Source organism: Anser cygnoides, chromosome 18 (assembly GCF_040182565.1).
Source record: "Anser cygnoides isolate HZ-2024a breed goose chromosome 18, Taihu_goose_T2T_genome, whole genome shotgun sequence".
NCBI lineage: Eukaryota > Metazoa > Chordata > Aves > Anseriformes > Anatidae > Anser > Anser cygnoides.
The window spans coordinates 6,265,429-6,818,237 of NC_089890.1; the positions used below are offsets into that span (position 1 = coordinate 6,265,429).

The following is a 552,809-nucleotide window of genomic DNA, read 5'->3' on the forward strand; positions in this document are numbered from 1 at the left end:
CAGCAACACCTCCTGCTCCGCACGCTCCCTGCGCTTGGCCAGACCACGGCCCCTCGTCTTAGAAAGTCGCTTTCTGAGCCAGCATTTGGCTTTTTAAAAATATTTGGGCTCTCTGGCAAGGTTTTCTTTTCCCGATGGTGGGACCAGACGCTCCCGGGGGTCCTTCCCAACCCCAGTGCCCCCGGGATCCCCTCATCCTGTGCTTCTTTACGTTGCCTGCTTGAGGTTTAGGTTGCTCCAACCCCCCCCAAAAGGCTCCCCCGCCTTTCCCAGCGCCGGGCTGGGCCGCAGCCCCTCGGGCCAAGCTGCCCCACCCCCGCAGTGCCCCCCGGGGCACCCCCGAGCACCCCCAGGGCACCCCCAGCCCCCCCCGCGCCCCCTGGGATCCAACCCCCCCCGCGACTCCCCCCCAGCCTCCCCCCCCCAATGCACTTGGTACGCTCCCCGCCCTTCTCTCCTCTCCTCCCTCCCCCCCCCCCCCCTCCGCCGCGCGGGTGGGAGGCGCCGCGCGCTCCCATTGGCTGCCGGGCCCCGCAGTCCGCGCGAGCTGCGGGGGCCTCAGTGCGCGCGCGGCCGGCGCGGCGCTCGGTCACTGCCCCCGGCTGCCGCCGCCATGGCCTCGGGTGGGTGCCGCGGGGCGCGCGGGGGGGCGGGGCCTGCGCCTCCCGGTGGGGAGGGGGGGGAGGAGGAGGAGGAGGAGGAGGAGGAGGAGGAGGAGGGGGGGGGGGGGGGAAAGAGAGGGCGCCGCGTCGCGGAGGGTGGGGGGGTGAGAAGGGATGGGGGGGGTAAGGGGGGGATGCGGGGAGGGGCCACGCCCCCTGATGGCGCCCAGTGGCCACGCCCCCCTTGTGCAGGCCACGCCCCCTTGTGCAGGCCACGCCTCCTTCCTAGGAGACGCTCGCTGAGCGGCCACGCCCCCTTTACGTACGGGGTCCGCCACGCCCACTTTGTGGGGGCGGGGCCAGGTGTGGCCACGCCCCCTTCCCTCCGGGGGCGGGGGAGCGAGGAGCGACTCCCACCCCCCCCCTCAGGGCCTGCCCCCCCCCCCTCAGTTTTGAACCCCCCCCCCCAGCAAATTACCGTGTTTTAATTGGGATGTGGCTGCAGGGCTGCGCGAGGTGGCTGTCCCGCCCCATTCCCAGGAGGTTTGTCTGTGAACTTCGTCTGCCTTCGGGGAAAACGCCCCCGGATCCGTTAGTTTCCAGAACAAAAACGCCGTCCCCAGAGCTGCTGAGAGATTCCTGGTCCCGTTGAGCCCACCGAAATAAATCCGTCAGGAGGCCGTGGGCAACCCGGGAGGCCAGGGAGCAGTCCGAGAAAGGATACTTGGCACACAGAGAAATGTATAAAGAGAGGAAATTCCTCTGGTTCTGTGTATTCACATTTTACGGGCTCCTTATCTGGTTGCTTTCGATCTTCTTCCAAAATGCTGTGGTTTGGCACAAGTTCGTGAGGGAGAAGCTGAGGGGATCAAATGCGCTTCTTTACTTTGTAGGAAGTTACATCCTTCCTCAAGAATTCTTCCTGAGACGACCACTCATATTCTTTGCTTTAATTAGCAGTTTTAATGGCGTATAAATTTTAAGTGAGGCATTTTAAAATGCTGTAACCTATTTAATGGTAAGCTTTGTTATAATTTAAATGGAAATAACAAAAAAAAACCCTGACCTTCACTTTGTTAAAAGCAATAAACGTTTGAGCTGCACTGCCGACTTTTTACTGGAACGCTTGTGTGGCAGTGCAGGATGAGGAGAGCGTTTCCCGTCTGAGTAAAACCACTTCCAGGAGGTGAAATGAAATACTTCATCTCATTTTGGGGTCTGGTAACTGCTTCTCTAACAGAATGGGAAACGTGGCGCTTTCTTTCGCCTTGCGGAGATAGTTTGATGTCGGGATAGCTGAGGTGGCCGCCTGCCCGCGTACGGGTGTGTGTGTAAGCGCTGGCAGGAGGGGGGTTATGACCAGGTGAGGGAGGTGCAGTGAGCAGATTTGGTGTGTGCTTTGATTGCAGAGCAGCTATAGCTGTTTGCTTATAGCTTATGACATTCATCCTGAACTGGAATTCATCCTCAGCTTCAGCTTTTCAAGCAATTCCAGGAGTAGCGGTTAGATATATGGAAAGAGAGAGGGGAAAGACTGAAACCAGAAGTTCTCGGTGTCTGGTCTTAGACTCTGGTAGCCCAATATTTGTACCGCTTCTTGGGGTGATTTGGAAGGACCAGGAGCATCCCAAGGCTGTTACCCAGACTGACGGTACCGGTAGAGAGAACCCAGCGCTGGGTTTTGACCAGAAGATGGAAAGTTCACATTTTGATGTCAGGACTGAGGCACCTGCACAGAGCAGCGAGGCCAGCAGAGGCCGTGTGGCTGGGAGGCCGTGGCCATGAGGTGATGGAGCCTGCTCTGGAGGTCTGCACCCAAAGGGCCTGAAGGTGGTGGAGCAAAGCGTGCGGGTGCTGCGGCCCCAGCCCTGGCCCAGGTAGCCGGCTGGGGAAACTGGGCCTGTAGGAGTGGGCGCTTTGCTCGGTGCTGTGAGAGAAAGCTCTTAGTACTCAGAAAGTTGAATTTTTACAGAAGCCAGGGAATCCATCTTTCTCCCATTAACAAGGCAAAACATGGTAAGCTAAATCAATGAAGACAAAGCGGCATATTTAGGAATTGAATTCCAGCTTAGGTACTAGGGCTTTTTTTATGACATTGATAGCTTTTACAGATTAGATGCCATACGTTAAATACAAATCAAACAATTTCAGTGATATTTTTTTTCTTACTTGAAAAAGTATTCTGAAATCCATATTCTTCCAGTGTGTTTGTCTTTCAAGAATCAATTTCCATGATATCTGATGTTTATGTTAATTGGAAATAACCTCTGTAATAGCTGTCTGAACAAGCTGTATGTAAATGAATTAATTCTTGCGTGGTTGGGGCTATCGGTAAGGGAAATGTCATCTCCAAATTCTGTCTCTTTGCTAGGCAGAGCTTTTGTAGGGTGCCTTAAATGGGGTAGGCCTGACCTACTTAGCTTTGCTCGATTAATTAAGCAGCTGCATTCTGTTCCTTGATGATGGGACTGTGTTCAGTAGCCATTAGAGGGGGTTGTGCAGTCCCGAATTTGAGGATGCACCACGAAAATGGAATCCAGATGCTTCACAGTGGGAAGTTCAAAGTGTCCGCACCTCCCCACGCTGTGCTGTGCTCCCCTTCTCCCCATTGGGATTTCTCATCTGCTAGCAAGAAGCAGCTCTCAGATTCTGCTGGGAAAGTACTTGTGTTGTCTTGGGTCTATACGTTCCTTCGTCTCCCCAACATTCTTCCTTTTATATTAAGTAGAGGAATAAAGTATTAATTGGAAGTTCTCAACATGACTTTCTTCTTCTTCTTCTAGATTCGGGAAGCTACAGTCAGTCCGGGGGCCAGCAGAGGTATGTTTTTTTTGTTTCTTTCTTTCTCTTGGCAATTAAATTTGCAAAATAAAGGCAATTTAGGATTCCCAGCAAGGTGTTTGAATCTTTGGGTGTGATGCGGTATTGATAACGTTTTGGGAGTAACAGTTGCAAAAAGCTTGCAGCCCTGGGCCTTTACTAAGAAGCCTTATAAAATAGGGAAAAGTTGATATTCCTGAAGGGAAGAAAACAAAGAGGGTTAAGTTGGAAGGCTATCTTTTAATGAGAAGAACTTTTGAAATGTCATGGATATAGAGAAATATTTTTCATAAGTCTGTCTTAAGCTGCTCGCTGAGGTATTAGTCAAAGTTTATACAAGCATAAAGGTGATGGCCACATAGATATTTTACTTTGCCAGTAGAGGGAGTTTTTGTAAAAAAAACCAAAACCTTTGAAAACTGTTCATAATTGTGCGATTTAAAAGCCAGTTAATAAAATAGCTGTAAGATTTTTAGGGTGATGTTGTATTTTAATCAGTAAAAAACAAAGCATTCTTACAGAAGTACGAAATTCATGGATAATATTGACTGCTCATGAAAGTCATCGGGTTCTGTGCATCTAGCAGTATGTGAGTTTGAGTTTATGTCTGAGTTTGATGTGAGTTTCAGCACATGATTCTTCTGTAAGTTCATGAAACCTTAAAGTGGCAGAATAACGAGTAAGTATAATCGAAAGCTAGTGCCGTGTTTGGTGGTGGTGATGTCAAATCGTCCAGCAAGCACCAAATAGACAGCAATTGATTGAAATAAAATTAACTTTCTGAAAATGTACTGAAAAATTTAAAATGCCATGGATTCGTATGATTAGATTTGTGTGATTCTTAAGAATCTATCAAATCACAGTAAGCCGAACTTTAACGTACTTTAAAATTACACTTGAAACACAGCAGAAATTAAAATAAGCTCATAGGGCTCTGGCAATTAACTGTGGCAACCATCAGTTTATTGGTGCTTTTCTGAGTCCTGCAGTTGTGGCATATTAGATTAAACACCTTTTTTCAAGATGAAAAGAAACGTAAAATAACACCCAAAGTACTTTTATTTTCCAGCCTGTGTGGAGGGTGCTGTACGTGCTTACTAGCTGCGTTTTTCTCTTACAGCTATTCATCCTATGGCAATCAGGGCAGTCAAAGTTACGGACAAACACAGGTAAGCTGAGAAAAATCATTGTGTCTTTCAATGTTCTTTGAGTAAAATAAAAAATTGTTCCTGGTTAGCCCTGTTTGGGCTGGGAAGAAGTAGGTTCTCAACTTGTGCTTGATGTTTACAGTCGTCTCTAGCAAAGAAAAACTGCAATTACCTGCTGTGGAATTTGCGCTTATTTGAATACGTTATTTAAATTACAGGGATATTCTGGTTATGGGCAGAGTGGAGACAATTCCTCCTATGGACAGAACTATGGAAACTATCATGGGAACTATGGACAAAATCAAACAGGTTTGGCTAGCTTGTTACATTCATTGGCAGTAATTAAAAGGTGAATATTTGCTGAAAATTTTTTTCCTTGATTTCCAGGTTATGGACAAGATTCCCAGGGATATGATGATGAATCCAGTTACGATAATCAGAATCAGAGCTCATACAACCAGCAGTCTTACAGCAGTCAGGGACAGCAGAAGGGGTCGTCCAGAGGGTAAGGAAGCTTAAGCAATATTTGCTTAAACTACTGTCTAATAGTTGTACGTTCTTAACTAGAGCTATAAGAAGTTTCCCGCTACAGTTGATAAAATAAAAAGTAAACAACAGAACAACCAACAAACATCTGAAAATTCGCACTTTTAAGAGCTTTATAATGCCTGAAAGAGCAGAAGGTAGGGGGAAAATATTCCTTTAGATAAGAAGGATTGATACAGTCGTTCTGAAGCTAAGATGTATGAGGTGAGAAACTCTAGGAAGTCTTTGGATAGTGACTACAACAAAGGATGGACTTGGTAGAGGTTATTTTGATTGCGAAAAAGATGGGTCAGGTACATCTCTGTTCACATTCCCATGTATAAACTTACAATGTCCTTACAGTTCTTAGATTTGCAGATTTCTGCTATGACTTTTACCTTTTATTGGTAGAAAGAAGATGAAAGGATTCATAAATATCATTTAAGAGAGATCTTTTTCCAGCCAAGTGGGATTACTGCAGTCAGTTCAGTACTTTACACAATTACAAATGTATTTTATTTCTTAAATGATGTTGTACTCAAATCAGTTTCAGGGGGATTAATAATACAGCTTTGAAAGTATCCTGGAAAACACAGTCCAGCTTCCTGTAATGAGTTAAAAGGCCACTTGGTGCTAGAATACCTTTATTGTGTAATTTGCAAGCTCCATGTTTACACTCTAAGGTTACGTCTTACGGTGGTTCTTTAATGAGGCTCAAGTGGCCTATTAAAAATACACCGTACATACTAAACCTCATTCCTGTGTTCATGGTCCAAAAATTCTTACTCTGTTTTGCAAGGTTTATATAACAAGCTGGACTTCAGCAAACCAGTACTTGGTTTCTGCTTTTGTAGTCGTTATTGCCAAACATCTTAATATAAACAAGCACGATTTTAATCTGAACAGTAGGTGATGTCACTCAGAGTAGAGTGTCTTTTGCACATCTCAAAGGAAGGCAGGTACATGGTTAAGTTTTGGTTATCTTTGCTTTGTTTTCTGAGAATTTCTTAAGAGTTGTACAGACATACACAAGACTAGACAATAACGTAGTCTTTAGCTCTGTAGACATCCAGTGGAAAAACACTGCAGTAGGGCATAGATTCTCCAAAGCAGTTGGTTTTGACCAGGAAAATTAAAATAGAAATCGGAGGGAAACTGTTTTATGTATAGTTGTAACAAATAAGGAGAAACTGGCATGGTAAAAATGATAGTTTTGGAGAGGATGATCGCAAAATCGTAGCTCTCACCTCCTGAGGGAAGGGAGGAAGGAAAAACTGCAAATAGTGGGTGCCCTCAGTAATGGCTTCTGTTGTTGGTGATGGTGAAAAGGCTGAAGTAGATCTGACTTTTTTTGAAATTAAGATATAAGCAAAGTCTTAGCAATCGCTTTGTTACTGGGATTAGTGACGTTAAAGGTAAGATCTAGACTAGAACTGGGAGGGAGCAGGTTACACAAGTATTTAGTTGCATGGCATAGTTTGAGATTGGTTGGTCCGAATGGATTTCATCTTAGTGTTCTTTGAAAAGCTGGTGGAAACTTCCTGTAGGCTTTTAGATTTTTGTTTGTTTGGTTTTCTGAGGCATTTTGGGGAGCAGATAAGATTACTAAAGACTTGAGTATGACAAACATGGTGCCTCATTTTTTGAAAAAGGGTGAGAGAAGGGAGGAGGAAGAGAAGAAAGGGTGACAGGTCAGTGATTAATTTCAGTTACTGAAAAGGTAATACAGTTAAGCTGCAGCAAAGCACCCGGGGGAAAACAAAGAGATAAGTAACAGTCAGTGTTTCCTGCATACAATTTATTTCTCATAAATTTACGCAATCTATTGCTATGACAGTGTAACCTAACTGGAACAATAATTGTCTTGCATAGCTAGTTTTTCAAAATACTTTTGCTTCTACCTTGCATGCTGAATTAGGAAGTAGCCTAGGGACATGTGGCGTAGGTGAGGTTTTCTTGTGGTTGCTGTAAAGTTGATTAAATAACATAGTCAGAGAAGAGTTATTGATGACTCCTTCTTAGAACTTGGAGGCACGTTGAGTTATAATATCCAAGAGGTCAATGTTTCTGGTAAAAGCTGGTGGGATAATATATACAGACGGCACTAAAATGGGAAGAACTGCAAGTTTGTTAGAGGACATCACTACAGTTAGAATAAGTTCTTGGCAAAATGGTAGAACACCCAGAAGATAGGGTGCAGTTCGGTAATGCAAAGTTTTGAGGGCTTTTTGTAGGCTAGAAGTACCGGCTGCGCAATACTGTGTGAGCAGCCTGTGTCTTCCCTACTGCTCTGTAGGAAAGGATTTGGCGTTCTGTGGGTCATGGGCTTTGCATCAGCTATTGTCACACTACTGGGGAGCCAGCCTTGTACTGGGATATGTAAAGGGAGCACTGCTGTTAAGTTTCACATGCAGTGGAAGTTGAGGACGTCTTGAAAGTGATAGTGATATACGCTTTTCTCTCTTGGTTTTACTGGAAGCCAGATACATCCCAACAGAGAAGAGACATACAGTATTTTCATTTCAATATGCCAGTAATGACTTGGAAGGTAACTGTGACTAGGAAATTTTTAGCAATGTTATGTATTTTCAGCCATTACTTCGCTCTCTATTCTGTGAACATTTAGCTATTAATACACATTCTGTTTATTTTAAGTGGAAGAGGCTCTTATGAACAAAAGTCAAACTATGGTCAGCACCAAAGCTCTTATGACCAGCAGTCAAGCTATGGACAAAACCAAGACTCTTATGACCAGCAGTCAAGCTCATACGACCAGCAGTCGGGCTATGGCCACCAGGGCTCATACGACCAGCAGTCGGGCTATGGCCACCAGAGCTCATATGACCAAAAGTCAGGCTATAACCAGCACCAAAGCTCATATGGCCACTCTCAGCAATCCTACCAGTCTCAGAAGGGAAGCTATAGCCACAACAGCCAAGGTAAAATTCATAGGTTGAATTCAATATTTACTAGTAAGATTGAACAAAACACTCTGAAATAGCTGGATTTTCTTCCACAGACAGTTAATTTGGTGAATAGTTCAAAGCTCTTTTTTCCATGTTGATATTCCTGGGGAATGTTCTGTTTGTTAAGACTTTCAAAATGTTATGTGGAGATGAAAAACTGTTGGGGCCCTGAAAGTGTTGCGGTTGCATTTGTTGGAGACATCCTTGCAGAGTTCACGTCTCTTGAGTTCTAAAGCTCTAGGTGAAATTGTTATAGGTGAAAATGTTATTTTGCACCTTTTTCTTGTATGAAGGTAACATGTCTTGATCGGTCATGATGAGCTTTTCTACTTCACATTCCAGCTTTACGCTGTGTCAGTGAATTCTGAGATAGACAGAAATGAGAAGTTTAAGATTGACCTTTTTCTGCAAAATCTTGACACAGTCAGCCGGGCCCACACTCATCCTTGTTCTGCCTTCAGTGATTTCTTTTGCAAACTGGGAAGGCTAAGTGGAAGTATAATGAAAAGTATATTTTAGATAATATGTGTTTAATATTTGGAAAATGTAGTGTTTATGTTAAAATTAAAATAGACAATGTTTGCATTCTGAGATACTGTGTGGTGCTGGAAGCCAAGGGAGATAACTGGAGCAAAATCAGACTTTGCTCTGTTACTTCCTGGAGTAGATAATGGAAGTGGGATATTTAGAAATTGCCATTTATATCTAGAAAGTGTCAGACTTGAGGAAAACAAATTGTAGGGCAGGAATTTTCACTGCACTCCAGTTTGCACTGAAATTTACTCACGTTTTGTCTTTTTTTTTTTCCTTCAGATGATCGTCGTGAAAAGAGTAGGTATGGAGAAGATAATAGAGGATATGGCGGGTCACAGGGAGGAGGTAGAGGGGGCTATGACATGGATGGAAGAGGTCATATGTCTGGATATAGGTAAGTAATCTCATTTCAGTGCCTGCAGTTCCTTACCCTTCTATCTTATTATTTAGCTGTTTTTAAAATTTTATTATTATTCCTAACGTGGTTCAGATTTAGATTTCCAAAAATGGAAGGTAGTTGGTTTCTAAAGTTAAGCCTTTCTACACTGCACAAAAATGCATTTTGCCAAGGAAAAGCTTTTACATTCAGACAGATTGAGACCAAAGTATTTGATTTTTATGACACAAAGCTATATATTATGTTACATTAGTTGCAATAAAAGAACTGCCAGAAACCATCACTTGAAATAGGATATTTAAAACCTATGAAATTTATTTATTTATTTATTTAAAATATTGTGAAAACCAACAGACAGGGTTTGAGACAGTTTTATAAAATTCATAGCTAAAGCAGCTAACCTTTCAGCAAGGAGGTATTTTGACTTTATGGTGACAAATCATTACAGTAAGGTTAGCTAATTATCTTTCTGCTTCCTAAATTTTTTTAATCAAAAGTTTATTTTTTGATTTTACTCTAGTAACATTGCTTGTTCTTTACTGTGTGTTTTTTTTTTCAGTTCTAAACTTTAATTAAAATACAGCTTTTTAATTGGTTTAGCTGTCAGTCTAAACCCATTTATTTTAGGTGAATTTTTAATACTTACATTACTGTTTCCCCAGCTGCCATTGACTTAGGCCCTGTTCCTGTCAAGATTTATGCACATATTTAATTTTGTGCTTGTAGATTTTTTTCATTCATAGGTCTGAGAGATTGGAACCTTTGCTTTAATCCTATTGAATTAGGAGAAATGACATTGCTATTTCTTAATTAACTGTCACAATTGGGTACATTTTATGTACCTCCATGTTATGGCTGTGGGATGCAGAGTGTTCATTCATACAAAGGAAGAACATTGAGGCTTCCAGTGAGCTTTGCAGTGTTGCTTGCATCACTTTAAAAGACTGCACAATTCTGGGTTATTGCATTAACTCCAGATAAAGCACTCTTAAGTATACAATGCCGTTCATTTGAGCTGATCGAATTTAAATAAAATAATCCAACAGTGTGTTAAGACTCACTTACTTTAAAAAATATTTAATTTTAAACCACATTTAAAGTTTGCCTTCTCCTAAGGTGGTCCCAGATTGTACTTTGTGGTTTGCTGTTTTAATGACATCGGTGGACTGCTCTCTCTCTTAATTAGACATGGTAGTACAGTTTAAAAAAAAATAGTAGTTAATATTAAAATTTGCTGTGTTTTTATATAATTAATGTAAACTTAACTAGCTAAATAATTTCTAAGTTCATTTATAGTTAAAACTGAACATTTGTTTTTAAACCATGGATGAGGGCTTTTCATATCCCTGTGCCCTTTCCAATAGGAGAAATGAATGTGAGCTTCAAAAAACGTTTGGTAGACTTGATCACTCTGAAACAAACCTCTGTCTGTGCAAGACAAAAATAAGATAAATTAATGTCTGTGAAAATAAAGCCTCTTACCATATTTTTCAAAATGTAAGAAAAATTTTGTTCACGCGTCCATGTGGATAATAGTACATCACTGGACTTGAAAGCCCAAAGAAGGAAAAAAGTGAAGGTGAATGGAGAAATGGGGGAATCTCGGTGGAAGTGGGAAGGCCTTAGAGACATTTATTGTGAAGTCTGTCTGCTTCCATTAAGTGATGCGGTCTTTAATGCCATTTCCATTGAAGTTTTTTCTGAAACTAGAGGGCTGTCGATGTTTTTTCAGTCTTTTTGCATGATTATGATTGGGGGTTCTGCTTTTGACGAATGTATTTTACTTAAGTCATATGCTTATTGGAAAAGTGTAAGTAAATTAAATAGCAAGCTGTGATCAAGGCGAAAATAAGATTGGGCACGAAATCATGTTTGGTCCTGTGAAAGTGTGGGTTTCAGGGCAGTCGTTTGGTTTTGTTTCTTTGGGTTTTATTTTTTATTTTTTCCTAAGGACAGCTTGTGTAGGAATGTCAGTTCTAACTCCAATAACTTCCAGTTTTTTACTTTGATCGTATTTTAATGTTTAAATTGTGGAAATTCCATAGCCATTAGGAAATATCTATCTAACAATCCCATCTACAGAGAGGTTTGCACTGCTGTAGTAAAATAGGCTTTGATTTTTATAATGATTAGAAACTGATGTGTAAACGAGTACTGTCAACACACAAAATTGATATTTCTAAATCACCTAAACAGACTTCTCTAATGATACAGTGCTTGGTTTTGATTTTTTTTCATTTCTTGTTCCCGGACTTTATGAAAAAAAACTAATAGCTGATCTGAGATCTTAGCAAATGAATCTCTTTTGTGCCAGCTAGCAATAAAAATTGCCTTCCCTTGCGATGAAAAGCAGGGAAAACTTGCTGCAGCTTGTTCATCAGTAAGCATTACCCAGCCGCTGGTGTTCTCACAGCTGTATTGCCTAATTTAGCCTGTGGTGCTGAGCAATGAATGCGTCCTGGTCACAGGCGTTTGGTTGCTGGCACGCTGCTGTCCTGCACTAGTGATATCAGAGACTTTGGCCACTGGTTGGACGTTTGTTTTACAGCAGGATTCTTGCCAGCTCCAGTGGCCCATAGAAGCTTACCCTCTGTGCCTCTCAGAGAGCCTGGCAGTGCAAAAAATTTTGGAGGATTTTGGGGTAAAATCAAATTAGCATTTTTAAATGTTGAGAGCTCACATTTCTATGAGTATCCTTTATCAAATATTTTAAAATACGTCTGGTAATGTTAAGGTGTGAATCGTTATTCTGCAAACTAGAATGACCTGAATGCACACTGTAGCGAACGCTTTCCGCACTCATTTTTCTTCTGTGCCTGTGCAAAGTCACGCAGCACTGAGAAGAATATCTTGAGAAATTGCTTTGCAGTTTCCCTAGCTGATACGATGATAGAGAATAATTATTTTCATATGTCAGCTGTTCACTTTTTAATCTTAGTAAGTGGGGGGTTTCAAAAGTATTCTTCAGATTTTTTGAATGGTCTTAAATTACATCTTTTGGGAATCTAGTACTCAATTTTTCTGCACTTTCATTTTGAAGCTTTAAAAAATGATGACTGCAAAAAGTCATATTTTGGCTAAGAAAATCATTTTCTTTAACCCATGATGGACGAGGCTCATCTTTGAGTTCTTAGGGTTAGAAAGCAGGTACACCGGGTCGTTTCCTTGTAGAGTAAGTCTTTTTTTTCTTCTTCTTCTTAGTCCTCATCTAAAAAATGAGGAATTAATTGCTAATTGTTATGGCACTGAATTGTTTTGATTAAGCATGCAAGTGGGAAATCCAGTAGCATTACAAAGCAGGGCTGTTCTCTCCCACCTTAGAAGGGCCATTCAGCCAGTTGAGTACCCGTACCCACGCAAGCTCCCTTCTGTTAGAGCCTGGACCAACTGGGAGAAGCTTTGCCATTGAATTTGCTCATGAATTTGTTAGTGAAATTACATTGGCGCAGTTTAGAAAAGAATTTTGATGACCAAGTCCTTGGGTATGGCTAACTTTGCTCAACGTAGATTTTGTTCTTTTCCAGATTTGAAGTTGCTGCACTATAAACAGGAATTACTTACGCAGCTTAATTGCTATATTAGCCATTCCGAGTGGGAGTTAGCTTACTGTGGTATCAAGAAACTACAGCATAACGCAAATGGTTTTTACAACAGGGTGGTTTGTGTTCAAATTAATGTTTAACTTGTAAGAGGCGAAGCTCAAGCACATATAGGCTTTGGGGAAACATGAACAGAGGCAATAAATACGGGCAGCAGAAAAAGCCATCTGCCGGTGACTTCACGAGTGCACTAAGCATTCCTTTCTTGTTTGCAAAATCACATCCTTACATGTAACTCCCACACACTTGATGAGGCATAGATGCACGTCAGAGGCTAAAATTTGGTTCCTGAATTGTTAGTGCTGCTGCTGCCAATATCCGATCGCTTCTGAAGTGTATCACTTGTCTGCGTAGCGTTGAGCTTTCCAAGTAACTGAGCCTGTAATTTGAATTACTCCCAGATGAAGTAAGCAGTGTTCAGGTGAACTACGGTTACGCTCAAGTAGGTGATGTTTAGATGTGTGACCAAGTATAGAAGAACAGCTGACAATATTTTTCATAGCAGTAAGTTTTACCACCGTGAACGGTGTCACGTACACTCTCTGGCTGCTGCAGATCGGTCTGTTTTGTTTTACCTTTGTTGGTGGCCTTGCCAAATCTTAGCAACCTGTTCGTGATCCTAACGTCGGGTGCTAAAACCCCAAACTGCATCTGGTCAGCCATACATTTGGTCTGTGTGCAAGACTGACGAAGCAATAGACTGTGAAACGCTGGGATGAAATGTTCCACGTGTTCTGGAAGTGCTGCGGTTCCTGACACTGAGGCTTACGCTTCAGGTCTCGGGGAGGGGAAGATGTGAGGCTGCCTGTCAGCTCCTCTGTGTGACTTCAGTTCCTGCAGCAGGTCTGCACGCCTCCTGGGGATCTGAGGAAGCTTTGCCCAGCAATCCCAGGAGCGTAACACACCGCAGCCTTATTATAAATTGCATAAGGGCAGGGACTTCCAAATGGAGGAAGGCACTCATCCCTCGGTGAGGGTGTCTGCTGCTGAAGGGCTGCAGGTTTTGGTTGGGTCAGTCGTGTGGGACCAAGCAGGAGATAACGTGCTGAAGCACATTTGGGCAAAAACATATTTCTACGGTCATTAATTAATAAACGGTAATTGAAAAGCGTTGGATTGCACTAGCATTTGCAATCCAAGGTTCAGGATTAGTATAACACAAAGTTAAAATGAGGCTTTAGGCTACAGCTTCTGACATATTTTATATATCCAGCTCCATCGCTTCTCAGAGTCATGGTGCACACGTTTTACCTCAGCATCCGAAATAAAATCCTCCCATCCTATAACATCTTGGCTGTATTGGTCTTGGACTTTCTCCATGTTTTTAGATTGTTCTGTTTTGTTCTGTTTTTTAAGTTTACATCTGTGCTGCTGTATACCTTCAAATCAAAACATACGTGTGCTGGATAATGCTGGCCTAGTGAATTGGGATCATAATCGAGGGCTTGAAAACTTTGAAATCATTTCCATGGTTGATGTATTGACTGTTGTAGTGTCTTATTTCTGAGTTAAGATTTTAGAAAAGCAGGTGCCCTACTGAAAATTGTTGGGTTATAATGACATTTTCTTTAACTGAACTGAACTGGAGGTGGCAGAAAGATATTTACAGTGTTTTTTTTTTTGTGTGATCACCAGGATGTTTTTTTCATCTGTCCTTGAAAACAGCCAGCCTTGAATAAAGACCAGCTCTGATGCTGCATCTACAATTCATTCATTTTACCTCTTTAACGAGCAGAAAGTAATTGCTTATGAGTAAACAACAAGGCAATTTAGCATTCAGATTTTTTCAGTGGAGTATCAATTAAAAATTGGCAGCAGAAATTTAGCTTTATTTCATTGCCTTTTGCTGGGATACCTGTGCCCTGTGTTAGGACACCCAAGAGCTGGCAGATGGAATTAAAACCTGGAGTGACTTCTAGTTGTCAAGCCTATTGCTGGAGATGCTGCTTGTATACGGATACAAAATTCCTGGGGCTTGGAGACAGCCCTCTGCCTCGGGGTTTGAACTTGGGCTGGCTTTATTTTAGTATCTGAGCCTGAAAGCTGCCAGGGGTGATGGTAGGTGAACCTGCCCAATTTTTGGCTGGCAGCTGTGTTCTCCACGCAGGGGAGGGCAGGCAGCTGTGCGAGGCGGCCTTTGTGGCACTTGCTTATTGACTTTCCGAAAAATCCAGTGGTTGTATTTTTCCTGAAGGGCTTTGAATATCGATTACATTTTAATCATAGCACGGATGCAATTAAAATCGCTGTTGTGAAAATTCCTACCAGTGCAAACATTTACATTTTAAAGAGCGAGGGTTTATTTTCATGCACATAATCGGAGGCATAACATCCTGTTTCAGCTCCCCCTCCTAACCTTTGAAAATTGATGTGTCTAATCTCTTAACTTGGTCTACGTTTTGTGCCACAGGTTGCAGAATGAATGAATTAAAACTTCACAGCCTCTGCTTTTGAAGCTCACATGCACACACCTCTGTAAGGGGCTAATCGTGCAGCAGCTCCCCCCAGACCCTTTCTCAGAGAATGGCTGATGCTGCTGATTTGCCCCCAGTATATAAATGCCTAACAATGGAGGTTAATTAACTTTAACTCTTCTCATTTCTAGGAAAGTACTAAAGTACTAATTATTCCAAAGCAGCAATTACACCTACAATTAAAGCCCATTAACATTCATGAAAATAACGATTCCCTTTTAAAACCCAGTTCTTAATAGCAGTCATTTTGGTTTAGGGGATGGGAGGAAGTACTGAAACAAAGATACGTGTGTGGGCTAGTTTAAATGACTCTTTAGGACACTTCTTCTCCGGTGCAGCACCCTGTGAGATTATTTTCTTTCATGTATTTTAATCTTTGAATGATTAGTGAGGAGAACACAGGGAGGGTGCTTTAGCAGCTAGACAGTAACTCAACTTGTGATCAGTTAACTGTAGATTGAGCCTTGGGCTCAGCACTTAGAGACTTAAGGAAGAAATCATTTCTTCAATTTTTCCTCTGCAGTGGTGGTGACCGTGGTGGCTTCAAAAATTATGGTGGTAAGTGCCGAGTATCCAAAAATGTTTCAGTGGAAATTCTTTATAAATCTAAAAGCCACCAATATCTTGTTACTATCTCGTAGAAGCATTGTAGAGTTTTGGTGAGGCTGGTGTGTTCATGAGTTTTAATAGCCAAACCGTTAGCAATAAGGTGGATTTCTACTTTGTCCAATTGCATGAAAGAATTTGTGGAGACGGTGACGTTCACCGGATTTTTTTTCTTTTTTTTTTTAATTTTCTTTTTTTTGTTGTTGTTACAAATGCTTCTTAGAAAGGTACTAGAGGGGGAAAAAAACACCTTGGTAAACTGCTTGGTGATCTGATAACCAGCATTTGCAAGATAACACCAGCATAGCATCAGTGTGGCAATTGCTGCATACTGCAACTTAAAGAACACATTAACGTCCTACAGACACCCTCTGTTGAACGTTTTAATCTAAATACTCTCTAGATCTCTGGTTAATGTTTTAGATCTTAGATGCATTGCATACATACTTTAAATATTTTCTTGTCTTTAAAAAGAGTCACTTGAAAATGTTTTGCTAAAAATAGACTTTCTTTTTTTTTTTCTTTTTTTGTTTTAACCCGTTTCATAGGTCAAAGGGATTATGGACAGAGATCAGATGCTGGTAAGAAAGCAAGCAGTGGCTGTGAGTGGATTGTTGCTCTTAGGTCATTGCTTTTAAAATGTACATCTAGAAACACGGATGAGGCTGTGATTCCCATGGTTGAAAAGCAATTTAGCTAAAGCTTGTCTTTCTTAAAATAAATTCCTTTTATTACAGCGCATGGGAATTTGTGGATGTTTTTTGTTACAGCAAGTAGGGATTTGCTGCTGAACCTTGAATTGGGTTGAGCCAAACAAATGCTTTTGCTGCTGTAACGTTTCTGCTAATCTTTATTATTGAAAGCATACGCTTCTCTGGTGGGTTTGGATGTCCCAGCTGCATGGACAAGCTGAGTGGGTGGCAAACAGCTGCTCAGCTGTTGAACATATTTGGGCTGATGTACTGCAGCACCTGAGGGTGCCGTGCAGGCCTTTTTGGAGTTTGTCATTAGCCTCACAATCATGCTTTCTGCTCATCTTTTATCTCACACAAGCTGTCTTTGAGATTTAAGGGTCCGTTACTGGGCGGTGTGGATCTAAGCTTAAAATGTTAAAGGTGTATGGTAAACGTAGCCTATTTTTTGATAGATACAGAGTCTGACAACTCTGACAACAACACTATCTTCGTGCAAGGACTTGGAGAGGATGTTTCAACAGACCAAGTGGCAGACTATTTCAAACAAATAGGTATTATAAAGGTATGTGAAATGGGAAATCATTAGGAAGAAGGAAGAGAACTCGTGGAACTAGCGTATTGGAGATGTACTGGTATCATTTGAAGCAGATGCTTGCTCTGACTCCCTAGGAGTTATGAATAAAATAGTATCTTTATCTGGGTTCCCAGATGACAGCTCATTTGAAAAAAGCTGCTGGTGCTGCCAGCTTACTTAGTGACATTTAGATTGCTTCGTGTCTCTTTCAGTTTTTCAGTCTTTATAACCCTTAACACCCTATCCATTATGCCATCCTGATCCTTCAGCGAGTCTGCTTCAGCCTGTGGCTCTTTCTTCTCTTTCTGCAGTTCTAAATGAGGGCTTCCTGCACTTGACCTCAATTTTTGTAAAAACTGGGCCCATCATTATTTCATGGAGAACAGTCAGTCAGTATCCCTCGGTCAAAAGCATTTGTTTCTGAAAGCTAGCTCCAAGAGGATCTTCTGTCTAATGAGACTTACCCATTGCAGTTTATGCTCTGAACTGGCTTTACCAGCATTTCTCCTTTGCCAAGTATACGACCTTTCTTTTCAGACCAACAAAAAGACTGGCAAACCCATGATAAATCTTTATACAGATAAGGATACCGGCAAGCCAAAGGGAGAAGCAACGGTATCTTTTGATGACCCTCCTTCTGCTAAAGCAGCAATTGACTGGTTTGACGGTGAGTTGTTCTTTTTGTGATTCATGAATCTAACAAGCAGTGGAGAAAGCAAATCAATAATCTCACTGGGGACAGTATGCTACTTTTTGTTTTCCTAGGGAGACCTCTATTTTCACGGTGTTTTGTGTGTGCTGGATTTCTCTTTTATTCAGTGGAAAAGCAGTTAGCGGTTAAGACCAAAAATGTGTAATGAAACACTTCAGATTTGCTGCTACACCTCAGTCATCCCTGCACAAAGCGTGAGAGTTGTTCTTGTCGCTCAGGAGAGCGTAACTTCTTGTTCAGTCCTGTAGAGCTGTAATTTGTAATTAACAGCTGAAAGGATTTCCTACAGTGTTACTATTGATATTATTAGTGATGTGGTAGTATTTTCAGATTTTGGCAAGGGTTACAGCAATCTTGAGCCAAGTGCTTTGTACACACGCAGTGGAGAACTTTTTTTTTTTTAATTATATGTTCAATAGAGGAAGATAGCAGATCCCAGAAATACATTAATATAAAACTCATCAGTCCTGATGCAGAAAATGCAATGATACTTTTTTTGTGGCAGTAAGCTTGAAAAAGAAAAAAAAGAAGTGCCTGTTCCAGTGACCTTGTGTGTCCACAGAATTTTAATAACAATGGGCAGAAACAAAAGTGCATACTCCGTTTTTGGTGTTCAATGATAATACATAAAAGTCTGGCATGGCATGCTATTTTGCTAATAAAATACAACTCATTTTTTGTTTTGGAGGATAGATCAAATATAACTATATTAGATATTCATTCAGCCCTACTTGCTTTGTAATAAACCTTTCACCTATGAAGAACTGAGACCTTGTATTGAGAAAAGTCACCTCTTTCCCTTACTTGGGAGTATCTCATTTTTGCACAGGGTATTGAATTGTACAAAAGCCTTGTTGCCCTACTTGGGGGAAGAAGTGGACTTGTAACGCACCTACCCGTGAAAATAGCAAAAATATTCATATGTATCTAGTTAAATTGTAAATTGCAGATTGTATTTTAATCAAAAGAAACATCTTTTGATTTATGGAAAAACTATTAAGTACCCTAGTGTTTGTCATCTCACATTTGGACCAGTGCATTCAAAAGTGAGAGACTGACTCCAGACTCCCTGTGTCTTAAAAGGTTTTAATTCAATCTGCATGTGCAAAACACTTCTGTTCTTTTGAACTTGTTGCTGTGTTGTCGGGAGCTCTAATGATCTTACTCTCACTTTGTCTTTCTACAGGAAAAGAATTCAATGGCAATGTTATCAAGGTTTCTTTTGCAACTAGAAGGCCTGAATTCATGAGAGGAGGTGGAGGTGGTGGACGTCGAGGTGAGACTAAAATCCGTAGAATCCTTTTTATGAAGTGAGACACATTTTAGCTGGTAACGGTTTATTCAAAAAAAGAAGTTGATTTTGTAGCAGTGATTTGTCAAAGTGTATGGGCCTCTGGGATTCTGGCAATAAGCAATATGGATTGAACCAACTTAAGTAAAACTGAGATCTGTAATCTTTTATGGACAGCGTAGAATCTCTGCTTTCCTTCTGAACTGAAAAGTCCCCAGATCATGTCTCAGCATTTCTCACAAAGAGATGGCAATGACTTTGAGGCTGTACTGGTTCCACAGAGACAGCTGTGAATTAGCAGTGAATGTTTGCTTTGAACAGCAAAGTCTTGAGATACTCTGATGCTTGCAGATGGTATTCAGCAGGTTAAATTATTCAACTGCTACGGACTTAGAGCAGCAGTTGGAGGTCTGACTCCTTTAATTAAATAGACATTAATTTCCCCGATTCTCTACATAATCCAGTTTTATCAGTAGCCTGCTGGATAAAAATTACCATTTCACAGGAAGCATGTTTTGTGTGGCGGCTGTCAACACATTTTAGTTTTAAATCAGACAGTTCTGTAGGCTGATTTCAAAAAAAAAAAAAAGATTCTTCAAGAAATTTAGTTGGTATAAAAGTTCTTGTTTTTTTTTGATACGGAAAGCAAGAACTGTATTGTCTCTGGGGTTGTGTTCGATGCATGCTGGCATTAATCCGGACGGTTGTTTTCTTAAGTTTTTGTTCTGTGACTAAGTCCGGCCATCTGTGATTGATATCATAGATTGTTAAATCTTTGACATTTTATTAATGCGCATGGTGGTTTTATATTTATCCCCTGGCAATTCAAGCTGATCAAGTTTCCTTTTATTGATGAAAAAGAATTTATAAAAAGTACGTAGTGGAGCAGATTCTTGTGGCCTTCTTCTGGCCACCATGTGCTACTCCTGCTTCTTATTTTTCTTCATCTGCTCAAATTCAAAGTCTGTCCATGTAAGCATGTGTACCTCTGTTATGCAGATACATTAACCTCAGGATATCAAATGCCATTGAGGTTTGGTGGTGGCTGAACCTTCTGCTGTTCTTTTGCCCAAGCCTTCTAGCTAACTTGTATCTAGTAGTAAATGAAGGATTAAAAAAGTAATTCTTGAAGGCTGAATTCTACAGCGGTACAAATTTCTGCCAGTGGCCCTACCTGCTCTCCTCTCAGAGTTCCTAGTGTGGCTCGCCTTGTAGGCAATCCTCTGGTGATTACCTTAATCACTTACTCTTTCTTCCACATGGGAGGTCTGTCTGTCACTTGAGTTCTGAAGCCGGGGGCAGTCCTTAATAGATGTTTCTCATGTGTAGGTCGCAGGCACTTCCCCTCTTTTATTCTGATTATAATTTTGTCTACAGGTTCACGAGGTGGATATGGAAGAGGTGGGGGCTTCCAGGGTAGAAGTGGGGAACCCAAAAATGGTGATTGGGTTTGTCCTAACCCGTAAGTGTCATTTTAATTGGGCAGTGGTGTTTCATGCCCTCTGAGTTTCGTAGCAGCTAAGTCTGGGAAATCCTTGTCTTTTCTAGGGGCTGTGGTAACATGAACTTCGCTCGCAGGAACTCCTGCAACCAGTGTGGTGAGCCCAGACCAGAAGATTCACGTCCATCAGGAGGTGTGTAGAAGATCAGTTAAAACTGCTGCATCTCTTCTGTAGTATTAAAAATGTTAGTGATGCCTTCAGCTTTTTGGAAAACCTGACTGATGTGCTGATTTGCATTTTCCTCCAGATTTTCGTGGGAGAGGTGGCTATGGAGGAGAAAGAGGGTATCGAGGACGTGGTGGCAGAGGCGGTGATCGGGGAGGAGGCTATGGTGGTAAAATGGGAGGAAGGTAAGCAGCCTCTGTGCCCTGGCTTGGTTGTGCAGCATGTGGACTGTAGAAGTGATTTGGACTGTGGGAGAGGAGCGTTGTTTGTGTGCGCGTGCGCAGCTGTGCTATGAAAATATTAACTGCAGATAGGAGCTTCAGGACAAAATAAGTCAGTTTGCCCACTGAGTGTGTTTTGTGAGCGCTGTTGGATAAAGCTATCTAAAAACAACAGAGTACACAGCAGTAGGTATGGAGACGTTTGACTGAAAGGACTATTTGTTATGTGCTTAAAGGATTCCTTGCAACTTTTTCTTTCCCTTTCAGAAATGATTTCAGAAACGATCAACGCAACAGACCATACTGAAGACCACTGTGAATGTTTTGTTTGTCTTCTTGACCCGTTGGATAGTGAAATTGCCAGAGTTTTGCCTGCCGCTTCACCCATGGCCTCTTCGGATAGTGGAACTGAGTGAAACTAGATTTTTATTTTGGTGGGAGGGACTGGGGCAGTTTGGGAGGATTTTTTTTAAGTGAGACATTAAAATTTAATCTTGATTTCAATCTTCTCCTCTTTTCTTTTTCCCCCCATACCTCTTCAACAGGCCCTAAGAAGAAAAAGGATAAACTGTAAAATATTGCCAAAATACGAAGTGTTTTGTAATACAACAATAAATGCTGATTGTTTTATTTGTGAAATCTCACCGTTTCCCAGTTACTTAGGTTGCATGTGCTTCTTTGCAAATTCCCTGTCTTCCTGTGGTATGACCTAAGTAGTAAATAGGGGCTTGGAAATGCCACTGCTCATTTGACCTGAGCTCTGTGCTGTTGGCAAAAATCTGCAGTTAAGTCAGCGGCAACTCTACCTGCTCTCCATGCCCTCTATTCCGGACTTACAGACTTGTCCGCTTCTTCTTTCTTATTTCCTTCTGAGGCTATAGTCCTGTGTTGCCTGCACTTCTGCGACGCGTGCTTTGGTGTGCCCTGCAGCCTTCTTAAGGAGCAGGCAGATGGCAGTGTGCTCTCGTGCTGCCAGGAGCTCAGCGTGTCCAGGCAGTAACTCCAAAAACAAGGTGGGATGGCTTCAAAAAAAAAAAAAAAAAGGGTACAGTGATACGTAACAAATTACCTTTTAATTGCTGCTTTTGATGTGTGGGTGATAGCAAACGAGTTGTGTGCAGCAGTTTCATCTCAGGGAAAAGATGTGGGCGAGGTCCAGATAGATACATTGCAAGCATTTGGGATTCAATGCTGAAGCCAAGGTTTGGAGAGGCAAAGATTCTCACTCCTCCTCGCTCCAGGTCGCTGCACACGCTGCAGAAGTGGGTTGGCGTGGTGGGAGTCTGCGAGAAGCTAACGCTGCCACGGTCAGCTTGTGTCCAGCCATGCCTTTTCAGCACAAGCATTTTGTTGAGAGCAAAAATGTGGTCGTGCAAAATTCCTGTGCGCAAAATACTACAAATACAAGTTCTCAGGGCGTGTAGTTATAATCTAGATAATTGGGCATGCAGCTGCACAATTTCCATGGCCCCCCGACCACGTTTTTCAAAGCTTACAAAGAAATGAGAGAAATAGCTTGTGTTAACGTCTGTAATCCAGCTCCCCAGCTTGGGGGTGCATTCATGGTCATGGTAACAGCTCGAATCAGCCATTACCCCGGCTGTAACTGTAATAACCGTGCTGTGCCTTTTTAAGGCTTATCCCGGAAAGCAGGGGTCTGGTCAGAGAAGGCATTCATCACAAACTCCGGCCAGCTGGTTCCTCGTAATACAGCGGAGTTTTAAGACACCTGTGTCCTAGTGACAGTATGGCTGTCACCTTTTTCCCTCTGGGGAAAGTGATGGTGGTTGGAAAAGCCGCTGCTTTTAATACTGGGGGGCAACAGTTCTATCTCCTTCTAGGACCTTCTCAGCCTCTAAGCTTGCTTTCTTCCCCCAGCTAAGAGCACTTAGGCCTTTAAACAGCCACTACCCAGCTGGATTACTAAGCAGACCAGTATTCAAGTAAGCCCTGGGACTGCTGGAGCTGTCACCACCCTCAAAGCTTTCCCAGCCTGGCAGTGATGCTGAATGGTGTTTGTTTAGGATCTTTTCTGTACTGGGGCAAGACAACCTGTGTTCTTGCATGCTTTTTAAGACCGTGAAAATATCTTCTTCACCAGCTGTTTTGTCTTACAGAAAGCTTGCAAGTCAGACAGGGAAAGGGTGATTCTAGTGTGCTGGCACATAGGGTTTTCAGTTGCTTTTGGTGTAGAGAGAGTTAAATTAATTTGAAGAGGCCTGGGAAGATACATTCTGTATGAGACAAACCCAGATGATGGTTTAACCATGTCATTGCCCTCCAGCCGTTTCTGCAAATTCCTTTAGCCCTGCAGTTTTTCTCAGCAACTACCTTAAGTTCAGCAGAGTAAGCTTTAATGAGGTTAAAAGAAAAGTAAAAAGCTTAAAAGAAAAAAAAATATATCAGTAGCTAGTATCTTGAGGGTTGAATGAATCCTGGCTCTTCCTGACATGGTAACATCTGTTCTGGTGAAGCAGATCGCTCTGTGATGCTATGCAAATAAAGTCCTCTATTAATGGTCAGTGCTCACCATCAAAAGGCTTTAGAGTTTTGTAGCTGCTAGAATTGCTGTCTATTTTTTTTCCTTTAAACAGGTGAGGAAGATGTCTGCAAATGCGTAACTTTCTGTTTTTAGCAGCCCAACAGCTGAACTGAAAATAAAAGGCAAATCTCCCACATCCTACTTAGAATTTCTCTCCAGTAGTTGCTTGTCTAAAACACAGAGACTGTCCCCGCAGAGCAAATGGGCTCGGGCTGAGCTGGGAAAAGCTCTGCGCTGCTTCCTCCATCTCTTTTATGATCTAGCCTCCAATATTTTTTTTTGAGCAGCGAGGTTTCAGTTTTGGAAATCAGTACTGTATGGAATGCTGGCGGTTTATTTATAAAAAACACATCTTGCACTTGCCAAGCTCAACAATGACTTTATAGAGAAAAGCGTAGCAGGAGGATGCCAATGTAGAAGAAGCATATGATCATTACAGAGCTGAAATGCAACAAAAATAGCTAAACAATTTCGGAGAGAGCCAAATACATTCAGAGTTGTCTCTGTATGGCCAAACCCACCTCGCCCTGAGAAGTAATGCGACTTTGTGAGCTGCTCAAACTCCATGGGCCTGGAGAGCAGCGGGCGTCACTGCTTTGCCTGATCTAGAAATGAAAGTTCGGATTTCCAGGGTAGCAAAGAGCTCGTGTGACGTCCACGGTAGACGGTTTTGCTAATGCTGCTGGAGAAATTGCTTTTGCAAAAGGGCTGAGAAGAGCCTGCTTTTCACATAATTTTCTGATATGATGATGTGTGCTGGAACACAGGTGACGCGCTGATCCCAAAGAGATGCACGTGGTTGCAGCAGTCCTCTGGGCAAAGAGCTGGTGGCATTCAGTCAAATTGCTCGCAGCAGAGGAAGCCCGACCCGTGCAGGTGTGTTTGTAGGACGGCAGCTGGTGTTCCCGAGCACGGAAGGGTTGTGCCGAGCAGCAGTGCCAGCTGCAGGGCTGGATGCGGCCCCCCTTCACCCCACCAGTTTCCTGGTAGCTCCACACACAGTGGGTAAAGCCAAGGAAAGCATGTACGGATTCTGCATTTTCCTCCTTTTTTTTTTTTTTTTTCCCTCTGATAAGCATCTGCTCCTGACTTGTCTTGAAGACAGGGTATGGGACTAGGCACGCTCAGTATCTTGCACATTAAAGGCACGGGAAGTCCTTAGACTTGCGGGAACTTACTGCGTGCAGTTGAAGCACCCAGGAAAACTATCCAAGCAGAAGAGCTTTGCCCTTGTGGCAGGCTTGGGGCTTTGTAAAGCACTGTGCCTCTCGCAGGTTAGGGGTGCTGCTGCTTCTGTGGCCATGCCCATCTGGTCCCACCTTTTCACGCCACAGGGCTGAGCACCCCCCAGCAGCAGGATTTGCTCCTAACATCCCCAAAGTGGCATCCAGCAGCCCATCCTGCTGCCCTCCAGCTGCTGCTGAGCAGCAGATGTCTGAGGAGAGACCGCTCTGCAGCGGAGGCAGCTGGAGCGGGTGAAAGGGAGCAATGTGAACGCGCGCTTAGAGCAAAGCACTGAAAGTTTTAACTGGCAGCTCTTGTGCTTCACATCCATCCCCCGTAGAAACTGCCAGAGGGGAGTAATGCTGTTGCTATTTGCTTATCAGTTACGGTAAACACTGAAGCTACCCAGAAATTTCACATCGGAGTGGTGCTATTTCGTAACGCCCCTTTCTGAGTCGCTCCGGCACTCACCTCCGCCAGCAGCCAGTGGCGATGCCTGGGCTCGGCTCAGCACCACAAAGGAGCCCCTCGGCCGTTAATGTGCTGCTGGTAATTGAGGAGCTCGGGAAAGGGGTTTGTAATCGAAGTAGCTAACTGCACTGAGATCTTCTGTGTTAAACGCAAAGATGGCCGTATGTGTAGAGACCCAAGAAATCCGGACTGTTTAGGCAACCAGAGCTTGTTTGGATCTATTGGTCATGGTCTTCTGCAAGCTTTTTTAGTAAAACTCGGACAGCTGTTTGCCAAGGCTTAAATCCAGGCTTTACTTCTGGAGTTTCAGTTTTAGAGTAGAGGCCATAAGGATTCAAGCTTTCTTCCAGCCCACTTCTGAGCTTTCACCAGATGCCGAAAACTGTCCACCTTTCCACAAGGCAGACAGCGTTTCCGTTCCCGATGCCTCTCTGCTGAGCACAGCTGGATAAACATCGCCGTGCTGTGTGCCGGGACCTGCTGAGACCTGCGACTCGGCACCCAGCGCCCCAGGGCCAAATTCTTCCCCATCGGGGTGCCACATTGGGTACAGAGCAAGGCGGCAGCGTCACGGAGCACCAGGTCGGGGAGGTGGGGTGCAGGTGCCCCCCAGCCCCTTCCCTGCCTTACACCGAGCAGGGATGGAGCTTCCTGCTGCTGCTGGGCCTAAGCCAGGCACTTTCTCGTCGCCCATATTCTTAAGGGGAACAGCAGATGGATCGGTTGCTTCCTAGAGACGAACCAAACACGGATGCGTTTGCAGACAGAGCCGCTCTTGTTTTGAAAGGAAGCGCGGCTCTGACCTGCGCGAGCGGCTCCCCGCTCCTTATCGCGCTGCTGCCCTCCCTGTCTGCCAGCCCTGCCTTACTGCCAGCCTCTCCCTGCCCTGCTTCCTTATTTTGCCCCGTATTTTGCCCCGTGACACTGATCCCCTTCTCGAAACCTCAGGTCCCGAAAAGCCTCCCCTGTTCTGCTCCCGGCCCCGGTGAGAGGCAGCGTGCTGCGGGATCCCTGCGGCTCTCCTCAAGCTGCACTCCGCAGATGCTGCTGGAGCTCCGGGGCTTGGCATGCTTCAAAAGAAGAGGAAGAGGCCCGGGAGCTTTAAAATAGGTGTGTGGTTGAAGCTGGCATGAAAACAAAAGCAGATATAAGTCACATCCTATTATTTTTTTTCTGATCCAGAGCACAATCAAAACATCCTTTCGCTTTAGTCATATTAAAACAAAATAGTCAAACAAAATACTGCGGGGAGTAAACAGAGCTGTTAACTTGTCGTCGCTGGGAGCCGCCGGGCTCCAGCGGAGAACCCCTAAAGGCGGGTGGCTGTGGGGGAGCCCAGACGAGAGGAGCAGAGCCCGCGGCTCCTCGGGCTGTGCCCAGGTCGGGTGCTAGGGCCCGGCCGCCATTTCGTGCAGCTTGGGGCCGCAGGGTTGCTCTGGCCAGCACTGGTGGCACCCGTGTGTGTCCTGTTCTGCGCCGGGGAGGCCGAGGAGAAGGATCTGACCTTGGGGGGGTGGTGGAGAGAGCTGGGTGTGGGGTGAGCCCCTGGGGCAGCTCTCCCGGCCCTACACCCTGTGGCACAGCCTGGCGACGGGGCTGGAGACCCCCATGGGAGTGGGTCCCGCTGGCACAGCCGCCCCCTGCCCTGACCAAAGGGGAGCCAAGCCGGGGGGTGTGAAGGGAAAAAAGGGGCATCGCTGCGAGGGGGGCGCAGAGCCAGTGCCTTAGAGGTGCCATTAGAGCCCCCCGGTGCCCCCCAGCCAAGCACGACCCCTGATTTATAACATCGAGGCGGTGACAGACTGCCCCCCTCAGCCTTGTGCTCCGGGGCCCGGCCGCCCCCTCAGCCCCACGCCCTGAGGCGTGAGGGGGGCCCCGGGGGGGTCTCTCTTCGGGCCCCGCGGCTCCGGTGATCGCGGGAGGGGTGAAGGAGACACGGGGGGAACTCAGGGGACGGGGACGGGGGGACCCCGGGGAGGTAGGCGGGGGTGCGGAGGAGCCCGGCCCTGCGGGCGGGGCGGGCCGGGGCCGCCCCCGGGGCCGGGCCGTGGAGAAGCGGAGCCGGGACCGGCACCGGGGGAGAGGCGGTGGCGGCGGCACGGCCACAGCCACGGGCACGGGCAGGGGCAGGAGCAGGAGCACGGCCACGGGCATGGCCGCGGTGCTGAGGGCAGCGCTGGCGCTGGGGCTGCTGGCGGCCGTGAGGGCGGCGGCGGGCGGCGGGCGGCGGCGGCAGGCGGAGGTAGGGCGGCGGCGGCGGCTGGGGGGGCGTCCCCGGGGGGCTCCGGGCTGTGGCTGGGGGCCGATGGTGGAGCTGGGGCCGGGGGCTTCTCCTGCCTGGGGTCGGCTGTTTTGGCACGGGTGGATGCTGGGCGGGGAAGGCGAGTGCTGGTGGGGACCTCGGGGGCGTTCGCGTCCCTCGTGGTGTCCCCGAGGTGGGGGGGGTCCAGCCTTGGGGTGCTGGCTCACGGGTCCCTGTGGGCTTCACCCGCTGCATGCACGCCCCGAATCAGGCAAAGCTCAGCCCGAAGGTAGCGAAACCAGCTCCAAAAACCCCACAGCTTAGAGGGGAGAGCGAGCGTGGCGAGGGTTTGGGGCTGACACCCTCACCCGCGGCCTCCGGGAGCTTGCGGGGGGTTCGGGGGGCTGCCCCGGTACCTTCGTGCCCCGCAGCGATGCGATGTGCCTCCAGCATCAACACGCCGGGTAAATAAATGCCCGGAGGCTGGGGTGAGAAAGCTTGTCCAAATAAACGGAGCTGTTCAGCCGGCTTGTCGGTGGAAGCCGAAATTCTCGCGTAACATCAGACTTTGCTTCTAAAGTCGTTTCTCTCTTTTTTTTTATTGCTTTTAAAATAGCCCGTGCTAGCAACAATGGGTTGTGTAAACTTAGATGCGAACGTCTGAGAAAACGTCCAGTTGGGTTAAGTTCCTGGCTTGTGCCCTTGTTTTCATTGCATTTGTTACGACGGCAGCTTAAAAAAAAAATAGCTTGGATATTTAATTTGAAGCACATTTATATTAAACCGTCTTGTTATGTGCAGATAGGAGGAGGCCCGGTGCTGGACAGCACGTAGCTTGGCAGACCTGGCTCATGCAGGAGGGTTGCGGGGATGTGCTCAGGGCAGCAGCAGGTACGCGGCAGTGCCCGAGCTGCGCCCATGCCAGGGGGTTTCTTTAAAAGACACGGCACGTGCGGGGTATCCCGGCACAGAGCGAAGCGTGTGTCCCCGTGCTTTTGGTGCCAAGGGTGATGAAGTCCCTGCAGCGATCGTGTGAGAAGGTGCAGGTCTGTGGTGGCCGGAGGAAAAATCGGTGTGAAGTTTGGGAAAAGCGGGGAGTGGAAGTGGGGAGTGAGAAGTGACTGGGATGTTCTGCTTTCTGGTTTTTATTTTGATTTTTTTTATCCTGCCTCCTTCCCCTCTCAGTGCTGCAGTGGCACAGCCCCGGGCTCTCCCCTCCACCTCGGCAAACCTGGGGCTCACTTTCTGTGTCTGTGCCCCGGTGTCCGGACGAGCTTTTCCATGGCGTGGGTGCGGAGGTGGGATGCTGGCTGAAAGGGGCACCCCGCATTTTCCTTCTGATTGACATAAGGGGAAGAAAAATCTCCCCAGGGTGGTCCCCGTTTGGCCTCAGCGTGTTTCTACCTTTAGCGGTACAAACAGAGGAGCAGAGGAGTTCTCCTGACGCTGCCCTTGCGGCATGGTGTGGTGTGAGCGTGCCGCACTCCTGCTCCCTGTTTCCACCTTGGTGATGGCAAAGACCAAATGTCTTCTTTCCCTTCTCTCTCGTTGTTCCCTCAGACATGAGAGCACAACCAGTCTGCGTGATCAAACTGGTTCGTCAGCCCTCTGCTATTCACCCTCGGAAAAACTTCCCCGAGCGCTTTGGGTCATTTTCCGTCAGCTTCTGTGCCGCGGTGCATTTCAGCCCCAGGCTCTTGCTTTCTCTTAAGCAATGCAAAATTTCGTACTGCCATCCCGCAGCATCCCCGCTGCCCCGGTGAGCGCGCTCGGTGCTCAGCAGCCTGAACACCCGGGTGTTTGGTGCACCCCTGCTGCACCGCTCGAGGAGAGCAAGTGTGAAGGAAGAGCAAGGGAGCATAAAACCCACCAGACACGGTATTCCCCAGCTCCACATCTTCAGGGGCAAGTAGATAATTCCCTGCTAAGGCGGGTTTTAGGGGTGTGGGTGGGAGAAGAGATGCCTTTGGGGCCGTATCAGGCACAGCAGGGATCACGACAGCAACAGGGCTGGGGGTTTCATCAGCCCCTCGTCGACGTACGGGGTTAGCTGGTGTGGTCGCCGCCTTCCACCCTTTCTATGGAAGGCAAGCCAAGCTCTGTGTTTGCTAATTTCCCTTCTTGTGTGTCTCTGTACGTATGCGTGTATAATAATTTATACATCCACTTACACACACGCTTAAACAAAAGAGACGCGAGGACTCTGCCTAAGGGGCTGCGAACGCAGACAGGAATGCGGCGTGAGAGAGCGGCGAGAGATGAAGGTTTTCCAGCGCTGCAGCATCCCGGCAGGCAGCGACCTGCGGGCGCTCCTGCCAAAACCTGCTCGTGCCGGCAGCTTCCTGGGGCCGGGCCCCATCGTGTCTGCTGGGGGGGAACCGAGGGAGAGCTTCGTGGTGATGCCTGGTGGTGAAACGCCGCGGGACGGAGCTGGGGATGCTCAGCCTGGGCTGGGATCGCAGCATACCTCACAGGGATGCTGTTGGCTTCGTCGTGCGGCCGGCGCCCTCTGAAAGCACAGCACGAAATGTTAGCCATCCGCTTCGGACACCGGTCTGTGCTCAGGGGAACGGAGGGGAAAGAGGGGTTTTGTGTCCAGGTGCAGCAGAAGGGACCGCAGGCAACATAAGCTGCCTGCCAGGCAGGGGGAGAGGCTTGTCCGTGCGTTTCTGGTACTTAAGTGGTGGAAACAGGCCAGAAATGTGTCCGGAGGGGGGGCGGGACGGGAGCCTGCTGTCTCTGAGCTGTTGTTATCCCAGTTCCGAGGAGGGAGGTCCGCTTGTGTGTGCTGTTGGCCGGCTTCCACCTGGGGTGCCTGCGGTCGAGGGCAAGGTGTTTCCTTGGCTGCAGCCCTCGGCAGAGCCCATTTCCAGGGCTGTAAGCATCTCCCGTGGCGAGCCGCGGGCCGGGAAGGGCCCCTCCATCTCCTGCAGAGCCGAGGCTCCGCTGCCTCCCGGGCAGCCAGACCTTTCCTCTTCTCGTTTCCCTCCCCGCGTGCGGAGGGGGAGCCGGGCATGTTTCACGGGAATGCTCAGCCCTTGGCTTCCTGCTGTTTTTCTTCTCCCATTGTATGGAAAAGAGCCGTTCCCCGTCGGGGCAGGAGGGAGCGGGTTTTGCCGGGGCTGAGCATTGCGGCTGCTGGCTCAGCACCAGGGTCACAGGTTCTGCTGGGGGGGGGCTTTTAGCACTGCTTTGGGCAAGGGACACTGTGACACGGGGCTCTGCGGTTCTTCTGTCACCCCCAGGAGCCCCTGCTCCAGGGGACTCTGTATTCCCTCCTTACGCAGCGCAGCGTCAGCGCATCCCTTTCCTTTAGCTCTCTTTCCAGGTCTGATATCACCCGGAGATGACAGTAACCGCTTATCTCGAGTCTGCACACCTCTGGATCCCAGGAGCCAGGTGTTAGGTGGAAGAAAATGTGGTAAAATGACGGTGCGCAAGAACCTGAGCGTGAAACGGTCCCGAAACTGCAGGGAAACAGCCCGCTTTGGGCTGACTTTGTCAGCTCAAGGAAATGGGGATGGTAACGGCAGCGAGCGGCATGTGAGCAGTTCGGTGCCGTTACAGCACAGCTGCTGTGCTGCCTTATTGCCGCGCACCCTGACTTGTCCAGATGGGTTTCCATGAGATCATGGCGGGGAAAAACCATTTTCATGCTTCAAGGATGGGATTGTGTTAGGTTACGGGAGAGGAGACAGCTCGGACTTGTTGTGGTTCAGATGCTGAGGGAAAGAAGAGCTGTGGGAGGAGAGGCTTACACCACGGTGGGCTTTTGGGACCCAGGACTTTCCTCCTGCTCCGTAGCCCTCAATTGTCAGCAGGGGTGTGACTGTTCGGGGTTATCGCCGTGCATCCATGGGTGTAGCTGGTGGTTTGCTAGCTCTGGAGGGGAATGCTGTAAAAACCCAGCCCCAGCGAGAGGAGCAGACGTCTCTGCCCCTCCAGGCACCGCTGAGCCCCAAGCCCTGCCTGCGATAACACCGCCGCTGGTCTGAGCGCTCTCGGCAGCGCTCCTGAGACATCTGCGCCTCGGCTGCCGGGGTGAAGCCAGGACCAGCACCAGCACCTGTGGGCAGCACCCAGCCCTCATCTTCCTCCTGCCTCTCCTCTGCCGTGGCACGGGCTGGGAGGAGGCGTTAAAAGCAGGCAGCCCTGCAGTCCCTGCTGCCCTGCTGGCCCGCGCTGCCGGGATGAAGGAAGCAGCAGAGCCACTTTCCCTTTTCATCCCCATCCCTTTTCATTCCTCGTTCCCCTAACTCCGGCGCTAACAGGATGCGGGGAGGCGGGTTGGTCTGCAGCAAATGTCCCCGGTGGGATGGGGAAGACGGGCGTGGAGCATTCCTGGGAATATTGCTGTTAAACTCCTCAGAAAGCCGGGGGCAGCGGGGGCAGCCACTTGTTTTCTTTGAAATGCAATTTATGTGCTGGAGCAAGTTCAGACCGACAATCTCCGTCCATTTCAGTGGACGATAAGGAGAAGAATGGTTTGGCAGAGCCCATTGCGCCCTCCCGGCGTGTGTCTGCAGCTCAGCAGCACATCCTGCCCCGGCCGGGGAGAGGCTGCAGCCTTTCGGGGGCAGCCTCGGGACTTGACCCTGCCCGACCCGGCCCTGGTGACCTGGTGAAATCCACAGAAATCCCTGATTGTAATCGGTGTGGCCCTGATTGTAATCACTGTGTTGAGCTGCTGGTTGTTAGAGATGGGCGAGTGGCTTCGTTAGCCCCTGGTGTGGATGACATTGCAGCGGGTTTTAATCCACGGCAGCAGTGTTCCCTGCTATGTCTCCGTCAGGTCATTGCCAAAAAACCCAGAGCCGTCAAAAATGAGTGAAAAGCACAGAAAGCTGTCTGAGCACTGCCGTGCACACGTGTGCTCACGTCGTGGGAATCACAAAAGTCTAACGAAGCAACAGCCGGGAATTTCTGCCCAGCCCTGGCTTTGCCACGCTCTTTCCCACTGAATCTTTATCCTCTGCCCTCGCACGCCCTGAGCTGCTCCTCTAATTTCAGGTTGGAAATGAGGAGACATTTCTTCTCAGAAAGAGCAGTCAGGCATTGGGAGGGGCTGCCCAGGGAGGTGGTGGAGTCACCGCCCTGGGGGTGTTTAAGGGAAGGTTGGACGTGGTGCTTGGGGACACGGTTCAGTGGGTGATGGTGGTGGCAGGGGGACGGTTGGACCAGGTGGTCTTGGAGCTGTTTTCCAACCCTAATGACTCCGTGATCCTCCCCTGTCTCCCCGCAGCAATTCCTGCAGAAGTACGGCTACCTGGGAGCAGCACACCCCAGCCCGCACAGCCCCGCGGAGTTCACGGCGGCGCTGAGGTAGGAGCCTTTTATTTAACACCAGCATTATGCAGCGCTGCCCCGGGGGGTGCTCTGTGCAGCTCGGGGCTCGCCTGCTGTCAGATGCTAACGCACACGAGCGGTCCTTCGGAGGAGCACCGCTGGCTGGCAGCCGGCGCGGCGCTGCGTTATTTGCCTTTTATGGCCTGCTGTCCCCGCTGCAATAATATCTGCAGCGAGGCCGAGGATCTGGCTGGCTGGAAGAGCTCAGAGGGTTTGGGATTTGCAACGCCTGGCTCCCTTATCTCCCGGATGTACTCCTGCCAGCGGGGCGCGAAGCTCGCGGGGCAGAGCCCAGCGCGGAACCCGGGGCGCTGCCGTCTCGAAATACGGGGTGCTGACATCTCCCTTCCTTTGCAGGGACTTCCAGCGGGTGAGCCACCTCCTGCCCAGCGGGGTCCTGGACGCCCCCACGCTGCGGCAGATGGGCCGCCCGCGGTGCGGCACGGGCGATGGGGAGAGCTGGGGCCACCTCGCCGCACCGCGCCACCGGCGCTCGGCACAGCACGGTGAGCGTCGGCATCCCGCAGGGCCTGGGTTCGGGGAGTCTGGCTCGAGGGCGGTGTTGGGAAAGGGAGCAAGGTCCACTCGTGGCTCAGCAATCTGGGAGGCAGAGCTTGATGGCTCCTGAGGTGCCTCCAGGTCACCCTGACCCCAGCAGCACAGTGTAGAGGACCAGGACTGACACGGAGCAAAGGCACACGCGGTCTGACTGCTCCCAGCGGATTTGCTTGCTCCTGGCTATCCAGGATTGGACCTCTTGCCTCTCGTGAGCTCTTGTGGATGAATAGCACGATTCCTAGAGAGCGAGAGGGCTGGGACCAGCTGTGCGTGGGACATGGGAAAAATGAGGGTGAGATTAAGGCAGGGCTCAGCACCGTGCCAAGCTGCCTCTGCATCTGGCACAGCTGGTGCTGGGGGACGGACCCAGGGGAAGGACACAGGAGGCAGCCTGGTGCTCCCCATGCCTCTGGTGTTCCATCCAAATCCCTGACACAAGGGATGCAATTGTGGGCAGAGAGACCAGAGCAAGTGGGCAGGAGGCAGAGCAGGACCGGGGCCAGCAGCCCCTGCCCCAAAAGGCTCCTTGGTGGGGTGGCAAGAGGCACGGAGCAGCACCACATCTGTGCCGGCGGGGCGGAGGGGAGGCCGGGGAGCCCGGCGCCGGGCAGGAAGGCGGGCGGCTTTGTGCTAAGCTGGCTGTTTATCCGACCTGGGGCAGGAAGCCGCCGCGGCTGAGCCAGCAAAGCGCTTTGTTAGCCAGCCCGCTGCCAGCCGCGCCAGGACCCTCGGCCAGGTCACCGGCACCGCTGCCACGCATCCGGCACCCCGCTGGGCTCGGACACCCCGGTACCGTAGCAAAAGCCAGGGCTTTGTTCTGGCCGCCTTGCCGGGCTGTGAAAGCCGCCGGAGCTGGCGGGGAGCTGCTGGGCCCTGGCCAGACGGCGCTGGGTTTCCCGGGGAAGTCCCTGCCCGCCGGTCTGGGGGGGGCTGTCCGTGGAGGGACGGGCAGGCGGGATGCCCAGGTGCTGTCTCCGAGCTGCCACCATCCAGGCAGGTGTCCGGCCCCTGCCACGCAGGGTCTGTCCCAGCAGAAAGCTCAGCCCTGTCCCTTTTGGGATGGAGGTGCTGTGCCTCTAACAAGCAGGTCCTCTCCTGGACCACAGAAGGGAACGCTGGCGGGGGGGGCTGCCAGAGCTGCCCTCGGGTGTCTGCAGACGGCTGTGAAACCCCGTCCTTTGGCTTCCCTGCACGTCTGGAGCAGGTGCAGGTGCCGGAGGTCCGTCACTGCTCCCACGCCTCGGCACCAGCTCCTGCACCCACATATTCCCAGAGCGGCCCCGCAGCTTCTCTCCCACTCCTGCACGCCCCCGGCCAGATGTGAGCCCCCCCAGCCCAGCTGCCGGGGCCCCCAGGGGGGTTGGGATGCTGCAGGAATGTGCCTCTGCCCCGATACATGGTCAGAGGATGGCGGGGGGCTTACAGTGATCTCATGGCCAGGTTCCCTTTGTCATTGTCACCGTCCCCCCAGGGGCATCAAGGCTCTTTCTCCCCTGAAATTCTATTAGGGAAGCCCCAAGCAGCAGGAGCCTCAGTGCAGGGAAAACGGTCCTCTGAAAACAGATGGTGAGCAAAGGTTCGTCCCCACGGGGGTATCCCCAGGTGGGATTCAGGCAGAGTTTTCTGCGGGAAATTGAGTGGCCAAGGTGCCTTTAGGAACAGGGAAATACAGCACCGTCCGCTAGAGAGCTGGCCTGGTTTCCCTTGCCTTAGCTCCATGCCCACAGTGTTAAAACGACATGTGCAGGGGGAAAAGAAAAGTGATTTCCCTAAAAAAAAAAAAAAAAAAAAAGCACAGGCTGGGATCTGGGATTCAGGGAGGCAGCTCGGGGAAGCAGGGAAGAGCTGCTGCTGTCCAGGGAGATTTGGGGCTGGTGAGCCTCCAGCCCTGTACACAGACACCTCATTTCCCCCTGGGTTTCAGCATCCGCCCCATCCTTTTCCCCTTGGGCCCCTGTTTTCAGAGGTGCATTTGCTTTCCCTCCCTGAAGGCCCATCCCTGGGCTTCCTCTTCTGGGCATGGAGCTGGGCAGGGGCTGGATTTGCTCTCCGTGCGCGGCTGGGGTGGGAGGGCAAGGAGCCGCCCCCGTGGCGCTGAGCCCGTCCCGTCCCGTCCCGTCCCGCAGGCAGCAAGTGGCACAAGCGGCACCTGACGTACCGGGTGGTGAACTGGCCGCCGTACCTGCCGCAGCACGAGGTGCGCCTGGCCGTCAGGGCCGCCTTCGAGCTCTGGAGCAACGTCTCCTCGCTGGTCTTTTGGGAAGCGCGGGACGGCCCGGCCGACATCCGCCTCACCTTCTTCCACGGGGACCACAACGACGGGCTCAGCAACGCCTTCGATGGGCCAGGTGCTGGTCGCTCCCCCCTCGTAAGCTTCTCTTTTACAACGGGGGCTCTTCCTGGGGCTGGGGGGGAGGCCAGGTTTGTTCCCCCGCTCTTACCAAGGACACATCCTGGTGCCCAGCAGTGTGAGCGAAGGTGATGGAGGGTCCTGAGTCCCAGCCCCGCAGCTCAGGAGCCCCCAGGTTGGGATGCTCGTGGCGGGCTCACGCTGGTGGCCTCCAAGGAGCCCTCCCTGCCCTGACCCCATCCTCCAGGCACAACTGGTTTGGGTTTCGTGGGGGCATGAAATAGCCACGGGAAGCTGGGTTTCCTTCGGGAAGCCTCCCGCTGGGCCAAAATCGATGCCTATTTAAGCGCTCGTGTCCCCCCCCCCGCCCTGGGCTCACGCCAGGGGCTGCATGCTGCCCCCACGGCCCCCTGACGTCCATCCCGTCCCCAGGAGGTGCCCTGGCCCACGCCTTCTTCCCCCGCCGCGGAGAAGCCCACTTCGACAGCGCCGAGCGCTGGTCCCTGCGCAGCGGCAAGGGGCGCAACCTCTTCGTGGTGGTGGCGCACGAGGTCGGCCACACGCTGGGGCTGGAGCACTCCCCCGCCCGGAGCGCCCTCATGTCCCCCTACTACAAGAAGCTCAGCAAGGACTTCGTCCTCAGCTGGGATGACATCTTGGCCATCCAGAACTTGTACGGTGAGCATCGCTTCCCCGACACGTCGGTTGCTCCTGGGGACGTTCCTCGGGGTGGAGAGGGAGGAGCAGGATGGCAGCAGGTCCGTGCAGGGGGTGAGGACTCCGTGCATGGTGCGTGGTGGGGATGGGTCCTGTCCCTTCACGTCTGCAGCAAGGAGGGCAGGATGGGTACCGGCTGCTCCAGGGAAAAGCCAGTGTGTGATTTTTTGGGGTACCAAGGGGTCTTTGCCACCAATACTGAGGGCGATAGGAACCAGGCCGTGTGACACGGAGCACCTGGTGCCCTCCGATGGCTCGCCAGCCTTGCGAGCAACCCGCTTCCATGTCCTGCTCCACAACTCACCCTGCTCCTTCCCAGGGAAGCCCTCCAGGGGCTCGGCCGTCCAGCTGCCGGGAAGGGTCTTCACTCACTTCCAGGACTGGAGCGGGGACCTGTACGGCGGGGACCGGCAGCGGCAGGGCGCCAGCACCTATTACTGCCACTCCTTCTTCGACGCCGTGACAGCCGGTGGGTGTTTGTGAGCCCTCTCCCAAAACCCCCGCACCACTCCAGTGACCTCTCCCTGCACTGATGAGCCCCCGGGGTGGGACGGCAGGGTTTGTCCAGTCCTCAGCCCTATGTGGGCGTCCCCAAAACACCGCAGGGCTGGGGGCGGTGGCGGTGACGAGAGGCGATGCGGTGCGCGATGGGCGGTGGGCTGGGGCTGAATCTGGGATGTTGGCACCGTGCTTCTCGCCCTCACGGCCCCCTCTGCCCCAGCAGACGCGGACCACAGCCTGTACATCTTCAAGGGCGGCCACTTCTGGGTGGTGTCGGCCAGCGGCAACGCCAGCCAGCCCCAGCCGCTGCACGCGCGCTGGCCCGGCCTCCCCGCCGGCATCGACGCCTGCGCCTGCTCCCCGCTCAGCCGCAGCTTCTACTTCTTCAAAGGTCAGTGAGGCACGGGCTGCGGCCGGCGTCTGTCCGTCCTGCGCCGCTCTGTCCGTCCAGGTCTGCCCCTGCACCCCCAGCCTGGTGTGGTGCCGGGGTGCTGGGTGTCACTGGGTGCTGAGGGTGCCGGCTCCTGGGTGCTGTGCCGGCCGCAGGTTAACCACGCATCACCCACAGCCTGCAGTGCCACCCTGTGCCTCAGTTTCCCCCCTCTGGAGAGCAGCATTTGCACGGGTTTAAAAATCAAAGCAGATGCATTTTGGGGAGAAAAGGCTCTCTGGAGATGCGCAGCTGCCGGCAGCTGGACGAGCACCGCGTTGTGGTGCCCGTGATTCATGCCCCGTGCCCGGTGCCTTGCTGCCATCTGCAAGCTGCCGGTGGCACAGCTGGCAGGGCAGAGGAAGGTCAGCCCAGGCAGCCAGGACACCGAGGTCAGCCCGAACTTTTCATGGAAACCACTCGCCAGCCCGTCAGAAAGGGGGCTTTGTTGCTGCGGCTGGGGGAGAGCCAAAAGCCCCCTCCGCGGGGCCTGACCCGGCACGGCCTGCGAGCAGAAAGGGGCTTTTGTCTGGGGCAGCGCGGTGCCTCGGCTCCCCGGGGATGGCCGGGCTGGGGTGGGGAGGGCGGCGCCGGGGGTGGTCTCGGTCCCTCCGGCTGCAGCGGGGGTTTGGCTGTCCCAGCCCAGGAGGTATGCGGGTCTGTCTGTCCTGTGCAGGAGCAGGAGGGAGGTTTGCACCTGGGCTTGGGGACAGCGTGGTGGCCACGCTCTGTTCCCAGCTGCCCCCTGAGCAACCTTGCCTCAGCTGGGAAACTTGTGCATGTGGCACAAGCGGGGTGGGGAAAGCCTCTCCCCAGCCCTTGGACAAAACCCTTCATCCCCGTCCGTCCTTCCAGCACGAGAGCAGCAGTGCAACACGGGCAACTGCAGCCCCGAGAGCCCCATTTCCCACCACAGCCACAGCTTCGTGCTCCAGGGGCTGCTTCTTCCCAGCCAGGTCCAGGGGGAAGCCTAAGGGGGACGTGCCCATGGTGGTGCCATCGGGTCACCGGTGGGCTGGGTGGCACCTCTGGGCCGTAAGGCTGCCCCGTGGCCGATTGCGAAGGGGAGCAGAAGGATCAGCCCTCCTGGTGGCCACCTCACCGCGCTTTGTGCTCTGACCCCTCTCCCATCTCTTCCCAGGTGGCCGATGCTGGCGCTACCAAGGCTCCACCCTGGCGTCAGGCTTCCCGCAGAAGTGCAGCGCCCGCGGCCTCCCGCGGCACCCCGACACAGCCCTCTACTTCCAGCGGCTCCGGCGCCTGGTGCTCTTCAAGGGCGCCAAGTACTTCGTGGCGAGCGAGGAGACCCTCGCCGTGGAGCCCTACTACCCCCGCAGCCTGCGGGACTGGGACGGCGTCCCCCCCGGCACGACGGGGGCCCTGGCGCACCGCGACGGCTCCGTCTACTTCTTTCGGGATGAGCAGTACTGGCGGTTCGACCAGGCCAAGCTGCGGGTGGTGGCCACGGGCAAGTGGGCCACGCAGCTGCCGTGGATGGGCTGCTGGGACGCCAACGGCGGGCAGGTCCTCTTCTGAGCCCCGCCGCCGCTGCCGAGCATCGTTCCTGAGCGTGCTGGGACGAAACGGGGGCTGAGCCCCATCTCGGTCCTCAGCGTGGACCCTGCTGTCTCAGGACAGCTCTCGGGGTCCCGAAGCAGTGTCCCCGAGCAGCGGGGACGTGGCTGGGACGAGGCAGCCTCCAGCCCAGCAGGTCCAACCTCGCCAGGTGGCCTGTGATGTTGGGGAGGAGGCATTTCTTTAAAAAAAAGAAAAAGCCCACAAGAAAACATGGAGACTGCAATCGTACCCGTTTCTGATAACTTTCAGGATTGTTTTATGCCTTTCTTTCAAGCCAGGACTTGTTTGTTGCTACCTTATTTGTTGTTTTCCTGCGATCAGGCAGAGAAGTGCCTTGCCGATGGGTGCTGTAGGGCTTGGGTGTTTTTAAATGAGTGACTTAGAATGTTTTCCCGTTAAAACAAGATGAAAAGAGACATTTGGACATAACCACGGGCCCAGGCTGAGCTCTGCAAGAGACAGCGAGCAGGACAGACGGACGTGTCCATGCACACAGGCTCATGAGGACGGCCTGGCCACACAGTCCTCGTTCCTTTTACAAACCTCGAACGCTGCACCCACCACTGCCACCGGGACGGGCATTGTCCCCGAGAGTCCGCGGGGAACGTGGGGTCCCCAGGGCTCGACCTCTGTGCGAGCAAACGCCAGCATCCTGTCCCTGGCCAGGACGGGGCCGAGCGCTGTGGAACGTCCTCTGATTTGACATTTTGGAGCATTTCGGTTTGTTTTCTGTGATATTTGTGAATGAACCCTTCCTGTGCAGATGCGGGGCGCGCACGCGGCTTGAAATCTCAGGGGATTTTTCAGCGTTGCCAAAGAGACGGGGCCGCGGCGTTTTGGTTTGGGCTGGGTGGCAGTAACGCAGCATCGCTCGCAGCCATCCCCAGGGCTCACAGACCTGGTGGCAAATAAAATGAACCCCTGGAGTTGCAGTGCTGGTGTTGCCATTTGTTTTCAGGCCATGCCTTCATATTTTTTTAAAATCCAATCTCACGTTTCCTGAAAGGGGTGAATTAAGATGTACATGTGCCTTTAGGGTCGGGGTGGGCAGGGCTCAATTTGCCCCAAGGTTCCTTGCAGGAAGGCTGCTTTTGGGATTGCTCTCAGCAAAATGCAGCCATGTGAAGCACGGGATGCTGAAGAAAACAGGGAACCTCTCCTCCCTGCTTCATCCCAAGCTACTGAGGATTCCTCCACGCCTTGTGATGCATTAATAATACCTTTTCCGAGTGTGAGAGGGGACCCCCCTGTCTGCAGGCAGCCGTCGCGCTCTACCCCAGCCAGGCCATTTTGTCCCCAAGCAGGCGTCGGGTGCGTGCTGTCGCGGTGCTGACTCTGTCTCTTGGCCAAGGAGCTGCCGGAGGAGAAAGCAAGCGGTGTTTGCTCCCCTTGTTTGCTTTCCTTCATGCCGTGACACGCCGGGCATCCCACGTGCACTGCCCATTGACCGGGCGGTGTTTTGTCTGCAGGGGAAAGCGCGGGCGGAGGTGCTCTGGGGATGTTTGCAGAGGTCGGGACACCTCGGTCGGTGCCTCCATCCCCTGTTCACAGCTCCTGCACCCCGCAGAGTGCGGGGCCGGGGGGGTGAGCTTGCAGCCCGAGCCGTGTCACCGTCCCCTCTGTGGCACAAGGCTCCTTTTCTCCTCCTGGGCTGCTTGCAGGGCACGCCAGGCGCCCGCCGCGCATTCCCCAGCCCGGGGGAATAGCTGGGATTCCTGCATTGCCTCCCCCAAAATGGCACCAAAAGGAGCAGCAGCAGGCAGAGGATGGAGTCCCTGAGCAGCACAACCCCCCTGAGCTCCCCAGAGACTCTTCCAGCCCCAAGGTGTGAGACGATCACTGGCAGAGCTGCTGTTTGCACCAGCACCTCGGTCCTGGGGTGCTCTGCAACATCTTTTGGGAGGGAGCCCTGCGAGGCTGCAGATTCCCGGAGCGCCCACTCGCTGCTGTGCCCCGTGGTTATTGCCGTGAAGCCCCAGCTCCTGGCGCCGTGCCCTCTGCGGAGGAGCTTGGCTCTTGTTCAGGGCTTCACAGCACAGAACTTGCAAGGGAGCACAGGGCAAAGAAACCCCAACGGCGCACATGCGAATAAAACCCCTCTCGTGCTCGTTTTGCTTTTTCAGAAAGAAGCCTGGGGGAGAGGACTGAGGCTTTTTGCAGGCTGAGCCCTGACACGGTGCAAAGCACGGGGCTCGGGGCCGCACCTCGCTGCCAAAGCCCAGAGCACGGGGTGGCCGCGGCGGCTCTGCTGCTACCCGCTGCGTGTCCCGGTCGCACGGAAACCCCATGGGAAGGTTCAGGAGCCCGGCCACTGACAGGACCAGCTCTTCCCATGGGATTTCTGCCCCAGCCCCACAGCTTTGCAAAGCCCTTTCCTTGGGATTTGGGTTTCCAGCTCCCAGTGCTGCAGTCCCCAGGGTGTGCATGGGGAGGGTGGGGTGGGACTGGTCCGAGCGTCGTCCCCGTGCCATACCCAGAGGTCCTCACGCTGCACCTGCACTGAGATCGGCCTCGTGGTCCCTTCTGGGCACCCCATGGGGCTGAGCCCCCACAGGGGGATGGAGCCATGCTCGGGGCTGTCTGTACCAGTGCTTCTCACCATGGGGAGGGTGGGCGTGCAAGGGGGGGGGGGGGTCTCAGTGGGAGCCTCTGAGGCTGTAAAATGGGTACAAAGCTGTGGCTGGGTGGCACCGAGCCCTGAAGATAGGGCTTGTGGGGCCCCCGGGTCGCTCCACCTGCAGTGCAGGTGGGTATGGGGGGGGGGGGAGGGGGCAATCCCCCCTCTTTTGGGGCTGTGAGTGGCTTGTGGTGCTGAGGAGCTGCTCTCTAACCCCCTGCTGCCCCAAGCTGGGGACCTTTAGGGGGCAAATCCACCTCTGGGGCGCAGAGAAGGAGCGGGGCTCCCGGAGGAGCAGCAGGCGCCGAAGGGTTAACGGGGAGTGTTTGCAGCCGGTCCCTTGTCACCAAGGAGAAGGGAGCAGCACTTGGGAAGGAAACAAAACACCCACTGCCCAGGAGGGACACTTCCCTTCCCCGGGCTGCCTCGCACAGCCCTGGGACCCCAGAAGGGCTCCGGCACCCCGCAGGCAGGCAGCCCTCGAGGGCACGAGCGGTGTCCCCCTCCTGGTGGCCCTGGTGGCAGAGAACAAGCGGCACCGGGTGAGTGGGGAGGTGGGCCGGGGACGTGGCTGGGGCAGCTCCCCGTGTCCCCATCACCCTTCTCCCTCTGCCTCCTCCCAGCCTGGGATCTTATGGCACGATGTGGGGGACGCCGGGCGCCGCGGAGCGGAGCATCCGTCCCTACCGCTCCAGCCAGCAGTACCTCTGCGCCATGAAGGAGGACCTGGCCGAGTGGCTGAAGGAGCTCTACGACCTGGACATCGAGGCAGGCACCTTCCTGGAGGTGCTGGAGACGGGGGCCGTGCTCTGCTCCCACGCCAACCACGTCGCCCACGCGGCCGCAGAGTTCGCCCGCGCCTGCCCCGCCGCAGCCCGCCGCCTCCGCCTGCCCGCCGCCGGCGTCGCCTGCAACCTCGCGGCGCAGCCGGGCACCTTCCAGGCCAGGGACAACGTCTCCAACTTCATCCAGTGGTGCAGGAAGGAGATGGGTATTAAAGGTAAGGCCTCGGGCTCCAGCAGCCCCGAGATGCGGCGTGCAATTCCCCTCCAGCCGCTCCTGGCATCGCCCTCGGTGTTTTCCCGTGTGTCCCCAAAGCCGGTGCCACCCCAGCGCTGGGTAGTGCCCGAGCTGGGATTTCTGCCCCAGGCTGGGCTTGCACAAGTTCCTCCAGGCTTGGTGGTGGCTTTGCAGGGTGCTGGCACGCGGTGGATGTGTTTGCTTGGGTGGAAAAATGGGGATGGGAATGGGAGGGCACATGGCATCGCACGGCCCTGCCATGCACGGCACCATCTCCGCCATAAGGACCAGGAGCACCCTGGCTCGGAGCAGGGGGCTGTCACCATGTCCCCACCAGCAGCGGTGCCCGCGAAGTGCCGTGGGCATGGAGTGAAATGTCCTCAGCACACCCAGCCCCTGGTGCATGGCTCCGGGATGGCACAAAACAGCTGCAGCATCTCCTCATGGAGATGCCCAAGGGGAAACGTCTGCCCCATGACTTTATGCCAACCCTTTCTGGACCCAGCCACACTCCTAGCATCTGTGGGATGGCACAGCAAGGCGGGCAGAGCCGGTCCTCGGGGAAATAACACCCCCTCGGGCGGGTTTTCTCTGCGCCTGTGCCCCCCAACCCATTTGTCCCCGTCCCCTCGTGCGCCTGCCCTGGCTGAGCCCAGCCGTGCCCTGCCCCAGATGTGCTGATGTTCGAGACGGAGGACCTGGTGCTGCGGAAGAACGAGAAGAACTTCGTGCTGTGCCTGCTGGAGCTGGCGCGCCGCGCCGCCCGCTTCGGCATGCGCGCCCCGACCCTCGTGCAGATGGAGGAGGAGATCGAGGAGGAGCTGCGGCAGGAGCTGCACCTGCCCCCCACGGACACCCCCCTGCCCCGGCCCCCCAGGGAGCCCCGGGACCTCCACAACCTCGACCAGATGGTAGGGTGGGGTGGGGATGGAGGGGTGGAGACAGCGGGGAGAGGATGGTGGGGATGGGGATGGTGGGGATGGTGGGGATGGTGGAGGGGGCTGGTGGGGATGGGAACGATGGGGATGATGGAGATGATAGGGATGTGGATGATGGGGATAATAGGGATGAGGATGATGGGGATGGAGATGATGGGGATGGGGGTTATGAGGATGATGGGGATGATGGGATGATGTGTATGGGGCCACCCCAGCCCCCTCCCCAGGAGCCTTGGTGCAGATCCATCCCTGCTGCCCGCAGGTCCAGCACCTGGTGAGCCGCTGCACCTGCCCCGTCCAGTTCCCCATGATTAAGATCTCGGATGGGAAATACCGCGTGGGCGACTCCGACACCCTCATCTTTGTCCGGGTGAGCCCGCTTTGTGCCGTCCTTTCAGGGCACGGGCACCAACAATCCTGCCTCAGCCCCCTGTTAAGCTCCCTAAATCCATCCCCCTTATAGGGCCAACATGGGGTTTTTGACAATTATCCACAACATAGGGCAGCTTGGGCCTGTGGTGTGGGTTTGCTTGGATGAAACCGTCTGCGGGTGAGGGACAAAACCTGCTGTCCCAGGCCAAGCTGGAGCCAGGTCCTACAGGTGATGGGAACCCTGTTTGGGGCTGATGCTCGGCCCCTGCCTGGGTCTGAAGGGCTTCCCAAAGGGCTCAGCATCCACCGGTGGACCAGGGAGCGTCCCAAAAGCCTCCCACCCCCCAGACCCTCCCTGGGGTGACAAAACATGCAGAGGGACATCAGAGGGAGACGAGACACCCCCCCCCCGCCCCCCCAAATCGATGGTGCCGGGTGAAGCGGGGCTGACGGCGGGCTGCTCCTCGCGCAGATCCTGCGGGAGCACGTCATGGTGCGGGTCGGGGGCGGCTGGGACACGCTGCAGCACTACCTGGACAAGCACGACCCGTGCCGCTGCACCTCGCTCTGTGAGTGCCCGCGCCCCCGCGCCCCCCGCCCCTGCCAGCCGCTGGTGGGAGGGGAGAGCTGCTTATGGGGTGCTTGCTGCTGCTCGTTTGCTGCTGCTTTTGGGGGTGCTTGCTGCTGCTCCTGGGGTGTTTGCTGCTGCTTTTGGGGGTGCTTGCTGCTGCTCCTGGGGGGTTTGCTGCTGCTTTTGGGGGTGCTTGCTGCGGCTCCTGGGGGTTTTCAGGAGCAGGAGGCCCCCTAACCCCAACGCTTTGCTGGGAAATCGTTGCTTTGGGGTATAGCTCTTGCTGGGTGGCCGCTAGAGGTCACGGCAGACTTTGGGAAGGAAAGGGACCTTTGCGAGGCCCAAACCCCCTCTGCGAGGTGCTGGGGGCTGCGGGGAGCATCCCTGGCTGACAGCACGGGGGCCGGGCAGCCGTTCCCTGGGGCTGGGGTCCGCAAAGTTGATGGGGAGGGGTCTGGCGGTGCTGGTGGCTGAGCCCCATCTTCCCCCGCAGCTCACAAGCAGCATTCCAGGAGCGGGACCCCCCAGCAGGTGCAGCACGAGGTCCAGCTCTGCAAAGCCCCCCCGGCCCCCAGCCGCGGGCAGCCCTCGCTGCTGGTCAGCCGCTCGCAGAGCCCGCTGCCCCCCGTCGCATGGGGACCCCGCGCCCCCCACGGCCACCGCCCCGGCCCCCTGCGCCCCGCCACCCCCTCGCCGGGTGCCAGCCCTCGCCGGGAGCCAGCGCAGCCCCGGAGGGTCCCTTCGGGCAGGTGAGGTGCAGAGCGGCTTCATACCCCAAAACCTCTGCTTTTCGGGGCACTTTTTGTCCCATCCCTGGATGCAGAGGGACGCGGTGGCTCTGTGACCCCCCCCCCTCCTGTCTCTCTCTCCTTGCAGGACACGGACCCCAACGCCGAGGTCACCCGCTCGGCCCAGCTCCCCCGGCCGTGGGGCCACGCAGCGGGCACCCACCCCGTCCCGGCTGGGCAGTGCGGGGGTCCGCGAGGTGCCACCTGGGAGCATCCTGGGGACCCCCCGGTCTGCAGCAGCACAGGGCAGGGGCAAGGCCCCCAGTGCCCAGCGTCGGGCACCGTCGCCTCCAAAAAGCACCCGGCAAGGGGGGAGCTCATCCGTGGGGGCTGTCAGGCTGCAGCAAGCGGGGGTCCCTGCTGCTGCCCTGCCCTGTGCCCGCAGCCCCGTCAAGGTCGGTTCTTCCTCCCCGGAACGGGGTGCCCGGGGTGCATCACAGAGCAGGAAAAGCCCCCGGGAAGGCAACAGGGCAGCCTTTGGACGTGGGCATCCAGCATCACCCCAAAACTCTTTGAGCCAAGCTCCAAAAGGGGACAGAAATGTTAAACCCCCCAGCAAAACCAGCCCAGCCATCTGCCAGCCCCCGACCTCTCTGTCCCCTATTGCAAACGGGTGCAAGGGCTGTGCTGCTGGGGAGGGTTCCCAGCGGTGCCACCCAGCCACGAGACCGCCAGCCAAGGATGCTGAGAGCCCCGGGGTGCCGGCGGATGAACCGGGGGGAACCTGTGGCCATGGCAGGGGGGGCTCAGGGCTCCGGGGCTGCTGGGCACACTCACAGCCACCGGGCTACGACAGGGTGCTGGAGGAGCTCTCCCATGGCCGGCAACCCCTGCGCCCTGTGGAGATGGAGAGCTGGGTGGCCCAAAAGCCCCCCATGACCACCCCGCAGCGTACCACCCTCCCAGCTGGGGGGACCACAGAGGAGCTGGCAGCAGGGGGCCAGGCCCCGCAGGGCACGAGGGCGGCCACCCTGCCAAAGCCCCGGCGGTGCCTCAAGAAACCTGAGCGTGTGCCCTCCATCTACAAGCTGAAGCTGCGGCCCAAAGTGCGTCCCCGGCGGGACCATCGGCCCGGGAAGGGCCCCTCGCGCATCCCCACCCCGCTGGGGCAGCGCCTGCCCCGTGCCCGGGGCCAGCATCGCCCCCCAGCCCCGACACGGCGCCCGCAGCCCGGGGGTGCACGCCCCACAGCCAAGCCCTCGCTGGCTGACAGCGGCGCGTGGCTCACCGAGGACGATGAGGAGGCGTGGGTCTGACCCCCTGCCCCTTGGGTTTTGGGGGCACCCCATGCTTGTGGGAGACACAGTGCCCAAGGTGGGGGCGGGATGCTGAGCCCTGGGAGGTTGGCGCAGGCAGCGCGATGCATTTGCTTCTGGGGACACCACCACGTGCCTCAGTCTTCCCCATCTGCCCAATGGAGCCAAGGACGCCCGAGCCTTCCAGTACGCTCAGCCCTACCAGCCTGGTGAGCTCAGGGCAGGGTGACGCGCTTTCCCTGACGCTCTGCTGGCATTTCCCCGCGGGCCTGGGGTTGGAGCAGCCCCCCTGCATTAAGGCTGGTCCGGCAAGGACGTGTCCCGCAGGGTGCGTTGTAGGCGAGGGTGGTCACCGGCACGGGGCGGCAGCGGCGGTCGGTGCTTGTGCAATAAGAGCTGTACCAAAGCCTCTTCTCTTCCAGCAGCTTTTCTGTGCGGGCAGGGAGGGAGAAGTCCCCGGTGACTGGTCCCGTGGGCAGCAAGCCCTGCTGGTGGGAAGGCTCCTGCCAGGGGGAACGCGGCATCCCCAGTGGGCTTCCAGCACCGCGGCGGGGCTGCGAGCGGTCCGGCGCCACAAGCAAGGAGCAGCGAGGCGGGTACAGAACAAGGGGGACAGACCTGATTTTAATTCAAGTTCAAGTCAAGGGGTGTGGGGTGTTTTAGGCGGTGTAGACACCTTGGGAATCTCCAACGAGAAGTACAGGGGGAACGGGGAGCCAGGTCCAGGAAACCGTGATGCACCTCCAGGAGGAGGAGAGGGCGAGCATCCTCATCGGGGCTGCACCGAGCCCACCTCGGGCTGTGCGGCGCCTCCTGGCTCAGCACACACACACACGGGGCAGAAAACAATATTTTTTTCCACCCTCCTGCCCCTGGGGACAGCCGGGGACATCCTCAGCCTCCCCCCGGCCCGGCAGCAGGTTATCTCTGCGCGAACTTAGAGCCGAGCGAGGCAACGCAGAGCGGGACGAGGCGGTGGTGGGAGAGCAGTAACACTTCGGGATGAGGGCATGTTTACGGGGCAGGGGGCAAGGCAGTTCGATCCCAAGTGCTGCAGGGGTCAGGGGATGTGCTGATCCTCTGCCATCCCGGCCCGCAGCCCCGCTATGCCGGGGGGTCCTGGCCCCAATCCCGCTCTCCTCGCAGTGCTCCGGGAGCTGGGCACTGCTGCCGGAGCAGGGAGGGTTGTTAATACTCATATAACTTCTGTCTATAAAGTACAATAGAATATAACAATTATATTTATAACCATTTTTTTTTCCAAAATACTAAATAGATGCTATAAAAACCTGTAACTAATTGTGCTATAAACTGCAGGCTACAGGGTTATAACAAACAATGTATTGGTTTAGTCGCTGACATGTGCACGTCGGAGCACTGTATAAATGCTTTATTAGTAGCATTTACCAAGGAGTTTCCTTCTCAAACAATTTGGAGGGGTAAAGCTAGCGAGAGACCGATAACGTGGGCTGATAAATCCTGGTGAGATGGGTCTGGGCCGGCGGCGCTGCGCGGTGGGTTTGCCGTGAAGGTGAGGGATGGAGGATGGGAGCTGCTCTCCCCCAGCCCTTGGCCCTGTGCGTCCTCCCATCGACTTTTCTGTGTGTTTTTTCCTTATTTGTTTGGGGTACAAGGATGGGGTTTTGGTTCCTGAAGAAGCTGCTGGGGGCAGCAGGGATGGAGCAGGGACTGATGGTGGGGATGGAGCGGGGATGGAGCGGGGACTGATGGCAGGGATGGAGCAGGGATGCCGGGACCGAGGGGTGGCCGGGATGCGAGGCCAGGCTGAATGCAGTGGGCTAGAGCTCAGTGGGAAGGACTCTGAATAGCGAGTGTTACCGGGATAACAGCAGTTCTCCTGGGAAATGGAGCCTGTCGGTGGGGAAGAGGCAGCGGGCTTTTGGTGTTGCCTGATTCACAGCATCCCCGTGTCACACAGCGACAAAGCCCAGACCCCTGCGCCCCTCGGACCCGGCACCATTTACGAGCTCGGGCTGCACTTTGCCTCCCGGGCTCCAGGACAAACTGCAGATGAGCTGGCAGTCCGGAGTGGAAACAAGCCGAAAGATTAATTTATAAAAAATAAAATAAATAAAGAAAGAAAAATAAAGAGGGGCTCATTTTCCCATTAGGAATGTGCACAGAATTAAGAAAAAAAGGTGGAAATGCAACTCCAGCTCCCTATTGCTTTGGAGGCTGCCTTTGTGCGGGCACCGTCTCCGTCTCGGATGGATGGATGGATGGATGTGAGCTTCCCCTAGGAAAAGCCCCCGCAGGGGTTGAATCCACCTGGAAGCGCCGCCTGCCTAGCCAGGAACCCCTGCCTTTTGGGTCTGGGTGCTGAGCTTTGGGTCGGGGTGCTGAGCTGTGCCCAGCGTTCGATGGCAGCAGCTTTGCTGCAAACCCGGGGGTGGGCGAAGCCTCTGCGGGGCTGGTGCATATGGGGAGGACGAGGCTTAAGGAAAGGGAGCTGGTGGGGGTGGGAATAGCACTTTTTGGGGCAGGGGAACCGAACCAGGCTGCCCGGGTCGGGCACAGAGCAGCAAGAGCCCACGGAGGCGACCAGCTTGGGCCGGGGCGGCGCAGGGACGCAGCGATCAGCCCTGATGTGGGAGTTTGAGGCCGGTGGGACCGCGGGGCTCTCCCCGAGCGGCTCCTTCATGCGGAGAAGCGAGGATCCAGCCGAGGTCCTCCCTCACCCCTCACCTCCGGGCAGCACGGCCACCCACCTGGCCCAGCCTGACCCGACCCGCCAGCGGCCACCGCATCGCCCTGCCCGGCCCTGTGCCGGGCGCGCCGTGTCCCCAAGTGTCACCGCAGGGGAAGCAACGCCCGGGGTGCCTCCGGCGCAGCTCCCAGCGGAGCATCACCCCGGCAGGGCTGGGGGTCCTGCGGGGACACGGCCCGGGGGGGGTCCGTCGGGGTCGGGGGGGCTCACATGATGGTGCATCGGTTCCTGCGCAGGGCGCCCTGGAAGCGGATGGTGGTGTGGACGTGCTTGCAGCGGGCGCAGCCCACACTCTTCAGGAGCTCGCTGAAGAGCAGCAGGATGTGCCAGTTGTACTTGGCCGAGCACTCGATGTAGCCGCACTTCCACGTCTTCTTCACCAGGTTGGAGACGTTCCAGCGCGGGATCACCCGGCCCCGCTGCAGGTCCCGCTTGTTGCCCACGATGATGATGGGCGTCTCCGACGTGCCGATGACCCTGGGACGGGAGGGCGGTGAGGGAGGGCAGAGCCATAGAGCCACAACCCAGCCCCATCCCCACCCAGTACCTGGGCACGCCAAGCTGCATGCCACCTCCCGTCCTGTCCCCTTGTCCCTCTCCGTGACCACCAAGGGGGCCCCGTGTCACCCCAAGGTGCTTTCCCCAGCAATATCTGCACTGGGATGTAAGGGGCCCTGTAAGGGGTTGTAGGATCCCGTCCCCACCTCCATACCGCCCCGCTCTTGGCATGCCCCCGCCGGCGAACAGCCCCTACCTCGTTTCCAGGATCTGCTGGCGGATGGTTTTGATGTACTCGAAGCTGTCAAAGCAACAGATGTCATAGACCAGGATGTAGGCATGGACGCTCCGGAGCCCCCTGCAACACACGTCCGCCCACTCCTGCAAGGTGCAGAGAGGGATCAATCCTGGCGTGCCCCGGGGGATGCCCCGCACTGCCTGGGGGCCGGACGCGTTTGTAGGGGGAAAGCCGTTTGTAGGATCTGGCTCCTCGGCACTTTGCAGGTGTGTGGGGGTCCTGGCCAGGAGCGTTTCACCACACATTTCCCCAGCCCCAAAGCACAGCACCCATCGCTGCTCTGCCCCCCATCCCTGTGACACCTCTGTCTCCCCTCTTTGGCGTCTCCCCCCGAAGATCGCGTATCCCCCGATCAACCCGGAGGAAGGATAACGAGATTTGTCAGCCCCAGTTCCTCTCCAGAGCGAGGATTAAAGCCTAACTATGCACTGCCACCTGGGGGCAGCTTGACTGGAGCTGGGTGAAGGGGGCTGAAAGCCTGGGTGTTAACAGCTTTCCCCCCCTCCCCCAGAGCTGCTCGTTGGGCTGTTTAGGAGTGGTGGATCCCAGGTTTGGGGCAGGGGAGGCTGCGGGGTCACAGGCCAGCAGCTCGGCAGCACGGCAGCACCGCAGGTGGCAGCAGGAAGGTGACGCCGAAGGGGACCTGGGGACAGGAGAGGAGCAGCAGCTCCTCAGGAGTGGGGTCTGCTGAGGGCGAGGTCAGGACCTGGGACAGCCAAAATTCGGAGCTGTAAGGCATATGCTCCAAAAGCCTTGGGTTTCCAGGAACAACACGAGCTTTTTGCATGACACAGGAGCGAACATCCACCCCGCTCTCAGCCCCTTTCCTACACCAGCACTCGCTCGCCCAGGCCAGCTCGCCCCAAAGGCCAGCCTCCTGCGGACGCCAGTAACCGGCCCCAAAGCACAGCGTCCCCAGTGGAGCCTGTCCCTGGTTCCCAGTGGATCCCACGCTGTGGATCCCAGTGGATCCCCAGCACAGCCCCGCTGCGGGATGAAGCCATCCCCCCCGAGGTGTGCATGGGGTTATGTTCGGGCTGTGCTCAGGCAGCAGTGACATGGGGTCACAGCACGTGCAGGCAGCTCCATGGGGATCCCTCCTGAGGTTCAGCTGGAAAGGAGAGAAGCGCATGGAGGAGAAAAGGCACCAGTGCTACCCGAGCAAAGCCCGTGCCCATGCTGAATCATCCCCTTCTGAGTTTATGATCTCTGGGAACAAGGCTAAATGAGACCTAGGACCGGAGGAAATCATGGAGAGGAAAGTTTCACCGCGCGGTTTGGTCCTTGTGCAGACCCCAGCAGCCAGAGCAGAGCACGGGGGGGAGCTGGGAGCGCCCCGACCCCTGCTCAGGTCCCTGGGGAGGAGACGATGCTCCCGGCCGTGTTACCAGAGGGAGGAGGGCAGGTACAGCGCCGGTGTCTCGGGTTACTCTGAGCAAGCCCTGATACCTCTGGGAGATTAATAAATTACAGCTATTACGCCAGCAGGCTCGGTGCTGGGACGCAGCCTGCCGTGATGCCGTGACGCCGGGATGATTTCCCCACGTCCACGTTTGGATTCCTGGGGACGCTCGGGGCCGGAGCAGGACGTCGGGGAGCTGGGGCCGTGCTCCTCTCCCAGGCCATCTCCACGGGGAAGCTGCTCGTGGGCAAGGAGCGGAGCCCAGCGATGCTTCCAGCAGCCCCGGCCGCTGCCTGCCCCCCGCCGTGGTCCTCCCCTTCCCCTCTGGGCAGCCTCTGCCCTGGAAGCCTCCATCTGTTCCCACCGCCCGCCTCCCTTTGAGCACAGCGAGACACGGAGTTAATTGAGTATGTGAGCGTCGTCTGCCATGTCAATAAATTACCCTTTGCTATTTCGGGCCGTGTCTCTCGCTGACCTTTCGTTCCCTGCACACGCCGTTTAATTTTTAACCCCCCCCCCCATAGCGCTCCCTTCACCTCCTGCCCCGCAGCTTCGGGCAAGCGCGGAGCCCTGCAGAGCCCCCGTGACCCTGTCCCCACGGGGAGCGGGACCAATGTAATTACGCTGATTAAAAATACAAGAGAGCCCGGCCCCAGCGGAGGCAGAGGGTTAAAATCCCCTTTTCCCCCACTGAACCCCACAGGCAGCGGTGGTGGCAGCGGCCGCGGAGCTGGGGAGCAGCCGGCGGGGTCGGTGCTGCTGGGATCAATCCAGGCACCACTGCAGGGCCAGGGGTGAACCGGGATGGGACGGGCAGCCCGGCTTCGTCCAGCTCAGCAGGGTTAAACACGAGCCCATAGAGAGGAAAATGGCCTTTCCCAAAGGGAAAAGAGGAGCAGGCTTAGAGGAACCTCGGAGATACACAGCAAAACCCCAAACCCACAACAGCAGCGGCCTTCAGGCAATGGGTGCACCGTGCTTCGGCTCTCCAGGACCCCCGGGACTTTCACCCAAGGGCTTTGGCTGCGCTCCTTGAGCCCTTTGCCGGCCCAGGACAGCAATGGGAGTGGATCCCAGTGCCCGGACCCAGCACCCAGATGGACGAGGAGACCCAGCGGAGCCACGGGCACTGCCAGAGCCAAGCTAACGGGGTGAGATCCAGCCCCTCCAGGGCTGGAAATCATTGTAAGTGAAAAAGCTGCAATAAAAAATAAATTAAAAAAAAAACAACAACAAAACCAACCACCTTATCCCGTCCTGCAGCGCTGAGGTCGCCGTCCTCGGCTTCTAGGAAGCCAACCCCGAGCAGGGGGTGCTCGGCTCTCCCCTGGCACCCCTACCTGCAGCGTGTTGACGGGGAAGGCGCTGATGGGGGGGAAGTCCATGATCTGCAGGTCGTGGACGTGGCCGTTCATCACGACGGCGGGCAGGTAGACGCGACGGGCCGTGGTGGGCACGCAGACCTCGCTGAACTCGTTGTAGAGGAACTGCCGGACTATGGCGCTCTTGCCCACGCCCTGGGCTCCCAGCACGGCGATCTTGAAGGTCGCCACCATGCCGCCGCGCGCCGGCCGCTGCCCCGGTGCTGCCCCCGCGGCGCCGAGGCTGCATATTCCCGCGCAGGGGGCCTCAGCCCCATTCAGGATGCGTGTCCCCGCCGGGACAGCCCGTCACTGCAAGGCCAAGGGGAAGCGGTCAGGTACCGGGGATGCCCCGCAGACCCCAGTGTTGCTGCAGGTTGGGTTTTTTTTCCGAGCAGGATAAAGGGTTATGGCTGTCCCCTGGGAGCTGGGCTACGTCCCCAGCACGGGCACTGCGAGAGCCAAGGGTCCCCTGTGAGGCTCCCATCCCGAAGAGCCAGGATTTGGGCAAGCCCTGTCCCAGGAAGGGTCTCACTTGGGTTTCCTAAAAGGCAGCAGAAGCCTGGAGCCCGGCCTGTGCCCATCGCCTCCCTCCCGCTGCACCCCAGCCGTCTCCTGCTCCTATTTTTACCACCGCTCCTCTTCTCCTTTAGGTTTCCTTTCAGCTCCTGCCCTTTCCAAAGCCCCCAGCAGTCCCTGGAGCCCGTGGGAGGCACGTGCAGCCCCTTCGGCACCACAGCAAGGAAACCTCCCGGGGAGGGACCAGCGGCTCAGGGTCCCCCCGGGCCTGGCAGAGCAGGGGACGTGTCCCCTGGCACCCCTGGGGACAGTCCCTGGCAGCTCCGGTGCCGCCCCGAGCTGGGGAATCCATCTTCCCTCCGCTTGGACAGCCAGAACTGCCTCTTGCTGGGGGGGGGGGATCGCTCTGTGCCTGCGAGCGACAGCTTTAATGTTTAATTTCAGGCTTTGAGCGGTTTGGCAATTAACTTGATGGAGGCTAATTTCCGAGCCAGCTGACGGGGCGAGCCCGCAAGCCGCGGGCACACGTGGCGAGGCTGGAGGGGGGCCTGGGGCAGGGCTGGGCGTGGAGGGGGCATGGGGGCAATCACCCACGCACATGGATGCAGGAGCTGGGTCTGAGGGTCCCGAACACCCTCTGGCAATGGGGGTTTGATAGAAACAGCAGGGGCAATGGGATGGGTCCTGCTCTGGCCCCCATCCCTAGGAACCAGCTCGTGCTTTCTCCCGAAGCATGGATGCTGTTACCAATTCGTGCTGCTCTCGTCTGCTTTCCCTGAAAAACATCCCCAAAGCACAGGGCAGCGGTCCCCGAGCTGCCAGAAAGCAGCGGGCTCCAGCCGCCCCGTTCTCATGGGGTTCTTTGCCCCGGGGAGAGCCCGGCCCTAGACGTCCCCGCTGCGGGGTGCTGAGTGGCCCGGCTGGGCCAGCACTCGCACTGGGGCTGGGGGCCTTCGGCAGGGCCTGATCCAGCCCAGGGGCAGCGGGGAGGGTTTGTGCCCGGGGCTGGGGCCATGGCACAGGGCTGGGACCACCCCGCGGGTGCTGAGTGCCTCTGGGGACCCGTGCGCCCCAGCCCCGGCCCCGGAGCGTTCCCAAGCCGCGTGCCTTGGGATGGGGGATGGGGGGGGTTCAGCCCCACCAGGGCCTTGCTCCACCAGCAGAAAGCACTGTCATGGCCAGGCCACCCCGCTGCGGGGACAGCCCCATCCCCACACCCCTTCCCCCTTCCCAGCAGCGACCCCAGCTCCCCTCTGGGGCCGGGGGCACGCAGCCGGGCAGCCCCAGCCCCGCGGGACGCCGCGGGGTGCCCCAGCTGCAGAGCTGAGCGCTGCCCTGCCACCGTGCCGGGGGTCCCCACAGCCCCGTCCCCCTCCCGGCTGGCGGACGGGGAGCCATGCACGGGGAAAGCCACCCCGCAGGCCCTAGGAAGCCGCTCTGCCCCCCGAAGCACCCGGAGCTGCCCGCTGGCAGCAGCGGCGTTTGGGGCCACCGAGGGAAACTGAGGCGCGCACTGGGGACACGGCGGTGGCCGAGGGGGGATCGTGGCGAGGCCGAGCTCAGCAGCACCCCGCGGGCTGCGGGGCCGGGCTGAGACCCCCGGCTGCGGGCACGGCCCCGGGGCACCGTGACCTTGGGCACCCCAATTTGCCCCCCACCCCCGGGGGGGGGGGGACCCAGCCAGCCCCGTCCCGCTCCCCGCGGGGCCAGCATCGCCTCCCCAGCCCGAGCCCTGCAGGGGGGAGTGGGGGGGCTTTGGGGTCGCCCCCCTGGGTGCCCATATTGGGGCTGTAGGACCACAGGGGTGCCCGGTGGGGGGGGGGGGGGGGGCGCAGACCCCCCCATACCCAACTAGGCGGGGGGGGGGGGGGGGGGCATCTTAGCTCCACAGCTCAACTTTACGGGGTCCCCCCACCCTGCTCCCCTCCTCCCAGCGGCAACTTTGCCCCCTCCCCATCATCACCCCCCCATTCCCTCCGTGCCCCCCCCCCGTTACCTTGCAGCGGCGGCCCGGGCCGGCGGCGCCCCGGCGGGCGGCGGAGCCATGCGGCGAGCCCGGTGCGGGGACCGGGAGGCGGCGGGGGCTGCGGGGGGGGTACGGGGAGGGATGGGGGGGGGATAAAGGGGAAGGGGGGAGCCCGGGCTCGGCCGGGCTGGGGCTGCCGGGGGCCGGGGGGGGGGAGACGCGGGAGGCGGCCGGGGCTGGAGGCTGAGCCCCGGGGGGGGGGGGAAGGCTGGGGATGCCCGAGCAGGGGGCTGGCAGAGGCCGGGGAGGGAGGCAGGCAGTGCCCGGAGCGCTGCGGGCTCTGCCCGGGGAGGGAAGGAGGCTGTGGCCGGGCGGGGATGCGGGGACTGCCCGCGGAGGGAGGCAGGCGGGGAAGGAGGCAGCGCCCGGCAGAGGCTGCGGGGAATGCCCGGCCCGCTCTGCAGGGAGCCGGGAAGGGCACCGGCTTCTCCTCCCGGGGCTCTGGGGAGGTGCCGATGGGAGAAGACCCTCCCATGGCCCCCCGCAGCGCAGCTCGGGCACCCCCTCGCTGCCCGGCACCCGGCGGGGTCCCGGTGCCCTCAGCCCCCCCCCCGGCAGGACCCCGCTCGCCCCGACCCCGCCGCCCCGCTGGCTTTGGGGCCCGGCGCTTCTGGGCCCCTCCGTGTGGGCCGGGGGCTTCTCCCAGCCCCCTGTCCCGGGGGTGCTCCCGCTTCGGCGTGGGGCGAGGCCGGATCGAGGAAGGGATGTTTCCGGAACAGAAGCTGCGTTTTTGGGACACCCCGCATCGAGTTTTTACCCGGCGGTGATGAAAGGGGAGCCTGTGGCTCCAGGCAGGGGGCCCAGGCCCCCCCCCCCAAGGACTCCCCCCGGCTTCTCTGCTCCTCCAAGTGCCCCCCAAGCCCTGCTCCAGCTCCCCAGGACTCCAGCGAGCACCGGGACATCCCCGTGGGTCTTGGCAGAGCCCAAGCACCGGCCATGGCGCAGCCGGGCCCCCCCAAGCCTCGCTGACACCTCTTGCTGGGAAAAAAATCATCCGGAGGGGCTCATCCCCGGGGCGAGGAGGGTACCAGCACCGGCACACAGCCACAGCATCCCTCTTCCTTCCCAGGGGAAAACGGGAGGGCAGGCACAGCCCCACAGCTGGGGGGGACACGGGCAGCAGGCAAAGCCTTGGTGCTGCTCTGCGCCCCGGCTGGGCTGAGGTCGGTGCCAGGCAAAGGCAGGCAGAGCCCTTGTCTGCATCTCAGCCCCGGGCTTTCAGAGATTTGGGGCTTGTTTTCCTGCAAAGCTGCCTGACGCTCGCAGCTAGGGAAACATTCGGGTGTCCCTGCAGGTTGTCACCAGCCCCAGATGCTGCTCCTCTCCCCTGGCCCCCCAGCATCGCCGCAGAGCTGCGCTGAGCCCGAGACGTTTCTGGGAAAGGGCAGGGATCGCGGCTGCACATGAACTCGCCTGCACAATCTAGGCTCCAGCCTCGGGGCTATTTTTAGCAGTTCCCTCCGAGATGCTCTTCACTTGCAGCTTTATTTGTGAAATTTAATATACGGTGGCGGGGGGAAGGGAGCGGGGCTGGATCCTGGTGCGTCCCCGCCAGTGCGGAGGCTTCGCCCAGCCCCAGCCACGGGAGACTGATGTGAACCTAAAATCGGCCACCAAATTGCTCCTGTGTCCTGGCACACGGGTGGCAGCGGGGGACAAGCGAGGCTGAGGGCTCGGAGAGTGTCACAGCCTCTCCCCGTGCCGCCCCGTGGGCTTGGGGACCTGCTGCCACCCCTTACACACACACGGAGCAGGGTGCGCGAGGCCGCTGGGAGCTGCAGTGGTTTTGGGGAGCCCGCCCAGTGATTTCGGCTGGTCCCATCTCAGCCAGAGCAGCCAGGAGCAGCCGGGGAGTTTCCTGCCCCGTGGTGTGAGCCCCCTGCAGCAGCTCTGAGCCTGGGGGGCCACCCGCGTCCCCCGAGCTCTCAGCGCTGAGGACTGACGGTGCTAACGAAGCAAACCCAGTTTGCAAGGAACGGCACAGCCCGTGTCCCCGTTTGCGGGGCAGGGCATGAGTGTGCCGGTAAATCCAGAGCAGCAGCAAAGACCGAGTTCTCCCCGAGGAGCCCGTGGCAGAACTGTGGGGAGGGACAAACCCTTCCCCTCACCGTGGGACGTGACAGGGACGGTGGCAGCCCCGGGGGCTCGCAGCAGTGCGGGTTCCCACTGGGCTGAACGCTGCCCCCATCCCCAGGCGGGGCACGGTGGGCTGATACAGCCCCTGCCACCCTTGGTCCTGAGTCACTTCACCTCCACGTGCTGCTAATCCAGAGCTGGGTAGGGGCAAAGGAAAGGGCTGCTCGGCTGGAGGCAGGACCTCTCATCCTGCTTCCCGTGCTGCTGCTTTCCTGGCCCCTTCGATGGCTTCGTTTGGGGCTGGCTGCCACCGCAGAGGTTTTGCAGCCCAACCCGCCCTGCCTAAGACAGGACCAGCAACGGGCAAAACCCTCTGCAAGACACCGGCATAGGCCAAGGGCACTCCGAACGCATCAGCGACTCGCGTGGTTTTATTGTTTCTCCTGGGGAAAAGCGGGTCAGGGTAGGCACAGCCCATCTGGGGACCAGAAAGGGACGGACGGGCACGTCCATCTTCCTCCCGCTCCTCCTCGGCTGCCCGTGCCGAGGTGCTGGTGCCCCCTGCACCGCATGCTGCCCTCTGAGACAGGAGGAGAGCAGCGGGCAGAGGCAGAGGAGCAGCACTGAGGACAGTCGGTACCTCCTCGTGCAAGCCCCAGAAATTATTTTGGGGAGCCTCTGCTGTGTGCAGGGAGCAGGACGAGGGGCTCCCGGGGCGCACACGCGGCTGCCTCCCACCTAATTCAGCCCCAGTGGGCAGCAACTGGGGGAAGCAGACCCTGTCCCCAGCCCCACAGAGCCACACCGCAGCCACGGCTTTGTGGAAATGAGTTTATTGACACGGTCACCAGGTAAAGCCTGAAGAGCAACACAGCTACACGGCGAACAACCGAGCGAGAGGCACGGCGGGAGAGGAGGGCGAAATGCCACCGACCGAGCCCGGGCTCTGCCCTGCGGCACGGAGACACCCCCGTGCCCCAAAAGCTGGGAAGAAATTTGGCAAGAGAAAGGGGTGCCGAGCATCCCCTGCCCGCATCAAAGCTGCCCCGGCTGTTCAGCAGAGCGAGGCTGAGTTCAGTTCTGACCCTCTGCCATCTCCTGCCTGCCCTGACACAGCATCGCACTCGGTGCTGCCGGTGCTTCGTTAATTGCTCTAATAATGATTTCTGCGGTGTCCCTGCGGGCGTTGGAGCACATCACCTCCCAGCACACGCAGGCAGGGCTCGAGGGCTGGATTGCTTCAGCTCTGCCCCACTTTTTCCCTCGCCAGAGCACAGGGCTGCCTACCCAGGGACACCACCTCTGCCGGGGTCCTGCAGCTCCCGTGCCCTGCTGGGGTCTCCTCCTCTCTTTATTGGGGCTGAGGGCTGGATAAATGGGGCAGTTTGGCCTCTTCCCAGCATTGGCTTCTTGGCTGCAGACAGTGCCAGAGTCCTAATGAACCACCTCCCACCATAAAGCATTTATTGACCTTGAATGTGGCAATTAAAGTGACACCAGGGGGATTGCGGTGCAGAAGAGCTTTGCTGGGGAGGCGATGGCGTCAAAGCATGCTGGGGAAGGCAAAGCTGCTCTGGGCAGTGGCTTGGTTTAAAAGCAGGACAAGCTACGGATGGAGCGAGGGCATGCAAAAGGCTTTGCTTTCACTGCTGTTGCTGCAGCACTTAGTGGTTGAGTGGCAATGTGGTGAGGCCACCGCTGTGGATGGGAAAGGGAAGCAGTCCTGGCCCTAAGGACGGGTAGGAACAGGGGGGCCAGGGCAGGGGCTGAGAGCAGGGACCCGAGCGACCTGTTACCCTGTGCCTGGGGGCACGGAGAACCAAGCCCCAGCTCCGGGAGCTACAAACTGAAGAAACGCTTCCAAGGTCTGCTCAACTTGGCAAACAGGGTGCAAACACCACCAAGCCCAAAGCGTCCCCCCACTGCGACAGCATCTGGGTTTTGGGGGACAGCACGGGAACGGGGAGAGCTGCTCAGCCCCTCAGGACGGGGCCAGCAGCAGCCAAGCCCCCCGGGTCCTGCCAGGCCCTTGTGCCTGGGGGGAAGCAGTGCTGCCGCGCTCAGGTTTACACCACCAGCCTAGGGGAGGGCCCGGGCTTCGCGCAGCACCCGGTGAAAGCGGCACAGCTCAAGGGACGGCCGAGAAGGCAGCTCGGCTGCAGCAGGCACACAGAGAGCGAGAAGAGGAGCTGCAGGCGGTGAGGACAGACCGCACCTCATGCTCTGGACAGAGCCCTTTGCTCTAAGAGCGGGCTCGTTTCCCTCATTTCGACCCTGCTGTCTCATTACAGACGTAGGGCCGCAGCTCCTCCCCGCCCAAAAAGAGCCTTGCTTCTTAAATCAGCAGATCATGAGCCAGGGAGATGGCTGGAGTGAAAACACACCACCAAGAGCAGAGCTGAGTCTGAAGAGCAAGTGTAATAAAAACCCCTTGCTTTAGGGCTGCGTCCGTCTCCACGGACCAAGCAGATGGCTCTGTTCCTAGGTCCCCGAGGCCCTTCTCACCCTGCGAGAGCCTAACAGCCCTGCAGGGCTCCCAAACCTTCCTTGGAATCGCTTTCCCTTTAACCCAATTACAATAAAAAAAAACTCAAAAATGTATAAAAAATATAAAATAAAGTGCAGTGTATGTTTTTGACAATTTTGCCTTGTTTTAATGAGCCAACATGTGGTTTTTGCTTTTTCTTTTTTCTCCAGTGAGCAGTATTTTACAAAATTGTAACTACACCTAAAGCCATTTAGAAAACACTGAACATTGGCACAAAATGGAGAAGCCCACGAGAACGGACAAGGAGTGACGGGCGAGGGGGCGTGAGAGTAATCGAAGCAGTGGTTACAAACTCAATGGACGCTAAAAATACCAAAGGGGTTGTTCCCTATCATCGTTAGCACGTGGATACTAATTGCTACCTTGTTTAATCAGTGCCTTTGACTGAAATCCTACACATGAATACAGCTGCTTCCAGTTACAGAGTGCTTTTCCCTGCACCAGCGGCAAAGGAGGACTGGGGGCCCCTTTCTCCCTCCTCCTCCTGCAGGGCGAGGCACGGGCTGACCCCCGTCAGTTCTTCAGGATGGCGTCGTAGGCCTGGTAGATGTACTGGGACACCTCGGGAGCTCGGCATTTCAGGGAGAGCTGCGGAGAGGAGGGGAGCAGAGGTTAGCGGCGGTGCCGAGGGAGGCAGGAGCTTTCTGCTGAGCCCACGAAGACGACTGACCGACAGCACGGGGGGGACAGGCCATGGATGTGACCAGTAACAGTCACCACAAATAGTTCCTCTGGGTACTGCTTTCTCCATCACTAACATCAGCATGCTTTTTCAGAGCTTGCTGCAAGCAGGAGGATGAAGATGAACGCAAACGCCCACTTCGGGGTTCCCAAATTCCTTACCAAATGCAGACAGCTCTGTGAGCATGAAGGAAGGGGACGCTGTGCCCAGCTCTGTGACAAGGGACGTGCCCTCACGCTGTAAATCACAGCACCACGCCCGAGGGTGTGTTTGCTTGTAGCATTTCCGCTCGGTCCTGACAGATGCAAACTTGGATGTCGCCCCTCTCTAAGAAAGTGAGGACTGGGCCAAGATCACTGCGGTGGCATCAATCCTCCTCGTAAACATGTTAAAGCACTTGGCATCGCTTGCTTTCCCCCCCCTGCCCCTCGCAGCTCCCCAGACTGTGGATTTCTCTTAAAATTCCCGGAACACCTTCCAACAGGTGAGAAATGTTCTAATAACGGGAAGGTGAGGTGCAGGTCCTCAGAACAGGAGCAAAGGGAAAGGGAAAGGCGATAGGGGTGCACGATGCCGGCCAGACGGCACCTTCCCACCAGCCACAGCTGATGCCAGCACGAGCCCAAAGCGCCTCCGACGCCCAGACGGGCAGGCTCCGCCGCAGGAGCCAGCAGGGCATAAATTTCTTCTTGTTTACTAGAGGGGGAAGGGTGTCCTGGCAAAGCTTTCTCGCTAATGTCTCTTGGCTTTATCTCTGGGTAACCTTGGCAAACAAAAGCTCGTTGCTGAGTGGGCATTATCCCAACTCGCTGGCAACAGAGCAATTCTGTTTCATCTCACTTTTTCCAGTCCAGCAGGAATTCCTAGCCCCCCGGTCAAATTAACAGCATCTGCCTGAGAACAAGCACACGAGGCACCGCAGGGAGAGACCACTCTGCACGCTAGGTGAGCGGGAAGGATCCCAGCCTGCGCCGCGTCCCCGCGACCTCACCGTGTAGTTCGGGTTGCCCGGCTGAATGCGAAGCTCAGCCAAGATCCAGATGCCGTTGGTGAGCTTCAGAGACTGGTAGAGCATGTCCTGGCCCTCCACGTTCCTCTTGGCAATGGTGTACACGTTGTTGTTCTGCAGTTTGCTGGAGACGGTGTCTTCAGAGAGAAAAGGAAGAAAAACACATCTGTTAATTCAGATTCATCATCAGTGGAGGCAGGGGAGCCCAGAGGAGCGTTCCCAGGATGCAAGCACACAAGGAAATGCTGACTTCTGTCCCAGAGATTTCTCTGGGGACAGGAGCAGCTATGACACAAAGAAAAAAGTCCTGTTTGCTTCCGTGGAGCCACCTTTTTATTTTCAAGCTGTGATCCTGATCCTTTGTTAAGTATTTGCCGATCTTGCAGGGCTTTCACTTACTGATCCCTGCCCTGGATCACGGAGAACTCAGCGCCTTGACGAGGCCGAGATTCTGCATCTCAGAGGGTACGAGGGCTCTGCTCTGTCTACAGCCCCCAGCAGCCCCATCCAGGCTGCCCCGGAGGTAGCCAGAAGACGAGGGCAGAGAACGAAGATCCCTGCTTGAGGCTCGCCAAGGTGCCTGGTTCCAAGGTCCTGTGCCAACCACAGCAGCTCCCTCCTGCTTCCCCCTCTCGTTCACAGAGAGACAGTTGTGGCCAAACCAACGTCCCAGAAAGTAATCAAAATCCTTCCGCTGCCCCCTATTCCACCCATTTTATTATTTTTTTTTTAAGTAATCATCTTAAGGAGTAGAACTATCCACTCTAGAGCCTATCTTCTTCAGCACAGGGCCGTGATAGAGTTTGTATGAACTCTGCGCTCACAGAAGATGGGTGATTTCACCCGCAGGACTGCATGGACGTGACTACGACACGCTTACCTCCAAGGGACATCACGGAGAAGCCAGAACAGAAGCAAATACGCACAACACGAAGCCCCAGCCCAGCAGCCTCTGGCTCTTGGGACGGTGTAGGGCAGGGCGAGCCTCAACCTTCGGGTGCCAGGAAGGGGGGCAGGTTACACGCTTGGGTGGAAGGCTCAGGGATGGGCACGGTCATGTCACTGCTCCAGTAAATTCCCATTCCCATTCCACAGATGCCTGTGCTGCTGTACGGAGGGAGTAGAGAAGGGACAGCTGGGTCTGCTCACACGCCATCGAAGGGTAAAAGCAGCAAAGGGCCCCACGAATCCCCAGGGTGATGCAGAGACCTGCTCCTCCCTGGGCAGCCCCAATACCCCCAGGCCGTGGGGTGGCTCCGTGGGCAGCCTGCGACCCCCTGCGCTCCCCGAGCTGCAGAGCGGCTGCGTGCGGGTCGAGGCACCCAGCTACCCAGACACGCTCAGATTTAGGTTTCCTCTCTTCCCCAGTTACTATGGAAACTGGCAGATATAAGGAACTAATGAGATCCTTTGCTTAAAAACCCTCATTCCCTCTGTCTCCTCCTCCCACCTCTACTCCTCCTCCCTACAACAAACTCAGCCAGGCCAGGGGAAGGGGCACCGTGGAGCCCTCTGCTCGCAGGGAGCCACAGCCTGGGCAAGACGCACGCTGGAGGCATCTCATCCATCAGGGATGAGGCCAAATCCCATCTCCTTGTGCCACCCCAGCCAGCGAGAGCGGCTGCCAGGGCTTTGGGAAAGCACGGCATGCTACCCAAGTGTTGGCTCAGACAGCACATCCTTCTTTGCGAGGGACATCAGTATTAAATGGGATTTTATGTTTGTCCAATTTCAAGGGGCTGTGGTTAAACCTCACCGCTCGGGGCCCCTCTGGACATGAATTTGGGAAGTGGAGCTGCTGGCAAGGGTTCAGCGCCCTTCCTCCAGCGATCTTCATCCCCGTTGGGCACTGTCACAGCAGAGACATCCCTGGGGAGTGCGGGTGGGGGGTCAGAAGCAAGGCTGCAAGTGGGAAGCTGAAATTTGGGCAGCTGTGGGGCTGCTACCCCATCACGGGGCATGCAGCAGAGGGGGTGCAGGATGTGAGACAGGGCCACAGAGCAGCTGCCTTATGCCAAAGCCTTCCACTGCATGCCAGCACCTCGTGCCACTCAGGCAGCCGCTGCCTCTGCTGGGGGCAGCCCCCCGTGCGGGGTCAGGGGCTCTCCTGGCTCCAAAGGGAGGCGACTTCTCCCCAGCTCCTCCTCACAGCCACCTGCTGGCTGCCCCACAGCTCTGCTTGTGGGGGTACAGGGAGGGAAACCGAGGCAGGTCGGCTCCCAGGACAGCCTGTTTTCTGCCTCCCTGCCTGACCTCAGTTATCCCCAGGGGAGCGCATGAAATCCCACCGAACACACCCAGTTTCAGCCAGGTGCCCGGAGCAATGGTGCGCAGCCTGCTGTGCTGGTGCTTGGCTCGCCCAACGCCTCCTGCCCCCTCCTCGCCCCGGGTAGCAGCAGCAGCTCCCATCCCTCCTGTGCTAGCGAGTGTGGGGATTTGGGATTTTGGAGGAGATCGGGCAGAGTTGCTAAGCAACAGTGCCAGGCTGTGCCTGGCTGAAGGCAGGGCCGCTGATGCCGTGCGACAGCGCAGCCCTTGAAGGCAGGGGTTTGCCGGGAGCACAGAGCTGTGCCCGGCTCTGAACGGGGCTGTGGTTCCCCGCCGAGAGCACGGTGCTCAGCAAGGCCCCGGCGCTGCCCAGCGCGGGCAGGAGTAGGGCCGGGCGGTGCTGCCGGGCACACATCGCCCCGTCCCGCAGCGCTCAGGGACTGCGAACCAGCCCAGAGCCACAGGAGCCCTTCTGCGGGCCGGCAGTCTGCATCCGGCCTCGCTACGCAACTTTCTGCGGGGCTTTTTCTTCTGGTTCAGCGCTCGTTGTCACATTTGGAGGACACAGAAACATCTCCCCATCACCATTGCCAGGGAAGCTCACGACATCAGTCCGTCTTTCAGTGGTTGCTTTTTTTGTTTTTAAAACAGCACTTCTTACCCTGCCTCAGAGGAACTTCACTCCCCAACCCGATCACCCAAGCCACTCCATCGGCAGAGCAGAGGGTTAACACCAGCGGGGCACCTTTTCTGAACACAGACCTTCCTCCACGGCGCTCTGCAACGAGCGCTGGCTGGCAGGGAGGAAAACCTAACCCCTGCAGTTTGTGCTGCGGCGGCTGGAAACGTCCCTGCTCCATCTCTAGCAGCACCTGAATGGTTCTGAGCAGCCAGCCAAGGGCGGCATTCAACCACCAGCCGGATCTGGAGACTCGGATCCAGCGGGGAGACACTTGGGTCAATATTATGACAGTACCTTCATTTCCAAGGTAATAAGGTTCTTCAACAAATGATCAGGCTACTAGATCCACACATACCTAAACACACCAGAGCAACTTGCACGTGATCATCTCCCTGTTTGTTCCAGCAAGAAAATCCAATTTCTTGTAGCCCTAGCACTGGTACATCGCTTGGGAAAAAACGAATGACCGCCGCGCACCAATAAAGCCCCATTCAGCTCCGAGTACCGAATTTGTCATTTCACACCAAATTAAGGACCAGCAATAAGCCAGCAAAACCCAAAGTTGCTAGAACTGCTGAACAGCACAGCGACTAATTAGCTCCTGTTTAATGGCATTCAAGCTCCATGTGCAAGTCAGCTTGTGCTCTTTCACTCAGTGCGCTTGAGTAAGCAAAATTTAAAAAAAGAAAATCATCCAGCTAATCTGATTTGCATATCTTAGCTTAATGTAGTGGTCCTTTAAAATTTAATCAAACCGAGTACGTTGAAAAGCAACGGAGAGGCAGCAAACGGAGCTTGAGTGCGTGTTCAGTTGCAGGGGAAACCTCACTCGGTACAGCTGCACCAACAGCACCCGGATTATCGGAGCCGTAGCAGTCTCTGAATCTATTTTCATCCATGAATGACACGAACGCTGGGTAAAACTGTCACAGTACGAGCAGGACTCGTTAGCAGTCATTAGGATGATTTCCAAAGAAAAGTGCTGAGGATGTTGCAGTTCTAGGGCCCTTCCCAAACGCTACCAGGGCCTGCTGCTTGTGCTCCCCGCCATCGAGGGGGACGCCCCTGTCTGCTTCTAGCACTAGGTCCCTGTCCTTTTGTTTAAGGTAGAACAATTAAGTTAGCTCTGGACTCATAACAGATGAGATTGCAGCGGTATAACCATGACCTTGCGTTTTCATTGCAAGTTGTATCTCCGAATACAGCTTTCTCCACAGCACTGTCATAACTTCTTCCTAAAGAGGCAGATGCATGAAACGGAGCTCTAATCGATTCAAGACGTGCAGAGCATCCCAAGTACACCCTGGCCCCACAGTACTGCTCCACACACTCACTCCTCCATGGCCATACAGCCTCAGCCCCAAAGAGTAGCCTCAGGAACCACGCCAGCTGTCACTGCTGGGAACCTGAGCCCAAATCCCTCACCCAAATTTAAGCACTCATCTCTGAGTCGCTGGAGATCGTGGGGATACCTCCAAGGATGCAGGGCTCGCGTATTTTTGGAATAAAGATGCTGGAGAAGGGACGGGAACAGCAAGCTGTGACCTTTTCAGGGCACCCGATCCTCGCCCCGCAGCCTGGCACCTTGCTGTAGACTTCAGCTGGCGGTGCTGCAGACTGCTACCTGCAGCAGCCAAGATTTTCCAGCTGCTCTGTGCCCTGGCATGGGGTGAGCTGCCAGGGCCATGAGCCTTTTCTGCCACCCCCGTTCCAAACCATCAAAGCTCCAGTCAATCCTATTTGGCTTGCCTCATAGGCACAGGATGAGTCTTTTGCCCACAAAGGCCTTGGAGCAGACTAACGCAGAAGCATCTCCACTGGCAGACGGCGTGCCCATCTCCTTTTTGTCTGCAGGAACAAAGGAAGGAACCTGGGGAAATATGGGAGGTGTTGTAAGGTGGCTGCTGCAGCGTGACAGCCAGCCAGGCCTGGATGTACAAGAAATTTGCGAGCTGCTTTCTTGACAGAGAAAGCCCAGCTCCATAAAATCCCTGTTCCAAGCTCGTTTTCTATTATTTTTTTTAGTTACTTCAAACTTCAGTTTCCCCATTGAAGAAAATCAGCATCCCCTGCTTAGCTGCTCACCAGGGCCTCCTGCACGGCCGCACATGGGCTCAGCCCCACTGCTCACGTGGCGGGGGAGCAGCACAGAGCCGGTGCTCAGCACAGCCCAGGCTCTCTGCAGCTAGGAGAGGCAAAGCCAGGCACGGAGGATACCACGCACTGGCCAGTCAGACCAAGACACAGTGTATCCCTGAGCCTTGGTGGCAACTTAGCACCAAGTGCACAGGCTCAGGCTAGGCATGAATTACTTATCTGAGAGGCTACGAGAGACCCAGCACCTTCTAAATTTCAGCTGGGAGTCATTGAAAGCTGCAGACTTTATTCTGCACAGCTCTGCTACAACAGCAGCTGTTGTGTACCTTATTTTATGCGGTGGTACGAAAGCTACGTGTGATTATTTCAATACAACAGACCTGCCACCTGCCCTGGCTGAGAGCTTCATTCTGCTTTGGCATCTCCCACAAGGAAGGCTTTGGAACACAAATCCCTCTCCTCCACAACGAGCAAGTTCCCGAAGATATTATATCCCACACCAATTTGCTATTTGTGGAAGAAAGAAACAAGGTGCCTTGAAACAAGGTGATCTTCACTGGATTTCAAGTGATCAAGATTTCAAGACTGAATTTTGAAAGATTATTGCCCTACTGCAGCGTGCGACCAAGCAGGCAGCATTGCTCTGGCACAGCCCAGCAGCCAGCTGGATTCAGCTTTCGTCAGAGCTCACCCAGTTTACGGTGCCTCCACCAGCAGACACTTCCCATGGTACAAGCAGCTTCCATCCCTGACGGTGCTGGAAGCCCAGCCCTCCACAAGTTTTTGGGCGCGTCTGATCATTGCAAGGACAGGTGTCGTGCTCTTCAGATGGTCTGTGCCAGAGGAGGTCACTGCTTAGATGGAAGGCGAGCAGCAGACTGAGTCAGGGTTGCACCAGCAGCTGAACGCAAGGACTAAGACAAGCACACACCACATTCCCAGCTTTCCCTCCTGCAAGCTCTTGGCCTGCTCCCTGCCAAAACCCAGGTGGTCAAGGAAGGAAACAGCCCACAGAGCTGCAAGAGGGAGGAGGTGTCTGCAGTGGAAATGCAGGAACAGAAACTTCAGCTGATGGAAGCGTCTGAAATCTGTTCGTGAGACATGACCCACTTTCTCCTGTACGTAAGCAAGAGGCTGGCAGACCCGGAGAGCCCTAGAGCCTCCAAGAGCTTGGCCATGCTCGGGGAAAACACCACTTTTAGGGCGTTCGCTCCAGCACCCAGGGCAGCCTCCTCCTGCCTGAGCCGTGGCTGCAGACAGCTCTGCAGAGAAACCTCCCGGTGCGACCGAGCTCCCTGCGAGCTGCTAACGCGATCTTCGCTGAGCATCACCGACTTGAGCAGGCCGGGCAACACGTCTGGCCTCTGAATGGCAACGCCCCCTTGTCTCGGACCTGCCACTCCACGTTTTCTACCATTTCCTTCTGGAGGGAGACGGGTGCATGGACCAGTCCGTGGGATCACTTGGCCACCGCGCTGCCAGAGCTCATCCTCCCAGCCACGCACGCCTCCTCCCAACCACATCCTCCGTTAGCCAGGGCCACGACACCCCAGCGCTGGCCCAGAGAAGCTACCAGCATTTTTGATCTGACATACAAAGAGCTGGGGATGGCGCAGCTAGGGCATGGCTGGAGCAGAAGGCACCATGGACGGCAGCGCTGCAGTGCAGGGGGAGGCAGTGCCAAGTGTGGTGGGGAGCAGAGGGAGGGCTGGGGGAGGCGCAGAGGTTGTTCTCGTCTGAAACCCCACAGTGAAATCAAGTCATAAGGTTCAACAGCTGCTATTTTTTCCCCCCTCTTGCGTGCTCCATCTTTTATATTCAAAAATAGTAATAATTATGAGTACAAAGAGACCCATGGTTTCTTTCTGCAATTGAGGCAAGAGGGTGCTCATTGTGTAATAGCAGACACGAGAGAATAAAAAGGTTACGGGGTTTGTAATCAATAGGGACACTTTTTTCCTCTGTGAAACACAGCAGCTTTTGGTAGAATCGCTTGGCTCCCGTCCAGAACCTCTTGATACGGAGCAGAGCTGCTTAGCTGGCCACATTTCACTCTCTACGCTCCCTCATCCTCCTGCAGTAGTAAGGACACACCTGCAAGGAGAAGGCTCCCAAGCAGGGGCAGCTAGATAACTGAACGCAGAACGAAACGGGATGGATCACGATCAGAGCACATCCAGGCAGAAGCTAACTAGAGCAGCTCAAAACTCTTCTCTCACACGGCCTGTCCTCCGTAGATGGCAGAACATTTTTACAGTGGCACGTAGGCTTACTCTGTCACAAGAGAAAGGCGAAAGCAGATGGTGAGAGGTGAAGAGACCAGCCCGGGTTTATGTAGCTAGGGTAAAGGCAGGGCTGTATGACATTGCCTGGCACAAACAGCAGCAGGACAGGATTAAGTACAGCCCCAACACAGCATTCGGCTCTATCTAAAAGAGCAGCTTTACAGGGAAGCAGAGTTATAAAGAGAAAAAAAAGAATACAAGATCCAGAATGAAAGGAAGACGCAGACGGGTGAAATCGAAGATGTGGGGTTTCAGATGTGCTTTCATGGACGTAGCTACGGACCCGTGCTTTTATAGCCCTGGGACCCAGGGCTCACAGGCTGTTGTGTTCATAAGCACAATGCCCACCTCCCTGCTATCCATACACACTGCTATTAATAAGGCGACGTCTAGTGACGATCAAAGGTGGGTCTCAGAGCTCTTACGGCAGTAGGATTAAGCTACTCACCAGCATTCAGGTGGCAGTCTTTAATCTGGAACTGCAGCTCGTTTTCGTTTGGAATGTCTTTCCATGTTGCGAGGAAGACCTGGCGCTCTACAAAGGAGAAAGACAATCAGCACTCCCGGCCCCTCGCAGGATTACGGCATTAATTAAATCACTGCAGAATGATACAAGGTAAGGACACAAAAGACTTCTTGGTCACATTTTGCCCTGGTGTGGTCGGATCCAGGATTTGCTTCTAAATAACCTCAATCTCACTGCAAAAGCAGCAAAGCTTTGGTGGTTTTCAGACCCGTCCTCCCCCCCAAATCAAAGACAGTCTGTGAGCTGTTTACAAACCAAGAACATGGGGGATTTGACAGGAAGGAAGGAGACCTACAAATTTAGGATTATGTTACCGTCAAAGCTAAGATGCTGCTTTTCAAGCAACCTCCCATCCAATTCAAACAACAATTTAATAAAGGAGAACAGGCACGTAAGTGCTACAGTGAATAGCGCTACGTGTGAAAGTGCTACTGGGACAAATCCTGCACCCATTTGAGTGAGCCAAACCAAAAAACACGAAAAGAAAAACAAAACAGAAACCAGCCTCAAAGAAAACAGATCCACTCCTTGTCTGACAGAGGATCAGAGCAGAGGACGTGGGTCCTGGAAGCGCAGCTATTGGAGTTGCAGGACGACAGGGAAGAGCTGTCAAACCTCCAGTGATCAGTTTGGGCTGCGGAGATGTGCTGGCACGGAGATCACGGCCAGGCACACGCGAACCTCAGCCATGGGACAATGGCGCCCGGCTGGGCGCTGCTAGTGCAGTCTGGCTCAGGGAGGCTGACAACAGACCTGAAAGCACTCACCCATTTTGCCATCCTCTACGAAAAGCACGTTGAGAGGAATTAGGCAGCTGAAGTAAAAGACATCAATGTTGTTTTTCACAGCCACCTGTTACAGAAGAAACAGGGGGGGGTTAAAGCATCTGTATTGTCTGGAAGTCCAAAGGGGTCCCAAGGTTTTACACAGTCTCGTTGCCTGCCTGCGCACTTGCAGTGCTCTCTCCTAGCAAAGGCCAGCTCTGAACACGAGACCACCTGGAGAGATGTTGCTGAGCTTCTGCGGAGTTTCAGACAGAGATCAGTCCCACCCCTCGGTGCCCACTCCATTTTCACTAAAAGCTGCTCAATCTTCTCCTAGGAGCATTTCGCTGTGCTGCTTCAGAGCCAATTGCACTGATGGGGTCACCGCCAGCATCTTCGCTCTTTTCCCCTCTCCCTCCCCTCACTTCTTCCACCTCCAAGGCAAGTTCCTCTATCCTGACCACACACAGCTCCTAACACGTCTGTGATGTTGCACATGGGCTTCTCCATCACCCCTCTTTTTCTTTTCATTCTTGCAATTCCCCGGCTCCAACCCCTGTGTATTCCTTGTTCCTTAACCCCAGCTCTCAGTCACGTCTGAACGTCCTTGATATCTCACGGCCTGGTCATTCTCTAGAAAGCCTGAAGCCGATCCACTCGCTGCACTTTCCTCCTTTCCTCGTAGCATTTTCCAAGTCTCCTGCCTTAGTTAAAGCTGTGTAGAGAACGTGTATAGAAAACGTGCTGGGTGTTGATTCCTGGAAGGAAGCTCTGCTATGGAGCAATCAGGGAGGTAAAAATAAAAAAAAGGATCATTTGACAAAAGACTTAATTCTCAGTGTCATTAAACTCTGCCAGCCAGGGAGATGCACTGCATTGCCTTTTATCACACAAGCTTGCCACGTTACCAACTAAACTCTGCCAACACCGAGAGCAACCTCACTTTCAGTTTTCCCCAGGCTGAGAGCTGATGGTACAGCAGGAGCAAACGGGAGGTCTGAGAAAGTGCACTGTCATAACATAGCAGAGAAAACGTGGCTCTGGGCTTTATTTCTATGCCTCTCACGCTCTCCTTGCATCATCCTGCATAGCGATAGCCTGTCACGGGAATACAGTTCAGCAGACACCTGCCATTGCTTGCAATGAAGGCAACTTAGCCTGTAGGAGAGACCTGGAACTGAGGTTGCGTGGGGAGGAGCCTTGACTTTCAGGAGCCATTTGAGCTCCTACTTCCTCTGAAAAATCCCAGAAGGAGTTCTCCAATTTGTCACCCGGCTGAAACACAAACCAGACCACCCTGAATGCTAAGCCAAAGAAATAAATTTGCTGCTACAAAGATTTATGCCAAGGCAAACTCCATTCACATTAAATAATTACATACATTAGCGTTCTGCTGAGCAAATCTTTTGTGCCATAGTAGCAGGTTTAGAAAGACACCCCCAAACGTCTGTAAAAATAGCTATGGGTAGACAAAGGAGGGGAATAAACCAGAAAATTCAAACCCAAGTCAGCTGATTAGACATGCACACAAGCCAGCGGACAAGGGGTAGGAGATGAACATCCCATAAGAACTCTTCCAGCAGTTGGGAAGGTCCCAGAAGTGCAAAGAACAGCAGAAAGGCAGACGTGAGAGTCTGTGGGGCTTTCTGCTTTCAGCCATCACTAAAGGTAGTAGCTTATATTTAATTCCCCAGCACAAATCAGCTTAAGATGGGATTAGTTTAAAGCCTACTGAAACCATGTAAATTATGGCGCAACCTAGAAAAAATACTGAACTGGCCCTCTGTAGCAGGGAGCTGTCTCATGCTTCCATCACTGGCGTCATACTTGGGAGCTGGAGCACCTGACGTTCGAGCTAGAGGCACCAAGATCCAGAGGGGTAAAAGCAGACTGGTGGCTGGGCTGAAGTGATTCACCTCTGCAAAATGTGATTAAAAAATACTGGGTGAGCAGCCAAAAATGCACCTCTGAATCTGGGAGGGGAGCCTGGGAAAGGACAGCAGCGTGGCCATTCGAGATGCTATGCTTGGAAACAACAGCCACGGAGATAAGCCAGAAGAGTGAAAATTTAAGCTAAACGTCTGGGAAAATTTGATAGTGAGAATTATTAAGCAGCACAAAATTCTCCTGATGGAGAGAGAAGCTCCGGTGTGCCTGAAGTATTTAAAACGAGCCTTGACAACGCTCTCAGTAAGAGGTACTGTAGCAAAACAACAAAGCAGAGCAGGGTCTACGCTGTGCGACCTAAGATCTCTCTCAAATCTGATTTAATGATTAATTGCTTTGCCTTAGAACAACAGAGATTACTTAGCTTTTGTAGCTAATTGTTGTTGCCATACAACAGAGGTTCCTTACAAGAGGGGCTGGGAAGCAGTGCCTTCTCTCTAGTCACGGTTCTAGAGGCTCACACCAAATTAATATGCTAACCCTGTCCCTGCAGTTCCAAAAATGCTATAAAAAGGTATCTGCTGACCTGCTTCTCAACTCTGCAGAAACATACTGAGTAAGCTGCTTTGGCTGTACTCAGGAGAACTACACAATTAAGATGCTCTGAAGTGTAATTTCTTCCCAGCAAAGCACAGCAAGCCACACATCAGCCTTCCCCCCCACACTGCATCGCTGGATTGAGCAACGACATCCCATGTCGCCTCGCAGGCATCTGTAATGATGCAGGAATCAGCTGTTACAAATAATTTTTGCAAACAGGAAAGGAAAACGATGCAGCCTCCCAAAACCTATAGCGCTGGGACAAGATGGGTAAGCTCTCCAAGACTAGCTTCCAGCACGAAACACCACGCACTTCTCAGAGCAGCCAGGCACGCACCGTGGTTCCCCAGATGAGGTCCAGGCACAGAAACCTGCAGATACGTGGGCAGGGGAACACATACCACGAAGTGGCTAAGAGGCTCTGCCAGCTGCTAACAGCTATCTAGGGTCGTGCCTCAGCCTCTGCACTGCCACACCAGGAGCATCCAATGCCACTTGAGGGGCTACAAAAGCAACCTCAGGCAGAAAGCAGATCCAGAGCAGTGCCTGTGAGAAACCGAGCAGCTAACAGCAGGCACGTGCCAAAAAAAATCCAGTGCTCCTTAGGTGAGAGCACGGGCCTAAGACAATCAATGACATTTGAAGTGGTATCAGTAGCTGAGAAGTCTCTCCAGGTTTGACATGCTTGAAAGGAACCTCCACTCACGTTCAATAAATGCTCCAGTCCAGACTAACTTTGCCTGGGGCTTTGCAGCTTTAACCTGTCGACCCGCACTTGAACTATTAAATCTTTAACAAGACTTCCAGCCTCAGACATTTGAGAGTTTAAACAGAAGCATTTGGAATCAAAATGGCTTTCCATCTGCAATCTTTTTGAAAGAAGAAAAAGATTACTACCTTGTGAATTTAGTCAAGCAGACTACAAAGCTTCTGAGGGATAAAAGTCAAAAGGTGCCAGATTTTCATGTGATGCTTCGCTGCTGAAAAGGTCTGAAAGCACTAGAAATTGGCACAGGGCTCCCAATTACTTACATCTTGTTTGTGGCCATCTGACTAAAGGAAACGGTACTCATAGAAGTAACCCCTGGAACATATTAGCTCACCTTGCAGCATGATCACCCTACCCTTCTGGCTTCCTTCCTTGTAGCGCAATGCTCTGATGGCCAACATACGGTATTTTGGGGAAGAAGTACCTCATAAGAACAACACTGAGTTATCTTCTTCAATAACATAGGTTTCTGACACTTTAAATCCCAGACTTGAGCGTAAGAACCAACTTTCAAAGTCAAGTCTGAAAGCAACACAGATGCTTTCCATCAGCAGCAAGTACACAACATACCCACTTGGAATCCCATTAGCACCTACACTAAATTAAGGATTTACTTCGAGTTTGGTTTTGCTTTAGAGCCTGGTAACAGCCAAACTGTTAAAGCGAGAACTCTACTCTGCAGAGTTTTTTTTTATTTTATTTTATTTTTTTACCTCTGCCAGCACAAGGTCATGGTTTATTCTGTGACAGTCTGCTCTCTGGCTGTCAGATGCCTCCAGGGAGTGCTCACTGTTTCGCTTCATTTTGTTTGACAGGTCGGGTTCTCAGGATCTATAGGCGCTTGACAGCCGCTGCCAGCCTCATGCTCTACCTACAGGCACAAGTCCCGAGCCCGGACAGTGGAGCTGTGTGTGCACAGCCAGGCTGGGTGCTGCGCCCTTGGCCGGCTGCAGGCACATCGCTTACGTCAATGGTCAGAACAGCGAGTTACTGGGGGAGGGCTGCACGCTCACGTGTGCCCGGCCGGATGAGAAATTCAAAACACACATTTGATAAAACGTGCTGCGCCATGTGCCAGACCTGTCCTCAGTCAGCAACCAGCAGCTTCCCACAGCTGAGCTAGGAGCCGGCCACAGATGTCGAGCCATGATGTGTTACTTCTGAGAGCCTGCCGGGGGTTCTCCTCTACGCTGGAATAAAACTCTTGCTTGTAAAGGCTGTTGAAAAAAATAATCCAGGCAACAAACCCAAAAAAAACCTTCCATTTTTAACTACCCAAGGCTGTTGATGGTTGGTCCAGTGAGCTTGACACAGCTCACGCAGGCAGGTATCATGCCATTTATCAAGCGGGCTCCAAAGACAATGACATCTAGTCTGGACTCGCTGCTCATGCCAGTTCTCAGCCTTGTTTTCATGGAGAGGTGATAGTGTGAAATCTGTTGCCAAGTGCTGAGGGCTCTGCATTTGTGACCCAAGATGCATTAACACTTCTCGTGAATGAGAGCTCCAACAGCTCTGCACTGCCAGTGAGAAACCGCAGAGGGGAGGAGCACAGGTGAGGAGTTAGAGCAGAGCTGAGCTTGGAAGGGTAGGTACGATCTGGTGTGTTAGCATGACTGATCTTTTCTCATTGAGGAAAGTTGTACCTTCATCTGCCTTTACGGAAATAATGCTTTGCCAAAGTCACTGGAAGAAATACAAACGTTCTGCACCTCACACTGCTTAGCAGCAAGGGAGAGGTCTGTATTTCCAAGTGTCACTTTCCAGGAAGAGATGCAGCTGGCAGATCATCCCCTTCTGTGCTTGCCAGTCCAGTCCAAAAACATTTTATGGGCATTTTATAAAACTGAAGCTGTGCTTCTTTCAGTTGTGTGTTCGATAGCTGCAACTACCAGCCCTGGTAGCTGACAGCAGGTAACACCGGGGAACGCAACGCACTGATTGTCAATTTTGAATGTTTATCCCAAGAGAACAGCAATGCTCCAGGCTCAGCCTCTCTACAGCTCCGGGGGTCCCTGCAGCTTGTTTTTGATTGTATTGACTCCTGCAAGTAGTTACCCTCTCACAAAAGAGATTATCAGCCTTGTGACATGACAGGCCAGGCTTGGTCTCGGAAACTCAGCAGGCTGGCTCCACTTCACCCTTTCCCACGGTTATGGGAGCAATTTTTGTGTACACAAATGAACAAATAGAGTATTCTGACTTCATAGCATTTCACAACCCTTGAAAGGCCATTTATTAGGAACAGCAGTAGCATAGGAGGGCTCTAATAATTCCAGGCAGTTTCTTATTCCAAATTTTGCTTTAAGACCAAGAACCATCCGGAAAGAATTACTGTTCCTCACCAATGTAAAATCCAATTTCAGAACCCATTTTCCTCTTTGAGAATTCAGCCCTACAGTGCTGTGCCCAGTCCAACTTTGGCCTTATCCTTTGAATAAATCATTGCTTGACTAGGTGTTGAACCTGAATCTTGATCTCAACGGGTCAAGAAAATTAGCATCGCTGTGTTGGGATGGGAGGGAGCAGTCTGCTCTTCGTTATCACAAGATGCAAGACAACTGGCACACAGATGACTGTTTAATTGGGAACCGTAGTTATATTTTACCTACATAAACTCCTGAAAATATTTCAGCCTTCATCTTCTTGTAAAAAGGGCTTTTTGTTAACTTGTCAAATATTTTAGTTCCTTCCCATGATTACAAGTGTTAAGATTAAACCAGCTGTACCGGGTGAAAGATTAGAAATGGTAATAAAAATAACCTGAACAAGACTTGAGTTCATTACTTCCGAAATAGTTGCCTAAGGAATGTACAACTAGCCTTTGAAGTTCTTAATTAACATGACAAAAAGTTAAAAGCTATCGGTTTGGTTACTTGAGGACTTATTTTTCTTGTTACTAAAACAGAAAAAGCCCCACTGGAATAGGAGATGAACAGAAGGTCCTCAGGTTCAAAAGCCCTGAATCTACTTCAACGTTTCCCAGCTCAGAAAAACTGCATTAAGCAAATTCAGCTTGATGAGTGTTTTGGTTCTTCAATGAATACACGGACATTTGTATTCTCTACTCCTATATTGTGCTATAAATTGTTCCCTAAGTAGGTCACCAAAATGATTTCTGAATGTTTCAAGACAGATAATTTTTACATGAACTCACAAAACAAACCCAGAGCCTTGGCTGTCAGGGCAATGACAGATCTCCATCAAACCCACTGCTGTCAGGAAAGTAAGGGGAGTGCTCTTTTTAACTTGGCATCTGCTATCATGATTCAACTCTTTGCAGAGAAATATACTATTACTCCATATGGCAGCTTCCCTAATTGTAAAAGGGCAGCCAACTTCTATGGCAATGAGGGAGCTAGCAAATTAGCAGCTAAGTCTGGCACTAATGAATGCTCTGCTGTCTCAATATAAGGTAGCTGGAGGTTTCCTCGCATGTTTTCTCTTCGCTTTGTTCTAGCAGAAGAAGCTACAAGAAACTGCGTTCTGATTCCTTTAGAGATTTAATAACCCAAATACTTCACTTCCTTCCTGATCAAAGGAAGCAGCAACTTGAGAATGCTTCATTGAGAGCATCTCTCGTGTTATGGAGGCAGATCACGTCATCTAGACTTCTGCTCCCTTCAGAGCAAGTGGTGGAGTTCACATCAGCTGACCCAGAGGCAGCGATGCAACGCATCCTCGTGACATGGATGCAGAGGGAATCCAGCTCTTCCATAAGGCAGAAGAGCCCGCTGAAGCACATGTAATTCCCTCCCTGTCCGCATGCTCCCCCAGTCGCATGACTGAGCTCAGAGTTGAGTGTAGGACTGCTCGTTTGAGCGCCAGAGAAGCTATTTCAAGCTGTTTGCCCAAAGACTCATCAATAAGTCATAAGCCCCAGAATGGAAGTCAAGAGTAGGGGAAAAAAACAGTTGCTCAGGCAGAATAAATAGTAACTTTCATTGCATTCTCAATCTAAAAAGAGAATGAGCTGCTTCAAAATATTCCCCTCTATGGACTGCTACGTTACAGGAACCCAGCCTAGTTCCCTTCTCCTGTAGGCATGAGGCAAGCGGGACGTGCTGCAGTGCACATTAACTGGATACTGGGAAAAGCATCTTGGAGGACCCACCTACACAGAGCAGGGACAGTCACGGAGTCCAACTCCAGAGCAGCTGCAGGAGATAGCAGTGGGGACAGGATTCTTCCAGGTGAGGACCGTGTCTGTCCAACAAGTGCTTCAGCTACAGCAGCCTGTGCAGGACCACTGCCCTTGAGGCATGCGAGTACTGACACAGACAGCCCCATGTCCAAACAGGGGGCAATAACTCCCTGGTCTGTCTTGCCTACGGCAGTGCCATCTGATAAAAAGCCTATTTTATGGAATGCTGTCCCCAGTTTGCACACAACAGCCTCATTAATGAAACGTGCACTGCTTATGTCACTTCTCCCCTGCCTTTCATGGGACACATCTTGTTTGCTTTGGCTTCATCTATCTGGAGGCAAGGATGTGCCAATGCCTTTGTAGAGCACCTGGAAATTAAGAGCACTAGAGAAATACTGATCACATGGCAGTTGCCATCTTTTCTGCAACTCCTTTAATTGCCCCAGTCCTTGCTGGTATTTCTCACTACCTGCTCCACCACAGGGATGTGCTCACTCTGTTCACACCAGCTCCAGTTCATAAGCCCAACCAAACCTCACGACGTGTTTACACAGATGTGTTGCTGGAGCATACATAGACCTTACACAGATACAAGCACTGGCTTTGAAGCATTTGAAAAGGCAAGTAACAAAATTCAAGAAATCTGCTTCAGAGGAAGGAACAGGAAGAAGTTTTGGCCAGACTCACAGCCCACATCTGTATAACCTTCTGGTTTTGCCTGGTTACCCTATATGCACCGGATTTTGTTTTTAGAGTCTTACTACATTGTGTTGGGATAAACAAAACAGGCTGAGCAGCTGATCTTCCCCCAGCCCAGAAGGGGCAATTCTTACCTGGAGGTTGTTCAGAGGCTCCATTTTCATGACTGGTCCCAGGGTATTGAGGGGCAGGGAGACATCAATGCTTTGGTTTGGCATCAGAGGTGTGTGAATGGCCAACGGGGTGCTCGGGATGACTCCGAAGCTACGCAAGAGAAAAGCAGAGGTGATGACAGCAGTACTGCATTTCTGGAGAGCCCCAGACTGACTTTATGAGGACAACACCTCTACACCTTTTTGCCAAGCACAAGCTGGCTCACCTGCCCTCTCCTGAGCTGCCCTTGCTATTACTCCAGGAAAAGGAACACAGCTGACTGCACCATGGCAGATACTCAAAGCAGGACAAAGCAGAGAAAAGTGAACCAGGGCGGTCTCCCTGACAATGTGCACATCCTGCTCAGGGAAGCAGCATCTGGGAACAGTTCAATCACCTGCATGACAATAGACCGTGTGCTGAGCAGCAGACTGCACAGCAAGGAGCGGCATTTGGACTCAGAAGGAGGAAGCAGGCTCAGGCCTCTGGGCTCTCTCTTGAAGAGCTGCAGAGCACTAGGAGTGGAGTACATCACACACCGCATGGCTGTTTATTATCGGGAGCTATGGAAGAAGGAACTGAAGCTGATACAGAAACAAATACATAAGCAAGGAGGAATATGTGGTTTGTAACAGAGCACTGCAGAACAAATAAATCAACGAGCTGGTTGTCTGGTCCCCAGTGGCAGTGCCTGGACTTAATCCTGGCTCTATTGCTTAGTTCGAGACTCTTTTAGCTGGGGACACACACCACAGCAAAGCAAATGTTTGCTTGCCTCTTAAGTCCAAGTGGCACTTAATTCCACAGGCACCTCTGCTTAGTGTAGAGAAGAGGAAAAGTAGCTAACATCTAGCGTAACACTTCTGTACAATGTCAGGGCTTCTTTTCAAAAGCACGTGGAAGTGCAGATGCATGAGATACTTCGGGTGCCTACTTCTGATCGTGTTTCTCTTTAGCAGTACTCACATTAACTCAGAGGTGATAGAGCACTTATAGGAACAAAGATGTATAGGTGTGGATTTTTATTTCAGGCACCGAAAACTGATTTTGTCTTTGCACAAAGCCAGCTGCACATGTACTGATTATGTCACTCCTTCTGAAACCAGCAGATGCACCATTCTCGGTTCTCCTCAGTTTTCAGCTCTTGGGAGCTGAAAAGAGAACACTGTCAGCAAGGGCCTAGCCATGTGATTTGCTGTCTGCAGCTGTTTCACCTTGGGAGACAAAAGCCCTGGTGTTTTTCCTTATTCTCTGAAGGGAAAGAAAGTTGCATTTTCCTACTAAGTGGCCGTGATATTACAGCACACTAGAGCTCTAGCTTTTTTTTCCCTCCCCCCATGCTTTATCCCAAGACTGCAGTGAAGGTGATTAGTAGCAGCAGGAACAGAAACTTCCCCATCACAAGCCTTAACGGTTAAACCCAGAGCCAGTCCACCGCAACTCTTTCCAACACAGACACAGTGGAAAATGGTGACACGAGAAAAGTGTTTGTAGAAGAGTAAATAGTAGTAGATTATATACAAAGCGTGTGCTGATATGCTGCAAAAGAAGGAACTGCTTTTTTCCTGTACAGTATTTAAACTTACATCCTTGAGAAGCACCACGTAGGTGTGGCTAGAACACAGCTTGATGTATAGGGAAAAATCAAACGCAAAACGCCTTTTTTTCCCAGGCCAATTTGCATGAAACATTCGCATATAGCAGCTTAACAAAAACTCTCCAGAAAATACAGCAGTCCAGGGAGAACATTTACTAAGAGTTACGTAGCATAATGTCTTTTGTAAGTAAATATTATTCGTCCCAAGAAATCCCAAATTTGCAAGGCTAACAGTGATATTAAAGAGATGGTTTCAGCGGACTTTCTTTACAGAGAACCCTCTTCCTGTGAAGGGATCACAAGATACTCCTTACAGCCTTGATAAGAATCAGCCCAATCCTCAATGCACTGCTCACAACAATCTACAACAAAGCACGCTACGTGCTCTGTGACTGGGAAGGATACTTATGGGAAGGCACTGGGGTTGCACTGCCATGTCACATCTCTTGGCTAGGATGTGTTTCCGAGAACAATTTGTATATTCTAAACACTGAAGTGGCTGTTCCTTCTGACAAAGTCATTTTGCTGCCAATTACTGGAAAAACATGTGCCGTAGGCTCTTACCTTGCAACTTCTTCATTGACAAATAGCTTTATTAATGAGACCTGTACTTCCAGACAGTTTGAGGGGCAGCACAGCAATTAAGTCAGGAGGTAAAGGCATTTGGGATTGGTACTTGTGCAGCTCAAATGCTTTCCTGTTTATGCTCTCACTTTCCTTAGGGCACTTACTGGCTATAAAACCACTAACCTGCCTAACAACTCAAGAGGTGGCTTTAAAACTCTGCAGAGATTAAATGGGGAAGATGCTGCTTCAAAGCCAGGAGAATGATGGGACCATCTCCTGCCTGTCTCCTCAGTGGAGGAAGGCTGCAGTACCAGGACAACTGAAAAACACCATGGATTTATCAGTTTGTGTTTTCATCTCTCTCACTCAACTGTGGTGGAATGAAGAGTTCAGGCTGTATCACCCAGCTGTTTCCAGGACTGTATTACACACCCACATAAAAGGTGGCAGTATCTAGCAGTGCAGACAGACTCCTGTCATAGGAACGTGCAAGCTTTTTTACGATAGCAGACAAAGTGTATTGATTTCTTACCTGTTCTTGTTGAACTGAATGGCAAAGTCGGTCATGTGCTGCAAAGCCTTGTTGGTGAAGTTCATCTCCATGTAGATGTGTCCCTGCCTGTGACTGAATGTGCCGGAGATCTCCAATCCTTTAGCTTTCACTGCAGGCAACCAAACCTGGAACACAGGAGACCTCACTCGGCATGAGAAGTATAGCCTGAAGACAAACAAGCACGGTTTTCCTAACAGGAAAGTCTTCAGTTAGGAAATCCTGCTACCTTGGCACATTAAGCCCACAGATGCTAAAGAAACTACAAGGAAGATACAATGTGGGGTGCTGAAAGGATCAAGCTCACCAACGAGAAATTAGCTTGCTGCTCCTAATGCATATTTGTTCACAGCATTCACGTAGGAATTTAAGTATATCATTGGTGTGCACAAGAAACAGTGAAAGCTTGTGTCCATCACACTAACGGGAGACTTACCGTGTCTACTGATGGACAGGCTTCTCCAAGGATTTGTTGGGCTATTAGAGGCAGGACAATACTAAAGTTTGTACCAAATAAAACCACAGGGCCAATACTATTAGCTGTTTGTATTCTGGATTCCCAAATAATATTTGTGGAAAAAAAAAACAACAAACAATCGGATTTGAGTGGTTCAGATAGAAATATTTAGCTCAGAATTAGTGGGTTCTTTTGTACTTGGTCTTATACAGTACACAACCAAGCAGATACACACCAAAAGTTTTGAGTATGCTTTGCAGTATCCTATGAATTCTAGAATCTCTGGCTGACTTTAGTTTATATGCCCCTTGACTATTTAATAAGAGTGCAAATTTTTGTTTATTCCCTTTGAGGCATGGATGGCTAACCCTGAACTTGCTGTGGTTGCTCCACAGCCTGTTACCAAAACCAAGCTCTGTGTATCTAATGAACGCTGCAGAGCTCTGTCGCTAACAGAGCATTTATCTGCATTACATTGTGGAGTGCTCATCCCAAGCACGAGTTTATCTTCAGCATCATGTTCGATTCCTGCGAATAAACGAGTCTTCCAGGAAAACTGTAGCTAATGGTATCCTGCCCTCAGTGTCCTGGCGAAGCATGATGAGAAAGTAGGTCTCCAAAAAAACTTGTCCGATAAAATTGAAATTCGCACAGCTGCTATATGCTATTCTTTACAGTAATATTGTTACATGAAAAATGAAGGAGCTGCTAAAGAAAAACAAAAATAACAACAAAAAAACAAACCAGAAGCATGTAACTAATACTGTCTCCTACAAACCACTACTCTGTCCAGGAAAAACCTAGGGCAAACATAACGCAAAAGAATTGAACAAAGATGCCCCGATAGCACCTGAGACCAACAACTGAGGGGACATGTGAGCAGTTTCAGTCCCTGCAGCCCAAGGTATGGCAACATACTGAGGTTGTTCTTTTCCCTTACGTACAGACTTTGGAGCCACATATCCTCCAGGAGCCATGCCTATACCAGACGAGAGTTCGAAGAGATCGTTGAGTCCACTGCTCACCACAGCTGGGGTGGGTGAAGGGGCAAAGGTGGCTGGCACAGAAGAGGGAATGTAGGTCTGCCCCACCTGGAGGGGTTAAAAAGAACACGCACCGATTAACATCACATATGAAGAACACTATTTATTAAATAAAGCATGAACTTGGGCAAAATCCTAAATATTTTAAAGCCGTTTGCAGCTTCCCTGCAGAATTATCAATAGTGCTAAATAATGCATTTGAATTCGAAAGCTCTTGGCAACTAATCCCTACGCTCGGCTGTCACCTCAACCATGCAATAGCTTTCACATCATTTTTATAGTTCCAGTAATCTATTCCCACCATAGAGAAATCTTTCTTCTCCATTGCTCCTTCCTAAAAAGACAGTGTGCTTTATGGATCTACCCTACATAAGCCCAGGGAAAAGACAAGATGCTTCAAATCTTCCCTCAATTGTACCAGTCTTCGGGAATCTGCAAGATTTTGCATATCCAGAGATAGCAAGGGAGGCAAAACTATATCGTGTACTCCCACCCAAAGCAAGAGCTCTGCATTCTTAGCACTGTGGTTCAAAAGGTCCATTGCATGAAGCAGAACCAGCGGTCTCTGCCTGCCTGGGGACAACATTTCTGCAACAAGGGCAATCCTTCCCCCTGGACTTCAAAGAGGACACCAAACTTGGGACATTAAGCCTCAGGTGCCCAGCTCCTAGGGGGATGATAACACCCAAGTTACACTTCCAAGTTGTCTTACTGTGAGCAGGAAGAATTAAGTGCTTGAGGACAGGATTCACCAGTCAGCAGCCCAGAACAGGCAGAATGACCAAGGCAGGCAGCAGGAAATACTGGTGCTGGGTCTGAGATCTCACTCCTATTCTGTCCTTGGGAACCTACCTGAGACAGGGCGTTTTACAACCAACCCTTTGGACAGGGAGGAGTGGCGGTTTTAGGGAACTGGGTGGTGGGTTTATGCTGGCCCAGGAAAGCAGAAACCTGACTTTGGAGGTGTGATCTCTGCAGAGTAAACATCTCCCATATTCTGGAGCGTGCTGCCTGGGGGCTACAGGCAAACCGTGCCACAGGCTCTCCTCTGCCCTCATGCCGAAGTTAGACAGGAATGCAAGAGTCGCAGGGAAAGGAGCAGAGAGAATGACTGCAGCCACAAGAAGTGTTTCAAGGGCCCTCCTTCCAGAACTGAGCATGCTTTTCTCATTGAATTACTGGCTACACAGTGCTAGGAGGAGGGACTGGAGCTTTCTCTGGGAGATTGCTTTTGACCATGGGTTGGAGGCACACTCCCTCCTGCCTGCTGTGTCTCCAAGCCATTTTGCATCATTTTCCAATGCTTTCCTGAAAGAAGCTGGTACGCATTTGAAGCCAAGGGTGCTTTGAAGCAGCCTGGAAGTCTCCCATATCCTGGGCAAGTGCTCAAGGCACTAGGACGCTCTCAGAGCACAGGCACAGAAAAGGAAGCCGGCGGCAGGCAGAGCGCAGCGCTGACTGTGCATGGTAGGAAAGCTCAGAGCACCTCTATGGGATCCTGATGTCCAGGAAAAGTCGTATGTGGCTTTTGGGAGGAGAAAAGCTACTCAGTTCTGACAAGCCCGTAGTGACACTGGGTTAGGGTTACAACAGAACAGGCTGTATGAGCAGGCAAGTTAGCACCTTTGGCCTTTCAGCTGCCAAAGCAGTTGCACGTGGATTGGGAGTACCAAAATGTTAATGCTGGTGCTCAAACTAAAAGCTCTGAGAGAGAAGAGCTAAGCAGAGTCAACAGCTCTGGCCTTGGCTGCTCTTAGGAGAGCCCAGGTGACAGCTTGACTCAAAGCAACATAGGTTGGGACCTTTGGGTTTTGGCTCCGGTCATCCATTTTCAAACCTCTCCAGGGATTTGAGCATCTTCCCGCACATAATGGGTAAGGATGGGTTTAAAAACCCCGAGCTCTGAGCAGCTTTTTAAGTTGGGGAAAAAAACGGAATGGCACTTACTGCCGGACTTCCTCCAATGCCCCCGCCAAGGTCACTGCCAAGCTGAAAGAGAGAAGGAGAGAGAGGAGAGAAAGACCGAGTTCATTTAAGCCGAGGGTCAGACGGCCGGAGCAGAGCTCGCTCGGCTGCACCGCTGCGAGCGCGTCTCCCTCACTGGCCACGTACAGGACAGACAGAAATGCAATGATGGGAAAGCACAGGGAACAGAGGGGCTTTTTTTAGCTGTTTTGTGAGCAGAGCTGTTTGGAGAAGTACCCCCTACACCTAGCTGCAGAAAGGAGGAGCGTTTGCCAGGTTAATAAAACCAAACCCTCACTCCCTCGTGCGCCTGTCATCTGCCCCGCAGCCTGCGCAATCCGCCACGTTTCACGCATCAGCGCTTCTCCTTCAGCCCACAATGCTGGCTGCCAGCAGTCCCGAGCAGCTCTACAAAACCCAGTGGGGTAACTGTGAAAGGGAATAAAAATAAACCTGACAGGAAGCTCGCTTCCTGAACGCTTTATTTTTCGAGGGAACAGCTCCGAAGGACGGCAAAACCACAATGCGCCTCGCTGCATCTCGCTGCCACGCGGCTCTTCTCAATGACCAGGAACAAAGGGAAGGGAACGTAGCTGCTCTCACCGAAGCCCATTTAGATGAGCTTTGTTTTCCCTTTGAAGACTGCTGCCCCTCCCTTGGGGAAGGCAAAAGCAGCCTCCTAACCTAATGGGCCACTCGAATAGTGGAGACCTGGCAGCGCACTGGGGTGTTTCGGTAATGGTCTCTGCTGAGCTGCACAGACGCATTTGGAGGCAATTGGAATAGCTGCTGAACCCACCTGCACGTCCCCCATGAACACTATAACCTCTCTAGAGCCCGTCTCCCAGGCCATCCTGCAGCTGCCCTACCATGAACTCTCTTTGCAAAGCACCTGAACCACTTTCTCAGTGACAAAGCCCGTTTTTTAAACATCCGCACCATTCCAGGCACTTGAGAGATTTCAGTGCTCAGGACAGACGCCAAACCTGGCTACAAGTGCTGTTGGCGGGTACAACATCACTCCCGTGAATATTTATAAGGCACTCGACAGGTGACTGATAGCCAGGAGAGCAAGCACAGACCTGCAGCAGTTACTCACTACAGAGACATCTCCAGGACTGTGTCCTAGGCTCTTGCTCAGGAGACCACAGCACTTTTTGCCTAGCGCAGCTTTTTGTCACGTTCAGACATGGATCATGCTGTGATGACGTGTGTAGGAAGAAGTGAGACCAGGGGGTGAGGGTTTTTTCCCTTTTTTTCCCCACTGTGGGTCTCAGTTTATACCTACCTGAGGTCATAGGGAATTTTATAGGAGGTCCCTCATTGTCTGCAACTGCCGCCTCTCCGCACACAGCCCCAGCCTCTCGCTGCCTCTGGCAGGGCAGCGCAGAGTCCAGTTTTTCTTCGCTTACTTAGATGACAGATAAGAGAGAGCGATTCCAAAGTCAAAAGAAGGATCAACTGGACCAAAGAAAGCCAGCCAGAAGATTCAAATCCAATTAATACCGAGCTTGTAAAATAGCACTGATTACACTGTCAGGTCTCTGACTGAGACAGCCTGGCAGAGCACAGTTTTGTTCTACAGACTGCTCTTCAGCCAAGATGTTTTTAGAGGAATAGATCAGATCATTTACGCCTTGTTACTGGCTCACTAAGGAGTAATAAATGCATCTATTACACCTCATCTCTATTCACAGTCTTGCACACAGATGAACTTCACACTTTATGCTGACAGGCAGTGAAGTCCAGAGGAAAAAAACCTGTAAATAATCCAGTTCATTTCCAGATGACTGTATGCATGGAGGATTTCTGGTACTGTTGTCTGAGGCAGGAAAAAGACTGGTTTATCAGGCAGCAAGCATTTCACAAAGGGTATTATGGAAATGACGGAATAACTCTGCATAATCGAGCCAGATGTTAACTGTTCTGCCATTTCCTACTACACTCACAAGAGGCTGCAGGTTAGGAATCCAGCCTTGAAGAAACACTGGTATCTCCGTGTGCTCACTGCAAGCAAGGGAAGGAGAGACTCATGGCGTTCCTCAAGCTATCTGTCAATCTTCCATTTTCCCTGGCTGTCAAGCCTTGGGGTAAGAGTAGAACCTGAATTTGTTGCTTGCCCTGAGTCAAGTCTCCAGCTCTCACTCCCTACAAGGAGGAGGAAAAATTCATTGGCTCAGAGAATTTATCACAAGCCTCCTTACATCCCTAGATCGCACCCAGCATCTTTGCTTCATGGTAAAAAGAAGAGCTCTTGGTGATGCCGGGAAGCTCTGACCTGCTGCCACTGCAGCCCAGCTCTGCTCCTCAGGGGGTGTGCGCGCAGGGGTCTGCCACCCTCGGGGCTCCTGTGCTCAGGACCGAGCGCTGCTGGTGGGTGGCACGAGGCTGCACAGTGAGCTCCAGGGGGCGGGCAGCTACAGAGCTGGCTCTGCCTGGGCAGCGAAAGGAGAAGTGACAACATATTGACGTAGAGATTTAAGGGGGAAAAATAAAGAATACAACATGTTCCACACCAGGTCTGGGCTGTGCTGCCCATCGCAGCGGCACAGAAGTCTCTTTCCCCATCTTTCTTGCCTGTCGCCCTCCCGCAGCACCTGGTTCAGAAACTACAGGTGCCGAGCACCCAGTCCGCCAAGACGCCTCGGAGCTAACTTTCCTCCAGCCTCCAGAGGCTGAAGAGATGGTAGCAGCGACGTGAGCACGAGGGGAGGAGGAAGACAGAGGGAACAGGAACCAATTACCCACTGAGCGTCTTCTCCCATCTGTAGTGAGAGGCAGAAGAGAAGAAGCAGATATTAGTCAGGCGTGAGGCGATGCTGAACCAATTCCCAAGGGCTGGCCGCTCTGCTTAACCGTTTCCATTCATCCGTTAGGCAGCCGCTCCTGAAGGAGAGAGGCTGTGATCCTGCCTGCCACGAGAGCAGATTGCCATGAGGTCAGGACCGTGACAGCACTGTTGTGAGCCCTGCTGGGATGAGTGCTTGCTGTGATGCGGAGCGGTGAAGGACGGCTGCTCTAGCTCGGGATGGTCCAGGGTCAATGGGCGGCTTGGGGTTGGGAGCTTGCAGCACCACAAAACCCCAGTCCTGAGCCCAAAGCTGGCAGGCTCACCTCTTGGTAAAGAGCACAGAGCCTCTGTCTGCGATGATAAGCAGGGGACAAACACGGAGCCCTGGCCACCCGACACAAAGCCCTTCAACAGGGCGTTTTCTTTAGTCCCACCACAGCTCCAAACCACCCTGCCACGACAGCGCTCGAGCAGCCACGTGGATTTGCAGGAGAAGCCAGGCTTGCCCTGCATCAACAGGACCAGCACCAGCACCTCTTCCCAGCCCACATCGGTGTCTTCACTTCGCATTAGTTGGCTCGGATGGCGTCATGGCTGCTCTGCTCTGAAAGCACCTGCCCCACGACTTCAGCTGCTGCGTGCAGTTATCCTGACTTACGAACTCCAGCACTGCTGGAGTTACTGCATCAGAAGGGTTTATTTGCATTTTAACAGTAGCTTGTAACGAAGTGACTCTGCTGAAGTGTTCATGTGATCCGGAGGGGTTACAATCCCTTCTGCAACACGACGTGAGATATTTGGAGCTTCAAGAAATAACGGGAAGGAGGAGCCAGGGGACTGACACTGCAACCACCATGGCTCAGCGACCAGGTTGCCTTGCATCTGCAGCACAGCCAGAGCTTTCCAAGCAGCTATGCATTTCATGGAGTGATAATTCACAGGTTAAAAGGAGACAAGTGCTGCCTCCCCCCTCCTTCAGACCCCAAACCAAGAGTTAAGCTCAAGGAGCTGGCTGAGGGCATGCACTCAAGAACATCGCAGCGAGGAACACCAGGCACTTACTGAACAAAAGTCAGGTGGAAGGGCTGACCCGAGCTGAGAGCAGAGCTGCTAGCAGGTCGCTTGATCTGGGCTAATCCTGCTCAAGACATCTTCTTAACTGCAGGCCTGACCGTGCACAGACTGACCTCCCGGTGGGCTGCAGGTATCTTGTTGCAGACTCGGCTGTGGCTCTCACACAGACATTTTCAGTACCTTGCTTTCTGCCTCTTGTCTGTTTTTGTGCCGCCAAGGCAGGCTCGCAGAGCAGGACAGCTGCCCAGACCAAAGGTGGTGGAGGACAGGTCACACTGCTGGTGCTGCAGCCACCAGCTTCATTAGCACTTGCTTTGCTGCTAATGCTTTGCCTTGCTGAATGATTTCCATCAACAAATGAAATTAAATACTAACTATTTGGGTTTTCTGAAGTGTAAAAAAGCAACTCCCCAAAGCTCTAGCAGTCCTACTACAGTAACAACTTGCATAGCCTTTAATAAGACATGAATGAGCGACCCACCAGAAGAGCTCCTTTTCCATATCAGCACTGCTCCAGCAACGGCCATGTGCCCTTTGTCAGAAATCCTAACAGATGTCCTTTGTAGCTCATCAAACCAGAACAGCCTGGATGAAAGGAGACGCTCAGATCACTGTGGGAGGCTGGAGGAGAGCCCTGGGGAAGCATCACATCCGCTGCATAAATGGATTTTGGGTCTGAGCTACCATAGCCACACTCACACTGTAGTTCCAGGAACAGGTAAATGAAGCAACTTTCTTAAGATTATACACAGCAAGTCACTTGCAGAGCCAGCACAAGAATTTGGCACCCAGGGCAGACTGGGGGCTGCTGTTGGGCTTCCACAGCCAAGTGAGGCTCCCTACTCTGAGCAAGTGAAATAACTCAGCAGCATGTTTTCAGAATAAACCACCACTGAGGCCCTAATCAACCTGAACGAGCCAGGTCTTGTCCACGGAGGCCAAGCTTTGGCCTCTCCACTTGAAAGCAGTCGGACTGGGAGGGATCACACCAGTCGCCTCTGCTCCCCAGCCGCTGGGATCAGCAGGCACTTGGGACTGGAGAAGCAGGGATTTCTTCCCAGGCTGCCAAGCCTGGAGCCCGGGATGCCTCGCAAGAGAGGGCGAGGTGATGCTCAGCTCCCAGCCCCAGATCACACTTCAGGGCAAGCAGAGCGCTGGGACACAGCCCTAAATCATGCAGGGGAGACAGTTGGGGTCAGACCTCCAACATCCAACCTGATTACACAGAGGGCAGCAGCTCCACCGAGAACAGCCCGCAGCGATCACGGCAGCGCAGGTATTACAGAACACGTGGATATTACAGAACGTGGATATCCAGTGTTTATCCAACAGCCTTACAATTTGGGACATAAATCAATCTCACGAGCTGCCAGCCTTGAATCAATAATACTCTTGTAGATGAGTGGGTAGAGTATTAAATAAAATCCTTACATAACAGACAATCCAAGCCCGTCCATTCCTACAGATTTACTGCTCTGCCTCCGAGTTTCGAGCCAGCCCCTTTGGCTCCCTGCCACAGCGCCCAGCTCCCGTTAAACGCTTGGCTCACGGCGAGCCGCGCGGTGTGCCGGGCAGCAGAGCTCTCGTGCCCTGGGATTTTCAGTGCAAATGAGCACACAAAAAGGTTTAAAGACAAAATGACCCTAGCTTATTACAGCGCCCTTTGTAGGACTGCATCAAGAGCAAACGAGGAGCTGGAGAGCTGCCTGTACCCTGCACGAAGCGTAGCCACTGGGATCCTGCTGCAAGGGGACGCAGCATCAAAGGCCAGCTCTCAGCATCCTGCAACTTGCTGTCCGAGCAAATTTTGCTTCTCCCACGTTAGTGGCCGCTATCACTGAGTAACACTTCAGAGCTGGCGATCTCAAGCTTTGTAACAGTGACCTTGGTCAGCATTTTACAGAAAAGCAAGCAGAAGTGAGGAGGAGAAGAGCTGCGCGGGGCTGAGAGGGGCACACCGTGGAGCATACTCAGTTCTGGCTCTGTTCGCTGCAGAACAGCTCTCCGTAAGTCGTGTAGCAAGTCTGATCTGGTTAAAAGCAAAGCATATCTTGTTCTTGTACTAACAGCCCCCTTTTTTTTTTTTTTAATTTGTTAACACATGCTCAGCATCTGTGCACGCACGATATGCACGTTACATTTAATACCAATTACAGGACTTGCTATGGAAATAAAATATCGGTTATTCCCTAAAGAAATTAACCTCTCAAGCAGCTGGAGTCTCACTGGCCATAGAAATAAGAACCTACCAATAGTGAGGAAAATTCAAGCAAACAATGTTAATCTGGTGTTCATCCAGTTTTATAGCATGCTGCCTCCTTTCAAATGCTTGCAAGAAAACAACACTATGGTTTAAGAAACAAATGCTGAATGACGTCTGCCGTGGAAGTTAACGCTTCTGTTATCTTCCCAGTTAGTCCTGTCGGGACTTTGGCTGCAAGAGCGTCCTTCTGAAGACAGACACCCTCTCCCCAAAAAGAAGGCATTACCAAATATACAAGGCCTGCAACCAGCAACCTGATCGAGTGGGAGGTGTCCCTGCTCACGGCAGGGGGGTTGGAACTAGATGATCTTTGAGGTCCCTTCCAACCCAAACCATTTGGTGGAGCATCCAAAGGGATCAACCCATGACACTGAGGGGATGTGACACAGTGGCTGAGAGCCTGCCAGCAGCCTCTTCCAGACCTTCAGCTGCCTTTGTGACACTCGCGGTACTGACACCACCTCACCATGGCAGGAACAGCCCATGATTTCATACATCAACGCCAGCACATCCCAAACCATTTTCTTCCTCTGCAGCAGAGAGGCTTCGCTGGTTTTCAAGCAGTTGCGTGCAAAATGGAAGCAGGGCTTGAGACTGACTGCTCTGCTCTGACAGGTCACCTGAGGTACGTCCCCACTCAGGCTATGCAGGGATGGTGCCAGAGACATAATGCAGAAAATCTGCTGCATTTGAATACCTCGTGTTCCTCTCTGGTCAGCTGAGATCCAGAAGGGATCTGCTTGTGATGAGCAGAAAACCAAGACTGACAGCAGGGGTGAGAGAAACTCCATCGCTGGGAGTCGTGAAAAGGACTGCAGGCGAAGCCCTGCTGGAAACACTCAGGGCTGCCTGAGATCAGCCCCCTCCCATGGTCCAGTACCCTTCTTTACACTCCTAAGGTGGTAAGAGGGATGGGAAAAGACAGGCCAGAGCAGTGTGCACACAGAGGAAGACTCTGCCTCGCCATCCAGCACCAAACAGGCTTACTTTCTTGCAGAACAAGGAGCTAAAGTGAAATAAACTCTTTCCGGTCTGAGCAAAGAGAGAGAGACTGCTCACACCGCTCCACGCAAGGGAACGGGTGCCGCGTTCAATCTTCCCAGCGAAGCAGAGGAATGAAATACATTTGAAAAAGTACTTGAGGAGGAACAGAGAAGGATACTCCACCGCTGAGGGAGTCAGGCAGTGATATAACACACAAAGTGTGCGGCTAAGCCGTCTGGAAGAGAGAGAGGGAAGGGCTGCCCCAGCAGGAACCTGAATGCAACACAATAAGGACAGGGGAAGAAGATCTTATTTCAAGCTCCAGCTCCACTGCCTGCCTGACAATGCAAGCGCCCGTCATCCCTGGCCATTTCTAGCTCCCGGGGAAGGGCGAGGAGCTCAGCCCTTCCTCCAGGAGGCTCCTGGGGACACCTCTCACCCACTCACCACACTTATAAGTCAGGCACACACATACCTGCATCCTGAGCCTCTCTTTTTGGCCCTGCACAACCATGCCTAAGACCCAAGCGCCGATCCCCTTGGCTGGCCAAGCAGCGCAGAGACGCTGCCGAGCGATGTAGTTAATTCCAGCTCAGGGTAACTCAGCTGGGTTCTTTTTAAACACATGTCCACAGCAATAAACAAAGGCAGATCTCACTCACTTGCACACAGGCCAGGCTCATTAGGGAATGAAAAGCCAGAGAAATACAGAGCTTTACCAGGACAAAATTCGCCTGTACGTGTGAGGGATAAGGAGAAGATGGGACATTTGATCCAAGAGAACTCCAGCAGAAAGCATTCTGGGGGAACAACATCATTCAGGGTTTTGTTTAGTGCTCTCCCCACCTAATAATGCAGCTGAGCCAGCGCTGGTGCACACAGCCCCAGGCACCACTTCTCCCCGGTCCAGAAACAGTCACTTCGTTAGCTACCACCCCACAGCCCATCCATTTATTTAAGGCTCGAGAAAAATATGAAGTAAAAGCCTACTATCATCTCAACTAGCAGCTCTCCTGCCCAAGTGGGTCACTGAATTAAGCCCATTAATGCCAACTGATAGGGAAATATTTTCCCCAAACCAAGCTTCAGTCCTTCTGCCATGTCCGTTAATTTGCCTCTGATACTAACAAGGAACAGAGGGCTACGAGAGGTGGAAGGAGGGCTACAAAGAGGCTGGAAGACAGCACAGAGAAATTTAAGTCCTGCTCATTTCGAATTGCTGCTGTCTTCTGCGATGCCTCAGCACAATTAAGGATTCTGCAGTTTCTTAGTTACAGCTCTTGCAATGCAGAGCAAAGGCTGCAAAGGTCACTGCCCTGCGCTGTGCATTCCCAGCAACACGGGCTGAAAACCTGCCCTCGTCCCCTATCCCTGGGAGAAAAGCAGATTCCCCAGCTGCCATCTGCCCCCCGGATGGCACAGACTGAAGTACGCCTGAGCTCCACGAACACCGATGCCATTATGGGTTAGCCTGTTTCCAGTTCATTAGCTCATGAAACACCAGAGCTGGAGAGGTGTTTAACATCTGCTTTAATAAGACTGTGGCAGCTTAAGAAAGTATCTTTGGCAAACAGGAATCCGGTGCAGTGGGGTTCCTACAGCTGCTCCTGCTTCTCAGAACCGAAGCACACCTAAACAGGCACACAGACAACTTGGCCCTGCTCACTGGAAGCCAAACCTCACACCAAAGCGAAACAAATCCACTGCAGGTCTGCAACCCACGCAGCTGTGCTCACTGGGGTGGTCTTATTTGGGTTACATGGTGCAAGTACAGCTGGCCTGCTCCTCATCCCACTGGTGAGCCCCGAGGCTGAACACATCCCAAGCTGACGGTGACCACTTCTCCCTTCCTGGCTGCCACCAGTGTAAGATCGCAGCCCCCAGCTCCTCCCCGCTGCAGCGGTCTCCTCACTAGCAGATCATCTCACTGCAGCTTCTTCTCAGCTCTCACCCCAGAGCAGATGCAATATGTGATCATTCATACTCAGGGCCTGACCCTTTTAGGCCCTGAATGCCCCCTGTGTCTGCTGCAGCAAGGGGAGGGCTGCGCAGCAGCTTCCCTCTCGACCTAACTGCAATTAAGACATTACTGATACTAAACCATGACACGCTCTGGAGAATATATAAATGGGATGACCCAGGGCTACAGCCCGCAGCCCTGAGCTTTGCATTGAAATTCAATAGGGTTGGGAACGGGGTGGAACAAACGCCCTCCTGAATGGGAGTCAGAACTAATTACAAAACAGTGCTGCACTTTACACGTTTAAAACAACTTTCTAGTTTTTTTCTACAGGCAGAAAAAGCATGAAAACAAACATGCCCACTGAGCGCAGGGATTCTACTGCATGCACCAACATTCATTTTAGAGCAGGAAAACCTGCTGAAAATTGGTACCGCTTAAATCCTATTGGAGTTTGAGGTCTCAGCACTGGTGAGCTTAAGGATCCGAGCATTACAAGCACAAGTGAAGGCTTTGCAGAGATGAGCACAGCTCCAATTATTTCACATCAGCTGAAGGTAAAGAGCACGCTGCTTACCAGGCTGTCCAGCCCTCCTCCCAGGAGGTCCACGGCACCCATCTGCATGGAGGACACTTGGGGAACGTTGACGGGGGGTCCCAGGTCCAGGTTGAGAAGGTCGCCCAGAAGGTCGCCCTGCGATGGGATGACCTGGGGCTGCTCCAGGTTCGTAGCGGCTGTTGTGCCCACGGGGCTATCTCCTGCGTCAGTGCTGCGGGTGGGAGCAACAAGAGGCAGAGGAGAGAGAAGTCGGTCACCTTCAGCCTCCAGCTTCAGGTTGCCAGCATGGGGAAACACAGCAAGAGGTAGCCCACGAGCAGGAAGCAGCTAAAGGATTACCCTAGCAGCTGACCTAACCATTGCTGTGTACGAGGTGCTCTGTGCTTGCAAGTGGTCCTTCAACAAATGCTTTGAGCACAAGGACCTGCCATGCATTGTGCACGATTTGCAGTTCACAAAAGGGAATTTTCAGGTGTGAAATCCTTCCCCCCTCCCCGCAGAATCACAGACCTCTCTAAAATCACGAGCCGTATGTACTACATAGACCACGGCACTGAAAACAAACACTTCCCAACTCAGAAAGAGCCTATGGAGGTGATTTTTAGACCACTGGACCTGGAGAGCTACACATAAACCTGAAAAAAAATCCCAGCTTCCTCAGAGACCTAACACTGATATAACCCTTAAGCCCTTACTCTAACTGGTGCAAACTCAACCACTCCCTACAGATCCAGACTTAACACCTTCTACTGACCTGCAGCAAGGTCCACCACTTTCCTAATTAAAGACCTCAATCTAAAACTGGCACCTCCCTTCCACCAATAACATCCTTTTCTCTGCATTAGCAGACATACTAATTACTAGTCTAGAAATGCCTCAAACAAATTCCAAAAGTTTCTCACCAGAAACAGTCTGGCTATCTTTTATATCCATTTGCCACTGAGTTTTACGAGGGAAAAAAAAACCACCAGTAACACTCACTGTAGCTCCCGGAGAGCTCATTACAACATATTTATTCTTTAAATCCAGACACGCGAATATTTTAGATGACTTCAAATCTATTCTGTGTCCTGCTGCCAACAGAAACTGACAGAATTATTTCCAGCTCGTATTACTGCGGATGCGGCCAACAGGTAATTGCATAGAAACGCCACGGGAATTAGTGTACTGACAAGGTGTTTTAACACTGGGGCTCTTTTCTAAGGATTGCAGCTGCTGGTTTTGAGTAGCCACGATCCTCTTCCTTATCCCTACTCAGCTGCTGAGGGGAAAGCTTTAGCACCACAGTGTAAGTTGCTACCAACTTGGTGCCAAGAGGGAAAGATGCAGCATAAGGGCTGCTGAATGAATTAGTTACCAGGCAGCGACAGAAAGGATTGAAAACTTCTTTGCATTAAAAGCTTTAGACCTCTAATAGCACTAATATTAGCTGTCCTCTCTGCTTCTGCCTTCGGCAGGGAGACTTCTGAGTATGCCGAACAGCTAGCTAAAACATTTCTGAAGAGCGAGTGGTTACCGTGATCCACTCCCACCCCCAACCTGAGAACGGGAAAGAACAGCATGTATGAGCAGAGGCACATTACAAGCTGGTAGTGCACACACTTGGTTCGTTCCCAGTATATAATCCCTTTAACACTACACCTCTTCAACACTTACTCATCCTTCTTCTGATGGAGATAAAGCAATCCCTTCAAGGTCTTGTTTAACTGCAGTTGCCCCAAAGCCCAGCACGAAATTAGGAAGGGACGAAGCTAAGTCAGTTTGTATTAAAAAAACAACAAAAAACAACCAAGCCTTCTATTTGCTGTACAGAACAGACCTTTTTTAAGGAGATTTGTATATACACCTTTGTATTTTCTTCGGAAGAAAAGAAAGGAATTAAGAGTATGAGGGTTATAAAGGGCCAAAAGACTTGATAAAGGTTTTCTTGCTTGAAGTCTTGGACAGTGGCAAGCAGTTGGGTTTCCTGTCCTACATTGCTTTGTATGGAAATACACCTCTGCATCCACTGCAAGGGAGTGTATTCTGCCAACCACAACCACCTCCTCCTACATTTACACCCAGAAAAGCACCGAACAGCTAATTCTGCCCATCTACTCAAGGAAAAGCTATCTTTACCCTCTTAAGCCACATTCATTGCAGACATCCCCGCACTCCCACCTCTATCTCACTGCACAATCTGAAGGAAAACCTCAGTCTGTAGTGGACAGGTCGGCCACCAGAACGGTCATCGCCGGAGTGCAGAAGTAGCAAAGACGACTCCAAACAGCTGGCTGATGTTATCTGCCACTGGACACCCTTAAACTTCTTTAAGAGGACAAATTTTCACGTACCTCTTTGTGCATCTTTTCACACACATTCAGCACTAGGAAAAGGCAAACTGGTTTCTTAGCATTCAGTAAAGATGTACTGGCTGCACAGATTCAGGCTTGCCACAGCCTGCACCCGCGGTGCTGCTCTCTGTACTTCCAGGGCTGCACGTGGCCACCCAGTACGCTGGAACATGGTGCAAGTAGGCCTTGGCATCAGCCTGATCAATCTGTCCTTTTACTGACAGGAAAGCAGAAAGTCACAATAACGGGGCCTCTTTACGAGTGACCTCACTTCGGAGAAGCTTGGCGTGTCACTAACAACAACACTTTTTTGTTTTTTTAATTTACCAAGCAGGCTAAAGCACTGCATCAGCATTCAGCCCTTTACACTTTCCCACTGCTCTGGCTTCCTCACCTTACCACTGGTGATTAAGCCCTGAAGGCTTTCTCTTGAAGTAATGGGTAATTCAGTAGTAAGCAGCACAAGGGCAATGTACAACACTGCTATAATGAGAAAAAAAACGGGGAAAGTTGACTGTCTGGGCACTAGCTTCGAGTGTGTTGTATACACAGAAGCCAGTAAAAAGATTACTCCTTGCAGTAGCTGAATTCCTTGAGTTAATTAAACCCCTCTGTTCATTCCTGTACTGAAACAAGTGTATGGGAAGGGTGCTAACATGGGAGGCCAAAGCTACCCCCAACCCAGCTTATTTTGCTATTGAGGCAAATCTTGAAGCTGAGCGAAGCATCCACTGCTTTTCTTGCCTGACTGGTAGAGTTGTGCTTGCTGGTCCTGGGTCAGTGCAGCCAGACTTGATCTCATAGGCAGGGAGAAAACAACTCAGCTTCTCAAAGCTAGTCATATGACAGAAATAGCTTTAGTTGCTAAGAATAGCAGAGAAGTGGTATCAGAAAATAGAAAAGAAGCGGCATCGCACACTGATTTATCAGTGCAACGGCAAAAAATAGCACTCCAAATGTCACTTTGGGAATATTATTAAAAGATAAGCCTGGATACTTTGCCTCCTGCTGTAAAGCAGACTTATATTTGTAATTAATACCATTAGCAAATAGCACTGCTTACCTGAATGAGGAACCATGGGAACAGGCTCAACAGCAGCACCACCACAGCCTGGGACTGCTGCAATGCCTGCTCTTGCAGACCTAACCCACTTTCAGGACTGTGATTATGGGGAAACATTAAAGCTCCAGATAATAAGCTGAAGCATTTTTTCCCCAAAGGTTAGACAGAACAACATTAGTCTAGGCATTTTGTTTTAAGCCTGAACAGTATTCAGTGACAGGGCCTAGACGGCTTTTACGCTCCCCTTGCTTTACAGGCACCGAGTAAAAGAGGTAGCCTTGTTCATCCTTCCCCATTTCACATTCTAACCACAGAAGATCCCTGTTCTTGCCAGTTCCAGGAACCTGGTATTATTCTACGCAACTGAGGCTTGTAAAGCTGTCCCATCACTGAAGCAAAAACTCTTACACAACCAAAGTGTACCCTTCTGTAAGATACTTGCTTTCACTGCTCCTCCTCCTGAAATATGCCCTTTTACCACCTATCCACCTTCTGCTTTGCTAGCCCAGCTCTCAAGTCAGAGACCTTATAGCCAGAGTCTTCCCCAAAAACATTAAAGTTCTTGTGTGAGGAGAAGTTATATGATACTTCTCCTGTCTTTTGACCCAGGAACTCAGAAGCTACACACCCAGAATTAAATCCTACAATGAAACGGCTCCTTGAATGATCCACAAGCCTCTACACAATCAGTAAAAAAGCAAGGAGTATTTTAGAAGACCCATGTGTCTTTAGGACTGTTTACTAGCAAGAAACAACCAAACCTGCTCATTATCACCAGCGCTGTCTCAGCTTACCTCCCGTGGTGAATTGGCAAGTGCTTGCGGTGGATACCGTGGCTCCCCTCCACAAAAGCGTTGGGTGGCTTGTGGTACACCGAAGCCAGAGATCCAATATGGCAGATCAGCTCGTCCAGCAGAGTTGGTTCAATCAGATCGGTCTCTTCAGAAATCAGGGGCTTTTCTGACAGGACCACTTCTTTGGCAGTCACCGGGTCCGTGGAAAGAAGGCGCCAGTAGATGTAGCCACGGTCCCGCAGGTCTGGGTTGTCAGAGTCCTACGACAGAACAATGCATCAGTCACGGTTCTAAAGGGGACTAACTCCTCTGATCACTTAATTTTTCTAGCAGTGGTTCTGGTGGATTAAAAAAACAAAACACGAAACAACCATCCAGTAGTGACAATCATCAATTTCAGAATGAAGTTATAAACTGTTGTGATGTACATCGCAAAATTAAAAACAAATCCCAAAGCATTAATGCCTGGCTTCCTAACCAAAGAGTTGACTCATCTGGTCAGGGAGCAAAAAGTCCCTGGATTTACACATCCCCCAGCTGCCCCGTCCCACAGAATATCATCTGCTTTCCTGACACTTAAAAGAAATCAGGAAAACTCCAAGGGGTTGTGGACAGGAGAAAAGAGGGTGAATCAAAATGACCATCGCACACTAAGAATAAACATGTTATATTCTGTATTGCAACAGAAAGATTCAGAATTCCTAGAAATATACGCCTTACGCAAGGGCATTCACTGGACAAAGAGACCCTGCAGAGCTACAGGATAGATCTTAATAAGCAGTATTCTTCACAACAAAAGAGGCCTTATTTACCCTGCATCTTAGTTATCTAATGAAGTATGGGGAGATACTAATGGTACATGGTAAAGACACCTCATCAGTTCTCCAGCTGTCAATAATATCCTTGTTTTACTGCAGACAGTCCTGCCGCAGCATGAATTAACTTCTCTCCTTTTCAAACAGCTCTGCCCAGGACAACAAAGTAAGTGGTGATAGCTTGCAGCTAGTGTTCTAGGGATAGACAGGTGCTGGGGTTTTATGCTGTAGTGTAACATGTTCGAACTGTTCATTGAAGAAAGAGCTGGGATTTTTAATCCCCATGTCAGGAGAACAATAGGGTAGATGCTACTGAGGTTTTTTTCCTGAAAAATTCTGCCAATATATCCTACACCTCATTAGACTTCCTCCTTGGCATTTCTTTTGCTCTTCTGTGATCTCATTCACATTGCTGCTGACCTGCTGTAACCTGCCTCTCTGCCCTCTGTCTCAAGACATTCTCAGGCACACAGCAAAACCTTTACTTGTAATGAGGCTGGGCACGCTAAACTCGTTTTGCTCACAAGGACCTAGATACATTGTCTGGGTCAACTGACAGATTTCTCTGCAGTGCTGTTTTTCAGTTTGATGGCGGAGTTGTGAACTCTTTACACCCGTTGCCCTTAGCAATTCCTACCAGGATGTCCTCATCCTGCCTTCAGCAGGCAGTTCAAGATCAGACAGGGCCTTTGCAAGGGCAGACATGAAAGACCACGCGCTCCTACCTACTTTCAGGGACATCCAGATTCAGGACTGACTGTTTCTTCCTACAGCCAAATAAACAGACTTGAAACTTTAGTAAATTTACTGGAAAAAGAGGCTCAGATCTTTCCTTTCCACATTTCTCCTAATTCTCCAGTCTCCAGGGCCTGCATGCACACCTGCAGAGCATACCAATGAACCCATGCTAGCTCAGTTACCCACCCATGCCAGACAGACAACAGCAATGAAGATGTAGAGGCTCTGTGCCATCCGTTAGGTTACAGGCTTGCTAGGGACCTTGATCACTACTCCACATCTGTGTCCCTCCCATCCCCAGCTGCTTCAGTGCTATTTTTACCAGTGTTGGCTGGATTACACTGGCTCCTGCTACAATCACACCTGCAGTTTGCTGCGCAGACATACCCTAAGAGGCACTCAAAGTGCAACAATACCTAAGCTGGGGAAAGAAACACACATGTAATTACTCCCCCACTCAAGTGAAAAACAGTATCTCTACCTAGAAATCAGACCTTGAAGCATAAGGCTTTTTAGTGTTTTTCATCCAGTTATCCTACATTGACTTATTATTCATATAAAATACAAAAAGCCAGACTGAATCAACATTTGTGACAAACAGAGAAAAAACAGACGCCTATTATATTCCTAGGGTGCCATTAAGTGTTTTATGACTCAGCAGAGTGGGTTTTAACACTTAGTACCTTTCCTCTGTTGGCTTAGACAAATGATATACCCAGCCACTGGCCCAACCCTCTCTAAAAAAGAGCCAAGAGCCTGCCTAATAGCAGATTTTGAACACTCAGAAGCAAGAAGAGCAGGCTAGGTTTCTTGTGCCTGCCCAATGCACCACCTCCAGCTGGATGAATAGAAGTACCAAGAAGTCCATAGCCATGACTTCTTCCAGCAAAGAGGGCCAAAAAGGCTAGCTGATGACTGCTTCTGAGCAGAAAACCTGGAGTCAATCGCTGCCCATTCAGTGCAGTCAGGTGTATTTTCCTCAGTTGGTACGGTAGGTCTGCAGAGGAAATGCTCTTTCTGGGCTACATCACGGCGCAGGGAGTGCAGTAGGTTCAGCTGAGTCTCACTCCTACCACCACCACATCTCTGCTTCCGTCCTCCAGAACTACAGCGCTCCTTTCTTTCAGCTCAAGCCCAGCCCTACCTGCAGTGATCTGAGCTCACAACTCAGCTCCTCATGCATAACGAATCTGGAATCTTAACCCACTGTTACAGCCTCCAACAAAGCTGCCACATTGGTTGACAGCATCCAAGTACAAAGGAAAAAACTAAACCTTATTTCTTTTGTTTTTATAGCACCGTTTAAGCTTTGCTGTTCACAGAACAAAGTCTTTGCTTGGCCCTATCCCTCTGTCAGAGCAGCAGATGTTTTAATTGCAAGCCACCTTTCAAGAAGAAGGCATTTTGGTTTCTTCAAAACCCCACCCTGCGCCTAACATTTAATTTGGTGGGGGAATGTGGAAGGATTTAGGATGAAGCAAGAGCTAAGAAGTAGAGAGCAGACACCAGATGGCATGGTAACAGGCACAGAGCAGCTCTTAATGGAGTCAACCCCCTTCTCTTCGGGAGAGAGGAAAACATGCCTGAACCCTATCTACCAGCAAGGCTGATCAGTCCAGCAGATGGGACACAGCACACTGCCTGCCAGCACAGGGTCGGGAGGACTCTGGTTCACTGTGCATCTTGGCTTACCTGCGTGGCCAGGCTGAGGACCTGCTGAACCAGCTCCTGGGTCTCAGAAGGCTTTTTTAAGAACAGCTTCACTATAGCAGTCAGCAGGGTGAGCTGCACCTAAGAGAAAGGTACACAGGAGAGAGATTAGAGTCAGCCTTGCTTTAGCAATGTGTCCTGGGTCTCAACATCCTTTAGTAGTATAAAATTCACATCCCATAGTTTCTAACAGCATTACACTATTCTTTGCCAGGGAAACCCAGTATAACGAAAAATCAGACTCTTGCCCATTGTAAAATACTTTTGCAAACAAGTCCCTGATCAGTACACTGAGATTTATGTAATATTTTGATGCATTTCATCACCATTCTTCTGTACATTCTCGTCCCTAGTAGGGCTATTCCTCAAGAAGTATCCAACATGCAGAAAGCCTTACTGTTCTGTCTTATTCATCCACCAAAAAAAAAAAAAGTTTGGGAGATAAGACAAAACAAATCTGCAGAGTCCCAAGATTTTTATTTTAGCTAAATATTGAAGTTTTCATTGGGAGATATTTCTGACTACTACAGTAATATTTACAGTTCGTCCCACAGACACACTGCATGAAACACTACAGGCAAGATGTATAACACAATTTTTACCTGAGTACTTTCATCATGAAAGCCCTCCAGAAAACTCTCCAACAGCTCATCTGCATTGTCAATCCTTTCTGCGTATTCACCCACTATCCAGATCATGGCAGCTCTGGCATCTGGCTCATCCAGGGAATCTAGGTTCTCACACAGGGTGGCAATGATGCTTTCGTACCTAATTTATCAGAATACAGGTGGGTTACTAGGGTGAATTCAACTTGCGTTACTCCATCTCTGCCCACATTATTCCGCAGAGAATCCTGCACTGAATTACAATGTCTAGTATTCCTATGCAACATGAAATAAACAGCATTTTCACTCAACTGACAATATTCCTAGGCTTTTTCTTTCCCCAGGCTGAGTGCTAAGATCTCACAGGGTCCTCAAGAGCTTCACAGTTTCTGTAATCAGCAAGACCACCCAGATGTGGAATTCAAGACAAAACTGCCTCCCTTTCATTTTTGCTAAAGGGTTGTTTTATCCAAATAGGTCAAACCATGAATCTGTGCCCGACCCTGCAGCCTCACTAGCATCTTCAGACTTCAACTCTAAAATTGGATATTACACTTCCCCAAAGGCTTTGCTGTAAAACAGACAATACCCCACACTAGTTATTTAGCTTCCCCGATCCCCGTGCGTGGGTATCCCTGTCATAAACACGCAATCTATCTTCTAACTGACAGCAGAAATTGCCAGAGAGACCTGCAGATGTCCCACATTACTTTTTAGGTGATCATGAAGTCTCTGCTGAAAGACACTACTGCACTATTTTGTAGCTGAAGAGACAGTGTTTTATTGCACAAACTGCTTAAAATAAGACGAATACTGCCCAAGCCAGAGAGAACACTTGATGGAGAAAGCCAGCAGCATTTTGTTCAGCACAATCTGCCTGGAATTTCAGACCATGAAAGCCATGAATTTGCAGGAGACTGTATATAATATCCTTGTAAAATAGACGAGGGAAAACAGAAGCCTAATGCTGCAAACTTGGTCAAATTTTCCTTCTGGCATCCTCTGCGAGATCTTTACTTGCTTTTGATGAAGTCTTATACTTAGCATGCATACAGAGTTGGGCAAAGGAAAAGCTTTCCACTTGAATTAATTCTGTCAGGCTGGTATCTTGTCTGGAGCTGACATCTGAATCCTGCCACACTAGCAGCTAGGACCAGAACGGACACTGCTTTTCAGAAAGAAAACCACCTTGGCTTCAGTGGCCTGGTAAGCTATTCGGACTGGGGTTTGCATTGCTGTACTGCGATGATAAAACAGACAAAAGCTTCCAAAAGCGTTGCAGTTCTTTCACCTACTTGTTGGGGTACTTGCGGAAGATGTCTCTGATTACCACGATGGCCTCCTGGACCACGTAGTTGACCTTGGTCTGGATGAGGTCCAGCAGTGTGCTCACACAGCGCTCTGCAGATTGCTGGGGGGAAGAACACAAACACCACAATTAAAACAAGTTGAAGAACTACTACTGCCACGGCACAAGCTGAGGAACCTGGTATGTATGAAGATACGAAAGGCCAAGAGGGGAAAAATAAAAGCACTCCAGCTACCAACTCGATACGTGTCCAGAAAACCCTGCAGGGTAACAAGTGTCTGTTAACCAGGGAATTTAGGATACTAGACAACGGAGAGACCAACTGACTCCAACTCCTGCAAAAAATAAAATAAAAATGGTGAAAGCAACTGTGCCAGTAGATGGCTGGATGATCATGCAAGAGATATTAAGAAAATTGCCTGCATTACTACTTATACCACCCTCGTGCTGGCTAGCAGGTGAAACATGTCACTGTATAAGCTCTCTTGGACTTGGCCAGGCCATGGCAATCAGGGCTGAGAGACTTGGGGGTGAGGTCACTAGCAATGTGTGAAAATACAGTCATAAACAGAAATCCAGCTGTTGCCAATGCAGCTTTCACACTAAGTTCCTAATTCCCAGCTACAGACCCTGTAGGATAACAAGGACTGGTCGCTGGCATGCTCCAGGAACAAGAACTGGAGTTAGAGGCAAACAATTCAGGGAGGTCTGTTCCCAAATAGCAGTGAGGCAGGACAACACGGGAGCAACAAACTCCAGCACTAGAGAGTCAGAAATAAGGATAGTGATTTGGCTATTAGCAGAGCACATATGAAGCCTCATTACACAGCTGGTGATTAATGTGAGAAGCAGACTGCTCATGACACTGCCTAGGCAGTCACCATCAGCACATTCATAAAGCATTCAGGATCAAGACAGATGTCGTAGGGCACAAACAATAGCATCGTAGGTGGATTTTTCAATTCAAGTGAGCTAATAGTCCCCTCCGCTTTTACAGCTCTCGAAGGCTGGGCAGGAGGCAGAGGAATGAAATGGCATTTGAGTAAGTTGCAGGAATCAGTTTTTTGAGAATGGGCAAAAATCTCAAGGACAAACCTGATGACTTGTACAGCTAAATTTAGGACAAGCAAAGACTAAAAACCTCACTGTGATATTTGCCTGCCCTCGTGACTGTTGCAGTGGTATCTTACAAACACAGCCTACAAGCACAAACAGTGCTAATGCCAGCACGGGGATCAGCCAAGGAGGCACTTTATAAACCAGCATTTGCACTATCTTTGCAAACTGGTACCATGAGACTCTCCCCTGAAATCCACACCAAATAAAAATATTTAAACTCCTCTGGTTTTGATACAATACCTCTCCCTCCTTAACATGACTTCGTACTCACTATGCCGCTACAGAGGCAGTGAAAAGATAGTCCAACAACATCCTGCTCTGATCTCTTCTCTTGATCAGGAGGAATTTGAGCCTGTGAACTGGATGACTCTTCGGTTTCCTGGAGACTGACCAAGGGCCCTGGCTCAACACAGACCAATGTCACTCGCAGCAAGAACCTCACTCGAAGTCCTTACAGGCTAGATGCTCCAGAGCTTGTAATTTCATCTCTTGCAATTTATCAACTGACCTTAAGATTTACCTGGGGTAAACCTGTCCTAAGCCAAATCCTCTTTACAGCATCTACAGCATCGTTTGCTGTTTACAGCTCAAGCAAATGCAGCCCTCTCAGAGCTTACAAGCAGCAAAGTTTCAAGAGATGAAGATTTCAAGGAAAAGCAAATTAAGGCTTATTTTTCTTTTCTTTAGATGCTTTGAAGCATGATTCTTCCAGGAAGAGTACAACATCCACTTTGAAATACACAGTATTGATTTCGAGCCCAAGAGTCCCTTGGAAAGCAAGCCATCACGTGGGCACATGCTCAGTACAGCAGTCCTCAAGTCCCTGCAACAAAACACATCTCAGCTCACCCCATCCTTTGTAAACACATTGCTGTTTGAAGGTGGATGTCCCCGGGGGCCGCAGTGCTCTGCAAACTGATGAAAGAGTGCCCCCAAAAGAACAGCTCTCGAGGTGGCATGAGAAAGGACAACCATCCAGCCAAACTTGCTTTGGTGTTCTGTAGCAACCAAACGAAAGTCTGCAAGATGACTGAGTTACCACACTCAGTCATAAGCCTCAAAGGTTTCTAAGAGCTCGTCTGCCAGCAGAATGTCCTGGAACCAAGACAAATCCCCCTCTAACACGGTGCCTGCTGTTTCTCCTTTGCTCTAGAGTAATCACTGTTCTTACGACATCCATGTCATTTCCTTTTCCTCGGAGGGGAACAGGAGCAGGGCTTTGTTTCCTTACAATCTAAGAGGCAGATGGCTTCTTCATCTACTGCTGCCCGTGGAACAAACCAACAGACAACCCACAGATACCCCACAGATACCTTCACCCTATGCTAAACCACACAGTTTGCTGCAGACGCACCCAAGCTAACTTTGACCCTAGCTAGTCTATCCTTGCAAAACAATCCGACATCCCCCAAACCCATATGACAACTTAAATCTGGACAAAATCCACCAACCCTGCTATTCAGCATGCGTACTGCTTACATTTCCGCAATGAGCACCACTGCTACTCTTAGCACTGTGCACTGCTGCACAACAAAGGTACTGCCACATTTGCTCTACGGCTCAAGTCACAGCAGACAAATTTATTTTACTGTCTTACTCTTCTAGGAGAGATAATTAGACAAAAGGTAGGATCCTTGAAGGCAGAGCTGAGGTTCCCTGTGAACACTCATTCATCAACAGCTCCTGCCGGCTGCGTCCTATGTCAAAAAGCAGATTTCTAAGCCTTGGGAACCTGGACACTGATGGCTGTGAAAATGCTCTTCCATTAGTCATAACTCACAGAACAAACAGCCTCTAGTAAACACAGATGCGCTGGGGACAGGGATTAACCTACAGATGAGGACACTGTAATGAGTTGTTCTATATTTGCCCTCAAATTTGGCTCTTGTCAGAGGAGTAAACAGACCTCATCTTTAGCAGCAGTGTCTTCAAAGGAGCGCTGCTGAAAAAAAGCAAGGTTAACTCTACTTGAGAGATTCTCAATTATACAGTTACAGGGTCACTGCAAATTTGCTGGGGAATTATTATCAGCCCTGCGTGCACTGAATGCAACTCTGGCATGGCATCCAGGATAGGAGTGAAGAGTGTAGAAGATGAGGGTGAGAAAGGGTGAAAACTTCTAAACCATCTTGATGCTGCAAGAACACACCACCTGTCATGTGAAACCAGGACAGACACAGGGCCAAGTCCTACTGAGAAGTCCCTGCTGGGCACTAAAGCAAGCTTGTGCTCCGCGGTACAAAGACCTCAACAAAAAGGGCTGCCACCAGCTTCTTTTAACTTCTCAGTAGCCTTCTTTAATGCTCAAGAGCATTTCCTACCGTCACTGCTGTGGCTTCTCCCAGACAGCCTCCTGCCTGCAGGCAGGATAGAGGGAGCACTCTGTATTTTGAAACGCAGACTTGACACAGAGGCAGTGATCACCTGCTCTGTTGGCCCCACTTAAAAGGAAGCCCACTGCAGCGATAAGCCTTTACAAGCCAAAGGAGGGAAGAGGAAGCTGCGCAGGAAGAGGCTGTCATTTCTCTCAAGAGGACAAAGTTGGTGCCCTCTTTGTGCAGACTTACAGTGGTTTAGCTGAAACAAGGGAAACCTGTGCACTGACACTGTACTCAGCCAGGCATGATTAGGTTATTTAAATCTGCTGCCAGTCAGTGCTCATGGGAATACACTTTAGCAAAAGCTAAATAAGCTCAGCTGAAATTAGACCACTTATGTGACATTTTACACTCGTTTATCAGTTTACTGAAAAGTATCAACACCACAGCATAAGTCATCTCTCTCGCTTTGCAGCCTCTCTGAGCTCCTGTCAGGCACACTGGATTTATTTGCGGGGAGTTTAACAAATTAAAAGCTGTTCTATTACGAGCATTTGGTGGATGTTCAACTGGCAGAGGACATTTCAAACTGTTGTTTTGGATAACTACAAGGGTTCTTGGGAATGTATTTGCATAAGCAGCTAGGCTGAAGAGAGCACACCCCAAATGAAGCCACAGGCTACATGGACCTTCAAAACTAGATAAGCAGATGGAGTGAGTCCACGTTTGTGCAAGTTGTTCTTAAGTGACCCCAGGCTCCCTAACTCTTAGCTGAACTCTCTCTGTTCAGCTGAAGGGAGGAGGGGGGATACAAAACATGTAGTACTGAGTTCCTCTGCACAATCTCTTTTCCTTCCCCCTTCAAAAGGTCAGACCACAGCTGTTAAAGGAGGACCTCGTGAATAAGTGGTCATTGTTCCACTGGTGCCAACACAGTAAAATATTCCACCAAGAATGATTTTGCTGCCTGGCCCTGCCTGCAAGCTGATGTCTGAGAGAAGCACACCACCCTCTTGCAACGTACTCAGCCAGAGCTCACAGCTAAGCTGTTCAGCTGGGGCATGATGTATCCAGGTCACCGTCACCAGCACAGGAGCAAAGAAACTTTGCATAATATGGGAATGAGATGGAAAAGCCTAATATTGTTTTTGGAGTCTGAGAAGCACGGAAAACCTCAAGTTTCAGGTACTTGCCTCAACCTTGATGGCACAGCGACCGATTGCTCGGACAGCCTTGCGAACAAAGTCAACATCCACCTCAGTAGCATATTCCTTCAGCTCTGCCAGGACCTGCAAAGCAAGCACACCAACGTGAGGCCGGGGTCACACTGGGAGAACGCCCACCCGACAAGCGATGCCACTTGAACAACAGAACACAAGCAGGATGAATTCTTCCACAGCTAGCCACACGCATTCAAAGCAAACACAGTCAAAGCTTGTAATCGATTTCTACCTCTGAAACCAACACCACTGGGGGGGAAAAATGGCTTGGAGTAGGCAGCCAGACTTGGTTCAGGCTGGCTGAAGCCAAAACATGGCTCCATGAAGATCCCCTGACCAAAAGCTGGAGACAAGATCAGCCCTGCCAAGCTTTAATATTACAACTCCTCCTTATGGTGATGCTATAGTGAAGTAGGGTTCACCATATCCATGCACATAGATTTTATGTACAGTTTATTGTACTTTTGTTCTACAGCCACTGTATGCAAAGCTCTAAGCAACAATTTCTGATCTCTCCTCTTCTGCGCTGAGGTGAATCCCTGGATCCCTGCTGGATCAGGAAAGAGGAGAAGGAGATCCGAAGACATCCTGAAACAGCTCTACAGATTAAAAACGATGTAAAGATTTTTCCCATATTAAGATTTCTTCTACCGGGAGGGGGGTGCTAATGGAAACTGAACAAGGGCTTAAACCAAGACCTACTGGGATCTTACAAACCACTAAATAAAAAGCCACTTCATCTTAAATAAAATCACTTTAAAAAATGATTACAAAAAAGACCCTATGCAATTTATACCCTTCTCAGAATCTCATGTTTCAGTTTCTCACACATGACATCAGGGATTTCACGTCGATGTCACCAATAGATTGCAAGGGAGAACTGAACAGCACAAAGCAAGACAGTTGTTTGAAAAATCTATAGTGAATGCCAATTCCTCAGAACAATGACAAGATAAAGAGGCCTTGAAGGGCCAGACTGCAGACAAATAAATCTACAAGGAGTAGACGGGACATCTGTGTTTTGAAGTTTTATTATTGCCTTAGATGATCTACACTGCACAGTACTTAGTACCCAGGTTTGGTAGTTTATGCCTTCCAAATGCTGCTCGAGTCTGAGCACCTCAGACACAAGCACTGTGCTGCCTTGGTTTAGAGCAGGCATGCAGATTACGCGTCTTGACAAGCTGCACGGGGAGGAAGAGAGTGGAAGCCTGTTCTCAGTGGGTCTCATTTCAGTGCATACTTCTGACAAAGCTTAGTTTGTTTTTAGGAATGCCTCTTTAGAACCAGGTAAGGATTTATTTATTAATCTGCAGATCCCGGTTCCAGACTGTGTCCCCCAGGCACGACTGCCTTTCATCCAAAGAACTTGCATTATCTAAACATTATGCATTAAAATTGGTATGGAGCCTACCAAGAATACATAGAAAATTCTGAATACATTCTCATGGAAACTGATTTTTAAAATGTTTTCCATGTACCCATCACAAAAGGGGCATGAATTACCTTGCTCTGTTCCAAAACAAACAAGACAAACAAACAAAAAAATCCCAAAGAACAGACGAGAGAGCTGAAGGGAGCTGCTTAAAAACGTCACATTAAATGAAGTTGCTTTTTGACAATTATGATAGGACAGTAAGAGCATTAGCCAGATGCATTACTCATTCTGCATTAACATAAGGCCTTGTGACCAGGGCGGCATTTGAGAACGCTTCCTTTCTTTTCAGAATTTGAATTAAACTACATTAAAACCAAAAGAATCTATACTGTAAAGTGGTCTCAACTTAGTTTAGCTCTAGCTTTGGAAAGTTTCCACCCTGGAAGCAAGTTAAGTTAAAATAAAGGTTATTGTAGCTCTGAAGAATGCCTGTACAATGGTGTAATAATTTAACTAACACACTTGAAATTCACACTTCAGTAATGTTTGACCTTTTTGAATGCCTCCATTACAGGCACACCTCTCTCACTTGAAACAAGCCTCTCATTCTAACCTCAGCTCTAGCAGTGACTCATTTGACAGGAGACATCAGCTCTCCTGGAAATGTAATCTCTGAGATGATCTGCCTAATTGTCACGACTCCTGGTACCTCCAGTTACATTATGGAGGCAACTCCATAATTTAGGCAATCCTTTCCATTAAGCAGCTGCAAAGAGCACAGGGATAGTGATGTCTAACAGCCAGGACACTGGCAATAGCTGCACACATCCTCTCCCAAGGACCTTCCCCAGAACACATGCAGGATCCATTAGAACTTGTTTAGCTGACCTGGGCAATGTTCGCTTGAGAAGCCAGGCGGATCATGATGTCCAGTTTCTCCAGCTTGACATAGATGGGGTCGTTGTACTTCACGAAGAACACCTTGATTTCCTGCTTCAGGATTTCAGGCCTGAAGGAAACATAATGTTGTTTCACCCAAGACTGGTACAAACAGTGGGCTCTATCCTAATTAAAGGTACCTTCAGTTTAGAAATCTACCCGAACTTTCACTGAAAAGCAGAATGGTGCTATTTTGTGTCTGAGACACGCACCAAACATGAGAACAATAATATGAAGGAAGTCAGTAGGCTAGAGAAAACAATTGTTTAAATACAAAATACAGTATCTAAGTCTATCTAACCATATCTATGTCTCCACCTCCATTTGAATTGCTGAGCCAAGCACGTCTGACAGTCAGTGAACATCACTGTTTTCAATGAAAGTGTAACACCCTTATCTCAATGCAGAACCCACTGACTGACAAACTCATTTTTTGCTTTCACCTAGAAGATACCAGATACCAGTCCCATTGCACAGTAACTCTTCCGTAAATGCAATCGGGTAAAAAAATAGGAAAAAAAATAGGTAAAAAGTTAAAGGTAAAAAGGTGTCATCCCACCTTTCCAGTAGGGACCAACAGTACCCAGGCACGTGAATGCAAGTAAACTGGTTAAAAAAACAACCCACTGTACATCATTATATCACCAGTCTGGTTTTGTGCTCAAGAGCAAATAGCATAAAGGATGTTGAGTTTCTACAGGTCACTACAACCTCTGCAGTTACACCCTCCTCCCTCTATGCAATCTGATTTACAGTGTTGTAGGAGGACACTTCTCGCTGCGCTTAAAAAGGCAGCGAAGAGAGAGGCAGGTAAAAAAGCACTGTATGACACTGGTATCACGAGTGCGCTGTAAAGACAACTTATGTAAGCTACCAGAGTCACAAGACTGCTTAATCCATCCCTTGAAGGGGCTGAACCTGGATTAAATGCAGTTCTGTGTACGTGGAAATACCTGAAGGTCTGAGATAACACACCCAGGAATAACACTCCTTCAAGGTTTTACCTTTTTTGCACAATCAAGTTGATGTTCCTCAGGGCAACATACTGAACTTCAGGCTCTCCAGACAGCAGGGTAACCAGCGGAGGGGCAAGTTTCTTAAGCAGCATGTTGTAGTAGTCGGAGTCCTTGGGCAGAAGTTCCAGGAACTTCATCAAAACTTTCACTGCTGACAGTACCACTGCCGAGTTGGCGTGAGACAGCCGAGGGGTCACCCGTTCACAAATACTGGAAATAGAGGAGTAAGAAAGGGTTCGCATTTATTTCAGAAATGTCAAATATTTCAGATCTTATCTGAACTCAGGAGATCGCGCATGGCTGAAGACAGCTTCCTCAGACCGTTCTTTGACTCGGTTTTGTTTACCAAGAACAGGCAGTCTTGCTTTCCTGGACACAGCAGGAAGCAAACAAGAACAACTCCTTTCACAGCTCCAGGTTTGTCTCCTGCTACAGCTAGCTCAGAAACTCTTCCAGTTCTCAGCACTACAGTCCCAATGCGTGTTCAGTTATTAGCTTTCTCTTCCTTCGCCTCATGGTATTCTTTCCTATTTCTGTGATCTTGTCTGTCACTTACAAACACAACTTTAACAGAACCGCTACCAGAAAAAACACTTCAGCCCCCATAGAATCACTCAGAGGTGATACACGCTTCTGGCTTCCTTGGGGGGAGGTTGCTGTCATTTCAGCCATTTGTTTCTGCAAAAAAAAAAAAAAAAGATTTCCGTTGCTCTGAAGATATAGGCAAAGAGTGACCTAAATATCCTCCCAAGTCTCAGCTTCACTACTTGCCTAAGCGGATCCTATAGTCAACAGCATCCTAAACAACCCAAGCCAAGCAGAAAGGAAGTTTGGGTTCATATGGTCTTTCTTACAGCATCTGTCAAGTTTCTTCCCACCCCCTCCTGCATATTGCTAACCCAGAACAATCTTCTTCCCATCTGTGCCTCCCTAAAGTTTCTTTCTCGGAAAGATTTGCTTTCAGCTGCTCTGGAAAGGAAGCAGCAGGGCTAAGGGAAGAGCACAAGAGGCTGGAAATCAGAACCAGAGGCCATCCCCAGCTGCCACTGCTCGAGGTCTGGCAAGCCAAAGTTGCTTGCTTGCTCCGTGCCTCAGTTTCTCCACGCGCAGAGGCAGTGGCACCGGCTGTGCTGTAAACGAGAACACTATAAAAAAGCAGGTGCTGCCGTTCTCCTATCTGGAATAAGACAGGCTCTAGGAGTCAAACTCCACAGAAAGGAGGAGAAGTCGTTACTGCCCATCCAGTTTTATACTCCACTGTAGCGGAATTAAGGATGAGGAACTGGGACATGTTCACAGCTGTTCAGACTAGTGGTCCCTTTCTGACAAAGCTGGGATAATACTAGCCTGGCACCCCGGAGATCTCTGCAGGTTTCTAGCACTCATTAATATCTGCTTTCTGGCACAGCCGCTTAGAGTACAAGGGGGAGGGAGGTGGAAAAATCAGCAAGGCTACTGGCAGGCCTTTTTTTTTTAAAAGTGGATTATCTGTTCTGCCTCAAAAAAGCAGAGTTAGCAAAGAAACCCAGAGAATCACAGAAGGCCCGACCAAATTTTTCATGTGGTCTTGTGCCCCTTTCTTCCCCTCCACCCCACATTTTATATGAAATCAAGTCTGAGAATTCCCCTATTCCAAGTAACTTTCCTTGCTTGTTCCTTGTTTTCTTGGGTACAAAATCTGATTTTTTGTGATTCTGGGGACAGATCAGGAGTAGGCATGAAGTGTGTGATTAACACTGGGTAAACCTAAGGTCTCCGTATTTAGCTTTAGTCATTAAAACTAGAAGTAGAAGCACAAGGGAGAATTTGGAGTGATAAGTATTTTTTTTAAATTTACCTTTAGTTTTATCACAGACTAGCTTTTAGCTGGAAAAAAAATAGCCTCAGACCTGCAGTACTATGGAAGCCCCCAAACCTAAGGGCTTTTTGCCTCTCAAATTAGCAAAAAACAGATTTGAAAGATCTGCTTTAGCATAGGAAACCCTGCAAACAGCGCTTCCAGACGGGTTATTAACATTGTTATAGCATTGGTCTCGGGCTGATGCTTTCTTAGTAGGGTCAATTTCAATGCCTTTTAAAGGAAGGGAAGGAAAAGCAGCTAACAAAGAGAAATTGGTTCTGCAAAGGGAAGAGGCAGGTTTCCACCACCAGCCCAAATTCCCCAAGCTTGCCTCCCTCTTAAACTTCTTGTACTTCAAGTCTTATTTGTGCTGCTACAGACCTGAACACAGAGACCCTGTTAACACAAGCCCTTTTCAGAGAGGTGACACTGCCAGAAGTCTGCAAGTGCTCTTCTACCAAACAACCCCAGGTGGCCCGCGCAAAGAGCGGGATCAAACATACCTCTGAGCTTCGCGATCATCCTTGGGGTTGTAGTTAGACAGGCAGTCCAGGATGAAGATCTGGCCCCACTCTGTGCACTCATTTAAAGCTGTCAGCAGCTTGTTAATGTTCTGAGGGTTCAGATCCAGCAGGTTGCTGTTGGGATGCGATTCGCTGATTTCCGACAAAGCAGCGACGGCGTTCGCTACCACCTGGGAGGAGAGGAGACAAGGAGATGCATTCCCTGCTAGCACGTCTTCAGCGGCTTTGATGGGGATTAGCTTGAGCTTAGCATGGGTTTCACATGGAAAACGCAGAGATCCTGATGCTTGCTCGCAGCAGCCACCATGTCAGTCACTAGAGCCTTCAGGGACCTAGTACAACCTCTAAAAACTTGGAGAGCCCACAGCTCGACTGTAACCTTACTCTTTGCCAAGTCTGAAGTCTCTTGGGGAAGAAGTGAAAGAATAGCAGCACAGCAGGAGGGGGCTGCTGACAAACACAGGAAACATGGACAGTCAGCACAGGTGTAAAGAGCATTTTGCTAGAGAAGTTACAACCTGAAAGTGGTTTTGTCTACGACAGACAAAAGATAAAGCTGTCTGTCTCTGGACAGAATGGAGACCTGGGACCACGACTTCACAGGAGACATCGCAGCAGAAGGAGCTAGAGATGGCATTAGAGTGCCCACACGGATGGAGCAGAACATCTCACCTTCCTACAGGCTCCAGGCTTCCATCTTAGAAGGTTTATCTCCCCCCACTTCCACCAACTCAACTGACATAGCCAAGGTCGCAAAACCTTTCATTACCGTACTCATTCAGGGAGGGATGCCTCTTGCCTGATTTCCCCTTGGCAGCCCTGTGACACACAGCTTAACGCAATCCTAGAAACGAGAACCATCTCCCCTATAAGAGATGGCAGGTGCCAGGTGGACTTTAGCTCTGTAGCAATTCTGCCAGGTCACTCCATTTGAAAGCAAACCCACAATTTCCCTGAGATGGCCAGCTCCCATTATATTTGTAATAAGGCATATTTCAATTCCAAATAGTCTCCATAGTACCCAACAGGCTGCTAGGCACTTTATGGAGTCCTGTTAAAGCAGGCACTCCAGCACAACTCAGCGCTGAAAACATTCTTGCTGCATTAAGACAATATAAAGTCTTCCCTATTCTCCGTATGGATTAAAGGAATGTGCTTCCTTGAGGTCAAGGGTCCAGTCTGACAAGAATGAGAAGCAATACATGCTTCTGATTCCTATTTCCATGCTCAAGCTCCACAGTTATTTTAACAGATGTCACGCGAAGACCTTTAAAATAGAAGGGCTGCAGAATTTATACACAAAAATAGATTTTTCTATTTGTTCCTTTCAAGAACAAACATTTCATTTGTTTAACTAGAACAGGGATTTAAACCCGAGTTTGACACACAGAACGGATATACCCAATGAAGAGGCATTGTCAGGATATTCTACAGTGTATATCATGTCATCGCCAACTCAAAAGGCAAACCTGCTCAGATGAAGTCCTGTAAGATTTTCCATGGAATTAAGGCTAAGAGATGTTATTAAAAATCCCGTGTTTCTCGGATGACTGAAGAGGTTTTTGATGCAGCACACGACACAAGAACAGTGTGACCAGAGAAGTCTGCATTGTTCCCATCGCTGCTTGTCGTTAAGCGAATCTATTCCAAAGTCATCGCGCAAGCACAGCAATGTTGATTGTTTTGCATTTCACACCTAGAGGTCACAGATAGGATTCTGATCCAAGATTTTATGAATTTCATTAGCTGAATGAGCCTTCTGTCACCAAAATCATTAGCAATCAGAACTGCTGTCTTCCTGTGCTGTTTTAATGAGTTACTTATTAAGATATGCTGCTGTTACTTATTAAGATATTCCCATTATTTAATTTGCCTAATTCCTGAATGGTTAATGTGACGCAGCATAAAACTGAGGAGACAGCTTTAATTTCATTAAACTTCAGAAATTTGCAAGTGAAAACAAACCATAAAAGCAACTTAAAAATTCAAAACCATTACGAAAAAGCACTTATAAAACGAAATGAGGACTTAGGGAAAAAAAAAAAAAAGGAGGGGACAGAATGAAAGCACTGCAGAAAGCTACCTGCCAGCTGCACTAAGGCAGAGGGCTGCGCTTCGGCGAATGAACTCAAGCAGCCAAGCACCAACCTCATTGCAGTAATTAGGCCTTGTGGATATCCCAAGCCCTGGAGCAAGTACAAGTCAAAGCAGCTGCACTTGTCTCCTTCCTTGCAGGTTAAGCCAAGTCTGTCCTTTGGGGTTTGCCACGGGCACAGGCTGCACAGAAATGCTACTGCTGTGGTCACCTGCCCAGCAGGGACCCCAACCCAGAGACCTGGCTGCGAACAATGTCCTGCTTTTAGGATTTTTGGGGCTCTTTTCAGGAACTAGCAGGGCAGCATGAATGCAAGTATCCAAATCCAGCTGAGGATGGGACACTAAACGGCAACCCACTGGATCAAGTATGTCAGATTTTCAGTAAAAGCATCCATAAGAAGGAGCATCAGGCAGCAAGATGCCCAAGAAGACCCCAGGCTGCACCTTAAAGCGTGCTAGAAAAAGGACTGGGAGGGACTGAAACATTTGGTGGCAGCTCAGTTCTGCCAGACTGGCTGGCAGATAGTCTCATAGTCCACAACCACAGCTGTCGTCACCTTCTACCTTAGCAGGGCAGTGCTGCTGTCAGCGTGGTGACAAGATAATGAACCTGAAGAGGAGTGGAAAGGGGACGGGGAATATCTTCAACCAACTTTAAGCAACGCTGATTAAAAAAAAAAAAAAACAACAAATTTGCTGGCGATTCACACTGAACATATTGATATGTTATGGTATGCCAACAAAAATAATTAGCATCTTCAAGGCTTTTTACACAGCCATAGCACAGCTGAAACGAAAACAGATTTCAGGAAGCGGTCCAACATAAACACTGGTTCAAGTAGGCACGCTCACCTCTCCTCACTGGCACTGCCGCTGGCTTTGTGAATTACAAGAATTAAATCACCTGGTGAACTAGCTGGTATGCTCTGGCAATCACGTATATGTTACTGGAAATATTCAGAACGAAGTGTTGCTCTGAGTAGCAATATTACCAGCACCCCACCAACTTCAGTGGGACTTAGCCAAAGAAAGGTTCAGCCTTGAAGCTGTAGATTTAAGTCTTCAGCTCTGCTGATACTCCTTCCTGAGCACAGCAACACGAGATAATGAAGTCCAGCTGCACCGAACAGCAAGTGCAAAGTAGAAGGTGATAAAACAAGCTACGTGACAGTTGAAAAATAGGTTTTCAAGGCTGACACCTTGAAAATAAGTAGCAAAGATGATGATACTGAGGGACAAATTATAAATAAAGCTGAAGCTCTACATTTGGTATAGAACAACAAAGTTAAGAGTCAGATCACTGAACTGGAGATGTTTCACAGCAAACGCCATACCTTGGCTGAGGAGAAAGAGCCAGCCCTAAGCTCCTTGCAGGGCACCCTCTGCTTTTCAAAACGTGCAACGAGTTCAGTTTGATGAGAAGCCAGCTGAGAGCTAGAGGACTTATTTCACAGATTGGAAGCAAACTAAAAGGACAACCTAACATCTAGTGTAGTGTTCTAGTGCTCAGAAGTCATGAAAAAACAGGCCACTAGTCACAGAAGTGGGGCCCGAAACAATTAATAAACAGAAATCATAGTTTTTAAAAGCTAAAGCTTGTAAGTTAACTGTAATCTTTTATCCAAATGCGTAACAAGTCTGGGGGAAAGATTAATGGAGTAAAAACACTGAAAAGCACTGTTTTAGAAAATAATAAAATGTAAAAAAAAAAGGACAAATAAGCTGTGTCTTATAAAAGCTGAAATAAGACCACGTATACAAGGATGTGCATGGCAGAACGCCTCACCTGACTCACAACTACAAATACAGTCTTTCAATAAGAACCAGACTAAAAAATAACCAGAAAGCACAAATGCAGAACAGATTGAAGATTAAATAGTAATAACAATCACCATCAGAGCTCCCTGGCTTGCTGATTTATATCAATCCACCCCGGGTACATTTCAGCATTATTCAGATGCAGTCACAGCACCATCCCTTCGGAGCGCAGCTGAGCCGAATGACAATCGACCTGCTTCTTGGCTCCAATTTCCCAACAAACTTAGACTCTCGGAGCAGTGTCACTGGGAGCAGGATAACTAAATCTCGCAGGCTCTTATTAAAAAATAAAGCCTGCACTTAAAACTGCATTACAGTTTCAGCGAGAACCCAACTTTTTAAGCCCACGTACAGACAACTCCCCCCTCCGCGGCCCAAGAGACCGGATCCGACCTCGCGCAGCGCTGCAGAGGTAGGAGCACTCGTTTGCCAGCTCTTCCTTCTGGCAGCTCAAACCTTTAGCTCAGAGCAAATGGCATCAAACACATCGACAAGGAGGAAAGGGGGTGGGTGAAAACCTGAGTGTCTGCCTATCAACCCACACGGAAAAGCTTCGCAGGGGCTTTGGGGGGCAGGAGGGAAGCTCGGCAGCCCTAGAACACCGATCAGCCCTAGCAATCAGATTATTTCACTAGCAGCCCGGGCTAATTGGAAATTAAACCAAGTGTGTAATGTAGTTAATGAAATACAACATTCTGCTGCCTAGCAGGAACCTTCAGCTCACTACTCTGTTAAAGTGAGGAGGAAAGGAAGGAAAGGAAGAAAAATCAAGGGGCTCTGAAAAGATTCCGAGGAAAGGCAGCCTTCCCCACCTCGCTGGAGGCTCCCGTCCTCGAGAAAGCCAGGCACCACCACGAGATGTTTTTGAGGACAGACAGAGGTGCTGACATTTTCCAGCAGCATGCCGAACGTGCACGGTATGTCCATGCCATTAAGCACAGCTTCCCAGATGGGATATTCGGAGCATCTGCATGGAAGCGTATCTCACAGGGCCACTCGTGTTCCCAGCCATGGATGCTACAGCATGCCCGAAAGGTCCCTCACAAGTACCAATGTAGAGAAGCTCTCTCCTCCGAGCACAGGGCCACTTCTTCTGTCCATATTCTAGAAGCCCCCCTTAACTTGGAATCCCTAGAAATGGTCTAAGAACAATTCAAATGGCCCAAGCAGGCAAGTCAGAGAGCCTTTATGAACATCTCACAGTCAATGCACGTAATGTGCGTAGAGCATTACATCGGGGAGACCAGCACACCTCCAGTCTCTGCATAGTCTTGGGAAGGAACAGCTCGCCTGTCCAGCTTTAATCGTGACAAGGCTCTCAGGAAGTCATTCGTCTTCCACCGCTTTTGTTCCAGCTCGCTGTACTTCAGTGCCTAAAACTCTGGAAACGCATTGCTGGGTAAGTAATCAGCTCCTGACCAGGGAGCCAGAAATTGCCTGGGGGGGGGTGGGGAAGACCTCCTGCTTGCGTTTCGCAAGTGGGATGAATTTTTCTGGAGGTGACGATGGCAGGGAAGGCAAAGTGATATGTTTCCCATGGCGTGCTTGCCCTAACTGGTTTCTGCACTTCCCTGCTCGTACAAAGCACTGCAGAAAAACACTACTTGGTAGCAGGCTAAAACACCGCTCCTGCTCTCTGGTCCTTGCAAGATCAGGATGTGTCAGCTGTAAGACAGGAAGCCTTGCTCCCCCAGCTGTTGAACCTCTTATGGTGGGTGGGTAAGAAGGTGCTCAAGGATGCCTTCAATACAAAGGGTTTCTCTTTGGTGCAGTCGAGCATCCTAGTGCAGGAAACAAGCTCTGCAGGAAGCCACTGAGGATCTGCAGACCCCTCAGCCTCTTCCAGAAAGCACTGGGGTCTGACCCCAGCCGCCCTAGGACCAAGCACCTATCACATACCAGAAATGTTTCTTTTGCAGTTTTTTTTTGGTAAGTCCTTTTGCAATTTTCCTTGCAGAGGTTCTCACTGGCACCATCCAGTGGCAAACAGGGGTCTCTCTCAACCAAGCAGCCTCCTTAGAAGGGATTTACCACCCAAACATCAACAAAAATTTCAATTAGCCCTGAAAGGAGGGAGAACTGGGGGGTAACAAAACATCATAGCTGCAGAGTTTTGTGACAAATGGTGCTTGTCAACAGCTAGAAGTGTCTGTTCTGATTGAAATCAGAACATCTAGGCACACATCGAAAAATTCCTCAGCACCCTAGTTGATATCAGAAATCCTGGAATGATCTATTCAGCAAGCCTTAGACTTTGGAAACTAGACATACTGGCAGCAGCAATTGGAAGGAGACAAGCTCTGATGGATGAGTTTGTCAATTAGGCTTTATAAATGAGGGGTCTGTGAGGACAGACTCAGTGCAGTCATGGAAATTCGTGCATTATTATACGTGTTGCATCTCTGCCAGAGTGAGGGCATCCAAAAGGAAGAGAAAAGCACCGTTTTATACATTCTCCTCTGCAACCCAGCCCTATTACATTTCCAGCTTGCTACCTCCAGCTGTCTGGCTTCTCTGCAAAAACTGTTACTCTCCCTCCCAAGTAGCCTCAGGTAAATGGCAGGAGCACCCTATAAAAAGCCCCAGTGTGAAGCCACTCGACTTCATTAGCCCCTAAGCAGTGCTCTCACTGACTGTAATACACGCAACGCTGGGTCGACAATCGCACCTACTGATGCCTACCAACACCGTGAGGTCTCTCCCAGAAGGAAACATGAGCTCCACTAGCACCACAAACAGATTTAAAAACCACACCACAACCTACACACAGAAGCAGCACCAGGATACAGCCCTCACTGCAACACCCAGGCTGAAAAGAAGAGAAATGCTGCGACCAGTGAGGCAGCCAGGGTGTCCTGGAGGCAGCCCCAGGCTGCTGACATGGTGCACAGCCCACGGCTCCCAGCAGGATTCAGCTCCACACTGCGGTGTGAATTCTCCAGTCCTTACAACTCTCATGAGCAGGAACCTCAAACTCACCTGGGAGCAGCGGTTCACTCTTTGTACTATATAAAACATCAGCTGAAGAGGGAAAAAAATAGAGCCGTGAGAAGTCCAAGTTTCCCCAAGAGACAAAAGCTCTCCTGTGCCTGAGGAAAAGGTGGTGTTCCACCCCCAGCTGGACAAGAAAAGTCCCACGTCCCAGACTCTGCTTCCCACAGAATCCTGTTGGGACTCAGAGGACCACCAACAGCTTCTCAGCAAGGGGTTCATTTCTCAGCTTTATTACACAGACAAAGAGGAATAAAATTCCTGCAAAGTACACAGCAGAGGACAGGCCAGGAGGTAAAAGCAGCCTCCGTTCCTGAACAGGCTCATACCTCAGACCTGGTCCCAGAGCAACATGCAGCTTGCCAGTAGCAGGAGAAAGAAGAATATAAACAGCAGGAGAAAGAAGAAAATTCTTCCTCCATAAGGCCATCCAGGAAGCCCAAACGTACACCTGAAGTTCTGGTTGGCAGAGCAGGAACCTACAGGGCCTGCAGTCGCAGCAGGAGAGAAAGAAAACACCGCGATACAAATCAATGGGTTTTCAGTCTAGTCCAAAACTCGATGCTGCTGGAGGGGATTGTGACTAAATCAAGAGGAACCTCGTCTCCTCCAGTTGCCAGGGCTCGATAGATTCCCTTCTTGCTGCGTGTTATTAAACGCTAAAGGCAAAAAGAGAGGCACAACACAAGAGCAACTATATTCCACACACTTGGCGCCTTTGCTGATCAGCTTGTTATGTGATCTCAGTTTACTTTGTATGGATTCACAGCAGCGTTTTGCCAATAAGCTGGGATGCACAGATGGTGAAAAACATGACATGTTACTGGACAACGCGTAAGTCGTATGTCCACACAGCCCATGAAAACACAGGAGCAGAACAGCCACACCTGTGAAAGCTGCGACCCCGGGCATCACGGTGACAAGGCAGAATACGAGGAAGAAGAAACGCCACAAGGAATTAGAAATCCAATAGCACCCAGAGAACTGGAAGAAGGTGACACCAACCAAACTTAAGCCTCATGGAAAACAGAGGTAGATTGACAAGAAAATCATTCCATGGGTTAAGAGTTAGCCTCGGAGATCAAGGATTTAAAGTGTTTGGAGAGGGAAATGTTGTTCCATTCAAATATTAAAAGACTAGTAAGGCTTAAGATGGATTTCCTCTTAGGTTTTTCTGATAATATTTACATTCCTGGGCAAAAACAAGAGGTGCAGTGATAAAAGCCAGAAGGGAACTAGCTACAAAATAAGGTGTCCAACTATAAACAGCTTGGGTTCTGTTTTAAGCTGCTGCCATCTCGTGGTCCTGTTCTCCATCACCAGGGCTCAGAGCCTGCAGTGTTCTAATGATAGGCAATCAGTCACTAGGTCCGACGCACATGTGTCAGAACAAAACAACATGAGGATGAAGAAAAAGAATTTTGTCCTCTGAAATACTTCAGAGAGCCTCTGGCCGTAAACAGCCACGTCAGAGACCTACCTCCCTCACTTCACTATCAGCTAGTGCTAACGCTGGGCGTGAACGGCATTCTGCAGAAATCTGCCATCCTGTGAACGAGAACACAGAAACCCTGGGATGTCATCCTCAAACTCTGTTTTGTTAGAACAACATGAGGATCAGGGGGAGGACAGGCTGTCCGGATTGAACTATACCAAAGTCACCAGCAAGAAAAGCCCTTAGGACAGAGCAAATCCAAGAGTATGCAAGTCCAGGCCCTAGCTCTATGTTCGTTCATAGCTGGTTCTGCTGAGCTTCGCACGAGGAAATGCTGGGCAGTGAAGGAGAAGCGTTTGCCCTGAGACACGCCTGGGAAGAAGCGAAGCCTCACTCTACAGAGGGAAACTCTTCAGCAGGATCCCAAGTGACAAAGGGCAGCCCCAACCAATTTAGGCCCACCTGCGAAATGAGATTAAACACTCCAACCATAATCAGACTCCTGCAGTGTAACCACGCAGTAACTGAACCACGTCCTTGTACGTGTTACTGGCTCACTGCCCGCAGAAAGAGAGACATCTCGGGTACTCAGCTGCAACGCAGTAAGCCACCAACCCATATGGTAGCTTGCCGTATATATCCATAGCATACAGACGCAATTAGAGTCTGAATTAATTCACTCAGGAGAAGCAGCAAAGCTACCACAGGGATGCTGCAGAAGCAGGCAGTGAACTACCACGTTCAGGTGCCAGCCCTTGAATCACAGCTAAAGCAAGCTCATCTGAAAGGATTCCGCCCTGCACCTCTTCAAGGAAGCACCTCAACAGCCCTGAATATCCCCAGTCCCTTTTTTTGTGTGACTCTATGATAATAAACTACTAGTTCCAAAAATACGAAAAGAGTATTTCTGACAAGGTCACCTCCAACTCAGCGTCACCAACCTCTGTGAGGAGGGTGATGTGAGCTGACGGAAACACGCACCCTGATCTCTGCACAATTACAAGCCGCAGATGGAGTTGTTATTCTGCACAGCACCCAGCTTGAACAGCGAGTGCCTGCTCATGTGCTAGGGGCAGCCAATTACAGGAGAGGACTAAAACCCTTCTTGAGGACTATTTTTCAACAGGAGGTTTTTTTAGCTCCTGCTTAAAATCCCCATTTTTCAGAGAACAGAGCAAGTGTGGATTTCCTGTCTAAAAACATTCTGCTTCATTAAACGTCTAATGTGCCTATTTCCACCAGACATCAAAGAAGAGGAGCATTTATAATAATAAAAACATGAATGAGTTTAGATAAGTTGCAATAAATGAGATGCACCATTTACAGACGAATATGCCGTAAGGATGGATGTATCTGTACCATTCTTTTCATTAATCTTTCTTTTGATATTTGATACTGATACATTTTTTACTTAATCGGAGCTTCCAGGCAGGGCTGCATTCCACCTGATTTCCACATGGAATAATACTTTGATAAATACCAGCTTGCACATAAACAATTTATTTGGCAAGCGAACCCCCACTTGTGTCTCATATGGAGAAAGCAGGAATGATCTGGATAGCTTGACTAAGAAGATAAACTTAATTAGACATGGATAACTCCTGCACTTGGGGAGCAACTGTGCTACAGGCACAAAGGGGACCAAAGCAACAAACTTAACTAGAAGGAACATCTGTATCTACTAAAAATTGTAACCAGATTAAATACTGCCTTAAGTCAGCACCTATAAGGGCCCCAAAACTGATAAAAATCTCTCCCCATGCATGCTTAAAAAGCAAGAACATAACGCCCTGTCTGCCTGGGAAGCCAGTACACCAAACACTGGTCACACAATCCTCTCCAAGTCTGGAGATCTATGAATGTCTATGTTCAGATCTGAAAACACAGCACAGGCCTCCCCCCTTCCTCACCATCACTCCTCCAAATTGCATTCTCCTGCTGTGAATCCTCAGCCTCAGGGCGAGCAGGTAAGCATGACGTGATGCAGGTCCTGTGATCCTGCAGAGTTTCACCTGCAAAGATTTTCTGTCCCAGACCATCTCCATTACCACCAGGGAGCTCGTTAGTTGTACTGATGTTTGATTAGGAATCCCTATGCTACTTTTGCTGGTTTATTTATCAAATGAAGCATATACTGCCCTTTGATATTTCTCCCTTTCTCTCCATTCATTTCAGTCAGTGTTAAGTTAATGTGCTTTCGAAACAGATATCAGTTCTCTCCTAACAGCCACTGGTTCATTTACCAAAACAGTTCCACAGAGATCAACGAGCAGAAAGGGCAAGCAAAACCTTATTAATTTCTCCTTAAGGACTGCATCACTTCAGTCTGAGCTCCTCAACTCACATCCACATGGCTGGAATCAGGAGAAGAAAATGAGAAAGCTGGAACCAAGGCTAGGAAACGAGTAGGTTATATGCCTGTCCACAGCTCTCCATCACTGCCTGTGAACTAGTAAAGGTCGGGGCCAGTATTTAAGTGGAGTTAAAGCAGCCCAATCAAGTACCTTCGGAGGCTGTAAGGCATTCTCAATATCAAATTTATAAAAAGCAGGTGTTCTCCTTATGGCTCAAAATTACCAAGACTGAGAGAGCATCTTCAAGTAGTCATCAGTATTCATGCAGAAGCCTGGCATAATAAATTCGGGGAGGCATGAAAAAGAGAAGAGCTTGTAAAAGAGACTGATACCAGCAGTAATAAGCACCTCTATCTTCTGGTATGCACCACTGCTCACGGACTTGTGCCTGTGAAAGCCAGACACCTTTAGTTTTATTTCTATGAAGCCATAAGAAATGCAGCCAGCAGCCTTCACTCTCTACTGCAGGGGGTGGTACCTCACCACCCACACTGGATTTAGCCAGAGCTGCCCAAAGATAGCTATAGCAGGACAGCACGTTGCTTTACGTGGTTTGATTCATGCAGCATAGAATGAGTTGTTAGACCTAATGATGTGAAACGATGTCTCTAAGCAGAGACCATCAGAGCTGTACTCTAAAAGAGCTTAAAAAAAAGTAGTCACTTCCTTAAACTCCGAGTTAGACCAAACTGTGGAAGTTTTCCCGCTGGGTAGAGTTACAATGTTAGCAGTATGCTCACTGAATTCTGGCAAATCACAGGAAAAAAAACACTGAATGAAAGGATTATGCATTGGGGCACTTCAGTCCATTGTCCACCATCTTTTAATTGCAAAATAAGTGTAAAATGCCTGGTATGCAAATAGACATCCGTGAAAACAAGATTTAGCTGGTAAGTTACCCCTGTGAAATTCTTGGTCTTGACCTCCACCTCTTCTCTGAGGATTCATTTAACTTTATTGAAAACACAAGCGGCAATTCCGTTCGCTCCTTACAGGCCAGTGGATTTATCTGGATTAGTGAGTGAATTCATCCACTCTCTCAATCCAAGAGCCAAAACCTGCAGAAAGCAACAGCTAGGAGCTGTAGCCAAAGTAGCAGCCTCCAAAAGAATATTTCTCACACTGCTTTTCTGAGTCATTTGACCAGGAGCTTAAACTTGCCACAGTACTCAAGACAGGTAAAACAAGCAAAAGCCCAAACAGACCTAAGAACAGAAGCCATTTCCTATTTTCCTAATGCATTCCTCATGGTGCATCAGCTGCAATTAAAAAGGCTTCACACTCCTGATTATCTGCCTGTTACAAACTCAGGCAGTGCATGGGAAGTACAGGTACATTACCATGGGATTGGAGTCTGCAATCAGGTCACGCAGAGAATCCAGAAAGCCCTGGTCCTCCACCATCTGGGCATTGATGTCATGCAGCTTCGCCACACAGACAGCTGCAGTCTTTCGAACATAAGGGTCTTCATCCTTCAGACACTTGCGAAGAGGCTCACACAAATACTCTGTGATCTTGTCCACCCTGATGCATCCCATCGTACGGACAGCCAGAGCACGGATGAGAGGGTTTGGGTCTTCACAGTCCTGCAAGGGGGCAGAACATGCAGTCGTCAAATCTGTGCCACTAGCCACTAATGTCTCACCTACGGTCAGAATCACACTGTTCTTATTTCAAACAAAAGCCATTCTCTCTGATTAAGGGCTAAAAAAGGCAGTGAATTCAGTTTGGGGACAAAAGGTGGAACTTACTGATTCACAGAAATGTTCTGTACCATCTCAGAATGTTTTCAGGCTATGATAGCTTGCAAAAAAAGTAAAATTGTGATCTCTGTGTCCCTTGTTTCTCCCCAAGCAAAGTCTCCTTCAACATGATCTAGCAGCTAAATCTAAAGCCCAGCTGTGCTGGAAAGGGATCTCTCACCATCTACAGGCTTCTTTCAGACAAAATACAATGTTGGCTTCCAGCCTTACTGTTCGAAAGGAGCAAGATAATATAATGGGAAAAGTCAACAATTAAACGTAACACTATAGTCAACAAGGCCTATTTTTCACAGGCCATCAGGTCTAGACATAAGCATCCCTTAAATTTGTAATAAAAGAAGCACTAGGTAAAGGCTAGTCTAGAGGTACTTTCCTGATGAGATAATTATATTTCAAACCTACGTAGTTTTCCACACAACTTTAAAAATTCAGTAGGTTTTACAGCTAACCTCTTAGCCTACCCCACCCAATTTATCCACATCTCTGAGCAACACTACTCCATATTCACCTTAAAATAGGATGGATGCAAAATGACCTACAGAAGAGTAAGGCACACTTGCCTTTCACTGTTTTAATGTCCTATAGCTGAAACACATCCAAAGGCATCAATTTCAAAGCACACAAGAGAAGTGACATCTCTTGCCACCCTGAGCTGGGAACTTGACATGAATCACTGAACTAGGGCAGACTAGCACAAGACTTGCTCTTTACTAACACTTGTCCCTCAGCTTGCCAAAACAGACATCAGATATGTTTGTTAGCCTGTTCTAACAGAATTACGCTTTCAGGATATGCCAGACAACAATATTCCTTCCAAGAGCCTGCAGAGGGAGGTAGGGACATCATCTCTGGCCAGAACAGGCCTGCTCTCAGCCTAGCTCCTCTCACCTCTTTCAGCCTCACACACCACACTAGAAACTCAAACCACCATCAGATTCCTCAGTTTCTGGGATTTTGTAATGCTTTAGGAGGAGCTTCAAACTTTTTCTAAGCGCCAGGTTTTAACTTACATAACATGAGACTGAAATAACATTCCTAGATAAGGAGAGGCAACTTGACAACAGAACTAAAGGCAACACTACAATCAGGCTGTTATTTTCCATTGAACTGTCTTTCATTTTCACCACAGATAACGGTTTTCCATACAGCACACAGCTGAGACATACAAAAAAGTAGCTATCTGTATGACAGAGCTACTACAAAGGCTGGAAGATGAAAAATATCCATTCTGTTATCCAGTGACAGCAGGTGGTCTTCAACAATGATCAGCAAACCGATAGAAGCAGCTTTTCCTGGAGCTTGCTCCCTCACAGCCACTTTCTGGAGCACTTAAATCATCTCCTCTGCAATACGTAGAGACAGCAAGTGAAAGGTCCCAGATCTGCCAGCTCCTTATTTCCTACTACCCTACATGCACCTCCCAAAGCAGAGACTCCAGTCCAAAAGCAAAGGCCAACAACAGCTCAGAAAGGCTAATGGGCAAAGGAGAAATGGTGACAATCGCTGTGCTGAGCCGTTTTCTGATGAGCTGTGGGAACAAGTTACCTTCACAAAGCTGTTGACAGCCATAATGGCCATATCTGGCTGACTTTTGGCGTAGTTCATCAGGTACAGGTACACCAGCTTCTTTAACTCCAAGTTGTCAGTCTGCATGCAGTTCACAACGTCGGGAAAGAGCGAGCTGGATAGACAAGAGATAAGCAAGAATAGAGAAAAAGCAGCGAGATTACACGGTATGCAAAGGGATAGCAACAATACCAATGAAGCCAAGAAAACAAGTTCAACTCTAATTATTGTGCAGTCTAATGACAGGTCACTTCCCTCCCAAAACAGTTTTATAAGTTTAATCATTTTTTTTTTTTTTATGGGTTTTACACAGATCAGTGCCTGGAACAGGTGAAAACTGATGGAATTTTTTTGAAAGCATTTTAACTGGGGAGTTCACCAAACAAGAACATTTTACCACGCCAGCCCTGGAAATTGACCAACAAGAAAAATGGATGCTTTGGTAAAATGGTTTGGTAATGCAAGACATTTACAAAGAAGCTGGTAAACCCTTAAGAGGTTAGGAGATTAAACACCGATAAGCTGAGTTTCACTCAAATACCAAGTGTCAGCCTCTAAACAGCACTGCAGAAGAAAGCAGAAAGTTACACAAAGACATCTGCAGCTCTCAGGAATGATGTAGAGATCTAAACATGAAGGTCAAGAGTCGTGGACAAAAAGATTACTTTTTTTTCCCTCCAGTTTATCTGTTCCTCCATCCTAAGATGAAGTCATAACTCTAAATTTGCAACCTTATCTTAATTTCCGCGGCAACAGACCACACTGCCATGAAGCCTCTGACAGAGATGTGTGCCTGGTACACCTGACTGAGGCCCAGCAGAACCAGAGCTGCTACAGGTGAAGTTTGCTTTTACCTGACATCCTTCCCCACAGTCATGGCTGCAATAACCTTCTTTACAGCTTCTTTCCTCTTCTCTTTCTTTTCATTATTGAGTTCAGCCTTCAGTTCAAAAATCTCTCCTGGAAGAAAAAAACAGATTGAGTTTCTTGGGAGAAGAAAAAGGTCTGGCTTTAGAGAGAGCCTGAAAGTGACTTTCTATTCTTCTGGCCTGTTGTTCCCATTAACCCAATGCACGTGGAAGCTGTCAGACTTTACGGAGAATGTGATGCAACAAGAAACAAGGCTGCAACACTCAAAATGACATGGGCTACACCTTGCTAATGAAAAAGCTGTTAACAAGAACCACGCTGCACGTTGCAGCTCTCCCACTTTCAGAACATTAAATCACATCCCTGTAGCGCCTGTTTCTCATTATATAACCAGAATGAGAAGGTATTTGGAGACACCAGAATCGTACCTGCGAGAAAAAATGAACTTAGCTAGGAATTTAGCCCAGACTTTTTAACTTTTGCCCATCAGCACTTGCTTCCTGCAGGGGCAGTGAGAAAACAGCAGAACAAAAAGCAGTACAACTGCCATGATACACAGAAACGGGAAAGCACAAATTTAGTCCAGTGGAATAAATTCCTCCCAGGCTAGAAAGACAGAGCTCTTACTAAGAAAAGCAGCAAGTAGCAACAGCTCGCCCTGACGCTGAGGTCACCAGAGCAGCCTTTGCCATGGTGGCAGTTCTTCCAGATACCGCTGCATGGGAAGGCAGCTCAGGACGGATCACAAAAGCAGCACAGCAAGTTTGCAAAACACAGTCAGACCTGCAAACAGCAGCTTATCAGGCCTGTTCCAGACACAGCAAGCGGTGCGAGACGGGTAACGCTCCCCGGTGACAGACAGCTTCCCAGGAAGGACAGCGAGCAGCACTGCCACTAGAAACTACAGGCTGAGAAGGACACGTTCACTACAAATATCAAAACGTCTCCAACAAAATAGATCCTAGCCCCTAGCCTTCAATTCCTACGCACCAATGCCACTCTGTCAGAGCAGCAGCGCTAATTACCAAAGAGCCCGGCGCGAAAGGACTAACACAAAGAACAGAAGTGACTGCTCTGAGGAGCAGAGGGCAGTGACCACTTGTAGCATCTCCTGCCTGAGTGAGAGACGTCAGCATCACTCGCACCGAGATCACGCCCCGGAGCTGAGCAGCAGCTTGCTCACCGGAGCTCACCTGCTGCGCCCTGGCCTCTTGCAGGCATCTCAGAAAAACACGGCTGATGCTTCAGCACTGAACTTACAGCCAGCGGCGTTCCTCAGAACGAAGCGAACTGCATTTGCTTATTTTACGTTTCATTACGCTTCCGTACGAGCTCATAAATAGATCAACGCTGTGGTTTTTCTCTAGCGAGCGTTCGCTAGAAACACTTAGCCGTTCTGAGAAGGAGAGGTTAATGTGAACCATTTCCACATCTCCCAGAGAAGGGATGAGCAACACCAGGCTTAAATTGCAGCCAGCGAGAGCTAGGATAAACAACGTTTTGTTTGAGAACACATTAGGAAAAAAAAAAAGAAAAAAAAAAAAGAATCTGGCTGGGACTGTTCCAGCAAAACAAGTCCTGCCCTGGGGAGGTGAATGGGTGAAACAGCCCCAGGGATCCCTTCCAGTTTTCAAATGCTGCTGTTCGTCCAGGAGAGAGGTGACCACCACACTTACAGTGAAGTCCAGTGAATGTTAAATGGAGCACGTGGAAAACAAATGTATTTCACTGCAACTTTGAAGGAAGAAGCAGCAGAAAACCCCATTATCTATGTGTCAAGCTTGATGCAGAGATGCATGCTTTCACCTTAAATATTAATCTCTCTCCATCAACTTAATCCCGTGATGCCCATCTGAACAACCATCCTCAGTCCTGAGCTTCCCAGCCTACAACCAAACTCTGTTTCTGACCATACCTGCATGCACATCCCGACGTTTTGTTCTCTGATCCTTGAAAAAGCAACAATTTGGGTCACTTAGTGCATCACGAAACTGTGTATTACATCAGTTTTCTCTCTTACCACCATGTGACCTACTTTAAGTTTCTCCCTGGATGATTAAGATGAGAATCAGGGACAGAGCTAACAGAAAAGCACTCTGCATGCAGTTAAAAAGTCGTGTAAAAATAGCCACCCACCAACTCCCATCCACTGCACCTGCTTAACGCTCACCTTTTTTATTGGTCGTGAAGTACTTGGAGTCCGTCATGGTTCCGGCTCCTTAAGACACCTGAAAATAAAAGTATAAAAGAAGAGTCAAACAGCAGAGATGGCAACAGCCAGTTTGCAACCCAGAAACTTGGAGGAACAACGGATCGGTGAGCAAATGATGTAAGGGAAGAAACAAACGCCCCACGTGCACGCACACAAGTTCCACAGCCTTCATCCTGCACCTGCTGCTGGTGTTATTCAGCAAACCCAGGGACGTGGAGGGCTCACATGGACAACGTTAGTGAAAACACAACGCAACAGCCTGGAAAAGTCTACGAGAGCCTTTTAAATTCTCAGTCTGAGGACGGAAAAGGAAGTTTTTAACTGCTTGTACTCAGCAGATCTTGACACGTGCTGCGCTTGTCTTTCCCCTAGGTACACAATTTTGTTTTCCAAAAAAAGCACTGCCCATTTAGTATCTCCGCTCGGCTAGAAGCGAGAAGTCCACATTTCAGACAAAGGAAACTGTCAACTCCCCCTAACGATACTGCTCCAGGCTGCACCTCGATGGAAAGAACCATTAGCCCTTTTGCAACACCCTCCCCGAGGCTCTGTCATTTCTTTTCCTACTTTTGGTCTTCCTAAATCCTGGAAAACAGACAGCAGTTTTTGTTGCAAAGCAAAGCCTTCGCTTTTCAGCTCTCTCGAGCTTGAAACTGAAATCCCTCTGCCAAGACCTTCCATCCCTCCTCTGGCAGACACGCGAGCTTGTTATTTCAGGGCTGCCCTGCACGTTTGTGGACCACGCAACGCTGCTGGGCCAGCAAGTGCTTAACAGGGCTCTGAGAGGGGTCCCAGCAGCTCCACGAAAATAAACGCTGAACACATCACACCCCAGAGATGGCCCAAACATATGTGGCGAGCCATCATTTATTCTTGCAGTTGCCAGCTCGCTAACAAACATGACTCAAACAATTTTCAAGCGCTGCCTGAAAAACAAGCAGGGAGTGGGCAGCGTGCTGTTTTCCACGAAACAATCTGCCTGAGTGCTAAGGACCCGCGACCCTCAACACATCCAAACAGGCTTTTTCCTATTTTTCCCTCCTTTTCCTCCTTTTTGCCCAATTCCCCTCCTCTTGTATGTAGCTCTACAACCTTAAATGCCACCAGCAAAGCAACAAGCAGTTGTTGTCCCCACGCGCTGCCTGTTTTGCCTCCTTACCACTCACACTTTGCTGGCCCAGCACCAAAAGGACGAGCTCGGCTTTGAACCCCGAGGCCCAGCCGCGCAACCAGCTCGCCGTTCCCTAACTCTTTCCTTCCTCATCCCTTAACCAGCCCTGCCACCACGGCCATCCTTTTTCCGACCAGAAGTTAAATCCCCAGGAGCTGAGGGGAATGCCACAGCCTCCAGCGCGCCTGTGGTCTCCTCGAAGCGCCGAGCAGGCAGAGAAGCAGCCTGTCGCTGAGCCCGGCCCCTGGAGCTCCTGCCCTCTGCCTGGCTCCTCACCAGGCACCAGGACTGGGTTCTGCTTGGTTTTTTCCCCCTTTCTGCCACGCTGGCCGAGCAAACCACCCGGGGGCAGCCCTGGAGGTGTTTCTCCTGCCGGGGAGGGTCGCCCTCCTTCCAAACCAGGGGCTGGGCTGGGCAAGCCGTGCGGGCCGCAGCAGCTTGGTGATCTTTGTAGCAAAAATGCCCAGGATCTCCGAAGGAGCTGCTGCCGCGGGCCTCTTTTTACAGCTAAACACACAGCCCGGGCCCAGCCGCAGCGCTGTTGCTGACACAGGCCTTCAGGCGGAGCCCAGCTCGGATGACCTCGAGGTTTCCCTCCACGAGGGAGGCTGGCAGGGGGCCACGCACGGAGCGCAGCCACCCCAGAGGCGCGGAGCACGGCCTCGCCGCTCCCGGTGGCGCCGCGCGGGGAGCCGCCAGCCTGGGTCACATCGCCCGGCTGAGCCGGCCCAAACGCATTTACAGTGACCAAAGGAGCAGATGACAGAGGAATCCAGGGGAAAGAAAAAAGCACAACACTGTACGCCTCATGCCAATCGCGTTCAGCTACGCCCAGGAAGAAGCCTTGCTGGTCTCGGCGCTGACCTTTAAACCCAGAGCAGGCCGTCCCGCTGCTTCTCCTGAGTTCAGATCCCACCTGCAGGCAGCAGGAAGGGTCATACAGCCGCACAGCGCCTGCCTCACCCCCCTTCAGGCGGATGTAGAAGGGATTCAGTCCAAGAAGCCCACTACCAAGTGCATCGCAGGAAAAAGGAAAGCTCCCTTCCTCCCGAGCACACGGATTTTTGCCCCACACGCTGTGCAGAGGCAGCTTGCTAGCGGAACCGAGGCGCTCTCCGGCACCACGCAGACTCAGCGCCGTTTGCGGCAAGCCCCACACGAAGGCCAGAAACCAAACAGCCCGGATTTGCAAATAGCAAGGTTTTAAATAACTCAGGGAAATGCCAGCTTCTCGTGCACGAGCCTAAATCTGTAAAGCCCGAAGAGTTCCCAGCAGCGGCGCAAACAGCCTTGGGTTTTTAGGGAAGATCCGGACCCGACTGCCCTCTCCTTATCAGACCTGCGTCCGACCGCAGCCGCTGAAGCACAAAGGGGTACGGGGCGCTGCAGAGGGCAGCGGGAGGCTCCCGGTCAGCACCCAGCGAACCCAGGAGCCGCTCCAGGAGCTGTGGCACAGCCCCACGCCGCGAGCGCTGCCTCCACGTCTCAGCGCGGAGCGAAGCCAGCCCGCGGCTACGCGAAGGCAGCGAGGAAGCGGCGGGGGGGGGCAGTGCCCGAGAAGCCCTCCGCCCGCCCAGCACGTGCTGGGAGCGAAGCCCCGGCCCCGGGGTGCTCCCAGTGCCCCCCGTCCCCTCCCTGCCCCTCGCCCCCCGTGCCCGCTGTGCCCCCCCAGCCCCTCCGTGCCCCCAGGACACCCTGCGCAGGCAGCAGGAGCCCGGCCCCTGCCCGGCCCCTCGCACCCCCCACACCTCTCCCAGTACCCTCCCAGCTGCAGGAGCATCCCCCATTCCTGCCCAGTGCCCGCTCCCAGTGCCCTCCCAGTATGCCTGCACTCGCCTGCCCAGTCCTCCCAGTGCCCCCCCAGATGCCCCTATCCCAGGACCCCCTCCCCGTGCCCCACCAGTGATCACCCCACCCTATTCCAGTATCCCCTCCCAGTCCCTCATCAGTGCCACCATCCACTCCCAGTAACCCCTCCTAGTATTTTGCCTCCACCCTATCCCTGTATCCCCTCCCAGTACCCCACCAGTGCCTTCCAGTACCCCCCTCCCCTTCCAGTATCTCCCAAGCACGCCCCAATTCCCCCACCGCATGCTCCCAACCCCTCCCAGTATCCCTCCAGTTCCCCCTAATACCCCCACCAGCATCCCCAACCCCTCCCTGTGCCCCCTCCCAATATCCCCCAGTACCACACCCAGAGCATCCCCAGCGCCCCCAACCCCTCCCAGTATCCCCCAGTACTCCCTCACAGTAAGCCCCCCCAGTACCCCAAACAGCATCCCCAACCCCTCCCAGTATCATCTCCCAGTATCCCCCCAGTCCCCTCAACCCCTCCCAGTATCCCCCAGTAACCCTATCCAGTGCCCCCAGCCCCTCCCTATACCCCCTCCCAGTTCCTCCCAGTACCCTCTCCATTCCCCCAGTACCCCCCAATACCCCTTCCCAGTAAGCCTCCCAGTACCTCCCAGTCCCCTCAGCCCCTCCCAGTATCCCCCACTACCCCTATCCAGTGCCACCAGCCCCTCCCTATGCCTCCTCCCAGTGCGCCCTCCATTCCCCCCAGTACCCCTTCCCAGTATCCCCCAGTACCCCTACCAGTACCTCCCAGTCCCCCCCACTACCCCTATCCAGTGCCCCCAGCCCCTCCCTATACCCTCTCCCAGTTCCTCCCAGTACCCTCTCCATTCCCCCAGTACCCCCCAATACCCCTTCCCAGTAAGCCTCCCAGTCCCCTCAGCCCCTCCCAGTATCCCCCACTACCCCTACCCAGTGCCTCCAGCCCCTCCCTATACCCCCTCCCAGTTCCTCCCAGTACCCCTTCCCAGTATCCCCCAGTACCCCCCCCAGTCCCCTCAGCCCCTCCCAGCACCCCCACCCAGTATCCCCCAGTCCCCCTACCCAGTGCCCCCAGCCCCTCCCTGTACCCCTCCCGGTCCCCCACCCCCTCCCAGTACCTCCCAGTACCCCCCAGTGCCCCCAGTACCCCCCCACTCACAGCTCCGCGCACTCCTCTGCGGGGGGGGGGGGCGGGGGCGGGGCGGGGCCTCGGGGCGGATGCGGAAGGTGCCGAGGCGCCTCGCGAGAAGCGCCCCCCCCCCCCCCCCCCCAAAGCACCATAGAGAGGGGCGCGGCGCGGGGCCAGAGCGCCTCCCGGTGGCGGCGGGGCGGGCGCCATGGCGGAGCTGGGCGCCCACCTCACGGCGCCCCCGGCGGATGGCGGCGGGGGGCAGCGGCCGAGCGTCTTCGAGGCGGTGGCCCAGGAGAGCCTGACGGCCGCGCTGCGGCCTGCCCTGCGCCACCTGGCCAAGGTGAGGCCGCTGCGAGCCGGCCCCGAGCCGGGGGGAGGGGGGGAACCCTCCCCTGGGCTGCGCCGGGTGCCCCCGGCACCCATGGGTGCTGCCGCCCACCGAGGGGGGGGGGGGGGGGGGGCTGCAGGTGGGAGCAGCAGGGGTGGAGGGAGAGGTGGTGGGCGCCGAAGGGTGCTGAGGGCAGCGTGGGTGCTTGCCTTGCACAGATATTGAGGCAGGTGCCTCCCTGCCGAGCCTTCCTTCACCAAAATTCACCTTTTTTGCCCCACTCGCGGGGCAGCCTCACAGCCCCGAGGCACCCAGCCCCGACCCAAAGGCGAAGGGAGAGGTGGTGGGCGCCGAAGGGTGCTGAGGGCAGCGTGGGTGCTTGCCTTGCACAGATATTGAGGCTGTGTGCTGCCCTGTGTGCCTCCCTGCCGAGCCTTCCTTCACCAAAATTCACCTTTTTTGCCCCACTCGCGGGGCAGCCTCACAGATTGGAGGCACCCAGCCCCGACCCAAAGCGATGATTTTATAGCGCCCGTAACTCAGCGCGATGCCTCCGGCTCCGTCCCTGCCCCGTGTCTCGCTGCAGGTGCTGGCCGAGTCCAACCCCGGGCGGTTCGGCTGCCTGTGGCGCTGGTTCGACGAGGCGTACGCCGTCCTGGAGCTGCTGCTCCAGCAGCACTACCTGGCCACCTGCAGCGCCTCCTTCTCCGAAAACTTCTACAGCTTGAAGAGGGTCCCGCTGGGAGGCCGCGGACAGCCAGCCCTGGCGGCCGCGGGGCTGCCCAAGAAGCAGCACTGGCAGTCCCTCCTGCTGCTGGTCCTTGTCCCTTACCTGAAGGGGAAGCTGGAGAGGCTGGTGGCCAGCCTCCGGGAGGAGGACGAGTACTCCATCCACCCCCCGTCGTCCTCCTGGAAGCGTTTTTACAAAGCCTTCCTAGCCGCCTACCCCTTTGTACACATGACCTGGGAGGGCTGGTTCCTGATCCAGCAGCTGTGCTACATCCTCGGGAAGGCTCAGCACCACTCGCCCCTGCTGCGGCTAGCTGGCGTCCGCCTGGTGAGGCTGACTGCGGAGGACATCCAGAGCCTGGAGAGGAAGGTGCCGGTACCCGCCTCAGGGCAGGCACACAGGTACGGCGGGACGTGGCGTGGCGGCTGCGCTCTGGAGGGTGCTGTGGGGGTGTCGAGTTAGAGGTGGTTCTGCAAGCGAAACGGTCTTGTTCTGCCGAAACTCTTCAAGGTGAAGTTTACTTCTTGCAAAAGATGCTCCAAAAGGGAACATGGTTAGTGTAAAGGAGGACACAGGTAGCAGAGACTACAGGATTTTGTTGTAATAAAATTGCCTTCTTTTTTTGGCACCTCATCCATTCAGTCCTTACCTGTGTGCTCCTAAAGGAAGCTCGCTGCAACACGTTGCCAACAGGACTGAACCTTGGTACTAGATTTTTCTGAGCAGCAGCAAAGTCATTACCACACTCAGTGTTCTGTAAAATGATGATCCAGGGGTGAAATGATCTGTGGTCCGGGTCCCCTCAATCCAAACTCTCCTGGTTTAGTTGGAACAAGACTTGAAGCTTTCTTCTCATACAGAGGATCTGAACCATCCTAGATGTTTTCATTACAAACAAGGGATACGCTGGTGTCACAGCTTAGCGTTAAGAAGCCGTAGAAAGCAGTGCCCTGCTACTCCCCGAGCCTTTTTGCCAGGGTTTGCAGACGGAGTGATGTGCCTTACTAATGATTTCTCCATATCTTCTGTCCCTGCTACAGCATTAAAACACGAGTGCAGTCAGCGGCGAGGAGAGCGCTGGGTGGCATTGCCTTCTCCCTGTCCAGCGGGCTGGCCGTGTCTGTGTTCTTCCTCCAGTTCCTGGACTGGTGGTACTCCTCGGAAAACCAGGAAACGATCAAATCTCTGACGGCGCTGCCCACTCCGCCGCCCCCCGTGCATCTCGACCACGGGGAGGGCTCGGTCCTTTTACCCAAGCTGAAGACGGTGTGCCCGCTGTGCCGCAAAATCCGAGTCAACGCCACCGCCCTGTCCACGTCGGGCTTCGTGTTCTGCTACCGCTGCGTGTACAGCTACGTGAAGGCTCACCAGCGCTGCCCCGTCACCGGCTACGCCACCGAGCTGCAGCACCTCGTCAAACTGTACTCTCCCGAGAGCTGAACGCCCTGCGCCGTGCTTGCCGAGACATCGCTGAGGACAGTGGCTGGGAAGCAGGGGTGGTGGGTGAACCCCACTGCACCGCTCTCCCACGCCGCCTCCTCAAAGAGGGGGAGAAAATATGAAAAGGGGATCACTCGTTGGGACTGGGACCACTCGTCAGTTACTGTCGTGGGCAAAACTGACTCAGCGTAGGGAGATTAATATTTATTGCCTGCTACTAACAGACAAGAGCAGTGAGGAACTATAAAAGCAAACTAAAAACACCTTTACCCTGTCCACCCTCTTCTTCCTCCTCCCCCCAGGCGGTGCAGGGGAACCACTACAGCTCTAAAGCTCCCCTGAACGTGGCTGCACAGAGCTTTGCTGCCCTCCTAACCTTTGGTAAGGTTCTTGCAGCAGAGTTTTGGAGGGGTTGGACAGCCACTGCCTGTCAGCTGGCACGGAAACGCCTTCGTGCACCAACTGAAGGAGAGGAAGCGCTCATTGAGATAGTAAGAACGCAGGTGGGAAGATCAGAGACCATCGCTGGTAAAAGTCCTGCCTGAGGGCGTGAACTAGCAAATTAGGTAGGGAGAACTGTCTCGGAGAGCTCGTCCTCCCTCAGCTGCCCCCCGGCACTCGCGATGCCTGGGGCAGGCCCTGGCACTACCGCTCGTCCAAGAGACAGGCTCAGACCTCTCCGCTGATCGCGCTATTCTTAGGAGTCACCCTGCGTTTTCAGGCTACTCACCTTTGAATTAATGAGAACATCCCACCCTTAATTCCTACCAACAGTGCTAAATTAAGACTTTTGACTCTTTAAAGGAACAGGGGTTGATACGTACAAGCAGGGGTGCAAGAGGGAGGGTACGTGTTCTCCAAAGGGAGAAAAACGACAAACCAGATTAAAGCAGCACTGTGCCAACTGATGAACTGTTAAACGTGTCTTTGAATCTGTTGGTGCCTGCTTTTATAAAGCAAGATTCTTTCCTGTCTGAGAATCCAAGAGTATTTATTTATTTTCTGATGACTGGGAAAAGCTTGCTAGTGGTTCTGTTTGCATAATGGAGGCTGAAGCTGCTTCCACCTTTGCAGATGATGACCATGGATACAAGATTAGTATTTTGCAGGCTGGGAACCTTTAACGTCTGTGTTTGAATTAAGGATTATGTTGCGATTATTCCAGTCTCAACCATGTAGCACATTCATATCGCACTGAAGCGCCTTTCATTGAACAGAACAAAAAAGCAAACGTGATGTTACGGCTGGTTCTGGCTTGACACATGATTTTTCAAGATGGAAGGCTGCTTTTTTCCAGACTTGGCTTTAGGGAGCAGCAGTTAGCTACTCCAGACATCGGTCTCCTCGCTTACAGAACACGAAGCAAAGTTTGCTGCACAGAGTACATGGTCTTCCCAGATTAAGAGATAAGCTCTAACATTTCATCCACTGAACCAGTGATCTAATTTTTCCCCATTTTAGCTGCACTTCAGAAGATAAAAATCTATAATATCCTCCCTCACCTGTAAGCAAGACAGCAGGGTTATTGAACAGCCTTAAAAAAAATAGTAATTTTCATCCACCCAGAGATGCTCTGGAAAACACTGTAACAAATGAGATGGGTCCCCTACGCTTGTCATTTCACCTCTTTACAACTTCCAGACCCTTCCACCTTTGCCACTGTGGGTCGATAATAAAAACTGTCACCTTTCTCCAGCAGTTACAGGATCCACAGACACCCCTCTTCTCTTAGAAGACCATTAACAGCATACACATCTTTTTGGAAAAAGAAACCACATCAAGGTGCAAGATTTCCTGCAATTTCATATCACTTTTAATACAGCTGGGCATTAATTCACATCACCCGCTACCTCAGTTTTGCTTCATGTGCAGAGATCTCCTGTGTACAGCCCGTACCAAGAGGCTGCATTGCTGCTGCACAGTCTTACCCTGCCTGATCAGATGTGGCCTGGCTGTCCCACTGACGCTGGTGCTCGTTTAAATAATGGCTGCCGGATTTGACTGAAAATTCAGTTTCAGGACAGGTTTACTTTCCTTTGATCCTTCCTATCCTTTCCAATTTACCTGTCTGTTGCTCAGTGAGAAGCTGAGCAGAGGCTTGGGACAAAATACCGACTGGTGCAGACTCACCCACCAGCGCAGCAGAACTCTTGGCAAAGTTCTGCGCCATCCTGCCCTGTAAAGGAGGATTCGCTAACTGAACAGCGCAGACACTTCTCCAGGGCCTCTGTCCCTCCTTCTCCCAGGGCTAATACCTGTTCCCCTCTCTAGATCACCCCTGGATGTCCTCCTGTCAGCTCTTGGCAGCCTTCCACTCCACCTCCCCCATACCATGCTGCACAACGCCGTCCCTGCCAAACTGAGATCTGGCCAACTCCACAGCAGCTCCAAGACCTGCACAGAACCACCCACGTCTGAGCCTCACAGTTCTGAACTGCTGTAATTACTCTTTTGAATGTTAAATTGCTCTTTAATGCCTATCTGACTAGCAGGCATTAAGCCCACGATGGTGCCAGGCTCAGCAGTTACCTGGCAGATTTTTAGTGCTCCTGCAGATGGCTGCAGAATACCAGCTTGAATTTGACTGCTTCTTCTAACTGGCCTGTCTTCAGTAGTCAACTAAGTATCAGTTTATCAGGTTTGCTGCTGTACAACAAAGCTCTGAAACTGATTCAGGTTACAGAATCATTCCCTTGTATCTGCTTTTTAACTGCGTTATCAATGCAATGATGGTCTAAAGATCGACGAGAAAAAGATTTGTAAAGGACCACCAGCTTTATTAAACCAACCTTTGGGTTTACGTATTAATTGTGAGTTCCGTGGTCATGAACAAAGCATCCTCGATCCATGATGCTGTTCCTTAATACAATTAAATCAACATTAACAATAGCCCTGGAGTTGCCCAATACATCATGGTCAGACCTTGACTTGGCAAATCTTTTCAAGAACATCTACCACATTCACATCTCACCTAGACACTTCAAAACGGGTGCATTAGCAACTGAGTTGGCTTCCCCACTTCCTCAACAGAAAGCACTTGGCTTCTCACTGTAACTCTACTCCTGGGTACATACCCCCACAGACGCTTCCTTCTCCACAGGCAGAGAGAAATGAATGTAAAGTTGTCACCAAAACCTGGAAGAGAATAAAAAACTGCATTAGAGTAGCTCCATATCTGTGCTTGCTTGATTAGCCCTGTCTTTCTTCCTGCACTTCATCCCTGCGCGGTCCCACGGGTTTGGATTAGCCCAGCCCTCAATAACTTCTAACTATTGAGTCAGATGTCGGTGTAAAGTTGCCATATTTCAAAAAACAACAGAATCTAAAAACCCCTCTGCATCTGCCCATGCAATCTGGGTGTTGCTGTTCCTGGTGACCTTTTCAGGTACCTGTTAGAGGGTCTCGTGACATCAAGGAGGCCTTGGCCAGCCTGGTCTAGAGGGTGGCATCCCTGCCTATGGCAGGGGGGCTGCAGTTAGATGATCCTTAAAGTCCTTTCCAAACCAAGCCACTCTATAATCAAAGGAGTCATTTGAAAGTAAAGCATAGACTAAAGATATTTGAATGGTCCATCAAGGCAAGATCAAAATTCAGTTTAACTCATTACACTGTCTGCATGTTTTCTGCAGCAAAACTGTTCCTGGGCTTTCTGATTAGAGGCATACACCGCTTCTTACAGCTGGAGAATCTGCTCTGCTTCACAGCACTTAGTTTTAAAAACCGTGAAAGCTTAGTCACGTTATTCTGTTTCTAATGTAGAACTAAAGATTCGTGTCTGTAACACAGCTTAAGGAAAAGAAACGTCTTGCATACACTAGACAAATCATTATGAAACAGCCACAAATTATGCTGAGCTCCTCAGCTCTGGGATCCCTGCCTAGCCCCTTCTTCTGAGGGTGTAAAGGAAGACGTGTTCCCTGGATCCTTCTCTCAGAAAATGCATGTGCATCACATGCAACAAAAACCATCTCCAGTGAAGAGTCCTGGGGAATGCCTCATTATGCCTTTTTTCCCCAACATTTGTATTTTAATATCCTCAACCCTACCAGAAAAGGAGCTACGTGACCCCCCTGCCAGATCCTCCCCGTCCCACATCCAACAGGCGGCATGAGAGAGCAGAGCCAGGCCCAACATCACAACTCACTTCTAAAAATACTGCTGCTCGCTGGCAGCCACTAGATAACAGAGCTGAACCAACTGCTAATGAGTTCTTCACAGGATAACCTGTCAAGCTCTATTTTACAGTCTGTAATGCATTTGCAAATGGAGAAAACACAGAAGCAGAGTATCTGGAGGTTCGTAAGCCGTGGCACACATGGCAGAAACAGCAAGAAACCCCTCTCCCTGCAAGCTCTGCGCTAAATCTGGTGTTACAGTAGGATACAGAAATCCAAACAAGTATTTGCTGTGCTCGCTTTTCAAATCAACACTTTGTTTTTCTACTGCTAAACACAATTGCTAAAACATCGTCATATTTTTCCACTATTTTTTTAGGGTGCTTCAAAACATTTCAGGCAGCAGCAAAATTGTTTGCTCCAGATGAGCTTAGCCTAAACAAGCTCAGAGAGAAGATTACGTGATCATGCCCTGGTCAGAGCAAAGACGCAAAGCCTTGGCAATACCAGTTCAGAGAATACTTCGCTCATCATTGCTTCGGGCAAATCTATTTCCATTCAGTAGGGAGCTCGCTCCCAGGCCAGGAACTAGAACGGGGAAGTTCCAGTTCCAGGTGTGGGGATTTATGTATTTTTTTCCTGGAGAGAACAAAGAAACAGCAACACACGCACAACTTCTGGATTTATTATTTTCAGGAACACATGGCTTTCTGCAGGGCACAGTTTCTGATAAATTACCGGTGTCCCTGGGAGGTGAGACAGGAGCGGCTGTTACACGACCGACAAACCGAGCCCCTGCTTGGTACTTCTGCCTTCCGCATCCAACTCCACGGCACGGCAGCACCGGGGAGATGGTGCTTAGTGCCACCAGCACAGCTCTACGCCCCTCTCCACACACAGCCTGTGTGTTCAGCTGCGTGTGTGACGAAGCCACGTTGTTAACACCATTTCTCCTTCCCAAAGAGTTAGCTGGCCCAGCAGAAGCCCTTTCTCCCCCTGACACACCTGTACATTTCTTTTTACATCCACCCCACAAGTCAATAGGGTGAGCATTAACCGAAACTCTTATCTGCCAGCATGCAGATAACAGCCCCGGTTTGTGTTTTATACTCATCCATGGCCGCAGAGCATTTTTCTCCTCACCAACCCTTCCAGTCAGGGACAGCACGGGGCTGCAGCACCCTCAGCAGCCAGGGAAGGGAGGAGGAGGGGAGCTGTGTGGAACCGAGCAGGAGCCCGGGCGCACAGGCCAGCAGCTGAGACCCCAGGGAGGCCGAGGGGAGCCAGGAGCGAGCAAAACGGCGAGGAAAAGCCCCGCGATGCCTCCGGCGCTGCGGCTCCCCGAGCCCTCTCCGAACGGAGCTCCCCCACGCCTCCGCCCTGCGCTCCCCGCTGCCAGCCGGGCGCCGTCCCCTTCCCTCCGACCTTGTCCCACGCTTCCACCGCCCCTCCCGGCCTCGCCATCGCCTCCGGACCCCGCACCAGCCCCGCTCCCGGCCCCTCCGCCCGCCCGCAGCGCCCCGCTCCCCTCAGGGCCCCGCTCCCCTCAGCTCCCGCCCCGCTCCCCTCAGGGCCCCGCTCCCCTCAGGGCCCCGCTCACCCAGGCACGACCGCGCCCAGGCGGAGCTCCCCGCCTCGTCCCGCCCCCGCTGCGACCAACAGCCAATGGAAACACGGGATTCTACCGACGGACGCGGGAGGCCGCCAATAGAAAATGAGCGGGGGGAGCTCGGGGTGGAGGGAGCGTTTCCCGCCTTGAGGGGGCTGAGGTGATGGCGGAGGAGGGAGGCGGCTGTGGCTGTGGCTGGCAGCGGGCTCTGCTGGGAGCCGTTCGCCTTCGTATAATCGTTTAGACTGGCCATTCAAGATCATCTGGTCCAACCATTACCCTACTACCAATGTCACCCACTAAACCATGTCCCTAAGCACCACATCCAACCTTTGCTTAAACACCACCAGGGACAGTGATGCCACCACCTCCCTGGGCAACCCGTTCCAACGCCTGACTGCTCTTTCTGAGAAGAAATTTCACAAATTTTCCTAATTTCCAACCTCTCCCTCCTGCCTCCTCAGCCACATGGTGATAAAGTCACTGCCCCTAATCCTTTCCAGCCCTGAAGGCTCTCTTCTAAGGGCCGCAACTGCTCCACCAGAAGAGGAGACGATAGGCTTGGGGATCACTGGGAAAAACATTTAGGGAGAAGAAAGGGGAGAAACAACCACGAATGGTACAAGAAATAAAAACATTCCACCAACTGAACAAAAGGTGATTTGAAAAGAATAGTCCTATCATGGATTACTAGAGGAGTTGCTTGTATGGTTAAGGCCAGGTGGGCGATAGCATTTGTTGCAAGGCTCTCAGTCAGTCTGGGGGTCAGTCAGTCGGTCTGTCCCTCTGGTGAGCAGCAATTTGCCAGAAATTCCTGCCAAGCAGCCTGCACGTTAGTGTTTCACACGGAGAGGAGGGTTCTAGCCTTGCTCTGGGCTTTTCCATGCTGGATCAAGAGGAGGATCTGGCCAGAGGGGTAAGTACAGTTCTGTGGTGTAGAAAGGAGGCACAAAGAGAAATTCAGAAGTTAAAAATGCATATTTGTTATTTATTTATTTATTTATTATTATTTTTATTTTATTTTTTTAGCCTGCCCACGCATCTGTCGGTTTCATTCTGACACTGTGCCCACATAGAAAAATACACCTGCAAGGAAGGTAAGGAAGTCACCAGTAACTGGCAGCGGGTTCCATTAAAAAAATTAACCAGGAAAATTCGTACTTTGCAATGAATGAACAGAAGCCTGGGGCACCGGAATGCAGCCCGTTCTGTTAGCAACTGCCTCCCCCTCCTCTGGGCATTTCCCCGAGGCAGTGGGGAGGGGGAAAAATAGAGAAGGGAGAAGAGAAGACAAGTGGCAGAGCAATGAAGGGCAGCTGATATATTGCTCCCAAATTTTCCTTCTAGAAGTGGCCATTTTATGGCTCTCAGAAACTCTTCTGCTGCAGGCAGGCTCCCGTTCCCAAAAGCTAGCAGCAATTTTAGCACAGCGACTTTCATTTTCGCTTCACGGCACAGCAGCGTCAGCTTTTGTGGAACAGAAAGGAATCGCTGTACATCCCGGATCCAGTGTCTCTTTTACCCTGTGTGGAAGCAAAAGGTAAAAAGCATTTTTAACCTGTAAATGAAGCTGTATGTCTGCTCACAGTCAGAATGTTTCTATTTTCCTTTCTATCCTGGAAGTAAGTTTCTGCACAGCCTTGCACTAACTTGCTCTTTTTTTCACATTACTTCATCTCCTCTCTTCCTGTCTCAAAAAATCCACAGCTTTGTTGAGCAAATCAGGGCACACGCATCCACTGCTGCATGAGCCTTCTCAAGGCTTTGTAATCAAGGCTATTACCTTCCTTGCTTTCAGTCTTCTCACTATTGCCCCAATCTCAGTGTCTTTGCTGACATTTCAACCCGAGGAGGGAGGTATCACTGAGGATGCTCCAAAGTGGCCCCCTGCCTGGCTCTTTCACAGAGACAAGTTCTGAAAACAAATTAACCTATACCAATTTTCAGCTTCTGCTGAAAATTGTATATGGGCATGATTTCAGTATAAAATTATTGGCTTTACCATGCTCCGTCAGTACAAAGAGGTAAAATAATTGAATCTCCTACTGAAAATACTGTGACTGTAGATAAGCAGATCATATTTTCTGCATGGGGCTTTCTAGCTTGCTATCCTGCTTCCCAGCTTCCAGAACTATAGCTATCTGATTTTGCAGCTCTGAGGTTTAACGAAAGGTCAGCCTTTCAGGCCGAGCAAACAATGCCATATGTAAATGCTGTAGGTTGGGGGATTTCTTCTAAGCTATTTTTTTTTTAATTATTATTATTTTTTCCTTTGCTGTGGTAGGCTGTGGCCATTGGAAAAGTGGCAGAGGGCGGGAACTGGCTCTGGAGGACGAGACTCCCGCCAAAACCCTCTTACGAACTTTGGACAGAACTAGAAAGTTCCAGTGAAGTCTGTGGACGCTGTGCGTGTCTGATCACAGGTAACACAAAGGAAAAGAAACCAAAACCAGCAGAGAAGAACTGCAACCAGCAAAAAAGTAAGTTTAATTTCTCTGAGATTTTAATGGAGTGGGCAGATTGAGGAGGAGAAAAGAGATGAGATATCCTGTATGCTTTGTCCTCTGCTTCTGCCATGCAGAACTTATTTATGGATTTAAAATTGATATTTGAGATTCATTGATTTAGCCCAGAACTAAGAAAATGAGGTGTGGTGAGTCCTTTTCTCTGTTAAACTGGTGATAATCTGAGATCCCACCGGTCAGCCAGGTTGTCCTGCTGCAGGAAGCTGGAAGGAAACTCTTGAAAATGTCTAGGAAAATTCCTTTAACTGGGATCAAAAATTAGCTCATGCAAAGGTCCTCGCTGTTCAGTTGTGTTGGGTTACTGAGGGATGCTGCTACTCTGGCTCTATCAGGAGGTGGCATGGGGAAAACACAAGGACTTCCCAAAAGCAAAGCTTCAGGTACGTTTGGGGCTGGAACAAATTACTACAATTTATTCTTCATCTCTTATCTCTGTGATTGTGTGTTTATTGTTCAAAGGATAGCCTCTGTTTAGCTAATGTTTTTTTGGAACTCTTTGGAAGATTGATGTTTCAACATAAATGGTAAGCAATTTTTGCACAATTGTTTCAGGTCCAGAATGGCTCTTGAGGACCATCAACAGCTGCAGCAGGTCTGGGTTGATTCAGCAACAAAGTATCCTGAAGTAGTTTTGAACGTAGGAAAAATATGTTTTGGTGAAAAAGCAAGAAAAAAGATGCCAAAAAATTCAAAACAAGATCAAAAATACACCCTTGCCTCGGCAGTGTGTGCCTTGCTAAACTCTGGAGGAGGTGTGATAAAAGCAGAGATTGAAAATGAAGACTACAGCTTACAGAGAGATGAGATCGGACTAGATTTGCATGAAACTTTTCGATCACTTCTTTTGTCTGCAGACTTGACAAAATACCTGGACTTCAAACAGCAAGATAATTACCTTTTGATTTTTGTTAAAACATGGAGCAGGGGAAAAGCATCCCTAAAAAGAAAGCCACGTATCTGTACCCTGAGCACTGGGTTGTATGCAAAATGTGGTGCTTCTCTTTCCCACATGACCCTTACTGAAGCTGTTATGTTCCTTGAAGAAAAGCAAGATGAAGCCAGGAGAGAGCTTAGCCCAGGAACACCTGCCAAGAAAAGGAAGACAAGGGATGTTGAAGAAGACATGGGTATTGTAAATGACACTGTTGCTGAGTTGTTTAATAGGGACCAACTGCGATACAGAGAGACACTGAATTTCACAGAGTCAGCAGATGTGGAATTTAAGCACTATTCTACTGACAACTTTTTTGATCGCGTTAAAGAAATATTGCCTCAGTATATCTCTGGATTTGCAAATACACGTGGCGGGTATTTATGGATCGGTGTAGATGATGCCAGGAGAGTACAGGGATTCAGATGTGATGATGAGGGCCTTGAAAAATTAAGCGACCGAATCAAATCCATTCAGTACAAATTAAAGGTCTTCCATTTCTGTAAAAGAAGATATGAACACAGCATAAAATACGAACACAAAATCTTCAAAGTATACGATGAGGCTGGAGAGCACTGTGGCTATGTCTGCGCTGTGAAGATCGAGCCGTTTACTTGTGCCGTGTTTACAAAAGATCCAGAGTCGTGGCGAGTGGAAGGTCCCGCTATCAGGAAGCTGAGAGCAAATGAATGGGCCGCGTGGATGATCTCTGCTGATCCAGGTCCAAAAGACCCAGGATAATCCCCTTCTGTTCTCCATATTCCCCTTTATTTTCTTAATTTTTATTTCTCTTTTCCAGATCTTTCAGAGTTGTCTGAGACCTTTACATTAGCACTCAGTCTGTCAGAGGGGCCACCCCTTGCCAAGCCAGTTTATTCGCACCAGGGCCTTGACAATGTTGATGATCTTTGTAAGCAACTGTTTCCAGGTAGGTATACACGTTGCTTTCACTGTCTGATAGGTCTACATGATGAATCTCAAGGCCGTGGTCGAGGTCAAAGATGAGTTTGAAAACATTCTTTAAACAGGTGAAAAATCTGGAAATATTTTGCAGATCTGACAGCAGCGTAGCATTCAAATGTCTGGTGAGCCCTTCCCCAAGTACTGATATTCTGCAGGATGTTGCCGTGTATACATGACAGAGCTCAGCTAGCTGAACTTCTCTGGGGACTGTACACAGCCATGCCAATGTCTTTTCACAATCCAGTGAAAATGGGAAAGATGGGAGGAGAAGTTTATGTGGAATCAGCCTAGAATAGGAAAGGTGACTGGGGCTGGGAACAGAGCGGAGCGTCTGCTCCCAGTTACAGTCCAGTGTTTCTGTGGCATTGCAAGATCAGACAGGTGTCCAGAGGCTTTTTTACTGATTTCTTTGTTAATCTTCGTTTCTCTGTCTGCTAGGCCAATATACTGAGAAAGGCTGGCATAAGCTGGCCGTGTGCTAGTGTTTGTAGCAAAGGGACTGATTTCTGGCTAGGAAAAAGGATTGAGTTCCCTGAGGATGCAGTCTTTGCAAAAGAAACTAGGGGTGAGGAAAATTTTGAAGAAGCAGAAAAGGGCTTTCGGGCAGCAAGGGTCTGAATTTGTAACCTTTCACCACTATTAATTCCCACAGCATCATTTTGGAGGGCTGGATTTGCATACTTTATACTAACACCGACTATTTCTTTTGCTCTGTATTGATAGTAGAATCCTACAGCATAAAATATACTCCAGAAAAACTCACTGAAGACCTTGTTCAAGAGCATCCAGAGTTGAAGATTTTAATGGAAGAACAATTGAGGCAGGTATCTGAGGGAATTGTGATATCTTCCAGAAGCTGGGCTGTTGATGTTGGCTTGCCAGAAAACCGAGACGTAATTTGTGACGTTCTTGTACTAGCCAAGGATTGGCCACCTATCCTCTACACAGTCTGTAAGCATCGTATCTCTAAGGATTTATTTGAATACTCAAAATGCACAGCCAGGAAGCTGAAGGAGAAATTAGTCAACACTGGAGGCTATATTCACAAACTGTGTATAATACCAAAGCTACTGATTTTGCCTCCCAGATTTAACCATGGAGAAGAATGGGATCTGAACATTCAAGAAATGTATCCCCAAAACTACAGCCTAATCAACAGAATAAACTTCAAAGACCTCTTGCGTTCTCTCACCATAGCTTTGTTGACTTTCAAATCCTTTTTAAGTGATCGTGTTGGTTCTGAGTTTTTGAACCTCCTGACCATGAAACAATACCAGCTGTTGTCAGAAAACCTCCACAAAACTAAGAAACTGTTTGTTTATGGTCTACCAGGAACAGGAAAAACTATCCTGGCGCTGAACATCATAGAGAAAATAAGAAATATGTTTCAGTGCAAACAAGAGGAGGTTCTTTACATATGTGAGAACCAGCCTCTGAGAGATTTTGTGAGGTAAGTCTTTCCTCCAATTATTCATTTCAACATGTTATTATTTGACCTTCATTTTTTAAATAGCTGGGTACTGATCAGCATATTTGGTATGGTGGGTGTCCACCACCACTGTAGTGTTTGAAGTGTGTATTTGGGATGCATTTTGAGTAAGGCTTGATTTTTTTTTTCTTGACGTCCTGAGCATCTAGTAATAAATATGATTTAAATATCATTGGCATTCACTTTGTTCTGGTCAAGTAACTAGTAGTTTACAACACACAAAGATTTTTTTTAATCTGCTTGTATTTCTTCTGTAGACAGAAAAATATTTGCCAAGCTATGACAAGAGTAGCCTTTTTGAGCAAAAGCTTTAATGATGTGAAGCACATAATAATTGACGAAGCACAGAATTTCCAAGATGGGGAAGGTGACTGGTATCAAAAGGCCTTGGACCTGACTTCGTCACCACATCTCCCCGAGCCTGGCTTTCTCTGGATTTTCTTGGACTACTTGCAGACAAGTCACTGCTTCTCAACTGGTCTTCCAGAACCAAGATGGCACGATCCTGTTGAGTCACTAACCAAAGTGGTTCGTAACGCTAACAGCATCTTTTGCTATCTAAAAAACATAATGGAAAAGATTGTAAAGTACCCTACTGTAAGTATTCCAAAAGAACATTTACAGAAGTTGTTGTGTACAGCCACATGTGCTTCCGCTGTGCCTGGCTCTTTTGAAATAGTAAAGAAAACAGACAAAAATGAAATAGCAAAGTATGTGGCAGAGCATTGCCGCATGTACCTCAAAAGCGGTTACTCTGAGAAAGATATCGCTATTCTGTGCTACAGAGATGAAGAAGTAAAAGCATACCATGAAATACTGACATCAAAAATGAGGAAGTTAAATATATTACTAGGAAAACTGGGCAGAGGACTAGAGAGGCACATGATTCTCGACAGCTTCCGTCGCTTCTCTGGTTTAGAAAGAACTATTGTGTTTGGTATTCTTCCTAATCCCCTTCCATCTCAGGATGTAATTTTTAACAATGTATTAGTATGTGTAGCATCCAGAGCTAATTTAAATCTACACATGTTACGTGAGTACTGGGGATATGAAAACGAATCACTCCTGTACCTGTAGTACTGCTCAGAACAGTACCAAACAGCACAGGCGTCCAGTGTTAGAAGCCATTTTAAAAAAGACCTTTCATTCAGATAGCCAGAAAAGTAAAATTGAGGCCTTCTGTCCATGGTTTGACTAGCATACAAATAAATAGCTTTTACAAGAGCAGCTTCCCACTCAACTTCAGCAAGTCAGTATGGGTTAGAACCACCCAGTTATGCCAAAGTAGTTTTACTGGGATAAGAAAAGTTTTGCCTAACTGCATTTATGTACCAATAGCATTTTTGTCTTGGTTTCAGACATGCTGGTTACGTAAAACTCTGTACGGAGTTAGATGCAAAGTATTTGCAAAAGACAGATCCCGAATTCCTAAAACTGAGCATCTAAAACTGAAGGCTAGTTGAAAGCAACCCATGAACCTTCATATTGTTTTCCACCACAGAATGACCTATGGTTCATCTGGTTTGGGAAAACAGTCTGATGACCCGGATAACATAAAGCACCAACAACTTTATTGGGTGTGTGCAATAACAAGACATTGTACACAGCTGGAATCCATCCTTCAAGTAAATTTGCTTCTAAACTGTCAAACCTATTAGCTTAAACGTTCTTGCTTCTTTAACTTCTGGAAGGTAGAGGCACCTTCCACTTTTTTCTTTAGTCAGCAACTAGGAAAGACTACCTGTGTGGTTTCTTTCATGATCCCCGCACCTCAATCACTTAATCATGCCATGGCTATCAGACAAGAATCACTGACAATTATTATGATCAGAACTAGCTGAATGTACTTCGCTTTCAGATCATTGCTGATTGTAGTTACTGTATACTCAGATCTCTGTTCCCCCTCTGCTGATTAAAGCAAGGGTCTGCGATCAGTGTGCATAGCATGCGTAAAGAATCTGTGCTTGATTGTAAACTTCTATAAAGTAAAAATGTAATGTGATCACCACCTGGTGGGTTTCCTTCTCATTCTTCTTTCCTAAGTGAGATATTTTCAAAATTCCCTGTTGAGCCCACTGTGTGCCCTGGTATGAACACCAGCTTATCCCATTAGTGCTGCCTCTTCATATAGCCTATTTTCACAGTGCCTTCACACGTTCTTTTGAGCAGCATTAGATTATTTTGCAAGTGGTGTAAATTCAGCTTGTGCCCACATTGCTGGATGTGAAGCAAACTTGAGATTGGGAATTGCCCCAGATCCTCCATTTGCTTAATTAAAGCAGAACAGTAGAGATTCCACATGGAACAAAGTAATACATTTATTAAAAGTTCATCCACCAGCCTCAAACTCTGGCACACCACTTAAAGACATTTAAAAATACCATAAATGAACAACAAAAAAAAGCACACAACTAACAGCCAACTTCTTTTCTGAATGCAGGATGGGATGCAATTAAACCTCCTCCTGGTTCCATCACTGGTAGGAATTACTGAAGTACCAGGAGCTGTGGATGGTTGCAGAACCAATTTCAGTTGAGTTTTCTTCAACAGCCCCGGAACATTTCCCAAACAACCAACTCTTTCCATAGCTAGGCCTTGAAACTTTAAGTATTATCAGCTGAATGGGGGCAAAGAAAGAATTTACACCATCTAGAAACTATTCAGATGGACATTTTCCAAATTTCTGATGCAAATGCCACCCTTTTCCTAATACAGTTTCTGATCTTCTAAAACTGTCCCCCAGCTCTATTCCATGCCTTGACAATGGGAGTAAGTTTTCTTCACGGCTCTGTTCTCCACGTTTCTCAGTAGCTTTTTTTTCTCCCCACTCAGCCTTTTTCGGTACTTTTCATTTCCTCATGCTCGAGAGAGAGGTTTGATCAGTCCATAATCCATGCATTTTGTGAGGCAATCGCGTGCTACATTAATGATGTGCTGCTTCTTGGGGTCATCTTCTTGCTTGCCGATGAAGGTCAGGATCTCTAGGAGCTCTGTCTCCACCACCTTCTTTGCTAGCTCTTTGTCGGTGCTGATTAAATTGAAAGTGATGACTAGTCCGCGGTGCTGCACTTCCATGTTATCATGCAAGCAGAGCCTCTGCAGGATTTCAAGCCACTGGGTGGTCTTCAAGGAAGGGAGATATCATTAGTATTGGTCTGAAGAATACCTCAACTGAGAACACAAGTTTGGCAGGGCATGTCCAAGCAGAAGTACAGGGACTCACCTCTTCATACTTATGTCAGGTATGGTTAGTTGATTCTGTAACTAAGGAAACCTGACTCCAAAACTGTGAACCCCTTCACATACTGCCCACCTCCATCCCCATGTCAGAAGTTTTCATGACCCTAGCACCACATAAAACAGAAGTTCCACATGTATGCTGCTGCATAATCTCTGTGCAGAGAATCTTGCTAGAGAAGCAACACAGCTGAGATGACTGGAAGCAGTCCACTCCCCACAGTAATTTTCCTGAGCCCCTCCTTTGGCTTGATTGATGATTTGTATTCTAATAAACCCCAGTGTCCAACATCAGCATGTGTGCCACTAAAAGAGGGTTCGTTTGTCAACCACAGATATTCTGCTATGCAGAGTCTGAGCTCTCAGGACTAGAGATCTCTGTAGGAAGTGGAGATGTTTTGGTATCTGTAAAGCTCAATACATTACTGATCAAGCTCTTAATTTCTGAATGAAGCAAGGTTTGGATTTCACGTTACGTATGGCAGGTTTTAAGGATCTATATTGAATACCATTCTGCATTCCTAACCTTGTTTGACAGCTAGTATGCTGGACTTCACTTGAGGAATAGCTACATAAAAATGTTTCATCTGAGGTGAAGTCTTGGAGACTGATATAAACAAGACTGTTTTACTTTGTGCAGGGGTGGACTAGGAGCATGCACATCCACGTCTCAGCTGCACCAGTAAGTTCCTCGCTAGCCATCTGGTAGACTACATCTTCCCTATGAGCATTTTCACTGAGCCAGGCCCCTTTCAAGGTTACTTCTACACTGCCAGTGATTCTACTTATGGTCTTACCACTTCAGTCATCTTAGAGCAGAGTTTCTTTTGTGCCGCTGTAAGCATGGCCAGGGCTCCTGCTGCTGCCCTCTGCACTTTCTCATCATCCTCACCACACAGTAACACCACCAACTTCAGCCGGTCATTTCCATCAGCCACAAACCGCTCTTGAACCTGAAAAAAAACACACGATATCCAGAGACAACACAGTTATGAACGCATCACTGAGATGGCTCACGAGCTGGTGCATGCAGTCGAGTCTGAGATGCAGAGTGAGTTACCTCCTTGTTGACCACCAGGTTGCACATGCACTCTGTGGCTGCCTGTCGAAGTTGGTCATGGTTCTCAAACATGTAGTTTTCAATGTCTGGCAATGCCTTCTCCTTGACTATCTTCATCCTGTGTTGAAGAGGAGTCAAAACACATCATGGGACATGCAATAGTCGCCCTAAAATATTAACTGCAGACAGAAGGGAGGCAGGGAAGGGCGTAAAATGAATCTGGGCCCACAGCACTGAAACTCATTAAATGTGCTTCATCCCTTTTCTAATGGCAATTGAATTCACGTTGTTTTTCCTTTTTCTAAGGGAAAACATGCCACTCTTCTTAGTGGTTATTATATTAATCTTTCTGTTCTAAGACCTTTATATCTCTGCCAAAGGTAGCTCAAATTAATCAGTCTTTGCAGTCCCATAAGAAAAGCATTGAACTGAAATTCAGCTTCACCCTGATAAAGCATATAGGAAAGAAAGGTGAAAAAGCAGGTACGCTCACCTAAGTTTGTCACTTCTTCCTGAGAAGTTAGTGAGACCCAACAGAGCCTCATAATTCTGGAGGCCATCTCTCTCAGTGTTCAGCAGGCTGACAAGGGGCCTCACCACTTCATACACCTGTGAGAGAACATGTCACACGTGTCACCACTTTTCCAGCTTTCATATCTTGGCAATTTCCATTTGCTAATGGAGTTGTTTTTTGTTTTTTTTTTTTTTTTAAACTTACCCTCTCTCCTGGGAATGCTATATCTGGATTGGAAATAGCAGCAATTTTTGCCAGAGCATGAGAAGCCTTTATCTTGCCAACATCTGTACCTTCCACAGCCAGAGGTATCAGGGCCTAGTGACACAGAGGAAAGCATTAAATGCCCCTGACAAGATTCACAGGATGGCCTTGATGTATGCTAGGGTAAGTTTAAAATATCCTAAAGATTTGTCTGTTGGAGAAATGGGTCTGGGCGGTAGCCCACAGTGATGTTTTCCATTTGCTCATACATGCACCATGCCAGAACTGGAAGCTGACAAACAGTTATTTCAAGGTTCATTAGAGGTTCATTGCAAGCTTCATTGGAGGCTTGCAGAGGTAAGACTGCAGTCAGTCTGTGCCCCAGGGGCTACCAGGACAGCTCAGGCTTTTCTGCCACCTTCCCTCACTGTAGGCTCCCGACAGACAGTAAATGTGCATCAGGCAGATAAGAGTCATCACCTTTCCACCACCTTGAGCAATGACGGTCCCACGGTCCTTGGGGTCCTCACACAATGCAAGAAACACCCTGCAACAGCACAGCATCGCTCAGTGAAACAGCCATGCCAGACGGCCAAAACCAGTACGGGTGACTAGAAATTCAAAACACAACCTAGCAAGACAGTCCCGTAAGCCAGCTTCGATGCCAGCACGAGCATTTTTATGAAATAGGTTAAGAAATGCTTTGTGCTTAAGCCTTTTTTCCACTCCCGTTTCATCCTGCCCCCGTAGGCAGGACGCACCACCCCGCAAACAAGGAGCCAACCCAGGCACCCATCTCAGGCCAGCACCCCCGGCTCCCAGGACGGAAGGCAGGCACCTGGCTATGAGCTCCTTGCTCTGGTCCGTCAGAATGGCACTGTCTGCCTTCACCATGCAGGCCAAGGCAGAGACGACGCCGGCTTTCAGCAACCGCTTCACTCTCTTCACAACAAAATCTTTCTTGTCCTGGCAGGGAGGGGACATTGGAAAGGGGTCAGCCCCTCAGCAGCCCCCATCCTGCTCGACTACAGCCAAGCCTGGCTGGAGAGCAAAGATTGCAGCCTCGTAGCCTGGGAGCCAGGAGGCCTGAGGTCTGTGACAATGAATACACCAAAGAAAGTCTTCAGACCTGAGCATCTCCTCCAACCTACCTTTGGATGCTCCTCAGGCACGTGCTGCTTGGAGAATTTTGCCAGTTGCACCAGCTCCGGGACCAGCTCCTTGGTGTCGTAGCTGTTGGTGCAGTTCACCAGCGCAGAAGCCACAGAATACAGGATAGTCTTGTCACTCATCTGCACAGAAACAAAAGTTCACGTGAGGGTGAAGAGAACACGGCAGGGAAACATGTCCCCAGACTGCAAGCCACCACCTTGGTAGTCCTAGCTGAAGTGCCCATTGGCTTCTCCCCTGGTCAGGGAAAAATGGAAGTTTATGGTCAAACGGGATGTGGTCATCAGATCATCAGATGCTGTCTGAATCTTGATGCCTTTGGTTTTTGTGCAGGAACACCTACTGATAGGACAGGTAAGAGCAACCTTCCACACTCCTGGGAGAAGACCAGGATGAGAACAAGCTTGAGGTGTCTCAACTGCACAGGCTAAACTGACGTTTTGCCAAGCTAGATAGAGGTGAGGTTTTGGGGTCACAACTTCTCCAGCTTGGGGAGACAGTGTTACTCTGGAGAGCTTGATGCTACCAGAGGAGTGAGAGAACAAGGAAAGGGGAAAGCACCTTGGCTAATTCAAACATAGCTTGCAGGGCTTGTTCGTCTTCCACAAAGTCATCTTTCACATCTGCATCAAGGGTCAGGTACGCCAGTCCTTCCACAGCCCACTTCCTGGTGCGGGCATCAATGCTGGTGTTGCACAACCACCTGGAAGAGAGAAATCTGAATTTATCTCAGGAGCCAGCACTAATTTATTCGAGAGGAAAAACTAAGATGTGCTGAGAACTGCATCAGGCCTAAACCTGTACGTAGGTCCTGCTGCAACTGCCTTGTGGGTTCCTTGAGAAAGGACCTCCTCCCATGGCCCAACGTGAGGGATCTAAAGGCCACAGGGGAGAACAGATTAGGACAGCTACACAGCACTGAGGCAGGAGGAACATCAGCCGCTTGAAGCTTTGAAGAGCTCCAGGTCCCGGAGCAATGGCCCCACGGGCATTATCAGCTGTCAAGCAGCAACAAGAAACGAAGGCAACGCGTGGGCAGGATCTCATGGGGAAGGAGCATACTGTATTTTGAAAAAGTATGGAATAACAGGAGAAAAGACAAGGTAAAACTCACTTTCGGCACTGCCTGGCTAGCTTCTCAGTGGACCCCTCGGCAAATTGCCGCAGTCCGTAATCTGTCCCTCCTGCTGAGCCCAGCTTGCAGAGACCCTGAGGAGGAAGAAGAAAACACATCAGTGAGAAAGATTCATTAATCCCCTAGTGGTGCTGCCCAGAATCAGCCTAAACCCATATCTAAAATTTGAAGTCAGTTCTAAGAGGAAACATCCCAATACCCAGGAGATTTTTCAGCTCGTAGCACAGCAGTCTGATCCTGTGCTCTTATGGGATGTCTTTAACCAGTTTTGCCTTCAATGTTCCCAATAATCCCTGTGCTTTTCTGGTCTGCTCTCTCCCCCTTTCTTGCAGGGGAAGCACCATAAGCCATCCCCCAGCTGCAAGGGGTGACCCAGCATGTTCCCAGCACCTCCTCCCTCTCCCAAGTCCAGGGGCAAGGTAGGGAGCAGGGCAGGTGGAGAAGAGGCAGGGGGCTGACATCCTTACCACCAGGGCTCGGATTTTGATCTTCTCATTCTTGGTCTTCTTGTAGATCTCCTTCAGGAGTGTCACTCCGTTAGAGATGATGAAAGTGGCCCTGCTCAGCTTGGTGGAGGCGTGGATGAGGGCTTCCACAGCCACCAGCTGGTCAATCTCCCTCTCGGACCCACACAGGGCAACCATCATCTCCATGACTCCCTTCATGCCCAGCAGCTTGTTGCCTAAGTCGAAGGGCCCTTGCAGAACCCCAGACACCATCTGGATGGCGTGGAGTGTCTTATCCATGTTCTGGGGGTCGATTTTGCTCCTGCATGGGACAGAGAGAGTCAGCACATGGCTCAGTGATCAGTTACTGTTCTCATTCCCTTGGATAGTTCCTTATGGGACAGGGAATGTCCTCCATCAGATTGGGGGCAGTTGGAAAGCTAGATTGACTGCTACTGCACCCCACGGGAGATCTGGGGCACCAGGAAAGGTGGGGTGAGGTATGGAGAGATGTTCAGGTTGCCCGAGGGATCCCCTCTGCTGCACTCTGGCAGGGGAAGCAGGGACATAGAGAACAGTTTTGTTTCAAGAGAATAACAGGTCCCTTGTTTCTCTGCTGGATTTCACTCCACTGGTGAAGTATGTAGGTATTTGGGACACAGCTGATTGCAGATTCATACAAAGTTTGCGATCCAGCAGGTAGGATTACATGAGGATTTGAGGATCCATGCTGAGGAATCGTGCAGGATCTCAAGCAAATCATCTCCCAGGGCCTCAGTTTGGCATCTAACCGCACTGCAAGACCCCCTCGCTTTCTTTAGCCCTCCCGCGCCTCGAGCCCACCCGACTCACTTGATGTACTCCTCGCAGATCACCCGGTAGTTGTCACGCTCCGGGTCGCAGCGCAGGTCGTCGTACAGCTTGTTTAGGAGGATGGACGCAGTCAGCTGGGTGTTCTCTGTCAGCGGCAGGCAGTCAGGCATCTCAGGAATCTGGCCCACCACTTTCAGTATCTTTTTTAAGCCTGGAAACAATGAAGTGATACGGCTGCTAGAGCAGAGAGGGCCTGGACAAGATTTGGGATCGTTTGCTGGGTTCTTGCAACAAAACAACCGTCTTAGTTTTCATCTTAGTTTTTTATAGCCTAATCATGTCATGTAAGACAAAGAAGTTATCGAGATATTTACTGGAAAGGACCTTCTGCTGGTGGGTTGTGGGTTTGCAGCACGGAGCATTTATCCAGCTCTCGGAGAAGCAGAACTGTGCAGCTGGGCCCCAGCTGGGCCAGGGGGCATGGAACCTCCTGACCTCCCAGGCTGGAGGCCCTTACTGGGGAGAAGTCATGACCTTCAAGTGATTCTGGATGTCTTAACCCTCCTTTTGCTACAAGCGTTATTAAAGAACTTTCACCAAAATGGTAAACACGCACACATTGGAATTGATATAAAACAGCCCACACATTAACCCCCGCCCCTTTTAGAAATCAAATTTAAGCATCCAGGAAACCCAGTGGTTTTTCATCTCCTGCCTAAGGCACCCAATTTATGCAAGCCAAATTGCCCTAACATTACAAACATCAGCAAATACACTGGAATAAACTAACTGGAGAAGCTTAAACCAATTCTCTGGAAACTGAAGAGATCTTGTTGTCATACATGCTTTTTTTCCTCTTAACCTTAAAACTATTTCCTGCTAATAAGCTCTGAATTTGCTCCAGGCTTGCATGCACCAAATAAAAAAAGCCCGAGTGAATTCATTTTGTAGAGAGGAACAATTTTACAGCTGTTCAAGCAATAGGCAGCACCATGCCTCCCAGGCCAGAGCAGGAACGGAGGGGAAGGACTCACCATTGTCAATGACAAAGATGGTCCTGCTGTTGTCGTGGTCTTTCAGGTCTTTCCTCGGTATGTTCTTGTTGAGGAGGTTGAGAGCTCGGTCTCGTCCTTGCCCAGACACTTTCTTACTGACCAACATATCCAGCAAACGTGTTGTGATCATCCTCAAGTCTTTTTTAGTATCTACAGAAGCAAGGCAGTAGCAGCCAGTTAGGAGAAGTTTTCTTTGAAAGCTGGTGAATCCAGTGAAAACCACTCAAAGCCACCACATGGAACGTAGGTGTTTAAGTCAGAGCAGAAAGCACCTTTTTCTCTGGACAGACCAAGGGACTGGCCATTACCTAGCACCACAGCCTCCTCCTTCCCGTGCTGCTCCTCTTTGCCCTGGCCCAGCAAGCAGTCAGTGATGGTCTGCAGGAGGTTGCAGACAGCCAGGGAGATCTCCTCGTTGTCCACCGACATCCACATACAGATGCTGTCGATGCCCAGGTAGTGCAGAATTGCGGTGGCCTGGTCCCAGAAAGGAGAAAACAGAGCGGCAGTCAGCAAAGGGTAAGAGCCTGTCCCTCCTGCACGCTTTACAAAGGTCAGGCTTGGCTTGTAAAAAAGTATTTTCTCTGGTGAATCCTAAGTCTGCACAGGGCAGTTTTCCTTTTCAGCCTTGCGTTCATTTATAAGACAACTTCTAACAATCCAGAGTTGTCAGAAATGATGGGCTATTTACTCCGAGGATGCTGAGATGAGCACAGCTGGGTCTGGTCCCCACACCAGGTGGGTAACAAGGAGACAGTTTAGTGCAGGAACCTGTCCTGGCTGCCAGCAAACCCTGTGTCATCACACAGTGTCCCCACGCATGGTGACACCAGCAAGTCAGGGGAGGCCTGTTCAGGACTACTTTGACCTAGTGGGCTTCCCAGCACAGCCTTCGTGCAGAGGACAACAGTTAAGGTTTCAGAAATAAAATAGGTGTCCACAGCACTGGATTTTTATCTGATGTCTTATCCATCTTCTGTCGTGTTGTAGTTCCCCCCACTCCTCCTTCACACCATTTCACGGACATCCATGCTCATGTGGGCTGGAAGCAGGAGGTGGACACACACATGTAGCAGATGGGACCTCTCACGGGCCATTTTGCACAACAAAAACTTGATTTTGAGCAAGACACTAGCTGGGTCAGACTGCCGGGACTTCCCTTGGGACCCCTTCCAGGAATCTGAACTGTCTTGCAGATCCTCCCTGCTTTCCTTCCTCTAACAGAAGTCTTGGGCAAAACTTCCCTGCAGAGACCAAGTCATTTGTTGCTTTCCTGAGACCTGTGGTGAAGGACCGGGGCTTGACCCAGCCCTGCCCACCACCACTTGTGGTGATGACATCCTAAATTTTGCTTCACCAGCACACAGGAAGGCACCACGAGGAGCACAGCTTTGACCCCAGGGGTCAGAAGCACAGCGACAGGATCAGTTTCTTCGGTCTGTGTTAACCCACTTGTTTATTTGTGTTGTTTTCCCCAGAATTAAAAATGTCATTCGTAGGATTTCATTTTTTCCCTGCAAGAAGCAGAAGGAGATGAAATCCCCGTTGCTCACAGACATTGCCAATGATTGATTTTCCACTCCCCAGGTGCAAGGCAAGAGCAGTGAAGGTCCCGAGCACCCCGCTGCTTACCCGAGCCTTATGTCCCGTGCACATGCCCGAAAGCGTCCTCACGGCTGCCAGGATCAGCTCAGCATTTTTGGTTTCTATCAGCTGCAGCAGCAAGCTGACCCCGTTGTTCTGGAAAATCCTCTCGGCGCCCGCTTCCTCCCGCCCCAGGACTATGAGGTTGTTCGCAGCCTGGAGGGGAGACAAGAGGACACGTTAGCGGCACGACCCCGGCCTCCAAAACTCCTCCACCAAATTCCCAGACCTGGCTCTGGGATGTGCTGGTGGGAGCTGTGGGCGCCCAGCTGGCAGAAGTGCACAGCTCTGACCCCACCGAGAGGTTTCTCCAGGCACACTTTGGGACCAGCTTTGCTCCTCCCAAGACAAATGGGTCAGCACCCAGCAGGAGACACGGGGAAGGTGGAGGAGAGGGGCCGGTTTGATCCCTCCTCTGGTATTTGGGAGGCTGGCCCACCCTCAGCACAGGGGTGATGGCTCCTCGGGGCACTGCCCCTCTCGGCTGCCTCAGAGCGTGCTTCTTCTCCCTGCTCCTGACCTCGTCCTCCAACCGGGGAGGTGGGGAAGGGAAGGCGGCCTTCTGCTCCTCAGTGAGGCCTCTGACATTAAACAGCAATTTGGGCAAGTCCGGGGCAATTCTCACCTTCTCTCGCTTCTCCTTCTCGCTGTTCTCATCCAGCAGGATTTCAAACATCTTCTGCACCCTCAGGTCCGTGGAGAACTGAATGCGCAGCTGTGCCAGCAGAGAGCACGGAGCATCAGAGGCAGAAAATCAAGAAGCAATTTTTCCTTACCCCTTCAAGACAACCACAGGCCTCCAACTAGCAGGCAGTGAGCTGAATAACAAAACAAGTGTAACTTCTCAGAAACAGCATCGATTGCCTGTTTCAGACACAGGGGCCCAAACCCTGAGCCATCGTCTGAGACCTCGTGGTGCTTTGCGATGCAGGGACGGGACACAGCACCTTTGAGGAGGGACCAGTCCATGTGGGGACTGCCAGACCCTGTCTGAAGCCAGTCCAGCTCCTCACCAGGACCTTACCGAGATGTTCAGGACCAATCCAGCCTCGGGAGAAAGCTGTCATGCTTTTTAATTTATCCATTCAATCTGATCCTCAGACTTCCATGTTTCAGGTAGGAACTTCCAGTTCCAGAGCCTGTTTATCCCCCTACACTGCTGTAAATTTTCAGTATGACCAATAATCCATCGAGACCCCAGAGCAAGAAGTGCCCTCGGTCTTCCCACTGCTGGGCTGCGAGCCTGGGACTGCTCCCCCCAAATTTACCTTCTCCTGGATGTCGGCCCCCAGCCGCCTCAGGGTCTCCTGGAAGTTTTTGTTGCGGGGCTCGATGGTAGCACATTTCTGAGCATCTTTGAATGCTTGGTCCAATTTCCCCAATTTTTCCAGAGCTTGGCTGCGCCGGTACAAGGCTTTGATATCCGAAGAATTGATGTCGATAGCTGGGAAAGGGATCCGAAAGACCAGGCATCACAGTTTGCTTCTCAGGAACCCCCCATGTAAACCGTGATCTGCTGCACAGCGACTGCAGCTCCTGAGAGCAGGCTGGAGCGAGTGTAAAAAACAGCTCTCCTTTCTAAAAACTGCCCCCTCCTTACCTCTCGATGCATCCGAGGCTGCCTTGGCATATTCCTCCTGTCAAACCAGAAAGGCAGTGCAATTTGTTAGCAGCGGAACAGCAGGGCAGCTGAGACAGTTTTGGTACAGAGGCGAGTAACTCTTTTTGCTGCAGATCTGTGCCTGTTCTGTGCTGGGACAGGCAGCGAGCGATGCCCCTGCACCTCCAGCCAGGGCTTACAGAGCCCCTGTAAGATGGAGCAGGGTGGCTGCCAAAAGCTTGCACTTCAAAATGGTTAAATGGGGCCATCTCTGAGCTGAACCGGGGTGCTCAGCCCTGTCGGGATGGAGGGGGAGCTTTTCTCACCTTCTTCAGGAAGCAGGCCGCTCTGTTGCGGTACAGCACTGCCTGCAGCGCCTTGTCCTTGCTGAGCTTGATGGCCTGCGTGTAGCTCTGAGCGGCTTTCTCGTAGTCGCTGGCCTGGAAGTATTTATTGCCTTCCTCCTTCAGCTGGATGGGATCCTCCATCTAGGGGGCAGAGGGGAAAAAAAAAAAGAAAAGAAAAAAAAAAGCATGTTTTAGGAGTTCTAAGGAAAAACACGGAATTTGTGCCCCTTCTGTTTTCTGCCGCCTCTGCCAGCAGGGTCGCCCGCCCACGCCACCGAGCTGAGCTTCACCATGAGCCCAGCGTGTAATTACCACACGCATGAATAAAAGCAGATTACCAGGCTGAAGCGTTTGGAAAATCAAACTGCTCCTCAAGGCTGTGGCTTCTCAGAAGCTTTTCCCACGGTTGTAGATCCTTAAGGGCCAATTAATAAATGAAAAAAAGTAACAAAAAGCAGCTCGAGAAGTCCGCTGGCACTGCGTAGGGTCCGTACGGCTCAGGAAAGAGCTCGCCTTCCACTCCAAGTTTGGGCAGGACCTGGCAGCTCCTGGTGCGTGTCAGTGTCACCTGTCACCACAGCCTGTCCCCTTCCCGTGCTATATAGCACCCAGGGAGGGCTGCGAGCCAGGGCGCCAGCAGCCAGCCCAGCTCGGGGGGGACGCACCGTGCACGGGGACACGGCTCCCCGCAGCGAGAGGGGATGCTCTCCCACCCGCCGGGACGGATCACAGCTTTCCTCGACCCACAGAGCTGCACGGGGCAGGGGGAGCAGGAATGGGAGGGCTTTGTGCCAAAAAAAGCCCACGGCTGGGACGGCTGACCCCCGTCCCAGCGCTCAGACCCGTCTCCCTTTCTATTTAGGGACGCACGAGACAGCTGCACAGGGACAAGTGGCCCCGTGCCGGCAGCTGCGGCAGTGCCCAGCACCTTCCAGAAGGCCCTCGGGGGGAAGCATCCAGCACTGCCACCTCCCTGCAGGGACTTGGGAAGCCTGAACTGCTGGAAATCCCACCCTAATGGAAATCCCACCCGTGTCCCGCGCTCCCACAGCCCACCGGGCACGGTCTAACACAAAGGTCTGTATCGGAGCCCAGCAGCCCACTGCTGTGACGAGAGCCTCAGCTCGAGGGACACCAGCGCTCAGCCCCTCAGCCCCCCACGTTTCACAGGGTCACAGCTTTGGGAATTCTGCTTTGCAGCTTCTCTCTCCCCAAAACGCCCGTTCAGTTGCTCCGATCAGCTCACGCTGCGAGGCTGAGCCGCAGCAGGCAGTGCAATAGGCAGCGCGATCCCCTGCTGAGGCTCTGCCAAGAGAAATTCGTTATCTGCAGCCCTGGTGAGCTGCGTCCCAGCCTGGGGATCTTCCGCCTCCAGGTCCAAGGCAGAGGCAGCTCTGCAGGGTGTAAGAGGGTTGCTCTGCCTCAGGCGGACCTGGTGTGGTGGCTTTTCCAGGCTGTGCTCGGGTATGTGGGTCAGAAAGCCCTTCCCACGTTGCTTTTGGTCCAGGAAGGGTCAGCTCAGCCCTGCCAGCCCCCCTCCTGCCTGGCCCAGGCCCCCCACGCCAGCAGCTTCGCCCCCACAAGCAGCAGCAGCGCTGGGGGAGCCCCCAGGAAGCCCAGTTCCGCACCACAAGGGTGGCTGCGGCCTTGCCTCCCACATCTCTGTGGGTGCTGGGGGCCCTCTTGAGGCTCCGGGTGAGAAAGCAAAAGGAAGCGTTTCCTGGGGAAACGAAGTCCTAGGGGAACAGGGAGGGAGACGGCCCCCAGGCACCCCCTGCAGCAAGCCCCTTTGGGGACAGCAAGGAGCCCCCCACGCACCTTCATTTTCCACCCCACAAACCTGCCCGAAAGAGCTTCAGAAGTCACAGCAGAGTGTTAATTAATTAATTAATTAACTAATTTTTCCCTGCTTGCACCAGCTGCTTTGCAGGAGCAGAGGGGGTGCCCCAGCAGCTCTGCAGGGAGACCGTGGGACCCCCCCCGGCTGCCGGGCACCCCGCTGGCACCTGGAGGTGGCCCTGGACGCAGCACCCTCCTTTGATAAAAGGGACAAAAACCCCTGCCTGGGAGCACGGGGAGCTCCGTAAGGCTTCACTGGCCCCCTCACTTCCCGAGCCCTTCGGCTCATTTCTATTTTTCCACTTTAAAATTTACCTGCACCCCCAACCCCTAACACAGCCGCCACCTCCATCACCATCACCATCGCCACCATCACCACCAGCTGTCGTAGGGCCCCAGAGCACCCCTAGGTGCCAGCAGCCGGGGGGGGGGGGGGAGGCTCCCATTGCCCAGCAGGCCCCAGGGACCCCCCCACGCGAGACCCCTCGCCCACGGCGGCCGGCGGGGGGCTGCCGCTAGGGGGGGTGCGGAGCGGGGCCGGCCCTTCCGCAGGAAGCAGGAAGGGAGCCGGGGGGAGCCGGGGGTCCGTGGGGAGCCGGGGGTCCGTGGGGTGCTGTGGGGGGGCTGAGCGGGGCTGGGGCTCAGCCCCTGTGGTGCCTGGGGGCCCCCCCGGAGGGAGGCAGGAGCAGGGCACGGCGTGCTCCCGAGGGGCGCAGCCCCGCGTGGGTGAGGCTCCCGGCCTCAGCCCGGCAGGGTCTGGGGGCTGTCTGGTGATAAATTAGGGGATAAATGAAATCCGCCATCGCCCACTTCATGGGGCGAGGCCTCTGTGGTGCCTCCCCGGCGTGGGCCTCGCCGTGGGGAGGCTGCGGGGTCCCACGGGAGGCTGGCGCCTGACCCACGCTCCGTCTCCTCCGCAGGGCTCCGCGCCCCGTCCCGGGGGTCCGGGGACATGGTGGTCCTGCGGGCCGGCCTCTGCCCCGGCCTCACCGAAGAGATGATCCAGGTCCTCCGGGCGAACAGCGTCAGGACGGGTAAAACGGGGGGGGATCGGGGTGGGGAAGGTCGGCCCCGGCACCTCCCGGGGGCACCGCGCTCTGTCCCCGTGTGGGAGCCGCCTGCTGTGGTCGTGGTCTGCCCGGGCTTGGCCTCCAGCTCCTCGTCCCTCATGCTGTTTGCAGTGGTGGACTTTGTGTCGTCAGACCTGGAGGATGTCTCCCAGAAGTGCTCCCTGTCCTACAAGGTAACGGGGTGCCCCCACGTCCCGGCATTTCAGCTGGGGAGCTCAGAGCTCGGCTCACTGCTCGGATGGGCTTTTCCTGGGGGCAGCCCACAGCGATCATCGGTGGCCCCGAACTTCCCCAGTCCCTTTTACAGGTGTCTCTCTGCCCGCCAGGCGCTGGTTGCGGTGAGACGTGTGCTGCTGGCCCAGTTCTCGGCCTTCCCTGCCAACGGGGCAGACCTCTACGAGGAGCTCAAGAGCTCCACGGCCATCCTGCCCACCGGGAGCCCCAGGTGGGGACAGCGCCGGGGGAAGGCCGTGGCTGCCCTGGTTGTGGGGCGGTGATGCCCTGAAAGGGCTCAGTGGTGTCCAAACCATCCCAAGCAGCTGCCACCTGGCTCTGGCTTTGAGAGGAGAGAGGAGGTTTTTTTGTCCTGTGGCTGCAAAGTCAGCTGGTGTCTGTCCCTGGAGGGAACGATGCTGATGTTGTCCGTGCAAGAGCCTGCACATGTTTGGGGAAGTGTTCGCACATCTCACTTTTAGGCTGGGCAACACACCGCCTTCAGCCTTTCCAGCCTTTGCCTTGAGGGCTCCAGGGAAGAGGGCTGTGGATCTGGGAGGGCTTTGGAGTCGTGAAGTCCAACATTGGGTATGGGAATGAGTTGCTCTCTATTCCCTGCTCTTATTTCTCTCCTTCCCCGGTCTCCTTGCTGGGCTGTAGCAGGGAGGATGCAGAGAAACCCCTGGGCATTCAGATGTGGCTCCCAGACCCACAGCTCCTCTCCAGCCCGGTGCGGGCCCCTTGTCCCCACCACACTGCAGGTCTGCTGCAGCCCGCGGTGCGGAGAGGGCCGGGGGTGGGAGGGAAGGAGCAGAGCCCGAGGCGTGTGTCTGCGTTTGGGAAGGGGGCCGTAGGGGCGGGTGTCTGGGCGCTGCAGCTTCCCATATCCCCGCCTTTCTGGCGGGGAGCACATTGATGGTCCCACCTTGTGTTGCACCCGCAGCCTGGACCAGCTGCTGGACTCGGGGCTGTACACGGGGGAAGTGACGGAGCTGATGGGCGCGCCGGGCAGCGGGAAGACGCAGGTGAGCGGGACGGAGGAGGCGAGAGGGGCAGTGGGGGGGACATGGTGCCTTCAGGCACGCGAAGCATCCCCTGCCCCGAACCGAGAGCCCTTGGCTAGGGGAGAGGAGGGACTTCTCAAAGGGGGAGAGCTGCTTGGCAGTCCTGGTGGCTCTCAGGCTGAGGCCATCAGAGGTATTTTGTCACTGGCAATAGTTGCTCTTGTCGTTTTTCCTTGGGTGTGAGGAAAAATAAGGCACTGAGTGAAACAGATGGTGCTCAGACGCTGGTTGCATCTCCAGTGGTCTCCAGCCTCTCCTAGAGCACGAGGCAGCCCCAGCAGGAGGTTGCGATCAAGCTTCTGACCAGCCCTGGTGGCTCTGGGGCTGCCACCAAGGTCAGGGGACCCTGAGGGCTCCCCTTGTCCTTTGGGGGATGCTGGCTAACGCCACATCCCTGCCTCTCCAGGTGTGCCTCAGCATCGCGGCCAGCGTGTCCCTCGGCCTCAAGCAGCACGTCCTGTTCCTGGACTCCACGGGGGGGTTCACCGCCTCCCGCCTCTACCAGATCCTTCAGGCCCAGGCAGAGGATGAGGAAGAGCAGGCAAGTTCTGTGGAGCCCATCCCGCTGCTCCTCCACCACTTCTGCTAAAACTGCCTTGGCTCTTGCGTGCCGACAGCCCCAGAGGTGGCTCAGCTGTCGTCTGTGTCCCCATGGGCTCTTCTGGGTCCAAACTCTTCCTCCTGAGGCCACTTTGTTTTTTCTTGGGGAGGCTGTCGGTGACACTGCTTTGTCACAGCTGGAGGCTCTGCAGCGGATCCAGGTGGCCCGCGTGTTCGACGTCTATGAAATGCTGAGTGCCCTGCAGGAGGTGCGGGACCGCCTCTCCCAGCAGGTAGGAGCCTGGCTCCAGGTCCCTCTCCTTGACAAGCGACACCAGCTCACCCCGTCCTGGGGACATCCTCCCTGCAGCCACGGGACTTTCAAAAATGTTGCTTGGCATTGCGCGGGGTGCTTTTTTCCTGCAGGCGGTGAGCTGCACGGGACCTCTCAAGACGGTGGTGATCGACTCGGTCTCGGCTGTGATCCACCCGCTGCTGGGCGGCAGGCAGTCAGAGGGTGAGACGCTTCGTTGGGGCCTGAGGCTGATGGCAAAACGTTGCGGGTGCAAGGCTCTTCCAGAAGAGCATCGTCCTCCAGTGCGTGCTGTGCCTGGGGTTGGGGCAGGGCTGATGAGTGTGGCTGCTCCTGGCTTGTCTTTTGCAACTGGATAAAGTGGGAGTCTGCAGCATTATTTGCAAAGCTTCAAGCTAGCTGTGGCCATGCAGGCAAGTGGTCTGAAACCTTGCTGAGCTAGCTGTGGCCATGCAGGCCAGGGGTCTGAAACCTTGCTGGGAGACGGGGGATGCACTGAGCTGTTTGCTTAACGAGTAAAACCTCTGCTTTTGGTGTCGTATTGCGGTAGCTAGCATAGTTTGTAAAGCTCCTTGTAGGCTCTTTTTGCCACATAGGCTCAAAGATCAGGAGTTGAGGGGCTTTCTGCTGGCTGAGATGCTGAGGAGACCCTCAGACACCTTCCGGAGCATCTCACACTTCGATAGCAGCCAGTGCTATCACAGCGGTTCCCCTCACAGCCATGGAAAATGAAGCTGTGAGCTGGAAAGAGGGGTCCTGTGCCTGCTAAATCAGCCTGGCCAAGTTTGTCTGGAGCTCCTGGTGCTTTTGCAGGGTTTTTTTTTGGCCTCAGGTGGAAGACAAAGAAGTGGGACGGCTCAGGGTTTGGTCTGTCCATGCCAAATCCATTTGCCTGGGCTCCCAGCAGAGGTCCCTGTGTGGTGCTGGTGTACAACAGGGATCTGTGGGTGCAAAGGGTACAGTGGGGTGCTGGAAATGGGGTGAAGGTGCCCTTCAGCACCGTATGCAGGGCTCCCACAAATCTAGGTGTCACCTGCCTTCAGGGTGCACCTTGGGGGCTGTTCCTTGTGTTTTGGTTGGAACCCCCAGCAGCCCCATGCCTTGTCCTCCTCCAGGCTTGGCCATCATGATGCAGCTGGCCAGGGAGCTGAAGATGCTGGCCAAGGAGTTCAGCCTTGCGGTGGTGGTGAGTGTTGCTGCGCCTTGTCCTTCATGTGCCACAGCAAGGAGCCCAGGAGAGGTTTTGGAGCACTTGTGAGGGGGAACCCCATTCCCAGCTGAGCAGGAAGCTGTCCCTCAGTGCTCTGCTCCCCACATAGCTCTGCCCCTGCAGCCTGTGGATGTTTTGTTTCAGCAAGTGTGGAGCAAGGACAGGGCTGCTTTGCTGCCTGCTTTTGTTGCTGTCCTCAGCCAACAAGTAATTCACTTGATTGAGCAAGGTAGTGTTAAGTACAGACAGACCAAAAGGCTGTTTGTATTTAGTTTTGATTACGCACCATTTATTTAAGAGGCTGGCTAGCTTCTTAAGTAACCTCGTACTTAGTTTCCATGGAGGAATTGCAGGGCACTGCATTGCACGGAGCTGGGGACTGGGAAGGGCCTTGCTGTGTTCTTCCCCCAGCTCTTGGCCAAGCAATTGCGTTTGCTTTGATGCTCCCAGGCAGGTTGTGGTGACCACAAATAATGTGTTTGAATTGGAAAAACCACAACAGAACGTGGTGGCATGCTGAACCTGGCATGGGAAGGCATTGAGACAGTCCTGCCCTTTGCTCTGATTAGCAACGAAGGAGGACAAAATGTCTTCAGGGACACTTGGAAGTTCCAAACTAAACTTCTGTGTGGCTTTAGTGCCAGGAGCTGCTGCAGCTTACAGATAGGAGTGCGCCCATGTCTGAGTACGTATCTGGTGCAGCTGCATGGTCTGTGTTTCAAGGGGATGGCACGGTCATGCTAAGGAGGAGAGCGCAGGAAGAAGAGAGAAACTTCACAGAAGTAGCAGCTTGGCATCATCTCCTGGCGATCTCTGGTGTTCCACTGAGTAGTACCACTTTTCCCTGGGTGCGATGAGTGTGTCTGTGTGGCAGGTGACTAACCAGGTGACAAGGGACAGCAGCACCGGCCTGCTGAAGCCAGCCCTCGGCCGCTCCTGGAGTTTTGTGCCCAGCACCCGGGTACTGCTGGAGAGCAAAGGAGCCGCCTGGGAGGAGGCCACCACGCGGCGCAGCGCTTCCTTGGCAAAGTCACCACGGCAGGTGAGACTCCTGCCCGGCCCACACCTCTGCGATGGAGAAGTGACTCGGACCTGGGCTCAGAGCAGAGGGAGGCTCCTTATGGGGTAGGGCAGGATCAGGCCCCATGGGGGGACCCAGTGCAACAGGAGAGGAGCAGATGCAGCCCGGCTGCATGCTATGGAAGACGAGAGCACCTGCTCCCTGCAGCCTGAGCTCGTATTTATAGGTGTGTTAAATGAGAGGCACTGCTTGCAATCTAGGTCACCTTGTTCCTCGTGCTCATCTTGCTCTCGGGATGCTGCGGAACCAGCTCAGACACCTGCAGAGGTGACCGTGGCCTGATCCTGCCTGCGCACGGGGCAGCGCTGCCTCAGCCCCCTGGCTCTGAGCCCTCTCTGCCTCCTGATCCAAATGGCTTTGGATGCGGTGGTGCGCTGGGCAGCGACATGCATCCGGGATGTGCTAAACGAGAGTAATAGTGCATCTGGGGACATCTTTCTTTACTAAATTGCATCCTCTATTTGTCTCTGTGTTCAGCAGACCCAGTTAAAATGAGGGCAGAAAAGTCCTCAAGGGGATGGATCTGGGGATATTGGCTCTGGGGCAGGTGATGGAGTGATGTGCAGGCTTGCCCTTTGTCCCAGCACAGCGAGGTTAAGCTCCTCTCTGTTTCTCCTTGCAGCCGACAGGGATGCAGGTGGAGCTGGATATTGGAAACAGTGACGTGCAGGAGCCGAGCCCAGCGACACCCACAGAGGGGCTCTGATGTGGACGGAAAAGCAAATGTCATGGTCCAGGAGAGCTGCAAAAAAAAACATACAAATGTTGAATGTTTTACATTCAGCCCATCTGAGTCCTGCAGCCCCAGGAAGGACCAACACCAAGCAGCTCCTGTTCTTCTGCACCTGGGAGAAAATGTGCGTGGGGTTCTCTGGAGACCGTGCTCAGCACATTCAGGCTGCGGTGGCTGGGCCTTGTGGGCAGCACGGCAAACGGGTCCCCTCCTCTGCAGGTTTTGTCTGCAGCCAGCAGAGCTGCCCTGTCCTCAGCTGCTGGCTTGGGACCAGCTGGCATGTCCCTGTGCCGACCTGCGGCTTGTCACAGCAGCTTCATTCCCCCCATCACTTGCTGTCCTCTGGTCCTGGAGCTCTTCCTCAGGCAGCCCATGGTGGTTTTGGTTGAGAAATTAAAAAAGGCGTTGCACACTGCTGTGGTATTCAGGAGCTGGAAATCAGTTAATGCTAACTTCTGTTGGACTTCAAATTTCTGATTAGTCCCTAGCAGGAGTGGGGTGGGAAGGGCTGTTGATCAGCAGGGATGTGATCGGGTGCTTGATCTGACCCCACAGCAACAGCAGGGCCCTCAAGGGAGCCGCCAGTATTTCTGGGGCACTGCTGTGCTGCTCGCTTCCTGCTCTGGGCAACCTCCTGGGTCTTGTGCAGAGCTGGGGAGGAGATGAGAAGCTGGGTTGGAGCGTGGCCTCTCTTGACTCCAAATTTCTAGATCCTCATCCTCCTTGTGCTCAAGAGGAGTGTAAGAAACCTTCAGTAAGTGAGCTGATGCAGGCTGTGGTGGCTCGGACTCGGCAGGGCATTCTTATTAAACTAATGGCAGTGAAAACAGTTGTATTTTGAAGCTATTTATTTGCATTATCTGGGATTTCCAGGCTTGGGAGATGAGTGGGGCTGGTTATCCCCAGGGAGCTGCAGCCGGGCTGGCAGGGGTGAGGAGCAGTGTGTTTTTCCTGTCTGTGGGAGGCTCGTGCTGGTCCTTACAAGCAGAAAACCTGGTCCGTTACATCCCTTGAAGCCATGAACAAACATGCAAACATTTCAGCCGTAACCTCTATGCTACAATTTTCTCTCTCTGCCTGAGGTTCCTCTTCTGCAGGGAAAGCAAAGTGCTCGCGGGGGAGCGCGGGGCAGGGGAAAAGCCAAACAAACATCTTCGGTTACACGTAAACCAGAGGGGTTTTCCCTCTGCCTCCTTCCCCGAACTCGCAGGAGGTGGTGGAGGCGACCGGCTCGCCTCGGGCCCTGCGTCAGCCTCGGCCTGGAGCCAGCCGCGCGCCCGGCCTGCGTCTTCGGGGGCCACGCTCCGGTCCCCGGGAAGTGACAGCAGAAACTCGGTCACGGTCATGGGACGGTGATTCAAAGGGGATGGTGATCCGGAGGGGACAGGGGAAGGCGGCGAAGCGTGTGGGCTGCGCTCCTCTGAAGCTTTCGGGCACCGCTGTGACCCCGGGGAGGATTTTCTCTCCTTGGCAGTTGGCTGGAGGCAGCTGCTGGAGCTTCGTGCCCTTCTGGGGAAGGACGGGGTAGGTCGGGGGGGCGGCGGGGGGCGGGCTGTGCGTGTGAGGTGACGGTGAGGCCCTGAATTTCTGGCTGTGCGTGCCGGTTATCACCCGGCTGGGGGGACCCTGGTAGTGGGCGGGTGGAGGTTACAGCGATCAGGTACCAACCCTGGAAAACCTCAACTCCCTCCTGGCGCTGATTTGCCTTAAATTTACACAGCAAAGTTGAAACTAATTTAATCCCTAAGGAGCTGCTGACCGCTCGGGCAGCGAGCTTCAAACCGGGCCACGACACATCCAAACACCCCCCTGAATAAACCCCGAGGCCAGGTGCCGGGCCGGGGTCTCGAACCGGGGTCCTTGAGGGCGGCGCTGCCCCGCCTCAGCCTCCTGAGGGCGCCAGCGGAGCCTCGGCGCCACCCGGGGGCGGGCCGGGCCGGCCGCGCCATGGCGGCCGCGGCGGGGGGCAGTTGCCATAGCGCCGCCGCCGCCGCCTCACGGAGCGCAGGGCCCGGGGCGGAGCCGCGGCCTGGCCCGGCCCAGTGCCCGCGGCGGGACGGGGCAGGTGAGGAGGCGGCGAGGGCCGGAGGGAACCCGGGGGGTGCTGCCCCGCCGGGTAAGGGGAGCTCGGGGGGGAGCTGGGGAGCTGCTGAGGGTCGGGGGAAGGGGGGAGGCTGCGGGGGGCCGGCTCCAGCCTCTGCTGCTCGGGAGGAGGCGTTTGGCAGCGCTCTGCTCCTGTTTCCGCCCCCCCCCCCCCCCAGAGGGGCTGTGAGGGTTTCAGATGGAAGCCGAGCAGCTGGGGATAAGCGCGGAGCTTTCCTACAGCTCTTTTTTGAAACTGCGGTCTCCCCGCGTCTGGTGGTGGTTGGGGTGCTGGCTTGGTATGGTGGAAGCACACCTGAGGCGATGCCTCCTTGGTGGGAGCGAGTTATCCTCCTGAGGAGGAGCTGTGCCTCGCTTCTGTGTCAAAAGCGAGGGCGTGCGGCAGGGCGAGAGCTGTGCGAAGCGCCGCAGAAGGCAGAAGGAGCTCAGAAAATAAAAGTAGCCGGCTGCCGTGCGGAACAGCCTGTTCCCGTAAGCCGGTCAAGGTGCTTCCTGCCGAGAGCGTTGACGTATGGCCCGATCGGTTCCTTACCAGCAGATTCCGTTTGATTGCAGGTTAATAAACACAAGTCCTCGGCAGTCTGAGCCTTTACGGATCAGGGGCTTGGCCAAACAGCTGAGGACGAATGTGCTCGATGTTACAGCGGCGTGATAAATGAGCTGTCGCGCTGGAGTTCCGTGTGTTTCCCAGCATAGCGAGGGTAGCCAGGCTTGCCTGGGTGCTGCAGAGATAAGTGTAATATTAACGTGTCGGTAGGGATGTTCTGGCTCTATGATTTTTTGATTAAGATACGTTCGAGGTAATGTTTAACTTCCCGAGGCATAAAAATGTTTTGTTTGGGTGTTTTGTTTGAGCTCTTTATGTCGCCTTCTCCTCTCTGACACAGAGCGTGGGTAGCGTGGGAGGCCTCGGACCCGGGTTTTGGGGAGCTCTTTGAGAGCAGAGGAGGAACCGACGGCAGGTTTCTCTGCTTTCTGACCCCATTATGGTACCGGTGAAGAACTTACTGGATTTGCAAAATGCTTTTTTAGTTCTCTGTTTCAACTGGATGGGAAATGACAGGTGCAGTATAAGCTGGCATTTTTAATAACGTAGCAGGCGGTATTTTTTAAGAAATTGAAGGTTTTATTTCAAGATAAGTAATGATTAAGGCATATACGTGATGGCATGGAACAAAAACAAATTAGTATTTGCACCTTGTCATCATTTCCACTGCTACCTTGTTTATCCAGAGCTGAGAGGCAGAATGCAAAGCTATTAGCTTAAAATGTTGGGTTTTGTGATTTCTAGATCCTTGCGTTTACCTACCACTGCTCCGTCGAATACTGTTGTCTCTTTAATGTTTTTTGTGTTCGTAGTGGTGGGGAGGAATATCTTGTACTCATTCTTAGGAACCTTTACTTCTGTAAACATAATTACTTTCAGAAGAACAATTGGGTCTAATGAAACAAAACGATTGACTTAGGCTATTGTTGTGTTTTCTGTTATGGGTAATTCTCTTTAGTTGTGTGAATCCTGTTGCAGAGTTACCCAGCTGTAGTGCTCTGTGGTTTCCTTGTCCCCTCAGCTGGTAGCAATTGGACTTTAATTAAAGCTGATTGCCATGACATCGGTGTTCATGGATAACTGCTTAATTGCTCAAGTTTTTTGTTGAATTGGAATGGCTTTAAAGTCATAGTTTAAATATTGTATTTAAGTGCAGGGTAGTAAAAATAGGCTGTGAGGTTTAGGCTTTCTCCTTGGGAGGCACATGTAACTGGGCTTTTAGGGTTTGAAATAAGAGCAGAATGCAATACTCCGCAGGAAGCATACAAAGCAATGAAATATATATAAACTAGATTTTGAGGTTGGTGGTCACTAGCTGAATTTGTATTCATAACCGGAATCTATCTTCGTTTCTCCAGGCCTTCATTTTTTGGTTTATTGTGGTTGATTTCAGTTTTTTTTTTTTTTTTTTTTAATGGTATATAAATGTGTAGTCTTCACTTGTGCGTGTTCGTGCCATGGTTTGTTTATAAGAAATTACAGAGACTGTAAACTCTTCAGTCAGGCTAGAGTATGATTCGGGTTGAATCTACAGTGCTATATATAGAAGGGTTATTAAAACTTGTGCTTTAGACTTTGAACCAGCTTTTGCGTGGTGGAAGGGCATAAGCAGATTTTCACACAGTTGTCTGTTGCGTGTTGTTGCGCCTGCTTGCCTCCCGCTGGCTCACCTGGAGCCGTGCTGCAGGCAGGCTGTCCGTCTGATCCAGCACCCAGCTTCGTGTCCTCGCCTCTAGCCGGGTAAAATGCTGCCCTCGTCCAGCGCGTGTTGGCTTCCCTGTAACGTATGTAGGGAAAAATGTGTTTCGTTCAGTTTAGGTTACCTTTCCGTCTCTTAGAGCTCATTTTCATGTGCATATAGAATATCTCAGAGCAGTTGTTCTCCAAAGCCTTCGACCGGTCCTGAGGAATACGGAGCCTGATCCAAAGATGAGAAGTTAGGAAGACCTGTGCCTTTGAACCAGCTGCTTAGTGCTGAGGAGTGAAAGGGAAGGTAGGGATTAATAAAATACTTTGCTGGAAGAAGGCTTGTGAGATGCAAATAGCTGTGTGTGTGCCACCCTTGTTGGGGTGCAGCTCGTATGAACTGCTCCTGACCCGGGGCAGAGGACCTGCTGGTGGGTGGTAGTGAGGACGAGGGAACTTGGCACTTCTCTGTGGTCAGAGCTCTGGCTACAAGCACGACATGACTTTAAATTACCGAGTATTGTTACCACTCCGGTGGGGGCTGCGTGCTTGATCTAATGTCACGGGGAAGCGTTACGGCTGATGCTGCGGTAAGGTCTGTGCTGCTGGAGGACTTCGCTGCTCGCCTGCCTGTGTTTCGTGCTCTCCGCTTTGCTGTGTTTGTCTGGTGCAAATGTTTATCCAGCGAATGTTTTATTCCTCCCCTGATCACCTGTTCCCATTGCGAAACCCCAGCCCATCCCCTGCTCCCCAAATTCCAGTCATTAGTCTTGATAGCGCCTATCAGTACCTCCCGTATCGTGCTTGTTTTCCTTCGCTTCCTGGGGACGGTCATTGCAAGGAGCCAGAAATCGGTACTTTGAACTTGCACCAGCTGGCATTCAGGGAGCACAGAACACTGCAGGATGAATAAATGAAGTCTCCGTTTCACAGGTGGGGAGAGCCAGAGTGGGAGAATCGCAGCACCACCGAGTCGATGTCAGAAGCAGAACTTGTCTGCACGCCAGGTTTTCTAACCAGATGGTACATGCCTCTGAAGTTGGTTATTCAGTCTTCAGAGAACACTGCAAGGTTGAAAAATTACAGTTTTCTTTAAGAAATGGAGTATGACTTTCAGATCAGTAATTCATATTTTTTTATTAGTTTTTCCCCTCTTTCTCAGCCAGTTTCCTCAGAGCTGAGAGCTTATTCTCACTTCTGAAAACCCTTCTTGGATTTTTTAATTTATGTTCCCATGAGGTGCTTTCTTAAAAAAAAAAAAAAATGTTCCTTTCAGAGACACTGTTTATTCTTCTCAGGATCTGTAAAATCTGTGGATTTTTCACATTAATTGCCCTGGAGGTTTTCACTTCTGTCTAAAATATTAGTTAGACTTCTTTCTCTAACAGATCTGCCCTCCGGCCGCTCTGCCAAATAATCCCAGAATAGGAAATCTCATGTTGTACTTCCATGTAGACTGTAATATTAATATTGGCATTTTTTTCTCGACACCTTCTTTTATATTCAGAGGGTTGTGGGATATGCTTAAAAGAATGTTTGTAAGCAGTGTGTGTTTTGAATCTTTAGCCTCCAGACTGATGTTAAGTGAGATTTTTAAACAGGCGAATTTAAAATACTCTCCTTGGGGAGCAGCTTGTCGTGCAGTAACCTTTACTGCAGAAGACAGCTTCCTTGGGCGTTACATATTCTATGTATACCCCTGGATAATTTGAGGCTGCAGTGTCACAAAGGTCGTTGCTGAATCAATGCCACTTACTATGTCCATGAGTTTATATTGGTTTGGCTTGGTCCCCAAATGACTCACAAACCGTAATTTGCATCCTGGGGAAGTCCAGACTAAAACTGGTGTGTCACCACTTCTCGGTGATGTCAGAGCACCTCGCTCAGAAGGCAGTCACCGGTCGGTGACTTGCACATTTCGTTCACCCCACCGCTCTGGGGAGCTGGCAGAAGCCCTCAGACGAGCGATTTCTGGAATGTCGTGCTTGAGGATGTGCGGGGTTGCAGCAGACACTGATGGTTTTGTTCCAGGACTGTGTTGAGGCTGCTTAGGACTGCCGCGGTGACACGGACACGTGCTGAGCAGTGGTGCTCTGGGGACGGGAGGGCTGGTGCTCGATGCGATAACCATGGTGGGGATGGAGCCACGATGGGCAGTGCTGCTGTGTCGTGGTGATGAATCCCTTCTCTATAGGATTGCCTTACAGTTTGTGCTATACTTGTCTTAAAATGGGGCTTTTATTCATCTGATGGAGTAGTTTTCTTTACAGATCCTTGCGTATGATCGCTCAGAGGATGTGCAGGCCCTCGGTATCCAGAACAGGTTTTTAAGACGGCAAGCTAACCATTAAAAGAACAGAAATGGTTCCTCTGTTCAGATAAAATAATTTTTCCTTTTGAATCCTTGAACCTCTTCCTACATATGCCTAGTGCTCTGAGCTAGCAGCAGAGACGGATGAAATGTCAAGCTTGATAGATTGTTGGAGCTGTTTTTTGGTGGTTAAACAATAATGAAACTGTTATATGGTTGCAGGGAAACACTGCTCTCTGTGTGCGGACTTCGTCCCGGAGAAAGTTTCAATTGTTCCCAGGAAGGGCTATTTCTAAAATGCAGCTTCTGTGGCTGGTCACACAGCTGTCTAAATTACTGGCTGTCTTGAGGCCATTACACAAGCATTACAAAATAGTTTGGAAACAGTTTATTTTTCAGATTCCAAATCAAGTGTAGATCTCAAAGTCCCTTTTGACTGTATAATCAAAAAAAAAGTCGAAATTGAAGCCGGTGTTTACAGAGGCCGATTTATGCTCTGGGAGCTCCGAGCGCAGGTTTCTTCCCGGCGGAGGCTGATACTTGCGTAATTCGTGCCTTCTGTCTCTCAGATTGAAAATCTTATCAGTGGTCGCATGTGATCATGCCTTTCCGCGTGGGGTTAGTCAAATCTAGCCGCTCGTCGTGCGTCTGTCTGTGCGTGGGGCTCCCAGGTAAGATGAGTAAGATCCTCTCTTCTTCAGAAGAGAAGTGAGAAGGAGTTGATGCAGGCATCTGATGAAAACAAACTCAAAAACCTCAGCCTTCTTGTTCTTTCTTTTCCTGTCGTTATTTCTTCTGCTTGCTTCTCTGAGTCGAGGGGAGATCGCAGGCTGGTTTCTGCAATGGAAATAGCTGAATCAAGAATGTCGTTCCGAGGGATGTAAGAAATTCCTGAAAAGAATTAAAATGTTGTTTAGCTTGCTGCTGGAGTCTCAGAAGTGAATTGCAATGCCTACGAAATGTGCATAGAGAATGCAGTTGGAATTCAAAGCGCCAGTAAATGACTACTTGTGCGGAGCAAAGCAAGGCATTTAAAAACAAAGTACTTGCAGTTTCTTCTTATGTGCCGACGTCTGCCTCGAGAGACATCTTAAATCTGCACATGGGTTTATCTGATAGTCCTGAATGGTGCTGATACCATCTCAGAACCCTTTCATCGGTGAAAACCTACTTAAGGATTTTCAGACTGTGTATGTTTTTACAGATACTAAATTATATTTAATATATTATTTAATTAAATGTTATTAAGTAACCATTCTATGATTGTACTTAAAACGAGTCCTGCCTCCTCAACAGTGTTTTCCAAGTGGTGATCTGGTGAAAACCTAAGTAGCTTGGTAAGGTACTGTTATGAAGAACTTATTTTTTACTTCTGGTTATGACTCATTATAATACAAGCTAATGCTTTTATTGCTCTGCCTGGAATAAGAGATGCAAGCTTGAAATTAAATCTGGAGGACATAGTAGTAGTTCCTAAAAATTCTCCTGGTAAAAGCAAAGGTGAAGGAAAGGATATAAACTCTTCCAGTCTACTGCTTACTTTGACTGATCAGCTGTAATCCCTAAATATGAAGGAAATAGCCTACAAGCATTTAGCAAACCTTCTGAACTTATAAATAAAAGGGGATTTTTACAACATTCACAAAATATTTGAAGTCTAAAATCCTAGATGTTTTTCTAAACAGCAATTTAATAACATACTGCCTCCTGACATTTTTCTTTGTCAAGTACCAATAATGTCTTTTTTTCGACATAGCCAAATATGTTAGCGAAGCTCTTTTTAAAGTAAAAATGCTCCATTAAGTAAAAATAAACATTTTGAACAATATTTTGTTCTGCACGTTACCATAATTTTGGCTGTGAACTGGTAGGGAGTTAAAACAAACCTCAACAAAAAAGACCAGAAGACTAACTGGACTTGCGTTGTCTTTGGCACTTGTCTGAAACAAAGTCAGCCTTAAAATAGCCTCCTGTTGTCTGCTTTTTCTTCTTCTGTGTTTTGGTATGACGTTACATTGTTAGGATGCTCTGTAAAAGCGCAAGACAGTCATAAGTACATTTTCGCTCTAAGCATTTCTTCCCAGAAGCGCCTTACTGAGCTGTGACGGCTCTCTGAAAGTATTTACCTCCATTATGAATATAGCAGTGCCTTGGAGAAATAAGATATTAACTTGGTTCTGTTCCCTGAGGGAGTATCATTTGTGTATTATGTAGGGGAAACTGAGGCACGGAGAACTGATCTGATCAGATTCACAGGTTGTCCAGGATAGGGCTAGAAACTGAAACCAAAAATCCTCGCCCACGTTTGTCCCTTATTATTTATTCCATTACTGATCTGAAAGTAGTTTCCCAATGGCATTTGTTGAACTTTAGGTCTCTTAGAAATAGGAATAAGTGGTGTGTGATTTTGCATGTGTAATCCAAAATGGGGCAATCTCTGCTGGACTGAGAAAAGAAGAACTCGAAATGGAAGGAAGTTCACGGTGGTGTTGCAAGGCAGCTGGTGGAAGAGGCTGGGTGGGCTGTGGGGAGCTTCCTCACGGCAGGAGTCCTGCTGGAGCTGGGACATTGGGTAAGTTGTTTGGGATCCGAGAACAGAAGTGGAGATGTTTGGAGGTTTTATTTAAAAAAATAAGTGTTCCTTGTTGTTAAAAAGCTGTGTGAAAGTACAAGACAGCATAATATCTGTTCCCAGCTTCCGTGATAGTCGGTACGTTTTTTCTTAATGCCCCAGCATCACTATTTAGTCTGTTACAAAAGTTTTGTCTGTCGTTTTACAAAGCAAACAAATCCAGGATGGAAAAAGGCACTCCTCCCAGTAACGGAGAAGCAAAATGAAAATGGGACCACACCTGTGTACTGCAAAGGTTGGAGAAAAAAAGCAGCAAATTAAAAAAACAAACAAACAAAAATCAGATTTATTGGTTTATAAAGCCCAACAGTTTCTGGAGCACTGACTCATGGTGTCTGAATGCTTGGGCTTGCCAAAAGCCGTGCACTGAAATGTGAACCCAGGCTGCTTGGGCCATATATGGGAAATTTCCTCTTTGTGACGAAGGTGCGGAGTCCAGAAGATGCAGGTCCTTAAAGGCTGCTTGGAGTTTTCATTACCTGGTATCTTCTAAGTCTTTTGAAAATATTTTCTACAGGTAGGATCCAACATTGGTTTCATGTTCAGCAATCCTGACTTTCTGCTTGGATAAACATAAATTCCAGCAGGTTTAGGTGAGCTGTGCCTTAGGATGGTGTGCTCTCCTGCTTCTGTTGGCAGTTTGCATGGGTGCTTGCAGTGCTTGGCACGCAATTTTAATGTTGGAATGTGTGTGTAGAGATGTGACAGTAAAGGAAGGTGGGTGGCTTTTTTTTTTGTCATGACTTTAGTTGCAAGAGAGAAGTGTTTACTTGTATGGAAGTAATTTGTACTGATAGTGTAGGTAAGCTCCTCTGTGAGCTCTTGCAGCATCTCCTTGGGATGTTACCCTTCAACTCGCTATCCAAAAATCCCGGACAATATGGTTGCCTTTTTTTTTTTAATGTTTGAGTAAAGCACAGATCTCAGTCTGTAATGTTTTGGGGTTACTAATCCTTAGTGTTCAGCAGAAATTGAGGCTGAAGGAAGACAGGCACGGCAGTCAAACAAGAGCAGTGGTAAAGTAACTGACTTAGAATCTTTCAGCACTAGATGTTGTAGGCAGTTGGAAATGGTCTTTTTTTTTTTTACAACATCTGTCCCATGAATGTTGCAAGTAGTTCCTGTTACTCTACTGACAGACACTGGATGGTAAGGCTTGTGCTTTCCTTCGGTTTTTAAGCTCTTATACAGGCCTGAACGTAAGCAAGTTTGAATTTCAAATGCTTCAGTGCTAATTGGAGATTTTTTGGCACAAAAATTGTCGTTAGTATTTATGAAAATACTTTAGGAGTGCAGCTTCAAAGCCTCTCTCAAACTTTCACCTGTACTAACTTACCACAAGTGAGGGTGGGTGTTTTCTGTTGCCTACAGATGTGGTGACTAAGCCGTAAATGAACTGACTTCTGGGTTCCAATATCCTTTGTTGTCTGAATAACAATACTAGTACTCGGGTTTGCTGTGTTCAGTATCCTGGACCCGCCTTTCTTTAACTGCTGACAAACCCAAAAGTACTCCAGCGCTCGAGAGAACTGAGCTTTCACGCTATTTCAGCTGTGACGTGCCTGCTGGTCGTTGTCCCCATCTATTACAGGACATAATTTGCAGTTGCATTTTTTTCTATTTCAGCACCTAGCCTGGATTTGAATTCGGGTTAATTTGGAATAGGCATAGCTAAGAAGTGAGTTTGCGGTGTTGGTACTTGTTATGATGTGCCTAAATTACATGCATTCAGATCTTCTTCAGCCTAGCCAAGTAAGTGGTCTTTTTTCTGGCTACAGTTAAACGGGTTAGAGGTTGCCTACCAGTCTACGCAGATCTTTGTTGCAAGCTATTTTACTGCAGAATCATCCATCTGAATGTGTTTTCCCCCACATGTGTGAATTCCTTGGGTTTTACGTTCATTTTCTACTACCAGTTTGTGAAAAAGAGGCAGTGGGAGAGTAGGCTTTGTGTGCGAGAAGTTTTGAGGCTGTCTTCTGATTCTAAAAAAAGAATTAGAAGTGTACTATTTAAATAATAAATCCCAAGCTTGCCATGAAAAGTAATTTAGGGGCTTTCCAACTGGCACTGTAGCTCGTCATTAAACACTCTTGACTCTTGGTGTCTGAGACAGTGACAGCACAGAGCCTATAGAGCATTAGTGCCAATTGCAATCCCAATTTCAGACACATTTGATGCAATTCTGAGGGCTGAGACAGCATCACCTCCAACACAAGCTCAGCTGTTGCACGAATAACACTGCAAGGCTTGAGATTGCACTTGTAACGATCTCTGTTTTGGGAACAGCCGCTCCAGAGTGCTCCATCTCTCCAAATCCTTACGCTTGTTACACCGGGTGGGACAGGGAGTTCGTGTACACATCACTGCAATTTGTGGGGAGATGCATCTTACGTACTGTGCTCCTATCCTGCTTCTAGGAGCTGGAGGAGCGGTGGCTGGATAATGCCTCCTTCTCTGCTCACCTGCCCCGTACAGTCGCGCTTCGTTCCAGGGATTAGCTGTTGATGAACACGTCATTTATTGAGCTGGAGAGAGAGCTCCAGTCAAAATGAAACGAGACGTGCAGCAGTCCTGGGCCAAGGATTTCAACAGAAATAGCTTGATGTCTTTTTATTTGAAATGGGGACTGCAGTGATAGGATGAAGACACAACAAGACATCCCATTCTCAGCCAGCTCCCTGTGATCCCCCTGCTCAGAAGAGCACTGTTAAAGCCCTGCAGTGGTGATTAGCTTTTTCCTTATTGAAAGCAGAGGTGACTTGAAACTGTTCCTCTGCAGTACTGGCTTAAATTGGGGAGCTGCTGTTGCTTGTTTGTAATATCTGAATGCTGGAGTCACTCGGGTCGTAGCAGCGTTCTGCAGCAGAAACTTAGTTTGAGTGATTTTTATTACGGGGACTGTAGAATTTCTGAAGGGGGTGTGAGGTGTTTGTGGTGTCAGCAGCCGGAGGATTCCCTGAATTGAGTATGTTGTGCCTTTGGAGACCATTTCTGGCTTTCAGGTGGGCACACATCCAGCTAGCCTCTCCCAGCTGTCACCACACGACTGTCACAGAGGTGGTCCAGGTGGGTTTTGAGACAGAAAAACTTCCCTTGAATAGAGCTGGTTAGGGAAGCCGTGCAGTTAAGTTATCAGATTTTCATTTAGCAATTTGTTGCTATATATTGCAGTTATTTTAGCAGCTACTCAACTGCTTGAAAAAAAAGATAGCTGGCTGAAACTAAGTCCAGGAAAGACTTGTGATGATGTGAATGGAAAGAGAAAAAACTTCAGAACACGAGCCAGGATCAATCTTTTTCCCATAATGAAAAGTACCGATTGAAGTGGTACACAACAGTCTCAGATTTCTGGACTGTGACTGCAGAACTTTTGACAGAGAACTTCTGTTTTTGCTGTCACTTCTGTGTGTGGGATGGAGACAGAGGTCCACACATGCAGGATGTTAGGCAGGTATGGTAAAAACGCCGTGCTTCAGAATCGAATTTCTTCAGAGTTTTTTCTTCTCTTTCTGACTTAGTTTGTTATGTATTACACCTGACTTAATTTTGTTTTGGTGATGAGTGTGTCCTGCTAGGGTGAAAGTACGCACCAGATTTCTTGTTGCTGTTTTTCAGGATAGCAAGGTAGTGGAAGGGAGATGGTCTATCTGAGGTTACAAAAAAATTATTCGGGAAGAGGTATGGGACTAAGGAATTAAGGTAAAACTGGGTAAGAAAAATATTTGTCCAAAACTAGTCGGTAATATGATTTCGTTAATCACTAGGGGGTTTTGTTGTTTTGTTTGTTAGCTTGCTGAAAGAACGTCACTGACTTTTTGCAAGGGAAAAAGCAGGCTGTTGTTGAATTTCCATTTTGGCAGATGTCTCGAAACCTAATTATGTGTAATAGCAAGAAGAACTTTTAATCTAAATATTTTTTTCAATATATACAGTGCAACTTTAGGTCAAAATAAACAGTTTACATTGCAATAATACACCCCCCAGGTACCCTGTTCCTTTTAAAACAAAACAGGATTTCCAAAGTTCTCTTATTAGGAAAAACCATTTGACATAAGCTGTACTTCTGAGAAGGAAGAAAACGGGTGAGTGCTGTTTGCAATTCAGGTGCAGAGCCTGGGAGTTGAGTGAGACGGTCTCATTTTTGTGACTTTGGTATTAGCTTACTCTGCAATGCTGTATAAATAGCACAGCTTTCTAAAAGCATTTTCTCAGTTTCCAAATGAAAATGACGGGTCTCTGGTTTCAAAGAGGTGCTTGAAGCACAGATCCTGTGCGCTCGTAACAGCACGGGCGGATTTGCTGATGGCCATAGGTGCTTGCACCATACACGCAGAGCATCAGCAAGCGTGGCACACAGTATGCTTGCAAAGTAGCATTGAATGCTGATAAGCACTGATAGAGCTGTAAAATGTTCTTGGATTACCCTCTGTGTTTTTTAATGTATTTGAGGTCTCTAATTCTTAATCTTTCTCTCTTTAAGCACATTTCCTAAAGGCTTAAAGGACTTGCTCCACTGTACGTATACAGAGGGATCTTTGTCTGCGTGATGGTTTCCTTTGTGCGACATAACTAGGAAATTGCTTTGGTATTTTCACTTCTCGTGGAATTGGCAATAATTTAAGGCGATAGCGTTTCAGTGGAGCTGTGTGGGGTTCTGTCTATGCAGCTCCAGCTTTTTCCTGCGCTGCTTTGCGCCCTGCCCCAATGGGCTGCGCTGTTTACTTTCTGCTCTGTGGTAAACGGATGTCACTTCCTTGATTAAAATGCTGGTGTGCGGCCAAATTCCCGTCCTTTGGGCTCGGGGAAGCAGCGCACCTAGCAAATCCGCTGTCGGACGTGGCCGTGCGCCGTGCTCCATCACCTGGCTGGGCGCATTGGGATGCTCTGCGCCTCTGCTGCCCACCTGGAGGCTTTGGAAGGCATCGTGGCTGCGTTAAGGAGGGCCTGAAGATGGATTGCTGCAGTGTACAAGCCGAGCTTCCAGCCCCGTAGTAATGCACCCGATGGGGAAGGTCTAGGCAGCTCCATCCACCAGCCAGGGAATGCGAGAGTGCCGGCGCTGCTCGAGGACAGCTGCTGGCACTGACAGCAAGTGTGCTGCGCTCCTTGGTGCTCCAAAGCCTCGCCAAGACACCACAGAAGATAGCTCGGATGTTTGGTTCTGGCTAAGTTCAGTGCGGATTGAGCCGAATGCCTCATCCTCTGTGTAGCTGGATGGTTTCTGAGACTGACATCGAAGTCGCTGCTTGGACTGGTGAGCTGTCGTGTATTTGTCTTCATAAAGGTTGTCGGTGTTGCATGCTTAGGTGCCTAGAGATGAGACACGTCTCGTCTCTCCAAAACAACACTTCAGTCTCTCTTCCCTCAAACCCTCCCGTTTCTAGCTGTGGTACAGCTCTGATGTGTGCCCGTGTATTTTTGCAAGATGTGTGTTGTCATCCTGGGCATGATGTGGACTCCTACCTTTGCTCCTAAGTGCATTTTTCCTTTCCTGAGGTAAAAATCTAATGTGCTTAATCCAGTTGTTATATACAATGAACTGGATTTCCTTGCTATCTGTTAGCTGGTGCCCACTCTTCGATTTCTTCATGTTAGTCAAGTCACCAGCTCTGCTTGTGTGCTCGGACTGACAGCCTGCCTCCTTGCCTTGTGCCTCTTGCAAATATCTTGTTTGCTGAGTTTTCCACCAGCCCCAACACGTGGCTTCTTCCATTTACCATAATTCAGGTCTGTGTGACACAGACTGATTAAAATAAAACTTAATGAATAAATGTCATTTGAGCAGATTATAGCCTTGTTATCAAGTAAATACCAATTTGTGATGAGGGAAGCAGTGATTTCAGCTTTTAAGTGGTAGGTTATTAGTGGAACTAATTTTAGCAGGGCATTCCTTATCAGTGCAGGTTTACTTTTATTTAAAAAATGAAGAATTATAACAATGAACAACCATACAGTGCTATTAATGGGGCAAAAAATGGTTAATTACATACTTAAGTCATTGCAAAACAACGTTCATGAAAGTGGCATCTGCTGAATTTTGCAGGGGATATTGCATGGAATAATAACATAAAAATAATTCTAAAAGGGCTGTGGCAGGACATGAGTATTGTGAAGTCACACTGCCCTGTTCTGGCTTCCTGAGCAGGCTTCAGTGGTCTTCAAGGCCCTAGAAATAGTGGAAAGTAGTGGTTTTGTGAATAAAATTAATCTCAGTCGTCTTGTGTCCCACTGGAAGCGGTGCCTTACCAATGAATGTGGTGTTGTGGGTGCTGCGCAGTGGATAGCAGGTTGGACGTGTGTTTTTGTACGCTGTCTGTACTTGAAGCACAGACCTCAGTGGATTCTGCGGCTCGGCAGTTGGCTGGTATGTGGCAAAGAGTGAGGGGAAGGGGGAGAAAGGAGGCTGAGACCCTGTGGTGATCTCACGGAAATCGCTGAGAAGCAGGAGAAGGCAGTTCAGGAGCACGGGGCGCTGCTGGCAGGGAGTAAGGAAGTCAGGGAGGGTGGCCTCTGAGTGATGCACGAGATGGAGAGAGGAGCTCGGTGCTTCAGGGAGCTGACAGAAGAGAAGCTCAGTGTGGAGAGCAGAGCCACTAAAGCAGGAGGTGTGAGGGCAGCTGATGGAGCTAACGAGCAAGCATGATTGTTGAAAAGCATGACCTGGCAAGGCTGCTGTTTGTCGTGCATCTCCCTCCCTTTTTGGCACCCTTCCGTATCTGCAGTAGCCTCAAGGGTCGTTGGCCTTGGTGTTGCAGTGGCTGAAGGACTCTGGGGAGGAGGAGGAGGACTTGGTGCTGCAGCCTCTGCTCATGTGGGAGCAAAATCAGCTGCTCGTGGGAGCGCAGTTCCTTTTGATCTCTTAACTCGAGTGTCTTGTTTGTGCTATTGTATTCCAGCTCCCAAATTCCTGAGCAGCCAAGCACACTCATGGACAACTTTATTCTGTTGAGCCAAAAGCTCAAAGATTCTGAGAAATGTTGGTTTTGCTTGCTCTGGTCTCTTACTGTTTGCACTCTTATAAAAATTCCCTTTATTTTCTTGTTCAAACATCAACCTAAGTTCTCCTATACAGACAAAGCCTACCCTTTGATAGAAGTCCACAAAGCATGTGTAATAAATCCTGTGTGTAGACAGTAGTCTCTGATATTCCAGCCAGAAGGGTTATGGCATTAATATTGCCTCTGCAGTAAGAGGTATTGTGAGAGTCTGAGTTCAAATGCTTGCCTTTTTTTTAAAAAATGAATATGGAAAGCATAAAATCCCAGGAATGCATTATGAATACTATCTTCAACAGGGTATGGGAGGAAAGCTTCTGACATCAGTGATTTTTCCTCTGGAATGGAATAACACTCGCAACTTTATACAAAACTCATGGAGATGCGTAGAAGATGTTAATGAACAGCTGGTGAAATGAATTTCAGCCTGCTGTTTAAAATCAGTGAAGAGAGTCACAGCATTCACAGCTTCATATCTGAGGGGGGAAAAAAAGGCAATCCAGCAGTGTGGTAGCACTGCTGTGCCTACAGACCACGGCAAGCGCCTCCCTGCCTCATCCGCGGTTTATTGGATGCCTTCTGGCTTTTCATTAAAGGAACTCAAGAAAGAAGGTAGAAGAGCACCCCCACCCTGCCAGGAACACGCCCAGAGTGATAATTGCAGGTGGGTGGATGTGTTTGCATGGCCAGGTTAGGCTGTCTTTGATCTTGCACCTCCAGCCCCTGCTATTGCAGGCACCCCGAGCGCAACGCGTGCTTATGGTGCAGGGTAGGTCTGTGTGGCCACCAGGAGTTCTCTGGTGATTGCCTGCAACACGGCTTCAGTTTCCCCAAAGCGTGATCTGCTCTCATCCTGCAGCTGTGTAGCGAAAACATTTACTTTCTCCCGTTGGCCAGTATGAGCAGCGTGTCCAAGAATAACGATGCCTGCTGCTATCAGTAATGCCTGTGATGTTACTCACGCCAGCAACTCGACCTCTTCCATTCAAGAAGTTGCTTGAGAACGCCAGAAGACTGTGGTGTCGTTAGCTTTGCCACACGGGTGTGCTAATATTGGTCAGGTTACTGTAGGGGTGTACCAAGCACAACAAAGCAGCGGCATTTTTTGCTGGTAAATGTTGTGGAAAGGCAGTTGTTTGTGTTAGTGCAGCTGGGGTGCTCCCCGCATGGAAAACAGCCGCTTGTCTGCTGAGGTTTGGGCTTTACGTAGGGCAGTGCTTGCTAGGTACAGTGCTTGAACTGCCACGTCTGCACCAACAAGGTGTCCTTCCAAAGCACTGCTTACAGAAATCATTAGTTTCTGGGTGGTGGTGACCATGTGCCTCTGAATGGGTAATGAGATAAATAAGGGAGTAGTTAGGTTATAGAAGTCATTGTAGAGCAATCTAAGAAATTGCCAGCTTGAAATCTCACCCTGAAGTACAGCTGTTGCTTCCAGCCCTCTTCCTCCGGTCTGCAAGTGGTGCTGCACAGAGCAAAGGAAAGCCCCTTTTTGAAGCAGGTGCTGGGTCTTACCTCTGATTCCTGTCATCTTCCTTCAGCTGTAGGCAGGCAGAAATTGCAGCACCTTAAATCTCAGTCCAGTCTGCTCGGTAGTGTAGCCGCCAGTTAGCAAAGCTTCACCCAACTGGTGGCAGTTTGAAGTTCCCATATTACAGCTGCTGCCTTTCCAGCCATTAGCAGCATAATTACTGCTTTTCAGCCACTGTGGCCCTGTGCGGATGTGGAACTAGTAGCAAGTATCTAGGAAATGAGATGCAGAGCGTGAGGACGGCTGCACGGGCAGAGGTTTGTGAGCTCCTTCTCTTGCCCATGGAGCAGTCCGGCTGGGCTGCAGTGGGAGGGCAGGCTGCTGGCAGGCAGGTACGGCACCGTGTGCCTGCAGGAGCAGCCTGCCTCGTCCGAGGGCTGGTGGCAGCACAGAGGTGCAGGGTGCCTGCTCAGGGCAAGAATGTGCTCAGGAGGAACCCTTCGGGCTCCTGAAAAGTCAGAGCTGTTCGTTTCCGTACACCTAGCAAAGGGCAGCACAAAGCAGTTTCAGTGAGGCACCTTTGTCAGTGTAAATCCTGCTTGCAGACAAGCTTAAACTTACACACCAAGGTTCTTAAATAATTAAAACCTGCCATACGCTATTACAGGCTGCGGTAATGTGGCTGTCGTACCTCCATGTGCTCCTTCCTCTTAGAGGTGGAAGGTGCCTTTGGGAGAAGCTGTGCAGACCGGAGGGCGGGCCTGGTTGTAGCTGTCTGCTTGTGGATGTTTCCCTTCCGTACTCTCACAGATGAGCAGGATTAAGGTTCTTCTAAAACAACATCTGAGCCTTTTGTCAGCCTTTTCATTTCCAAGCAATAGCACGGCTCTACAATTTCAGCTGAATGCAGAGTTCTGTCTTATTTTATCCCTGTTTGTGCCCTCCCTTGTGTTTTTCTTCCTGAAGTTTGATGTGTTGCAATGTTCCGGAGTGAATTACTGGGCTGTCTTTTTAGGAGAACAAAGTTTTGGGGGCAGGCAGTAGCATTTGTATATTCTGCTGCCGTGGGTGGCCTTTGGTTTGCAGGGGTCTTTGGAGCAGGAAGAGAAGAGAGCTTACGATGGACGCAGTTTTCCCCTGCTGCAGAGCCTGTGAATACAAGTTTCGCTGTGCAGAAGTCTCTCGTGTTGTTTAGATTTGCAATTCCTAGGAAGAAACCTCCAAACAGCATAGTTTAAAATACAAACTCAGTGTTTCCTAAATATATAGGATCTGTTAATGTGTGAGAAGGACCGATTGCTTGAAAATGAGTGTGCAGAAAGAAAGAGTAACTGTTTTTTCCTGTATGATATGTGAAGTATGTGTTTTGATTGCAGTGCAGCGCTAATACAAGTGGATGATGTGTTATTTCTGTTCGTGGAACATCTCTCCGTGTATTTATCAAGTGATAATTACCTTTGCTTACACAGGATGACAACCCTGGCATGTGAAACTAAATGTTAGGCTGAGACACTGGAGCTGTGCCGCTGCCATTTGCAGACCTCAGCTCCCTGTGTGTCGGTGAGAACTCGCTCTGCTTTTCCCTCGATTCTTGTTTATGGTTATAAATACCAACCGCATTGAAGCTTACCTTCTGACACCAAGTTTTGTACACAGAGATGCAACACGAATCCAAGTAGCTGGGGGCCTGAAGGCCCTCGCTGTTTTGCTGTGACCATCCCGAGTGCTTTCTGTGCGGGACGTGCGTGCTCCTGCCGAGGTGGTTTGCTCTCCGGAGCCGCTGGGGAAGCACAGTAGCCTGCTTGTTGTGTCTGAGGGTGGCTCCAAGTGACGTGGGAGGAGGATGGTCCAGGCACCTACAACACTTTCTGTCAACACTCACCGATAGGATCACACCTTGTGATTTTTGGGGTTCAGTAGTATCAGCTTTTGATAGTTTTAACATCACAAATATCTGTAATAATAGTCCAGTGCCCTGTGTCTGTGCCGTGCTTTTGGTCGCCCCGTCCTTCCGTCAGCTGCCTGGTGCTCCTTTTTCTGTTACTATCCTACTATTAGAGATCTCAGCACTGTGAACATCGGTTACGCCACAAATTGTTTAGCAGTCACGAATCTGCAGATCTTCCCACAAACACTGAAATCTGCTGAGCTGCCGGGGTAAACTCGTCGGTAAGCTCACCATTGTGAATCCTGAAAGGCGCGCGTCTGCTGCGGTGACAGCAGCCACTTTGACAAGCCACGTTTGGGCTTCAAAAGGAATAAAGATACCACTAACGCCACAGATACTGGAGCTGCGCCAAACTGCAGCAGCTTTCCAATTCAAATATATCAGCCCCAAAGACGTGACACAGCTTCAAAACAAACCAACCCCCAGTTTGTTAGCGTGTTGTACCAAATTACCCTTAGGGCTCGTACCAGCCCCCTTCCCGTGGGAATCTGGGTTTTTACAGTGGCAAAAATTACTGTGGTGAAATAAATGAATTGGCTGCGTAGCTGGGAGATGTTTTATTTCCAGATTATAAAACTGAGCAGTTGCCGAACACTGCCAGTGATGGACCTGATTGTTAAGACATAAAAGAAACACAGTCCAGGAGCTACAGCGTGAATGCAGAAATGCAGAGGAGGCAATTTGTATTCTGTTTACCATTAAGTGATGACACGTGGTGTGTGCTCTAGAAACTGAATGCCCAGATGAATTCAGATTTCTTTGTAAACTCCCCAAAGCCAGTTTGTAGCAGTGTGTTTCTGGAATACTTCTGCATGGGTGGTCTTAGAATACAAGACCATGCATTTTGCATTTGGCTGCTGGGATTTTAGGTTACGTGTGTATACGTCACTGTTTGGCTCGCAAGAAAATAAACAAGCGATTATGTGTCTCATACGCGATTGTTTTCCCAAGTTAGTTAGTGGAAGCTAGTGTCTGAATTTTCTTGAATGACTAACATTACTTGCTGCGCGACGATTTAGTGTTTAAATGCTGCAGATTTGATTGAGAACTGGCACTTGTGAGATCAGTAGCTCCACTGTCCTCGTCCTCTTAGGTTTGTACCTGTAAATTTGTGGAGGGATTTAGAATGCAGCTGAAGAATACTCGTCTGTAATCTAGCTGTTAATTATGTCTCATAAGCATTACTGAAATAAAATGGGAGCTTATCTGTTCCTGATACACAAAAAAAGAAAGTGTGTTATGCTTACATGGTATAGAGACAGACTGTTACAGCAAACTAATCACAGAGCTTCAGCCAGCTGGAACATAAACTTTATCTTATCACTGGGATCTCTTAACACTTAAGACATTCCACTAACAGCAGTCCCGAACTTCGTCCTTTCTCACCAAATGAGTGCTTGATGCAAGGTTTTTGTGTGTGCACGTTTAAGTTAGAGGAAAGCTCAAACCTTACAAATGCTGTCAGAACGTGAATCGAGGGTGGGAAATTTAAATGTGCATTTTATGATTCGTTCTTGCTTTAGCTGACAGGTTGCCCCTCGTGCCATGTCTAATGTATATTTTTTTCCCCTTCCAGTTACTATGTGGGCAAGCTGTTGTAACTGGTTTTGCCTGGATGGCTCACCTGAAGAGATGCAGCCACAGCCAGAGCAGGTAGCCGGAGCCCAGGCCTACTCCAACCCTGGGTACAGCTCCTACCCGTCTCCCACTGCTTCTGAGGAGAGCTGTAAAGCCTGTGGGGCGCACTTCGACAATTCCTCCAGAAAGGTGAGTTGTGAACGTCTTCCCTGGTGCCACTGACTGTTCGGTTTGCAGCGTGCTGTCTGACGTCTGCTTAATTACCAAGGGCTGATTTGAAGAGAAATGGGTGCGCGTTAGAGACATCTGATTTGAGGATACCATATGGAGTAAGAGCTTGCCTTAGTATCCCTTAGTCATTCTTTCGCAATTAGCAGGCGCAGTTAAAGATGATTAGAGATGTGGTAGTTAGCCTTAAACTTGGCTCTCCCAGATGCTAAAAGAAGGCGGCCAAACTGTTTGTAATCATTTAAAGGAGCATTAACCTGAACGTTAGTTTTTTCATCTGTCATTTTAAAACGTCTAATGCTCTTTAACAAAAAGTCGTGGTAAGAAGTTTAGCATTTTATCTGTGCTTTCAGGAAAGGAAGATCTACGTATCTCTTGCAAACTAGAAAGCCATAAAAGTTTATTGAGGGCGTGTTGAATTGCTGAAGCTTGGTGCCAAAACAAATAACAAGCCAACCGGAAAAAAAATCCATTTTATCTTGCCTATAGACTTCACTTGCAAGCATACAGATGCCAAAATAATTGTTGCCATGAGGTCTTCAATTAGACAGTAAACCCTGTCTGGGAAATTATTTGGGCATGGTGGTTCCTATAATGGTGCTTTAAAAGGCTTCTTTTGAGGAAAGCTGTTCAGAGTCCAAACTCCATGGCTTAAGAAGTGTCTGATATATTCATCCACGTTGGCAAATATCTTTGAGATATTTTTTGAGATATTTTTGCTGTGAAAGGGTGAGTCTTGGTAGAGCTGTTGCTTTCTACTCATGGAACAACAGGGATGTTTTATTTTTGCACCGAGAAGTGTTACTGCTCCAGAAATCAGTACAAATTGCAATTTTGTTAATATATTTTGAGGTGTTACTCCCCTTAGTGGTTTGGGTATGTAAATATGCTTAGATGTTTTTTTGACAGCAGGCAGACTCTGGGTCAGCTGGGAATAAACACTACAATCACTGCATGTGAGTGTGCATAGTATTGTCTTTACACTGCGGTGTCTTTGCAAATACTTGCAAAAAGAATTATTCTGAATCCAATGTTAACTCTTCTGCATACTAGCAAGTAGTGGATATAGACGATTCTGCTTTTGAAATGTAAATAAATCGTGAAGGTATGTGTGAGTTATACTATATCCAGTGCTAGGTCTATTTTTTCCTGTTATCTTCTAAAATGTATGTTCCAGTATAAGCTGGTGTGCAAGCTGTAGAGGATCTGCTGAAGCAGTGCAAGGTGTTTCTGCCCCCAGCAGATTTCCCTGTTTTCCTGCTGGAGTTGGCTGGCTGTGTAACTGGGACAGCGGAGTACAATGCGTGCTTCTGTCTCAGCTGCTGCCATTCAGAGCAGGCTATCAATGAGGATGAGTTTGAGGCTTATGTTCTGTATTGTGAAGGGGGGTTCCTAACTCACAGGCTACCTCTCTTCTGCCACCACAACTACTGCAATCCCTGGGACTGACGGGAGCTGGGTGGCTACGGGTGGTAAAGCTTAAACAGCTGCAGGAAGGTCTGCTAGAGCTCAGCCATCAGCCCTTGGCCTCCAGAGGAGGATTTGATATAAAGAACTGTATACGCAACTTATAGAAAAACTGACATGTTTGTAAGCCATGTTAATTCTGTAATTCTGTTGATGTGGATGGAGAAAGGCAGGAAATCTTACTTTGATGCAACAAGACCACAGAAAACTGTGTTTTGTCCCAGGAGAGGCAGTACCTTTGAACTCTAACGTCCAGCTGATGTTTATGTTGAAATACAGCGGATTAAAACAAATTCTTTCCACATTGCAGACTGTATGGATAACTTAATTTGCCTTTAAAAACAAAGGCAGAAAGATTGTATTTTAAGTTCTTGAGTTTTAATCATAATTGTATTTTTAATTTTTATATAACATGGCACCAACTAAAAGAACTAGGGTAGGGAACATATGAATGAGCATGGACTTGTAAAATGCTTTTTAGTAACTGTTGGAGCATCTTTAAAAGATGTAAAGCTTAATTTTGGAAGCAAAAATAATCTCCATTTTTTGTTTTGTTTTTGTTTTTCTTCCTTTAGCTGACTTTTTTGATCTTGGTGTTCTGCATCAAAATCCCCACAATCTTTTAAATTTGAAACAAGCATTCCTCATTTCCCTCTCCGCTAATGGAAAGCCATGGCAGGAGTTTCTGGGGGATATGTCAGATTGTTGTTCCTTCCCCGTTTTCTGATTTCAGTGGCTTAAATTGGCTGACATTTCAGGAAGATGCTGTTCTTTGCATACTTCCTGAAAAAAACTTCTGGCAAGCTGGAGTGTAAGATTTGAGGGGGAAAAAAAAAAAAAACAACAAAAAAAACCAAAACCAAACAACACTAGCTGTGCTGAAAGCTTGAATATTGGCATTTCTTCCTTTTACCCTGCATATGGAGAAGAGCCAAGTGTATCAAAGCCCTGTCCTGGTGTCTCTGGGAGACTAGCTGTCAGAGCACACCACCAGCAGCAGCTTACGTTCAGGACAGACTTCTGATTTAAAGTATTTCGCTTCTGCTTGACCACCCTGTGATTGTGCTACCAGTTAGAAATACGAAGCATCGTTCAGAAGTGGTCTGACCTTTTAGTAACAGGCTTTAATTTACTGCCACATCTGAAATGCATTGTTCTGAAGAGAACGTGGTCTTCAGTCACTGCCTTTTCAGAGCTCAACAGATGTATCAAAAGCTGTAAAAGCTGCTTAATGCTAAGGTGCAGCAAGCAGCTTCTGTGTGTGTTTAAATACCTGACACTTTGATGCAGGCTGGGAATGAAGATGAATCCTAGTGGCAAGCTGATAAGTCAGAGACTTAGCAGCCTGCTTTTATTTTGCCTTCTCAAGTGTATCATTTGATAACTAAGGCAAACGTGTGTTATTGCTGTTAATGGCTTGCAAAAAGTACGTTGGATAATGCAGCCCTTGTGCTGTGCTCGCTCATGTGATAGCTAAACACAGAAGCACTCAAGTAGGCGTTTTCTGGGTTAGAAGGTCCTTGGCCATACAGTTCCCTTGGGAGCCAAAGTGGCAGCCTGCAGAGCATGGGGAAAGCTACCCTACAGACAGAGTAAAGCAGAATATATATATATACATACGCACACACATATATACATATATATTTTTTTTCCTCAGTTTTTCTGGTTGCTCTCCTGTCAGGATGGGCAATTGACAGAAGGAAAGTGCTGTTAACGTGGTTATTTTCCATTAATCTGCCTTTGTGGAGTGTTTGTTTCCCCACTCAGGCACGTGCAGCCAGAAGTGCCTGCCCCAAAACTTTTCAAATTAATGAATTGTCCCTCCAACCTTGGGGTCAAAGAAGTCACCAATGCTTCTTTTAGTAATGACCAAGTTATGGAAAACTTTTCAAAACTGAATGGTATGTGGAGATTGACTTCCATCTGCAACAGAGCAAGACAGGAAAAGGCACTTCTGTGTGGCGTGCCCCCAAGTAAACAGCAATTTTGAGATGAGGTTTCACGTCCATGTGAGATTCTCTCTGTGGTAAAAATGTTCATGTCTTAATGTGCTTAGGCAGGAAGCTGGGACCTTTCCCACTAACTGTCATTTTAAGTCTATTACAGGGGCTAAATGAGAAGTCTGGTGGTTATAATTGTATGGGTGGTGTGGGGCAGGGGGGCTGCCAGGCTGTAAAGGGGTCAGAAGGAGCTTATGTAAGCAAGTAGTGTATTACACCTTTAAAACATGAGAAGCAGCTACTTTCTTTGAACTGTGAAATTATAAATCTTCTTTAATCACTAGGAGCAATTCATGAAACTTTCGTTTGTCTATGAGTTCGTATTTGTTGCTTCTCCAAGTCTTCATGGGTATTTTTCCTTGTACAGCTCTGAAGGATTAGGACGTTAGGATAAATAGGCAAATTTATGGTGACTCATAGATAGAACAGGGAAAACTATTTATCTCTCCCAAGCAGATGTAGAAGTAAAGGGTATAAATGATAAATATCTAAGCACAGCCTACAACTCTAGTGATACAAGGTGACTGTTGCTGACTGGTCTCTCTGAAGCCTTTTTGCTTTTTGCTCCAGCTCCTGCTGGGACAAGCAAACATATGCACGAACCCTTTCAGAACGAGGAACCTCAAAAGAAGGAAAACGTGAGCCTACTTGGCTCATTCCAGAGGTGACCGTTTCAGGGTAGAAATGATGTGCCCTGTCAGGACAAGAAAGGAAATGACGTCTGTAGGTGCTGCCTGTTGAGCTCCGTTTCATAGGGCTGCTGGTCTTCTCTGAGACTGTGAGTTAGCATTCCTTAACCAGCACTGAAATAATCCGGTTCTTTTTTTCCCCTCAGGACTTTTTAAAGGGTGCATAATGTGGCTGTTCTGCTGCTATTCCTATTGGAAAGTGCAGGATTTGACTTCCCCAAGTGTTGAACACTTTCTGCAGAAGTCAACATGGACTGTGAGTGCTTGGAACTTCTGAAAATCGAGCCCTGAGTGATATCAGAACAGAATAAAATACAAACATTAAACAATGGAACTTGATCTGAAAAGTTTTAAAACATCTGGGGCCTAATATTTCCAAAACTTCCAACGCTTTCTGTCTAGTAGCTCATAGCCACACAGCGTGCATATTATTTTTAAAATAAATAGCTGGTTTTGATGAATAAATGTTAAATTCTTTTCTGTTTGTCAGACAGCTCCTCTTATGGTGAAAAGAAGATTCATTTAGTGACTGCAGCAATTTGGAGAGGAAAAAAAGGGTGGGGGGTAGCTTGGAGCATGTACAAAGCAACAGAGAAACGTTTGTAAGTAGTTCCCTCTGATGCTGGAGCTTTCTTACTGCACAGAGCAGTGTTTCGTTGTTTTATGAAGCAATGTATAGCTGGCTGTGATGTACTCTGCAGTCTCCTGCCTCCTCAATCTCTCTTACTTTAATCTGTGGCTTAAACTGGATGAACAGGTCCAGACTGTGGGCAGAAATCTCCTGTCATTTGAGGGAATTGTTTCAGGATATATTTAATTCTGGGTAGGTCTCTAGTGTACGCAGTGCTTCTCTAACATCTGTGAGGAATCTAGTGGTCTGCTCATAGGGTCAGTCCTTTACCTCGCCTAGGAGCATGCACGCATACTTGGCACTTTGTTGTAAATTAGGTTTTGATTATGCCCTAATAGGGGTCACGGCTTATGTTGGCTTCCAGGTGCCAGGGGAGCGCTGCCTGTGGCTGTTGTGCCCTGCTGTCTCAGAGCATGGCAGATCCCTTTGATTCTGTTCCCTTCTCTTCCCCAGCATATCTGCTTGGACTGTAAGAAAAATTTTTGTACGTCCTGCTCAAACCAGACTGAAGGTGGTCCCCTCCTCTGCCACCTCTGTCAGCGTTTCCGAGCCACAGCTTTCCAGCGGGAAGAGCTGATAAAGATGAAGGTGAAGGATCTGCGAGACTATTTGGCACTCCATGAGATTTCCACAGAGTTGTGTCGTGAAAAGGAGGACCTGGTATTTCTGATTCTTGGCCAGCAGCCACTAATTAACCAGGAAGATCAGATAAGAACAAATTCATTTAATACTAGTGCCTCTGGACAGCAAGACTTTGTGATTCTCCCACCAACCAGCACAGCATCTTCTACCTCAAATGATGCGTCTCCAGCGTCTGCAGATTCCATCTCAAGTTCACAAGCTCAGGAAAATCAACAGGTACAGTCTCTAACCAGAAGCATCTTTCGCATACTTGTCCATCTCTGTTTTTGGATTAACTACGAAGATGCTGCATGAGGTTTCCAAGTAGGTAATGTGCCATAAAAGTTTAACACTATGGATGCCTGCTTAAAAAGCAAGAGGGCTTCTGTTTAGAGCAGCTGACAAAATGCTTCAATTGCATTTTACACATGCTTTTCTCAGTTGTGGTGTTTTTTAATATTAATAAATTCGGAGTGAGGACTTCACATTTTTTTACAGAATAATTAGGAGAGTTGTTTTACACTGCCATGCTGCTGCACCAAAGTGGAATGTGCCACTTCTGTGGAATTTCTGCAATAGTGGCATTTAATTTGGTGGGCAGGGCTAAGTATAGTGAGCGCTCACTCTGAGAACATCAATATTTTGAAGTCCTTTGAGACATATTTTTTTTGCCACTAGCTACTTCCTGTGACTAATGGTTCCTTTGGTATGTGATGTCTGTGTTGGTGCACAGATCTTTGTGTGTTGATGTTGACAGCTTTTTGACAACTGTATGTAGGTATTAGTTGTTGTTACTCTTGAATTCATGTGCGAGACAGCAAGCACAGTTTAGAGCACTCCTGCAATTGAAACTGCTGGGAAAGCCTATTGTGAGATGGGCAAAGTTTTTGGTATCTCCTGCACCCAGATTAATAGAAGACAAAACCCCAAGCCTGTTGTTAGTCTTCAGTCGACAATGAATGCTGTTCTGAGGAACCTTGTAAAGGGCATTTGAATCTAATTGTTTTTATTGATTTTTGCTTTGTTTGTCTTTCTGCTATCTCGTATGGGAAGTTTACTCAGTGTCTGACATCTGCTCCCAGTCCTATTACATAAGTTAATAGGTATGTTTAGTTCCTTGTGGACCGGAGCTGTGGAAGCGTCTGTACCTTCTGCTTCCTCAGCAGATATATCTAGTACAAAATAAAGAGGTTCATTATTTTTTTTCTCCTTTTTTATTCTATATTATTATTTACATTATTGTTATTATTTAAAGGGCCTTTTTTGTTTTCTGGATATTGTCATCCCAATTTTTTACCTGCACATTCAGCTCTGCAGTCTTCCCTTACTGTCCTGTAACATATTACAGGTTCTTTTCTCGACTGACAGGACACCCTACTACAGTTCAACTCCTTTCATTGTTATTCCTTGACTTTGTAAATATCAACCAGTTATCACCTCTCTAGGATGGTAACATTGCAGTCTCCTTCCTCAGTAGGGAAACCAGAGGGGAAGGATAGCAGCTGAGGGAAGTCAGCTGCAATTACGCTGCAGTTCCTTTCACTTTATTGAGTGCTCTGAGCAACTGCCCCTTCTCCAGCTTTGGTTCTGCTGCTCCTTCATGTAGTGTCTCCTGTTTGTCTGATCCAGAACCCAGCCGAGGAGGTACTTCTGTGTGGTTACTCTGAAGGTGACCTTTGATGATGTCTCTGAGTATTTTTGTGGAGGGGTCTTATAAGGAGTCTTGCACTGATACTTGGTGTGCAGTCAGGCTGTGATATCACAGCGGGTCACGTGCTGCAGCCACTTTGCAGTGAAGGATTGCATAGCAGTGCCAGGACTTGCACCGTGACCTTGTCGGGGGCCCTGCTACTGTCTTACGTCCACGTAGATTTTGTTCTCTTCCTGACCCAGCCTCACAAGAACATCATGTGGGACTTTACTGTAAAAGTACTCTACCAGGGTTTAAATTAAGTGGGACTTTGGAGGGTCAGATGCTGCACTTCCATTTTTAAAAATCGTTTTACTCATCTTAAAATTATTTGTTTCTAAGTGCTGCACAGGAAGTATCTTCTGCCAGTGTGCCTAGCTTTTACCTCGTGCTACAGTTTGCCATTCCAGTGGGTGGGGTTTGCAGTTGTACTGAACTATCACGCTTATTTCCCTCTGGACAGAGACATGCTGTTGGTGAAAGCTTTATTTCCTCTTTTAGGCAATTGGGTATGTGTCTCCAAGCCAAGTCGATATGACAGGAGTTGGGAATGCACCAGAAGCACCAACAGAGGAGGAGACACAGGTTTGTGACCTGGAATTAGACAGATAACAAGGAGCATCAAGTTTCCTATGCTGTATTTGCCACCACAGAATCATTACTACAGAGATGGGTGACTAAACAGTAATTCAGCCTGACCACCTGCAGACGCAACCAACCCCCTTCTATAGCATCATCCTGTCTTCCACATACAGAAAGAACTGGTGTCACTTGGACACTATAATTATAGGAATGATTTCTTTCCATCTTAGGATTTGTATTTCTGATAAATGGAAGGATTCACAGAATAATCAAAGTTACATGTACATCCAAACATTAATTCCTGCTAGTGCACATGTTGAAAGCTTATTTAAATTGTAGTGCTGGTTGCTGAGAGCAAGAATTGTTCCATCTTTGTTCCCTTTCAGTCTACTCACTCGGGAGATAACCTGGTGCTGGGGAGGAAGGCTTCTCTTTCTGATCTAACAAGCATTGGAGACATCAATGCACTGTCTGTGCGACAGCTGAAGGAAATTCTTGCTCGCAACTTTGTCAACTACAAAGGCTGCTGTGAAAAGTGGGAGCTGTTAGAGAGGGTGACTCGTCTTTACAAAGAGAAAGACCTTCAGCATCTAGGTAAGAAATCTAGCAAGCATGTACCTGTTTTCCCTTTCTGCTAGCAGTTGCAGAAGAGAGTAGAACTTATCTTGTTTCTTTTTCTTGCAAGTGAGAGTAGAGGCACTGTATCAAACTCGAATTACAATGAAAGTGGCAAACTATTTGCCACCGTTTGTGTGTGTTCAAGAGGAGAGCATTATGCAAGCTGTGGAGAGTTATTTCCCCATAGTAGGAATAAAGGAGAACCACATGCCATCCAACTCAGGACTTTGTACAGCTGTGGCAGATCGCGCTGGTTGCTGCAGCACCCACAGAACAGCTGATGTATGGCTACAGACAGGACTGCAAGAGCTAGAGTGAGCTTTCATCACTTGACTTGTGGTAACTGACAAAGTGAGCCAGAAAATGCCTTAGCTTAAAACCAGTGAAAAGTAGCTGGTCTGCAGAGAGCAGGCGTGTAGTCAGTGACTGTGGCTCCTGCTTCTGAACAGCTGTGGTTATCTGTCCCTTGGTTCTGTCCTTTTAATCACAAGGGGAACCTTCCTGTGCAGGACCTGCACCTGCTGCGCTTGCACGGTTGACTGATGAAGAGATAGTGGTGTGCTAGAAGTGCGTAGAGAATGCATCTCGCTTGACTTTCAGGTCCCAGTGTGCAATTCTTGGTGATTAGTTTTAAAAACACCCCTCTCTCTTCTCCCCTCCCCTTGACTTGCAAGTTGTTTACAGAAGTATATTTAGAAGTATATTTTAATGCTTTTACTTTAGAGAGAGGTTTGTTTCTTGCTGTTGTCCAAAGCAGTGCTGTTTTTTTAAACATCTCTCCAAGCTTTGTCCTACACATATGATGAAAGATTTAAGACAACCACCTCATTTTTGTGTTCTTTCAGTGCATTTTGTACTTTTGACAGAATTTATCACTTTTTCTTGATTAGTTACCCAGTGTGTGCATCTGTCTCAGCTGTGTTCAACAGTATTGGTGAGCTTGTGTAACATCAAAGAAACTGGCAGAAGCGGCTACTTAAAGAGTAGTTCTAGGAAGCTACATTGCATAAATTCCGCCTGTCTTAAAAATTGAGATATCACTCTAGATAGTCGCTTATCTCTGCAAAGCAGTAGCTATTACGTAAGCTCAGTAGAAGAGAAAGTTTCTTGCTCGTTGAAGAACCTGTCCTAATCAGAGAACGTGCAAACCTCTGCATGGGGATCAGGAAAAAGGAGTCTCGTTTGTTTTGGTTTAGTAATCTCCCTTCAAGGCTTTCACCTCCTGCTTAATAGTACTGCTTGAGTAATTTTTCCCAGCTTCTCTTATTCCCACCAAATGATTTTTTCTTTTTGTTGCAGTTTCTGACACTGATGATCAAACAGGTAAGTGATATTCCTAATGTTGCTTCATTTGTGTCGCTGCTAAGAATCTCAGTGGTACTTCTGTTTTGATCATATAGAAAGTACCGTGTAAAAGCTAAAGCCTTCTACTTCTTCCCATTTGACGGAGCAGGTATACCTACATAAATGTAGATGCAAAGGGGATTTTTTTCCAAATCTTCAAAGTACATTAGAAGCCCTTTGATAAAGACAACTCACAGATTGCACAATGACATACCCTTCTGTGTCTCATGCAAACTGTGGTCTCTTGTTCACTTAGGTGGTGCTGGGCTCCCTGGCATGGAGGACAACCTCTGCAAAATCTGCATGGACTTACCCATTGACTGTGTCCTGCTAGAATGTGGCCACATGGTCACCTGCACCAAGTGTGGAAAGCGAATGAGCGAATGTCCCATATGCAGGCAGTATGTGATAAGGGCTGTTCATGTCTTTAAGTCCTAAGCGGAAGACTGGTGATGCCTTAAAGCCTCATCTGCTGTTAGGGAAATGGTCAAAATTACTACAAATAATTAGGTCAGAGATTAGGATGTGGACCGTATTGGAAGCTGGAAGTGAGGGAAGAATGAAGCTTGGGGAAAATTGCTCTTACTCAAGCTATGTTTGGCTGTGCCCTTTCCGCTGTACCGTTTTACACCACAGTGCCTGGACTCCTGGGAGGTTATTGCCAGCAGCAGACAGAAATAATTAACAACCACCATTCTAGAGTAACTTGATCCACTGGTGGGAGATAAACAGATGCCTGTCTTTCCACCACAAGTATTAGATACTGAAGCTTCTGATTTTCCCCTGAATAATAAACAAAATAAGACTGGGGTCTCAAAAAGTGATGTGTTTTGCTGCTACTGAATTCTGATTCTACTTCCCCCATGTTGTTTTTATGCAACATACTACTTACCGTCAATTTAATTTTCAATTAATAAATTTTTTTTCAATTTAACTTCTTATGCTTGCAGGACAGGCAGCCTGCCTTCAATTTCCATATTCAGAATGAGCTTAATTCCAGCCTGGTAGAATTGTGGAAAAATGTACCATTTTATTTGAAGGTGGGCTCTGTATTACTGAAATATGTAAGGGGACTGAGAGACTGTGAAACATACAGCCTTATCTTGCCTGGTGTTTTTTTTTTGTTTGTGCCACTAGAAGGGGAATATCTCGTTTGCCTGCTGTTAATTTGTTTGAATTCATAGGCTTCCTTACAATCTATGCCAGTAGTTGCTTTAAAATTGAACTGACTTCATGTGATTAAGGAGTTAAGAAGCTACAGCTTGAGTCTTTCTGGTTTTGTGAGGAAAACGTACAGCTGAAGTGTAAGAATTCTATTGCTACACAATCATATTTAAGTACAGGTGACTTTCTTTTTAGAAGAGACATGAAAGAAGGCAGAGGCAAACTTCATTTCCCCTGAATCAATAAAATGAGCAGAAGTGAAGTGCAGAGGCTTCTGTGTATTAATCAGCTTCCCTTTTTTCAGTTTTAGTCCTCTTGCATTAAGCCTGCTTAGCAAGAACAATTTATTTTGTGATCTTTGTTTGTGAGGGTGGATAAGAGACTCTGTGGTCTGACAGGTGACAATCACAAGATCTTAGAGCTATCCTCGTGAAGAGCATGTTCCTTTGGAAGCCTTACTACAGAAAACTGTAACTAGCCTATTTTTCCCTCAGTGGCCTGCAAGTAGCCCGTCCATTTGGCTGGTAACATGTATAAGTTTCAGAATCTTGATGCCTTAATTTTTCAGCCACTGTGGTACTGCATACTCAGTTCAAGTAATGTGTGAAGTTGAGTACCTTCTGCTGCAGGCTTTTCCTATCCAACTTTCCCCTTTATGCTCTGATGATCATTGAGCGTTCAAACACTCTGCATGGGTGTCAGAGGAACAGCATAAAAACAAGTGTTGACTTAAAGCCTCTGGAGTACTGGAAAGTGCAGTTGTAGAAATGATCACCAAAGCCCTCTACTTTTGCAATAAGTGGTAATGAGTTAACAGTAAATTAAACTTCTGTAATATTTAACACGGAATATCACGTGAGTAGCAACTCACTTCTCAACTGGCACAGAGTGGAGGGTCTCTACTTTGCAAGTAGGAGTTAAGCACTTCAGACGAAGAAATCTGTCACTCAGTAGTTAACAGAACCTCTCCACTATTGAGGTGGCCTCTGACCTCGATAAAAAATAAGCTGCTGAGGCTTATTTAAATGAAAATGCTGAGTTTCACCTCTTCCCCTGTTCAGGTTGTTCTCTAATCTTCGGCTTAAGGTTTAACAGCTTCCAGCATGAGAAGAGAACTGATACAATTCAATGCATCATGTTAAAAACATGCAGGTAAGCATTAACTGTATTTACTCTTCAAGAGGTACAGGAATATACATACAAAGCTTTGAACAGCCTCATTAGTAAATTCACTGTGAAAATTCATGTCCTTTTTCGATAAACTCAGGACTGGGGGGTATTTAACAGGAAGAAGATTATTCTCCTGTGGACAGATCTACTTTTATTGTAGAGAGTAGGTTTATTTTCTACAACATATAAATCAAGTTGCACATCGATGGTTGAAATTTTAGCAATGAGAAGATATACCCACCATGAGTCTGAAGTGTGCTTTCTGAAGGGAAAAGCACTTTTTTTTTTTTGACTACACTGTTTCCCTTGCAAAAATGCTTTCTCTTTCATGGATACGACTGACTTGTTTTTAAAGGGAAATCAAAATCTGGAAGAAACTGATTAATAATCCAAAGGAATATAATGATCTAAACTAATAAAGTAAATGGAAATATTTATGTGCTTTATGTACACTGTACATGGTTTAAATATTTTAAAGTTAATATTCTACTTGAAATGGCATGTTTTTCTCTATTAAAAAATCCTCTTGGTACTACAGTGGTTAAACCTACTAGTTTTGGTACAGAAGTTTGGTTTATAATTTTATAATAAACTTGAAATGTGATTTAGTTAACTTTGTTTTCTGCCTCTGTTGCCAACAAGCTAGGACAAAACCGAGCTACTTCGATTTTTAACCAGAAAAAAGTTTGGGATACCCTGTGATAAAGTATCATTATAGAGTGGGATACAAACAAGTACGTAGATATTGAAGGGGAAAAAGTTTAACTGAGAACCCTAACTTCATCTTAACTTTGTGAATACTACAAAGGGGAAAGTAGTCTGTGAACCCTCAAAACAAAGGCAACTGAGAGGAAATAAACTGGTCAACTTGCATCTACTATACATACACATGCAGTCTGAGCCTGCACCTTCAGAGCTCATGCATATTATCCAGCAAGTGCACATCATCATATGCAAAACAGGTTTTAAAAATGGATTTTTAATTTATTGTTAATTAATATTCAAGTACTTAAGAGTAGTTCTAAACAGCTTCAGTTAAGGAGGTCTCAACTGTTCTACGAGATCCAGATGGCAGAATTCCTGTCTCAGCTTTTACTAATTGAAACATGAAGAGCAAAACCCAAGTAACTTGTTCTAGAAAACAAACACTGCAAGAGGATGATCAAATAATGTTGCACCAACTGTTGTAAGGGAAGCTTATTTGGTACCTCATTTTTTAATAGGAAACCTATGCAGAAGTGTAAACTGCTACTGTATTATAGATCTGTGCTGAATGTTACAAGATAGGGGAAAAAATAAAAGTCAGACCAGCTGAAGGACATGTCCTTTGTGTAAGTTGTAGCCATGCAGCACAATTATCCTGGTATTACAACCTATAGTTTCAGATATTTGGTGGTCTGGTGTCCTGTCCCGACAGAGAATAACCTTTAGAAAAGATGTCCTGACAGTACAGGAGAAGCTGTTTCAGTTTTATTGCTTTATTTATAAAAATACCCTAACTTTAAAAACCCAAGGAAATGAAACCAGCACCTAGATATTAAGTGCATTGGTCTACATTATGGGCAGAAAAATGGATTCAGCAGTAGTGTCCCTCAGAGTTGTTTTAATTACTTCCATATAGCTGCTATGGATCTTGATAACTACCTCTGATGGACTTGAGCATTTCATTTCCATTCACATCCCCACAGAGGAATCTCACCCTTTCTTCCACCTACCTAGTTCTCAGCTGTTCCCTTCAGGGAGTTCCTGAAGTATAGCAGTGTTAAGACCACTCAGCTGCCCCAGATTGCTAGCATGGGGCTACCAGTCTCCGTTTGCGTATGCATTCCCAGATCCAGTTGGGAGATACACGCTTAGCACCAGGATTCTCATCAATGTCCCCTATAACATGCGTTGCTGAGGCTGTGTCAAACTCTGGCACAAGATCACCATCGTATGCTATGAAGTAGCGACGGATTTTGTTGAAATCCTTCACGGAGGGCGATAGGTACAGCTTCACACCAGTGAATATGTCCAGCAGTGTCTGTGTATTGGGGAAGAGGATGGAGAAGCAAATGTTGATAAAACACTAGATTGGTCTGGAAATCACACTGAATTCTTTAAGGCATGAACAAGTCCACTTGCAGTCCCCAAGGACAGGCATGGGCTTAGAACGATAATGTCTATAAATTAGACTTTGGCCTGCTGTTGAATCATACAGAAGAGTTACACCCATACACCTCCTCTGAAAGCCAGATGCTGCAACTGAGTAGTGCTTCCCTTGCTAAGGGGAATTATTACCCCATTAGCAGCCCTTGCAAATGCTGCCTTTAGTGATGATGTTGATGTGGTCCAGTAAACATGAGCTTAATGCCTTTGCCCTTACAGGCTGATGCTTCTTAGTTAAAATAGGAGAACATAACAACCCTGGGAGTGGACTTGCTGTTTACATCAAGTAGCAAATAGCTACTCCAAGCTTATCAGATAATTACAGCTCTTGTGATTCCTAATCCACTCCCACCATTTGCTGCACAATGAGCTAGAAAGGACGGTTCTCTCCCTTTACAGCTCCCATCTCTTCTATATGCAGTACTCAAGAGCAGCCACTCAGCAATCACAGCACTTTGCCTTTGTAGAGCAGGACATTGTTGGGTGATGAACAGAGCCTTTAGCATAACAAACCCAGTTGTGTCAACTTTGCAGGTAGGGAAGAACAGCTGCAGAAATCTCTTTCCTCTACAAGAGGGCGCAGTGTTGCTATTTATGTCTTTACATCTCCTTTTAATTTAGGGTGCTGCTATGGAAATATTTCAAAGACTTGCCAGATAGAAGGCAAAAGTGAACAGACAATTGAAACAGCCTCAGCTTCTTCCCGCCCCGAAGCGTTTGCTTCCTAGCTGTCCATACCTTCTTTCCATTGTCATCCATCTCAGATGCTTTTCGCTTCTCTCCTCGTTTCTCCTCTGGCTTTTGAGGGGATTCAGTGATTGCTTTAGTGCCTAAAAACAAAAAATTGTCTTGTGATCTTGTCTAGAAAAGAATGAGGATAGGAAAACGTAAAAGGCAAATTTTCCCCCCTTTCTGGAAAATCTGTGAATTAAAACATAGCTAGTAAGACACGTTTATCTGCTGCAAATTGCCCAGGGCACCTTCCTGCCCTCAGCTCCAAAAGACTACACTGTTGTTCAGCTTTCTGTCTTGCTGTCACCACACTGCCTTTCTGAGACTGCTCAGAACTTTGATACAAGTTATTCCCCAGTGAGCACACTGGTGAAGCAAACTCGTTTCATGTCTTTGCAGTCTAATACCTGGAAATCCCCTCCAGGTGTGCTGTTACATGTACGACCTTCAAATAAAATTAAATACTGTTTCTTGGCCAAAAATGTCTAACCATAAGGCACGTGATCTGCAGGAACAGGAGCAGCAGGTTTGCTGTTCAGACCAGTCATACATTCTGTTAAGGACCTTGATCTAAAGATTAAAAGGGACTGCAGTCCTAGAGAAATCACACCAAAGTAATTCTGATACTAGCTATAACTGAGACTCTACAAAGTTCAAGGTATCTTCTCTTGACAGCATTATTTCAGAGAGCTTTAATTGTCGGAATGAGTTGCCTGAGCACCAGCCTTTTAAACAGCATCACCAGTCCTATCAGTCCTGTTGCATCTTTTCCCAATCTCAGCACACCTCAAAGCTGCGGCTATTCAGCCCATGCTATGAATGACACTGGCCAAACCAAGGGTCGAATCAGCTTTGCTCATTAACCCTGACATGCATGTAAAAGCGGCCATGGGATCTTCAAGCATCTCACAGAAGGCATAGAATGTATCCTGAGGCTCCTCTCCCTGGGAAGTACTGTCTTACCTTCTGGCTTCTTGGCTTTTGCAGGTGACTTGCTTGGGGGAGTTTTAGTAGTCTTGTGTGGCGTGGAAGACCTGGAATTTCCCTCATTCTCTCCACTGCTGCCAGCCGTGGACTCTTCTTCCTCCCCAGCAACAACACTGAAGTCAGCCTTTTCTTTGGAGAGTTGGTACAGCTCCTGTCCCACCAGAAACAAAGCATTACCTTTAAGCCATAGTGAAATCTCAGATACTGGACATGAGCAGTAATGCATCTGCTCCTCTTGTTTTCCTTTTTTTACCCCCCTGAAGCATAACTCTCTGCTTTCCACCCAGTTACTTGACATTAAGGGAAGCCATACATATTTTCACCACCTGCTACAGAGCAAGTCAGACTAACTCTTCAGCGCCTGGCTCCCTGGACTGAAAAACAGACAACACCCATTGTCCAACACTCAGGCAACAGTCTGTCTGAGGGTATTTTACCTTTCTCTCCCCTACCTGCACAGGGAGCCAAAAAGACTGCTGGACAGCAGATGGGCTGAATCACTCCTTCCTTCAGTGGCGTAACAAGCACTTGCATCTGCTGTCAGTATCCCTGTAGGCAGTGTGAAGACAGCCCAAATGACAATAACTAGACTGAGAACAGAGCTCATCGACAGCTGACTTACTGCTGGGGATGGCAACAAGCCAACCGGTTTCTATCACTAAAGGAGGTATAGGAGCTGTGTGGGGTGGGTGCCGCACCAGGGATCCAGGCAGGCTGCCATTTGGCCCCTCCGCCGTGGAACTGGGCCAGGCTACCCTTAGTCACTTCCCAGATGCCTCCCCCAATCTCGGCAATTAACGGGAAACTGAATGACCATAACCACTTAAGAGAATAAGGTCACCTCTTTCAGGAAGGAAATTCCTCACCATGAAGGCTGTTATAAGAGCTGATACAACTATCTGCCAGCACAAACTTTCCTGAAAGTGCACAACACAACCCAACAGCTCAAGAGACTCAAGAAGCCCCATGAAAATATAAGATTCACATCAAAATAGTCCAGGAAGCAGGCTGAGCCTAGAATAAATAAGAAAATGTAACATGCCATTGTAGATACTAGTTAGCAAGTATCTTCATTACATGTCCTATCAGTATTTGATTTTTAAAGTACAGACTGCTGCCAGAACTTATCTGCAGACACGCTGCAGGCAAGCATAACACATTAACTCACCTTAAGCTGCGGGAGGTTGGTGGCTGTCTTCCAGTCCTTGTCATCTCGAATGCGGGTGCAGCGAGGGAAGCGAATGGAGATCCCATCTGCAGTGTGGGCTTCTGCTTTAGAGAATTCAGCTCCTGTGATCTCCCATACAGGGGCTTTCTAAACACAGTATCAAGGAAGAAAGTCATGTCGCATTCTTGTGCTCTCATGAACTAACATTAATGCATTTGAATTCCACTACTTCTTAAAAAACAAACAAACAAAACAAAACAAAAAACCACCCCACATTTTACTCCCCCTCCCAGAACAACAGAGCTCTACAAGGACCCTCTGGGCACCTTGTGTCAAAAGACTTCTATTTTCTTTTTTCCAATGACTCAGAGATCCTCAGCCAATACACAATGCCAATTTATAAATAACACATGTTCTGTCAGACATGCATGGCACAAAGCATACTGGTAAATTTAGTAAAACAACAATAGCAACTTCTGGGTTACGAGTGTGCTTCATCTGTTTTAACTGCACTTTAATTGCTTATTTAAAGTAGATTAGTTCACTTCTGGGAAGGATTTGATGCACAAGAGTGTCTCCCAGAGGTGCTGCTGGTATGATTTCCTCATGAAGCTCTTAGCCTCAAATGCACATGCAAGATTCAGATAAGAAGTTGTGCTTAATTTCCTGTTCCAAGCTTAGGACTAATTTTTATAACAGTGACAATCTGTACACTTACAAAAAGTATGTTTGTATATCAGGGCTGGGAAACAGTCATTTAATGTCAGCACTTACCTTTGGATCTGGGACAATGAAGTCTGGGTAGTAGATTTTGTTAATTTTTAGCCAGCTTGGAATTTTACTGGGATCCTATTAAGAGCACAAAAACAAAATGATAGCACTTATGATCATGTACGAACCTAGTCCTACAGAAGAGGTTCCTGAAAGAAAATGTGGTAGCAAATTAGCAAATACGTATTTCATTGCCTTTGTATGGATGAAATTTGCTGCAGCATGCAGCGCAAGGTGCATGGACCTGCAGCAGTTCCTTTCATCTAGAGAATCACAAAAATTTCTTGCAACGCATCTGTCAACTACTGTCATCCCAAACATAAAACCACTACCACATTACTCTCCAATTGTAATTCATGTAAAACCAGACATTTTCAAGATTCTATACCCTTGATGCAAATGACCTTCAAGATGTCAAATGAATACTAAAATTCAGCTGTTTGTATGTCAGGTCTTGAGAAATAAGATTTGTCACCTTTATCAATCACTCACAAAAGACGTCTAACTCCAACATTTCAGGTTATCTAGCCGCAAGACAACAGCCTGACAAGCATTTCTCACTTGCAGCCCCATCTAGTGACTGTCTTCACGGATTGCAATATGCCAAAAAAATGGTACTTGCGCTGCTCTTCCCAATAAAACTTTGAGCAGGAACCAGATGGTGCCTGGCTTCCCACTCAGTGTCTGAGTACAAATCTCAGGCAGTGCATCATCTTCAGGAGATGGCTGCACCTACGTCTCAGTTCTCATGTAGGTTTTTAGAGCAATTTACCCAGTTTAGCTGTAATTGAGACACCGTTCAGTCCTGGCAGAGCACTTCAATTCTGCATTTAATCAGCACCTCAACTGCAGCTCAGCAGGAGGAAGCTTTTTACTTAGTCCTTTGCTGAGCATTCCTTTGATTGCCTCCATGCCAGAGGCCATCTCACCTTGCTGATCTTCACCATATCCAGCTCTGTTTGCAGACGGGCCAAGGTGGCATCGTCATGGCCACCAGCACACTTGGTCACAGTACACCACTTCTCACTCTTGGGATCATAGCAGCCCATGAGGAAAATGGACATCATCCCACCTGTAGGAGGGGAGAGCACAGTGGTTCACATCTTCTACAGGATAAGCCACAGCTTTTTAAAAAGAAAGGTAAGGAACCAAAACTCTTTTTCATCTTTGGGAGCTGAAGGACCTTGGGTCTGTGATGGCTTCACAGCATCAGCACATACAAAAAGCTGAACAGAGAGCCTTTAGTCAAGAAGACCAACCCAAGACCTAATGCTTTTCTGTGCCAACTAAGCCACAGTGAAGTCAGACAGCTTGCAGTAGCCTGGGATGCGATGGGCTGTGGCAGACAGTCACTGTAAGAGCCAGTCTTACGGTAGGAGTCCAAATGCTACAGAAAGCCTGGAGTAGGAAAAAGCTTGAGATTTTTCTGAACTGACAGATCTCTGACTTTAACTAACTCCAGAGACTTACCTTTACTGCCTTGCCCATAGAAAGCTCCCAGCACCACCAAGTCTGCTGTGTCAGCCATTGCACCCTCATTTAAGTAGTCCTTTTTCACTTTCAGCCAGTGCCGTTTTCCTGGTTCATAATTACCCTGTGCAAAACAAGGCAAGAACCCCTCACTCAGAAAGCTACCCACCAAACAAATGATATCGTGTCTCCTCAGATGGCCCTTGCTTTTATGCGGCTTAGCAGTACCAGAGCACTGAAGTGCTCAGATATATAAGGAACAACTTGGACTGGATGTCAGCACATACAAGTATCCAGAAATGTTTCAAGGATGCCCAGCCTTGTATGATTCATTCACAGACCTCCAAGCACTTCACAGAAGTGGTGACTGCACTGAGCAAAGCAGAGAATCACATGAGGGACTAGCAGCAGAGCTGCAATTAAAATGCTGTTCTGGTTACCAGTTCAGTAATCTGCATGCTGGACCATATCGCTACAGGTGCATACAAACAGACTTGATGGTTCAAAAAGTTTCAGGGACATCAGGAAATTCAGAAAAGTGGAATTCTGTCTAATGACAGAAGACAGCCAAGAGAAGAACAAAGGAAAAGCAATACCAAAATTCAGGAAAGAAATGACAGTAACTGAGATTCAGGTAAAGCTACTGCATATCCCCCTTCAAGCATTGTTAAAAACCTCTTAAAAACAGAAAAGGGCTCAGTTCAAACCTAGATTAAGTACGCAGCACTCTGTTTTTACTCCCTGATTCCCAGCATAAACCAGTTAGGAATAAATATGCACTTGCCTTTATATCTTTCAACACCAGTCCTTCCAGTCCTTCACGGATGACTCGGGTGATCATATCTGCCAGATCCGAAGCTTTCTGTAAAGGAAAGGAATTGTGGAAAGACCGAGACTGTCAAATGGCTGTGGTCATCAGGCTTTCTACTTGGAGTGGTAGCACTGAAACTAAAGCAACTACAGAGAGATGAGCAGGTAATTTAATAAAATAGTTTTCCAGGGAGGGTCCCATACCTGTTCTCTTTGCGGCACATCCAGTAACTAAGCTAGGAATATGTCCCAAGAAAAAAATAATTGGCTAACTTAAAAAAAAACAAAAAGTACTCCCCAGAGATGAGGTAGCCACACTGACTTTGTGTCCTAAGCATGTCCCATATACTCAAGATCAGATCTTCTGAGCCAGCAGTGCCTGTTTACTTCTCTGTCCAACTGCTCTGGGACACAGTCTTTTCTTCTTCCCAAAATGCTACCTCTGCCCTAAATGTCCAAGCGTTTTTCCAGTAAAAGCAACGTGCTCCAGAAATCAGCAGCAGGGAAAAATGATGGGACATACGGCTGTGCATAACAATCAAAGGAAAAAAAAATTGAGCATGTTGGTGTCTAAATGCAGTTTTTAAGCACTCAGGATTTATCCGTGCTACAAAAGTAAGAGCTGTGTGGCACTTGAAGTTGTCAGTTTGTGTGCTGGAAGCAGTCTAGTTCCCTTCAATCTTACTTCAGTCTTCTCTATGTAGCACAGCATTGCAAATTACAGACTAAATTACAACAGGCTGGTCCTAACAATATCAAAGTTGCAATGTTTCAAAATTATTAAGATGACAGAAAAAAAGATGTGCAAGTTAAAACTCTACTAAATTTGGTTGTAGCTGAGACAAGACACTAGCCTAAAAATTCTTGTACACAGACCACATGCAGAACCCATTTTGATAGACACGGAACTGCTGGATTTGCAGTCTTAATTATACAAAAGTCCATGTGGTAAAGGAGCAGTGAAGTACTAAGACTACAACCTATGAGATCACCATGTATACTGTCTTATTTAACATCAGACTCACTGAGACATGCTTCATCTCTGAGAAGAGGATCCGGTTGGGGATTTCAACCATGTTATCATGTAGAAACTTGCGACGCTCGCGCAGAGGCCTAGAACATAGAGATAGATAATTAAGGATATGCAATGAATTTCAACATGAAGTACCAGTCACGTGAACAGTGAGAAAAGTTATTTAAATAACTAAATGATTTATTCTGCAGAGTTCTAGAACAGACAATCAATTCTTTTAACATTCCTCCAGGAAAAAAATATAAAAATAGAAATCTGTAAGACGAGTGTATTTAGTTTCAGAGGACATGAGATAAGCTGAGTACTGAACCCCACTGAGCTCAGCTGAAATACAGTTACTATAGCGATGTCCCTTAGCACAGCAAGGATTACCCCATGCTGTCTTGAATTTACAGGGGTAAATGGGCAGCCTTAACAGACGAAGTGAACTGCTGCTTCTGCAGTGGTAGCGTATTCCAGCAAGTTCATGCTGGGAAACCTGTCAGGCTACTTACTCTCACACTGTGCCAGACACATACCTGTCCATCAGGCTGATGTCATTGAAATAGATGCAGTCAAACACAAACAAGCAAACATTGGCGTCTTGGAAAGCAGCTTTCTGCAAGACAATTAAGATCAATTAAAGGAAATCTGCACTCGTAGCAGCATGGAGTTTTAGAAAAAAATCACAAACAAAGAAGATGTATTTTTATCCCCACAATCTTATAATCTTTTAGCTATAATAAGCATAGGCTTCAGATTTAGACCAAATGCATCAGAGCACAAAGAAAATAAAACATGTTAATCTCCTATTGACAGAGAAATAACAAATACAAATGACTTCGGGCAAGCTAACATCCATCACTACTGCTGCAACAACAACAACAAAAACAAGCATTCTGGAGACTTCAGATTAATGTCTCCTTTAACTTGAAATACTTACAGTTTGTCACTTTACTGTCCTCATCCTAAACGCTATTTAATCTAGACATTCTTATATGGACTACATATATATCTGCATCATTCTGTCCTTTCATCTGCTATATATTGCTACAGGCAACTATAAGCAATGACAGAATTGCAAGATCTTCCTTTTTTTTTTTTTTTCCTAAATCTTGAGCTGAAGTTTCTTGCTATCTTGCCTGTGATTAAGTTAATATCAAATCTATTGTATTATAACAGTACCTTTTCTTTAAAATCAGGCTTCTCAGGGATCTTATTTTTTTTCCAAATTCTCTAGTAAGCACCAGATCTCTTAAATTAGCCTGTGATAACAGAACACATGCTAGTGTGTTTAAGTCAGCAGAATAACAGCCTTACAGCCTCCAACTATAAAAAAGGATTCATTATTTATTTATTTTTTTACCTTATGCACACCAAGAGTCCCAAAAGGAAGTGGCTTGCCAGTTTTGTTATCAATTAGAAGAACTTCCGAATCCAGGATCATACTGTGCCCGCCAGGGAAAGCCTGGGGGATGAAGTCCTTAAAATGTGCTACCTTGAGGGAGAAGAAAAAAAAAAAAAAAGAAAAATAGATGTCTACTAACTGAAGAGATGGACTCACTCCAATGCAGATGTTCTCTCCAGAAGTGTCTGAGGCATGTGTATGCATATCTGCACTAACTTTACTTTCTACTACAGCACAGACTACTAGCACAGTCTATAAATAAAAAAAGGAGACTTGAACAAATATAACAAAGTCACTCAGCTGGCTTAAAGTCAACCCAAATGCACTGCACAAAGAGGACTTGAAAGCAGGTAAGTTAACTGTAGTTTCAAGGCTTAACAGCCACCAAAACAAATTGGTTACAGTTCTATTAAATGTTGCTTTTCCAGATTCAAGTATCTGCAGAAATTAAACAAGAAATCCTACAACAAAAGGCATCTTCCTTGCCTATAGGAACTTGTGAAATTCAGTCATATTTATGGAGGAGAAGGGTAAAATCTGGCACAAAAGATGGGGCAATTTATAGGTGCTTACTTTGTGAGGAAGGACAGGTTTGAGGCTCCGGCTGAAGTAGCTGAAGTGATCTCCATTTTTATGGACCTGCACTCGCTCACCATCGTATTTGATCTCCGCATACATGCCATTTGGGCACTTCTTCATGGCATACTCAATTGACTTGCAGGCTTCAGCCTTAGAGATACGGAGAGAGAAGTTCAAAATAAATTTGGCTGACATGTTTAAAAACAAAGCTACTCCTACCTAATTTCATGAATGAACTATCAAGTCCTTTTTACATCTTTCTGTCCAGGGTTTCTGATATCCAGTCCAGATTTTCCCTTTCTTAATTAGTCATTTACTTTAAATTGTCTGAATATGCTCAAGTAATTATAGTTTTTTAGTGTTTATCTCCTCCAGATGCCTGAAGGTGCAAGTTCTGTGCCATTTGTAGGAGTGCACTTAGCTCAGAAGTAGAATATTTATCTCCTATTTGTTCAAACAAAAAATAAACAAATCTCCAATCCAACAAAAAGCTTAGAGCATTTCCAAATAAAGGATCAACTTCTGGGATGATAGCAAACAAACCAACACAGACAAGTCACTTCTGGACTGAAATCAAGTCAAGATTTAGCTTCTGCAGCATCACTGAAGCTGCACTAAATACTGGCCCTGTGGCAGAAAACACTAAAAAATGGCATTATACCTAAAAATCAGCTATTAGCTCCCACTACATTTAATCACTTGTCTACTGATTCCCAAAGGTGACAGCCTCTGACAGCGTATATGAGAACTCCATCTCTTCCTCTGCTGTAGGTCACCATTGCGGGGGAGCCAACGTTACCAGCATGGGCTGCACTGGGGTCATCAGGGAGGCCTGCACGCTGAGGGTTCGCTTCAGCCCTGGCATCTTCTCGGCCTCCTGCTGGTTCTTCAGGACTCGCTCTACCACATCCTGGAGGTTGCGTGATGCTTTGAACGCCTCGTAAGCATTTGGATCCAAAGCATCCAACCTTTAACAAATCAAGGACAGGAGCAAAACACATCAATCTCAGGTCTGCTGCTCATGGCTTATGAGGCTAATGCCCACTTCTGCTTTTATCTCACAACAAAAGGTGGGACTTACACATGCTTTGCACCAGCATTCATTTTCAGGTCATGCTTAATTAGCCTGATGATGCATTTCAGGTCGTTGCCCGTACATCTGAAGTGAGAGAGAAGATTCAGAGATAGTAGACACTTATCTGCACTACTTTCCAGCTGAAAAAAGGAAACTGGGCAAGGCCTCCATAAAAAGAGGTCCTTCCTTTCTGTAGGGTTTAAGCTCCAAGGAGTAAGTGTTTTAGTAGTGACACAGAGGCACAAGAGTAACACAAATGGCTTTTTAGCATATTCACATTTGAATGCCAATATTAATTCTGCCTGTGTTGAAACGCCTTCCAAAATTGTTAGTTAATGCATCAAGAGTAAGTTTAGTAATATCATCTTCAAATCAACACAAACTATGCCAGACCAAGAACCTTCAACACGTCCAAATGGCTTGAAGACTTTTCCCAACTTACTTAGAAACAGCAACTTGATTTACAGCTAAGTACCATTAAGGCAGTTTTGCAAGCCATTTGTCTAGTACTGATACAATGTCTTGACAGACAAGGATGAAATTCTGCCATGAACAGGAGCCATACATGTTTCTCCATGCTATTCAGAGGTCAAGGAGTCAATCAAACCACTGATAGCGGCTTACAGATGTAAAGTTCAGTCTCTGTGGTTTATGATTAATTTTTCATCTGTTCTAGTCTGTGAACTATTGATAACCACTACTAGTTTTAGTCTAAACCTTCAGAGGCTGTTTAGATTCCTTACCTGCGAGTGATATCGTGCAGCACACTTTGCTGGTCATCTTCCTTAGTAAGCTTTGATAGCTGGATTAGGAACTCATCTACCTCTTGGATGGTCAGGAGACTTTTAGCTGCCGGAGGACAAGACTTGCTCTGTTCAAAGAAGAGGCGTATGGTCTCGGAGACATCTCCCTGTCTCCAAAAAAGAAAATGAGAGTCAGAGCTACACGTAGAGAACGGGTAAGACACCACCAGTAAGTAGAAGTGGGCACATGAATGATGCTCCAATTGCATGAAGGAATTGTAACCAAACATTGGAATGAAGTTGCCATGACACAGAGTACATCTTTTCAGCTATTTCACTTGCAAAATAAGATACGTAAGAGCACCAGTATCACCTCGTTGATGCTTTTCTTTTCTTTCTTTTTTTTTTTTTTTTAAATTACACTGCTGCAGCACCACAGACCCTCTATTTCCTCAGGATAAATCCTCTTGTAAAACAAAGAATCTCAATCAGTCTAGTGAAGTCTCTAGAAGGCAGTATATACCAAGGCAATAAAGATAAGAGAAAAAATTATATTCACTAGCTAATTAACCAACTTCTTCCATCTTGCACTAGAATCAGAAGCATGTATAATCAATTATCAGTTCCTATGCACGGGAATTAAATGCACACATCCAAGCACTGGCGATAGTACAAACCTAGCCTAATCCCATAAGCCAACTTGAGCTCATAGGAACAGGTCTATTAATTGAGTCAGTTTTTGATATATGTGATATTAACAAAAGCAACATAAAACATTTAAAAAGAGAAATATACTAGACAAAGCAGTTTAGACAAAGCAGGTGCAGCCTAATTTGCCTAGATATTTTAGTCTTGCTTTTTAAAGCTTTGCAGGTGAGTTCAAGTCTTGCTTTCTGTTCAAACATTATTTTCTAAAGCTTCCAGGTGGCAGAAAGCTCTATGAAAACTGCTAAAACAAACAGAACAGAAAAGATTCACTGTCTCCCACTCTAACCGTTAAGCTAACAATCTTTCATGTGGGGGAGGGGGGGAAGAATACAATTTCCAAACCAAGGGACTGAACAGCACAAATGAAGAGAACTGCTGTCTGTACTCACCTGTTCCAGGTCCCGGATCATTTCCTCTTGGCTGCAGTTAAAAATCCTACTAAACAGCTTTACAATCTGCTTATCGTTCAAGTTGTAAACAATTTTAATGACGCCTGGTAACAGCAGCTTAATGGTCAGGTATACGTCACCATGAAAACCATCTGGAAAAAAGCACAAACCATTAGAAACTGTCACAATTTATTTTCATCTACAGTTAGTTGTGCTCGTTAGCATGACTGGGGAAAAAACAACACAGCTGGGGCTTACCTGTTCCACCACATTGTTCTGCTTTACATGAAAGGCCATTTCTCAGGAGAAACACCCACAATTTCCCTCCAAATCTGATTTCAGCACTAAATTTGATGGCACTTACGAACATTTGCCACTGTCCTGGCCTGAGTCATTTTCTTATCTGATCTGAATTTGTTTTTCAAAAAACAGTTCACGTTGCAAATTTTATCCGCATCAGTTCAGAAATCATCACAGCTAACAGCTTGGACTACAGAGCAATCAGATTTTAATTCACCCTTGCTTTTGCAATAATAATTGGAAGTTTAATTTTGAGAGGGCTTTCATATGCAGAAAATACCACACAAGAATCGTACCTCCTCCAGTTCCCTTCTTCAGGAAGTCCTGGATGATCTGCGTTTTCACATTATAGCTGGGCTTGTCGGCAACCATGGCGCAGAGCTTCCTGAACTCTCGCAGCAAGCAGTCTTTGTGCTTCGGATCACTTTTTTTTGCAGACAGACTAGACTTGTGGGAAGAGTTTGCAGGGACATCTTCTGAATTCTTTGGCTTGGCTGAATGAAAGATAAAAAGTTTTTTTTTTTTTTTTTTTAAAGTAGATGGGGCGGACTTTGAAGATGAGGGCACCTGTGCCTGGCAATCTGAAAAGAACAACCCCAGTATGGTGACAAAGCTTTGGAACTGAATAATGAGGTGCTACACCAAAATTTGTGACCTTAAATTTTATTTACATTAAGAAAATCTACAATTTTTTCCACTATTCTTACTCTTCACAGTACACCAGATTTTTATGGACCTTAATTCTACCAAACATGGTTAGGCCTTGGTGAAAAGGAATTCCTGCTGGCAGACACTTCTATTTGATTTCTATTTTATACGTCTTCCCCCTTCACAGAAGCATGTTTGCCTAAGATCACTGCTAAAATGCGGGAAAAAATTTCAAGAACTCTTTTGTTGACATCTGTCAAGCATTTATCAAAAATAATCCAGTGATCAAAATAAACAATCATAAAACAATTTAGTCCACTAACAATAGAGCTAAGCCTGGTTTCCCACAGGCTCATATTCCCTGTACCTCTAACGCTTCTACCTGGGCTATCTTTAGCCTGTACCCTCACAATTCGACTGAAATTAGCCAGTGGACAAATAGCACTGGAGTCACTCTGACGACGTGGGTTACTGCATAAACAGTGTTTCCTTGGGAATATCAGAAGTGCAAGCATCAGTTCTTTCAAAACTGACAGCCTACGAAGGCGGTCAAAATTTTTGGCAAACGTGATAAAAAATACTTAAAACTAAACCACCTTCTACAGAGCAAAAAATGACTGAACTAAGTTAAAAAAACTTCTGATGCTGGTATTGAAAGAAAAGTATTTCCCAGAATCAGTTTCTTTTAAGTCCTACCTGTGAAGCCAGAGAACTTCTTCGGATTGACAGCAGCTAACGGATCCTTTGAGGGACTGGTTATTTGTCCTGTGGGAGTGAGCTTAGCTTGGACTGTTGCTTTTTTCTTCGGCGTACTTGCAGCCTTGGTAGTAGCTTCTGTAAAACAGCAAGGTATGGGTTTGATCCAGCAGTCAGAAACAATCTTCGACATCCCTCAACATATACAAGATATACTTGTATAACAAGTATAAACACGTCCTAAAACAACTGGGGACAGAGGGGCATTTCTCAGACAGCAGAAGATAAAAAAACTACATAACTTACTAAAGATCATGAGAAAGATAAAACCAGAACATAACTGATGCTTTCTGGTGGCATTTATCTGAAACTTTAAGCGCCTACACGTGGATTAAATCACTTAGACCTTCTGCACAGTCAGCTGAGACAAAAGAAATTACAAAGCGTGATTCTAGAAGTGCCTACTTCTTCCCTTTACTTTAGGGCTAAGGCACAGATCAGACAGAGAGCACTACCCACCTTTTCACGAGATCACACCAGCAAATCAGCAAGGATTACACAGTAAATGCACGGCTGCGTGGCAGTCGGTGGCATGTTTTAAAAACGAGCAGGGCTGAAAAGCGGCCCAGGCCCTGCCCCGTGCCTCACCTGCGATGTGCTTGTGGATTAGCTCCTTCTCCTCGTCCTGCAGCTCCTCCCAGCCCTCCAAGTCCGTGATGTCCTCGATCTTCTTGGTGGTGGCGCGGGCCTTCTCCAGCTTCTCAAACATGCACCTGACGTGGTACCACTCCTTCATCTCCCCGCCGGACTCGGTGAAGGGGTTGGGCACGATCTTCCCGATGCGCACCGTGCCCTTCACCAGCTTCTCCTTGCACTTCTTGCAGCCGGCCGTGCCGCGCTTGGCGTAGTCCACGCAGTACCGCTGCTCCGCCATCGCCCCCCCCGGGGCCGGGCAGCCCCCCGGCGGCCCCGCGATCACCGCCGGGAGCCCCCCTCCGACCCCGCCGCCCCTCTCCGCCCCCGGGCGGCCTCCGCAGGCTCCGCTCGCCGCTAACCGGCCCCGGGGGCTGCCCGCGGCGGGGCAGCGGCGGGGTCCCGCTGAGGAGAGCGGCGGCCGGCAGAGGCCGAGGGCCGCGCCGCGACCGAGCACCCGGGCAGCCTGGGCCAGAGCCCTGCCGCCAACGGGCATCCGGCCCCCGCCGGCGGCGCTGCGAGAGGCGGGAGGCGCCCGGTGCTGAGCCCCGCGCCCGCCGCCCGCCGCCCCCCTTCGCTCCCCTCACGGGCCCCGCAACCGCCCCTCGCTGGGCCCCGGCCGCGCCGCCTCCGGGCTTCCGTAGGGCGCAGTGCGCGTGCGCCCCGCCGCTACCGGCAGCCCCTGAGAGGATCCCGGGGCTTGGCCGCGCCCCGCCGCGGCAGGTCCCGCCCCTCGGAGCGGCGGTGGCCCCGCCTCTGGCCCCGCCTCGCGCCGCTTCCCGCCTCTGGCCCCGCCTCACGTTTCCCGCCTCTGGTGCCTCTGAGGCGACGCCGCCATGCGGGCGCCTGGAGGGGAGCCCGGCGCCATCTTGGTGCGGGCCTGAGGCGATGCCCGCGGCCCGCTGAGTCTGCTGAGAGCGCCGCACCGCCTTGGTTCTGGTCTGAGGTGCTGCCAGGTCACCGGGGCTCCTAAGCGGCTCCCCTGGGAGGGTTTTGGTGTTTTGGATACGCGGGGCTGAAGTGCTGCTGTGTCACCCGGCCTTCGGAACAGCTCCTCTGAGAGCGCTGTGCTGTGTCAGCGTGGGTCTGAGGCACTGCCCTCTCATGGGCCTCACAGTATTCGTCCCCCCAGAGCGTTACACGCTGTTTGTGGAGGTCTGAGGCGCTGCTGTGTCACCTGGCCTTCAGAAGGGACCCCTGGAGTGCTGTGCCGTGTCTGCCCCAGCCTGAGGTGCTGCTCAATCACCCGGCCTCGTGAAACTGGCCATCCAGGAGCATTGCGTTGTGACTGTGTGGGGCTGGGGCGCTGCCCCCTGTCTGCCTTCCCCACATGGGGACTCCAGGAGCACTCTCTCACGTTTGCCCAGGCCCTGAGGTACTGCGCTGTCCCCTCAACTCCCTGAAAGTGCCCCTTATCTCAGCGCAGGGGGGCATGTGCCCGTGGTCTGGCTGCTGGCTCTCTGGGGGTTACAGCCATCCTCGTTTCTGTGGTGAAAGTGCTGTTGGGCAGTGCCAGGAGGCTGCTGAGGAAGCTGCTGTGGATGCCAAGCACACCACCAACAGGATTCCTGCCTTCATCCAGGAAAAGGACACTGTGTTGCCTGTCATGGCTGGGCCAACCTCGACCTGTTTTACTGTTCCTCGTGGCTGAGGCAGAGCATGAGGTATAGAGCACAGAACTGACTTCAGGCTTATGCCTGTCTTTTTGCCAGCCTCCAGCTAGTCACGAGATGAGCTACAGGCAGTCTTCCTCATTTTCTTTGCCAACCTCCAGTTATACCAACCACGCTGTTTGGAGCTGTGGATGAGGACAAAAACTTTGCTCACAGAACTGCTACTGACTTTACGTGGACGGCGTCCATACAGCGCTATGCTTCAGTTTTAAAGCGCTGAACAAAAGGCTGAAAACGTTTGACTTCAGGACCGTGCATTTGACCGAGTCAGATTAAAGGTATTTGTGGAAGTTTAACGTGGTTAAATTTTTAATTGTCCAAATTGCTTTGTAAAAAGATGTGCCATTGAGAAATGATTTACAGAATCAACGGTGTTTGGTGTAGCAGTTTGCATAACAGTGATCTGTTATCAGTGAAGAAAACCATCAAACCCTGGAAGACACGTGGGTACGGTGTTCTGAGAGAGCTTGCAGGGAGCCCAGAGCACAATGCAGTGTTCATGGCATCGTTCCCTTTGGTGTTCTCTCTCATTCATTGTGGTTTTGAGCCTGGTAAAAGAGATGGACAGGAAAGATGAATTTGGGCCCCCAATAATTGCAGTACGTCGTTATCTGGTTTAAATAAGGCTGCTGAGCAACCTCTCAGCAGTAGGGTTTGCTTCCCTAACTTTTACTGTTTAAAAGTCAGCAACATGATCTAAAATAAGCTGTGTCTCTGATCAGTAGAGGAACCTGCAGAGGGCATTTCAGAGGCACGCGTTAGGGTGAGATGAATTGCCTTCTGGCTCTCCGCAGTCTGCGGGGGTTCAGGTGGCGTTGCAGACAGGTAAGCGAAGGAGGAGGGCTCACCTCCGGGGCACCATGCTGAGACAGAAGATGGATGCCCCGACGCATGATGAAAAGCAGTAAGCACAGGTAGGTGGCAGAATGCTGCAGGGACAAAGTGTGAGCTTCATATTAATTTCTTCCGTGGGAAGCAAGCACAACTGATGTTTAGTTGCTTTTGAAAGGCCTGGGAATAACAGTAGCAAAGCCAGGATACTCTTATTTCCAGCTCTCTTTCTCTGGAACAGTGTAGCTGAAGGATCTTCAGCCTGCAGCATTTTGGTGTTCATCTGCAGTGTCACCAAAGGAATCCGTGGAAAGTTGAAACTGTGTGTCTTCTGAGCTGCCTGTGACTGGCAGGCCTGAGATGACATTAGGACGTGGAAGGAAAGTTTAAACTGGCATGGTACTGAAGGCGTCTCATTTTGGTCACTGCTCTTAAGTTTTCCACATAGAAACTTTATTTCCCTGAAGTTGCAATGTGCATCTGCTGTTCTTCTGAGCGGGAGAGTACTTTTGCAAGGGGAAGGATTGAAATTACTTCGGGTTTTACAGTTTATTTGAATAAATTCCTCCAGCTCCCAGTTTGGCCAAGATGTACTTTTAAACGGCTGTGAATAGAGCAATGTATCTGGTGAGCGTCTTTCCACAAAACTACACAACGCTGATTTCACAGGAAGCCCAGAGAAAACCGGCAGACAAATGAGTGCTGTTTCTCAAAGGACCAGTGAGGAATCCCTCCCGGTTTCTCTTGGTAGTTAATACTGAAGTTGCTCAGATGAGCCTCTTTGCGTGTCGGTCATCAACAACAGACTGGTAGAGAGACCCTAGGAAAGTAGAACTCTCTTATTAGTAGTTTATTCCATTCATGCAGGGAAGATAACACCAAAAAAGTAGGATTTAAAGGTCGAAGTGTGTCCTTGCTTAAGCAAAGTGGCCATCAGGAGTCTTGTCAGGACTCAAAATTCTATGTGAAAGTGAATTAATGGTCTCAAGGTTATGTTTGTTTATTTTTTATTTTTTTTCCCAGTGTTAAGAAGGAAAAATAACCTTAGTTGTTTCATCTTAAACCAGTGTTGAAAATAGTTTATGAAAAAAAGGCTCACCTTGTCCGGATCTTACAGGGATACCTTAAATTGATGTGGTTTTGAACTGAAATAAAAGTCTTGATGCAAGACTTTTTTCAGAGTTACATTCCAATGAATCTAATCTCCTTGGTATTGACAAGATATCCAAAATCTTGCTAAAATCAAATAAAGAGAGGAAGATGTTTAGAATTTTAATAACTGCAATGAACAAATATATCTTCCCATATGGCTGCTAAAGAAGATACTGAATCTGGACATGTGGTTTATTAAAATATAAGAGATAAGAGAAATGGAGAAGATTATAGAAAACAGGCATATATACATGAAAAGTATTTGAAAAAAAGGGAAGTGATGTCAGTTAAATAACAGATCAAGAAGCCATGTAAGGAAGTTACAGATCTCAATATTATTTATTTGCATATGTATTTGCTGGTGAGACTGACTTTGTTAGGGCTTCGAAAGGAAAAGCTGCTGCGGGCTTCATGGTGAAGTCAGCCGGAGTGGTAGATGGCAGTTCAGTCTGAAAGGATTCACAATGCCTTTGTTTTGAGAAGTGGCTTACAAGGCTTTCTGCCTTGTTAAGGTTTGAAAAGTTTCTACCTGAATGACTTTTCGTGGTCAGATTCACACGGATGCAATTTTCCATGTACCAGTCAAGTGCCCCAGTGGTTGCACAACACTTATGTTTCACTTGATGCCGGATGGAACAGGAATGAAATCTCTTAGAAGCCTCTTTCTGGCCCTCAGTTTGGGGGGGAGAGGGGAGAATATAATCCATTGTCAGTTTACAAAAGTATGCTCGTCTTCAATTCATGTTTTCTTCTTATGGACTGGAAGTGTACTTTTTGGAAACATAAGTGGGCTAAGCATGATCCAAGATATAACACTGAAAATTTGGATCTCAAAAGAATAGCTGTTCCCTTCTGTAGGGCCTGTTGTTAGGTGTATGGACAGGAGTTCCACTTTCCTTTTCCTCCATGTTAGCACTCTCCAGGACAATGCGAGTGATTCAGTGCATGTGACACACAGAGCCACATAACTCCTCTGCATCCCTGTTCCCATCGCAGTGACATGCCTGCCTAGAGCTGTGACAAAAAGATGACAACGAATGTGGTATTATCCTGAAATCCGTATATACAGCCCTCTGCTGAGGAGACAGTTTTGGAATGTGAACTTTGTCCTTTAATCCAAACATAGCCAAAGTCTGTCTCTCCTTACCACATCTCAGCTGTCTTTTTGAGGGAAAATCATGATGTTTGTTACATGGACATTATGAATATCTGAGTACGGGGAAAAAAATATGAAATTTGTCATTTCTAGTGTGGGTTGCCCAAAGAGTCATTTAACAGCCATGAAAAATGTGTCAGATATTTCCAAAGGCATTTAGGAGATGCTGATGCCCATTTGCTGTTAATGCTAATGAGAAGTGAGTGTCCAAATCACTTGGACGGGTTTGGGAAAGTCTCAACTAGATTCATTTCTTCCTGGAGAAAATTACATCTGACAGGAGGCTTCTGATGCAGCGGGAGGAAGGGCATTGGAGGCCGCTATTTGAATCCATTGTATTTCGGTTGAGAAGCCTGCCAAGTGTGCGATAGATACAGATGCTGATATCCACACCTCTATTCTGCTGTCAGCTAATATAATATCCTTTATTTTTCTGCTTACTGCATATGCTGTTAAATTAGATAGACGTATTTGCAAGGTGAATGACAAGTGTAATTGGCTATAAATGCTCCGTTTAGAGAGATTGCAAACTATGTTTAAGTTACACCCAAATGCACCTGTACTTGAGATGCAAAGTCATTCAGCTCCCACAGCACCTTCGTTATAACCATACTTCATCCTCCCACACAAATAGATTCTGAAGAAAATAATTTCTCCCCAAATGTACATCTGCTGCAAATTATACCAGCATCATTACACATGCAAGTATAGTGAACACAAATCTCTCGTACTATACGTTGGAGCTGGTTGAAAGATGACACCTACTTTTGGAAAACAAAGGAAAGCTAGAATAAAAGCTTGGCAATTTTTTTGATTTGTTTCAAAGCATTTACCAAATTCATTTGTCATGTGCATTTCCGCATGCTTGGAAAAGATTTTTTTCAAAATTTTTGTTGTAAATTAAATTTTTAAAATCCTTGAGAGGGAGATTGAAAGCATGGCTGAAGTTTTCATTGATCTTGTTAGGGAATGACTGTTGCTAAAACCTAGAGATCATTTTGATACCATTCTTTGAGACATCTAGAATTAATTTCAGAAAAAACATGAACATTTTCAAGAATGGATATAAAAATTCAAACTTTTTTGTCTTTTGAAAAAGTCTTTTTAAAAAAATCTGGTAAAAAGGCTATTTTTGAATGCAAACAGCTTTTCAGTGAAACACTTTGACCAGCTCTCCTGCAAAGTAACACTTGTGACCAGAAAGAAAATGGTGCAGCTTAATCGGTGCCTACCTTTCATTGTCCCCGTCAGATCTGCTGTTGGTTGTGTTAAAAGCACATGCGTGCAAAGCATTGCTCATTATCTCAACAGCCAGGAATCTTGCAGGTTTCAAATTCCCAATTTCTCTTCTGTGTTTCTTCATTACACTAAGTGGGAGTTGTGCACCGATACAGAGCAGACAGGGCCAAGGCAGTTTTAACTTCACTTTGTGTTTCAGGTAGTCTGTGTTCTCTGCTTTAATACAAAGTAGTCCTGAGGCTGCTGCACACTTTCCCGCGTTCTTTCAAGCTGCATCTGTCAAATCTGTACTCAGCAGCTGGTCTGCATGGGTGTTGTACATTCAAAGAACAGAGAGTTAAATAAAAGAAACTCCTAAATAAATTAAGTATAGATCGTGGGCTGAGGTACGTCTGATTTGGAGATCTATCACTTTTAATCTCACTGTGACACCTGAGCAGTAATAATGACAGTGCTCCATTTTGTCCTGCCCAAGTAGGCTGTGAGGTGCCTTTAGCTGTACAAAGCATTAACACTCCTTAGGCTTTCCACAGCCAAGACCATCTTCGAGAAGGCGGATGGAAATTCAGGTTCAAGGTGTCTTCTGGAGACCCCAGCTCTTGTCCTGTCACGTTCAGCACGTGCGCAAGTTGGGCTTTAACAGAGCCTCGGGGTGCCACCTGCTAAGGAGGCATAGACAAACCTCTGCTCGGAGGGAAGTTCTGCTGTTTAATGTTACAGGGAACTTTTTTACTTTAGAGCCAAACTGAATTATTTCTCTTTGCATCTCCCCCGAAGTAGTATGAAGTGTTACACGTTGCTGTGCTAAGGGCTGTATGTGTAATTAGTGACTTGTATGGCTCCCAAAAGCTGCGGTCTAAACCTTAATCCATCCTTTGCGCTGATCACCATGCCACATTTCTTAAAAGCATTTATGACCTGAAGACTGCAATTCTTAGAGCTGGTTCCACGTTGAAACTGGCTTTTATTAGGGAGACAGGATGTTGAAAAAATAATTTAAACTGATCCTCATTAGGATCTGGAGACATAAAAGTCTCTTGAGCCAGATTGTGACTTTCACTGCAGAGCTGTTTATGCAGCTGTTTATGCAGAGAATAGCTCACCAGGGATGGGTATTTGCTGCTGCTTTTGCTCCAAAGACCCCACACCTAGATTCCAGCCCTGGAACCAGGCATTTGGGGTTCCTGTCTGAACAGCATGCTCTCCTGAGGGTTGCGAAGTGCCTCGTTCTGCTCTCTGGAGAGCGGGTGGGTTGTCACAATTCCTCTGTCTCACTTGCAGCACCCTGGGGCATGAGAACAGCATAAAAACAAAGCCAAAGCAAATGTGAAATATCTGACCTATCTGTAAATGTTGCATTTGGGGCTATTTGTTTCGGCGTATCTTCAGAGCACGTGGTGGGGTGCTGGTTTATTCCTTCCTGGGCTATCTATCTGCTTTGCTCTCAATAAAATGCAACTGTTTTTTCTATCTTAAGGGCTCTACAGATGACTTAAGATGAACTGAGGAGCTGCCATTTTCCTTCTGCGTATCTGCAGCCAATAACTACACGTTACCTTTGTTGCTACCAGCTCCTTCCCTGCCAGGCTGCTGCCCAGGGAGCTGGGCCCCAACCTGCACCAATGCACAGGGGCTAGGCTGTCCCAGGCAGAGGGGCTTTGCTTCTCTGGGCTGAATTCATGAGGTTCTTGCTGGCCCCTTTCTGCAGCCAGTTGTAGGCCCTCAGTAAAAGTTCAGGTTGTCCTGTCCATCTGGCTTCTCCTCTCCCTTCTTCCTGGCTCCCGATCTTTGCCATTCATCATCCCAGACCTGGGATCTCATTGAAATGAACATGCATGAGTGAAAACACCTGTGCATTGAAGCAAGTACATTTCCAACAACATTAAAAAAAGCTTTTCCATCTTGCTTATCATCTGTTGTTAGTATTTTGGAGAAAGCCAGCCTGCTTGCAGTTACACCATTACCTTTACATGCAAGGTCATGTTAACTGTTTGAGCAGATGCTGACAGTGTTAGAGACACCCACCTGCTGCAGATGAAACCCAATTAACTGGCCTCATGCTGTTATAAAAACCCCAAGCAACAGCTCTTCTGGTTCTTTGCCTGGGGAGAGAGATGTGTGGGCTGTGTTCAGGCTCAGAGCTAGGAGTTTTACTCTCATATGTCTTTCTAAAGACTCCTTCCTCTTGTGATAGGAGATGTAGTGCTGAATAGCAGTGTTAGAGAATGTTGCCTGTCTGATAAGGGAATTTTCTTTAAACCAGGTCTAATTGCCTTATCTAGATCTGTGTCTTTTCCTCCTTAATTTCAGAGATATTTTTAGACTAGTCCGTTAGTCTGTGATATGACAGGACCTCTTAAAGCTCTGGGAAGCTCAGCTTGTAGAGTCTAAAAGGGAAGGGGATTTGCCTTGGAAGGAGGCTGGCAGCTATTCCTAAGGTGTTTAAAGGTGTTTAGATCTAATCCATACTAATGAGATAGCTTCTTATCTAACTGAACTGCAACGTTTCCTAACTGCTTTCTGCCTTCTTTTGAAAACCTATGTATTAAATTGCTATGAGACAATAGTTTCTAAAAGGCATTCTCCTAACCTTAGTTTCTTTACTAAATTGAATGAATCTACTGAAGTGTCTCTTAGAAACAAATCTTTTTTAAACCTGCACTCTATTCTTCTTAACCTCTTTACCCTAAACAATTTCTGAGACAAGATGAATACCAGCCTGTGAAGATCATAGCTACATATATTCTATTTAAGCATTCACTTGGCTGATAGCCTGGAATAAGTCACTTTTGAGGGTTAAACAACTTCTGGGGCTATAGATGAGACTTCATTATGCAATGTGTGTGTAGAGTTATTACTGTAAGCCAGTCGCTGAGGTATGGTTGCAGCGTTCACTACATAAAAAGCCCAGGCACTGAAACCTCCTACCTGAAATTTGAAACAAGTGGGTTAACCTCTCTCTCATGGGAACCTTCCATAACTTGTCCTATTTTTCTCATTTAGGGTTCTACCTGCTTGCTGCTAGAAAATGTAGAAAAAGAAGGTTTCCGTTCCTTGTAAGGATTATGTCCTTGCTTTGAGATGCTTTGAATTGCTAATACTAGCTTAAATATGACGTGGGCTAATATCACTGCTGAGAATCAGACCAAGACTGACAAAACTTTGAAATCAGAGGCTTCCAGTGTGAATCTCAGATGTCCCCAAAGCACTCGAGCACTGAAAGTCGTTATGCCTAAACAAGTAGGGTGAATGATCCTGCCTCTGGAGTTCAGTGAGGTAACCAGGATGGCTGTTTTGCTAGAAGTGTGTTGCTCAGAATGAAGCTTTGCTTGGATTCTTCTAAACAGCTAAAGCCTGTCAGGGTCTGTCAGCAAAGGCTTATTTGACAAGGGCTGGGAAATAATAGGACCAGGAAAATGAACCAAAATCAGAATTAAATAATCTTACTAGTTTCATTGCTGATAGAAAGTTACCTACAAAAGCAGATAAGAGGGAGTTTCTAGCTAGATTTATCCTCAAATGGGACTGGAAGAGAAACTTGAATTGGTTTGGACCTGCATAGCAGGGGGGAATTTTGTCATGTTCAAAGAAGCGCCAAAATATTAAAGGTTCCAAATTTTCATGCTGCAACTTCTAACATCGGTGTCCTAGAAAAATCACTAAACCAAGTAGCTGCTTTTTGGGCCTGTCTGAAATGCTTAGGTCTACAGGCTGAATTTTGAAATCCCAGTGAAATGCATAAAGTCATCTTAGATTAAGAGTTCAACTCACCTTTACTGCATGCTTAGTGTCAGATGGGATGAATAGTGACATGCTTTGGATCACTTTTCCCACACAACAAGTAGCACATATATCTGTTTGAAATTCAGAGTGGAATAGGACACTCAGCTTCATCCTCAGCTTTTTTAGCTGAGCCTTGCTCTGACTTGCTGTATTTTCATGTGAGCTGTGTACCTCTTCCTGCATTAGTGTGAATTCTGAGTGGAAATTCAAATGGGTGGGATTGCTGCGTCCTGGGCTTGCCGTCAAATACCCACATCCTTATGGGGAACCCATGTCGTAGCTAATGTGATGGGACAGTCCTTCGTCCTCTGCATGCAGAATGAGCACCTAAAAGTCACCAACCCAGTGCTTCCAAACGATGCTGCATTCTCTTAGGGCTGATGCCATGAAGCAGTATATTACTGCTCTCCTCTCAGGGCTTCGCTCATAAACATGTTTAACCTTCTATGTAATGGAAATGGATGCTTAATTCAGTGAATGGTTGCTCCCTTTCTGCATGTAAATAGTGAACTGGAGGGTGCTGACAGGACCCTCTAAAGGGATCGTGTAATGTAGAGAGATCTGTTCAATACAAATGCTCCCCCAGCCACTTCCTACAGATTAAGTGGCTGCCGGTGCTGTGCTGTGCACTGGAATTGTCAAGGCGTTTTGTTCCCCAGCCTTTAGAATGGGATCGTGCTGCAAGTCCTGCTTAGCCTGCACTTGCTTTAGAATAAAAACCTTGTTGACAAACATGTCCTTAACTCTTTCAGGACACCAGTACGGAGGTTGCTAGTTACTTTCTAACCTGCCCCTGGAGTTGCTGCATAACTTAAATCACCAAGTTATTCTTGCAAACAGTTCTTCCATTTCATTTTAATACTTCAAAGAGTTACTGGACCTCATAATATTGATCTATTCACTTCCTATCCTTTTATAGCTGCCTGTATAATTTCTGATCTTTAAATCTGACAACTATGTCCCCAAGATGACTGTTCTTAATGTTTAAATGATTGCTACCTTCCATCAAAAGATCTAGCATTAAAACAGGAAATACAGTGCAAAAGCAATAAAACAGAATGTCTATGGATTAATTTCAGTCTACCCTTTAAGTATAAAAACAAATGTGGGGAATATAGCTTGGTTTTTAAGCAAAACTGGATCAAAGTTCTCTAAGCACTAACAAGAAATCACCTGAAATAGTGCCTACTGCAAGTAAAAGTGTCCAAATTTCGTGCATTTCATGTATATGAAACTGCATAGAAAAGGTTATATCAGGTAACTATATGTAGATATCACAAAGACATACAGGATTATGAGACTGCTAGAAATAGCAATTAATGTACTAGGGCTTTCAGTAATGCCATTTCCTCTCTGTTGAGCATCACAGTTCTTAAACTTTCTTTTTTCTTTTTAGTAGATCTCTGTTTTCATGCTGAAGCCCTGCGTATAATTTTGGGGCATAACTTCTTATGAATGCCACAAAAATTCCCCGCTGCTCCCCTTCCTGTTCTTTAGACCACTGAAGAAACTACTAATGCAATTTTAATTTATAGCTCTACCTTTTCCTCAAGCTCTGGGACAAAGATTCCCTAAAGTGCTTTAGAACAGAGGTCAGACTGCATTTTGAAAAACAGCTGTGAGAAGTCTCTGATCTCTAATATAAACCCTAAGTTACCCAGCTCTGCAGTCTAATCAAGCTTGGAAGCTGCTGATTTCTAAGAGGGTAACTGCGCATGCAGCAGCCCTGTAGATCATGTCACATCTTCGTGAGGCAGTTAGATGCTATGGCAGGCCAAGTTTCCAGTTTTCCCTCTATTCCTCTTCCTTCCTTTGCCTCTGGGGCTGTCCCTCAGGCGATAGAAGGCTTCTTAAACAACCAATGCCAACTGCACCCACGTAGGATGATAATTAGCTTCACCCCCAGTGCCGCAGTCCACACTGAAGCGCTTATAGCCTCTCTCTAGATCTATTAAGAGCTGCAGCCTTGCTGAACATGCTTCCCAGAGCCTCTGACTTTTGGTTTGACATGTTTGTCCATTTCTTTATTAGCACACGGAGCAGGGAAGCCGTTATCCAGCTTGGTCTGTTTGCTCTGGCTTTCTAGAGCAAACATCAAGTGACTGAGCCATCTATCTTCTGAGGGGAAAGCAAGCACGGAAGTCAAATCTAGCAGTTTTTGAATCTGGGCAACCTGAAGAGTATGAGCTTCTGGATTTCTGGGCTGTGAGGCAGATCCTGTTTAACAGCTTCCTCACTTACCTGACAGTCAAATCTCTAGATAAGTGGTTAATATCTGCCAGTCTTACTTCTGTCATTCCAAATATGCTTGGGTTGTTCACTGCTTGTGCAGATGGTGTGGTAGGGGCTTGCGTTAGGTTGGGACTGCGTTACGTACGTCTGATGCTTATACCTTATGCACAAGGAATGAGATATGACCAATTGGTGTTCCCATGATACTTTTTTTTTCCTTTTTTTTTTCCTCTTTGCTTTCTAAGATAGGGCCCCTGTATACTCCCCTTTTCCTCCTGTTTCTACCCCAAGCTGCCTAAGGTTACACCACCTGTGCAGAGAAATGCTTCTCTGAGGACAGAAAGGTGAATTACTGTAATTCCAAGTTTTACACGTTTCAGTTCAATGTCTGTTGAATTACCTCATGAGTCATCTTTCTTCAGAGAAAGATGAGCCTGTTTTTTAGCAAAGAGTGGCATACATCTGCCCCCACCTAGTGAGGCCAGGTGTTACAGTAGAATAAATATTTTTGAGATTGAAGGTACAAGTAGTGGGTCGATATGAGGAATTTTTGAACTGGCAGTGACAAAAAGTGTAACTTTGCTACTGGATCTCTTTTTTAAAAACTACTAGAAAGCTTTCTGAAGTGCTTCATAATTTTGGTATCTCACCCCACAACACCCCGAATTAACACACAACCTTGTGATTAACCAGCCTCTTTCAGGCAAAACACTTGTGATATGTAAAGCTGAGAAAGCTGTAACAGGAGTATCTGATTTTTAGGACTACTACTCTAAAATCTATTGGGGCAGGAAGTTCTGTTGCAGCATAAGCAGAGTATTAAGCTTTTCAGGAGGAAGACAAGCTGGGAATTCCTGTAATACAAAAAGGAAGGGATTTTAGAGGCACTCCCTTGCGAAGAAAGGGAGTTAACTGAAATTTATCAGATGTAAGGCAAGTAATTCAACTTGGAAAAGCTGGTTCAGAAGCTGCAGCTTTGAAGCACTGAGTTAGTCTGCAAAGCACACCTCTGCGGAGATTTCAGCGGCCCTAACCTGAAACTTGAGGTAATGGTGGCCACTGAAGTTCTGTAAGGAAGCAAACCCTGCCTGCATAACTGCTCTGCATTATGGCAAGGAAGGCTGACTTCACGAAAGCTGCATCTCAGGCTCCTAATTTCATTTTCCACTGATATAACAGCCCTGGAAGGGTTTTCACTAAAGCAGGGTAATGGGATTTTGTGCAGAGCATCATGTAACAATTGCCTTTTCCCAGCTGCAGGCCTCATTTTTACACCCCCTTGTGGCATCAAGATCCACTCTGCGAGGGCAGACAGTAAGCCTCAGTCATGTACCTGTCTGAACTACTGAAAGCTCCTCAAAAGCAGTTCTCATTAGGGCAGACCACAAAATCAAGTCCTCTTTAATCTGTCAGCTGGCTTATTAAATACAAGGTGTTGTTGGGGCTGCTCTGGTGTTGTCAGTCTAGTTTGATGCAAAGCATGAAAAATGTGCTTTGCCTTGCTGCTGACGGGGGTGCTGGATCGAGACTGGTGATTTAGCAGCTCAGCTCCCTATGTTCCATGGTAATCTGCCACTTGAAGAGCTGCTGGTAGCACCAGGGTGGTGTTAAACCATAGTAGGTAATTTTTCTTCCTTGTCTTGTTGGCAGGAGAAGCTTTCGCACAGAAAGTGCCACTCTGACCTTCAATTTGCAAGAACAGAAATTGTAGCCTTTACACAGGCAGGGAAGGGAACCTGCTCTTATCTTCTGAGGGTAGAGATCTGCACCTCCAGAAAGCTTGTCTGGACTCACGTGAGTGGAAAATTATGTAAATGCTGTACCATGGTTGTGGCCACTCGCTGTCTCACCAGCTTGTCGTCTTATTGCTCTCCTTTTTTATTTTTCCTGTCACTCCTTAACATGCTAGAAAACATTCTTATTTCTTTCTGAGTATGAGAAGGGGGGCAGGCAAGTAGAAGGTTAGTAGTAGAGAGGAAAACATGGCTGTGGTCACGTCTTCCATCAAATCAGTTTCAGGTGCCAAGCAGTAACGTGGTGTCAAAATACCAAGCAATGAAGCATTGGGGTGATGCATCTCAATTTGTTTCAGTCCTCTAGAACCCAGAAGGAAATCTACTACTTCAGATCCTATCACGAAATAATGGCATCATGCTCTCCTTCCTCCTCTTCTGCCTCCCTCCCCGTTCCCCTGGGGAGACATCAGGCAGCTTTGGATAACCAGAGCTTTCATTCATGTGGCATAATGACATTACAAGAGAGAAGATATTTAAAAACAAGCCCCAAACAGGCCTGGAGTCAGCCTCAGCCCACCCTCCTTGTGGTTGGTGGGAGGGGGAATATGGTTGCCTTTCTGGGGAGGTGCTGCCCGTGACATTTTGCTGCCATCCCTACTAACGTTGGTCCTTTCATGGGCCACGAAGGACGGTTTGTCATAACCCCTTGGTTCCTGGCAGCAAATGCCAGTTCTGTAAGCAATGACTTTTGAATGACTGAAGTGGGGAAAGAGGAGGGATGACAGCCTGACCAGGTGACCTTACAGGCTCCCTGCTGGTGAGATGCCCACGATGAGATGCCCGTCTTTTGCAGGCAATAGGTCAGCTTCTTCTCCATCCTGCTTCCTGTGAAGGGCTCTGCCGTCTTGTAACGCAGCCAGGCAGGGAGAAGGGGGCTCTCCTGCGTTTTTCAGGATGGCCCGTGAGGAGTCTGTAGCCTCTAGGGCTGTAGGCAAGAACAAGTTATTTTTGATTAAAACTGCGGTGTGTTGGTAAACTGAGAGTGTGTGAGGGACAGCTTGAAACATTCAGATCCTCCAGGACTAGATAAGCATAATTGCATATTTGGAATTAGCAAAACTGCAAGGATCAAAGCAATCTCCTGGAAGGAGGACTAGATCAAAGGAGAGACTTTAAAAGGAGAAAACATGGATGTTAAGTTCTCCATCTACACTCATAAATACAAGATGCCAGCGGTAAAGAGGATATAGGAATAAAGAGAGCTTTTACACATTTCTCAGCAGGAAATAATTTGGTGTCTGACTAGTTAGATTTTAAATTATGATAAAATAACAGGCACAAAATTCCAGCACGGGGAAGGCTTTCCATTTAAAAGCTGAGTTTGAGTCCATATTAGGATATAGGATAAATTCATAACTTCTTCCATAAATTTACATAAAAGAGCATTATCGTGTTGCTCTGCTTAAAGAACAGATGCTACCTGACTAAACAGCAAACTGCAGCGTATCCAAAAATCTATCAAGAAAAGACTGTTACTTGGTCTCACTTTAAATCCCTCTCTGCCATTCCGATTCTGATAGAATCAGAGGATAGAGATCTCTGTGCGAGCACAAGAGGCCCAGCAAAGTGCATGGCAGATTGGAAACGTGACTGCTGCTTGTTGTGCATGCAACTATTAAAAGCGTGCGGTATTCTGGATGACAAACATCAATCTGCTCCAGCTTGCCTTATCTTCGGAAGGGCGAGATGCTGCCTTTTAAAATTGATCAGTCTTATCCTGAACAGCCTGCAGATGCGGTCCTCCTGCTTGCGAATTGACCGTGATACTTTGGCCTGGGTGGAGATGGCTGCCAGCGGGGCAGGAGTGAGAGCTGAGCTGCAAACTCCGAGCAGAAACATCTCTGGAGTCTGTGTGTTGTGGTATGAATTGTCTTGTCATTTCCTCAGGGACTGAACTCCCACACTGACATGTGCATCCTGCTGCAAGTAACGCTAATGAGCAAATACTCCTTCGGTTAAATTAGATGTTTCGGAGGGTTATAAAAGCAGTTTTCTGGGAGTCAGAAAATAAGCTGAGCAGCAGCTTATGCAAGAAGAAAGCACGAATTGTAAATGTCTGTACATTCCGCCTGTACATTCGCCCTTCCCTCACTAGGTGCTCTGTGGTTGCGGATCTGGAGGTATTTAAAGGATTAGGCAGGCAGCTCAGAGGATCTCAGTGGTGGACTGGATTGGAGTTTGTTCACTGAGATCATTTTGTGAATATGATTCCTTGGGCTTATCCCATAGCTTGGCAATGAAAATATGGAAGCCTGGAGAATACATCCAGGTTTTAGGAATAGGATTGGCTTAACTGTTTTGAAAGGGCATTTGGAACATGGCAGCATTAATGTTACCTCATGCTACAACTGTGTTTTCTGCCCGAGGCTTTCCTTAATTACACTTTGGATGGGAGACAGGAAAGAAGCATCCAAAAGAACAGCGCTACCATTCCTGGCTCCTCTTCTTTTCTGAGCAGATAAAGCTGAGAGGAAGGAAAACATTTTTCATCGTATACTGCTGTTTTTCCAAATTCTGAAATCAGTTAACTGCCAAGCGCTTTCTAATCCAACCAAATCAATTTGCAAACTTTCATTAATACTATCAGGTAATCTGCAAGCTGTTTACCCCCTGCCTTATTGGAAGGGCCATTAATACACTGGATAATGGATACCTCGGGGAAGACAGACATTAAGTTAATAATTAATGATTACAGAGGCCTTGAGGCAACTGAGCACATTTACCTCTGTGAGGATATTGAAATTGCATTCCTCTCATTTCAGCTGTCTCCCTGCAGTAGGTACTCGCAGCCGAATTGGAGCCTGGCTCCAGACTAGTTCTCACCCTGAATTGCAACGTATATAACATTCTTGAGAAGTGCCAGGCTTATCCATGCTATTCAGTTAGCTTGTGCTAGCATCATGGGGAGAGGGACGGGGTTAATTCCTCTCGACAAGCCCCTGTGGTGCTCTGCTGATGCTTGCACCTTTGGAGCCTGCTGCACCTGACTGTGGGTGCTGAGTGTAGGGTGGGTGGAACTGCTGTGAAGTGCTGATGCCTTCACTGTCTTTAGAGGTCACTGCAGAACAGTTTTGCAACCTCAGAATAGGTTCTGTGAGTGGGAGGCATGGTGTAGGGTGGATCCTATGAGCAACGTGCAACCCGAACACCAGCCTTGGTCTTCCACTAGCCAAGGAGGGTGATAATCACTGAAGGGGCCTCTCACAGACTCGGTAACAGAGATCATGCATAGTCTTAATCCAAAGGAGAAATCTCATGATGTGTGCTCCATCCATAAGCCTCAGAAAGTGGGGTGTTGGGTGTCAGCTCTCTGGGCTGTGGTGTGCATGCTTAATGTTTGCAGTTCACTATTTGTACAGCCTGTGTAAAGTAGTCGTGCGTGTTCGTCTCAAATTCTCAGCTTTTCTTAGGTACCCACTTGTAGCTTTTCTTCCCCTCTTGCTGCACCACCCTCAGTTTCAAACATTACCTCTTCCAGTCCTGGCTCCATTCCACCTGTACCCAGTGTACATTCCCCATTCTCTCAGCTCACGTCTGCTGCCTCTGAAGTTTCCTCTGTATAGGCTACATTGCGCTGTTCCATCCAGTTTCCCTCTTTTGCTTGCTCCAGGGCCAAACTAAGTCTGTCTGGGGTCAGTGTGCAGGGCTGTGGCTGGCACTGCTACTGCCTTCAGGACGACATTGAGCACATGCCTGTGACGTGGGATGTTTGGGCAGGGAGACTTCAACATGGTTATCTACAGATGGGGAAAAACTGAGTTGTGTGTTAGCTGAATTTGTGGCCCTTTGGCTGACGTTCAAACTGTAAGCATAGCACCAACATCCCCATCCCCATGCTTGGATGAATTTTTGCCAAATGCTAGGATGTCTGAAACAGCGTTAGACAGCCCCCCCGGGGCAGAGGTCAGCCCTGATTTATGACTCTTTGGTTCTGAAGAATCTGCTTGGAGAGTGTTTAATTCTTACACCCGCTGTTTTCCACTCAGAGCCTCTTCACTGTGGATGTGAGGGAAGCTACTCGGAGCTCCTTGTCTTTCCTCCAGCCCCCTGGAGATAGGTCTTATCTGGCTTGGAGGTGTAATTTGTCTGAAGCTGTCCTTCCTTACTCATCAATTTCAATGATGTTAACGTGGTGCTTAAGCTAGTTCTTTTATTAAGGTTCAGGGGTTTTGTATTCCACAATCCAATTTTGCATTATTGATAAAGTTTTGAGCAGGGGATTACTTGAGGCATGAGCTTTCTGCTGTGCATTAGTCATACCTGAGTTGTGTTTTTCAGAGGAAGCTGTCTCTTAGTTAGGCCAGTTACTTGCCTGTCTGGCTGCTTCTCTTCCTCTGTAGCAGCAGGGTTGCTAACTCCAGGCATAATTGTAGGCTGATGCTGTCAGCCCGCAGTGGGGGCGACGGGGCTGACAGCAGGGTGAGCAGAAGCCGTGGCCTTGCTGCCATGAGCTGCAGTCCCACGGGACCCTCGCAAGAGGAGCAGAGCAGGTCCATGGGCAGAAAGCAGGGTGAGCCGCAGCCTGGCAATCGCTCGGCAAGTCCGCAGTGCCCAGGTCGAGCCGGGAAGTTACGTCTGCAGGTCAGGGTCTGGCCCAGGACGGTTTGTGGCCAGGCAGGGGCAGGTGCTGAGGTGTGCATGCTGTGCTGTCCCCAGGGCCGTGCCCTTTGGGGAATCCCGGGCTGTGTCTCCCAGCAGCCTGCTGGAGGTGCAGCAGGGCACTGTGGGAGGACAGTGCTCGCAGAGGGTCCCTGGGTGTAGAGCTGCTTGTCCTAAATTACGTGGCTTTTCCTTGGCGTGGGTGTGCTTTGTAGCCTTGGAACTACGATGGCTCTCATGTGACACTTATTTATAAGTCTAAGAAAATGTTAAGATTTTTTTTAACCCAGACTTCAGCAAGATGATCGTAAAGATGTTGAAACCAGTAATAGTCTTACTTAATATGTCACCTCACTGATAGATATGCATGTGGTAGTTAAAAAAAAAGGGACTGTGCAGCCTTCCACTGCATAGCAAGGCAGGGTACGTCCTTTTGGAGTCCTCACCATGAAATACAGATCTGCCATCGTGGACTTGCTCACAAAATAGTGCAAACCAGAAAATATTAACCTTATAGCACTTGCTCGCTTTGTTTCAGAAGGAAGAAGTTTCTTTCTCCAGCACATTTATGTTTGGAGTTTTCCATGGTTAATTTCTGTCTTTTTAAAACTACTGTGGAACTGCCAGAATGAAGGTATTGAAAAGTTCAGTGTTGCTCAAAATAGGTTTGAAACTAGTTGTAGCAACCGTTCTTTCCTCTGAGGGTTTTTCAGTGCAATTTGCAGAGCTGTGCAGTGAAGTGTGGCTTGTATGCAGCCTGGTTTTGCTTTCCTTGACTTGTGTATTATCACTTGGATAGGCAGTGATGCTGGAGTGATGGCACCCGAAGGACAGACTCCTGCAGGTGATGTTACGTGCACGTTTCAGAACCAGTGCTCTCCACCCTGTTCAGGTTTTTTATCCCACGCTCATTGCTGTGGCATCTCTGGGCCTTCCAGATGCACCATAAAGGCTAGAATCAGAACGCCCTCCTGTTTTTCCTTCAATCTCTCCTCTTATCTGGTTGGAGGGGCAAAAAAAGAAATCAAAAAGCCTTAGCACTGTATTCTGCTGTGTTATGTCTTGATGGCTAGGATGGAGACACACAGCTTTCTTCTTGAAACCGCATGGAAGTCTGGTGTTGGTGAGACAGGAAAGCTGGACTCAACATCCGGGGATGTGCGTGGTCACCTGTGCTGATGCACCGAAGCTGTGTCCCCTGGGTAGAGTGACAAGTCACAGGGCAGGGTGCAGCCTGGTTCCACACCAGGTCTGCCCTGCCTGCCCGGTCTCGGTGGCTGGATGCCAGCTGTGCTCCTGCAGATCCCCTCTGAGCTTCCTTTATTAGCTGAAGATGGACAGGCTTCCATTTCTTTTACAATTCACATACTTAAAGGCCTTTTACTTCTTCCCCCTTTCCCTAACCTCTATTGTAGAGGGCTAGTTTTATAAGCCTTATTAGAGTTTCATGTGGAAGGCTCCTGGGTGCTATTTGGCTTGATAAAACACCATATAAATTGGAGTGGCTGTTGATTTTGGTGCCTTTCTTATAAGACAATTGTGTTTCCAATTAGGGATTTTCTTCTCTTACATGCAGAACATGCTTTTTCTTTGCTAGATGGCTTAACATGCCTGCCACGTGCTGATAAGCTCTGTGCTAGTCCTTTTGTCTTCTGGTGCATGTGTACAGGACACAGTGCACAATGGGATAGTGGATACAACTCCCCAGATCCACTGCCAGCCATATAACTGCTGATACCAGGCAGTGCTCATTCTTCCCAGCAGCTGTGGGGGTGTACAGAAATTCAGTAGTGAAGAGGGTGGTTGGACACTGCCCTGCGTGGAATGACTTGGTGTGTAAGGCAACCTCGTAAGGGTGAGAGGCAGATTAGCAGGGCAGGAGAGCTGCCAAGCGCCAGCACCAGCTGGCGGAGGGCACGGTGTTGCCTCAGTAAGCACGGTGCTTCCAGGCTCCTCGAAAGCTTGACTGGCTGGGAGGGATGCTCATGGGGGTCCCACAGAGTCAGGTGCTGCTTTGTTTGAGGAACAAGAGGCAGGGCAGGCAGAGTCTGCTTGCGTGTTCACAGGCAAATGTTGCCCTGGTCGGAAATAAGTGGAAGGTTGCCATGATATTTTTTTAAATTTCTTTTTAGTTCTGTTTACCTATTCAAAAGGATTTCCATCATAAATTGGACTTGATCATAATAGTGTTGCAGGGTTCCCCCCATCCCTTGACCCCAAAAAGAATATAAGAGAAACATGAAATCCAAGCTTATTAGAGGGAAGAAAATGTGGCCTATTAGAATAACATAGGTTCTGACTTGGGGGCTGAAAGTGATCTTTCATGTTTTAAAAGACGCCTAGCTAAAAACGTCTGTGGAACAGGCCTTGCTGATGCATGCAGATATTTAAGGGTGGAGAGAGGTGATAATTCTCTCACACTTTTCACAAAACAAAGTGGGAGATAAAATTTACTCTGGAGTCCGTAGCATGCTCCAGCACACTTGTCCTCTAGTAGTGGCCTGTGCTAAAAGCACATCAATAAAATTGCTGATGCTGCTGTTAAGTAACAAGGTAATTACATAGGATGAGGAGGGGGACATAACTAAAATTCTGAAATAGTAGTTAATGCTGTTCCCGTTAAGTTACCAGGCTTAAATACATGGCTTACTGCCTCTCTAACTTTTAGTGCCATAAAATAGCACAGGCTGCAGACTTAAGAGATCATTAGAATAATACACAATGGATTTATCTTCATGAATAAAAATGATGCGACGCAGAGCTCTTTCTTTTGTGGATAAGCAGATATAAGTCAAGACAAGAAAGGCCGTGTTCCCAAATAGTGTTTCTTAAGAACAGCAAATCTGATTGTGCTCCAAAGGTTATGCTGTATGTGTGGTTAAGGCTGTGTCTTAACCTCCTTGATGTAAATAGTTCTTAAGATAAAAGATGAAGCTCTTCCGAGAATATTTTGCTGTTCCCTGGTGACAAATCAAGAAAATGTTTTGTGCTGATTAAGTCACTGTCAGAAGGTCAGCTGTCTCGGTGAACAGATTTAGAAGCCTCTTAAATAAATCACCTCTTTCTGTCCCCCTGCCCATTACTCATTCAGCTCTGTACCTGCCCTGGAGCTGGGGATGGGGCATTGTGCACCGCTGTGATCTCAGCTGTGCCTCCCCACACCTCTGTAGAAGCTTGAACAGCAACAACTTTATGTGCTGGTGTGTACTGGCTCCATTGCAGATCAGCTCCTGTTGTGCCATCTCTCACCACAGAATGAAAAGGGAAGACAATGTGTTCCCATTGTGAAGGTTGGCTTTTGTCTGCCCTTGAGCTGGTTATGTTAATTGTGGCTATTCAGGCTTTCAGATTGCCTCCAGCTTTAAGATACAGTGAAACTGTGCAGGTTCTCATTCCAGCATGGTTGGAAAAGTGCCCTAATTACCCCAGAGTGTCTTGTTATTCCAAGCAAGTCTAGAAACAATGTGCCTCCTGTCTCTGCTTCATTTCATACCGGGTAATGAGAGAACGTGCATGTCCCCCACATCTATTTAGCTAAGTTGTCTATAGGACAGGTCTTTCAGTTTATAATTTCACAGAGTTGCTCTGGGTCTGGATGCAAATAAAGCAATTGCACAGGCAGGTCACCAAGGTGGCACAGTAGTGACGCTGTGCTGCCGTGTGCATCTCACTTTTTCTTGTATTTTACTGGATAGCGTTGCCTAGTGGGACTTCTGGAGACAGGTATCTGCTGGCCCTGCCTTCTACTTTCACGTTCAGTCGTCACTCCCTGCAGCTGTGCATTTGGAGGTGGAGTGCCTGCCACAGGCATTGCTGAGTGCCCGCTGGCAGTCCCTGGCCCTCTGGTGAGCCCTTTTCAGAGCTTCCCCACAGCACTGCTCTGCATACGGTCCCAGACCGTGGGATGGTCAGTGCTGCAGTGTCATGGTGCACCATCCCCTTGTATTCCCATGAAGGGCTGCTGCACTCTCTGGTATTTTTTTCACAGGAGACCCAGCAGTAGGACCTGAGGGAATGGCATGAGACTGTGTCAGGGGAGGTTCAGGCTGGGTGTTAGGAAAAGACTCTTCACCGAGAGAGTTGTTAGGCACTGGAACAGGCTCCCCAGGGCAGTGGTCACGGCACCGAGCCTGCTGGAGTGTTCAAGCAGTGTTTGGACTGTGCTCTCAGACACAGTCTGATTTATGGGTGGTCCTATGCAGAGCCAGGAGTTGGACTCGATGATTCGTGTGGATCCCTTCCAGCTCGGGGTATTTTGTGATTCTGTGACTCTAAGTGAAGCATTTGCACCCAAGTCTCCTTGGTTGCACTGTAAAGAGCACTCAGCCTCGCTTCTTGCCTTTCTGCCGTCTCATGTCAGGTAAAACAAGCATTTTGTTTCAGGAATCCTAGCGAAGAAAGCCCACTGGTTCATGCCAAAGGAGATTCAATGCTTCAGTCTTAAGGCTAAGGGGGCTATGCAGTCACGCACGATGACCTCGAACAGCATTAGCGGGTGGGAGAGTGCAAAAAAAGGATTGTTGCGAAGGCCTGTGGGATTTCAGTACAATGAGACATTAGCCAAGCATATATTCTGCTACTATCATTAACATTTTCAGTACAAAGCTGAACAGATCCAGGAGCTTTAGACCAGATCAGGGCTCTGTATCATCTGGCCATTACAGCTTTTGACACAGAGCCAGCACCAGCCTCTCACGAATCACAGCTCTGGCTAGCTAGAATCTGAGAAGCATTTGTTCGGTTTTCTAAGTGGAAGAGATGTATCACCAGTGCTCCCATTTCCCTTTTCTCACATTTCCTAAAACAATAAATATTTCTCATAGATGTACCTAATGGTTTAAGCACAACCTGGCAGTTCATGAAATATTTCCTTCCTTTAATCAGAATCCTGAAGCAAACACGAAGGGAAATAAAAAGCCAATAATATGCTTGGTTGTGTGCACAAAAGTAGAATGAAATATATGAAGCTGGTAATGGCTCTGCTGTCACATCTTAAAAACATTTGCTTTGACTTGCATAAGTGTCAATTCAGCTTGCACTTGATACATTACTCCATGGATAAAGCTGCTGGCTTTTAAAATCAGGTCTCTTACTCAAGGAATGTAGAGATACTCAAAGTAGGTACTCTGTATTGCTGGGTAATTATGTCTATAGCAGAGAAAGCTTTTTTCCTTTAAAAGCTCAACTTTTGGGCTGCAATTTTTTCTGCCATGTCTCTGCATCAGGGAGGGAGCCCAGAAGCTGAACCGCAAAGCACGATTAAAGGCAGAGCTCTCTTGCCAAGGTTACAGCAAGTTCAGCCTCTTGGCTGTTTGCTGGGGGGATGTGTTAAGCCAGGCCTCGTGCCGTGCCAGGGCAGCTTGCCAGCTCCTGGGCAGCCCTGCTGGGAAGAGAGGGGGGAAGCTGGGGGCTCTGCACGCATCTACGCGGGTGTGTTGCAAATCGCACCCTCCAGTCATTAAACCTTCTGTGCCACTGAACGTCCTCGTGGTGGTCCTCTGTGCCTGTGTGGTGTGCCTTTGAACTGGGCTGTAGGAGATTGGATTCTCTGTTGGGAATGTCTCACTTCCATCCTCTGGAGGACACGCTGCTGTCACTCTTAGGTCATTTAGCTGGTTTTTGAAGGACTGAGGCACCAAACTCGTCTAGATCCTGGGTTATTTGCAGGCAGTGAATGCATGACAAAAACTCTTCTGTTCTAGGGCGTTCAGTCTTACTTCTGCGTCTCTGGTGTTCAAGGTCACTCAGTTATTTCAGCCCTTTCTGCATTGTTGTGACAACTGCATGCGCCCCCTGGGCACCACAGAACAACCTTGATGGTTTTTGGCCATCCTCTGAGCCACCTCTGCTCTCCTCTTAGGGCTAGAGAAATGCCCCTGATGGACACCCAAGCTCTCTGTCCTTTGAGTGCCCACCCAGCAGGGTAGCGCTGCCCGCTTGGATTTGCTCAGCTGGCTGTCTTACTGGAGAGTAGCGAGAGTAGCTGTTCTGAGAGAAAGCTCGAGGCAGGGAGAAATGACTTACAAGGGGCTGTAAGTTACTGCACCTTGCACTGGGCAAGACAGTTTACCTTACAACTGCTTCTCAAGACCTTACAGCCTCTAATTTTCTTGTCACACTGCCTTGAACTTTATTTACTCTGGGGAAAATTGAGGAGGTGCCTTTGAATGTTTCTCTAAACATTGAACAGCAAGAGCTGGATTGGCATGTGTGAATTGCTGAGGGCCTTACTTGACAGCTGCTGCACTTGTGACTCTTGGGTGAGGAAATTAGAGAGTGTGAAGCCTCTAGAAAGGCTTTCCGCTACTTTATTTACTTTGCCCAATGCCCCTAAAGCTTGCTCAGAAATGTGCTTCTGAGGACTCTTTAGTGCTTGTATGTTTGCAGTGCAATGGAGTTAAAAGCACTTGGGATTTGCCTTGCTGCTGGGAAAAGCTGGATGGGAAACCAGGCTGCCCTGAAGGGCTTTTAAATGTGATTAAAGCTTTCCTGACTGTGAGGATGGGAATGCGGAAGGCTTTTGCCACGGTGTTGTTTGATCAGTGGACAGGTGGACTTCATTACCTAGGATAAGCTGTTGTCTCATTGCGGAGCAGCCGTGTGACACAGGGGAGGGTAAGCATACCTGTGCTTCCCAACCCCATTTTTCTTTGCAGGCAGTTTTCGGGTTTCCAGACTGAGCCCTCTCAATCTTTTTTACCCTGTTAGAGAGAGCCATAAGAGGGGCCCCAGTTCAGAGCGGCAGTCAGGGTGTCAGATGTTTGCTTTAAACAGAGTCTTTGTATTGCTAACGCCCACCTTCCTCCCTCTCCAGACTGCTCCAGCATCTTGGAGGAGGGCTGCAGCCGCCGCAGTAACTTTCCTCACTTCCTGCCTAGATGGATGGGAAGCGGGAGCTTTGCAGAAGGCCTCCACCGCATCCTCTGCAGAGCAGGGAGCTCCTTCTGCCATTTCTGCTGAGGTACTTAGGATCTAGCTAGCCAGACCTTTACCTTGAGCTTGTTTGAGAGGGGCTTCATGCTCTCCTGCCCTCAGCCTCAGTATCTTGACCTCTGGCAGCAACAAGCAGTGTTAATGTGGAACCTTACAGCCACGTTCGCTGCACCGGTTGATGTGGTTCTCATTAGAAATGTAGCCAAAGCCCTCCAGATTCCAGGAAGCGGGTAGCGGAGTGCTACATGCAAGCCACTGAACTGTCTGTGAAGCTCTGCTGGAACCCATGGTGTTTTAAGGAGTCAAGGCCGTGAAGAGTGGTTGCAAAGGATGTGCCATGTTTCTGAATCTGCACGTCATCCCTCCCCTGGGTGCTGCTCATGTGTGTTCAAAAACTTATTTTAAAGGTAGCTTTTTCCAACCGCTGTCTCTGGAATAGAGGGAGGGACATATCTCCTCCACCACAAGATGAGCCTGGAGGTGACAGTCCTTGTGGTCCTGGAAAATAGGCCCCTTCCCTATCAGCAGCAACGGGGAGGTTCTTCGTGTCCTGCACGAGGAGAAATGTCTTTGCAACACTCAGCACTGGAGCTGCTGCTGGCAGGGAACCGCTGCCTTCCGGTGCTTGTGCCAGCCCCCTCAGTGAGGTGCCTTGCTCGGGGAAAGTGCTTGCAACAAAATTCAGGGTTCAGAGCTCCTTCTGAACATCATGGTGGTATTTCAGACTCCAAATCATCTCTCAGTGTCCTGGTTCCAGTTAGGACAGAGTTAATTTTCCTCCTAGTAGCTGGTAGGGTGCTATGTTTTGGATTAGGATGAGAAGAGCGCTGATAACGTGCTGATGTTTTAATTGTTGCAGAGCAGTGTTTACACCAGGCCAAGGACTTTTCGGCTTCTCGCTCTGTCCTGCCAGCGAGCAGGCTGGGGTGCAGCAGGAGCTGGGAGGGGACAGACCCAGGGCAGCTGACCCAAACTGGCCAAAGGGGTATTCCATACCATCTGGCGTCATGCTAAACAATATATAGGGGTGGCTGGCCAGGGTGGGGGGGCGGCTGCTCGGGGATAGGCTGGGCATCGGTCAGCAGGTGGTGAGCAATTGCATTGTGCATCACTTGTTTTTTACACATTATTATTATTAATACTATTATCATTATCACTATTATTATTATTACTGTTATTATTATATTCCTGTCTTAATAAACTGTCTTTATCTCAACTCACAGGCTTCACTTTCCCGTTTCTCTCCCCCATCCCAGAGAGGGAGGGGGGAGGGTGAGCGAACGGCTGTGTGGTGTTTAGCTGCCAGCTGGGTTAAACCACAACACTCAGGTAGTAAGTTGAGGGATAGGGTTATTATTGCTGACAGAAAGAATCTGGCAGCTGCCAGATTTGCAAGGGTAGGATCCAGGAGGTGGGGTCTGGTTCCCTGCTCTGCCAGTGACTCTGACCTTGGGTAAGACCTGCTTGTGGTGGGGGTGACTGAGATGAGAGCTTGAGACATTTCCATCAACGAAAGTGCTTATGTAAGCATGGGAAAAATAAATAAATAACCTAGGAAGTTTTGTAATTTTTTTTTTGTCTACCAGTACCTGAAAAAAAGAATACCAAGAAAACTTGGCTGGAGTCCCTATTCACTTAATCCTTTTCTCCTTGACAAATGCTATGAATTCTATGTGCTGGAGCTTATTCTTCAAGAGAAGTCTGGCTGTTAGTACATTAAGAGGCAATTTAATACTGAATGCACACTGAAGAAGCATAGAGTTCTTGACTGGAAAGCAAACAGGACCAGAAAGGGGATTCAAATAAATAAAGCAAGCACCAACCTTTTCCTGAGCCTCACCTCAAATTCCCTTTTAAGAAAAGCTGAATCTGATGCTGCCATTTCCTGCTTGAGGAACTCCTGCTACTTTATCACAGTATAAATGCAAAACAAGCACTAAACAGTCCTCTGGTGATCTGTTGTGTTGTTGGCAGCCCTGTGGCTGCGGGTCCTTCTCTTCTGAATGCATGCAAGTTTCCTTTTTTGCTGTCCTGCAAAGCCAAATGCCTCAGGAAGGTGTTAGCCACAATTTCCTGCTGCCTGTTTCATACAAATGGTATGTTGATAGCTGGGTTTTGTTATTTTACTTCAGAGCACCTGTTGTCTATGAGGTGCTTTTCAAACATCAGGTGGGTGGGGGGTGCCTTTGCAGCAGAGTCTGGAAGACAGATGTAAAAGCTTCATTTGCACTATGTTGGCTTTGAAGATAATAAAACATCTTCTCATGCTGACATCCCTGAGCTCTGCATGTTCCACCCTGCTCCCTTTAGTTACTTGTCATTTCTGCAGGTAACAGCTCAGTAAATAAAGCTCATATGCTAATGGTAGGATTACCATCTTATTATGCTCTGCTCTCAGCAACAAGAGTTGAAATTATAGCCGTTCCCTTTTCAAGGCTGAAGATGCACTCAGTTCAACAAGTAACGGAAAGCTGCGAACTTGTGGCATAGAAACCTTCAAGTTGTCTGGGAGAAATTCGACGTTGTTGAGCTCGTTACGCTTCCTGCCTCAGTCCTGGCAGTTGTGCTAAATCTGCACACAGAATTTTCCTGATCTCTGCAGCAGACAAATACAGTACTGTGGTGCCCGGCACTGAGGTAGATGCTGCTGATTTTAGTGGAGGCTGCTTTGTACGGGGGCCTTTGGCTGAGTTACCTGGTTTGGTAACGATGTCCAACGATGGACTGATTCAGTGATGAAATACATGCCACTCTCCAAGCCCGTAGCCCACCGCACGACTTAACCTTTCCATCCTTTTGCAGACGTTTTTTTGCAAAGCTTCTCCATATTCAGAGATGCTCAGTGCTGTTCTGACATCTTTTCTCCCTGTCTAAAGCAGTGCCCTTAAGCAGCTCCTTCTCAGAGCAGTCGGTCCACTGCAAGTGGCTGGAGTCATGGCTTTGCCAGAGCAGCGGCTGCTCTTTCTAGGGACCTGGAGAGAGGTTCACTCTGGCCTGTGTTTGGCATTTCTGGATTTCTCTGAAGTGAAAGAGTTGTTCCCTAAGGATGTTTCACCACTGTGGAGTTCGAGGGAACGGAGATTGAGGTAACACAGCAGTTAACATCACGGTGGTAGAGCTCTGTACAGGTTTTGGCATCTCAGCCTGAGAAACAGCGTGACTTTGTGTCATGCTATCTGCAATTGCAGCTGCCTCAAGGTTCTCCATCTGTTCTCTGTCCCCCTTTATTGTTGCCCTTGTAACAGAGAAAGAATTGACAAGCTGGTGGAGTCTGAATCAGCCTTTGCTTGTGGTGGGGACAGGTAGAGAAATGGGGCGCTCAGTCCCCTCCCCTGGGCCAAGCTGGGCCAGAATCCCTTTAGTGCCAGAAAACTCCTCTGATGACAAAGCTTTTCCCTCCCTCCTCGTGTGTGTGAGCAGATACAAATTGTCCCACCATGCTCTGTGGGTTTAACTTCATTACAAAAAGTGTCCCTGCTGAAAGCCAATGCCCTTCACAGGTGCTAAGGGAGAAAAATGTGTCTGAAATAGCCCATCTGGTACGTGCGTTTTGATTACTTCCCCCCTTCCATCTCACTGCCCTCATTACTAAGAAATGCCCAAGTGCTGTTAACAGCCCATTCCCCTAATAATGGTGCTGCTTCCTCAAGTGCAGCCTCCATTAGAGGAGAAAGTAGAGGAGCTTTTTCCTTCTTTTGATGGGGAAGGGGGAAATCATATTGGGAAATAGTGTTTGAACCCTGAGCAGGGTGGGGAAGGGAAGAACGGTTCTAGGGCAATAGATACTGGAGTCACTGCTCTGCCAGCGTGATGGACCAGCAGGTTTAGAGCAGGCAGTGCAAAAAATCCGAGATACACAACTGAGCTGGGACATCCACACTCCACAGGCACGTTGCACTATGCAGGGGCAAGGCAGATCAGCCCTCAACTTCCTCTGCTCGTTTACAGGACTGTAAAAGTACCCCGTTGCTTTGGGTACATGAGCTCTCCCTTGGAAACAAAGTGCTGGACTTAAAAAGACTTACACTTGTATTTGGAATAGTAGGTGAACAGATGTTTGAAATCCATTTAGATGGGACAGTAATCTTAAAACTAGCAGGTGAGAAGGTACACCTAAGAATTAGTTCTGGTTTTAATGAAGAAATTAGTTGCTTCTGTAGTCTAAAGCCTGGCAAAGCAGTTGTGCTACCAAAACAGATGTCAGTTAAGTTGCTGCTTTCTCTGGTTGTGTTCCAAAATTTCTGTCTTTTCATGCTCATACCTCATGCTCCCAACATGACCATATTGTAACCCTTTGACTTGGCACTTAAAAAAAAATCTAGGTGTAGTGACCTATCGTCTTTGATCTCTGTCTTGAAAAAATGAATTGCACTGTGACATCTGTGACGAGCAATAAATTTGTCTCTTCAGTTGAGTAGAACCACAGTGTGGGGGGAAGGAAACAGTGAGTTTGTGAATTCTTGGGAGATATTTCTGTTTGTCTTCTCCTCATTTGCTCTTCCCTGCGGCTCCCTGCCTGGCTTTTGGGTAGTCACTGGGATTTTAACCTCTTCTTCCCAGTGTGAATTACCAGTAAAACAGAAGTGACTTTTTCCTGTGTCTCAACTGTCTGGAGGAGGCTGTAGCTGGCACCTGATGCTTGGAGAGGAGAAGGAGTGTGATGGTATTGCAGTCTCCATTCACACTACATTTCCATGTGCCATCTTTCACATCTCGTGTATGCTTTCCTGACACAGAGCAACAGGCTGCTTGCTAATCATGGGTTTCTCACGTGAAGTTTGGCCCCGCAGTCAGATTTTGCTAATGTTCCACAACCTGCTTTAGGACTGCATCATGCTTAACTTCAGCACAGACTTTTTCTTTCAGCTCTAGCTGCCAGATGCAGCACCCAAGGCCAGACTGTAGGTGCTGTGCTGCCTTGGAAGTAGTCAGTGTGAGGTAACAGCTGCCTCTGACAGCTCTCGCATTCTTTGTTCCCTTACAGCAGAGGGATTCTCAGTTCAGCCTGGACACCCCGCGTGTGGGTAGCCACCTCCCCACCTCAGCCTTCTCACTCGATTGCAATGCAGCGAGCCCGAGGTATGTGCTCATTTCACTCCCCCGCAGGAGCCATCCTCAAAGTCCAGACACCCCTTTGGATGCCCACATTTGTTTGCAAGCAGCAGCCACTATCCACTACTATCTCCATTGCTGTAGCTGCTTTTTCTTTCATTGGGCCTAATGATTCTTCGTGCAGAAAGACTTTAGGAGCTAGCAGTTACCCCATGCGTTACGAGGCCCAGTAGGCAGCACAGGCACTTTGTACATGCAGGGTTAGTGCCTATTGAACAGTGCTGGAAGAGGCTCAGCTAGCCATCTCAGGAAATGTCCAGCTGAGGACACAGAGCCCAGCCTGGCACAGGCAATGCCATTCTGCAGGAGACAGCTTGGTTACTGCTGCCTGAGGGCAGTTTGCCTCTACTTTCAGCCTGTGCTGTAATTTGCATGCTCTCAGGATTCCCCCAGAAAGGCAAGTCTGAGGAGAGGTGCTGAGGAGTAGGGAGGAGGAGTTTGGAGGGGAAGACGCTGTGCTGATACACTTGATACATGTCCTGGCGTGTTTGTTCAGTTCTTTATCCTTCACAGAACAGGCAGGATGAAGGCACAGGGCCAGGAACACCTCTGGCAGTTCTCTTGATGCATTCAAGGTACTGTCAAGGGGATTTTCCTGCATTTCTTGCAGATGGGAAGCATTTCTGGCATTCCTTTCACAGGCATTTCTGGTCTGAGCCAGATGCACAGATAGCAAGGGGAGATCTGATATTTGTAAGTGGTGTGGTATCATTACACAGTGGGCAGGTTAGCAGGAGAGTGATGTCTGTGGACATGCTGGAAAGGAGAACAGAGCAAGCATTTGAGAGATTTGTGCCCTGACACAGCTTCTCAGGGCCAGGGCTGGCGCTTACCTTGAGTATAGCGGGGTTCATTCCCAAAGAGCTTTATAAAGCTCACTGAAATCTTTGTCATTCTGTCTTAATATTGATGTGTGGTATTGGCGTGATGGAATGGAGATTAGTGTATAAGACAAGAATAGCAGAGTTTATTCGTTATGGAGATAATACGAGCAGCTAAAAGCCAGTAGAGCTATCACTTCTCAGGATAGAAAACTATGATTCTTGCTCTGCTTCCCACAACTCCTGCTGTCCTGTAGCCAGCTGCTGACGGAAGCCAGGTCCTAGAGTGCTTGTCGGGCTGATGTGCCCAGCACCATGGCAGTTCTCACAGTGAGCACCTGAATACATAGAAGTTGTCTCGATGCCTTGGTCACCCCAGAGCAGTGCTTCCAGCTACTCTGTGGAGTGTCAGCAGGGGCGAGGGGAAGGAAGAGAGGATTGGGGGCGAAGGAACCCCTCTGCTGCTCTGTGCTGTAGAACTGAGAGGACCCACCAGAAGTCCCATTCCTCCGAGTTAATTCCTGAGCTTGGAGCTCTGCTCACCACCCCTAGGGCTCCTCTCTTCCCTCTGGCCCTCCCCAAGCACAGCTCAGGGGCTTCCCACAAGGGTGCTGCTCATGGGGCTTGGGGCACAACCTCCTTGTTCAGCCTGCTGTCACTGTGCAACTGCAGTGAAACCGATACCCTTGTTTCAGTTTCCTGACCTTCACTAGACAAATAATTTACTGTCATTTCCCACTCTCCCCTCTTCCCTACCCTGGCAATAACTGCGTGTGCACATAAAAGCTTAGTGAATGCTAATCAGGATAAATGTAACGGCATTTCTAGCCCTGTGAACACATGCTTTACGATTCTTGTGCGTTTTGTTTTTCTGGTGTTTTTTTTTTTGTTAAAAAAAAAAAGTCCCACAGGGTTTTTGTTAACATAATTGTGTTGAGCAAATTTGAAATATTTGAAAGCTTTTAAGTGCCTGTTATATATACATCCAAGGTTTGTCTTGGAACATGCTAGGTTGCAATAGACATTTTCCAATTAAGTGAAACAGCAGTGAGGATAATGGGTTTATGGAAATGGAAGAGCCATGCTGGAGGGAGATGGTAAGCCAAAAAGCATGAATCTTAATAGGATCCTTTTTCTTTTTTTGTGCTTTGCTTTTCCTTTAAACTTTTTTAAAATTTCCCTAGGCACGTCACTGGTTCTGCAGTGGCATGTTTCATATCTGGAGAATCTCTCCCTCTTTCTTTTCTCATTTACTTCAAATTTCTCTCCTCTTCAGTTTTTTTTGTCCCCCTGTACTTCTTTGTCTCCAAGACATCATCTATACCATCCTTTCAGCAATGATGGAGGCTCGTGCAGACATACAGTCATCTGTCAGTTTAACTGAGTGTGCAGAGTAGGAAATGGGGAATTCGCAGCCTTCTGCTCTCCAAAGAGCCAAAGCCTCGCTCCCTCCCACTGCCTGTGGTAGAGGAAAACCTCTGGGAGAGGTCTGGGCTCTGGTCCAGTTCTGCAGCCCAGTCACCTTGGGCCAGGCTCCTCCCTTCTGCACGGTGAGCAAATATTTTTCCAGGAGGCTTCCCAGTGAAATAAGCAGGATCTGGGGTGGAATCAGTGCCTAGGACTGGCATCTTTTTATCTTACTGTGATTTTCACGTTGCGCCTTGCTGGGTCAGTGCTTGGCTGGGAAATCCGCACAGACCGAAGCAGCCAGATGGGGAGTGAGCCAGGAAGGTTGCGGTGAGCACTGCTGCAGTCAACATCCCCTTTTGGGAAGGATGTTTGCACTGGAGGTGGGATCAAAGGGGAGTTCAATGGTTATAAGCAGGAACCATGACTCTGAGGCCCTAACCAAATTTCTTAGGAGTAACTGGCACTTTTTGAAAGTAGGGAATTTGTGGGTTGCAGCTGATAGTTATTCAGAGGAAGCACTATGCCATCTCTCACAAAAGATGCTGGGCTTAACCCACCATTTTCCTCTGCCTGTCACCTCTCCTGCCTTTTCTAAATTGATCTGCAAAGCATTCCTGCCCTCACTGCTGCTTCGCCTTGATTGCGTGACTACCAGCATGGATTTCTCTGGGATGCTTCACTGGGCTACGTCTCTATAGAAAAGATCACCTTGAATCTGGCCTGGAATTTTTTAGTCAAATCCCCAGGTGCAAAAGTCGACTATGTTTCTTTAAATCCTCTCCCTGCTTTGCTGTTTTTCAGGAAACAGTGCTTAGATCTTTAATCTGAAAACAAAAGAGCTCAGACTCCCTAACTGTATTTATCTTTGCCCAAATCAGAAGGGTTGGAGGCTTAGACACCACAAACGTCTCCCTAGAGGTTGGTGCATTTCAATAGTGGATGAAGGGATCTATATATAACATTGAGGTTAGATAGGCTTTTGCACGGAAGGGTCCCGAAGGTACTACATAATTCCACTCTATTGAGGTTCTAATACTGCACCTGTCACTGCGGTGTCAGTGTGATATTAGAGCGGGTCACTGGGGAGAGCATATTGATCCCATCTGTATACAGTTTACAGCATCCTCAGCATCCTTTATGTCCAGCGCATCAGTCCTTGCCCAGTTTTCCCCCCTCCCCTAACAGCAAAATCTTTAATCCGTGAGCCAAAGCAAAACGGTTTCACCAGCTCTGATGTCCTCAGGAAATGTGTTGGGCTTCTGCCACGAGTACAGAGACTCCTTCCACACCCAGAAGCTTTCAAGCAGTAAGCAGGATTAAGACACACAGACGTAGGCTTTTCTGTGACCTTTGGGTATTTAAACAGTCTTGGCCTGGCTTCATGAATATGAGCAGAGCTCTGTTTGGTTTCCAATCCAGCACTCTCTCTGCACAGAAATACCTGAAACAGTGGATTTGACTATGTTTTTAGACGGATTTCTTGGAAAAGTAAAAAATAACAGTCTAAGTGATGATCAGACTTTATTCCTCTATTTCCCCACGATATGATGGTTCTCTGTTTTCAAGAACATTCTATAGCATTTTCAAGCTCACCCTCAGTGCATTTTCTGGGAGATGTAAAATCCTGTGTTTGTGTGTGTATGTTACGGTTTTAAAGGCTTTCGTCAAGCCATTTTCCCACTAGGGGGTACTCCTGCTACATCAGAAATAGGCATTCAGGCGGTTCGCAGTGCTCCCCTCTTCTTTGGAGCAGGCTGTTCACTGGCAGCACAACCTGGATGTGTTCAGTCGTGCTGCTGCTCTGCTTCAGCAGCTGTGCAGCTGCCTTGTTGTTAGTTGTGCAGGGGCCCGGAGATGCTGTGCTGCCTAGTTTGTCCTCTTGTGTTTCCAGCCTGTTGGCTATGCAACGCTCTGTTCCTCTGGGAGCTGAGATAGTTTGCTTTAAGTTAGGGCAAGGTCAGTGTGTGCCACGCTACCAGATTTTGATTTGAAAACGCCCTTAATGGCTGTGTGGTTCTGTGGAAACAGGCTGGCTGCTGAGCTGAGGGGTATAGTATGGGGGCTGCTGTGTTTGGGGCATGTTATTGGGGTCAAGAAATGGGGAAATTTTACTGGCCACTATTTTAAGGCAGGAGATCAGACCATGCTGACTATTTTGGGCTTAAACTCTGTGCTGGTGTTGGCTGTTGGTGGATGGGAGGCTCCCTTAAGAGCAGATTTGTTTGGCTTTCATGTTGTGAGGCTGTCAAAGTAGCTTTGGGTATGGCGGGACCCCCTCCTTCCTCCTCCATGCCTGAACGCCCCTATGTGTTTATGGCTGGCAGGCAGGCTGCCGGTGAGCAGGCAAGCAGGATGCGGCACATGCTGTGGTTTATGCTACTCTAGGGGCTGTTTTTTCATGCAGCATGGTTTCAGCCTCTGAAATGGCACAGCTAGCAGAAGTAATTTTAGTTTTTCAGCTCTTATCCAAGGATGCGCCCCAGGTTCCTCCCCATGGTCCCTCATATCAGAGCTCTACCCTCAGCATCTCCCCTTCACACCTCCCTGCTCTGTAGTGCCTCTGGGATTTCCACCACTGCCTGCTGCTTTCTCTTTTGAGCATGCTCAAGCTTCCGTCTGTTCACGCTGATTAAATGAGTAGGCAGGAATTACAGTCAACCATCCATCACCGGAGTCAGTGTTCCCTTGACCCAGTCAAGATGAAAGAGGTCAAAATCTTTCTTTCCCAGGCTGTTCCTAGCAGTGAGATAGCTAGCTACTGTTTTCTGGCAGTGCAAATCCAGAACTGTGCTGGGGATAGTTCTCCTTCCTAACAGAAGCTTAAGTGGACTGTCACCAGCTACACAGAGTGTTCCCTTTGAGCGATGACAGTCGGAACTCAGTACTGGTAGCTGGTTGGAAAATCTTCTACCCTCATGAGAACTGTACATCATTTTTGCAGAAAGGGAGAGCCTGTGTAGCCTGTGCTGGTATTTGGAGCAATAAATCCCGAATGTCAATCACAAGGGGGGATCCCGGTGTCCCATCAAGTCTGTCTTAGGCTTCTCCAGAGCAGCTCTTATTTATTTGCTGCCTATAGGTGGGTTTCCTAAGTGTGCGCTGTCAAACAGACGTGAGGCGATGATCCAAGGCACTAAGTGCTCTACTAGAGCACTCAGTCCTCCTTGACTGAACCTGCAGGGATCTCGCAAGAAGACTAGCGGTGGTTGTGATGTGGTTGTTCCTGGAAGCATCAGTAGAGCTGGCTCCTTTTCAGATATCTGTGTAGCTCCTGGAGAGGCCAGGAATGACATCCTTCAAACTGGCAAAGCCTTCACTTCTCCCCAGAAAGACAGCTCTGGCCATAACGTGAGGCTGGAACCTCTTTGCTCCCCAGTACTTGAAAAGAAGTTGGGGTGACAACTAGGAAGGGGGAAATGGAAAGTGGAGCCTACAAAGGGGGGTAACTTGCCACTGTGACTAACTGTTCCTCTTGGAAAACCTGAAGAAAGTAATCTAGCAGCTCAGAATTACAGTAAATTACAGACCTGGCTTAGTCTGTCTGCTGAGTGCACTCAGCCTCTATTGATTTCAGAACCAGGCTATGAATTGCTGCCAGGCAATGAGCTGGCTGGTCCCTGAACCCTTACGTACTCCCCTGGACCCAATTCCTCTCCTTGTCCCAGTTGCCATCAATGTGCATAGGTGCTATCAGTCAGTCCAGCTGAGTGGTGAATCTACACCATTTTACCCCAGTGCAAATCCAGGGGAGTTTCACAGATGCTCTAACAGCCCTTTCAGGCTTTCATCAGTGTAATGGAGCCCCCTTTTCTGTTGAGTACATGCAATTCCTGGTCATTATCAGTGTGCTTCTTAAGGCAGCAGGACATCTTGAAGCTCTGTTGGAAGGCTGAGTCTCCGCTGCCTTCTGCCGCCCCCAGACACGCGCAGCGAGGGCAGCCTGCTGAGCATCTCTGTGCCGTGCGCCTCTGCTTCCTTCCTGGCTGAGAGCGGCTCAGTCTGGGAGGTGGAGAAGAATTTCTCACCCCACCTTGCACATGCGGAGCTGCCGAGGCTGCTCTGGAGAGCTGTTGTGCAAACAAACCTCTATTTGTTTGTGCAGCCGTTGCAGTTGTGACATGCTGAACTCTGTATTTTTCGAAGCAGGGGTGTGCTGCTCCGGAGGACAGAGGGCTGCATGAAACATCCCCGGCCGGGGGACGCGAGTCAGCTCGTCCGGCAGGCCTTGTCTGTTGGTGCTGACAGGTCTCTGACAAGCCCCCGCTCCTCAGGCTGAGGGGGAGTCTGTTGAGCCAGAGCTCCCGAAAGGAGTGCTTGGGAGAGGGAGCATTAGACTTGCTAATCAGGAGGTGTCTGGTGCCCTGTGTTGGGACAGCTTTATCCATAATGATGAGTCATATGCATTCAGGTTAGCAGCCTCGGGGGCAGGCAGAGTGTAAATAGAGAGAAGACTTTCCCTTAATAAAGAGGTGCAGCCCTATAATCGAGGCAGCTCCACTCCACGAGATGTTCCCAGCCTCCAGCTGCACTTTGTTCAGCTAAAAATCTGCTGGATTTGCTTTGTTCTCTGCCTTTCCTTCTCTGATCCTCCCTTGATATTTCCACATCATGCTGTGACATGTAGCCCTTTCTCTCCCCTGTTTTATCTGCCTACACTTAATCTGCCGTGGCTTTTGGCGTGATGACCTCTGAGCTGGGAGGCTTGTTGCTTTGTGTATTCAACTTAATGGTAAAATACACAGCGTGGTACAGAGCAAAACTGTCAGGGAATCTTTGTGAAAGAGCTGCTCTTTTAGGAGATCAGATGGTGATGGCTTTGGGGTGTGTTCCCAGGGCTCCCACAAGCTTGGAGTCCAGCAGCGGGTGCCTGGGCTTTGCTGGAGGTCTGGGAGCTGGCCCGGAGCAGGCCCAGGGCTGCTGTCACAGCTGGGAGAGGGGCTGGGAGGGGAGGTGGGAGGAGGGAGAGAGGCAGAATGAAGCCAAGCTGCTGCTTGATTCAAGTCAGCCAGTGGGCTTCAGAGACAGCAAAGAATGCGGCTAGGGGAGGAGCATGGAGGAGCAGAGTTTTGGGGTCTAAATCCAGATCCTAGAGAACGGACCAGCATATGAACACATCACACGGAGAAGTCTTGTTGCTTCAGCCTAGTGTGTATGGGAGAAGGGGAGATGAAACTAATGAAGATAGATGTTGTACCTGGAGGGATGTTTGCTCTTGTTTCCATTAGGTACTCAGACATATGAGAAGAGTGAATAGCCTCAAAGACCCAGAATAACCTTCAGAGCTTTATCAGGACCTGTGATTGTGGTTCACTCCTTAAGGGCTGACAGAAATGAAGTGACTAATGTTGGTTACCCCCAGTTACCACAAAACAGCTTAAAAATTGAGCATCTTTAAAAAAAATGGAGCTTTGTCAGTTTGTTACTACAGTGTGTCACTGTCTCAAATCAGTGTTGCTGCGTCTGCTGAGCTGTTTGTTTGTCTAATGAAGGGGGAAAAATAAGCCAATGTGAAGCTGGAGATGAAAGTAGGCTGAGAACAGGTTTTTTTCCCTTCTCAGTCTCAGCCTTTCCAGGCAGGTTCCAGTAGGTGCCAGTCTCACCTTGTGGAGCAGGGGAGAATGGAAACTGCTAGCAATTCGTCACAGAAGTAAGAAAAATACAGCGAAAGAGGGGGTGAGGGAAAAAAGGAAAGCCTATAGGAAAGACCTCTGTTCTCAGGGATGCTCACTTCATTTCTTTCTCCCTACTCAGCAAAGTTTATCTTGGGCTCTGCAGCACAGACCAGTTCCCCCCGTCCCCCGACTCTCTTTAATTAGTGTGTTGTAAAGGAAGAAGGTGTTGGGGGAAGAAAAGGGAAATGGGATATTGTATTTTGATGCCCCAAAAGGTAGAAAAACGCCGGTTTCCAAATATGATAGTTAATGCTTAATCTGACAGACTCTCTCTTATCAACAGGCTGTATGTGACACCCCATTACTTGATAATGGAATCCTATATAGAGACCGCAGGAGACCCAGTTCCATTCAATTAACGTACAAAACGGCAAACCTCCGAAAGCATCTTTGTCTTTTCTTTTCTCCACCTCTTTCCTTTTTTTTTTTTACCCTGAGAAAATGACAGAGTGAATATTTCTATTTTGTTTTGCAGAGGATTAGCACCAACTAATAGGATTAATATCCTGAGTTGTGTGGCAAATGGAACATTGTTACTAGGGTGATTATTAGAGAATTATATGGAGGGGCAAAAATATTAAAGCAGTTGAAAGAAAAGCATCCCTGTGCTGGAGAGACTGCCATTTCTGTGCAATATCCCAGCTGCTGGCCTGCCCGTGCTGGCTCATGCTTCTTTATTTCTCAGACTTGCTCTGCCTCTGGGATTGGCCTCATCAGCACAGGGCAGCAAGTGATTTCAGAGCCTGGAAGTGCTGGATGCAAGAGCTGGTATCTCCTCCAGGGCAAGCTATCAGGACTCTAAAAACGAAAGGAAGTCAAACGATTTACAAGTACCAGAGAGTCAACATTTCACCTGCCGTCCCAGGGATGCTTCTAGCTGTCAGTGGATGTCTGCCCATGATCACTAACTCCATCTCTCCCTTGTCTCCTTCCTCTCTGGTCAGTTTGGCTTTGCCCGCGGGCTCTGGCAGCAGGCAGGCAGCAGCAAGGATCACTGTGTGTGTGTGATGGCCACCTCCTTTCCTCCTTTCTCTGGGAATGCTGAGCACTGAACACTGGGGGCTGCGTAACGTGTGCTGGAGAACTTCAGTCTCCACCAGTTTACTGGGCCAAATACAGCTGGCAAAAGTCTTGTAGTGGTTGTGCGCAATTGCACTAACAGGTGTAAGATGGGCAAATTAAAGGAAACTTACCTGTTTCCCAAACCCTGCACGCATCTGTGGTCATATTCACATAAAAGAACATGTGTGAGAGTGTGAAGCCCTCGAGGAGGGGCTCTTGGGAGAGAACACAGCCAAGCACAGTTGATGCATAGAGATTTTTTCTGACATCTGTCTGAGAAAGTATCCTTAAGCTCTGCGTAAATCCTTCTGTCCAGGGCCACAAACCAAACTCACCCACAGCAGTGGTATTATCCCAACTTCGGGATTTCCAGATCCCTAGGGGTATTTAGACCTGCGCTGCTCAAAGGCATTTGCTGTAGGAGGCTTTGTCTGAGCAACTGATAGAAATTTGTTCCCCAGACTGAATCCCCGTTGCACCATAAGTCACTCCTATTTATATCAGCTGCTGATCTCTCCCAGTGGGCAGCTATTTCTGGCTACCTGTCTTGTATTCAGTGGAGATTTAGCACTTTTTTTTTTTTTTAATTGAACTTCCTTTTAAAATTTTTCAAATTTTTTTGCCTTAGTTTGTTTTTCAGCGCCTGATGAGCTGTCCAGGTTTGGGCTGCCCCAACTGAATACTTGTTGTGCTGCTGGAAATGAGGTATCCAGTGCTACCTTGTGGTAGATTCAGCTTTCTCTAAAGGAGCACTTTGCCACAGAGTAAGTGTCCTGGCATCTAGAAATGAAATGCTGCAATGAGAAACAACGCACTTTGCATCAAACAGGCATTTTAAACATGTAGAGCTGCAATGCAAAGTAGTAGGTTTACTTTGTGTATGGCCCTTATTAGCCTAGGAGCCTTGCAAGTTCACAGCAAATAATCCTTTCGTGTGAGCAGAGAGAAAAAGACCGACCCCTTTTATTGAAAAGGGAAGGAAAATGGGCCATGTTGAGGGCTGTGCCTCAGCTGTGCTGAGGAAAGCTGTTAGCAGAGCTGAGAGTTGGGCCAAAGCCTCCTGAGGTCCGGTTGGGTACTCAAGCCACAAGGCTGTGCTTTCTGCTTTGATCTGTTTTCCCTCCCTGAACTTCCTGTGCACACTCAGAATTTCCCAAGTATCATATTCAGTTAAATAAAACAGTCTTTCTCCTGTCTTATACCAGGACCAGGACTTCCTTTTCCTCCCCACATCTCAGTCAACCAAGGGGTCTCCTGCCTGCCTTGGGCTCTCCCTGTAGCAGAACAAGTTGAATTGGAGTTGTGCGCACTTCCAAGAAGGAGGAAGTCCTCAGGGCCCTGCTGGGAGACCTCCATAGCACGGCCAATATTCTGCGGCTGGTGTTGCGTGATGCAGGGTCACAGCTGCTGGGGCACCTGCCCACACCTGCAGACTCAGAGTGAATGGCAATTACCCATTTTCCAGCTAGGTAGGTTGAGAGCAGGCACTGGTAAGACAAGGATCTCCTGAAGGGCTTGCACTGTTGGATCACGCACCCCGACCCTCTTGCGGAGAAGTCGGAGGAGCCGCCTCTACTTGTGAGTGAAGCCAGCTGCTATGAAGCAAGACATGTAGGAACGGCAGGATGGTGTTTTACCTTCACCTCTCCATGGAAGGTAAAAGTCTGCGTAATTTAAAGATGAGTTCCCTTATGCCAGGCTATGAAAAGAGTCTTCAGAACACCCCCAAGGTTTCCATTTAATTACCAATTGCAGCTGATTTCACAGAGCAATTTCTAAGCCTCCAGCAAGGCCTTGTGGCAGTTCTTTCATCTCTCAGGCTTATTCGGAAAAGCTGTATTAAACGTCTTTTAATCCTGCCTTGGATGCACTACCTTTGATCACCTACAATTTTATACATCTGTGCTCAGGCTCACGTTCCTACGTACGTGCTTCCCCATCCAAAATACTTTAAACTGTGTTCGTTGATTAGAAAGTCTCTCCTGATGGATATAAAGCATGCTGCAAAGTTGACTGAAATACCCTGATATCTAATGATGATCCAGAGGATCTGGGTGATGCAACTGTAAGTTCTTCCATTGCTAGGTAAGCTAGTGAATGTCAATTCCTCATTTGTGTTTTACTCCAGTTTTTCTTCATAGGGAGCAAGTTTCTGTAGGGAGAAAGAAAAAAGTAAATGACACTGCATGGAAAAAGAGAGGTTTAGTCAGATCTGAGATGAGACACGTGTTAATAAAGCTTCATTCTCAGCTGAGGCTGGGACACGAGAAGGCTGGATGTTCCCGGAGAGGACGCAGAAGTCTACATTCTGAAAAGCCAAAGTTTCTGCAGTTCATTGAGGGCAAGGTCAATGTGAGGAGCTGGAACTCTGAGCTCTTAGTCGAATTTCTGAGGTACAGAACGCTGTGCTCCTTGGGATGCTTCCTGCCTGAGGAGAATGTGACCTCTTTTTTGGGGGGCAGTCATAGTGGTAATAATAAGAGATTGCATTTTCAATCCTGCTGGACTCCCAGTGCTCCTGAACACTGCCATATGGCATGGAAGCTGTGCCATTTCACTGTTGTAAGGCTCTCACTTTCGGACATCACTGGGAGCTCTGTGAGAGCACTGTCATTTGAAACGGTCCCAAAGCCCATCAGGGAAGGAAAAGCCAGAAAAAGGCACATGTTGTTTTGGGGTGGATATAAGCAAATTTTCCACAGCATACAGCAAAGCTCCATATTGTGGCCATGAGAACAGCAAGAAATCCACACAAAGCGCCAATGGGATTATCTGTCCGAAAAAGGCAAGCAGGCCAGGCCCTAAAACTGCCTGTGTATAAATGGGGACATCTGCCTACACCAACAGCTCTGGATGACCACCTGGACTTAGCCTTGCCTCAGTGCTATTTGTTTATTTCAATTACAACAAGAAAACTCAGTGCAGGGTCATGTTGTTAAGGCCTTGCGTTTGCTTACTGGAGCAGGAACAATCTTTTTCCCAGGAAGTCATTGTCTTGGTACTCAGAGAGAACAGCCGGAGAGGTTTGTGATCTAAGTAACCAACGTGAAAGTAACTCGGCTCTGTAGGAAACCTAAGGTCAGCTTCCAGATGGGTCAACTCCCTTTGCTCTGCCAAGACCAGTATGTTTTGCACTCTGTGGCTTTTCCATGGGATCGTCAGGATATGACATTATTAGGTAGATGCCCTTTTGGTGCAGTGTGCCCTCTAGATCCCCAAGAGTCTGTCTCTTTAGAAGCATCATGCTTATAAAGGTAACAATCTGCTCTCTTACTCTCTTTTTTTTTGAGGTCTTGTGTATTGCTGCTCTCCCTCACCTTGAAGGCTTGAATATCTGGGCCCGGCTGTGCTTTTTGTGCAATGGGAATGCCTTGGGATCGTCCATAAACTTCTCCTCTTCACAGCAGAGGAGCCCATGTTTTTGGCTGGGTGGGATGAACTAGACTAATTTCCTTGCTCTTTCTCTGTCAGGAAAGAGAGTGAATCTTAATGGACTCTGATCCAAGAGTTAGACGCGACAATCCAGCACTGGCACGCTTGCCAGGGCTGATAGAACTGTGATCTGATGTGTCAAATGCATTTTAGGGTCTCAGCTATGTGACAGCTTGCTAATGACTCTGAGCTTCGGAAGCTTTGACTGATCCCTCTGGGAGCTGGTGGAAAATATGTAGGAAAACTTTTTTTTTTTTTAAACAATTTTATCAAAATCAAAACATTGAATGGAAACATGTCTCTTCCAGCATCATTTAAAACTGGAATGTGTCAAAACAAATGCTTTTATTTTGATTTAAGTGAGATGCTTATAATTTTTACTTTATATTGCAGTAAGGAAAAACCACATTTACTGTATTTTTATTTATGTCTCTGCTTTTTGGATAATTATCAGAAACCAGGAACTGCAGGCTTCCAAAGTGAATTCTTGGCATTTCTATTCAGAGATTTTCAATTTCTTGTTCATGGGGAAAGCAGATGTGGATGTACAGCCAGAACTACCCACAGGTGGGAACTCCAGTGTTTCAGATTCTTGCCTCTGGCTGTTAGCTGTTTTTTCAGCTGCAGCCTCATAGTGCGGAACCTTGGGAGGGGTCATCTTAGTCTGCTTTAGGCTGTTCAGGGTCTTTAATGGTGGTGCAATTGAAAACCGAAAGCCAAAATTCACTTTATTATAAGTGGAGAGAGCCACTTCCCTCTACCTGTTAAAAATTTTCAGGCAAAGGGGGCAACCAGCGCAGTGCACCCCATGTACCTTATGTCCCTGCTGACTGAAGCAGAATCAGCTGGGAAGTCAGATTCCTGTTTCTGGGCTGGAGCCACACAGAATTCCTCTTTGGTGCCTCTGAGAGTGCTGGCATGTCCGTCTTCATGCACGCCCCTTCCTGGTAAATGAATCGGTGAGTTGGAGACATCTGATGAGCCTGGCAGAGGAAGGAGGCCCTGCTGCTTGCTGGCTTTTTTCAAGCAACCTGTTCTCTGCATTCATTCACTTCAGGCCCCAGAATTTCAAGGCTGTGTAAATAAATCACATTGCCAGCACACAATGGACTGAGCTGTCCACGGAGAGCAGAGCATGACTGAGCTTGATCCTAAAAAGCCGGTCCCTGTGCATGTTCCTGTGCATTAAGCAGCTCTGCCTTGGAGGACGCAGGCTAAGCCTGAGCTTCAAAGAGGAGGATGCTCCAGCAGCTGCGCTGACTGCTGGGTGGAAGGGTGGCATTTCTCTCCTGTTTTTCTTGCCTGCAGGCTGAAAATGTCTTGAGTTGTTTTTCTTTTTTCTTTTTTTTTTTTTCTTCCCACGTGTTGGCCTCTAGGCTGATGGTGATTTTTGTCTTGTCTTAATTGCTTTTTAAAGCTTGCAAAGCTCCATGTCTACCACAGGTAGTACTGAGCTCCATGATGCACTTATCGTTTTCCCAAACACCTTTTTAATTAAAATTGTAGCAGAGCACTCCATTTTTTAGGGCTGTCTGTCTCAGCAAGTGTCTTGTTTCTGCTGGGAAGGTGTTATGCTGTTTAGCACTGGCAAAATTGGGTGTTTTCTGCACAGGCTTTGGGATTTGCAAGGATGTTCTCTTCTGATGGGAAGATGGCTGCTCACAGAAAAGGCTGCTCAGGCTGGCTGCTGTGAGTTAAGGACCTGCTGCATCAGTTTGGCGAAGTATTGTCACGGGGCTTGCCAAGAAAAATGTGGTGTCTGTGATATGAAGGAATGAAGTTTGATACTGCATCAGGCCCCACTTTGCCCCTGAACTCTGCACGTGTGGGACAAAAAAAGACTTTTTTTTTTTTTTCTTGGCAAAGACCAATGCTTTGGATTTGGTTAAAAGGGTAAGATCAACCTGTGCATTCAGGAAAGAGGCGGATGTTTCACTTGATCACAGGTACCTGTGATACTGGTGACCTCTCCTGCTCAGCATGGAAACTATGCTCTCTGCAGCACCTTTTGCATTGACAGGCCTTTTGCAGTGATGTGCCAGTTATTTCTGAGCTCCCTCATTGCGCTGAGATTTGGTGGTCAAGCATCCGTCCTGCACCAGCATGCACAGCATTGCTTTTAAAACCCAAGCCCAGGTCATACCATTGGAGAGATGAAGGTCAATGGAGTGACTGCATAGAAATGACACTTTATTCCTCTGAAAACAGACAGTGAGCATCCGAGTCATATCTGCTTTGCTGGAGGAAAAAAAAATAAGAGGTGGTTTCCACTATTTTTACCACTCTTACCCTGCAGAATCAACTTTGCTCTGGGAGAGCACAACAGTCTTTGCCTTGTGAATCCAAAGAATTATGAACTTTCCTCCAACTGAGGGCTGTCTCCATATCCTGAGTAACTTTGCCTATGCCCTGAGCTACAGCTGTGCAATCCTTTTACAGAAGAGGGGTTGTGGAATTGTCCAACACAAGCAGCATTTGGCCCCAGGGAATCTTTTTACAGCCGCCGATGATGACTGAGCCAAAGAGAGCATGACCTGATCTCACCAGGTGAGTTCATGGGCATTTTCACATGGCAGAGTGGCATGAGGAGCCATTTTTAACATACGAATTGAGATTTGTTGCTGATATTGAGAAAACGGAGGTGGTGCCCCACAATGAAGCTTCGGAAACACATCTTTTAAAGACTCCAGCAATGTGTGACAGCTCTAAACTTTCTTCTGATGAATTAGCTTCATTTGCAAGAGACAATGCAGCTGTTTTCATGGCTGGGCACGTCTCCTCACTCCTAATTGAAGTGATCTGTTGGGGACTGAGAGTTAGTGCCTGGTGAGGTATAAAACTGCTGTCATGAGAGCAGGCAGGGACCCCGAGATTTCAATGCAAATTACACAAACACCCACAGAAGGAGCTGCAACACCAAATCCTGCATCAGTGCAGGTCATTGCACAGCTCCAGAGAGGGGCACTGACAAGGTGTCAGTATTATTGTCCATGCAATTTAAAGCTGGAACCTGGAATTTCCTAAGTTAAAAGGCGTAAGAGCTGTGGTCTAGGAAAGCCCCTGCTTGGCTCTGAACGTCTTTGATGGTATCTTTGGACTCTGGGCTTCAGGCTGTTTTCATTTCTCTTTTGATATTACCTAAGAGGAGCTTACATGCTCAACCTGGATGTGTCATGCCAACGTTCTGGGACTCCCCCAAACAAAGGTTTTGCATCTTTAAGACGTCTCCTTTTGTCAGAGACAATTGGATCAGAGTTGTTCGATTTTGTTGGGTTTGGGGTTTGATTTTCTTTGTGTCACAACAGTTTTCTCTTGAAAAATGTCATTTTGATGAAACAGAAATTGCTCAGGAAAACTTACTGATTTTGACAATCCTGCTTGGAAGGGAGCTGGGGAGGAATATCTTGAAAGTGTTGGAGCTCCCAGTTATGACACTTCCTGAATGGAAAGGAGTTTTGATTTATTTCTTTTTCTCTTTTCAAAATAATGTTTCAAAATGTACTGTTTTACGGGGCGGGGGGGGGGGGGGGGGTGGAGTCTGAGTCTGGATGAGTCTGAATGAAATGCCTGAAAAAAGGAAATCAAATGTTTTGACTGATCCAAGGCAGTTCTTCAGCACTGAATTTTGCAACTTCTCTGGCTTTTCGGACAATATAGGATGATTTAAAAATTGTTGGTTGTTAGGTTCTGCTATCTGTACACTCAGATGAGTTTCTAGGTTGAGGCAGCGATGTATGAACTACGCTTCTTTCTGTAGTGATAAATTACCTGGTTTCATAGCTGAAGAAAACTGTTTTAATCCATTAACTATAGAGAACAAAATACCCCAAGTCTCTTGATTCACGGAACCATGCAAGGATCTTCCACTGTATGAATTATTCAGGAGGAGTGGTGGAAATGAAGTACCCATTACATTTACAAATATTCCACAAAGAGTTCAAGGCTGAGCAGGAATAGATCAGACGGCGTTTATTGTAAAGCCTTGCTGAGTATTACTGTAGATGTAATTTCCTGTAGTAATTAATGCAGGATCTGCAATCCAGCTTTCAAAAGGCGACTGAACCTTTCCCTGTGAATTTAGGAATCATCTGCATTATTACACGGTATAGGTGACTTGGAGCATCCAGCCTTTGTCTAAAATTAGTCCTTAGCGTGGTGGATGATTAAAGAGGGATTGTTCCTTCAGGCTACTTGGGATTGATGTTTTCTATTAAAAAATGCATTGCTAAGGATTTGTGAAATATAGAGAGCTTCTCTGGTTGCGTTTAACTTATTATGCAGATATGCTTAAGCTATCAGATAAATGATAAATGATTTCTATAAGTTGGATGGATAGCATGACCCAAGGGTAGTTTTTTTTATTATTTTTTTCCCCTCTAAGAATCGGAGAGAGTCATTTGTCAAGTCAACCAAGTGAGGTACCCGGAGATCGTATGTCAAAGACTGTTCTGTCTGGAGTGTGCACAACAGGAGTTGATAATGTTGCACCTCATCAGACCTCTTCATTTCTACGAGATCTCCCTGCCCTTTTCCTTGGTTTCGAACTACACGGTGTTCTGGCTTGTGATGGTGTGACTGCCTCTGAGTGCTGCACTCTAGGAAACCTACCAGCACCGCTGGAGCTGAGCGAAACACCACCTAATGGGATTGGAACAACCTTCTCTTTACCCCCAGACCAAAGCTGAGCTGACGACGTCTGGGAACAAGGAGACAAACTAATCCCTTCAGCTCCCCTTCCTTCGGAGTGGTCTGTGTATTTTGCTTGGTTGTCTGTTTTGCTCCTGTGTACCTTAGGTTCCTCTGCCACCTGAATAAAACAGCCGCTTACTAGGGCCTGGTGAAATGGCAGCCTCCTGAAGGCTGGCTCTTGTCCCACCCTGGGCACAGGGCCTCCCTGTTCACCCGGAGCACAGGTTGGGTTTCAACTGATGCAAGACCCTCTCTGAGAGGGGAAGGTGTGGGCTGGGCACAGCGTGGAAAGAGCAGTGTCCCACGACGGCCTTGTGCTTGTGTCCCAGATAAGCATGCAGCAGCTCTGTGTGATTTGCATTTCAGTTCTCTCCACAGCTACAGAAAGCAAGGGCCTGACATCACCCTGGGCAGAGTTCAGGCTGTCTGGGTGGGTTGGGTTGGGTTAGCCGGGTTACTGGGCTGTCTGTAATTTAGGTAGAGTCACTGACCTTGGGTTGGACAAAAATTCTGCTGTTGGGCTTTTTTTGAGCAATAAGATGCGGTTTGTTCTTGATTGTGCTGAAACTTCTCTAGCACCATAAAATACTAAATCAGTATTTAAAAAAACAAGACTTTTTCTAATTACTTCTGCAACATTAATTTGCTATTGGAAATTGGGATTCTGTTTTGCTAAAGTCTGTACATAGAGTACAGCAGTCACTGGCTTGAAGAATTATCTATTTAACAAAATAGAGTAAAGGAAAGGTTATTAGAACTGTTCCCAGCTTTGAAATGTGTGGTGTCTTTTTAAATCAAAATTTCAGTGGAAGAAATGATAACTCTTTCAGAAACACAATTCTTACATTTTAGTTAGCTCTGACTTACCGGTGAAGCACCGATGACAGGAGATAGTGACTTCTCGAGGAATATTGAATCTCAGAATGGTCAAAATACAGCCTTTCCCTCTTTCATATAATTAGAAACATGCTTGCATATTTTTTCATCCATAATCTGCTTTCTAAGGAGAAAAATGACAGCTCTGAAAAAATTACAGTTTTCTTTAGGAATCTATTTGACTGGATGTTTTGCTGGCCTTTTCCTGGTTGGTAAAATTATATCACTTCCCAACAGTTTTATTCTCCGAAAATTATTTTTCTTCTGTAAACTTGAAATATCCTAAACCAGTTCAACCAAACAATTTAAAAGTATTTCCTCAGTAATGAATTACTTTATAGGTGGTATCTGGGCCCTTTTTTTGCCCTTACTGGCTAGACCCCGATGCAGGACCTTAAATCCTAGGGCTTCCAGTCAAGCTGCATTGTGTCTCGTCAAAGGGGGGATTAAAAGATCTAGGAGATGTCTGTGCCGTTGAGGCAAGGGATGTCTTACTCCACATTTGTTTAGCATCTAACACAACAGGGCTGCAATCAAGGCCAGCATACACCAATGCTGGTATAAAATCCCTTATTTTGTTTTTAACCAGGTCTTGTAATTATACTGGAGTTTGGATTTAATTTGGCTTTTGCAGGGCAATTTTTGTTCTCCTAAATGTAATGTAAATAGCCCAGGATATGCTAAGAAGAGAAGGTCTGGGGATTTGAACAAATTGTGCTGGATTTGAGTAGTAGGAGATAATCCCTAGCCTGCACAAAGCACCTTTCATATTGTGTTAGTTTTGTAGACAGCAGTCACTTTGCTCGAGACTGAATTGTATGTGACAGCATCTCTGTGCCTTGCTACCTAGTCCAGCAAAGAGTGCGGCAGGCTTTTTAATTACTGTAATCCGCTGCGCGTGGTACCGGTGTGTTACAGTGATGACTGCGTCCAAAGGATAAAGCACCTTGGGAGAGGAGTGAGCAACAGGCACAGATAAGCTCTGCAGGAGTTCAGACACTGCCCACCCTGAAAAACTGGTGTCTTCAGGAGCAGTTGTGCCCTCCTACCACACCTCCTTCTTAGAGGGCTTCTTTGCTTTCTGTTCTCCAGGGAGATCATCTGCTTCTCTGGCCGTCAGCTGCTTCAGAGCTTTGCTTGCTAATACTGAAGGACAAGGGAGATTCTGCTGCCGGTGTTGATATAAATATGAAATAATTTGTTTTTAATCAGTATTAACAGTGCTGGGATTACAAAGTCAGATCCACTCATATCACAGTATTGCGGTAACAAGAAATGACCAGTGGTATGTTGCTTGAGATCTTTCAAGGAAAGCATACAGATAGCTTGGATATAAATCATAAATGCAAAATCAAAGACAGCATGTGCAGCTTCTTTGGGAAACTCCCCTTCCAACACCTTTGTCAACAGTGTGAGCCTTATTGTACACACACAAGTCTCTGAAGACTCAGAGAGCCCAGCGTTTCGTTTGTTTGCATAGAAAACTTTGGGCTCGTGTGTGTTGAAAATCTGCTTTCATTAAAAGGAAGTAAAAACAACTAATAAAAAGAAACAATATATTGCTTTCTTACCTCTGGCGGGTACCTATCTGAGTAGCACAGGTGGACTAAGTATTGCCGGTTGTCCCTTAATGACTCTGACTGATTTCCAAGTCAAATCAGGATGGACAGGAATGCACAAAGATGCTTTTTGCATTTGTCCCTCCTTCCCTGCTGGAAGCTCAGCAGCAAGGCATGGACACTGTACTGCTCTCAGTTTTTGTTTTTTTTTTTCCTTGGGAAAAACTTCTTCATCTTCAGAAGTAATCAAATAGGGCTTTTTAACAAGCTGGGCCCACGCTGTCTCCCAAGAGCTGTGACACCACAGTGCCGTGGGAAGGGTTGGCTCCAGCAGTGTGGAGCTGCTGCTTCCTTTGGACCGTGCATGGTCCCAGCTCTCTATCTCCTGGTCCAGGTCACCAAACTGGGCTCTTCGTAGCCACGCTTGGGCCAAGCAGCTCTGCTGTCTTGACTTAATACATAGCCAGATCTCTTAGCAAGGGATTGCAGTCTGTGCTGCATGCTCAGACTTCAAATCCCTGCCAATAATGCAGAGTTAAAGAAGCGGATTATAATGGTGCATAACAAATAACAAGGGTTTAAATCGTCTTAAGAACACTGTACTCAGAAAAGGGGGGATTGTTTGGATGGTTAGGCCCATGGGTATGAAGAGAGGCTTTTCTTTCATGTATCTATGTACCTGCACTAATAAACTCTACTGCTGCTTGTGATGTGGGTTGTTATAACGAACTTACCCTGGACTTGCATGTTCTTGCTGTAATGTATGTGGGTTGTGATGACTGCTTCCTTCAAAGCCATTCAGTCTTATTCAGGGACAAAAATGAGAAGGATGAACAGAAATCTCCTTTTTCTTACCATCTTCTCATCCCTTTCTCCTTGGTTTGTCCCCAGAGGTAGGGGGACCCCAGCAAAGCTCATGTCTCCTGGTTTGCATCTCCCTCAAGGCACATGGGGATGGTTTCCATCGAGCCCATCCTGTCTCGATCAAGGTGGTAGATCCCAAATGAACTGTTTGTGGTGAGGTGCCTCTGCACAGAACCTCAGGGCCCTTTGGAAAGCCTGGGAGCCATGCATGTTAGTGTCTCTTCATGTGGGGAATGGCCTAAGCGGTTTAAATCTCAGTGTAAAGCAAGACAGTCATATGGGAGACAGAAGCGAGGGTGTCAGAACATGGTAGTGCAGCTTTGAGCACCTGCCTACCCCATACATCCATGCTTCCCTCTGAAATCCCACACAGACTTCAGTTTGCACAAGGGGAACTGGCAACTGCAAATGCTTGTTTATGTTGTGTTAAACATAGCTGCTTTTTTTTTTCCCCTCGTGTTTATGAGTGGTTGCCACATGTGGCAAGAGAAGATGGGGAGAAGGAACCTTGCTTTTGAAATAAGTAAAGCTTCTTGAAAACAAGTAGATCTGAGGCATCTAAGAGAAGTATTTATTTAAGCCAGTTCATGGTTTGCTTTGTGCATTCCCTTTTTACAATGATGAAACATCTGGATTTGTCTCGTTTGCCAAATTTAAATGGCAGGTACCAGGCAGCAGAGGTGAAGGTGATTATATACAGGTTTAAAAAACCAAGCAAATCAGACTGGTTGCTATTTAAGTGCCACTAACAAGCCAAAGGTAGCCATGCTGTAAACAGCCACTCCTGTGGCCTGAATCTGTTCCTGGCTGTATTTTCTTCTGGTGTAAAGCTAGCCTTGCTCTCCTGCAGTTTCTGTGCATCTTTTTAGGCAGAGTCTGACTTTTCCTTGCTGGCTTCAAAAAAAAGTGATGATATTTGCCTCCTTAGTACTAAATTCAACTCCTACAGGTTGCTCTCTTCTTATTTTTAGTTATATTTACACTGAGGTCTAGGTCATTAGCATTTTGGTTGTCATATACACTCTCACATTAATCACTGCTAAACCTGGCCCAGAGACTCAGACCCAAATACTGGAAAACAAATGATTCGTTATTTCTCCATAGCTGAAGGAAGGGAAGGAGGCTCGGAATGGCTTGTTTATGCCTCGTGAGCTCAAGCTCTCAGCCTAAGGCATTTCCAGGAGTTCTCCAGATCGCGTGTCCACTTGACCCCAAAGGTAGAGATACGGGATGAACGGAACTATAATCAATAAAGGGCACGTTGAGTTTCCTCCTTTACTTCTGCTTTTTCACTGTGTATAGTGTTGACACGCTTCTCAGTGGCTTCCAAGTGTTACGATGCCAACTAATCTTTCACAGACAAGTTGCTACAGTGCTCATTTTTGCCTTGCTCTTTAGTGGTGTGTGTTGGTCTACAAGGCTGGATAGGGAAGGGGAGAAAAGACTCCCTCAGCTATTTGTTTCAGCTTCTTTACTCACAGCCTTCCTTTCTGCTTAGGTTTCTCTCTTTTTTTTTTTTTTTTTCCCTAAAGCTGTCCTTTTTATTACAGAAAAGCCGTTCAGCTGGCAGGAAAACTCTTCAGGCATTTTGAGGATTGTCATCACTCAGAGTTCCACCCAGGGAGTTTTTGTCCATTGTTAGCTGGATTCATAGTTCAGCTCATTTTCATCTCCATCCAAAACAGGGAGCTAAATACAGAAGTGTAGTTCCTCTATTAATATCCTCTATGTTATGGTAGGACCAAGCTGCCAGGCGCTGGGCTGTGTGAATAGTGAGGGAGACTATAGTTCCATTGCATTTCAAGCAAAAGCATAGAGAGAAGCCAGATTACTCGTGAGAGCTGAAAAATCAGCTTTGGTTTCCTAAGCCCCAACGCAATCTTTGATCCACCAAGCTATGCTCTTTTTTAGTTTGAAATTGCTCACTTCCACGAGGGCCAAATCTGCCCCCCTACAATTAAGTGCAAAGCTCTTGATGTCTTACTCCAAACTTTTATTGCCTCAGGCCTCTCCTGAGGCTACTTTCTGTTCTAGCATCCTAAAACCACTATATTTATTTTTTTTGGTACACATTTTATACAAGTCAGAAGAATCTACTTGACTCTCTGCTGCCAGATTCATACTTCAAGGGTAAATATCCTAATTACTGCCAGGTAGTAGAGCTTTGTGGAAGGGCCTAAATTGCAGATTTATTTACTGATTACATGACCAATCTTCCTTACCTCTGGTGTCTGTATCTTACTGGGTTTGGGTTGGTTTAAATTTGGTGTCTTCTTTCCTTTCCATGGAAAGGTAGCTGATAAGTAGCAAGTTCTCACTTGGCATGACTCATGCTGGTCTTGGGCCTAGTTCATTCCAGTGGTGAATGGCCACGAACTTCCTGAGTAATTCCTGAAACACAGAACCTTGTAGAGGTGCACAGCATACCCACAGTGCTCGGGGCAATCTGTGGCCATGTTCTTTTCACGGACTCCTATTCGAGGCTGCATTGTACACTGCACTAGATAGTCTCACCAGTTGTATGTTCCTGTCTGGAAGAGCTCATGTCCCCCAGCCGCTCTTGGACTCCTCTGATCTCTTCAGTGGATGCTGCTGGCTGAAAGGGCTTCCTCCACCTGCGGGGTCCTTGGTCTGTTGACTGCAGCCCACAAAGGTGTCTGAGAGAGTTTGAAGGAGGTATCGCTTAGAACAGAGGGCCACACCTAGTCCTTTAAAAAAGGATGAGGTTGTTGTGCAGCAGGTCTTTTTAGCAAGTGGGGGTGATTTGCCATCAGAGCAACTCCTAATGGCCTCCTATCGACAGCAGTGTAGCTGTCTGAAAAAAATAACCGTTTCCCTTGATAAGAATAGTAATAAACAAACAGGAAAACACCCCAGAGCATTAGCAGTCATTATCTTGAATTCACTCTGAGAGCACTCTTGGATTTGAACTCACTGGAATAATACTAAAACTTTTTCATGTTAATAATTAATTACATGTTTTTAATTAGAAATTGCTGTTGCATCCACATAGACTTCTAGCACATTGCATCTTATTAAAGGTGTAATTGGAATGCGTTATTTATTTGTTTCTTTTGTTAATGTTCATATTCTGGGCTCCTCAGGTCACTAGAGCTGCAAAAGCAACTTGTTTAAAATGAAATGCAGCAAACTCTCAGCAGTAAATGTTCTTGTGTGATAGTAAGTGTTCTTGTTCCTCCTTGGTACTTTGAGATGTGGGGAATATTTACGTGATGTCTGTGCTGGTGGCTGAGTGTCTAAAATGGCATAGATCCAGCTGCTCACCAGCTTCTACCCAAGTCCAGGCACAATCGTGGTTACTCCTGCTTCTTTCCCACGGAGACCTGGGTGGGCTGCGTTGTCCTGGTGCTGCGATAGCAATGTAGACATAAGGTAGATGATGTTGCCAGGAGGGAAGTATTTAAAGCACTCCAGTAAACCATTCTGGTAGCAAACCTCTGCTGTAGATAGGAGTACTGCTGAATGGGTCTGAGTTCAGCCGGGTGGATATGAATAGTCTTCATGGTGAGCTCTGGAAAGGTGTGTATGAGGGGGAGAGCAGTCCTCTGGGGAGTGATGGGCTGGAAACTCCTTTGGGTCAGTCCAGTAAAGCTTGTGGAAGAAGTAACAGAGATCATCAGAAAGAACTGGTGCTCTGTCGGTTATAAACAAAACTGTATTTTATTCCATTTGTTTCATTATCTGCTGAGAGAATTGACTCAGAAATCCTTTGTTGTGTAAGAAAGAAATGAGATAATCTAAGGAGCCTTTGTAGCCTTCTAATCTAAAGTCTGCGTGGAAGCTGACACCTAAAATCTGCCCTCATTAAGACAGCTGAGAGATTACCAGTTGCAGGCCACCCAGTTTGCCTGTAAGCATTCAAGAAGTTGAAGTAAACTCCACAGATGTGAAAAGCCAGTATGTCAAAGCTACAGTAAAACCTTTGGCACACATTCAAATAATCTTTCTAACACCAGGATTTGGGCTGATCAGAAGAGAAAACCAAATTTTAGGAATTTGGAGGGGGGTTAGAGAAAGAAATAAATTTAGACAAAAGCAATTACAGGCTTAAAAGGAATAATAAGCATCAATTAGCAGCAAGTATCTCTGCTTACAATGAAAGCATTTTCAAGTACATACATGATGGAATAGAGAAAGAGAAAAGAGAAAAGAGAAAAGACAGCTTCGTCAATGAATTACAGCAGGGATTCCAAGATAAAGGGGAGCGAATGCTGTGGAGATATTAAACAATTACTTAGCATCAGCCTTTTAGAAATTAAAAAGGTGGAGGTTGCCCTGAGCTGAGGAGCTTTACAAAGCGACTAGATAAGACTGCGGATGTCAGCTGATAATGCTGTGTGTCTGATTCTCTTCTGAGAGCCTCTCGCATTTGGCCAAACACCAACTTCCCACCAAGTGCTGCAGAGGCGGTACGGTGAGAGCGGGGAGCTGAAGGCAGTGGGCTGCACAGGAGACTGGTAATGAAGTGCCTGCTCTGCCCCGGTGTTGCATGGCCGCCTGTCAGCATGTGTGCACTTATCTTCTGTGGAAAGGGGGTGGGAGGAAAGGCTCGGTTTTGTCCATCTGCTTCTTGCTGCTTGTGGTGCCTGGTGAATGATTGTGCTTCTCTTTCTGGCCAGGATTTTACGCTCAGTTGTGCCTGGTGGGGAGCTAAGTGATGGACAGCTGTGCTGAGGAGTCCAGACCTGGCAGCTGTTATGAAAGGCGAGCGATGACAGGGTTCAATTGGCTTCACATCTTAGCTGTGGCCATGTTTGTAGCACAGGCCACTAATTGGATCACACTGGTTACTCTGTGGAGCATAGCTAATCCTTTTCTGTCTCCTTTTTTCTCTCCTGTCCCAAAATGATGGGAGTCTGGGGATGGGCCCAGGCCTGCAGGGAAACATTTTGTGTCTGGGACACTGATTTTGCAGCCTTTGCTTAGGAAGATCTTGCTCATCCCCTTTTCCTGAATAGCAGCAGTTGGCAGAGATCAAGTATGTCCTCTACTTTCATACCTTCTCTTCTCAGCAAAGACACATCAGGAGCTGTTACACTGCCCTAGAAATGATTGCAGTATACAGCAGGGATGTGGCAACTACTGCTGAGTTAATTTTGGCAGCCCACCAGCACAGTGCATTTTTGGTCTTCCCATTCCATAAAGGATCTAGCAAAACTGGAAGAGGTTCAGAGGAGGGTGACAGAAGTGTTCAAAAGTCTGTGATGGCCTCAGGGTAAGGAGTGACGGGACACCTGCGTCCGAAAGACTGCTGATTGCAGGCATGTAAGAGAAAGGTCTGTGAAGTCATGAGAGGCCTGGAGAGGATGGGGAGGGATTGAATGTGCACTACCACTTCCCGAACAAGAAAGCACCAAGTGAAGCATCCAGCTGTGGGGCGCAGGATCATAAGAAACAAAAGGAGGTTGTTCCTTGCACTGGTAGTTTAACTGAGGAACTCCTTGCTGTGGCCTGATTTACACAATACAGAGGGGTTACTAGACTGATTAATGGAAGAGAAATCTGCTCAGGAATACTAAACATGTGGAAGTGATATCCAACTCTGAATGTCCCTGAGCCACAAAGGTTGGGGTCTGAGGGACTATCTGGGGAAAGAATATATATGCTTGCTATTAATTCTTACAGTTTTTCCACGTATCTATTTTGGGCTGCTGTCAGAGGGAGCTACATAGATGTTTGTGCTGACCTAATTGCTCTTTTTGCTTGTATGTTTTCCTGTTCCAGTGTTCTAGCGGTAGTAATCTCGCTGCAGCAGCAGCAGGATTACAGAGATGTTTGGAAAAGCAAGATCAATTCTAGTCTGTGTGGCTTTCTCTGCTGCAGCAGCTAGGATGATACAGGTACACATGACAGACAACTAAAAACTAACATGGGTCTCCCTCTCCAACACACGGCAGTCATTTCTGTGACCTCAATGCAACGCGATCCCGCTAAGCATTAAATGGAGCTGAAAAATATTGGTCTTATTGTGAAACAGTAGCTAATTCAGGAGTGGGAACAAGTGAATGAACACCACTGAGACTTCAATTTATAAATGAGCTGTGTAACCCCTTGTTCCCTCCTTTCCCAAGATGTACTGGGTCTCTACAGCAGGCCAGGATTAGGCAAAGAAGGTAATTGCCAATGTAGATTCTTTCTTCATTTTTCTGCAACTACCTGTAAAAAGTAAAAAGTCATATCATGAGCCGGCTCATTCTAATGTGAACAGGGAACAACTCACTTGAAATTAGTATCATTACCCAGATTTGTGCCAGTTTGATTTGTAGCTACTGGCATCTCAGCTTGCACATGTTTTCCTGAGGCATTTGCACTCTCCCTTCTGCTAACAGTCTCTGCAGCAACACTTTAGGCCGTGTCAGAGTAGGCGTGAAACTGGGCCTCATTAGGGTCTTAGCAAATGCCAGCTGAGCCATCCTGACAGTGATTTTTCTTTCCTCCCAGTCATCTAAATGGCTGTGCGAGGGCAGAATGGGTAGTGGAAATGGAAAGGCTCATACCTCGTGTTAAATTTGTTCTTCCACGAAGTATAGACGTTCTTTTGCACTAGGAGGTCTCTCCCACAAGGGTTCGATTCTGTCTAGTCCTGCAGATGTGAAAATGCCTTAGGAGCATGAAGCGTTTATGCTGTTACGTGTTAAAGGGATTTACTCCAACACGCTACAACTACCATCCAGCTCGGATGAGACCTGGAGCAGGTTCATAGCCAAAGCAGAGTTCCTCTGGGAGTGACCAGCATAAGACACCCATGTGCAGCTAGGATCTGCTTTGGGATCAGTCGGCAGCTGACAGCCAGGGGTGGATCAGGATCACCTTTTCCATGCTGAAGGCTTGCTCTTGTGATGGCGATGTGCTGAGACTGACAGAGGGTCCAGCAGGATTACAGTGGGAGGAGCTCTGTGGAGGGAGAGGAAGATGGGGGAAAGAATGTTTCAGTGACCTAATTCAAAGCTGGTTTTAATTGAAAAAAAAAAAGAAAAAAAAGAATGAGATAAAAGTCAAAGACAGGAAAAATCTGCTTAAGGCTGGACAGAGCTATCATGCAAATAAGGATTTTAAGTGGAAAATTGAAGAAATTAGCAATAAAAAGAAGAGAAGCAAAAAAGTAGCCAGCACAAAAGCTGAATTGCTGAGACAGTCATGGAAAGAGTTCAGAAGAGCACTTTTTTTTTTTTTTTCTCAGATAGGTCTTTTCCTGTAAATAATAGATGAAATAGGAACCAACAACACTAAAATACTGCATTTTGTAATGCTGAGGCTGTCCTCATTAAGAGTATTTTTTAAAGACATACGGGGGAACCCTCCTTTCCTAGCAGCTGCCAAGTTCCAGAGCACTTTACAGCCACCTGTGGCCCACCTGTGGCTTGTTGGCTTCTTTTTGCTTGTGGAAGTTAGTGATTGAGGCATATGGGAGGGGTCTGGAATTGGTAGGGATGAAGTCCTCATGCTCTTTGGCTGGCAAAGCCTCCGTGCTGGGTGTACTGAAGCATCATCTCGGTGTGAGATGGAGTGCGAGTGATCTGTAGCTCCCAACTAAGCCCAGGAAAAGCTGATGGAAGTTTAGTCTCCTGCTTGGAGTCGTGAGTCGGAGTTTGGCAACCACCAGCTTGGAGAGCTGCCTGTTTGTTGTGTTTGTACAGCTCCACGAGGGGCCCAGCCCCTCTCCACGGCTGTTAGGTACTGCTGCAGGGAGGCAGTGTGACCCAGCAGTTTTTCAGCTGAGAGAGCCCAGAGCACCACAGGTCAGACAGGAGACAAGGTTTGCTACATTTCCTCATGGCTGACTTGTTGCAAACAGTAGCACTGTCCCCCAGTGATTCTCTTTCAGTCAAGAGCACATTGACTACAGGCTGAGGAGCAGTTGAGGCAGACTTTGGTCATAGGTGTGGTGTGTCCCCTGGGAGAATTGCCCTCTGAGGCACCATTGAGGCTTGTGAGGGGGGTGTTGTCCATCGATCCATAACCTCTTGCTTCTGATGGGAGAGATCTAAAGTTGCTGTGTGAAGAAGGGGGATGTTTTAGCCTGATTCTACCTTTTGTCTTCATCCTGGAAGTCTCCATTTGCAATCCTAAAAGCTGTCAGCCTTTCACAAAGCATCCACTGCAGGAGATAAGCAAATCCTCTGAGAAGCTGATCTGGCAGCAGCATTAGTAACCAGCTGTGTACAGCCATGAAGTAGGTGGAAGAAGCCTTACAGATTCACAGTGTGCTGTGCCAGTAGAAATGTCACATAAAACTGCCCCACCATCTGGCCAGTGCTGCCTTTTGCACACCCCTTCTCCTACCATCATGTCTGTCCTCTCTCCCGGAGTGATAACCAGGTTGCCAAGGACTGAACTTGTGACCTTCAGCACTGAAGATGCCATATGACTAAATTCTGCTCTGAAGCCATCTAGCAGAGGGACCGTAACAAACTTGGGTTTGATGCCATCTGAAGGCTTGCTCTGCTGTGTCCAGTTGGCTGGGAGATTCTGCTTCAGCCTGGCAGATGATCTGACCTTGGTTATTGGTATCTGTATCCCTTTTGGGCTGAGCTGCAGTGATGTTCCTGGGCATGGAGCCCTTCATCACTTAGGAAATTCCAACTAAAGGATGCTGTAATGCGTCTCCTTAGCAACACGGGCTACTCAGAGTTCATCGGCTCGGCAGCTTTCTCTCCACTTACTTTCCAGGCTGGCCTCCCATGCAACTTGAATCATGTTCAAGTTCATATCAGTCCTGGTCTTCTTGCTGTTGTCTGAGCTCACAGCTGGGGTATCTAGAACACATCTAAAAAAAAGAAAGACCTTGAGAAGTGGCTAAGATCGTTTGGCACCACAGGAGTCTGTGCAATAGACTGTCACCCTGTCTACAGTTCACATCCGTGTGTCGTTTGCAAAGCAGATTTTAGCTTTTAAGAACCTTCTGATGAGACAAGCTGAAGTTCCTGTCCCCTCAATGTCCAAATGCTACATGTTAATGTTCAGCTTTCCCATTTCACACTGCACTGCAGATGTGTCTGTCTGCTCTGCCAACAGAGACTGTAGCATGCTGTTCTTCATACTTTCAAAATAGAGGTGTGTGTCACTGCTCCCTATGTCCTGATGTTTGATCCTGCCTATCTTTAAACTGACATTGCTCCCTTCATCGAAAGCATCTTCTGAGTCTTGAGCATTCCAGACTGGCCGTGGGCTTTACATTGCCTTGTTCTTGCTGCAATTGCTGGGGAAAAGGGCAAAGCAACCTTTTCCAGTAAAGGAAAGCGTTACATTTCTCCCAACAATACTGGGAGTGCAGCAGGAAGGAAAACATGAGACCAAGAACAACAACTAGCAATAAACCCGACATTTAGCTCCTAGAAGCTCACATTAAGCGCTGATTTTCCTTCTGCTTTCCTAAGAGGTACCTAGGTTGAGGACTCGGCTCAGAGACGTTCCTCTGACAGCCCAGTGCCGTCAGAGAGGGTCTCATCCCTGGGCATCTGTCCCTCACTTGCGCTTGGTGATGTGTTGGTTGTTAGTGAACACAAGCAGCTATTCCTGAGTACCCCCAGTCCCTCTGCAGGCTCTGCGAGTCGTGTTGTGGTGTCACTGTATGGCAGCTGCGGCAATCCTCAGCAAGAGAATTCTCTTAAACAATTCCACCTCTTCTCTCTGGCTGGGTGAATGGATTGTAGCTATAATTATGTGATTGTTAGAGTGCATTGCAAGTCACGTACCGGCAAACTTGTGTTTCTTGCTGTACGGCAGTTTCAAACGTCCTTTAGTTCTTAGTAGCCATTTACAAAGGCAAGGCAGGACATGTTAATAGGCACATTAAGGGCAAGGGTCACAGTGCCACATGTGACACTGGCCTTGAGGTGAAGCATCTTATAGCTCATGTCATAAGCTAGGATTTATGCTGAACTCCCCCACAATCAAAAGATGATGCAAAGTTCTCCACCTTCTGTGCTGAGTAGTGAGAGTGTCTCTTGGATCCTGTCAGATGTACCTACCAAAAAAAATCTCTGACTTCAAATAAACACACAGATCGCCTGCCTCCCCCTGGGAAGGTAGCAGAGGCTGAACAGCTTTTGTAGTGGTGGTCAGCTAGATGGAAGGGGCTTTGGAATTCAGGGGACTCAAACAAACCATTAAGACCTCCTGAAGGTTGTCTTGACTGATGTAGGATGCATGGGTTAGATCAGCTTAGGGTCTGGAGTATCCCTCTAGGTAGTATATGACTACCGGGATTCTGTATTAACAAGGGAGGGGAAAAAAAATGAAAACATATGTGGGTAGCCCTCCCTGATAGTTGGAGCTAAATACAAGACATTAGTTTCTGTTCCTCCACCCGTCTGTACCTTAACTTTCTGAAACAGGTGATGGGGACAAAGATTTTACTGTGTATGCCGCCCACTTGCTTGACAGGATGAAGGCAGCATACACGAACCCCACAGCGACTCCCTCAGGCAGGAGTGGCCTGGAAGCAGCTCTAGGTGTCTGCCGTGCTGCAGGACTGGTGGCTGTGGGCGCAGCCTCACTGCCTCAACCACTGCCAGCGCCAGTGCTTGGTCAGCTCCCTGGATGTATGACCATAAAAAAGAAACCAGTGCCTTTCCAGACTTATTCCCCTAACATAAATCACTTACTCTCAAAATTAAAAAAAAAGAAAAAAAAAAACCCTAGAATATTATATTTTAACCGTTTTCCTTTGGGGAGACAAATCTGAGTGGAAAACAATCCGTTGACTTCTGATGTGAGGTATATTGCAAAACCAGACTGTCTGGGACTGTTTTGTATCCCAGGTTGCCCTGTTTGTGTCCAAGTACAATGAGTTAGTGGTGTACCACTGGGGCATGGGGAGCGTGAATCCATTGCTGAAGACACAACAAATGTAACTTTCTTCTCCCTCTATCTGTGCAGTAAAGGCAACTCAATTTAATCTTTTCTTTCCAAGCACAAATGAATATTTTAATGGAAACAATGACAATATTTGGCCTGGCATGGTGGGTGGTTACTCATGCAAATGAGATGCGTCTCCCTTCTACCTCTACTGCCACCAACAGACAACAGGGCTCAGCCCCCCCATCTCACACTCAGGCCAACATCGAGACAATGACACGGAGGAGCTGACTTTGCTTTGTGCAGAGACACTGTTGGACAGGTCTGAGCCGGAAAGCTTAATTCCACATGGCTGGGCAATTAGTCGACCGTTTTGTTGCAGCACTAACATCAGCTGCAGACTATCTGCTTTGATAAAACTCTTTGCGTTAGAAAACCTTAAAGCCAAAGAAGCAAAGACGGAAGCAATAAAACGGACGGAAGCAATAAAGCGGGAGTTAGGTACCGCTCGGTTAATGAAGTGAGCTTCGCTAAGAAGAAATGTGTGTCAGGTCAGGGGCCCTGAGGGAAGAACGACAGGGTTTCCTCTGAAGAAGCAAGCAGCAGAGTCCAAGACCTAAGGATTTGGTAACTGAGTAAGTTTCAGACCGTCAGGGGAACTAGCTGCAAATACAGGAGTCCACCCTGGCAGCTGAATATGAGAAAAAATAGCTGAACAAGATGTTGACTTATCCCTGAGAGAACAGAATGAGTTGTCTGGGAAGAAGAGAATATTAGAGGAGGGTGAAAGGTGGGTGAGCACTGCCCTTTTTCTTCCATTGAATTACTCTCCTATCACTGTGCGGTTTGGATGTAAGATCAGACCCTTTGCTATTTGGCCCTTACCTGCTCTAATATAAAGTTAGGCACTACCATATAGCCCCTCCCAGGCCAGTGCTCATGGCCATAATTAGAGAGAGGACTCCAGAACTGGCCAGACCTGCTAGAGCCATTGCTGTGCTTCTCTGCTTATGTCTTCATTGCAGCTAAATTGAAGCTAATGAACTCCATCACTGAGTAGGGCCTTGTGTGTATATGTCTGAGGGCAGAGAAGGCCGCCCTGGTTGTCCCAGGGGCTGTAGATGGAGGTTGGAGATGTCTGACAGCTGCATGGGTTTGCATCTGCCAGCCAGGAGTGGAGAGGGCAGGGGAGGCTGCCCTGGTGCAGTGCATAGCCACGGGTGCCCCAGCGGCAGGAGAACTGGGTGCTGCTGAGCTGGGAAAGCCTCCTGCAGCCCAGGTACAGCATCAGCCAAAAGCTGCGGCATGAGCACCATCTCTCTGACAAGGATGTCCAGCCTTGATTTAAACACTGCAGGGAGCAGCAAAACTAGCTTGTACTGATGGTACCCTGACTATCCCGGTGAATGTTTTTCACTGTTTCTTCAACGAATGTGCCCTGCTCCCATCCAGTAGTTCCGCTACTACTCTACCTTCTTGACAGAGCAACTTGAACCCATTGCCAGCATCCCACAGAACCTGGGCTCCTTCGGTCCCCTCTCAGAGACAGCCACTCTCCTGCCTCCAGGTAATGCTTTTTTACACGCTTCTGTCAGTTCTGCAGCAGTCGTGGGGCCAGATGAAGCTTTTGCACTCTGAGGCTCTGACATTAACCAATTTTCAGAATACACCAGTGGCCTTCCATCCAAATCACTTAGTGGGCATAGGAGGGTCTAGTAGGATCGAGTGTGTTCAGTCTGTAAGTCTCTATCCTATGTTCACTGACCGTAAACTTGTGGAATATCATCTCCATCGAGCCTTGAATTCAAGATGGAAAAAGCTGTGATATAGTTCCAGTCTGTAACAAGTGGCTAGTTCTAAATTGGGGTAATCATTTAGATAATAAACAACCATTAAGGGTTAGATTAAACTATGATTTCTCCCTTTGCTATTCTGTCGTTGTATCTTATTTAGTAGCTGCATTTAGGAGTATTCACACATGATTGCTTATGATGTTTTAATTGTCTTTGAAATGTTGTTTTACAGCTTAGGTTCAAACCTGGGTAAAGTGATGTGCATGGTGATCCTGAGAAGCAATGCATCTAATTGGTATCTGGCTGCTTAGCAGTGATTCAGGGTTATCTTTTTCCTTGTTTGACCGTTTCATCTCTGCTAATAGTCAGACTTTTCTGTTTGCCGAGACTGGAGTCCTTCACCTTGTTAGGAGCAACGAGAAATCAACAGAGGAAAGCTCTGCTGCTAATATCCAAGGAATATGGCTAACCAGCTGCTATTAATCACGATGCAAACCAGACAGTCAGACTTAAATCGTATCATCCTTAATGGAGTAACACAGTTAAAGCAAGCATCAAGTGGCCCCAGGGCAAAGATGTTTCAGTATCATTGAGCTTTTCCTGATCTGGTAAGGGACAAGTATTTTGTTTGATAATTTTGAGTCCTACAGAAAGCAGCACTGCTGGCAGACCTCGAGGAAAGGATTGGGTTGTGCATGTGTATGGATTACGAATGGCTGGAGTAACCCTGGGGACGGAAGGCAATTTTCCACAATGCACCCCAGGGGGCCTGGGGAGTTCTCCCATTGCTGGATCAGGATTTCTGGTCTCCTGGGCCCTTCCCCTTGCCCTGCAAAGGCTTCTCTCAACAGCGGCAGCAGAGGTGACTGCTGTGTGTGGTTCCTCAGAGTCCCTGTCACTCAGAGGAGTTTCTAGCCTGGACACATTGATAAAGAGACTTGGCATTCACCGTTTTGCTCAGAACAGCTTGTCTGGCATTCCTAGTGCAAACAAGGCCCCTTCTCCCTGCAGGATGGTAATAACTAACTAGAGAAACAAGGGATCCCTCTGAGCACACTGACTGCACTGGGGAAATACAATCTATCTGTGAAAACTCCAGCTGAAGCACGGAAGAGAGGATCTAAATTTAGCTGCAGCCTGCCTGAGGCTCCTGAGGTTTGTGACTGCTGGGGCAGTTGCTCACAGCATTGTACAGGTTAGAAGTTGATTCTGCATCCAAAGGCTGCAAGCATCACAGGATAGCAACACACTTGCTCTGTTGTGTTTCCAAATACCTCTCTGTCACATCTTTGGGGCTCACAAATTCATGTGGTGCATTGGCTGGTTATTTCAAAAAATGGCTGTTCTACATACGTGGGAAGATAGAGAGCTTGCGCCCTGCAGGGCCTGCAGTCTGCACAGCAAAGTCAAACAAGCCTGGGTGAACAAAGCACTTCTTATCCTCACTTCGCAGCTGAGTGAGATGAAGTGATTTGCCTGTGGTTGCGCAGGAGATGGGGAGGCAGGGCATGGAGCTGGTTCTCAGGAGATCTGAGTTCAAAACCAGCTTATTTTTGTAGCTCCAGACAAACCAGGTGATTTTTCAATGACCTGTTGTTTTTGCCCTTGGCATCCTCCAGTCAAAGAATCAGCGGGTTAGCATCTCCACCAAAAATAGATGCAGTAAGGCCAGTGCTTGGGACTAAGGAACGCTGGATATTTTAAGAAAAAAATCCCCACTGCATTTAGAGATTGCTTGTTACCTGTGCTCAACGGACAACTTGTAGATGCCACATTTAGGCCAGGAAGCAAACCACAAATTTCTGTCTCACACAAAAATCTGTGACTCACAACTGCAAGTTATAGGAGAATATACTTACTGTGGCTGATAGAAGCTTGCTTGCACTCAAGTTTTTGAAGCCAACAGCACGGAAAATTGAATTCCTGGGGAAGAGAAACTGGGTAGTTGTGACCAGAGGAAATTGCTAGTGCTTGGTGCAGATGGAATGGCTATTGCTGTAAAAGTGTAACCCTAGATTTGGTGGGATCAATGCCAAAACCAGCATATTGCCCCCAGCATTAGGACCAAACTCCGGTATATTTTGTTCAGCAAGCGCAGTGGTTGCTTGATGCAAAGCAATCATACCCTCAATGCTCACAGAGCGGTGGAAAGGACTGCTAAATGAATGAGAGGCAGAAATGAAATGTACTTTGAGTGATCTACTTGCCTATTAAATGTTCTCTGGAAGGGGTCATTGTTAATGTTGCTGCTTCCCATCTAAACAGAAACACACAGCCTTCTTGACAGGGAATTTAGCAGAAGCTGAAGGGATTACTGGGTGTTACAATATCTCACTCCTAAAAAGTTAATGTATTAGCAACGTGTGAGTCTAGACACGTATTGCAAGACTGATTTAGGATCTTAAAGAGGATTCTGCCTTTCATTCTGGCTTTTATTAAAAGCTTTGTAGTACATCTTTAAAGAGCCACTAAAGCCACATTGAAAACATAAAGAGGAAAAAAGAATAGAGGCAGAAAGGTTTTTAAATGGATTTTTCCCCCTTTTTTTCTCTTGCCCCTACCCGAAGTTTAAGACTATTTGCATAAAAACAATATTCTTTTTTTTTATTTTCTTCCAAAAATCTAGCTACTCTTTGTCTTTAATTTCTTCCCCTGAAAGCTGTGGACCAGTGTCTAAGGCTGATGTCAGGCGCTGGAGGAGCAGAATGCCTCAGATTTGGAAGTTCATCCAAACTTCATGTAACTGCAGACTGCTTGAGATAGGAGCAAGCATGGTTACAGCCCTGGTGGCATTTGGGACATGGCAATGGGTCCTCAGCAGGAGCTTGAGTACCTTCAGATAAATTAGGAAAGAGGTGGTGTACAAGGGAGCTGTGCGGATTTATGAAGGAAATGGATTTTACTGTGGGTTGATGTGCATATGCCTATGTGAACACACTGATTTCTGCAGAACCCAGGAAAAAATACTAGTTGGTATGGGCAGATCCAGTGTTCGCTTTTGCTTTCTTTTTTTTTTTTTTCCCCTCCCACTCTCTAACTTCTCAGGTGTTTTTAACTCACAGGCACCCAAAACAGTGTAAGCAGGACTGCCTGACTTTTCAGGTGAGGAGGGAACAGCAGGAACAGATGGATTCCTCAGCACCAGAGGCTGGTTTCCTTGCAAATACAACTTGATGACAAAGAACAAGGAGGCAAATGCTGCTGATAAAGGGTGTGGGAACTGGTGTCTGAAAGTTTCCTGAGGCTCTGGTGAATCAGTAACAGGTGGCAGCCAAATGGAACTGCTTTCTAGTCAGAAGGGACTGTTTTGTGTTTTGTTTTGTTTTTTTTTTTCTGTTTTTTTTAAGTACAGCCTAAGTCACTGAACAAAGCAGAGAGAAGTTCCTAACAGCATCTGGTGGAATGCAAATGCACTGGTGTTACCAGGCACATTATAGCCAGCTTACCCGCCTCAAAGAGGAGGAAGAAGGCACCACAATTTGCATATAGATAAGGTCAGATTGTGTTCCTTTATAGGCAATAAGATGGGTTTATTATCCTGTTTGTTCTTTGCAAAGCTGTTCACCCCATCACCCCAGTCCGACCAGCTCCTAATAATACAGTCTGTCCTTGGCTGGCAAAAAAATATCTCAGAAGCTCTAAAATGCGGCAATGTGCCTGGCTTCCTGTCGTGCCTCTCCACTTTGGCTCCTAGGAGAAATGGGGAAAGAGCCCCTGGAGCTGGTGATTTGGCTTGGGACCTGAGCTACACCAGCAAGCTGTGGCAGTGCTTAGTGCTTAGGGCACTTAGGGCAGAGGGAAACTGGGACACGGTGTGAAACAAAAAGTGACTGGGATGGAACAGTGGAAGCAGGACTGACACCCACCTTTCGGTGCAGAGAAGCTGACCCTTACTTTCACCGTGGAAAACCCTTGCTTTACTCAACCCCAGCTGGAGGCTCTGCTGTCAGAGCCGGAATCAAAAGTCTTCTTCATTCACGTCTTGGTAGGTCTGTACTAGCTCTGATGACTTTAAAATTACCCTGACTTTACATCAGCAGAATCAGGCCTGGTGCGTGGTACAGTATAAAATACTAGCGAGTGAAGGTTTAATCCTGTTTGACCCTTTGAAGCGTGTCTTGGAAACAGCTGGATCAAGTGGGAACAGGTCTGCTAAAAGCTAGTTAAAAGACCTTGAGTGATTTTCTGTCTCACTTTCTTTTTGGAGCAATCACTGAGCCATATCAAAATGCCCTGCCACAGCATTTCAGAGCATTTAGTGTTCAGAAATTACGGGTGACTGTGCTTTGCTCTCAAAATGCAGTAGGAGTGTGGTTCCCCAAATTATTTATAATAAAAAGGAGTTTTAAGCCAAACCTCAAAGTTCCAAGATTTGTTTTGATTTTTACAAAATACTTTCAATGAGCAGACTGCTCATAAAACGTAGAAATTTAGTCAAAATCAAGTTGGCTTAATTTGATGAAATAGTGTTTTCTGCTGGAAAAGGTGTTGTAGGGAAATCTGACTGTAGCTAGCACAACAGAAACACGTACACAGAGAGCAGGATTAGGATAGAAATGTATGGAACAAGAGGAAATGCCTTCCATCTGGCTGCTGATGGCTACTAAACATTTCAAATATACTTTGTGTCCCTCTAATTCACACCCTTCAAATGCTCTACCTGCAGCAAACTGCATACCTGTGCAGCATCTCTGTATCCAGTTAGCGCCAGGAAGCACCCTGTGTTGGAGCAAAATAAATCTGTGCCTGCAAAGTGCCTGCTCTTTTCAATGAAATACAGGCTTTCATTGCAGCAAGTGATCTCAGCACAAAGTGCTAAGTGTTGTAAACAGTTTTCAGCGAGACATTTCAGGTGCTGCAAACTGACAACTTTGGTAGCTGCAATTGCTAAAAAGCAAACGGAAAAACATAAGCCCTCTCCCTGAGCTCAGTAAAGGCAATGTTCTGCTTTCCATGAAGTCTTCTGCTGAGCTGCCTCTGGCTGACCACCGTCTGCTGAGTGACTGGGGACCTGGGCTCATGGTCTGTCTTAGAGCCGTGTCTGTATGTTAACAGCTGTCTTTTGAGCATTCGGCCCTAAGCACGAGGTCTCTTTGCTCAGCACGCTTTGTTGGCAGTGCGAGCTTTGATGAATGTCTTCCGTTCGTCGTGGAGTAACATGAGTTCATTCCCTGTTTGTCATGGTCTAGGGGTGTCTCTGTAGATGATGAGTGTGGCTTGGATGGTGCAGGGTAACTGACTGCTTAATTGTCCAGGGCTCTAAACCCAGCAGTCAAACACTTCTGTATGTTTTTTTTCTGCACCTTTACATAAAAGGGATTCATTTGTATTCCTTCATGAACAGCCATAGTGCTGTGTGCTGGTTGCTGTTCTCTCTTTTCTCTTATTGAAACAATATGCAATATAGAGGAAAAAAACAGGGACTGACTTCCTAGGACTAGCTGTTCTGGCTGAAGCAGCTATTTGCTATACAGCTACAGTTATGTATTATTTGGGCTATTGAAAAGAAGCAGTGATTAGTGTTGCTCTTGATTTTCCTGTATGGCCAGTTTCCTGAAGTGTTAATCCTTGAATGCTAAGGTCAGACGGGTGACTGAAAGACAGCAGGGCAAGTTCAGAGCAGAAGACAGAGTTTCACAAGGTGTCAGAAGTACATTTTTGGTTCTTCTTGTTCATATCTGCTCTCATGGGACTGGCTGGGGTGGGGTAAGCGCTCTAAGTCTTGCACTTTTCATTTTTGTGCTGAAGTGGGAAGCTGAAAATGGCAACAGAGGTTAAGACTATGGTCATATGAGCATGCTCACTACTGGCATAGTCAAGCTACCCTAAGCTTTTAAAAAGCAGTAGCTGAAAACATAGAGTCCAGCTACTTTAACCAAGGAAGGCCCCCAACAATGACATTGCATTCACATCTAGTTAAATTCAGGGCATACTTTCAGACATGGGGCTAAGCTGCTGCAGAACAATTTTATTCCAGGTTTGTGCCTTAAATTTGGTTCCCCACATTGTACTGCTCCCAACAAAGACAGACACAGCAACTGCCAAGGCCAAGCAGCACCGACATTCTCCTCAGAGTGGTTCTGTACAGACCACTTACGGCTTCCTGGCCTCTTGATCTCCAGGGTTGTGCTAGCCAGGAGTGGACAGAGATCCCAGCTAGGCATGAGTAACAAGTCACAGCAGTTTTAGGGGCTCTCTTGCAATTAGGCACAAAGCAAACCCAAGTCAGAACAAAGCATGGGCTGGGAGAGAGTTGATCTACAGTGGCAGGAAGGCTGGGGCCTACAGATGCTCTTTGACTGCTGTTTGTTACTGCTCTCACCTAATTATCGCATCATACCTCCCTTCTTCTTCATCTATTTGACATCTATTGACATCTATTGACATCATTTGACATCTATTATCCAGCAGCTTTAGGCTTGAGTGGAGGTGAGGATTGTCCTGTTGGACTTAGGGTACAGAGGCAATTTCAGATATGCAGGGAGGCATCAAATGAAAAGAGGTGATGGGAGGGTCAAGCCAAGCAAAAGGAAATATTTACGAAACGTGGAACTTAAGCTGTGGTACTCCTTGCCGTCAGGGCATTGTGGTGCAAAAAATCTTATGTGGATTTGGGGAAGGATTGAGCAAAGGCAAGGAAGAAAAATCTCTTGAGAGCTATTAAAGACAGATGCAAAACTCTCACCTGGAAAGTTCCTGTGTGGCATGTTGCTGAGAGCAGGGGAATACTCTGGGGAAGGGTCGCTGCGTGTTTGTCATGTTTTAATGCTCTTCCTTTGGTATGTTGGATATTGGGCGTTGAGTAGTGGACTGGCTTGATCTGTGGTCTGGGCAGCTGCTTCGCTTCTGTGCTGCGAGACACCCAGACTGCCCTCTTTTCAGCAATCATAGTCCAGTAATATCTCTGTTCCTTGCCTGTTTCTGTCCATTATTGCCCCTGGGACCTTCTCAAACATCCCGTTCCACCTAATGAGAACAAGACGTAATTGAGCTTGCTTGTCCAGTTCCTTGGTAGTCTCAAGGCTGAGAGGCTGCCCTAAAACACAGCCCTGGGAGATGTGCTGTGATGGCACAGCCAGAGAGTGGCAGTGAAGTGGTTAAACAGGAGAGGGTTTTGCCAGGCAGTGGGTAAAACATGGCTGATTCTCACCCTAGAGTTGAAGTGCTAAAACTACCCGCAAATATTTCAATAAATAGCAAGTTCATAAATAACTCGCAACATTGCACTTCATAATAAACCGGTGACAAATGTTACATCTTTCTACAACATGGATTAATGGTAATGGGGGTGGGAAGAAGGCGTGATGTCTGCGAGGTGGTATTAAAAATCACTTACATTTCACAGGTTCCCATAAAAGGGAGGCTTGTGCAAAATAATTAATCATGCATTATAAATACAGCTTTTATTAAAGACAAGCAAAAGCATAAATACAGCCAAGCCCTTAAGCACTTGTTCTTTGCAATGGTTAGAAAGTGTTTGGAAATATGAATCAACACTTAGGATCCAGTTTAGCTCTGTTGTTGGTGCTGGAAGAAAAGCTGGGAAGCAGAGGCGGCTTTGCTGCCTTATTCTTGTCTTTGCTACAGTCTGGCATGGACCACCCTGGATATCTGCAGCTTTTCCTTTGCCTTGCAGTACTCGAGGTCTAGGAGCAGCCCAGTTAGATCCTTCCAAAGACTTGTCCTGGAGAGGACCTCTGCAGAACACTGTTAAACAGCTGTCTGTGCTGACCCTGTATTGGCTGGAGACCGTCCCCCCCAGTCATGAAAGTCTGCAACCTTTGCAAAGCCAATTCAAAATAACCCAGTGTGCCACCCAAGCGTCAGAAAGCTTTAAGATGAGGAGAGGAAGCTGGTTTTGCTAAACGCACCCTGTGGAGAGCTGTCACAGCAGTTTCCCCGTGGTATTAGGAAAGATGAGTTTGTTGATTAGAGCTTTGGGGTTATTCCGCTCTCCCAAATCCTGCACCTGAAATACAGAAACTTTGGGGGTCTTTATTGTTCCACTTGGATAGATATGCTCTTTCAAGTTAAGTCTAAGCTTTGAAGGAGGGATGGTGGCAGAACTAGAAGGTGATGCAAGAAGAATATTAAGGGGAAGGGGGATTTTATGACAGTACAGTAAGACAGATGATTTATTTTGTCCTTCAAGTGCTTTCTCTCGAAGGCTGCTAAAGCCCATTAAAACTTCTGTCTGAAGCTATGGTGAGATTCACTCCCTGGAAAGGACAGAGGTTTTACCATGGGGAGCCAGAAGTGGTGATGGCTCTGATTTCATTAGCAGAGCAGTTATATGAGCTAAAAAGGTTTCTGCTAAATTAGCAGGGGCCCTTGTTGCAATTAAAGAGCTGCTGTTTTGTAACCAAAGTCACTGTCATTTGTTCAGTTTTTGAGGGTGAGCCAGAAAACCATATCCAGAATCGCAGAGCTGTCAAACAGCAGGTACTGAAGGGATTTCAGGAGATTGTCAGTTTCACAAATCCTCCCCAACCACCTGTGCTTCCTTCCCTTGGACTTTTCCAAAGCTCAGCACCCCAAGGCTCAACACCTAAGGTTCAATACCAGACATTTCCAACCTGTAGTGTGCATATGGAGCAGAGTTAGTAGTATAAGCAAGACAATTCCTTGCTTGCACAAAGCAGGGCGTTTTTTAGCTTGTGCAGTGCAGCATTTCTTCATGTGTGAGTAGGGATTTAGTCACCATGCTAGCTCTTCCATGTGACTTACAGCCTCGAAATTGTTTCTGGTGACCCTGAACTTAAATGGTCCAGGACCATATGGAGACATGCACAATGGAAGAAATACTGGGTGAGTCTTGCAAGAACTCCCTTTGGCAGTGTTGTATCAGTCCAGAAAACAAAATTTTCTGCATTCTGGAAAAACAGAAGTCCTGGGGTTAAAATCTTCCTGTTCTGCTTAGATCCATCTCTGGGGCTGCAAGGTCATGCTTCTTCCAGCCACACAGCTTTTGGCTTCGGTTCTCTGGAGATGAGCCAAGGATGCTGCTAACTCCCCACTGCTGCAGCCTTGTATCTGCTGACTGCTCCGAGGTATACAGGGGCCTTCAGGACCATTTTGACACAACAGCTGTCCTGAGCTGTCACACAGGCTATTAAAAATTTAATTCATCCATGACTTGAAGACCAGCCGTGATCAAAGGGACAAAGTAGCTGCTGTTCAGTAATGCTAGATAATCAGAGCAGTTCTGATGAATAGCTCTGACACCTTGAGAGTATTTTTTTTATATTTCTATTGGGGTGCTCAGATCTGTCACGCTGGAAAGAGGACACCTGCCAGCATCCTCCACTTTCTCCGAGTCCCTGAGAACCAGATCTTATCTGAGTAATAGTGGGAATGCCATATAAATGATGCCTTTCATCTGGCTACTTGAACTGGAGCTAAGCCCTGAAAGTGGGTCTTCTTTGAATGATTCTGGTGAAGGGGAAATTGATAAGAAATTCCTGCGTCACCAAGCCTAAGTCTGATGGTTTCCTTTTTCATTTGGAGATAATCAATGACCTGGAACAAAAACACAGCCGATGCTCTTTGCTATCACTTAATTTTCAAGTAAAACAAATTTTCAGCAACTAGTGAAATTGTATATTAGTTTTCCTGTTGATCTCACTAAATATGCTGTTCCACAGAACCACTCTCTTATCTGTTTATTGTGTCCTTGGACATGCTGTCAAGTCTCGACTGTCTTCTGTCTTTTTTCTCCTTCAATCTGAAGACTGGCTTCTCCATTCATACTGGACTATCTCCAAACATTTTAACTGCCCGAAGGGTCCCCAGGCTTCAGCATCAAATCCAGCCCTAATTGCTTTTTACTGGTCTTCATCACCCTGCAATGACAGAGGTCTGAGATGCCATCCTGCCCATCTGTTTCTGCAGCCCCTGGATGAAGAAGTTCTCTTCTTTGTCACTGCACCGTTTGACGTGTAAGGCTACAAGTGTCTGAATGGAAATACAAGTCACTGAAGTTACAGCATCTGGGGCACACAGGGGAAGAGCAGGAATGGTGCAGAAATCCCTCATTCTCAAGCTCTCTAGGCAGTAAGAGATCTTACAGCTGTCACCTCTTTTATTTCTTGCCCTAAATGATGACTAGGCTTCTCTTGCCTGTCAAGTTGCTTGGCCAACATTGTAAATACTTTCCATTACCCATCTGAACGCCATTCAACCAGCTGTTCCTTGTATCTCTCTTGCTTATAAATCCTACCGTTAGTTCATATATTTATTTAGGGCAATGAGTTCTTCAGCTTTGAACACTGCTTCCTAGGTCAGACCGAGTTAGCAGTGCTTTTCATTCTCTTTCACACCTCTTTTCTTTTTGCATTTCCTCTCCACGCTTTGTTCCCCAGTTTTCTTTCTGGTCTGGTTGAGATGCTAAATCAGGAATCCTCTTTTCCATACACCCTCAAGTTCCCACTGAAACACTATTCCCCCCCCGCCTTCCCAGCCCACCTAGAGGGTAGATAGCCTGTTTGCTCATTGCAGAGCCTGTGGGCAACCTGCCTCCTGAAAACAGAGTCTGCTTTATCCAAACCTTCCCCTTTTCCTCGCCACACACACCGTGTGTCCCCAGACCTCAGCACTGCTTGGTCTCTAGCCTCTTTTGTGAGCACCTTTTGCGTTTCAGTTCTAAAAAGCCTTACGCCTGTGACGAAGGGAGGCTCGCAGTTTGCTTGTTGTCCTTTGTACCTCTGGATCTCTCCCAGGTCCAGAAACACTGTTCTGTAGGTTTCTAATTAAAATCTTCAAAGAAGCGTAGAGGATGTATGGGCTGCAAACAGCCAAGTGAACTCTGGATGCCTATTCCCCGATGCCTTCTTTGTCCTTAGCTTCTGCAGGCTGGGGTGTTTGCTAGATAGTCAGTCCTGATCACAGGAAGAACATTTTATACAACCACTGCTATTAGTGATAATGAGAATAAATGATACAATAATGAAATCTTATTATACACTTTTCAATGAGAGCCTTTCATCTGAAAGATTTTGAAGTACTTTACAGGCTACTGAACATAGAAATCGTTTTACTCACCAGGGAAATTCAGCCAGTGCAGGACAGGTAGTTGGGGAACTGTTGAAAACATACATTGAGCGTGTGGGACAGTTCAGTAGGGGGAGCAAACATACTGAATTCAAACAAAATTGCTGCCCGGATTTAGAGGAGGAAGCAGGCTAGAATGCCTTTTACTTGAGGTATTAAACAGTTATCCCTCAGCTAATACCTGTTGTTGGAAAGAGACAGGAGATTTTATGATCAGGGCTGATATTTTCTTACAAGACCTCAAAGAAGGCTTGACTCTCATGTAATTCTGGTTCCTCCCTTTGGCTCCTTTGAAGGTGCCAGCCCAGCCCTCCCTCACATCCCATAGGAAGAAGGAGCCTTCTGCAGCTGTGATTTCCTTCTTGACCCTGCCTGCAATGGGGAATCAGCGTTGGCTCAAGGAGCGTAGCATTACTCACTGAAAAGCCAAGTCACAAGCATTTCTCTTCCTAATGTACTGTGGATTTTGTTTTCCCTTGAGATCTCCCGCCCAAGTACTGACCAATGCTTGACCCTGCTTAGTTTATGAGAAGTTGACAAGATGTAAATTCAGAGCAAAAAATTTCCTGGGCCTATTTATCTTTCGTAAAAGAGAAAAAAATCAACACAAAAGCCTAACCTCTGAAGACACCAGCTGCCTCCTGCTTATTAAATGGTCCTTGTTTCTGTTTATCGAAGTAGATTGAATAGGGCTGGCCCTAGTGCTCCGTGCAAAAGGGAGCTGTGCGCACTCCCCAGTGATATATGAGGTTAATAATATTCGCAGTACAAGCATTATGCAAAGCAGGACATCCGTTCTGCTGGTTGGCAACCAAGGAGCAGTAGGCAAAGGTGACAACACAATCAATCCCAAGCTCTCCACACTCCCGAGCTGCCTGTGCTGCTGGTGGCCTTGCTGAACGCCAGTGCGTGGCTGGGTGCCCTGGTCATCTCCCCAGGCCCTGAGCTTTGGGAAGACCTCTTGCAAAACCTGTTGCATCAAGGGGCTGGGTGAGAGGCTTTGGGAAGAAGGAGAGAAGGGAATTCCCTGCCTTAGCTGCTTTGATGGTGTGGAGAGGAGCACAGTGGTCTCTCCAGACATCCATAAAAGCCCTGAAAGTCTCGAGGGAACCAAAAAGCAGTAGTTGGGGCCCATGGTGGACGTGGTTGGGCTCTGAGAGCTCATAGCCTGGAGGAAATCATAGATGGAGCAGCATGGGCAGACAAATTGAGTGTGACCTTTCCTGACACACCAGAGGATTGAAAACCCCATCATGGATTGACTCACTCCCTAGGAAAAACACCGTTAGTCTTACAGGACTCTGGCAGCAGGTGACACTGTGAATGACGGGAAGAGGACACATAAGGGCGGTGCGGCACCTCTGTCACCAGAGGTATTTAAGAACAGAATGGACAGCTCTGACAGAAACAAGTGAGGTGTTAGACTCCTGCCTTGGAGCAACGGGAATGGACCAGATGTCTCTCAAGACCTTCCCAGTACTTCCTGCCCGCGCTCAACATTGCAGGAGTGGGCACTTGCACACCAAAGCCCTTGCTCATCCCTCCAGGGAGATGAATTCATCCAGGGCAAGAAATTATTCAGGGTAATTTTTTTTTGCCCAGAGTGGAGCCTGACTCCTTTGGCTGACTGCTGTTTGAGGAAGATCCCACATCCACTGTCGTGACATGAACTGTTTTGTGGGTCATTTCAGAGGCAGAGTTGGGTGAGGAGCTGTTGAAGTCATTATACGAACCATTTGATACTGCTGTCTGCTATTAAAGAGACAAATCTGAACCCCTGATTCAGAGCAGGGACCAGTTGCACACAGAGCTCCCTCCTTTCTCTCTGCAGAGGCTGTGATGGGGAGAGCTAGCGGTATGGATAATTTACAGCAAAGGTTGTTGGGGGAAAGTATTTGGGTATTTGGGAAGTATTTGAGTCAAGGATCACTCTTAGGAGTTGCTGGCTTTAAATATTCAAGCGCAAGGGGGAGAACAAGCCACGAGAAACTGTCATAAAAATATCATCTTGACCCAATTCATCTAGGATCAGTGCTGGCCTTTCTGTGGGAGCAGCTATTTGTGTTAGGATTCAGGAGAGTTATAAACAAGCAAAGATGAGTTTAAGAAACCTGCGAGCGCCTGATCTGGATTTTCTAGCAGCTGTTCCATGAGTGGGGATCATCAGCCACTCGTTTCCAGCACACTTGGAGGAATGTAGCATTTCCAAGCCCTTTATTCCTGTGGTGGATCTGAGAAATTGGCCAGGAGATTCAAGAGTTATTAAGAGGAAATGACTAACACAAAGCAATAACAGACTGCTTTCTTTTTTTTTTTTTTTTTGCTTTTTTTTTCCCCCTTAGGAAATGCAGGCTAAAAAGAAGCTTGAATAAATGCATGTAGTAGATCATTTACTGTTAGCTGTTCACCTACCTTGACTTTAAACTAGCTAGTTGAATGACTTACTTGTGCTTAAAATAAATGTTTATTTTAAACCTAAGCACATTGTAGAAAGCTTCAAACCCCCAGTGCTGCTATCGGCTAAATATATTTTCTCAGAGTATATACAAGACTCTAATTAAGGTTTTGTCAGACGTTCCATTATATGTCTCTCATCTCCGTCTCTTAATATTTATCACCCATTTTCACATCACTCCAGCCTTACTCTGGGCAATCACTCAGACCTGGCATGATATTTCCTCCTGAAGTGGCTTTAATCCACCAGTGGTGTTTTCAAACCTAAAAAACATCACCAAAGGTTGTTCCCACTTGGCTTTAATGTGGCCTTGTGACTTCAGCCATTGACTGGCCCCTGCCTGCCCCTGCCATGTGCAGTGTGCTGTGGACTGGGCTCGTTTCCCAGCATAGGCTCTCTCCTTTGGCTCTGGCCATGCAGAGACCAGAGGGACACTTCCCTGTGCACCCCTACCCCCTGTGCCTACACACGGGTGGTCCAGGGACTGAGCCTCTGCTGACAGAGGTTGCCCATTGTGTCTCGGCCCCAGTGTTGCCCCCAGGTGTCTGCCCCTCTGTAGCCACAGTTGGATCCTTGCTGACTGGAGCCAGTTTCCATCACAGAAAAGCAATGTTTCTGTGATAACATCCATGGCAGGTGCCATCTTGTGGTTCACTGGATAAACGTGGCTTCCTGTAACTCTCCTGCTGTGTCCCAAGCTCCCGAACGTCCTTCCAGGCTGCTGCCAGGACTGCAGTTTGTGAGCGGTCAGTCTGAAGGGTTCCCCGTGGGTTGTGTGGTGGCAGTTCCACCCCACAGATGCACACTCACTCCTCTCAGGGATCTCTTAGACCTATATATTGTGGCACCAAGCGAGTGGCTCATCCTTGGCTCTTGCAAGGTAGTGTGCCAGAGAGCCGTCACCACCTGGGGGCTGAAATGCTGCCATTGGACTCTGAAATGCCATTGCCAGTTCTGCTGCTAACCTGCCAGATCCCTGAGAAAGGGTGGGAAGGGGAAGAGGTGACTAGCATCTCTTGTGGCCTATATTTTTATACTTGACTTTATAGATCATACTCACTGGGGCTTATAGGTGCTCCAGAAACCAGCAGCGAGCCCCTGGTGTCCTGGGGACTGGTGGCAGCAAGGACCCCTCGGTCTAGGTGAGGCTGTTTTGCTTTCCCTGGGGGAAGGTGGCAAAAGGCAGGAGGTAACAGGAAAGGAGGCTTCAGTCAGAGAGCAAAGAACAGAGTAATCTGTGGGCATGGGTATGTAAGCGTGCTGTGTCGACTATGCTAATTCATTTTGGTTGAATGAGAAGCATTTATTATATGTCAGGGGGAGTGTGATGAATGGGAAGTCAGTTTTTCCCCTGCATTATTTCAGCTCTCTGGTCTGTTGGTGATTTATTCAGTAGCATTTATGGTGTTAGTAGTCTAAAACCAAAGGGGAAATTTATTCAACCCTTTCTTGCCTCTCTTTTTCCTCCCCTTTCTGTTTTATTATATTTTTGACTTTTTTTTTTCTTCTGGTTTAAAGTCTTCCTTGCTTTTAGGTAGATGGATTGTATTCCCACAGCAGGCAGCTTGCTTCTCTGCTGTTCAGCTCTCCCAAACAAGGACAGCTTTTCCAGGGACTTCAGATGGGCAGCTTGGGTGCTGAGCTCTTTCAAAAACTCGCATGTGTCACCAGAGGAGCTGCTGTGCATCAGGCTTTTCTGGAAGGCTGGCCCTGGTGGTGAGTGGCTGAGCTTTTAGAAATCAAACCATATGCTCTTTGAAAATAAAACAAATACGCTAGCCTTTGTCACATAAAATCTGATCATGAAGCAGATGGGACAGTTTGGGGTGACTGGCTTGCCCCTGTGTTTTGTGTTTTAATTTCATTTGACAGGAAAAAAACATATCTCAGTACCTTAAAATAAAAACCACTCTGTTTGACTGCAGACCTACATACGGGAAGGCTGGAAAGGTTCAGGAGATTTGAGGTTCCTTTTCCCCTTTCTTTTCAGAGATCAATGCATATTGCAGGACCTGCTTGTATTTGCCAGCTACTGCAAAGCAACATGAAAATCAGTGCAGCTCCTCCACTTTAATCCCAGCCAAAGGTTGAAACCTGTGTCTATAGGGCTGCAAACCACACAGGCATCCCTCATGTCCCTCAGACACAGCAGTCCCTGAACGTGTCCACTGAATCAAATCCTGGAGGGATGCAACATCCATTTACCGCATTGATATCAGTGTCTGTTTCCATCTACAGAAAACCTGCTTCCCTTCATGCATAGCCTATAGGGAAGCATCATTTATGTCTTGCAGTATATAAATTGCGCATGCTGGGTTCGATCTTCCAGTGTAATTGTACTCAGTTCAGTGTGACTGCCCCAAGCCACAGTGCTGGAGGACCACGCTGTCTTCTGGGACCGGTAACCCCCTGTCTCTGGGGACCTAGCAGGGTGCCTGAGCAGTGCTGACTCGTCACACTGAGATGCGATTCTTTTGCTTTTGAGTCAAAGCACACAGGAACTTGTTGAAAGAAGTTTGCTGCTGGTAATAGGTTGGTTTTAAGTGGCACATAAACCTGCCGGCTCTTTATGGAGGCTGTCGGGCAATAAGGACATGGGGAATTATGACAGTGGAGGCATCGTACGATAGTGCTTTGCAGATGATGTCTCACAGGGGACGTGCTATTTATTTATCTAAAGGAGCAGGTTTGCAGTGGTTTTACAGAAGAACAGCTTCCAGGCTAGTATGTCTCCGTGCCTCATCCACTTCTTCTTACTACCTTTGACAGACTCTAAATCTGGGGTGACAAGGGGTTGGAGGGGCAAAGGAGCATCCCCGGAGAGTTCAGAATGATGCCAAAATGAGCAATTTTCTTGTTGGAGACCTGGGATATTTTGCAAAGAAAGCTGGGCTGCTTTTGCTGAGAGTTGCATATTTTTTTTTGTCACTATTGTTGTTTACAAACCAAGCCATTCATTTAGGAGTGAAACATTTAATTGCAATTGGCTTTTCTCAGTCTTGTAGTCTTTTACCAGCCAGGGAAGGAGGGAGAGGATGAGAGGCTGTAAAAAAAAAAAAAAGAGAGAGAAAAATTAGTTTCCGTCTGGCTTTAACAATTACAAAGGACTTTTACTGCCGCTGCAGCAGGAGACGACAGTTTCTTTCCTCACGTCCGTCCTCAGCTTGAATGTGGTGTGGCTCTGCCTTGCCAAGCAGCTGCAGCGGCCTCCCTGGGTGCCTGCTGCATGCCAGCAGCAGCCGGCAGACACCTCTGCAGCATGGGGAAGGACCAGGTGAACACCAGGGCCGGCCCTGCCGAGGCTCTGGGCAGCCCTGCCCTGCTGGCATCGCTGGGCAGCATGCAAAGCCTTGCCCACGCTAGGGGATCTGCCTTTAGTTGTAATTGCCAGGCCCCTATGGTGCTTGTAAAGAGCAAGCCCAGTCCAAGCTGGCAGGGCTGATTCTTGTTTCTTACCAGACCCTGTGTCTGCTTCCCTAACTCTTCTGTCTTGGGAAAAATAATCCTTGTGTGCTCCCAAGTGGGAGCTGGGGAAACCCGCCGTGCAGCATGGGTCTGCAGAATAGCTCGGCATTTCTGCTCCGCGTTCTCCTTCCACCTGAAGCAGATGGGTGGCACTTAGAGGGAAGGGGTGTTTGTACCACTCACCATAGGTGTTTGACATCTAGGCTAGAGAGAGGTTTCTTCAGGGAATGATGTGGAGCTCTTAAATTCAGCTCCTGCTGATCAATTTAATGACTTAAAAGGAGCCTCGAGCAAAAATACCCACCCTTTTCATGGAAAGTTATGTGGTGTGAATATTGCAAAAAACAGTGCAGAACGCCCTTCCTCCAGGGGAGATATAAAAGCAGGAACTGAAACCAATTCCACTATTGTGATGCAAGATAGCTTTCCCGTAACCTCCTGAGAAGGCATTCCTTCCCTTCCATTACCAGCAAGGGGAGCGGAGGTCTGGAAGAGCCTTCCCCAAGTTGCTGGAGCTGAGATGTGCTCAAGTTGCCTTCCGTCCTTCACTCCTCCCTCGTTAGATGCTGCGTTTATCTGATTCACCCCTCACCTCCACCCCCTTTGACTTCTGGGTGCTAGCTCATCCCAGACTCCCATCCACCCGGTCCCTTCTGCCTGTCTCCTTCCAGAAGCTCTTCTGTGCCGGGCTCAGGGATTTCTGTCCACCAGAGGAGCAGGCACAGATCCTGCAGGCAGAGACGAGCCGGGCTGCAGTCCCTGCCAGCTGCAGGCAGCAGCTTTTCTCCTAATGCTCCACTTAGAGCTGATGTTTTTTAATAGAGATTCAGTGCAACCATTTTAAGATGGACATGAAAGAGCAGATCTGCAGTGCATAAAAGCCAAAGAAGGACAAGGTAACGAGTCAGGATGTGACCAGTTCCTCAAGTAGCTTGTGTTATTGCTTTGTCTTTCTGTGTTTCTCAAGTGAATAAACTGAGGTCATGATTATAAAAAGAACAAATATATTAAATCCCAGTATCCTGAAGGCTGCCTGTGCAGGTTGATTCAATCAACTCGCTCCAGCGTGAGGGCTTTGTGCCACCCAGCCCCAGCGGTGCAGGGGCCCCGGTGGTCAGCTGGGGGCTGGCTCCCGAAGTGCGGAGTGGAAGGCAGGGAGTTAGAGGGGTGGCTCCAGGAGGATGAATCGCATGCAGGGGGCAGGGAAATTTCAGCCTATGGAAAGTGGTGGTATCTGCTGTCTATCTGGCCTGCGTGCTCAGCTGCTGCTCCTCATCGCATGTATGATTTGCAGTGGAGGCCGAAGAGCCAAGTTTCCACTAAATCCTGTCTCTGCCTTTGCTTTTATCTTTGCAACAGGGTTAGGAGGTACTTCAGGAGTCAAAAAAAAAAAAAAAAAAAAGGAACTGGCTCCTGTTGGACACAAGGAAAGCAACACTTTTTGTTTGGGGTTCAAACCACAAACCTTTCATTTGAGTCAAGATTGAAAATGGTAAGATTTCGCTCTATGTAACCTTCCTTAGGCAGTTCAGTAACACTGAAAATGGCTGCCTCAAAGCGAAGCGCTGAGTTGCTTTTAGGAACTGCTGCAATAAAAACGTTTGACATTTCAGAAACAAAAAGAAATGACCTTTCTCACACTTGGGAGAGGGATAGTATCCCCCAAAGATCTGTCTTTCTACACCTTTTCTCTTTCTTCCAAAAATACGGTCCATTTCTGCTTTCTGTGTGCTGAGGTCTGATTAAAAACCCTTCACATCCCTCTGTCAGACCATGCAGCGAGACCTAGTGCCCCCTTTGCACCAGGCACACCTTTGCAAAATGATGATGTGTTCCCCTGTCCTCGGGTCACTGACGTGCACGTGGTTTCCAGCCTCAGCAGTCACGCTGCAATGAGCTGCTCACGTCCCACTGCAATCCCTGGGCATCAGGTTCTGTAGGCTCCTTCCTGATGAGTTTGTTTGCGTTTCTCCTGGCTGGTCTCTGCCAGCTGTGGTCCCAGAGTGCTTGTGGATGGTACTGGCAATAAACTGCTTCCCAGTATGGGAAAGCCAAGGAGCTTGAGGAAACATGAGGATAGGAATCTGGGAAGATGCACAACGCGGGAGGCCATAGCCTCATGCATGGGGCAGGTCTGCTCAGCTGCCCCTGCAGTCAGCAGGCAGAGGAGGAGGGGTGTAGGGCATGTTCAGTGGGCTGTGGGCCAGTCTGGGAGGCAGGAGGAGGGAAATTTTCCTTTCCATCCTCCAAAATAGCTGAAATATTGAGAATTCCTGATCTCCTTATGGCTGTAACTATGATATAGAAACTGTTCTCAAAAAAATGAGAGAGAGTGAGCCTGGGAGAGTCTGGGGAAGAGAAGTTGTAGGGAGAAGGAAGAGCCTTAAAGCCCTCCTTAGCTTTTCTCCCGCTTGCGAGGGAGTAAGCAAGCATCCTCATTACAGGACTGCTGACTATGCTAGAGCCTCATCTTTTCTGCAAAATAAATAGAAGAATGAAATTAAGCTGCAAGGGATTGGCATATTTTGTAAATAATAATTTAGAGAAAAATCCTTTTTGCTAGGCATTTCTAATTGTCTCCTTTCTGAATACAGCTGGGTTATCTCTCCGCTGAGCAATTCTCTTGCAAATAGGCAGGCGTGCGTGCGTGCGTGAGCGTGGCGGGGGGCTCTGCCATCCTTCTCCCTGGGTAACACCGGGGGAGGCTTCCACGTGTGTTCGGTACATGGCGATGTTCAGCCGGTCCAACTGCTGGAGCAGGGCTGGTGGGCCAAGGCGTGTCTCCCCTCGGGACCTGCTGCAGCTCACCATGCACGGGAGATGAGCAGTACGCTGTCACACGCAGCTGCTGGTGCTTGGCTCCGTTCCCTCTGGAGGGGATTTCCAGCAAAGAGCTGCTCCCGGTTAGCGTTCACGAGGGGAAGACTCAGCCTGCGCCTCTGCGGTACAGAGCCTCGCAGGTACGGAGCAGACTAAGTTCCTCTGGGCAAGAGACCTCAGGCAGTGTTTGAGCTTATTGCAAGGGGTGAAAGACAAATACACTCCCCGCCTCCCTCCTCAGTCCCATCCTGTGTATAATTTACGATACGGCGTGTTACATTTTTATTACTACACCATTTCTCAGGCTCTCGGCTGGCATGATTCCCAGAAGGCAACGCAGGAAGGCTTTTGTATTGAGACCTTAAACAGGAGGAGCGATTCCTTGTGAGCCTTTGTATCTATGTGTGGATTTAACATGCAGCTCCTAAAATAAGCTTTAATGAAATGTGGGTTTGGGTGTTAATAACTTCCAAGATCTTTTTTTTTTTTTTTTCAATGGAATTGATACCGGAAAAAAAGGCTCAGAAGAAATCGTAGAGGAAATGAGAGTCACCCCAGTCATTTACATGTAATCGCTTCCAGTATAGATTGCAATTGTGTGTGAATTATAGGGTAATTAGTCTGTCAGGCTGGTAAGTATTATACAAGACCCCTGGAATTTCCTTGGAAGCTCTCAGTACCTCTTAGCCTTGAAGTCTGGAGAGGTTTTAATAAGAAAAGATGTCATACTGGGCTGTGCTAATACCGTGTATTGATTTACTACCCGTAGCAGATGTTACAGGGCAGCTGACAAATTGCTGACATATAAATATATTGACACCCCTGAAACACAGTTCTGGGGTGGGACTTGTGAGGGCAGCAGAAATTGTCCTCATCGGGAGCAGAAGCTTCCCTCTCAATAGCACATGCTGTGTCCATGTGCGTGCAGGAAACCTCCCCTCGCTTCAGCAGCAGGAGTCAGGTCTCAGTGCAGGGCTGCGACATTCCTTCCTGAGTGCTCCCCTAAGTGTGGTAGGCATCACACTAGAATGCCTAAATTAACAAAATCTGGGAAGTTTTTGGTGGAAAGTTATATTTAATGCCTGGCCTCATTCTGACAGGAATGATAACATAAGTGCCAAGGCAGGGTAAAAATAGGCAGCATCTCTAGCAGAGTTCAGGATACCTGGAGCTGCAGGAAGAAAAACCCATCACAGAGGCAGACACTGATGGCAGGGACTGAGTTGATTTCTACTCCAAAAATGATAATTTGCATCCTCTAAAACCTGGCTCTCAAAGAGGCTCACCTAGTGAACTAGCAGCAATTGCTTGGTTTCTTCTTCAAGGTTTCTCTTCATTGTAGTGGACTGGCTCAGTTCTTGCGTGGGCTTGCGAGTAACTCTGTATGCATGGCTGGAATGGATTTATTCAAAGGTTTGTGTCATGCTCTATGACACTGAAGTGGCCTGTCTGATTTCTGTGGTTAATTAATGTCCTGCTCGAAGCACCAAGACTTCAAACTTAGCCCAGTACTGAGCAAGACCCTGGCAATCTCATTCCCTGCAGCCTGATCAAAGGCTTTGAGAGGTGTCACATGAACCAACATAGCCAATTCTCCCTCTCTCTCTGTCTCCCCTGTTGCCCCTTGGGAAGAGACCTCCCAAAAACGAGGCCGAGAGGAGTGTGATCCCTACCCTCGAGCAGTAATGGCACTGGCAAAGGGAGGAGAAGTTGAGCATCCCACTGAGGATCTCAAGGAAAGCCTGCCCTCTGTGCTGGCAGGCTCCCAGAGCTCGGTCCCTCTCTGCTCCAAGATGTGGACAAGCGGGATCCTTAATGAAGAGTTTTGTTGCTGGCAATGCTCCCTATTCATTTTCTGCACTAAGATTCACAGGGTCCCAGGCTTTATACAACATGAAGCACTTTAGGGCAGGAGGGAGAGGAGAAGGAAATTCTGCTGCAGCCTTGAGACCCCACCAGTGACGCTGAAATCTCTCTGTGTTTCTCTTTGCTTCCGTGGGCATTTCTCAGAGGGGTGTTTCCATCCTTGACTCCTGGGGAGGGAGATGCAGGCTCTGCAAAAATTCAACTTAACGTGAGACACAGAGAAGTTTGGTAGATAAAGTGCTGCGGCTGTTCCTTGCTTTCCTCTCTCTGCCTGGAACTGAAGCAGCTCCCTCTCTGCTGCAAACTAGTCTGAGCTTTCACCTTGCTCCTGTGTGCATGGGGTCCCTGTTTGTTCACACAGAAGTTCGTCTAAGGCAGTGACCTATCAAATTGGCCTGGCTGGCAGGCAGTGAATCTGAGGAATGGATGCATTGTGGGCTGTAGCTCACGTCTCCATTCCTCATCAAACTGAAAAACACAAAGCAAAACAAAATAAAGGACTGTGAGCAACAGCAGGATCTTAGAACATCTGCAGTGAGTCTGCGTGGATTTGTAGCATCTCCCATATCCCTGGACAGGATTTGGTCGGGTACCAGCATGTACCTCATTCTGCAGCAGATGTTCAGACGCATGAAGCTGTGTGTTTAGTTTGACTCATGGTGTTCCCCTAAATCTATCCCTCCCTGCTCTCCTGACGCTAAATAGCCTTTTTTCTATTCTCCCCGCCTGGCTCCCGAACTCTCATCCAATTTGATGACGGGTATGAAAAAACTCCCCTTTCTACAACCTGGCACTTTGTTTGCAACGCTATTCCATTCCAGATTGTGAATGAAAAATCTTATTGCATTTGAGGGTGTGCTTGTAGCTGGTAATTAACACCCAGCAAACTCTGCCAATGCATCTCATATTTGCTTTACAGAAACCTAGAGCTGAAACAGAAGCCACCCATAAAAACAATGTCTGCCAATCGAGTTAAACCTTAAGTAAAATCCCCAGCCAAATGTCTGTAGAGTAAATCTGGTAAGGATGTTGGCTTCTGCACTGAGCTCAGGAGGTGTTTTCCAACTACAGGGCCCAAGAGATAACAAACGCTAAGTGTTAATGGGACTTATGCAGATATATCTCCCCCTCTTGTGTGCTGCGTTCCAGCTGGGAGCGGATGCTTTATGGGAAGTTAAAACAACTCCTCCAAACTTGTAGTGGAAGTGCTGACAGAGCCGAGTTTTAAGCGCTGCTAATGGAAATGTCTGCTTTCCAGATGATCTCGGGAAGCGAGGTTAGACATAGTATACACAGAGGCAGAGAGTAAGTCCTGTACTAACAAATTAAGTTTGCAGCTTTTGAGTGAAGAACTAATCTGTACATTAAATTTGCCTGCTGGCCATGTGGCCTGACTCGAGCATTATGGATTGCTCTCACCCACATACTTCCCCCCCTCTTTGTCATGCTTTCTGAACAAGAGCTTAACAGAAAGGCTAACATCCTTGTCCAAGTGCCTCCCTAGCAAACATGCCTAAACCCTAACCAAAGCGGCTGTCAGAGCCGGGAGTGTAAATTTGCAGTGCCCTGAACTCTCTACTCTTTCTGGCACGTACGGGGCTGGGGGAGACGAGTTTAATGGACTTGATATCGTGGAGAGCTGCACTTGTCCCCTGTGGCCAGATTGCCCTGTGCTTCTTCAATGTGACACCACTTCCACCAAGAATGTGATCTCCAAATGTGTGGGATTTCCTGGCAGCTACAAATTAAATGCCTGTCTCCAAGGAAATTGAGCAGCTGGTTCATTAACCCTCTCTGACAGCCACCTTCCTTACTGCTAATGCATGTGGGTTTTGTGGGGGTTTGATTTTGTTTCTCCCAGTTCATGGCTAAAGAGGTAACAAGCTCATTTGCCTTCCTTCGGTCTGTTTGTGTGGCTGTGTGACTCGTTAGCTCCTGAGAAGTGTCCAGTGGCTGAGAGCGCTCAGTGAACCTTCTGCATAGTCTGCAGGCACCGGGGCCATCGGCGTGGCTCTGCCCAGCTAGTTAGGAGGAACAGGCGAGGTCTCACGTGGCCTGGGTGCAAAGTGGGGAGAGAATCGGACCCACGGTTTTGTAGCCAAGGTGTTCCCACCTGCAATAAGAACCTGCAGGATAGCCACAAGCCAGAAACCTCCTGGGAGATAGCTTTTAATTTTAGACCTCTGTAGCCTTTTGCTTACTTGTGCCTTAAAACAAGGCAGTAATGTGTGTGTGCATGCATACACAGACAGTTTTATTTGTACAGATAGTTACAGTAAGAGACAATTTTTTGCCTCAAAATGTCCAAGGGCCAGATTTGAGAGGCATTTGGGATGCCTGAGGCTGCACTGAAATGGGACAAGGCCCAAGTGAGTAAGGCACGTAATTGCTTAGAACAATTTTAAATACTTCTGGGCATACACATGCATCCTTTAGGGTCTGTATTGTCTTAGAAAACCTGGTCCTTAAGCAGTAAGCAGCAGGAAGGATGGCAGTGCTCAGCTGCCTTGTGGGACTTGTGGCAAAGGAGGTACCAGTAACTTTCCCAAGGCTGTGTGAGAAGGCAGTGGCAGAGCATCCTCTTTCTTCCGTTACGCCAATCCCCAGGGCCAGCTCTCCCCTCTCTCACTGGCACCGTGGCTGAAAGATGTGGGAGTCACTCGTGCAGCTGCCCAGCTCTCTCCATCCTGTTCATTTCTGCAGATCTGCCTGTAGCCACCATATGTGACTCAGATCAATCCAAAAAAGCTCCTCGTGCATCCTTGAGCTCCCAGACGGTGCAGCTATGGCTGTAGGCTGCAAGTTTGCGTGTGGTCTCTAGTTTGGCCCCCTCCACCCCTCCTCCTATCTCCCATCTTTGTTTGTCTGCTATTTTCTTTTGATTTGCAGCTTTACCGAGCGCTGTGTTTGCAGCAGCATGTGATTACCCTGTATGGAGCCTTTCCCACTGACAGCGTGATGAGCAGAGACAGTGTTCGGTGCATATACAATTTAAGCCAAGCGGGAGGCCGGTCCAACACCTCACTTGCCAATTAACTGAGTCGATATTGTGCACAGGATAATGTTTGTTGTTTGCCTCTGTTGCTAAAACACTTCCAGAGTGTTTAGAGCAATATAGCAAAATCCTCACACCCCCCCGTAAGGCTGAGCTCTCCAGCAATGCCGGAACGCCATTGCCCTGAGCCCAGGAGGGGGAGAGGGAGACAGGGACCTCCACAGCTCTGTGGGCCCTTGGGTTTTGTGCTACAGGCCTCTTCAGGGAAGACTTCAGGGACCTGTTTCTTCCATTGGTCAGCTGATGAAGTGTGTAGGTGCAAGGAACTGAAAGGGAAGTTGCATCTATGTAGATAAAAAAGCCTTCAAGAGGTGTGGTGCAGTGGACAAACCATCTGCAATGCAACCACGTAAAAGAACCACAAGCAAACACAGTTCCCACCAATCTCCTTTGTGTTATAAGTTACAGTACCCATGCTTCACTATCAGACTTACAAAGGCTGGTGTCTGCGTAGTTTCCACTGACAGCTCAAGGCACAGGGAATCCAGCAGAGAAGACCTACAAGTGGATGCAGGCTTCTCCCGTGTAGCAAGCACCTGCCCTGGGAGCAGAGCCGCCAGCAGCCCCGCGGCATGCGGGTGGTGTGGGAGCACTGCTGCTCACCTCGCAGGTGGATGGGAGTTCTGAGTGAGCTGCTGCTACCTGCAAACGCCTGCCAGAGTTATTTGCTAGCTTACTTTTCCTTCCCTGAGGGTGAACTCCCTCTTCTTTCAGGGGCTAGGTGGTATTTGGAGGCACCGGGATCTGATTCCTGCCCAGCTCAGGCTGCACAGCGGGGGGAGCTGCTAACGCCGCAGGGGAAGCAGAGACACGTGCTTGGCAAGGCTAGCTAGTCTGCTTGAGGAGCTTCTGAGTGATGCCCCAGGCAAACTGCCTTTGGTTCTCTCAGGGCAAGTCTCTGCCTCAGGTTTGTTTCTTTTCCTGAAGAACACAGACAACATTTTCCTGCGTCTCTGTGGAGACATGGCAATGGATGTCCGTGAGGCGCTTCCATACCCGAGCTAAGGTATTGTGTTGGTGCACAGGGCTATCAGCACGCAAACCGTGGGACGCACCAGCACTCCTCGTGTGGTGGCACTGGGGTGATAGCACAAGGGAAAAGGGGGCACACGCCATTTTACTTTGGCATTTGGGCCCTTCATTATCAGTATTATACAAGGTCAGTGTCTACAGGGGCCTTGCCTAAGCTTAGAAGGGGGCTTTTGGGTTGGTTATGGACAAGAAAAGTCCCCATTAAGCTGAGACCTCACCTCTTTCAGTGTCTCCATCCATTCCTCTAGCAGGTCCCAGGCCTGTGTTTCCTGGTTGGTCTCTCACCATCCTCCACCATATGCCATGTTCAGTGAAAGCACCTGGTGACCACACGCATGGAATATCATCCTCCCTCCTCTTCCTCTTTCCTAGGTTTCACCAGGAAGTGTATATTAAGTGCCAGAGTGATAAACGTAAAGTCATATTTTATTGTGAATTATTGCAGCTCTGCAGTGGAGCCCAGATCTATAGCCTTAGAGAGTTATTAAGTGCTTGCCGCAGAGAGCTATAAAATCCTCATCATTTTCTCTTGTGTCTGCTCTGTCAGGATGAAGGAAGGAGAACTGGATTATCACACAAGATGGTTGGGAAGCTGCTTCCACAATTCCACTTGGAGGGCAAGTCAGGTTTCTGGAGAAGCATCTTAGCTGGGGTTGGTTCTTCCAATGCATTATTCTCCTTTTCAGGTTGAACTGCTCAAACTCCTGATGAGACAGCACTTGGGAATCTCTCTCTGGCAGTGGTGGTTGTGTTTCTTCCCTTGCATTCTTCGTGGGTTTTATTTGGAGGCACAAAAGTAAACAAATGCCACTGGGAGGTGCAGCCAGTGCTGTGTTTTTAATTTCTTTCATTGACTTCCTCCAAAGAAACCTGAAAGCTTTCCAAACAACTAACAGTATTGGCATGCCCTTCATTGCTGCACTGGAAACTTAAACACGTCGTGTCCGTCTGCTCCTTGCCCAGGCTGCCAAACACGTTCCTGGTACAATTTCACCCCTTCAAATGCCTGCAAGGGAGCTGAATTCCTGTTCACACCAATTGAATTAGGAACGCGCTCTTCACTTCTTTTACTCTATGAGAAATAATTTCAGCTCCTTGTGTCCTCACAATCATCTCAGAGTAAAGACCCTACTGGCTTTCTCCACGGTCTGACTGCTCCTGCTGTTTCCCATCAGAGTAGCCCCAGCACTTTTGATCTCTGTGCAGGCAGAGCTGGTTCCTGGGCATCTGTGTGCTGCCACGGCTGTGCTGGCTCTCGTGCCCAGCAAGGGATTGCCTTCCCAGGGCCTGCGTGGCTCAAGGCCTGGTGAGTACGCTCAAGTAACTCGTCCTTATGGGTGCTGGTGGTGCTGTCAGAAGGACTTGCTGCTCATTCCCAGGTGCTGCCAGAGCCATGGCTGCCCTCATCCCAGCGGCTGCCGTGGGCTCACACCTCAGCCATTGGAGGGCTCATTGCTGTTGGCCGCAGCAGAAAAGCCAAAGCTGGACTAGACCCAAAAGGCTGCTGTGCCTTTCATTGTGCCCTGTTGATGTAGGGCTGGGCACTCAGATAGTGCAGTGTACGAGGAATATATCCTGACTGGGTTGTTTGTCCTCGTCTTTCTCACAGAACCTTTCCGTGCCTTTTGGCTTTGGATTTTGATTTTTTTTTTGTAGAGCTGATAGGCCAGAAGAGGTTGGCTTTAGAAGCTACCAGGACTTAAAAGACTGAGGTTGATCAAGCGTTAAAGACTACACTCCATCTTTCTGAAGACACAGGTACCCTGGATATTCTGCAGTTTGTTTGCTACTGAATGATTGTCAAGAGGTAGAACAAACGCGCTCTCGGGGCAATGAATACAACCAAGACTGGTTCATCCTCCATGCCTTCATATACAGGGGACTTTTCTCTATGGCCATATTTGTTTCTGCTTGAATTCGTGATCTGGGAAGGGAGTAAAAGTGTGTGCACCGACTGCACGTTGGGGTTGGACAGGCACGGTTGGAAAAGGGGGGGATCCTACCATGGCAGCAGCTGAAAGCCAGCAGATTCAGTCCATCAGCCTGTACAATCTGTTGCTGTGCTGTGTGATCTCACAGGTGCAATGATGGGCTAAATGCACGTGCAGAGCTTTACTCATTAGCTAGAGATAGAACATCTGAAGCAAGATCATCAGTGTCATCTAGGTCATCCTCAGTGCAACAGGCATTTGAAGTGCTCCAGAACAGCAGCAGCAGCAGAGGGGAGCGTGGGGGAATCATAGCCTGCAGCTTGGTGGACTCTTGGGGTGCTTGACACATCGCTGCCTCCATTAAATGCGACTCCACTTCTAATTATATCCCATAATTATAGCCTTCAACCAATGTGATTTGTAAGGAGAGGGGTCATAGATACCAAGATCACTCTGAGATTGACTGTGCGGTGGATATCAGTAAACATCCTTGACTGCCTACCAGAGCCTGACAGAGATGTAAAGAACTAATGCAATAAGGCAAGGCACGCAGCTGGATTGATAGAAGCAGTGGTGTGGCCTCTGGCCCCTGAAGATATTACGTGACAAGGCAGTGAAAGCTGCAAACATGAGGGCAAACCATCTATTCAGCGTGACAGTATTAGACAGAGGTTAAGAATCTTGTGGACTGCTATCAGCATCGATGAATGGGCTCCAGCAGGGATCTGCATTAACACATCGAGTGCCAGGCTCTGTTGCGTGTGCAGCTGTGTGAGACCAAACATCCCCGCATCAGAGATGGAGCCCAGCATCCTGAGAGAGTGGCCAGGGACGTGTGGCTTCTGGGTCCCTGGCAATGGGCTGCCCACCTGAGGAGGCAGCTTGGGAAAGCTGGCCAGCCTGGCGAGGATGGACTCTTTAGGAGCATGGGATGCATTGCTATGAATGATGCAGTTTGGGCTCGAAAACCTGGTAGTGGTTCTCACGTGCTATTCTACTGCCTATTTCTCTGGTGACCTCTAAGAGTGGTGCAAGTTCATCTCCCAGGATTGATAGGAGTGCAGCAGAGACTCTGTATCAATAAGAGTCAGTCCCATAGGTTTTCTGGTTAGAAAGAGCCTGTGTGTTGCTCTGGTCTGGCCTCCTGCATCTCTCAGGCTCAGAAAAGCTCAGTGACTGACCTTTTCACCGGGTCTAATAAGTTGTGGTTCCTCCTATGCTCTCCTGGTCTGGATCCAAAGCCCCTTAAGTGACAGAGAATTAGCACGGCTCTTTGGTCAGCTCTTCCAGGGGATAGCTCCTCTCCCTGTTAATATTTGTGTCCAGGTGCTGATTAAATATTTTAGGCTCATCTTACAATCAGTTGGTCCTCAGTGCATTAAGACAGGAAGGCAATGGAGACCGAATGAAAATCAAAACCAGATTGTCTTCTCATTTGCCTGGTGATAAAGTTCCCCTTGAAACTTAAACTGAATGAGAAAGGAGACCGGGCTGTTTAGAGAATACAAACTGATCTGCTGATTGAGATTGGAGAGGTTTGGCTTTGCTCCAGACAAGTTTTTGAATCTGTTCCCCCTGGAAATGAGTTGTGTAGCTGCATGTCCTTCAAGTCACCAACTTCTGCACATCTTGACCAGTTTTAGCCAGTTTAATGGGGGGGAAATGGTCGTAAGGGGAATGATGCCCATACAGGTTACACAGAAACAGTGGTGATGCAGAGGGAGGGGGCTTTGCAAGGCTCATGGTGAGAAAAAGCCCCAGCTTCAACGTCCTCCATGTGTCCCGTGGGAGAAGAGGGTCCTGAATGTCTCCCCAGTTGGAAAAGCTTCAGTAAGAGTTCGCAGGCAGTTAATGGTGAAACGCACCGTCTGATTTAGCTGTCCTGGTGTTCGTGAATTTTTTCTTTGTTTACCTTGACAGCAATAGCGGATCGACTTGGCTAGAAAGTGTGCAGGCATACAGCGAGAGACCGTCCCTGACCCCAGCCTCCCACAGGCTAAACGGATAAGGTGGCTAATAGCCATCTTACAGACGGGGAATTGAAGCAAAAGAAAGATTAAATTGTGTTCTCCAAGTCCCCCAGGGAGTCTGGTTGACTGTCAGCCAGTTCTGTCTTCCTTTCTTGTCTCTAATTTGATTCTTTGATCAGAGGGTTTGGATTTTGTTTCTATAACTCGTCCAACCTTCTTCTTGCTTTCCAGCAACCTTGTTACAGATTTTAGCAGGCTCTGCTGTGCTGGCACAAGCATTGTTCTTCTCTGCAGGATGGGACGTACGCCTGAGTCATTCTTTGCATGAGTTGTCTTTCTTTCAGAGATGTTTCTGTTTTCTGTGATACAGAGTAAATTGCAGTACATAGCTTATTAGAAAAACAACAACAACAAAACCCACCACAAACAAACCTTCAAAATCAGGGAGGTTCAAAGAAGCAAGCAGTGAAGTCCTCCATAAGCAAGCTGTAGGAGTACAATTAGAAACTCTCCCACTAGTTTTCGGGATTGATTTATCAATGACCTCTGCTCTCCATTATCAAATGCTGCAGTCTGGGTTTACATTCATATTTTCACCCTCTGAACAGCAAAGGACATCCTTCCCTGCCCGTGGAATCTGGGTGGAAGGCTCAGCTTGTGAGGTGCTTCCCACTGTTTGCCCAGGGCCAGATCCTGGGTCCTCCCATCGACCAGCTGCCTTCCTCTTGCGAAGAAAGCAGTGTGTGAATGCTTCTCCTTGTGACCAGCACTTCTCCCGCAGCTTGCCTGCCGGCAGGGCTGGCCTGCAGCCTCTGTTGCATTAAAGCAGCCAACAAGAGGCGTTTGGAAAGCAGGACCTGGGCACTGCGCTGGCGTTAAAGCACCCGGCTTGAGCTACAGCCACAAGTGGGTCCGACCCTGAGCCTGGAGTGGTGAAGCTCAGTGCTGCTATTAGAGATTCAGGCAAGCTCGGAGCTGTGTTCTGGAAGGATTCCCCTGCTGCCAGTGCTTTTCACCGCGCATTGCTGCGGCTGAACAGCACGGGGGTTTGACAACCTGTGGGAAGATATTCCAGACCAGCAGGCTTTCCATCGCTTGGCACTTGGAGCAGAAAGCACTTCTTTCCGCTCCGTGCTCTTTTCTTGTTTTTGGAAAACATAGCTCCCCCGCTATGCCCCTCTCAACGATACAGCTAAGATCTTTCTCCGCAAAAGATCGGATTTACCAAGAATGTCTTTATTGATTTACAGGGTTCAGCTTTATGAACAACTCCAGTATTTCTCTTTGGACAAAATGAACCAATATTAAGCATTGTAACAATAAATCCAGGGTGCCCTCCTCTCCCCAGGGTGTAAGGTTATCCAAATGTATGGTCTGATATTTATCATTTACCAACAGAGCTATTTAAACTACAATATTTGACAGGAGTGGTTGCGTCAGGTGTGATGGAGTGTGTGTTATAAAAGGACGGTAAGAGAGACTTTGCATTTGTCCTTCAAACATAAAGTCGATTTTTGCATGATTGGTTCTTCAGAGATCATCTTTAGCACAAGATTAACTAGGGACAGTGTTCAGCCAAGGCAATGACTAAGACCCAGTGGCTTTCTGTGTGTGCTGCAGCTCCCAGAGGGCTCTGTACTTCTACAGAGTACACAAAAAGCGCTTAGGAAAAGTGAGTTCACCTGTGCTGTGCAGCAACCTCCAGATGTGACTTTTGAAGAGGAGTTCACACCCGTCCTGTAAGATTCTGAGCTAGGGGGCAAAAAGTTTAAGTCCACCAGGCCATCATATCTTTAATGCATTCTGCAGGAATGGCCAGTGCCTGTAAACGGGCCCAAATCCAGCTAGTTTGAATTCTGCTTTTAACCTAAGAGCTGCTCTGGTGAGCACGCAAGTCTGCTTCGCTCCCGGGAGCCCTTCTGGTGTTAATGCATTAACACGTGGCGGGTGGCTGAGGTCAGCTGGGTCAGTGACTGGCCCTTGCAGAAGGTATGATTGATAAGGATTCCCTAACGAGTTGGAGAAAGGATGCAGGGAAGCTGTAGGGAAACCAGAGGCTCCGAGTGAGGTGCAGGGTATCAGACACGCACAGTTCACCCGTCAGTCTGGGGTGCGTGGAGGCATAACCCCGGCTGAGCTCAGGACGTGCGGAAAGCACCACCTGGATGCAGTGCAAAGAAAAAGGAAAATACGGCGTGGTGCTGGCTGGGGGAAGGGCACTGAAAAATGTGTCTGTATACAGGCTTTTGCTAGAAACTTACTATTTCCTTTGGAGCGAAGAGAAAAACGGTAGAGCTTGGACAAAGCGGTGCATGCTTACTGTCCCGCTGTCGCAGCGCAGCCCGTGTTTTGCAGTGCTGGCTCTTGTCCTGGAAGAAGGGCTGTCTGGCTGCAGCAGCGCACGCTGCTGCTGAGCTGACAGCTGCTGAGCTGCGGAGCCGGGGGGCACGGGCTGGTACTAATTACAAGCACGGCGTCGGCTGCAGGCACCTTCGGCAGTGCTTCACCTGCTGTGCTGCGAGTTGTACAAACAGAGGGAGAGCCCTGGGGTGCCGCGCAGCTAAGCAGACACGTTGAAGCAATTTTCCCAAGACTGCCAAGGCAACTGGTGGTAAAGGCAGGAATAGATGAGGGTTTCTTTGTCATCCTCCTGCAGGTTCCTTGCTGCTATGCTAAGCAAAACGCAGTTCCAGGCTATAGCTGGGGTGGAGAGACAGAAATATTTAAAATCCAGAGTGGGAAAAAAGGAACAGTGCGCTCAGGTGTTTCATTATTCCTCAGGTAACTCAGAGCCCAAGTTTTTAGATCATAGCAGGAAGAAAGCATTGATTTTGTAAGCCCTTGTTCGCAAAAATGCGGGTATGTTAGCAATAGCTGGAGCCTCTGTGTATATTCAGCTGTTGAGCTAGGCTCTTAAATGCCTCTCTCATAATGTATTTACCAATGCTGTGAAGTTCACCCTTTTATACTATATTATGGTGATAACGGTATTGTGCAGCAGATGAAATTAGTTTTCTACACAGTTTTGTTTCATCTCAGTGGCTAAACGTGTGAAATAAAAGGTGCAATTGGCAATATTTTCATGGGTAAGCCAGTTGCCTCCCACACACCCCCTACAAACACAGATGCTTCCTCATATCCTGGGGACAAGCTGACTGCCAAGCAATGCATGAAAGGACTGCGAGGAGCAAGGGCTTTTAAAAGATTTATATTTGTCCATAGGGTAATTCTGGCGATTTATACATTTTCAGACAATCAGGGGCTGCTAAGTGCATCTTGCGTGGGCTGGCATCTAGCATGGACTGTAGGTATCATGACCACTGGTCTTCCCCACCTGCATACACCAACAAAAGGTGCCCCACATAGATATAAAGACTTGGAGCACAAGGGACTCCTCTGTATCTCGGTGTCCTCTTTACATCAACTCTGGGAGGTCAGAACAAGCTAGGTGCCTCAGGCTGCAGCGTGGGCTTGCCTGCAATGCTGACAGCACTGCTAAAGCCTCGAGGCAGGGGCTCAATATGTTCAAGAAGGAGCAGCACGCTGTGCAGGAGGATAACACACAACCCCTGGCCTGTGCTCTGCCATGCGAGACCTCAGCCTGTAGCAACGTGAGGTGTGGATGTGGAGGAGCACCGGGACAGTCTCCAGCATCTTAGGGCTTGTTATACCAGCAGCTGCACGATGTGGAATGTTTAATGGACTCACCTGTTGATTTCTCAACCCAAACCCCTTTCTCCTGTGGTTAGTATTAGAAGGAAATCTGATAACAACAATGACCTCTCTCCTCATCCCTTTCTGAACATCGGGTTTGCTGTGAAAAGATGTCAAAAACCATCAAAAGGGATGATGTCCCTCAGCAAAAGCTCACATCTAATCCTAAAATCAGCTTGGGAAAAAAAAAAAAAGGCCAAGTCTCCATAATTTTGTTTGGGAAATACCAGTTTCCACTGTTTGGTCAGACTGAACCGACATACCAAAGAGAATTTACACTCCTGCAATGGAAACATTACCTTCTATGATGTATTTTGGTAACTTCTCTTTGTGAGCCACTGGAGTAGGTCAAAATCACAGAATCATAAAATGGATTGGATTGGAAGGGACCTTAAGGATCATCTAATTCCAACAAAATTCAGGCTGTTCTTATCACACATCCCAGATTTTCCTGGCCAGAAGTTCAAGCTAGGAGCCATCTTAGCAATTTCCCAAGGAGATTTTATTGTTCTCACGTTCTGAACAGATAGCCCAGGAGTGGTCCAGTCACGGCCTCCCACCTGGATCAGGGATATCTGCAATCGCCAGTGTTCCAGCAGTGAGACAGGTAGAGCAAAGTCTTTTTTTCTTGGCTTCAGTAGCAACTCCTTCAAGTTTAATTTGAAGATTTGTATCAGTAAGCTGAAAGAGGGGAGGCAGTGCTACTGCTCAGTTTGGAGAGGGAGAGCAAGTAGGTGAGAAGGAAAAGTATATTAGTATTACCAATTTATTGCACAGCATGTGCTCCAGTGACAAAACTACTTGTGAACATTTGCTGTGAACATTTCACAGCCAAAAGCCTTCAGAACTGTCCAGAGGTGAACCCAGACCCCAGCTGAAACGTGGCCACCGCTGGGGCTGGGCACAGAGGTGCTTGAACAGCCAAGCACTGCCCACTGGGGACTGAAGAGATGGATGCAGCTTTAGAAATAACAGGTTAGGAAAAAATGAATCTAAGTATCTTACACATGATAGCCTTAAAAGCTCTTTCCACCACCCTTGCAGAGCACGCTTACGAAATTCAGCGGAGCAGTTGATACAGCTGTGAGCGGAATCAGGCTGGGTTCTCCTTGTCTGCCTCACGTGCGCAAAAGCTTGTTAGTTTTCTCAGTAGGTTAATGAAGGATATTATTTCTCTCACCAGTCCTGGCTTTGCTAATATTCTTAATCACCCACAGCAACCGAGTCTTTAATGAGCTGATGTGGTCAGGGCCTTGTTTTTTGTGTTTCCACTGAGAAGTAGCACCTCCAACAAGGCGTGCGTCCTAACAGCACACAGGGGAGCTGCTTCACCACAGCCTGGATGGGAAGAGTGATGTGCTGTCAGCGCCACACGGAGAGCTGCAGAAGCCACGTTTAACTTGCGAGATGCGACAAGATTATTTCTCCGTGGCGATGGTGGGGAAGGAGCCGGCTGCAGCGTGACAAACAGCTCCTTTCACACCCGCAATGACAAGCACATCCTGCTGCGTGTGAAGAGGATGGAGGTGCATGTGTCCAACGAACATGGGACACAGCTGCCTGTACAGTGTTAACCCCTCTCCACTTGTGTTTGGTGCTGCTGGTGAGTTTCAGATCAAGCTTGGTGTTCAAACAGGTTGGAGTGGGGGATTGTACATGAATTTTTTTTCTTCAGTCTAATTTTTGGCAATAATTATACGTAATTTTCATGCACTGCCTTGCATCTCAGCTTCATTCATCACCAATGAGATGGCCAATTAGTCATCTCTCACTATTAAGCAGTGCTAACAGCTACTTTAAATGCAAGCAGAGCCTTAATCTAGTTCTAACTCAGATGGACGGTGATACTTGTAATTAGGACATCAAACAGAGGAAGGAAAAATGTGATATGTTTATAGCTGAAAGAACCTTTTCATTGAACTATTTCGGCAATAATTATGTATTATCTTTATTAACATGGCCTGAGTTAGTAAATAATGGGTCATGCTTTTGCATTTGTAGTGTTAAGTATGTATGTCTTACAATCAGGCTAAATTCCAGATTTCAATGCTGTCTAATTCACTCTGAGGTGCTGCCTTTCCAGAACATCCATTCCGGGTGCAGGTTATCTGGGAAGTATCGGGACCTCCTGACACTTTCCCTCCCGAGTGGGGTACAGGCGCTGGGCCAGACGATGTAGCTGTGTGTTTCTGGAGCATCTCCCCAGTGCAGCTGGACCTTGTCTCACCCTGATGTCTCAGGCCAGGGGGATATTTGGGTGCTGCAGGCAGGATAGAATCACAGAATCTTTCCAGTTGGAAAAGACCTCTAAGATCATCTAGTCCAATCTTTAACCTAGAACTGACAAAACGGATGCATACTGCTACCTGCTAATACACCGTGGTACCATTTGCAGATGACAAGCAGTAAGTGCAGCACTAAGTGTGTGTGTTTCTCTCTGTGAGATACAGAGGCAGTGCAAAGTACTGGCATTCATAATTTTGCAGTGCGCCTCTCCAGGAAGAAACAGAAGCTACGTTCCCCTCTGGTTTTCCAGGACCCCACAGCATGCGCAGTTCTGCGTGGATGTTAAAGTGCTGCTGCTCACGGGGCTGGGTGGTGCATCCCCTTCTCCCACCCCAGGCCCACCCCGTCAGCACTGCTCCTTCTCTGTGCCAAACCGTGAGGCTCCTGGCCACAGGCGTTTGGTACCCAAGGGCTCCCAGTTAGCTCCCTTGGAGCCAGTTCTTCTCACACATCCTTGCTGCTCTGAGCTGCACCTAGGGGATGACGCAGTCCTTGGTAAAGCTGAATAAAGTTCTTTCAGACAAGAGCAAAGCAATAATGGGTGAAGAAGCCATTGCAATAAATATGTATTGATATACATCATGTGTATGCCTCCTCAGATATGCTTTGGCCTGAGCAGTGCGTGTGACAAAAATCAGATAAACACCTACCAGGTTTTGATGAGAAAATTCAAACTGAACATTTCCATTACTGGAGGAGCTGGGAACCTGCTTGCTCTCTCGTTCTGAGATTAATAAAGAGGAGGGGGGAAACAGAGAGCAGTTGTTTTGAAAACAGGAAGTTTCTATTTAAAACAATAAACATGAAAAGGGGAAAAGATCAGTGTCAAAATTCATTTGAGGTGGGAAGGAAAAATATGGAAATTATTTTAAACAAAATGTATTTCTTTCTCTGGGGAGGGTTCTCTGTTTTTCTGTAGCCTTATTAATCAGCCTGTTCCTATCTCTCCTTTTAAAAGAGGCAAGGGAGAACAGAAACACGGTGCGAGAAAATGTGAGAGTGAGGCTAGAGGACCACTTTGCACATATATTTATAACATCAGTATTGCAGTTCTTTGATTCCAGTTTTAATCGACCTTCTTTTCTCTTAATGAGCCACTCAGAGATATGTTTGCTCTTGCAGTGAAGTGGTATACTCTCCCTCTTTTTCTGCATTTAAGATCTCACTAAAGAATCCCGTGTACCCTCAGTTCTCACGTCAGAGACGGCATACCCAGGAGTCCCTTTGCTGACCACAGCTGGCAGGGTCTTGGTTGTACCTGCGGTAAGATCTCTGAGAAACACAGTCGCTTCAACTTGATGGCCTCTGTGACAGTCCTGGCATTTCAGGACAGCGTGGGCCACACACAGGTTCCACTCCATCCTTGAAGCCGGATCAGAGACAGGGGGCTAATGGTACCGAATTCCCTGATGTTCTTTCATAGATCATCCTTTCGGTGTTTGATGTAAGACTCCACGTTTTCAGGGTCACCTCAGCTGACTACCTCTCTGTATGGAAATCCTTCAGTGGTGCATGTAAGAAATCAATAATGACTTCAGCGTGATGCTCTCTCTGTTGGAAGGCACTAATGAACTGTCAGGTGGAAGGCCCGCCTGATGTTCATTAAACCCAGGAAATGCCCTGCAGCAATGTAACAATTGCAAAACAGAAGTGGAAAGGCAGGAGGGGTGAGCCATACCTCCAGCCAGCATACCCTGGCCTGTGTCCAGAAGAATTCCCAAATCAAGGATAGGCTCTGGGCTGTAGGCCCATATGTCCCCAGCTCCTGCAGTAGACTCCTCTAAAGGAAGTGATGGAGAGAGTTTTTTAGGGTCAGTCAGTTTTGTGGGAAGGTAAAATAAGCAGAAGAACTTAAAGTTGACCTAAGGGGAGTCATTTTAGTTTAACTCCTGGTTGGATCCAGCTCTGTGGCTTCACTCAGAAGTATGATGTGTAGAGTGAGGACCTTGTATAGGGCTGCGTCACGTAACAGCAGCTTTTCTGTGACAACTTGTCCTAAAGCGTTCGGTCACTCCTTCAGGCTCTGTCCACATGGCATTAAGATCCATGCCGGATCCGTGACCAGGCTGGGCTGTGGCCCATCTAATTCACTCTCTGGTCTGATGCCATGCTTGAGTGGAGCAAGGCAGGTTTCTCCTGCTTGCCAGTTCAGGCCATGCTCTTTCTCAGGTCAGGCCATTTCAGGAGGTAGAAGGTCTTCTTGCACGAGTGGTGTGCAAGGCACTGCTTCCCAAACATGGCTGAGCTGTCTTGTCATACCCCGTGCCCGTTGTGTATACAATAAGCAGAACAATTTCCACACTTCCTCAACCACAGAAGGAAGCAAAAAGCATCCAATAACTTGTAATGGGACTTTTACAAGCGTATTTCCCCAATGCACATAAACTGCTGCTGAATTTTATTGCGTATTGGTGATCAAATGGACGAAGGCAGTTACCAATGTGAAACAGACTTTCAAGGACTAAGTGCTCTTAGAGTCTAAGTGCGTCATCTTCAGTTAAAAAAATCAAAGAATTGGAAGACAAGGTGAGAGGGAGGGCAGATTTTCAAACAAGTGTTTGTCAGGCTTCAGAGGTACCAGCAGAAAAAAACAGAGCCAGCTTTTCAGCTTCCTGTGTAAACATTTCAATTAGGGCTAGATTTCCTGGTGTCCTCAGCAGTCCTTTTGGGGATGGGTGGAGATCAGCTGTCCTTGGGCTGTGCAGCGATCCCTGAGGTCACGAGGCTCAGTGCATGGACCCCTGGGTTGTACAGATCGCTGCTTCACCTGGGACCAGCCGTGACACTGGAGATTGCTACCAGAGCCTGCACAGCACCGCTCTGGAAAGCACCACCTGAACTACTGGGTCTGCCCCGTGCTGTCCTAGGCAGCCCGTCAGACAGCCCAGGGTCCCCACAGCCAGCACCCCACACTCACCGGCTGCGTCCCGGCCTGCCAGCTGCTGGTGTTTGCGTTCGACACAGCAGAGCCGCGTATTTTGGGTTACTGGGGTTCTGCCTTTCATCCTGATCTTGTTTCATTTGCTTTTACCTTCTCAGGAATGACTATCACAGTTATCTGTTTCCTCTTTAACTCGCTATTTCTTCTTCTGTGCCTTCTTTTATTCCATTCCTCACTTCCCTTTCTGTTTACCAGCCCCTCCCCACCTTCTTTTCTCTATATCCTGCAGGGCTGTTTTATCGCAGTTCTCATGTTTAGTGGATTAACTTTATTAGTTTCTTTTGTATGCATCTAATTGACATGCAGTCTCAAAATCTATTTCATTTCAGCAGAACTGACCTTTATTCCCTTGCAGACAGATTTGTTTTTTCTCCAGACAGTACCTTTGCTATGTTACTGAAAAGCACGGAGAGGTGCTCACCGTTTTGCTCAGAGGGTGCAGAGTTTAGGACAGCTGCAGGAATCGTGCAGCAGTTGAACTGGAGAATAGACCTGAGCTTCCTAGCCTGTACAAACGAGTGAGCTTAAGGGCTTTTATTTTTCTTTCCCCTTGTATTTCTAACAAAATCTCTTTCTTCCTCTGAGAATGTCATTGCTGCAAAAGGAGCAAAGCAATGCATGGGGACACCTGAGCCCTGGTGGTACGAGCTGTCCCTGATGACAGGAAGCATGTTCTGTTTCAAAAGTGCAACACCTTTCTAAATGGGGCTTTGGGGGTACCCTTTCCTTCCAGTTCCCTGTCTGCCCAAACCTGTGCTAGTTCTCCCTTCCAGAAAGAGTCAGGGCCGTGCCAGTTCCAGTGCGCATCGCCATCGCATCAGGGCCCTGGCCTTGCTGGGGCTTTGCAGGAGGGAGAACTCGCCGCTTGTTTCTGCTACCCAGCTTCTCAGAAGGAAGTGAGACCAAACGTGAATGCAGGACAAGGATCCCCTTTTCTCATAGCCTTTTGAAAGACCTGAAACTGTCCTTTCACCGGGAGAATCTCAGTCAGCTCCCAGGAGCCTTTCAGCTCCCCCCAACACGGGTTCCTGTTCCAGAGCCCCTGGCAGACAGATCCCGCTTCTGCAGGTGCTGTGCCCGCTCCAAGATGCTGTGTTTCTCTCTCCTCCTTATTCCCTCGCCCAGCAGAGCAGAAATGGCAGTTGACAGCCCTTTTTATAAGATGTTTTCATTGTAATTTTAATGGCTAATTTCTTTCCCTGAATTGCCATAATTCAGATTTAATGAAACATGTCTTATAAAATTAAAAAAAATACAATAATAAAGTGGAACGCCCCATTAAGCTGAAGAACAAGGAAATAACATATGTAGAGATCTGATCACGCCGACCCTGCCTTCCCAGCAATGCTGGCAGCCATTAGGCACATTCTTTAAATCATCATGGATGGCTCTGTGCTCCCCACCAGGAGCAAACATACAAGATAATAATTTATAAATGGAACTGGGAGGGGAACTGGTGCCGCCTCCCTTTGTTCCCCTGCCCATGTGCAGGGTTCACATCCAGCACCATTTGGTCGTAATTAGGCCTTGCTAGGTAGCAGCACTAAATGGTCTGTTCTTTCTGTCTTCTGCGGCCCTGTTCTGCGGTCACACACTTGGGTGCTGCAGATAAGCAGTGGCCTCCACAGCGGGCAGTGCACTGGGGGTGCTGCTCCTAACGGCAGTTCTTCCTCGGGTTGCTGCTTCACACCCAAAAAGAGAGATCTTGGGTCTTTGGCCTCCTTCGGCCAGTTTTAGATGGCTCATGGCAAAGCTGCTTAAAAGTCCAGTTCCCTGTAAAGCCAAAAGTAATAAGGATAAATTTGGGATCTGCAGCCTCAATTTGTAGGAGGCTTGCTCCAAAGCCTGTGGGATGTCACCCACATGTCTCTGCACTGGCAAGGAAAAACCTTGTGCTACCGGACGGGACGCAGGTTTGGGCAGTGGGGTGTTCGTGCTCCTGTACCAGTACAATGTCTTTTTTGGGAGGCTTCCTCCCTGAAAACGCTGACCTCTAGCCAAGAGCAAAAGCAATCAAGGGATGAAATTTATTGTGATGCTGAGGGAACAAGCGAGATTAATGCTTCCCTTTCATCTCACGAGCCTTCATCTCTGTGTTTCAAATCAGGTACCGTGTAAAATATAGCTCTTAGCATGCTACCTGTGGGAAGAAAAAATAAAAAATAAAACCAAAGAAAAGAACCTGTTCACAGATGAAGGCCTGAGCATTGCATCAACTTGGGGAGGGTTATTCGTCTTCCCTCCATCCTCTGTAATTGCATGGGTGGTCATGCCAGGGTGGCCTCCAGTTACGTGTCCGACAGCACGCCTCTGAGCAGGGCTGTGTCAGCTGGTAGGGACACGGCTCTGCTCCCGACCTTCTGTTGCTCAGTGAGGGCAAAGGGAGTCCTTTGCTACTGAAAAAGCTAAAAAATGCAACTGGGAAAGACATAATGAGAGAAAGGAGGGATATTTTCAGATTTCTAACATGCTCAGCCAAATTAGGCTGTCAGGGGATGGGTCGTGAGCTGAATGGAAACCTCTTCTTTCTATTTCGTAGCTGAATTCAGCTGATCAGGGAAGTGAAGTAGCTGTGAGTGTATCCAGCAGGTGAGTGGGGCATCACCTGGGTTATGAACACAGATTTGGGCCAGCACTCCTTTTCTTCTGCCGGTGGAAGTCTTCCTTTGCCTCAAGTGCAAATCAGTGTCCATTAGCTGCAGAAGGAGAGGTATCATTATTTATGACCACTTCCATACAGCTGATGCTGGAAGGAAGCATGATTTGACCCTATGGATTTCTGAGACTTTGTGCCAAGCAAAATGGAAATAGATGAGTTAGAAAATTCTTTATAAGTCAAGCCAAGGAAAGGAGAAGGAGTCTTTATTCAAGCTTTAATGAAGGGGTTACTGCGGAGTACTTACTGGCAACTTACTTGTAAGGGAGGAAGGTTGCTAAAGTTCAGTTTACTTATCTTGGTTAATTAGGTCTCATTCCTTGGGGATGAGCTAATTGGACAGTGACATTCAGTGAGATAATGAAATAAATGTCATGTCATATAAAGAGTTAATTAATGATAAAGAAGGGTTCACCCTTCTAGAGGCATGGAGCTGGAGTTGATGCAACATTTTGGATGCAGTCCTTTTCTGTTGAAAAACACTGCTTGGCGTAAGTGTGACTTGGCATAAATGTTTGTGGAAGCACATCTATTTGGATGGAAATCTTGCTGGGAAGATTTATGAGGTCAGAGATAGAGAAAGAGAAAGAGGAATGCAGGCCGTTACCTGGACTGTAGGACACTGCTTTTCAAATACTGCTCTGGGAGATGGCAGCACTCCCACTGTAAATGAAGACCTTGAATAGCAAGTGGTTTTCACCCTTAGTAGCTGCTGGTTCCTGATGTCCCCCACAGCCGAGCTAGGTGGTGGGATGTGAGCACCGTTACCCTGTGTCCAGGAGCAGAGAGGCTGGCCATGCAAGCTTAAAATGTCAGCCACATGATGATGGCTGACACGTCTACTTTTCTTCATGAATGCCACAGAAAACTTGCAGGAAACTGCTCCGACGGCCCACTTAGAAGATTATCATTCCCGGACAGATACGGTAGAACAAAAACCTGCAAATCCACTGTGAAATTAAAGGCACAACTTGCATCTGATTGAAAGACAGTTGCTTATGTACAGACCTTATGCTGGGAATTGTAGAAGAGAAATCCATCACTGGAAAGCATCTTCTCCATCTGCTTGTTCCTCCTGAGGGACGAATGGACTCCAGAAAGCCCAGCAGCAGTGCTGGAGATGCTCAGTGCTCAGCTGGGAGCCCTCAGCTTGCACCGAAGTGTCACCAGATCACAGGCAGGTGTCGGTGGGGTGGAGAACGGGACACGCGCCTTGTGTCGATGTGCCTGGAGGACAAATCCTGCTGAGCACATCTGCTAGCAAGTTTATGGGTGAAAGCTCTGGCCTTACTGGTGAAATCTGGCTGGGTCCTTCCTAGCGAGTTCTCATTTCCCCCATCGCATTGCATGAGCCACTGCTTTCCGCTGGAGCACGGCTCTCATAAAGGTGCTTGCTGCATGGGCTCTGGTGCTAACTCATCAGCAAGTGAGGTTATTTTAATGGGCATATTACTGTATTTCTGGCACCATCTGCTCCTCTCTGATTACTGATGCAAGGATTAAGAGAAAGTCTTCTCCCTCTTTCAGCAGGAAGGGAGTTATTAGTCCTTTAAACACACATACTGAATCTGTTCTGCGTGCCCAGCAGCATCTGGTATTTCCTCTCCGTCTTTCCCCATACAAATTGGTGAAGGAAATCTAATTGACGAGTGGAGGTCTCTGGCTGAGAGCTGTGCTGGGCGCTGGGACTTTCTGTTTGCTCTTGTTTTTCCCGGGAGCCTGTCGCGTGTCCCAGGTCCAAGGCTGTTTCTGCAGGCTGTGTCACCGGTCAGCAGAGCTGAGCCTGCCTCCCTCCCAGCCCGCGGCTGGCAGAATTCCTGCTCAGCCTCTTCCTCCTCAGTCCAGGGCCACCTACTCTTAAAGCAGAGGTTAATATTTCTGTTATTTCTGTTTTCCAGCCTACCTGATTGCAAAAACTGTAGAATCAGTGTGCACTGAGAAAAAAGGCCAACAAGGCTTTTTACAAGCTGCAGCAGAAATCAGTGCCAGCTCTTCTCTGAACAGACTTGTTTTGTGAGTGTCAGGCCATTTCATGGACACGATGCGCCCACTGCAGAGGGAGCAGGCCAGGCTAGAAATGGCTCCTGCTAGAACTGACTCTCTGCGAGGCACCTGCAGATGGCCGGGGGTGGACTGTGACTCCGTAATGAAGGGAACAGCTCAGGCATGGGAGGACTGTCAAAAGCTCTTCAAGTGTAAGGGTTGGGGAAATGTAAAGTTCCCCTCTGTGTGATGCTCTGGAGTTCGTATTAAAATAATTCTCTGAGGTAATTATGGGAAAATGCAGGGAAGATTTTGGGCAGCAATTGCAGGGTTCTCCAGAAAAGAGAGCGGAGTCCTGGCCTTTACAGCACATCTTCAACAACTGCACTGTGCTCAGTGATCCTGGACGGTACGGATGGTGTCTCCCGTGGGCTTCTGCTGCTGGTGGCTTTTCTGTGCTGTTCGCCTCTGGTGGGACTGGCCACGGTCGTGGCAGGAGTCAGTTCAGAAAGTCACTGCAGCAGGGCTGGGCAGCCCCTCCAGCATGGAAGAGGAGTGAAGATAAGGCAAGTCATTACAGATGCACGGCTGGACAAAAAATGCAGTCTGAAGGACTTTGGGGTAATAGGAAATGCAGGGCTGGCTGTGGCTTGTTTAATATTCGAGAGGCTGGCTGGTATTTACCGGCATGCATATTGTCTGAAAGGTCAGTACACAATCTTATGGTTTCTCTGCACGTTTTCTTTGGGCCTGGAACGAGCGGTTGGTGTTCACTCACCCGTGGCAAGCAGAGAAACCATTTATCAGCAGTAAGTAGTTAAAAGAAATGTGCTGAGCTGGTTGGAGGACTAAACCCAGACAGTAGACGTGGGATCAAGGGAGCTACTTCTGGTTTTACACTTCCCTTGAAGTTGCCTTTTCCCTTGAGGGGTGAGCAGACAACGGAGTAAAGATAACTCACCTCACAGCAGCGTGAGGGTCTGTCTCTAAGGGGGTGTAGGCAGGGAAAAGAGGAGCAAGGAAGGGAGGAAAGGATTGACAGAGACCTGGGAGCGGTGAAGATCAGAGAGGAAAGACACAGATACGGGATTTTACTGTGCTTACCCTGGGTTTCTTTTGCATAACCTTCTTCACTCACTAATTCTTCCTCCTGTCCACCGTTTCCCTGTTGGCTGTCCCAGTAATGTAAGACCAGGCTCGTTAGACTTTTAGGGCACACTCCTCTGGCATGGCTGGAGCAGGGTCAGCCCTCGGGTTACTTTATCTAACAGATAAAACAGTACAGAGCATCCCCGTGTCTAGAGGCTGTGTGCAGCTATCCAGGTTGTCCATTTTCTAAAGGCAGCGAGGGGCAGGTTACATGTGCCTTCCGTATCCCAAGAGGGGCCCAAGGAGCTTCTTGTCCAGCAGAGCTTCTCTGTGATGCCAGTGGGAGGCCTGGGAGGTCTGCAGGTATCTCACAGAGTGATCCTGAACTCCTCCCAGAGCCGTGCAGGGCTTGAAGGCAGCACTGAACCGTGCCTGTTTTACACCGTCGGTGTGTCTGCACCCTGCCCGTGTGGTGTTCAGGCGCAACGTGCGTGCGATGGAGAACTGCTTTGAGACTGGTTCTTGGTAGCCTGGGCTGGATTTTGTCTTCCAAGCCAGCATCCAGTCGCTTCTTGACTGGCAAATAGTGGCACACAGAGAAGTGGGAGTGGGAAAGGGTGGGTGTGGGATACATCACACACAACCGCAGGCAGCTGCACTCACCATCTCCCTCTGATCCAGCTACTCACACGCCCTGTGCGTGCCAGTGAGAAAAATGGGCACTGTGAAGGTCTGATTCATGTGCCCAGCTGCAGACGCCCGCTTCAGAAGAGAGCAATCACCCTCCGTTAGAGAAGACAGGCACTTTTGTGACTCCCGAGGTGCCTGGAGCAGGGTAAACATTTACCCTGTAGAAACCTGTGTTTAGCCTGATAGCTCCCCTCCAACTGGGGAGAAGAGATGAATGGTTGAAGAGATAGGGATAGGGGGATGTCACAGGTGGTGTTTCTTAATGTTTCCTTTTAAAGTGCGTCCTGCAGCCTGAATGGATGGTGTGTCTGCACATCTGACAGATCTCTGTAAGACAAAGAGCAAAAGAGGTAGAGAGCCACTTATCCAACCGTGGCGTGCAGATTTGGGTGAGCTGTGGGGAGGCAGCTGGACAGCGTGTCCCTTGCGGTGGGTGGCTCGTCCCTGGCAGAGCCAGCTCTGCACGAGCAGCGCACACCCCAGTGGCAGCACTGCTTGGCTGACATCTGCTTTCCCCTGGCTCCTACAAGCGAGACCGATGGGGCTGCACCGCTGGCCTGCACATCATCCCTTTGAGGCAGGTTTTCTTTGCTGCCTGTGTTTTTTTAGCAGACGACCCGGGGAGGACAATGCAATCTGGGCCCAGCTCCTCCGCTCAAATGCAAGTGAGGTGAGAGGCAAACTCAGGCTGGGCAGAGCTGCACTGAGGGCATGGGGAGTTGTGCCTCCTGAATGGCAAGCGGGTGATTTCCTTGTGATTTGAATGAAGGGAAAGAGATCCAGGAGAGGGCAAGCACTCACGGGAAGGCAATTACAAGCATGAACATCACAAAAATGAGAAATTAGCCAAAGAGGAGGTGGGCAGAAATCAAGAGCCAGAGGAAAAGATGGGAGAGAGCAAGAGGCAGAGGCTGAAAGCCCAGACTGAGCTTTTGGTGACCACCAAGTTCTCGTGTCAAGCAGGACTGTGTATAGCCAGTGCTGTCACAGAGAGCTAAGAATGAATGAAGCAAAAAACATGAAGTCAGATGGAAAATAACCCTTTTGCTTCTTCAGGGTCCCCCTCTGAGGTGGAACTGGTTGGCTACAGGGATTTGACCTGAGGTAGACTTCTGCTGCGTAAAGAAACAGGCGCACTTCAGGGGAATGGTGCTCAGCCAGAGCAATGATCATGGACTAAAAGGCTCTCTGTCCATCTTCTGGTCTAGGGTCATGTGTCTGGGATGTCATAAGATAGTTATAAACACTGGGAAAAATAAATCCTGTGTGTTGGGAGCTGCTTGACATCATAGCGGTGGGAGTCTTGCGTGGGTCCAGTGTGGGACCATGGATAGACGGTCTCTGGCCACTGCTGCGTTAGCTGCAGGCGAGGAGATGGGACTTGGCCTTAGGGACCTGCTAGGTGTGTGCTCCCAGCCGGTCAAAGGCAGTGTGGTGCTGGGAGGTACACAGGCACTGACTTCAGCAGGGTTAGTGCTGGCCTAAGAGCATGTCAGAAAACCATGTCTGGGGTGGAAGTGAAGAGGTTAGGGAGCAACAGCCTGGAGTTTCAAGGGCAAATGACAGCAGAAGAGAGCATCTACTGCATCATCTGTAATGTCTGGGCAGCACTGTTCAGAGTCTAGAATTAAACCAAAAGGATGTGGGTCTCCCTGGCAGTTTAAGATTAGTATCTCGTTCATAGAGGAAATGGTGCCTCATTCATACAGTTGCTGAGAAGCAACTCAGCTTCTCCATCTGTAAGTAAGAGGAGAATTTCCTGTAATGCTGTTTCCTGCAGCATTTTGGCTTCCTAGGCTAACACCCAAGTGCTGATGAAATCTGGTTATGTCTCAATTGAACTTTGTGGCAGTTTGACTTCATTTGGAGATCTTCCTGATGTAATTTGGGATCTTCCTGTTGTCTTTTACTCTTGGAGAGAATCGAATGAAGTGTTTTGAACGATTCATGTAGGAAAAGATTTTCCTGGGTTGCTACACCTGAGGTTTGCTCAAAGGCAGCAAGATCTCTGAGCTGGCCATGCCCCAGTGTGATGTCTGCCTAACGGACAGCTAATGGAGTGCAGTGACCCTCAACCCAGCACTTGCTGTGATCTGCATGCCCGCAGGGCTGGTCTGAGGGCACCTGGAGCTCAGTGCAGACCTCTTAAGCATCCGTCGAGATGAACGTGGATCCTGGTGGAGACCTCAGCCCGCAGCACTCTCATGGCCCTCAGCGACAGGGATAACACGAGGTCCCCAGCAGTGACCTGAGCAGCCCATCTTGGCCAGCCCATGGCCTGTGCCAACCAGGCAATGTCCTCAGACCAGCTGTCCTCTAACCGCTGCGTGCCTCAGTTACGTGGCGTATGGATGGCTGCTTTACTGGTGCTGTGCTGAAAACCGGCTAACGCTTGTTGGATGGTCTCTGGAGCAGCAGAGGCGAGTCGGCTCGGGAGGTGATTAAATAGGCGCAGAGCTCCCTAACCTCCAGGTGTCTGATTTGAATCAGGCAAAGCTGAACGGAGGCTGGAGATGATGCTAGAAGAGCAGGGTGGGCAGGACCAAAGTGTGGGGGTTATTCCTTGCAAATAATTACTGGCTATGATTTTCTCTGCCTGACAAGGTGCTTGTGACCCCTGGGGAAGGCCGTCTGCCCCGCAGCCTTGGGGGAATACAGACAGCACAGATCTGCCTAAATCAGTTGTAGAAACCTCCCCTCGACTTTGTGCTCCCTTGGCGTTGGGCATCTGAGGAGCTGAGGCATTTCTAACTCGTGGATATTTGTCTCACTGTCCAAAATGGAGACCACCACGGCTGCCTACCTCTCAGGCAGGGCAGCTAAGGGATGAATGAAATTTTCATTCAAAACTTCCTTAAAGGGGAAATTGTAAGCTGCTGAAGAACGGGGGTGGGGGTGGGGAGTGGGGGGGGTATAGCACCAGAGATATTTTTTTTTCCTTGATTTCCAACCAGCAGCCTCCCAGTTTTTAAATTTTATCAAGATACTGAACGTTGAGAATAATGCCATCAGCTATATGCATGAGATGAGGACTTTAGTAAGGTATTTGAATCCATGTTGAAAACCCCAAATTATTCTTTCCAAAGAAAGGTGGAAATGAAACATAAGAAAAAAAAAATGAAAGCATCTATTTTTGAAGTGAAACATTTCCACTCATCAGTTTGGAACAACTTTTATATTTAAAGGCTTGTTAAATTTCATGTTAAGAAAACACACCCAGATCTTAAAATCTATCATTGAAAAATAATAACCAGCTTCATTCTTGGTCAAATAAATGTTTCGATAAGAAAACACAGAGGCAAAGTTGTTTCATTTTGTTAAAGACTTAGCTCAGCTAAAAAAGCACGTCTTCCAAAGGCTTGCTTGGTGCCCTTACTGCACAGGTCTGCACCTTTTCTCCCAAATTTTAAGCCCAGCCAAGGCAGCCTCTGTTACTGCCGTGCCTCCAGACAACTGCCAGTGAGGTGATGCATCACTGGGTAAGACAGACAGCGGGCTGAAATTGGCAGTTTGATATACCGAAATAGTTTCAAATCAATTGTTCTGCTATTCAACTAATTCCTGATTGCAGTGTTACATGGATCAGAAAGGCCCGGAATAAATTATAAGCTTTGCTACATGTTCCAGGCGCTCCATCTCAGTAATCACATTGCAGCTGGCCCCACATCGCCAAGTAAGAGCTAAGATCAAACAATGATATCGGACACGAAATATCTTCTCAGGTCTAATACCGTAATTGCTCTGTTTTCAGGGCTTGAAATGCCTCTTCAGTGGGCAAATGTGAGTCATCTGCCCCCGGGCACTGATAGTTGGATACATTTCAGCAGTACTTTTGAAGAACAGATCAATTTAGAAGGGATATTGTAACCTGGGAACCAGCCAAGAGACTTCTTCTAGCTGTGATTGTGCTTGACACTCGTAATGAAACAAAATTCAGATCACCGCAATAAATTTCCAAACAGTGAGTCTTCCAAAAAAAAAAAAAAGCTTAGCATTTCCCACAAGACCCTACAAATTCAATCTGCATAAGCTCCAAAATAAGTGTATTTTCTACCTTAAACTAATACTTGGCAGGAACTTTCAATTGGCTCATTTAATTAAGCTGGTGTGCAGATCCCATTTTAATGTATTTAATGCTGCTAAAATGACAGGCATACTGATCAGGAGCACTGTATTTTATTATTTTTATTTTTATTTTTTTTGTAATTTAGGCTCACTCAGATTTCCTTCCCTGCTCACATGACGTGCTGCTGCAAGCAGATGCCTCCAGCAGGTGACACAGCACCTCAGCACAGCCAGGGCATTGAAATGAGTAGGGCATGAAATGAAGGAATGAAATTAATGCACGTCATTGAGGGCATCTTGTAGATCAGGAAGGAGTGGCACACAACACGCACCCAATGAAGCTCCTGTGCTGCCCAGCAGGAAATAGGAGGATTTGGTGGCCGCTTGCAGTGCTTTGAGAGCCTTGGCCTAAGAGGGTGGAACAGCTCCCCACGGCTGGAGGGTTTGCCCAAAGGAAAGGAAGGGTTTCAATCAACTTTGTGTGCTCGTGTGTCTGCCTGGCACACCCTATGTATACACACTTCTAGAACATGCTGCTGTTCAAACAAATTTGAAAAGGGGCTGAAGAGAAATCCCTACGTGTCCGGTGAAAACGGGCAGAAGAGAAAGACCTAAATTAGAGTTCTGCTGAAGAACTGGCAGTCTGTGGAGCTCAACCACATTATTAGACCCTGGAAGATCTGCACACGAGGAGCCACATGAAGCCAGGTTCAATACCTTTTCCTGCCCATCAGCTGATTTTTCTGTGCCGCTTGCCTTTCCTGAGGCTCCTTTAATCCTCCCGGTTGCACTGGGTGGCCCCAGCTCAGTGGGGTCAGGCACTAGATGCTGTACAAAGCCAGCACAAGAAACAGCCAGCAGGCGATGGCTGTCCTCAGGCAGAAAGAGGCCAGGCTGGGCACTTTCACAACCAGACCCTGCTTAAAGCACCCGGGCTCTTTGGATGAATCTCCTGCCCCAGCCTGCAGCCCCTGGCCACAGGGCTGTGAGGGTGAGCAGCCTCTGCCTGGCTCAGAGCCGTGCTTGCGCCCGCAGGGAGCATATGCGGAGTGAGCAGACTGGAAAGGGTTGAGATGAATCCTGTTGTAGCACACCGTGCAGAGCTCTGCACTGGAAGTGGTTAAAAATTGGTTCTTGTAAGTCACTGAAGTTGTAAGTAATTGAAAAGCGAATTTAATGGCAGCCTGCAGCTGTTAGCTCTGGGTATCTAGTGACACAGCAGAGGCTCCAGCGAACCTGGTGAGCTCTTGAGAATGCATATATATGTTTTTTAAAATTGGTCCTATCTGCAGGGAGAAGTACGTGACTGTTGTGTTATCAATTCTTTTTCTTTACCTTGCTTTGTGTCAGCTTTCTTTTCCTTGCTTTGTGTGATTACTTGGAATGATTTGGGGTTATTATTATTTTTACCTGCCTGTCGTCCATTTGCTTCAATCCTCTGTCCTTACAGATACGATTCTTTTTTTTCTTTCCTTGCTTTAAATCTTGAAGTTAATTCCTTCTTCTCTCTCTGTGAGGATTTTCTTTCTGGCGCTTTTGTGTGCGTGACTATTTCATCTTTTCTGAACACCACTTTGGCATCATCTGAACCACTAAGCTATCTGCTGCCTTGCCATTCCCGGTCTCATCTGAAACCCTGCAGAAGGTGACAAATTACTCAGAGTCCAGCAGTGTTGCGAAGACTTAGGTTTTGGCTCAAGTCCTGTCTTTTTTTGACTGATACTTCCCTAAGCCCCCAGCAAGTGTGGTGATTGCGGATGGCAGAAGGAAAAGTATCTCAGGGTTTATATGATGCTTTCATTTCCAAATAGCTTATAAAGGATTAATAAATGATTAATAGGCAGTGTAAACATGAGAAGCATTATTTAACAGGTGACTATAAGCATGTCTAGGAAAGGTATTGTGGAATATTATAAGCAACCTATTGACTGTTTGGGCTTTATACTAATCTGTAAGCATCGATTAGTTATTCATTAAGATACCTATTAATCATTTACAAACCTTTTATCACCTATTTTGTGAATACGTGACAGAAAAAAACAACCCAAAATAGTGCATGTAAAAATAGTACTTTCTTCCACAGTCAGTCCTGGGAGACTTCAGAGCCAGAGCTGCCAAAATAAAACCCTAATCCTGACACCACCTTCGCAGAGACCTTGCTATTCTGCATGATGGCAGTGAGCTGAGTGTATACAGGTTTGGGCTCCCCGCTGACCTGCTGCTTTATTCACGTGAGGGATCACAGAATCACAGAATTGTAGGGATTGGAAGGGACCCCAAGAGATCATCAGGTCCCCCCCTATATGAGATACTGGTTCTGCAGATCGACATGGGACAGAGGGCAGTGGGAGCTGACTCCTAGTCTGTTTCACACTTTTTCAGAGCATTCATGTATTGAAAATGAGCAAGATATAGGGATTTTTTCCCCTCTACTTTAGGCTCACGATTATAATCTTATCCAGACTTTAAGCTGCAAACTGAGCCAGTGCTACCCATGGAGACAGATGAAGTCAGAGTGCAGCTTCCTCATCTCTGTCCCACTTTATTCTAAAGTCAGTTCACTGATGATACCTGAGAGCAGTCAGGAGCTGCATTTAATGAACCTTCCCTACCACACACACTTTTTTTTTTTTTAATAATGCATTTTAAAAATCTGGATTAGGTCATTTTAGATGGTTTTTTTTCTTTCATGCTTGAAGTTTTCATTTCTTTACTGAAAAAAAAAGAAAAGTAAAAACAGGACAAGTGTTTCTTTGCTTTTCTGGAGGAAGAAATCAGAAATAACTCGGTGCAAGAGAAATACACAGAATTTGAGTGACAATCTCTATCTGATGCTTCGCAGAGGCCTGGCGTGCTGCCCGTTCCCCTCTGGACCCACGTTCTTCCTGGCCACATTCATGCATTGTGCGTGCAGCTCCTGGCAGCATCCCTTGTCTGCAGAGAGCTCGTGCGCGGTGTTTTGTCATCACACTGTGAATTCACCTCACCATGGGGACTTGAACCCTCCTCCTGTACCACACTTGGAACTTAAAGATAGTTTCCATCCCTAAGAGTTCAGTTTGAGACAACAGGTAAAGCAACACACAGCACACATGGGCCTGCGCAGGGGAGCAGTGATACGCGCTATCTGATCACTGCGATGCGCTTTGGTCCTGCTGCACCCGCTGCTTAGGCACTGCCGGTGTTTTATGGGCATTGCAGTAGCGGTGATTTATAGCAAGATAAGGGAGGATTCGTAGATTTGTGCAGAGGATTAACATAGGAGAAACTTTCCTCTCTGTGGTCTCTTCTGGCCTCTGAGTGAAGGAAACATCAGCCACGTGCTCACCTCCCTGCATGCCCTTTGAGTGCTTTTCTTTGTCGGGACTTGCGTGGGCCAATTACCAGCTCCATCCCTGTGGAAAGCTGCCCCTTTACATTTCCCACTTAATCGATTTGGACGAAATCTCCCTGAAAATCCTGTTTCTTCTCTCGCTCTTTTTTTCCTAATGCAGTCTGCTCTAATACCTCAGCAATCCTCCTTCAGATCCCCGCATAGCCCATTAGCGTGTTTGTACCGAAAGATTTCCTTCCTTTCCCGTAATGCAGAAGAAATAATTTCATGGTGTTTTTCCCCTTCTGAATATTGACAGAGATGCTGCTGAAAGTCTCTCTCTGTTCCTGCTTGTACCCATTCACACTTGAGCTCACACCCTTGTTATTTTGTGCTTAGGGTTCCCTGCTTCCTTGGATGAGTGCTAATTGGCAAAAATTAAGCAGAAAGCACTGACATACCCCTCACACTCTGTACTCACTTCCCAGCTTTTCAGCCTGCTAGTGCTTCAATTAAGCCTGTTTGATGCGCTAGATGGCTCCGCATCACTTCTGACCCCATCTGCAGAGTTTCAGGCTCTCAGAGAGATACTTTAGCAACCCCCTGTCATTTTTGTTTATTTAATATTCCCTAAATGCTGCAGCTCCTTGCGGCTCCCAGGGTGAAGTGATTTGATCCTTGCTCCTCTGTTCTGGTTGCTTGTGTTTGGGGCTGGGTGAGCCGCTGTGTCTGGAGGTCAACCCGCATCTTTCTGCCAGGCTGCTGTTCGCGGGCCGGTCCCTTGCATGAAGGGCCAGTGTCTGGTCAGAAACACGATATAGATTTGCAGCCTCTCCAGGGATGAGGCTGGAGATGAGATTGCTACCCTTCAGCCTCATACCTGCTGTCCCCTTACGCAGACCTCACCTCCCCAGCTTTCCCTGTGTGCACGAGCCTCCCCCAGGGATGTATTTGCAGGTAGCCTGCCCCCCTCTTGCTGCCTGGGCTTCGCATCTGAATTTCTTCCTCTCTTACAGCAGGATTATAAGCAAATAATCTGTGTGCCAAATGTGATCACAGGGGAATGCAGAGTTAGCTGCTCTGACTGATTTGGACAGTAAAGAGCCATAACCAAAAATGATTTCTTGCCCTGACCCAGATTCCTCTGGGAGGCATGTGTGCATCCATAGTTTTACAGTTCCCAGCATTAAACAGGCCAAAGAGCAGTCAGGATGTGTTCGCTGCAACATGTGAGCCACTCAGACCATGGCGATTTACGAGCGTCGTGCAAGTATCCAGCACACACTATATTTAGAGACAGATTGAAGAGAAAAACCACCCTGCATCCTATATAGTTCTGCATTGGCTTAGACCAGCTGTGTCGACGCCAACGGGACTCTTCTGAGGGATGGGGAGGATTTCTCTGATGCGCAAACGTAACGGGGCAGTTATGTGGGGGTGCACCCCTACGCTCCGCACAGCACATCTGCCTTCAGGCTTAGCTGAAAGCACATCTCATCTTTCTTGATATGTGCTGCGAGAGGTTCATCCGGCAGGGAGGACCATTCCTCACGCAGATGATGGGACTGTCAGACATGCCACAAAGTGCTCCCTGTCTCATATTTCACTCCTCTTGTTTGGCCGCGGTGCATCAAGAAGAGTTGCTCTCTAAGCGGTGCTGCTGGGAAGCCTTTTTTTGCCTCTATTGAGCAGTCAATAATCTACTAAAATCAAAACTATCCATTTGCCTTGTTCCTATCAATATAACTCTCTGCTTTTATTGAATCTCTCTGTCGAGCTAGCTGGTGATTTGATCTTTGTCGCTGTAGCATCTGACTGTCGCACAAATATATATGGAGGACGTGGTCTCCTTGGCTTGCGAGATTTATCTGTCTCTGTTGGGCTGGTCAGTGGAGAAAGGAAAAAAAAAGGCACAAAGAAAAGAGACAGATGGTGTGAGATAAAGAGAAACTGAAAAGGCAGATCAGAGATTGATAGGGGAAGAAGGAGGAGAGGAAGGACTGAGCCAGGGAAGCAGCTGGAGAGGAAGCAGACCCCAGGACTTGCAGACGCTGTGGAGACAAAAAGTCCTGCTCAGGGCCAGGTCCTGTGAGGCTGGGCACTGCCTGCTAGTCAGGAGGGCTCTGCCCTGCCCCAAGAGCTCACTTAGAGGAAGAAGGGAAAGAGGGATTTAAGATGCCATCAGACGGTGTCTGAGGGGACCACTAACGAGCTAGCACGGGGTCAGAGAGAGTGCGAGTGGTTTAAGGCAGCAGCTCCTTCCTGGGAAGCTGTTTAATCAAAAATATTGTATCTTGTCAGGAGTCAATGAAGCAAAGTTAAAGTAGGCACGGTATGGTGTAAATCCCCTCCTTGCCTGCTGGGAGGAGACAGGCCTGAGAACAGCCGGGCTGGGGCTGCCGCTGTGCTCGCTGCCAGCGCAGAAGCCGCACTATCATTACCCTCTGCTCCAGTGCAGCAAGTGCCAAAGCCTGGCACAGACCTGCGCTGCTCTCACATCGCTGAGCTTCTCACAGCGCAAATCCCTGGTCCTTGGTCCCGGGAGGGCCCTTCTCCTTGCAGACCTCCAGCCCCTGCACAAGCAGGCAGTGAATTGCCTTTCTGACTCCCTCAAAGCCAACCTTGCTTGGCCGTGCAGGAGCTGGAAGACATTGGGAGTCCTTGGGGAAAGGATGTCCTCCCACCTTATGCTGCTAGTGAGTGGGACGTTCTGCTATCTCCTCCTGTCTTAGATGGGCTTGTCCTCTCACCAGTTCCAGGAACTAAGGCAGGATCAGCATCCCTGTTCGACAGGCAGGGAGCTGGTGGGGCCAGGAGTTCAGCTCTGAGGTTTAGGTAGGCCTGTAGAAGCTCAGCCTCTGGGTTATTCCTGCTGTCTCATCTTTTGCTTCTTTTGCTTCTGGCATGCCCCCGCACCTTCTTTCTTTCCTGATTTTGGGGAAATCTTCAGAAACAGGCTCCGTCTCCTTTCCAAATGACTGAAAACTTGTGAGGTAATTTGTGGGTCAGGTTTTTTTTTAGGTTCAAGCTTTTTTTACTCTGTCACTCTTCAGGCCCTGCCATCCTATGGAAAAGCAGCATGCATGCAATTAGCAGGCACATTTCTGCCTTTGTCACCTGCTCTGAGTCCTCTTGCTTGGCTGAGCTGCTGAGATAAAACGTTGTCAGCTCAGGTGGTGAGATTCAGCCTCTAAGATATCTCGACACAGCATCCACAGTGGGGATGAGAGACAGTGTCATCAGAAGGATGTAAATGACATGGAAACCCAGCCCAGTGCCAGCGTCAGTGCTCTTTATCCAACTCTACACTCCAAAAGCTGTTCTGACAGCAGACTTTCCATACCACTCCTAATCCTTCCACAGCCCCTGGCTGCCTTAGCGGGACGGTGCTCCGGTCCCACTGCCTTTGTCAGACCACTTGGCGGAGAGGCAGAGAGGGGATTCCAAATTTCTTAGCAGATGCTAAGAGCTGCCTAATAGGAAATAACAACTAGATCATATTCACCTTATATCTTACTCACTGTCTCAAACTAAAAAGAGGTTTTACATCATGTGTGATGGTTCTTGGCCCCAGCCTGCTCCTTTGTAGAGCAGTTTTGTGGATTTTGCCCCATGGCTGCAAGAAAGAGGTTAACCCAGGCAGCAAGTACCGAGCAGCTGGGAACGATCAAGGAAAAGCTATCTAGTAGAGTGCAGTTGGAGAGGGGAGCTGAGGAACCTATTTTTCAAAGGATATAGCCTTGGAAAGTCTAGGAAATCAGGCAGGATAGGCTTCCGGAAACAAATTCTCAGCAGGCAGCAAACTGGACTAGTTTCTTAGGTAATGCCAATGCAGTAGCATAGAGAGGAGCTAAACTTGCTTACAGAATATCTGCATGCCTTTCATTCCTATCCCTGTCTATCCCTTTTTCTGCCGATTGGGTTCTGAGTTAATAACCCGATCTGTGTGATGAGTGGGAGGAAGCAGGGCACTGAGCTGGCAGAAAAGATCTTTGTCATCTTCACCAGAGCCTTAGAGGGCTTCTGAGCCAGGAGGTGGTCAGAAGGGATCTGGGGCTGTAGAGGGGAAAAGATCAGATGTGCTACAGCTGCAGAGGAAGACTGATGGCACTGTGTGCACAGAGGCAGGGGTCATACTTCCCTTCTCTGTGAGACAGCTGCGGCACTGCGTTCAGCTCTGCACACCTCATTATGAGATAGGTATTGACAAACCGAGGGAGTTCAAGAAAGAGCAACAAAAATTATTGAGGGTAGGGGGAGTTCAAAGGTTTGATTAATGAGAAAAGATTTTAAAATCTAATTATGTGCAGCTTGGCAAAGTGACAACTAGGAAGGACATGATAAGCGGCTGCATATCGAAATAGAATAAATACCATGGATGGATAATATTAATGTTCAGTGACTCAAGGGAGAGTCTTAACAAGAGGAGAAATCTCAGTGGTTATCAGGAAAATATTCTTACATCTGTTGCATTAGGCAATAGAGTAGCTTACTGTGAGGAGAGGTGAAATCAGCTGGGAACTGTATACCGGGGAAGCTGCAGCAGCAGTATGAAATATTACTCGGGAAGCCATCCTGCGGTGGCCAGCCAGAGGACGAGGTGTGGCGTATGTTCTCTTCTATCACTGTGACAATGCTATTCTTTTGCCATTTAGGTTCAATGTCAGTAACACGATCTGTGTGACAGCAGAGTCAGCTTCGTGTCAGATTTCCACTGGATGTCAAACAATTCCATAGATTTATGCCAGTCAAGTATTTGTTCCTGTTCCCCCAACTTTTCTCCTTCAAATCACCAAGTGGATCCATCATTAAAATCATTCTAGCATTTTCTGTGTCCTAGCAAGCTGGGAGGTTCAATGGGGATCCAGACTTTACCGTAATAGCACGGTTTAATGAATCCCAGTGCTAGAAATAACCCAGGATGTTCTTCAAAGGTCTAGGCTCTCAAGCTATAGAAGAGCTTTCAAAGTGGACTCGCATTAGACTTGTCCCACTGGCCAAGCCGTGCATAATTGCGGGCAGCGTGAGGCTATGGCAGGAGCCCGAGCGGTCTGTGTAATGTGGAGCCTATTAGGACTGCCAGTCCCTTCCTCCGCTGAGCCGTGGAGCGTGTGATCTCTAATAGCCTCTCTTCTTCCCTTCCTGGCAAAGGAGGCTGATATTTGAGCTCCTGCTGGAGCACTTTTTGCCCTTAGCGGTGGAAATCTCAGTCCTGGCTAAGATGGCATCTATCACACTTAGAAAGGGAAATAACACCGGGGCAATCCTAGCACGGCTTTTCAGCTCCTTTAAAGAAGGCTTGGCAGCTGGAGGTGTGGAAGAAAAGCCATGTGAGCGGCGAGTGCTCCGTGGGGCAGAGCAGGTCTGCAGACCAGAATTTAACACCAGCTGGTATGAAAAGATCCGAACCATAGGCTTTTGTCCTGCATTGCATGGAAATTGGCAGCAGTGAATTTGGATTTCTAGCCCTCAGCCTCAGTGTGAGGAGTCTGTAGCACATATTAAAACTAATGGGGAGGGGGGTGTCAAATCAGGGCTTTATCAGCATAAAAGAACTTGGAATACAAAGCAAAGTTAAACGCGAAGACTAAGGGGCTGATTCTAATTCATCAAATATCCCCACTGCTCACAGTCCCTAATGAAAACATGTGTAACAAGCCTGCAGGGTTAATTTTACAGGGGAAAAAAATTCCAATAAAGCTCCATGAGATTTTCACGTTAAATTAATGTAACGGATGCTTAAAAGCCTTTCTAATTAGGCATTGTTATTAACAGGAATGTCAGGTGAATGAAATCAACCTCTGAGCTGACATTTCACTTGTGTGAACTCTGAAGTTGGTGTTTAATCTGTAGCACATTGCAGCTGCATTATAATGCGATCGCGGGTTCAGCACTGTAGCTGCAAAGTGCGGGTGTTTCTGAGACACTTGAGCATTTGGCAAGTCTTTTGCCATACCGTCCCTCCCTGCCACGAAGCATTCGCTCTTCTGTCAACCTGTTGGGGGAAAAGTATTGTAAATAAAGCAAAGCAAATTTTAAAAAAAGAAAAAGAGAGAGGGAGAGAAGTGGTGACTTGGGGAGCTGAGATGAGCAGCTGTGTGATTCTTTTTCTGGAGACGTATCCTCAAGGGACTGCCACAAGACGTCAGCTCTGTCGTGTTGTGGTAGGTGGAATTGGTCTGGCTTCAGCTAGATGTGACTTCCAGAGGAAACGGGGCTGCAGCTAGGCGTGAATCCACACGCTGCCACACAAGCTGGGTTTTCTGTCGGAAGGGTGCTCACCCATGGGAATGTTACAGGGAAGCAGAGACAACACCCCTGCCCTCCTGTGCTGTCACAGCAGGTGGAACAACAAATTCAGTGGCCACAGATCTTTCAGGTGTACCAAGCCCTGTATGCTTCAACGGAGGGTCCGGAGAGCTCCTGGCACTCTGCATATGCCAGCTAAGAGAGAGAGAGCATTTGGTACAAAAGAAGATGAGTAGCATGAAGAGTAGAAGTGTACTTCTTATTTTGTTAGGAAAGGAAGCTAGGATGAATGACATACCCTAAATCCTTTCTTCTACCTGGCATCTATGGGAGAAACAGGAGTTTGCTCAGGATGTGCCAATCCCTAAGGTTATTCCTTCTCTCAGGTCTCTCTGGTTGTGTACTCATGGGACAGCACTGCCCAGGGTCGTCTTCAGGTCCATGGGACATCTGCTCCACACATCGCCCTTGGCTGGCTATGCACAAAGCACGCTCTGGCTCCCTACAGACAATTTTATACACAGGTGAGGATTCATAAACAGATTTTCCTCCTTTCTTCTGAGCTCTGCATGCACAGAGCTGCGTGACTGATCGCAGCAGGTTCCTGTTCTCGTTTTAGCTGCAGTCACACTGTGCTTGTGCCGTTCCTCCATCTCTTCGTACAGAGGAGCTGAATACCAGGAGATGCTTTGCTGAACTCCCTTTTGTCATGGGAGTCTCCTACCCTGGCCACTGAAATCTTTGGGATTTCACACATTATCTACCTTCACGTTTCTGTAGGCTGCCCACTGTGGGCAGTTTCTTCTCATCTTTCTTCATTCACTACCACCATGTTCATCTCAATATTGTATATTTTTTCAGCTAGCTTGTTGCCCTTGACCTTTCTTGTGTTCCCACATCTCCCATCTGCATCCTGCACCTTACATCCACAACCTTTTTTTCCCCACAGCAGTTGTTTGGAGCTAAACATTCTCTGAAGAAGAGAAACAGCAGTTATTTGCGCTCAGTGTCTGGACCGTAATTTCTCTTCTCATCAAACTTCTTTTAATTAATGCCTGTAGGAATTTAATCTGTCTACCTTGTTGATACCTCTGGCTATCAGCTGCTGAAAGAGGTGTTCAGAATCTTATCGGCTCACAAACATGCATTTGGCTTTATTTTGGCTGGTCTTCACTACTGTGTTTTCCTAATGGCTTCCTTTAAGATTTATTTCTTATCTCTTTCCATAGCCAGTTCATGGCAAATTAAGCAGTGTTGGTACAGGCCACTTCAATTTCCTTTAGCTTGAGTTACAGATAAATTATCCAAGCTATCTAGAGCGCACACCCTGCTCCTGGAGCCTCTTCCCTCCTGTTCCAGGGCAGCATTTGTGCTGCTCACCCACGGGTCAGATCTCACACTGACCTGCGGTGTGACCAGAGGGTTTCGGCTGTTTGTCCTGCGGGTTGCTCGAGGAATAACTCCAGACTCCCAGGATGCTTCCAACACCCGTCGGCAGTGGTGCCCATCAGCCCCCCACAAAAGCCTGAGAAGAAGAGCCGAGGTGGGGTAGAAGTGTTGGTTTGCAGTTGTAGGGAGAGGGGAACACGCAGGCCATGAATTACTGTTTCATTCCTGGGCAAAGCTAAAGCATAGTGCCAGGGTGAAGAGGGAGGCACAAATGCCTAATGAATTTTCCAGAGAAGGAAGGCAGATAAATCTGCCCTCACGGAGGAGTCTGACATGAAATCTTCATATCGCTTGTTTATCTCTGCTTTCTCTCCCACACCTTTACATCTATCTTTTGTTTCCCTGTGCACACCTGGGGGTCTCTGCACGTTTTCTCAGTCCCTTCCAGCCCACTGATTCCATCACGCCGTTTGTTTTTGCCTTGTACATCCCTCATTCTTTTGCTCCTCCTCTGCTGGTCTCAGTTCTGCTTTTCTCCAGGCAGCTGCTGAACCCAAAAGAGGAACATGGAAGTCCCAGTGCTGGATGATTTGGCGTTGGCAGGAATTTTACCAGCAGCAATACGACAGTGTGGCTTTTGAACCAGAGGCTTTGAAGAGCATCCCTGTCCTTCCACACACCTCCCAGCAGAGGGCTAGGAAGGGTCCAGGGACTTGTGGCTTAACCCAGGGCTCCCCAGTAAGATGGGCTGTACTCTCAGTTGTTCCTGCACTGTCTCTAGGTACGCACTGGTTTACGCCAGCTGATGATGTGGCCCCTGCCTCCCACATCTTCATGGAGTCATTAGCAGTGGAAAAGGCCTATTAATTTGGATATACTCCCCTTGGGGCACAAGGGCAGGAGAATTCCCCACCTAGTCATGTCTACTTATTTTCTCATTTCATTTTTTGATGAGGTCTGCATGAGGAAATGGTTTTCAGAGCCAGCTGGCTTGTTGCTATGCACAAGGTATCTTACTGCTCAGAGCCCGATTGCTTTTCTTATTGAAGGTGTCCGTGAAGCTGTCGGCACACAGCTAATAAAGTTCATTGCCATTCTTAAATATGGCTTTTGAATAAGATACTGCTCTGCGCTGGGACCAAAGGAAATTCAAGGCAAACATTTCACAGATCATCCACACTGAATGTCTCCCCTGACTAAGAAATAGCATTACTTCCCCAAGCGGCCTCCCGCTCATGACCGGTCATGAGTGGATTGTTAAATCTCTTTCTGCTCATGTTTTCCAGCCTGGGAGATGACAAATTTTTCTCCTCCCATTTTCGCAGGGGTGTCAGGAAAACAAAATCTGTGGTGCATGCCGAGGCTTCCAGGAAGGGGACACAGCCCATAAACACTCAGCTTGGGCTGTGCAGGCAGCGCTGCTGGTGAAGCTGCTCACAGCTGCTGCACCTTCTTATGTGCACATCAGAAAACACAGAGGGAGGAAGGGGCTTCTGTTTGTTCAGCCAGCAGGCCCAAACACGGCAGATAAGCTTTTGAGCACGATGTGCTTCTTCAGAGGCTGGTCTGTTCCAGACAGGCTGCTCCCGTGCATTTTCAAATGCACACTAATGAACTGGGCAGCGTGGCAGGGGGGGAACTTGGCTTTTTTACAGCAAACGAATGTACAAGCAAGGGGACAGGCAGTAAGTGATCTGTCTTTGTTCAGCTGGGGTCTGATGTTCCTGTTCCTGATGTAAAGACTTGTGTACTCCAAAGCAGATCTAATAAAAGACTCCCCTCCTTTGCCTTACTTCTGTTCATAGAGGCTCCTGGCTGCTGCTGCACTGCTGCTACCTGTTACACATAGAGAAGTGAACCCATTAGGAGAAGTACCAGCAGGCAAGATTAGCAGGCAGGCTGGCAGGTAACCCATTCACTAGATCCCCCTTGTCATTTTAAGAGTCCATTCGGGCAGCTATTTCCGAGCTCTTTGGTCCAGCTTTGGAGTCTTTGCTTTTGCTTGCAGCGCTCAGGTTTTGGTGCTGGGCCAGGCTGGAAGGGGATGTTGCGACGGCACACAAGGACTTCAGCATCAGCTGAGGTTTGCATGCAGGGAGGGCAGCACGAGCAGTGGTTCTGCAATCATAGCTCGGTACGTGATTTGCACATCTGCATGCTTTGAAGAGGCAGTCTGTGTATTAGCTTGTGAAAAAGTCCTTCATGGGGGCCACATTTTGCTTTCAGGTGTTGCAGATCAAAGTGAGACTGATATAAACCAAGGGAAACATTCAACCTGGCAAGGTTCAAGCTGGAATTCAGGGCTGTCTTACTACTCTCCATGTTTTCCAAGGAGCCTTAGCGATCTGTCTATTTTTCTCAAAATAATTTTGACGAATTGGAGAAATGGTCTGGAAGAAATAGGATGCAATTTAATAGAGATAAGTACTGGATTCTACATCTAGGCAGGAATAATGAACTGTTCGCATGCAAGATGCAGAAATACAGAGTTGACTAGGCAGCAATCCTGCTGAAAAGACAGGGGCTCATTTTTGATCGATATGTGAATGAGAGTAAGTGATGTCAAGTTGCTGTGAAAAATGACGAGCAGGAGAATCTAGACAGAAGTGTCACCAGCAAAATACAGGGAACAGTGTTTCTGCTCTGCCCAGCACTGCAGAGATGTCAGCTGGGGCAAACTCATCCAGAGAGCTGCAAAGCAATAGAAGAGAGCCAGTTCAAGGAAAACTGTCTGAAGAATGGTGGACATGATCTGCCGAGAAAGATTGAGTAAACTGGGATTGTTTAGTCCAAAGAAGAGGAACTAAGGCAAGAGAGGAATATCCTTTAAATATGAAGAAGGCTGATGCAAACAGAATGGGAATAATCAGTTTTCCATGTCCACTGGGAGCAGTGCAGCTAGCACCAGGCAACTGCAATTTGAATTAAACACTTAGAGAAGCCTTCCCAAGAGTAAAGAAAGCAAAATGCTAGACATAATGACTCAGGACGGGTGGAGCCTGCATTTGTGCAGGGCATCAAGAATCACCTGGACAGACAGCAAATAAAAATGTTACAGTCACATCAATTCTGTATGCAGGCAGCAGCCTGGGCTAGGTGGCTTCTTGTGATCATTTCCAGCCCCGTGATTCCAGGACCCTCAGGGTGCTGCCACGTAGATCAGTGGCATCACTTTGTGCTTACTCAGCATCTTAGTTTTCCAGCAAGCAATACCATTGAGTCAGCTTGCAAAGACATCTCCATCAATTTGGAGCTCTGCTGCCCTCGACCTCCCTCTTTTGTCTATGAGCTCAGGAAAGCAGTCTCTGTGAGTGCCTGCAAAGCATCCAGCGCTTGGAAAACGTTGCCATAAATAGCAGTAACTGTTTTATGGCTTCATTGCAGCATCGCTGGCAGTGTGAGCCATCCTCCCAGCTTGCTGGGTTGTAGACCCCGTTGGAAATGTCTTTCGATGATCAGCCTAGCGCACAAGAGACTGAGGAGAGAGGTTTCCCTCCAGTCCCTGGCAGGAGCAATACAGTGGCTAATACCGTGGCCATCGGGACGTGTTTTGCAGCATGTGGTGACGATTTTTCTTGAGCAGTGCGTAATGTGTTCCTGCAAGGCCTTGCACTAGTGTCTTGCATTTAAACGTTCCTTTTCCCCGCCATACAAGCTGAAATTGAATAACCCAATGTAACCCTTGAAGAAACAGTGCTGCAAACAGAAAACATTACTGCATCTGCTCTAAGAACAACCTTCTCTGCATCTTTCCCTTAAATGCCTGCTTTCCTCTGTTTAACAGAACGAGTAATTAACGATGTTAATTTTAATCTCATTTGCTAATGAAGGCAGCCTAATTGCACAATAATTGGCAGCAGCTATAGCAGAAAACAGAAAATAAACCCTGCATATGTAATTCACTCTAACTTCTTTCTAATTGCCTCTCCAATGGCTCTCCATCATCAATGGTGTCTTTAGGGGATTTTGGTAATGAAGAGAAGCAGGGGAGACAGGAGGAGATATTGCCACTGACAGGAAGGAGCTGGCATGACAGGCCAGTGCCTACCTCCTCCAAGCTATCCGAGCTGCGAGGCGATGAGTTTCTAGATGTGCCAGGTACAGAGCCAGGTAATGGTTGGATTCAGTTGCCGTAGTTCCCTTGGATTATGCAGAATACAGCATGGCCAAAAACTCACCCGAATAAGAACACTGCAGAAAGACTTATGGTGCTGGAGTCCCTTCTGTCTGCACCGTTCAAGACGTCTCCTACATCCATCACTGATCATTCCTGAACACCAGCAGAAATGAACTTTGATTTTACAAAAATGGAAACTGAGGCCCAAAGAGGATCAGAACTTGCCCTGGAGTTCCCAGGCCACATGACTAGGAAGGCACAACCAAGGCACAGGTGACAAGTCTTGCTTTACTGTAAGGGTTAAGAGCTGGCTGACAAACTCTTAGCTCACACTCATCCTTGCTTTTCCTCCCCTGCCTGGGGGGCTTTGCTGGCCATCATGTCATTAACCCCACTCCCAGGCATTGCACCCTGTGGTTACTATTTTAAACCCCAAGGCTATGCTCATGTTCTCCCACACTACCCAGTCCCCTGCTGCAGAAAACCAGGTGTCTGCCGCATTAGCAGCAAATGCCCATGCAAACCAGATTTTTTTTTCCTATTTTTCTTTTATACAGTCCTTCTTTCTTCGGTATTGTATTCAAATCAGTTCTCCCCTGTACCATGGGAACCTCCCATAGACACACAAGCCCCAGAGGATGTTACATTTCCCAATGAATTGTGTTCAGCTGTTTCTTAACTTTCTAGCAATGCTGGCAGGTGCACCAGCAGTTAGGTGCTCTTTATCTTCATTTAAGGATTATGTTGTATTTGTGGTTGAGAAGATGTGGCTCCAGGCTGGATTAGCCAGCAGGAGCAGGACAGCATTCAGCCAGCCAGCCACAGTTCTGTTAGCACGAACTGCACTCGGAGATAGCTGGCTTATCTGCGGATCCCATCTGCAACACGAAGGATCGAAAGCCCGGGACATCTTCATTTATTCATAGAATGGGAGCTGGGACAGCGTTCCTCGACTGCTCTGCCCAGAGCTGCTCAAGGCTCGCTCTGCTGGGAAAGCTGCCAAAGCATCTCTGAGCAAAGGGCCCACTGGCATGGTCACCACTTCTGCAGCGCAGCACAGGCTCTGCTCTGGTGAAGATGAAGCAATGAAGCTGGGTGGTGTGGGTCATGGGGCAGGATTTGAACCGGGACTGCAGCTGGTGTCATGCACTCCTGAAGCCAGGTGCCAGGATGCATTTTGAACATTCCTCCAGACCAGGAATGCAGTCCGGCATGGATTTGTGTCCGGTATGGGCAAACACGAGGAATGCAGCGCAGACATGTCCTGTAGGGACACTGTTAGTGCTGGTGGTGCTGTGTGAACCTCAAGAGAAGTAAGGGCTTTTGTGACACTGAAAACCCATGCTGTCCTCCTGAGAGAGGTTTGCCTTCTGTTATGATTTCAGCAAGGGCATATGAACGCAGGACTGCCACAGATAGCAGCTGGGGCACTGTACAGGCATTGCCAAGGATGCAGGGAGCTTCCTCAGTCCCAGTAACACTGCCCTGCTCTTTGCATTTCCCCACCTGCTGCGAGCAGCAGACAGGATTCGCCCCAAGACAGAATTCCTGTTTGACACAGAATCATGTAATCTCATGTACAGGGCTGCAGCCGTGGGAACTGAGACACCAGCGCTCTCGCACCTCGGCTTCTCTCCGGGTTTTTAGGAAGGCAAGTTGCTGAGGAGGAAGATGAGGTTTTCCTGCAAGCGATGTGCTTCAGGTGTGAGAAAGCCGAACCTGTAGGACTGCTCCTGTCAGTGCCTTTGGAAACCCGAGCACTGTTCTGCTGTTCCCTAGCAGAGCAGGCATCCCACCTCCAGCGGCGGGCAGAGTGCATGGCCCTTCATCCTGGCGACTGCTGGCAGCTGGGGTCAGCGACCTGCCTTGCTCTCTGCTCTCAGCATCCACCACGTGGTGCCTTGTGGACCACCTCCATGTGTTCGGTGCTTCTTCCAGGACTGACTTCCACTCCCCTCTCTGCCATCCACAACCTCCTTTCCCAGTTCCTCCTCAGTGAATCTGCTTCTGTTCTGTTCCTGTAATTAGTTCCTTCTTTGAGCTGTTCTTTTCAGCCGTACAATTGAATAACAATTGAAGCAAACATACAAAGAGGGAACAAGAGCTGGAGGTTCATTTGATCGGACACAGCTGTCATTTAACCCCTCAGGGGGCTGCTGGAGGACAGAGGGAATGGGGGTCTGTCTGGTTGGAGACCTTCCTGGCCCTTCCTGGCCAAGGTCGCCTTCTGGAGAGAGAGGTGGGAGAGGAGACATTTGCTAAAGGACTCGTCAGTGGGCAGCTTGGAGGAATTACGCTGGCTGGAAATCCCGGCAGATGCCTCACAAAGATTCGGTGATTCACATCTCTTTTAGCCTGCTGGCCTTTGAAATAGAACAGTCTAATTAGTGGAGCTCATTATAATCAGTTACTCAGGCTGCTGAAGATCTGGAATGGGGGCTGATTCCTGAGCTTCTTAACAAGGCCCAAGTTCACTCAGTGTTAGCGAGCTTTCCAGAGGTCTTTGAGGAATCAGGATGCCTTGGTGGCATCATGGTGTCCCCCTGTGTGGACAGTATCCCTTGGGAAGCCAGGCTCCCTCAGGAGCAATGCCATTGACTCAGCCTGGCCATGAACATGAGGTTTCAGAGGAAGCCCTGAGCTTTGAGCCAGCTTGAGGATCAGTTGTCCACTGGTCACGGACCTTGCACCCTGGGGAGCAGGGCTCTTTGGACCAGCAAACAAGGTAAAGTGGGGCAGGGAGGCCGGTTTGGGCATCTGGTTCTGTAGCACAAAGACACAGTTTGTGCACTCCCTGCTCAGAAGGCACCTGATGTTTTCCTCTCCCTGACCCCACTGGAAAAGATCACTGAGCTGCTCGTCTTCTCCCACCACTCGCTGTGGGATCCACCCAAGCAGTCCTCTCGCTGCAGAAAGCCAAGCCTGCGAGGAACACGGCTGTGGCATCACTGTCTCCATCAGTGGGTACCACTGCCCTCCCCGTCGCTGGAAGTGCTTCCTGGCAGCCTGCGAAGCACAAGAAGACTCACCACTTCCCATGCCGGACTGATCCAAACCCAGCCTTCAACACCATCCTTCAGGAGGCCCATGAATTGGGAAATCCCCACCGACAGCTTCTGTGCTCAGTTTCAGGTTCTTCATCTTGTCTCCAAAGCCACAATACGTCGCCTCCCGCCTGCCTGGGGCTGAGCGCCGGGGCTGCGGCCGTGCCTGATGCTGGAGAGTGTGGGCAGCGGCTTCGTGCCGGGCACCGACCCTCACATCATTTAGCAAAAGCACAGGGCCTGATGCAAGCGTGTCTGAAATGCCAAGCCTGCTCCGAGCCGCGGGATCTGGTCTCCTCCTGACAGGCCCGTAGCACTCGCTGATGTTTGTGGACTGACAAGTGAGCAGGAAGGCCAAGCAGCAGGCAGCACGGGCAGATGTGAAGTGGGAATGCCCCGTGGCGTGGTTTTTTTGTTCTCCGGGGACTCTTCAGCCTGCCAGCTTGTCGGAAGGACAGGAGGTGGGGACATAGGCTGGGACTGTTTGTCATTATCAGTAGGGGTCACTGCTGACAGATGTCCTCCGAGCTTTTAGAGCCTGCGAAGCTGCTAAATGCTAATTTTTTAAATGAAGTTGTCAACTGATCTGTGATTTGATTGCACAATTGCAGCGTTCAGGATAAATCATGCAGAAAATCATCTAATTAAACTAATAAGGAGTCCAAGGCGGGAGATGTTCTCCGATTGTTGCCTTGGTCACAGGAGGAGGAGAAAAGGCCCTTTTGGACATTTTTTTTTTCTAGGCGGGGATGGAAATGAGACTAATGTGCAATTTCACCAAGACCTTCATGCAGCCTGGGTACCACTGGAGCCCGCAGCGTACGTGGGTATGCGATCCTGGCCAGCATGGCCAGCACAGAGCCCATGGGTCATGGGGCTCCTCACCTCCCATCTCCGGGTCCCCCCCAGAGAGGCCAGGCCAGGGTGTGCCTGAGGGCAGGGACTGTTATTTCGAGGCCTCGCCTGCCCTGTTGACCTGCTGTGACTGAGGAAATAGCATCCTCTGCATTTTCACCCCGTCTTGTATCAGCCATTACCCCGCTGTGTTTCCGTGGCAGATAGCACAACGCCCGTGTAGCTGGATGGGGGATGGTGTGGGCAAATTGTTCTGTGTGCTTGGCTTCTCCTGCTCTCCTCCGTAGGAGATGACAGCAGTGGGCATTGCTGCGCCAGGCCCTGAAGCAGGTTTAGGCAGCAGCCAATTACCCCCGCTCGGCGTTTGGACAGGACAGCACATCTAACGCTTTGATTCCCGCACAAATGCAGCAGGAGCTTTACTGACAACAGCTGCTCGGGACCTTGTTTTTATGTCACACATGAAAAACAGCCACACGGGAGCGCCTCGCCGGTTCTGCCTTGTCTGCTCATATCGAGTCCTCACGAAAAGAAGCACCGCTGCCTTCCCGGCAGCTGAGTGCCCATCCCCAGGAGTGGGGGTTAATGGGTTCCCAGCGCCGCACGCCACCTCCTGCATCGCCTCTCGTTCCCCAGCACGATGGCACCAGCTGCACACACTGCTGTTTGAGTCCTCCCTGAGCGATCTAGAAATGCAAGCGGTATTCAAGGTAGCTTGTACCTGTGTCGTGCTCTCTGAGGGATGTGCATTTCCCTGACTTCTGGGAAATACAGAAGGCCATCTGGAGGGGACCTCAAAACTTCTGGGGGTTCACCAGTCCTCTCAGCTGTTTCATCTCTCTTGAAACCGCCCATACTCTGGGAGTTGATCACTTTTGGTTTTCATTTTTAAGTTGGCTGGAAAATGCATTTTCATAGCTGTGGGACAGGCTGACCCAGTTTGGGCTCAGTTCAGCAAGTGCAGCGGTTGGGGCTGAGGAGCAGGAAGGGACGGGAAAGTTAAGCAGAGAGCTGAACAGCTTCTGTCAGTTACACAAACCCAACGTCTCGTTCTGAAGTAACCTTCCCTCCAATGCTGTTTTTAACAAACAAATAAAAATAAAGGAGGGGGAGTCAGTCAGTAACTGTTAAATCACCCCAAACTAAAAAGCTAATATTTTGGGTTTGCCTTACATAAAGCATTTAGGGTGGCCTGTAGCACATTTCTTTTCTCTCTTTTTTGTCATCTCTCTTGATTATTTTTGGTTTGGTCACCGAACTGAAAAATCCATCCTTTGCAGTGCTGTAAGTAGAATTCCTTGTCAGAGATTTTCTCAAGTAACGGCAGCAGCGGGGATGTTGGTGGGAAAGGTGGCAAGAACAGCATTAATACCAGCTCTGCGCCTCGGGCCTAAGAGAGCTGTTAACTCACAATAACACCTTGGGGTATTATTGATTTTCAGAGTGACTGTCTTGTTTTTGACAGCATAATTTTGTCATTCCCTGGGTCATTTTACTTTCTAATGGGAAGAAAAGCCAGAATATCAGACTGCTTTTTAATGGAGAAAGAGCATCCTGGCTCTCTGGCTATTTTGTGACACTGGAAAATGTACTTGTGAAAGTTGGGAGGTTGGCTGAAAGTCGTTTGTTATTTGTTCCCCAATTGTGCTAGGGCCTGGTGTGGTCTGGAGCTGGGGAGCGAGGGACATTCCCCGCTCTCGGGTATCCGTTGCTTACAGGGAATATTGCCTACCTTTTATGTCAGCATCACTAGCAGGGCTCAGGCTGCACCTCTTCTCTTGTGAAGCAGATCAGGTTCTCATGTTACTGACGCCTTCAGCTCTGAAGATAATCGTCTTGGGAGCCTTTCCAGGAGGAATGGCTGCTCTGGCCTGACATGCAGAATTGAGGTACCATCAGCCTAACTTCAAAATTTGTTTGTCTTCCTGAGAATCCCATAGGAGAGTATTTCTTCACTTCTGTTTGGCTTTGGCTATTACTTGAGTAAAAGACCTTGGACTGAGAAGCGTCAGGGTCTTTTTAAACCTATTTTAATCATCCAATGTCAGCTTGACCTCCAGGCTGACATTATTGGTTTAATTTACCTGCAGGCATTTCCTACTGACCACTCCAAAGCCAGGTCTATTGGCAGATTTCTTATTCAAATCCAGCTTACGATCTCCATTGGAGGCACAATGTAACTTTGCAGAAGTTTCCTCAGGGCTCCCTGTTTGCACCCGTGCACCCCTACCCATGTCCATGGGGCATCCAGGAGGGAAAACGTGCACGTCAAACTCCTTCCTGCAACGCACCATGCCTGATCCTTTTGCTCTGCCCCTTCCCCGTCCCAGGGAGGTCTTGCTGCTGTGCCCTGCAGTGGCCAGAGTCTCATGCAGCTCACGAAAGGAGCCTCTTTCTGTGGCTCAGCTGCTGAACAAGGAGAGCAGAGGTCCTACATGATGCTACGAGCTTGCTCCTTCTCCCTCCAGCACCTTGGGCTTGGAGGCTTCTCTCCGTCCTGCTCTGCAGGGCAGGAAGGTGGTCACAAGCTCCGAAAAGCCCCCCCACAGTGACAGAGTTGTTTAAAAATGCTGACCAGAGTCATTGTCCTTTTAAGGACTTAAAGTATAACTCTCGAGTTACCAAATTCCCTGGCATTTAGGCGAGGATCTCAGGGGAAAAGGCAGTAGGTGTGGCTGGGGGGAGACCTTTGGCAGATAAGTTTCCAGCAGCTCATTATCAGCTGAGGAGATTTCAATGCATGTGAAATGCGAAGCTGCTAATTTGTATTTTAATATTCCTCTTGTGTCCCATCAGCTGTATAAATTAAGTAAATTCAATCAAAGGCTATCCCTTATCTATTGCGTGCGTGTGCCTTGCCGGGCTGCTTCAGAGAGCTGGATCTGTTACAAAGCGAGAGGGGAAGGGAGCAGAAATCTGAGATCTCTCCCGATATATCAAAGTCAGGCGGAGGGAGAGCATTGATCGCAAGTAACTAGACAACAGCCTGTGCAATAAAAAAAAAAAAAAAAAGAGAGAGAAAGAAAGAGGAAGAAGAAGCAGACAGAACAATCTCTCTTTTCTCTTCCCTTTCAGCATCCTGAGCTTTGAATTACAAGTGAATGAGAGCTGACTTATTCCTTTTTTAAGGGAGAAATGCACGCACAGGAGTCAGGGTAGCTAGAGTTATGGCTCCCCTGGCCATCGTAGATTGGCCCCCTTGTGTGTGTGTAGTATTTTGTATTACAGTTTATGGGGCTAACTTTAATGTCTTAATATATATGTGCAGTGTGCCAGAATTACAGCTGGAGGGGGAACCATAACTTTGAACTTCCTGACTTTTGTGCGTGTAAAATCTCAGCTGTAATGTTAATTTACTCGGGGTTTTTTGCTTGTTGTTGTTGTTAGCCATTCCCCCTCTTACCCCCCCTCAATTTCTTTATAGATCCAAGAAGGACGAGAAGAGGGAAGTGGCAGCATGCTTATTTGATGCTGCAAATGATACACTAGCGCCGGTAATTTCTAGGCAGGCTGCAGCTGCCGGTGCTGCAGGCAGGGAGGTGGGAGTGCAAAGGCTGCTCCTGGGCTCAGAAGAAGAAAAGCCAGGCCTGGCTCAGTGGTGTCTGGGAGGTGTACCAGGGCGGGGAGGGGTGCAGGGTGGGGACAGGACAGTTTGGGAAGGTTTGACGCTGCTGATAACACTCACATAAATTCAGGGATGTGGGACGCAGCTGGTTAGTCGGGAGCAGCCTGAGCCCTCCTGCTGAAGCAGGGCAGCTCCTGCCTGCAGCCAGGTGCTGGGCGCTTCCCCAGCCGAGCAGGTTGCAGGTTGCCTAGCATTTTAAAGGCTTTTCTATTCCTTTTCATCGTCGTAAACAAATAAATAAATAACACTTAGAAAGACATCAAGTTTTAAGTGAAGAAATTGTAGCCTTGAATGATGTATCTGGTTTCCTCCATCTCCATCCCATGCTGCTTCCCTAATGACTAGTTCAGAGAAGGCAAGAGTGGAGCTTTTCTCCTCTGCTCAGCTGCTTCTCTTCACTTTGTTCATTGGCACCACTGAGTTTTCAGGTCCCTAATTCTCTGCTGAATGCACTTGAAATCAGCTCAACAGCTTTGAGGGAGGGAGAGCGGACAGACTGACAGGTGGACAGACACGCGCTGATTGCTCCACTGTTATTTTCTTCAGCAAGATGATTGGAAAATAAATTAAGGTAAATATGATCTTGAAACAAAAAAAAAAAAAAGAAAAACTGTAAGGTCTATTTTAAGGAAAGGTGAAGTGCGAAATGCCAGCCTTCCTGAAGACATGCATTTCCTTCAGGCACCAGACCCAGCCTGTGCTGGAGACTGGCAGGGAGGCAGGGAGCGGAGAAGGCAGCCAGGAATGCGCGGTGCCCGCAGGCCCGGCGGGGCTCCTCACTTGTGCCCGGCGCACAGAGCCGTGCCCTCACCGCCCATGCTGCAGAACCACAGTGTTCCTCAGAGCACGGCACTCGAGTGCTGCTGCAGGACCACTGCGCCCAGGAGCCTTGCAGAAACCTTGCTCCTCCCTCTCCTCCTAAAAGTACCCTCTGTGCCATCCCTGCCCACATTCTCCCCTGCCCCAAATAATTAAGAGCACTGAAGTTCTGATTCCCTTCTCACGCAGCAGTCCTGAAAGCAGCAAAGGAACCCCCAGAGTCTGTTTGGCCCCAATACAAGCAGGAATGCAGAGGAAAGAGAGAAACCCCAGCAAAACCACGCTGTCTGGCAGAGAAATAACTGCGCTTCCTCTCTCTCCGAACTACTTAGAAATGCTGAGCGTTTGCTGGCTGCCTCTGAATCCCCCTCCAGATAAAACTGCAGCATAATGAGACGTGGAAGGAGCGAGCAACTCGCCTAAAGACACCACTTCTTTCCTCCCCTCCTCGGCCTGCAAGGCGCCCGCGCTGCCCCAGAGCCCTTCGCTTAAGCAGCGTGCAGCAAACACCACGCAACCCTCCCAAGGATTTCAGCTCATTTTCCCCAAGGCTGGTGTAGCATTAAGTTCTTATATCCAAAAGCAGCCTTTCAAATTGCTGCCTGGTGCGTTACATAAATCCTCACCAGGATCCTCGGAGACTGCAAGCAATTACACTAGGTGCTGAGGAAGCAAGTGAGAGCTCAGAGAAAGGTTAAAAGAAGAAGAAGAAAAACAGAAACAACAAAAATCCCAGCCCTGGTAGCAGCTTGGAGTGGGAGGGAAACCCACATGCCAAGCCAAGGCGGTGTGACTTGTGTGGAAATCACTACATCTTGGCCTATTCAGGCCAGGGCCCAAGGGAATTTCACCCACCTTTTAACTGTGATACTATTTGGTGATGATCTGTAGAGCTGATATAGGCCCTAAAACAACAGAAGCAGTTGTCATCGGTGGCCCAGAGAGTCTGTAGGTGGCTCCTGGAAGCCCATGCTCATGAAGGCATTATCTGGATGCTCTGCAGCCAGGGACAATCCCACCCGTGTAGACCTCCTTGTCTCCTCCACTCACCTAGCCGGACGTGCACGAGTGCTCGGGAAGCATTATTCACACCACCTCACCTTGCTCTTCAGCAATAAATGGGAACCAGCTGCAGTTTGTCGCCCTGCAGCCAGCCAAAGGGGTGAGAGCTCTCCCTGGAGAGCAGTTGAGAGCTGATGCTGACCTGCCCCAGGCACTGCCCGAACCCTTACAGGATCTGAGATCAAGTGAGGAACCAGCACCCAGAGACTGAACTGAGAGACGTGAAACTGCCCTGGCCGGGTCCGTGGTGCAGAGGTGATGTCTCCAGTCAAGGACCGAGGGTCCCCCGTGCAGAGCTCTGGGTGGGCTCCTTGGCCCTGCATGCACAACTTCTCTGCTTTAGGTCTGGTTCCAGCTGAGCCAACGTGGGGCTAAAATCAGCTGTAAACACAAGTTGTTACCTTCCTTGCCTTCTCATTTCCCCTCAGGGCAATAATCTCCATTAGCGAACGTCTCCAAAGTGCTTCCAGATCAGCGTGTGGAGCCTGATGTCTCAAAAGCCTCCCCCTCACTTGATGCAGAAGTGCTGTTTTCCCAGAGCTGCCCTGTGCCTAATGCAGACAGCGCGAAGTGAGTCCGCTCTCCCTGGTGTTTTGCTCTCCGCTAGTCCCATAATGTTGTTATCCTTCACGGCCTGACAGCTCTTGTGTCTGGCCTATAGGTAACTTTTTTGGGGGGGTTAGGGTAGCAGTGAATACATCAAGTAGATTTAACAGAGCTGCCCAAATTCATGGTGCTCATAACACATGCGTTTCCCTAATAGACAGAGGCATGGATTTAACTGTCAGGCAGTTGCATTAAGAAAATGGATAGCGTATCCTGGAGACATCTGAGCTCTGGGTGGAGAAGGAAGTTTAATCCAGGTACACTGTGCTGGCAAATGTGTCACTGACTGGTTGGAGAATCTGCTAATAACTATCGGTCTTAGCTATCCTCTGGTGGCATGGCAGATGCTGATAACCTGCTGTTGTGAGAGGTGAAAGCAAAGTGCAGGAGGCTGGAGCAGGAAGTCGGCTGCAGGACGGGAGCCCACGTGCTTACCCCCTGCACTGAGAGAGAGCTGCTGTACAGCAGCGGCCTCGGAGTGATCCCTGGGAGACACCCAGTGTCTGCAGCCAACTGAACTGGCAAAACCTCCAGATTCCTTCAGGAAGAGGGCCAGAGAGCCGCAGGACAAGTGGGTGATGTGCAGGCAGCAGTCGGTCCAAACAGGGTGGCTGATGCTCTCCAAAGCATCCTGCAGAGCAGCACGGAGCAGCACTGGATCGGGGCTTTGCTCCCCGCAGGTTGAAGCGTGACCTCACCTGGGCAAAAACCTGGCCTTGGGACCTGTGGGTCACGGCAAAACCTCATGCTCATGTGACGTGCCTGGCCACAAACTCTCACTTCCATTATATTTAGCCATTTCCCATCTGACATCAGGCCCTCTCTCTATATCTTTCCCAGGTGGGTGTAGGCTGCAGAACTGCCTCGCTCCTCCTCAGCACAAACTGACAAACAAAGCACAAAAGTGGCTGCACGAAATCTAAGGCAAGTAGGAAGAGAAGGAGAGTCTGCAGGCCACAGACATCTTCCCTGGTATCTCCAACCATCTTTGAAAGACTTCTCCCTTCCTTTGACAGAGCCAGCCAGCCTTTCATCTGGGAACTGCACGAGTCTCAGACAGCTTCAAAGCAGGATGGCTGCATTCACATTCCCAGCTGCGGGGACTTTCAGAGTCTATATTTAGGCTTTTCTATAGGATAAGGGACAGTCAGCATGGTTTCTGCTGTAGAAAATTGTGTTTCTCCGACCCACTTAAATCCTTAGGATGAGTTAAGAGACCAGTGGATAAAAGGGAATGAGAGAGTACATATACACACACTCCTCCTTTTGAATTTCAAAAGCCTTTTTTTGATAAAGACCTTGACAGAATGCTATCAAGGCACGATGTTGACCAGGGGGTGCAAGTTAAAATCCCTGTGATAGATTAATGCTGTTGGAGAGAATAGGAAGAAATGGGCAATTCTCAGCAGGGGAAATTGTGATTGTCGAGGGGTTCTTGCAGGTCAGCCTCAGATGGGAATATTGCTCAGTCTATTTACTAATGGCTGTGGCCAGGGCTGACTAGACAGGTAGCTAAGCTTGCCGATGACACATTTTTTCTATTTGTTTTGAAGACTGAAAGGGAGTGAAGAGTAACTTTAACGGAGTGGGAGCCTGGTGTCCTGATTTCCACCTCTGACTTAAGCTGGCCCAGCTTTGCTGCCAAGAAGTGCCTCCGATTTGCACTCAAGGCCCTTTTGTTTGCAGGCAGCGAGGGAAGCAGACTGGAGAGGGCTTGCGACCGAGCCGGGCTGCTCATTCCCAGCTGCCGACATTTTCCGACAAGCCATGCTGCTTCGTCTGGCACATTCAGCTGCCATATGTCCCCAATCTGAGGGCTGCGGCCGTGAGTGGCCAAGTCAGGATAGCTTCCCAGCATCGGAGAGGGGTTTCTAATTAGTCTGCAACCCTGCCAGGATGTTGTGAGAAGGAAGTTAATTAGCAGAATCCATTTGGACAGCTTGCCAGGGAAGTCAGGCTTGTTCTTCACCTCTTAGTCTGATTTCTCTGTCTGCTCCTCTGTCCATCCATCCCCACGCACAGCCCTCTCTCAGCCCATACCTGTCTGCCTATATCCGTCTGTCCAGCCAGCCAGCATCGTCCTGCTCTTCACCTCCTGTTCTTAGATAGCCCTTACTGCTCCTCGTGGGATCGCTGCTGGGATCCTGCTTTTCCCCTCTAGCTGAGTCCCGCTCCCCAGGCTCTGCGCGCTGCCATTTCCCATCCTGAGAAAGCCATGCTGGGCATCTTCGGGTAAGCAGAGCTACGGCTCACAAGCCCCACTGGTTCTTCAGGAGTCTCCACCGTGGCTTTTCAGCCCCTCACCCAAGCTCTCTTCTCAGTTCCCCCACTGCAGCTAAATCGAATTAGAGTAATTAACTTTTGGTCACACTTTTAATTGCGTGTCAGGAGGGAGAAAAAAGATGAGAAGTTAATTGAGATGAAAGGAGATGACATCAAGCAACAAACTCTGGTTAATGCGTGTTGGTGAAGCTTAGATGAGTGTTGCAGTGTTCGTAGTGGTCATGGAGAACCTTTCACGTCTTATTCATGGACCCCGTGCTGCCTGGATTTGGGGAGAGATCCTCCTCTCTGGAAGGGCTGTTGGGATTGGATCATCTGGTCATTTTTACTCTCCAGCTCTTTTTTGCACCAGGTTGATAATTGTACAGTTTACATCTAGACTGTGTGAATTTTAATCGGACAAACTGTTCTGGCTTGATGGGCTCTAAACAGTGTCATAAACTCAAACACGAGGGTGTCGTGCTGGTCTGACAGGACGTGGTGGAGACGTTCTCTGTCCCTGTAAACAAGGGTGTCAGCCTTACCGCCCGTTGCAGCTTCAAGGCCTTGTGACATTTCGATCTGCTCCAGGATTTATGGGGGGGAAGATGGTGTCTCATCTGTTAAATGAAGTGCCTCAAATAAAGACTCTCATTTCTATTTATTAAGACAGTTATTATATAATAATTAAGCACCAGTTGCTGACAGAAAACGTATTTATGGAGGTTTAACAACTGCAGGCTGTGAGAGATAAATAGATGCTGCAGAAGTGATTGGGGTTTCACATATTGCAGCTATCCATTAAACCTCGGGGAGAGGCAGAACTTGGTGCTTAGGACAATTTCACGACCCAGGGCTGGATGAACTATTGAAAAGGGGAAGGTTTTTCTGGCAGGGAAAACAGAGCTTCCGTGCTGAGAAAAGGCATTTCCCAAAGCTAGGGGAGCCTCGTGCATGAGGGGTCACCCTGAGAGTCAGGCGTCCCTGTCACTCCCTGCTTGTCCTGAAAGCCTCGAGGTCCCAGGTGGGGTTGGCAGCGGGGCTGGGTGATGGAAAGCTTTGCCTCCTCTTCCAAGCATCCTGCTGGATATCAAGTTCAGGATCCCTGGATGCTTTCCCCATCCCTGTGGGATCCTACTCATCTCACCCATCCAAAATTTGCCCTGATTTTGTCCATCCCATTGTTTCCCCTGGTAGCCCGTGTCAGCACACCAAGGCAGGAACTCGCACTGGTGGGGAGAGGAAGGAGGCTGTGTTGCAGAATAGCTGGTTTTCATGCAGAAGGCTTCAGAAAAGCATCTTGGTTTCTTGCCTGCTTGGCTAATCCCAGGTCGCTCTGGCTGAGCTGTGCCCCTGGAGAGGGGAGAGGACAGTAAAGGGTACTGGGTCTCTCTAAATCCTCCTCTAATTAAGATGTGCTGCTCATTATAAGAAAGCCAGGGGATGAAGGCTAACAACTCACTGCCTTCCACGAGGTCTCAGGAGCTGTGAGGGGCAATGGTCTGAATTCAAGTCCCACTACAGATTCTCTGTATGACCCTGGCAAAAACCTTTCCTTGTGCACACCGTGAGCAACCCCCAGAGATGCACTCTGCAATCTCTCCTTGTCTGGGAACAGTCCCACCAAACACTGCAGGCTACAAACGTGCTACCAGGATGCCGGGTGCAGGAATACCTGCCCTTCCCTCATCGCTGAGACCTCGCAGGGCTGCGCTGGCGTTCACCTCCTCTGCCAGCCCAGCTCTGCTGCAGCAGCCGGAAGGGAGGGGGTAACAGGGAGGATGGGGAAAGCAGGGGAAACATGAAAAAGAAAGCTCTCTGAAGCTTGGTATTAGGCAGGGATTTGGGAAGGTTGGGAAGATATAAAAAGAACTTGAGAGATGTGTTTTCTCTGGGATTAAGACCGCAGAGTCCATCTCGCTGTGGTTTTAGCTGCCTTGAGGCTGTGTAACACACCAGCTTCAAAGTAGAAATCTGGAGAAACAGAAAACAAATGGTGTTTCCTCTATTTGCCCCCCAGCCTTGCCGTCCCGCTGCACTCTGGCAGGGAGAACTTTGTGCAAAACTCAGGATGAGCAATTAATTTCAGAAATACATCCTGTTTAGAGGTCAGAGGCAGCTTGGCTCCTATTGTGTAAGATGTGCAATAATCTGCTGCGAAGCCCAGCCTGCAGAGAAATTCCTTCTTGGGAGACGAGGATAAGGATGGAGTGCTAGAAACAAACACCAGCTAAGAGCATCACTTGCAGCTCTCCCAGCTCTGATGTCCTCAAGGAGCTGCCCTCAGCCTGTGTAGTACCCCAGGGAGTCTAGGCAGGAGCTGGGAAGGGACACGCCATCAGCCTTGTGTTGCAGTCGAGTTGCTTTCTTCAGCTCTAAAGGACTGAACCAAAGCAGAGGGTGGCTCCTGTTGTGCAGGACTTCTGGTCTTAGAAGGAACCTTATTTGTAAGGCAGCCTTCCTCAGCTGTGAGGTGGGTGCAGTCAGGGCCCATCCGCATTGCCTGGTGGTCCCAAGATCACAGCATCTCCGTGCTCTTTCTCCTCCGAACACATCTCTGAGGGAAGAGGTGTAGAGCGCGGCGCCTCCAAGCAGCACAGCATTATGCTAATGGGCTCTGGAGATGCACTTTGTTACATCCCGTGGCTCTCTCCATGACTATTCTCACTTGCAAATCTACCCGGTTGTTTTGAAGAGTCTGTCAGACACAAGAGCTAATCCAATTATGCTGGTAGCAGTATGTTCCTACACACCTAAACACACCGCGCACAGCCATAGCCAGCCACGTCTGCATCTCCAAGTGTTCGGGCGTACGCTGCATGTAAATCCTCTCCATGCTCAACGAGACATGCGTCCACGTGCTCCCCACGTCCACGTGCGGTACATGGGCATCCTCAAGCCTGCCCACATGCGCGCAGGTGGCCATAAAACCATGCACACACGCTCTGAGCATCATTTCTCCTTCTTCCTTCCTGGGCAAGTCATTGCTGCAGCATCGCCTTTTTTTAGAACGTAGTTAAACCCAATAAAATAATCATTATTGCTGCAATTATTTCCAAACAGATTAAATATCTGCCATGCTCCCAGTTACAGTATAAAACAGGAGGAGCCATAAACCATCTTAGTGCATAAAAACAGGGAGGGGAGAAGGGAGGGATGACATTTCATCTGGCTTCCTCATGGGCCCGTGTAGTTACTGGGAACATTTGCATATTTTTAATGCACTGCCTCTTTAATAAATTCCTCCCTCCAGACACATTAAAAGTGGTGCGCTTGCCTGAACATCACTGAAGAACAGGGAGTGTTAGCGACTTCAGACTCTTATTTTAGCTGCAGAATAAACAAGAGGGGGTATATGTACAGAATTTGGTCTAGGGGAGGAGTGTAGGTACGGAAAAGGAAGACAGATCACTTTTTATTTTCTATACCCCATCACAAAATGCCATCTGCTTAATTTCTGACCTTTTTGTTGTCTGACCTCCTTTGAACTTCACCACAATTCTCCAGGGTAATATATTTCCTTTGCGTTCAGGGGCAGGATTATTTGCTATTAAATTGGAATTCAGGAAAGAAGGAGACTTAAATTCTTCTCCTGGCCTGTTAATCTTCCGCGGAGCGAAAATATTGCCTGTAATTACAGGGGGTTTTGGTGTGGCTCTTTTTTTTTTTTTTTTGGCTTGAGTTCAGGCCAGACCCTAAACTTGCACTTTAAGCCTCTTACGGCAAATACCTCTTTTCTGAGAACAGGCTGTTCTTTGCGTTCCCCTGGCAGCTAGACATCTCAATACGGAGGCGCCGTGCCCTGTCCCCTGCCACCAGCAGCGCTGCTGCCTGCCTGCAGCTGGGGGTCCAGCAGTGAGTGTGAAGGGAAGGGGGCAAACCAGCACTGGGCTTAAATGTGCTCTGGGCACAGGAGCTTGACGGTGATTCCAAACAAGCCCAACAAGGTTTAAAAAATCCAAGTCTGTCCGGAAGATGTGTGATTAACTTGGTGATGGTCAAGGTGACAGGCCAATGCAGTGACCCAGAATATGCGTGTAAGGATTGTCAGTCCTCAGCAAGAAGGTTCCCTGTCTTGTGAAAGCAGCAGAAGAAGGATATAGACCTAGCAAAGTTGGCTGAAAGGGACCCGGGGTTCACCTAGCCCAGTCTCCTGAATGGCCAGTGCTGGATCAGACCATCGCCCTCTCTTAGGTTCTGCTGCTGGAGCCAGCCTCGTCTGCTGAAGGCCGGCAGCATTGTCCCAAGGGAAGGCCCCCAGGCTGAGCATTAAGTCCTCTGTCTCCATAAAAACGCAGTCCGGAAGGAAAGCAGGTCCTTCCAGCAGCACAGATGTAATAGAGATGGGTATCTCTGCTTCGGTATGGGAGTTGGATGGCAGACGTGGTCCACAGCTGTAACTCTGGCCAGTACAGACAGTGCTTGTCTGCAGTGTCAGAGTGTTGAGGATGGCTCCCCTAAAACTTCGGGTGACTTTTTTTCTCAGATAATAGCTATTTTCCTCAACTTTGTCATCTCTTCCCAGAAAAAGTTGCTTTCAATCCCAAAACACTTGAGAAGTGGGAGATGTCCAGCCCACAACAGCTGTAATTCAGGCAAAATGGAACAGTTTCCATCTAGGTAGGCTGACACAATGCCAGGCAAGATTTGTAATTTGGAGGCAGCTCGTTCCTCGTGTCCTTTTTGGGCCAGTGGCTCCAAGTAGACTCCCACCTCCAGTGCTGCATTGCGGTTACCATTTCTATGCAAATTCCAGCTACCGAGGGTCAGGGAATATCACTGTATGTCACAGTATATCACAGTATGTCACAGAATATCACAGTATGTCACAGTGCATCACAGGAGAGGGCATCCACAGTGAAGTCCACCTCTCAAAGAGCACTACAGCGTCCTCATGGAACTTCAGCATCTTGAGGTTGGCTTGAAAATCCAGCATTTCCAGTGAATTTCTCTGCCTGCCTTCCTCTCGTGTCTGATTCCTGGTTAGCTTAAATGCCACTATCAGATAGACGCTAATAAATCAAGTGGACTACATTCCAGGGTCCTTTCTGCACCGTGCAGATACTAGGTCTAATTCTGTCTGGCAGGCTGGAGGCACAGAGAATGCATACCGAATCAGGAATAAGAAGAATTTTAGTTAATGCACTCCAGCAAGTTGCTTTCCACAGCACCTCAACTGACTATTTTATCAGCAGAACAGAGCACGAGAGAAATTGTAGATGAAACAAATACAGAAAATACATTAAGAGAGTAAGTAATGAGATCTAGGTGAAATTGCATCTTATGAGAAAGTAATCTGCAGCTTAGTGTGCAAGGAGGAGGAATCTGATGGAATAGAGGGACTCTCAAGAAAGGAATGAAGGAGCACATTACAAACAGGCAAAGACAACTAGGTGTGTCATGCAACACGGGGAAGTAGTTAAATTAGGATGTAATGGAAGAGGTTATTTTAATATTTCCCTTTATGGGTATTGGTGTCAATATTATCTCAGGGTAAGGAGAGATTGAGGGAGGAGGAAAAAAGTGTGTATTCCTAAAAAAGGCAAATAAATTATATTGTGTGCAAATTCCAGAGTCCTTTCATCAGCAAGAACAAAGACATCAGCAGCAGATATTCCTAGCCGTGTCGTGGTAATACGCAGAGGTCACGGCGTTTGCAGCTTTACTGCGCTGCCAGCAGCACGGCCACAAACACAGGCGTTTCCCAACACACGCAGTGGGATGGCAGCTCCTGCTGAGCAGCGTAGGGCCTGAGCTTCCCCACTGCAGGGCTTCTGTCTGGCTGCGATGGGAGGGAGGTGACCCATACAGGGCAGGATTGTTTGGAGATGTCCCGTGGCACGAGGAAACCTCCTTGGTGCTTCAGTCTGTATTTCGGTTGTTTTGCCTCTCCCTGCAGCAGGATTTCTGTGCGTTGACCCCGGTGCCACAGAATACAGTGGGGTGAGGTGGAGAGCAGGGGCTGTGGGACACGAAGAGATCTGTTCTTAAGAGATTTTCCCATCTGAGGCTGCTGTATGGAAAGGCTTAGCTGGATGTGCCTTCTCTTCAAGCCTCGAATCCAAGGCAGTCCTCTGGGCTTCCTCTGGAGACAGCGAGAGGCAGAAGCACCTTCTCCAGAGGTTGTGACCCCTCTCCAAGTACAGCAAAAGTCCACTGCAGCAAGCATCTTCCCTTAAGCTGCAGAAGGAGCTCAGATGCATGGGTTTTGGTTGGAGAAGTGGAGTTGTCCTTAAAATGATCATCCTTGGGCACAAAGTCCACGTCCCAGTGGACCTCCCAGCCCAGCGCAGTTCCTGAGGCAGAGGCAGCCCAAATTCAACCTTTTTTCTCCTCGTCCTTCCCTCCTGCATGCAGCCCACAGCCTCCAGCGCAAGAGCAATGCCTCCGGTAGCAGAGGCCGTCCACCAGCTGGGGACACTTTGCATACCCGGCACTTACCAGCCTCTTCCTGAGCCATAATTATGTCGTTGACTCATTAGACAGACAAGCTGAGGTCAGGTTGACTTACCAAGGTCAGTTGGGCGTAGCTGTAAGCAGTGCTTTTGTTTATTCCTCCTCTCTGCTTGCAGAAAGCTGGGGATGCTAATAAAGAGGAGCAGTGCAGTTAAGTAGTGCCAGTTGCGTTTCTCATTAATGAGTCAAGGATTTGAGCTGAAGCCTGGGGGGGGGGCGTGGATTTGTCATTCCTGTGTCCTGGGCTCTGCATCCTCCTCCAAACCTCTTTTAGGGGGAGTATCTCCTGCCACCAGCAATCCCCGGTGCAACCAGGAGTGCCAGAGTAGAAATGTTGCTAACTAAAGTTTGATGAGCTCATTTGCTACCTGCATTGCAATCTGGCTCTAACACCTGCCGTTCCCAAACAAGCTGGGAAATGAATTCATTTCAGAATGAAGTCAGAGCGGGTAGTTTTCTTTTGTAGTTTTGAATTTTTAGTGCATGGAGAAATCAGCAATGATTTCATTTGGGACTAAGTGAAAGGCTTTGTTCAACCCCAAATGAAAAGTGGGAGGGTTACACCCTTTTGAGTATGGCTGTGTATAATGGGAGCCTGCGTGAAAAGAGAATGAGCCTTGTGCGCTGAGAATGAGAGTGGTCCCTAGGAAAACTCACACAAAAATATTTCAGTCTTGGTTTGTGGGTGTGTGGCAAGGGGAAATACCACTTTTCGCTTTAGCTTTTTCAGCTGAATATTGCCAATGCAGATAAATTTGATTTTTTAGCCCAGCCTACGTTCCAATGTCACCCACCTCCAGGAGGACAAAGCACTGGACCAGAGGCCCTTGACCCCAAGTATCATTACCCAGACAGCGGGTTTGTTGTCCAAGCTCACCACGTTCATAGCTTCTTCCATGATATGGTATGAATGGAAAACTGGGAGGAGGAAAAGGAAAGGGAAGAGAAAGTTAAACAGAAAAGGCTTTTAATGGATTTCAGGCACAGTGCTTTATATAAACCGCTGGTCTGTATTCCCAGTCCATCTGTCTGCTGCTGAATGTCAGTGGCAGTGCCACGGCTGAGTTACTGGGCCCTGTTAGGCTGCCACTGCCACCTGGAGAGATGTGACCAGGCCCACAGGAGCAGGGAAGAAGCCATTGCTAGCCTGTTGTCTGACAGAGCCCTGCCCCATGTCTCGCTGGGAGAAAGGAAGCTTAACACATCCGTGGCTTCGGTGTCACAAGCCCTTCAGGGTGAATTGAGACCTTTGAAGAGGTTCTGAAGCACCTTCAAGAGACAGATGACCAGGTTTCTTCTCTACTCAAAACACAAGCTCCTGGCTACAGCCTGAGCACTGTCGATTTGCCTGAAAATCAAGATGAGGCTTCTGATGCTGAGCATCTCAAGAAGGGAGAGCCAGCAGTGTGCTGGGCAGAGCAGAACGTGCATACTCCTCCCATTGGTTTCTGCTCCACCGAAGGCACAGGCTCCTGCTCTGCTTCACCCATCGTGTCCGGACCTCCAGCCGAGAGGCAGGGCACCCGAGTGAGTTGGGCCAGCTTGTTCTCACCCCTGGTCCTTGGACAGTTTCATCCTTGACAGCTTCCCCTATTCCTTACCTGAAGGGAGCCTTGTTGCATCTCAGCATCATCGTAAGCAAAAGGAAGATAAAATAAAAGGAAGCTTTCTAACAAAAGACAAGTCACATGGGGCAGTTTTGTCCCCGTCTCAGTGAGTGAAGGCTATTTTCATAGCCAGGGCTGTTGAAACAAACGTAGATGAAAAGGTACAGGGTAATTAATTAAATGATCTCCAAGACCTTGGGAGTATCACCGGTATACAGTACATATAATTGGGTACAGAGAGTCCAAACATTACACCCATGGAGAGCGTGCACAAAGCCCAGCACTGAAATCTGGGCCGTCCTGTACACCTGCCCTAGAGGCAGGGCTGCCTTCTGGGACTTCCCAAGAGAAGCGTGTCCTCACATCACACAGCGCTCATGCAGTGAATCCCGAGCTCCCAGGAATCCCAAGATCTGCTGCTCGTGGGACGCCTGCTTTCCAGGACGCTTTTTGGGTATGCCAGCATTACTGTCCCTGCACGAATCACCTGTGCAACAACTCATGCAAGAGTTGTCTTTGCTAGTGTCGGAGTAGTTTCTCTCTGAGGGGCTAATTATTACATATCAAGGCATAGTTCTGTCTGATTTTGTCTTCTTTCTTTTCCTTTTTAACCCCTTCTGGGCTGGAAGGTGTTTAGCATAGCCAGGAGAGTGTGGATAGTCACTGCCTGCCCATGTCTGCATGATGGGTTTTGGTCCGATCGCAGGCGCCAGATTCTCTGGGAGGTGGCCCAAAATGTGCTACCTCTGAAAGCTGACTTCACTGGACTTCAGACTGGACCATGCAGGGTCACAGCAGATCACAAAAAGCGGAGTTGGGAAGGAGGAGAGCCAGGTATTCAGGAAGAAAAAAATGCCTTAAAGATTCAAGAACAAAAGTGGCCGGGAAAATGATTTTTAAAGCTCACGCCATGAAACCTGTGTTAGGGACTGAACACAATGCGCAACGTGTCTTGCAGCACAAAAGATGCTCGGTGAGAAAGCAGAACGAGCTACCTAGTGATTAAACTTTCCGAATGAGCCACTGTTAGAGGCGCAAACAATAACTGGGAATAAATTGGTATCAAATTTCCTTTTTCTTTCTTGCCACAGGGAAGAAGGAAAATAACTTGCCATTAGCTGCCGCAGGAGCTCTGCAGAGGGCTCGCTCGCAGCGCCCTGCGACGGGCAGAGGTGTGAAGCAGAGGTCGTGGGGCCGAGTGGGAGAGATGAAAGTGCAGAGCTGGGGCCGCAGCAGGGCCAAAGAAGGGGCAAGGTTGGAAAAGCAGAGACCAGAGGATGGGATTGAAGAGCAGCAGCAGCGCTGCCTCATGCAGTCTTGCAGGGCTCTCTTCCCGCTTACCTCTCAGCTCACTTAGAAAGAAGGCCGATGCTCTCTGCTCCCTTTGTGCGCAGGGAAACGGAGGCAGGGGATGGCCAGATGCTGCCTGCTGTGTGGGGGGCTCTGCGGAGATCTGGGCTGAGACCAGCACCTGGAGGAGCCCGTCCCACGGCATGGATCCCAGCCCGGGTGGAAGCTGCCTGCACGCAAGATCCCCATGGACACAGCTACCTGTGGGAGATGCTTAGGCTGGGCTAGAGGAAGGCAAGAGAACAGAAATGTCCCGTGTGGCATTTAGCCAGCACACAGCCTTCACGGCCACGGAGTTGGAAAAAAATACAGCCATTCTGTAGGCCCGATCTAGGGAGCTTTAAAAGGACGGGCTTTTCAGAGCCTTTTCCTGAAAACCAGGTCTCAGAGTGGCACCGCTTGGTAGGACGGTACTCATGGCAATTTCTGTTGTGGAAAAATGTGGGGTTTCTTCTCTTCCAGCTGTTCTATGACTCTCCTTTCCCTTACCCCCACCTTTCTCCTCCTCCCCAGCAAACCATTTCATTCGGCTCCTTCTCCAAGGTCCTTTGTTCATGTCACAAAATCCACGAGATCTGAAGAGGGGGAGGAAGGGGAAAAATACAACTTTATAGCACAGGCAGTACGAACCCAGTTTATTATTTATAATGCTCAGATGTAAGCAATAAACGCAGGCACCAAATGTAAATTCTGCCACTTTCCTTACCCTCTCTATATAATTCCCTGGTAAATTCACATCATTCACTGTCAGCCTTAATGTGCTTCTATTTGTCTGAGCTACAGATTTCTCCGTGTGATTTTTTTTCTGATGAAATAATATCTCCACGGATCGTTCTCTTCCCTTATCCTTGGTCTTGTAAATTAAATTCATTTAAATTCCAAGGGATAATGTTCTGATAAAATGATCTGCTGTGTCATTGCAGGACATAGTGTTGGACTGTAACAGAAAAACCTGTTTATAACTTCTCATTTGTAGGGTGTTCTCCCAGATGCTAGAGAACCACCTGAGAAGTTGGGAAGGACTGGTGTCCATTTTCTGTACAACCAGAGGGAGATGTTCACTCCTCCTGGGCCTGGGGCATCCAAAAGATGATCAAAGTGGATTTAAAATCCAACGCATCACTGTCTGAGCTTCCCCCTTCCCCAAGGCCTTAACTTTGCTTCTCAGTGTGGTGCTTTTGAGAATTAAAGGAAATCCGACTGTAGGAATCCCACGGTTCCCTTGCTCCTAATCCCCTTCACTTCAACACTGCGGTCCCAAGCAGAGGCAAAAGACCGGCCTCTGCTCCTCACTGCGCTGCATCCCAGTAGCACAAAACTTGATTTTTTCTGGGGGATGGATGAAAAGTTGTTATTTCAAATTTTCTCACATCTCAGAAACAGCAAAAAAAATCTGTCAGAAGTATCCAATATAATTTTGTTCAATATTTCATTTTCCTATTATATATCGGAATGAAGTGAAAAGAAAAGATTGAGGAGAACAACTTTACTTAGGTTTGTAATGAACTAGAAATTTTACTGCTGTCAAAAATTGCTCCACTCCCACAAAATCTGTTCAGCTAGCAATACAAAGGGTTCATTATTTACTGCGAGTCAAGAAACACAAAAGCGACAGGTGCAAAAGCTGCTTGGGCTTCCGCGGAACGTTGCAGGACTCTGCCATCCTCAGCTCTGGGCCATTTCCTAAACCCGAGCGGGAGACACCGAAGCGCCACCTCTTTCTGATGGGAAGATTCAGGAGGAGAGACTCGTTTTTACCATCCTCTGCTACAGCCAAGTTCCGTTTGCAGGTACTGCTCCAGGTGCATTTTCCCTGTTGAAATACCCATAGCTCTGGTGTCAAGAAATGGAATTTGCAGCCAGCGGAGGCCCTGCAGATGCGTTCCTCAATGAGAAGAGGCTGCTGCCACCCTCCCTCGCTCGGTCGTTAGCGGGAGCTGGGCCCAACGAGCCTCGTTAGCAATGCAGTGTGACTGACTTTAAGGTTCCCTCACAGCGCCACCAAACCCCGTAATGGTTTTGCTTCAGTCTCTTAATGAAGACTGCTCGCTCGCGCTCCTCATACATCATATTTGCAATGGTTCCTTCGGTGTGGTTGGTGCTTCAGTGGTACTTCTGTAATTTATGAGACTCTTAGTGGCTTAATTATGCCGTCAGCTCCATCTGTCACTTAACTGATATGAGAAATGATGGGATGCCATTAGCCAGCTAATAGTTGCTGTAAAGAGTATTGTTTTATGCCATTAAATAGCAAGAACATAAACAGTTTTTGCTCCCCAATATCCATGCTTGCTTTGGTAATGATATTTAAGAGGCTGGTCTTGACATCTGTCCTTCTGCCTGAAAAAGTGCTAGAGGAAATAAAAGGAAACTAGCAGCAACAAGCCTAATTAGATTTGCTATCAAGATGACGATCATTTGGCTTCATTTTTTTCTGTGCTGATGGAACTTTTTATTTGAATCTTGGAGCCTTCCTTCCTTCCCATCTTGATCTCTCATGATCAGGACAAGAATGTGGAGTCTTCATCCCCACAAAATAATTACCGGGCTTGCAAAATTTGCATCCAAGCCCCCCAGCTACTTTAGCCCATCTGCCCTCTTCCCACGCCTGTGAAGTATCGTCTGTGTAATAGATGGAGAGCTGACACACAGGAGACTGTGAATTAGATCTGTTGGAAGACAGGCACTTGGTTTCCATTGTGGATGGCAAGATTAAAAATGTAAAGCCTGTAAACCCCTCTCAATTATCGTTTAACCCTGAAGCTGCCTCAAACCTAATTTTCAGCATGAAAGTTTCCAGGTGCCGGCCAGAGGTGGCTTCAGCCCTGGCAGGACTTGGCAGCTCTGAGCTTTGCCCAGACCCCTGCCTGCATGTAACCGCCGGGGGAGAGCTGGACCTACAGGAGTGTGTGCGCCTTTCTGCCCCTCACTGTGCTGTAATCCCAGCCAGAGCTGTCCCTTGTTCTGCTCCTGCTCACCCGTTGTTTGATTCAGTTTCTGCCCACACCACCTTCCCTGTTCCGTTGCACAACCATCACCTTCACCCCGACTGACAGTACCACTGCGCCAGGCCAGGACAACTGATGGCTCAGCCCTGCAGTGTTTTCAGCTATTTTATTTCCAGGCGGTGCACATGCAGTGCCTGGTGCCAGAGGCATGAGCCCCAGCTCCTGCCGGGTTAAGCGAGGCAGCACGCTGCACGCCCAATGATCCTCTCTGCAATGAGCCTCTGAGCGCCATCCCCAGCCACATCAGGTCCTGCGAAGAGGCAAATTGCTGCGAAGGCACCGGTCTGGTCCTCTTGGATGGGGCCCAGGTTTCCATTAACCCGGCGTGACTCCTTGACGTGACCTACATCCTCGTGAGCGAGGGGTTAGCGCGCGCCGGCTGCCGGTCACTCTCCGGCTCAGATAAGTAGCCATCAATCAGCGGGCGATCTGCCGTAGTCACACAGTAATAAAACTGGAGAGATTATTTGCTACTGTGTCACTCATAATAAATGTATCCCAACGTGCTTTGTAGAATTAATTAATAGCCCAAGCAGAGAGAAATTAAAAGCTGAAGACTAGGAATAAGAGCTAAGGCTTGAAATGGGATGTGGTTGGACCTCCTGGAGTAAGTGACTGCTGTGGGGCAGGGAGGGGGCTGCTGGGGAACACCCTGTACCGCCGGGTGGTAAGGCAGAGAAGGGCAGATGCAGGACTGGCCCATAAATTGTGTCATCCCCGCACCTCTGGTGTCAGCTGAGCTTACAGCTCGGTACAGGAGCTGGGGCAGGATGTGCTGTGCCTCCTCCTGCCAGCCCCGTTCCTGGATGGCGGCGTGACCCCGGTGGAAGTGCTGCCTTCCTCCGTGCCTCGGTTTCCTCCTTAGCAGGCAGGCTGCTGTATTTTGCAGGGCACTGCACAGCTTCATTCATCAGTGGTTGTAAAGTACCCGGCAGCATCCTGGTGGAAAGCACTCCATAAATCCCAGATTTTATGGCTTATTATTATTTATGGCAACATGCCTCTTAGGGACTCCCCCTCCATCCAAGTGGTAGTAATGCAGCAGGGTCAGCCCAAGAACGTGGGCTGTCCTTGGTCAGGGCGAGAAGGATGGAGTCAAGAGGGAAAGAAGGGAAAAGCTTCCCATTTCCCCTCCCACAGGGTGCTGAGCACCACGGCAGAGCCACAACATATTCAGGTTCTGCACAATTCATGAAAATAGGTGCAAGTGAGAGAGCAGCCGTGTTAGTACCGCTGCTGAGGGACAGGCTGCAGGCGTGCTCAGCCTTTATTAGACACCAAAGAACCCACGTGGGAGCAAGGCATTTGATTGCCCGAAGTGGCAGAAAAGGCTCAGTCAGTGTCTCCACCTCGCTGGGGCCAGGCAGGAGGAAAATCACCTCCGCCAGCTCCACTGCTCACCGGACGAGTTACGGTCAGATGTGATGTGGTGGCCCCAGGGCCAGACGCAGGGTTCGGTTAGTGGGACAGCCCCAGAGCCGTGGTTTCAGCTCTGCCTGTGCTGCTGCAAAGCCTTGGGCTGCTGCTAAACCCATGCTGGGAATAACCTTCATGCCCAGAGGACAACCTTCGTCACTGGGGTCCTGGTGGGCACCGTGGAACCACGCTCGGGGCTGGGAACAGGACAAGTCCCACACAGCGCCACCCAGCAGCCGCGCGAGGAAGCCCGGGTCCTCCAGCCCTCGTTCCGCCGTCGCTGAATTGCGGCGCTATAAAACAAAATGCCAATTTTCTTTTTAAATGTCTTTTACGGCAGATTTGATGCGGCTTGGCAGATTGATAGCGCCGGTGACTGATGGCTCCCATTTATCCTGGCGACGCGGACCGCGGGCGTGCAGGATTCCCCAGCGCAGGCAGTCCTGACAGGAGGAGCCCCGGCCTAGGAGGTGGCTGTGGTCCTCTCGGTCAGCCCAGGCACTGCCAGTGTTAGCAGGCTGCTGGGCTAGGTTGTGGTGGCTGCTTGCTGTCGGGCTGAATTACCCAGCGCAGCGCTGGGTCCGTCTCCTGCCGTCGGCAGCTAGCCCTGAATGGACCCGTGCTGCCACAGCAGAGAGGAGAAGCTGGGTAAATGAACGAGGTGGCTAATGAAGGCTGAAAGCAGACTGCACATCGTTGCATCTTTCCCACAGATCCCCTGAGTCCTCCTAACGCCCATCCTTCTCTTTCGGAAGGCCTCCGTGCCTGCAAACTCTCCCTGGTTTCCTGGCGGGGTTGTGTCCCCCCAGCTCAGATCCATCCCACTTCCCCAGCTGCTGCCTGCTGCCGAGCTGTGGGCAAGCAGCCAGAAATGTCCCACTGTCACGGGGTGGCAGGCAGAGCGTCCCCTGGAAGTGTTCAAGGCCAGGCTGGATGGCGCTTCGAGCAGCCTGGTCTAGTGGGATACGTCCCTGCCCATGGCAGGGGGTTGGAATTAGATGATCTTTAAGGTCTCTTCCATCCTAAACCATTCTGTGACTCTGTGACACCCATGGGGGACTCCTTCCCCGTCCACCCCATTAGGGCAGGAGATCAGCAATGCCACCTGTAGGGACGGGGCAATGCCGCAGCCCCGAGCTGCCTCCCAGCCTTCCCCAGCACGTGTGCGTCTCCTTTCAACTCCTTTTGTTTTTCCCTGCATCATTTCAAAGGGAGAAGGAAGCGGGGAGCTGCGATACAAGACAAAAAGGCCCTGCAACTGCAGGCTGCTTGGGGAGCGGTGGCCCCGTCTCTTCTGCTGACTTGGTGCTTCCACTCGTGTGAGGAGGGAAGGGGGGGAACAGCCGTGCCATTTGTGCTGACAAGAGCAGTATTAGCATAACAAAGAGTAAATTTTTCGGCATCCGGTAGATAAGCTACAAGATGCAGAAACAGCAAAGGCAGCCCCGAGTACGCTCGCTCTGTTCTTCCTCTCCTCATCTGTTCTTTCCTCTCTCCCTCCCTCGCTTCATTGCCAGGCTTCATAGCACCTCCGACACGCTCCAGCTGCCAACAGCGTCCAAAATAATCCAAGCAAGAAGTTTATCTGAGCTGCTGTGTTCTCCCCTCCCCGAGAGGATGCTCGTGGAAAGGCAGAGCTCCTCTGAGCACGAGCGCCAGCTGGAGAGCAGAACCGCACCGTATGGCACGGAGGCTCCTGCACCGGCGCTCGGGCGAAGGAGGGGGAGAAGGCGGCCACGCAGGGGCTAGCAGGTTGGGACGAAGGCCTTGTTGGCAAGGAGTCTGCAGTTCTTGGCCAGATTGGCCCGCTCTTTGGCTGATGCAGCACGGTTGGAGTCAAGGACACGATGACGCCGGGACACCCTGCCAGCAGCTGGCTCCGGGCGAGGGTCACCAGCACGTGGAGGTAGTGCCTCGAAGGAGGGACGTCTGCACCCAGCAGCTCCGCTCCCCACCCGCCCCGGCTGTCCTTCATCGTGGTGCTTTGCCCAGAGGGTGCGCCGTGCGTGAGAGGTCAGGCTCTGCTCCTTGCTGCAGGAGGCACAGCCGTGTCAATTATTCATTTAACATTCTTTGATGGCAGTTGCTCAGTTCGCTGTGAAACTGGGTGAGAATGCAGAAAACAAAGGAGCTATTGTATAATTGAACCGCATCTATGCAGTAGAACAGGCTTTAAAAATGGCACTTACTCCGAGAAAATTCTAACACGATTATTTTTTCCGATGGCTTAATTAAAAAAAATCAAAACCTCAGCATCTTCCGTTAAATACCAATCAGTGGTAAACCCTGAAGTTTCCGTTTCTTGGCTTAAAAGCTTTTCTTGGGTGATTGAATGTGGTCAGCGTCTGACCCCAGGCATCTCAGTCGAAATGTTCTCCAGGGTTTGGACAAGTCAACATTTTCCAGGTGTGCAGACACCGGCTGTGGAAAGTTTGCTTTCATTTGCAGCCTGCCTACTGAAAAGCTGTTTCATTAGAGAAGTGTCACCCATCCTTCCCTATTAATACCAGAGACTCTCAGCGTTAATTTTAGCAGCCTGTGTAGCCAAGGGAAAGCAGCGGAGGTGGTGTGTGGTGTCCATACCAAATGAGCTCCATGGGGTTTGGTCTTTCTTTCTTCTTTTCTAAAACAAAGTGTACATACACACCGCCACCGCCTCTTCAAAGGGGAGAAGGACGGGGTTGCCAGGTGAGCAAAACTACAAAAATATTCTGTTCCTTGTTGGGCCTTTAATGAAGCATTTACAAGATCAAACGGGAAGAGGTGCCCTCCCACAGCCTTCTTAAAGCTGTAATTAATTGCAAGTAACTAGCATATAATTGCTTTCCCAAGAGCACCCCAGAGAGCAGGGCGATACCTTGACAAAGGTGCTAGAGCAAGTGAAAGTTAATTAACATTAAGAATTAAGTGGCTAATTGCATTGTTCTGACAGCGCGGCTCACCCTCCCAGCAAGGTGGTGTTCGGAGAACATTTCATCCCGACTCTGACCCGGGGGCCGCTCCTGGCCGCGTCCTTCTGCGTGGGTCCGTGCACAAGGAAGGAAAAAGTCAGGAGACGCGGGCAGTGCTGCTGCATCTGTGAGGACGCCGAGGGCCATCCTGCCAGGGGGGTCCTGCTGTGGCAGACGGGCTCGGTCTCGTGTCCCTCTGGGTTTTGCTGGGTTGTTGCCAGCTCCTGGCCCCATGCCGGTGTCCTCCACCTCCAGCGGGGAAGCGGCAGAGCAGATGCCGTGGCTGCTTCCCGGCCTCCGCAGCCCAGCAGCAGTGTCAACACAGAGCAGCAGCAGTTAAAGTGAAGGGCAGAGGACATACCAGTCGCCTCCCCGCATAAAGACATTCGTGTCTTCGGAGAGTTCCCCAATTTCCTCGGAAGTCTTTACCTGTTCTAGGTGAATTCAAGTAGCCAAAGGGACCAGGAGCCCTGAAGCATCAGAGGATTCAGCTGCTGGCTTTTAACATGCTAGCGGTGCCTCTGTCTCCCCGTCTTTAGGACAGCGAAAACTGTGTTTGCAAGGACCTCAGATTCAGATCAGGGGGTTGGGAGCACCCCAGAGGGGCGGCTCTCGCTGCTATCTGACATGAGCTGGGCTGTTGGGCTCTTTCTGAGGGGCAACATTAGGAGACTGAGGAGTGGGGGTGGCTGTCAGAGGTGTTTTACTCCAGAGATGTCCCTTCTTAAGATTGCCCGGACCGAAGGAGCACCATATCAGCAAGGGCATTTCAGCACTCGGGGGCAGACAAGAGATTTTGCCTTTCCGTGTGATTGAATTTCTCTCTGGTTGACCCCACCTGTCCCCTCCTGCCCAGGATGTGCTTTTCCCTCCAGCCTCTCCGGGCCGCGTGCCACGAGCCTAATCGATCATTGCTATTCCTCCGGGCTGTGTCTGGTGCACAGGGCCCAGGGGCACGCTGTGGCTCTCCAACCTCCCAGGCAAACAGTGAAATTGAAGCTGCTTATGTGTGGGCATGAGCGCGTCGGAAAGGTTGCGGGTACCAGCGGGCACGGTTCGCGCTGCATCGCTCCAGCCCTGGGATGGAGATAAAAGGAAAAGGGTCAGGGAGAGCCGTGGCGGGCGTGCTTTGGGAGATGATAACCACACTGCGCTTATCAGCTCCAGCTCCAGGGCAGGGCGAGAAGGGCAGCTGCTGAGATAGGCTGCAGGGAGCGCGTGCTGACAGCGGGCTTCTGTCTTCCAACAGGGACGTGTCCCATCTCCAGATCAGTCCGTGCCATGGTGGATTGGTAGCACAAGATCCAGAAATGGTTTTCTTGCTCTCCCTCTGCCCTGGGGCCAGGTCTCCCTTGGTGGAAGGCGGGCAGTGAGCAGCTCAGTCCCTAGCTCCTCGCAGGACACCCAGAAGCTGGCACTGTCCGTGCGGCTGTGGGCTCAGTGCCAGGGCCACACCGTTTGCTGCAGGGCTCCTGTGAACGCCCAGGCTGGGGGAAACATTTTGCTTTCCCTGTACTGCGGCACTCTCCTCTGACAGCTCCTTCCTCACACGCACTTTAAAAGCAAATTGAAAGCCTGCATATTTGCAGAGGATTAGTGCAGCGCAGCCCGGAGCTGATTCGCTTTGCAGCTGTGCTGGGGGGGGCGCGCGAGCGCTTTGCTTTGCTTTGCTTTGCTTTGCACGGCGTTGGCCAAGCACGTTGCAAGAGGGGCAGCTCGGAAGTGGCGTGCCCTTTTCCGAGCAGATGGACAGGAGCTGGCTGCTCGTGTCTCACTGTGTTGGGACACATTGCTGGGAGGCCTGGGGGGATGCAGCATAGGCTGGGACGAGCTGTGCTCTTTGGTTGACCCAAGAGGAGCTCGTGTTCCTGCTGCGTTGCCTGCCTCTATCCCTGCCGCTCTGCTCAGCAGAGTTTGCATGGAGCAGCTCCATCCCCACGGTGCTGCCTCTTGGATTTCTAGGGAAAAAAAGAGTTTGAGCTAGAAAATACCCAGGTAGGTGACAAGCTCTTGGTTTGGAGATGTTGGAAAGGAAATCTGTTCTGGTGCCAAATTCAAATGACAGTTCCGTCAGCTCAGCTCTGCGGAGGACTTGCCGTTGTTGGTTGTGTGCGGATGTGGAAAGACGCCCCGCAGCTCCCTGCAGTCTGGTTGTTTCCGTTCGTGCTCAGGTCCCCTTGGAAGCAGTAACACACTGAGCCCTGCTGCTTTTTGTAGCTTGGACTTGCATTCCTGCTGCTGCAGGGACTCTACAAAGGAACGAGCACAGGGCATAACGCTAGCAGTACTGAAGTTGTGTATGGTTCATAGCCCTCGTGCGGTGTCACAAGGTCACAAACCACGAGGAGAGGCTGCGGAGGCTTTGCGGCTCCCCAGCAGCCCAGCAAGCAGAGGCTGGGTGGCTCCAAGACCTGCTGTGAGATGTGCGTGGGTGCGTAGTGGCCGAGCAGCACGCTCAGTGTATGCTTCTCCAAGAGCCCCCTCTGACATGACTGCAGGAGCCTCGCTGGCCGCTGGCAGCTCATCAGCCCGAGCTCTGAGACATGATAGCACCAGCTGTGTGTGCAACGCTGGGTTTGTTTTATTTAAGACTGGGTATACTTGATGGAGCTTATCTTGCCCTCTCTCTGTGCTCCTGCTGATCCCAACCAGACAAGCCCCTCTCTGAAGGGCATATTGGCGTTTTAGCCAGAAAAAATGAAGGTTTTTCCAGTGTCATCTTCCTGAGCTGTCCAGCTCTTCATCCCATGTCTTCATTTTGACCCGTCCTGATTTCCTCTGCTGTACCTCTGCATTTACATCCCTTCTGGACTCAGTGGCACCTCCCTCAGCTCATACACAACACAACCCAGGCCTTCAGGGACTTAATGTTAACTCTGGTTTCACGAAATCAGACATATTTTCATGATCTGAGCATTAGCACCCACAAAGGTAAACTGAATCGGGGAAAAGCCAGCTTCTCCTGGGTTAGGGGTGCCTTGCAGCCAGCCCGCTGTGTGTGCGTGCGCTGCAGCATGGGGACAAGCCCCGGTCCCCGCTCAGGTGCCAGGACGGGCGCTGCCATCTTAGCACGAGCCGTTTCCAGTGAAGAGGGTTTATGAGCCCATTTCTTAGATAACAGCACTTGCCTTAACCTCTCCCCTGGCTCTTCTCCCTGTGTTATGTTGCTGTTAATTCTGGGGATATTTCTTCATCTCCTGACAGTCCAAATGCAGCAGCGAAGGTAATAAACAGAACATTAGCTGTGCTTTGTCAGAGTGAACGAGGCTTCCCTGATAAAGAGTCGCCGGGGCCCGACAAGAGGAGTTGCTCTCCCGGGCAACATCTTCATTGTGTTCAGCTCCGAGTCATTTCCTCCCGCCGAGGAGCCGGAGCTGCGCTCGCCTACCCGGAGCTGCGTGAGAAGTGATGGCTCCGCTCCGCCGGCTCGCTGCGCCTGGGAGGAACAGCCCGCGGCTGTAGCAGAGCCCCTGCCTGCGCTGGGGAGAAGGAGAGAAACCAGGTGTGCTTCCCAGCCAACCCTCGGGAGCCCTGTGCTGCTGTACAGAATCACAGAATCACAGAATCGTCTAGGTTGGAAGAGACCTCCAGGATCATCTAGTCCAACCTCAGCCCTAACACTAACAAGTCCTACACTAAACCATATCACTAAGGGCTACATCTAAACGTCTTTTAAAGACCTCCAGGGATGGCGACTCAACCACCTCCCTGGGCAGCCCATTCCAATGCCTAACAACCCTTTCAGTAAAGAAGTTCTTCCTAATATCCAACCTAAACCTCCCCTGGCGCAACTTCAGCCCATTCCCCCTCGTCCTGTCTACCAGGCACGTAGGAGAACAGACCAACCCCCACCTCTCTACAGCCTCCTTTAAGGTAACTGTAGAGAGCGATAAGGTCGCCCCTGAGCCTCCTCTTCTCCAGGCTGAACAAGCCCAGCTCCCTCAGCCGCTCCTCGTAAGACTTGTTCTCCAGACCCCTCACCAGCTTGGTCACCCTTCTCTGGACTCGCTCGAGCACGTCCATGTCCTTCTTGTAGCGAGGGGCCCAAAACTGAACACAGTACTCGAGGTGCGGCCTCACCAGAGCCAAGTACAGGGGGACAATCACCTCCCTAGACCTGCTGGCCACACTGCTTCTTATGCAAGCCAGGATGCTGTTGGCCTTCTTGGCCACCTGGGCACACTGCTGGCTCATATTCAGCTGCCTATCAACCAATACTCCCAGGTCCCTCTTGGCCAGGCAGCTCTCCAGCCACTCATCTCCCAGCCTGTAGCTCTGCTTGGGGTTGTTGCAGCCCAGGTGCAGGACCCGGCACTTGGCCTTGTTGAACTTCATGCAGTTGACCCCAGCCCATCGGTACCCATCGCTGGGATGCCCAAATTGTGCAGGATCGGTCCTCGGCGTGCTGCGAAGAGGTGATGCGAGTGGTTCCATCAGACTTCTCCATCGGACTTGGTGGAGGCTTGGCAGCAGGCTGGGTTATTTTTCTGTGAACATCCCCAGCACAGCCTTCGCAGGGCCTTGTGAAACAGGTGCCTGCCGCAGTTCAGCTCCCGCAGTTCAGCTCCCGCTGGCTGGCTTTGAAGAGGTCCCTTCAGCCAGGTCCCCAAAAGCGAGCAGTTGGGCTGGGATATCACCCCACACGGGAAAACCTTACCCCTGAAATGGGTAAAACAAGAGGTCTGGGGGCACAGCGGGCCAGTAGGATTTGTCTCGCTCTTGGGGAAGCAAAATTTGAAGTGTGTGCCCCAGCCTTGCTCAACCTCATGTGTAAACGCACACGTGGCTGTCCGGGCTGGGGACAGAGGGGTGGCGGGAAGGTGTGCCAGGCACCGTGCTCCTCGGTGTGCCCTCGTGGAGCAGTGTTGCCCAAAATCACCATTCTGTTGTGCTGCCTCCAGCCTCCGACTGAGACAGACTCCCCAGGCTCCCTCCCTTCGTTTTCCTAAGCATCCTCTCCGAGCGTCCCTCTGCCCTTGCCGCCTGCCCGCCGCGTCTCACCTGCCACCAGCGAGTTAATACCGACACGGGGACAATAAATGCGCCGGGGCTGGGGGGAGGCAGAGGAGGCTGCTTGTTCATTTGGCCTCTCGCGTCCCCGTTTGTGTTTGGGCGGATGTGAAATATCTGCCCGAAGGGGCCTAATGTAGCAGAACAGTGGAAATGCTTCCAGGCTGTTAGGTAGCTGCCCGACGTGGCATTACCCCAACAGCTAATTAAACTGGTGCCCGTCCCAAAGTGATGAGTTTGCAGGGAGGCTGTGAATCTGAAAGAGATGGATGTTGCATGGCTTATCAATTTTCAATCTCAACACAGCGAGATATTTGTCAGGCTGCGGAGAACAAACACTTGTAATATTTAAAGGGGGAAGACTTTAATGGAATCCATTGCAGATCACCAATTTCTGTTCCCCTGGGCTCATTCTTTTTCTCTTCTTTCAGTTAAAAAAAAAAAAAATCTTATTTTTTTTAGCTTACACCAGTCAGTGCATGAAGGAGGTTTCCGTTTAAAATGCTGATTCTCTTCATCTCCCCCACCCTTCTTCCCTTCCTAAAGGTTTATGCATTTATTTGGATAAAAGGTTTTAAACAGTAAAGAACTGTCTGCAGTAATTTGTGAAGATAATAGATTATCCTGGGAGGAGGCCCAGGTTGAAAAATTTCCTACGGTAGAATTCAGTCCTTGTCATTTAGTTATTTTATTAGGAAAGAAAGAAAAAGAAGGAGGGCAAGAGAGTAGGAGAGAGAAGAATACAATTACTGGGCTAAATTATTTGCTAGAATAAACCCACTCATTTTTACTGAGCAGAATCCGAGTCTGGTCCTTTCGCACACATTCAGGTCAGGGCCAGGAGGTCAGTGCCGGGAGCTGCCAGGTAACTTCACCGAAGTCACCGCAGTGGGAAATAGTGTCACGGCTCCGTCCCTGGGAAGCCAGTTGGATGCAGTCCTGGATGAAAAATACTCGGCAGCTTAGTCCTAGGAGGCATGGAGAAAAGCCGCCTCGTCTCCACGAGCATCCCCTAGCGTGGGACACAGGTGAAGACACGCTGAGGTTTGTCAGGGGTTCGGAGCTGGACCAGCCTTTTAAGGACTCAGCGTTAGATTACAGGTCTATTCATAAGCACTCATTAGTACAAGGTGAAGAGATATTGTAATGAATACGGGCCAGCTAAATCACTAATCAATAGCTAAAGGGTTTAGCCGATTCTTTCAGCCACAGCTTAGAGCTGCCGTCAACACCTTCCGCTGACGGTTTTAATAAACACATGCTGCTCCTGTCTGGGACATGCATCTGAGATTGACTAATCACTTATAAACAACTTGTAAATGGATGGTTAATGAGAACTGCATGAATAATTGCTTTTTCATTTTACTGCCTAACCAGGAAAAATGCAAAATGAGATTGCTTTTTTGGAGTAGCCCAAAATAGAAAGTTTTCCATTTTTTTGTGCCATAGAGGACCACAAGCGCACGAGCCCTCTCTGCTTTCACAAAATCTTTGAGATGAAATGGGAGAGCATGTATGAGCTAAATTAAAACAGTTTTCTCTTTCTTTTGTTTTAGGCTCATTTTCTCTCCTTTTGAAAGTATTTTAAACATTAAGTCAAGGCTAATGTAATCTTAGAGCAGAGTTTTGAATAGAAAGGATTTTATTTTCCTGTTCTGGGAATAAAAGATCTTTTTGAAACCCAATGAAAAAATCTTGTGGCATAGAGGAAAAAAAGCCCTTTATATCATTTATTAAAGATGGCTGAAAGAATCTCAGATCACTGCATTCTTCAAACGCTCCTGTCATTCCTCCTGCAGCTCTGTCACTAGAAAGATGATATGATTGTAACCTGCATATGAAGACTGACCTCCAAGAATATATACTTGTGGACAATTTGACGTTTTCGTGGGCTTTCTGGATTTATCTGGTTGGTTGCTGTCTTGCCCAGATAGTTCCACCTCAGGAACGCAGAACACGGCATGGGCTGAATGCAAATGGGATCTGGATCCACTTTGTTTGAACTTGCTCAAACTTCTCTGAGGATGCTTTATTCTTTTTTAATGGTTAATTTGGGTTTGACTTATAAAACTGATCTCTAATTGACTGAAAGAAATTCAAGAAGCTTCAAACACCCTTAAACAGACTAGTTCACGCCGGGTTATAAGCACATTTTGCATTAAATCAGGATTCCTCCTGCAAATGAGACCTTCTCTGTAATTGCTCTGGAGCTGCTTATTCTGATTTCTTTGCCTCTTTGGTTCAGGTAATTTGCCTCCAGCAAAACACTTGGGTCAGGCAAAATGCAGGGAAAGGCAGGGGATGCTCGGTAGTACAGGTTTCACTGGCACAAGCTCCTTCTTTTGCTCCCATCTTGCCCCTCCCCAGCTTCTCTCCTATGTCAGGAGGACCCTGTATGGGAGAAATGAGCCCACCCAGTATCCCCAGTCGTGAGCTTGAAACCAGTGTCACCACACCAGTCAGTTGCTTGAGACTGGAGTCAGGGAGCGGAGCTGCCTGTCTGCAGACACCAGCCTTTGCTGGGGGGATGGCAGGACAGGAGGCCGAGGTAGTAGGGTTGAAAAATGAGCGCTCTCTTTTTCCAGCACGTAGAAGAGTCTTACTGAACCAGCGCCAGGAATTTTGCACAGCCAAACCCAGTCACACCTTATGTCCTGGGAACGGGAGGGCACGGCTCTTCGGCACAGCGAGGCAGCCTCGTGGCATCTCTTGGGCGCACTCCTGTCCCTGCTTTGTGCAGCTGAATCATCCTGGGCACATCTGGGTGCAGGTACGTCTGGGTGCAGGTACGTCTGCGTGTAGGTACATCTGGGTGCAGGTATGTCTGGGTGCAGGTACGTCTGGGTGCAGGTACGTCTGGGCATCCCGCTCGCTCTCACATCCTCCTGCCAGCCTAAAGTCGGAGCGCTGCCAGGCCAGGCTGTGCCTCCTTGCACCTTCAGCATCTATTGCCTTACAACTGCGACAAGCAGCGGGGAGCGATTAAACACAGTAGCTGCTGGAGGTATTCCCCGTGGCAAATATAAGAAGAAGAGCAAATACAGGAGACGGAGTGAGCCGTGCGGTAAACACGGCTGGTAAGCATCCTCAGCGGGATGCACTGGCAGTGTTTCCGTGACCAACCTGTGAATGGTGCCTCTGTACCTGGATGTGAGGTGGTGGCTGCGGTCACACGTGTGTGTGCAGCCTGGCCCAGGCTCCCGGGCGATCTGGTGAGTTGATCTGTAGTAATCTAGGGGGGCAAACCTGCAGGAGGCAGCTAAATAAATAAGGCAGTGCAGTGACATCCACCACAGTTTAGCGAGCACAGCTGGTCTCTCAGAAGGAGTTCAGAGATAATTCCACCTCTGCATTGAAGACTTTCGATGACTGTTAATGAATTTAAATGATGGGGATTTTCTTTTCATGCTTCATTGCATATGCTCCTCACATTAAGATGCTAATTAAGAATACATCAGCCCAAGCTGGGAGCGATGCGGACAGTGAGCAGAGTAGAGCCGAGGCAGTGGCTTTGGGGCTGCCCAGCGGGACCTTTTATTGCAGCCTGATAGATGATTTGCTTCAGCGGGTCTGCTGGGCACAGGTCCCACAGCGGGCTGGGCTTTGCTGAGGCTCTTGACGTCCTGCTCGCCTCCCCCAGCTGTACAAGGGCGGAGAGGGGTGCTCAGGTTGGGGACAAGGCAGACTGGGGCACAGGCACAGGAGACAAATCCCTCGAGGGCTAAAGGATGCAAACTTACCACCACCGGCCTGGGAAGCCCCTGAGCTGCAAAGTGATGATGTTCGTGAGATGTTCAGGATAATAGTGCAGCGCACCACAGCGCATTCACCCTCCCGTGCTCTTCTTCGCAGGCAGCCAACTTTGGCCGCAGCTGGACACAGGACATCTCAACAGCTGTGATTGAGAAATCGTGTCTAAAACCTGGGCTGAGCTAAAGCCTGTGATCATTTCCTAAAGTCAAGGGGAGGGAGAGAGAGAAGAAAAGGTTTATAAACCAGGAAACCTGTTAATCTAATCCTAGAACAAATTTACAAATTCTAAAATGGATTTGCAGAGCTGATGGAAGCAAATGGGTTTTGCAAATTCTAGCAATTACTGCTTCCTAAAGAGATTCTTGCTTTCCAGAGCTGCTTTGTGTTTGGGACAGCGCAGTAAGAAAGATTGTTCCAGCAGACTGCCTATGGCCTCTCATTAGGAGAGGGATTGCAAATGCTAATTTTGGTGCTGAAACTCTGTCTCCATCCTGGGAAGCTCCCTCGGCTGTTTGAGGAGATGATTCTTCGTGCTTAACCACTTAACTGCTGCTCTGTTATCTAAATATATTATGAGAGAAAACACATCTATGACTGCAAATGACTTTTTAAACCGTGGCAACACACTTAATGGCACTAATTGGCTTCCAGGCTTCACAGCACCAGGGCTACACCCAAATGCGTAGCAAGCTTGCAGCTGAAAGAGGCTAAGAAGTGGTTTGCCTTAAAATGGCCAGGGTTTAGAGCTGGGCTCTCATGTCTGCTAGGAAAGGGCACTGGAAGATCACAGGGGACCTTCTGCTGACCTGGTAAAGCCAGGTCCTGGTTTTCTGGAGCATGGGAGAGCCGTGAGATGCACAAGGAAGCACAGTGGCCAGCCCAGCCGCGTGCATGCACACACTGAGCAGGGCAGAGGCCGCTTAACGTCTCCTGAAAGGTGCAGGACAATGAAGTCCCTGGGTGGGAAAGTGCACGAGGAGCCCATAGTGTGGAGGGAGCAAAGTAGGAGGTGGAGGAGCCAGGAGGTACCCAGCTGAGAGCTCAGATGTAGCCCGAGCCAAGCGTTCCCCCAGCCTCAGGGGAATTCCAGCAAAACCACCTCCCTCCCCATGTACATCCAAGTCTGGGGTGCACTTACAGTCTCGTGAGCACTCCTATAAAAGAAAAAAGGGCTCGGTTGTGGTGCATTCACTTAAAAGCAGTTAAAGGTTTTCGCAATATGGTCACCATTTCTGTGGCATCCATCCAGAAACTGGCACAGCAGAAAAAAGGCTGGCCGGAGCAGTGAGAAGCATGTTTCGCAGTGGAGACTCTTGGCTTATTAAGCTTAGCAAAACAGAAGTTGAGTGGGAACAGGATCACTCCCTCTGTGTGTATCACACTGAACAGCACCGCGGAGGGAGAAGGATACAGATGCTTAAATAGAAAATTGGCAACGGAGAAAATGGGCATAAATACATTTCAGATGGAAATTTGAAAAAGATTCCACCAACAGAGGAGGGAGGCGCTTGTCCTTGGCCGTGATGACCCACAAGAGGGATGCAGTATCAGTTCTGGGCTCCTGAGCAACGTGCGGTACCACACGGTGCCAGAGACAGTGGATGTGGATGGCAGGAAACACACGGTACGGCGACATGGGCTGCTGCGGGGAGGCTGCTTGTCGCTGCGGGCATGGAAATCCAGGGACCCCGTTGTTGGGGGGGGAAATACAGAGAGATCACATGCATGCGGTTGCACGTATGACAAATCAAAAGGGACACGATAAATTAGGAAAGGAAACATTTATTTTCTGGCTTTTGAATACGTGTTGCACCCAGTCGAGAGCCAAATTAATTCACTCATAAAATCCTCCTGCCGTGTCAGATGGAGTGGCACTGCCAGACCACAGCGCGGCGGGACCCAACCGAGACACGGCCGGGGAGAAGGGGAGCAGGGGGAAACTCAGCCGGGGACCCAGAGGGGGATTGTGTCTGAATCAAAGGGAAGTTTACACACGGCTTTTTCCCCCTTTGCTACACAGCCGCACTCGGTATCTCAGATTTATGGCTCCTGTGATGTCTGGAGCAGCTTCCACCTTTCCCCTGCCTGTTCTCAGTCTCACGGAGAGATCGTGCCGTGAGCTGCCTGGTCACGCCTGCGGGTTATTCCCTCTTCAAGGGAGGCTCTTCTAGTTGTGTCAACACCGCAGAGAGAACTGCTGTCCCCGGGCTTTTTGAACAACAGAGGAGCGAACTGTTTGCCCCGACAAAGCAAGCGAGGCAGTGCGAGGAGCCCCTCCAGCTACCCAGGCTCAAAGCAGGCAGGTCCCCGCGTGCCCTGTGCAGCTGCACGAGATGCGCACCGCGTGCTACCACAGCCCGTCCTTCGTCAGCAGAAAACGCCACGCTTCAGCATGCTTTCATCACCATAAATTATGCACCGGGCTTCAAACAACACCCTTCTGAGCTCGCAATGCGGGGTGCTCAGCTGTGCTGCCAGGTAATGCCTCCCTCCTGCAGCCCCGTCCCAGCGCAGACAAGTCCCCGGCCATGCCCACGCGCCTCTGAGCTGTGCTCAGCGCCTGCCACGCTCCCAGGGCAAGGGAAGCTCAGCAGAGGATGCTGGTGTGTTACAGGTTTTTACGGCTTTCTGGAGATGAGGGACTGGGATTTGCTGGTGCGCAGATTGCCCTGGGGTGTGATGCATGTAGTGTTTATTCGGAGAGCAATGAATTGCACAGACGACTGCAAACCAGCGTCTCAAATGTTACTCAATGGCCAGCAACAAGCTCAGCTGCCTGGAGCTGATGGCCCGGCCCTCTCGGCAGCTGGGTCCAGGCCAGAGCACGAGCTGAAGCAGCCCGAGTGCCACCGACGGATGTGCTCCCACTGTCGGGAGACAGCCGGCATCCTCGTGCATCCCTCTGGATCAAGCAGGGTGGTGGTGCCTCGTCTGGAAGCAGTGGCACCAGGCCAGGGCACCACGCTGGATGGGGCCAGCCCTCTGCAGTGACACGGAGACATCCTCGTGCCCAGTGTTACACCTCTGCGGCCCCTGGGCTCAGCAGGGTTATCGGGACACGCAGCTGGGGACTCCCCGCGAGCAGGGCGGCTGGAGCTGAGCAACACAGGAAAAAAAAGCAGCCTGGGGAGTCTGCAGCTTCCCCTGAGAAAGCCTCTCCTTGGTCACAAGTTCACCCCTACAGCCTGGTGGTAGCCGTGCTTCTGGATTCCTCTCACACAGGGACAGCCATGAATGATGTTCCCTGCCATCCCTAACTGGCAAGGAGCTTCTACCTTGTCCTGGCTGATAACGACCTGGCTTAAGTTATTCATGACTTCATCACCCCTTGGCCAGACGACAGCAATGCGATCTCCGGGCTGCGCGCCCGCGCTGCGCCCCGCGGCCGCTCCTGCCCTTGGCGTGTCCCTGTCCCTGCAGGACACCTCCGTCCCCGTGCTGAGCACCGTGCGCACCCACGAGGGGACAGTCCCCGGGCTGGATGTGAGCCAGGCCAAGGGAAGAAAACGAAGGCTTCGTTCAGAGCAGCGCAGGGATTTCGCTTGTGTCCTCACTGGGGTTTGAAGCGGACCGTGGGTTTTCCCATAACCAGAGCCCCGGACCCACACGTGGAGGCTGATGCGTTGGGTCCTTTACCCCTGCCCCTAGGTCTCCAGGGGAGAGCACCAGCCCAGAGCCACTGCAGACAGCCAGGTGCCTCCAGGACCTCCTTCACCTCCCGCCTTGCTGCCACAGCTCATTTGTGAGCCTCCTTGCCTCGTCCCCAGACACTCATCTCCATCCGACTGGTGGGCAGAGAAGTGAGACTGAGCACGCCACCCCCCCAGCACCGCTCCTGTATTCTCTGCTGCTTCTCTCCCAGCTCCGCAGGACATCTCACCTCTGAAGCAGGGCGGTCATCCCACACAGCAGCCTCAAAATGATCCTCGGCTGCACTGCAAAGCATCTGCCACTGGTTGTTTTGTTCCTGGCTCTGAATGTGCGCCTGGAGAGAGGGAAAGTGGACGATCTGAGAGGAGAAAAGGGCTGTGATTCCTCCGCTCCTCTTCCACCACTCTCCAGACAATGTAGAAGAGAAAACCAATTTGTGCAGCAGAAACAGGAGCAAAGCGTTTCGGCACGCTTGCAGGGAACAAAACAAACTGAAGAGAATAAGGGTATTGAAGAAGTGTCAGGTTGGGAATGGTGGGAGGACGGGGCAGAGCTATTTATTAATGCTCAGAGCTGGAGCTCGTGGCAGGCAGACAGGGCCAGCCGAAAGGGCAGCTCAGGATCTTTACGCTTTAATCCCTTAGGCACAAGATGTTTATACACAGCTGGGCGAGGGAAGTGATGGGGTGCGATGACCACTGGGCATGGAGAGGTTTCATCCTTATCACCGAGGGTGCACAATGCCTCCTTCTTGGCCAGGAGGAAGCCCACCTCCTGCCAGGGGACAGCTGAAGTCCCACCATGAGGGCGGCTGCTCCGCTCAGGTCCTTGCTGCCGAAACACGAGCGGTCAGCACGCCTTGGGGATGAAACGTGGAGCGACCCTTCCTTTCCTTCCTTTCACTTGGGATCCATCAGCCGGGCTCCCCGTGTGGGTCCCTGTGTGCGTGGGTCCCAGGGGAGGGGAAGGAGGGCTCGCTGCGGGCCCCGCACCCGCCTCTGCCTCACTGCGCAGGCATCGATCAGCCGTCGCTGCCCATAATGACGGTAACGGGGTCGATGCTAATCAGCCCGTTTGTTTCCAGAGCTGGATGTGCGTGCGTGCGAGTGTATGCCAACAAGGCTCGTTTGGGTGAGAAATTACAGATGGAAATGATGCATTAATTCAGACGGTGTGTTCCTTTGAGCTCCTTGGACGCTGCAGAATCATCCTCCCCATCAAGGCACACGGAGCCTTGCTGCGTCCCTGGTCTGCATGATAAGGGGATGCAACGAAGGCCTGGAAGCAGGATGCAGACACAAACTTCCAGACTTTGCCTTCTGTCCCTATCTGTAGTCCAGATTTGGTGCCTTATTTTCAACAAGCGCTTCCTGATCCTGTAATCAGAGAGCCACCAACCCCTTCAGAAGTAACACAAACAAAATCTGTGCACCGTGCACGAAATCTGTGCACCAGGCGCCGTGGCCACAGCCACTTCTGTTTAGTGCCTCCGTTTCTCTTTCTCCACCCGCCACTCGATTTGTACACTTGCAGAGGAAGCGTCCCCTTTTCCCTCATCCCCTGGGGCGATGGCTGGTCCCCTGTGGGACCGAGATAACCTTCCTCAGGGGAGTCGCTGCCCGTACGCAGCTGGGCTCTGCTCACCCAGCCCCTGGCTGGCAGAGCTGACTTTCCCGTGCTTGCTGCAATGCGCTCCCATTATCAGCAGCTTCTAAATATGAAGCAATTGATAAAAACAAATAATTAAAAATGCATTTCTGTTTCAGCAGCCTCTGGGCACTCTCCCTAGCTAAAAGAAGAGCTTGTCAGTGCGAAGGGCCGTAAGAAAATGTGTTTTTCTCAGCTGTGAATTGTAGCTCCTGAGCCCTTCTCATTCCATTCTGTGTCCATCTTATCTGTTGCTGTTCGTAAGGTCAGAGGCTGCATCTGCTCTGCCTCTGCACTGTGGGGTGCCAAATGCAGGCAGTTTGTTGTTATTTTTCCTTGCTGTTCTCTTGCTCACTTGATTTTGGGGCTGAAATGACGTGTGGAGTGAATTGAAAAGCTCTGCTGCTGCTCTTAAATAACTCCCTGTGTAGATGGCCTTCTTCTGGAATGCAAGTGGGGTTTCCTGATGGGGTTTAATCCACTTCCAGTTCTAATCTGCTTCTTTGCCTGGAGTCAAAATGTTTGTGAGGGGATGGCTCATGCAGACAGCTGGCCCGTGGAGCCCCTACTTAAAATCCCAGCCTCCCCTCTGCAGTATTCGTTATCTGCAGAGGTTGGAGCCGACTGCCCAGAGCTGACAGGGCGATCTGGGAAGCAGTAACCAGAACATCTCAGAGGAAACTAAACCCAACCTCTCTCCTCCTCCCACCCTCCAGCACTTTGGTGTCAATTTAGGGCAGGGATCTGACACATACAAGCTTTTAGAAGAAAATCGTTTAGCCACTTGCAGAGGAGGATGCAGCTGTGCTGCAGGTAAGGAGGCTGCACGGCGTCTCCCCGGGCACGATATGCAAGGTAGACACCACTGAGTGACACGTGGGGCCACAGCCCTCGGGGATGCTCCTGCTTCTCCCCCGTGTCCCATTTGCCACCATGCTGCTGGGGTCCCTCTACCGGCCTCGCCACGAGCGTGTGGTGACCCAGGGACTCCAACCCCTCCTTCCTCAGGCGAGTCCCCAAAGAAGAGGGCACCCAGGTCCCCCCAAAAGGCCAGCACCAGCCATGGGGAGAAAGTGGACACGTCTCCTCCATCGTCGAAGGAGCCAGTGTGCTTCTGCAGGATGCACGGAGCCACTGGGTGTCAGTAGCATCCCACTTCCCAGCCGCTCGGGGACGTGGAGGCTGGAGGACAGGCCTCCTCCATGGAGAGCAGAGCTGGCCCCGAGCACCCGCAGGGTCGCTGCTCCCAGCGAGAGGGTCCCACTGCACAGGGGGCTCCAGGACAAAGTGCCACCAGCCCCATCCCGCTCAGATCTCAGGGTTTTCCCACTCCAGGAGCTGCAGCAAGGGACTCTGAGGAGTGGGGCACCCATGTAGCCACGGCTCCGCGTTGAATGCTTGATGAGCTTGGCCAGGCTGGCTGGCTTTTAACCAGCAGGCCCAGAGCACAGGATTTCCTCCCGGGCCGTGAAGCTTTTTCGCAATGGCATATCACCTGTGGGGGTGAATCTTCTGGCCTAAACCTGAAAGAACAAGAGCTCCTGTTCCCCAGAAGGTCCCTAATCCCAGCAGCTATATGAGAGGCAGCTGGAGCTGCAGGGCCATCCTCGCTCACCGTCAGGATCGGAGCCTCTGTCTGCCACGTCCTGCCCGCAGACCTGGTGCCAGGGCTTCCCCTCGTGTGCAGTCCTCTCGGGTTCTCCTGCTGGAGATGTGCTGGCTGGTCTTCATAATTCAGCCTTCCCTACGTTGAGGCGAGGCTGTCTCTGTGGCTTTCGCTGGCAGTATCAGAGATGCTTGGTCAAGCTCCCCTGTCTCCATGTGCAGCCCCACAAATCTGCATCCTGGCTGCATTTACCAGGCTGTCTGGGGACCAGAGATCTCTCTTCTGGGTGTGCCAAATCCCTGAAAACCCCTTAGTTCTCAAAACAGAGAGAGAAAAAAGTCACAATGAGGGCATGGGATGCCTGCAAGCTCCTGGCTGCCCCTCTGGGCGCAGTTTCTGCAGCACACCGGGTTTGTTGACCTGGTGATGGGGTGTCCCCTGGGCCATCCCCTCCCTGGGATGCATTTCCTTCATCTGCCACAGGCAAGCAATGACTTGCCCAAACTCACGCTGGAAAGCAGGGTTTGGACGCAGCCCCCCACCTGCAGGGAAGCCAGGGAACACCCCAGCGGACGGGTCCTGCTTTGCACCTCGGGGTGGAAGTGCCCCTTTCTTTAGCCCGCTGCTTCCCTGCGATCCCCGTAACGCGCCGTCCGAGCCCATTATTTCTTGGCTGCCGATAGCGGCTGGGCACTCGGCTTGGGGAGTTAATGGTGTAATCGGAGCCGTGGCGTGAGGCCACGAGGGAGACAAGCTCCATCAATCCCCGTCCGTGTACACAAGCCCTTGATTAAAGGTTACGGGGTTAACTCGCTCCCGCTCACCACGCGAGGCAGGGAGAGGGGAAGGTGGGAGGAAGGGAAGCGGCTGAAAGCCCTGCTTGGAGCCGACTGCTGGGCTGTGGGCACTCAGGCCTGACACATGGCTGTTATTCGCCACCCACTCACCCTCCCAAACCCTCTTCACCTAACGAGAGCTGTTTGTGCCTCTCCGTGCTGCAGGAAAGGAGCTGTGTGAGAAGCCGGAGGGGTGGGGGAGGAAGAGGCCGGTGTCCCTGCGTCTCCTGATGGATCAGGTCCCATCAGCTTGAGCCCCCTGCAGCCCCTCCATGCCCCTGTGAGGGGTTTTGCTCCCCTAAATCCCAAAGCGGGGTGGAAGAGCTGCGTCCGGTTCAGGAGGGGATGCTGATGATGCCGCCCAGCCCAGGACTGGGCCGGGAGAAGTCCGGGCAGCCCCAAGGTGAGGCTGAGCCCTGGGCACGCCCTGAGCGGTCCCAAGCCTCTGTGCCATCCCTGTCCTCCCTCTCCCTGCCCACGTGCAGCACCGAAGCCTGGGCCAGCAGCTCAGCCTCTGTGCGTGCCCCATGCATCCAGGCAGGGACACCCAGGTGATGTGCCAGGCTCCGGCAGCCCCACGGCTGCAGCACAAGAGCTCGAATCTTATTTAACATCAGCCAGGAAAGCCAGGCTCAGCTAAGGACCCATTTGCCTCCGCTCGGACGGGTTGATGGCAGTCTGTGGGGCTGTCAGCACGGAGAGCTGTCAGTGCCCCAGGGCCGCGGGTTTCGCAGCCAGAGGATTTGATGGAGGCGAGCACTTGGGGCCAGGGGGCTTGTACTTTGTATTTTCAAGTTTCGGGGTTATTTGGCAGCAGCGAAGTTGTGTTAAGATCAGACAGGACACAAGCACGTTCCAGTTGTGCCCGAAGGCTCACCGATCCTTCCTTCTGGAGGCAGTTTGGTGGGGAGTGTGCTGAGGCCACACACCATCAGCTCGTGCTGAGCTTGGAGAAGATGCTTTGGTCAAGGAGCTGCAGGGCCGTGGCTTGGTGCTGCCACGTCCCATGCCACCCTGCTGGAGTACAGCCTGGGGAGCAAACTGCCACCGAAGGAAAGCTCCCTGCATCGCTCATCGCCTTATTTCTGCACTTTGTAAATCCCTTTTCCTTCTTTGTTTTCTTTACTTAAGCAGCTTCAACAACCAGAACTGTTAACTCTTACTGGTTTTTTTTTTCTTTTTTCTTTTCTTTCTTCCTTCTGGCCTGGAACATTTCAAACTTTATTGTTTTTCTGGAAATAGCTATTTATTTTCCTCTGCTGGTGCTTTCAGCTTTCATCTCGCTTCTGTTCGAGTCAGTAGTCCCCATTCTTGTGAATCTGTTTTCCCCTGAGACCTTCCTGATTTTTTCCCCTTTTCTATACCGGCTCCTGCCAGCTCGATAGTTTTTCAGCCTTTCTCTCCTCATTTTCAGCCCTTTACATTTATTTTTCATTACCTCCTCTCTCTTAAGCCTCCCCCACATCACCACAAAGGCTCGTGCAAAGCAGCCCTCCAGACTGGAGAAGAGCAGGGAGCAGCTGATGGAGGGCAGCAGCCTCGGCTCTGCCTGTCCAAGTTCCTGCACTTATCCCTGCAGCAGAGCCCCCCAGCACAGCGCAGCCCCCTGTGAACCCCAGAGGCTCCTGTGTTTTCCGAAGAGCAAACACGGGAGGGGCTTGTAGTCAGTTCTTGGGCTGCAAAAGCTAAAGAGCACTCAGGGAGTTTCCACGTCGCTGCATCCCAGCCCCTTCTGTAAGCATGCTGCAGAGGGTTTCTCCTGATGCGTGTCCCTGGGTGTTACCAGGGGACACAGAACCGGGATGCAGACCCCCGTATTCCTTGGAAGATGCTCCCGAGCCTCTCTTTGCAGGCTCTCTGTCTCTGCAGCTGTGGAGCCTGGTTCTGGGGATGACCCTGATGCCACCCTCCACGTGCCTTTCAGGTGTAACCCTGCTGTGCCTGGCGGTGAAGGTGGTGTTGGGGTCCTCGAGGTGTCGTGGTGCCTGTGCTGGGACAGCCGGCTCCGTGCCTCAGGTGGGGCTCTGCCTGTTGCATGAGTGCACGCTCGCAGCCCTGCACATCCCAGGAGGGCATTTTATATACACTGCTCCGGGCTCCTCTTCCTCCTGCCCTTCTCTCCACATCCTCAGGGCTCTGCTTTCTCTGGCCTGGCCTTGGTGGCCCTCACAGCCACCATGTATGGGTATGGGCGTGAGACAGGGCACAAGGGGGATCCCCCCAGCCCTAAATCCCGTGATTTGGTGGCTTAGCTGACAGCAGGCATGACGGAGAGGTGGAGGCAGCCAGGCTGGAGGGATGGAGGCACCCATCAGCCCGTGTGGCTCTCAAGGAGGTTTTGATCACCGACATCCTCGATCTGAAGGCTCTGGGTGATGGAGCCACCCTCTTGAGCTCTTCTTGGTGTTTGCTTCTCCTTTTCCTTTCCCTTCTCTGATTTTTATTTGTGAACCTCGTTTTGGCGATTAACCTCGGGGCCGGCGCGTCTCCTAAGAAAGATGCTCTCACTTCATTAAGAGATAATGGAAGCTGTCAGAGATTTGAAGGATTGCACTTGTGATGGGAGCAGGAGGGGGAAGAAATATATTCATGGCAAAGTTACATTTTCATGTAAATTGTTTAAAGATTTAAATGGTTTCTATTAGGAAGGGTCATTGGGGTTGTGCAGAGGGCTAAATTAGTCCTTCTGTGCAGAAGCATAATATTGTCTATAAATGAAAAGGAATAAAGAAAGCTGTTAATTTTTTTTTCACTTCCTCATTTCATCTCAGACTCCCTCCCTCTGCCTCTTTGGGAGCCTTCCCTGTTCCTTTCTGTGGTTCTTGGGTCTTTCTTTTGCTCCCTTCTCAGTTACAGCCTAGACTTCGCAAGGTTGATTTGGCCTGGCCTTGCCCAGCGCTGATTTCTGGCCCAGACTGCTGTCAGTGCACCGACGCTGTTGGCCCCATAGAGCTTCGCTGGAAATGCACATCTGCTGCTTTGGGTTTCAAGGCACACAGAGCCCCTGTGGGGAGGGAGAGACCTGGGTGATCAGTTAATTTGTTAATGACTATCCCAAGTAGGATTTTGGCTTGCCTGCTGACATGTTAGGTGGAGTGACTGCTCCATTTCCCTGCTCCAGGCTGGTTGGTAATTCATCCACAAACACATCTTCATATAAATAATCACAAGACAGTAATTTGCTCCGGTATTCACGGATGAACATGTTTTTACACACACCGCCGCCTGTCTAAGTGTGACGGCACCTGCGGGAACAGGTCTCTCCTCGCCGCACGGGTCCCAGCACCGGTCGGATGCAGCCGGCTTGCAGGTGGGTGCTGCTGATGGGGTGGAGGTGACTCGCCCGTCCCTGGGAGCACCGGCTTCTTGGGCACGTGTGAGATAAGGCATCCTAATAAAATGATAAAACACCTTCAGATATTCACACCCAGGTGTCTGTCCTATGTGTCTGCAGGTGAGGCCACCTTTGCAGGACCGTTGGGAGACAAAAGCACAGTCACACAGGCATACACGAGCCCGCAGAGGTTTGCACAAGTTGCCGTGTTCGTTCTTGAAACTTTCTGGCTTTCTGCAAAGGCACTGGGGCTGTCTCTGCTCGTAGCCGTGTGTCTGCACTGACACGCCGATGAAATGGTCAAACTGCACTGCAAAGAGCAGTCCTGTGCTGTGCACCAACACCTCGACAGCTTTTGAGCTAGTGGCAAAGGCCAGAGGAATAAAACAGCTTTCGAGCAATCCATGGTTTTCATTTCCGAGGGGCTGGACAGACCTTCCCGCTTGGGGGGCAGGAGCAGAGCACAGGGTGCAGAAGGCAAGGCAGGGAGAGGTGTGTGCCTGTGTGCTATGCCGGCCCCCCTTAGGATGTCCTGATCTCCCTGGCGTGGTGTAAAGCCTCCCGAACACCAGGGCACGTTGCGTTCAGCAGAAGTCAGCCCCCGGGCTCATCCCTCACATGCAGAACAGCAGAGAGAAAATTCATTTCTCAGCTCCGGAGGCTCAGCTCCAATTACTGGAGGTGAGGCACTGATTGCTCTTCACACACATGCAGAAGGCACCTGTGGAGACCTTGGGGGTGGGAGGTGTTTGGGGGAATAGCAGGAGGTAGAGGGTTTTGCATGCTGATGACTGGAAGGGGAGGAAAAGCAGAAAAAAAAAATAAAAAGAAGACCTACATGAAGAGCAGAGGCTAAAAGCTGTGACTGGGAGGAAAAGACCATCTGTGGGCTAGGTGTTAAGGACTGTGGTAGCAAACAAATAAAAAAGGGGATTGCTTTGCAGGTGAGGAGTTGTAGGATTTTTGTTCCTTCATAGGGAGCGGAGGAGCAAACCCACTGCTGGCCAGGAGGTTTGCAGGGAGGGCTGGTTTGCGTGCACGTGCCCGGCAGCGAACGGGAGCAGCAACACGCTGTCTCTTCCTCTCTCACAGACCAGATTATGACTGGAAGCACGGGGACACTGCAGGTACCAAGCCACGTAAAGCAGTGTGGTGTGCCTTTGTACTGCCTGGACTGGGGTGCATCACCTCTCTGTGCTCCTGCAGCTGGTGGGGAAAGAGTGGCAGCTCCAGAGAGCAACACTTGTCCCCTAAATGGAGCTGCAAAGTGCAAGCAGGTCTCGGCCGTTCATTTATTCGGGCAAGGAGGCATTGCTCAGCTAGCCAGCTGGTAGAGAAACAGGTCTCTGGTTTTGATCTTGGGAAAGAAAGAGATGTCCTTCCTCCATACGGCAGTCCGTGAAAGGAGGGCTCATCCAGACTGCAAGGTCTCAGAAACAGGCCTGCCTTTCAGATTGAGAAAATCTAGAATATTGAGCAACTTTCAGACCCGTTGATAGAGGACAGAGGGGGGCACACACCCAAATATATACACCAACATGGCAGCATTACCAAAAAATGTGAGATCTTGCAACTGGCTGTTTCAGGGGTACAGATACTGAGTGCTGATCAGGATCTCCTGGTCATCAAGCTGAAATTCTTCTTGATGGCAGATACCAGCTGCATCCTCCCCGTCTTAAACAGGGGTTTAAGATGGTTTCTTGCTCAGTTTCCCACCTCGTGCTACCCTGAATTGGGGTTGCCCAAAACTTTGTTTTTTCGTGATGAAGGATCTTCTAATTCCAGCTGAACATGTCCTTGGGCTTTTTATCTCCATCTCTCCTAATGCCAAACTCAGATAACTCCTCTCTTGCTCCCCCCAAGTGTTCCTCTTTTAGCTCTTTGCTCAGGCAGCAGCTGCATCCCTTCCCTTTGCAGTCTGCTTTTTGCCAGGCTGAATGAGCCAAACTCTTGCAGGTCCTGGAGGAAGGATCTTCATCCCACCCCTTCTCCCACCTGCTCTGGTTTCAAATAATCTCTGCTAAACACGGTTGATCGGAGTCATAACAGGACTCTGAACAAGAACTCCTCGGGGCTTTCCACGATGACAGCAGCAGTCTCCTGTCTCTGAAGGGAATATCTCCCCTGACACCTTCTGCTATCATACTTGTCTTTTTTTCAGAGCCACATCACATCAGAGATTTCTCATCAACCCATGACTGGCAAGTTCATCTCTGCCTTTTTGCCGCTGTTTCCAGTGGATGAGCTTCCAGCGCAGAGCAGAAGCTCCTGTTACAGGAGGTTTTGTGCCATTGCTGTTCCTCAAGGTCACTGAATTTCTCCCGCAGGAGAAATAGATTCCTCTCAGCTATGGGAAAACAGCAATCTTCCTAAATCCAATCTGTCTCTTTGTGCCGAATCCATCAATGGGCATGCCAAAGAGATGAGTCCCCTGGATATTGTTTGAGGAACTCCGCCGGTACCCACTGAATCCATCTCCACCGCTACACAGCCTGTGCTGCTCCCCACGTGGACTATATGCACCAGGCTTTTCATGCCTAAAAGAACCGGACTCCTTCCGAAAGCAGGACACCAGTTAGCGTCAGGCCACTAGCCTTGGACTGGTGTCCTCATGGGTCCGTTCAAGGTCTGGTGGAGAAATCTCATTTTCGTCGCAGGACTAGCATCAGCGAGTGCCTGCCTGCCAAGGGCACCAACCCTGCAAGGGCACGTTTTGCTCCTGGACTGCTCGCTGGAGGGAGCTGCCTCTTGCTTCCGGCCCCATCTGAGTTACTGGGAGCCTGCTGGCAGATTGTTGCCTTGGGTTTGGGTTGTGGCCATCGGGCAGCGTGTTTGCACGGCCACCATGGCATGACCTGTCTTCATAACAGCATATTGCAACGGACCTGTTCTCTGCTCACCTGCAAAACTGGCTAGAAACTGAAGCATCCTTTTGAGGTCAGAGTAAAGGCTCCATAGCTGTCACGATTGCTCCTGCCCCATTTCCTGAAGCGTGGGTGCTGTGTTTGGTAAACTCCTGGCATACGGTCCCACTCCCAGTTTGTTGCATGCAGTAAAATTCCTCGTTGCCATATTGGTAATTTCATATGCAAATCCGTTGCAAATAACCTCAGCTACTGACCTGTTTTAATATCTCCTTCCATTTAATTTAAATGGCATCAACTTCTGATCGCCGGACCCATGTTTATTTTCTAGGTCAACCTCTTCCGTAATGTCTTCACGTTCCCTGAAATACCACTAAAATAGCCTTGTGCCTTGCTGGATCAGTAACCATTTGGAGACAAAGTCTGTTTATTATCATGCTCAGGAATAAGTGGTGCCTGCAATAAGCAACATTTGCTCTGCAATCTGTGCCTCAAAAATTAAAGCCTCTGCGATGACTCAGTCCCATTCTGACTGGGGAGATCTAAACCCGGTCTCCAGCACAACCTCAGAACCCATTGCAGAGTCATTCCCCTGGCAACTTTTATTTTCATCAGCCTAGCCCATCCTGTCCCTTTGCTCTGTCTTTCTTAGGCTGACTGCACTCTCCCTGTTGTGGAAGCAAGTATGGTGATTACACACTTCTCCTTTCTCTTTGTCCTTCTGTTTCTAAGTGCTCTTACAAAATGTTTAGCCTTAATCTCAGCAAGCAAGACCCAAACCTCACCATGGGGAAGTTGCTCTCTGTAAATAACTCTGCTCCCATAGTTCAGCATCCTCAAGCCTTTCTCGGGGCAGCAGCATTCAGCTGGGCTGGTGTGCTTGGCTGACTGCAAGGACAACCTCTGACAAATCCTCAAACCTCTTTTCTTTGAGCACCTTCTGGCACGGTGCTGGCTTCTGCAACCAATTCCTGTGAGCTTCTGCCAGGGTAACTGGCCTAAAAGAAAAGGACCATCAATAACTTTTAACGTAAACTATCAACATCTTTTTTCAGGCCCTTTTGCCCTTGGCAGACACCACAGCCTTCCGTCCCAAATAAACAGCAGGCTCATCATGTTTTCCTGACAAGTCCCCACTCGCAGGTACCTGCCTGTTTCCAACCATGTGCAGATCTGTTTTTCCCCCCATCTGGTCTTCCTCCTGTTCTCTGATTGTCCTGTTTTCCTCAAAGTCCTCTGAGTAGCATCCCATCCCTTGTTAAACTTCAAACCATCGCAGTCCCCACCATCCTCTCTTTGCTGAGGCTGCTGTGACATTCCCATTCAGAAGGTCCCAGCTGGTCTGGAGCTGGGATCTTCCACATGTAAATTGTTTCTTCTAGGAGCACATCTAAGAGTAATAAATGTACCCAAACACCTAAGTCCAATTATGTTTATTACCTTTTTCTTTGTGGGGCATTTCCTCTAACTATCGCCGTTTCCCAGTCTCTGGACTTAAGCGGTGACAATCTCCCAGAGTCCCTCCTAGACACTGACATGAAATCTCATTTGCTTTCTTCTCCCTTTCATGTTTTTCATTTTCCTGCATAGCGTTTGGTGCTTGCTCTGTCACAGCCTGCATGCAATGCTTTGTTTACAAACAATAGGTTTTTCTACAAGAGCTGCAGCTGGAGAGGGTGCCGGGTGAAGGGGCGCTGGGTGTCAGCGCAGAGCTGCGGCTGGGTTTCGGGAGGTGGAGAAGGAAATGTTTCTTTCTCTCCAGCATGCCGAGGGCATTGAGTGAAATGGATGGGGCTGTACGGCCACCCTTTTACAATCTTCCAGTCTATTTGTTTGGCGGTCTGCCGTGGTACCCAGAAGAGCAGAAGGGGTATCCCAGGCAGAAGATACCACACCTTTCCTTCTTCCCATTTTGCCACCCTCACCGCCAGTGAATCCGAACTCATACCACGTCTCCACAGACCTCCTGATAATGTAAGGACACCAAGAACCTTATGTTTTATTTAGAAGCTACCTAAGAGTCAGTTCATGCCTTGTCACAAGGGGAGCACCCTGCCACCTGCCTCTTCCTCCAGCCTTTCTTGTTCTGCCTCGGCGCTTTGTAATCGGGCGGCTCTTTCTGCCCTTGGCTTGAGGTTTGGAGACGTGCACCTCCCAGGGCCGTGCCTGGCACGTCCTCCCCACACAGCTGCCGAAACACTGGCAGCCTTTTCTTAGGGGCAAGAAAGTGTCCTGAACCCTTGGTCTGCTTGTTGGGGTGAATGGGAAAGGAGACAAACATGGGGAGGTAAGCGGGGAGGGGAGGCCAGCAGTCCTCAGCCGTGCTGGGGATATGTTTCACCTCGGGGCGGCCGGAGGTGGACACTTTGTAGATCTTGTGGGCACCCGCGCTGGCGAGGGCCTGAGATGCGGAGATGTTCTTGCAGCCATCGAGGAAGATGTATCTGATGGCCCTGGAGCTGTGCGAGAGGCTGCGCTCGGCTGCACCCGGGGCAGCTGGTGCCGTCATCTTGGCTGGCCTTGCCTAGGGACAAACCACAGGATTAGCAAGGTGGTGGAGCTGCTCAGGAATCTTCTAAAAATGCTTTTTCGCTCTGAAAAATCTTAATTTGCTGAATTCTCTCTCCTGCACACTTCTTCTATCAGACCAACTTCAGTAAAACTTACCTCAAGAAGAGTAGCACAGCTCCAGCACAGATTTTCATGGCAAAATCAGAAATAGATACCCACCAAAAGTTAAGACTTTGCTGTGTTTGTCACAGAGAAGAGACTCCAATCTCCAGCTCCAGTTCATAGATGACTATGTGTAGTCACTTACCACCAGCCTGGGTGTGGGAGTGTGTTGTCAGAGACAGGCAAGTTGTCTCCGTCATTCCTGGAGCTATTTCTCCTTACAGGAGTGAATAACCACTGAGTGGATTCAGGATCTGAAACTGCATCTTCAGGGAAAGGCTGACCTTCTGCACTCTGTGCAGCTCTCTGTGTTCTTCCATCATGAGCCGCTGAATATTTAAGCCCTCTCCCAGGTTATGTACATCACGGTGTAAAATGCAGGTGCTTTGGGGGGAAAAAAGGCAAGGAGGCCTACATTTCTTCCTCTGTGCTTTGATACCTGGCAGAAACCTACAGAGTTGACAGAGGAAGAAGGCGACCAACCCAGTTCATGGATAATTCATCTCATGCATAACTCATGCCCATGCATTTCGTGGATAATTTAGAATAAGGGCTTGCAGGATCAGGATCTCACATGGAAGTGAAGGGTCTGTTGTGAACGAAGCTGATGGAAAACTCTAGCTGTGGGACAGAGAGTTTCTGTATGTGGCAATGGCTGGGAGAGCTGGAATTGGTGTGGTTCTTTGGATGCTGCTCCCAACTGTGCCTAACTCAAAATATGTTTGCCACAGACTTCTGTCTCTGAGACTGCACCATGGCTTGATTGCAGCTGGTGGAGACCCAAGGCACCGGGGATCCTTTCTGTGCCAATGTTCTCATGAGTGGTGCCTGATTTCCATCCATTTTGCCATGGCATTGGTTGGTATCTCTGATATGAGCAGAATGTAATTATGCATTTTTAATCCTTATTCATCAGCACTACTTCTCTGTCCTTCTTTCTTCCTTTCTTTTCAAACACAAAGCAGGATGGGATGGTTGATGGTCCCCCGTGGCATGAGAGTGCCAGAATTTCATGCAGTGATGGAAGAAATCTGTGCTCTTATTCAGGCTCGGGCCACACCATGGTAACACGGTTAAACCACTGATGAGGAAGGCAGGCAGCACCCAACCGGCATCCTGCTCCTTGGATTCGTAGGAGGCCAGATCTTAAATCAACTTGCAGGCATCAAACATTTAAACAGACCAGTCGAAGGCTGAATTATTAAAATCACCCTACGTGAAACGCTTCCCTGCAAGAAGATGAGCACTCTCCTTCCCTGGTTCATTGTCTCTGCGGGGTGTCAGAAATACTAAGGCTCATTCTGCCTTTCCCATCCCCCTTGAGATGCTCAGAACAACTGAAGCACTCCCAGCTGCCAAGAAACGCTGAATATTTATGAATCCCCTTAATCACAGAGGCAGGGACCATTCCAGCCAGCTCAGTTTGGCATGCTTTTGGCCTGGCCTCCCACAGAGGACCAGAACTTGCCCCCAGAAGCTTTGACAAGATCAGCAGTCTGCCCAGTTTGGGTGACAAGCCCTAGCAGTGGCTTCAGGGACAGAGATGCCTCATACCTGAGCCTGCACCTCCTGTGGGGTAAGAAATCCCATGGAAACTGTCTCGGGATGTGCCCCCCCACAACTTCAACCTTGAAGGCAGAGAAATAGCAAGGCATGGGGAAAGTCTCCTGAATCCCTTACCATTTCCTCACCATTGCTGTCCCATTCTTGCACTGCATATGGTGCTTGCTTCCACCTCCAAAACAAATGCAAGCCCAAAACAGCCAGCAAAGTGAAACAGGCAGTGATATTTTTCTTCCCCATTCTTCTATAATTTCCCTTTCCCCAGCTTACAGCAACAGAGGGAACAGGGAGAATGGAGCAAGAGAAAAAAGGCTGTTCTTTGGTCAAAATGAAATCCAACTGGGAAGAGCAGGGTTTTTTCTCTTTTATCTCCTTGCTTGTATTGCAGCGTGCACAGAAATCATTTTTGGAATTCTTCATAAGCATTTGGTATGAAAAGAAAAGTCGTTTTTGTTTTGTTTTGCTTTTTATTATTTTTTTGGTTAAACATGCTTATTGCCTTTTTTCAACTGGTTCTAACACACGGTGCATTCAGAGACTCTCGTTAGAGAAAGCTTCTGAAACCGCGTGTCTTTGCCTGATCAAGGCACTCCTGTAAACTCTTTGTGGGCGCTCGCAGCCTTCACAGATAAGAGATTCGTCAGGGTAAGAGGCAAATTATTTCCAGTTGGGTTCACTGAGAAGACGTTGGCTTTTAAACAAATTTCCAGGTAGAAAACAGAGTGCGAGGCTTGTGCTGTGGTGGAAAGCTGTGGGAGGGCTCTGGCTGATGTATTTGAACAGCTCTTCTGAGCAGGAGAGGAGGGTTTTAGAGGGTTTCGGCAGAGGGTTTCGTTGCTGGCGGGCAGGCTTTGCAGCAGAGCACGCAGGCACAACCCCATGCATGTGTGTGAGTGATTCCCAGTGCTCACCAGTATGGCCCCAAACCCAAAATGCTGTAAGAGTGGCTCTGATTAAGTAGGAACCTGAAAGACCCAACAAGAAATCCGTGTGCAGGGAAGCTGAGTTCAGCAGGAGTGCTGAGGCCAATGCTCGCTGACTTGCCCCGCTCAGCTTCCCAACTGCTCCGGGGTGAGCAGCTCACTCCTGAGGCCAGCTGGTCCCATGGAGATTTCTCTGCTTTCAGCACCGGCATCCCTGTGCCCAGCAGGGCTGCAAAATCTGCTCAAATGGCTGTTAAAATACCTGATGTTCTTGGAAGACTCACCAAAATCCTGGGTACTTTTCTGCTTGGTCCTGCCTGACGATTAACGTCTTCAGAACACTTCTGCGCGGGGCTGGACGCCATCCACCCTGGTGCTGGGGGACACGGGCAGGGATGTTTGCTGCTGCTGTGACATCGGGTTGCCACGCCGGGCAGAACTCCGGGCTTTGGGTCACAAAGGACCAAGCTCTGACCTCACGAGGCACCGGTGCCAAAGTGACCTGCCCACATCTCCGCTGAGGTGCTGTGCACGACCTGCGGGAAGGAGCCGAGGACCGTACACACCGCAGGGCCTCCCACCACCCACCGGGTAAGGTGTGGGAGCTGCAGATCCCTTGGGGAGCACGCGTCTCATCAGGTGTTGGAGCACGCCTGCACTCGGGTCATGCAATGGCTACAGTCCGTCTATAGACCCCTGAGCAGAGGCTGCCTGTCCTGTTGACAGCTCTTCAGTGATCGAGGATCTCTGTGATGACTTCACGTGTTGTGGTAGGGTTGTACCAGGCAGCGTGAAAAATAATCTGGTCCCTCGTGTTGTAGCAGAGCTACATAACCCCCCAGACTTGCTGAAGGTACAGCAGAGCCTGGTACGCTTCTGCAGGGCTTAGTCTTCCTGTCCTCAGACATTTTTTGCAGCTGTTAAACAGCTTGCTGCATTAAAGCCCATGAATGAATTGAAGTCGTTCTTGTAAAGAAATGGGTTGCAGGATTTTTAGCACTCTGGGAATTGGGAGCAACGCTGCTTTGTAAATTAGATCTATTAAATACTTAGTAATATCAAAATTTCATGCGGTGCTTTTCTTCAAAGACATCTGAGGTGGCTCTGTTCATCGGGCAATTCTCCCTCAGACTGACCTGGCCTGTCAGAATCACCCGGGCGGTCATATTTGATCCCAAGTTAATCCCTAATGAGATTTCCCACTTCCCCAAGGCTTTCTACTGACTTATACGAAAAGACAGACCAGACCAGCAACTTTCAGCCAGACACTTCTCGTCTTTGAAGAAGTTTCAGTAAAGCATCGCCAACCGCATGCATTTCAGTCAACCCGAAATCTGGAACTGGATGCTTGTGGTCCCTGGGAGCCACGGGCTGGGATCTGAGGGGGGTGGTTTACTCCTGTGGTGGGTGATCCTCACTCTTGTGCACGTTTTATTGTAAATGGGATGGGTTTGGGCTCTGTGCAGCGTTTGGAGGCTGGTGACTGCGGAGCTCCAATGATGATCTGAATGCGAGCACTCGTGGTGGTGCCAGCAGTGCTTGCTGGTGCTATCAGTTCATCCCAAATTTGCTAATGCTGCCTTTAGCTGCAGATCTCATGCAGTATGGCACCCAAATTGCCCTAGCCTGTGGAAAATGAAGCTATTTTGGGGCAAAGCTTTAGGAAGGATTTGGCAATGCGCAAATTTATGAAACGTGCAGTTTCTGGGTTTTATGAAATTTATGAATTTTCAAAATTCATAAAAATTGATGAAACAGGGCTGCTGGAGGTTCCCTTTCGAAAGCTCTCCCAGCTGGAAATGGGCTGGTGGAAGAGAGGAACCTTCCCACCTGGAGCTTCTCTCACACACCAAACGCGGGGCGCCCACACACCTGATCCACCAAACCCCCTGAGCTGACAAACGGAGCCCTCCTCTCGCAGTCACATCCCTTCACGAGGTGCTTTTATTCCTCTGCATGCATTTGTCTTGTTTATGCCTGCCGTGCATTGATACAACAGGTCATACGTTTGGAAGAGGCTGCCAAAGATAATATACATCCTGTCATAGTAACAAGATCATCAGAAGGAAAACTGAGGAGATAATAAACCGGCAGGAAAGCTGAAGAGTGAGAAACAAAAGAGGAACAGAGAAGAAGTGACAATGTTATCTTTGTTTAACGCTCCTCTGAGTCACCATTAGTTATTTAAGATATTCATCTGCTAGCTCTCAGCCCTGTCAAATTAAGAGATCCAAGAGGTGGCGGTTTTTGGTTTTTGTTGTGTTTTGTTTTTGTTTTTTATTTTCCATTCAAACAAGTTGCTCTGGTCCAAAGAGAGAGGAAGCTTGCATGAATGACGGACGGGTTTTCCTGCAGCTCACTGTGGAGGCTAGAAGGAGGCAGTTTGCCAGTGCACAGGGTCTTGTGGTAGCCCATGGGCTTTCTTCTGGGTACAAATGACTCAGCGGCAGCTGGCCCACAAAGGCCACGGTGAGAGGACGGTCAGGACAAGGAGGCCAGCTCCACGCAGGGGGCAGGGAACCAGCCCATTCCTGCAGCTACATGGATGGGGCACCACGCTGGGAGCAGCCAGGACACGTGCCCTGTGCAGAGCTTGTCAAATGGGAGGAAATAGCCCCAAATCAGCTGCTGCTGTAGTCCAAGGAGATTGATGTGGGACATCACTGGGCCACATCAGGAATCCAGGAGAGTCGGGGCTGTGGGAACTGAGCGAGCGACCACGATGTGTTCATGGAGGGCACCAAACATGTCCCCGTGCCCTGCAGGTGCCTGGACCAGGCACATCTCTGATCATCGCTGCCATCTCGCTTCAGCTTTGGTGCCAGAGATCTTTGAGTCAAGTGAAGAGACCCAGGAGCATGTGGGGAAGCACCGGTCTTCCCTCTGCCTTTTGCTCTCCTTAATTAACCAAGAGAGAGCGAGGACATTAATTTAACAGACGGGCCCAAAACAGTCAACACGGCCTTTCCTTGAGGGCTCTGCAGAGAAAAAGGAGGCACCTGGCAGGGAGAAGTGGTGAAAAAGGAAAGAAAGAAAAGACATCTGCAGGCTGCCCACCTTCCCTGCATCCAGAGGAAACCTCTAGGGCAGAGGAGGGGGCAGAAGGTGTGAGGGGTCCCGTGGGGGCTGCTGACTTCTCCCCGTGCAGCAGGGCAGCTCTGCGGGGCGCTTCGGGCTGGCCTCGGAGCAGCAGCTTCCCCCGAGCCCCCCCAGGAAGCCAGAGGCCTGCAAACTGGTGAGGCGTGGGATTAAATAAATTAATGATCTGAGGCATGTGGATAGAAATCGTTGTCTTGCTGGGGAAAAAAATAAAATAAAGTCAAGATCTGAGGATTTATGGCAAGGGTCAAAGGCCCAAGATACCTTCTGGACCCAGGCTGAAAACTGCACGGGTCCCTCGTCCCCGAGCACCAACACATCCATTGCCAGCATGAAGGAGCAGGACAGAAAATATCGCAACCAAATAATTAGCAGCGCGGCAGCCGGGAGGGCTGCGTAGACTGATAATGTTGCAAAACCATTTAACGGCAGATTTTAGCACTGTCAGGGGTTTCCTGTCAAACCCAAAAGGAGCAGGGGAAGATCTGAGGCATCAGATGGAGGAAGTCTCCGTATAGCCCAATTGTCAGTGACAGATCTGGGCCCCGTGTAACTCCTTTTGCACACTAAGCCTGCTGTATAATTTGCTGCGTGAGGCCATTTTGGCATCAAACAACCCTGGCAGAAGCTCGGCAAGCCTCGTCTTTAAAACCTCTGCGATAATGGAGGCTACAAACCATCTCGGTCCCGGCTGCCGGCACCAGCATTGCTCGGAGCACGTTTCCGTGTGCTGAATGCAAATCCCTTTGGGTCGTGAGCATGGGGTTTTCCCCCCAAAATCACGGTCACCGAGCAACACCTCCTTGGGGGAGGATAAAAAAGGGGGAGAGATGAACTCTCTCTGACACAGAGAGGACTCCGTTGATGCCAGGACAGCCCCCTCTGCTCGTGGTTTCGGCTTGGCTATGGGGCTGGCAGGGTCTGTCCGCGGGGATGCTGCTCTGCGCCGCCAACACCTGCGCACCAGCGCCGGCCCGAGCCCCGCAGCCCATTCCGCACACACCATCAAACATCTGCTCGGCCCTAATGGCTCCGCGGCAACGCCGGCCGGGGCCGTATTCGAGGCGGTGACCCCGGGCTGGAAGGCGCCCGAGCCCATCGCCAATCTGCCGGGCCAGCTGTCGCGGGGAGCTGCAAGGAGCCAGGGGTCTCCGGAAAGGTGTCGCAGACCCCGATCCCCTTGTGCACCAAAGCCCCCACCTCGTGTACGGTGAAGAGAACCCAACCCCCAAACTGCGATGCCCTCTGCTTTTATTTTACGAGTTTGTTTTATTTTCTCTGTTTATTTTCAAGGGGATTACCAATAAATTTAATTTCAATACTGTTAATCCCCATATATATTTACTGAGGGCAATTAGCCGGCGTTTAAATTAAATATACACAATAGAGGGTTGAATATACAGTTTATATAGTATAATTAGATATATACACGCATATAAATAGATGCATAACTCTGTCTGCAGTGTGTGCTGGTGAGGAAGGACCAGGGTAATGTGCCGTGACAATATTTATCTCATACCATATTTATTCCCTGATAGCTGGAGAAGCACCGCGCGCTGCACCGGCCCTCGGAGCAGCCACAAACAGGCAGGTGCTGTGAGGAAGGCAGCAGGATGGGTGCAGTGCCAGGGCAATTTGGGGGCAAATGCAGTGTTTTGGGAACCTGAGGAGGTGGCAGCAAGGGAAGAGCAGAGCAGAGGGCCCGGCCTAATGGAGGATGTTGGTACCCAGGGCAGGGCTCTGGAGCTGCCCTGCAGCAAAGGGTCTGTCCGTCACAGCCTTTTCCTTGAAACTGTGCAAGCTTGGGGTGGCCAAAATTTGGGATGCCCTGAGGGTATCAGTCCTTGAGAGAGGAGCGGTTGAGTGTTTCTCTGCACTCCTTGCAGTGTTTCTGTGTGTTTTACTGGGGCAGGTGTATCAGTTGTGTGTGCAAGCAGTGGAGCTGCAGCATCACTTTGCTGCAGCACTGGCCCCACGCAGCGCGCAGGCGAAGCCGGTTCCCTTTGGCACCAGAACGGGGCTGCCCAAGCCCCAGTCCGGGTCCAGGTGTGGGAGCAGATGTTGAAGGGAAAGCCAATTGCTCGAGACCACCAACGCTGCCAAGCTCAAGTCCCCTTGGCTCTTTCACCAGTATTTTTCCTGGGGTTGAACATTTCCCTGCTCCCGTCTGGCTGTTCGGGAGGCAGTGCTGGGGAACTGGCTGGAGGATTTCCTTCTCAAACTTCCCAGGAAGAGAAGGGGCATGGGTGTTGGTTGGAGGCATAGCCTTGTACACCCAGAAAAACCTGACCCTGTGGAAAACTTCACACGCTCACCCCAGGGTTAGGGCCAGGTACAAGTGTTGGACCAATGCGCCTCCTCCAAACAGGTTACCCGGGCATGGCAAAGCCAAATTTGCGCAAGCATTCATCATTCCCAAGGCATGCAAATCCATTCCCTCCAGGGCTCGCTCCAGTAGTTTATGACTAACACTAACAAAACCTGACACTGCCGTTTTCCCAGCTTAACCTATCCAGAAGTCACATCCACCCCTAGTGGAACTGCAGACCTGCGGAGCGATGGGAGCTGCTTGTGTGCGTGCCTTCAGCTCCCCCATCCCAAATCCCTTTGAGAGCAAGCAGCCCCCCTCTGCCTGCACCCATGAGCCGCCACGTGTGCCATCCACAGCTCAGTGCAGGGCTGAGTCAGTCCCAAGTCCGAACCCTTGTTTGCTTGCAAAGCAAAAAAAAAAAATCATTTTACTTTTTTGCCTGCCTTCCACCTGTTCCTACTTGGCTGGCTCCAGCCTGTTTTTAAATCATGCACAGCTTTCACTCTGGATGGCACAGGCAGCGTTAAAACCCTGCCTGCAGTTAAACGTGGCGCGAAGCTGCGCTGCCTTTGGAAGGCTCGCAGAGTCCCCAGCGCTCCCCGTGCCCGGGGGCTTCTCCAGCCGGACCGGGAATAAAGGACTGGCCAAACCCTTGGAGTTCTTGCATCCCGCTCCTCCAGGGCAAAGTAAGCCAGACGACGGCGTAATTAAACCTTCTCCTTACTTAAAGTACTGTTCGGGGAATTTGATTCCCAACCGCTATTTATGGCTATTGATTTCTGCACTTCTTATTACCGCGGTAAGTGACCTGTAACCAGAGCGGCAACTGGCGGGTTTATCAATCTCTTTCAGATAATTAGTAACGCGGGAAGTTGGAGAAGGAAATAAATGGTGGGCTCGGGAAAAGTTGGTTGCCACCCCGCAGGGTGAGGGGAGCCAGCTGGAGAGGCAATGCAGACCTGGAGCCCGTCGTGCCCCAGTCGCAGGGGTCCTGTCCCCTCCAACTACCCAAGGTGGCCCTTGGGAGGCTCTTGTGGGGTCACCACCACCTGAGAGCCTCTGTGCCCTTCCTCAGCAAGGCCCCAAACTGTGAAATGCCCCAAAATTGCCCCTCCTTGGGGTCCTGGATGGAGAGCTGCTCCTGGGGCAGAGCTTTATTTCTGGAACCAAACCCACCCTGTTCCCAGCAGCCTCGCAAACCAAGCTGAGAACCAGAGCCTCTGGGATAATTATCTTTTTGGCCTCTTTCCTGTTGAAACATTGCCTGCAATTAACTCCTGGCAGCGGAGCTGGGAGGGTCGTGGGCCTCGCTCAGCGCCAGGCGGCTCGGTGCACGGGGCCGGGCGCGCGGCTCGCCCGGATCAGCCGAGGGGCAGCGTCTGAGCCAGTGCCCGGGGTTAGCAGCACCGCTCCCGCACTATTCACGTCAAATTGCTGTAAGCAGGCTGGCAATCTGAGGATGATTAAATGAACCGGTCCTGCCAGCATAAACCCAGAGCTTTTATTAGCGAGCGGGCTGTCTGCAGGGATGGTAAAAGCCCTCGCGGTGCCCCTGGGCTCCTCTGCGCTGGGACACGGAGGGGAGTGGGTTTTGAGGGCGCAGGGGGTGGCAGGAAATGAAGAGTTAAAAATGAGAATGAAACCCACGTCTCCTCAAGGCTAGGACAGGGCCTTACCCCCAAATAATCGGTTTCCTGCTCCTAGCTGACCTCTTTCCCATGCAAATAGCTTTTCAGTGGAAGGCTAATTCATTCTCACAGCTAAAAATGATCATTGCTGTGAGAAAGTGTTCTGGGTGTGAATCCTTTTTGCGGCAAATAGCAGCATTAACAGGTTCATTTTCTCCCAGCAATGCTATCAAAATCTCTTTAAGCTGCTTCCAGAGCATACCACAGATGCACTAAACCAAGCCTGCAAAATGGGTGGGAGATGTGATTGCAGCCAGCCCTCCCCCAGCCCCGTGCCGAGCCGCATCCCTGCCCGGCAGCTGCGAAAGTCCCCATTCCCTCCTGGGATGTCCCAGGAGCATGTCTCCATTTCCAGGGAAATGTGCAGGAAATTTCAAGGGAAAAATGGGCAGGTAAAGGTTTTGCTGGAGACAGGGTGTGTTCAGGAACCAGAAGGCCCAAAGCAGCTTTGCCAGCGGATGGCGTGGAGGTGTCTGCACCCCCAGCTGGTGGGCAAGGGGCTTGTCCACAAAGGGGCGTGCAGGGAAACTGCCTAAAAATGGAGTAGTTTCCCTGCACATTAAAGCTTTGTGGACCTGCCCTAATCTGCTTGAATTTCTGTGATTTTGGGACGCTGAGGTTTGCCTGTGTTCAGTTCCCACCTGCTGCTGATCCCTGTGCCTTGTCCCTATTCCCCTGCCAAACCACATATCCCATCTCCGCACCTCCCGCACGGGGTGGAGGCCAGGTGTCAGCATTCATCCCCCAGACTTCTCCCAGAATCCGAAGGAACAAGTGGTTAAAGCCCCTGAAATCACGGGGGGAATCCCTGCCCAGCCCTGGAGGCACTGAGAGCCGTGGGCCCCGTGCTGTCTCCATCAGGCGAAGCGCAGCGCACTGCTGCCGTTACAGGCACCGGCGCTGGAGCACAGCCTCGCAGGTGTAGTGCTCCGGCTCAGCTACAGGTCTGCATTTAGGAGCCATGTTCTAGACTGATTTGGGACAAATTCCAGCTGATCGTTAGAATTCCCTCCAACGGGGGCATTTTTCCAGGGACTCGGTGGCTTCTGTGCAATGCCAAGCGCTAGCCCTAGCTCCCAAGGACACCGTAGCAAAGGCTTCTGGCTCTGGAAGGAGCATGGAGGTGCAGTCAGGTTTTTCCAGCCTTTTTTTCACCCCAGAGGGGTGACGGGGCCGACCCTCCTCTCGCTCAATCCGCAAGGCTGTGGATTCGCACAGCCTGGGGATGAGCCGAACGCAGCAGCTGGCTCTGAGCAAATTCTCTCCAAAGGTCATCAGCGCTGCTCCCTTAGCGAAAAAGCCCACACGCCTTCCCCATGACAACCTGTTACATGCGCCAAAGGAAAACAATATTGCTCTTTTTTTGTTTTCGTTATTTACGTTGAGGCTGAATTGACTCTCGCATCCACCGAAGCTGCTGCTTCTGCCTTGTAAATCCAAATGATAGCTTTTGGGGTGATGTGAGTCAGCCCCTGGGCGGGCTGCACTGGCCACTTTTACTGACCCCGTGGTGCTGTGCCGGTGTGCCCTGGGGAGAGCTGGGGATGGCCAGCGGTGGGGAAAGTGGAAACCAATAACCCTCGTCCTGCTCCGGTGTCGTATCAGAGGGATGCCAACCTGGAGTAACGAGGCAAGGAAGCAGGAGCTGCAGTTGTACAGCCATGGGGAAAGGGAGTAAGTGGAGGTGGAGATCTCATATCTGGAAAGGGATAGCACTCCTAGATCCTCCGGGGAGCTCTGGAAATGCTATAGACTGTGCTTTACGATGGCTATGCCTTCCTTCATCCTCCTCCTCCCCTCGGCCGCCTGCCAGCCCGCACCAGGGAGCAGCAGCAAAGAAACACACTAGTCACCCATGGGGCTCAGCACGCCGCTCCGTGCAGGTCCTATGGGCTGCAGCAGGAAGGGGAGGGTTGAAACTCCCAGGAAATTCAGGATAATTCACAAGGACCACAGAAAGGCAGCGTTTGAGCCTGAATCATGGCACAGAGAAGGGGAAAGCGGTAGAGGTGTCTCTCACTCTTTGTCGGTGTTTACCCAGCATGGAAAGCAGCTCGGGCAGCAGGGGACAGGAGCTCGAGCACCGCCCTGACCTGGTGCCACAGCAGGGCCACCAGGCACGGCCCCTGGGGCAGAGGGGACTTCATTGCCCTGAATTTTGGAGGAAACTTGACTTTAGAGCAAGCCCAGGATGGGGTAAGCTGGAGACCCAAGTGTTATGCCTGGATCCATCACACGCCCCCTCAGCTACCTTGGGCAAACTGCTCACACTCTCTCTCTTAGCAGCAAAATAGCATTAACATTACTGTCCTACTTTGCAGTGACGTTTTGAAGACAAATTTGTGTTTCCCTGGGGAGAGGGACTAGAGAAAAACCTGCTCACCAACCAAAACAGGGTTTAGCCACACGGTTTGTAAATGGCATGCTAAGGAGCCTGAAACTGTGGTCTCCTGGGAACAGCTTATTTTTTTCTCCCCCTTTTTTTCCCATGGAGGAAAAACTATCAAGATAAATTCATGGATATAAAATCAAAAGATCTTCAGCAACCTCTTTGACTATTAAAGTAAAATAACTCCAATAATGAGCACTGCGGTTTCACTCATCACAGAAGATAAAAAAAAAAAAAACTTGGGCCAATTTCGTTTTTGCTTGCCAGCAGATAAGAGCCTGACCCAGATTGGCACAGCTCAGCTTCCTACACAGCTTTGATTTTCAGGGGGGAGGCTCAAAAGTACGAACCACAGCCAGAGGTGCCCGCACGTCCCGCCCGCGGCGCTGGCAGTGTTTCGGTGGGCAGCACCACGCTCCGCTCTTTCCGTGCGGTTGAGTTTTCTGCTAATCTGCCCGTCAGGCTCGCGAGGAGAGCTGCTGGTTCCTGAACACACAATCTGGCAATTTATTCAGGTGATTAAATAGAAGGGAACGGGAAAAAAAAAGTAAACCCAAACCCGGCTCTGAGTTGTGAGTGCCAAGCCCTTGGGAATTGCAGCCCGAAGTACAGAGAAGCAGCAAATAAACTCTGGGGAGAGGACGACATCCGTGCTTTCCCTCCTGCAGACACAATGCTTTCACATTAATTATATTTGGAAGTAATTTCTGCCAAGCCTTATAGTTTGGAATTAGAAAAAGTTTCTTTTGTCACTTTTTTTCCCCCCTTTTTTTTTTTCTCAGTGCTTTGAAGTGGCAAGTTAGATGGAATAGGCTAAAATAATGCGATCTGATTGAATAATGAATAAAGATTAATGAATTTTTGCCAACATAAATGATTACACGGTAATTGCTTTAATAATATAAAATTATTTTCTGCTACAAACCGTGATTAATGATACCGACTGAGCATTTGAATCGTGTGCCTTGTTTTTTGTACCTTCGGTGATTAAATAACTAATATCATAGTTTACCCTTAATTCTTCTATAGGCAGCGATCATCAGCTAATTGATCGGGACACGAGGGTTGAGCAAACCGAGGGTTTGGTGTATCAGAACTCTTAGTCATTCCTTGACTCCGCAGCAGCGGAATGAAAAGGAGCAGCGGTGCCTTTTCCACGCCACGAACCTCTTCACTCATTATATTTGAAGGAGAATTGTCAGTGGGATGTGCGGTGTGGTCCCAGCAGTGAGCGGGGCCACAGACTGGAGCTGAGCGGGGTTGCGGCATTAGGGTGACGTGGGGAACAGCTGAGCACCTTCCCACCTCACAGCCTGGAGGCCAAGCAGGGAAGGAAGGAAAAAAAAGGCTTTATTGCCCATTTTGGGGGGAAATAGCCCTGTTTTGTGGGACGTTTCCTGCTCACAGGACCTCCCAGGGGCTCGCACCCCAGTTTCCACCCTTCTTTTGGCAACTGTTCCGACACCTCTGAACTATTTGTCTCTCCGGCGACAGAGATGAATAAGCCCTGGCCTCCCCGCCTTGCAGGATGTTAATGAAGCGTTTAATCATTTGGTGTTTCTTTTGCTTTGGCTTCTTTTTATTTCAGTTTGCAGGAATCAGAGAAACGCTCGAGCGTGGAAAAAGGCGGCTATTGAACGTCTGTATCTGTTATTTGCCCCCATGATGGGGAATTAATTGCCTTTTGATTAATGAGCCCTTCAGAGCCGTGCCAGAGCTGGGACTGAGGGTGAGGAGGAGAGAGCGGGGAGCGGATCAGCTCCTGTGCTTGCACCTTGAGGTCTGCCAGGTGCTGGGAAGGAGTTAAAGAGCCCCAAACCGGCAGTGTTGTGGAGTGGTGCTGGTGGTGGGAAGGGAGAGAGAGCAGGGAGGGAGACTGGCTGTGGCAGAGAAGAGAGAGAGGGAAAAAAAGTCATGCAGCACTTTAATTTTATGAGTGCTTTCACGCCCCTTGAATGGAGAAGGGGAAAATGATTTAATTAAAAATATATTTACTTTTAATGCAACCATCAATATTTCCATCCGTGCTGATTGTTAAGAGGGTATGTGTGTTTGCATGTTTAAACACTTCCAGGCTTTGCCTTTCACTCACTTCTTCTCCATCAGCAGCTGCCTGTGCACGCTCACCCGTGTCCCTGCGCACGCTCACCCGGCCCCGTGCACGCTCCCGCCTGCTCTTGGGTTTGGCGATTTTCTGGCAATTCCCCAAAAGGGGAGCATTAGCAGTCTCCCAGCCTCCAGATGCAGCTCTGACGGCATCTGGCTTGCAGGGCCGCCTCTCCTTCCCCTGAGACCAGGGCGTTTTGCTGGGCATGACCCTGCTCAGTTCCTCTTGGAGCAGCTCCTGCCCCAGCCTCCAGCCCCACTGTGCCCGTGGGGCAGCATGGGGTGTCTGCGGGAGAGGGGGGCCAGGGCTTGGCTGGGGCTTCTGCCCCACCACCTCGTGGTGCTTCAGGTGCAGAGGCTGGGCAGGCAGGCGTGAGCATCCCCGAAATGCTGGCGTTGGGAGCTGCCCCTGCTGCTATTTCCTAGATAATTCAGTCAATTGAAAATGGCAGGATTCAGGCATTTCGACAACAACATGCCAAGAGCTGTAGAGCAAAGCTCCGGCAGCCCTTCTGATTTGTATTCCTTCCCAGCATCAAAACGCTTCCCAGTTACCCATTTGCCTTTCTTGTTCCTACGCTGCACGTCTGGATTTAAAGGATTTCTCCGCTCCAGCCTTTAAATCTCCGTGCCGGGCGCTGCCCACCGGCGGCAGGGTCGGATGCGGCTCTGCCGTCTGCATCCTCCCTGCACTGCTCCGCAGGTGAACACCCAGGAAAGGGGCTCTGCATGAAATATGGCTGGAGGAAGGTGCACCGGGGAGACAGAAAGTTTGGCTTTGCAGTGAAACAAATAGCCTTCGTCATTTTGACCTTGATACTCAGCCAGCATACTTCTAAAATGGTGATGCTTGCTGAGATATCATCTTTGTTTCTCTCTCCAAAGAAGCCCCCATCTCCCGAGAGTGGCAGCATCGGTCCTTATTTTTAGGGTTGTGGGTTAGGTCGGGGTAGTTTTGTCTTTGTCTGTTCTTTCTTCAATATTTGCAAAGCCACCGGGGAAACCCCTCCTTTCCAGGCAGCATGGCCTTAGGACTTCCAACCCCATCTTCCACTTCTCATGGTGTGGCAGCCTGGGACGAGGCTCTGCGTGACATTAGCTGCAGGTGAGGACATTTCACGTGGGACATGGTCGGGGCCCCACAGGACCCAGCAGTGATCCCAGCAGCTCTGAGTCCCCTTCCCCACAGAACCGGAGGCGAAGCAGCAGCTCTGCATCTCCTCAGCGATGCAACTCACGGCTTTGCTTCCTCTCTCATATTTCAAGTGGAAAATTTGGTGAAAACAAAAAATTAGCAGGACATTCTTTGCAGAGTAGCAACAAGCAGTACGATCTATTAGCAACAGCCTTTTTTGTGCATGCAGTTATTGCTGTGTGCATGTTTACGGCGGAGTTGCTGAAGGATAGAGCCGTCAGTGGGATCTGAGAGGCTGTGAATCTTCCTCCTCCTGGCAGGTCTGTGGTCGCAGCCTGTCGGAGCAGCCCCATCGCTCCATGTCTAGCCGAAGGAGAAGGCTGCTCTGGAGCCTGCAGCCTCCAGGGAGACACAAATGCAATTTGCTGATTTTCTGAAAATGGTGTTGAAACTATATTAATCCCTGGCTCTACATGAAAGATCAAAAAAAAACCAGGCAGGCAGTGTCAGGCACAGAATGAACTGATGCTGTGCTGGAAGAACAAAGCAAAGTGGAAACCTCCTGGCGGAAATGTACACATATTTAAACCTGAACCAATGGCAGCAAAAGTTGCTTTTTCTGGACCCGAACCCTTGAACAAAAAATGAGGACGGAAGGCCCCAGAGAGCTTCTGAACTTCATCGCTGTCTGAAGAAAGCTGTGAGCCATCTCTAAGACAACACTGCCGTCAGCCCTTCACCTTTGTCGCCGCAGTCTGTTCCACTTCGCATCAAATGCAGCTCTGGATCTTTTTCTGCCGAGCTGCTGCCCAGCCCGTTGTAGCCCATCTGGTGTTTGTGCGAGTGACTCGCTGCTGAGCTGCGCTCTGCTCCTCTCTGAATTTCATCGGGATTATAGGATAACTCGGGCCCTTTCTCCAATTTCCCATCAGTGGGGCTTAAGTCTGGTCTGAAGGTTTGGTTTCGTGCCCTCTAAAGTGCTGGTAGCCTTTCCTGGGGGGAGCCCTCTGCAGATCTAATAAACATCTTCCCTCTTCCATCATCCAGGAGGTTAATTGAAATATCAAATTGTATCAGATCAAGAGACCCCTGGTAGATGCATCCCTCCTGGCTGACAGGGAGCCATTGATAATCCCTCTCCAGGTAGAGCCAAATTGCAATACAGAGCTGTTTCCCAGCGTGCTGATGAGAATGTCATGGCAGACAGCTTGAAAAGCCTTCCTGAAGTAAAGATAGATGACATCTCCTGCATCTTCCTCCAGCACCAGCCCTGCCACACTGTCATTGGAGGAAATTAGATTGGTTTGACCCAATTTGGTCTTTACAAATTCATGTTGGCTGTTGCTCATTTTTCTGTGTTCTTCCAGGTGTTCACATAGGTTTTCTTTGCTCTCAGTTTGTTTCTCCAAATTCAAGGTAAACTAATTTGCCTACCTCCACTTGAAAAAGGTAGGGGTTACGTTTGCTCTTTTCTACTTTTTTGCATCATCATATGTCCAAATACCACCTTGTTGGCCCCAAAATGGCACACGGTGGCTCTTGGAGCACCCAGGGATGGAGCTGGCATGATGCAGCCCACGCAAAAACATCTACCTTGGCTAAGGATGCTCGAACCTCTTCTGTCCCTTCTCCACCCGCTATCTTACTCATCAGTGTTAATTGTGTCAGACACCAACTCACAGCTGATCTGTTTAGTAAAGACTGAACTGGAAGATGCTTTAGCCTTCTCAGCATCGTCTGTCGATAGCTTTCCCTCTTCAGCCACTGACATTTTCAAGTGGGATTTTTGTTTTTTTGAAATTCAAAATGACTTTTTCTGCTGTTTTAAAATGTAAATCAATTTCTTCTAAAAAATAGATGCATTTTAATAACAAGGCAGTAAAGGTTGAAACTAATGCTTTGAAATAGTTGAAGCAAAAGGTTTCTTGCTACTTGAGCTCAGTTCTCTGTGGAATAACTCTTAATGGTTGGGCCAGAAACTGTGGATTTTTGGTGTCCATTTAAGAAAGGGAAATGATTCAAAACCCCAGATTCCCATAATGTTGTTTCTCAGTAATCTAGAAACACCATACTCATCCTGCCACACGCTGGCTCAGCCAGAGCACTCGGTACTGCTGCAGCTATTTCCCTGTAGGATTTCTCTGGGCCAGAAAACGCCAGATTCTCACACAACTCCATCTGTATCCACAGCAATCGGTGCCGCCAGCCTGAATCCGCAATGGGGAAAATTGGATGGGTATTGAGCAGAAATGTGTCTTGTCCCACGCACAGCATCTGAAAGCTTGTTTTAAATGCAAATAGGCTGGGAAAGACTATGGAAATTCAATAGCAAACGTTCTTTAAGTTTCTTTCCATATAGCACGGATCATTAGGTAAAGCTCTAGCTGCCCGGAGACCTCTGGCATGAAGCAGAAATATGAAATTAGATCTTTCTGATTCAATCAAGTCAAAGTCAGCTCCATCATGTGTGATGCGTCATGAACTCACTCACCTGCTTCCCCTCCTTAAAAAAGGCTATTTCTTCTCCCCCAGCCCCATCAGATCATTCCAGGAACCTGCTGCTCTGGTTAAAGCCTTCTTCTGATTTCCAGCATGAATTGATTTGTGGTCGAGCTGCTCTTATGCAAACATTGTCCTTTAACTTAAGTAGCTCTTCTTTCCTTGTGTCGGGGTGATGGATTGAGAGGGAGCGTGTTTGCCATTTCAGCTGTCTCCCACAACAGCTGCTGCTTCAAGAAAGAGAAAGATGATGGTTATCTGTATAAACAGCTTTCTCGAAAAAGTGATTGTTTCCAAAAAGCAACAATCAACTTCCTAAAATAAACACTTTAGTGGTCTGGAAATTTTGGTTGGAAAACTGAGGCAGGAGCTTCATTGCAAAGATGATAATTTTTTTCTGGAAGTGAAATTTCTTTTTTTTTTTTTTTTTGCTTCCCCTTTAATTTAGCTGCAGAGCCATGTGAAACAGAGGAAGGAATTGCACGGGAGAGCTGTGCAGCCTCACTGGGATAAAAAACTCGGACTCAGAGTCCCAGGATAACTCCACCAGCCTTCACCTACCACCAGCCTTCAGTGGGAGGCTTTGAGCAAGTCCCTTGCACCCTAAGTTTCCTTGTCTCTAAAGCAGGAGCAGGTCTTTGAACATCACCAGAGAAAGGGGCTAAAGGAGGCTGGGGGGTTGGTTGAGTGGCCATCAGAAAGCCAAAGAGGCAGAGAGGGACAAGGATGGGACAGAAAATGGGGCTGGGAAGGCCCAGGCCACCCTCCGGCCTCCAGCCAGGTGGCAGCCACCTCACAGGCTCATCAAGGAGCCAAGTCCGTCGTGGAGAGTACTCAAGTCACTAATTAAAGCAGTTATTCTGCCGGTGACACTAGTACGGCCTCTTCTGCGCCTGCTTGGAGGCTAGGGGTGTGGAAGAGACCGATCTCTGCCTTGTTTTTCTGCCTCGTGCTTCCCCCCCCACCGTCGTCCATGCTGCTTGGGATTTGCTCCTTCATCCTCACACACGTCTCGCCTAGCCCCTGTGGTTTAAAATTAATATGCTATTGATTGGAAGGGTTTGGAGGGATTGCAGGTCGTTTGCATTCTCCCAGCCCTCTTCGCTTCGGTGCCCTGAGCCCGGCTGGGCGAAGTTTGGCGCCTGGAGGAGGCCCCGTTGCCATAGTGACCGGCGCTGCCTTCCCCCCCCCACGGCGAGGAGGAGGCCGTGGGCCTTCAGAGCCGGGCCCTTTCGTGCAAACTTCGTCCTCTGAAATTCATCGTGGGCACCCCAGGTCCCTCTGTCCCCTGCCACTTCCCACGGGGAAGGAGCTGGGGACAGGCAGCGTCCCCAAAATCATCCTGCCCGCCCCATCTTGGACCAGGCGCCAACTGGGAGGCCACTGGTGTCCTCCCAGAGGAGCTATTTTCCATGCTGGAGAAAGGCACAGGGTCCTTCAGAGTCTCCTCCGAGGCAGCCAGGGGAGTGGGTGACATCTCAGGTGCCATCAGACCCCCAAGAGCAGGGCTGAGACACTTTTTGGGGGCTTTTTCTGCTGCGTCCCCAAAGCAAGAATCTGTACAAAGGGCATTTCTTCCTCTGAGCGCCTCCTGAACCCCCCTGTGCCCCAAACCCTGGGCTTTGATCTCCTTTTACACCGTGGATGGTATGGGGCACGTGAGGAGGAAGAGACGGCGTGGGTCTTGTGTAAGACGGGCTCCTTTGTCTCCAGGTTCCTCTGGATTGTCTGTAATTATGTCTGGGGATGCATGCCATGATAATTGTTGATTATTTGCAGCTCCTGTGGGACTGCTTCCTCGGGAAAGAAAGGCAAAGAGCCCGCACGTAGCAGAGACAAGAAATTGAGATCAGCAGCATATTTCTGGAACAGGCTCAAGAACTGAATAAATACGTGAATAAATTAAATAAATAAAAGGAGGGGGGAAGGAGCGAGATGGCCTTGCTGTGTCAAGATAACTGTACCTTGTCCCCCTGCTCTGCAAACTCTGCTGAGCAGATTTATTAGTTTTAATTAACAGGAGGGGAAAAAAAAAAAAAAAAAAGAAAAAAACGGAGCTGGGAATACATCCAAATTCCAACTCAGAAAATCACTTCTTCTTCCTCAAGATTGAGAGAGAAAGAGGGTGAATGACCAGAATAATAATCAGTGAGGAGATCTGGGTGCCAAGAAAGCCATTTCTCTGCCCAGCCTCTGTGCTGGCTCCTGTGATCAGGACAAACTTGTTCAAAGCTGAATGGGAAATCCCGGCAGCGTTATAATTTAGGGCTGGATCCTGTGTGAACGTTGGTGCGGGTCAAGTAAAACTTCCTATCAGCGCTTTTCCTTCAACAGAAAGCTGGAGCTGGGTTTAAGTTTACATCCGTGTGTAAAGTACTGTTTTCTATAGAAAATGCAATTTTCTTCATTACCAGCCCTCCTCTCCACTGATGAAGGCTTTGGGGTCAGGCTGGCTCCCTGAGGGCCAGCCAACAAGACAGCGGGCACCCGTGGGGAGGATTGAGGCCCCAGACCTCCTGTCCTCCCACAGAGGTCAGCGTTTGCTGGAGGCTCCTCTGCCCCTTGCCACCGTGTCCCCACAACACCACGGCCAGCCCCCGTCACAGGAACGTGTCCCCGCACGGGCACCAAGGATGCGATTTTGTGCCTAGACAATATCAAGCCTGCTACCCACAGTGTGCACTCATGGATGCTGGTAGAAAGGTGTTTAAATGGGGTGTTGCTTAGTGGCAGTGGCAGAGGAGAGTTTAAAAAACAATAAAAAGCCAACTTTCAGCCCAGAAAATGTTGACAGTTCAAGCCATCCGAAAGAAATCAGTGCTTCCTTGTATTTATTGTTTTTCTGGTTTTGATTTTTTTCTTGTTGCCATCAAGCCGACATTTCCTGCCAAGTGTTTGATGAGGATGAAATGCATTTTCTCCCTGTCAGAGCGATGGGTGAGGGAGCCCTGAACTGGGAGCATCTCCTGCCTCCCGCACGGTGCAGCCCAGGGCAGATCCCACTGCAGCTGCTTGCTCTGGGACCAGTGAAGTGCAACCTCGTTAGCCCAGCATGTGCATCAGCTCATTAGCCTTGATGAGTAACCAAGAACTAAGCCGCCCCTGGGCTTCTCTCTGCAGACGATGTTGTTTTGTATCACGGTAGGTGCAGAAAACTTGCCTCTTGCCTGGCAGAAAAGTGACTTTTACAGCCTTGGCACCATCAGCTTGTCCCTCGGATGGGGCTGAACCTCTTCTTGTGGCTCCATGAAGATCCTAAGATCTAGCAGAGAGCTGTGAGACATCCATAAAGCATAGACTGGGAAGGAAAATGGGCTTTGTTTTTCCTCCCCTGTTAAAGTTGTTCCCTTTCAAGTTTTTTTTTATTTTTCAGCCCAGTAGAGACCATTTTGGAAGAGCCGGAATGAATGGACTTGGATGCAGCTGGTGACATCTGCAGGGTTCAGAGGTACTTGGACCACAGATTGTGCCTTGGCCCTGTCTCTGCCCTTTACAGATGTTCATTAAAAGAGTTTCATGGGAAAACACAGCATCACTCTCCAGGAGACAGCAGCTAGAACATTTTATCTTTGACTTTCGCAACTTCAACAAGTCCCTCGGGGAAGAGCACAAGCAAGTTTTATTAAAAATAAAAAACCCTCATGGAGAGGACTAATGCTTTGTCTTCTGGATTTAACAGGAGCTGCTGGAGATAACAAAGACACTTCAAAAAGGCGCTCAGGGCAGAGCAGGACATAAATAAACATCTCTAATAAAGGCTGGAGAGACCCAGCACAGTGACAGAAGCTCAGGGGCCCTATGGCCACAGCCAGGTTTGATCCATCTTGTGCCCAAAATTCTGGGAACACCGAGAGGTCGCAGGGCAAACATGGTGTGATGTAGCACCGCTGTGAACACCAGCCCCATGGTCCTGCAGAACATCCAAACTAAAAACCCGGCAGAGAGCGGTGTCCTGCCCAGGGCTGGGGATTGATGGCTTGCTGTATCCTCATCTCATGGAGCTTTTGAGGCTGGCCTGGCAGAGGCCACACATGGCAAGCTGCCACAACAGTCACTCCAGGGAAGCAGCAGCGAAGCCCTTTAGACAAGGCAGGGGAAAAAGGTTGCTTCTGCTCACAGCACATCAGCGCTCCACTGGTTGACTTGCAGGCCAGAAAGGTGCCAACCCCAGCTGGTGGCTGCCCTCCAGCTGGGAAAATTGAGAGGCTTTTGTCCACCCGGGATTCTCTTGTGCCTAATAGGAGCCAAACTCCCACTGCTTACCACCTTTCCTTCAGTTAGAAAACCAAATATAACTGAATCTGGACTGTTATTTTTGAGAAGTTTGTCACAACCCAATTATCTCCAAGTTCTCATTCCATCTGTGCTTGAAATCTGCCCAGGTATGCCAAAGTTTCAAGGTAGAAAGGTGAGAAAGAGACACTTGGAAGGTGTGATTTTACAGCCTCATTTCCCCGGGAAACCAATCCAACAGGGACTATTAGAAGAGGTCAGATCCCGGGTCTGATGGCATATGTTCAGATTACTTCATCAGAGGCCTATTTGAAACATTTCCATCGATGCTACTGGCAGAAAATTGGTCTTTTTTTAAACTAAACTATGTTGTTTTTTTTTCCCACATGAGAAATGTTGACGCTGTATCAGAAAAAAAAATCCCCAAGAACCAGACCAACAACAAATGTTGAACAAATAGAGATATTTTCACTTCGGAATCAAAAAATCAAAATAGATCTGTTGAAAACAAAAATATTTTCACACTGACGGCACCACTTGCAACTTAAGCTTACTACAATTGCTAATTATATGGCCAATCCACTGGCAAAATGCTTGACAGGTAGCTTTGGACTGAACCTTGAAATTGCATCAAAATCCCTGCAAGCCATCCATCGCTGGCATTGGGCTCTCGCCGCGTGTGACATCTGGGTTTCATTGCTGCACTAAATGGCTGTTTGCGTTCAGGACTTTCTGGACACCAAATGTACCCTTTGTTTCAGAGCAGCCATCTATCAACCACATTAAAGGACAATTTTCAGGGTCAAGGAGGTGCCGTCACCCAGCCTGATGTTCAGCTTGCTCCTCTCCATTGTCCAGCCCCGACAGCGGGGTCTCACCACCTCCAAACCATCCTGGACCCAGTGCACCGGGTCAGCCGGGAGCAAGCTGAAGTGTTTGTGTGCAAATATATGGCATGAGGCCACCTCAAAAAAAAAAAAAAAAAAAAAAAAGCAGAAAGAACATGAAAAATGAATAGGGTTTTAGATTATTACATTTTCCAGGGCTTGCTGGATTGTGGCTTTCAATCCTCAATCAAACCCATTTCAATTGGACTGATTCATTTTCCAAACTACTTCTTGGCTGGCTTGGACGTGCTCGGCTCCTGCCCCGGGGAGCAGAGCCAAGGCTGGGCACCCCAGGCAGCATGGATTCCCCACTTTCTGCTTTTTGCTGTGCGGTGGGGATACATCCCGAGCTGCTCCCGTCCCGTGGATGTGTGCCTGGCCCTGGCGGATGTCCTGGGGTGAAGGAGAGTGCTTCGTTGTGCCTAACGAGGCACTCTGCCCATCCGGCGACAGAGCAGCCAGCTCAGCCACGGATTGTCTTTGGCTTTTTATTGCCCAGCGGGAGGAGCACGGGGAAGGTCTTTATGTGATTTTAGAGAAAGACAAAATGCCTTAATAGCAGCCGGCGCTGCCTTTCCGGGACCCAGGGGACCTTGCAGCAGCCCGTAATAATCATCGTAAATAAAAGGGGCCGTAGCTAGTGTTCAGCATGGGCTGTTAAAACAAGCCCTAGGGTGGAAGGGATGTCTTAAAAACAATCTTTAGAGGATGTTTCTCTCCGTTTGTCTCCTCATTGCCCCTCTAATTCTCTTTCTCTGCATGGTGGAGCAGTGGAAGGCTGGCACAGCTCTTCTTTCTCCAAGCCTCGATTAGCTTGACGAGTGCACATATATATCCTTATCTTCGCTCCTCTGCTCATGTGGCCTCAGGGAGGAGACTCCCACGTGCTCAGCTAAGCTCCTGCCCGGCTTTCTGGCCTAGTAAAACCGAGCAGAGGGTGCGTGTAGGTGTCTCAGACACCGCCGTGTGTCCCCCGGCAGCTCGGTGACAAGTCACAGCACAGCTGCTGGCCGTCCTGCGCACGGTGCTTCGGGTGCCACGGGGCTCTGCAGGCATCCCTGCCTCCAGCAGGAGCAGGGAGCTGGATTTCCAGCCCTGTGCTGCAGGACAAAGCATAGAAATCACAGATTTCTGTAAGAATTCAAAGGTGAATGGGGAGGAATGCCAATTTCACTGGGGAGGTCCCAGCAGGGAAGGGTCTAGAAAGACTTTTTGGCATATAGGATGCACGAAGTCCTTTTTCTTTTTTATGACGTGCTCGTCTCTCTCAGGGTGCTTTTCGTGGCTTTGCAAGCAACAGATTGGCAGCTAAAACTGTTTTTCTCTCTTTTCTTTATTTTCTCTTTCCCTCTGCAAATGTTTGGCAGAAAGGAGAACCTGCAATAAAAAAAAAAAAAAAAAAAAAAAGTTGATTAAAAACCCTGAGCCCTAGCTGAGAAAATGTTTTGAAGCAACTGTAACTACCTTTATTTTCTACATAATTCTCCTGCTCCGTTGCCTTCACACCCTTCACAGCTTCCACATGCGGCCGTCCATAACTCCACCAGGGAGCTATCAGCAGGCAGAGCGGGCTCGTTCGTGCTGGGAACCACGGCACGGGTGAAGGTGAAGCCAGATTTTGGAAGGACAGACCCCAAACCTGGTCACCTCAGCATGGTTCCCACAGGCTGCTGAATTTAGCTGTTAAAGTTGTGTGTGCTCATGTCCCCATGTGTCGTACTCTCTCTTTTCTCCCCAGAAGGCCATCTCCTGGCCCAGAATTTAACTGAATGGCTTGCGTTATCCTCGTCGGGGTTGGTTTGTGCTCCTGTTTTACTATGGCCACAGTGAGGAAAGGGAGGCTGCCTCCACGCAGCCAACAAGTGGTGATTTCTATCCGAGTCCTGGCGGTGTGAGGGCAAATGGTGAGCAAACCGCGGTGCTCAGCTCGTGCATGAAGGGCTGGTGGGTGACAGCAGCACCGGGGCATTTCCACGTTTCCACATTTATCCCCCCTGACTTCTGCTCCCCACCCAGCCTCATTTGTGGGGACAAACATCTCGCTGGGGACGCAGCTGCTTTCCAGCCGCGCTGCACGATGAGAGTTCATCAGGCAATTAACATCCCTTACAATAAAAGCACTTTACTTCTCCTGCCGCTTCTCCTATTAAGTCCTCTCCCTCCCCTGCAAGGAGCATTTTGACTTTGGAGACGTGGCCTCTTTGGGAGGGCTCTGACGGAGGCTGGAGGCTGCAGCGGAGCTGAGCCTTTCCCAGCCCTGTGCCCGGCTAAATGGAGCCAAACTCAGCACATCCCACTCCTGAGGGCTGTGTCCTAACCACATGCAGTAAATGCGCCCCCAAAATCACCAGCTAGCAACTGCGTTTCATCCTGTTCTGGTCTCTGAGCCCATGCGGAGGGCAGGATAGGGCTGCCAGCCCTCGCAGGAGGAGTCAGGGGCCTCTGCGCTGCTCCTAAACAGCTCCTTGGCCCTGGGAAGAGAAAGCAAGCAGGAACCACGTCCCAGTCTTTACCTGTGTCAGTAAGTGGAAGGACAGAAGGATGGGAAGGAAGAAGAGAAGAAAGCACTCGAATGAGACGTAGATTTAGGCGGGGGTCCCACCGGCATCTCCGAACCTGCAGGAGCTGATGGGATGGGGCTGGCGGTGGAGCAGGGCTTCCTCCCCGCTCGCCTTTATTAGCTCCGTAGGATTTAGAGTCCCCGTGCAACCTTCCTCCTCCTCCTTCTCATGATTAATCTCCGCCTTGCCTCTCGCTTAGTAAGAACATAACTGTAAATGCAATCATACAGTTTATGGGCTGTGTAGATCTGCTGGCATCAGCTAAATCAATAAGGCACTTAGGGCGTCAGTGGCCCCTTTTCCCCTCCTTCCCCTTTGTGTCCTGCACCAGTGCCAGGAGTTGCACGGTCTCAGCGACCATCAGTTTGATCCTCTCCACTACCAAATTGAGTCCCCACACCTCGCAGGTGCCCGGAGGAGGGTGACAGCCCCAAAAAGTAGATGGGTTGGGGAGCTGCTGCCTCCCTATAGCCCAGGGCAGCCCCAAAGTCCCCTGCCTCTGCCCCGATAAAGCCCCACATGCTGCGCCTGGGCAGCAGCACCTTTTCCCTTTGAATTCCCCCCAACTCCTGGCCACAAAACTGCATCCCCAGACAAGGCACATGAATAAGGCACAGCAGCAGCTGCTTTGGCTGCCATCAAACCTTGAGAGCAACACCTGGGGGGGCCAGCACTGGTGGCAGCCTCTTTATGCTGTCCCTGCCACGAAATGTTATGGTCCCATGTGTCAAGGTACCGGGGGGGGGGTGACCGGATTGAATTCCACCTGTTTTCAGTAACACAAAGCACACAGAAACCTTTCCGAGCCCTTGCTCAGCCTTGTAGAGCCCCGCTCGGTCCCCATGCTCCTGTCCCTGTAGCTCGGTGACACGCGACAGCCAGCGCCGTGGGGACATGGCAGGGCTGACCCGGGGAGCCGCGGCGCTCAGCACAACAACCTGCTCCCGCTGAGCCTGGAGACACGGAGCTGCCGCGATGGATCCGCATGGCAGCAGGTCCAGGGCTCACACACAGGGTGGGTTTTCCCTCTCCTGCAACATCTGGCAGTTTCCAATGTTAGAAAAAAATAAAAAATGAAAAAATGTCGTTTTGCACCACCAGAGCAGTGCAGGGACGGTAACGAATCTGGTCCCTTAGCAAGCTGATCCAGACACGTGTTGCTGCAGACGTCCTGCAGCAGCACCGCACGGCTGAGCCGTTCCCCACATGTGCCCCACGTCCCTTGGCACCCGACCCCAGCCATTTCGGGCTGCCCCCTCGCCCCCAGTACTACCTCATGCTGCACACCGTGCCACCCGGCGCTGGGCTTGCTTCTCCTGCCCGCAGCAAGGAGCTGATTGCATTTGGGTTATGTACGGTTCGGGGGCACTGTTTTGCTCCTCTGAGAGGTTTCCTGGAAATTCACTCCGTGCCCTGCAGCGAGGTTAAAATCATTTTAATGCCACTGTAGCTCACCGTGCTCTGTGCTGGGCTGTATGGCCGTGCCAAGGGGGTAGCGAATGCAATCTCCCTGCTGGTGGCAGCCACCCCAGGCTGGGATGGGGATGGTGCCACCCCTGGGCTTGGCCGCATCCTGCAGAAGAGCTGCAGGAGAGGAGTGGGTGATGCGGGAGATGCTGTGCTCCTCTGCACTGCGTGTAGCCCAGTTATTGAAAATAAATGCCGAGGAGGCAAGGCGTTGTGCTGTAAGGGATGGCACTTTGCTGTGTGGGACCACACACTGCCCTCATAATCCTTTAAAGAAATAGAGACAAGAAGAACATATTTTCCCTATCACATTTATGCCAGCTTTGTAGCCAGTCTTTACAACCCCCTCCGGCATCCCGCTGCCTCACTGGCAGACCGGCCTCGGGGTTAAAACCCACCCGGGGTCTCCTGGGGACTGGCGGCATCGATGTTCCCCAGCAGAGCCTCCAGCAGGACCCGGCTGTCCCCAGGGACACCGGTGCCACAGCTCAAGGGGAGCAGAGAGCCCTTTGAGTCTGGAGCTACAGTGGGTAAAGGCAAAGGCAGAAGATGACAAGGTGTTTATCTGGTCGGATAATGCATTGGTGTAGTATATACTCCAGCAGTATATACCAGATATACTACTATACTATATATATATGTGTATGTGTATATATGTATATATATATATATGCTACTACCCGGTGTATATACTATATCGGATATTTTTATAAAAGACCAGGGGTCACAGCAGAGGAAATCTGGCCCAGGAACTGGGCACAGAAGAAACTGTGATTATTACGTGGGGCACTGCAGCGGTTCGAGACGATGCCAGGCTGAGCAAAAGCTGCGCGAGCCGTTTCTGTCGCAGTTTTTAGCACTGACTCAAATATTTTGACTCAGGGAAGAGCTTTTACGGTTTTCTTTTCCTGTTAATGTGTTTTGAATTCTTTTTTTTCTTTATCCCCTCCACAGAAAGTGGAAAAAATTTGTAAAAGGCTTTCTTTGTTAAAATCTCCTGTTTTTGAGAGGTGGGATTCATGGGGCATCTCCCCACCAAGGAACCCAGCAGCAGCCTTTGGCCATGGCTGAGTCCAGCCATGGTCACCATATGAAGCGGGCACACAGAGCAAGAAGGTTCCAAATCCTAAAATAAATTCTGGGGAAAAAAAATAATACCTAGGTAGGGGTTATTTTGGGATTTGCATCTGCAGATGCCTGCCTCTCTCGGCTGCTGGAGAGCCAGCATTGAGCAGAGGTTTATCGGCAAAGTCCTGCTCACTGCCTGACCAGTTCCCTTCTGGGAAGGTGTACTGGGTGGTTTTGGGGTGATGGCTGGGGGACGGTGACCGGGAGAGGGAAGGAGACGGACCCAAAATATCGCAGGGCCCCTGGCTGCAGAACCCTCCCCGCGGAGCCAGCTCCAATGAGCTCATCCCCTACGCAGTTTTTGCTTGGCAGAAGTATTCAGAGGATGACTGCAAATTAAAAACAAACAGAGGAGAGCCAAGAACCATTTTTTTTAGAGAACATTTTGCAGGTTTTGTTTAGGGTCTGTTTTTTTGCCTGGCACTTGTTGATTGTATTTGCACTGGAAATAAGATAAATGTGACACCTGCTCCATTTAATCTTTCTCTCCCTTCTCCTTCCCCCCCTGCTCCCCTTCTTTTAAGACTTTGCCAAAAGAGATTGAGGAAGGGAGGGAGATGCTCGATCGTGTGCCTGATTAATGATTCTCTGAGGGGGGAAGAAATCATTTAACCACAATATAGAGCACTTTGGATTGAAACGAACTTTAAATTCCATGTTGGAGCCAGGAGCAAAAAGTGGAATAACAAACTATCTACAGCTCGTGTCCGTGGAGTTTATCACCACTGGCCCAGGGGGCTTTGCATTGTTATTAAAGCAGGCAATCGAATGAATAAATACGCAAACGAGCTTCCAAATACAAAAGCAAACAGGGAGATGATGGAGAGCTGCTAATGAAGGGAGGATTCAGGGAGTGGAGGAACCCGGAGGCTGAATTCAGCGTTGGCACATGGCACGGTGTGACACGAGGACACCTCGGTCACTTTTGCCCTGTGCTGCTTTTAAGCGTGGAGCAGAGCGAGGCTTTGGAACCAAACGGCTCTTGCAGGGTCAGAGGGGAAGGCAGCATGCCTTCCTTCTCTCTCTTTTGTTTTCCCCTCTTTTTTTTTTTCCTCCCTTTTTTTTATGTTTTATCTGGCACTCCCCTTCCCCACCAGCACTAGCCCCTGGCACCGCCAACCCCCAGGGAAACCCCAAGGGGTGCAGTGCAAACCACGGCGCCTTTTCCCCATGGCAGACCAGCCAGGGGCACCACTGATGTATTTATCATGTTCCTCCATTAGCTCCTTCCACGAGGGCAGGGTATTACAACTGGTAATACAAAACCCTTGCAGGAGATTTATTTTTCCTTGCCTTTTCGCGTTGTCTTTTAATGTCCAAGGAAGCAAACCAGTAATTTGCACTTTCCTCCAAATAATCTGTAAAGGATGAGTGAAGAAAATATTGTCACAATTGTGTTAATTCTGTCAAGAGCGTACTAATGAGCTATTTCCCTGTTCAGTGAATTGCGTTCTCGTTTCCTCCCGCCCTCCTCTTCCTGACACCCCCAGCGCCGTGACATCAAGGACTCGGCGCGTGTATGAATGTGGGAAAGCAAAAGCAGAAAAGAGAATGGCATGTTCAGAATGAGCTGTTTGCTTTCCTCTGATTGTTGCTATTAATAAAACATTACATTAAATCAGTGCTGGAAGAATATAATTGGGATCATCCATCACATTTCGAGAGGAGAAGGGCTCCCGTTCGGCAGCCAGATGCAGCGGCCGCTGCCACGGGACCACGTGCGGGGCTTTCCCTGCCGACACTGATGCTCTGCCCATGGGCCACACCAGTTTTATCCATTTTCCACCTTTCATTTTGCAGTAGCGGAGAGAGGAGCTAGGGGCAGAAAGAGGGGACCCCGGGGCTGGACCAGAAACCACGGTGTAGGGTTTGGGGGTGAGGGCAGCCCTGCTGCATCCTCACTGGCACAGGGACGAAGGCTTCCCCAGCACCGGGGGAACCCCCCAGCACTCCTTTGCAGAGCAGGCATCACTTCACCCTTTAAACGAAGGAATCTGCTCACACAGCACAAACTGGAGATTTTTCCCAAGTCTACTAATTAGTGCTGGGCTAATGCACCTCTTCCCTAGCAGCACAGCAGGCGAAGTTGCCAACGAGCCCTCTGCATGCCCCCAGCCGAGCGCAGCGATGCGGAGCCTGGAAACGTGCACGTTCTGCTTCCCTGCCACCGGCCCCCCCCAGGACCCCCGGGCCCCCGGGCCCCCCTTCCTGGGCTGCCCCAGGGAGCTGTGCCAAGGGCTGCGGGGCTCCCAGCTCGCCCAGCACTGCTCGCCGCTCCAGTAAAGCCTGATCCGTGCCGGATTTCCAGGTGGTGGTTTCATTTAGTCCCGTTTCTGGCAGATTTAATAAGGCTTTTCGTATTTTCTGCTGGTTGAGGGTATTTGGCACTTCAGCTTGCTCAGCTCTTGATGTCTTTGATCAATCAGACGGGTCAGATCCCTTTGGTCTGCCACTTCACAGCGTCTTCTCCAGGTTCATTTTTGCAGCTCTGTTCTGAGCCCTCGGTGTCTTCCCCCAGACCTCTCAGACGAGCTGGACGTAATGATGCCCCGGCAGTCTCAGCAAGACAATTCAATAGAAATGTTTTTTATTTAAAAAGCAAAGCAGCCGCCGGATCATTTCGGGTTTCCCATATTCGTGCTTTATTTTTCCATTCCTTGTTATGCTAAGAATGGCAAACAAATGATGCTGTGTACGTACGTCGGGCCTACAACAAGCACTCATGATTCCGCAATAAAAGCAGGACGGTAACTGGTAAGACAGGGCTGAAGAAAAATAAGGTAGGTGCACGTGGTAAAATATTTTAAAAACACATCCCTCATTTCGGAGTATCGAGACATGATCACAGCTAAAAATATGGCCATCCATCAAACTGCTGTCACACGGAGAGTTTGGGACTCGTTTTAGACAATGAAGAACTAAAAGAAACGCCGACGTCCTTCCAATATTAATACATAACTAAGCAATCTAAGAGGAGGATATTACATTAATGGCATAAATGGATCATAATAAAAGACCATTCTGACATGTCAATACTTTTACTCAGCTGTATTAGAGGAATCAGAAATGGAAAAGGCCTTTTAATACGGGCTGGCGTCTGCATTCCTAATGCAGCACACAGCTGAGGGAGCGGATCCGTCGGGCAGAGCGTGGGGCTGGGGCAGCCTCCCTCCTACCTGGGCTCTGCCTCAGTTTCCCTCCCCGATCCTTCCCTGGCCCTCCTTCCCCACCCTCTTGCAGCACCCCAGGGGACGCGTCCCTTGCTCAGGACCCGGGGGTGCTGCAGGACCGGTCCCATCCTGGTCAGGTTTCGGGAGCCAGACCTCAGCCAGCGCTGCCCCACGAGCATCCCTGACGGCCGCTCGCTGAATCCTACACGTCACCCGCTTCTCTGCCCTGAATAATTGGTTATCCGAGCACCCGAGATTAATTACCGGCACTTCATCTCCTCAGCGAGCACTTAGGCACCGCCACACTGCATTCTGCAGCGAGAGCTACACACGGTTCCCTGCCAGCCCCCGCTCCCTGGGCAGGGAGGCACAGCCCCAGCACCCCACAGCACCCTATCAGCACCCCAGCGGCACCCAGCAGCACCCCAGTAGCACCCAGCAGCACCCAGCAGCACCCCAGCAGCACCCAGCAGCACCCTGCCTCTCCTTGCTGCCTGCTCCCACCCCTGCAGCCGCCGAGGAAGGAAATCAGCTGTTTGGAACAGAAAGCACTTTACCATTTCTCTGTAGCACAACTTTGGCGTTATTATGATTATTATTATTGCTGTTATTGCCGTTATTGTTATTATTATTGCCCACTCCACAATCAGTTTGCATTGTTTCTAGAAAGCCTGCATGAGTTTCGCAGCGTGGGGCGAGGAAGACCTGCATTATTTGCAGGGCTGGAAGGTTTCCAGCAATGCTGCTTGCTTTTGTTCGGTTTTGGGCACAAGCCTGCTCTTTCAAGCGACGGGAACTTTCTTTAGGAATTGGAGATTTGGAAGTTTGGGAAATGGGAGCCAAGGGGAAATAAGAAAACGCGGTGTGGAGCTGTTCTGGTTGCTTCGAATCTGCACATGGCTTTGCGAAATGAATCTGACCCTGAGCTGTGTCTTGGGTCTCCTGGGAAGAGAGAAAGACAATTTTGCTTTGAGCAGAATGGGACTGAAGGGCTTTTCCTTTTTCCTTTAATTAAAAGGGATTCCCATTTAAAATAAAATAAAGCCAAATAGAGAAGCCGTAGAAAAGCCTCCTATGGAGAGGGAAAAAAAATAATAGAGGAATCTATTACAAAAAATTGGAAGCAGACAGACTGTGTTCATTTGGGGGTACGTTTTCACTTAGAGCTTTGGGGTTTTCCCGTTCTCCAGCCACGCTTAGCAGGCAGAGGGGAAGGCAAGAGGAGACACAAACGCCCCGGGGTGTTTCCTGGGGCAGGTGAGGGTCCCAGGAGCACCGGGGAGGGGACATCAGTGCAGGCACACGGCCGGGGCTGGCTCACAGCAGGGGAGAGGCGACAGCACGGGGGTGACAGCACAGCACCCCTACACCTGGGACACATCCCCAGGGTGACAACCGCTGCCCTTTGCCTCCCCAGGGAGGGCAGGGGTGGAGGCTGAGCATCGCCCCGCACGCTCAGCACCCCATCCTGTGGCAGACCCATGGGCATGGGGACAGAGCTTCCTGTGCTGGGAGCCCGCTGGTTCTTCCCACCTCAGTCATTAAACCAAGGGAGATAGACCAAATGACAGACAAAAGGGAAGGTTAAACGAACTCTGGTTCAACCTCACCTAGCAGCACTCCCAGGGGGGGTTCTCAGCAGTGATGGCTTTCCCCTGCGGGGAAGATCGGGTTTCTGAAGAAACACCAGAAGGTATTTCAAGGCAATAAACAGTGTTTGGGGAGGGAGAAAATTCATGGAGAAAGGATTGCTGTCTCCCTCCCCGTGGACGTGAGCCCAGCTTTCCTTCCAAGCCCTGGCCGCCGGCTGTGCGGGTCCTGCCCGGGTGTCCTGAGATGCCCACACGGGCTGGGGAGCCCCCATCCTTCTGCCCAGGGATACGGGGCTGAGAGCATGTCCTGTGGGACTAGGAGGTGGTGGATTGGGTTCTCCCTTGTGTTCTCTTCTGAAGCAATCCCACTCAGAGATGAAGCTTTTTCCAGCATCTGCTTGTCAGATCGGCCGTTTGAGCCGAAGCGTTGCTGCTGGGTGGATCTGTCAGCACAGCCTCCTCGTCTCTGCTGCCGCTGCCCGTCCCCACTTCTGGCTGCCCTGGAACTGCCTGGCCCAAAGTCCTCTCCTGCCACAGCCCCCGCGGTCCCCCCTGCTCTCCTCTGACCCTGGTGGGGACGAGACAGCAGAGACAGCGCCTGAGGTTGAGCCCTGACTGCCCCTGACACATCCAATGTCATTTTCCTTTTCTTTTCCAAGACCCATCGATGCTGGCCGTCAGCTGCTCAAAGCGCCCAGGAGCTCGTCCTACAGTGCTGCAAGCAAGGAGGGGCAAGGGAAGACGCTTCCACCAAGCTTAAGGAGAGAGGATGCCAAGAAGACACTTCCACCAAGCTTAAGGACGCCAAGAAGAGGGGCAGGGGAGGGCTGCAGGAATCCCTCTGACCTGACACAACCCCAGTCTTCTGCAGCTATTTCCCCCAAGGCCAGGGGAGAAAACCCCAAGGACCTCGGGGCTCCGCAGCATTTCTGACAACCGCAGGTGCTCCCGTCGCAGCATCCCCAAGCAGCAGCAGGGCTCGTGCTGCAGCGGGCCCAGCACCTGCCCGGCAGCTGTGCCAAGCTCAGGGGTGTCAGAAAGCAGCTCCTGCTCGTCAGCATCACCAGCTGCGTGCGAAACCTCCTCCTCATCATTTCCACCGCAGCCCCGCTCTCGTTTTTCCAGGAAATCCACCCGGAGCGTTTCTGTACCCCAGCCCGGCTGTGTTGTCAGTGAATTTGTTCTCCTCGAGTAAAGACTGGCCCAGGGGGCTCCTGCCAGCTCGTGTCAAAGCGTGGCCCTGGCTCTGCGGCTGGGGGAAAAAATCACCCCTTTGGTAGCTGAGATGCTCACGGCACCCGTGTCTCCTGTGGCTCCCACCGGATTCACCTCCCGGCACAGAAGTCATCCCCACGCCATATAGAGCAGGTGGGTGCCAAAGCTGATTGGGAGAATTAACCCAGGACAGGGTTAGCGTGGGTGGGTGATGGGTCATTATTCCAGAATGAAGAGTTGCCTTCTGGTTTGGGATTTCTGCCCTCCTGAAAGCGATGGGAGTAGGGCTGGGGGCCTCCCTGTCCTTGCCATCAGTCTCCATGCACCCGCTCCTGGCCGCTGTCGCAGCCGGGACATGAAGAAGGATGGATTTGGCCGCCTGACTTCAGCCCCTTGCCTGGCACAGCCCCCTCCCTGCTGGAGGCTCCCCACCATCCCCAAACCGCATCGTGGGCATGGCACAGGACGCGCACTTCCAGCCTCGGTGCTCACTGCCCCACGCTTCTGCACGCCCTGCTTGAGAAACAGGAACACAACTGCTCTGAGCAACTTGGGGCACAACAGCCCAGCCCCCAGAGTACACAAGGCTTTCGAACGAATCTGGAGGGAAGGAGTCATTAAAAACCCGGAGCTAAATAGAAGATGACACGAAATGCAGCGCAGGAGGCGTCAGGCTCATCTCAGCGTTAGGTGCCGGACGGAGGAAATGCTGCAGATCTCTTCTCGCCATGCTTCAGTAAGGTGTCTGAATCGGTGCCTTGTGGGAAGTCATTAATGAGGACAGGGATTAATGGGAGAGGGGAGACTGCACAAGGAACTCGCTAAAGAGGAGCTGACAGCTCTGTGCGCCGGGTGCGGTGGTGTTTGGCTCACAGAAGATGGGTCCCGAGGACAACCGAGTAATTTGGCTCCTGACCTCAGCACAAATATTAGGGCTGCATCAGTGGCAGTGCGGGGAAGAGCCATCAGCGCACAGAAGGGAGGAGTAATGCCTCCGGTCGAAGCACTGGTGGGATTTAGCTGCAGTCCTCCACGCCTTTGGTCTCCTCCCGAAGGCAATTTCAAACAGGGAGAGGGCAGAGAGGACTCTGCTGCTGCCAGAGGGAGCGAGCACCCACCTGATGGAGGAGACAGAGAATGGCTTCCTTGGCCTGCTAAAAAGGAGGTTAAGGACGTGTCAGGGAAGGAGAAGAGCGCTTTAGGTTAAAGGACTCTCTTTGCAGAGGAAAACCGAGGAGAAACTGGGCAGTAATACGCTTGAGCTCAAAGTCAGGAGGAGTTTAGGAATTAGAAAAGCGACCTCCACAGCTCTAAGATGGGGCTGGTACATTAATGTAAGAGATGATGGCACGACCTTGTTGCCTCCAATAGCAGGCAGACAGACTGATCCAGGACCTCCTTTCCCATCCTGTAGCTGACCCCCTTCGTCCACCTCGTGCCTCCCCAGGCAGCCCTCACAGAGGCTCGCAGGCAGGTGTTGCTGCGTGATGCTCTGGTGGCAGCTCTCCAGCCACCTCTGCTCTCCGGCATGACCCTCACCACGGGGCGCCTGGCTCCGAGCAGCCGAGCGACACCTTCCAGCCGCGTAGGAGAAAGCACGTCCCTTTGGCTTCTTCCCAGCGAGAGCCCACGGCGGGGTCCGTCTGCCTCGCAGCAGCCTCCTCACATATGCCAGGCTCGGGCGCATGAATAAAACATCTTCCCAGGAACCTCAATTTTCCACTGGCTGAGCCTTGCCTCCGATAGCTGTCACCGCCCTGCCTCTCGTACGCTCCGCAGACTCCACCAGGATAGAGGCAGGGATGTTAAGCGGATCGAGGCTGAGAACACCATTAAGGAAAGGGAACAAAGCAAGGAGAGAGAGAGAAAGCTCACGTCTCCAACCCCAACTTTCTCCTCCTTTTATTTGGTTTTCTCTTCCTGCTGAGGAATTTATACTCAGGCTCCCGTCGTTTGCCTTCTTCTCAGGAAAAATAAACCTAGTGTATCCCGATGGCTTCTTGGTGCTGTGCAAAACATAAATAAGTAAAGCTTTTGATGTCGGGGAAATGTTGGGGAGCTCAGCAGCCCTGCTTGCACAGCTTTGAAGTGAGGCGAGGCTTTTGTTGAGGGGGGTGGGCAGGAGATGCCGCCGAGGAGGACTTGGGTGGGAAAGGGGTCTCAGCACCGCACCCTGCCCCCATGGGAGGCTGTCGGGGACTGGGCAGGGAGCTGGGGATTGTCCTGGGAATGGGATCATGCCTCTGCCCGCGTCCTCCATCCCCAGAGCAGAGCTGTGATCGCTTGAGCTGCTTCCCAGACCCTCGTGGAGACAGTTCCTGATTAAAAAGGCTGAAGCAAGGTTCATGAACGTATGGAGCACACGGATGCACAAGGGTTGGCTTATGGGTGTGGATCACACCAGGGCTGCAGCTGGAGACCCCATAGCAAGAAACAGGAGAGAAAGAAGCAGCAGGAGGGAAGGGAAGTGCACTCAGACCCCGGCCAGCCCCCAGCCTGGCTCTGGGTCCCCTCTCTCATGCCATGGAGTGAAATCCCCATCCAGTTTCCATTCTGCTGAGAGTGCCGCCCCTCTCCAGGCCAGCTCGGGGCTGGCCAGCATGTGGGACCTCCCTTAGGTCCCCTCACCCCTGATAATGGGGACATCCAGTCTACTGCGGCAGCGGGCACCACATGCGAGGAGAACTAAAGGGATCTGCGCCCAAACCATCCCTGTGAGCCACAGCTGGGGTCAGGCTGCTCTGGTGGCTCCTCCCATCACCCCTGGGAAAGCCCCAGCCTAAAATAATCAGGACAGGCTGCAAAAGCCATGTGCAGACGGGTAAGCGGCCACAATATGATGGGAGCAGAGCACAGAGGTGCACGTGGCAGTGGCTGCCACCGGCTCGGCCTCGCGCTGTTAGCATGGCAGCACTCGTTATCGTTTTTTTTTTCCACTGAAACCCTGCCGTGTCGCTCCAGCACGTCAGCTGCTGACAGGGAGGCAGCCCAGAACCGAGCCGTTTCCATCTGCACGTCGTTGGGGGCCCTGAATCGCACCCAGCCCAAAAGCAGAGCGGCAGCTGCCTGCTCAGCGCGGGCTGCAGACACCGCAGGAGGTGGGCACAAGGCCCTGCCGTGGTCTCGGTCCTCCCCGTGCAGCTCCCCAGAGCTTGGAGCTGCTCCGTGTTGTGCTGAGTTTGTGCTATACAGCTGGGATTTGAACCCAGAAATGAGCCGGGGCTGGGGAGTTTTTCCTTTCGGTGCCTCTGCCTGCTGCCTGCTGCCTCTGTCCACAGCTACATCCCGCAGGAAAACCTTTGCTTGCTCACTTCCCTCGTCCTCACTCAGAACATCTCTCCAGAAACGTCCCCAGCGCCCATTGTTCCCGGGAAGGTCCCGCTCCTCCTCAAGCAGCGCAGAGCCAATTCACGTGGTGCCTTTGTTTTTAGCCCAGCGGTTTGGGATCGATCACTGAAGAGCTTTTTCTTTTTTCTTTTTTTTTTTTTTGGTTCAGTTCCAGGTTGCTGCCTGCCATCCTCCTCCATTCGCTGTAGCTTTTGTAACCTTGATGTGTGAGGAGATAAAAAGCACTCCTCGCTCTCGCGCTGGAGCCAGGATGCTTTCCCTGCTATCCCAAAACGGGGCTGGGCATGAAGCATCTGCATTGATGCCACTCTGCACAACCAGGGCTGCACGGCCCTGTAAAACACTTTCCTTGGTGTGAGAGGAGAAGTTTCTTTTCCCTGCTGAGTGGGTGGACTTTTTTTTTTTTCCTCTCCTAGAATAATCTGGAAGGACATCTCAAAATTCCCAGCTCGTTTCCAAGTATTTGGTTTTGCAATTAAACGTTTGGACTTGGTGGGATTTTTTTTTTTCCAAGAAAGGCTTTTCGTTCAGCAAAACCTGGGGAATTTCTGAAAAAAAAAAAGGGTACCTTAAAGGTCCAAATAAGCCTGTATCCAGCAATGCTTGTGATGGTGGGGAGAGAGTGCTGTGGTTTTAGAGGAGCTGTGGCCAGGCCCTGGGGTGGAGGAGCTGCCCCACTAAAGATGCTACTGGGCAAAAAAATCTCATTCCCTGTGTTTTGCTGCATACAAAACCATCCCTCTCAGCCCCAAAACGGAGAGGATTTCATTTCGTTGGCAGATCTCCAAGCACCATGCTTTAGCCTTCACATGAACTGTTTCAACGTTGTCAGCCCTTCTCATGATTTTTAAGCTTTTCTTTCCGTAGCAGCACCAAAATTCCCCTCTGTTTTGGCAGCAGCACATTTTGGAGAGGACAGGAGCCGATTTGTGCTGCTCACATGTACGGGGCGGAGAAGCCCCAGGCGAGGAGGAGAATGTTGATGTGGGGCCGTATCAGTGGGTGCCTTCACCTCTCATGACAGCGGCATGGCAGCTTGCACTCGGTCCGTGCCTCACGTCCTGCACCGGAGACCACAGTTGTGGCATTGAACAAAACCCTGAAAACTGGAAACAGCATTTTGAGGGTGTATTTGTGACATGGGATAACCCACAGACACGAAACGGAGCCGCTGAGGGGCTGGGTTGGCTGCCAGCTCAACCCCCACCCCCCGACTTTTCCTTCCACAGAAACCATTACAACACTTGATTCCTTTCTTCTCTGCTTTTATTTATTGCTGTGCTGGGTTCTGTGGTGTTGTGTGGTTTTTTGTTTGTTTGTTCTTTGGTTTTGCAATTATTCGTTTATAACATGCATTTAATATGCTGCGTAACTAATGAAAGAAGGCCACGTGTTATGCTTTAACATAAATTAAATGGTTAAGTAAATCCTCCCTGCTTTCCCCCTGTCTTGTAGAGATTTTGAGGGCTGTCCTGTTCCCACCAGGGGCTCTCCACCTGGCCAGCTTTAGGTGGTGGGACCAGCACCACTGTAGAGCCAGTGCCACTGAGCAGCTACGGGGTCACCGCCACGAGGGGTGCAATGCCCTGGGCCCTGTGCTGGCCCACAGATGGCATTTGGGGGATGTCAGAGGAGAGCAGCCCCCCCATTTGGGGTGGTTGGGGACACCTTTTCTTGAGTCTGAGGTCTCCTCTTACAGAGCCTGGCCATTTTTGCTTCACAAGTCACCTTTTTCACAGTTAAAAGGGCAAGTGGAAGCGCTCACGGCTTTATCCCAACCTATGTGCATCAAGGCAGCTGCAAAATCACCATGGCTTGGGCTGAGAAATGAGTGCCAAGGAGTGAGTTGGGGTAAAGTCTGAGATCACCCAAGGGCAATTGCAAAGCCAGGCTCAGCCCCTGTGGGGGACGAAAGCTGTAGGGGAGAGGGAGAAGCAGCAGCACCCCCGGCACACGCTGGTGGGGTCCGAGCCGCCAGAGGGACGGACAGCTGCTCGATGCCTTCTCCGCGGGCTCTTCATGCAATAAAACCCTAAAGTGATTGTAGATCATAGCAACATTATGCAAACTGCCATTCGCGTAATCATTATGCAAATCGAGATGGATAACCAGCTTTAACCAGACTCAAGTTGCTCAAGTGCCTCTTTCTCAGCTGGTTCGTTCATGCACTTCAATCACTTAAAGGGAAAAAAAAAATTACTGAAGCTGCTAACTTTCTCCTTCCTCTCTTGGTTAAGCACTTCAGTGGGTCAGAGAGGGAGAGGAGGCACCCAGGCAGGCGCTGCAGTACCCAGGTGGCCTGATGGGGTCACTGGTGGCTTTCACATCCATGTGATGCCATACCATGGCTCAGGAGCATCCCTTCCTGGCTGTGCTGGGAGGAATTTGTGGATCTCCACGGGCATGGGTGGCTGGAGTGCTCCAAAGGCACCTACCAGGGGTGGAAAAAAGCCAACCGAGAAAGGGTGTCCAGAGCTCAAAGTCCTCTGCTCAAAACTGGAGGAGCCCAATGCATGCTCTGCACCGTCCCGTGTTGGAGACCTTGGGAAGCATCTGGGCTTTCTGAAAGTATGTTGTAAGGTTGTGAGGACAGCTGCATAGGAAACGATGGGATGTTCAGGTACTTCATTGGTAGCTAAGCTGCTTCCATTACCTGTCAGGGGCCATGAGCCCACCTTTCTCCTACTAGAAAAGGTATTTAGCAAGGCGGCTCCTACGGCGTGAGCCTGGATCCGCTGCCAGCACTAGCTATCTTTTTCTTGCTTGCCCGTCTCATATCTACGCCAGGGCTGTTGTCTGGATGTGTGGCTGCTTTCCAGCTCTCCAGGCTCTGTAATGAGAGAGGTGAGCATCATTAGCCATTAGATGATTCTGGTTTTGCTCTCTGCAAGGAAGCTCTCCATCGTGGTCCTTACAGACCAGGTCTCGTGTGCCCCACCAGCACTGGGGTTGTGCTGGGCTGGCCCAGGAGCGTGGGTGGCTTCTTGGTGACCCCCAGATGCCCGCTGCAATGTGACTGTGCAAAACCTCTGCTCCTCGCCCTCTCCAGACCCTGGGATTTCCTAGCCGAGCCGTATCACTGAATGTCCCCAGGCGAAATAGATTTGGAAGAGCAAAGGGTGACCTAGATAAAGCCGTGTCAGTCTCCTGCTCTGGAGGACGTGGAGTTGCCATGCACAAACCTCGTCAGTGACAGCAGCCTGCTTGACCCAGCCCGGGGGGTTCGGCAATTCCCAGCACAGTGACGGGGCCCCCTGCACCCACCGGCCCTACTGCAGGGACATGGGGGGAGAAGGGGCTGTCAGGTCGCCTGAGAGCAGAGCTGGGGCTGTACACAGAGGGAATTGGCCTTAGGAGAGCTGAGGCAGTACAAGGATTGCAGCACTTCATGTCCTGCCATGAGAAGAGGTGCTGATGGGTTAAAGATGGCTCAGACCCCTCCTCGGGCAGCAGAACTGGAGGGGATGGTGGCAGGGTGAGACCTTGGTGATGCTGACCCGCAGGAGCCCAAGGATCTGGGGATTTGGGGTGTGAAAAGCTGGGGAACGGGTGAGAACCTGCTTAAATGCTGCCAGGTTTTGCTGGCAAATGGGGTAAATTGCTGAACCATCTGTCTGCGAGCTTTAGGGAGATGATTCAGGAGCTGGGGGTAGAAAGAGGGGCGACTTCGGGAACACTTTGTCTCGGAGAACAAACCAGCCCCCAGCAGAACTGAACTAATGGGATGATTTCATATCACGGAGCTGTGCCCACTGCGGCTGGACCCGCTGACAAACCCCATCCCCGCAGACAGAGGCACGTTAATTGCTGGCTGGGGGAAAAAAAAAAATAATAAAAAAGCGAGGCCTGGCTGCCTGAAGTGGGAGCTGCAGTTTGCTTACAGTCTGCGAGGACGTGCCCAAGGTGACAGGACGAGGCCCTGACCGATGGGTTACGCTCCGGGTGCCGTGGGACTGGGCTTCTCCGAATCCTCGGGAGAGTGCAGGGAGGAGGGAGAAAGGAAATAAATGTGTTAGCGGGTGCTAAAGAAAGGATGTGTTACCTAAAAATATAGGTAGCGGTTGGAAGAAATCAAAGAAGCTAATGGACTATGAATGACCAGAAGGGTCAAAGACAATAAGAAAGCACTTAAATACACTGTGGGATTTATTCCTGTGTCAAAAAATGTCTTTGTTGTTAGAGACAGATGGTGAAATTGTAAATAGCAGAGTGGGAAAGGTAGCAATGCTCCACAGCTATTCCAAATACAGGAGAAATGAGGCAGCAGGATGGATTCACCACGGCCAAGCTGTGGCTGGTGTATAAAACCCGCCGATTGTGAGGCACGAGGCTGGTGGCCCCTGGGGAAGGCCGCGGCGTGCTGAGCCCTTGCAGGCCGCCGGCAGCTCCCCGAGTCACTGCTGCCCCCGCTCAAATCTTCCAGAGCTGGTGGGTCCCCAAGGGCTGGAGGGCTGCCTGCAGTATCGGGATATTTTGGGAGGATGTCGGGTCCCCCTGGGGTGAAGTCATGGGAAAACTGGTTATCAGCAGAGGTGCTGGGAATCCCTTTGCAAGCCAGTGTGGGGTGGTGAAGGGAAGGTCCAGCAGAAGTGGGGGCTTTATGGCAGGTCTTTGGCCAGCAGGCACCTCCGTGGCCAGGGTGGGGGACATCTGGGTGAATTAGGACTGGGTGAATTAGGACTTCTTCAAGACCTTTGGCTCAATTTTATATGGCCTTTCGTTTCCTTCAGGTGCATCGTGGAGGATTCAGCACATCCTTTGCCGTGCAGGCTTTCAAAATGCAGTCAGTAACGGAGGGATCGATAAATGTTTCTGCTTTCAGCGGGGTCTCCCATGGATCCTCCTCGTGGTTCAATGCCATTTAATCCCTTGATGAGACGTCGTCACCGTGGTGGCTATCGGCTCATTACGCGGCCTGGTGGCAGGCCCGCGGCCTTGCCCCAGCCTGCGGCGCGTATGTGAGGCCTGAGGACCAAGGTGTGTGAACCGGGACGGAGCGGGCAGGTGGTCTCCCCTCTACAGCTGGGGGGTGTCGGGGTCTGCCTGCCCTCGGGATGGGGGGGGGGTCACCCAGAGGGACAGCCCCAACGCCTCGCTTTGGGTATTGTCTTCTGATGGGAGGCAGCCCAGCGTTGAATCAAGCTGCGCCCCTGCCCCCAGAGGCCAGGGCTGGCCCCCCGCTGCCCCCCCCCCCCCCCATCAGAGCCCTGCTGCAGTTTGCTTTTTGTTTTTTTGAATAAAAGGATAACGAAAATAACTAAATAACCCTCCAAGCCCACTGCTCCCGCACTGGAATCGCAACTGGCCATGAATAATTTATCTTTAAATAATTAATTATTCAGCTCATTTCTTCATTAGCTGAAGAACCTGAACTCAATTAGGTGCTTACCTCCACACACACACAAAAAAAAAAAGAACTTTATTTGAAGGAAATAAATAAAATATGAAAATATGAGCAGCTCTTCCCCAGAAAAACACCAATGACCCTTTGCATCAGGCTCCCTGAATACCTCTCCAAGCTCTGTATTCCTGTAGTGGTTGAATTGGATCGTGGCCCCTCTGCACTTAGAGACAGTCCCCAAAAGATGGTTTAAGCCACTTGGTATGGGATGGCGTGACATGGCATGGCCAGACCTTTGGGAAAAGCAGCGGGGCTGCTGGCATGTCTCGTCCCACTCAGGCTTCAGAGGGTGGCTCTTGGGGGGGAGCCGCTGTGAGCTGGCAACTGTTGTTGCAGTTTCCTCTCTTTTGGGTTGTTTTGCCTTGGAAGAAGCGTTTTCCCATCTTGGTGTGCAGTGGGCAGAACACCAGTGATCAGCTCCACAGTGATCTTTTTGCAAAAGCTGTTTTATTATGCGTTTGGATTTTTTAAAGAGGAAAAAAATCCAAAATCGATACTGAATGTTTTCATCAGGGGTAACCTTCCCTTTTGAAACATCTGCATGACTTTTTTGTGTAAGCGCTGGGCATTGAAATGGGTGAATTTCCTTGAAAAACGGTGTTCTGCTGGCTGTCCATCGCTGCCCGGGCTCTGTTTGAGCCAGTCAAGCAGCCCGGAGGGACCACGGCTGCTCTGCTCTGCGCGTCTCCGGCACCGGTGTCCGCTCGCTGGGATGAGTTCATCAGTAACATTGCGCCTGGAGAGCAGTGTCATGCTGTGACGCATCGCGGCGCTGGCCAGCGTGCGCTCGGGTTGAGTCATTTGGGAAAAAATGATGGTAATAATCAGCTGTTCACAGGTCATGGTTTCCTCGGTGTCTGAGCAGTTCATCTGTCTGCTGCGGGCTGGCTCTCCTGGATGGATTACAGATGAGCAGAGGTTCTCTGCTCCTCTCTGGTGCTCCACATTTATGTGGCCATCTCAATCCCATCTATTTATACTTTCATTTCAAGGGGCAATAACCTCTCTGCGGAACAATACCACACTGAAAGTCCCTGCTAGTATTTTATAATTCCCAGCGCCTTCAGCTGCGTCGTCTTTGGCCTCGTTCTTTCTCTTTTCCGTTCAATGTCAGCCCAGACTCTGGGGTCAATCCTTTTTTCCCCTTGTTCTGGCGTCTCTCAGCCGGGGGAGCCTGTCCCGGGGTTGTGCAATTCATCCTGATTGCTTTCTCTGAATCAGTCCCTCTGTAATTCACTGCAGTTAGAGTGCGCCGTTTGCCTGGTCTGCCTCGGTCCTTCCTCCAATTGCTTCAGAGGCCTCTGCTCCAAGAGTTTCTGCACCGAACCCGTGGTCTGCTCTCACCTGGCAGTGTGTGAGGTTTGGCTGTGCCACGCTTGGTGAGGAAAAATCATGAGATTTATCCGGGATGCTTCCTGGGAAGAGACAATCCCTGCTTGTGCATCTGTGGGCACATCCAGGGCGATGCTGGCCATCCTGCAAGGACAGAGCTGTGGGGTGAGGATGGGGGGCCATGTCCCCTTCTTCCCCCCAGGGAAGGGTGGAGGTGGGACGAGCTGCCCACCACTGATTTCTCCTCTTCCTATGGGGCTTGGAAGCGCTTGCAGGCCCTTGGCATGCAATAGCAACCAACTTGCTGCTTGTTCGGGTGATTTCTTTAGGCGTGCCCTGCCTCCAAAATCAGGAGGAAGCCTCTTATTTTCCTCTGCTGTGGGATCTTTATAGACTCCCTGCTGCCATCAGGATTTTAGTCCACTCCAGGGTTTCAGAAACTTGCTGACACAGGGCTTTGGCTGTGCTGGCACGTTTATTGCCATATCAAACCCTCCTGTGCCTGATCTCACCAGCATTTATCCCTGCCTTTTGTCCCCATTGCTTGTGATGACAGCGTCTCTTTTTCTTTCCGTATTCTGTTCTGAGATGTTTTTGCTTGAGCCCACTTTGTCAGCTCTGCATTTCTTTGAGTTTCTGCTGACCCTAGTAAGAGTTATGCATGCTTTATCACATCCTTTTTTATTTATCTGCATTCTTTTGCTTTGTACCGGAGCCAGAAGGGCCTCGGAGTTGATGTTGCTGAGTTCCCCAGCTGCATGCACTGTACACCCTGTGCCTTTTGTGCATGTTCATGCAAAATTACTTTCTGTCCTACTTGGGACAACATCCCTGGCTGTCATCTAACTTTGTGTGATGCGATCCGCACCCGTTGCAAAGCCTCTGCTAGGGGCTGCAGGTGGCTTTCCGTGTGTGCATCTCTAGCTGCTAGCCGTATCTTTGTTTTTATCACCTGCACTGGCAGGCTGTAATGACTGCTTTTATCTGTTCTCTTGGCAATCTCAGATGGTCTGGTTCCTCAGACTGCTTTTTTGCAAATGCTAACTTCTCCTTTTTGCGGTTCATCTGGTTGAGATTAGACCGGGTGCTGAAAGATATGCATCTTGCGGGGACTTTCATTACCAGTTTGATGGAGTTGCTCACTGCTTGCTTAATCCACAGCCTTGCGACTTCTCACCGAAAACTTTCCTGTGCCTGGTGAACATGTGGACTGGAGGCAGGAGGGCTGTACTTTTGGGATCAGGGAAGGAGGTGGCAGACAACAGCCTCTGTGGCTTTTCCATCACCTCTCGGTCCACACTGCAAAAGGTACAAGGGGAACAAAAGCCGAGGTCTCTGCAAGTGTGAATTTGGGAGTGCTGGGATGCCCTGGGTCACACAGGCAGCATTCCTGCTCATGCCCCCACTGCATCCAGTTCCAAGCAGCCTTTCCCGTTCCAAGTCCGTGGTGCTTCCCCTCTCCTCCTGCTCCGTGCTGCAGCACTGCATTTGGGGTTGCTCCAGTTCTCCCCACCACGAGGACTGGCAGTGCACGTGGAGTGCTGGGGCTGATGAAACACCCTTTTGCTCAGCGAGGATTTCCAAGCATGCCTTGTCTCTGGCCATCCAGGATGCAGGCAGAGCCTGGAGCATCAGCAGAGTCATTTTAGGGGGGCGTTGAAGTTATGACCTGGCTGTGCATTGATGCAAACCCCTCCCCACGGAGCACAGGAGCTGCTCCCAGGCCCAGGAAGGGATGCTCCCAGGTGGTTGGAGCATCCCTGCGGAGATGCCACTATGGCTGCCCCTTACACCACCCCTTCCCGAGGGCCGGGATGCTCTCCCACCCTCCCCACTGCATCCCCATCCCGGGGGTGCATCGCTGCAAGCACCAAGCCCCCTGCAAGGATGCTGTACCTGGGGTCAGCGGCGTGGTCCAGCCGGGGGGGTTGTTGCCAAGCAACCCGTCTCCCCCCGCCGGGTTTCCATGGCGATGGCGATGCTGCCGAGGCGGGCTGGGAGCCAGGCAGATGCTGAATTTCACAAAGCTGCACCCCTGCCCCAAAGCTCGGCGCGAGCCTGCAGGCACAGGGCTGCAAGCGGCGCAGGAGCTCCTCCAGCCGAAAGTGGGACAGGAGCTGGGTGCTCCGTGGGGAGGCAGGGGGTGGGTGCACGTGGGTGAGTGAGGGGACCTTGGCAGCCCATCAGACCCGTGGGAGAAAGCCAGCTTGAAAGTTCAGAGCTTCACTGAACGTTGTTGGTGCCTTTGAACGTGGAGAAGGGGTAAGCAAAGGCTAAGACAGGAAAAAGACAAGCCCACAGGGCAGAGCCGTACCCGATTTCTGCAGAGCACGGATCCCTCAGGCTCTCCCCGTCCCCTGACACCAGCCTGTGTCTCATTCATAATTCCTGGAGTCCCCTTGCTCTGGCTGATGGAGGCACAACAGGCACTGGTCTCTGCCAGGAAACCTTCCTAGGATGAGCCCACGTGGGGGAGGAACCCCCCGGACTCATTCGCCAGCCTGCACCCTGCTTCTGCTGCTCCCTGGCAGCCTCCACTGCTGGCTAGCACGGGGCGTGGAGCAGCATCCAAAGCTGCTCAGCATTTCTGGGTGCTTGGGACAGCTTTGGCTGCTCCACAGACAGCTTTTTTAGGCCGTGAAATCCATTCTGGTGCAGGGCCCCGTGGGAGTCTGCTTGGAGCGGGCGCAAGGAAATTGGAGGTCCCAGACAGGCTGCAAGGAGGGAGCAGGAGGGGAAGGAGGAGCTGGTGCTCTGAGCCAGGAGCGCCCAGCTCTGAGAACAGTCCCTGCTCTTTCTGGTTGAGGAAATGCTGGGTTCACCCTCCTGATCCCATTAGGAACGTTAGGGGCTGGAGGGATGAGTGTGCACGGCAGCTTGTCTGCTGGACTTGGGCTGGGAGCCCAGGTCACCCTTTTATGATCCTTTGCTGTCCCACACACGGCACCTCCCAGCCGCCTTCCTGGGCCGGCTCCACAGGTAAGTCTGGGATCGTGATGCCAAAGCTGGGCCCTGGGAGCAGCAGGACGTTTCCTCCAATACTTCTTCACAGCCAGCTTCTGCCCATTTGTCCCCGTGCCAACATTGTCTCCTGGCTTCAACAGCTTTTCTCCCTTCTGTGTATTTAGACCCTGATGTATTTATAGCTGGCAGTGATATTCCCTCCTGGCTTTTGCTTTGCCAGCACAGGCTCCCTCCTCTCCTGAACGCAGATGACTGGATCCCAGGTTGTCTGCTCCGTATAGCAGCATTAATCCTTATCCTACATGTGGGATGTGCTTCTCCCCTCTGTGGATGAGGCTGCATTAGTCTCATTCACAGCCATATGGTGCCGTTGTCTCGTAATCCTCCTTTCATCAATCCAGCCCTCTTTCTGAGGGACTGGCAAAAATGCAGGGAAGAATATTTTAAATCTAAGTACCTGGCCTTGCACCTCGCGCCGGTATGCTACAATTTCAGTCCACTTCTCGGGTACTCGAGTCTGGCAGTGCAATATCCCATCTAACTATTTCACAGCCGATCTCACCTGGGGGACGAGGGCTGTGTTAAAAGCGCTCAGCGGGCTCGGCCGCGCTGTATGCCTCAGGCAGATTAAGAGAATCTCGTTTTAGTGATCAAATAAATGGAGGCTTTTTGTGTGGAGGCAGTTGTCTTCTGGTGCCGCTGTGGTCATGGGGTGGTTCCCGTCTGCAGATGTTCTGAAAGCATCTTTGAGACGCGTCTGACATCGAGGTGCTGCAGCTTCTCATCTTTTTTGCCTTGCCCTTTCTGCCTCTCTGCCTTTTCTGCCGTAGCCCGTGCCACGTTTCTTCTGTATGTTCCTGTAGCCTCCAGCTCCAGGTCCCTCAGTGCTGTCGGGGTGGATGCGAGCAGTTGATCCTGCAGACAAAGGGGCTGTGGTAATCCACTTAGTCTGGCATGATCTCCCCTCGTTAAACCCTTGTGCAGTTATTTACTTACTTTCAATTAGCCCTGCCGTCTGAATCTGCCGTGAAACCTCATCCTCTACGAGATCAGATTAATGGGTTTGTATCTCCTGTTTAAATACAGCCCCCACATGTGCTGTACTCCAAACCAATAATACTTTGTCTTGATGTAATAAAAATAATTGCGAGCAGAGACACTCTCCCTTGTACCTGTCCTTCCCCACCCCGGGGAATCGCTGGCTCCTGGCTCCTGCTGCCCCGTTCCACGTCCTCAGACGGCTCTTACCTCCACTGGCAACCTCACCCTGGTTGAAAACTGAGGTCAGGCAGTGCTGGGCTGTGCCCTGAGTTATGCTTTAATCTTTTCCCTATTCTCCTCAAATAACAACCCTTGTTCTTTCTGTCTTGAAGCCAGAAAGGTGCTGGGGCTCTGTAACTAGCTATTGGTTTCAATCCCTTACTTCATGTAAGTTAGTTCTCCCTCTGCCTGCCTTGGTGCAATTTCCACTTTGTTGGGAACTTTGTGACCTCCACAACCTTAATTCTGGGACTTGCACCTTGCAACCTGGGCAGGGTCTCTGCTTCTTCGTAACACCTTCCTTCAAGTGACTGCTCAGCCCGTTACCTTGCAGGCTCCTCTCCACAAGCCTTTATTTTCAGTTTCTCCTCCTCCCGCTCAGGATTTCTTGCAGCTCTAACGCCTTTTGACCCGATGCCATTCCAGATGTCCTGCGTATTTGTGTCTGTGCTGACTTCCCTAACCAATTCCTTTGTTTCTCCATGTGCGCTTTGCTCGAAATGAGGATCCTGGAGTCGCAGGCTTATTTTCATTTGTTCATTCACTTACCCACGAGTTGATTTAGGTCAAAGTATTCAATTTGGGGCGGATTTCTGCAATCAGAGCTTCCATAATATCTCCATTTCTTACCGAAACTAAGCCTTGTCATTGTCTCACAGCTTCAGGTGAGCATAAACCTGCCAGCTTTCACATCCAGCTTTGTCTGGCGGTCTGCTGCCAGCAGCATTTGCCTTCCAGGCTCCCCAGCATTATGTCCACATGACAGAAGTGCCCTAAAAGAGATTGCTGCTCCATCTCCTCAAGGGGACATACCCCCCATGAAGGTATTACAGCTCGGTCCTCTTATTCCCAGTGTTTCCTACAAGGAGGAAGCCTGGTAACATCCCCAGCCTGGTGACCATCTTCTCCCCTTCTCATACCCATTTGGGGTCTTCCCTTACCCCCTGGGTGTCCCCAGGGGTGGGCAGGAGGCCAGCGGGCACCTCCTGGACACGGGGCTGGAATCAGGCAGCGCTCCTCGATCCGACAGAGCTGCCCCAGCTCCAGCACGGGTGGACGAGGTTTGGACTTTGCAGATGCAGGTACTTTGCTGATGCTCAGGACACTCGATTATTTCCCGACGCAACCTTTCTTCCCCCAAGAAAGCGCTGATATAATGAAACACGTGTCTGAGGGAGCTCCTCCAGCAGCCTCCTGCTCTCACCAGGTTTGGTTGACTGGATCAATTTAACCTCCCGGGTCAGAATGACATACGGTAGAAATGGCCAAAAGAGCAAAATCGAGCTGGGAAGGTTTTCAGGAAGGCTAGAAAGGAAATCTTCGTGTGCTCGGCTTTTGGTTTCTCATGAGATAAAGCTGAATTTTCAGCCGCTCAGGGCAAAATGTAATTTTCTGGTTGGCTTTACCTGCAGTCCACCTGACTGCTCTTTCCCCCCGTGCTGCTCGTTGAGATGCCCACATCCCTGCTGCCATCCAAGGCCCTCAGAGAGTCCCACCTGAGCCTTATCGCATCCCACCATGGGTCTGGGCATGGCTGGGACCAGCCACCAAACACGCCGGGAGCCCCTGCAGCGTTGCGGGATGCGGTCTGCTGGGGAGGCTGGGCGGAAAGGAGGGCTGATGAAATCATGGCAAATAGGAGCTGACTGCCCAATAATTGTGGACAACAAGGCTTTTCAGCAGGGCCATAAATCAATGACAGATGGAGACACAGTGGGTGGTGGTTATCGATTGATTTTTTCCCCCATGTTTGCTGCCCTGCAGAGAGGAAAGGCTCTGGAGGCAGCGCTGCAGGGGCTGTAGTGCCCAGCTCTCACCCTCCTTTCCTCCCCTCTCCTTTCCACCGTGCATGGGGGAGATGCTCACGGGAGGCAGCATCAGTGGTGTCCACCCATGGAGCTTCCCGCCCATGCTGCTGTGCCTGAGCCCAGCCGGGCATTGCCCCTGGACGTGGGGAAGGATCAGGGCTGGAAGATAAAAAAGAGCAGAGCAGCCGAAGTCACATCTTAGCACCTCCAGCAAAACATCTCCGCCCTGCCAGCCTCCCTCTCTGCCAGCCAGCAGCTTTCCCACCCCGTCGCTGTTCCTCTCTGGCCATTTGTGGTCTTTGATGAGTGCACCAGTCCCTGCTTCTTCATCTCCTCTCCCTGCTCCCACCTCCCCTTCTCAGATGCTGTGGTTTAAGGGTCCCAAACCCTGCACCACGGGGGCTGATAGGAGGGACACCCTCTGTACTGACAGCTGGAGGGAGGATACGGCGATGGTCAATAATAACATTGATAAGGGAAATCCAGCCCAGGGGAGGTCCGAAGCTTTATGGCTTGACCAAAGTGCCAAGAAAGAGGATTTTTTCTCCCTGCTTAACCAGTTCTGAAGACCTTCCTTCCCCCTTCCATGTCTCTCGGGTGGCTCAGCTCTTTGAGGAAAGTCCCTGTGCAATGTCCGTGTGGTTTTTGGGCACTGAGAGGCTCCCATGTGGTGACCATGGGTACTTCTGGGTGCTCAGTGACAGAGAGGGTGGTGTTACCCTCCAGCTCATGAAAGCAGAGTTATCCACTTGGGGGAAAGGGGACATCATTGCAGTAATAGCTTTCTTTCCAGGATGAAAAGCTCTGCCATTAGAGCTGGGCTGGGCGCTATTTTTTTCCCCTTCCCTTTTGTTCAGGGCCGCGCAGAGCACTTTGGAATTCATAAACTGGTAATTTATTGAACAAGTCTTCGGAGAAGGGAAGTAATGAAAACTGCCATATAAATTACAGGAGCACTCGGGATCCCATCGCTGGTGGCTCCGATGGAGCCGACGACTGCAGCGAGCTCCTTGCCGAGGAGCAGACAGCCACAAAGCCGTGCCAGGTGGGACCAGGACTGCCAAAATAGACCAGGTACTGCAGCCCCAAGTGTCCTTGGAGCTGAGCTCACGTCTTGCAGAAGTGCTTCTTGCCTGTGCCGTAGGGGACGAGGGATTTACTGGACCTGCAGCCTCAGGAAGCGGCTCTGTGGGCACATTTCTGAGCCAGTCTGCTCTTTGTCTCCTCTGCGTCCTTCGCCATGGGCAGGTTCTGCAGCGATGGAGTGTGCTGGCCGGGTTGCTCTCAGACAAAGGAGGAATTACAGAGCCGCTATGCATGTAGGCATCAGCAGCTGCAGTGAGATAAGAGATGCTTATGAATAAATATAAACCTCCCCAAAGCTCTGGGTGCAAAACCCCATCCCGAGGCCGTTTTGCAGAGCCCTGGACCACAAGTGCTGGCAGCTGGCGATGTGCCCTTCACCAAGCTCTGAGCACGCTGCTGCTGGCTTTGTCCATCTAGTGAGACCCAGGGGTGAGACCCGTTCCCCAGCAGCAGGTCCATGAGCTCCCAGGCTGGGAGAAAATCCTTGCAATGTGCTGCTGCAGTCCAGGTCTCCCTGCTCCGCCTTTGCAAGGCGAGGTGGTACATTTTCTCGGTGATAAAAGGGTCTGGTTATGGTCCTGAAAGCCTGACTTGGCCAGCACGACCCTCCATGCACACGTGGTGTGGAGCAGAAACCTTTATCAGAGGAGCTCGGCTGGAGGAAGATGCCAAGCAGCTGGGCAGTGAGGGGCTGTGCAAGGTGAGGAGGTGAGCGTGAGAAGGGCGGTGGGGGCTGTACTCAGTCATGCAAGCTGGGGACACCTAGCAGAGGTAAAATTATTGCAAGCCCCAGCGTTTCCCACCTCCCTGGTTAATCAGGTAAGGGGCCGGTCGCCTCCAGCTCTTGGTTCCCATTCAGTGCTCGGTCCTTCCAAGGAACGGGGCCGAGGGAACAGCCACCCCCAGGGGGACACTGCCCATGGGCAGTTCTCAAGGCTTCATAGACATGTCTGTCCCCGAGGGCGGTTGGAGTTTGGCTGCCTGGCTCCATAACTAACGGGAACTCTGGTCTAGATCCCCCAGCCCCATGTGCTCCATGGCCATGGATGCACATCCCTGGCACGGGCTGGCTCCGTGTCAGACCATGAGTACGTGGTCACTGTGGCTGTCCTCCTGCCGTGCAAAGGCAAAAATCCATTTTCTGGAACTTGTGAGCCAAGGTGACACTAGGAGACCTCATAGACGGGGGGGTTTCTGTGGGGCTGTTGGGGCACTGAGCCCACCATGCATCTTCTGCATGTCGTAGACTCATGGAAGGGTTTGGGTGGAAGGGACCTCACAGACCATCTAGTTCCAGCCCCCTGCCGTGGGCAGGGCTGTCGTCAGCCCCAGGAAGGGGAGGGTTTGCCAAGACCTCCCACGTGAGGTCTCCCGGGGGCAAGGTGTGGGCCTGAGCCCAGACACCCACAGGGAAGTGTGTCCTGCCCCTGCCTCGAGTCTGCGTGGCCGTGGTTGAGAACGGTGAATCCTGGGGAAGCAAAGAGACGTGGGGTTGGTACCTGAGCAGCATAAATAAATGAATTAATGAATGGATTAAATGTAAATTGTGGCAGCTTTAAAATGAAAGTCATAGTTTCCAAAAGTGCTTTTAACCGGTACTTATTTCTGCAGCAATATAACTGCCAGCAAGAGCTTAATTCATTATCACCAGAACAAAATGAAGACCCTGTAAATCTGAAGTCCAATTTAATTTCCCCAGAAAGAGCTTTTTTTCTTCTTTCCCCTTCCCTTTCCTATCTCCCTCCCTGCTCCCAGCCGAAGGAAGGGGAATTGCCACAGCTCGGAGCTGTTCTGTGCCTCCTCCGAGCGGGGCGTGATCGGCTTCCCCACCAGCAGGGACCTTTGGTGGCACTTGAGGATAAATCATTCTGGTTTTGGGACCGCTGCCGGAAGGTGGAGGCTTGTTGGAGGATACCAGGGGGAGGCAGGGACCAGGAGGGGATGGAGGAGGCCATGGGCTGAGCTCCCACGGTGGGGCTGGGCTTGCTGCTGAACCTATCCCTCCGTGGGGAGGTCCCATCTACAGATAAATTCCCATCCCTGAATGCTCCATAAATAACAGTGCAGACAGGCTGTGTGTGTGTGCACTGCTCCCAGAGCTGTAGCAGACCACAAATAGCACATTTCTGCCCTAAAACATGAGACAGAGAGGGAGCAAATGAGAAAAGGGGGGTTGATGCGGTGGGAAGTGCTCGGGGAGGTCTCTGGTCTCCATGGAGGCTTTGTTTATACTCTTCTCATTTTCCTGTCTCCTTTTTTGTTCTTTTTTTTATTTTTTTTAAGGGAGTATTTTTAGCACATCGGAAAGAGCAGCATGCTGGCTCGCTGGATGCAGGGCACACAGGAGCAGATGGCGTACGAGCTTCTCCCGCTGCGGTCCCTGCACAAACACCTCCGTCCTGAGCCACCTCGAGGTGACTGCAGTCACTGCTCCCCTTCCTCCTCCTCCTCCTCCTCGCTGATGTCCTCGGCTTTGGGGACCTCTTGCAGGGACGGACGCAGCGTGAGGGCGATGATGCTGTATTTATTCATCAGCACTTGGTCTCGGATGTGTCCCCAAAGATGCTGGCAATTAGGAGCATCACCTCCATTAGTCCCCCTGGCGTGCAAGTGGTGGCAGCTTTCTCCTCGGTGCTGCACCCAAAAAAAAACCCTCATTCACTCCTTAAAGCCCCACGGGAAAAGGGAACCCTTCGGGGTGGCCGAATGGGCCGGCCACCTCTGCTCAGCTCCTCTCGGCACTCATTAAGCCATCCCCACTGTGTTTAATTATACGTATTGCGCTCTCTTCTCCTACGCTGCGCGACTCGCCGGGTGCTCCTGGAGTTGATTTGAAACACGAAATTACTGGTGCGGCTTTCATATGGCGAGAGGCACTGCTGTGACCTGCGGGTAATTATCGAGATGATGCGCGGCCAGCGGCCCCACAGTAATTAGCTGCAGAGCAAGGAGTGTTCTCAGCAGCTCTGTGCGTTTTTGCTGTTGGGTTTGTGCGTGGAGCCCGGGTGCAAGCACAGTGCAGGAGGGCCGGGAGCCATGGAGCTTCTGATCTCCGCAGGGAACTGCAGAGAGAAGAAGCAAAAGCATGAATGAAACGGGGAATTGCACCCGGTGACCACATTTGCTGGGGTCTTCCAGGATCTCCATCTCAGACGTTGATGTCTCCAGGGTTTTGGAGACAAAGGTCCTACCCGGAGCTACTGGGTGGGAGACCTGCACCTGGGAGGGGGACTCAAGTGTCAGCAGTGGCATGGCCGAAGTGTTCCCAGCTATTCCTCCCCATGCATCAAATATCCAATATAATATTTAGATTTAATTAATTCACATAATTTCAGCTTTTATGCAGCAGTAAAACATTCTTTTTCAGATAGCGTAAAGGTCAAGACCGCGTCCATCAAAAATTAAGGAAAAAGGTTAGGGCTTGAAATGAAATGTTTGCCCCCCCACTTTGGGTTCGGGGTCGTTCTGTGGGAAGCTGGGGGGGGGGAGCAGAGTTGCTCCAGCAGCAGCACTTTCTCCTGGTAGAAGCTTCTCCTACCCATAAGCCTGAATCTGTCTCCATCCAGGAGCAGGAGGGGGCTGGGAATTTGGGGGGATTTGAGCCTAGCTTTGTCCCACCCCAGAGGATTGCCACAGCCTGGGGGTAGAGGATGCTCAGGAAAAATTCTTCCTATGCCACACTCCGTCAGTCTGAGAGGAGCTGGAGGGGAAGGCAGTAGGCAGGCAGAGCATCCCGCGTCCCTGCTGCCTTCATCTGGGACATGTTCCTGCTTCCCTTCACTGCCTCTGGCCATGGCCCAGTAGTTGCAGCATCAATGTTGTGATTTATGTGTGCACTTGTCCTATCGGACAATGTCCATGCTGCCAGCTCCTGCTGGGACGTTTCCACGGGGTCCTGGCTGGCTCTGCACGCACGTGGCCAAGGGGAACGGAGAGGGAGCAGTGATGGCTGCAGCCAGAAGGGCTGTGCCAGCCATCTCGGGGCCGGACCCAGGCCAATGAATGCTTCCAAGATGGGCTTAATGGATTGTTTGAGATTTGGGGCTGTGAAGTACAATTGAAAGCAAAGTGTTTGACTATTGTTATAATTGTTAACAGGCTCCTTTCGGAGCCCTGTGCAAAGAAATGGATAGACTTCAGCCATCAATAATATCGCTGGAGGAGAAAATTGAAGGGATATCTGCCCAATTAAATAACCTACAGGGCTGGAATTGAGAATCAATGTGGCATGAATGATGAGGCATGGACTACAGACGCCGAACGCTAAATCCACCAGAGCCTCTGCTTTAACGAAGAGGAATATTGCGGTGTGAGAATCCCCAGCTGCGAGGGGCAGGAGGCGGACGGGGAGCAGCTCAGCACCGCTGTCCAGGTACAGGCAGGGATGCAACCAAGGGACGAGATCTTCAGAGACCTTTGTTGCATGCACCGTGGTGGCAGATGGACCTGCAGATGGGCACGGGTGGGCACGGACGGGGCTGGTGGTGCGAGGACATGGGGACACGTGGCGTCCACCTCCCTGGGGACCTCAGCCTGGGGACAGTCAATGGGGACTGCTGCGAGATGGGATGTTGCGTTCTGGATTTATTCCTCTGCCCTGTTTAGGTCAAGCTGTAGGAGGCCCTGGATGACCTGAGGGGTGGAGGTGGAATTTGTTGGGTACTGTGAGCATTTCAAATGGAGTCATGGAGACCAGTGGTAAAGAGGAGAGGGGGGCAGCTGGCTCTGGGATGGGGCAGTGGCTTTGCTTTGCGAAGAACTTGCATGAAAAAATACAGCTGGAAAATATCCTTTCCTGTCTGCAGTTGGACAGTACGAGTAGGGCTGGGGGACTTTTTTCCCCTTTAAGGACTACTCAGACTTGATCACTGGGGTCTGTGCATGCCGCAGGACATCCCGTTCCCGGATAGTGCACCTACAGCCTCACCAAAGCCTGTGGAAGTGTTGTCCCACCATCTGGGCCCCTTTTGGATGGGGATGAAGGGTGAAGAACATCTGCGATGCGCGGCTCCTTCCTCTCCCTCCTCCCATCCTCACCAGGACGAGCTCGCAGCAGCTCCTCCTGCGGGACGTCACCGAACACGGGCTCTGCCCCTTTAATTTTTTTTAAAAGGAGAAATTAATTTTGTCTTTGCCTAAGCACCCGTCACTTTAAATTAATGTCTCTGATAGTGAAAATGACGAAGGAGCCAGGTCATTAGGCAAATTTTAATTAGAGGCTCAGATGGCCTTTACTAATAAGATGCTACGTTTCGTTCCCAGCGCTCTCCCTTGCCGTCCATGGGGCTTTTGTCCAGCCCGCCCAGACCCAGAGTTTTTGGTGCTCTGCTCACCTCAGCACCCTCGTGCAGCCACGATGAGCCCCCAGCACCGCCAGTTCCCCGTCCTCGGGCTCTGCAGGTGCTCCTCACATCGGGTGTGGGACCCCAGAGCCGCAGACCGGAGCCGGGCTGGGATCGCTGCCCTGAGCTGGGGACAGCCCTTAGTGGGGGCTTCACCGGGGGGAGGAGGAGACCCCAATCTCCTGGGAACACCAAGGGATTTATTTATCATCACCATGAGCCACGTGCCGCCTCGGGAGCTTTTGCCAGCACCGGGGAGAGGTTTATAAGGACGGCACGTTGCGGGAGATGATTTACGGAGGCTTTTTCTTTGCACAGAGTAAAGCTGCTCCCCCATATGCACTCCTTCCCCCATCCAATTTCATTTAGTAAAAGGCCAAGAAATTACCTAACTAACAAAGTATCAGCCCCCGACGCATTTCTCCTGGCTGAATAGAGGTGGCCTGGACCTAGGGAGAGCATCCCTGGGCTGGCAGTCGGCCTCCAGCGGAGGCTTGGAAGATTCGGTCGGCTCCCGGGAAAGTGTGTCTGAGAATATACCCTGAGAGCTCGCCCCGGGGAGGAAAACAGGAGGAGAGAAGCAGGCTCTGCTCTGCGGTTCCTCGCTGGTGACGGGATCACAGCTCCCCTCTGTGTGACCAAGGCTCCGTGCCCTGCAGGTACACATGTTTCTGTGCCGGGTAATTTCACAAGTGAGCTCCATCCATTAAGCTGCTGGCTCCACTCACTCCACCCGGTGCAAAAGAGCTGACAAATGGTGCTCTGACCTACTTGTGTTTGTGGTTGTTTCGCCCCCCCCCCACATCATCAGTGCAATGTGGCTGGAGCCAGGCAGGGATTCAGGAGGGCAGGGGAATGCGGTGATGAGATTCCTCAAAACGGAAACTTCCCACGAGAAAATGTTGCTTTAAGTCACATTTTTCTTGTAAAGGGAAGGGGAAAATATGTCACAGAGCCCTTTGGTAAAGTGGGACCCTCCCTGTTTCCACACCTTTGGAGGGGAAAGCTTCGTTTTTTCACCTCCAACTGATTTTCACACTGATGTTTGTTTGTTTTCCCACCTCATCAGACAGCTCCAAACATCAGTTTCACCACCAGAAGGAAGCGTTTGGACCGTTCCCTGCCTTCCCTTCCCTTCCTTCCTTGCAGGCGCTTGGAAGTCTCGCGCCATGGAAGCACCAAATCACGTCACTGCTGGTGCTGAGCCCTGGAAATCCACCACTGGTGACTAGCAAAAAGGGGAAAAAAGATTTATAAAGAAGATTATTCAAAAGAAGTAGCGGTCCTTTTTTTTTTCCCCCTTACTCCTCATCTTGTGCAAATTACCCTATTATTCTGCTCCCTTAGGATGCCTGATTGTCCTTATTTCTTCTTTTGAGCTAAAGTCATCCATGCATTAAATTAGTTCTCTGCCTAGAAATAGCTTGATTACTTTCTCCAAGCTGCAGCTAATGCAAGGATCCCAGCCACTCGCAGAACTGAAAACGGGGCAAAAGAGGCAGGAGAAGTGGAGGGGGGTGAGAGGGAGGAGAAAATCTGGTGGTCCCAAAGAGGAGCCAGCGAGGTGTGGCCTGGGGCCACAAGATAATGCCAGCAAGGGCACGAAACTTGTTCTCCACCACCCCAGGCTCCTCTTAGGATCACCAAATGGCTTGCGTTGGAAGGGACCTTAAAGGACATCTATTTCCAAGCGCAGGGATGCCTCCTGCTAGATCAGGCTGCCCGAAGCCACCTCCAGCCTGGCCTCCTCCTCCTCACCGCTGTGCCTCTTGGTCCCTCACCACTGGGCTCCTCATCCCTTCTCCCAGCCCTAACCCACAGGAAATCGCCTTGTAACCCCCAAAGCTCTCCTTCTAGCCTATAACCAGCAGGAAAGGCGAAAATTCAGCGCTGCTCCCCTCTGAGCTCAGAGGCTGGTGCAGTACCCATGGTCCACGCCAGCTCTGTGAGCTCCCTGCTGGTACCAACAACATCTCCAACCTCTGCTCCCTGACAAAACATGCTCTCTGTCCCCGTTACCCACTGACATTTTCCTTCTCACTGCCCTCCTTTCTTGCCGTGGAGCTTTTCCAAGAAGGCAGCCGGAGCTGCACGGCGCTGCTGAGAGGGGCTGTGAACCTCGGGTAATGGCCCTAGAAAATGCCCTGCACTCTTTTGTGCTCCTTCCTTTGGGTTTTCCTGGCGTGGGACTGAACTTTTTGCTAGGTTTTGAAGGTTCTTTTTACGTTTTTCCCTTAATCCCTCTGACTGTTGGGCAGGTGCCTGCTCCAAGCTGCTTGCAGGAGCCCCCAGAGCTGTTGCCTGGACATCAGCTGCTAACTGGGGGCCAATTCCTCTCCTTCCCGCTGCACCTCGCCGTGTCCTGCACAGAGCCACATCTGCAGACTGGGGGCTTCCTCCTTTTATTCTCCCAAATCCCAGGTGCTCCTTCACTGCTTTTAATGAAAGTAAATTGGGAAGCATTACCAGAGCTGCAGTGAAGGTGTTTGTCTGTTGTCCTCCCCCAAAACCTGCCCCGTGTCCCCCAGTGCTCCTCCAGGCAGCCCTGGGAGTAGCCCAGTCCTCCCAGTGGCTCAGGAGTGGCTGGAGGCGGAGGTGGGTGGCCGGGATCCCGGTGCACGACTCCCCTGTGCAGGAATAATTTGCCGTTTCCCAGAGCCCAGGCTGCCTGCCCAGCCCGGCCAGCATCCAAGCAATCAGTCCGCGTTCGGTGGTGGCCTCCCCCCTTGCTGCTCTCACAAACGATGACAAATGGAGCGCCGCTTCGGCTTGGACAGAGCAGCGAGCATCGTCAGGAGGAGTAATTGCCTTTTGGGACGTGCTTCTCCCTGAGCATCCTTCCCGGTGCTGGGAAGCAGAGAGGATCCCTGCTGCAGCACGGAGCAGGGGCTGGGACGCCGAGGGGTTGATCCTGCTGGAAATGCACCGGCAAGTGATGCTCTGGTCCCCGAGGCAGGGACGTCTCTGGGAGAGGGTTCCCAAACCAGCAGCGGGGACATCGGAGTATCGCTGGCGTCCAGTATTCGCTTTGCTATTGCTTCATCTTCCAGGGCAGCAGTGGGATGAGCTTCCACAAAGCTTGTCAGTTCGGAGGGACCAAGAGAGCCTGAAGTCTTCTCTGAGGTCTCCTTGGAGGATGAACCGCGTCGGGAGCAGGTTTTGCACCACCCAGCCTGTGGTTTCGGCGTGAATTCGCTCTCAGAGTGCGTCCCTCTTGGAGCTGAATTTACCCCCAGCTCACTTCAACCACAGCACAGCAGAGCTGCCCGCCTGGATGAGGACGACCTCTCCAACGCGGGTTGTGCTGGCACAGAAAATGGCCCCGGGCTGGTCCCAGCCCCTTCCCCACCTGACGGAATGGAGAAAAAACTGCTTCAGGAAAGCCCTGCCCGTGCCAAGAGGTGGAACACTGTGTGCGTCGCCGCAGCTTTCCTCTTTTCTTCATTTAATTAAAAAGAAAATGTCTCCCTCCAAAGTCATTAATTACTAATGACACAATTAGAACCAGTAAAGAGGGAGAGGAAGAATAGGATGAAAAAGGAAAAGAAAAAAAAAAAAAAAACAACCACCAAAACCAAAAAACCCTCTGGCAATTCAAGCCATTTGAAGCTGAAGAGAAATTAAGGAAATAATTGCTTGATTTAAACTTTATTCTCACTCCTGCTGGGCCCACGCAGGATGGGTGTGTGATGGAAACCATCCTTCCAGCGTCCCTCTCTTCCATCAGAGGAAGGAGATAAGTCTCTCTAGCTCATTTAATCTCATTTCCCTACTTGAAGGTGGGCCCCAAGGCAGGACCTCACTTTGGGGTCCTTCCCTGCAGTCTGCCAAGCCCTGCACCTCCCTGGTACAATAACCTGGGCCCAGCACCGTGGTCCCCATGGCCACATTCTCCATGTCTACGTTGGATGGATGCCTCCATCCCATCCCCATGGACAAAATGTCTCTGTCCCCTGTCCTGCCCCAGCTGTCCCACACTGGACGGAGCAGAGCACTTGGGGACGAGCAGGGGCAACTCCTGGTGTCCCCGTTTCGAGTTTCCCAGCTTTGAAAGGAGGGCTTGCGTTGCTTGAGGACTCTCTGAAAAAAAAAATAAATAGATGAAGGGCGTGGGAAGAGAGAAGCCCAGCGGAGCTGCTGGCTGCCTGCTGAGTGCTTGTAATTTGTGTCAGCCTTGTGCTCTACCACGGTGATTTCCGATTGTAGGGGAGGGAGCGGTTCCAGGCGAGGTGCCTGCCCAGCAGGAGATCGGGTTAGGCAAGGAGCAATGCTCAGCACCCCTTGTGATGCTGAGAACCAACCTGACCCAGGGGCAAGGTGGCTTGGCCCCAGGCGGGGTTGTGGCGGATCTCCAGCCTCGCTTTCCATCCCGATTATCCCTGGTAAGGTGAGTCTTCATAAGTTGTGCGGGATGGGTACGGGGATTGCTGCTGGGGCTGCCCTGATTTCCTCCTTTCAGGAAGGAGTCTCAGGGGTCAGGAAGCCAGCGCAGAGTGGGATGAATCCTGCCGACCTCTGCATCCCTGTCTTGCCTTCTCTTGCACAGCCAGCCTTCCCCACCCCAGCCCTGCATGGCCAAGGTGCTGCCTGGTGGTGAAGGAGGAATGCTCATCCTCATCCTTCTCTGGGCAATCTGTCTTGGAGGCCAACAAGCCGGGGGGACCACCAGATCCCTTCGCATCAGGAGGCTGCAGAGGTTTGCTCCAGGTTGCAGCAGTCTTAGGGCAAAGCCAAGCCCTTCCGAGATGACCTCCAGATGGCAAACCTTCGAAATTTTGTCGGTATTTGTCATGGAGCCCAAAAGTCAACGGGGTTCTGCTGGGACATGCTCTCAACCCCAGTTCTCACTGACTTTCTTCTTCTGGATCTATAAGGGATGTGCAAAATAAAAGCAGGGAAAGGCAAAAAAAAATGGAAGAAAAACCAAATTCTTATTGACTGCTGGGTCCCTCCCGAGGCCATGGCAAGCGGGGATGGGGAGGGAGGAAAGCTACTAATACATCGTTTTGTCTTCAAGCAATTATGTGAAAATGAGTTAATCACAGGGTCACAGAAGCCATAACCATTAATTAATCCCCAGCATGAGCTGAAAAGATGAATTTCCTGCAGTAAACAAACGTGAGTAACGGCATGGCAAGGAATCAAGCTGCCACCGCCGGATTATCGCAGCCCACACCAGTGGCTCTGTACAGCTCCTGCCCCGCGCCGCAGGGCAGATCTCGTGTCCCTGCTACGTCCCTGCTTCTGGGTGGCTTTCAGGGGTGGTTCTGCATCTCCTACGAGCAGGGCAGTTCTGAAAGTAAAGGCAGTTGGTCGCTGCTGCAAGTGGTAAAAGTGGCATGTCGCTCTGAGCAGGGTGGGCATCGCTGAGGGTAGGCAACTGGACAGGTGTCCCCAGCCCATCTGGATTCGGCTTGGTTATAAGCCAAGGAGACTCTCCACCGAATCTCAAATATTTAGTGAATACCTGTTTTCACGTTATTGCCATTTAAATAACTAGCTGCTGTTGTACTGTGATCCTTTATGGACAAATCCCATTAAACGCCAGATGCATTCAGACCCAGCAAGTCTCCTAATGGCCAGCACAGGACAAAAGCAACTGTACTGTAACTCCGGGTGTCTCCTTGAAAACAAGCCACATTACTACCTTTCTTCTTCTTCTTTTTTTGCGTGTGTTTCTTATTTCTGCCTATTAAGCCGTTCGTTACCATCCCTGTTGAAAAGGGCAGGAAGCCTTCTGACAATGCGTCTCGCGGCAGACCGTTCCTCCAGAAACTCAGACTGCACCAGTTCAATAAAAATTATGATCTGCTTCCGACTGTGCAAGTTGGCTGCACGCACATGATTAAATTAGCTTAAACCCAGCCTCTATTTATTTAGCTAAATGGAATAGGAATAATGCGAAAACCAAACTGAAATCATCCCAATTCCTCCTGGGCTGTCAGAGATTGGTTGGGGCAGGCACGAAGCTCTCCTCTCTCTGCTGTTTTGCATTTCTTCTGTTTCAGTGAGCCCCCAGCTCATGACCCTGTTGGCATCCCGCAGGTGGTGCCCAGCTAGAGGAGCAAGGCAGGCTCAGCTGAGCTGCTTCATTTGACTGGTGTCTACTCAAAAAAAAGCAATTTTTCCCAAGGACTGGAGAGTATGTGAAAGGGAAAACTATAAAAACTGTTGCTACAGATCAGTGGGAAAGGTTGTGTGTGGTTTTTTTTTCTTTTTTTTTGCCACCAATAGACATCATTTTAGGGCTCATTTACCTTCCTATTTCTTTAAAATCAGTCAATTTTTATTAAAAAAAAAAAAACTTCCATTAAAAAAGAAGTCAAAACAATTCACTTAAAAGTGGTACCAGGGGAGCTGCCTGAGTGCCCCAGAGAGAAATATCCTATTTTGAATGTCCCAGAATGAAAAATTTCAGCTTCTTCCCAAAGTGTTTCTGCTCTTCTTACCGAAGCAGAAATCCCCAAAGCATCCCCGTGCCGGATGCCCACCACGTAGTGCTGGGTAGCACTAAGAGAGGCAACAAAAAAGCCTCCAGCAGCCAATTTACGCCAGTTTAACCACTTTGCACTGATTTAAGTGATGCTGGTTAACTGCAAGTCATTGCTTCTGTTCGCTCCTGAACGAGCCCCATCGACACCAATTTGTGTTGGCAGAGACCGAGACCAGCGGTGTGTGCGCTAAATCCCACGTTGGTATCGAGAGGGCAAAAATGAACCCCAGGCACTGACAGGCAAAAGATAATGGAGCCCATCTGAGCACCCCCCAAGCCCTGTGCTCAGGCAGGTCTAAGAAGCATTTGGCTGAAGTTTCTCATCTCCTCTCATTTAGATGATACCTGACCTTTCCGAAATTCGCCCAGTGTCACCGCTCGGCTGTGTTTGTGCTCCTGCAGCCGGCTCCTGATGATCGGGCTCTTCACAGCCACGCTAACCTTTGGCAGGAACACATCCATAAGCCTTATTAACTATGGGGAAGTCACCCCACGTCCCCATAAGCAGAAGAAGGAATTGGAAAGAGAAATTTCCATCTGCAAGAGGTGGCTTTGCACAGAACCTGGGGCTCTGGAGTGGGGAGGTGGCTCAGAAGTGGTGCAGCCAGGCTGGGGAGGCACCGGTGCCCGGGGGCTTGGAGCAAGGGGGATGTGTGAGTCTGGAGCTGGATGAAACCCCCGCCCCAGCCCCACCGGCCCACGTGGTTTGGGGCTTTTGGTGCCATGACGGGCTGTGGGGACTGGGGTCTGTGCCCTGGGACTGCTGGGGGACACCTGGGCACCTTACTGGGGCAGTTTTGGGGAGCACCCTCACCACTCACAGCTTTGTCCATCCTGAACCACTGCAAGGCTGCGCCTCATCCTCAGGTCCACAACCAGCCCCGATTCCCTCAGGTTGGGATCCAACAGCCAAAAAACCCACGGAGGCTCAGAGGTGGCTCCAAGCCTGCATGGGGCTGCACCAGGAGTTGGAGACGTCCTCAGCTGTGGGGCTGCCGGGGGTCACCAGCAAGGTGCTGCTCCTGTGCCGAGCCACAACCACTGCTGAGAGCACAAAACACTCGTGCCCGTGCTTGGGGGAAGTGTCACAGTGTCCTATAAGCACTGCCAGCAGCAGAGCAGAAGGCAAAGCAGGCGGCTCCCCGCGTTAAAAGCAAGAGAGGCAGAGAGCAAACGAGCCCCTGCAATATCCTCACCCATTTACACACATAAAACTTCCTAAACGCTAAGCCAAATAAAGTCGTCTTATCGGCGTATTACCACTTAAGGCTCTTTCAGGCAGATTTAGGCTGAATTAGTGCTTTTTTTAACTACAAATAGGAGCAAAGTGAAATTTGTTACTCTGTCACCCTGCGTGGCTCCTGCCTTAACCCTTCGGGGGCAGAGCTGCTCCCTCTGCCAAGGGCTGCGGGGGCCACAGGATGGTTTGGGAGGTGCTGTCCCCATTCCTGGAGGTGCTGGGCCAGGTCTGGGTTTTTCCTAAGGGAGATCAGCTCCACACCATCCTGGCCTGCCCCAAATACAGTGGGTTAGGTGGCTTTTTTTGGCGCACGGGCAGAGGCAGCAATGATGGGGATGCGATGGGGCGATCCCACTGCTCGGGGCAGGATGATCCCGGGGGCAAAAGGTTCAGTGGCCACACTCCTGCACACCAGCCTCCATCACCCATCAGAGAAACACTGCTTCTAAGCAATTAGTGGCTTGAATTAATTGCTCTCCAGTCCTCTGGTCTCAGTTCTGCTCTTTCAGGAACGCTGACATTTTATAAAGCCTTTATTTTTCTTTCTTTCTTTCATTTCTTTCTTTCTTTCATTTTCTCTTTTTTGTTGTTGTTGTTTCTTTGTGGGGAGAGGAAGAAACAGCCATCAAAGGCTTCACGGCTAAAATTATTTATAGAGATTAATGGCTGTGGCTTTTGGTGCCTCCAGGAACAGTCACCATATGCTCGTGCTTCTCATCGGGACGCGCACGCTCGCCGCACACACGCCCCCTCCCCGTGCTCTGCTCCTCTGCCTCTACTCACAGGGGCATCCTGGGGCTGCTAACGAGGTCTTGGTGTAGAGGAGGTTGGAAGGGGGCAGAGGGGCTCCAGGAGGATCCCACAGCCTGGGGATGCCACTGGGGAAGGGCTCCCTGGGGATGCTGCAGCCTGGTCCGGGCTGGTGGGACCTGCTCCGGGGATGCGCTCACCCTGCTTGTATGGAGGGTGACCGAGTCCCTGGTGTTACCCGTCCGTCCTCCCCTGTCCCACTGGTCTTGGCACCAGGCAGGTCTGCAAGCCTCAGGGATGTTCTCCTGACCCTGCCCCAAAGCCACCAGCAGATCCCCAAGCTCCTGGGCTTGCAGAACTGCCTGCGCTGCAAGTACCCTACACAGCATCCCTCCAGAGTAAGGCTTTTGTAGGACGTTGCAATCTGTTTGCCCCTCTCAACATGGGATGCAATGGGACGGGACTGTCCAGGCTCACTGGGTTTGATGCCAGTGCTTGGGTTTTCCAGCAGGATCCTCTGGGATCGGCTGAGAACCGAAGCTTTGCCACCGGTGCCCTTGGCCGCTCCGTGATGGTTTCTCCCTGCCCTGTCCTGGGTGGCTGGACGAGCTGTGGCAGAAACCCCTCAGCATCTACCCAGCTGGGGGGACAAGGGAGCCATCCTCTGCCCTGTGCCGTGGGATGAATGGTGCCAGGAGCAGGGCTGACATCTCCATGTGCTCCTCACCCCTGCGCAGCTCTTGGAAATCTCCGCACGTTGGGTCGGGGCCGTTCTCCTCCCCCTCGGGGTCGTGCTCTGCTCTCTCGTGAGCAGTGGGAAATTTGCCATGAAACATGCGGAGAGGGAATGTGGCTTTGGGTTGGGATTTTTTGGGGTGCCCTTTTGCGCCGTGTTAAGCTTCTGCGCGCACTCCCGTTCCCAGCGCTAGCTGGAAGAAGGATTTTCCCCTTGGTGAAGGATCAGCCTCTCTGTGATTCCTTTTCAGACCCTGCCAGGAGGAGATGAAAAATCAAAATATGCTAAATCTCCAGCCAGGTACGGGAAACCCTGCACAACCCCCTTTGCAGTCTGTTAACACCAACCCCACTATTTTATTCTTGTTGATACTTGAGAGCTCCCAGGCCATCCTACAAAATTCAGGAGCTGCCCAGGTCTCTCTTTTTTTTAATATTTTTTTTTTTAAAAAAAGAGAGCTTTCTTCCCAAGGCAAAAGCAGACTTTTCAAGCATGTCCTTTTCACGCAAGAGCAAGCGGAGCTCGCTTTGAAAAATTGACGAGTGAGTCCCACGGCTCCCGGTCCCAGCCTTCCCCTGCTGCACTGAAGCAAATTAAAAGTAATTTGCAAGCCCCCAGCCCCAACAGTCCGACACGGGGGGAGGTATGAGGGCTGAGTTTTGATTCACTCTTTCCTTGGCAGGAAAGGGAAGCGGTGTGTGGCTTTTGTTGGTCTTCAGCCTCTGTTTCAATGAACCAAGCACCAGACGTGCTACTGCTGGTTGAGTGCCATCAGAAATAAGAGAACTGTACAAGCAAGAGCCCAGCTGGGCATCTTTTTGTGCCCGTAAGATGTAGGGTAAGGCAGAAACTGCCTTTGGGACGGCTCAGCACCATCTTCACCTCATTGTCCTGTCCCAAAGCCCTTCTCAGCATCCCCAGAGGATGCATCTCTCCAGGAGAGCATCAGTCACCTTGCACTCAAGCCTGAGCTTGGAACTGGGCCATGGCCACTGCCAAACCACCCTACACCGCCGACCATCACACCAGCTCCGTTTCCTTGTAGGAGAACCTTAAAATCCAAAAGAAATGCCACACAAAACAATCATCTTCTCCCCGCCTCCTAATTACAGCCCCAAATTTGGCTCCTGCCTGTGTGTTTGGGGAGGCTGTCTGGGGAAAGGTGTGAATGGAGACCTTTACTTGCCTCCCACTTCCATCCCTATTTTTCTGCCTTGAAAAAAAAAAAAAAGGCTGGTCTCCATGCAAACCTCGTCCTACCTAACTGATGAGCCCGTTCGGCTACTGCTGCTGTGCCCTGGGATGGTTCCCCAAGCTCGGCAGTGATGTTGCACGGGGAATTAGAGGTGTGCAGGGGATGGAGAGGAGCCCAAGTCTGCTGTGTCCAACCCCTCTTGGTGCCCACAGCCCATCATGGGGTGGCAGTGCCCTCTCACGCTGCTCCCAGGTGGGTCTCAGGTCCCAGACTCTCCAGGAGACCTCGTGCCTTGTTCTCAAGTGCCAGGCTCCTCACATCCCAGCTCCCTTTGAGCCATCCCAGCCACAGCTCCCAGCAAAGCTCTCAGTTTCTCCCCCTGTGGCCAGCTCCAGCCCCAGGACAACGTCCTGCAGGGGACCCCGGCCACCCCCTGGTGACCCTTTTTCCATCTATCCCCATCACCTTTCCAGCTCCCCCTTCCAGCCCGAAGCTGAGCCACCAGAACAATTTCTCTGCTCTTTCTTTGCAGCGCTGGAGGGCAAAAATATATTAAAAACCATGACGGTACATCTGAACTGCTGTTTCTCACTGTTGTTCAAGGAAAAGGGGCTGGAGCTGATAGCTGTGATGAGGATGTAGCAGGGAAGGAACCCAGTTAGCAAATCCGAGCAGGAAGAGGACCCAAGGGAGGAGGTGGGTCGACACTTCGCCTTGTCTGACTGCCCACACCAGCCCTCCAGCACCTGCTGTGTGCCACGGGGCTGCAGGAGATGGGACTTTACACCAGAGCCTCTCGCAGAGCTGCCTTTTCTTAGCAGAAATTCGTGTTTGCACAGCTCAGATAAAACCAGTGGGTTCACATCAGTCCAAGCTCCTGCTTTTTTTTTTTCCCCACCTGCAGTATATGATTTCCCTTGAAAAGTCATCATTTTTCCACTTGATCCACCGAGCTCTTTGTGCGGTGTTACAAGGTGACAGTACATCCAAGGGCCATTTACAACATCGCTCCTGACAGCGCGGACGCCGAGGCGCCGTGTTTCAGGAGCTTGCTTTAGCTGAAAGCCTGCTCCGCTCGGATGCCTTCTGCTGGCAGAGATCGCTTGTCTTGGGCCCTCCTGCTCACTTACGTCTTCCAAGGCACCTCCAGTGAGTGAGTGCCCAGGATTTCTTCACAGGATGAGGCCATGCACCTCCTTCCTGAGCAAAACCCAAGCCAAGAACTGGGTGGGTTTTCACTCCTTATTCTCTAACCCATTTAGTATTTCCCCAGAAGCACCACACCAAAGTCTACCAGCACACCCAGGAGCCAGCCCTCTCTATGTTCAATGCCCCTTATTTAATCCAGAAGCCCCCTACAAAGGTCAGCCCCTCAGCTCAGCATCTCCGTGCTCAGGCAGGATTCTCCTCTCGACAGGCAAAGGCTCTCTGAGCCAACCCCAGTGTTCCTTCCTCTGGCCGCTTACCCACAGTGGCAACGTTTTCCTTGCTGGGTCACTTAATTTTTGCTTTTTGGCCAATTCCTCCTGCTCATACCGTGTTCAGCTCATGGAGCAATGGCATTTGGTACCAGACAGCGATCTGTGCTCGTGTGGCTCACAGCCAGCAGCTTCCCTCCTCCTCGCCAAGGGCTGCGTCTGCATCCAGCGGATCGTCCTCCCAGATGATGGCTCAGGATCCTCTTTGAGAGCTTTGGGTGAAGCTCAGGAGCCTTCCCCCCCCCCCCCCCTTTTTTTTTTTTTTTTTTTTTTCCCTAAACCACAGCTTAGGTCACCAAAAGATTTGAGATCCCAGTGATCTCCTCCAGCTTTTGGGGTCCCTCCTGGGGCTGGGCAGGCAGGCAGTAGCTGTACTCCAATGTCGATCCCTCCCCAACCAGCCATGAGTGTGGCTTCATTTCCCCCAAACCAAGCATTTCTCCTCTCCCCACACCCGATGCAAAGCCAGGATACGCCACAATTTAACGGAAAGAACAAAGCCTGTCCTTTAAATCCCTGCATTCACAAGGAAAGCTGGTCCTCGGAGGCCGAGCCCCACCTGCAGCCCCTCGGCTGCCTGCAGGTGCTGGGATGGGGCAGGAGCAGGCTCGGGGCTCCCACAGCTCCCTGTAAACGGGTCCCCAGGGCTTATAGAAGGGTTTGGGCTCCTTCCTGGCTGGTGGTGAGTTAATTTGGTGCTGCGGGAACAGGGCTATTTTTGTCAGCCGTCTGGAGCTGCAGAGGGGACAGGCTTTTTTGGGGGCTGCTGGTGATGCTCTGCTCTCGTTTCAAGTGATGGCTCAGGCTGCGAATTGCATGACTCAGGGGGATTTAAGGAGAAGTGTAAAGAAAACACGAGGGTGTGGGTTCCCACCTGCTGTCCTTCCTGCTGCTGGGGTTCAGCAAGATATTGCCTCGTGCTCCAGAGTGGGCGCTGACTGGGACTAGATTTGGGGGATTTGGGTGTTTTTGGGCTGACCGAAGGTGGCAGTTGTATTTCACCAGCCCACGCGGAGCAGTAACAGAAGTGGGCATGTGGTGGCCTCGCTCCTCTGTGTCACCTGTGGGGAAACTGAGGCAGCAGACCGGTGTCCTGTGTGGCCACGTGCATCAGCTCTCTGGGGTCAGGAAAATCAGGAAAATTGGCAGTGCAGGGCAATTTTGGTCCCTTCCCCCCCCCCCCCTTCTTTCGTGTCCCCCATGGCAGAGTCTGAGCCCCCTTGGACAATGGGGACCCTTCAGAGCAGACCCCACAACTGTGATTTAAATGCTCAACATCCTCTTTGCTCGGCTTTTTGGATGCCGACATCCAGGTGCGATCGGACCTGATCTGCAGCCGCTCTCCAGGACACCGCTCTCCCACAGAGCCGAGAATTACTTGGAGCAACGTTTCCTTTCAGGTATTCAATTTTAACTTCCCCTTTCTTAATTTAATTCCATCCTTCCTCCATTTCGCCCCCCGGGAAGCGATATCACGTCCTGATATCCAGAAAGAATTTGCTTTGCCATCTCAAATTCACCTCCTCTGTAAGGCGAGGCAGAGGCACCTCTCCGTTTGTCTGGCAGGATCCTCACCCCGCTTCACCCCTCTTCCACCAGGGGTGCTTCCTGGGCTGGGGACCCATCCCCACATTTCTAGTCCCAAGAAGTGAAGCCCCAAATCCATGTGGGAAGTGGATTTGGGAGCTCTGGCTCCCAGCCTCGTGCCAGGCTGGGCAGGATGAGCCCCACAGACCCAGTCCCACGGGGTCTCCCCTATAGCTAATCCCTTAATGCGCTCACCGCACTCCCGTTCCCGAACGTTTCTCTTTCCCTGCAGCTATTTTTATGAGGCCTTTGTTACTTCCTAATTGTCCAAACCACTTTTCCACATTTCTCTTGATAAAGGCAGATTTTTAAAAGCAGTTCATCTTCCCGGCCATTTTAGAGTCATCATCTGCTTCATCCCTTCTATTGTTTAGCAAATGGCCTACTTTCTCCCTAACATTTTTTTTCCACTCCGCTCCCCTCCCACCCCCCACCCCCCCGAAAGTGTTGATATATTTTTCTTTTCCTTTTTGACTGCTTTCTTCTACCTCTTAAATAATTCCTCTTGCATTGACTCTTTCTGCTTTTATTTATTCGATTCCCACCCGGTCCTTTGCTGGGCCAGCCTCCCCACGCTCTGCTGCTCTTCCAGTGATGGGAATTGGGTTTATTAATTTTCTGCTTCTTCCTTGCAAGCCTCTCAGTTTTGGTGTTTGTTGCACTTGTTAGGAAGGTGAAGGGTTTCTCTGTCCCAGCAGGGCTGGGAGAGGTGCAGGTTTCTCCATCTGTCGTCCTCCCAATTTCTTTTTTGCCCCTTTTATTTCTCACAGAACATCTGTCTCAGGTGAGCATTGAAGGACGGCACGCGTTGCAATGGCCACGCAGAGCAGGTCGTTGGTTTTTACTTTTCAAGCTGTTTTATAGCCAAAACCCCACTGTTCACACCCAGCTTCAGCCCCTCATGAGTTTCCCAAAGAAGCTGGTTGTTGGGCGAAAATCCCTGACCCTGGGGAAGGGGGGGTGGCCCCGAAACCTAGTGCTTGGGGACTGCTGCCAGCTTCAGCAAATTATTTCGGAGCAGAAGGCAGGCAGTTGGGATGAGACAATGAGTGTTGTGGCAAAAGAGCTTTGTTTGCCTTTATTGAAACAAGGGGCTTGAAGGGAAGGGAAACATTTAATCCTGGAGGCAAACAAAGCCTTCCCTTCAGCTGGCGATAGGGATAGGGCAGCAGAGCGCTGGGAGATGGGCAGGGCAGTGTGTTAGGGGGGGTGACTGGTCCCTAACACCCACCAGCCCCGCTGCCAGCTGGCTGCGTCCTGCAGCCCAGTGTGGTCACCACGAGGGGACCAGAGGGGTGAGAGCTGGGCTGAATTGCCTGTGGATTCTCTGGCATCTTGCAAAGAAGACCCTCACGTCACCGCCTGTTTCTCAGCTGAGCCATTAGTTACATCTTCCACCGCTCTGCTGGGCTGTGGATCCTCTCGCAGCCTGTAGTAACACAATTCTTTTCAGATCCCCATTACTACCATCAAATTTGCTTGAAGTTGGCGGATAAGCTATAAACTTCCACAGGAAGAAGCAACAACGCGTGTCTCAGACCCAGGGTGTGTAATTGCACAAACCTCTCTTCCTCAGGAAGCCAGGCTTAAAGAAAACAAAAATACCTTTTTTTATTATTATTATCTCCTAGAAATTCAGCAAATTCAGCCTGGCATCGCTGCAGGACGGTGGCGGCAGGGTGGCTGTGGAGGTGTCCAGCGATGGCTCCCTGCAGGTATGCTCGTGCATGGTCTCGTGGTGCTGCCCAAAATCCTCCCGGCAGAAGCCCAGCACCAGGGACCCATCCCTGGAGAAGCTCCCGTGCCAACCCAGCAAGCCATTTGCTGATTTTTTTAACTCAGCTGAAAGCACAAGGTGAAAGCACCAGGGTGGGAGCTGCCCTCCACATCAGGACCTCACGAAAAGTGGGTTTCAGCTATAGGATCGTTTCTTTTTCTCCCCCTAAATTACCTCTGTGGGGTGCCGCACTTGGCACCCACCTCTCCACAAGGCTCCCAGCTGCGTTTTGGTGCTCAACGTCTGCAAAAATATCTGCACGGGCCGAGAGGTCTGCGGGAAACGTGCATCCAAATCCATCGTGACTCTGCAACAAGCTGGAATAAAAGATCAGATGTTTTCTCTTCCTTTTTAGCGTGCCTTATGCCTTATTTATGACTCTCATTGAAGGGAGCGAGCGCAGGGACGTGGGCAGAATAACGCACGGGCTAAAGGTGGGGAGAGGAGGAACTTCTGGCAGCAAAGCCAGGGTGTGGTGGGGGAGCAGCGCGGGGACAGGGACCTGGATGGGGAGCGGGGTCTGGGGATGAAGGCTCAGGGTGAAGCACAGCTCTGGAGCCGCAATATTAAAATCTTGAAAGGAAACCAGGAATCTGGTGGTGAATGAGGGCTGGGAGCTGGGGTCGGGACCTGGGGGGCAGCTGGGCCCCAAGGAGAGGTGCAGGGGAGGAGAGCAGGACCCAGAGCATCCTTCAAGGCACCGGGGACCCCCATGGGGAGGGGAAGGGTGGGGAGCATTGGGTGCTTGCACCACCAGGAGGGCTCCTCCTGAGAGCCCTGCAGGCGGTCTGACAAAGCCCCCACAAGACAAACTCACCCCCTGAGTGCCCAGAGGCTCTGCTTTGCTCAGCCCATCCTCAGTGTCCCGACTGCAGGGTTCAGGAAACGGCAAAGGGAGACGGCTGGGGTGAAGGTGCTGAGCTGCCCCCACGGCACATCCAGCCCACCGTGCAGCTCGTCTGAGCCCCCAGAGCTGTTTCAGGCACAAGCCAGAAGTCTCTGTCTCTGCTTTCAGAGCATCGCACAGCTTGCAGAAGCAGTGTTTGTGTTGCTGCTTCCCGACATGGAAAGGCGCGCGTGCAAACATGAGCCCTCGCATCCCCCACTGCAAAGTAACCTCCCTCTCCCTGTGAAGAAAAGCGACAAAATTAAATCACCATCCTCCACAAGAAAAACACCAAAACGCCAAAACCAGCCAAGATCCAGCTCAAAAAAAAAAAAAAAAAAAAACAACTCATCAGGGCTTTGAGGGGGGGGGTTGATGCTTTCATCGCAGCGCGTGGTGATGTGTGGGGAAGGCTGGGAGCAGCCCGTGCTGGGTGTGTTTTATGCCCCAAGGACCACGGGTGGGTATCGGGCTTGCAGTGAGGCGGTGCCAAGGGAACACGATTTGCTTTAACACACCAAGAGCTTGGAAATCAGGAAGGGACAGAAATTGGGCTCCCAAGGTCTGGTTCATTCAGGAGCTCTGTGCAGAAGCAATCCTTGCAAACCGACCTCAGTGCCTTGGAGCGGGCGCTGCGTGTCCCCTGACCCCAGCAGCTGCATGGCACATCCTACCCTCATCCTCCTGTTGGATCCCTTCTGGGGCTTTGGGTGCTGCAGCCGCCAGGTTTCCCCATCTCAGAGCAGGATCCGTGCAAGAGTTGAGCTGAGAGCCCCCGGACTCGCCACGTGCAGGATGCTTCAATGCCAGCAGCTGGTCTCTTTCAAACGAGAGACTTTAGAAGCAAGCGAGCATCCTCCCGACATCTCCAGTGAGCCGTATTATTAGTTTGGGCGATTAAATAGAAACCCGTTTGCAGGTGACAATGCTGTAAAAATAAGTAGGTACCAGAGCCGACATTGTGAAAATAAGGCAGGAGAACAGAGCTCGGGCGACATACATAATCCGCGGGGAAATAAGCGTGTGAATAATGAATGTGCTCGGGAAAAATAAAATACATTATTGTGGTAAAGATAAGTCTATTAACGGCGTGCTGCAGAGCCTGCGCCAGGATGCTGATGGATTATTGAGTTCTCCACATCCGAGCGCAGCTCTCCTCCCCTCAGCCACGCATGCCCACCTGAACAGCCTCCTGGCCTGTCCCTGGTGTCCCCGGTGTCCCCGGTGTCCCCAATGTCCCTGCCATCGGCTGGTGGGACACCTGGGACCTTCTTGGAGTAACCTTGCAGGGCTGTGGGAGGCGATGGGGCTGCCAAAGCTCAGCCACGAGCCAGCTCCCTCTTTGCGGGGCTTCCTTGCCCAAACATGTTTGCTGTCGCTGATGCTCCAGAGGATAGAGGCCCTAATTATTTAGGGCTAATTAAATAAAAAATTCCCTCTCCATCACAGCCTCCCCATCCCCGCCGCTCCCCCTGTGTTGTTCCGCACTGACCCGAAACAATCTGTCTGCGGTCAGTGCAGCCGTGGCAGGGACTGTGTCTGCTCCCATTACGTGGCCGGGTGCTGATCTGAGCTTTGTTTCCATGTTGGGTTTTGTTTTTTTTTTCCTGAAGAAAAGGGTTTTTGTTCGTTTTGCTTCTTCATCGGGAGGAAATTTCCAAAGGAGCAGTCACTTTGAATCAACGTCTCTCCCTTAGAAGCCGGCCCCGTGCCGTGTGGGGACGCGCTGCCATTTCCTTCTGAACTTCCCCAAGATGTGACTTGGGTGAAGGGCGGTGAAATGGCAAAAAGTTTGGTGCTGGGACTGTTCCTTGCCACCCTCATCCAGGCCTGGGATGTCCCACTGCAAGGGACATCTGGACCTGGAGCTTCGGGGCCACCTCGGTGACGGAAAGCTGTCCCAAATCCCGTTCCTGCTGATGTCCTGGTGAGCTTGGTTCCTGTGTAAACCCCCAGCTCCATCACAAGAGGACGTGATGGTGGTGCCGGGGGGGTGAGGAGAGGATGAGGCCATCCAAGAGGTGCCCTGCATCTCCCAGACCCCATAGCTCAGACCCAGCCTCCTCGCCCCCAAGAGAAGAGGGCAGCATCAAGTTCAGGTGCTCGTGTTTAACCTGAAGCTTTTCACATCCTCCAAATCCAGCCACTCAGAAAATTTTGTCTTTATTTTTTACCCCTTTTATCATTACCTTCTCTAAAGCTGCGCTGACAGCCAAAGCCCCCTGAGTTGGTTTTTCGCGGTACGCAGGTGAGCACAGGCTGGCTGGTAGCAAAGCTCTGCTTTTGTAGGGATTGCTTGAGAAGGAGGGAAAAAAATAGGGTGGTGGGGGAATAGGAATGAATTACAGCGGGAAATCTTCACAAGAAAGCCACAAAGTGTAAGGATTTACTGGGGGGAGTGGAAAGGTGTACTTGATGCCTTCAGCTTTGAAAATGGGATTGGAGACATGATGGTTTGTAGATGGGCTCTGTTTGTGTTGGCTTTGTTTTTTCTTATGAGTGTTTATTTTTGTTTGTTTGTTTTTTCCTTCCCTCCGGGAGGATATTTTTAACCTGCAGCCTTCCAAGAGGGTGGCAGCTGGGAACATTTTCTTTTCTTTAAATTCTTTTAGAGGAAAAGGACAGGAAAGTAATGTCTGAGGCAGCTCTGGCACGAAGCATGCTGGCATTTCTCTAGCTATACGCTTCCACTACTATTCCTCCCTGCCCAGCCTCCACACTAAGCAAATCTCTATAGATCTGAATGCCTAAAACCTGGGTGTTTTTGGAGAAAATCCCAGCTGTGGTCGTGGCTCCCCTCAAACCCAGCTGATCCCACCAGTGGGTCCATAGCGAGGCACCACCGTGCCTGGGCAGCATCCCCCGCGGTGAGCCCATCTGGGGGCTGGGACTTATCCCCCCCAAGCCCTTCAGCCCAGCACTCAGCTCACACCCTAAAAAATGCACAAATGCTGTGTTTTCCCATCACTTTTTTCTCTGGCCAGGAATAGGCTCCGTTCTTCCCGGCGCAAACCTCCAGCTCCGCTCTGCAAAGGGAGGCGAGAGCAGAGGCAGATGTACGAGGACAAACTGCTGAATAACGATGAGAGCCCATTAGCTAAAATCCTGCCTTTTGACAGATCAAGGGAAGTGGCTCCAGGGTCTTTTCCTCCACGCTTCACTCTGGAGCTGTGACAGCTCGGGATATTGCTGAGCATTTCTTGCTGCAAACAGGGCAGCGGAGTCAGGAGGCTCTTAATGGCACCAGCCGAGGCACAGAACTGGGCTTTAATGGGGAAACTGGGAGGATTTATGCTTGCCAAGATGTGGTTAAGCAGGGGACTGCGGCAGAGACGTGAGCAGCTTGGGGATGTCCCATCTCTGTTCCTGTGTGCACCACACGCCTGCAGGGGATGTGCACGGGAGCGCTGTCAGCAGGGGGATGCTTCAGAGCAAAGGAATCTTTCAGGTTGGGTTTTTCAGCTTTCTGCCTGTCCCCGTGAGTGCTTCATTGCCTCCTCCAGGCAAGCATCCATCCGTTGTCCATCCTGCCTTTCTCACTGGGCACGGGGCAGGTGAATATGGCACGGGTGGATGCTGAACAGAGGTGGGGTCTCCCTGAGTGGTCTGAGCCTGCTTGTGGAGCTGTCACTGTCACTGTCCTGCAGCAAAAAGCGAGAAATCCACATTGGGAGGGTCACACAGCCTGCGGCAGAGGGCCTTCGCCATGACTGTAGGGTGTAATCGTCCATCTCATCCCTAGGAGATGCTCTGCCAGGGGAACCAGCCCCGCACGGGGGCTGCTGCATGAGGCCGGTGCACTTTGTGTGGCTTGGGGAGCTGGGGGGAGGCTGGAGGAAATAGCAGCCAGGTAAAACATCAACAATGAAAAGAGAAGAAGGAGGAAATCAGCCAGGGCTGCCCATCAGCTGGTGGATTTAAAGATTCACTTTGAAAACCTCTTCCCCTTCTGGGGAAACCCGTGCGTGCCCCTCCGGAGCCAGCCCCCAGCACACTGCTCTGCTCTCAGGCTGCGTGCGGGGCACTTCGTATCGCCATCTCTCAGCTTTGGTGCTGGTGGTCGCAGTGAGGTGACCCCCACCCCAAGGGTCCCAGGCTGCTGAGAGCATCCTTGAGGACGGATCTCGGTGCTCGCAGCAATTTCCCTGCCCTGCCACGGGGCAATCAGGCGGGACCAGCAGCGCGGGAGCACAGCCGCCTCTCCAGGCACCTCTTCAAAGGCTCTCCCTCCCTAAACGCCTCTGCTCCCTATAGCCACTGCTTTGCATTTTCATTTTGCAAGCACCTCATCATCGCACTAATTAATACATTCTGGGATAATTCTTCCTGGCTTTCATCAAACTTAAATCAGCATTTATTTGCATACTGCCGGCTCTGTGCTGTTTAGCAAAGTCCAGCGTAACCTTGCGCTTTGTTCCAGCAATGAGCTGCAGTGCTGGAGAGCAGCGTGAGCAGTGATCAGGAGGCCTGCCTTTATTTTCCTCCCAGATCATTACAGCCCTTCTGGGTACCACAACAGCATCATACCAGCACCGTGCCCGCAGCGAAACTCGGCTGCAGGCATCCAGTTCGTGCCCCAGGTCTCGGTGTTATCCTACGCAGCACTGTCCTGGTGCCAGGTCTGGGCTCCCCTTCCCCAGCCTCATCCTTCTCCCTGCAAGGTGACACCATCAGGTAAGTAGACACTGGGTAATGCTGTTTTAACCCCTGCCCTTGCTGCCAAAAGCGGTGATTTTAGCCTTCGCTCCTGCTCTCTTCTTGCCCCTGTTCAGGAGCGATGGAGCGAGCCGGCACCAGGGGTGGGGTGCTCAGGGGGTGCTCAGGCACCTCTGAGTTGTGACCTGTCCCCAAGCCCATCGATCAGAGCCAGACACCAGCAGCTCAAACACCATCACTGTCCTTGGGAAGGGTGAGTGAGCAGGGGGGATTTGGGAGGGTGAAGGCAGGCAAACGTGTGATGTGGTGCTGCGTCCCTCCCCCCCACCCCCCCACCCTCCCATCCCTCGCAGGCGAAAGTGGATGTTTAATGCCTTTGACATCCCGATTGCTGTGGCTGGGCGAGCTGGGAAGGTTTGGAGGCTGCATGACATGAGCCACTCACAATTTTAGGTTTGGGGTCAGAAAAGCCCCCGCTCTGTGCCCCCTCCAGTCCCAGGCAAGCCCCCAGAAGGTTCAATGGGGTAAGCGAGGATGCTTAAGGATTTTTTTGGCACGTCTATCCGTGCCCTCCGGGAAATTCCCCCATCAGAGCACAGCAAGCCTCCCTCCCTCACTGCACTTTATCTTTGCTGCTTGCAGCGAGCCAACAGCCGCCGTGATCGATTATTGGTGTCAGCGCGGGCCCGGGGCGCGCGGGGCAGGTCAGCGATCCGGCCTGGGTGCAGAGCAGAAGTCAAGCAGATAACTGTCAGAGCCGTTAATACTGATTAGAGGTGCCAGGCGGGTCGGAGCAAACCGACCCCAGCTGGGCTCACACGGCAGGGCAGGGGGGGGGCAGGAGGGGTGGTGATTGGTGGGGGAAGAGGGGTGCAGAAGGATTTTATTTATTTAAGGCAGCGTTTATCTTGGAGGTGTGCCTTTGGCTCCCAAATGCCAGTGTGACCTTGCTGGGATGGCCACCTCATCCCTGTCCCTTTCTGTCCCAATAACAGCATCTCCGGGACCACGATCCCCTTGCACAATCCCACACAGAAACCCCTCCGTGGGACAGAAACCAGCCCAGGCTGCAACACCACGCTATTTCTGCTTTTTCCAAGCCATGGTTGTTTGCATGGAAAAAATGCAGAAGCCTTTTGCCTCTGGCTAACGCATTCCCCCTGCTCCCAATGGCTGCACTCCTCCTCGCGAGCGCGTTCCCAAAATATTCACGGGGCTTTTTCCAGCTGTCTGGCCAGTTAGAAGGACAAAAAATGATCAAACTGCACAGGCTGCCTGGTGCACGAGAGCTTTGCTGCTGCTTTCGCTGTATCAGCTTGGAAAATGTATCCTTCAATCAGTTTAAGCCCCTAGGCTTGATGTAATTTTACCGCTGCCTTCTCTCTAAGGTACTTTTACGGCTGCTATCTCCGAGTATTTACAGACGGGAGAGCAGCAAAGTGAGAAGAGACTTTGCTAAGTTTGTCCCTGGCTTCGGCAGCAGCTCAAGGGGTTGCAGATGTGGCTTTTCCCCGCACAATTCGGTTTTGCAATGAGCCTGTTTCAGCCAGACAGAAACACCAGCGAAGCCTCCAGCCTTGGCAGGACCCGTGGCGTTATCTAGTCCTTAAATCTTCCCATCCCCTGTCTTTCTTTGGGATGGGAGCTGAATTTGGTGCGGGCACAGCACATCGCAAAGATGCTCTCAGATCTTCACCAACACCCTCTCGGTCTCTGTTCCCGTCCTTAAGGTCCAGCTCCAGGCTTCCAAGAGGGAAAAAAACCTCTCTGGAGAGCTGGGAAACCCCAGCACAGGCTGGTGTCCATGCCCAGGTCACCACCCCATGAACACTGCCGGGCTGACGGCTTCATCCCATCGGTTCACAACCGAGCTCTATTTTGCCTCCTCCTCTGTTCATAAAAATTATTCTTGGACAGGTCTCTGAAGCCCAAGCTGTCAGCAGTGCTATGTTACATTTTTAAATAAATCAGTCAATAAATCAAGTGCCGAACAAGCAACACGGCGAGGCATATGCTCAATCTGCAGTCAGCGAGACGGGGACCTGCTGGAAACTGGGCGAGCTGATCGGGGTGGGACGAGCCTGCTAAATCCGGCCCGGCAGAGCCTTTAAATATAGCTGATTGCACATTGTGCGTACTGGGCGAGTTCTCGCCTCCTAAATAACCAACAATTAATTATTAGGAACGTTCTTTAGCGATCGCATAATAGCCACTGACAGCGCTCAGCATCACTGCCCTGGGGATGTCCTGGGGGGTTTGTCTGCCCCTGTTTTTACCCCAAAGCCCACGGTGCTCATCCCAGAGCCAGGGGTCCTGAGCCCCCTTCAGCTTCCTTCTGCCTTCAGGTGAAGCCTGTCCTGAGCCCACCCCATGCCCTTGGCTCTCCAAATGTTTTCTTAACCTGCAGCTTATCCCATCCTGCAGGGAACCGGAGTTAATTTACGTGGCCGTGGGACTCACACAACCTCCTCTAGAGCCTGCTCTTGGGTTTTGATGTGTCGGGACCAATGGTGCCTCTTCCTGTCATCCTGCAGCAGTTTGTATGGCCTGACATGCTCCTTTGTATGGACAGAGGTAGGAAATGACCGTGGAGGGCAACAGAAAACTTGTCCTGTGATTTCTTTGGTCTCCTTGCAGTCCCATTGCTGTGATGCCCACCTAATCCATGTGTTTTCTGCCAGGTAGGGCATCGTGGACAGCACCACACACAGGTACAAAAAGTTCACCTCTCCGTCCATCCCTCCCTCCATCCATCCATCCCTCCATCCATCCCATTTCTCTCTGGTCCGTGCTGAGGCAGGGCACTTCTTGCCTTATTAACCAAGCAGATGAAGGTGTGCTTGCTAATGCAGCAAATGAAATGCATTAATCAAGGGGGAGAGAAAAACACAGAGGGGAGAGCCTTCATTCATCCACTCCCTGACGTTTCTAATGGAGCTTTTGTTTGCCTGCATCTTCATTTTGTCTCTCCTCGCAGACACTCAGGCAGTAATTGCAGGACCGAGCCGACCGGGAGATTCCGGCAGAAGAAAGACAAAAATCCACCCAAAATGCTCGCCACCTCCCTTCGCAGCCTCAAAACTTGGGAGGTTGCTTAGTGACGGCGTTGCCGCTCTCACATACACAATCTTGGAGAACCCAAGCTCTTAAAAGCACGAAAATGGCTATTTAAGGACGTGATAACTCATATTCTTCAGCAGCTATGAGCTGGTCGTTCTGGGGAGATTTTCACCTGGAAATTAGATTTGGAGGGGACAAATAGCAGCTTTTGTATGACCTCGGCTGTGCTCACACCTTGCCTGCAAACCCACACCGGGCTGTGCACGGCATGCAAGGACCCATGTGTGCACCACAGCGGGGGGTTAGCCCCTTCCCTCCATCCCACCCCAGTATTCCCCGTGCCCAGCACTGCCCCAGCTCCCCGCCAACAGCAGGCAATGAAGGAAACCAGCCCGACCGCTCCTCCTCCCCCCCGTCCGCTGGCCAGCTCCATTTATTTTATTTTTATATTTTTTTTTATTCTGCTGTTGTTAGGATTGCTATTCTGTGATCCCATTTAAAATCATTGATTTACCACCGAGTCCTCAATAAGCAATTTGGAGCAATTGGAGCTGTTATCTTGCAATACATCACGTGGTGCCGGGAGGGGTGGGAAAGGGGGAAGGGAGGCACAGAGAGGGAAAATCAGACAGAACAATGGCTGGTGCTCCCCACAGCCCCACATTGCACGTACCAGACCCTACAGATCTGTCTTTTGCTCAGGGGTGTCCCGGGAGGAGGAATAGGGTCCCTGGGTCAGGCAGGGACAGGAGAAGTGCAGAGCCAAAGAGGAGGGTGGCAAAGCTTTGCCATCGGCTCAGGGCTGCGGTTTTTAGTGATGAGTTTCCAGAAACTTCATCATAACCCAGAAGGGAATTCCGGTGTTTGGAGCTGGGAATGCCCCCATCCCGCAAGCACAAGTCAGGGTGGTGGCATGGCCAGCTGCTGGCACCAGCTGGGCAGTCACAAGAGCCCAGCGAGCCGCCCCAAATAAGGTTTGCTTGCATGGCCAAAGGATGAAGAGATCTCCTTATCACAGCCTGCAACGCAAAGCCCGAATAAAGAAGGCAATACAGAGGAAAGCTGGCAAATTTGTGTGCTGCAGTGATTTGAAATGTCTGCGAGCACTTGGTGTATGGAGAGAAAATAAACCAGCTATAAAACGGATAGCTGAGATCGACAGTGAAGATGGTTTTAAAAACACACGGGCAGCAAAATGGTTCAGCTGGTGCCGGGGGTCCTGGGGCAGATAGGTTCAGCGGGGGCTCGTCCCCCCAGTGCAGTCAGGGCACGAGCCTCCAGCCAGGTAGGGAGCACCGTCATGTTTGGTTGGACCTGCTTTTTCCTTGCAAAATAACAGGGAAATGGCATTTTGTTGGTGGAATGGCACTGACTTTGTTTCTCCTGCTCCTGGAAAACCCTAACTTGTCTCCCTTACACCTCCAACAGCTCCCAAATGCTGTGAGCCCTAACACCACTGATGGGAAAGGGAATGAAACCCCACAATTCCTCTTAAAAACCTCCCCTGTGAAAGGAGTGAGGAAGAGGAGGGCTGCCCAGCCCTGCTTTCATCCCCGCACACCAGCACAGAGGGAAACAAACCCAACCTGCCCAGGCTTCTGCAGGTTACTCGCGCAAACCAAAACCCAGCAAAGCTCCCCTAAGGAAATAGCTAAAAACAAGCATGCAAATTAAAAGCTTCCCCAAGGCTCCGTTTTTCCTGGGGGGGGGGAAGAAGGAAAAAAGCGACAGCAGCGTTATTTCTTGCTGCGCCGGGGCAGACAGTTGTCCTCGTGCCAAGATCGAATCCTTGGAATTGCCCCAAAAACGGGACCGTTCCCGTGCTGGGGAGCCTCAGCTGGGCTGCGGGTGGCTCCTCCATCCCCGCTGTGCCCCATACCTCAGGGTCCCACACTCCTGTTCCCCTCCAGCCTCCGTCAGAGGCATTTTGGCATCGCTGGGTGGCGGCAGGGCTGAGCTGAGGCCACCCCCCCCGCAGACCTCCACACGCTCGGCGTCTCCTTCTCTGCTGTGCCAACGACAGATTTATTTGGGTTTTTTCCTCTTCCCAGTTCTGGAGTGGTTCAGGAAAAACAAAATCACTTTCCAGAGACATCATCTGTGCTCCTGCTCCCTATCAGTTGAAATCAAAAGGACTCGGGTTGATTTCCAGCTTTCTGAGGCGAAAAAATAAATAAATGCAATCAAAGGACGTGTCAAGGGGGAAGAAACTTCAGATCAGAAGATTGAAGAGGCTTCTTGCAAGCCAAGAAAACAGGTCAAAGGGAAATATTTTCATTTTTGAATGTGGTTTCTCTGCGCTTTGTCTCCCGGAGTGCCTTGGTGTTTCACCCACGAGCGATCGGGCACAGCAGGGATGGAGCTGGGTGATGCGGGACGAGCACATCCAGGTGATTCAGATGGAGCAGCCCCAGCTCCCTGCACCCTGGAAATATTCACCCTTCGGGATCAGAATGTCATGAGCAGCAGCCAGGGATCGATCAGGAATAGCAAGGAGCCCTTCCCACACTGCCGAAGGACTTTCCAGCGGCCGTGAGCAAGTTGCCTGCCTGGACAGGTTTTTCTCCTGCCACCACCTCTGCAAATGCATTTGCATTTTTTTCGCCCCACTATTTATTTATCCGGTGGTGTTTGCTGAGCCCAATCCAGAGAAGCAGCAGTGTTTAACAGGTCGCTGCAGGCGGGGCAGGGAGTTAGGGAACACGCTGATTCCCAGTTGTGCTGCCTTTGTTTTTAGATGGTTTTGAACCCAGGGCATGGAGCGGCAGAAGTCCTGCTGGGAGGAACTGGGACCAGCAATGTGGGGAGAGAGGCTGGGTGGGCGGAGAAGAGGCAACTTATCCCCACATGAAGGCAGCAGCCCAAGCACAACCCTTTGTAGCCACTAGAGAATCCACAGAGGGACCCCTGAGTGGGGTGAGGACGGGTGCGGGATTGATCCAGCGTCAGCACCCAGTGCTCAGAGCTGCCGGTGAGACCGCAGCGCTCCCCCAGGACCGCGGGCGCATAAACCCATGATGGGATTACAACGACCCAGAAATGGCATTTTTTTCATCCGCTGCAGATACGATTGAGAGAAGGCTTCGTGTTCACCAAGTAATCCCGGGCTCACTCGATAGCGGCCACGAGCGCGACGTGAGCAGCAATTATTCCTGGGTTTGTTTAGCGGCTCGTGCAGGAGGCTCCTCTCCGTGCACACCGAGCCGTTTGCTCATCTGCTCCTTGGGTTCTGCCAGGCTAAACGTATTGCACCACCCTAAGAGAAAGCGACGGGCTCCCAGGAACAAGCGATATTATTTACATGGCATCGATCGACGTGGAGCTTTTGCTGGCTCAGCGGTTTGAGCCCCTGGTTTTCATCAGCGGAGTGCTTAACCCTTGGGTAATTGGATTTGCCGGCGTTATTGTGATCCGTGCTGCCTCCAATTACTCTCCGGGTGGCCCCGCTGAGGCACCCGCAGCTTTGTGCTGAGACGGGGAGCCAAAATCGAGCCACGGCGCCAGGTCGGGGGGAGCAAAAGGATCCTGGCACGCAGGGACGTCGACTGCCTGGCGAACAAAGCAGACAAAGCTGGAGCTGGAGCTGGGTGTAGGCTCGGGCCGAGGAAGGTTTAAGTTCTCTCTGAGGTTTAGCTGGAGTTTCTGCTGTCCTAAACAGCATCTTGCAGAGGGCAGAATGAGACCTTTAAACTGCATAGGGTGGGGAAATTAGCAGTGCTTAATTAATTTTTTTCCTGACTTTTCCTGCGTGGCCACAAGGCTTCGTTTTCCTTGGGCTGCGACCAGATTCATTGAGTGTCTTGGCCCCACAAGAGCACAGCCCCCAGGTGTCCCACAAAAGCAAAATACTCAGCAGGTGCCTGAGGGGAAAACCAACAGAGAAAGCCACGAGCCATCTCTTGCATCCTTCTTTTCCATCACAGCCAAGAAAACGCCTCTATCGGTCACGCCGCAGGGGCTCAACAGATGGGTAACTGGGTGACATTTGCTGCTCCACGTCATTGGAGGTCAGCCAAGACGGTTTTCATGACCTTTAAATCCACGAACTAACAAAACTGGGGCCTTCCTTGGGCTGTGCTGTCGGGAACGCCAGCGGCATCTGCTGCGTGGGCTGGGCTGAGCCTGCAGGAGCTGCCGGGGCTGGAAACCTGCAGCTGGGGGCTGAGAACAGATCCCCCCCCCGACAGCACCCACCAAAGGCTCCGAGGTCAGGGTGGCCCCACCAGGCTGCCCAAAACGAAGACGTCCACTCCATGCACCCAGCGCTTCACCTCCACAAACCCTGGTGGCATCCCCCTGAGGGGTAGCAGGGCACGATCCCACCAGCGGGGGGGGAGCCCCCTTTGGGAATTTGCTGCCCCCGCTGCTGATTCAGTGAGAGGAGAAGGTTTTACAGGGCGGGAGGCGATGGAGCCTGTTTAAAACAGTGGGTCTGCCTCTCGTAACGCCACCCTGATAGCATCTTCAAGGCAGTCACCGTTTTAAAGCCATTTCCCTGATGCTGTTATCTAACGTTTAAGCCGAGAGTTTGCAAATCAGCTTGAGACCCTGGAGTTTATGAGAAGCGATGGTAAAATCCTGTAAATTGTTGGGAAATTCCTAGAAAGCACAAGGAAAGGGCCTCAACCCAGGAAATGTCCCCCCCTGGGCATTTATGGCTTTCACAGGGCTAAAACCTCGTGGGGGCTCCCCTAGAGCTTCCCATCAGCGCAGGGCTGCTGTTGCTTGGCTCCAACCCCAAATCCCCAATCTTCCCTGCCACAGGGGGCGTATTTTGGCAGCCCCAGGTTAGCAGCAGGGGAAAAGCTTCCCAGCACAGAGCAGCCCCAGAATGCCGGGGTTTTATGGGCTTTCCTATCCCCCATCTACATTCCTTGCTGAGCCAGGCAAAAAAAATAAGGAGCCAAGAGACCCCAGAAATAGCAGTGCAATTACCAAAGTAATTATCCCAGCTGCTGCGCACTGGTAATGTCAACAGCGAGGCGTGGGGGGGCAGGTCCTGTGTTAATTAAACTTCCCCCGGATGGCACTGATGGCAGTCAGAGGCATCTCGAGGGGGAGCACAACGGGGATGCGCTGGGGTGGGAGTAGGGTGAAGGGCCCTGGCTGCTGTCACTCGTCAAGGGAAAACCCAGGGAGGGAGAAAAAGGTGGGTGAGACCATGGAGGGGATGGCTGGAGGGGACAGAGGGTGGTGGGACACCTGGGCACGGCAAGGTCTGACCTCCATGGGGAGGACAGCCCCACCACGACCACTGCACCCAGTGGCCTCGGTGCAGGGAGACCCCAAAATTTCATCCTGCTCTCTCTGTTGCATGAAGGGCTTGGCTGCTTCAAGTGGTTTGATTTTTTTTTTATAGGATATTGTTTAAGGGGGATATTTGGCTTATGGGAAGGTGGGGGCCGGGGGGGAAACAAGCCTCGGAGGGGTGCAGGGGGGTCAGTCCCCAGCTCTGCCCCCCCAGGTGCTGTGCTCCCCCCAGCACCGTGTTACACAGCACGTTTGTGCCTGCCTGCTGGGAGCAGAGAGTAAAACCCTGTAAAGGAAAGAGGCAGAGGAGAATAAACAGAGGGCAGGTCGGGAGGGGAGCTGGAATAGAGGTTTCTTTTTAATTACTATCCCCTCTTTCGTTTTTCTTCACAGGGATTTGGCCACTGGAGGGCTGTTTGCCTGCTTTATTTACGGGAACTGGAGCAGCAAGCGGGGAAAGTGCTGGTTTGGGACTGGCTGCGGGTGGCTTCCCCCAGCGGGTGCCAACAACCCCCATGAGGATGGTCCAGGGGGTGGTGGGAGCCCCACAGCTCCCCTTCCTTTTGCAGCCTATGTACATAACCTACATGTTTTTTGGGGTCTTTCCTGCTTCCCCCCCCCCCCAGCCCGTGTCCCAGCTGCTCATTCTGAGCATGAAAAAATAAAATCCCAGGAAAGGGAGTGAGGAGAAAGGGCTGGAGTGGGAACCAGGCAGAGAGAGAATCCACTGAAGCAGGACAAATCTTATCCGTGCCAAACCCATGCTGTTTTCCTGGGTTTTGACCCCAGAATTTCACCCAGTGCCTACATGCCATGTTTCCTAAGGGTCTACAAGGGTGTTAGGAGCCCAAACAGTTTTGGAAAGCTGCTTTCCTCGTGCCCCTGTAGCCCAGAGGGGCCTTTGGAGGACCAGTGGGGTGGGTGTTGGGTGCCTGTTCATATGGGTACGTATGTTGTGTAGGTGCAAATGTGCACCCGTGCACCTGAGCAAAGCCCTTGGCACCAGTAACAGGAATGCACACAGAGCTATATATATATAGCTTTATATATATATAGTTATATATATACATACACACACATTGTATATGCATATATATACATCTGTACTTATAATGTATAAATATATACATATTTATGTATCAATAAATAGCTGTAGATATCTAGAAGATTTTCTGTCTTCATTCAGATGCCCTGAGCACATCTGCCACCAGGGCCAGCACCGGCGTCCCTCGCCATGCCACTGCGCCGTCCCCACCAGTGCAGAGGGGGCAGAGGTGACACGGGCAGGGGCAAAGCCCTGTGCGAAGGTGACTGGGTGGCAAAATGCCACTGCTGGGAGGAGGCAGCGGGCAAGCAGCTCATGGGGATTGCTGCAAAGGGGGCAAAACTCTGTCCTCCCCTCCCAACTGCCTCAGCCCCAGGTCGCACTCACGGAGCAGGAGTCGGGCGCTGCCGCGGCTTATTACGATTACAAAATGTTATTATGCACTTTTCTTACCTCTGTCTGCTCCTTTTCTTCTTCCTTCCTTTTTTCTTTTCTTTTTTTTTTTTAACAAATATTCATATATGTTAATTTAACGAGGAGGTTTGGTGGCTCCAGGCAGGGAATTGGGCTGTATTAATTTTACTGCTCAGAAGCGCTATCAGATCGGCAGCTCGCACAGCCAGACCTGTGTCCTTTAGATAAGAGGGCACAGTAAAACATAACTGCATCACCCACCTGGTCTTTGAGCACATCTCAATTCCCTCATATATATATATATATATGGATATGTGTATATAAAACCAGCATAGAGCTATCGGGAAAGTTTTAAGGCCACTCGGGGGAGAAATTTCCATAGCCCCAAAAAGATAAACTCCTTAAAGAGACTTTCAAGATACTGCCCCAGGCTGCTGCTGTCCTGCCAGGGAAACTGAGGCACGGGGACTGGCGAGATGAGGCTGTGCCATCACCCCCTCTTTGATCGGGCTGCCAAGGTGGGGAGGACTGGGGAGGGGGGAGCCCCAAATCCACAGCTTTGTCCCCAAAGTGCTCAATGCTCTGATGGGCGTCAAAGCCAGTGATGCCCCCAGGTTGCCAGCAGTGCTCTGCCATGGGTTTGGGGTTTTAGGGGGGGGCCGACAGTGCTGTGTGTGCCCTTTCCCTCCAGCAGAGCCCACCTGGCTGGGGGTGACTCCAAACCAGCCCCGACATAGGACAGGGCACTGCAGCAGAGCTGCAGCCATCAGAGCGCTGCAGTGCTTTTCGGTTTTGGCTTTCCATTTCATTGTGGGTTGTTTGTTTTTTTCTTTTTCTAGTCTTTTATTTAAGAAAAAAAAATAGACACAGTGGTGGGTAACTTCCGATCCAGAAATAATCTGCTGCCAGCTGCCGCCTGCCCTCTCCACCGGATGATGCTCGGGACCCCCAGCCCACCGGCCCTGGTACCTGGTGGTCCCCATGGGGTCAGCCTGGCTGAGGATGCTCCATGATGAGGGTGCCTTTGGGGCTGGGGACAGGGTGGCCAGGAAGGTTATGGCAGTCAGAAGGCACCACGGAGGCTGAGCCTGGCTGCGGGCATCCCTGCTGGTCTGGGACTGGGGGAACTAGGCTGGGACTGGGCATGGTCCCCACCGGGCTGGCACCGAGTTGGGTGGTGGGAAGCCCCCACAGCATCTCCCGACCATGTCCCAGTGCTGGGAGGCCAGAAACCAGCAGCCCTGGGGCAGAGGCACGTGGTCCCCGAGGGATGCCGTGATGGCAAACGTTAATGTCACCATCCCACATGGAGCAGACAGCGGGCTTGGGGTGGGGGACCGGGCTGTGCACCCCACACCCCAACAGCCATAGAATGGCAAATCCTTGTACCAGCACTCACCTCCGAAATTGTGCAACCAGGTGCAGCAAAGGGGGTTGTGCGACCCCCCCCGGGTACGGTGGGGATGCCTTTGGGGACCCCCACCTGCCACCTCCCTCCTCAGCTCCTGGGAGGGGGCCGGGATGTCTCCACTCTTCCACCCTCTGCCTCACAGGACCCACAGCATCATCCTGCCCTGTTTGCCATCGCGCGCGCTCAGGTTTTGACCTCATCCATCTCCAACCCCTGGCTCGCCTCCCTCGTGGCCCCCCGGCTCACCAGTAGGCTTGGTGGCTGTGCGTGTGCTCCTTGCCTCCCCTGGGGACAACCAGACGGGAAAGGGCAAGAAAAGAAAAAGGCCCCCGGGGGTGCCTCCGGACGGGGTGAGGAGGATGTGAGATGTGCGAACGGGAACATGCCAGAGAGCCCAATTTGGGTCTCCGGCCCCAGGAAGCAGCCGGCGTGGCGTGGCATGATGTGGCGTGGCGTGGCACGGCGTGGCAGCCCCCTCCCTCCCGCCCCGTCCCCTCTGCCCCTGCGTTAAGCGATCTCTTTGATTCTGCGGATGTAGTTGTGAAGCTCTTCGGGGTCTTGCAGCCCCATGTCCTGGCAGACCCACTCCAAGTCCTCCTCATCGGCGATGGGGATGGAGTTGTAGGCCAGCTCATCGGTTGGCAGCGTGGCGAAGGTGGTGAACTTCACCCGCTTCCGCTTGGAGGTGGGCGAGTTGAGGGGGTCCTCGCTCTGGTCCCGCGTGGAGCCCCCCGAGGAACCGTCCCCGCGGCCATGGACCTGGCTCTGCACGCTGGTCTGCGAGCTCCCGCTGCTGTGGTGGTCCGCGTGGCAGCAGGTCTGGACGTTTTCCAAGGGGTTCCCAGGGCTCTCAGGCTGGGGGGAGAGGTCATTGTGAGCCCGCAAGGGCTGCCCGTTGCCCAAGAAGACCCAGTGGTGGGAATGGTCCATGTTGGTCTGGCCTTCGGGCGGGATGCGTTTGTGCCGGTATTTCAGCACAAAGACAATGCAGTTGATGAGGAAGACCAAGATGGCCAAACAGAAGACGCCCAGGAGGGCGTACATGCCTATCTCCAGGTCCGTCAGCCCCCTGGTCACCTGGACGAAGCCGGTGGGGATGGTGGGGAAGTCCTCGGTGGGGTGGGACGCGCTGGACATCCGACTGTCCTCGCTCGGCTCCGCTTTCCTCTCCACCTCTGCCCGCAGGGTGGTGCTCGCCCCCGGCTCTGCCAGCCCCGGCTTGCTGGGGACGTGGTCGTAGTCGTAGGTCGGGTCCTCCTCGGAGCCAAAATGGACCCGCACGCTGGCCAGGGCTGTGAAGAGCACGCTCTTGCGCTTGGTCTTCTGGCAGCTCTCGCAGATGACCAGCTCGGCCCGCAGCAGCTCCCCGGCGCCCTCACTCTCCGCCACCACCAAGGGGAAGGCCCGGTCCTGGGTCACCGAGACCACCTTCTCGTCCAGACTGCTCACCACCAGGTTGTAGTCCTTGGGGTCGTAGAGGGAGAGCGGGGCCGTGGTGCCGTCGCTGTAGGAAATCCACAGGCTCAGGAGCGCTTCCTGCAGGACCAACACAGGCACCGGTTGCCCAGCACGATGCCAGTCCCACCTGCACCCGCTCAGCCATCTATCCATCCGTCCCTCCTCCTTCTCATCCTTCCCCCACATAATCCTTCACCCACCCACCTATTGATTTGTCCTGTTCCTTCCCACCATCTCCTTGTTTTTCGCTTTTGACCGTTCTCCCCCTCAATTTTCCCCATACTTGCTGAAGCAGGATGGGGCCTCTGAACATCTCCTCATACCGAGGGCCTGCCAAGGGGTTGGGACAAGGTGCGGGCAGCTTTCTAGCTCCCTCCGGCCTGCTGTCGGGTGGTCCAGGTGCTCAGTCCCTTCCCCACTGTTCCCCGGGGCTTGGCATGGAGGAGAGGCCTGGGGGGCAGCAGGAGCTTCGAGGCTCGGAGGCTGGAGGCCACCAGACAGGCAGGACCTCCAGAAAACCAGGCTCACCCCAACCTCAGCCCCAGAGGCTACAAGCTGGGAACTCTATGGGACTTCTCCCAGACACCTTTGTCGCCATGGCTGGGCCCTGTCCCCAAGCCAAGGGTGGGCAGGGAGGGCTCATGGGTCTGTGGGAAGGTTTCTGGGCTGCTTTGGGGTCATTTGGGGTATCTGGAGGGCAGCAGGTGCTGAGAGAGCCCGGGATGACCTCAGTCAGGATTTGGGAAAGGGTTTTTACAGGTGGAGACCCCACCCCACCCCAAATCCCCCCTAGATCCGGGCACACCCCTGGCCTCACCTGCTTGAAGAAGCTGAGGGTCTGCTGGGCAGCCGTCCGGGCGATGATGGTGTGGCTATTACCGGGGCTGGGGTGCAGGGACAGCGAGAGGCTGGAGACCACCTGGGCCTTCAGGTCTGTGATACTGACCTTCTCCTCCGCCACCGTCACCAGCGTCTCGCCCAGCACCGCCTCCACAAGCGGGGACACCACCTGCGGGGGTCGAGGTGACCGTCACCACCCCGCCACCCCCAGCCACGGTGCAGGAAGGGGGGAAAGGAGGCCGGGGGGGTACCTTGAAGAGCGTGGTGCCCGGCTCCCTCCCCGCCAGCGTGAAGCTGTCCACCAGGTGGGCCACCCGCGGGTCGTCCACGCGCATGAAGTCGCTGACCAGGTCGGTGACCTCCACCAGCCAGTCGGGCCCCAGCATGGTGACCACCTGCCCCGTGCCCTCCGCCGCCGTGGTGTGGAACTGGGTGAAGACCTGCAGCGTGGCGTGCTGGTACTGCAGGGCACAACCCCGGCTTTGCTTCCGCTCCTCCTCATCCTCCTCGTGCTCGCTGTCCCGCACCGACCTGCGAGACGGGGACAGGAGAGGGGTGGCAGACAGGGAGAGAGACCTCTGAGAAGAGTCTGGCTCCGTCATTTTTAATACCCCCTCATTAACCAGCTGAACACGGCTATTAAATAAACCCCTGTCACCTTCACCTTGTCCTCTCCAGCCTCTCCCTGCACACCCCACATCTTGGGGTCCCCCCCTGAGGACCTCCTCCAGCACATTGCTACCTCCCTCACCCTGGGGTGCCCCACACACAGCCCCCCCACAGCACCCACCTCCTGTCCGGCAGGATGGGCACCCTCCAGCCCTTCACTTGGCTCAGCCGGGTGTCTGAGAGCTCGATGTGCAGCGGCAGCTTGGGCACCCACACTGTCATCTCCAGCGGGGCCGAGAGGTGCTCGTAGGTGAAGGTGACCCGGGCGCTCATGGAGCCCCGCGACTCCTTCCCGCTGACAAAGACATAGTCACAACTGCTGGAGACCTGGGGAGAGGGGAGGTCAGGGGGTTGTAAAACTCCAGAGAGCCTGGCAGGAGGCTGGGACATCTCAGAGGAGCAGGATTACACTGTGCATGTAGCTGGTTAAAGGCAGACCAGTGAGCAGGGATGCTCTTTCCTCCCTGAAGTCCCTGCTCAGAGACATGGAGCTGCAAACACCACGTCCATAACACACGTTTCCCTCCTATCCAGCTCCCCCAGGCACCTTATATTGGTGCTTCAACCCCTTTGGCCACACACCAAATTGTGCCCTTCTACCATGTGTGATCGAGACGTGCCCACAGGTGCTTCACAGAGGCTGCAGATTGCTCACCCTGGCCATCTGCCCCAGATTTCCCCCATCCATGGCTATGGAGCACGGGCAGCACGCAGTGACCAGCTGCATACCCATGTCCTGGCACCCACCAGTGCCCACCATGGAAGGGGACGCATTCCCATCTCCATCCCTCTCCCCGTCCCCATCCCCGTCCCCATCCCCATCCCCATCCCCATCCCTGTCCCTCCTGCGCACACCAGAGAGCGCTTCTCAGAGTCCACCCGAATCCTCGCATTCATCTCCTCTCTCTCTTTTCCTCTTTTAATTCCCATTTATGCAAATGCCATTAGTTAAATTTGCTATAAAACAAACACATCCTGCGGGGGCCACTTATTACCGACCAATCCAAGCCAATTAAGGAGCTAAGAGGATGCCACTAAAGCATCGCCGGTGCTTCTGCTCAGGGCAGCGGAGTCAACAGCACCTTCCCCTGCCCAGCAAGGGCTGGGGGCAGCGGGGCTGGGGGCTCCCACCTCGCATCTGCAGCATTCCCTGTGCCCAGCTCTGCCCCCAAAACATTGGGAATTGCACCTGAATTGTTTCCAGCTGGAAAAGAAATAATAATCATTCTGCTCAGTCAGCAGCTCAGTCATTCTTTCTCAGTTGCATCGAGCACCTCAACAGCGCGGAAAACCCAGATTCCACCAAGGTGCTCTCCCACGTGGATTCTCTGAGGGCTGACAAAGGACTGAGTCCACGCTGCCTGCCAGCACAGGAGAAAGCATCCCTGCATCCCTCCCCATCATATCCTGGGGTCTGTACATCCATCCGGCTGCAGGAGCTTTGTGCTTCCCAGCCCTGTGTTCCCTGGGGGTGGTGGAGGATGCTGCACCCGGAACTCCGCAGCCAGAGGGAGGGAAGGGCCATGCAGGTTGGTTTGCTCTTGTATCAGCTCAGCCTCCATGAAAAGACAATCTCAGCTCTGGCAGGGCAGCGTTTGAATAAAGATGAGCTCTTGGGCGAATCCTCCAGCACTAGATATTGTGCCATTTATCACAATAAATATGATGGGCTGCTGCTCGCGTTGTCTTACCTAATAAATCCCCCCAGCACCTCGTTCTGGGGGCCACTTGCTTTTCAGTTGGTTGGGGACGGGGGGGGGGGATTCGACAACAAAAAATACCAGCACATCGGGCCTGTCCTGATGATGGAGTGACTGCAGATTAGCTTTTAAATGAAGCGCACGCTTGTTGGGAGATGCTTCCCGGATTTGCAGCAAGGCGTCGGGAAGCGAGAGGCTGAGGTCTGCCTGGGCTCTGAGCCAAGGCACCACCGGCTCTGCTTCTGCACGGCACGGCCTCAAGCGTGGGATAAAGGGGATAATTCACCTCCAAGGCCCTCCGGAGCAGGAACAGTGGGCCAGCCAGGGGTTCTGAGGGTGGCCACGTCCCCGGGGCTGCAGCCCCAATGGGATGACTTGCTCCTGGAGGGTCTTCAACCAGGGGCGGGTGGTGGGCTCCTAAGGAAGGCTCACAGAGAGGGTGAGGCTGAGCCTCTCCCTCGGAGGCAGAGGTGGCACCTCCTCTCCTTCCACATCCCTCAGCACGTGTGTTGTCCCCGAAGCCGGGGATTATTTCCATGCTGCCTTGGATAGGCAGCTCCTTCTCTCTGGGCAGAGCACGGGGATTTTCCCTGCGTCACCGCATGCAGGGATCAGGGTGACAGCTCTCACCCACCAGCCTTCAGGGGTGGCATCTTCACTACCACGTCCACCAGGTCCACAACATTTCCCCTCCATGCAAGATCAACCCCCAGCGAGCCACACACCACCTGGGGAGAAGCATCCCTTCCCCGCTCCCCAACGCTAAATTATTTACAGTAACAGATAGCGGATCCCACCATGTAAGCTTTGATTTATGTAACAGGTTTATAGCCCTGGCACCATAATCATACTCCCCAATCTCAGCAGGGAACCGAGAGCTCCCTCGGAAACGAATCCCTAGCACAAACACAAAATAACTCAGCAAGAAATTGCGCGGGGCTCCGGATGGCGAGCGAGTGGTGCTGGAGGGCTGCTCCATGCATTATTCATCCCCGCTCGCGTGCATGTGTCTGCCCCCCCCAGGTCTGGGGACAGCGTGTAAATAGATTTACGAGTGGAAAGACAGCACATTAAACAGTTTAAGTGTCTTGGAGTCCATCCTGAAGTGTATTATTGCTCCAGTGTTTTATCACGCTGCGGAGGACCGGTCTCCATAAATTAGAGCCGGCACGGTAAATCGCACGGATTGGGGCTTTGTTCGAGAACTTGGGTAAACAGTCGGTGACACCGGCTGTCACCTGCCCGCGGGGCTGCTGGCTCCCAGGGGACCCCAGGAGAGAGCAGGTCCCAGCCCGGCCGGGGCTCTGCCCATCACCCCCTGCCCCGCTGGGAGAAGGGGAGGTGTCTGGGGGGGACGGATGGACGGACGGATGAGTACGGTGATAGAATAATGCAGGCGGGCGGAGAGATGGATACGTACAGTGATAGAAAATGTATAAGGATGAATGGCTACGGCGATGGAAAATGCACAGCCGTAGCTGGATTCGAGGACAGAGGCTGCCTCGTCAGCTGGGGGGAGCAGGGGGACTGTTGCCATGCTCTGCACTCACAGCTCGGCCCCCCTCCCACACCGCCCTTCTCGCTCCTCTCCACGTCCCTCCCGCTGTCCCCCATCGTCCCCGATACCCTCCTCTGCCCCCCAATGCCTCTCCAGGACCACACCTCAGCCCCAACCCCACATCAGCCTGCACAGGAGATGAACATCGCCCGGCAGCGCAGGTGAAGCCGCTGATGAAAACGTGCAGCTTGCACTGCCAGGTGACAATATTTTACCTATGGGCGCTAAGTGCTGCGATAACCCTTAGTTATTGCTGCTGCCTGGAGCCAGTGTCTGCAGCCCCAGAGCATCCCGTGGCCTCCTGCAGTGACAAAGGGCCCCATCCTTCACCCCATAGGGCTGGGGAGAGTCGCACGGGGACTGAAGCCCCAGGAGAGGCTCAGCGCGTGATCCTTTGTGGGGTTATCCCTCAACAGGGCCACACGAGCCCCCACCCGCACCCACCTTGATGATGTCTTCATTGTTGGACTTGCACTCCACCATGGCCGAGACGTCCACGATGATGCCGCTCAGCTCGATGGCGATGACCTTCACGGGAATGGCCACGGTGCGGCCCGTCAGGATGGCCGTGTTGATGATCTCCGTGTCCTGGGGACGGGGCACAAAGGGGACCGTCCTGTAACAGGGCGACTCGCTGTCCTGCACCAGCCCCAGGGCCAGATCCTGCCAGATCCAGGGACAGGTGCTGCAGGGGGGGGGGGATATGGTGCAAGTGGGCTGGTGGGAGAGCCAGGAACGCAGGGGAACACATCGCCACCCATCCCTGCCCACAGATCCCTGGGGGGACATCAACCCATCCCCAGTAGGAAACCAGAGGAGCTAAGCAAGAGGGCTGGAGGAACATCAAACCCCGCTCACCATGGCCAGGGGCACGATGGCCCGGATGTCCCTCTGGATGACCGTCAGCTCCGTCACCACCTTCTCCAGGTCGGGCGGGGGGTTACGGCCCCTGTAGTCGATGTGCCACATGATGCGGCGCGTCACCGACTGGCTGGTGAAGTTCTCCATCTCGAAATCCAGCTGCATGACCTCGGAGGAGGTGTCCCCGTCCCTGGCAGGGGGCAGGAGGGGGGGACACGGTGAGGTGGGTGCCCCGGGGAACCAGCACTGGGTGGTCCCGTCCAGCCATGCAGAGCATCTCCAGGGGGTCTCTTCGGGGGTGGTCACCACCATGGTGGTCAGCCCAGAATAGCCAGGGGGGCTGCTCAGAGGAAACCCACACAAATGGAAGAGAAATTGATTTTTCCTGCTTATCCCCCGTGGGAGAAAAGCCTCGGCCAGCTCCCATGGGTGCTATATCAGTACTCTGTGCTGGACCTGCCCAGCATCACTAACCATGGGATGGGCACTTGGACGAGGGGACTGCAGATGGCCACAGGCTCTGTCCTCACCTCCTGGGCTCCATCATTCTGGCAGCCCAGCTGGATTTACCACCACGGGCTGCTTCTGCATTCACATGTCAAACCCTGAGCATCCCACGGGGCAACACATGGGCTGCGCTGGGGTTTGGGCCCTGGGGAGCCAATCCCCCTAAAACAAAGGGCTGCAAGGGTCCCAAAAAATGGAGCGTCCCCAGGAGACACCCCAGGGCCCACACAGCCCCGCTCAGAGCTGGCAGAACCTCCCTGGAGCAGGGGGCGAAAGGGGAGGAAGAAAGCCGAAATGGCCCCGCTCTCATCCTGCCATGCAGCAGCCGTAGGGAAGGCCCCACTGATCTGAGGAGGCCGGACACGGGAGGTTTCTCTTTCATATAACGAGGGGAAGGGGCTCCTTGCTGCAAGGGCATCCCGGCACAGCCAGGCTGCCCGGATCTGGGGCACAACTCCAGGGGCAGCTGCTGGGGTGCAAAACAACCAAAATTGGCCAATATCACCCCAAAGTTCCAGGGTCCCCTCCAATCCTTGCCACCCCCAAAGCAAACCGCTCGTGCTCACAGGGCCCGGAGGGCGACGCGGCTTTGAGTCATTCATCATTTCCATTACGTTAATATTTGATCGAGTTGTTTGTCTAAAAGGTGATTGTAATCACTTTAAATTCATCTCCCGTCTCTAACCTTTCAAGGCTGATTTGAGTCGGCGGCAGAGGCAGGGAGGGGGCAGGGGAAGGGGAGGGGAGCTGGGTGCTCCCCCCTGCCAGCCCGCGCCTGGCTCCAGGGTGGCACCGGGGTGGGCACAGGGTGTCCGGGCAGGGGACAATGTGGCTGGTGGCCATTGGGACACGCTGATGTCAGCTGTGGGCTCCGACATCCCTCTGCTCTGGTTGCTTTTGACATTTTCCAACACAGCTCGAGAGCATCAGCTCGCTCTAACCCTGCTCCCAGAGGCTTTTGCCTCCCTGATCCCAAAGACACCAGGTGATGGAGATGTGACCTTAGGGACTGGAGGGGACTGTGCCCAGGAAGCGCTCCCCTTCCTTCCCAGAGGGACTCTCAGCGGGGATCAGGATAACCAGCAAAGAGCTGCTGCTGCCACCCGTGGTGTTAAAACTTTTACAAAAATTGAAATACTTCCCCCAAATCTGAAAGATCCACCATGGCTTCACAACTCAGCCGCAAAATCCCCCATAAATGCCCACGAGCACCTGAAACAACCGGGTGCTACCAGCTCAGATGGGGATGCAGCTGCAAAATGGTCCTGGTGACCTAGGAGCACATCGCTTGACCCCCCCCCCCAGCACCCACAGGCCACCAGTGCCAACCAGGCGAAGACCGGCTCTGGACCAAAACCCACAGATTTCCCCAAATCACCCCTCCGGTGCTGCCCTGGGGCTGGGGATGAACGAGGGTCCCTTACCTGGGCCCAGCGCCCTCCGCCCTGGCCACGTCGACGGTGGCAGTGGAGTGCTTGCCGCCCGTCAGCAGCTCCGAGCTCACCAGCCACTGCACGCTCCTCGACTTGGTGCTGAGCAGGTTGACGCCTTTCTTGGCCTTCACCCTGCAGAGAGCCACGGTCAGGGCTGGATCCGACCGCCCCCCCAGCTGCCCTGCCGGGGCTGCAGGGGGATTTTTCACCCCAAATTCCTCCCAGCTCTCAGAAGCATTCCCCGTGGTGGAGGCACCGTGGCGGGGCCGAGCCCCCCTGAGCCCCTCTTTGCCATGGGGTGCTGCCCCCCCCCCATCACCCCTCCAGCAGGAATTTGGGCCTCTGGCCCCACGGTGAGGGACAGGAGAGCATCCAGCACCATGTCCCCTGTGCCAGAGGGTCGCAGTCATTCGCTGCCAACACCCACTGATGAGATGTGGGAATGGCTGCCCTGTGTGCCCCCTGTGCCTCAGTTTCCCTCCCAAGAAGCACAAGTTCTGCCCTGCCACGGAGCCAGTTTTAGATAGAGGAATCACCAGCCAGCAGCCCTGATAGCAGGGTCTGAGCCTGTCCTTATCACACCCCCTTGTCCTTAGGGACAAGGGGGTGCCCCCAATCACCTCCCCATCCTGGGGTGCTCAGCACATCCTGCCCTGGCATCGGGATGGGGGGCACAGGGGGAGCCCCTGCTGGCCCCACGACCAGGTTGCATCTCATCCCCAAGGTGTCGGCGAGCAAATCCCACTGCTGCTGGCACGGCCCCAAACCTCAGTGCAACGGGGAGCACTGCACCACAGCAGCAGCGCTGTGAAAACCCCAGGGGAAGGCCCTTTCCTCCATGAAACCCCCATTGCAAAACCACAAAACACTTCAAAACCCCATAAGCACCCTCCCCATCCCCTTCCTCTCTCCCACCCCAACCAAACCAACCCTCCCCTACAAAACAGGGACACTTTTGGGGCCGATCCCAGGCTCGGGCCCCTACCTGAGGGTGAAGTGCTCCACCGTGGAGTTGGCCATCAGGTAGAGGAGGATGCTCAGCACCTCGCCGGGCTTCAGCGGCTTGTCGGGCAGCCGGATGAAGACGTTGCCGTCCAGGTGGTGCTCCTGCATGGGCTGCGCGGGGGGCGCCTGCAGGAGGCTGACGCTGCCGATGCGCAGCAGCGGGTGCTGCGTGGGCCCCTCGGTCCTGGCCCCCCCGGCGGCCCCGCGGCGGGGGGATGATGACAATACCGTGTCCCCAAGGCACTGGCCGGCCCCGTCGGGGGCGTGCAGGGTGTAGTAGAGCTCGGCTTGCTGGCTCTCGCCTGGCACCTCCACACTCTCGGGGCTCTTTCTCCTGCCCAGCGGCACGGCGCCGGGGCCGAACCAGGCGCGGGGCAGCTCCGCCTGCACCAGGCAGGTGGCCAGGCTGCCCCGCAGCCGGCACGAGCTCTTGATCTCACGGGCGTCGCGGAAGGCGTGGAGCCGCACGCAGGGCAGCCGGTCGGTCACGTCGAAGTCGTCCCAATCCCGGCCGGCCACGTAGAAGAGCACTTGGACCACGGGCTGGCTGGCCACCAGGCGGGGCTGGATGATGAAGGCGCGCACCTTCCAGTTGACTGTGAGGCGGTCGGGGACCTCCAGGGTGCTGGAGGGCTGCAGGTGCTCCTTGGGCAGCACCAGCCCCGTGCTGAAGGGTCCCAGGGTGACGTTGAGCACAGGCAGCTCCTTGGTCTGGAAGACGACGAAGGGCTCGGAGCGCTGCAGCGGGGCACTGCCATTGCCTGGGGGGCTGGCCCCCACCTCCTTGAGGAAGAAGGCCAGGCGGGTGTTGGACAGGCGGTAGCTCACCGGCAGCATCACGGCGCCGGCGGGCTCGGCGGGCTCAGGGCTGGGGGCTGGACCCTTGGCGTGGGCTGTAAAGAGGATGGAGAGGGGGGGTTAGTGCAGGGCATTGCCCCCCGGAGCCCCCATGGTTAGGACTAGGAGGTGTAGCCCCCAGGCATCTCGCAAGGGGGAGTCAGGCTGGGTTTTCCTCCTGCTGAGCACCCCCCGGCACCTCGGGGGTCACTGTGCTTCCTGCTGGGGGGCTCCAGCCTCCCACCAACCCATCCTCAACGTGGGACAGGGTGTCCAGCGAGCAAGGACACGTGCCACGAACTCATCCCCCAGATCAGCCAAAAACTCATTCCCCAAACCACCCCTAGCTCCCAGCCAAGCCCCGAGGTGCATGGCGCAAAGGGTGCTGAGCTCCTCCAGCATCCCAGTACCAAGCAGCAGGTCCAGCTTGTGAGCCCTGATTTTACCAGCCGTGGACACGGCCCAGTGCAAAGGTGATGATGACACTGGTAGCTTGTGGGGGGCCAAGAGGGAGGCGAGGAGGTCACACCAACTGGGGACACGCTCGTCCAACTGCTACCAACCCTCCCCAGTGACCTGGGGCAAACTGACCCCAGTGCCCCCGCGGCCCCACTCATTTGGCTGGGTGGAGGCAGGGGCAGAAGCACCCAGCTGAACCCATCCCCAGCCCGCACACCCGACGGCTCCTGTAGGAGCATGGGAGACATCTCAAGGTCTTCACATCCGCGGCTGCCAGCAATTCCCAGGACGCCTGGCCCCCCCCTCACATCTCCCCGCCATGCAGCCGGCGGCCCCGGCGCTGATTGCAGCCGCTCCCCAGTGGCCCCAGCAGCTCCGAGCAGCCGCCAGCACCCAAATTACGGGCGGCGAGAGGAGCTGATGTGACAGCTCAGCCCCTGCCGTGGCACCTGCCTGGGGACTTCTGATGGGGGAGAAAAGCATGCCGGGGGGGCTTCCCCAGAGCTCTCACCCTTTCCTCTTATTTCCTACCCAGGGGTATGGGAGAATGCCCAAGCAGGATTCTCTTCTGCTGGAGCATCGCTGTGGCCAGACCCGTGGAGACACAGGCTCGGAGCCGAGTCGAGACCCCGCAACCCACCCGGGAACTCACTGCAGCAGGGTGCAGGGGGTAAGAGGCTTAGGAAGGCTCCTAAAAGGATTAGCGCTCGGTATGGGTACCGACGGCATCTGCAGCTGCGGTTCGTCCCCGGGGCCAGGCAGGTGCTGGGGACATGGTGGCACTGCCGGTGAAGCCACAGCCCCGGTTGTAGCACAGTCCTGGTCCATGCAGCTAGGGCTGCTCCTGCCATTCCTGGTGTTTTCCCAGGATTTTCAACAAGAGGGATTTTTTTTTTTTCCAAGATGAGAGATTACCCGCTGGGAAGCAGAGTTGAGAAAAGATCCCCAAGCCTGAGTTATGTTGGATGAAATACCCACGAGAGCGAATGAGGCACCGGGAGCCAGGGAAAAAAAGCTCAAGTTAAACACTGAATCACTGAAACAGTGCAAATTTTTTCCTTATCATTTTTGTTCCTTAAAAAAATCCGGTGTTTGGAGAAGGATTGGATCATTTCACAAAGGAAATCCACCCAAAGACCTGCTCCCGGCAGCACCGAGGGACACCGATGGTGATGCTGAGTGCACTGTGGGGGGACAGTCGAGGTGGCACCAAGCCCAGCACCACGCTCAGAGCCCAGCACCATGCTCAGAGCCCAGCCTTGTGCCATGGGGTGGCAGCAGAGAGGAGTTGGGGCAGCAGAAAGAACGGAGGACTGATGGAGAGAAGGGTGGAAGGAAGGAAAACCCTACAGCTCAGGAGACCCCGGGCTGTCCCCAGCCCCTGCCCTGGCCTCCAGCAGCCCCCCTGGGGGGCCAGCAGCTCTGGCACCCCCACCTCCGGCTGGGTTTGGGGGGACAGAAGGGTTAAGCCCCGGCTGCCGGCTCTGCCCCGCACAGGCCCACGGCAGTTAACGGGATTTGCGGCGCCTGACCCGCATTGCCGGGTATATTAGGCTGGCGCAGAGAGGACCATATGGTCCTTCCACCCTCGCGGTTCAGCACCACAAGCAAAAAGCAGATCTCTGCACCCAGCCAGCCTGAGGGCTGCCCAGCCCTCCCCCCCCCTTGGCTAAAATTCACCCCCTGCCCAGCACCACAGCAGGATGGGACCCACACTCACCCCCATCCGTGGCAGCCCAGGGTGGGCTGCGACCCACAGAGAGGAGAAAGGGGGCAGAGAGGGAGGTGGGAACACGCAGTGACCCCCCCCCGGCAGCCACATCTGCCCGGCCAGATGTGCCCCACGTCGCCGCAGCCAGATGGGCCCAGGGACGGCCACGATGGCACGTGGGGACAGCGGTGTGGGATGTGGCAGCACCCACCCCACTGCCCTGCAGACAAGAGACACCCCCATCTGAGGGGGCTGATGCTTCTGGGGGTCTCTGGCATTGAAATAATCCCATCCCCGAGGGGCGACCCTGCTCTGTTCTCCCTGCTTGGGGTCAGACAGATGGAAAGGCTGATGGACAGACTGGCCATGGTTATGGCTAGTGGGGTTGCAGGCTTGCTTGCCTTTATTCTCACCCCAGATCCCCAGCAAATAGGGGTCATGGGGAGTGTTTCTCAGCCCCCTGATCCTGACCCCACTCCCAACTGCCCTGAGGCTGAAGAGCCCCCTCCTCCTCCTCTCACCCAGCACCGATACCCAGCGCTAAGCTCCGGCTTAGCCCCAGCCCCAGCTGTCTGCCATAGGGATCGCTTTAGGCACGCTCCAGGGGGGATCCTGATCCCAGCTTATCCCCCGGGCTGCAGCAGGGGGCTCCCAGCACATATATCCCCACTTAGCAGGGGAAAAGCATACAGAAAAACACAGGAAAATAGGAATGGGGGGGGAGCTGGGGGCTGTGCCCCAGCCTGGTCCCCCCACAGCCCAGCTCCCCCGCTTGGGGCAGGCTGCAGGGGTTGTCCCAGTGCAAGGAATGGGGCTGACACCGTGGTAAAAACCCTCCTTGACCCCCCACAGATGGCTTCACGCTGCCTTGAAGCTCTGCTGGTGCTTCTCCGGAGGAGTTCCAGCACTCCCTGGTGACCCTCGGGGACAAAAAAGCTCCAGGGTTTAAGCAGTGGTCAAAGAGCTGTGGGATAGGCCCCAGGACCCCAAAAAGGGCAGCCCCCAGGCCACTGCCTTCGTCTCCAGCACCCCACCGAGCCTCCCGGGGTGCTCCCACCATGAAGCCACCCGCAGATGTCCCAGCTGCAGCTTCGCTTCTGGGCAGTGTGAAACCACCCCACTGCACCCGAGCATCCCCTGGATGCCCCCTGCAACCCAGTCAAAGCTTCAGAGCCCCAAAAATTACAGCGTGAGGTCCATACTTCATCCCCATGGCCATTAGGGCCAACTACAAAGGGTGGACACGAGCCCCCCACAGTGGGGCTGCCCCACATCTGAGTGTCCCAACACCAGGATGCTCCAGCCAAAGGGGGATCAGGGCAGGAGCCAGGCTCGTGCCCACCTCCCCATATCCATTTCCACCCCCGAGCATCAACCCCCACCACCTTAAACCCCCACCCAAGGAGCGTCTGACCCCAAACAGCAAAAAAAAAAAAAAAAAAAGAAAAAGAAATTGGGGAACAGAGGTCTGCACCTCCACCCAAAACTCAAAGCTTCAGCCCCGGTGGTGCCGAACCTGGGCGCAGCCCCGGCACAGGGAGCTTTGGGTCCACAGGGACATGGCAGGGGGAGCCCCCCCCCCGTGCTCTGTGCCTCGATGCAGCCTGGGGAACCCCCCCGCAGCACAACCAGAGCCGAATCGGGAAACCCGGCCCTCGTGGGAAGCTCGGAAACGCTTCCCATCAGCCGGAGCCTTGGAAATTGTTTTCGGCGACATGAAAGACAACAAGCTCCCCGCGCCCGCCGACGCGGTGCGAGCCTCCATCTCCAGCCCCGGCTAATTGGAACTCAATTAAGTGAATAATTGTTACAAATGTACCGGCACCTCCCCCTGGCTCGCGGCGGTGAGACGGCCGAGGGGATGCTGTGACAGGGGGGTCGTGAAGATCCTGGGCCACCCGCGGCCCCTGGGGCTGCCCCGCGGCGGCGGTGGGGCTGGGAGGCACCGCAGCAAGAGGGCCCCCGGTGTTCGTCCTGGGAGGCTGGTGAGGTTGGGGCTTCCCAAAAGCATTCCAGGATCAGAATTGGGTGGGTGGAGGTTGGGAAAAGAGGATCGAGTCTGACTAGAGGCAGCAGTGGTGCTCAGGGTGGATTCTCCGGTGTCTAATACAGGGTTGTGCTGATGACTCTCCCTTCTTTTAGGTCCCAGAGGAGAAGGAGAGGGGTGTCTGTGTCTGGGGGCATCCTTAGAAATCCTCCTCCTGGCTCCCACCTGGGGATGCCTCTTTCCACCACCAGCCCCAAACGAGAGCATCGTGGCTGGTACCAGGATGCAGCAGCCCCCTGCGTGACAGCAGCACCCCTGGGTGACAGCAGCACCCCCGGGTCCAGCCCAACACCCCGGGGAGAAGTAACCCCCCAAGAAATGCTGGCAGAATGCACGTTGGGCGCCCCAGGCTGCAGTGCTGAGCCCTGCATTTTCCCCAGGAAATTATTAAAAGGGAAGGGGTGGGAGAAGAAACCTAAAGGAATAAATAAATACGGGCTAAATGGGATGTGCTGCGCTCAGGCACAGCCTGCCATAAATTCCCGGAGCAGGCGAGGCTTTTACGCGGCAGCTACTTTAGAGCAATTTCCACAAATCACGTCGGGGGACAGGCCAGGGGCCGGGGAGGAGAGGGCCTTTGTGGAGGAGGAAGAAAAATGAAGAAATGAATTAAAAGGTGAGAGGAAAAGAAAAAAAAAAAAGGGGGGGAAGAATAAAAAGGACGAGGAATTGCCCGAGCATGAATGTCCACGGGAACACCCCGGGGCTCCAAAACGCAGCACAGCAGGGGGCTGCCCTGGATAAACCCAGCAGCTGTTGAGCCCAGGATTGAGCCAGCATCGGTGTGGGGTGGCAGTGATCCCCCGAAGGCACCTGTCCCGCTCACAGCCCCCGTCCCATCTCCATCCCCCCGGTTGTGCCAAGGGACACGTTTTGGGCTGCTGCGGCGCCGATTAATTCTCCCCTGTGCCGGGCAGTGCTGAGCCGTAGCAGGATGCAGCAAGAGGCACAAAACGAGCTGTGAAGGAGCCAGGATGGGGCCCGGCATCAACAAGAAAGCACCCCGAGAGCAGAGGGAAAGCCCTAAAGGCAGAACTTTTGTCAGCCCTGCAAGGCAGCAGGACAGAGCACAACCTGCCGCCGTAACCCTTCCAGGGCTGGAACGCAAAGCACCTGAGAGCCTGGGCTTTCGGCATAGCTATTGAAAAATCCAGGACGGCAAATGTTGCACAAGCAAGGGGAAAACACTGGCCAGCAGGAGATGGAAGGAGACCAAGGAGGAAAACAGAAGTGCCTTGATCACAGCATCCTCCCGGGGAGGAGACGGCAGCGAGCCGCGGGCTTCTGACCCGGCGCTGCGGGGAGGGAAGGGCTGGGAGCAGCAACAAGCAGCTGGGGAAAGGCAGGGACCAGGCACGGCGAGAGCAGCATCACAAACCCGGGATCACTCAATCCCCAAGCCCTACGTTTGTGCCTTCCCCTGGCAGCAGGCATCCTGGGCTGCCATCAGATTCAGCTGGAGGACCCCATTTCTCCCAGTTTGAAGGCAAAACGCGAGCTCAGAGCACCTCTGAGGACCGTGTTTCTTCCAATTCACAAGGAAACCCTGAGCTCAGAGCACCTCTACCGACGGCGAGAAGCGCCAGGACCTGCCCCGTCACGCACCGGTCCCCTCGCTGCCATCCCACAGCCTCCCCACGAGCAAACCCACCCCAAAGGCAGCACGGCCCTGGCGCCAGGCAGCCCCCTCCTCCCTCCCGGGGGGGCAGCTCGTTAGCAGAGCCCTGTATTTAATAATAAAAGACGCTGATTAGATTAGCCAGAGTGACCTTTTCCAGATGGATGGGATGCTCGCTCGGCGACAAGCACCGCACGGGAGGGGAACACTTCCTCCAGCCACCCCTTTTGGGCTGCTCTGGTAATGCAAAGAGCCAAAAATCGGGTAACACCACGCAAAGACCCCTTCCCTCGCCCTTTAAATCCCTGCTTTTCCCAGGATTTTTTTTTTCCTGCGCCCCCCTACTGCCAGAAGCCATGGGATGGATGGGGACAGGCGGGTGGCTGCGCCGCGGAGCTGGGCTGTGCCCATGCAATGTCAGGGGATGCTCTGCTGGGGCTGGGTTGGTTTTTTCCTTTCCTTCCCTTTTCTTTTTTTTTTTCAGGAAACGGGTTTAGAGAGGAGGGATCATGGCAGCTGGCCACGGTGGGGTGAATTAAGTAGCACTGCTGTGCAACGTCCTGCTGTGGGGTTGCGTCTACCCGGTGCCCTGCCTCGGTTTCCCTGGGTGGTGCAGCAGGGGGAGCTTGGTCCCGAAATTCTGGGGCAATTCATGTGCCAGCTCCTGCTCCCCGTGCTCGTCACGCACACACAGGCAAGCGCAGCCCCGGCTGGGGGTTTCAAGGCACCCCTGTGAGCACGCAGGGACAAACCTGATGCTCCCTGAAAGGAGCAACTTGTTGCTGGGCTGCCGAACCAGCGGGCGGCAACCCCACCCCGGGTCTAAACCCCATTAGGAACCCGAGGGGAGGAAAAAGCAGCAAGGAAGAGCTGGGGTCACCTAAGGGCACCCCGGAGCTGGAAACAAGGATTTTGGCTCCTGGGTGCCCTCGTGTGACCCCTTCCTGCCTGGTTCAGCCCGGCTCGGGGGCCACATCCTGCCCTCTGCCCCACCAGGCAGGCGAGGTGCTGCCAGCCCCCGCCTGCTCGGGGCTGGTGCTGAGGGTGCTGAGCCCCTGAGACCCAGCATCACGCCCAGGACCTGGTAAGCGAGCAAATGCCGAATGTGTTTTCCCCATTCCGGCAGCAAGTTATGGCACATCTCCACCTGCTGGCCTGAAAAATCCCCAAGGCAGGGGACGCTCGGTGCCGAAATGGGGCCGGGAGGTGGTCCGCACCCCGCTGGCATTGGGGTGCGCTGGCTGAAGCTCCCGCGGCCATCCTACACCCCCAGCCCTACACACGGGGCTCGGACCCGCTGGGAATTAGGGGGGATATGCAGAGAGAGGGATATGGCCCCATCCCCAGTGGGGTGGAGGCATGGGGGAGCTGGCCCCGGTGGCCCCGCAGGTGACAGCAGCACCGCGCGGGGACCCCTTCGCTCTGGTTACTGCCCCTCCACGGCACGGCTGCAAAAGTCATCCTTTATTTTTATTTCACACTTCTCAGGAGGGCGAACAAGTGGCGCTAAGCCAGCTGGAAAGCCAGGCCTGCCTTGCACGGGGACAGACACCAAATAACCCCACATCTCCGCCTCCAGGAGAGGGGAAACTGAGGCACGCAGCAGGGCCGAGGCTCAGCGAGCAGCAGGGAGAGGACGCAGGGGCTGACCCCAAACCCACCCAAACAAACCGACGGGCGAATCCCCGCTGTGCCGCATCCCGAAAGGGCTCTTTCAGCTCTGCGGCTCTGCCGTGCCCAGCACCCGAGCTCCGTCCCTCCGGAAAACCCTCGCGCAGCCCCGGGGCCGCCCCAGCCCAGGATGCGGGGATGCCAAAATCCCCTCTCTGCCAGCAGCTGGTGCGGGGCCCGCAGCCAAGTGGGGCTCCCGGGGGGCTCCCGGACCGGCAGAGAAGCACAAAGTGGGGTGAAGCTGCCGCCGAGGGTCGTTATTAAAAATAAAAAGAAAGAAATAAAAAAGGGAACGGGGAAGAAGCATCCTCGGGCAGCAGAAAAGGGCGCCGCGTAGCCACAGGCTGAGCCCAGCAGGCAGCCAGAGCAATTCCTAAGGAAGGCCAAGGAAATTTGGAGCTTTCGGCCGCTTTTTGTGGCTCCCTCCGAGACCTTCAGCTGCCCAGGAAAGGCCAAAGGGGCTGGCGAGGGCAGCTCCACATCCCAAAACGAGCCCCAAGCCCATGGCAGGCGCCTCGCAGGGGTCCCAGCAGCCTCCCGCAGCCCCTGGGGCCACCCTCGCCCACCGGTGCATGGCGAGAGGGGGGATGATTTTGGGGTGCTGGGGCTGGGAAATCCGCCCCATCCCTTAATGGGCTGGATGAGGCCGGGTGGGCAGGAGGGATGGAGAGTGGGGAGTGGGTTCTGGGGGGGTCCTATAATGCCAGCCCCGTTGGCAGCAGCCCCGTGCCAGCCCCAGCACACCCTGCCGGCAGCCCGGCTCCAGCCCCAGCACCGCAGCGCCAGCTCCTGGCACCCCTCCTGCTGGGGACCCCCCCAACCCATCATATCCCCCGGCCCAGGGGCCAAATCCAGCCCTGCCATAAAGCAGAAGCCTGACCCACCCTGCTGCCTGCTCCTAGAGGCTCAGAAATACCCCCCCCCCCCCCCCCCCCGCCAGGAAGGAGGGGCCGCATCCAGCCCCACACCACAACCCCCTGGCGAAGACGGGAGATTTCCCCCGATGTCTCCGAGCGTTTATCCCCCAGCGGAGCTTGGCAGACGCCTGCCGTGGTTCCCCCCCCCCCAATGGGGAAACGCCGAGCCAGCCGCCCGCAGCTCCTAAAGGCAAAACCGAGGCAGGGAAGGAGGGAGGAAAGGAGGACGAGCACGTTTCCCCCGCCGGCTGCCAACCCTGTTACCTGTTGGTCCCGAAAAAGCCGGTGCCCGCGGAAGCACCGTGGGTCTGTACCCACTCCTGGGGTCCCTTGGGGGGGGGGGGGGGGGACAGGGGGGGCCCAGCACCCCCAGCCCCTGGATAAAGTTGCGGTGCCCAGCGAGGCAGCGCCGTGCTGCGGGTGCTGCACCGGGAGCATCGCTGCTCCTGCTGCTCTGGGGGGAGCCGGGGGGGGGGGTCAGGGGAAAAATAAACCCTGCCTGCCCCCTGCAGCACCCTCAGCACACACACACACACCCCTTTATATATTTTTTTAAATTTTTATTATTTTGCCGCTGTGGGTAAATACCTCCCCATGCTCCTCCGAGAGCCTCGGGGGGCTGCAGATGCTCGGGAACCCTGCCCGAGCCCCCCCCAGCGCCTCGTCCACGGGCTGCTGGGACGTGATCCTGAGACCCCCCCCGGCTTTGGTGGCACAGCCCCAACCCCTGGGGGCACCCCAAAACCCCTGGCTGGCCGAGGGGTACACACGGCACCCCCAGACACCAGCAGCCCCCCCTCTTTCTGCTCAACCACCGGGGAAAGGCGCTTCGGCTGGTGCATTGGCAGGGGTCGCTTTTACCCCACAAGCCCCCCCAAAAGTGCCACCCCCCGCAAAAAAAAAAGCCCCCTGCAGCAGGTGCCACCGTCCCCAGGGCCGGGGTGTCACCGGCAGGGTGACAGCAGCGATTGAAATGCAACTCAGGGAAAGTGAGCGCAGGCAGCAGGGCCCCCCCCCTGCTCAGGCTGCAGGCGGGGAGGGGGCAGCAGCACCGGCTGGGACCCCCCCCGACCCCAAATCCTTATTTATTTGGGGTGGGGGGAAGGAGTGAGGAAGAAGCAGAGGGAGGGGGGAGGCTGTACGCCCATCGCCGCACCCCAACCCAAAGCGATGCCCATGAGGAGGAGAAAGCGTTGGGGAGGCCGGGGCGGGGGGGGGGGGCTTGGGGAAAAGGGGGGGGCGACCCCCTTCTCCCCACCCGAGCAAACAACCCCGTGAAGCCGTCATTTTATTAAAGCAGGAAAAAACTCCGATTTTCACCCGTTTCATCTTGGGGGGGGGGGCGCAGAGGGCGAGGGGAGGTAGCGGCTGCGGGGGGGGTTTTAAGGCAGAGGGGGGCAGGGGCTGGGGGCAGACACCGCGGGAGCCCCCCCGGGACACAGAGCCACGCACCCCCCGCAGGTTCCCGTCCCGTGTCCCCCCCCCCCCCCGCGGCACTTACCGGGGAGCAGCAGGCAGCAGAGCAGGGCGGCCAGCCCCGGGGGCATCTTCTTTGGGGAGCCCATGGCGAGATGTTGGGGGGGGGGGGGGGTGGGAGGGGGGGGCAGCGGCAGGAGCAGCCAGGCCCCGAGCCCACCCCACCCCCCCGTGGCAAAAAAAATTTAAAATAAAATAGAAATCCAAGCCAAGCACCAAAAAAAAATATATATATATATACCCGCAGAAATCCCCTAAATCCAACCACGTGCGAGCCGGCGGCAGCAGCCAACGGTGGAATTTGGGGGGTGGGGGGACCAGGTTTGGGTTAGGGGACTCGGTGCCCCCCCAGCTCACGGGGCACAGCACCCCAGCCCCGGCCCCGCACCCCAACCCTGCCGCAACCCCCCCGGTGCCTGCAGGGCGAGCGGGGGCGCGCCGAGCCGGGTGGGTCCCCCCCTCCTCTTCCTCCTCCTCCTCCTCCTCCTCCTCTTCCTCCTCCTCGGGATCCAGGGGGGGGAGAAGAGCACGTGTGCGCACCCCCCCCCCCCCCCCAAGAAAAAATAAAATAAAATAATAGAATAAAAGCTGCGCCGATGAAGGATGATGCTGCAGGGCTAGCAAGTCGCCAGCCCCCCCCCCCCCCCGCAAAATAAAAAAAAAAATAAAAAAAAATCTATGTATCGTCTCCAAGCGCCTTCTTCCCCAAAAAATCGGAATTAAAGCGCTCCCCCCGAGGAAAAAAAAAAAAAAAAAAAATAAAAAACGACGATAACAGGAAAAAAAAAAAGCAGCAGGAGGGTGAATAATTAATCCGAGGCAGATGCAATTAATCAGGAGCAGCTCGGCGGAGTCCCCGCATCCGAAGGCAAAGTTTGGGGGGAGCGGGGCCGGGGGGGGGGCCGGGGCTCAGCCGCTGCCCCCCCGTGGGTGCTGGAAGCGGGGGGGCCCGGCCATGAGCACGGCAAGGAGGGGGGGTCCCCGCCGCCTCCTCCCCCCCCCCCCCGGCTTAAAGAGGGGGGTGCCCCGCTGCTGTTTGTAAATAAAAGCAAAAAGGGGGGGCGGGAGGAGGTGGGAATGGGGGGGTTCTGCTCCTTGTCCCCCCCCTCCCCCCCCGCCTCTGGACCCCCCGGTGCCGGGGGGGGGGGCCCCGCTGCTGGGCGCTCCCGTGGCCGCTCGCCCGGCCGGAGCCGCATCGGGCTCCGGGGGGGGTCGGAGCGGGGAGGGCGGCAGGGGGAGGCGCCTTCCTCCTCCTCCTCCTCCTCCTCTTCCTCCTCCCCCTCCTCTGGCGAGGAGCTGGGAGCCGAGCGGATGCAATGCAGCCCCTTTTTTCCCGACCCCCCACCCCCCCCCAAGCAGCCTCCCAGCCGGCCTCCATCCCCCCCCCAGCACCCATGGGTGCAGCCTGGGGGGGCTGCGGGGCCAGCCTTGCCCTCCCCTCCCTCCTGCAATGGGAGAAAAGAATAGGGCAAGCTGCGGGCTGGGGGAGGAGGGCACGGGGAGAGGGGTGGGGGGCGCAGAGCGCCGGGGGGGCGCACGTCGGCACCCCAGGGTGGAGAGGGGCAGCTGGGTCTGGCCGCTTCACACCCCCCCGCTGCCATCTGGGGGGGTTTGGGGGTCCTTCCCCATCCCTGTTGTGGCTGGGGGGTCCCCTTCCTCCCCAGACCCCTCTCTGTGCTGCCCTGGGGGGGGGGTTGCAGACAGGGCCCGGCTGCAGCCCCCACATGGGCTGGGGGCAGCTGGGGGCCCCCCCCGTGCTCCCCAGGGCTGGGGACTCACCAAGGGGCTCACCCTGCTCCCTTCTGCCTCGTGCACCCCAAGCAGCTCCCGTGGGGCACCCAGATACTCACAGCACAGGGTCACAGACCCACAGGGATCCCCATCAGCCTTGGGGGGTTGGGGGGGAGGGGGGGAATGAGATTTTGGGGAACGCCACCACCAGCACACCTGGGGAACGCCACGCTCCCCTCGTGGTGCCAAGCAGGAACGTCCAGGCCCTGGTCCCCCAGCACCACACAGAGTTGTGCTTCCACCAAAAACGAGGGCAGGGAGCAGGTCCGGCACCCCCAGCCCCCGGGGCAGCAGAGGGACGTGATGCCGGGGCTGCACCCAGGGGACCCCAACGCTTCCCCCCCTGCCCCATGCCAACGGCACACGGCTGGAGCACACAGAGCAGGCCAGGCCATGTCCCCCCATCACGTCCCCATGCTGAGACCCCCACGTGGCTCCCGCGCCCCCTCCCCACGTTTTCCTGCCCCTGCCACCTCCCCGAGCCCCCCGGCCCTTCCTGCTCCCCTGCCATATATTTTCCTTTCTGCCTTCACCAGGAAATATTGGCCAGCGCGTTCATCCTGGAAGCCTCATTTATAGGGGAAGTGCATAAGACATCTCCATTAATGCCAAAATAATTCACGGCAATTAATGGGATTGACCTTGAGCAGTGACAGAAGCTGAAGAAGCCCCTGAGAAGGGCCCGCTGGTTGTGATGGCGAGCGGCAGCACCACGGGGGGAGGAGGGACCCCAGGCCATCCCCCGAGCACCCAGCACCTTTGGGTGCTGCCAGGAGGCTTTGCAAGCCGTGCTGGGTGACAGGAGGGGGCCACCCCTTGCTGGAACCATGGGTTGGTGAGGTCTGCCCCAAAACCCACCCCCTGGACCCCTCTGGGAGGGCAGGGCACGGTGTCCAGAGTCCCCAAAATGCCCGGTGACTGCAGCGACGGGTCCGGCCCCAGCAGGCAGGCGACGGCCGCAGGTTTTCAGAAAAATCCAGTGATTTATAAACCACTCTCCCAATTGCTTTGGGGAGGGGAGGGCTGACTCACGGGCTGCAGTCCCCGGGGACGCCGAAGCAGCAGGGAGAGGCGGTGGCACGGCCGTGATTCATCCCTCGCAGCCTGTCCCCAGGGCAGCGGGGCACAGCCTCAGTTTCCCCACTCCAAACCTGGCCCCGGGGCAGGGAATCAGGGCCCGTGTCAGCAGCACGCATCCCATAATATCCATCTCAGGAGCCTTTCCATGTTGCTAGATGAGGGCTTTGAAAGCAGGGTGCTCCCGTGCTCCCTGCCTCTGGCAGGTTCTTGGCACTGCCGCCGGGATATTTTTCAGCTGTTACAGAAATCAGTATTTTCACCCCGCCTGGCTTTTATTTACGGCTCCGGTTTGGCAGGTGGAGGGGCCGGGGTGGGCAAGGGCAGGTGGCTGCGATCCTTGTGCCTTGGACGAGGACCAAAGCATTGGGCTGAGGCTGCGTCGTGTCGGGGGGGCATCGTGGCCCCGCTGCTCCCAGGGCATGGGGACATCCCGGCCATGCTCCCAGATCCCAAACCCAGCCAGCAGCAGGAGCAAACGCCAAGCGAAAGCATTTCTGAAAGCATCCACACGGGACGGCCCCATTAATCCCCAGCCTGCATTTCACCTGCTGTTAATCCCGGGGCAGCACTAATCGCCGGGATAACAGCGGCCAGCAGACGCTAATCCGGCCCTAATCCCTGTGGGAGCTGCAGAGGTGTTGCACGGGGCCGAGGCACAGGGATGCCAACCCCGTCCCTTGGTAGGGATTTAACAGAAAAGCAAAGGGCCAGGGCTGGGGTTTGCACCTGGGGGGACACCACGGGCTGCTATTTTTCATGCTCTGACCCCAAGGAGCCTCCAAAACTGATAGATTGCCTACAAAAGAGAAAAAAAACAATCAAAAAAAAAAAAAGAAGGGGGAACACCCCAGGAAGGTGAAAGCCTCAGCCAAAACCTCCTGCTTTGTGACTATTTTTCAGCCAGGATTACTGCAGGCAGGGGAGTTCCTCACCCTAAAAGCAGCTGCCCTGGTAGCGGCCGGAGCGCTCGGAGCCGGCCCCACAGCTGATTCTGTGCGGGCGGGGAATTAATGAGCCTGGAACGTGATTAAAAATATATATATCAATGCCCTCCCCTTGGAAGCAGCGCCCGAAATACATTCATATCAGCCAACTTTCCTTATATAGTTCTGATAATGACATAAATATAGAAATCCCGTAATTGCCATAAATTCATTTTATGTTATTATTTCTAAAGAAAAAGGAGGATCTTATTGTAACTCGTTGTCCAGCTGGTTCCCCGCTGGTTTGTGTCACCATGTGGCTGTGGGTCCCTGCGGGCATCCATGGCTCTGTCCCCTTCTTCTTCCCCAGGTCAGGGCGAGCCTTGGCCGATCCCATGCAAATTAAGCAAAGGGCACGAGGTTCTTGCAGGTTTCAGCCATGAAGGGATGGAGAATGGGAAAGGAGCCTGCTGGGATCACCAGCAATGGGATCAGCTCGGGGACCGTCCCCGTCACCAGTCCCCATGGCCACCCCACAGCTCTCCGTCTCGCTGGGGTGATGCTCGCAGAGCAAAATGGGTGGGAAAAGCGGAAAATGGGCAGAGATGGGTTTATTCTCTTACTGGAGATACAGTTGAGGGGAAGAGGGAGGGCAACAGGAGGTAGAAACCCTAAAACTGTACATGACCAGCCCCAGAACATGGGATAACGGGGAGAAGAGTCACGGCTGGATGCTAGGGGACAAGGCAGTGCCGGTGGCCGTCCCCAAAGCCATGCTTCCATCTGGTTATGGCACGAGGGCTGCTGAGCCCAGAGCTCGCCCCGTGGCCCACGAATTGTTTAGGCTTTACCCCAAACAGCGTAGTGGCACACGGGGTATCAGAAGCGCTATTTACACTATTCCAATAAATATTTTAATAGCATATAAAAGTAAGGGAAGGGCGAATCAAAGCCGGAGTGCCAAGCCATTTTGGTCTTGTGAGATAAAAACATTTCATTTCAGCTTTACTGTTTGGATTCGTCTTTGCCTCTCCTTTTACATTCTGTTGAAATATTAATTTTGGGCTATATCATAGCCCTTTAATATTTCATCTGCCATAACAAGTCAGCATTACCAAAGTTGTTGGGGCTCCGCATGGGGGAACGAAGCGGCCCCATGAGCAAAAAGCCCCGCGGAGTGACTGCTTTGAAAGGGAACATTTCAATAGACTGGCGTTGATTTATTCCTCTTTCCTTCCCCAAATTTTCACCCCATGGGGCAACTCTGGCACGGGCAAGCCACCAGCACACGGTGCAAAGCCCCGTATGGATGGAGGCAGCCCCGCATCCGCACAGAAAACCCACGAGCGCCGCGTTTCCCCGCGCTGGGGATTCACGCACCTAATTACAGCAGCTACAGAGGAGGGGGCGGTTATCTTGGCAGCCGGCAAGGCCAGCAATAGATTTTCTTTTCTTCCCTTGCTCTTTGTTTTTTTTATTTATTTTTTCCCCCAAAGACAAACCCTGGCGCAGATTCGGCCGAAATCAGTGCTGGGCTGTGGGGGGAGGCACAGTTCGGGGTGGTGCTGGATACCGGGGACATCCCCAGGTGGGGACCAGCCCATGTTTGGTGTCATTTTGTTGTCACCTCGGAGAGGGAAAGGGGATTTGCATCACCTAAATCAAATAACAAGTCTTCGACGGAATCGGCAGAGGCCGGAAAATCAGAGGCAACGCAATCGGCCTTAAGGAAAAGGAAATTTGGCATCCAGAAAGTCTGGTTTTGTGACATCTGGGTCCTGCCCATCACCAAAGCCTCATCCCGAGGCCCCCCCCGGGGGCTTAGCACCCCTCTGCCCAGGTGCCTGCTGTGCCTGGGGTGCAGGAGAGCCCGCGGGAGACCTCGGAGCGATGTCCAGCACACAGAGCCACGGCACCCAGGAGACAGACCTATAGCCCCGGGGAACATAAGCACACTCACTGGGGTGTTCATCATCTCCAGATAGCTCAGAAGCTGCAATCAGTGGGGATTTGGGGCAGGTCTGAGCGACCCCAGCCCACAAAGGGACCCGCTGTAGGGTAATTACTACCTCAGCCCACCCAGACCCCATCACCATACATACATATATTACATATAGGAAACAAATACAGGGTCCCTTCTTTTCCAGCCTCTTTCCCCGTATATTGTCCGGGGACGTGGTCCTGTTCGGGACCACGCAGGCTGCAGGGGGGTGGCGGCGTGTCCCCAGGACAGGGCACTGTCCCCATCGCCCGTCCCCACGCTCCCACCGGGGCACTCCAGCCCATCACAACCTGCATCGCCCCCTCTCTCCCCCCCCTTTCCCTGCCTCTCTGGCCAAGCAGGAAAGACAGACAGGGAAAAGCACTTAAGAGGAGGAGAAGAGCCCATTTGCTCTGGTTTCCCAGTCCCCCCTTGCTGGCTCAGCTCAGGCAGGTCAATTTTCCGGAGGCTCCCCCGGTCCCTAATCAGATAAGGGCTGCGGGGTGGGGCGGGGGGGGTCCTTGGTGCTGCAGGGACAAGCTCACAGCTCCGTCAGTTCCAACCTGTCCCCAAAGCACCGAGCACCCACTGCTGGCTGTCCCACCTCGGGGGTGCCACCCTGTGTCCCCCAAATCATTACCTGCCTGTGTCACAGCGTCCCCAGCCCTGCTCCTCCACATGCCCCCCAGGGGATTTTGGCCATCATTAGGATGAGTTCAGCTAGGAACCGCAAGAAAAAGGATGCTTGGTGGGGATGAAGATTAAAAAGGGCCCTCTATCCCCTCCATCCCTCCCTTCACCCCAGTTCCCACCTCTCCTCCATCCCCCCCTTTCCTCCACCACCCCACACCCCCGATGTTCCCCAACCCACTCCCGCTCCCTCCCTGCAGCCGCTGTGCCCTCTCCGGGTGAGGACCCCGTACCCACGGCTCGGTGTCCCCCCTCTGCCACCTGCCCGGCCCCGTGGGGATGGGGACAGGTTTGGGGACGGGGCGGTCGCCAGCTGAGCAGCGAGAGGCCCCGACGGTGAGCAGGGCTTCCCTTTCCCCTTCGCTGGACCTGTCACAACTGTGCTCGGCGGGGACGGGGAAGTGCTAGGAGAAGGACGGAGACCAGCTCAGCACCCGCAGCCTCGTGGGATCTCCCCACCGCCACCACCCGTCCCCTGCAAAGGGTCTTTGACCAGTGACCGCAGAGGTGTTTGCTCCCGGGGACCTCAATAAATGGGGGTGTTGGAGCTGCTAATTGTGAGCAATGAGCCATCCAGCACAGCCCCGGGGGGGGCACCACAGCCCGGTTCTCCCCCTCAAAACCTCCCCAAGCCCCCCCAGTGCCTGCCCAGCTTGTGTGTCCAGCGGGATCAGGACGGAGCAGCTGCTAACTCATCCATGGCCACCCCGCTAATGGCCACGCCGCTGTCCCGGGGGCACCTGGTCCCATCTGGAGCCCAACCCCACAAAACCCTTTGCTTGGTGCCATTAGCAGCCCCCACCTTAGGGATTTGGGCTGTTCCCCTCCCCAGCTCCGCTTCTGCAGCTTGTCCCAACCCTCCCCAGGGGGGGGAAAGCCCTACAAGACCACTTAGGGCCATGCATTTTTCAGGAGCCTATTTAGCAGCATTAGAGGGAAACATTTTCCCATCTGTTTGTGCGCAAAGTGGATTAACCCCTTCGGCAGCCCCGCTGGGCTCAGGGGAGGCTGTGATTTTGGACTGGGGGGGGGGTGTGAAAGGTGGGGTTTTATCCACCCTCCTGCCCAGCCAGGTTTGGGGCTGGGGGTGTCGGGAAAAAGGAGCTGGAGCTGCCCGCACGGCGCTGGGATCCGACACGGTGATAGCGCTGGGCTCTGCAGAGCATCCTTCACTGCTCAATGTGCAGCAGCTGTTGAAAAGCAAATAAAGCCCCCAGAAAGCCAGGGTGTAGTAGAAAAGATGGGAAACAATCAGGAGAAAGGGGCTGTTTTCCACTGGGACCCGTTACAGGCTGTCTCTTAGGGGCCAGGAGGGAAAGGCTAATGGTTTCATGGAAAAAGCCGGCGGTTCAGACTTCTGGCAACAGTTTCTTTCGGAGCTCAGCGGTTTCTGAGCAGAGCACTTGTGACCTTGACAGTATCTGGCCAAAGATGATTCAGTATTTGGCTAAAAGGTGTTCACATCTCAATTAAGCCCCCGATGTCTTCAGTGCCGTGCCTGATGCGCCCTTTGCATCCACCCTACAAACAGGGCTGGACGTGGGGCTGGTCTGCAGCAGGAGGGGCCCCAAAACCTTCTGGGATGGGGAAAATTCATCCTGGGGGGGCCCAGCACAGCCTTTTTGGACCAAGCTGAGGTCTGGTGGGCGATCACATCCCTTCTTGGAGCTGGGTACGGAGGCACCTCCACCCTCCCAGAGGCCATCTGAGCAATGCACCCAGCACCACCTCCTCTCACATGTTGGCGGCTGCCTGATCCATATCCACATTTCACTGCAGCTTTGAGCCACAGGCCAAAAGGAAAAAGGAAAAAAAAAAAATAAGCACGGTGATCCAGAGCTTTCAAATAACATCTCCCTTTATGCATTCCCATAACTCAGCTGAAGACCGCAGGCTCCCTGCACTCAGCTCCACCGCGAGCTGCTGCCCGCTGCCTGCTCCCCGCCCGCTCCAGCGCCCCGTGCCCACGCTTTGCAGGCTCCAACAGCCCTGAGGGCTCTGCGAGAAGCAGGTGAAGAGGCTGAGACCCTGCCACCGGCAGGCAGGGTGGCCTTTGTCACCTCTCTTTGCCTCAGCCCTGCTCACGGTCTGCGGGGGATGCCCAAATCAGCACGGGTGCACCCCCTTCGCCAGCTTTCCTCTGCCCTTTCCCTGGTGCCTTCCTGGGTTTCAGCCCCCGGTCTGCGAGCCCGGCAGCAGATGATTTAATTTTAACTTTGCAGCATCTTTTTAATGCACTTCTCGGAGCAGAGGAGCTGTGCTTGGTGGCTGCTACGGGCTGCAGTGCAGGAGCCCAGGGCTGTCCCAGGGGACGGCGTGGCACCAAAGCTGCACAATTCCCTCTCCACATCACCAGGCATCACCCGGGGTGAAGTTATCAACTTTACAACATCAGAGCATGCAGAGAACAACCCAAAAAACACAATGCAGCCACCAGGGTCCATCTCTCCCCACCCCGGAGCTGCCCGTAACCCCTGGTTTTCCCCAAGCTCAGGGCAGCCCTGAAGTGGGGGTGCTGCAAATTCTCCCAAACAAACGAGGCAACGAGGAAAAGAAAAAGCATCCAAAGTTCACGCCGGGGAAGGCAGCAAGTTTCCGCTCGGCTGGGCAGCGAGGGGGTCTGCGGTGTACCAACAGCGTCTCCTGCTACCAGTGACATTGAAGGGAGTTGCAAAAAAAATCCATTTTCCTCACCCAGAATGGAAAAAAAAAAAAAAAGACATTTTCAGCCTTGAAAGATTTATGTTCCCCCTCCAGAAGCTGTCAAGAGGCCCCGGGTCGGCTCGGTGCAGGTGCTGAGCACCACCAGGATGGTCCCCAGAGCCCTTCCCAGGGTGGGGGGACACAGGGCAGGGGGAGACACAGGGCTGGGCCAGGGGCTGGGGGCAGAAATCCCCCCCAGCAGGGTTATTCTGCAGGGAAAGCACCTGCCCAGCCCCACCCATTAGTGATCTTAATTAATTATCATCCCAATTAATTCAGGTGGCACCCCCTTGCACTACCCCTCTTAATAACTCGCCTCTGAGATGCCAGGGCTGTGTCTGAGCCCCGAGCAAGGGGATCCCAAAACCAGCCGTGTCCAGTGCACAGCAATGATTTGAGTCAGCTCTGGGGAAATCCCAAGAGAAATCCCCCAAAACGGACCTGCCCAGCCCCACGGGCCTCCATCCTCCTCGGGGGCTGCAGCCCCCCAAGCTGGGACCAGCACCCGCCTAACTGGGAGCAGCCCCCGGCCACCAGAGGGAGAAGCTTCAACACTTAATTCGTGCACTGGATGATGATCAGGAGGGCGGAAAGGACAGGGTTAGGGGGGTCCAACCCTTTTCTCACCCCTTTGAGCATCTTTCTCCCCAAAAAGGAGGGAGGAGTAACGCAGGGGTTCCCCCTTAGGTGGCTAACAGCGTTGCTTTATTTATTTATATATTTTCTTGGTTTTCTGAAAGGAAAACCTAAAGCCAGTGCAAGACACGAGCCCTGAGCTGTCTCTCCCACTAACCGAGGGGCAGGAAGGTTTCCAGCCCCGCTGCCTGTGAAGCCTTTGCCGTGCCCAGCACTCGCTGCTGGCTGCGCAGGGTCGTGGCACCGAAGCTATCGCAGCCCCAAGCTGGACCCATCACCCGAATCGGGGCATAAAAACACGGCATCAAGCCGAGGAGCTGCCTCCGGCACTCTGCACAGCTTTTATTGGCAATCTGATATTCCAAAAGCACCGGAGACATCTCCGAGAGGTACCAAACAGCTGCCCCGGCGCGTCTGCGGGGCCCTGCAATTAGCGGTAATTAGCAGCAGCCCCTGATGGGGATGCACCCCCGGGTCCGACGGGGTCTGACGCTGGCCCAGGCCCCCCACCACCACCGTCTCCCACCGCGGCAGCCCCGGGGGCTCGCTGGCTCCCCGTCTGCCGGCGCTGAGCCCTCCGGAGAACTCACCGGCGCCGCAGTTATCAGTGCGGCCGCAAGCCAGACCTGGCAGAGCATTAGTGCCATCCCAGGAGCCAGCCGGCTATTTTTAATGCCACTAAAAAGCAGGCAATTTTTCACTTAAGCCTCCATCCCAGCCTCCCATTTACCTGGGCTGGAAGCGAGCAGTGGCTCTGGCAGCCCCCAGCAACCTGCACTGCGCCTGCAGCACCCCGAGACCTGGCTACAGGAGGATTCGCTGGGCTCAGGCTGTCCAACAGCAGGGCAGTGCTTGTCCGTGGGGCTGGGAGTGGGTCTATCTTATTCCTTATTCCCTGTTCACTATTCCTTATTCCCTATTCCCTGTTCCCTGCTCCCTATTCTTTATCCTTTATCCCTTATTCCCTATCCCTTATCCCTTTTCTGTTATTCCTTATTCCTTATTCCTTATTCCTTATTCATTATTCCTTCCTTATTCCTTATTCTTAATGCTTTATTCTTAACATTTTATTCTTATTCCTTATTCCTTATTTCCTTATTTCTTTATTTCGTTATACCTTACTCCCTATTTATTTCCTTATTCCTTATCTCCTTATTTCTTTATGTCCTTACCCCTCATCTCCATCGTTCTGCACACGGAGATGCTCTGCTCCAAGCTCACTTTGGAGACCAGGAGTATTCTGGGTGCTGTTATCCAGGGAAAAGGCCCTGGGAAAGCCAAGGGAAAGCCTTGGGAGCATCTCCCCAAGAGAAATTTTGGGGCCAGCTGAGGGGGTCACGTTCTGGCAGGGACATCACCCCTAAGGCTGACCCTAGCTGATCCCATAGCAGGGAGACCCGGGGTTTGTCTTCCCCTGCGTGCGACGGGCGATGTTGTAGGCGGCTTGGGATTTCAGCAGCGTCTGCTCCTTCAGCAGCTTCCGCTCCTTCAGCATCTTCTGCTCCTTCAGCACTTGCCGATGCTTTGGTGCGGGCGGTAGTAGCAGCTCGGTGCTTCCCGGCAGCCCCGAGCCCTCCCCTCGCTGCGGGCTGGCTTTGGGATGCCCACAGGGAGGCACTGGCACGGAGAGCATTAAGAGGAGGAACAGCAAAGCATTAAAGCGGCGCTGCGTGCCCGTCCTGACCCTGCGGCCCGCAGGTTTCATAGGTCTCATAAATATATTGACTAGGGTTTTTTTCCCCTGTGCTGGAAAATGAAGGCTTGGAAATGGAAAAGGCTGAGAAACCCTGCCCTGGTGCCCTGCACTTACCCTTCTCCTGCTGCTGGCTGGGAGCCCATCACATCCACAAGTGCTTCCCCGTGTCAGGACAGACAGTCTCATGTAGAAGGAAATAAACTCCCACCAAGCCCCAGTATATAACAACAAATGATTTTTTTTTTCCCCAGGATGAATATTTTCCCATTTCGTGCAGGGGACCATGGTTTCCCTGCTGAAGGATGGGCAGTTGGCACCAGCAGTGTAGCTGGGGGCATTTGTCTGGATTTTGCTGTGGGGAGAGGATCCCTCCTCCCTCCAAATGTGAAACTGTGTGTCTGGAAGTGGGAAATTTGGGAGATTGCCTTGTCCTGATGATCCCCACCCAATCCACATAACTCAGCATTTGCAGTGTCTGCAGGCACCGAGCTGAGCCGCTCTCTACCTCCCTTCAACCTGCTGGCAATTTGGGGGGGCGGGGGGGGGACAGACCAGCAGCAGTTTCCAACTACCCCAAAACAAATTCCTCTTCTCCCTTTTTAAACACTGTCAGAAACTGGTGACAAATCCCATTTCCAGGGCTTCCAGCCCTGCTCAAGGTGCAGCGTCCCCCCAAAACCATTGCTCTTTGCAGGGGCCCCCACACCCCAGGGCTGGAGTCCCGCACTTTGCCAGCAGGTAATTCCTCTATTAATAAAATCTCCGTAATTAATGGGGTTTGGGTTGTGGGTTTGTTTTCCCGGTGCAGCAGATAATTTCTCTATTAATAAAATCTCCGTAATTAATGGGGTTCAGGCTGTGGGTTTGCTTTCCCAACGCCCACAACCCCATGGCCCTTTGTGCCCCGATGTCCAGCGGGAGCCAGAAAGTGAGGAACGCTAAAAAAGAAATCAACTGGGGATTAAAATGAAAAACCAACCCCAACAAATGCCAAATAGGATCTGATAGCGGCGCAGCCCGCTCAGGTGGGCTGATGGAAGATAAGGACCCGGTGCCACGGAGAGCGGAAAGCTCTCCAGGAGGAATATTAAAACCTCGCCGCAGAAGGATTGGAGGTTTATCGGCATCTTTTGATGGTAATAGATTTTTGTAATAACCTGAGTTTATTACTGGAAACAATGCGAGAATGCAAAGTGTCTCGGTGTCTAGCTGGAAGCATTCTCCAGCCACTTCAGCTCCCTTCTCCCACTCCCAGAGCCCTAACACTGCCCAGAGGGTGCAGAAGGGTCTCGGAGGGTGTCGGGGGGGAAAAGAAATCCCATCCCAGCCCCGTAAAACCACCCAAAATTCCCTAGAGCCACCCGGAGACGGCGGGGAGAGGAAAAACGCTGTCAGCGGGGCTTCAAGCCGCCCCCACGTCGCGGTGCTGTGCTTTCTTCTGCAAACCGCTTCCTGCCGGGCAGGTGCTCCTTCCTTTGTCGTCTCTTCACACCTCCCCTGCGCTGCGGTCGCCGCTGTTATGACGCTGCATTTCTTCACAGGCTCTGCAGAAAGGAGGCATGGGGCTCGTCGGCGTTCACCCCCCGGCTGGGGGAGATTTGGGGGGGAGAGGTGGAGCCCAAAGCGAATCCCCCCCCCCCCCCGGGAGCACAGAGCCATCCGCACAGGGTCACTTTTTTCTGATTTCTTATTTTTTTTGGCCAAACCCTCTGGAGCTCAACCTTGGGTTGGTGTCTTCTTTCCCCCACCAACCCCAAACCTACATTTTTTTCAGCTAAATAAAGCCAGCATCCGGATGAGCGCTGCTGTTCCCCAGCACCAAAGCTGAAGCCGGGTCTGGCAGCACCCCAAAACCCAAATCCCCCTGCTGTGGCAAGCCCTGGTGCCAGCCTGGCTCCGATGTACCGGCCTCACACAAATCACATTGAATTATTTCATTGCTCTTTCTGGGAATCGCCAGTTAAGGCTTTTACGCCGCACGTGCTCCTGGCGCAGAGAGCTCCTGGTTTTATCCACCTGTCAATTTGGGGTCTGCCCACCCTATAACTACAGCTCGTGGGAGAAAAGGGAAGGGGAAAAAGCAAAAGCTGAGCTTTGTTGTGCGAGAGGATACGTCTGTTTCCTGGCTTATAAACATCATTTCCCAGATACCCATCTGAGCACTGAAATACCAGCCTGGCACACCGGCAGGGGAACTGCTGTTTCACCCATAAATAATGCTGGTGTCCAACCTTCTCCCCTTTCCTGGGTTTTCTGGGCCAACAAGACGGATCTGGATATATCAAAAAAAAAAAATCACAAACTTGTTTGAGTTCTGTCAAGTAGTTCATTAAAGAAAATAAAAGCTGAGGAAATCAGAACGCTTTGGGTTTTGCATGGGCAGATGGATGCGCTGCCTTTCAATCACTTTTCTCTTTGAAGCAGCCTTTGGGGAGGCTGGAAATACCCTGAAATCCAAGCGGCTCCCACCAAAGGGTTTCCTTTCAGCCCCCAAAACCTTATCATTTAATTAAATCCAAACCCAAGCGCTTTGATTAGAGCCCAAGACAGAAGCATCTCTTTTTTCCCAACACTCCTAGCAGCCAAAACCCCAGGGACCACAGGGGTGGGGGCTCCCACGGGGCTCCCAGCCGAGCAGAGGTGACACAGCAGTGGGGACAGAGGCGGGACCCGGCCGGGTGGCATCCTCTGGCTGGAGACTGAGGAGGGATCTGGGAGAAATCACGCATCCCTCTTCTCCCAGAGCAGCTCTGGCTCACAAACCCACCTCTTCCTGCTAAAAACCCACTCAGTACAATCCCCTTCACCACTTTTTCTATCGTGTTAAATTTTGGTTATTATTTTTTTGGCTGGAATATATATTTTTTTATTTATTTTTTAATTTTTCAGCAGCTGCCGGCTGAAAGTATCAGGCAGGCTGCAGGCACACGCCTCGCAACTCCGCCTGACCTCAGCTCCTTTTTTTTCCCTACAGAGATGATTTTTTATTTGTTTATTTATTTTTCCTGGATCATTTCAAGCCTGAGCTCCCCAGGCGCTCAGCCCCAGACGCTCTCTGACATCTGCTGAAATCCCGTACACCGGCGCGGGAGCCAAAAGGGGCTGGGAGGACCGGGAGCCACACACGAGGAGGTTTTCGGGCTGTGGTGGGGCCAGGAGGGGTTTTTGCTCCCTGCTTCCTGCTCCCTGCAGGCTGGGGAATGCTCGGTGCCTCCAGCATCACCTGGGTGAGGTTTTGGTGGTTGTAGGGGCGTAAGAGATGCATTTTGGGGTCTGGCTGCAATGGGCTCAGTGCCATGAATGTGTCATGGGGACAGAGTGGGCCAGGCAGGGGTTTGGGGCTGTAGGAACCGCTCCGACCATGCCACATGCACCAGAAGGCTCCTGGAGGGAATGAGGCAGACGAAACCCAAACTGCCCCAAAATTACGGCGTGTGGCCAGCCAGAGCAGCACACCCCGCACACCCCCAGCCCTGCCTCCTTCTCCGCTTTCCTTCCCATCCTGCTAATTTCAATCGAGGAAAACTCCATCTGGGTAAAATATAAAGCCAGCTATTTTTTTTATATTATTATTATTATTTTGCATATTGAGAGTGTAGTGGATGTAAACCGTGTTATCTGGATGGCTTGCTGGCTGAGCACAGCCTCCGTTTTACCATACTAATGACTTTTTACACTCCAGGTAAAATCAGAACAAGACAAGAAGGTTTTAGAAAGCTCGTTCCGACAAATTCCTCACTGTAATTACTGGAGCAGAAAGAACTCATCAGCAGTACATGCCGTTGCTCGGGGCGCTAAAAGTCTCGAGTGGTGAATGGCCCAGATACGGGGGAGCAGCAGCCGTCACCGCCGCATCGCCGGGCCGGCAGGTCCCGAGGAGGCGAGGAGAGCTGCTGGCAGCTTCCCCCGGCCGACGGGCTGCACGAGAAGCAATTTTATAGCCCAGCGCTTCTGCATCCATCCGTCCTCCCCGGGCGCCGCGGCGGGTGGCGGCAGGGCGTGCGGTGGGTGGGGCGGTGGGGCTGGGTGGGGTGGTGCTGGTTGCACACTGCGGGTACCGCTCGGGGTCGGTGGGGACAAGAGCAAGGTCCAGGAGCCTTCGTCATGCTTGGTGGGTGGGTTTGTTCAGGTGGTGGAGTCCAGCGGAGGTGGAGTGGCCCCATGCTTGGCGGTATTCAAGAGATGCTCGAGGATCACGGTGGGCACAAAGCCCAGATTAAAGCCCTAGGGATGCCACTAGCTGCATGAGGATGTGCTGCCACGGCTCAGCACCCAGCAGGATGGGGCATGGGGACCGGCAGCGGGACAGACGGCAGGGATGGGGCAGTGCGGTGTGTCCCTGGTCTGGTCCCAGCCCCAAACCCTCATCCCCAAAGGTACTGGGTCTGGACCCCCTCATGGCTTGCACATGGAGCCACTGGGCAAGGAAGGTGCTGGGGAGGTGCCCAAGAGGGAACCAAGCCCAGAGCACTGAGGGGGTCCCCACAGCCCAGGGCTGATCTGTGCTGGGACCCCAGCTCTTGCTGCAGCCCGAAGGCTAGCCTGTGGGGTGCAGGAGGGATGCACCCCATAAGTGTCCCCCTCCTTGACCCTGTCCTGGGGACTTCAGTGGCCCTGGTTTAATGTCCCACGAAGGAAAAGAGGAGCAGGGAGGGGTGTCATTGCCCCACCACACCTTGTCACTGTCACCTGGGCAGGATGGAGACCCCGGTGCACGCTCTTTCTGCCCACCCAAGCAGGCAGAGGGGATGACAGCGATGGAGGATGCCCACCCCAGCCTTCGCCCTTTCCCGCGAGCTCTGGGGCAGTTCATCGCCTCGCTGCTCTGAACTGCTGTGACAGCATGCAGGAGACTTCAAAGGGATGAAGGCTGGGGAGGGGGGAAGCGCCCTGCATCCCCCTGGGGCCCGCAGCGCCCATCTCCGCGCCACCAGGGGCTGTTATCAAATTAAAGCACCTCCGCAGACAGCCTGGCGCTGCCACCAGCACAGCTGGCACCTGAATGGGGTGGACCAGGGCCAGCTGTGTCCCCTGGCAGCATCCTTCACCCCGCTATGCCCCAGCCAGGCTGCGGGAAGAGCTGTGTCTGAGCCTCTTCTCTGCCTTTGGGACTTTTCTCCCCTTCCCTCAGGGTGTCTGCACCCCAACTTCTGCCCCGAGCCCGGCAGCGCTGGCACGCTCACAGGGGATGGGTATCCTTGCTCTTAATCTCTCTCTCTATCTCCTAATTAAATATTGATGGCAGTTAAATATTCATGGAACATTTTGGCTCCGAGTTTTTATCTGTCTTCAGGCATACGCGGGGTCTTTGATGTGTTACTTTTCTGGTCACCTGAGGTCCCAGAAGCCTCCAGACTTGTCAACGCTCTTTTGAGGATTTTCTCCCCCTTTCCACGTGTGCCTGGTAGAAGCTTTCATTTTGGATCCTCTGCTTCTTTCCCCCCCGTATCCCTTTTCATATCTCTCTCCCCAGGACGGAGCAGCTTTCCCCCGTGCTGAGCATCCCCAGCAGGGCTGCTCCTGTGCTGGTGGGACCCAACGGGATGCGGGGTCAGGACGTATCCCTTCCACCTCCTCCATCCCAGGAAACTCCCAGATGGTTCCCATGGGGCTGGGAGCCCCCTGGGGTCTCCAAAGGACAGGGCCATGAGGCTGTGGGGCTGGCTGGAGCCTCCCATCTCCTCCAGCCCCCCAAAAACCCCAAAGGGTCCCCAGCAGGGCCCGAGGCGGGTGATGGGCAGGAGGAGCGGGCACGGAGCGAGCTGTTCCTTGGGCAGCACTGACATCTTCTGCCAGACCGAGGGAAAACAGCAGCCGAAGCTCGGGGAGATTTCCAGCCCGAGAGCAAGGCTCCCAGCAAGGCACGCTTCTCCCCAGCCTTGCACGGGCAGCCCCAAAACTGGAAAATAATTCAAAAAATTAGCACACCAACCCTTGGCTTTAATTTTTCAATGCACGACATGCCTAGCCAAAGGAGCGGAGGGGAGGAAGGTTTTTCCCACCACCTTCCCCCAAAACACTTGCAGAAGCATTTATGGGAAAGCTCCCGGGGGACACAAGAGGACACCGAGGACACGACCCAGCCGAGCTCCCCATCGATGCCGTTCTCTGCTCCCCACCACCACCTCCCTGCATCCCTCCAGTGCTGCCCAGCCTGGGCTCTTGTGCCTGGAGAAAATCCACCCAAAGCAAAAAAACATCGAGATCTTTAAACGGCACCAGCAGTCTTCACCCAGAAGCAATACTGGAGGCACACGGAGATCCCAACAAGTCCCCAGGCTGTTGACTCTTTTTTTCACCCCAGCTCCCAGTGCAGAGCATTTCATGAGCATCTTACTTTATCTTTTGGGGTTTCTCTGTTATTATTTTTTTCCCACCAATAAATGCTGCTTCTTGCCTTTCGGGTTGCTGGGAAATGATGCGCCTGCAGCCTGCAGGCTCAGAAGTCAGGGTGCAGCTAGAGGCAGGGAGTGCCTTGGGTTTCTCTGAGTTTTCAGCTCTTGGTTTTTGAAAGGCCAAGGTTAGGGAGGGGGAAGCTAACACCCAGCTCAGGCGGCCCAGCCCTGATCGTTATCTCCAGCAGAGGAGTTTGGTGTGAAATCAGCTTTTCAGCCAGGGCTGCTCGGTGACAGCCAGGATGTTGGGGACCAAAGGACACGGAAATGAGTCACACGCCCGTGGGCATGCCCGGGGCGAGCAGGGACTTCAGCCAGGGACAGTCTGGGGAGGAGAGCTCTGGGGGAAGAGCATCCCAAGGGGGGAAGCAGCAAAGACCATTCCCCAAGCTGTCCAGAGAGAAGCCATCATCCTAGACAAAAGGTTTTTGTCTTTATTTTAGGGGCTTCAGGAACTGCTTTGGGGTCCCCGAGCCTGCAACTCACTGCAGCCCCCGAGGCCACCCAGCTGCTGCTTTGGGTGGAAAGCCTCTCCCTTTGGGGCTGTTTTCCCCACTGTGGGATGAGGGGACCCACACCCCCAGTCCAGCGCTGGGAAGGGGGAATGCCCAAGTCCAGCCACCAGCCATTGACCCCAAAATCAAGAGGTGTGCCCAGAACGCCAGGGATTTACAGGAATTCAACCCAGCTCCCTTGGCTTTGCCCAGTTTTCAGTTTCCTCAGCTGGGATGTGCCTTCGCTCCTGATGGATATTTGTGAAGTCAGGACTCGGCCATGACTCAGTGAATGAATTCCCCCCCTACAAGGGTGAAGCCATCTGCTCCATCCCATTTCTTTACGATTCCACCTCGCAGCAACATTTGGGAGCAGGGGATGAGCCCATCCCCGCAGCCTCGGGGCAGCTCCCAATGCCAGGCTCCGGGTTTCGGAGTGAGCCTCCATGGGGTTTTCCAGCCTCGGACCAAAAAACCCTCCACCACTTTCTGGGGGAGATGATGGCACCTCTCCAGGTTTCCAGCCACGCTCTCTGCAGGGGTGTAGGTTGTGGCGACTAAAAGCCACCTCGTCCCAGGGGAAGGTGGACGGGTCTCATGCCAGGCTCAGCAAAAACCATCTCCCCCGGTGGCTGGGGAAGTCCCAAGGGTGGCCAGGGACAGCGGGGTCCGTGTCAGCCTTTAGAAAGGAAATCTCACGAGTGGGGTGTGCATTAAGTGCTTATCTCACCATCAGCCCCGGCAAGGTAATGGAAACGCTGATCTGTTCCAACCGGGACAGAGAGGTAAAAGGGAGAGGAATCAATCAAACAAATCCTTCCAGCTTTATGGAAAGCAGCCCCGACCTGGTGAAGATGCTTTGACTACAGTCATTATTTTGGCTGCCCCGGCAGCAGCAGCCGTCCCGTCCCACAGGTGCTGCGCTTAGATCTTCGTCCCCCTGGTTTATCGATCAGCTGGGACGAGTAGCGAGCCGCGGCATCCATAACGCCTGTGGAAACACAGCTGAAAAAGCAGCTGTCACCGCGGAGGAAAGCCGGCCTGCCCCAGCAGCTTTCACTGCTCTGCATCTCTAAAGGATGAATTCTGCTCGGCGCGGGGCTGAGGGAGCGCCCCGCGAGCTGGTAGGGGGATTGCAGCAGGAGATCAGCACCATCGGGGATCCCAAACCCCTCTGCAGTCCCCAAATCCACCTTCCTCTGCGTCCCATAGGACCTCCCAATGAAGGAGAGGGACAAAAGCCCCACGCAGGAGGGAAGGAGAGGCTGCTGGACCCGCTCCGTGGTGCCCACATCCCCCCTCCACGTGGCGGAGGCTGGAGGTCTGCCTCCGTCCCGAGGCCAAGTGACCCCGGAGGCACCGGGAAGGCCGGAAAAAGCCAAGACTGATGGTAAATGGTGACATTCCCGGGGATTAATTGCACAGAGTCACCTAGTGCGTGGGGTACTCCCGTCCCCAGGGCCCGATAGGGGCTGAAAATTCACTGGGCCCCAAAATTGCCCACCCTGGTGCCTGCTCTCAGGGCTCGGGGCGGAGGCGGCCGCAGGTGCTGGGAGCATCATCCTTGGACTTCCCCGGCCTGATGCATGGGAGTCCTGAGAAGGGTTTTTTCCCAGTCTAACAAAACTTCGTTGTTTTCCTTGCGTTTCTGTTTCTTGGTCTCATTGCCGGGAAAACACCGTAATTTGGGGGCTGAACATCCCCTGTGTGGAAGCAGCTGGTGCTTGCAAGGATCCAGCCCAGACTTCCCGTGGCCACGTCCAGCACGAGCCATGCTGCCGAGAGCAGGTCATCATTTCAGAGCCACGCCGTGCTCCCACCAGGGAAGGAGCCAGGCTCAGTGGGGTTTCAGCCCATCCTTGTAGGGGCAGCAGGGCCAGGAGACCTCAGGCCATGGGGCTAAGAGAGGAAAAGGACGGCTCTGGGAAGGGAAAGTGGAGCCAGGCATCCCTTTTCCTCCACTCCCGGGGGTCAGCTCAAGCTGGAAGAAATTAAACTGGTGATGGAAAGGGGCTGCTGCCAGGCAGAGATATGAAACGCCCCCTTCCTTGCACACTGGGGAGCCTTGCAGCCCCCTCGCCACACCCCAAATGCGTGTGCCCCATCAAGGGAACCTGGGAGCCAAAAACTCGAGGCTGGTTCCTTGGGAAACAGCTCTGGAGAAGAGCCAGCGGAGGGAGGCAGGAGGGTGGTGTGGTCCTGCCATGGAGGGGCCCGGTTCCCCTGGGGATGGGAGCAGCCTGGACCCACCCCAGTGCCTGCAGCCCGCTGCAGATGTCCCAAGCCACGGGGACGTGCGGAGGTGGGTTGCAGCCCACCACCCACCGGCTGTCATCAGCTGGAACAGGAGCCCTGGGATTTGTCCAGGCTGGGGGGGGGGGGGGGGTCGGACAGCTGGGGCAGGCAAAAACCCCCAGGGAGGCCCCAGTCTGTCCTCTGCCGTTTCCCAGCTTGTCACAGCCAAGAACACCCCAAAAAAAACAGCAGGAGCCACGTATGTTCCTTCTGCAGCTGGACAGAGGCTGTTTCCCTACGGCTTTCCGGGATTCTGGCACGGGGGTTGGCCATCGGCCCCCATGCTGGGATGCGCAGTGATGGGACGCAGACCTCTGCTCTGCTCCCATGGACGTGGGGCTGCTGCTCCCAGCTGTGACGGCTGCGGGGAGCAGATCCAGCTGCCAGCACCCTGCAGAGCTCCTAGACACCGTCCTGCCCTACATGTCCTGCAACCCGCCTGGGAATTGGGGTGCAGAGCCAAATTCGGGCAGCAACCCACCCGTTAGCCCCAATGCCAGAGGCAGCAGCTTGGAAAATCCCAACCCCATTGGGTTCTAGGAGCAGTTTTTCCTCCTTGGGCTGTTCTGGGAGAGGAAGGATATCGCCCACCCTCTGTGCTTTGGGACATGGCCAGGGACCAGGTCCTCCCCCTGTCTACGCAACCGCTGGCCCCATTGGAAGCAGCCCCATAAAAGCAGCCCCATCCCAAGCAGGAGGGAGCACGAAGCAGCCCGCAGCCCTCCAGCAGCCCACCATGGCCAAGGCAGCCGGGGCCTTCTGCATCCTCCTCCTCCTCGTCGCACTGTGCTGCCAGAGCCTGGCCCAGAGTGAGCGCGGCCACCCGCGGGACTGGGGACGGGGACAGCACAGGGACCCCAGGGAAGAGGGAGGGGGTGCATGGGGGTGGGTTTGCTTCATGCGGGGGGGTTGGAAGGGAGATGGGGGCCTCCAGGCTGAGCTGAGCTCTCGCTGTCCCCCCAGGAGCCCCGGCCATGCCCGACAAGTGCTGCTTCAACTTCCAGACGAGACGAATCAAGAGGGACAACGTCGTCTCCTGCTACGCCACCAGCCCCGAGTGCCCGCACCAGGCAGTGATGTGAGTACCCCCTGCCCCTCGGGTGGCACCGAGGGACGCAGGCGTTGCTGCTTCTTTCCTTTTGGTGGCCAGACTTGCTCCTCCGCTGCCCAGGTGTGGGATGGGGCATGAGGCATCCCCGAGCCCCCCCAAAACTGAGCCCTGCAGCCCCGTAGTGCATCCCCACTAAGCCCTCTGCTTCTCTCTGCCCAGCTTCAAGGTGAAGAGCGGCAAGGAGATCTGCGCCCAGGCGGGCAAGGCCTGGGTAAAGAGGTACCAGCAGAGCTTCCCAGTCAGCTCCTTCTCCATCCCCAGCTAGCGCGGCTGTGGGAACCCCGCGGGGCCCTCCAGGGTGACCCCGTCGCAGAGGTGGCCATGGGGACACGAGGGGCAACGTGGCACATCGAGGCTGTCCTTTCCATCGCAGCCCCATGCCCAGCTCCAGGCTGACCAGCAATCACCTCTTTGGGTTTTTCCCATCCCCGGATCCAGAGTCCCACTGGGACATCCAAACCCTGGAGCTCTGCACGCAGGCAGCTCCGTACCTCCTGTATCTCTCGCTGTCCCCCACCCTGGGACCAAGGCAGGACGGGGTCTCAGGCGGGGGACAACTGCTTTGCGGGTGGCAGCACCGGCGTGTCGGTGGCATGGCACTCACCAGGCTTCCTGCAGCATAGGGGTTAAGAGGGAATAGCTTCATCCTTGTTTTTTGTACGGCACGGTGATGGAATTAAAGGGAACTTTATGCATGCAAACAACTGGCTGTGCGAGTGTCTGGGGAGCAGGCAAGGTCCTCCTCTTGGCTTTCTCTGTGTGTGAAAGAACATCTGTGAGCGTTGGACTCGCTAAAGCACTGGGAAGAGATGAAGTCCTGGCCATTCCTGATGTGTCCTGGGGGTGGGAGAAGGGGGGAGAGGGATCCAGGGGGTGCACGGGGTCAAGAAGTGTCCACGTGGGCTTTGGGGAAGCCACAGCAAAAGGGGTGAGAGGCGGGCACAGCACTGGGTCGGTGCCAACCTGCAAGGAGGGGGCTCCCCGTGCTCCTCCACCAGCTGTCCCCACGGAGACCCCAACCAAAATTCAACCAGAGCTGCCCCTCGGGGGTGCAGGATCCGGCCCCGGTGCCAGCCCGCACACCAGGGCTGCCACGAGGAGATGCATTGGGCACAGCCACCACCACGGGTGGCACCACGGGTAGCACGGCCACCGCTGTGGCAGCCAGCACTCGGCCATGGGGTCTTGCGTGGGTCAGCGGGAGCCACTCGCCCCCGTGAAGAACCGCAAGAGCAGCATCGCAGCTGGGATGGCTTTTGAAAAGAAGCTCTCCCAGGGCTTCACTGAGCGCGAGCATCATCCTGTGTGGTTTGTCGCGGTGGCAGCAGCCGAACCCAAAATAGATTGCTGGCCCCTGCGCATCACCGGCGGCGCAGAGCTGTGGCTCCTCACCAGAATTTCCAGCCGTCCTCCCGGGCCGTAGGCTGGGTGAGAGGAGGGGATGGAGCAGCACCGGCCAGAGGGAGGAATTTCCATTCACCACTTGCCCTTTATGAACACCGACGAGCGGTTCTTCCACCGGGGAGAGTCCGGGGGTGTCATGGAAATGCTGCCTGGGGGCTTTATAACACCGAGGTGTAGGCAGGAGAGGCAGGTAGCTCACCGTAGCCCCGAAACAAGCAAGAGCTACGGGTCGCTGGAGCTGACAAAGCCAGGTTGGACATGAAGCTTTTCTCCCTGACCCTGGTCGCCCTGCTGCTCGCTGCTGTCTGGACTGAAAGCTGGGGCATGTCCTGTAAGTACCGACACGGAGCTATTTGGGGTCGGGGGCACAGCTTCGGCCCCTGCTCCTGTTGGGGAGTTGGGGTGCTGGAGGTATCCCGTTCCTGTTAAATGGAGCCAAAATAGGCTCAGGCAAAGCTTCAGCAGGTGCCGAGGGGTCTGACCATGCCCCAGGGGAAGGGGCTTGTTCCTAGGGCTCTCCTGATGGGCAGAAACGGGGGGGGTCCATCCCTGGGGCAAAGCCACAGAGCCGGGGACACGCCAGGAACCCTCGGAGCAGGGGGAGCAGGAAGGTGCCTGGGGAGCAGTGACACCCCTGGGGACAGCACCAAGCCCTGCCTGCTCTCAGTCCGCAGCTCCTACACCAAATGTTGCTACAAGAAGATGTTCATCGAGAAGGAAATCCCTGCCTCGTTCATCCGGAGCTACCAGGAGACGTCCCCACGCTGCTCCCACAGAGCCGTGATGTGAGTGCCCAGGTCCCCCAGTCTTCCTCCCCCAGTCTCCCTCCCCCAGCCTTTCTCCCCACCACGCTCCTCACCCTCGCTCGCCCACTCTCCCTGAGGCTTCACCTGCCATCAGGGATACCCCAAAATGAGTAATCCTCCCCCCCCCCGGGTGCTGTGTGAGATGTGCCTCCCCCCACACTGCTTTGTTCCAAATGTCCCTGCAACCCCAACCCCCTGTTTCACCAATAAAAATGGGAAGGAAGCCGGGGTTTAAAAGAAATTTAAGATTGCCCGAAGTCAGCAGTTTCAGGGGGGTGCTGGGGCTGGAGGGGGGGTCACCCCATCTAACGCCACCCCTCTGCCCCCAGAGTGGAGCTGCTGAAGGGAAGGAAGTTCTGCGTGGACCCCACGGAGCCCTGGTTCCAGCAGTACCTGCAGAGACAGAAGCTGAGCAATGCCTCGGTGTGAAGCAGCCGCCGCCACGCGCCCTATTTATTTGTGCCTCGCCGCTACCTGCCCGTGCCCGTGGCGCTTTGTTAACCTATGGGGCCAGCCCCAGCCCCTGCCCCCCTTCGTCCCCCCTCTGTTCCTCTCCGCACCCGTGTACAGCCCTTGGTGGCCTTAATAAAGAGCCATGTCCTGACCTGTAGTGAGACTTAAATCCTACTCGAGGAGAGAGGGGTTGGGAGGGGTTGGCATCCCCACAGGGACCGGGGAACAGCCCAGAAGGTGTCGGTGGGGCCGTGAAACCAGGGGGGTGAAGGTGGAGACGAAGGCTGGCCCCATAGCCCCCCTACATTGAGCAGCCTCTGCCCCACTGTGGGTTTAAGGATGGTGAGGATGCCCCGTGGGATGTTAGTTTAGGCAGACACAGGAGAAATGTTGGATTTTGAGGATTTGGGGGGGGTTGTTGCTTTCCGCAGAGAGGAACCAGGAGTTAAACGCTGGTGGCTGCAGAAGGAGGGGGCCTGGGGGCTTGGCACTGTCCCTTAGCCCCAGCTGGGCCTCTGCAGATGGGCACCCCGGGGTGGCCCCGGTCCCGCTGGAGCCTCGGAGAAGCCAGCATCAGGCGGGGACAATCCTTCCCTTCCCACCAGAGCCCCTCCGCCGCACCAAGGTGGCTATGGGGACATCGGACGGTCAGCAGCCTGCTGCAAGGACGAAGGAAATGGGACCATGAGGTGGTGGGCACTGATGTCACCGAAGTCCTTACGCTCCAAGTGATGGAAACCACGGATGCTTTAGAGCAGGTTGAGCACAGGGAGGATGGAGCAGCCTTGATCCACCCGATTCCCATCAGGGCTCCATCCATGGAGCCCTGTGTCCCAGCCTGGCTCTCGTCATGGGGCTTTGGGCTCCATTTCATCCCCAGCGAGCACCAAAATGGAATCCGAAAGCAGTGGTCCTGTGGCTGGAGGTTCCCCTTTTGTGGCTTCCTCTCCTTCTCCAGCTCAGCAAAAATCGGGTATCCTGACATAACTTCCTAGGAACGATGCACCCATCAATTTCCACGCCTGTCCAGCGGCCGGAGGATAAAAGACGGCAGCAGGGGCCGAGCATCGTGCAGTGGAGAGCCCCGCAGCCACCTCCAGCCCTGCTCGCCGTCCGCTCGGCCCCCGCAGCACCATGAAGGTCTCTGCAGCCGCCCTGGCCGCTCTGCTCCTCCTGGCCCTCTGCTCCCCAGCTGAGGCCTCGACAGCTAAGGCTCAGCTTGGTGAGTCTGGGTGTCACTGTGTCCCCCTGGGGCTGGGTGCCCTGTCCCTGTAAGGGGCAGGCGGAGAGCCCCGTCCCCCTCCCCATGGATGGGACCCTCGTGGTGGGGTGCGGGTGATCGCCACCAGTGCTGGGGCTCAGCCTCAGGGATGGCATCTCCAGGGGTCTGTCCTTGGGGGATGCGACACGAGCGGGGGGGACAGGTGATGACAAGTCCCCGGGTGGAGCAGTTGCTGTAGTGTGGGGTCTCACTGAGCTCTGTTTCTTTGCCCCCACAGACGATGTCCCCATCACCTGCTGCTTCACCTACCAGCACCGCCCCATCCCGCGTAGCCTCCTCGCCTCTGCCTACACCACCAGCAGCAGCTGCAGCCAGCCAGCGGTGATGTGAGTACCCTCCATTCCTGGGGTTTGGGGTGCGATGTCCAGGGCAGAGCCCTGTGCATTGCCGGGAGGGGGGACAGGGGACGGGAACATGGCTGGGGACATGCGGGGCGCTGCTGGCAGGACCCAGCTCCGGCCCCCTGCTGCCCCGTCCCGGCACCCAACGCTGGTTTTCTCCCTGCAGCCTGGTCACCAAGAGGGGGAGGGAGATATGTGCAAACCCCCAGGCCCGCTGGGTGCAGGCACACCTGGAGCACTTCCAGAAAAAGAAGAACTGACCCTTCCCTGCTGCTGCCGCCCTCACCGCTGCTAACAAAGTCAAAATACAAAGATGACAGAGAAGACATCAAACTGCTTGTCAAGAGTCAGGGGCTCTGATGCCTAAATAAAGTGCTTGGCCTGCAAAACCCTTTGTTTGGCTCTCCTCTCCCTGCTATACCCCCAGGGTTGGAGCTGGGCCCTGTGGGGTGATGCTGGCATCCCGACATGTGGTCCCTGTCCCTCAGAGCCCCCCCAGCACACTGGAGGCGTGTCGTGGCTCCGCTCATCCTGACATCACCACCACGTCACCTCCTCTGGGGTTCCTCACTGCTCCATCACAATGCATGGGGCCATGTCACACACCCATCACCCCCCCCCCCCAGTGCAGGGCACTGCCACCAGCTCGGCTCCCCGTCTTGTCCCAAAAACAGGGGGGACAAGGAAGGGGACGGTTGCTGACCCTACCGACTTCCCCACAGCCCCATGCAGTGATGGAGCTGAGGCCCCGGCGCCGCAGGGTGCCACAACCCCCCCCAGCCGGCCCCTTCAGTCCCACAGCCCCGCTCAGGGTGCTGGCAGGGCTCCCCCAGGTGCCGTCCCCCCCGAAAAGGAAGCGGCATGTTCCCGAGGAGGAAGGTGAGCGCAGAGCATCCCCACAGGGGATGTGCCTCTCCCCCAGCCCGCCCCAACATGCCACTGTCACCCTGCACGGCGCTGGGGGTGACGATGACACCATCCCCACGGCAGTGTGCAGGCTGTGCCGGCGGGCAGATGGCGACCCCGAGGTCTTTGGGCAGACGTGCCAGCAGGACGGGCTCCGCATCCACGAGAACTGCCTGGTGAGCCCTCAGGGGGCTCAGCCCCCGGCCCCCGACCCCGTGCTAGCAGCCGCCCACCCTGCACACACCCCCGGCTCCCTCTTGCAGTACCACGCCAGCGGGCTGAGCCAGCAAGGGGCTGATGGAGAGGGTTTCTATGGCTTCCTCCTCCCCGACATCCACCAGGAGCTGCAGCGGGTGGCACAGAAGGTGAGGCCAGGGGGACGTGTCCCCACCTCGGTCCCCATGCCCCTTGGCTGGGATGCTCCAGCAGCCAGCTGCAAACAGCCCACCAGAGCCTTGTTTGTCCAAAAAGTCTCATTCCTTCAAAAAATGAGCACTTTGAGAAGGGTTAAGGCTTTATCAGTGGTGTGGTGTCCCCAGCCAGGTGGCCCACCAAAATGTCAGTGGGCTCTGCGGGGCATGGGCTTACTGAGCTCCCCGGGAGCACTGCGCTGATGGCAGCCACCCTCCTGCTGTCCCCAGACGTGCTGCATCTGCCGGCGGCGGGGTGCCTCGGTCACCTGCAAGGCCCGGAGGTGTCCCCGAATCTTCCACTTCCCCTGCGGCATCGAGCGGGGCTGCGTCTCCCAGTTTTTCGGGGAGTTCAAGTGAGTGTGGGTGCCCCACGGGGCTGGAGGAGGGATGAAGCAGGGAGCTGAGCTGCCAGCCCTGTCCCCCAGGTCCTTTTGCTGGCAGCACCGGCCAGCACAGCGGCTGCGAGCGCTGCAGCAGGGCCCCAGCCTGTGTGTCATCTGCCTGGAGGCGGTGGCGAGGCGGCCCTGCTACGACACCCTGGTCTGTCCTGCCTGCACCAGTGCCTGGTTCCACCGCCGCTGCATCCAGGTGGGTGACATTGCCCCCCAGCATCACCCAAACCTGTGTGGGAGCTACATGGGACCCCCCCCCACTGATGCCACCCCTGCCCCAGGGCCAGGCGCTGAGCGCGGCCCTGCACCATTTCCGCTGCCCGCTCTGCCAGGACATGCAGACCTTCCAGGAGGAGATGTTTCGCCTGGGCATCAAAATCCCCGACAGGTCAGCATCCCTCCCCCTGCCTCTGCCTCGCTCCACGAGGCACCCTGGCCAGTCCCCTCCTGCCTCCCCAGGGTCCCCCTCATCCCCTCAGGACTGAGCTGTCCCCGGCTCCTGCAGGGACGCTGCCTGGGAGGAGGACAGGGCTTTCGAGGATCATCACCAGCGGCACAGCTCCTGCGACGCCAGCCAGTGCCTGTGCCCAGTGGGACGGGAGCAGTCAGAGGACACGGGGTGAGTGGTGGAGGCCCCGTCACCCCAGCGAGGACATAATGCTTTTGTCTCCTCCTTCAGGCTGGGACGGAGGTTCCCCAGGGTGCCGAGCTCAGCACAGCACAAGGTGCATGCTGGCAGCTCAACCCTGGCTGCTGGGGTGTGAGCAGGATGGAACCCACCAGGGCTGGCACCCCACAGACCTGGGACCCTTGGTGACCATGGGATATCCCATGGTCCCATCATTCCCCCAGGCCCTGGAGGTTGCTGCTCTGTAGCTCCTGTGGCTCCTGCGGGACCCATCAGAGCTGCTCCGACATCAGGGAGGACACCAGCTCCTGGGAGTGCAGCGACTGCGCCAACACGTGCACCAGTGAGAGCTGCAGCTGGGGGACAGGGTGGCCACCATGGCCACCTGCCCTGGAGAGATGTCCCAGACATGGGACCAGGAGATGGGCACAGGGGTGTGATGGATGGAGCTTGTGCTCATCTCTCTGCCCCTTTCAGCCCCCTCGGTATCATCTGGAGCAGCCAACCCAGACCCCACAGCCCCGGCGCAGGGACCCTCGTGCAGCACCCCGGCTCCTGGGAGTTCAGGTCTGGAACACGAGGCTGGGATGCTGCAAGGATACCCCGGCACCCAGCTGCTCTCCCAGCCCACAGAAAGCCCCTCGGCCACCTCCCAGCCACTGCCCAACAACCCTGGAGGATGTCCCTAATAAAACGGTGAAACATCACAGGTGGGTTTGCTGATGTGCCTGAGCACTGCAGGGCAGAGCAGCCGCAGTGGCTCCAACCCTCCTGTCTGTACTGCTGGTACTGCTGGGGCTGTTTCCCCGTACAGGAACTGGTGTCGGGACCCCAAGACACAATTCCAACATCACCCAGTGGGGATGTGCTGAGGTCAGGGGTTGCTCTGCAGAAGCTGAGCCCAGCCAGGGGAGGGCGAAGTGCCATGGGAGGGAGTTCGGAGACAAACAAAGGGGTTTTACAGTCGAAACACTTTAATTAGACATCAGAAATACAGGCTCCTTATTGAAAGGCATAGTGATATATTTTAAATTATTTTTGTATTTTCCCTTTTTATAGCAAAAAAATATACATTTAATTCAATTAATTTAACTTAAATAAGTTAAATAGAATAAATTTCCCATTGAAGAAAGACACAGTTCAAGTACTCTGTTGCATGTTGGCGCTGGGGGCTAAGCCCACCAGGGGGCGGTGGCAGCAGGGAAGGGTCAGTTTTTCTTCTTCTGGAAGTGCTCCAGGTGTGCCTTCACCCAGGGGGCCTGGGGGTCCACGCATATCTCCCTCCCTTTCTTGGTGACCAGGCTGCAGGGAGAAAACCAGCGTTGGGTGCCGGGACGGGGCAGCAGGGGGCCGGGGGTCCTGCCAGCAGTGCCCCGCATGTCCCCAGCCATGTTCCCGTCCCCTGTCCCCCCTCCCAGCAATGCACAGGGCTCTGCCCTGGACATCGCACCCCAAACCCCAGGAATGGAGGGTACTCACATCACCCCTGGCTGGCTGCAGCTGCTGCTGGTGATGTAGGCGGAGGCGATGAGGCCACGCGGGACAGGGCGGTGCTGGTAGGTGAAGCAGCAGGTGGTGGGGACGCCATCTGTGGGGGCAAAGAAACAGAGCTCAGTGAGACCCCACACTACAGCAGCTGCTCCACCCGGGGACTTGTCATCACCTGTCCCCCCCGCTCGTGTCGCATCCCCCAAGGACAGACCCCTGGAGATGCCATCCCTGAGGCTGAGCCCCAGCACTGGTGGCGATCACCCGCACCCCACCACGAGGGCCCCATCCATGGGGAGGGGGACGGGGCTCTCCGCCTGCCCCAGAAGCTCCCTTACAGGGATGGGGCACCCAGCCCCAGGGGGACACAGTGACACCCAGACTTACCAAGATGGGCCACAGCTGGGGAGCAGAGGGCCAGGAGGAGGAGAGCGGCCAGGACAGCTGCGGAGACCTTCATGGTGCTGCGGGGACCAAGCGGATGCAAGCAGGGCTGGAGCTGGGGTGGCTGCAGGGATCTCCTCTGCACGATGCATGGTCCCTGCTGCCACTGCCGTCTTTTATCCTCTGGCCGCTGGGCGGGTACATGGTTTCAAGGAAAAAAGATGAGTGCATCATACCAAGGAAATTATGTCAGGATACCCGATTTTTGCTGAGCTGGAGAAGGCGAGGAAGCCACAAAAGGGGAACCTCCAGCCACAGGACCACTGCTTTCGGATTCCGTTTTGGTGCTCGCTGGGGATGAAATGGAGCCCAAAGCCCCATGACGAGAGCCAGGCTGGGACACAGGGCTCCACATCTGGAGCTCTGATGGGAATCCCAAGCAGGCTGCCAGCACACTCCAGTCAGGGATTTGCTTTGCCACCGCCCCAACAGCACCACTGTGTCCAGGGGCAGCAGAGCTGCTCTGCTGAAGGTCAGTGAACCCAGCCCAGATGCCATGTCACACACAAATCCAGCCAGCACCACTACTGCTGGTAGGAAAATACTGCCAGATGGAAAATCCAAACTTATCCACAGTTTTGCCACAAGCAGCACTTTTCAACCTGCTCCACAGGTCACAGCGGGGCTACAGAGCTAGCTCCAAAAAGGCGTATCACACGTACATTCACCTCCACTGATAACAGAGGCTCTTTGTCGGACATCTAGGAAAGGAAAGATAACACAGATACGAGGTTGGGTTGACCTGGAAGTCACAGGGAGTCTCACATTTGTCCCTTTTCCTGTCACAAACTGCATTCTCATGCTGGAAGCTTGCAGAGATGTGGAGAACCGGGCGGCCTGTAGGGCCTGGGCTCTGTCAGCCTGCTCCAGGACCACAATAGTGTTCTCAGGCCGCAGCCCGGCCTGTCACTCTCCCTGTGCCTGGTACAAACAGGGGACGTGCACCTCTCCAGCCACGGGTTTCAGTTTGGGCTGTGGTCTGCAGCCTCTTGAGACCAAGGTGCTGCAGTTCCGTCTTGCCCACTTCTTCACAAAATGGACGATTTCATCCCAGTTAGGCTCTCTGTACTGGTTTAGCCCCAAAAAAGCAAATACACCGGCCTCAGGGAGGAGACACAGAGCAGGAGCTGGAAGAAGGAGAGGCTCCGCCTGCACCCACTGATGCCAGCTCATCACAGCCTCGCAGATGAAACCTCAAGGCCGTTGTGGTATGACTGAAAAGTGGCAACATCTGCAATCTCCAAGAGTAATTCCCAACGCCTCCGTAGCCGAACACCCAGAAGGAACTCCAAAACTTGCAATTTCCTCCTTTTTTTTTTTCCTCCCCTCCTCTTTTTTCCAGCCTTGCCCGCAGTACCCCACGCATTCCCCAGCAGGCCGCCATACAACCCTCAGCCTCCACCTCCTGCCCCTCGCTCCCCACGGAGCCTTTCCCTGCCCAAAGGGCACATCCCTCAGGGCCAGCACTGGTTGAACAGGAGGTGCCAGATGAGGAGAGGAGACCACGATCGTTTCTTTTAGTAAGACCACCATGTTACATGCCAAAGATCACCATATTGCATGCAAGCCCCACGTAGACCTGGCCTTTCACCACACCAGGAGCCTGATGCTTACTGCTTGGCAAGGGACAAGCAGGAGTAGCAATGGTAAGGATAGTGGTAAGGAGCATCCCACAGCATAGAAATTCAGAGAAACTGAGACAAACGCAATAAAAAGTAGAAGCACAATCACCTCTGTGCATAGGCTTTTGTATGGTTACTGCTAAAGCCAGTTATCTGTTAGAAATCACAGAAAGATCTCACAATAGCAAAGATTATTTTTGATGGAAATGGTGAAAATGTTTCCTCTTTACTGCAGAAATGATTGGCTGGGCTTTCAGTTCTCCATTTAGACAAGGGCCGGATGGAACTTCTTACTGGACGGTAATGAAGTAGTTCCTATTCTAACTGGAATTGAGGATATTTCAATGAATTGCACAAAATTGCAGCTCAGCGAAAATAGATAGTTTGTGTTCAAGCATGTTTAAGGAATTGAATATAAGGAACTGATTTAAGGGGAGAGTGAAGAAATGACTTCTGGTTTTAATTCTCCTGCGGTAGAAGTCATCTGTAATCAGACCACTTTCTAATCTGGGAAAGAAACAGGAGAAATTCAAAAGCCAGGGTGAGGAAAGAAAACAATTTGCCTTCTTGTCAGTGAAGCTTTCAGAATTCCTGCAAGGAACATGGCAGCCCAGAAGACCCAGCTTTATGAACAACAATTTGAAGAACAAAAAGAAAAAAGCCTATTAGTTAGGAAGGTGAACACATAGGCAAAATTGCAGTGTCTTTTTGGCTCATCTTCACGTTAACAAAAGAAGAGGTTGGGGCCTGGTACTCAACACAATTAGAATTTAGTGCCAGAGGTTAGGCATGCAGTTGAGAATAGAAAAAAGAACAAATGGGTAAGGAAGAGGTAGAGAAGGCAGGTGTTGTTAAACCAATAGGCTCCAGCACTTCCTCTCCTGAACCACTGGCAATTAACAAACTCACGTGGAGCAGGAGAGGTAGTAGAAAGCCAGTGATGAGCCAACATAACACTAGCGTTCCATTATCAGTTGTTTCCAGCACAGCCCTGCATGTGTCTCATAAGAAAATGAGGGAATTAATATCTAAAAACATCTCCCCAGGGGCTGTGGATGCAGCTAAGAGCAGAGGGACTGTCATTACGGAGGGCAGGCAGCTGGCGAGGTGGAGGGACAAGAGGAGGCATGAGGACATGCAGAGAGCTGCCTCTGGCTGCTTCCTCAGCACAGCAGGGACAGGGCACAGCCAGAGCTCATCTCCAAATTCGCTCAGCACTGCGGTGGCCGCAGCTGGGAGCAGCTTGCCTCTTAGGGCCGCACATTTCAGAAAGTGGTAAGAAGAGAAGAGAGCAGCAAGAAGGTCCCCTGGTTAGACAGAGAAGGTGGACAGTGTCACGGGATTCATTTAAACTGAAATAGAGGATGAGGGATGGTCTCGGCCATTTTAAAGAGGATCGCATTACTTCTGGTCCCCAAGCTCTCTACAGAAAGAGGAGACAAGGACCTTAGCCAACAGCCAGCTTTAGGAAACTCTCCCCAGCTCTGCATAGCTTCCCCGGAGGACAAATGCCTGCTAGCTGGCAGAAGCAGGCTGCATTTCCAACCACGAGGCAGGGCAGAGGGATGCCCTTTGCACCTCTTTCAGGAAAGGCTGCCAGACGCACAGCAACAAGTGGAGAAGAGCAGCCCCTCCACCTCCACCATGCTCCAGCATGAGACAGAGGGAAATGCAGAGAGCAAGGAAACCACAGGAAGAAAAAAAGTGGAAGGAACTGCCAACACCACGATACCATGCAAGTGCAGAGAGAATAGCGCGTGGCATTATGCAACATCCGTCTGGGAAGCGACGCTTGTCATTGATAAAAATTATGCAAAGAGGTCCCGTGGCTGGAGAGCACAAGGAAAATACAGATCAGCCAAACAGTCTCTCTCTGCAGCGAGGTATCGCTGACTCTTGTATTTATTGTTTCATGGGGGTAGTTCAGCAAAGCTACATTCCCAAACCAATCCCCACTGATAACTTTTTTGATGCAAAGCCCTGAATGCCCCTTCACTCTCAGAGGATCCTGGGCCACAGCCTGCACGAAGACCTACAACAAGGATTTTTCTACTGTCCTAGATCAAAGTTATATCTGTTCTCCCACCCTTTGAGTGACTTCTACAATAGCTAAAAGAGAGAGAAAACAAAAGGAGCAAAAACCTCTCCCCAGGCAGGAGGCTGCAGCACAGCCGTGTGCATGCATTAGAGAAAAACACAAGGGGATGAGCATAGCCCAACAAAAGGAGGGTAACATCACCCTGCAGGCAGGTGTGCCTCACACCACCCATCCAGCACAGCCCCACCAAACCCCAGGGCTTACCCTCGGCTCCCCAGCCAGGAGGCTTGGAGACCATCCTAGGGAACACATCTCACCCCAAGGGGGGTTGCGGCCTCAGCTTCTTGCACTCTCTTCCCCATATTGACTCCAAGATAAGACTTGGGAGGCTCAAGTATCCCTTGTGCCTTAAGGCAAAATAGATTCACTTTAAAAATAAATAAATAAGTTCTACATGCAAGGAGCGAGCATTTACATAAGAAAGAACTTTGCTTCACTAAGTATAAATACATCCCTCTGTAAATAGCAGGATTTGGGCACAGCAAAACACACTCCAGAAGCTTGCTCGCCAGCCCACAGGCACCTTCTTGCCACAGCGTGAAGCTTTTCTCTGCCCCACTGCCTCCAGGCAGCACCCACAGCTTCCCCCTGTACCCCCACACAGTGCTTACCCCCTCCCCAGCCCCACATCCTGCTTTTTGTCTCCTGCAGCTCACAGTTGCACCTGGAGTCCTGCCTCCACCCCTGTATTCAGGCAGAGGAAAGCCCTGGGGCTGGTTCTCATCAGGGCCAGCTTTGGCTTTGCAAGGGCACGTGGACTCCAGTCTGCCATAGGTACGAACCTAAAGCTCTTCTGCACAATTCAGATGAGCCAGCAGGGCTCAGATACTGCTTCTGCAGAGATCTGCGCCTGCCCACATGAATGCTTCATTGGCACTTTAAAAAAAAAAAAAGTTGTCTGACTGCAAAAAGTGATTTCAGTTTTGAGTTTGCAGACGCCAAGTATTGTTACCTCCTGCACCCAGACAGCAGATTGCATAAGCCCCATTTCTATTAAAACAGGCTAAAAATAAAAAATTATCTAAACTTACATAGCTGGGGTTATTTCATAGCCATGCACTTGCTTCCGTCTTTGTTTTCCACTGTTTGCCCTTTATGAGACCTTCTGCCAGTTTCATGTTTATTATGCCTTGTGTCAAAATATTTCTTTCTAGTATACCTTTTCTCACTTTAAATGGTTTTAACCACATCCCTTTCTTCTCCTGCATGAAAGGGTAAATAATCAATGTTCAATGTTTCTTTTTAAGCTCCCTTCATCTTTTTGCCCCATTCTTTTCAATCTTCTATCTCCAAGTCACTAAATGCTTTCATCACCTGGCTCAGCGTCTTCTGTCGGCTCTCCCCTTCTCTGAGTCAAAATGATCAGAGCTGAATTTGGCACGTGGAGATCATCCTGCTGCTTTCTACAACAACATTAAGGCTTTTGGAGAATTAGTTTCTGTCCCATCCTTCATGCGCTTCAATATCCTGCTTAATCCTTGGACTCGCAGCACCTTAGATGAACTCTAGAAATTAAGATGTTAAGTCTCACTTTCTGAAGACAATGGCATTTAGGGGACCTGAACGTCATGGAAGAGGACTAGAACAAAGACATCCAAGTCACATGGGCCAGATACTCAGGATGCAAATATCTTTAAAATCTGGCCATAAACTCAAAAAACCAACCAAACAAACAACAACAACAAAAAAAAAAACCACAGGCTATCTTCTTCCCCAAGTAGCTGTAGTTCTTTTGACCACAGATACAGAAATCAGTATTTCAAATGACTCCTGAGTGCATTTGACAACAGTGACCAGCTAGCATGTTGCTCAGTCAACTAACTTGGTTAAACCCTAGTCTTCCCCAACCCTGATTAATGTGAATAATCTTGTATTTTGCACACATTTGCCTTCCATTGAACCCCTCTCCTGCAGATCCTCAGGCACTGCGCAAGGTACAACACATCGGCAGTACATCACGCAGTATTGGTCCTGACGCAGACCAACACTAACCTCATAGCTTCCTTTTATAAGTTCACAGATATTTGCGACGAAGGAAATGCAGTAGATCTCACTTGTCTGGGCTTCAGCGAGACATTTGAAATGGTGCCACACAGTAAATTATTAGCTAAGGAGGGAAAGGTGTGACTGGCATATGTAATGTGTAGCGGGTGAGGAGCCGCCTGAAAGGGGCACGGTCGTAGCTTCAGCTGGAAGGGGAAGTGTTAGACGGAGGGGGGGCTACCAGTGCAGTTCCTTGAGTTTCTGCCTCAAAAAAAATGATTCTGCTTAACATTTGCGTTAATGATCTTGGCACAAAAAGCAGGAGAACGTAAAGGAAATTTGCTGATGAGGCAGAATGAGATGCTATCATCAATCCAGAAGAGGCCAGGATATCACAGAGAAAGATTATAATGACCTTGAGGACTGGAGTAATGGAGAAGGGTTTGATTCAGTACTGCAGACTGGGCAAGCGTGCTGCTGGGGGCCAGGGATTGCAAGAAGAGCCGTCCCAGCGCAGGAGGCCGTCTGCTGGATGTGTTTGGGGCAGGGAAAGGCCCATGGCACAAATCACAAGGCTGTGACCAGCCCCTGGTATGATACAACAAGAGAGGAGTCAAACGCCAAAAGCGCGGGGCGGGGGTTAGGAAAACAAAGGGCTATGACTGATCTGTGAGAATACCTCGCATAGGCCAGCACCAGGGTGGAAAAGAGCTATTTTAGCAAGCAGACACTGCTGGTATGAGGATACAGGGCTGGAAGCTGGCTGTGAATACAAACAGGTGGGAAATGAGATTCCCACCTGGAAGCAGTACATTTCTCAAGCAGGTTACCAAGCCAGGCAGGACAGATAAAAACCACCAGCGTTCACACAGACATTAGTCCTACTGTCCAACCAATGCCTGCCAGACTAGGGGTATTGTTTTCCTTCTGAATTTGGGCGGCTTTGTCTTTAGGAGGGCCTGTTCACAGCAGCATTTTGGAGCCCTGTTTTAAAAGGTGTCACTAATTGCAACGCTGCTTTGGTATCAGATGTTCCACGAGGCTATGCAAAGGCAGTCGGCCCACACAGGAGGCAGCTGCCTGCTCCGCTATTCCCAGGACGATCACTAGATTCACTTGTTCCCCTCCGGGACTGGAGGTGGTTTCAGTGGTTGTGGGGTTTTGATATACGATTTACTGCTTCACTCTGAAACTCCTCTGGCCTGCTCAGCTCAACCACTCATTCTAGAACCACTGAAAAATAGCTCTTCGTATAAATTTCCTCTCGAGTATCCTTTTTGGACGCTCCCATCTCTAACATCTCATTTTTCTCTGCCCTGAAGGAGCAGCACTGAGGCAGTGCAAACACTCCCATCTCCTGCGCTGGCTGCTTGCTGCTTCTGCTGCCCAGGAATAACTTTGATTTTGCAGCTGCAGCCTTTTACTCATCACCTTCCCTGCATTTACTTTGCCCAGCTTGCTGTCCTTGCAGCCACAGTCCCCAGGATCATGGTCACCAACAGGGCAGGACCTCAGTGCACCAGATCTCCTCAGGGACCAGAGATTTCTATTCCTCTCTTCCCTCTGCATACCACGATCATTTCTTGAGAGCTCCTCAAGCTTCCTGAACTGCATCTCTGCTGAGTCAAAAGATTTTTACAACAGTGTTTTAAATTATCAGGCTTTTTATATTGAGTTCCTCTTTTTTTCCTGGAATCTCCCTTTTGAATTTACTGACACAATGCTGTCTCAGGGATCAGCTTGTAGGCCTTTCCCCTTGTTCCTCCCAACCCCAAGAAGAAAGACTGAATCACACTGGAGGCAGGGTTACTTAACGGTCCCTCCAGGCCTCTCACTTCGATCCTCCCAGCCTGTGAGCACCAGCACCCATGGCATTCCCCCAGTCCCAAGGCCCAGCCATGAAGCTGTCCCATCGGGCAGGCTCATTGCAGCTGAAGGGGATGGCTTTTTCCTTCTCTGAGCTCCCCAGGGAGAGCACAGACGTTTACGGCCTAGCAGATAACAAGCTGTCACATCCTGCCTTTGCTTTTAGGACCAAGCCTGGAGTAATGGCAAGCATTAGGCCTTTAGTACCCTTCAGGGACGGCTCCTGCCTGCAGGCTTCATGCCAGAACCCTGCTGGGTGTAACTCTACTCTTACAGCATGATTAGGGCCCTCTGCTCCCAGGAGAGGTGCCGCTCCTGATTCAAAGTGTTCTGTGGTATGAAAACTGCTCTCTGCCCCAGTCTACAGTCTCAGCGCAGCCCCAGGGCTCGGCTCCCCTGCGTGCCCAGAGCCCTTCATAATGCTGACCCTCCTACCCCTGAATTGGCACTGCAGGAAAATGGAAAGGCCAAAGGAGTGCCAAAACCTAGAAATAACAGCATAGAGCTCAATCTTGCACCTGGGCCCATCTTTTACCCATAAAGCTGTGTGAAGATCAGTGCCATTAGAAACTAATTACACTGCAGAATCGTCAGAGCAGGCCTTCCTGTGCTGCTTTGGTCCATGTGCCCAGTCAGGGATACCAGACACGCAGATGGCAACGGGGAAAGCTATCCCATCCTGAAGGAGACTTCTGTTTCAATGCTGAGTGCCCCTCGTTGCAGGAGAGCTGCTCTGCTGGTACCAGCCCAGTCCCATGGCCACGCTGCCCACACTGCCCAGACCTCGGAGAGATGGAGTGGGAAAAAGTCTTCTGCAAGAGCTGGCTCAGGCTCACGTTCCACGTTGTGAGTCTGAGATGAGAGGGAAGGATTGCTGCATGCGGAGATGAGAGCATGTGTAGTGCCAGAGCAGGGTTACTTCATTTTATTTGTGCCCAGGGCCCTTGCAGGAACATATGCAGAGCAGACCCTTGGTCTCCAAGGCCCCTCTTTCATGGCTTTTATGGTCTGAGATCACCAAGCATCCTCATGAGACGACACCACAATGTTAAACTGGCCGAAGAGCCTAGATTTAAGGTGTCTGCATCCCCACCTCAAAACCTGTGATTTTTGCCACAGAGGACTCAGTACAGCTGTGCCCATGACAGGATTTTGTCCCCAGCGTACTCCCCATCACCCAGAGGAGCAGGCTGGGAGCACGTGTGACCGTCAAATTAGGGGGGGGGGCCTAATAACCCCCCCACACACACTCCTGAGGTTTAAACATGAGCACCAGGGATTTTCAGGGAAGGACACAAGAAGCTGGCAGCTGCCTCCAGCAACAGAGAATAAAAATCTGAGGCCCAGGAAACAATAGATCCTGCTGGCTCTGAGTGCACATGGCCAGCCAGAAGTGAGGCAGCGGCACAGCCTCAGCTGCCGAAACGAGACACAGGGATGACAGGCTGCTGGTGGAGGAAGAAGAGGAAGAAGCCTGCATGAGAGTAATTCTGCAACAGCAGTCAGCGAAGGCAGGATGTGAACTCATTGTGCTGCTGATGACTGGGCTCCTTAAAAACAGCAGCACAGGGAGGAAAAGGTCAAGGGCAGATGAGTCAGGAGCCAGCCACACTCACTGCAGCACCCACCTCCCGGTGCCAGGCTGGGTCCCAGCTAGGTGGATACGGACCAGTTGATCTTTAAGACAGGATTCTGTAGAGGGTATGGTGTCACAGAGGATGCTGAGATGCCTCAGGGGGCTCAGGCAGTGGGATGAGGGGATACACAGAAGTGGCACTGGGTCCGGGGACCGCAGCAGATCAGGCACGAATGGGATGCAACTCCAGTTCGCTGGCACTGGGCCCATTGGGTAAAGTCTAGTGAGGACTAAGCAGCATTTGCTCACTCCCACAGCTCAGATCAGGAGCACCCAGATGAGTAAGAATATGTGGTTTCCCATCTAAGCTTTTCATGAGGGCATGGAGAGGCCCTCAGGGTTAGAGTAAGTGGTTTTTCAGAGAAACAGAAAAGAGGGCTGTGGAAAGTCATTCACATCCACACCGAAGATTAAAACTCACGGTGTTGCTCCAGGAACAGACTTCCTCACCCTCCAGGTGATCTACTAGCACTTCCTCACTGTTACAGTATTTTCTTCTATTTTTGTTGTTGTAGCTTGAGACCAGAACATTGTGTCTTATCCAGCATGGAAACAGAGGAGGATTTTGTTCTTTCCTCCTCGCAGTAGCCCTTTATGTAGCTGTAGGCTTCTCAGGCCTCTCACCCTCTTTAGAGCATACATTTCCATGTTGTACAAATTTATCAAGCCTGTGCTTGTTTCACATAGCATTAATGGAAATACCAAATAGTACAGGACCTGTGGCGTCCCACAAGTTTCTGGCAGTCAGGGGTGCAATCTGCTCAGAAGGCCATTTTCACAGCCTGATCGTGACAATGATGTGTCAGGACTATTACAGGATTTTTCTGTAATACTGTGAGCTAGCTCATACCCATGGGACTAAGCTGTTTGTGCAATAATCACTTCTCAGACTATAGCACTTACACATTTTGAATTGCCATCAAGAATTATGGCAGGTTAAACTCCAGGAAGGGAATACGAGCAAGCTCAGGCTGGTGTGGGAACTGGCAGATATTGCCAATCCTTTTCCCATCCCATAGCCAGGTCTTCCTGGGCTATTGTAAAGCACATCTGAACAGTGTGGCAGAGCAGCATTGCAGCACCATCTGCTGACAGCTGCCTGCAGGTCCACAGGCCTTCAGCACCGTCACCAACTCCAGCCTCAAACGTTTGAAGATGCTGACAGCATCCTTGGATAAATACATCACTCTTCAGGATGAGGAATCAAGCAATGACTGATTAGCATCAGAAGCGCCAACATACAAGTATAATTGTTTCAAGTATCTATTTAGGTTTTAAGCAAATTAATGCCCTTGTGCACTTCTCTTTGCAGTGCCTTCCCAGCAACACAGTACCTCTGATTTCACCTGTTGTTCTGCAAGCATTTTTTGCCTTTTTTTTTTTTAATCACCTTTCAAACAACACCTGTACAAGCACACAAGAATGTGGTGCTGCAGATTAGCAATGCACAGCAAGAATACCTGTGAGCCAGCAGGCTGAGAACAGCTTGTGGAGATAGGCTTCGTTTTTAATCTGGCAGCAGTATGGCCCTGTCCTCCTTTTC

The 552,809-nt window shown here is 50.7% G+C and overlaps 17 protein-coding genes, 4 long non-coding RNA genes and 1 other non-coding gene across 58 annotated transcripts; 13 read left to right on the plus strand and 9 right to left on the minus strand.

Annotated features, from left to right (window-relative positions):
• The first annotated feature begins 528 nt into the window (after positions 1 to 528).
• Positions 529 to 21,470, plus strand: TAF15 (TATA-box binding protein associated factor 15). The gene is made up of 16 exons (XM_066979846.1): positions 529 to 623; positions 3,386 to 3,422; positions 4,543 to 4,591; positions 4,789 to 4,879; positions 4,958 to 5,075; positions 7,751 to 8,034; positions 8,875 to 8,989; positions 15,589 to 15,623; positions 16,220 to 16,252; positions 16,819 to 16,928; positions 17,478 to 17,607; positions 18,839 to 18,928; positions 20,321 to 20,405; positions 20,492 to 20,577; positions 20,693 to 20,795; positions 21,099 to 21,470. Exons 1-16 carry the CDS (start codon positions 614 to 616, stop codon positions 21,136 to 21,138), a joined length of 1,416 nt encoding a protein of 471 aa, XP_066835947.1. The 5' UTR covers positions 529 to 613; the 3' UTR covers positions 21,139 to 21,470.
• A 5,678-nt stretch (positions 21,471 to 27,148) lies between these two features.
• MMP28 (matrix metallopeptidase 28) lies at positions 27,149 to 39,722 on the plus strand. The gene is made up of 8 exons (XM_048068230.2): positions 27,149 to 27,310; positions 32,553 to 32,632; positions 33,014 to 33,162; positions 35,341 to 35,562; positions 35,997 to 36,242; positions 36,601 to 36,750; positions 37,006 to 37,173; positions 38,354 to 39,722. The coding sequence occupies exons 1-8, from the start codon at positions 27,221 to 27,223 to the stop codon at positions 38,746 to 38,748; spliced, it is 1,500 nt and encodes a 499-aa protein (XP_047924187.2). The 5' UTR covers positions 27,149 to 27,220; the 3' UTR covers positions 38,749 to 39,722.
• A 2,016-nt stretch (positions 39,723 to 41,738) lies between these two features.
• GAS2L2 (growth arrest specific 2 like 2) lies at positions 41,739 to 46,598 on the plus strand. 2 transcript variants are annotated; one of them, XM_048068214.2, is made up of 7 exons: positions 41,739 to 41,949; positions 42,031 to 42,407; positions 43,100 to 43,338; positions 43,628 to 43,735; positions 44,210 to 44,306; positions 44,802 to 45,057; positions 45,185 to 46,598. In XM_048068214.2, the coding sequence occupies exons 2-7, from the start codon at positions 42,050 to 42,052 to the stop codon at positions 46,350 to 46,352; spliced, it is 2,226 nt and encodes a 741-aa protein (XP_047924171.2). In that variant the 5' UTR covers positions 41,739 to 41,949; positions 42,031 to 42,049; the 3' UTR covers positions 46,353 to 46,598. The 2 variants fall into 2 exon arrangements, with proteins under 2 accessions (XP_047924171.2, XP_066835809.1); XM_066979708.1 differs by having other exon boundaries at positions 41,739 to 42,407.
• A 351-nt stretch (positions 46,599 to 46,949) lies between these two features.
• On the minus strand, positions 46,950 to 55,673 carry RASL10B (RAS like family 10 member B). 2 transcript variants are annotated; one of them, XM_066979717.1, is made up of 4 exons: positions 55,155 to 55,673; positions 52,619 to 52,951; positions 49,835 to 49,879; positions 46,950 to 49,557 (listed from the first exon to the last, which is right to left on the minus strand). In XM_066979717.1, the coding sequence occupies exons 2-4, from the start codon at positions 52,832 to 52,834 to the stop codon at positions 49,219 to 49,221; spliced, it is 600 nt and encodes a 199-aa protein (XP_066835818.1). In that variant the 5' UTR covers positions 52,835 to 52,951; positions 55,155 to 55,673; the 3' UTR covers positions 46,950 to 49,218. The 2 variants fall into 2 exon arrangements, with proteins under 2 accessions (XP_066835818.1, XP_066835817.1); XM_066979716.1 differs by having other exon boundaries at positions 49,835 to 49,959; positions 55,155 to 55,644.
• Positions 55,674 to 59,887: 4,214 nt separating this feature from the next.
• On the minus strand, positions 59,888 to 140,788 carry AP2B1 (adaptor related protein complex 2 subunit beta 1). 4 transcript variants are annotated; one of them, XM_048067998.2, is made up of 22 exons: positions 140,725 to 140,788; positions 130,972 to 131,029; positions 128,786 to 128,891; positions 127,911 to 128,046; positions 125,943 to 126,188; positions 113,887 to 114,077; positions 111,532 to 111,753; positions 110,477 to 110,597; positions 108,184 to 108,279; positions 103,540 to 103,655; positions 102,242 to 102,407; positions 101,622 to 101,720; positions 98,377 to 98,636; positions 94,205 to 94,397; positions 84,538 to 84,579; positions 82,492 to 82,638; positions 81,073 to 81,218; positions 78,358 to 78,487; positions 70,125 to 70,209; positions 69,280 to 69,366; positions 61,482 to 61,636; positions 59,888 to 60,396 (listed from the first exon to the last, which is right to left on the minus strand). In XM_048067998.2, the coding sequence occupies exons 2-22, from the start codon at positions 131,006 to 131,008 to the stop codon at positions 60,322 to 60,324; spliced, it is 2,856 nt and encodes a 951-aa protein (XP_047923955.1). In that variant the 5' UTR covers positions 131,009 to 131,029; positions 140,725 to 140,788; the 3' UTR covers positions 59,888 to 60,321. The 4 variants fall into 4 exon arrangements, with proteins under 4 accessions (XP_047923955.1, XP_066835802.1, XP_066835803.1 ...); XM_066979701.1 differs by lacking the exon at positions 140,725 to 140,788 and adding an exon at positions 135,180 to 135,232; XM_066979702.1 differs by lacking the exons at positions 84,538 to 84,579; positions 140,725 to 140,788 and adding an exon at positions 135,180 to 135,232.
• PEX12 (peroxisomal biogenesis factor 12) lies at positions 135,292 to 138,630 on the plus strand. The gene is made up of 3 exons (XM_048068002.2): positions 135,292 to 135,492; positions 136,067 to 136,611; positions 137,251 to 138,630. Exons 1-3 carry the CDS (start codon positions 135,358 to 135,360, stop codon positions 137,648 to 137,650), a joined length of 1,080 nt encoding a protein of 359 aa, XP_047923959.1. The 5' UTR covers positions 135,292 to 135,357; the 3' UTR covers positions 137,651 to 138,630.
• A 1,418-nt stretch (positions 140,789 to 142,206) lies between the features above and the next one.
• LOC125183272 (Z30 small nucleolar RNA) lies at positions 142,207 to 142,304 on the minus strand. Its single transcript, XR_007165015.1, has one exon. It is a non-coding gene; the product is annotated as a Z30 small nucleolar RNA (small nucleolar RNA).
• A 1,514-nt stretch (positions 142,305 to 143,818) lies between these two features.
• On the plus strand, positions 143,819 to 151,290 carry LOC106041493 (schlafen family member 13-like). Of its 3 annotated transcripts, XM_066979706.1 has the most exons (8): positions 143,819 to 144,290; positions 144,404 to 144,471; positions 144,722 to 144,914; positions 145,659 to 145,854; positions 146,452 to 147,551; positions 147,630 to 147,758; positions 148,517 to 149,243; positions 149,540 to 151,290. In XM_066979706.1, exons 5-8 carry the CDS (start codon positions 146,459 to 146,461, stop codon positions 150,357 to 150,359), a joined length of 2,769 nt encoding a protein of 922 aa, XP_066835807.1. In that variant the 5' UTR covers positions 143,819 to 144,290; positions 144,404 to 144,471; positions 144,722 to 144,914; positions 145,659 to 145,854; positions 146,452 to 146,458; the 3' UTR covers positions 150,360 to 151,290. The 3 variants fall into 3 exon arrangements, with proteins under 3 accessions (XP_066835807.1, XP_066835806.1, XP_066835808.1); XM_066979705.1 differs by having other exon boundaries at positions 144,404 to 144,914; XM_066979707.1 differs by having other exon boundaries at positions 144,404 to 144,914; positions 148,520 to 149,243.
• A 292-nt stretch (positions 151,291 to 151,582) lies between these two features.
• UNC45B (unc-45 myosin chaperone B) lies at positions 151,583 to 164,757 on the minus strand. Of its 2 annotated transcripts, none has more exons than XM_048067978.2 (20): positions 164,662 to 164,757; positions 162,487 to 162,648; positions 162,161 to 162,197; positions 161,829 to 162,004; positions 161,186 to 161,275; positions 160,549 to 160,716; positions 159,225 to 159,393; positions 158,896 to 159,066; positions 157,901 to 158,072; positions 157,070 to 157,370; positions 156,582 to 156,676; positions 156,029 to 156,170; positions 155,449 to 155,589; positions 155,136 to 155,263; positions 154,778 to 154,844; positions 154,298 to 154,411; positions 154,073 to 154,188; positions 153,580 to 153,697; positions 153,317 to 153,472; positions 151,583 to 152,405 (listed from the first exon to the last, which is right to left on the minus strand). In XM_048067978.2, the coding sequence occupies exons 2-20, from the start codon at positions 162,646 to 162,648 to the stop codon at positions 152,139 to 152,141; spliced, it is 2,790 nt and encodes a 929-aa protein (XP_047923935.2). In that variant the 5' UTR covers positions 164,662 to 164,757; the 3' UTR covers positions 151,583 to 152,138. The 2 variants fall into 2 exon arrangements, with proteins under 2 accessions (XP_047923935.2, XP_066835805.1); XM_066979704.1 differs by lacking the exon at positions 164,662 to 164,757 and adding an exon at positions 162,846 to 164,072.
• A 51-nt stretch (positions 164,758 to 164,808) lies between these two features.
• On the plus strand, positions 164,809 to 171,397 carry RAD51D (RAD51 paralog D). 5 transcript variants are annotated; one of them, XM_048067987.2, is made up of 11 exons: positions 164,809 to 164,929; positions 165,267 to 165,380; positions 165,528 to 165,589; positions 165,743 to 165,861; positions 166,573 to 166,654; positions 167,100 to 167,234; positions 167,404 to 167,526; positions 167,660 to 167,750; positions 168,662 to 168,732; positions 169,631 to 169,798; positions 170,460 to 171,397. In XM_048067987.2, the coding sequence occupies exons 2-11, from the start codon at positions 165,299 to 165,301 to the stop codon at positions 170,541 to 170,543; spliced, it is 1,017 nt and encodes a 338-aa protein (XP_047923944.2). In that variant the 5' UTR covers positions 164,809 to 164,929; positions 165,267 to 165,298; the 3' UTR covers positions 170,544 to 171,397. The 5 variants fall into 5 exon arrangements, with proteins under 5 accessions (XP_047923944.2, XP_066835815.1, XP_066835813.1 ...); XM_066979714.1 differs by having other exon boundaries at positions 164,893 to 164,929; positions 165,724 to 165,861; XM_066979712.1 differs by lacking the exon at positions 164,809 to 164,929 and adding an exon at positions 164,930 to 164,947.
• A 412-nt stretch (positions 171,398 to 171,809) lies between these two features.
• RFFL (ring finger and FYVE like domain containing E3 ubiquitin protein ligase) lies at positions 171,810 to 204,020 on the plus strand. Of its 19 annotated transcripts, XM_066979710.1 has the most exons (9): positions 186,067 to 186,213; positions 187,144 to 187,508; positions 189,785 to 189,875; positions 191,840 to 192,030; positions 197,310 to 197,714; positions 199,669 to 199,752; positions 200,136 to 200,343; positions 201,667 to 201,690; positions 201,968 to 204,020. In XM_066979710.1, exons 4-9 carry the CDS (start codon positions 191,845 to 191,847, stop codon positions 202,147 to 202,149), a joined length of 1,089 nt encoding a protein of 362 aa, XP_066835811.1. In that variant the 5' UTR covers positions 186,067 to 186,213; positions 187,144 to 187,508; positions 189,785 to 189,875; positions 191,840 to 191,844; the 3' UTR covers positions 202,150 to 204,020. The 19 variants fall into 19 exon arrangements, with proteins under 19 accessions (XP_013045347.3, XP_047923940.2, XP_047923938.2 ...); XM_066979711.1 differs by lacking the exons at positions 186,067 to 186,213; positions 187,144 to 187,508; positions 189,785 to 189,875 and adding exons at positions 184,427 to 185,103; positions 196,372 to 196,481; XM_013189891.3 differs by lacking the exons at positions 186,067 to 186,213; positions 189,785 to 189,875 and adding an exon at positions 184,436 to 185,103.
• Positions 204,021 to 205,493: 1,473 nt separating this feature from the next.
• Positions 205,494 to 221,018, minus strand: LIG3 (DNA ligase 3). 2 transcript variants are annotated; one of them, XM_013189878.3, is made up of 19 exons: positions 220,338 to 221,017; positions 219,690 to 219,827; positions 218,642 to 218,839; positions 218,046 to 218,197; positions 216,949 to 217,115; positions 216,212 to 216,289; positions 215,930 to 216,098; positions 215,125 to 215,280; positions 214,510 to 214,641; positions 213,683 to 213,762; positions 213,157 to 213,244; positions 212,106 to 212,183; positions 211,322 to 211,445; positions 210,781 to 210,923; positions 209,855 to 209,929; positions 209,081 to 209,227; positions 207,889 to 208,063; positions 206,932 to 207,023; positions 205,494 to 206,068 (listed from the first exon to the last, which is right to left on the minus strand). In XM_013189878.3, exons 1-19 carry the CDS (start codon positions 220,876 to 220,878, stop codon positions 205,835 to 205,837), a joined length of 2,967 nt encoding a protein of 988 aa, XP_013045332.3. In that variant the 5' UTR covers positions 220,879 to 221,017; the 3' UTR covers positions 205,494 to 205,834. The 2 variants fall into 2 exon arrangements, 1 of the variants encoding a protein (XP_013045332.3); XR_007164869.2 differs by lacking the exons at positions 205,494 to 206,068; positions 206,932 to 207,023 and adding an exon at positions 208,365 to 208,461 and having other exon boundaries at positions 207,926 to 208,063; positions 220,338 to 221,018.
• A 129-nt stretch (positions 221,019 to 221,147) lies between these two features.
• LOC136786610 (uncharacterized) lies at positions 221,148 to 445,188 on the plus strand. The gene is made up of 2 exons (XR_010825766.1): positions 221,148 to 222,333; positions 444,502 to 445,188. It is a non-coding gene; the product is annotated as an uncharacterized lncRNA (long non-coding RNA).
• LOC136786599 (uncharacterized) lies at positions 396,753 to 405,383 on the minus strand. 2 transcript variants are annotated; one of them, XR_010825692.1, is made up of 3 exons: positions 405,228 to 405,383; positions 402,126 to 402,308; positions 396,753 to 396,977 (listed from the first exon to the last, which is right to left on the minus strand). It is a non-coding gene; the product is annotated as an uncharacterized lncRNA (long non-coding RNA). The 2 variants fall into 2 exon arrangements; XR_010825693.1 differs by lacking the exon at positions 396,753 to 396,977 and adding an exon at positions 401,299 to 401,315.
• Positions 445,189 to 448,464: 3,276 nt separating the features above from the next.
• On the plus strand, positions 448,465 to 464,824 carry LOC106041501 (uncharacterized). Of its 4 annotated transcripts, none has more exons than XR_010825764.1 (5): positions 448,465 to 448,766; positions 453,488 to 453,610; positions 455,906 to 456,036; positions 456,990 to 457,035; positions 457,826 to 464,824. It is a non-coding gene; the product is annotated as an uncharacterized lncRNA (long non-coding RNA). The 4 variants fall into 4 exon arrangements; XR_010825765.1 differs by having other exon boundaries at positions 448,640 to 448,766; positions 456,990 to 459,623; positions 460,034 to 464,824; XR_010825763.1 differs by having other exon boundaries at positions 448,467 to 448,766; positions 456,990 to 464,824.
• Positions 464,825 to 473,867: 9,043 nt separating this feature from the next.
• LOC136786616 (uncharacterized) lies at positions 473,868 to 475,377 on the minus strand. Its single transcript, XR_010825787.1, has 3 exons — positions 475,038 to 475,377; positions 474,395 to 474,537; positions 473,868 to 474,285 (listed from the first exon to the last, which is right to left on the minus strand). It is a non-coding gene; the product is annotated as an uncharacterized lncRNA (long non-coding RNA).
• A 13,800-nt stretch (positions 475,378 to 489,177) lies between these two features.
• Positions 489,178 to 512,338, minus strand: TMEM132E (transmembrane protein 132E). 2 transcript variants are annotated; one of them, XM_066979567.1, is made up of 9 exons: positions 511,735 to 512,338; positions 500,954 to 501,866; positions 499,960 to 500,100; positions 498,026 to 498,218; positions 497,612 to 497,755; positions 494,031 to 494,236; positions 493,492 to 493,771; positions 493,218 to 493,409; positions 489,178 to 492,478 (listed from the first exon to the last, which is right to left on the minus strand). In XM_066979567.1, the coding sequence occupies exons 1-9, from the start codon at positions 511,796 to 511,798 to the stop codon at positions 491,450 to 491,452; spliced, it is 3,162 nt and encodes a 1,053-aa protein (XP_066835668.1). In that variant the 5' UTR covers positions 511,799 to 512,338; the 3' UTR covers positions 489,178 to 491,449. The 2 variants fall into 2 exon arrangements, with proteins under 2 accessions (XP_066835668.1, XP_047924173.2); XM_048068216.2 differs by lacking the exon at positions 511,735 to 512,338 and adding an exon at positions 510,498 to 510,512 and having other exon boundaries at positions 489,179 to 492,478.
• A 20,711-nt stretch (positions 512,339 to 533,049) lies between these two features.
• On the plus strand, positions 533,050 to 534,208 carry LOC106041417 (C-C motif chemokine 3-like). The gene is made up of 3 exons (XM_013189831.3): positions 533,050 to 533,202; positions 533,357 to 533,471; positions 533,664 to 534,208. Exons 1-3 carry the CDS (start codon positions 533,130 to 533,132, stop codon positions 533,767 to 533,769), a joined length of 294 nt encoding a protein of 97 aa, XP_013045285.2. The 5' UTR covers positions 533,050 to 533,129; the 3' UTR covers positions 533,770 to 534,208.
• A 133-nt stretch (positions 534,209 to 534,341) lies between these two features.
• On the plus strand, positions 534,342 to 536,319 carry LOC106041491 (C-C motif chemokine 3-like). The gene is made up of 3 exons (XM_013190003.3): positions 534,342 to 535,239; positions 535,576 to 535,693; positions 536,044 to 536,319. Exons 1-3 carry the CDS (start codon positions 535,167 to 535,169, stop codon positions 536,141 to 536,143), a joined length of 291 nt encoding a protein of 96 aa, XP_013045457.1. The 5' UTR covers positions 534,342 to 535,166; the 3' UTR covers positions 536,144 to 536,319.
• An 879-nt stretch (positions 536,320 to 537,198) lies between these two features.
• On the plus strand, positions 537,199 to 538,179 carry LOC125183261 (C-C motif chemokine 3-like). Its single transcript, XM_048068198.2, has 3 exons — positions 537,199 to 537,389; positions 537,667 to 537,775; positions 537,957 to 538,179. Exons 1-3 carry the CDS (start codon positions 537,302 to 537,304, stop codon positions 538,048 to 538,050), a joined length of 291 nt encoding a protein of 96 aa, XP_047924155.1. The 5' UTR covers positions 537,199 to 537,301; the 3' UTR covers positions 538,051 to 538,179.
• A 232-nt stretch (positions 538,180 to 538,411) lies between these two features.
• On the plus strand, positions 538,412 to 540,833 carry LOC106041490 (PHD finger protein 7-like). Its single transcript, XM_013189999.3, has 9 exons — positions 538,412 to 538,669; positions 538,781 to 538,872; positions 538,960 to 539,061; positions 539,338 to 539,462; positions 539,535 to 539,697; positions 539,783 to 539,889; positions 540,007 to 540,120; positions 540,354 to 540,472; positions 540,607 to 540,833. Exons 1-9 carry the CDS (start codon positions 538,525 to 538,527, stop codon positions 540,816 to 540,818), a joined length of 1,179 nt encoding a protein of 392 aa, XP_013045453.3. The 5' UTR covers positions 538,412 to 538,524; the 3' UTR covers positions 540,819 to 540,833.
• LOC106041492 (C-C motif chemokine 4-like) lies at positions 540,591 to 542,166 on the minus strand. Its single transcript, XM_013190004.3, has 3 exons — positions 542,005 to 542,166; positions 541,609 to 541,717; positions 540,591 to 541,431 (listed from the first exon to the last, which is right to left on the minus strand). Exons 1-3 carry the CDS (start codon positions 542,075 to 542,077, stop codon positions 541,338 to 541,340), a joined length of 276 nt encoding a protein of 91 aa, XP_013045458.3. The 5' UTR covers positions 542,078 to 542,166; the 3' UTR covers positions 540,591 to 541,337.
• Between the last annotated feature and the right edge of the window lie 10,643 nt (positions 542,167 to 552,809).

Bases quoted from the DNA above. Each gene is read 5' to 3' on its own strand.
- RASL10B (XM_066979716.1), bottom strand. From the start codon at position 52,834: ATGGTGGCGACCTTCAAGATCGCCGTGCTGGGAGCCCAGGGCGTGGGC. The intron at 49,960-52,618 runs GTAGGGGTGCCA...TGCACCTTGCAG, and splicing joins TCCCCGTCAACACGCTGCAG to GAGTGGGCGGACGTGTGTTG. The intron at 49,558-49,834 runs GTAGGGGCTGTT...CTCCCGTCCCAG, and splicing joins CAGCAGATCCTGGAAACGAG to GGTCATCGGCACGTCGGAGA.
- LOC106041490 (XM_013189999.3), top strand. From the start codon at position 538,525: ATGGAGCTGAGGCCCCGGCGCCGCAGGGTGCCACAACCCCCCCCAGCC. The intron at 539,463-539,534 runs GTGAGTGTGGGT...CCTGTCCCCCAG, and splicing joins CAGTTTTTCGGGGAGTTCAA to GTCCTTTTGCTGGCAGCACC. The intron at 539,890-540,006 runs GTCAGCATCCCT...CGGCTCCTGCAG, and splicing joins GGCATCAAAATCCCCGACAG to GGACGCTGCCTGGGAGGAGG.
- LOC106041492 (XM_013190004.3), bottom strand. From the start codon at position 542,077: ATGAAGGTCTCCGCAGCTGTCCTGGCCGCTCTCCTCCTCCTGGCCCTC. The intron at 541,718-542,004 runs GTAAGTCTGGGT...TTGCCCCCACAG, and splicing joins CCCAGCTGTGGCCCATCTTG to ATGGCGTCCCCACCACCTGC. The intron at 541,432-541,608 runs GTGAGTACCCTC...TTCTCCCTGCAG, and splicing joins TGCAGCCAGCCAGGGGTGAT to CCTGGTCACCAAGAAAGGGA.
- LOC106041417 (XM_013189831.3), top strand. From the start codon at position 533,130: ATGGCCAAGGCAGCCGGGGCCTTCTGCATCCTCCTCCTCCTCGTCGCA. The intron at 533,203-533,356 runs GTGAGCGCGGCC...CTGTCCCCCCAG, and splicing joins CTGCCAGAGCCTGGCCCAGA to GAGCCCCGGCCATGCCCGAC. The intron at 533,472-533,663 runs GTGAGTACCCCC...CTCTCTGCCCAG, and splicing joins TGCCCGCACCAGGCAGTGAT to CTTCAAGGTGAAGAGCGGCA.
- LOC125183261 (XM_048068198.2), top strand. From the start codon at position 537,302: ATGAAGGTCTCTGCAGCCGCCCTGGCCGCTCTGCTCCTCCTGGCCCTC. The intron at 537,390-537,666 runs GTGAGTCTGGGT...TTGCCCCCACAG, and splicing joins GACAGCTAAGGCTCAGCTTG to ACGATGTCCCCATCACCTGC. The intron at 537,776-537,956 runs GTGAGTACCCTC...TTCTCCCTGCAG, and splicing joins TGCAGCCAGCCAGCGGTGAT to CCTGGTCACCAAGAGGGGGA.
- RFFL (XM_048067981.2), top strand. From the start codon at position 172,518: ATGGCGGCCGCGGCGGGGGGCAGTTGCCATAGCGCCGCCGCCGCCGCC. The intron at 172,687-191,839 runs GTAAGGGGAGCT...TTCCCCTTCCAG, and splicing joins GGGGGGTGCTGCCCCGCCGG to TTACTATGTGGGCAAGCTGT. The intron at 200,344-201,666 runs GTAAGAAATCTA...TTTTTGTTGCAG, and splicing joins GAAAGACCTTCAGCATCTAG to TTTCTGACACTGATGATCAA.
- TAF15 (XM_066979846.1), top strand. The intron at 4,592-4,788 runs GTAAGCTGAGAA...TTTAAATTACAG, and splicing joins AAAGTTACGGACAAACACAG to GGATATTCTGGTTATGGGCA. The intron at 20,406-20,491 runs GTAAGTGTCATT...TGTCTTTTCTAG, and splicing joins GATTGGGTTTGTCCTAACCC to GGGCTGTGGTAACATGAACT.
- UNC45B (XM_048067978.2), bottom strand. From the start codon at position 162,648: ATGGAGGATCCCATCCAGCTGAAGGAGGAAGGCAATAAATACTTCCAG. The intron at 159,067-159,224 runs GTAATGGCCAGT...TTGCTTCTGTAG, and splicing joins GGAGGAGGCTGTGGTGCTAG to ATACTAAAAAAGACTTGAGG. The intron at 158,073-158,895 runs GTGAGTCCTTCC...CATTGTTTCCAG, and splicing joins CATCTTTGTCATTGACAATG to GCTTAAAAAAGATACTGAAA.
- PEX12 (XM_048068002.2), top strand. From the start codon at position 135,358: ATGGCGGAGCTGGGCGCCCACCTCACGGCGCCCCCGGCGGATGGCGGC. The intron at 135,493-136,066 runs GTGAGGCCGCTG...GTCTCGCTGCAG, and splicing joins CCCTGCGCCACCTGGCCAAG to GTGCTGGCCGAGTCCAACCC. The intron at 136,612-137,250 runs GTACGGCGGGAC...TCCCTGCTACAG, and splicing joins GCCTCAGGGCAGGCACACAG to CATTAAAACACGAGTGCAGT.
- LOC106041491 (XM_013190003.3), top strand. From the start codon at position 535,167: ATGAAGCTTTTCTCCCTGACCCTGGTCGCCCTGCTGCTCGCTGCTGTC. The intron at 535,240-535,575 runs GTAAGTACCGAC...GCCTGCTCTCAG, and splicing joins TGAAAGCTGGGGCATGTCCT to TCCGCAGCTCCTACACCAAA. The intron at 535,694-536,043 runs GTGAGTGCCCAG...CTCTGCCCCCAG, and splicing joins TGCTCCCACAGAGCCGTGAT to AGTGGAGCTGCTGAAGGGAA.
- TMEM132E (XM_066979567.1), bottom strand. From the start codon at position 511,798: ATGGGCTCCCCAAAGAAGATGCCCCCGGGGCTGGCCGCCCTGCTCTGC. The intron at 501,867-511,734 runs GTAAGTGCCGCG...TCCTCTTTACAG, and splicing joins CTGCTGCCTGCTGCTCCCCG to CCCACGCCAAGGGTCCAGCC. The intron at 497,756-498,025 runs GTGAGCGGGGTT...CCCCGTCCCCAG, and splicing joins CCATCGTGCCCCTGGCCATG to GACACGGAGATCATCAACAC.
- AP2B1 (XM_048067998.2), bottom strand. From the start codon at position 131,008: ATGACGGACTCCAAGTACTTCACGACCAATAAAAAAG. The intron at 70,210-78,357 runs GTAAGAATTGCC...CTTCTGTAACAG, and splicing joins AGCCTCTGAACAACCTCCAG to GTGGCTGTGAAAAACAACAT. The intron at 69,367-70,124 runs GTGAGTGCTTTC...TCTCCTTTGTAG, and splicing joins CGTAGAGGATGGCAAAATGG to AGCGCCAGGTCTTCCTCGCA.
- LIG3 (XM_013189878.3), bottom strand. From the start codon at position 220,878: ATGCCCGTTGGCGGCAGGGCTCTGGCCCAGGCTGCCCGGGTGCTCGGT. The intron at 214,642-215,124 runs GTAAGCACCTAT...TTCTCCCTCAAG, and splicing joins AACCTGTCCTTCCTCACAAA to GTAGCACATTTTAAGGACTT. The intron at 209,930-210,780 runs GTGAGATGGCCT...TGCTCTTAATAG, and splicing joins ATATGGTGAAGATCAGCAAG to GATCCCAGTAAAATTCCAAG.
- LOC106041493 (XM_066979705.1), top strand. From the start codon at position 146,459: ATGGCTCTTGAGGACCATCAACAGCTGCAGCAGGTCTGGGTTGATTCA. The intron at 147,552-147,629 runs GTCCAAAAGACC...TCTCTTTTCCAG, and splicing joins GATGATCTCTGCTGATCCAG to ATCTTTCAGAGTTGTCTGAG. The intron at 147,759-148,516 runs GTAGGTATACAC...CTGTATTGATAG, and splicing joins TTGTAAGCAACTGTTTCCAG to TAGAATCCTACAGCATAAAA.
- RAD51D (XM_048067987.2), top strand. From the start codon at position 165,299: ATGGTGGTCCTGCGGGCCGGCCTCTGCCCCGGCCTCACCGAAGAGATG. The intron at 166,655-167,099 runs GTGAGCGGGACG...CTGCCTCTCCAG, and splicing joins CGGGCAGCGGGAAGACGCAG to GTGTGCCTCAGCATCGCGGC. The intron at 168,733-169,630 runs GTGAGTGTTGCT...TCTGTGTGGCAG, and splicing joins AGTTCAGCCTTGCGGTGGTG to GTGACTAACCAGGTGACAAG.
- GAS2L2 (XM_066979708.1), top strand. From the start codon at position 42,050: ATGTGGGGGACGCCGGGCGCCGCGGAGCGGAGCATCCGTCCCTACCGC. The intron at 42,408-43,099 runs GTAAGGCCTCGG...GCCCTGCCCCAG, and splicing joins GAAGGAGATGGGTATTAAAG to ATGTGCTGATGTTCGAGACG. The intron at 43,736-44,209 runs GTGAGCCCGCTT...CTCCTCGCGCAG, and splicing joins ACACCCTCATCTTTGTCCGG to ATCCTGCGGGAGCACGTCAT.
- MMP28 (XM_048068230.2), top strand. From the start codon at position 27,221: ATGGCCGCGGTGCTGAGGGCAGCGCTGGCGCTGGGGCTGCTGGCGGCC. The intron at 32,633-33,013 runs GTAGGAGCCTTT...CTTCCTTTGCAG, and splicing joins GAGTTCACGGCGGCGCTGAG to GGACTTCCAGCGGGTGAGCC. The intron at 36,243-36,600 runs GTGAGCATCGCT...GCTCCTTCCCAG, and splicing joins GGCCATCCAGAACTTGTACG to GGAAGCCCTCCAGGGGCTCG.